Source organism: Chenopodium album, chromosome 16, assembly GCF_948465745.1.
Source record: "Chenopodium album chromosome 16, dcCheAlbu1.1, whole genome shotgun sequence".
Lineage (NCBI taxonomy): Eukaryota > Viridiplantae > Streptophyta > Magnoliopsida > Caryophyllales > Amaranthaceae > Chenopodium > Chenopodium album.
In genome coordinates, this window is record NC_137849.1 from 42600863 (window position 1) to 43145186 (window position 544324).

Below are 544324 nucleotides of genomic sequence, written 5' to 3' on the forward strand. Positions count from 1 at the left end.
GTACCTGAAGACTGATTGGGAGATGGATACGGACTGTTAGCAAAACCCGAATGAGTAACATAATCACGAAGCAAAACCGACGGGAAATTTTCCTGAAATCCGCGCCCTAACTCGGTCTGCTGGCTACGGATAGAGTGGTGCTATATGGCGTAGTGGTGCTGTGCGGACTGCTGGCGTTGTGCTGTCGCTAAGGTGTAAGGGCGAGCCAGCACTGTCGCTGTGAGGGGCTGTCGAACCAACACCATCACCCGTAGCATTTCCAGCAGGCTGATCTGTGCTGGAATGCTGCGGGGGGCTCAGGGTGCCTACGGCAGTGGGCTGCTGGTCACTCATAGCTCCCCATGTAGTGGGTACCTCCCAATTTTTATTAGCAATATCATCATTTTGATCAACACCAAAATCATAATCCGCAAAGTCAACATGAATAACATCATGTCATACCATGTACTCCCAACTCAATATTAAAATCATCAGGACAATTAAAAGGAAAAATTTCTTCCACAAATTTGACATCAGTCATCAATCAAGCAGGAACGTCATTATGTTTGAACTTGCAAATATAACAATTTTGGTTTTTCCAGAGCATAACCGAGCTCCAATCAAATATTGGTTTTTTTAGAGTAAACCACACTCAAATCTCTTTTGGTTTTATTTTAGAGCAAAATCAAACTCAAATTCAAAAGATAAAAATCATGCTCAACCCTATCTCACGGCAGAAGGAGAACCATCTTATATACCTTATCTCACGGTACAAGGAGAACCAATATATTCCCTGTCTCAAGACACAAGGAGAACCGAAAATCATTTTTTTTAAATATTGTACAAATGTGGCTTTTCTTCATCTCTATAGAGATGTATTACAGAGAAAACTAACTCACATACTCCACTAACAAAAAAAAAAAAAAAATTCAAATCAAAGAATAGAAATTTTAAAGAGTATTAATATAGCGGAAGCAAATTATATGAATCCCACCGGTGGCTTTAAGTTTCTAACCCACTGGCAGGGGGAAATTTTTTATGAACGGTTCCAAGATTTAACCTGCTCTTGATACCATGAAGAATTAGAAAGATAATTGCTTGCCTTCTCATTAATCACGATTGGGAATATATAATCGTTACAAACAGCTAGTCCTCGTATCAAAGGATTTCGTAGGATCTTAGGAAGTTAACTAAAATAGAAGAGATAATATATGGAAATATTTTATCATATTAAACTCATATACGATAATATCTCAATAATATTTTATGAGAGAAGGAAATTAAGAATTGAACTGAACTTATTGGATCTGAGCTGAATTGGACTGAAATGAAAATAACCTGGAAAGAACAAGCCCTGAATCTATAACCCTTTCCAAGTTATGAATATTCGATTTGGGCACAATTAACGAATTTGGTTCCAATTTTAAGCAATTGCAAGTTGCATAAAAAAAGACTACTTATGAACACAATAAGGTTACATTCTAAAACTAATTGCTAATTGGTGGAGTATGTAGTCATTCTCTCTCTGAATTTTAATAATGTGGGACAAATAGTCTCAACTCACATGTAGGTTATTTTCTTAATATAAATTGAGTAAGAAATGAGAAATCCTATCTCTAACGACAAGTTTAGCTTTAAGGTTGTATGGACCGTGGTTTAAATACAATGTGAGAATATACACACACTTACACATTACAAACTCTTAAAGCTAAGCTAGTAGTGATCAAAGTACCTCCATATATGTACTAGAGTACCTTACTACTCATAGTAATTTGTGTGCAAAATTATACAAATAAATACCAATTAATGAATCTTGATTGAATACAACACCTACTATGCAAAGTCACACTAAAGGCCTGTTCTCATTTATTGAACTGAGCTGAGCTGAATATTTATTAAAAAAAGGAAATTAGGAACTAAACTGAACTGAAAATAAGCTGAAGAGAACAGACCTAAGACTTTGGAACAAGTATTCTGGAATACCAAACTTTGATCCATTATTACTCGTCAAGACTTGCAATTAATAACAGGGAAGCTAAGGTGAGAGCAAGGACAACTGTATACTTCCTAACGAAATAGAGCATGATCGTGAATTCGTGATCTTGCCATCCAATACTTCAGAGTGCATTAATTTAACTGAAAGGCCTGTTGAGCAACATGAAGAAAATGGTGCCAAAAGAAAGCCTTTGGCTGATATTGGGAATACTGTTTTGGCCAAAATCTGCTCGCTAGATTCGACCAGGTTCTATAGGTTAACAGCTAGATTAATGAGGATGTGAATGATAGCGTTGGTTCAAAGAATGAGGGTGAATAACCTATGAAAGATGAACAAAGGGGAAAGGGAAGAAAAGACACAAGATGATGACGCAGAAAACCCCAGGAATAAGGGCAAAAACTGCGGGTGGCGTTGAGTCCACCAATCTACTAGTTTGAGAATGATTTACAGGTACATTACAGGTTGTTTTGTGACTAAAAATGAATCTGTAATTTAATACTAATTGCTAATGACTATGAAATATGTTGCCTAGGGCTCGTGTCTTCTGTTTTTACAATGGTCTTCCATCCTATTTATAATAGGAGAGTCTTTTGAAGTCTTGTAACAACTTCTTTGATGATTCCTTGAAAGTAGGAGCTAGGTGCCAGGTTCAGCTCCGAGATTCATGCCATGTTCTCTTTGTGTTTATCCTTTGCCTTTTGACTTGTTCCTTGCTGGTGGTTAGTTGGAGAATAGTGGGAGTGTCCTCCATGAAAATAGGAGAAGTAGTTTGACTCCTTGATTTGGTATTCAACGAATGTGGACTTATTTGTGGTGCAGATACATTTAACATTTCTAATTGATTTATACCTGGTGGGAAATATTTCCTCCTTGATTGCAGGAAAGCTTATAACAACTTTGACTTCGTCCAAACTTGGATTCTCTTAGAATATTCCTTGGAAATATCTTTGTTTGATTTTATTTAAGACCCAGAACCAGGTAGCTGATCACGCAGCAATCTGTAACCTGCGACCTAGTAACCTGTGACCTAGCAACCTGTGACCTACGACCTAGCAACCTGCAGTAATCTGAACCTGTAGTAAAATTTTAGGCACAACAAATACCACTGTATGTTTTGTCACTACAACATCTATGTGCTATATCATCCTATCGAACCAAAAGAAAATTTCGGCCTCTAATGTAGTACGTGTTGATTTCCCAATTTAATGCAGGAAACCTATAGATCATTTGGAATTTGATTCCATCACAAGCTTACTTTATGGGGAAAAGTTTGGAAGAGGGTTGATCGATCCTCAAATGATTGGTATTCTTTTATTGCTTATTCAATCTATGAGGCACCTATTACGAATGGGTTTAAAAGATGAAAATGTACTAGTGTTTCTAGTGTTACATTGTTTGTTGTTTCTGAAAGGAGCACATACACTTTATGTTTTTGTGAGCTCATTGTTGCATATGTAAGAGACTATTTCAAGGCACAGAATGAAGGAGGTTTCTATTTGTTCGAATTTGACACAGAAATTTGAGCTTCCACTACTTTTCGCAGATAGACCTGATGAGCTTAGGGTGGATCATTATTATCAGCACTTTAGCACAGAAATGAAGCAGGCAGAAAAAGAGTATGAAGAGCTTACATCAACTTGGAAAATTTTACTCCTAAGATTCTATTTAAAGTTGTACTTCGTATTAAATTGACAATTTGACATTAGTTCGAACTAGTGATTAAAAACAAAAGAAAATCCTAGTGTTTTTTCTTTTATGCAAATTCAGATTGCTTGACCACTGCATCAAAGGAAAAAAATAAACATTACGCTGTTTATTTATTGAAAATATTGTCACTAATGTAACAATTAATAAAGTTTGTGCAATAACATTAAGCTGTTTTATTTATTTATTTTAAATATTGTAACAACATTAAGCTGTTTTATTTATTTATTTTAAATATTGTAACAAATATAATGATCACTTTATAACATCATATTATGATATTTACATAATGAAAATAGGATTATAGGATGATATAGTCACTTTATACCTTACAATATCAACTTTTATAAATTTACCGTTATTTAATTAAAGATATTAAAATTATTGCAATGACAATAAACTAAGCAATTATATATTGTGTAGAACCACAAATCATGATTATTTCATAGGTACAAGTACAACGATAGATCCCTCAAAAAAAAAACAAGTACAACGATAGAATTAGTATTTGTACGTAAAATACGAAATCGCCACATTATTAAAGCAAAGAAAGTCTAGCATTCCAGCAACATGTAATTTGTTTTGGACATTGGAGTGCTATTGACAGAAATAGATAAGAGCAGCAGCTGCACATTATTGATTTATATCACCCATGTTCTTGAATCTGTAAAGGAGCTGTAAAACAAAGAGATATAGTTAGAGAATGAATAAAATGGTAACGAAGTAAAGTAAATGAAAGTTTATACAGAAAATAGAAAGCAAAGAAGTTATGAATAATACTATAACAGTATGACCTGAAATTAAGGCCATCAGATGAAAAGAGCATGTTCAATGTGTGAGACTTTACGCCATTCAGGTCCAACAAATTTGGCACATCTTTGTTTCAAAATTGGGCAGCCTTGAATAGAGAGTTCTGATAATCTAGAGAGACAAGATAGGGACTGTTGTGAAGGTAGATATTTCAACTTCTTGCAATCCCATATATTCAATGTCTTAAGAGATGACAGGTTGCCTATCCACTCTGGAACTTGTTCCAACTCATCAAATCTACAAAGTAACAGATATAAAAGGGTTGAAGGGAGGAATTGCTGAGGTAGAGACTCGACTTTTGGGAAGTCTTTCAATGTAAGGTATCTTAGGGATTGGGGAAATGTAAGGTTGAAGTCCCATTCATCTCTACTACCCCCACCAATTTCTAATTCCTCGAGGCGATAAAGATTTGGGATCCATTGCAGACAACAAGTCCCCAACTCCCCTGAGTTTAGCTAAGTCAATGCTTTAAGACCATGCAATCTGCCTATATCTGGCATAGGACCCTTTATCAATGGGCAGTTCTCTATCTTTATGGACTCCAAATATGTAGACTCCTCCAGACTTTTTGGCATCGTTTTCAACCCTTGACAATCCATAACTTTCAATTCACGCAGAGAAGAGAGGCAATCTGGAATACAAGCCAGGGACGGGCATCTCCTTATGTTCAATTTCTTAAGAGATATCAGGCCACTGGGTATACACTTCACTTTAGCGCACTCCTCTATACTCAAAATCTCCAAGTTATTGTAGTTTGACAGCTCTTGAGGTACCATCATCATATTTTCCATTTTACCCACATAAAGCGATTGGAGAGCAGGGCTACATTTGATGATATCCAATGGTTGACTGCCACCAACATTCTCAAGCTTCAGATGCTTTAGAGATTGAAACTGCTGTAAACAAGGTACTCTTTCCAGTTTTGGGCACTCTCGTATCTCTAGAGTTTCAATTTTAGGAAATACCAACATCGGCGGGGATGGTGGCATCCATGTGGTCATCCTTTTAAAAGAGATAATGTGAAGCTCGGTTAGAGATTGAAATAATACCTTTTCATCTGCAGTCCCATTCACATCATAAAACGCTTCCCCTATACATGTTACACCACTGAAACCTTTCAGCCACAATATCCTTAGAGAAAGTAGTTGACCAAGTGTGGGAAGATGTTGGATATTGCTGCATGATATTAGCCTCACCTCCTTAAGATTTGTAAGTGGCGTCGGATGACCTCCTTGTTTTACAACCATTGCCATCATCCACGAAGGAAAGTTCACACCCAAGAATCCATCTATATGTAATGATTGTAAGTTAGGGTGAGGTTCAAGGCTATCCAAAACATCCTCATCATTGTTGCCTCTATATGTACCCCACTCTAAATGTAGTCTCACAATCTTTTCCTTACTCCAAAGTCCAACTTGTCTTGCTGCTTCTTTATTTTTGACACATTGTAGACCTCTGATTTTCAACTCACCCGTAAGTTGATCAAAAGGTCCTAGTTCATCAATGCACCATCCTTCACCGCCACCCAACTCAAGGGGAGGTAAAGTTTGAAGGTTAGTTAACTGTCGTAGTCCTCCTGATGCCCACAAGAAATGACTTGCTTCAATGTGTCTTAAGTTTTCCAACCTATACAATCCTCTTGGCAATTTGTTCAGACGATGGCAACCAATGATTCTCAGTGTTTGTAGTTGATAAAGTTTGTAGATTGACTCTGGTAGTTGATAAATTTGTTCAGAAATGCCTGGATGTCAGAGAATTTGTCTTGGAGTTTTTGAAGTTGATCCTCAAAACCCCAAGCAAGTGTTATCCCCTTGAACACCCGAGATGCCACCAACTTTGTCGCGGCTTTTGCTGCCTCTACTGCTAATCCTGTTGCTAAGCCTTCCGCCATCGATCAGGGGGTGTTTCAGTATGAATTAGAGAGAGATTGAGAAAGGGGGTGTTTGTATGTTGGGTAAGAGTGTAATAGTGGGCAATGGTTAAGCTTTAAAGTTTTGATAAGTGTTGACTAGTGTTATATCTTTTGAAAGTCTTAATTTTCTTTTTAGTTTGGCAATTACTTGGTATTTTACAAGTGAGCTTCGTCTTCAGTTACTACGTCCCCAGTCTGCACAATTATTTCTATTACTAGTCCTTTTTCAACTTAATCAAACCAATTTATTTATTTATTTATTTATAATTCTATTATTATTTTTTTAAACAAATCTAAATAGTCCTCGTATATTAATTCCATCAGACATAATAGGCCCATGAGCCCATCCTTCAGTCCCCCATTATTAAAGGTTTTTAACTTTTTTCCTATTTTGAGGTGTGACTTTTCGCAATGAAGTACAATATGTCCTAGAAAGAAAAAGGTAACCGTGTAATGGTGTGTCCGTATTTGGTGTAACCGTGTAATGGGGTGTCCTTTACTCATTTCACATTGACAATGTATTGATGTAGGCATGTAGCACATGACAATATGACAAACATTATATCAATTCCGCGTTAATTGTTACTCTATTTGTTAATAGATGACAGTCTGAGACCTGCTCAATGGGCTGCATTCTGTGATGAGGCGCGTTAGACATTTAACGGGTGATATGAGATTGTAGACTTTCAAGAACATATGGAGAGCAGCGCAGTACAGAATGTATATGCAACAGGTTATGCAGAGAGCAGTATAGCCAATGCAAACGTTCCTTTGTTATCAAGGACTATGGGATCTGCTTCCTCATTATACAGCTACCTATTACTGGTAAGTTTTTTTTGACTGAAGTTATTATGCCTTATGTCTGATATTTGTTCTCAGAATGTTGCTCATAATTGCAAAGTCTATAGATACTGATATACATATATATATCCTCTCAGTGTATAAACTTAAGAATTCTGAAATACATCAATTTATGCATAATGGTGGTTTTGCTTCATTTTAGATGTAATAGGTAAACGACACTTGGTAAGTTTGTAACTAATAAAATTTATCATTGAAGTATCTAACATTATCACAGTTTCTCAATAAAGCGAGGAAATACAAGCAAAAGAACATTGCATACATGATAAATTCATTGTACAGTTGGTAACAAAAGTTTTGGCAATTTTATTGTGAGGGTAAAATAAATAAGATACAACAATTGAAAAATGATGTAAAAAAATCATATCATTCATATGACCTGGAAAAGAAGCATTTTTGGAACTGAAGCTTGGCCATTTTGCTAATAGATAGTAACATATGGAATATGTGAGATTTTGGGCCATTCAGGTCCATCGTCTTTGGCACATCTTTCTTGTAAAAGTGGGCAATCATCAATATAAAGATACAATAGCTTGGTTAGACGCATCATTGCCTCTTTTGAAGGTAGATGTTTCAGGTAGTAGCACTTTGTTATACACAATTTATGAAGAGACGACAAGTTGCCTATCCACTCTGGAAGTTCTTCCAAATAATAAATCTTCTGAAGTTTTAGATATTGAAGGGTACAAGGGAGGAATTGTCGAGGTAGAGACTCAATCTTTGGAAACTTAGACATTGTTAGGTACCTAAGGGATTGGGGAAATGTAAGGTTGTAGTCCCATTCTTCTCCATAATCACCAATTGTTAGTTCCCGAAGATGATGAAGATTTGGGATCCATTGTAGGCAAGAAATCTGCAACTCCCCTGACTTCACCAAATACAAATCTGTAAGACCTTGCATTTTTCCGAAATCTGGGATGGGACCCTTTATCCATGGGCAGTTCTCTATCCATACGGACTCCAAAGATGTAGTTCTCTCTAGACTTTTTGGCATCCTTTCTAACTGTCTACATCTCTTAATTGTTAATTTACGTAGAGAGGTAAGGTCATCTGGAATACAAGCCAGGTTTGGGCAATACACAATCTCCATTGTCTCGAGAGATAAAAGCCCCTTGGGTATACTCCACACATTCTCACAATCACTTATTTTCAAGTGTTGAAGAGAAGAAAGATTATCTGGAATACGAAGGCTTGGGCATCTACTTATCTTCAATTCCTTGAGAGATACCAATCCAGTGGGTATACAATCCACATTCGTACAATCATATAAGCTCAATTTCTCCAAGTTTGTACAATTTGACAGTTGTTGAGGTATGATCCACAGGTGTTCCAATTTCTCCAGTTTAAGAGATGTGAGAGCATGGCTATTTTCAATGATATTCAAGGGTTGAGTGTCACCAACATTTGTAAGCTCCAAATGCTTTATTGATGGTAACCGTACACAAGGTACAGTTTCCAGTTGTGGGCAATCTTGTATTTCAAGAGTTTCAAGGTTTGGAAACATAATTACTGATTGTGTCGACCATGTTAGTGGTGGCATCCATGTTTTCAGGCTTTCAAAAGAGATAATGTGAAGTTCGCTTAAAGATGGAAATAATACATTCTTTTCCACACTCCCAATCACAGTAAGATAAAAACCAGCACTAGAGTTGTCACTTTTACTCTGATAAAATGTCTCCCCTATACATTCCAAATCATAGAAACCTTGTAGCCACAGAACCCTCAGAAAAGGTAGTTGCCCAAGCGAAGGAAGCTCTAAGCATCTGCTGCAACCTTTCAATATCACCTCTGTGAGATTCATTAGTGGTGTTGAATGACATCCTTGTTGTACAACCATTGTTGCCATCATCCACGAAGGAAAGTTCACTCCCAAGAATCCATCTATATATAATGATTGTAAGTTAGGGTGAGGTTCAAGGCTTTCCAAAACATCCTCATCATTGTTGATGACTTCTCTTCTATAAGCACCCCACTCCAAATGTAACGTCACAATCTTGTCCTTCCTCCCAAGCTCAGCTTTGCTTGCTGCTTCTTTGTTTTTGACATATTCAAGACCACTGATGTTCACCAGACCCTTAAGTTGATCTAAAGGTCCTAGTTCATCAATAGTCCATCCTTCTTGATCACGCAACTTAAGGGGAGGAAAAGTCTGAAGGTTAGTTAATTCTCCTAGTCTTCTTGAAGCCAACAGGGGATATGGATATGGTGTGTCTGTGTATCTTCTTGATCCCAGCGAGATAACATCCATCTCTATGTGTCTTAAGTTTTTTAACTTATGCAGGTTTATGGGTAGTTCCTTCAGATCCATGCAGTTTACAATTCTCAATGTTTGTAGCTGATAAAGTTTGCAGATTGACTCCGGGAGTACATCAATTTCATTATGAGATAAGTCAAGATACCTTAGATGAACAAGCTGCTCAATAATAGATGGAACCTCTGTTAGCTCATCATCAGCCATGATTAATGTTCGAATGTAACTCGCACTTCCTAACAAGTTGTTCCAGCTTGGCACTCTGCCCCAGAAACACATTGTTCTTAGCTTTCTTGTCGTCAACCTATCAGTAAAGTTTTCAGGTGGTGATTCATTATTTGCTAACACAAACGCCAAATGCTGAACATGGGAGACATCTACCCGTTTGTTTCCAACTTTCCAAACCAACAATTCCTTCTCTAAAACAAAAGAGGCAAGATCATGCACTAAATCATGCATCTTGTATATAATTCGATCATAATAACCATCTTTCTCCTCTTCTAAGAAGGAATGATTTAGTAGTATGTCAAAATATTTCTCACCAACTAATTCCATTGTTGAAGTGGAATTGTTGGTTGCAGAATTATCATACAGAAATCCTTGTGCCAACCATAGAGTAACCAATTGATGCTTCTGCATTTTGAAATCCTTAGGGAAGATTGCACAGTATGCAAAGCATTGCTTTACGAACACATGATTCAAATGGTTGTAGCTCAACAATAACGATGGCATGATATCATTTACATCTTCTGGTTGGAAACCCCATAGTTCACTATTCTCCATCGATTCCCATTCATTCAGGTGCTTCTTTGACTGTAATATGCCACCAATTGCTTTTATCGCCATAGGAACACCATTGCACTTGTTAATAATTTTTCTCCCAATATTATCAAAACAAGGATTATATGGAAATGTCTCATTAAAAACTTTTTGTTTTAATAAAACCCATCCTTCATCTTCAGACAATCCTTTCAGATTGTGTTGATAAAAGGCACGTTCTTTGTTTGCGACATCAATGCTACGGGTGGTAATTAAAATTACACATCCTCGAAGATCACCAATACTCAGCAATGCATTTATGAAGGAATTCCACAAGTCTTGATTGTTTTCCCAAACATCGTCAAGCACGAGAAAAAATTTCTTCCCCTTTAACTTTTGTTGAAGTTTATTTGTAATTGCATATGTGTTTGTCAAGTCACATTTGGTTGATGTAAGACATTGAAACATCTCATTCAAAAGTCTATCAACTTTGAATTCCTCAGACACACAAATCCAAACTTTGTTCTTGTCAAAATGGCCTTCAATTTTCTCATGTTCGTATAACTTCCGCGCTAAAGTTGTCTTGCCAAGGCCTGTTAAATATTATGGAAGAATATTATTAGTCATTTTATTTTTTAAAACACTTATATAAATTTCTTCATTAAAAAAATTGGTAACAACCATTTGACAAGTCAATTGATTTTATTTTTTATTTTTTGCCGGGAAGAATATAGGTCAACACGGTAATTTGATTTCTCAATTTTCTTAGGACATGCTTGGATTGGGGGTAATATATTAAGGGGATAATAAAAGTCAAATTTGAAAAAACAAAAGTAATTAGAGGTGTTGTGGAAGACATAGAGTTACAAATGAAATAAGGAAGTTGTGCCACGAGGAAAAGAGAGAGATGGGGAATTATTACTCTCGTAATGAGGGTAATCATTACTCCCCCTCCCCCTAGTGTAACTATTACCCCAAAATGAGGGTATTGATTCCTTTTTTTCACCTCACATCATAGTGATCATACCATCACTGCATAATTTTCTTACAATCACACCATCACTATCTCCTTCTTCCCTATTTTCCCCTTCATTTTGCTTAATTTGACTTTTATTACTTTAACTAGTAATCCATCTCCCCCAATCCAAACATGCCCTTAGGAAGAACCACTACTAAAATTCGGCGAAATTGCGACCGTCTCAAACGGTCGCTGAAAATAGCAAAAACGGTCGCAAAACATAATTGCGACCGTCAACGGTCGTAACATGGTGGTCGTTATTCTCATGGTCGCAAAAAAACAATATTGCGACCGTTTGACGGTCGCAGATTTTTTGCGACCGTTTTTACTATTTTCAACGACCAGCCTATAAACGGTCGCAAATACTCAGAATTGCGACTGCCATATGTACCGGTCGCAAATCTTGAATTTAGCGACGGCTTATGGCGGTCGCTAAAAGTTTTAAAAAAAATAAAAAAAAAAAGTCAATCACTGCCTATACTTCTCAGGCAGCAGCGTCACCACCACTCCCTCCCAAACCAACTCCACCACCGTTAGGTCCCACCCAAACGAACTCCACCCACCACCACCAACTATCTGCATATTCCACCCAGCCCCCACCGAAAAATCCTACCCAAACGAACCAACTCCACCCACCACCACCACCACCGCACACCTTAAACATTCTCCACCCACCACCACCAGCCACCCAAATTTTTACCCACAAAAATAAATATATAACAAAAAAGACCCACAAAACTAAACCAACAAAATTGTAAAATTAAACATAAAACCAAAAATTCATATGAATATCAAATTCAAAAGTCAAAATAAACAAAAATTATAAAAAAAAAAAATCAAAATAACGAAAAAAAAAATAACGAATTTAACAAAAAAAACGAATGAATCAAAATCACAAAAATTAAACAAATTTATCATGAACATCAAAACCAAAATGAACAAAACTTAATCATTAAAAATCAAACAAAAACTAACGAAAAACATTCTAAACTATCGATTCAAACAAAAACAAAATAAAAATCATAAAAATGAATGATAACTAAATTTAACGAAAATCAAACAAAACCAAACATGGAAATTCGAAAAAAACCCAAAATTTCCAGAGAAATCAACATACCTTAAGTCAAATATTTCATCCTCTTTGGGTTTTTATGGTCAAATTCGACCATGAAAACTCCAGATCTGGAATTTTCATGGTCGAATTCGACTATGAACACCAAAATTATTCAGCTGTAAACGAAAATCCGAACACCCAAATTGTTTGTTGCAAAAATTCGAAATCGAAAATAAAGAAAAAATAATGTAGAAAAAGAGAACAAATATGGAGGAAATGGTGATGAGATCGGGGAGCAATTATGTAGAAAAAAAGAACAATTATGCAGGTTAATGGAGCATAAAGACATAAGAATAAGAAGAAGGAAAAGAGGAAAGAGATCGGGGATAAGACGAAGAGAAGAAGGAGAAGAGGAAACAGATTAGATAAAGGATAAAGGAAAGAGAAGAAGAAGAGAGGAGGAAAGAGAGAGGAGAGAGGCGTGAGGAGAGAGAGAGGCGTGAGGAGAGAGAGAGGAAAGAGAGAGTGAGCGGCTATCAACTGATTAGGGTTAGGAGTGGACCTTTTTTATACCTTTTTTTAAAATAAAATAAAAAAGCATCTTTGCGACCGGTAATAGCGGTCGTAATTTTGCGACCGTTTGAGAAACGGTCGTAATTGGTGCATTTTGCGACCGCTACTAACGGTCGCAACCAAATTAATTTCTTTTTGAATTATTTTTCATATGTATTTTATTTTAAAAATATATTAAAATACCTTTGCGACCGTTTTATAACCCAAAAACGGTCGCAAATTTGCGACCGCTTTAAAAACGGTCGCAAATATCATTTTTTGCGACCGTTTCCATGACGGTCGTAAAAAAACGGTCGCAAAATGGCCGAATTTTAGTAGTGAACCTTGATGTACTTGTAAAGTTGTAAATGTGAAAAAAAAAAAAATTAAGAATTGAAGCTATTAGGAGATTAGGAAGAACCTAGAAGTATATAGTAAATTGCTATAGATGGAGAGAGTCATGAGTAATTTATGGGAAAAATAACAATAATCTCAACTATTAGGGTTATTCTCATTTTAATCTCAATAATGTCAAGACCCTTCTCAAAACATCTAAAATGTCTAGTGACCTAGCTGAATACAAGTTATTTTTAGCCAATTTATCTTCTATCCCCTTGTCTTTCACGCAAATATGAGGGTTGAGATGTATGCATATTGACTAATATGCATCCATTGAACTAACATCAAGTCTAAATCCAAATAACATGAAGATTGACTCAAATAACAAAAGAGCTATAACTAATTAGATCATACGGAGTATGTTAATTGGAGTTTAAGCCCTTTTGTTTTAGTATTCATGTTATTTGGTTTTATGCCTGTGTTTAATTTATTGGACGCACAAGCATAGCGCACATTTACTAATATCTTCTTGGTATATCTTGGGAGCATTTTTTTGCCTCAACTAGGCCTTGAGGACTCGACTAACTACAAAAATGAAAATTGGAACAGAGAAAAGAAAGTGGGGACCTGTTTTCAGGAGTAGTTTTTACCATGCCACGTATTTGTAGAAATTTCAATTTCTCAACGAATTTTCAATTCAATTCCCATATTATTTTTACTTATATTATTAACCAAACAACTATCCATAAACTTTTTTTAATATTTTTTTATATATATATTTTTTTTTTATGAATTTGTATTTCTCCTGTTATTGAAGTGCAATCAAACAAGGTCTTGTGTTTCAAAAAAAAAAAAGTCTTACAATACGGCCTCATTTAATTTAGGAAATTTTGCAAAAAATCACCTTTTAAATCTTGTTTTTTGCAAATAACCACCTTTTAAAAAAAATGTTGCAAAACACCACCAATTTTTAAAATTTTGTTACAAATTACCACTTTTTTAGCCAAATTTATCAATTGTTTTACCTTGAATTGGTGGTAAGTTGCAATAAAATTTTTAAAATTGGTGGTTTTTAGCAACATTTTTTTTAAATGTGGTTAAATGCAAAATACAAGATTTAAAAGGTGATTTTTTCCAAAATTTCCTTTAATTTAAAAAGTTTCTTAAAAAGTATAACACTTTTTTGTTTTGTTTTAAAAAAAAAAAAAATCTAGACGAATTCAAAGAGAATAATTCACCTCCAATTCCAACAACAGCGACAGTGGACAGATGATGAACATCCTGGCCGGAAGATCTGAGAATCATTCGCAGCAACGTCTCCTCATCAGACTTCCTACCAATAAATTCAGAACCTCTCGCGGCAGCATGTTTTCTATTTTCATGCAACCATACTTTATCACCATAGTAGCCAACAGCAGTGCTGGATGCTACTGCTTCTCTGGCTAGCTGCACCTTTTGTAGACCGTTTTTGATAGCCTCATTGTCCAACTCATCTAGATTGGAAAGGATCTCTTTAACCCGATGACTCATCCGAATACGGAAGGCAACAGGGCTAGTAGCAGGACGTATAAAGTTGCTACACTTTTTCTTGAATGAAGGAGGGTTGTTTTTCAGCTCAATTTTCCTACGAAGTAACTCATATTCATAATCGTCCATGAGTTCATCAGCAGAACAGGCCACATCAGTAAGTTTTTTAAGCCATAGATTCACAAATTTGCTCTTCTCAGCATATTTGGCACTCCCCAGATCTTCCAGAAATGCCTGGATGTCAATGAATCTGTTTTGGAGCAGTTTAAGTTGATCCTTAAAGCCCCAGACAAGTGCTACCTCCTCCAAAACCCGATCTGCCACCGTCTTCATCACGGCTTTTGCTGCTTCTACCGCCAACCCTGCTGCTAAGGCTTCCGCCATGGATCGATCAAGTAGCTGTTGCGTTGCCTGTGTTTCAGGTTGACAGAGATCACAGAGAGAAAATAGAAGAGCAAATGCAGGGATGCCTGATTGATGGAGATTGGAGGCCAGTGGTTAATAAACTTTTAAAGTTTTGCTCAACGTTGACTTTTCACATCTTTGTGTTGCTGATTTTTATTTAGACAATTACCCGTTCAAATCAGTTGAAATTAGAGGCGAAGTGATCAACTTTTTAATACATCTTGTGTATTGTTTTTTTTTTTAATTAATTTTAGTTTGTAACAGATAGAGGAGTCAAACTCAACTCGATAGATTTGAAAATATTCAATACATTCAAATTGACACCTCTTTATAGTACGGATTATGATAGTCTTTTGTCGTGTTGCCTCTTGCCTCGCTAGAGGATGTGTGGTGGCCTGGTGGGACTGTGTGGGAGTTTCAAACTTTTAATTTTCTACGAAGGATAGTACCACGTACATACGATTATACGAGCACTAATTACTAAGTCAAATATAACAATCATATTAATATATTATTGATATTTTCTTTATTTGGCAACATGCTAATAACTTATTCTAGCATCTTCTGAAGAGGTGGTGGGAATGTCAAAGTTACAATTTTTCTTAACAAAAAATTGTTAGTACTAACAATACTTTATCTTTCCTTGCCAAAATACTTGGTCTCTTACTCTCTTAGGTCCTTTTTGATTGAAGGGATTTGGATGGAAAAGAAAAGAAAGGAAATTGTTTTAATCATATTCCCATGTTTGGTTGAATAAATGACATAAAAATCTAAAGGAAAGGAAAGGAAGTGGGAGGAAAGTCTCTTAACAAAATTTTGGTTTTCTTTTCTTCCCAAAATTGGAGGAATTTGACTGAAAAGAGAAAAATAAAAGTAATTTTCTTTCTCTTCCCTTTATTTCCTTTCATCAACCAAATATTGGAAAATAAAATCACCTTCCTTTCCCTTCTTTTCCTTTCTTTCCCTTCCCATCCTTTCTCTTCTTTTCCTTTAATAATATTGAAAAAAAAAAAAAAAAAAGACTTTTTCTCTTCCCCTAAAATATGGTATGTGATAAGTAATACTAGGTGTGAAGCCCGTGCGTTGCACGAATTTATTTTTATTATTATTTAAGATTTGTATCTTATTATTTCTTATCATTTTTTTTGCTTTAGTTTTACAACCCCTGATGTGTAAAATCAGAGAGATTTTTGATGTATGTCTTCAGGCTTGGTATTTGGATGACGACACTATTATTGGTGACACGTTGGTGGTGGGGAAGGTTTTACAGTTGATTATGGAGGAAGGGCCTCGTTCTGGGCTACGTCTTAACGTGGAAAAGACTGAAGTTTTCTGGCCTACAAAAGATCCTCGAAGCAGGCGTGAGGGTGTCTTTCCACCTAATGTTGCTCAACCTTTGCGTGGTGTTAAGTTGCTTGGTGGTCCTGCTAGTTCCAATTCTGGTTTTAGTGGTGAGCTTGTGATGCAAAGAGTGACCAAGACCATTGCCCTTATGGATAAGGTCGCTATGCTGGATGATCCCCAGTGTGAGCTGTTGTTACTTAGGGCCTGTACCGGAGTTTCTAAACTCTACTTTGCATTACGTACTTGTCCTCCTAGTACTTTTGAGGCAGCTCAACGCACTTTCGATGGGGCTCTTCGATCTTCCTTGGAGCGTATTGTTACTGCTTCGGGGCCTGGGTTTGGCGACTGGCAGTGGCGGCTTGCCACCTTACCATTTGCATTCGGAGGGCTTGGTGTTTATTCCGCAGGTGATGTTCGTCACTATGATTTTCTTGCTTCTCGGTTGCAGTCTGCTGGGTTGCAGACACAACTTCTACGGCATGCTGGTGTTGTTGGTCTTAGACGAGCTTTTGAGGATGCGCTGGGTCTGTTTAATGGAACAGTGGAGTCTGACATTTTGAGTAATCCTAGTGAGGTTGCTGCCCCTAAACTCATGAAAAAATTGGCAGATATATATTTCACAAAGGTTACCGCTTCAGCAGACTCTGCTTTTTCTTTAACTCCTCGGCAATCAGTATTATGGAAATCACAGCAAGGAGATCACACCTCTGCTTGGCTAAGGGCGGTCCCTATTTCGAGGTTGGGTCAGACGATGAACGCCAAGACTTATCACTGTGTGTTGTGCTACCGGTTGGGTGTTCCATTGTTCTCTATCACGACGTCGTGCTCTGCTTGTTTAATAGTTTTAACTGGGGATATTTACACTGATTACGCGGTGTCTTGTGTTGGTATTGTGGGCATCAAATATCGGCATAATGTTGTTCAGGATACCCTTGTTGATGTTTGCTATCGGTCAGGGATTTCAGCTAGAAAGGAGGTGGACATTGGGTTATTTGGAGGGAACGACGGGTGTAGGGAATAATTTCAAGCCTTTAAAATCCCACTAGCTTGAACCCCACTGTGATCATACATTAAAGTACGGTGGCGTCCAAAAGGGAAGAAGATAGAGCAAAAGAGTCGCCAACAAGTTTTTAAGGAACTTGTAAACCGTTCATAGGATGAAGGTTACACCCCTTAACGATCCAAGAGATCGTCAACTCCATAAGGTCATGAACCAAATAAGGGTTCGGGGATGATGGTACAAATCCAACCTAAAAGAGATTGAACCTGCCCTAATAATAGGCCTCTACTTTATTCTGCTCGTATTCATGTGCGCTTTCTGACTAACATACAATCAATAGGATTAACCCTAAACCTGTTTAATCTATGTTGGTTGAATTTAATGCACAACTAAATCTATTATTGGCGATCACTTGAATCATAATCGCATTAACCTAACAAGATTATTAATTATCTTATTAAGCGTGGTTGCAAATACTAATTCCCTTTAACATGCATAAAAGGTGATCAAGCAATAAATAATAAAATAATGTATATCAAGCAACATAATAATAATTATAATCATAATAATAAATCATAATTCACCAATTATAATAATCATGTTAAAGCATAGCAAGATCCTAGGCATGATACTAATAAGATTAATAACAAACCCTAGCATGTCACTAAGCAATAAAAATCAAATCTTTAACCCTAACATGATACTAACATGAATTAATATTAGGAAGAATATAGGAAGCATCGTAGCAATTATATTTGATATTAAGAATACCCTAGACATGATACTAGGAAGATCAAAACGCCCTAACATAACATTAAGAATCATAATAACAACCTAAGCATGATTTCTACATCATAATATCAATAAAAACCAAATTAAAGTACTTACGTGGATGCCTCGTACCTCTTTCTAATTACAAAATACACACGTTAGTAACTTCAAGGAAAATAATAAACAAACAATTAAATTAAATAATTGAAATAGAGATTTGGGACCAAACCCTCAGAAATTAAAACCTTTCACGTCTAGGGCGAAAGCAACTTCGAATATGGCTAGGTGTATCAAGATCTTGTGAATGCGGAATTTTGTATTCGAAAGAAAGAATTAAGAAAAGAGAGAATGGATGAGATGAATGATGAAAGAGTAGATGAATGAATATCGGTAATCAGTGAATGGTGATTGTTGATGAATCTTGGTGAATCAAAACGGAGTTTTAGATACGATATTTATAGAGAAAATCATCAAAAAAAAGATAATTTATCAAAACAGAGTCTGAAGACCACAAATCCACCTTGGCGCCAGCCCTGGCTCATTGGCGCCAGGATCTGTGGCTAGCGCTAGGCGCCAATTCTGGCGTCTGGCGCTAATCCTGATTCCAGGCGCCAAGGCCTGGGGTTGGACGCCAAATCGGATTTTAACGCGTTTTCAAAAATCTGATAATTTTACCGTACTGGAAGATAAAATAATATAATTTCAATCGAAAATGCTATTTGATCTGATTAAAACTCTGAAGAGTCCTAATTGAATTAAGAATGACAAGACTTTCTAGAATGTTCTAGAAGACTAAAACCATTCCTAATTACATTAGGAATGACAAACTATATTAGGCCCTCCCCTAGATCATAGGGCCGTACTTAAAACTCAAACCGGGCCCAGTTTAATAAATTGGCCATAAATTCCTCAATATTCATCGGAATTGGGCTTATAATATATCGTTGGAAAGGTCTTTGCAAGCCCCATCCAACTATACCATTATTGGACCCATATTTTGGACCAACCAAACTGTATTGGCTGTTTTTTTAAAAATAAAGTTTTCAAAAACAGGGAGAAGAGAAAATAAAACTTTCGCAACACCAGACCTTTCCACACTTTCGTTTCATTCGATTACGATCCGACGTGAAAGGCACTCATCACTGGGTTTGTTTTGGGGAGACACAAATGGGTGTCTACAGAAGCCCCCACTTTGACTGAGTTTGGAGAAACGCAAGTTTCGAAAACGAAAGTCAAAGTATCGATAGGGACGAAGAATGATTCAGAACGTTCTGCGATCCTAAATCAATCTTGTAACGCCGATACCTGCAAAACAATGTTAGTTAAACAAATAAAAGAGTTAAGAAACGCGTATCTTGCACCGTCGAGCACACGTCTCTGAAAGTAACCAATTTGCTGCTGTCGCTGTTTTGATGACCTCCTGCAAGCTAGAGAATGTCATCCCGCTTGAAAACCGCTACGCCTGTAACTGCTTCCAAATTAGAAGATTGCTTCGCCTGAAACGATCCTCACCGCTTTGATAATATTCCACATCCAAGGGAATACCGTCGAAGATTGCTTCTCTTGAAACAATCCTCATCCGCATTGATAATATTCCACATCCTAGGGAATACCATCGAAGATTATTTCTCTTGAAACAATCTCCATCCGTTTGTGACAACTCTCCACAATCTAGGGAACGCCACCTTGCTGTTTCGATGTTCACTCGTCTCTGAACAAAGAGCTTCTTTTTCCCGCTGTGATAGTCTTCGAAAAGATCACTGCTTCTTAATGTTTGCTATGCTAGTACGTCGGCGCTTTGCTGCTCGTGAACCAGTATGTCGGTGCTTTTGCTGTGATGACAATCCTTTTTTCTTTGGGAATAGTTGCCAACACAACTCTTGTATGATGTATGACAATCCGATTTAGGGAAAGTTGTCAATGCTACGTAACAATCCATCCTTGGAAATGTTTCCACGATGAAGCGACAATCCGTATCTCAGAAAATTTCTCAAAATCCAATTTTTGGAAAAGTTGCCAATGCTTCGTAACCATCTTTCATAAGAACTTTGCTACGATCGACAATCCACATCTTGGAATATAACTCTTGAAAGCAATCCACCTTGGAAATTTGCCAACGCTATGCGACAATCCTTTTGGGAAAATATTGCCACTATTGACAATCCGCGTCTTGGAACATTTGCAAAAAAGAGTCGACCGACAATCCACTTCGGGAAAATTTGCCACTTGCTAAAATGAATGACAATCCACGTTGAGGAACTTTCGCCGATATTTATGATGAATAGAAACCTACAACAATCCTTTGGGAAATTTTGCTGTAGGGAACTGGGTGTATGACAATCCAATCTCGGAAAACTTGCCAGCGATGACAATCCGAACTTGGAAAAAATTGCCAAACAAAGAAGGAGCACGACAATCCACGCTTGAAAACTTTGCCAGAGATGACAATCCAATCTTGGAAAAATTGTCTTTGAAGAAGATGCACGACAATCCATTTTTGGAAATATTGTCAGTTGGAGATGACAATCCAATTTTTGGAAAACTTTGTCGTTTAATAAGAATGCGCGACAATCCATATTTGGAAATATTGTCGTTTAAGTGCTTGCTTTTGAACCGATTGTAATGAGCCAGTGTTTTAGGCGCTTAAGCTAAGTTAGACGATTTTTCGTCAGGTCGATCACTTATTGCAATTGTAATCAAACCGACTACTTAATCATGTCAAATTGCTTATAGGGGCTAGCTGGCGTACTAAGGAACCCGAAATTGCTGTATGAAGTCGAAATCACCCTTCTGAGAGGCTTCGAGCTCTGTCGTTGCTGAGATATCTCTGGCGCCAAGAATTGGAGTAGGGTCTTCCCTATTCTGCTGCACCTGTATTTATTTTTTGACTATAGAACTTTGCCAATTTCTTTAATTATCTTAGGGTTGACCTAAGGTTTAGCGTTGCTTGACTCATCGACTTGACACGACTCAAGGTATAAACTTGACTCGCTGATTGACTGACTCGAGGTTGACTCGACTCAAAGTGTAATGACACATGTGTTAGACTCAAATCAAAGTGATATGACACGACATGACTCAATGTGTATATGACTTGTGTGTGCATTGTAATGTGATCGTGCGACTCGAAAAATGCAAAAAAGCAAAAATTTTCCGTCAATTTTGTGGAGGGTACCGACTTTCTCCCGAAAAAGAAAGACGTGAAAAAGAAAATCAAAAGTTTGAAGATGCATGTTGAATGAGCTTAGTAAAATGTTATTTGATACTATCTCTCAAGGTTCAAGGATTAATTCATCCTAGGCTATCTCAACTGTTGACTCCATGATGAAAGTATTTGGGTAACTTAGGCACGGAGGCTAAGCACTTCATACTTCGTGATGCAATGACAATTATGAGTGATTTTGACGAAGCATGCTTCAGCGTTAAGATTTCATGACAAAGGGTTCCTAAGGGAAATATATTTGGTCATGTATGCGTGCAGTGTGTGAAAGTGACACTAAATCTAGGCCGCAAGAGCTAAGTGTGTGGAAAAATATATTGTTAGAAGAGCCAAATTATGGTGACTCTTAGGCTAGGTAAGCTAATGATGTAGGGATCAAGCCCCCAAGTCTAGCTCTAAGTGAATAGAGATGAGCACAGGGGATCCCTTGATATGATCATAGTGTAAGTGTGTGAATGTGAATATGAATGCATGTTTATTACGGCCGCACCTCGATGTGAGGTTGCCTACGTATCCGTTAGGAATCAGGCCAAACGTAGCTCTAGCCAAACGTAGCTCTAGCCAAACCTCGCACAAGTGTGTATACCTCAAAAAGGTCTTTTTAAGGGTTGTAACGTGGTTAGGCTAAAGGATTGAAGAAGAAGGGGATAAAGGCTCAAGACCCTAGATAAGCCCCCAAGGTGTGCAACCTCGCTTTTGAATCATTGTAATTTTATGTTTGAGTTTCTACTCTCTTTTTTTTTAGCTCTTTCTTTTGTTTTAGCATTTATTTTATTTTAATAAGTGTGGGCAATCCCGATCATGCGGTCTATCACTCACTTGGCATTCATGTTTCTCAGGCACGGTACAGAGCACTCGATAAGAGACGCAATCTGAGACGTGTTCTTATCGAAGATATTTTCATATCAAAGACATTGGAACACTTTCACTTTTGTACACTTTTATTTACTTTTTTGCTTTGTTTTGCTATTTTAATCTTTGAATTTGCTCAAGCTTTCTTTAGAATTGCAAAAGTTGCAAACCATCCCATCCCAAGGTTAGATAGATGTGGGTTGAAAAAAAAAGAAAGGTCTATCGTTAGACGAGGCTCAAAGTGGTTTATGAAGAAAGGATGTATAATTGAAGGGTGAAATGAGATATGATGTGGCTACAAGGGTTGCCTTAAATCATTGGTATACCTTGTGCTTAATTCAACATATATTTTTTTTTTAAAATGCAATATAATGAAATGATCATATGCAAGAAAATAAGTGCTCATTTTATTAAAGGAAAAGAAAGAAAATAATCTAGAAAATTAATCTAAAGGAAAAGAAAAGGTGCCTATGCTAGACTTATTGGGAAAAGGAAAAAATGAAAAAGAAATAGAAAAAGAGGTCATGAAATATTGTCATTGAAGCTCGCCTCTTGTCTTGTGTTGTTTCATCATTACCCTCATTTTTTGTTTGTCAATCATATGACTCAAACTCGAATCAACACACATGGATGGAAGGAGTGAAGAAAGATGGAATAGAATGTGAAGAAAAGTGGTGTAGATGGAGGGATATGAAGGATTAGGAGTAGAATGTACCCCAACTCAAATGACGGAAAGGACCGACTCATGCATGAACCTAAGACATGGCCATGGTGATGTATACTCAAAGTGTGTGCTAAGACTAGTGAGTGTAGGTGACATGTTAAGGCTCGTGTCATGACCATGTGGCTAGACTATGTGACTAGACTCAAGTAAAGACTAAGTTAAGACTTCACGTATATGCATTAAACTGGACAGACTGTGGTATTTTAGTCATAACTTTTAATATGCAACTCTGATTGGGATGAAACCAACTCCAAATTAAAGATAAAACTCGGGGCTACAGATCCATAGGTTGTACGACTCGTAGTTCTTTCTAGAACTCCGGCTATGACCAAAACAATTTGACGCTTGTGCAGTATACAGGAATAAAAATCCGGGTTGACTTAAAGGAACTATGACTCGATTTTATATTTATTTATTAGCTCAAATTAATTAATTAATTAATTAAACAAATTCCTTTAGTCATTAATCAGTTTATTTAGTATTAACACAAGTCAAACAAACGGTTAGGAAAAATCACATAGAGTATGCACAACAAATAATGCACAATTAGTCAAGTAGGCACAACATGATGTAATGAGTTTGCAGCCTAACCATGGCTCTAGTTCTCTAAAGTTCTGGATATGGTTCAGTCAAACAGGGTCCATGGTTAATTGTTCAGATGCACCGCGTAGAAGCCTAACCGTGAAGGGTTAACGCGTGTGGATAGAACACCGCGAATTTTTTAGAAAAACTCGCTTCCATGGTTTGGTGAATTCAACATCTCAGATGTACCCTTTGTTGCCAGAAGCGTTCAATCAGGTAGATAGAGCATGAATTCCCAGAGGGTTATGTCCATATGTAGAACACATATGGGTTTCAGAAAAGTGAGAAAAAATTCAATCAGGAAGCAGGATCGAGCAAACAACACGAAAAACCGGTCGAAATTAGAACGCATATTTCTAGCTCGGTATTGGGGGAAATTGGCGCCAGCAAACAGAGACTGGCGCCAGCTTTTAGCTGTAGCGCCTGGCGCCAATACTGGCGTCTGGCGCTACGACTAAAATGTTGGCGCCAAGCTCCAGCCCCTGACGCTACTTCCCACATGCCTCAGCAGCTTTCTATGCTCAATAAAATCATCCAGTTTTGCGCGGTGTTATTTCAGTCCTAGTTGTGAAAGACATTTCTCAAATTTCCTACGTGTAAAATCCTTATGTTTTTGACTCATTACGGATGGTCTTTCCAATGAGAACCTTTTTATGCATATGACACAATGTTAATCAAAATTACGCACATGAAATACTTAGAACTTTTCGAGTCTCATCCACTCATTCTAAATCATTGCCGAAACAAATTCAGGAACTAAAATAGAAATCCTCCCCAGTGGAGTCGCCAAAAACTGTAGGGAATAGTTTCAAGCCTTTAAAATCCCACTAGCTTGAACCCCACTGTGATCATACATTAAAGTACGGTGGCGTCCAAAAGGGAAGAAGATAGAGCAAAAGAGTCGCCAACAAGTTTTTAAGGAACTTGTAAACCGTTCATAGGATGAAGGTTACACCCCTTAACGATCCAAGAGATCGTCAACTCCATAAGGTCATGAACCAAATAAGGGTTCGGGGATGATGGTACAAATCCAACCTAAAAGAGATTGAACCTGCCCTAATAATAGGCCTCTACTTTATTCTGCTCGTATTCATGTGCGCTTTCTGACTAACATACAATCAATAGGATTAACCCTAAACCTGTTTAATCTATGTTGGTTGAATTTAATGCACAACTAAATCTATTATTGGCGATCACTTGAATCATAATCGCATTAACCTAACAAGATTATTAATTATCTTATTAAGCGTGGTTGCAAATACTAATTCCCTTTAACATGCATAAAAGGTGATCAAGCAATAAATAATAAAATAATGTATATCAAGCAACATAATAATAATTATAATCATAATAATAAATCATAATTCACCAATTATAATAATCATGTTAAAGCATAGCAAGATCCTAGGCATGATACTAATAAGATTAATAACAAACCCTAGCATGTCACTAAGCAATAAAAATCAAATCTTTAACCCTAACATGATACTAACATGAATTAATATTAGGAAGAATATAGGAAGCATCGTAGCAATTATATTTGATATTAAGAATACCCTAGACATGATACTAGGAAGATCAAAACGCCCTAACATAACATTAAGAATCATAATAACAACCTAAGCATGATTTCTACATCATAATATCAATAAAAACCAAATTAAAGTACTTACGTGGATGCCTCGTACCTCTTTCTAATTACAAAATACACACGTTAGTAACTTCAAGGAAAATAATAAACAAACAATTAAATTAAATAATTGAAATAGAGATTTGGGACCAAACCCTCAGAAATTAAAACCTTTCACGTCTAGGGCGAAAGCAACTTCGAATATGGCTAGGTGTATCAAGATCTTGTGAATGCGGAATTTTGTATTCGAAAGAAAGAATTAAGAAAAGAGAGAATGGATGAGATGAATGATGAAAGAGTAGATGAATGAATATCGGTAATCGGTGAATGGTGATTGTTGATGAATCTTGGTGAATCAAAACGGAGTTTTAGATACGATATTTATAGAGAAAATCATCAAAAAAAGATAATTTATCAAAACAGAGTCTGAAGACCACAAATCCACCTTGGCGCCAGCCCTGGCTCATTGGCGCCAGGATCTGTGGCTAGCGCCAGGCGCCAATTCTGGCGTCTGGCGCTAATCCTGATTCCAGGCGCCAAGGCCTGGGGTTGGACGCCAAATCGGATTTTAACGCGTTTTCAAAAATCTGATAATTTTACCGTACTGGAAGATAAAATAATATAATTTCAATCGAAAATGCTATTTGATCTGATTAAAACTCTAAAGAGTCCTAATTGAATTAAGAATGACAAGACTTTCTAGAATGTTCTAGAAGACTAAAACCATTCCTAATTACATTAGGAATGATAAACTATATTAGGCCCTCCCCTAGATCATAGAGTCGTACTTAAAACTCAAACCGGGCCCAGTTTAGTAAATTGGCCATAAATTCCTCAATATTCATCGGAATTGGGCTTATAATATATCGTTGGAAAGGTCTTTGCAAGCCCCATCCAACTATACCATTATTGGACCCATATTATGGACCAACCAAACTGGATTGGCTGTTTTCTTAAAAATAAAGTTTTCAAAAACAGGGAGAAGAGAAAATAAAACTTTCCGCAACACCAGACCTTTCCACACTTTCGTTTCATTCGATTACGATTCGACGTGAAAGGCACTCATCACTGGGTTTGGTTTTGGAGAGACACAAATGGGTGTCTACAACGGGGCTCTCAGACCTGCAGATGTGTTACTTTATTCATGGGATCGTGGTCGCGCGCGATGTCTGTGTTGACTTGACAGGGTCTTCTCCTTTGACACAGTCTGGGCTTTCTAACTTTGTTCCTGGACGGGTAGTGACTGATGCGGCCAATCGGAAGCGGGTCAAGTACGAATCCAGTTGTCGAGCAATCGGATATGACTTCCTTCCTTTCTCTTTATCTTCTCTTGGGGAGTTAGAAAAGGAGGTTGTTACATTGCTTAAGCGAATCCAGAATTTCTCGAAGACTTAGGATATTGGGGCGCATGCTGCAACTCATATCTTTACTAGGATCGGCTTTTCTATAGCTAGAGGAGTGGGGGCCCAGATTGTATCTCGGCCTCCCACTAATTTTCTATAGGTTGTATAACTTTGTATGGTTTTGAGATATAATAATAATAATAATAATAATAATAATAATAATAATATCTCCCTTCTACACTTTTATGTAGAGTACTCTATTCCTTTTTTGTAGTTTTGTTTTATGTATCTTTGGTCTCCCGTGAATGACATTGATTCCCTTTTTTAGCCCCAATTATGAAGTATGTATAGTATATCGTTTTTTTTGTAATTTTGGTACATATTTTTTGTGTCTCCTATCAATTAATGACGATGACAAGATTAATTTTTTTCCATCTCCAACCTTAATTTTATTTTTGTTTACCATTGTATCCCCGACACTGGCGGATCCACGTAGACGCCTGGGGGGCACGTGCTCCCCCCCCCCCCCCAAAAAAAAAAAACTGTTTTTATGAAAAAAGCGCTCATTAAAATTATATAAAGATTACAATCTGTACTTACATTAACTATCTTCAGCATTGCTTCAGTGGTAGAGGGTTGTAAGGAGAGTCATATTTGTTTTCAAGGTCAAGGGTTCGAGACCTCTTAGCAGTTTTTTTTTTTAATTTCATTATACTGTGTATAATATTTATTGCATTATATTTGGCCATTATTATATCTTGTTTATATTAGTATGAAAATTTGATGACATTCTTCTCAATTTCATTATATAATATTTATTGCATTTATTTGGCCATTATTATATCTTATTTATATTAGTATGAAAATTTACCCTAAAATTAATATAAAAACATACTCCATCTATGTTTAAGTAAATAAAATGTTTTGACTTTTAACACAAACAATCTAATTCACTCTGACTAATGTTTGTGATTTATACATTAGAATATATATAGTCATGTGGATATTTGTTGGAATCGTCTCAATGAAAAATTTATTAATATTCAATTGTTATAATTTTTATTATTAAAGATATTTTCAGTTAAAATTTACATTAGCATACGTGCACAAGTGAAATTTATAACAAAGTTTTCTGTAAATATTCATATGCAACTTTGACTTACAAAATAAAATAATAAATAGGTGAACAATTTATCATAGTATAATCGATATCTAGAATTTTAATTGTTTGTAAAAAAAATATAAAAAATTGTTAAGATAAATGGTTGAATTTGATTGTTAATTATAATACGACTACACAACGCATTATATCCAAAATTAAACATAGTTTGTTTGGCTGATTATATTACGTTACGTTACACCAATGTTATATTTTTTTAATTGTCCAGTGCTACCCCTAGTTAGGATTCCTGGATCCGCCACTGATCCCCGATGGTATTGTAAATTTCACTTTGTGTAGCCATGAAACTTGGGATCTCCGACTTTGAAAAGAAAAAATAAATATTTTTTTTATGTATTTTGTGGTTAATTGGTTGTGCATGTATAGTGAATTAAATTAAGGCTTATTTATAAGGAAATACAATGCATCATATCTTCTCTACATAACTTTTATCATTCTTTGTAATCTAATCCTTTTTTAATTAATCGTAATCCATATAATTTTTTTAGCTTCGTTTTTTTTTTTTTTTATTTATTTATTTTTTTTTATTTGTATATCATACTACGTTTAAAAATTTTAGATATTCATAATAATTATTAGGAAAATGTTATACATAGCCCTTAGGGCTACATATAAGCATTAAATTTACACTTGAAAATCGTAAAAAGTTAAGAAATCATAAAAATATAAGCACTAATTACACTGATTTATGCATGTTTTTGTTATGAATTCCTAATTTTATACAATTTTCAAGACTATATTTAATGCTTATATATAGCCATTAGGGCTACATATAACATTACCCTTAAAAAAAGCCTATTTGTTATGGCCAAATGCTTTTTTTTTTCCTTTCTTTTTTCTTTTTTTTTTTTCTATTTATTTCATTTATGAATATTTAATAATTAAGCATACACAGAAGATGTGTTTGCAACGTTCCTTGTTTCTAAACCTGCTGACTTCTAGTTTCAAAGGCGATGAAAATGTAGCATTGATTGTAACACTTAAGTCATCAGTAACTTCCCCTGAACGTACAAACAATCCAGTTTTACAAGGCCATCTAACTTGTTAAAATATGAAATTAGACCCTCAAATAGCAGCCTATCTTCTTTTCTCAGCTTTTACACTTGTAATATTGGGAAGCAGATTAACCACATGTTTTTACATGTTCAGAACTTGCATCTAGGTGGTCAGTGGCGGATTCAGGAATCCTAACTGTAACGTAATACAATCAACCAAACAAACTATGTTAAATTTTGGATATAATGCGTTGTGTCACCGTATTATAATTAACAATCAGATTCAAACATTTATATTGACAAGTTTTTTTTTTTTTTTTTTTTTTCAAATAATTTAAATTCTTGATATCGATATACAATGATAAAATTTTCACCTATTTATTATTTTATTTTGTAAGTCAAAGTTGCATATGAATATATACTGAAAACTTTGTTATAAATTTTTCCTTGTGCACGTATGCTAATGTAAATTTTGACTGAAATATCTTTAATAATAAAAAAATTATAACAATTGAATATTAAATTTTTTTTTTGTTGAGACGATTCCAACAAATATCCACGTGACTATGTTTATTCTGATGTATAAATCACAAACATTAGTCAGCGTGAATTAGATGACTTGTGTTAAAAGTCAAAACATTTCATTTACTTAAACATAGATGGAGTACGTTTTTTTTATATTCATTTTAGTGTATTTTTTCATACTAATATAACACAAGATATAATAATGGCCAAATAAATGCAATAAATATTATATAATGAAATTGTGAAGAATGTCATCGAATATAACGGAGAGAATATTTCATATTAATGTAAGGATTGTTTATAAAAGGTGTGAAAACTAAAAAAAAAAAATAAAAAAAAAATAATTATCTTGGAAACATAGTACTAGCTTATCCTTGTGTTGATGAAAGTAGAGGAAAGTGGAAATTCATTTGAGTTAAAAGCAAAAAAAAAAAATGCTAATGTGTCTTGAACCCTTGACCTCAACAACTAAAAACTCTCCTTACAACTCCCTTACCAGTGAAGCAATGCTGAAGATAGTGAACATATATACAGATTGTAATATTTATATAAATATAAAGAGCGCTTTTTTCATAAAATCATTTTTTTCCTTTTTTGGGGGTAGCACGTGCCCCCCCCCCCCCCCCCCCCCCCCCGGCGTCAATGTGGATCCGCCTCTGTAGGTGGTGGATTTTGAGTGGAGTGTTGATTACCCTTCACAGTTTACTATATTTCTTACTTTTGAATTTATTTAGACTCGGTTTCATTTACCTATCACTTTTATTATTTTGGGTTTTGAATAAGGACCTTAATATATGGTTTCAAGTTGTAAGATTAAATTTGGTTTTGTTTATAGGTTTTGAAACTTATTTATAACTGAATTAATTTTTCCGCTGTAAATTTTTGATGTACCCTTAATGTTTGAATACATGGCGGTAGCATGCCAGTAATTCTCTTGAATATTATTCAGGGTACTCACAGGCTTAAAGAGAGAATTATTGGGGTGTTACAGTTTGCGTTCCTGTAGACTATTTAATCGATATCCTTGTAATTCTTGACAATCCCAAATGTAAATGCATCAAATATCTGCAAGAAACGACAGAGCATCACAACTCTATATTTTCAAAGATACAAAAAATTGCAGCCCACTTGGATATAAGTTAGCTTTACAAAGTTTATTTGACAGCTTTAAATGTTGCAAGTTTGTATAGGATGACAACTCCTTAGGTAGGCTAATCATTTCCAACATAGAAGACACCGCGAGCAAATGAGAATCTGGCCAGTGCTAAATATGATTGAAGCAGAGGCCAATTTACGATTTTAGAGTTTTGATGCAAGGAAATGCAAATAGTAATATTGAATTGCTGTTATTTTGATACATGGTTTTGTCATGCTCATTCATACATAATTCATTGCCTATATATTCCAAATCTGATCTTCTAAATGTGTAAGGGGTAGAAGCTTCAGAAAAGGCAACTCCTCTATTGTTGGAAGTTGTTTATGTCTTTTAAATCTATTTTGATATATTCCAGGAGAATCAAGGTGGCACAACACATGCTAAAGCCTTTGGCTGATATGTCCTCAATTCGATTGTTTTCCAAGAATGTTGGTTGAGCCGAGTATGTAATCAATGTATATTATTACTAGCCATATGTTGTTTGCTCACTAAACATTTTTTCGCAATATCCTTTCAAAGATATCTGTTTTATGATTTCGCTAGTTTTGTGATGCAGGGTAAATCAATTGTGCCAAGGCAACTCCAAAGAAAAAAAATGGCAGAAATCCAATAGACCCAGATTTTATAGGATGAGCTACTGGGAAAGTTGGAGAGCACTACAGTTGACAATGCAGCTCCTGGAATAAAAAAGACAGCAGAGAGAAGCATAGCTGAAGCAACATCCCTATAAAGTTAGCTTAGGGCATGCAATCTGCTTCCTCGAGCAGCAACCTTTTGAAACTTCAAGAACTCCAAACATGGAGAGGAACCTGTTGTGCACAAGGACGACTCTGGCGAATCTGCTCGAAGAAGCCCTCTAAGGATACCAAAAATATCTGAGGAAAATTAAAATTTTGGACTCTTAAGTAGTGCTAATTTCTTAAATTAATATGGAAAATTTTGATGTTATTACAAGTTTGTTTACAGGGAGAATTATTTTAGAGGATTGGATCAATCCTCAAATGATTGGTATTCTTATATTGTTTATTCAATTTATGGGGCACCTGTTTCATAGACAAAAATGTACTTGTGTAGTGTTTCTAGTTTTATTTCCATCTTGTAAATTTGTGTGACCTGTAGGCATAAGCAGGAAATGAAGAGCATATATAGATGATGTCCAGAGGATGCAAATGACAGTCTAAGACCAGTTCAATGGGCTTCTTTTGTATTAGGCGTGTCAGAATTTTAATGAGAGACCTGATCAGAATATAGAGTTATAAGATAACAAGGAGAGTAGCGCAACAAAAAATGTTGAAGCAACGAGTTAAAATAAAGAGAACACTACAGCCAAAGAAAACATCCCTTGGTCATGATTTTCTCTCTAAGAAAGTAGAAGAAAAGTCCAAGAGCATAACTTATTAGCAAAGAAAAGTACTAATAGTCAAGCACATACAAGTAATTATTTTTGAAAGCTGAAGTGCTTTTGACATTACTTCAGTGTGCTTTTGACAATTGTATACCTTTTAATGAAGAAGAGCTTGATTGTGATCTTTCCTCCCAAGGCGCAACGTTACTTCAGTGTGCATTAACTGAAAGGCCTGCTGAGCAACATGAAGAAAATGGAGCCAGAAGAAAATTGGGAATACAATTGTATGTTCAGTCACTACAATATCTTTGTGCTATATATCCTATCTAGATACTTCCGTATCGTTATTTTACTACGTTTGTGAACTTATTGCAGGGAAAATCATATGCACCAGGGCCCATCCAAAGGAAGAAATGGCGGAAATCCACTATTCAGCTTGTTCCAGCAACCCCAACATCAGTACAAGGTGAGCATGTAGATCTACCAGAAAAGGCAGAGAGCTATGCAGCTGACAATGTAGCAGCAAGTAAAAAGGCAGAGAGCAGTACAACTGAAGCAAATATCCCTTTAAAGTTGCCAAGGGCCATGCGATCTGCTTCCTCTAACAGCAACCTTTTGAGAGTCGGGAACACTGAACATGGAGAAGAACCTGTTGTACACAAGGACTCCGGTGAACCTGCTAGGAGAAGCCCTCTGACCAAAGAAATCTGAGGAAAAAGAAAATTTCGGCCTCTAATGTAGTTGTTGAAGCTTATAAGTTTTGATGATGATGAACTTAAACTAAAGTAAACTCAACTAAAGGTTTACAAGTGTTTAAGTACAGGAGAAATGAATCTTGGTGAAGGAAGAACATCTTGTATTATGAAGACTTGAAGAATCTTTAAAGAGTTAATCAATAGAAGAAAAGTTCTCTAACAAGAACTAAATTCCTTAACAGGAATGTTCCCTAACAGGAACTTGAAGGTTGTAAGCTGAAGACAGCAAGGAACTTAGGTTGCGAAGTTCCAGTTGAGAACTAGAGACCAAGTGACAGCAGGAACTTGTTCCTGCCTGCGTGAAGCCCAAGATATTCAGAATTACAGAAGTGCGGCATTGAGATATTAATTTAGTTAAGATTTTATCTTCTAGATTTATTGTTAAATATGTTAATAAGATATGCATGAAATCTATTAGAGACGTGACAAGATAATTTGGCAAAAAAGATAAAATTGGAAAAATATAAAAAGATAGATTTTGGAAAAAAGATTTTGTTTTAATTTATTTTCCTAAAATTAGTTGCAAAACGATATTATTCTCTTATATATATCTTCTTGTATTTTTCGGAAAGGATTTTTCTTCAATAAAATAATTTACCAAAAATCGTATTTTGAGATAAGGAAAGTTAACATCTTTATCTTTTGAAAACCTACTTTCTATACAAGTTATACTTGTATAAATAGTAGAGGTAAAACTGCTTTTGATTTTTGTAAGTTTATGCGTGAAGAAAATCTTGTGAGCTTTATCAAAGTGTAAGTTTGCCAAGCTTTATCTTGTCATATTAGTTTCGGGTTTTATGCATAGCTTGCCTAACATATTCTAGACATTTTATTTACTGTAATTGATTGGGTAATTGGGTGAGATTGTATGAGATTTTTAATCACATATAGTAGAAATTATTTTGTAATAAAGAGTACATTGGTACTGTGAGAGTACATGTGAATTCGAGTCAGGGGACTTGGATTGGGTAGGATTGAGTCTTACCGTGCTACAAGTTCTAGTTGGAACTTGTGTTTAAAGGTCTGGATTATAATAGGTTTGTAATTTCTTCATTGCTCTATTATAGTGGATTGTTTGTGTGTTGAAATCCCTTAGAAGGGTCGAGGTTTTACTTCCAGTTGGGCCCTGGAAGGTTTCCTCGTAAAACTGTGTGTGCACTATCAAGTTCCTTTTATATTCTGTTTTAAATTTGCAAAAGTAGTCATTAGGAACTTAACTACAATTCACCCTCCCTCTTGTAGTGTTCGTTTCAACTAACAGTAGTACGTGCTGATTTCCTAATTTAATGTAGGCAAACTGTAGATCATTTGGAATTTGATTCCATCACAAGCTTACTTTATTATGGGGAAAAGTTTGAAAGAGGAGCGATCGATCCTCAAATGATTGGTAATCTTTTATTGCTTATTCAATCTATGAGGCACCTATTACGAATGGGTTTAAAAGAAGAAAATGTACTAGTGTTTCTAGTATTACATTGTTGTTTCTGTTTTTTGTGAGCTCATTGTTGTATATGTAAGAGTATTTTAAGGCACAAAATGAAGGTCTCTATTTGTTCGAATTTGACATAGAAAATTGAGTTTTCACTTTTTGTAGATTGAGCCCTAATTTATCTGTAGAGGTGAAATAACAAATGTAATAAAGCTTAGTTAGCATGATTATCAACAACAAAAATGAAACAGGCAGAAATTGGGCATGAAGAGCATAGGTATTACGAGTAGTGTTAATTATTAGAATGTATACCAGAACAGGATAAGAGTTCTTATTATGCTGGTTAATAATGTTAGCCTACCCTCAACTTTCACAATTTTACTCCTAAAATTATACTCCGTATGTAAATTGACAATTGTTCGAAGAAGTCATTATATAAAAAATAAAAATTTAAATATTACTCCGTATTTGTTTATGCAAATTCATATTACTTACACCGCTGCATTAAAGGAAAAAAATTACTTTATTGTATCACAACAACGTATTTACATAATACAGTACAATACCTTTTTGCTTCTTCTATGATGATAATTAATTAAATCTGTTACAATATTGTATTTGAACATTGAAAGTACTAAATTGTCTGAGCAAAGAAAAGCTAGCATTCGAGCAACATACTAGCAGCATTTAATTTGTGTCTAACAGTTGAATTGATATTGACAAAAATAAATAAGAGCAGCAGCTTCACAATTCACATGATTGATTAATATCATCCATGTTCTTGAATCTGGAAGTAAAACAAAGATATATCAATAAATGAAGTTTATACAGAAAAAAAATTAAAAAAAGCAAAGAGGTTATGAATAATAGTATGACCAACCTGAATCAACAATTTTCAAAATTAAGGCCATCAGATGATACGACTATGTGGAATGTTTGGGATTTGATGCCATCCAGGTTTAACATCTTTGACATACCTTTCTCTTAAAATTGGACAACCTTCAATAGTTAGATCCATTAATCTAGAGAGACGAGATAGGGCCTGTGTTGAAGGTAGATTTGCCAACTTGGTGCAATTTGTTATCCGCAGTGTCTGAAGAGATGACAAGTTGCCTATCCATTCAGGAAGTTGTTCCAACTCATCAAATCCATAAAGTTCCAGAAATTGAAGGGTTGAATGGAGGAATTGTTGAGGTAGAGACTTGACATTTGGGAAACTTCCCAATGCCAACCGCCTTAGGGACTGGGGAAATGTAAGGTTGAAGTCCCTTTCATCGCTAAAGCAGTCACGAATTTCTAAATACCGAAGGTGATGAAGATTTGGGATCCACTGCAGGCAACAAGTCATCAACTCCCCTGAATTCTTCAATTCCAAATGTTCAAGTTCTTGCAATCTGCCCAAATCTGGGGTGGGACCCTTTATCATTGGGCAGGTTATTATGGATATGAATTCCAAAGATGTAGACTCCTCTAGACTTTTTGGCATGCTTTCTAACCCTTTACAATAAAAAACACTCAATTTACGCAAAGAAGAGAGGTCACCTGGAATACTAGCCAGGGATTGGCAATTCTGTATCACTAATTCCTTAAGATAGATTAGGCCACTGGGTATACACTTCACTTTCTCACAGTCACATATAATAAATTTACGCAAAGAAGAGAGGTCACCTGGAATACTAGCTAGGGATTGGCAATTCTGTATCACTAATTCCTTAAGATAGATTAGGCCACTGGGTATACACTTCACTTTCTCACAGTCACATATAATAAATTTACGCAAAGAAGAGAGGTCACCTGGAATACTAGCTAGGGATTGGCAATTCTGTATCACTAATTCCTTAAGATAGATTAGGCCACTGGGTATACACTTCACTTTCTCACAGTCACATATAATAAATTTCTCCAACTTTTTGCACTTCGACAGCTCTTGAGGTACCATCATCATATTTATTATATCCCTTACAACAAGGGATTGGAGAGCAGTGCTATATTTGATGATATCCACTGGTTGACTGCCACCAATATTCTTAAGCGTCAGATCCTTCAGAGTTTGAAATTGCTGTAAACAAGATACCCTTTCCAGTTTTGGGCAATCTTGTATCTCTAGAGTTTCAATTTTACGAAATAATATTTCCGCTTGTATCGGTGGTGGTGGTGGCATCCATGTGGTCAGTTTTGCAAAAGAGATGATGTGAAGCTTGCTTAGAGATCCAAATAATACCTGTTCTACTGCAGTCCCATCCCCAGTATAAAACGCCTCCCCTATACATTCTACATCATCGAAACCTTCTAGCCGCAATTTCCTCAGAAAAGGTAGTTGCCCAAGTGTGGGAAGTTGTTGGCATTTACTGCAACTTATTAGTTTCACCTCTGTTAGATTTATAAGTGCCATCATCCACGAAGGAAACCTCACACCCAAGAATCCATCTACAGATAATGATTGTAAGTTAGGGTGAGGTTCAAGACTATCCAAAACATCCTCATCATTATTCACTTGATGAGAGCCTACTTCTCTATATGCATCCCACTCCAAATGTAGTGTCACAATCTTGTCCTTTCTCCCAAGGCTAGCTTGTCTTGCTGTTTCTTTGTTTTTCACATGTTGTAGACCTTTGATTTTCATCTGACCCTTGACTTGATCTAAAGGTCCTAATTCATCAATGCTCCATCCTTCACTGTCTCGCAACTCAAGGGGAGGTAAAGTCTGAAGGTAAATTAACTGTCGTAGTCCTCCAGATGCCAACAAGAAAGAACTTGCCTCAATGTGTCTCAAGTTTTCCAGCCTATACAATCCTTTGGGCAATATCTCCAGACAGCAATCTATGATTCTCAACGTCTGTAGCTGATAAAGTTTGCAGATTGACTCTGGTAGTTCATAAATATCATTACCAGATATGTGAAGATACCTCAAGTGAACAAGCTGCTCAAAAGGAACTTCTGTTAGCTTAATATTGATAAGCGTTCGCATATATCGTGCAGAGTCTAAAGTGTATTGGTTCCAGCAGCTTGGCACACTCTTCCAGAAGCATATCGTTCTAAGCTTTCTTGTCATCATACAAGTATCAGGTGGTGTTTTGTTCTCCGCTAAATCAAACACCAAATGTCGAACATGGGAGACATTTGCCAGCTTGTTTCCACCATTCCAGACCAACAAATCCTTGTCTAAAACATGGGCTGCAAGATCATGCACTAAATCGTGCATCTTGTACACTATTTCATCTATATAATCTCTCCCCTCTTCTAATAATGAATGATTCAGCAGAGTATTAATATATTTCTCACCAACAATTTCCATTGTTGAGGAGGAGCTGCTGGTTGCAGATTCTTCATGAAGAAATCCTTGTGCCAACCACAGAGCAATCAATTGATGCTTCTTCATTTTAGAATCTTTAGGGAAGATTGCACAATATGCAAAGCATTGCTTTACATACACGTGATCCAGATGGTTGTAGCTTAACTGTAACGATGGCAGGATATCATTTATATCTTCTGGTGGGAAACCCCATAGTTCATTATCCTCTATCGTTTCCCATTCATCATATGCAAACTTCTTTGACTGCAATATACCACCGATTGCTTTTATCGCCAAAGGAACACCCTTACACTTGTTAACAATTTTTCTCCCAACATCTTCAAAAGGAGAATTGTGTCGAGGTGTCTCACTGAAAACTCTTTGGTGCAATAGAGCCCATCCTTCATCTTCTGATAAACCTGGCAGTTTGTGTTGATATAAGGCACCTGCTTTCTTCGCAACATCATTGCTACGGGTGGTAATCAAAATTACACTTCCTCGTTGATCACTAATACTATGCAATGCATTTTTGAAGGAATCCCATGAGTCTTGATTGCTTTCCCAGACGTCATCAAGCACGAGAAATAATTTCTTACCGTCTAAATGTTGCTGAAGTTTCTTTATGATTGCACCTGTATTTGTCAAGTCACATTTGGCTGATGTAAAAACTTCAAGCATCTCATTTAAGAGTCTGTCAACATCGAAATCTTCAGACACACAAATCCAAATTTTCTCATCAAATTGCCCATCAACTATCTCATGTTTATATAGCCTCCGAGCTAAAGTTGTCTTGCCAAGTCCTGTTTACATAAAATAAAAGATATCAACCATTTTAATTTTAAATAAACTCGTATAAATCAATTTATTAAAATAAATTGAAATAACCACTTGACAGGCCAGGTGCTAGTTAAATGAAACATCAAACGTTTGTATGCTAAACATAACACTGTTCTTATTTTTGAAAAAGAAAAAAAAATAGCGGTTTAGAATCATATTTTTTCAGTGTTGAAGCATATGTGATTGCATAAGTGTCTTTGTAATGAAGCATATGTGATTGCATATATAAGAAGTGCAGCAATGAGTATGTGGCTATGTGCGTACTAGTATCATGTTTTTTCTATGACACAAATCTTGACGTTCCAATTCCTTTTATATATGGAGGTTTGGGAGTGTCATACAATGTTCATGCTTCTTATGACAATATATACTAGTAACTACTTTTATAAAGCTATAATCCGTATATGATTAATTTAGACTTGTGATCAAATATACTTAAAATTCATTTAAATCAAACTAGAAAAATTTACATCAGAATACCTTACAGGCTTACATCAACGATTAACTAGAATAAAAAAGTTAGCTACCATTATTAACTCAAGGACAAAGGACAAAATACTTACCTCCAATTCCAACAATAGCCACAGTAGGAAGATGATCATCAACTGCCTCGCCAGAGGAAGTGAGAATCATTTGCAGCAACTTTTCCTCATCTGACTTCCTCCCAATGAAGTTACTACCAATGGCATCAGCTTGTTTCCGATTTTTATGCAACGCTGCATAATCAACACAGTAGCTATCATTAGTGGACGCCACTGCTTCTTTGGCTAGCATCCCGAGCTGTAGACCATTGTTCTTAGCCTCCTTGTGCAACTCATCGAACTTGGAAATGATCTCACGAACCCGATGACTCATCCGAATACGGAAGACAACGGGGTTAGTCGCAGTACTAAAAAAGTTGCTACACTTTTTCTTGAATGATGGGTGGTTGTTCTTCAGCTCAATTTTCCTACGAAGTAACTCATATTCATAGTCATCCATGAGTTCATCAGTAGAGTAGACCACATCAGTGAGTTTTGTAAGCCAAAGATTCACTAATTTGCTCTTCTCTACAGATTTGGCTCTTCCCAAATCCTCCAACAGTGCCTGAAAGTATGAGAGTTTGGTTTGGAGCTTTTTAAGTTGATCCTTAAAACCCCAAGCAAGTGTTATCCCCTCGAACACTCGAGTTGTCACCAACTTTGTCGCGGCTTTCGCTGCTTCTACTGCTAATCCTGTTGCTAAGCCTTCCGCCATCGATCTTGCACCTGCTAGCTGCGCTGATCTGAGAGTGTTTCACTATGAATTAGAGAGAGATTGAGAAAGGGGGTGTTTGTATGTTGGGATAAGAGAGTAATAGTGGCCAATGGTTAAGCTTTAAAGTTTTGATAAGTGTTGACTAGTATTATATCTTTTGAAAGTCTTAATTTTCTTTTTAGTTTGGCAATTACTTGGTATTTTACAAGTGAGCTTCGTCTTCAATTATTACGTCCCCACTCTGCACAATTATTTCTATCACTAGTCCTTTTTCAACTTTTCTCTTAACCAAACCCAATTTTTTTATTGGTGTAATGGGTTGTCCTTTATTCATTTCACATTGACAATGTACTGATGTTGCACATGAAAATATGACAAACATCATATCAATTACGCGTTATATAAAGACTAGAATAGACCCGGTCTACAATAACTTATTGTAGACTCAACCTTCTAGTATATCATACGAATGTGATCATATCATACGAAATGTGATTATATTATTACAAAAGTGATTATATCATCTTGAAACTGTTATGTAAATGTATCACTCAAAAAGTGAATTTATCATTATAAAAAGTATCAAACTAATAAATTACATCATTCAAAAAATGATTTTTAAATTTTATCATCCTAAAGATAATTATATAATCTCATTAAATGGTTTGATATGAGATCAAAATATGACTCACAAAAAGACAATTATATCATCTAAAAAAGTGATTATATCATCTAGAATGTGATTATATTATTTTAAAGTATCAAATTTTGGGTCTACAATAATTTATTGTAGACCGGGTCCATACAAGACCAATTGTACACGTTAAATTGTTACTCTATTTGTTTCTACAAAATGGCCTGATTTGCTTAATTATGGATTACTAAGTAAATTTTAATTAATTTGTTTACTTGCATTATGAAATGCATTGCTTAAAGAATTTCTCATGAGATAATGTTACAATTAAAGAAAACAAAAAAATTACACTGGTAGTGTACGACGAATAAAATATGCTTTAAATTTATAGACCGTAGATTAAAAAAGACGTGTTAAGTTTAATAGTTATGTACTTATGTAGTTATGTTAGAACTTGTCAATAGTTTAAAAAAAAGTCTTTAATCCTTTAGAATTATCCCCATTCAGGCATTCCTTATACTACCTCCCACTAGTTACTGTATTATTTTAAAGGGATTACTAGCTTTTATTTCCCTCCTTTATTATCCCATCCTTCTAAAAAAACAAAAGAATACTTAATCCCTCCCCTCTTATACCTATCCTCTTCTTTAAAAGGTTAATCCTTTATTATCTTGACGGAGTAATAACTTTGATTGGAGCATGGAATTTAGTTAAACTATAATTTTTTCCAAATAGAGTACAATTGCTAATGGTACACTGTATTCGATAGACTTACGATAATTTTGGTAAAATTAGATGTCACTTTGCATTACTATTATTATTGCATTACTATCACTTCTCATGTGCATCAAAAAACTTCTCAATTTCTCATACTCCGTAATAATCTAAATTTTCAACAAATCCCAGTAGTACTATACTATTTTAAACACCTTCAAAATTCTACTAAAATTCAACGTGAAAATTAGAGTGTCACTTGAAAAACAAATAATAAATAAAAATTAACATTGTACAAATACAATTAGATTAACGCTCAAATTGCAAAAAAAAAAAAAAAAAAAAAAAAAAAAATTAGTCTTTCTGTCGGTGGGAGTAAATCCTACCATATCAAAATGTAAAGAGAACATATTTCAAGAACAATAAATTTACCTCCACTTCCAATAATGGCGAATTGGCTACAGTAGGAAGACGATCTAAGTTCCTAGACGAAAGAATTAAGAATCATTTTGGCTGCAATTAATCTCCCAATAAATTCAACAACTCTTGCCGCACCATGTTTCCCATTTTGATGCCAAATGCAAGACGATTATTAAAGGAGCTAAGGTTTCAATGTTTGTATTCCCTTTTTCTGCACCTTTTTTTTTTCCTTTTACTAGTATAATCAAATACTCAATAATTAACAAGCTTAAGTTAGTGTGTAACCCAAATTTGCAAAATAGAAGTAAAAAAAGGAGGAGATTTGATGATTTTTCTCTTTAACGCGTGGCTTTGCATAATTATACTCAAGTAACAAGTTATGTACGATTGGAAAAGTTCATGTGCTATGCAATTAATTTTGTAAGTCATGTCACACCCGAATCAATTGTGCAATTTTTATTTTTTGGGACAATAATTGTGATAGTAATCATAAATATACGGACTGTGGATTATGGAGTGTCTCCGTATCTTATTAGTAATTACTCCGTATTTGCAACAAAAAAAAGTAAGGAAACGGAGGTACGGAGTAGTATATTCTATTTCAGTTTCTACAGACTTTGCAATAACTATTTAAAATTGTGGATGTGAATAATATTGGCTTTAGCAATTGTCTTGTACTTTGTGAGTGGAATTTACATGAATTTGGGAAAATTCAATTTTTTTTCCGACTAATTTGTTGTCCCACATCTTAAGAAAGAGGTCTATTTTTTGATTCCACATCAAGGGCATCCAACAAAATAAATGGAGTTTCCACTAAGATAAGAACGTTTGATGTATCTGGGAAACTTCTGGGAAACTGTTGAGTTTATTCTAAAAGTTGGGTTTCTTGAATCTTTTGTAATTTACTATCTGTAATATGTAATGGTTTATGCACCTATCAGCACACTCATTGACTCATATCTGATATATCATCATGAAATTAACTTAATATCCAACTCTGCAGACAGAAGCAGGGCATAAATGATGATTAGTGAATGTAAACCAATAGATGACAGTCTGAGACCTGCTCAATGGGCTGCATTCTGTGATGAGGCGCGTTAGACATTTAACGGGTGATATGAGATTGTAGGCTTTCAAGTAACACATGGAGAGCAGCGCAGTACAGAATGTATATGCAACAGGTTATGCAGAGAGCAGTATAGCCAATGCAAACGCCCCTTAGTTATCAAGGACTATGGGATCTGCTTCCTCATTATACAGCTACCTATTACTCGTAAGTTTTTTTTTTACTGAAGTTATTATGCCTTACGTCTGATATTTGTTCTCAGAATGTTGCTCATAATTGCAAAGTCTATAGATGCTGATATACATATTTATATCCTCACATTGTATAAACTTAAGAATTCTGAAATACATGACATCAATTTATGCATAATGGTGTTTTTGCTTCATCTGAGATGTAATTGGTATATAATAATGAATAAGTTCTAGGAAGGGTTTGATTTTCACTTATTAGATACAGTATTTCTGTATTGTGAATTCACTGTGCTTTTATTGCAGGAAAAATCAAATGCACCTAGGCACATCCCAAGGGGAAAAAAAAAAAACAGAAATCTGCATTCAGGCTGTTCCAGCAGCCCCAGCATCATATCAGTACAAGGTGAGGATGTACCAGGAAAGGTCGAGTAGTGCAACTGACAATGTGACAGCAAGTGAAAAGGATGAGAGCTATATTAACTGATAAAGTTACCAAGGGTCGTGTGATCATCTGCTTCCCCGAACAACACCTTTTGAGGGACAGGAATTGAAACACTGAACATGGAGAAGAATCTGGGACTACGAGTCTACGAACAGGTAATAATAATCAATGACATACATATCATTGACATACATATATAGCATATCTTAATCATCAGTAAGGAAAGACGAGTGATAGTTGACTAGGAACAAACCACAAGTCATAATTTTCTACCTAAAACGTTCAAGAACATAACATTTGAGCAAAAAAATATATCTTAAATTATTAGTCTCTTAATAAAGTGAGGAAATACAAGATAAAGACAGCCCCGGCCCTGAGCATAGGCAAGAGGTGCGACAGCCTAGGGCCCAGGGCTGGTAGGGGCCCATAAATCTCATATTATAAGCTCTATAAGTAATAAAACATTCATAATTTTGAAAAATTTAATGTAGCGCAGCGGAATAAAGCAGGCAAGATAGTGCTACCCCTCAAAGAAGGTGCAGGGATCGAGCCCTCCTGCTAATCTCTTTTTCTTTTTGCATTGACAACTTTTCCCCACTCCCATGTCATTCTTTATTTAATTCTTTGGTGACCTATATGTACCTTGTTTTGTTCATTTTATTTAATTTTATTTAATTGATATTTTCTTATACTCATCCCGTCATCCGTAAATAATATTGACATTTTTATTAGTTTTATATTTCATATTAAGAACTCTCCTTTTAGATTGTATTTTTCCACCAAAAAAAATTAAATTAGTTGTGAGATTATAGCTTATGAAGTATTACATAGTAATCATACTAATATTTCTCTTTTTTTTTTCAACAACAAACTAACTACCTATTTGGCTATTTGTGAAATTGAATTAAATTTATAAATATTACTCCCTTGTTTTTTAATAAGTGCTACATTAGTACTTTTGCACTATTCACTTGCTCTCTACTCTCTTTGACTAATGATTGTGAATTTGTGATACATATATATGATATACAAAATTCAAAAGTTGCATATAATACGAATTGAATCGTAGGTAATAGAACACTTATAAAAAGAATGGAGAAACTATTACGCTAAATTGCCAATTTTTTTTTTTTTATCATAAGGGCCCCTAATATCTTACTTTGCCTAGGGCCCATAAAATGTCAAGAACGGGCCTGGATAAAGAACATTGCATATATACAAGATAGTAAAATAAATAAGACACAACAGTTAAAAAATGAAGCAAAAAAATAATATGACCTGAACAGGCAGCATTTTTGGAACTGAAGCTTGGCCATTTTGCTAATAGATAGTAACATATGGAATATGTGAGATTTTGGGCCATTCAGGTCCATCGTCTTTGGCACATCTTTCTTGTAAAAGTGGGCAATCATCAATATAAAGATACAATAGCTTGGTTAGACGCATCATTGCCTCTTTTGAAGGTAGATGTTTCAGGTAGTAGCACTTTGTTATACACAATTTATGAAGAGACGACAAGTTGCCTATCCACTCTGGAAGTTCTTCCAAATAATAAATCTTCTGAAGTTTTAGATATTGAAGGGTACAAGGGAGGAATTGTCGAGGTAGAGACTCAATCTTTTGTCAAATACATGTATGTTCTTTTTAAAACACTAGCATGTTCTTTTTTTTTGCCCATGTTCTTTAAAATATGTTGAATGTTCCTTCCGGGTGCACCATGTGCATGGTGTGTGCACTATACTATTTTCAGTATGTGATAAGTTCAATATTCATTAATACTGCCGAGTATTTTATTCTCATTTTGATGATTATTTTCTTTTTAAGCTAAATGTGAAAAGAAAAAAAAATGCATCAAATTTCATGTGCATAATTTTGTATATAATATGCACAACTTCCATTTTTTTCATAACATTGAAGATTTGTATCAACTTAAAAACCACATCAAATCATAAAATGATAAATAAATAATGATAGTAATATTATACTACTATATGATGAATGTTGTAAGAATCATATGGTAAAAAGGGTCACTAACGGAAATTTTATGATGAAAGCATAAAACCGCTCTTGAATTATAAAGCAAGTTAGATCATTAGATCGAGATATTAACCAAGGGCCCTGTCTTTATAACCCAAGGGATTAAGTTTTTTTAGAGTAATTTAACTTATTTTGGTAGGAAAATTGGGTCGTTTGGTTCACACAAGGTAAACGAAATGAAATTAACAAAGGGAAACGAAGAGAAAGGAAAGCTAATCCCTCATTTTGGTATAGTTGTTTGGTGTACATAAAGGGAATCACAACCACCACTGCTCTCCTCTTTCTACAACCACCACTACCCCTTAAATCTACCTTTCACCTACCACCACCACCACTTTAGCCAGTGCCCTCCTCATGACCTGCCACTGTCTCCCCTGTCGCCTCCCCTCTACCGCCGTTGACGTCCTCTTCTCCCTTTTTTTTTTTTTTTTTAAATTTATTAGATCTAGTTGTTTGGTTGTTTATAAGGTGTTAAGGATTATTTTTTTAGATGTTTGTGGGTAACTTGGGGTGATTATGGAGAAAAATATAGGGTTTTGGGTGGTTTTTGTGGTGGATCTGAAGGTTTTGGAGATATGGGTGGTGGTTGTGTCGAATTGGATGAGGTGGTTTACATGTGATGCAAAATTCGACATTGGTTAGAACAATCCATCAAGAACCAACAAAATTCGAAATGTGTTTCTATTATATGCAAATTCTGATTACATGTGATGCAACCATAACTATAACTATATTTTTGCTTCTTCTGAGATAAAAATTAATTGACTATCACAAAACAATTAGCAGTTTCTTCACATTTGACACTTTTTAACTTGATATGATCCAAACTTAATTTGATTTTTTGACAATGACTGTACTCAAATAAATAGGACCTGAACCCAATAGTAACCCAACCTAATATAACTCTACAAACCCGTATCAAACTGGAACTAATTCTACCCGAACCTGGGTTGAACCGACCTGACCTTGATTTGATACAAACCTAATAAGATACTTGATCTAACCTGAACCTGACTTGCATAGATGAAATCAACATGTATGACTTGACCAGTATTCGAAAGTATAAAATCTCAATATTTGAGCTAAAAGCTGGCAATTTAGCAACACTAGCTAGTTCAGTTGAGGTGGTTTGGACATTTAAAAAAAGAAAAAGAAAGAGGAGCAGCAGCTATGCTTCGATTTATATCATCCACACACTGGAGACAAGAATAATATATTAGTTAGAGAATAAAATAAAAGGGTAACAAACTATAGTAACTGAAAGTTAATGTAGACTAGAAAAAAAAAATAAAGCAAAGAAAGTCAATAGTAGTGAGACCTGAAAAGGAAACATCTATCACATATCAATATGGATTTACGATGTTTGGAATATATAAGGTTTTTGGCCATTCAGGTCCATCGTCTTCGGCTAATCTTTCTTTCAAAAGCGGACATTTAATAATATAAAGACTCTGTAAACTGGAGAGGCCCATCATGGCCTGTTGTGAAGGTAGATATTTCAACTTGTTACAATACTCCAAGAACAACGTCCGAAGAGATGGCAAGTTGCCTATCCACTCTGGAAGTTGTTCCAGCTCATCAAATCTCTCAATTCTCAGAGATTCAAGGGTACAAGGAAGGAATTGGTGAGGCAGAGACTTGACGTTTGGGAAGTTTTCCAACGTTAGGTGTCTTAAGGATTGGGGAAATGTAAGGTTGAAGTCCCATTCTTCTCTACCATACCCACCAATTGTTAATTCCACAAGGTGATGAAGGTTTGTGATCCATTGCAGGCAACAAGGCACCAACTCCCCTGAATTGGTCACATATAAATCTGTAAGACCCTGTATTCTGCTCAGATCCGGGATAGGACCCTTTATCAATGGGCAGTCACTTATCCACATGGACTCCAAAGATGTAGACTCCTCTAGACCTTTTAAAAGAGATAATATACAGCTCCCTTAGAGATCGAAACAATATTATGCTTTCTACAGTCACTGTCACAAGCTCATTAGAATCAGAGTAGTTGTTGCTGCTGCTTTGATAAAACTCATCCCCAATACATTCCAATTCATCAAAACCTTCCAATTGCAAAATCTTCATCATCTTCGGGAACTAACAATTGGATCCATTGTAGGCAAGAAATCTCATCCACTGCAATCTTTTAGCCTCACCTCTATGAGATGTGTAAGTGGTGTTGTACGACCTCCGTGTTTTACGGCCATTGTCATCATCCACCAAGGAAAACTCGCGCCCGTGAATCCACCAACATATAATGATTGTATGTTCGGGTGAGGTTCAAGGGCATCCAAAACATCATCCCCACTACTGACTTTAGAGGTCGCTTCTCTATCAGGTTCAAGGCCATCCAAAATATTGTCATCACTATTGACTTGCGAGATTTCTTCTCTATCAAGTTCTAGGCCATCCAAAACATCCTCATCACTACTGAATTCAGAAGTCGCTTCTCTATCAGCACCCCAAAATTCCAAATGTAGCGTCACAATCTTGTCCTTCTTCCAAAGGCAAACTTGTCTTGTTTCTTCTTTGCTTTTGACATGTTCAAGACCTCTGATTCTCATCTTACCCTCAACTTTATTTAATGGCCCTAATTCATCAATGGTCCATCCTTCACCGTCACGCAACTCAAGGGGAGGTAAAGTCTGAAGGCTGGTTAAATGGCTTATCCGTCCTGACGCCAACAAGAAATCACTTGCCACTATGTGTCTTAAGCTTTCCAACCTGTACAATCCTCCAGGTAGTTCCTTCAGATCATAGCAAGCTAAGATTCTCAGTGTTTGTAGCTGATACAGTTTACAGATTGACTCTGGCAGTGCTTTAATTCCATTATCAGAAAGGTCAATGTACCTTAGATGCACAAGCTGCCCAATACTAAATGGAACCTCTGTTAACTCGATACCAGCCATGATTAATGTTCGCATGTATTTTGCATAGCCTAAGATGGAGTTATTCCAGATATTATTCAAGAAACTGATCGTTCTTAGCTTTCTTGTCGACAAACTATGAGCAAAAGTTTCAGGTGGTGTTTCATCTGTTGCTATATCAAACACCAAATGTCGAACATGGGAGACATCTGTTGGCTCGATTCCCCTTTTCCATAATAGCAAATCTTTCTTTAAAACATAGGCGGCAAGATCATGCACTAAATGATGCATCTTGTACCATATTCGATCGCCTTCGTCATTTTTCTCCTCCTCTAAGAAGGAATAATTCAGCAAAATTTTTAAACAATTGTCACCAACTGATTCATCATGAAGAAATCCTTGAGCCAACCACAAAGTAATTAATTGACTCTTCTCCATTTCAGAATCCTTAGGGAAGATTGCGCAGTATGCAAAACATTGCTTTACATAAGCATGATTCAAATGGTTGTAGCTCAACATTAACGATGGCAGGATATCATTTATATCTCCTGGTTGGGAATCCCATAGCTCATTATCTGCTATCAATTTCCATTCACTCATATGCATCTTTGATCGCAATATGCTACCGATTGCTTTTATTGCCAATGGAACACACTTACACTTGTTAACAATTCTTCTCCCAACATTATCAAAAGAAGAATCATATGGACGTGTCTCACTAAAAACTCTTTGTTGTAGTAGAGCCCATCCTTCATCTTCGGAAAATTCTTCCAATTTGTGTTGATAGGCAAGTGCTTTGTCCGCGACATCACTGTTACGGGTAGTAATCAAAACTACACATCTTCGTAGATCACCAATACTCAGCAATTCATTTTTGAAGGAATTCCACAAATCTTGATTGCTTTCCCAAACATCATCAAGCACGAGCAAGAATCTCTTCCCCTTTAAATGTTGCTGAAGTTTATTTGTAATTGCATCTGTGTTTGTCATGTCACACTTGGTAAACGTAAGACGTTCGGCCATTTCATTCAAAAGCCTATTAACTTTGAAATCCATAGAAACACAAATCCAAAATTTTTTAAAAGTATCGTTGATTTCCTCAAGTTCATATAGCTTCCGTGCTAAAGTTGTCTTACCAAGACCTGTTTAAATAAGATGAAAGATAATTAGCCATTTTAATTTAAGACTCGACCGTTGTATAAACCATTTCGTTAAAATATTAAAGTAAAGTGGCAATAACAATCGACACAGATGCATCAAAATTATAAGTGTTTCAAAATTTTAATTTCTAAATGTGATCAAACTATCGAAGAGACTGAATTATTATTATTATTATTATTGTAATTGTAATTTTTTTTTTTTTTTTTTTGAAAAGCAAAAATATTTCATTAATTAAAAGTCATACGACATCTACAATAAAGATTCGACGTTAATAAATACATAAGATATTGAATCAAATAGAATATTCCTTCATAAAAACTACGATCGTCGAGTAGATCTTGCACTGCGGAGCATCTCCCGCTTATATCGCTGAAAATTACAGCCTTGTTGGAGAGACAATCTAATGATCCTTTGTAGCCGTGAGGATGTTTTCCTTCTGATTCATCTGTTCGTATTCGAAAACTTGATAACTTTTTCACCAACGAAATAATTTCATGACAATCCATTAGATCTGCTACCATGGATTCAAAACTAAGAAATTTCTCCCTCGAAAAGAGGAGATAAACCTTGTCTTTCGAAGGAGGTCGAAAAACCCTTGTCTTAAGGAGGAAGTATTATTATAAACCTAAAAAAACAATAAAGAAACAAGGATTGGGGCTTTCCACCGATTAAAATCGATGGAAGCCCCTTCAAATTTCAACTGGAGGCTAGGGTTTTTGAGAGAGAAAGGAGGAGAGAGAGGAGAGAGGCTTTTTTTCAGTTAGTTTAATTTTATTGTAATTGTAATTATTGTTATTGTTATTATTATTAATAATATATTATTGTTATTATTAATAATAATATATTTTTATTTATTAAATATTACTAAAACAAAATAAACATGCTGACATTAAGGAACACATGTCAACTTCTTATTAGATTTTTTCCCACCCAAATTATTTTTGACATCATCCTTTTTTTTTCACATAAGTTCCAAATTTAAATAAATAATGTACTTCTTTCATAGTTAATTCATGAGATTATGAATAATAGGATACTGGCCTGGCAACTAAAATAAACAAATAATGATAATTTAATCTGTGCAACGTACGAGACTAAATTAGTTATTATTAATATTAGTATTATTATAATATATTATTATTTAAATTTAATGGTAAGGCATACAATTATCATCTATAATATTCTTTAAACTCTAGAGACAGCATTCTATTACAAATTTCATCTCATCCATTACAGTGTTGTAAGTTGTTACCATTTGTTAATTTAACAATGAAAGAGAAGGGGGGATTAGGGGTTATAAGGGGGCTATGGAGAAATTGGGTGGAAAATGGAGAAAAGAATGATTGAAAATGGATTATTAAACATCTATTATTCAATGTAATAATTCGGCAAAAGGTAGCTTTTTACAACATTAATTGTTTTATAAGGTAGTTTTTTGCAACCTTTATTGTTTAAAAGGTATTCTTACAACATATTTTTAATGAGGAAGTTTTTCACAAAAATTGACTTGTATAAGGTAGTTTTTCACAAAAAATCCTTTAAAAATTAATTAAATCATGCAATACACGAGTCTAATCTAGTCCTCTAATATAAGAAATAATTTTTTTATCTGATCTGTAATTATTTTTAAGATCCACCGAAGTAAGTAGCCTTAACTAGGTGTGTATGTTAACAGGAAAGCCCGAAGGCTATTCCCGCCCCTATTAGGGGAGATGCCAACCATCTCTCCTTTCTACATAACAAATAATTTAGGTACTTAAATAAAGTAATTAAACCAAAATTGTTGATTTAAATAATATAAATCCTAATATCTAAAGATAATTTTTAGTTTTGTAATAAAAAGTGAAAAAATGATAAAATTTAGTATTTTTAAATAATTAAAATCCTAATAAATTACTATTCGTCGTTTTAATGCTCTCCAAAAATGCATACTTTATTTATATATATATTAGATTAAAAAAAAAAAAAAATCCCAACAAATTAAAACTCAAAGAAAATAAGTTACCTCCAATTCCAACAATAGCAATAGTGGATAGACCATCACCGTCGGAAGAACTGCGAATCATTTGCAGCAATATCTTTTCATCAGCCTTTCTTCCAATGAATTCAGAATCTCTTGCGGCCGCATGTCTCCGATTTTCTTGCAACGCTACGTTGTCAAAATAGTAGTCAACAGTATTACTGCTCGCTACTGCTTGCTGCCCGATCTGCCCAAGATGAATACCACTGTTCTTTGCGTATTCGAGCAACTCATCGAATTCGGAAAGGATCTCACGTACCCGACGGCTCATCCGAATACGGAAGACAGCAGGGTTAGTAGCAGGACGTAAAAAGTTGCTACACTTCTTCTTAAATGATGGATGGTTTTTCTTCAACTCAATTTTCCTACGAAGTAACTCATATTCGTAGTCATCCATGAGTTCAGCAGCAGAGTAGGCCAAATCAGTGAATTTTTTGAGCCAATTACTCACATATTTGCCCTTCTCTGCATACTTTGCACTTCCCATATCTTCCAGTAATGCCTGAATGTCGGAGAATTTCTTTTGGAGCTTTTTAAGTTGATCTTTGAAATAATAACAAAGTGTTATCTCCTCCAACACCCAAGCTGACACCAACTTTGTCGCGGCCTTTGCAGCCTCTACTGCTAATCCTGTTGCTATTGCTTCCGCCATCGGCCGATCGATCAAGTAACTTTATTTTGAGAGAGAGAGAGAGAGAGAGTGTGAGTGAGTATAAGGGTTCGTTGTTTGTATGTTGGAATGAGCTAGGGATAGAGGCAAGTAGTGAAGTTGTTAACGAGTGTGAAGCTTTATATACTACTTTAAAGGATCTTTAACTCCCTCATTAGGGTTGTAATCTTGTCATGTGTTAGCTAATCCCGTCACGTGTCGCTATGTCACGAACTATTATTAATTATTTTCCTCACAAAAATTTATAATTTGTTAGCATAATATATATGTGAGCCCATATGCCAATAAGAGTGGAAAACAATGAATAATGGGCTATATATCTGGCGATCCAAATAATGAATTATAAGTTGAGATAATGGGCTATACCAATAAGAGTGGAAAACATGGCAACATATATTGTTTGTAAAATTTCTCGTTATTAAATATTATTTCCTCTGTTCTTTTTTAATTGACATGTTCCTTTTATCACGTTTGTCAATACAAAACTTTAGTGATCAATAACCTTAATTCTTCTTAATTAAAAATTTTAAAAGTTGTATATTATGATAGTAATTATTGAGATGAATTCAAAAAGATCCCATATTAATATATTTTTCCTTACATGTCATTCATAAAAGACGGTCAAAAGAGAGGTAGTGTATAGTGTAAAAGTCAAATCAGGTCAAGTAAAAAAGAATGGAGGAAGTAGTATAGATTGAACTTTGACTACCACTCCAATCTCCAATAACATATCTTATATGATAATAAAGTTGTCTTAAAAAGAGTTATTCATTATCATAAATTCTAAAATTATAATTATGAACTTATATGTGGATATTTTAACAATAATATGATTACAAATTTATTTTGGTTTCTTTCAGTTATTCAACCATAATTCATATAGGTGTTGATAAAAATATGTAACCAAAAAATGCATTACAATTTTACAGGTTTTTTTCTTTTTTACCACAAAATACATTTACTCGAAGGAATTTATAATGATAGCTGATTTAAAAAAAAAATCCATTTAAAAAATAAAATAAACTGATACAACATAACATTTAGATTATTTCATATTAAATAATAAATTTTAATGTTCAATTTTATTTACAAAATTTAACAAATGATATTATTTTTATAAAATCACCAATATGTTTCACTTTATTTTGTTATATGGAGTAATTTTTTATATACAAACAATGTCCAGGGCATGGGTCGGGCCACACACTAGTTGCATATTTAATCATCAACTTACAAATTACAAAAATACTCTTTACTTGTGGTTTAGCTCAGATAAGAAAGAATAAATTAATGACGTCTTATTATTTTATGTAGTTTTTACGCTAAATATTATATGACATTATGCAAAATATAATGAAAATTATGTACTTCCTTTATTTTGATCAATGTTACACTTTTCATATACGTTTGTTTTTATTTATTTTTTATTTTATTTTAATTTTTTTTTTTTTTTTTGGTAAGTGTCACACTCTTTAATTTTTTTTAGCAGCAAAGTCCATTTAAAGTTTTTTCACTTGTCAAGAAGTACTCATTATTGTGAATCTAACAAGACAATATTTTTTGGGTATAGCTTAATGTACATTGCATATAATGATATAAATAATGTCAAAACTTATACATGTAAGGCAATCATATCAGATTAAACCCGGTTTGGGGTGAACTTTTGAACTAGGTCGATTTGAATATGGGTTTACCCAATTTGAAGCGAATTTTGGTTCCAATCGAGTTATAATTTCATTTTAAAATCGGGTTAGATCATTATTTAGTTTGGTTAATCAATTAACTAGTATAAACAAGTTAGGTTATAATCTTATTAAATCTTAGATGATTGGGTTTATTGAGTAGTGCAGCCGTGTAGGTGGGTTGAAAAGGGTCAAGTCAATTAAAATCAAGACGAATTTAAATAATTGGGATTAATCGATGAGTAGCGAGTAAGAATAAGTTGGATCTAAATTAAGAGTTTGGTCATAATGAGTTATGGGTAGTAAACGGTTCGGTCACAACGTGTAAACGGTTCGGTCAAACGATTTGTAACGATTCGTTCTCAATGGGATACGACTGTAAACAGTTCGGTCTCAACGGGTTACTGTTTGAAAATGGATAGAAATCACCAGATTATGGGCTTTAAATGTTTAGGTCACAAAAGGTTATAGGTTGAAATGGTTTTCGGATTTTTACCAGGTTTAATTTAAACGGTTTTGGTTTAAAATGGGTGGGTTACTCTCGGCTATATATCGAACATAATTAGTTTGGGAAGTTCTCATTTTTAGGATATAATGGTTCGGCTTGATAACGAGTCAGGTCGTTAACAATTGATACAATTTTAGTTTGATTCAGTTTCAAGTTATTGAGTGGGGTCGGTTTTTGATTTTCAAAAACAGGTTTTTAATAGTCTGGTTTCTTTTCAAATCGATTACAAACAGTCGGGGTTAACGATTTGACTTAGAAATTGATAGTTGTAGTTTGTGAAAGTTATGGAAAGATTCACCAATTGCGACTGTTGAAGAAAAGTATTAGGTGAATTTTTCTGTGTGGCTGGGGTTACTCGAGTTACTCGGTCAAGGCTTACTCGAGTTATCATATATAGTTACTCAAGTTACTCCTGATCGAGTAACCCCTAAAGTATCCCTTAACCGATCGGGTACGTAATCCCTGACTAATAAGTAACCCTTAAAGTAACTCATAACCGAGTAATCTCTCAAGTGACCCCTTACCGAGTAACCCTATAAGTAACCCCTGACCGAGTAACCCTAAACCGAACCCCTTAAATAACCCCTGATGAATATGATGATTGAGTAACCTTTAATCGAATTAATCCCTCAAGTAGGAATGACAATATTTAGTGGATATCCACTAACCCTCTCCACCTGTTATAAAATGGACGAAAACCCGAATTTTATGGATGAGAAGCCGGTGACGGTCTGACGGATGAAGCGGGTGATGAATCGGATTGGATGTGGGTGATACTTTTTTCACCCGCTAACCATCCACCAACTCGTTTACCATATATTAGATTTTTTAATTTAAGAATTTTAATAATAAAATATAAAATGTGCAAGAAAATTATATATTTTTTTTTTTGCAAATAAATTTTTCCAAGAATATTTTGTTATTGTTTCATTATTATTAATAAAATAAAAAAAATTTATTGTACAAGTAACCGAAAATTAGAGTTTATGTGAGTTTTTTTCCACTTTAATAATTATCCATTAGTCATCCGCTCTACCCGTTTCATCCGCAGATGATGGACGGACGGATATGGATGATGAGTGAAGCGGATGATGGATGGATGTGGATGGAGCGATTAGTATAATGGATGGATGCGGGTGAAGCTCCACCCGGTCCGAAACCGATTCATTGCCATCTCTACCCTCAAGTAAACCCCTAATCGAGTATCCTCTAATTGAGTAACTCAAGTAATCCCTAACCGAGTAACGCCAGCTAAATGATGTGGCTAGCCATATATATATATATATATATATATATATATATATATATATATATATATATATATATATATATAATCCCTAACCAAGTAACGCCAGCCAAATGGTGTGGCTAGCCATATATATATATATATACTCCCTCCGTTACATATTACTCGCAACAAAGGAATATTTTATGTCTCACAAATAATACCCATTTGTTGCGAGTAAAATGTGACGGAGGGAGTATATTTATTACTAACTCCGGTCCAATTTACTCGCAACAAAGGGGTATTATTTGTGAGACATAAAATATTTCTCTGTTGCGAGTAAATTGGACCGGAGATAGTATTATTTTTTTTTCCCATGAAACAAGCCATATATAAAATTGTGAAAGTATTATGTGCAAATTTTAATGAGAATGTGATATAATGAGGATCTAATAAAGTCCGAGGCAAGTAATATCGACGGTCATGATCAAAAGATTACAATGAATATCAAACTGTTGTAGTCATTGTAAAAACTACTTTTTAATTTATTTAATTACCGACAAAGCTGACTACCTAAAGTATAATCCTCTTATTACGCGTGGTATGCTCCCAAGGCAGTAAGGCCCCACCTCCCAAGGCCTTAACCACTCTTCCACTATTGGAAAAAAAATACACTAAAAAACAAAATAAACCTACTTGTTTTATCTTTAACAAAATAAGTTGTTTATCTTTCTTTTTCTTTTATAAATGAATATTTTAATGTATTTTAAAATTCCACAGCAAAGTCTACAGAGGCCCCTATTAAAAATGAAAAAACAAATAAAGCTTTTGGCCTATAGTCCACCTTGCATACACTATAGAGCTCAGATTCAAGTTAAACTAAATTAGATCCCGTGTCATGCATAATTATTTCACTAAATTTAATTTGTGTCAAAAAAATAGCATAGATAAAATACATCTAAAACATATTTAGAGCAATATTAGCCCTGTTTAGTCTTAAAATTTTAATTAATTGCCACATCATATTTTATATTAAATTGAGTCCTTTCCCTAAATAATGTTGGGAAATTATCTAATTCCCAAATTACAGCTACTCTTTTGTGATTTATACATAAGAAAAAATAGTCTTGTGGGTACTTGTTGGAATAATCTCAATGAATAGATTATTAATTTTCAATTGTTAGAATTTATACTTATTGATAATTAAAGATATTAGTGATCAAAGATTAGTATCGGCATGCGTGTCCAAGAGAAATGGAGCAAATATTTAAAAATGGAGGGAGTATTTATTATTTATTGTGTGTAAGATATGTCGTTTAATTTGCTCCTCCGGTTTAGTTAAAGTTTCCAACCCGTCTAGTGTGTGGCCAACCACATCGTATGACCACTTATAAAAGAACAAAGTAACCCATATAAAACCGACCAAGTAACCCATGTAATACTAACTGAGTAACCCCTATAACACTAACCGAGTAACCCTATAGAACTGGCGAAGTAATCCCTTCAACACTGACTAAGTAACCCCTATTACACTAACGAAGTAACTCTTGCCACACGGTGTGACCAGCCACATATAAAACTTTGTGAAAGTTGTAAGAAATTAACCTGATCATTTGCAATGAAATAAACAAATAGCCAAATAAAGATGGAATTAAAAGAGTAGTTATTTAGTAATTCTTAATAATGTTTATTTCATACTTGCAAAAGCAAAACCCTACTTTAACTATGAAGGAATTTGAACTTGGACCCATTTGTTAACTCATCTATAAATACTCCCTCCGTCACATAATACTTGATATAGTTTTCATTTTCGTCCGTTATAAAACACATGACACGTTAGTGACGTTACTTAATATGCAATATGACCACTAATGAAAAATATTTTCCTATACTCTCTCTACGCCCACAAATTTTTGTAAAACAATAAAATATCACTACCAAAATGACAACTGTTTTAGGATCGTTGTTTTGGGATGCAGGCAACAGTTTGGTCTAGATTATGGTGAGACTTTTGCACCTGTTGCCAAAATGACAACTGTCAGGGCTTTGCTAGTTAGTTGTGGCCGCTATGAAAGGATGGTCCACTTCTCATATGGATGTTACCAATGCTTTTTTGCATGGTGACTGGAATGAAGACCTATACATGTCACTTCTTAAGGTTACACTGGTTTTGGCTCTAGAATCAGTGTTGATCCTCAAGGTAAAACACCAATCAAGCACTCTCAGTTAGTCTACAAACTCACTAAATCCCTGTATGGACTCAAACAGGCTCCTAGACAGTGGTTTGTGAAATTATCTTCTTCCCTCGAATCCTTTGGATATAAACAATCTAAGTCTGATTACAGTCTTTTCACCAAGTCCAAGGGAAACTCTCTTACTGCTATTTTATTATATGTTGATGATCTTCTCATCACTGGCAATGACAACACTGAAATAAGTGATCTGAAAGCATTTCTTTCCTCTCATTTTCATATGAAAGATTTAGGATCTCTGAGATACTTCCTAGATTTTGAAATTGATCACACTGATCATGGCATTTTTCTGTCTGAGAAGAAATATGTCACTGACTTGCTGAAAGAACAGGGCTTACTTAGCTTGATGCTAAACCTCTCAAGCTCCCTATTGATTATCACCTTCAACTTTCTTCTGATAAAGGCACCTTACTTCAATTCCTAACCCTATTATCTATCAGCAACTACCTCTGGAAAACTCATTTATCTGACTATTATTAGGCCAGATATCTCTTTCATTGTCCAACTGCTAAGTCAATTTATGCATTCCCCCACTTCTACTCATATACAAGCTATTAAAAGGGTACTAAGGTATCTAGCTGGAACAACATCTCAAGGCATTCTGCTTGCTTCTGCTTCTGTTGTTGAGCTCACTGCATTTTGTGACAGTGATTGGGCTAGTTGCCCTACTACCAGGAGATCTACAACTGGTTATTGCATTCTCTTAGGGCAATCTCCAATTTCTTGGAAATCCAAGAAACAACCTGTTGTTGCTAAATCATCTACTGAAGCAGAATACAGGGCCATGGCCTTAACTGCCTGTGAAGTCACCTGGTTAAAGGCTCTTCTCAAGGACTTAGGTCTATCTCACCTAGGTGCTACTGTTCTTCACTATGATAATCATAGCTGCAATAGCTATTGCTGCAAATCCTGTTCCTCATGAAAGGACTAAACATTTGGAAATTGATTCTCGTGTTTCTTCTCAAGACCAAGTTGCTGATATTCTCACCAAGGTTCTCTCAGTCAACCAACATCAGCAACTTCTGCTCAAGCTTGGTGCTCGTTCTTCCAAGCACTCAGCTTGAAGGGGGGTAATGAGGCAGGGTTATCTTGGTATTATTCTGTCAAGAGAATCAAATTAGTTTTGCCAGCTTCTTTGTGCCAGCTGCTTAGTTTGTTAAGGGGTCTGTATCATTCCTAAAATGGAATCTTAGCTGTTATTCTCTGTTTTCTTTTTGCCTTTTCCCTAAAGCTGATCTTTGTCTTATTGTATATACTTAAGTGTACTGTGCTCAGTCTATGGTAATGAAAATGATCAGTTATTTTCCTTTGCAAAATTATTTCTGTTCATCCCCTTGCATCATACTGTTGTTTTAGTCATCAAAGTTAGATCATTAGATCGAGATATTAACCAAGGGCCTTGCCTTTTTAACCCAAGGGATTAAGTTTTTTTTAGAGTAATTTAACTTATTTTGGTTGGAAAATTGGGTTGAGTATCCAAACGGTGAAAAAAAAAACTAAGTACCTAAACGGTGAAAAAACTAAAAAAAAAAATGGTTACATACGTTTTTATTTTTGAGTTCAAACAATTGGAAAAGGGACTAAAATCTAACCATCCAGAACTGATCCTTAAATTCAAATTTTTCCAAATGATGAATCGGAAAGAACACCAAAACAAATAAAAAAACACAAATGCACAATGCACTTTAACATCATATAGGAAACTGAAAGACAACAATCATTATGTGAGGTACTCGTATTGTAATATTTGTCTCCATGATATATACCTTGTAATATAATCAAAGATAAAATTGCATATTTGGAAATGTAATCATTTCTCATGTAGGTAATTGCTATTATAAAATTATTGCGATGCCAATAAACTAAGCAATTATTGAGAAATCCATAAGGACCATAACTCATGATAATATTCTAGGTATAAATCGCAACATTATTTGAACTAAGAAAAGTAAATCTAGTAGTACTCTGTATTTCTTCGAATTACGGTCATTGGAATAAATAAGATTTTATCCCTTTTAGGCCATTCAGGTCCATCGTCCTTGGAAAATCTTTGGAATACATGTGGATCCTTTATCAATGGGCAGCCACTTATCCAAGCGGACTCCAAAGATGTAGACTCCTCTAGACCTTTTGGCATCCTTTCCAACCCTTCACAATTCGCAACTATCAATTCACGGAGAGAAGGGAGGTCACCTGGAATACAAGCTAGAGATGAGCAACCCTTTACATCCAACCACTTAAGAGATATCAGACCACTGGGAATCGGAATACACTTCACTTTCTTACAATCATATACTTCTAAAACCTCCAAGTTTGTACAGTACAATTTGACAACTCTTGAGGTATGATCATTAGTTGTTCCATTTTTTCCACATGGAGCGATGTGAGAGCAGGGCTATATTTGACGATATCCAAGGGTTGACTGTCACCAACATTCTCAAGCGTCAGATCCTCTAGAAATTCAAACTGTAATAGTGGTATTGTTTCTAGTAGCGGGCAGTTTGTTATTTCAAGAAATTAAGGACAGAAAATGCAGTTACCGCGTGTGTCGGGGATGGTAGAATCCAAGTGGCTAGCCTTTTGAAAGAGATTATATAAAGCTCCCTTAGAGATCGGAAAAATATTCTGTTTTCTCCAGTTACTGTCAAAAGCTCACTGGAATTAGAGTAGTTGTTGCTGATTTGATAAAACTCATCCCCAATACATTCAAAATCATCGAAACCTTCCAATCGCAAAATCTTCAAAAAAGGTAGTTGCCCAAGCGTTGGAAGTTGTAGGCATCTGCTGTAACTTGTTAGCCTCACCTTTATGAGATGTGTAAGTAGTGTTGTATGACCTCCCTGTTTTACAGCCATTGTCATCATCCACCAAGGAAAAATCACGCCTGTGAATCCACCTACATATAATGATTTTATGTACAGGTGAGGTTCGAGGCCAACCAAAACATCCTCATCACTACTGAATTCAGAGGTTGCTTTTCTATCAGCACCACAAAATTCCAAATGTAGTGTCACAATCTTGTCCTTCCTCCAAAGGCCAATTTGTCTTGTTTCTTCTTTGCTTTTTACATGTTCAAGACCTCTGATTCTCATCTTACCCTCGGCTTTATCTAACGGCCCTAATTCATCAATGGTCCATCCTTCACCGTCACGCAACTCAAGGGGAGGTAAAGTCTGAAGGCTCGTTAAATGGCTTATTCCTCTTGACGCCAACAAGAAATCACTTGCCACTATATGTCTTAAGTTTTCCTACCTATACAATCCTCCAGGTAGTTCCTTAAGACAATTGCAATCTAAGATTCTCAGTGTTTGTAGCTGATACAATTTACAGATTGACTCTGGCAGTGCTTTAATTCTATTATCAGAAAGGTCAAGGTACCTTAGATGCACAAGCTGCCCAATACTAAATGGAACCTCTGTTAACTCCATATCAACCATGATTAATGTTCGCATGTATCTTGCATAGTCTAAGATGGAAATGTTCCAGACATTATTCCAGAAACTGATTGTTCTTAACTTTCCTTTCACGAAACTATGAGCAAAAGTTTCAGAAGTTGTTTTATTTTTTGGTATATCTAACACCAAATGTCGAACATGGGAGAAATCTGTTGGCTCGATTTCACTTTTCCATAGTAGAAAATCTTTCTTCAAAACATAGGCAGCAAGATCATGGACTAAATCATGCATCTTGTACCATATTTGATCACCTTCATCATTTTTCTCCTCCTCTAAGAAGGAATAATTCAGTAAAATATTCAAATAATTCGCACCCATCAATTCCAATGTCGAAGTGGAGTTGCTGGTTGCAGATTCATCGTGAAGAAATCCTTGAGCCAGCCATAGAGTAATCAATTGACTCTTCTCCATTTCAAAATCTTTCGGGAAGATTGCGCAGTATGCGAAGCATTGCCTTACATAAACATGATTCAAATTGTTGTAGCTCAGCAATAACGACGGCAGGATATCGCTTGTATCTCCTAGTTTGGAATCCCAAAGTTTACTGCTCTCTACAGATTCCCATTCATATGCATACTTCTTTGACTTTAATAAGCCACCGATTGCTTTTATCGCCAAAGGAACACCTTTACACTTGTTAACAATTCTTCTCCCAACATCATCAAAACAAGAATTGGATGGACGTGTCTCATTAAAAACAATTTGTTGTAATAAAGTTCATCCTTCATCTTCAGATAATTCTTCTAGTTTGTGTTGATAGAAGGCACGTGCATTGTTCGCAACATCAATATTACGGGTGGTAATCAAAATTACACATCTGCGTAGATCACCAATACCCAGCAATGCATTTTTGAAGGAATCCCATGAGTCTTGATTGTCTTCCCAAACATCTTCAAGCACCAGAAAGAAGATGTTCACCTTTAGCAGCTCTTTAAGATTTTTTGTAAGCGCACCATTGTTTGTGAAGTCACATTTGGATCCTGAAAGATTTTCAACCATCGCATTCAAAAGTCTGTCAACTTTGAAATTCTCAGACACACAAATCCACATTTTTTTTCTTGTTAAAATGCCTGTCAAATTCTTCATGATCATATACGTGTTGGAAGTTCTTGATATAAAACAAGAGTGTTGGGAAAAATAAGAGAGAGAGAGAAAAACAAATGAAAGGGGAAAAGTCCCACATTGATTGGGGAGGAAGGTTTTTCCTTGTTTTTATAATGTAGTGCTTTAGCATAACTTAGTTGAGTGAGTTGGAGGTGTGTGTTACTCCACACACACGCGCGCGCGCGCGCCGAGCTGGGTCGGGCTCGGGCCTCGGGTCTTGGGGAATGCGATGCGCGGGCGTGGGTCCTTGTTATCTTTTTGGAGAAATTTTATTTCCCTTTTCTTTGTTAAACAGAATATTCATTTTTGTCTGTTGGGATTATTCTTTTCTGACTGTTGTGAGAATTAATCAGCCATTAATTCCTTGATTGTAGCTGACTGATTAATTCCTTGTTTCTTGCCTCGGTTGTTGACTGACCAAATTAATCTGATCATTTTCTTGGCCAGATTCTTCCCACCTTTCATGCTTCCCGTTTTTCCTCTTCACCCTATAAATATTCGGTGGTTTTCTCAGCCTAAACACACAACACAATCAGTCTTCTCTCTTCTCTAAAATTATCTAAACACATGTTCTTTCCGTTCTGTTTTCTGGGCAAGTATTCTGAGTTCCAGTCGGGTTTGTGAGTGCACATAAACTCCGGCGCCGTGCTTATCCTGGAGGGCGACCGCAATTGTCTACTGCACCGGGAGGTAGCGCGGAATCGTCTTTTAGGTCAGTGGTTCTCCACGACGCGGCTATTGTCAGTTTGGTTCACGCATCAAGAGATAAGTTAATTCTGTTTTATTGCTTATTAGTATAACATTCTAAAAGACGATTATGGCTTCCAAATTCCTTGTTCCTGATATGTCTAAACTAGAACCTCTTGATGGAAAGAATTATAAACGTTGGGCTGTTAGGATGCATTTTTATTTGGAGCAGATTGATGTTGCATATGCTCTTGATGCTATTGTTGAACCTGTTGATAAAGATGATTTGTCTGAATCTGAGATTAAGTTTTCTAAGGATGATAGAACTTGTAAGGGCATGTTGTTACATTATATGTCGAATAGTCTATTGGATATTTATATGGGTTTTTATCATGCTAAGGATATTTGGGATGCTTTAGAGAAAAAATATGGAACTGATGATGCTGGTACTAAACGTTATTGTGTTAGTAAGTGGTTAAGTTTTCAAGTTGTTGATGATAAGCCTATTATTGATCAGATTCATGCTTATGAGAGTGTTTGTATTAATATGGCTGCTGAAGGTCTGTCTATTTGTGATACTACCCTTGCCATTGTTCTGATTGAGAAACTCCCTCCCTCTTGGAAGGATTTTCGTAACCAACTCATGCACAAAAAGAAAGACCTAACCTTAGAGGAATTTGCTGCCCACCTCAAAATTGAGGAGAAAAACCGTATCAAAGACAAAGCCCCTTCTGTTTTTCCTTCCTCTTCTTCTGCCAAAGCCAACCTTGTTGAACCCAAATCAAACAACCAGTCCAAAGCCAAAAACAGTAACCTTAAGCCTAATGGGAAAATTCAGAAGTACAAGTTTAAGGGGATCTGTTATGAGTGTGGTTTGACTGTGACGAGATTGCAGGGTCAAGAAGAAGAATGGGCAAAGTCAAGCAAACCTTATTGAGGATTCTGACGTTATTGTTGCTGTTGTTTTAGAAGCTAACTTTACAGGTAATGCTGCTGAGTGGATTGTTGACACTGGAGCTACCAGGCACATCTGCGCCAACAAGGACATGTTCACTACCTATGACAAGGTTGAAGGTGAAAATGTCTTCATGGGCAACTCAGCTTCTGCTTCTATCCAAGGCAAAGGGAAGATCGTTCTCACTCTCACTTCTGGAAAATTGCTTACTCTCACTAATGTTTTGCATGTTCCAGAAATGCGCAGGAATTTAATTTCTGGCAGTTTGCTCATGAAAGCTGGACTGAAGCTCTCCTTTGATTTTGATAGATTAGTTCTTACTCGCAATGGGGAATTTGTGGGGAAGGGCTTTTGTAATGGGGGGCTTTTTACTCTTGATGTTAAAGTTGACACTATGAATAAGAATGCTAGTACTTCTTCTGCTTATATTGCTGAGTCTATTGATTTATGGCATGCTAGATTAGGTCACGTTAATTTTGATTCTGTTAAAAGGCTTAAACACTTAAATTTGATTCCAAGTTTTTCTAAAACTGATTTTTCGAAATGTCAAGTTTGTGTTGAAGCCAAATTTACTAAGAAGCCATTTAAATCAGTAGATAGACAGACTAAAGTACTATAACTTGTTCATAGTGACTTAGGTGATTTTAATAATCACGAAAGTAAAGGGGGTAAAAAGTATTATATTACTTTTGTTGATGACTGTTCACGTTTTTGCATGGTTTATCTTCTCAGGTCTAAGGACGAAGCTGAGGAAATGTTCCTCAAATATAAAGCTGAGGTAGAAAACCAGTTGGACAAAAAGATCAAGAGGGTTAGGAGTGACAGGGGTGGTGAGTACAGCCCTGACACTCTTAAGGCATTTTGTGAGCAACTTGGCATTGTTCATGAGACGACGGCTCCCTATTCACCCGAACAAAACGGTATAGCTGAAAGGAAAAATAGAACTTTAAAGAATATGATGAATTCTATGCTTATTAGTTCTGGGCTTCCTAATAACATGTGGGGGGAGGCTATTCTTTCTGCTTGTCATGTTTTGAACAGGGTTCCTCACAAGAAGCTTGACAAGACTCCATACGAAATATGGAAAGGTCGAGCGCCAAACCTGAAATACTTGAAAGTGTGGGGGTGCCTAGAAAAAGTAGGCATACCTAGCTTCAAGAGGGATAAGATTGGTCCCAAAACTGTTGATGCTATTTTTATTGGCTATGCTTATCAAAGTGCAGCTTATCGTTTCTTTGTTAAAGGTGCTAACAACTCTTATGCAGGTGGTCATATCATTGAAGCAAGAGATGCTGAGTTCTTTGAGAACATTTTTCCTTTGAAAATGTCTCCTTCTAATGATAGTGAATTGCATGCTAGTAGTTCTGTTAGTTTACCTATTTCTAATGCTCCTATTACTAACGATGATTCTGTTTTGGAGCCAAGGAGAAGCAAAAGGGCAAGAAAGGAAAACAGTTTTGGTCCTGATTTTATTACTTCCCATTTATCTGAATCTTCCTTAATTGATGATGATTTTGTCCATATTTTTGTTTTGGAAGATGATCCAAGAACCTATGATGAGGCAATGAGGTCAGTTGATGCTGTTTTTTGGAAAGAAGCAATTGATAGTGAATTACAGTCAATTCTCAATAATAACACTTGGGAATTGGTTGAACTTCCTAGAGGTTGTAAGCCCATTACTTGTAAATGGATCTTTCGGAAAAAATTAAAGGCCGATGGATCCATAGACAAGTATAAGGCAAGGATAGTGGTAAGGGGTTTTACTCAAAAGTTTGGCATTGATTATTTTGATACTTACTCCCCTGTTACTAAAATTGCAACCATTAGGACTTTAATTGCTCTTGCTTGCATTTTTGGTCTTGTTGTTCATCAAATAGATGTCAAAACTGCATTTTTGAATGGTGACTTGGATGAGGAGATTTACATGGTCCAACCTGAAGGGTTCGTTGTTCCAGGACAAGAGGAGAAGGTTTGTAAGTTAGTCAAGTCATTGTATGGGCTTAAACAAGCTCCAAAGCAATGGCATGACAAATTCGATAAGACTATGACTGGTAATGGTTTTCATGTTAATGAAGGTGACTCTTGTGTTTATTTTAAGCATGATAGTCATGGTTGTGTAATTATTTGTCTTTATGTGGATGATATGTTGATTTTGGGACTAACTTGGATCGTGTAAATGAGACAAAACAGTTTTTGAGTTCGAATTTTGAAATGAAAGACATGGGTGAGGCAGATGTGATTTTGGGAGTAAAAATCAAAAGGACTCCAAATGGCATCTGTCTTAATCAGTCACACTATGTTGAAAAACTTCTTAAAAAGTTTGACTCATTTAATGTCGATCCAGTTAAGACTCCCTATGACCCAAGTTTCCACTTAAAGAAAAATAATGGTAATCCAGTTAATCAGTCTGAATATGCTAGAATTATTGGTAGTGTTATGTTTCTTATGAACTACACTAGACCTGACATTGCTTATTCTGTTAGTAGGTTGAGCAGGTACACTCATAATCCAAGCAGTGATCATTGGATTGCTCTAAGGAGGTTGCTTAGGTACCTTAAGGGTACTATGGATTGGGGTTTGCACTACTCCAAATTTCCTGGAGTTTTGGAGGGTTTTTGTGATGCCAACTGGGTATCCGACAATGATGAAGTTAACTCCACTAGTGGCTATGTCTTCACCCTTGGGGGTGGAGCCGTATCCTGGAAATCTTGTAAGCAATCTTGTACTGCTATGTCTACTATGGAATCTGAGTTTATTGCTCTTGAATTGGCAGGTCATGAGGCAGAATGGTTGAGGAATATGCTTGCAGATATTCCACTGTCACTACTAGAAAACAGCTTGATTCCGACGGACAAGAAAATCCGCCGTAAAGTACGAAATTTCCGACGGAATTAAATTCCGTCGTAAATTTACGACGGATTTTTAATCCGTCGGAAATTATACCATTTACGACGGAAAATTACGTCGTAAATGGTATAATTTCCGACGGAATTAAAATCCGTCGTAATATATGGGCTTTCCGACGGATATTTCCGTAGGAAATTACTTTTTCCGACGGATTTTTAGTCCGTCGGAAATTTCCGACGGAATTTTTTTTTTTTTTTTTTTAAAAAAATCAACCCTAGAATAACACTCCTCTCTTTTCCGCCTCTTCTCCTCCTTATCTTTCCTCTTCTCTCTCCTCCCCTTCTCTTTCTCTGAATCTCACTCCCCTTCTCTTTCAATTCGTTCTCACTCCTCTCTCTGTTTCTCTTTCAATTCGTTCTCTTTTAATTCGTTCTCACTCGTTCTCCTTCTTTCGTTCTCTGAATCTCACTCGTTCTCCTTCTCTATCTCTCCTCTACTCTACTTTCCCCTCAAATCTCCCACCATAGCCGCCATCAACAACGAACAACGAACAACACCAACATCAACAACACCATCGCCGGCATCAACATCAACAATAATATTCATCTATTTCGCCCTTACTCTCTCTCTTCATGCTTAAAACAAAGGTTTTTGGGTCAAATTCGACCATAAAAACTCTAGATCTAGAGTTTTTATGGTCGAATTTGGCCTCTTAAACCCAATTTCGAGGTTATGTGTGGTCTAATTAAGGTATGTATTTCGTTTTTTTCAATTTTGATTTTATTTTGTTGTTTTATTGGAATTTTTTTTTACAATTTATGGTGGTGGTGGGTGGTGGCTGTTGGATGGAGACCGTATTTGTGGGTTTTATTTCGTTTTTTTCAATTTTGATTTTAATTTTTTTTTATTTTTTTGTTAAATTCTGGATTGTGATGATTTTTGGTGGTGGCTATGGTGATTTTAGGTGGGTGGTGGGGTGGTAAATATGGTTAGGTGGCGGTGGTGGTTGTAGGTGGGTAGTGGGGTGGTGGATCTGGTGTAGGTGGCTGGTGGGTAGGGTTCTGGTGTGGGTGGTGATACGGTTGGTGGGGTTGGGTGTGGGTTAGGTGACTTGGTGAGTTGCTGGTTGTGTGAGGTGGGGGTAGGTGGTGAGGGGTGACGGCTTGCGGTGGCGTTGGCTGGTACAGCGTGGCGGTGGCTTTTTTTTTGTTTTTTTTAAAGCATTTTCCGACGGAAATTCCGTCGGGCATTTACGACGGAATTCAATTCCGACGGAATTTTACGAGGGACTTTGCCGTGCTTGAAAATGTTCTCGGCGGACTGAAATCCGTCGGAAATTCCGTCGGAAAACCCATTTACGACGGAAATTCCGTCGGAAAAGGGTGTTTTTCCGACAACTTTTTCGACAATCGGTTACGACGGAATTCCGTCGCAAATGGGTTTTGCGACGGAAAACAAGGTGTTTCCGACGAAAAATTTCCGTCGCAATCAACCTGTTTTCTAGTAGTGTGTGGGGGAAGCCAGCTCCTTCAGTTGCACTTCATTGTGATTCGCAAGCTGCTATTGCTGTTGCACACAACCATGCCTATAATGGGAAGAAGAGACACATCCGTCTGAGGCATAAAGCCGTCAGAAATTTGTTGTCTGAAGGGGTGATATCACTGGACTATGTTAAGTCCGAAAAGAGCATTGCGGATCCGTTAACTAAAGGCCTATGTAAAAAACTAGTTTTGGAAACATCGGAAGATATGGGGCTAAAGCCCGTTGTATGAATTGTGAAATAATGAACTCCTACTCACTATGAGTTCAAAGGGGAACATTATGTAATAATTCGGAAGCACATTTTTATTTTATTTGTCCATCTCTAGATGTTTGTTTTGTGCTTAGCTACATATGAGAAGGAGGTTGAGCATACGGCTCTTAATGAACCCATATCCATATTTTTTTGGAGGTGTGTTGTAGCTCACACTTGATGGAGTTCACCTACTTAGGTGTGGAAGTGTGGCCGCTTCCTATGAGTATTTCGTGGGCTTATACTCTAGAGCACCTATGAGCATCCAGGCTGGACGTATGGCCAGTATAATGCGTCACCTTTATTCGCGGAATTTCAGAATATTATACATGTTCAATTGTGTGGCTCAAAGTGACAGGTCCCTAACTCCCTATTGAGTTCAAGACGAAGGTCACTTGGTAGGTGAGGGATCATAGCTTGATGTCCACTATGTGTTAATTCAAGTCGCGAGACATTGACACTTATGCAATTGTTTTGTTTTGCCCAGAATTCATTTTTCCTTTCTTTCTTTTTCATATCTTCGAACCTGTGGGGGATTGTTGGAAGTTCTTGATATAAAACAAGAGTGTTGGGAAAAATAAGAGAGAGAGAGAGAAAAACAAATGAAAGGGGAAAAGTCCCACATTGATTGGGGAGGAAGGTTTTTCCTTGTTTTTATAATGTAGTGCTTTAGCATTACTTAGTTGAGTGAGTTGGAGGTGTGTGTTACTCCACACACACACGCGCGCGCGCGCGCCGAGCCGAGCCGGGTCGGGTCGGGTCGGGCCTCGGGTCTTGGGGAATGCGATGCGCGGGCGTGGGTCCTTGTTATCTTTTTGGAGAAATTTTATTTCCCTTTTCTTTGTTAAACAGAATATTCATTTTTGTCTGTTGGGATTATTCCAATGCTGGCGGGGACCCTAGCTCAAAGGGATTGGCTTTGGGCCTTTCCTGCGCAGCTTAGGTGGAAGGCGAAGAAGGCCCCCTTCCTGGGGGGCCCGAGCCATCAGTGAGATACCACTCTGGAAGAGCTAGAATTCTATCTCACTCTCAGAGGTGGCCTTTGAGTTCAGTTGTTTCTGACTGTTGTGAGAATTAATCAGCCATTAATTCCTTGATTGTAGCTGACTGATTAATTCCTTGTTTCTTGCCTCGGTTGTTGACTGACCAAATTAATCTGGTCATTTTCTTGGCCAGATTCTTCCCACCTTTCATGCTTCCCGTTTTTCCTCTTCACCCTATAAATATTCGGTGGTTTTCTCAGCCTAAACACACAACACAATCAGTCTTCTCTCTTCTCTAAAATTATCTAAACACATGTTCTTTCCGTTCTGTTTTCTGGGCAAGTATTCTGAGTTCCAGTCGGGTTTGTGAGTGCACATAAACTCCGGCGCCGTGCTTATCCTGGAGGGCGACCGCAATTGTCTACTGCACCGGGAGGTAGCGCGGAATCATCTTTTAGGTCAGTGGTTCTCCACGACGCGGCTATTGTCAGTTTGGTTCACGCATCAAGAGATAAGTTAATTCTGTTTTATTGCTTATTAGTATAACAATACGTTCCGTGCTAAAGTTGTCTTACCAAGACCTGTTTAAATAAAATGATAGATGGTTAGGCATTTTAACTTTAAGAACCTCGTACAAACCTGTTCATTAAAGTTACAAATTAAATTAGTAAACCTCCATTTCTTTAACTAGTCTATTGGATTAAAATATATATACGTATGTATGTATGTATATGTATATATGTATATATGTATGTATGTATATATATGTGTATATATTTATTTATTTATAATATCACAATGAATTTTTATTTAACATAATAACCTTTATTTTAATAATATAGTGACCTTTTTTTTTTTTTTTTTACTAATATAACAACCATAACATTTCTATTATTAGTGTTCTACAATAAATTAGTATGAACCAGTGCAAGTTCATTAAAGAGTTGGAGTTGGTACTCAAAAAGGCACATGAATTCAAAAAGAGAAATCAGTGTCAAAGTTCGGTTGTAAAAAAGAGTAATAATAAAGAATCGTTTACCAAATGACTAATTTTACAAAAGTATTTACCTAAACGGCTAATTACAAATTTTAATTCCTAAACTAGCTAATTTATTAACTTAGAAGAAATTTATCTATTTCTTATATTCCTTTGAAGCGGTTTCACGTTATGGGTTTTGTTTAATTTTATTTAAAACTCAATTAGTTTTATTATTATTATTATTATTATTATTATTATTATATATATAAAAAAAAATTGGAATTTTGTTTTTTTTTTTGGGAAATTCTAATGCCATAGTTTAAAATATCCCATTAATTTGAACAATAACATTCAACATAATATTTTTGCAACAATTCTCAATTTTTAAAAAAGTTACACAAAATAAACTATGTTCAACAATTCTAAAGGCCTGAAGTTTCTAATGCACTTACAGGTAGAAAGGGTGTATTAGAATAAGAAAAAAAAACGCCTAAAATTTAGAAAGTAAGTAGGAACATTCAAGTCTTGATTATAAATAACTAGTGTTATACACTGTTTACATACTCCGTAATTTTTTATATTGCTTTAATTTTCAAACTTAAAATTTTTTAAGAAAATTTTTAACAAAAAAAATCAATAGAGTGAACCAAACTGGTATAAAGAAAATTAAAAAATAGATAAATTCCTTCCAAGTTAATATATATATATATATATATATATATATATATATATATATATATATATATATATATATATATATATATATATATATATATATATATATATATATATATATTTAGTAACGTTTCGATTAATAGACATGAAAATGGGTTGATTACACAATAAAATGGGTCAATCACTATGTAGTAAAAAAATATTTCTTACTTCCTCCGTCTCTAAATTACATTCCTACTTCTGATCACATTGTTAGAAATAAGAATGTAATTTAGGGATGGAGGGAGTACAATTTTTAATTTCATATTTGTATGAGTGCCACCCCGATTATCGTTACCATTTAATTAGCTGTCTTAGGTTTGAAAATCCGAACCCATATGCAAAAAAATAAAAAATGGTAAGTCTATTTTACGCTCCTATACCTCGAGATGTGTTTTAAGTCTATTTTACACTCCTAAAAAATAAAAAATTGGTAAGTCTATTATACAGTCCAATAGTACACTAATTATGGTAAGTCTATTAGTCTCGATATGGGTGCTCTAACTAACCTGCTGACTTCTAATTTACGAAGGTGATGAAAATGTGGCATTGAATGTAACACTTAAGTCATCAGTAACTTTCCTGAGCATACAACAGTCAAGTTTACAAGACCATCCAACTTGCTAAAAACTGGAATTAGACCCTCATTTAGCAGGCATTCTTCTTTTCTCAGCTCTTCTAACTGTGTGCATTCCTGCAGACTAATCGGCATCCTTGTTAATTCTTGACTATCCCAAATGTACACGGAGCAGATCCTCTGCAAGAGACAACAGAGCATGACAACTCTATACTTCAAGAGATACAAGAAATTTCAGCCCACTTGGATAGAATCATAGAAGTTAGCTATATAAAGTTTATTTGACAGCTTTAAATGTTGCAAGTTTGTATAAATTGACAACTACTTAGGTAGGCTAATCATTTCCAACATAGCAGACACCGCGAGCAAGAGAGAACATGGCCATTGCTGCATATGATTGAAGTATGGTATTGATTGAAGTAGAGGCCAATTTACAACTTTTAGAGTTTCAAGACAAGGAAATGCATATAGTAGTATAGTACTCTGAATTGTTGTTATTTTGATACATGGTTTTTGAGATCATTTTTGTATATGTCAATGTAAGAAACTATTATACTTTGTAATTTATAACTTTTATAAGGAAAAAAATGAAGGAGGTCTATTTGTTCGAAACTTAATTGACACAGAAAATTGAGTTTCCACATTTCGCAGATAGAGCCCTGATTTATCTGTAGAGGTGAAAATACAAATGTAATAACGCTTAACTAGTTATCATTATTATCAGCACTTGTGAATGTATTCCAGAAAATAATACAAGTATTATTTGAAAATACAAAATCGCCACATTATCAAAGCAAAGAAAAGTTAGCATTCTAGCAACATGTAATTTGTTTTGGACATAAATAGATAAGAGCAGCAGCTGCACATTATTGATTGATATCATCCATGTTCTTGAATCTGTAAAGGAGCTGTAAAACAAAGAGATATCAACAATATATAATTAGAGAATGAATAAAAAGGGTAACGAAGTAAAGCAAATGAAAGAATAAAAATAAATTAAAGAAAGCAAAGAGGTTATGCATAAATAGTATGACCAACCTGAAAGTAAGGCCATCAGACGATATGAGTAGATTGAATGTGTGAGATTTTATGCCATTCAGGTCCAACATCTTTCGCACATCTTTCTTTCAAAATTGGGCAGCCTCTAATAGTTAGATATAATAATCTAGAGAGACGAGATAGGACCTGTTTTGATGGTAGATTTTCCAACTTCTTGCAATTTGTTATCTGCAATGTTTGAAGAGAGGACAAGTTACCTATCCACTCTGGAAGTTGTTCCAACTCATCAAAACTAATAATTTTCAGAGATTGAAGGGCACAATGGAGGAATTGGTGATGAGGTAGAGATTTGACTTTTGGGAACTCTCTCAATGTTAACTCTCGTAGGGATTGGGGAAATGTAAGGTTGAAGACCCATTCATCTCTTCTATACCCACCAATTTCTAATATCTCAAGGCGATGAAGATTTGGGATCCACTGCATACATGAAGCCATCAACTCCCCTGCATTATGCAAATTCAATTGCTTAAGGCCATGCAATCTGCCAAAATCTGGGATGCGACCCTTTATCAATGGGCAGTCTATTATCCTCATGTACTCCAAAGATAAACATTCCTCTAGACTTTTTGGCATCCTTTCTAACCCTTCACAATCCCATATATCTAATCGACGCAGAGAAGAGAGGCCATCAGGAATACAAGCCAGGGATCGGCAATGCCAAATAGTCAATTTCTTAAGAGAGATCAGGCCACTGGGTATACCCTTCAATTTCTCACACACACGTATACACATCATCTCCAAGTTATTGCAGTTTGACAGCTCTTGAGGTAGGATCATCATTTTTTCCATTTTCCCCACATAAAGCGACTGGAGAGCAGGGCTATATTTGATGATATCCAAGGGTTGTGTGCCACCAACATTCACAAGAATCAGATGCTTTAAAGACTGAAACTGTAAACAAGGTAGCCTTTCCAGTTTTGGGCAATCTCGTATCTCTAGATTTCAACATTACGAAATATTATTTTTGCCTGTATCGGTGGCGATGGTGGCATCCATGTGGTTAGCCTTTCTAAACAGACAATGCGAAGCTCATATAGAGACTGAAATAATACCTTTTCATCTAAAGTCCCATTCACATTATAAAACGCCTCTCCTATACATACTAAATCATTGAAACCTTCCAGCCGCAACATCCTCAGATAAGGTAGTAGCCCAAGTGTGGGAATCTGTTGGCTTTTGCTGCAATCTGTTAGCTTCACCTCTATAAGATTCATAAGTGGTGTCAGATGACCTCCATGTTTTACAACCATTGTCATCATCCACGAAGGAAATCTCACACCCATGAACCCTTTTACATATAATGATTGTAAATTAGGGTGAGGTTCAAGGCTATCTAGAATATCCTCATCATTGTTACCTTGATGAGAGGACGCTTCTCTATCTACACCCCATTCCAAATGTAGTGTCACAATCTTGTCCTTCCTCCCAAGCCCAGCTTGTCTTGCTGCTTCTTTGTTTTTCACATGTTGTAGACCTTTGATTTTCATCTGACCCTTAAGTTGATCTAAAGGTCCTAGTTCATCAATGCTCCATCCTTCACCATCACGCAACTCAAGGCCAGGCAATGTCTGAAGGTTTTTTAATTGTCGTAGTCCTGTTGATGCCGACAAGTAATGATTTGCCTCTATGTGTCTTAAGCTTCTCAACCTATGCAACTCTCTGGGTAGTTCCGTCAGGTCAGAGCAACCTATAATTCTCAGTGTTTGTAGTTTATAAAGTTTGCAGATTGACTCTGGTAGTTCATTAATAAGGTTATCAGATAGGTCAAGATACCTTAGATGAACAAGCTGCCCAATGATACAAGGAATCCCAGTTAAACCAGTATCAGCTATGATTAATGTTCGCAAGTATCGTGCACAACCTAAGGTGGAGTTGATCCAGACATTATCCCTAAAACTTAACGTTCTTAGTTTTCTCGTTGACAACCTACGAGTAAAAGTTTCAGAAGGTATTTCGTTCTTTGGTAACTTGAAAACCAAATGTCGAACATCATCTTCTAGATCGATTCCAGCTTTCCAAACCAAAAAATTCTTCTTTGAAACATAGGCTGCAAGATCATGCACTAAATCGTGCATCTTGTACACAATGGGATTTGTGGAGTATTTCTCCTCTTCTAAGAAGGAATAATTCAGCAATATATTAAAATATTTCTCACCAACCATTTCCGTTGTCAAAGTGGAGCTGCTGGTTGCAAATTCACCATTAAGAAATCCTTGTGCCAACCACATAGTAATTAATTGATGCTTCTCCATTTCATAATCCTTAGGGAAGATTGCGCAGTATGCAAAGCATTGCTTTACATAAACATGATTCAAATGGTTGTAGCTCAACATTAACGATGGCAGAATATCATTTATATCTCCTAGTTGGCATTTCCATAGTTCACTATTCTCAATCGTTTCCCATTCATACGCGTGCTTCTTTGACTGCAATGTGCCAGTGATTGCTTTTATGGCCAAAGGAACACCCTTACAATTGTTAACAATTCTTCTCCCAACATTATTGAAAGAAGAATCATATGGACGTGTCTCACTAAAAACTCTTTGTTGTAATAAAGCCCATCCTTCATCTTCAGATAAACCTGGCAGTTTGTGTTGATAAAAGGCACGTGCTTTCTTTGCAACATCAGTGCTACGGGTGGTAATCAAAATTACACATCCGCGTAGATCACCAATACTCTGCAATTCATTTTTGAAGGAATTCCATGAGTCTTGATTGTTTTCCCAAACATCATCAAGCACGAGAAAGAATTTCTTCCCCTTTAACTCTTCTTCAAGCTTATTTGTAAGTGCACCTGTGTTTGTCAAGTCACATTCAGATGATGTAAGATGTTCAACCATCTCGTTCAAAAGTCTGTCAACTTTGAAATCCTCAGACACACAAATCCAAATTTTCTTGTGAAAATGGTCATCAACATTCTCATGTTCATATAACCTCCGAGCTATAGTTGTCTTGCCAAGTCCTGTTTACATGGGATAAAAGATTATCATCCATTACAATTTGTAAGACCCTCCTATGAAGCAATTTGGTAGTAACTAATTGAGAGATACATCAAAAGTATAAATGTTGAAAATGCTAAAGGTGAAGGGACTCATCAATCCTTACTCTTTAAAAAGTTATGATATAATTGTTAGGATTTTTTTGAAAATAACACTACATATTTTGAAAAAAATGGATTATAACACTACCTTTTCTCAAATTTGTATTAAAACACCACATAAAAATCAAAAAATTTGATTTCACCACCAACTAACAAATCGTTGGATGGAATCTGTTAGTGGGGTTCACTTTTGACACGTGTCACTCATAAAAAAATTATAAAAAAAAATTAAAAAGAAAAATCCTAAAATGCTAAACCAACCACCACCGTCGATGGGTTCCCACCACCGTCACCCAAACACAACCCTCGTAGATTCGAACTACCGAAAACCCACCTTGAAACACCCCAGCCACCGAAAACCCACCTAACCCATCCTTGAAATACCGAACATTGGCAATTAAACCACAACAATCGGCGTTATACCACAACAATCGGCGTTATAGCAGCCAAAAGCCGCACCTTTCCTATACCCTTTCACCCTCAAAATGGGCGGAATCGACCATGGAAACCTAGAATGAGCAATTTCGATGGTCGATTTGGCCGTTTCAAGGGTGATTGAGGCAAAAGGGGGTGGTTTTCCATGGTGGTTTAATCAAATTATTTTCTAACTTGTAAAGCCCGTTTTCCAAGTTAGAAATTTGATTAAAAAGGGCTTTACAAGTTGAAAAGGTATGTGTAACTTGTAAAGCTCCATGACAAATAAGAATGACAAATTGCTAGAGAATAAGTTCTAAGTGATTTTACAAGTTATTTTAGCACAATAAGAATAACAATATCTCATTAATATAAAATGTAAGGCTGAAGAACAAATGACAAGGAAAACTACCTCCAATTCCAACAATGGCAACAGTGGAAAGACGATCAACATCCTTGCCAGTAGGATTTAGAACCACTTGCAGCAACTTCTCCTCATCAGACTCCCTCCCTATGAATTCAGAACCTCTCGCGACAGCATGTTTCCGATTTTGATGCAATGCTTCATTATCAACATAGTAGCCAACACTAGTCGATGCTACTGCTTCTCTGGCTAGCTGCCCGAGCTGTATTCCATTGTTCTTAGCCTCCTTGTGCAGCTCATCAAAGTTGGAAAGGATCTCATGAACCCGATGACTCATCCGAATACGGAAGACAGCAGGGTTAGTCGCAGTACTAAAAAAGTTGGAACACTTTTTCTTGAATGATGGATGGTTGTTCTTGAGCTCAATTTTCCTGCGGAGTAGCTCATATTCATAGTCATCCATGAGTTCATCAGCAGAGTAGGCCAAATCAGTGAACTTATTAAGCCAACGATTCACAAATCTGCTCTTCTCAACATACTTAGCACTTCCCAAATCCTCCAGTAATGCCTGAATGTTGGAGAATTTGTCATGGAGCTTTACAAGTTGATCTTGGAAACCACAAGCAAGTGTTATCTCATCCAACACCCGAGCTGTCACCAACTTTGTCGCGGCTTTGGCAGCCTCTACTGCTAATCCTGTTGCTATTGCTTCCGCCATCAGTCAATCAATCAAGTAGCTGTATAGAGAGAGAGAGAGAGAGAGAGAGAGAGAGAGAGAGAGAGAGAGAGAGAGAGTATAAGGGTTGTATGTATGCTAAAATAAGCTAGGGATAGATGCTAGATGTGAAGCTTTAGTTATGATGAGTGTGAAGCATTGTATTACTCATCAACTTTTATTTTTTTAAGTTCGGGAAAGAGTTCGGTAGTTTTTGAGAAAATTTATATACATCGGGTTGTACAGTGTATTCAAAGGTAATTTTAACTCACTCATTTTGATGATCATGGCTTATTCAATCATCAACTGAATAAAAAAAAACCTTTAAAGCATTTTTTACTCCCTCATTTTCACTGCATCAAGCATCTTATTTTGTTGTATTGTGAAGTTGGTAAAAGAGAAAGATGAGCTTGGAGTTGCTGAATAAAAATATTAAATTATTGAGGAGTGTTTAGTACTAGTATAAAAATAATTAGTGTACTTAATTTCATTTAATAACTGACACGATTGGCTAAATACTCCTTAATTTACGGCTTTTTTCTTTTAGTGTGTGTGGCTTTTGACAAAATGCCTCCAAGTCCAACCAGATTAAACAAAACACCCTAAAGCTTAATTGTTGTTTTATCACTTCCAATGTTTTTAATTATTATTAATGGCCACTTTTGGATTTAAATATGAAGCTCCACAACAAAGGTCTCCACTTGTGGATTTATGTTATATGTAGCATTTGGTTAGCAATGCTCAAACTACTATGACAGCACCTGGTATTTATGTTATACGCTACTCTTAATTTTAACTACTGCTCAACAACTAAAAGCTATCCGTTACCGCTAAATTAAATGCCTAGTGCCTAATTTGTTCGTTCCTAAAACCTTGTGGAATCAGGATGGATGCGAGTTAACCCTCACACTCTATTAATTTGTTCTTGTACAAGTACTCCGTACTACATACAAGGTTTTCATAGAAATTGGTTGAAGCAAAGCCCTTTTTCAACTATGAAGAAATTTGAACAACCCCAAATCAACAAATTAATTAAAAATGGTTATAAAACTTAATAATAGATGCGAGACTACGATTGAAAAAACAGCACAAAATTGTTAAAGAAGTAAAACATAATACCTGCCCAAGAATAAGCACATCATAGAAAAATGAAAATGGTAGAAAATATCTTGATGGTGGAGAATTGTTGTTGGAGTATTTGAATTGCTGACCCATTTTCCTATAACAAAAATCAAAAATAAATATACAATCTATAACTCTTATAAAAGCCCCAAGCACCCCTACTGTAGCAATTTTACTGTTCCTTATGAACAGGAGATTGACATTTCTGCCCTCCCCTGCCCTTAGCACCCTTCCTTGATTGACAAGGCTATTTTGGCCTTTTCGGGTTTCTCATTTCTCTCTCCTGCTTTTGCTCCTCTCATCCTCACTCTTCTCCAAAGCATCCTCAAATTTCTCTCTCTCTCCACCATTATTGAAGCGCACTTTGAGTTCTCCATTGAAACGCACTCCGAGTTCTCCATTGAAGCCTACTTTGAGTTTTCACTTCTCTGAGGTATAATGTTTTTTCTAAGCCGATTTTACTTGCAAGTCCCACCGAGGATGAACCCAGGCGGAATGCTGATTTAGGGAAGGTAATTGCTTTTTTATTTGTTTAAATCCTTAATTTTAAAAAATTCATGTTGATTTTAGTTGTTTCTTGTTCATTCTTCATCCAGTATTTCTAATTTTTGTTGTTTTCTTCAGATTAATTAATGGTGCTCATCTAATATTAGAGACAATTATTGATCGGGATCGGGTTGTCCTTCAGTTTTGGGTGGGTCGTTGTAGACACCCATTTGTGTCTCCCCAAAACCAAACCCGGTGATAAGTGTCTTTCACGTCGAATCATAATCGAATGAAATGAAGTGTGGAAAGGTCTAGTGTTGCGGAAAGTTTTTATTTCTTTTCTCTTCTCTCTGTTTTTGAAAACTTTATTTTAAGAAAACAGTCAATCCAGTTTGGTTGGTCCATGATATGGGTCTAATAGTGGTGTAGTTGGATGGGGCTTGCAAAGACCTTTCCAACGATATATTATAAGCCCAATTCCGATGAATATTGAGGAAGTTATGGCCAATTTACTAAACTGGGCCCGGTTTGAGCTTTAAGTACGGCCCTATGATCTAGGGGAGGGCCTAATATAATTTATCATTCCTAATGTAATTAGGAATGGTTTTAGTCTTCTAGAACATTCTAGAAGGTCTTATCATTTCTAATTCAATTAGGACTCGTCAGAGTTTTAATCAGATCAAATAGCATTTTCGTTTGGAATTATATTATTTTATCTTCCAGTACGGGAAAATTATCAGATTTTCGAAAACGCGTTAAAAGTCAGTTTGGCGTCCAACCCCAGGCCTTGGCGCCTGGAACCAGGATTGGCGCCGGGCGCTAGCCATTGGCGCCTGGCGCTAGCCACTGGTCCTGGCGCCAACTAGCCAGGGCTGGCGCCAAGGTGGTTCTTCGATCTTCAGACTCTGTTTTGTTAAATTATCTTTTTTGGATGATTTTCTCTATAAATATCGTATCAAAAACTCCGTTTTCATTCATCAACAAGCATCATCGATCATCAACTCTCTTTATTCATCAATCATTCATCAATTCTTTTCATTCATTCACCAATTATCAATATTCATTCATCTCTTTCAATCATCAATAACATTCATTCATTAGAATTCTTTTCTTATATTCTTTCTTGCTCATACAAAATTCCGCATTCACAAGATCTTGATATACCTAGCCATATTCGAAGTTGCCTTCGCCCTAGACGTGAAAGGTTTTAATTTCTGAAGGTTTCCTTGAAGTTACTAACGTGTGTATTTTGTTATTAGAAAGAGGTACGAGGCATCCAAGTAAGTACTCTAATGGTTTAATTGATATTATGATGTAGACATCATGCTTAGACTGTTATTTTGATTCCTAGTATCATGTCTAGGGTAACTTTAATATCAAGTATGATTAAAAGTATGATGCTTCCTATTTTCTTCCTAATATTAATTCATGTTAGTATCATATTAAGGCTAAAGATTTGATTTTTATTGTTTAGTGACATGCTAGGGTTCGGTATTAATCTTGTTAGTATCATGCCTAGGATCTTGCTATGCTTTAACATGAATATGATCATGATAATAATTGTTATAATTTTAGGATTATTATTGATTATGATTGATAATATTATTATTAATAATGTTGATTATTTATTATGTTGCTTGATATATATATTTTATATTGTTATTGCTTGATCACCTTTATTGCATGTTTAAAGGGAATTGGTATTTGCAATCACGCTTAATAAGATAATTAATAATCTTGTTAGGTTAATTGTGATTATAAATTCAAGTGATCGCCAATAATAGTTTATTGGTGCATTAAATTCAACCAACATAGATTAAACAGGTTTAAGGTTAATCCTATTGATTGTATGTTAATTGGAAAGCGCACATGAATACGAGCAGAATAAAGTAGAGGCCTATTATTAGGGCAGGTTCAATCTCTTTTAGGTTGGATTTGTACCATCATCCCCGAACCCTTATTTGGTTCATGACCTTATGGAGTTGACGATATCTTGGATCGTTAAGGGGTGTAACCTTCACCTCATGAACGGTTTACAAGTTCCTTAAAAACTTGTTGGCGACTCTTTTGCTCTATCTTCTTCCCTTTTGGACGCAACCGTACTTTAGTGTATGATCACAGTGGGGTTCAAGCTAGTGGGATTTTAAAGGCTTGAAATTATTCCCCACAGTCGCTAATTCGCAAGACCCACATTTCTTGCTGTTCCTACAGCTGGTCTTCAGGTAGCCTTCCCTCATTTGTTTGATTTCAGATCAGAATAATTTGATTTCTGTGGGTTTGTGTGGTGTGTCATTTTGCTGCTTTTTCTTTTTTTTTTTTTCTGCAGATCGAGACTTGTGATAGCTCAAGCAAGGCTCACAGTGTATTCTTAGCCCGAAAACCCAAGTTTCTACGGATTTTGAATCGAACTAGAATGTTTCTGAGGTTGTGTTCACTTTACTCTGCAATCCTTCCTCTTGTGTTTCTGAGTTTTGTTGATTATTACTGATGAAAACTGATTGTTCATAATTAAATTTGATTTTTTACCAAATATGAAGATAACTATTTTTATTTTTGATTATAACTTTAAATTTGAAACGAATGCCTTGAACTAGCCAACAAGCAGAACTAGATTGTTGGCTCTTCTTTCCAATGTGATGCTGATAGCATCGTGTGGTCTACAAGTTTGTACAGCAATGGATGATAAAACCATGAATTTTGATATTGCAGACCTCTCATATATTTCAATTTATTGTCTGCTACTACATTTCTCCTGTTTAATTTCAAGTGTACAACTTATGGGTTGAAATTTCAGGCCATGTGTATTTGTATAAATAGCTACTGGTCGTGTGAAATCAAATACTTGGTATTATACATGTGGGCGTATGTATTGATGGGTTGCATAGTAAAATTAAGCGTGTGTGTATATTTCTCTCATTATAACCCGAAACTCGATTGTCTAGGTTCTTTCTCTTTAGATTTTTGTTGTGTTTTTTTTAGATGATTCTCTAATCTATTGTTGTTTTTTTAACCAGTGACCCTTACTTTTCGAATTCGAAAGTTGTCGCCGGAGATGAGTTGGAATCCGCGAAGTCCGCTAATGTTTCCAGCGAAGAAAAGGATGCTTGGGTTTTCGATGGTGTTGAAACCCTTCTCTTTAATTTACCTTATTATGAGCATGGATATGGGTGAGATTTTTTGTATTTTTTGCAATTAAATTGATCGTTTGTTTTATTTTAGTTTAATTAATTAGAATTATTCATAGGATTTGATTTTCATTTGATAAATAGACAGCACTGCTCATACTTCATAGTTCACACGTATACCCTAAACTATATAATCTACAGAAAACAAATTCTTGTACACTGTTGAGGAAACTTATATAGTTGTGCTGCTTCAGAATTTAAAATTTGAAAGTATTATCAAACTAACCTAGCATAGAATTATGGTTTTCACACTCTTTGTTTTGAAGTCTGAACCAACTTATCTTTTACTTGGGCTTTTGTTGGAATCTGGATGTCTGATGAAACGTTTTTACTCTTAAATCATCTCCTTACCCAAAATCCATTGAGCTTGAAGGGTGTACATGGTATTCCTAACTTGTATCTAGACATTTTAAATTTAGTTATCTTTGTAAGAAGCAACTTGGAGTGACGAAGCTGATTTTTATGGCGGGACCTTCTGCTGTTGATTTTCAGAAGACTCGGGAATTTGAGAAGGTTTGTTGATTTGATTCTTGAATTTTTTGTTTTAATTAGGGTTTATTATTTATTTGGTGGTAGAATGGCAGACGTAGTTGAGCTAGAGCATCTTCTTATAAACGGAGATGGAAGAAATAAGTTTGATTTGTGCCAGGAATGTTAATGATTGTTAAAGAAGAGGGGCTTAAAAATGTAAAATTTGTTTATGCGGGTACCATAGGTGGGTTTGGTTAACATGATTGTGGTGAATGGGACACAAAAATGACAGAGAAACATGAATGAAGCATTTGTATTGTTGACTTTGAATCTTAAAGTTAAATATGTATCTTGGTTTCTATTTAATGACATCTCATTTGGGAAGTATTAATTTCATGAGTATTATATGGGAAGATGTAATATGTATGTAGATTAAAACTGTCAGCTATTCAGTTTTTTTATTTTTTTTAAAAAAAAAAAAATTTAATTTTATTTTTTTAAACGGGAAGCTATTCAATTCTTTAACTTTCACATTTAAACAAGAAGTTGTAATTATGTAGACTTAAAGTAAATAGATATGCAAGGTTATCTTTCTTAACTCTGTTTTATTATGGGGTTGGAAACTTGGGATTGAATCTGTTATCTAAACATTCAATGACCAAGTTTATTCCTTTCAAATGTGCTTGAGTTTCTATTGTAGTGGCATTTATACAGCTTTGCTTTGCCAAAATAGTTGTCCAATTACTTTGTGTGACTGTTGGCGAATCTAATTCTTTAGCTTTTATACTACATATTTGATATTGTTCCTCATTTTATTCAGTGCATAAGCTCAAAATCATTTATCCAGTACTGGCGAATTCAACGCTTCAGTTCTAATCAGTTGTCTTGATTCTTTAGCTTCTTAGTTTGTTCTCTTGTTCAAATTACGTCTAACTATGGTCTTGTATTTTCTGCATCTGGTGTTTGTTAGGCTAGAGCATTGCTTGAATGGCATGGAACATCACGATTTTGCGGGCAGTGTGGAAGTAAAACAATTCCCAGGGAAGCTGGGAAAAGAGTGCAGTGCTCAAATGAATTGTGCAAAAGGAGGATATATCCTCGTGTTGATCCAGTATGTTGATGCCAGACTCTCATTCATTATGCAATGCAGAAGCACTGTTTGAACAAATGGAATTAAATTCTTCCTGTTGTGTGTCCTGTTACCAGGTAGCCATTATGCTCTTGATCGACAAGGAAAATGACCGTGCACTTTTAAGCAGACAGCCGAGATTCGTACCTAGAATGTGGAGTTGTTTAGCTATTTTTTTAGAGGTTAGTACTCTGTAGAAATATGATGACTCCATACCTCATTTGTGATGCATTTGTCTTAGCCCGGAGAGAGTTTGGAAGAAGCAGTGAGAAGAGAAACATCGGAGGAAACTAGGATTGAAGTAGGAGAAGTTGTCTATCATAGTTCTCAGCCATGGCCTGGTAAGTTCATTTGGAGCTCTGATGTCTGAGTAAAAGTCATCTCCTATTTAACCTTTTTTTTTTTTTTTTTTTTTTTTTGTTGTCATACTGTAAGTCTGTAATGAATTAATTATCATAGCAGATAAATTTCTGCAATCAGTTTCTTGTCTCAGCTTAACAAACTTTAACTTTCGACCTTTTCCAGTTGGGCCAAGCAGCATGCCCTGCCAGTTGATGGTAGGCTTCTTTGCTTATGCGAGATCTCTTGAAATAACTGTGGATAAGGATGAATTGGAAGGTATGGTTTGCCACATTTTCTCCTATTATTGTATTATCTTTCTTTTGCCTTCCTCATTTGGACATGAAACTTAAAGTAGATCTCAATACTTCCTTTATTACTTGATGATTTTTTAGACTACTTATAGGATCTCATTTTATTACTAATAAGTAAAAATAAATAAAACTATTATAACTGTTTGGTTAATCTCAGTATAATTTTAATATATTAACTTTATATATATCTTTTTTTTTTAAATTAGGTATTAAGAGTCAAAGTTATTCGTTGGTAATCATGAAAGTCATAACGATTTATGTATTGAGAAATAGAGGAAGTATTACTTAGGTAAGAACTTACAATTAACTGTTCTATACCTGATTAATGGATTGTGACTAGCCAAATATCAGCTTATATCTAATCTATTTTACGTCTCTAATGTATGTATGCGGTTGTTTAGATGCCCAGTGGCATAGCAGAGAAGATATCAAGAAAGCTCTTACATTAGCTGAATATGAGAAGGCATAAAAAACAGCCGCTGCCAAGGTAGAGCAGATTTGCAAGGGGGTCACGCAAAGTCAGAACCTCTCCTCGGACTTCAACACTGAAAGCGGAGAGCTTGCGTCCATGTTTATTCCGGGGCCTTTTGCAATCGCCCACCACCTCATATCTACTTGGGTCAGTATGTATTGATGGGTTGCATAGTAAAATTCAGCGTGTGTGTATATTTCTCTCATTATAACCCGAAACTCGATTGTCTAGGTTCTTTCTCTTTAGATTTTTGTTGTGTTTTTTTAGATGATTCTCTAATATATTGTTGTTTTTTTAACCAGTGACCGTTACTTTTTGAATTCGGAAGTTGTCGCCGAAGATGAGTTGGAATCCGCGAAGTCCGCTAATGTTTCCGGCGAAGAAAAGGATGCTTGGGTTTTCGATGGTGTTGAAACCCTTCTCTTTAATTTACCTTATTATGAGCATGGATATGGGTGAGATTTTCTGTATTTTTTGCAATTAAATTGATTGTTTGTTTTATTTAGTTTAATTAATTGGAATTACTCATAGGATTTTATTTTCATTTGATAAATAGACAGCACTGCTCATAATTCATAGTTCAGACGTACACCCTAAACCATACAATCTACAGAAAACAAATTCTTGTACACTATTGAGGAAACTTATATAGTTGTGTTGCTTCATAATTTGAAATTTGAAAGTATTATCAAACTAACCTAGCACAGAATTATAAATGTGTGTGCTAACCTTAAAATGCTGCCGTCACTGACCTCAAATTCAGCAAGACTGAACCACCTAGCAAATATATGTTGTGAGGATCACCCAGCATGAACACTATAATAATATCAAAGTTGATATTATTGAATTTGGTCTGAGAGTGAGGATCACCTAGCATCAGTCTTTGGATGCACACAGGAAGAACTGACCTTTGTCAAGAGCAATGTTAGCCATTCTCCCCTTGGCGAGCTCTGTCAAGGCATGACTTCTCTATCTTGGTAATTAGTTTATAATATACTCAAGCTGGACGAATCCTCTTTTGCCTTTGCTGCAACATTTACTTGATTGATCTCTTGATTTGAATGAGATGTTAGTTTTTTATATTTAGCTACATTGGAACCTTAGGTGCATTGTTCTAAATATAGGTTTTGATTGTCTGTTTTATCTCTGGTGGTCAATTGATATTAGAGAGTTCTCATCTAAGTGACTATTAAAGCTTAATAATATGAGCATGTGATAGTGTGATACTGCAGATTCCTATATCTTGTACCATTATACGTGGTCTTTAGATTATCCAAATAAGTGGAAATGATTTATTTTGTATATTTTCTGGTTTGGCTTCTATTTGATCAGTTGAAATCGAATATTCTTCTGATAATCACTCATCTATGCACTTTGTATATTTCCTCTTTAACTGTGATGCAAGTAGTATATATAAAGATTAGTTAATCAGTAATATCTTGATGAGCAGCATAAATTGTGATAGGCATGGGGATTATTGGGGGAAGCGTTGAGCAATTCAATATTGAATAGAATGAATGTAAAGTTATCGAATCGTTATTGTATATCGATTGAGGTACTATAAGTAGTGAGAATAACAACGGGAAGGGTTCTTTATTCAGGATGAAGTGGGGTAATTTAAATAAGTGCAGGAAAGTGGAAAGACTACTACTCTCTGATTTATGAGCTAAGGGATGTTTACTTTGTTCATTTGATACTTCTCTAGCTTCCATTATGTTAAAAATCTGATCAAATTTAATAAAATTACCATAAATGTTATGATTCTAAATACGTATTAATTCATACTAAATGAGCTATGGGAATCAAATAGGGAGTAATAATTTTAACCTAATGAGCCGTGAGACTGGAAAACCTTGTTGGCTTATAAAGTTGACTTTCAAAAGTGAATACAATGAGCATGTTAGTGTTGACTCATTATCACAACAATTAAGATTTGAATCACTGGGAATCCTTTACTTAATTCTTAGGAGGAGAAGGAGAGAGAGAGAGAGAGAGAGAGAGAGAGAGAGAGAGAGAGAGAGAGAGAGAGAGAGAGAGAGAGAGAGAGGGGGGAATCATGCTGCATATTGGACCACGTTATCTTAATTTCATGCTGAAATTGTTTCTTTGAGTGTAATGATTCTGGTTAGCAATGGCCAAAGTTCATGGATGATTCTGAACTTTACCATAAACAATAAATCTAATCATTTTAGGTTAGGGGAAGAAGATGGGTGGATTGGAAGGTTTTATTGGTTGAGCTTTACCTAAAACAAGGTTTTAATCTTCATTGTATGCTTATTGTTTTTATGTGTTTGGTCCTCCTATTGCAGTCTTTCAGTCGGGTTAGCATGGTTGCCACTGTCAATGTTTGTCGTTTTGATGGTATACCAATGGCTTCTGCAGACCCTATTTTAGGTGTTTCAAAAACTTTTAAAGCTAATATGAATGAAAAGAAGCTCAATCTTGGTGTTGGAGCCTATCGAACCGAAGAACTCCGGCCTTGCGTACTGAATGTTGTCAAGAAGGTCAGACTTGGTCATTGTGTGTAGTATGTAGAAAGGCTTTTTTGCTGATTGAAATAATCTTCATTTGTCTTTCCATGAATAATCTGCTTGATTTTCAAATGATTTTAATCATTAAAGAGCTTAAAGGATACTTGTAATGTACTACTGAGTGCTTTTATCTTCTATTGCTTTGACATTGTGATCTTCATGGTGATGTGACTGTCTGGAATAGGACAAAGAGCAAATGTGATTAGTCTTGAGTTTCTTTAAGGGAAATGGTAGTAATAAGAAATATTTTAAGATGATTTATTACTCTCAAGTCTCAACACTAATTTTTAGGTTAATTCCAGTGTGGGTACATGTGGCTTCAAACAATATCGGAGGATTTTGAGCTGCCACTTTATTTGCTTATGCTTTTTTAATTTTGTAGGATTTTTGCTACTTTATATTTTGATTAAAGATAATTAATGTGGGCATTAAAATAAATAATCTGTTCTGATTATGGCTTTCTCCATTATAAAATTAGGTGATGTATTGAAAGGATGAGTTTGACTTCATGTTAGCTGACATTTTGAAACAAAATAAAGTAAATGATTCAGGCATGAGATTTGATCCCAGGGTAAGGATAGTTGATTTTGATAGGTTTATAGCCGAGTATGAGAATGATCATACTTCTTGTTCTTTGTCTACTTTGATTAATTTTATGGCAACTGAGGAGGAGATCGAGGAGGCTCTTTACCGAATTTAAGCTCAAAAAATTTCTGAATATATGAAAGAGTTCAGGCTCTTCACTCTTTTTTAGGGTGTGCTGCTATCAAATCTTATAATTTACAGCTTAAGTAGCAATTACATTTGGACATGTGCAATTTTTCATGAATTTTCCCCTTTTTTTCCTTCTGTATGGTTATAAGAAATTCGTTAACATATTGAAATCGAAGTAGCATTCTTCATTATGAAAGGATTGCAGAATTAATACTTTTATTATGCAGGACTAATTGTTTAAAAAATACAGACAATGAAGTCTATGTCTACATAACTGTATTGTATAATCGTAAAAGTTACTAAATCAATTTGTTTAGAGAAATTGTATATATATATATACACATTGAATACCGCTCACATTATCCAGAATTATAGGTTCGATGATTAACATAAAACAAAGCTAATCAAAATTATCACACTTATAAATACACATAACTTTATTATTAGTAAACAGATAAAATAATGTAACATAAAACATAAGCTAATTAAATGATAATAACTCCCTAAAAAAAAGTGATAATGATCAATTAGAGATCATCAAATTGGGGGATTGCGTGCCATTATTTATGATGATGCAAATTTGTTAACAAATACATCTTGTATTTGTATAGCTCTTCCATTTGAGTTAAAAGTATCCTTTTAACATTTGATGCCCCAAGTGATTTATTTAATTCATTTAAATCAAAGCTCTTAAATTCGATTCTAATTCATAGGGGAGCTTATGAGACGAGACAACTCGCGAGCTACTCGAGTTTGACTCGGTTAAAACTCGACTCGAACCCGAAATTGGCTCGAGATGTTAACAAGGTCAAAACTCGACTCGGGTGATGAGCTCGACTCAAACTCAAGATTGGCTCGAAATGTTAACGAGTCGAGTGTCTCATTACTCGACTCGAAAGCTCGTAAGAAGCTCGAAATCCTTCCTATAATATGATATTTACAAATGGAGTACATAAATAATATCTCATTACTTTGACATTACGTTATAAACAGCTCCAATTTTAGTTGAAGCATTAGTTTTGTACACTTATTTATTAACTATAGCTAAAGTGATCATTATACACTAACCAATCAAAGCAAACGAAAATCAACAATCAAAATACAACCAATTACATTATCACATAAACAACGACTAATTACACACTAATCACCGAGGCAAAATCACCAAATTGGGGGACCGCGCGCGTAGCGCGCGGGCCAACAACTAGTTGAAGTAAAAGACAGAAGTGAATATGCTTGCATTAGTATAATTGATTATAGACTACTAATCAATTAAAATACAACATGCAATACAAAATTTAACCATTAAAATCGAATTGGAATTCACTGCTTACTAATATAAATAGAAATTGATAACCAAGAAAAAAAAAAAAAAAAAAAAAAAAAAAAAAAAAAAAAAAAAAAAACAATCCAAATGAAATTGAACCAAGAAAAAAAAAATTGTAATCAAGGTGCAGTTGATTGGAAAGGCTCTTGTCAAAAAAAAAGTTGGAAAGGAAGAAGATTAAAAAAAAAGGGGTAAATTTGACAAACTGAACTCACAAAACCACGTGTGACGATTGAAGAAAAAGTTATTTTGACAGTGAAGGGCAAGTTTGCCACTTTACAAATTAAAGAAAGCACATCAAGATACTCGTATTATATGCTTATACTACCTTGGTTAACTTTTATTTGCAACTTTGGGGTATTATTTGTGAGACATAAAATATTCTAAAGTTGTAAATAAAAGTTAACGGAGGTAGTATTTACTTAATTTTAGTTCACATCAGTTCAATTCAATTCAGTTTAGCTCTAATCAGTTCAACTCATTTCAGTAAATGTGAACAGACTCTAAATTAAGCTGTTGATGACTTGAGTTAATTTGTTAAAAAAAGAAATATTTTATTTAATGTCTTGGTGAAGGTGATGGTCTAATGAAGAGAAAATGGTGGTGGGTATAATTTATGCTTTTAAAATGTCATAAATGTGATTTTTTTTTTTTTTTTTTTTAATGTTTAAAGGTCACAAGGGGTAGATAATGAAAATCGATCCTATTTTTTTTCAAAATAGGAAGAGAAGATCTAACCACTTGAATTATACCTTACCTCACTCTCAAAATATCATATGTTGGAGATTTGCTCCAAACTTTTAATTAGAATTATAGTGCTCATAATGTCATAATTGATAATTATTCCCTTGGCCAACGTTACCACATTTACTAGTAAGATATTATCAGTTATAATCTTACAAATAATATGTTAGCTGTTACAAAATTAAGAGTTTATTGTCAAATAATTTTTCAGTTCCAAAACTCTTAATTTTCTTATTAGTTTTAACGCTCCTTTTACTGGTTATAAAAACCAAGTTTTTCCTTTCAAGTGGTGGGGAAAAAAGAGTCTTATGCTTACTTCTAAATTATGATAGTAGTACTTATTTTCTCTCTCTAAGTAGTATTTTGTATAAAATTGTCTCAAGATCTTAACCAACAAAGACGGTTCTCACTCCGTCCATTGGAGTGTGTCTTTGCCGACGGAGGAGGTGTTAACCCTGGGGTCAGAACCCGTAGTCCAGCCGCACCGTAGTGGGGGTTTTCTGACTTAGGCAGTGACTCGTCACGGCACCTCAATTGATCCGACAACCAGACAAGTTGTTCCAATTTATTATTTATTTCCTTCATCATAATGTTACAAATGCTTTAAAAATGTTTTGGTCAACCTTGTTGCAATCAGTTCGTTTTGGACTAGTACAAAATCACAAATGAGACATCTTATTTGTAGATAAACAAGATACTAAAATCAATTAAAACATAGATAAGAGTTATCCTTTTATAGAAGATAATCTGTCAAATTTACAGCATATTTTATAACAAGTCAAAGTGTCAAATTTATCCAAATAGTTACAAAGATTAATAATAAAAAACAATTAAATACCCAAGGGAAGCTCACTGTTATCTTATGGCACTCCCTAAAAATAAGGCGATATGTCCTCCCTTCCAAGTTTATGGTAAATTCCACAAGCACCAAAATTGTGTGCATTTTCTTTGATACGTTGAAAATTTTTTTTTTTTTTTTTTGTTATTTTGACATAGAAATTCAAAAAATTATTCTTTGAACATAATTGTCATTGATTCATTAAAATATCAAGATATCTAAGAGGGGAAACAAAAGGAAGGAAAAGATGCTGCATAGGGCAGCAACAAGTGCATATTCATGGTGGTGGGCTAGCCATATTCGAACCAAACAGTCAAAATGGCTAGAGCAAAACCTTCAAGGCTAGTTTCTTTCGCTTTATTTTTTCCTCTTTCAAATGGCTACATTTGATTTCGGTGTAACTTTGATCATAAATTTGTCAAAATTTTATTGAATTATAATGCAAAAATGACATCAATAGATTTTTCGTAATTAATGCTCCGTATAGTAGTGGGATTTTAAGTTATCGTTAATAAGTTTTACCACAAAAGTTGATGTAGCCTATTATCTAATACATAGTTGAAATTGTTTATGGTTAATCATCAATAATTTTTACCTTTCTAACAAATAGTTGATTAATTTTTTTTATTATCATCAAGAATTGCCTAATTTATAACTTAACATTTTTTCTTTTGTTTATCATGAAGTTATTTTGAATTGATTGAAAATTAAATCGGGTTAATAAGATAATACATTATTGTTTATAGGGTAGTAATGGTAAAATAAATAGATTTTTTTGGAATTTTAATTCTTATTGCACGGAATATATGTTGTCGAGTCTTTCAATGTGCATCCGTTTCATCCTATTCCATAATTCGACACAACCTAGGTATCAAGTCAACCTATTCCATAATTCAACACAACCAAGCGACCTAGGTTATTCATTTATGCATTCCTCCAGTCCACTTACATAGCATAAAATTTTCAAGGTATTGTGGGACTTAAAAAAATCAAGCAAATATTGTTTGTTCTTTATTTTTCTTTTTGGTTATGAACATTAATTTAGTTTTTACTTTTACACATCGAAATGCACATTAAAAAGTTACAAATATAGAATAGGGAGGAAAATTTACTGATAAGTGACAACTTTGTTGTTGTTTCAGATATGGAGGAGAAGGTACAGTTCATGTTGAAGATCATAGATCAAGAGGGAGACTCATTCGCGAAAAGGGCCGAAATGTACTACAAAAAGAGGCCAGAGCTTGTAGGTTCTGTAGAAGAGTCATATAGAGCATATAGAGCTTTAGCAGAGAGGTTTGATCACTTATCAAAGGATCTACAATCTGCTAACAGAACCATTGCCACTGCTTTCCCGGAACAAGTCCAACTATCTATGGAAAGCGACGATGAAGACAGTTTAGCAGGCTCTACTTCTACTTCTCCTTCCCCTGATAGCTTATCGATGAGAAACTCATCCCCTAAAAATTTGCCAAAACCTCCAAAACTTCCCACTCCTAGGATGGCTAATGCCAAAGCACAAGCTATGTTGGCCACAAGGAGAGAGCAGCTCAGAAAAAATCTCACTACTTCAGGCACTGTATTGACTGCCAATTCAGGGCTAAGCAAGGAAGAAGCATTCAAAGAAATCGACACCTATGAAAAGGAGATTTTGATCATGCAAACAGAGAAGGAATTTATGAAGAGCTCATACGAGAATGCACTGGCAAAGTTCTTAGAGCTTGAGAGTAAGATCACTGATTCACAAACCAAGATTGGCAATTTGCAAGATGAGTTTGGGTTTGGCGCAGTCATTGAAGATTTTGAGGCACGTAATCTGATGGAGGGATCTGCCCTAAGGTCATGCGCCAAGGCCTTAGCCAAGTTGCAAGAGGAACAAGAAAAGTCAATATATGAGGTGAAGGATGAGTACAACAGAATCAAAGAAGCTCATGACAGGATTGAGGCTCTAAAAAAATACTGTGGACAGAATGAAGAGAGCTCCAAAGAAAGTTCGATGATGGGATCAAGCTTGAAAGAAACAATTGTTAGTATTGAGATAGAGGATGGAACAGATAATGTGGATGCAATACGGGAGAATATAAGGGCGCAATTGAAACTGAATTCTAGCACAGCTTTCACTGAGCCAGAGATGGCTGAGAAGATTGATAATCTAGTAGATAAAGTAGTTAGTTTGGAGGCTACAGTTTGTTCCCAAAATGCCCTGGTGAAGAGATTAAGACAAGAGATAGATAGGCTTTTGGGGCATATTGAGAGCTTAGAAGAGCAAAAACAGCGACTGCAGGAAGATTCTGTCATGAGAAATAGGTTGAGAGAATTGGAAGAAGAGCTTATCAAAGTTAAAAGCTATAACAAAGTAGTCACAGATAAAAATAGCAGCATTGATGCAGAAATTACAGGGGCTAGTTGCAAACTTGATCATCTTCAGGAGAAATTGCACGATGTGAAGCCATATGAAGGGGCTGAGTACTCCAATGAAGGAAAATCTGAACAAGAAGCAGAAGAAGAACAAAAAGAGATCAGAGAAAACAATTCTGAAAAGGAGAGTTATAGTAGTGATACCGAGCCACAAAATGAGATGAAAGAGGTGGAAGAAGAGGAAGAGAAGCAAGACATATCAAGGACCGCAGAAAGTACCATTGAAACTGAAATTCAAATAGGCGAAGAAGATGGACTTAATTGGAGGCAACTCTACATGAACAATATGGAGGAAAGAGAGAGGATTTTGGTAGAAGAATACAGTATAATCCTCAGGGACTACAAAGACATAAAGATTAAGCTTAGTGAAATGGAGAAAAAGCACAGAGACAATATTTTTGAATTGGCAAGTCATGTTAGGGAATTAAGAAATACAGTTGCAGCTAAGGATGAGGAAATTCAAATGCTACGAAATAAGCTTAGTGCTCTTAAAGGAAATGGAGATGGAAATACAGATTTATGGCTGGAAGAACATGGTGGCATGAAACCGGAAGATCAGAGTGAAAACAAGGAGTTTCATCATTTGGGACCTTCCTCCCATAGCACTGAACCAGAGAGAAAGCCACTTTTCTATCATTTGTACGGAGAAGATGTTATCAATGAAACAGTTGAAGATAACGAAAATGAATATGAGAATATAGCTTCACCTAGTAATGAATTAGTAAAGAAAGTAAACATAAACCTTGTTACTAAGACAAGGTCAGTTTCAAGAACTGAAGGCAGGCTTCGTTCAGAGCTTGATAATTTACTAGAGGCAAACCTTGATTTTTGGTTAAGGTTCAGCACCGCATTTCACCAGATTCAAAAGTTCCAGACCACGATCACAGACCTGCAAGCAGAGATAGCAAAGTTAAAGCAACCTCAGGAAAACGGAGTATGCGATAAGGCCCAACATCAAGCAAAATCAGATGCTAGACCTCTATACAAACATTTGAGAGAAATACAGACTGAACTTACTTTATGGTTAGAACATAGTGGAGTATTTCAGGAGGAACTACGAAGTAGATTCTCCTCATTGAACAACATTCAGAATGAGATTACAAAACTGTGGAAAACCAATTCCAAAGAAGAGAATGGGTTAAGTGATTATCAATCAGCCAAGTTCCAAGGAGAGATTCTTAATATGAAGCATGAAAACAGCAAGGTTGCTGAGGAACTACAAGCCGGTGTTAACCGTGTCAAAGCACTCAAGTTTGAGATTGGGAAAGCACTGGTGAAGTTAGACAAAGAGCTTCGTCTCTCTGATTCAAAGGGTTGTGTAACAAATCCACCGATCAAGCCAAGAATCCCACTGCACACATTTCTGTTCGGAATGAAGCTTAAAAAGTATAAGAAACCACCAACACAATCAATGTTTGCTTGTGTCACAAACCGATCATTATGTTAACGTTCAACATAGTCCATTGCTAGATAATTCACAATAGAATACTGTGTAATTTCTTCAACATTTACAAATATCGACAAAGGAATTTTATTAATCTTTAAAAATCGTCTCTTATACTGTAATTCGAGCTTAAAATACTCCCCCCCAAACCTTCTTATAGCAAGAAATTATGATTAGTGACTTTATGATCATACACCAATGTACTTACAATGTAATGTTTCACATAGAAGTATAGAACAGTTGCCAAACAGAACTTGAACCACTATTTATAAACACTAACACAACAATAAGCAGAGAAAAAATGGCAGACATTTACATATATAGACCTAACCACAGTACTATAAGTTTGTTTGGTTAGATATTTTGACACTAACCAATACTTCTTTTGAAACCTCCATCTTTTCAGCACCCTCATCAACGATCCTACTTGGTGGAACTTCAGGTGTTCCTTCCACACCTGAGGTACCACTTTGAAGATTCTGAACAGCAGAGAGCTTCTCATTATCACTTTTTAGGGCTGAACCTTCAAAGATCTGCTTGCAAGCATCATCTTTAACTTCATTCCTGGCTACATTTGCAGATTGAGAACTACCAATATTGACCACACATTTACTAAGACCCACATCTGCAACAGTAGATGTTGCCCGGCACTTATCAAGTGATGAGTCTGGCAAACATTGGGGATGGGAAGCATTATCTTCTTGGACTCTGGTCAATTTAGTATCTGAGCCTTGAACATCTACTGCAGTTGAAGTTCTATTTTCCATCTGTTGGGTAGCAGTAGTTCGCTCCAGTCCTACAGCAGATGGGGTTCTTGCCTTCGGAAGCTGAGATACTGCAGCTGGAGGAACAGGGGGCTTTATTGCACCAATACCCTTGGCTTGTTGCCCTGCAACACAGGATGCAGTTCCAGCAGAAGCCGTGAAAGTTGGTGTTGAAGATAACCCAGTGCGTATAAAATGTACATTGGGAGGCAGAGGGCTTGAACACCCCACAGCAGAAGTCTTGATTAAAGAATCACCTCCTCTTATATGCATTGCTTTTTTTGACTGTACAGCCTTGAACATAGATGCAGCAGCTGAGGGACTGACAATTCGGGCCCCTGCAGCTACTGCAGTAGCTTGAATGGAATCAGTACTGACACTTGGTTGAGCTACCTTTTTCTGAGGCTGAGCCTTTGGCACAGATGATGTTACGCAGGTGACCGGAGAGGACTGTGGCTGAGATGATGGAACAGAAGCTCCGGTAATAGTTAAGTCTGTTTTTGAGCCACTTATTTTAGGTGAAGTAGTTACAGCAGGTTCATTGCCAACTACAAAATGATAAAAAGTGAGCAAGTTATCACCAGTCGGATAATATAATAAAATAAACAAAAGGAAGGCTATGACAGGAAGAGAAGGAGAGGGCGAGGAAAAAAAAGGGGGGGGGGGGGGGAGGAACACACAAGAAAGAACATCTTTAAGGCTTTAAAATCATAGAGGGAGAGCCTGTCAAAAAAAATTAAAATAAAATAATAGAGGGAGAGCCTGTCAAAAAAAATTAAAATAAAATAATAGAGGGAGAGGACAGGAAGAGGGGGGGTGGGGTGGATACACAAAGAAAGAGTATCTTTAAGGCTTTGAAAATCATCTTGTTTAAAGCTTAAAGGATGTCCTGCAACTCTGCAGGCATTAATAGTTTCATTTTTCAGCACAAATTATATACTGATCGATGAGACCTCCATGAAACATAAGACCTTACCCCTACAAAAATAGATAAATAAAATAAAATAAATAAAATAAAATAATTATTAACTAATAAAATAAAATCTAGAGAGGATTATATTAACACACACGAAGATATTCAATATACATCCCACTGTGTTTCGCTAGTTGGACCTTGGGGAAAGAGTAAATTATTCATTAGAAAAACACAGCCAAAACCAAGATGAATAAGACAAGTTCACCTAACCTATTATCAATAAGGCCCTTGGACAGAGAATGACGAAACAATAGATCAAGCATGATTTTCCAAAGGTAGAATAAATGGGGAGCCTGCGCTATCAATCATATCCCACTAAATTTGATGAAATGCTTAATCGTACCCCATGATGAAAAACATATGAAACACTTTGAAAAGGCTTCAAAAGTTGTTGATAAAGGAAATGAGACTCAAACAACAACAAAAATGCGAAGGAAAACCCGCTTCCTAAATTAACATGATAACTGAATGCTCCATAAGTCTACAAGGGACTTCAAAAACATTGTCAGATTGTTCAAAGTCTTACATGATTATGGTATTAATACGTATGAACACAAAGTAGGAAATTAGTGATACTGAAATAGCTACATAAGAAGTTCTCATAAAAAACAGTAGTAGATAATATAACAACACAAAACTGGAAGTTCCATATACTTGAGCAAAATAAAATGCACAAAAACAATAAAGATCATACCAGTGCTACAACCAGTTGATAGCTTGTCCTTGAAAGCCATATCAAGAGCACGACGGGTAGCCAGCTGAGCCTCCGTAGGTTGTGGGCTAGCTATTTTGGCCCCTCCAATATTTAAGCTGCCCTGTTTCTTCCTTATAATATTCCACCTCTGCACACACAAGGCAACTCTGATATACAGCATTTCAAAAAGACATTTGCATAGACAACAATTTAAAAGCTTGTTTGAACTATCCAACATAATGTAAACAAATCTAGCAAACTTAGCAATGAAAAAAAAAAAAAACAGCCAAGGTATAAGTTCACCATCCCACCATGAATGTCAAGTTTCAAATATTCTGCGCTTTGCCTCATCCTAATATTTTTGCTCTACACCTTTAAGTCTGCCTATGTGCAAAACCACACTTGATGACTGATATTCCTTTGAGACAGAAATCTTCCCAAGATAAGGGCTAAACATTTAAGAACAAACATAAAATTTTCTTGACACAAAACTAAAATTAAATTCATCATTACTACTGGCAAAGCATGAAACAAAGCAGTGTAAAATACATAAATAAAAACAGGGTAACATTTATAAGACCTGAGCTAGCTGAGTAGCGTTTCTATTCCCCTTGAATTCTCCTTTTAAGATAGCCGCCCAACTTCCCTCACCAAATTTTTGAACGGCAGTAATCAGTTCTAGATCTTCCTCCTCCGACCATGGTTTTCTTCGCTTCCGATTGACTGGTAATCCATTTGCATCCAGCCCTTCGCCAAAGTTTCCTGAAGCTTCATGTGATGAATTAATATTAAGTGCCCTACCCTCCACACTTGAGCCGTTGGGGATACTAGACTCAATAGCCGATCCAGAAGCAAGCACCTAAGCAGGCAAACTAATCAGCATATAAGACAAGCAATATGGTAATAATTTATGCATCAGACTTAGATATAGAAGCAGCATCACATATATTGCAGCAGAGATTGATGTTGCAATTAGTGACCCAGAACAAATCCATGAACTAGTCAATGAAACCAGAAACATCATACTACAATAGTCCATCAATCCACCAATAATATTCTCCTGGTCAGAGCTGATTAAAAAGAAATTGGTTAAGCACCAACCACCAAGTCTTTCACTTCTCGTGCTCCTGCCACAGAACAATCAACTATCCTCTGGCTCTTGGAGACAAGTCACTACAGCCACAGTGTCAGGTGAGTCAGCTTTCTGATTAGCCCCATATTTGAGTAATCTCTTTCAGGTGCAATACACTATTTTAAAAGATCAGGTTGCTTGACAAGCTCCAGTTCAATTAAGCAGTTATGGCTTGAGGAATGAGGATCACTGTGTGGTCCATATTCCTGAATCCAGAATGTGTTGTTTTGATTTTAAGTATGGAATGCAAGTCCTATACTCCGCCTTTGTTGGATCCCATAATGACAAGGAGACAACAAGTTTGATGATGAGTGAATTCTAAATATTCTAGAAAGTTGAGATTGCCCAACGAATTGGAGCATGAAGAGCAAACTTTGTATAGGAAGGGTGAGGTTGAGCGTCCCAACTCCATATATAATACAGTTAGTAAGTTGTTATCATAAAGCATGCCATGAACATGGAGATTGAATCCCTGCAACCAAGTTACATAGTTTGGCCTTTTCTTTGAATCTTACTCATGCTGTTTCCACTCTGTAACTTCATGAAGCAGATTCAAGTGATCAAATTACATTCATTTGTATTAGATTTAGATCCAGGAAACATTGAATGCTGATGCAGGAGGGCCTTTGCTTTCTAAAAATTAGATAATTCAGTTTCAGCCAGGAATAACAAGGTTAAGATTGCTAATGTCCAACTTTTTGGAATATGTTTAACAAAATTGAATATTAACAAGAATCAGTTGGGTGCAGTAGCAAAACATATCAACACAAACGCCATTATTGCGGCTCCAATGACCATGGCTCTATTCTTTAAAGCAATAAGAGGGAAGCAAAATAGGATATTATCGTTCAGGATGTTTGGTTTTAAAATCATGTAAGGCTGAAGGTGGTATTGTAGCTTGGAGAGAGAAGATTAAGATTTCAAAAGCTAGAACTCCTAAATGGCAAAAGCCAATTCAAGTGGCACTGTAGTGGTGCGTGCGGAGTAAAGAATGAGTGGATCTTTACCAGGCAAGCGCAAAGCTTGCTTACCTGACCTTCTCGCAGTTTTTATTTTAGTCCAGTATTTGTGGTTTGGGCACTTGAGAGTAGAAGGGACTAAAGGAGGGTAAGGGAATCCCTACCCACAAGGCCACAACCACTCTTGCTTGGCAAGATATGAACCCCAAACCCCAAGGGTATGAGGTAAGAACCTTACCAAGTGAGCCAAGCCCTGGTTGATAAGCAAAGCTTGCTTGGCTTCAAGAATTTTTATATTCTATCTTCAAACAACGATGTATCCTAAGAGCATGAGCCAATCTCCATATTATATTCGTATCATTCATTAACACATGGCCAATCTCCAAACTTAACTACATAGAATAAAGTTAGCATCATCTGTTTTAATAAACTAGAGAGGAGAATAGGAGATTTAAATTCAGACAGCTAAGCAGACATCTAGAAAGTAGAAACAGACGACTAATATGGCAAGCGAACTTCCACTCAGGCAAAGACTTAAAAAAAGAATCCATTACCAGCATATAAATAGCTAAAAAAGACTAAAATAAAATCAAATCTGACATTACTCTGTTAAAATATAAATTATGTTGAATCTAACCTTTACACAGTTCAAAGCCTCCGTGGCAGCTTCATTGCTAACTGGGGGACGTGCTTCCAATTCATATTCCAGGTCACTATCATCATCCTGTATGCATTGGCATCTACATTAAGCTATAAAATGTTCATCTGAAACCAGGAAAACATGAAAAAATAGAATGCTTATGATGCTACATAGGGCATGTCATGCAATGTTACGTCATTTATTATTAACACTTGCTGCCCATACAAATTAGGCACCCAGACATTACACTTTCTTATTCCTTAATTTATTATTAATTCTTATTATGTTTCAATGTTTGACATATATTGGAGGAGTGGCTAATACAAAGGACTCACCAATCTATTTTTCCATTCAGTAAATTATTAAGGGTAATTTACTTTGAGGGTGTTGTAAATAGTACTCCCAGCTACCCTCTTAGAGAGCTAACAACCCTTGGGAGGTAGAGAATGTATGCTTTTGTCCCTAACCCTCCTTTCGCAAATGGTTGATACTTAATTCCTGTCTTTCCACTACATATCTTTAACTTAGCCAATAATATATCCAAGTTAAACAACACTACATCATCTATAATTAATCATGTCAACAAGAAAAACAATAATTTTCAAATAGTCTAAACACACGATTCTACAAATACAAACAAAACCTTGTATAGATTGGCGAAAAAATAAACCAAATCAATCCAAGTAATTTCCTTTTCACTTCAACACAGGCTCAAATTTTGCATTTTTGCACGACGAAGTTTACAAAAAACCAAGCAATAACCCAATTTCCTTTCAAGTAAGAAACACGGAAAAGCAAAATAAATGAATTACTGAAACAATTAATGAGTCATTTTTCCTTTAAAGTATCATTTCATAATTTCAAAAAGAGAGAACTGAGTTTCTAATTTTAAGAAACCCAAAAAAAACCTCTCACAAGAGTTTCTATCCATCAAAACTCAAATCAATTACAGGCAAGTTTCATGTCCTAATTAGTTATTACTATTGCTCAAAACTCGGCAAAAACGCAATCATGATTTCATTCAATTCATCTCAAGATCTCAGTGCCATTCAAAGTGCACATTCACCAAAAATAAAATCATAATCCAAAATCAATATACAAATCAAAAACTAACCGAAGGTTGATCCTCAGAATCAATATTCTCAATCAAGGGTTTGCGATAAGCCAAATGACGCCATAACATCTGATACTCCCTTGCAGTTTTGATTCCAGTTTTCGTCTTCTCCACTAACGCCTGCCAATCAATTTTCACCTCTGGAAATTGCGCAACTTCTCTAAGTAGCGACAAAACTGTCGTCGCTGAATACCTAATTTTTCACCAAAATCATCATCAGAATTTCATCAAATTCAACAAAAATCATACAATTATGAAGAATTAGAGGAGAGAGAAAGAGAAAATATACCTCTGTAAGAGAGTGCAGACATCTTCTTCAGTGACGGCAACTTTCTTGAGCTTAATCTCTGTAGCATCAACCATGGCTTCCGATTAATCAAAATTCGAAGCTTACTGCAACATGATTTCGTGAAGATGATGAGATTATTTAGAAATTTTCCCCAAATTGAAGCTAAAACCCTAAGCTAGGGTTTAAGGTACAGTAATGGCGTTGGAATTTTGAATGAATTGTTGTGAAATTTCAACAATGGAAGGAGAAAGGGGGAGGTGAGGAGGTGGGAGGAGAGAGAAAGTATCTGAGTGACAATGACAGAGCATTGAAGAGCGTAAACAAAGATTAGTGAATAAACAAATTGCGTTAAGAACTTAAGCTTGTTTATTAAATGTGGAGTTAAGTTAATGAAAGTGATTGAACAATCTTTGAAACTTGTTTAATAAATGAGCTTAAATATGAATTTCATGAACTTGTTTAAGTGATTGAACCAATTAAATATGGAGTACTCATTTATATAATTTCATGAACTTCGCTAGACAAAAAAAAAAAAAAAAAAAAAAAAAAAAAAAAAAAAAAAAAAAAAAAATCATATTTTTATGAACTTTTTATTTTTGTTCATCAATAATTTATAGGAAATGTTATACATAGCAATAATGTATAAGTAACTTACAATCAATCAATTCAAACGCCAACAAAAATCTAAAAAATCGCAAGAAAATAAAAGTTTAGAAACACTGCGAAGACCGATGCTAGCTTAGTAGCAAGCTGTTGTTGTGGGGATGCGGTTTTTAGTGGGTGGAAATTCAAGGGTTGCTCTGCTTGTGGTTGGTGGAAATTAGTGGAGAATAGTGAAAAAAAAAAAGTTCTACGTCTCATTATGGAATGGAGATAGTATTAGTAAACATTAGGGACATATCGGACATTAATAAAAACGTACAAGTCAACACAAGAAATATATCAGTCAATAAATGTGACATATCAGGTAACAAAAGATACATATATATCGGGCAACAGAAGGAATATATCAGCAAACAAATAAAGCATATCAACCAACAAAATGATGAAATCAGCAAACAAAAACAACATGTTAGCCAACAAAATAAACACATCTGCCAACAAAATGAAATATATAAGCCATACAATCAAAATATATATACCGCCAACTAAAGAAATATATTAGCCAATTGATGTCTTATAACAGCCAACATAGGAACAAATCAAAAAAAAAATTTAAAAAAATCATATCAGCTAACAAAAGAAATATACTTCGTATTAGCCAACACAAAAACTATATCAACCAATACATGAAACATATTAGCCAACAAGTAAAATATATCAACCAGTCTGCCGCACGTATAATTTTGGGTACGACTCATTTGAATGCAGTAGTCCGCACCCAATAGCTTCTCTATTTATTAATATTCCTGAATAAGTTTGTTCATAATTGTTAGTTTAAGTTACTTGGTTCGAGCTGACCTACTACTACTACTACTACTAAGTTACTTGGTTCGAGCTGAACTACTACTACTACTACTAGGCTCTTTCTCTAAGGTTTTTTTTTTTTAATTTCACAAATGTTTCTTTTTCCTTAACCTTTTCTAAAAAAAGAATACAGAGTATAATTTAGTGAACTATTATCCAACTCCCTCATAGACCATTTTTAAATAATCATGGTTTGTTTATAGACTTACGTATGCAAATACAACGCTTTTACCAATCATCTAATAAACCAGAACAAGATGAAAAGCAATTGGTGAAGAAAGATACATAAAACTAAATTCCAATATAAACATAAAATTATAAGCTTTATTCTTGATCTTACATGAAACAAATAGTGCAATAAATTTCAAGTGTTTCCTAATGACCTACAATCTCTTGCGAGTATACTTGATAACTTCTGCAACTGCCACAGCCTTGAATTGTAGAAACAATAAATGTATCTAGATTCAACAATGTTCTATCCTCTAGTCAGCCAAAAACGGTGACAATAGATACAGAAAAGTGGAGTAAACAACGGCTTACTTCCCCCGTCCACTATCATCTGCTATAGGAATTTTGAGTTTGGATAGAAAATGAGTCGACTGTGCTCAAAGAGCCCTGTAATTACTGCTCAGACGAGATCAAGGTAACTCCTAGATACAGCTTACCACACATCCCGAAGGTATCGTCCATCTGTCTGCAATTTCTTTACAACAGATTCTGCATTCGAGGAGTCTACCTGCTCCTGAAAACATATCACAAAACAGTATAAACTTTGTCAAATCTGTACAGGTTTTGTTATACTTCGTATATGACTGCCATACAAAATTGAGTCAGCCAACTGGAACAGAAGCTCCTAATCATCTTCATCCGTTTACTATACACACTACCGAGTACAAAAAAGAGTTTTCAGTTTTGACAGCACTTGGTCAAGGCATAGAACAATAGCACATATTACTCTTCTATTCAACCTCCCCTTCGATGCCACTAAATGATAAAGTAAAATATCAGGTCTAGGAAGAGGGGCAGAGAAGGCATAGAGCCCAACAAAAATCCAAACCAGAGATCGAGGTCACTTCAAAGTTCAAAGGCATACGGATATGAACAAAGGCCAACTACCTATTGACTTCACAAGTCCTGATGTGGGCAAACTAACTGCGAATATGAAATTTATCTTGTAGTTTACGACTTGTTCGTATTAGAAAAATGTATATATTGGCCAATGAGAAGTAAGCATTTTAAGTAATTCAATTTATTTCCCCACATATACCTGATATCAATGTTCAACTAAATAGTTCACGGCTTTCATACTCTTTAGAAATGATATGAAAAATGTCATGGTTCACAAACCAATCATCATGATTTTCGACCTAAGTGAAGCCAAATCAAATTTTGGGAGGTGCTGCATTACCAAGGCATCTAGCAACATGATCAACATAACTCTTGATTTTGAATTACAAAGCTAAAATTTTAAAGACAACTAGCTGAAGTAAAAAGATCAGAGAAACAATGATAAGGAATTAAGAATTCCTGCAGGGTTTCATAGCAGTTAAATTCAAACAGTGCTCCATACGATTGACATAGGTCTAGACGAGATGATAATATGAAACATAAACTGCAGTACTCAAAATGCTTTTTGTTGGGAGAGGGGGGAAGGGGGCATGAGTACCTGCTCCTGAACAATATTGTGCAAAGTTCGATGAACATCTCGAGCCATGCCCTTGGCATCACCACAGACATATAAGTAACCACCAGAAGAAATCAGACTCCACAAGTACGAGACCTGCAAATCACAATTTTAAGGTAAATCATTGCTTGGCACGATTATAAAGGAGACTCACTATTGAATGTGAAAGCACACACCTTGTCCATCATCTTATGCTGAACATACTCCTTTTGAGACCCCTCCCTTGAAAATGCAAGAATCAGCTCAGAAAGAGCTCCTTCTTCGACAAACTTGTTCAGCTCTTCCTCATAGATGAAATCCTACAGATTAAGCATTATATAAGCACTAATTTGGCCAATAAGATTCCACAAAACTTACAGGTTTCAGAATACCATTCTACGATTTCTACATCCAAAGAAGAGTATAGCAGGACCAAGCTGGACGCCGTCCTGTTTTAAAGCCAGTCTTTCCTGCAAAATAGATGCACAGTTAAAATTTGAAAATTCAGCCATCTAAATAACCCATTTATGTGCAGAATATTAGAGGACCATAAACCTGTAAAAATCCTCGGAAAGGAGCCAAACCAGTTCCAGGTCCCACCATGATTATTGGAACTGAAGGGTCTGCCGGCAACTTGAAGTTAGATGCTCTGATAAAGATTGGAGCCCAGCTAAAATTCTGGCTTTTCTCTAAAGGAACTGAATTCTGGCCATATAAGAAAAAATTTCAGAAAACTGTCATGATTTGACATGCAACAGCATGCGGTCACAAAATCCTCAATACAACACATAAATAATGGGCTACAAAATATATACAACAACATTCTAACAAGTAATATGTGTTTAACTCAATGCTAGCATAAGCAAAGTTTGTTCCTATTACCTTCATCCAAGTTGAACAGATCCCTTTGTGGATTCTCCCTGTAGGGGTAGGACCATAAACCAAGGCACATGTGACATGAACTCGGTTTGGATATAGTCTGCAGACACATGTTAAGCAGTTTAGAATCTCCCTATTCTTCATGAGAATCAATACACCCATAAACTAATACAAGCCTAAAGTTGAGCCACCTTGGTGAGGATGAGATAGAATAGTAACGTGGTTGTAACCGAGGAGCCACAGAAGCGAAAAATACGCCAAGAGGAGGCTTTGCTGATGGAAATTCAGACATGACCTCCAAAAGACTCCTTTGACTAGCAACAATCCAAGCTGAATACTCATCCTAACAGATATAATTTCCAAAGAGAATGATTTACAAGATCAGGGAGAACCAAAGTACCAAAAAAAAAAAAAAAAAAGTTAAATCAATTGTTTGCAGAAAGACCATTTGAAAAATGTAGATATATGAACCTTGCCCTCAGGTGATGCCAAATGCTTCAATCTCTCTGCCTCACCGGGCTCTGATGCATGAGCAGCCAAAGCAAGTAGTGCAGCCTGAGTATAATAGCTAAATAAGAGCCAATAATGCCTATTCCCCAGTATGAAACCAAAATCAACAATAAGCTCAAGTGTAAGGGAAAAGAAAGATAATAACCTTTCTAGGAGAGGTTAAAACATCAGCATATCGCGCCAGAGCAGAGCGAAGTGTACAAGGACCAGGAAATGGTGGTGGTAGGGAGCCACCCAAAGGTGTACCATCTTCTGCATCTGTGTGAATCGAGAAAATCAAATCCAGTGGCTGACCCAATAGCTTTCCTGCTTCTTCCACAATTTCATCACAATTCTCAGCATAGACTCCAACATGATCTCCAGTTTCATAACTGAAACAATAAATGATAAATTTTAAGGCTTTTCTCCTTCAGAGAACAGAGCGAATGCAGAACAATTTGATAATAGCTTACAAGCAAAGTTTTTCTTTCGGAAATAAAAAAAGATGGAGAAAAAACTCATGGAATCTCTTTGAGCACCAACTTTATTCCAACTAGACAATACATGAAGTAATAATGGGCAATAAAGAATAGTCAAACTCTTATATAGTGCTCTTGCACACTTGAACACAAGTAAAATTGTACATAACAGTGTGATGCAATGAAATACGGTAGACATGACAAGAAGGGACTCTGCCATATATCTTATATACAGCAAGGTGCCAAGGTTTGTCAGTTAAATGAATACTTACGTTAATCCAGTGCCTGCTATATCAAACTCCAAGTGTATACAGGAGCGGTCAGATTCTGGTTTATGAAGCTCCTTTTGCAACGCCACATTAGCTCTTTTGGAATTTCAAAATAAAAGAAACTGGTTAGCCAGACAGATTCAGCAAAAACAGGAAACAACGTGTGTGATCTACTAGGCAACCTATAATGTCCACTAAGATAACAAGTAATCGTACTTTATAGTTTCAATATTAGGTACACATGACAGTAAGTAATAAAAGTGTGGTATCATAGCTCAGGAAAAAAAAAAAAAAAAAACATCAAGTCTAATATAAGCTCGTTAATCAAAGGAAAAGCTTTGACAATGTCTGCCGCAATGTATAAAAAGGGTCACGGCGCACCAAGGAGCTTCAGAGCACCCTGCGCCTAACGGCTTAAGGAGTGCCTTAGTACGCCTCGTTGAAGTGAGGTGCATATAATAAACAATTTACAAAATTTTTGGAAAACTGTAGTGCCCCTTAAGTTGCGCCTCACCAAAATCATCTCGCCTAGACCACAAAAAGCACATGACCCAAAATGCCTTGCGACTAGGCAGGCCTTTTCAAACACTGGTCTGCCAAACAGAGACACTAAAGACTTGGCTTAATGTGCCACTAGACAATTATGAGTCAATAAATAAATTAAATTATAAAATTTCAACTGCGAGTCCAGGCAGTATTTGAATATACCTGCATGGATGATGAATATCAAAAGCTGCATTGCCATTTGCCATAGTGTTGTACTGATTTTCTAAGGTTGTGACAGCAGATTCGTGAATAACTACACGATATTCAAGAATAGCAGCTGTGTATGGTGTTGATACAGTATTTGTATCATCTGCATCTTTCAAAATATTGTCTAACTCTGGCCACAAAGATTCCCGCCTATATGGAATATAAACATTTAATCAATACAACAGCAAAGAATCGCCAATAAGGATAATCCCAGAATATCAGCATTGGATTAAAATCCAACTGACACACACCAAGCAGTAAAATCGTCCTCAATACATTGATCATCATCGCCAAGACCAACAGGGACCAGACGCTTTGCACCTGAGACACATGGAGCACATTAAAAGAATTCAATAGATATTTGTTAGTAAGCCGCCCATATAATGATATAAATGAAAAATATGAGATCAAGAATAGATAATATTCTACATAAAGAGAGTACAGAATTTCACATTAAGAAGAGTAAATGGGTTAAGTACATTAATTAGTATTTGGCCTAATTTAGCCACACTTAAGAGTTGAAGTGAGGTTCTAGAACTAAGTAAAGCATAACTACTTGCGAAACTTAGCTAAGTACATACCTATGTACCCAACCTAATCAATCTTTACAATGGGTATTAAAAGAAGATTATTTTTTTAAATGGTACTTCTCAATCAAGCAAACAAGATAAGGTCCCTTATCAAGCTAAGAGTATTTCCCAACATTGCAATATATATATATTCCATACATAAACAAAATCTGCTCTTCATAATTTTAGCTACTCATTTTCTTATTCCATTCTGTAATAATAAGATGTTTTGTAATTTAGATTACCCTATTTAATTAAACAGATAAAACTTGATGTAATTGTAACAAGAAAAACTCAACACATTAGCTAAACTGGTAGATTTTAAATAGAAATTAGCCTTGAACGCTTAAATGGGTTAGGCAACTTAGGTTTGTGGACCCAGTTTATTATACAGGTCGAGTTTGTGTTGAAGTTTTATGGCCTGATTTTTAAAAGGGTCGTGTTGGTGTTGAAGGTTCTCCAACTAGTTAATCTTCAATCTAAACACAACCCAACCCAGCCTGTTTGCTCTAAAAAGTACCCAAATTCTACTTGAAGACATCATCGCAAGTGCTAGCATATATCAAAATACGCCTACTCAACATGGCAGTTTGTCAGTATATTATTGACCATATAGAAGTATGGAATAAAAACAACAAGATTTTTAGGTACCTTGTTCAACAAGCTTTTCATCTAGATCCTTTCCAATCTGTTCCAGAAAAGGTCACACCATTAGTTTGTAAGCAAATGAGTAAGAAGTGGTTGGCCTTAAAAGATAATTTACCTTGTTGAAGTGTTCATACTGACGATTTCCCAAGCCGAAAACACCATACGTCAATTGCTGAAGCCATGGTTCCCTCTCATTACCCTATACAATTTTCAAAAAAAAAAAAAAAAAAAAAAAAGACCCACCATGTTACAGAATGCTGTAAATGAACTTACCACTAACCTCCACAAAGAGCTCCTTCCACCCCCACCCCCCCCCCCCCCACCACCCCCAAAAATATTGGACGGGAAAAAAAATGGTAGAAGTTGAATTGGTGGCAAGAAGCCAATACCTCTGTGAACCATTTGTAAAACCGGGCAGCATTATCAGTAGGCTCCCCATCTCCATAACTACAATGTCAATGATGTCTGTTTATAAATTACTTGACAATTGATTAACAACAAATTTAAGATATATACTCACAAAATAAGTAATCTTACGTGGCAACCATGAAGAATGCTAAAGTTTCTTTTTTTAGTTTTTCTTCGTATTGGTCATCGTCCGCAGCATAATCATCCTATTTTAATAGATGGAAAACAACAGTTTTAGACAAATTAAAGAAAAATAGATCTAAATAGAAACTTGCAAAGAACACTCTCAACCAACAAATAGAAGGAGTAGCTGCCTCACTTACCAGGTCAACAACCTTCACTAAAGCCTTTTCATATCTTGCCTTGATCTCTTCTGCTAAAGCCTGCAGACAATCACAAAAAATAACAAAAATGACACTGATACTTCATATGCTACAAGTCTACAAGAGAAAGGTCACTGAAGGTACAGCAACAAACAGAAACAAGTTGAATGCTATTAAAACTCTGTAAAACTATTCCATACCCACTCTTTATACTACTACTACGACCATCACTTCATATTATCCATCAGCCTAACTAACTCTTGAGGATTGGTATGACCTCTTGTCTCAGTCTAATTTCTATCTTTTTAAGGCTAAAAAATTGTATGTAGGGATTTTCCAGAGCCTTGGCGCCCCTCATTGGGATAAGGCACACTTAATAAGCAGCAAAAAAAATCCTGGAAAAAAGCTGTGCACCTCAAGACTCGCATCAGTGCGCCCCTTTGCGCCTCACTGAAATCGCCTTTCCTAGACCAAAAAAAAAGAGCCTTAGCACCTAGAGGCGTCTATACAGTGGATTATAAGGAATCATAAAAAATAGGACAGCAAGAGGACGTCAAACCAACACAAACAGAAAGGCTACAAGTAATCAACCAACAATTTCCGTTGCTCCAAGACATGTACATATCTCCCAAAATCAAAAGAGACGTACAAACAAAATTGAATTATCCTCAATCCATAAACATAAATGATCTTGTCTGCACAATCATAGAAAGATAGATGATTTTCATATCAAAGCGCTTGACTCCAACCATACAAGATCGTTTAAAATTGAAGATTTGAGTAATAAGGTTTGGTCATCCCTTCAGAAATCCGCCAATTCCCCGTCCAAGTACACCAAATAGCCAATAGAACTAGTTTCCACAATTTGAAATTTATTTATCCTTCAAACTCGCCTTTCCAAGCTACTTAAATATCTTTGATTAGTCTCTCATTCCAAAATCATGGTTCTTTTAATTTTATTGAGAGATAGTTGAACAATGCCATACCATATGCACGTCCCACATTAAGTTCAATCATTAGGAGGAACAAACCATGAGGCAAGGTTGTAATTTCTAATTTGTGTAGAGCTGTCATCAGCCATGTCATAAAAACTCTTTGTCCATGTAGGAACTGAACAAAGCTGCGCAGAAACAAAGCCTCAAATAAAAATGTAAGTGAGCAGTGAGCATAGTTGCCTCCTGAGTCATACTCCTCGTGCATTAATTGCAGAGCTAGTGAAAGGAAAAGCACAATCAGTTGTACTCTGCAAATAATTTCCAGGGACAATTGAAAACTTATCTATTGAAATTAGTCATGAACTTCTGTCAAATAGGGGGACTGCAAACTTGAAGGTCACAAATCTCACAATCTCATTTTTCCTTTCATCTTTCTCTCCATCTTCTTTCTCGGAATTCTACATGTCATTGTCTGAATTCCATTATAAATTTTCAGACTTAAGTATGTTCTGCAGTAGTAATCAATCCATGATTCCATGGTAGATTTCATTATAGCTTATCACATACTTCTCAAAATACAAGCATTTAGTGAATTTAAAAGCTTTCAACAGCAAAAATATAAGGTTTGTTAAACAAATCGGGTGCTATCAACTAGCGTGTATGACTTGATTTGATTCAATTTGATATGGACTTATGGAGTACAGGAGCAGGGATGAAGAGTGCAAACATCTAACAAGTATAGTCATACACACGTGTGAGCACACATATAAAATACTTTTCAACACTTTTCACTAGTTGCAATATCGAAATTATAGAGAGAATAAAGAGAATAGTGGAGTTGCTAGCTAGCCCAAGTTGGTAATTGTTTTCAAAGGATTAATTATTAACCTTTTTCACTACATTTAGGGCATTAGGATATCAAATAGACTTCAACCATGGAAGTGAAAGGGTCAGCTGATCGCTAGCCACCCCTCCTTTTTTGAGACACTTGCAAAAACAATGGCCAGGTCAGCAAAAATTTAGATTGACCCTGTCTACTCTGACCATGCACAAACTAGTGACCCCTAAGCTTTTTCACTTCTAATCTGTAAGCCATTGCTGTAGCCTGTAATCCTTACATCAAACGATTTTCAATCTATCTAATCTGAAATCACTTCAATTGCAATAATTGTGGGACAAAGTAAGACAATTTCAGTGGCGGTTGCTAGCAATCAGAATTGCATAAGACCCGATACATCCCATCTAATTTGCAAGTTTGGGGTCCAACCACATTCTAAGCAACAATGTTATCTAGCCCCAGAAAACAAAAGTACCAATTTATATCTTTGCCTATAGAACCCCGCCTCTGTGAAAACCCCCTCTAAGGATCAATGAAGTATCACGTCTTTAGCATCTTTTAAAATACTACATCTTACTTTGGATTATCCTCTGTTTCTTACTCCCTGCCTGCACTGTTCAATATTTCCCTCTACAAACATCCATTTCTATGGTTTACCATGAAGAGCCTCAACAATATCATCTCCATAGTATTTTTCTAAACTTCCAACCAAACCTTCTCAATTTAGTGCAAAACCTCAATTATATTAGCTTTATACTAATACTACTGCCAAATTCCATTCCATTTTATGATAGTTCCTAGTTGATGTATAGATAGTTTACATTGATGATGTCATGCAAATTAGGTCTATTTTGTTGCTAATATCTATCTTTTTGGTAATGATGGGCGTTTGGTTCAAACAATGGTATGGGTTTGGAATGAGGAATGAAACCCGGGTGGTATGGGGTTGGCACTTGATACTTGATTTCATGTGTTTGGTTTTTATCTAGGAAAGACAGTTTTCCTTTTAATTTTAAACCTAAAGGTATGGGTATGTGCCATACCCACCTCCCCCCTTGGGTTTCAAAAACTCATACCTTAGGGGTTTGAGGTATGGGTTTGAAAAATAAAATTTCTAAAAACAAACACAAGGTAGGGGTTTTGGTCATTACAAACCCATACCTTATACCTAATATGCTTGAACCAAACGCCCCACATAGAAATAACTAGTTGTTATTTGTCTTTTAATTGACAATAGATTTAGTTTAGAAAATAATTAAAAGTATGTTGATTTAATTGAATTGAAAGTATTAGCCGAGAAGGCTAGTTGAATTTTGAAGTTCAACCTAATTAACCGAGCTTTATCCAAGCATCTCGGCTTCTTAAAGTTCAGCTCTCAAACATCCATCTAATTAACAAGCGCAAAGTTCAGTTCTCAAACATCTATCCAACAAACACTTCTGCCTCTCAATTACACAATATTCCATCCAATTAACAATTCAACATAATCTCAACGAAATCAGCTCATCTAATTCTTCCACCACCAAATCTTCCACCAATCAACCAAATCACCATGAATTCGCTTAATTTCATCCTACTCGCGGCAGTTTTACGAGCAAAGCACAATCTAATATCCAATTAACACTTCCAATCCTTAATAACCTATCCTAACACTCAATTTTTTTACCATAAAATCCACAATTTCTCAACAATTCGAAATGCATGCAATCAATCAACAACAAAACAATCAAATTAACATCAAACTCGTAAAAATTCACAATTTAAAACCACAAAATCGTCAAAATTACCTTAGCAAAACCCTCGGCAGTACCAGTTTGAGTACCAAAAAACACCGTAACCTTAGTTTTACCAGCAGCAATCTCAAGCTCATCTTCCTCAGGTTCAACCTTCAATGGTTTAGGAGCAACAAAAGCCGAAGAATCTCTACCTCGATCGTTCGATCTTCGCCATAGAATAACCACCAATCCGATAATCACTGCAATTGAAGTCGTCAAAATGACAATCGCCGAAGAATTTGACGGCGAATCCAATGAAACTCCGAGCATCGATTCGATGGATCGGATCAAATCCGAGCTCGTAGACGCCATTGATGAGAGGTGATTTTCTCTCTCCTCTAAGGGTTTCTCGAAGGTTCAGGAAACCCTAGGGATTGATTTGAGAGGGTTGGTGAAACTCACTGATTCAACACAACCTCTTCTCTCTTCTTCCTCCTATCGCTGAATGGAAATGGGTGGACTTTTTTTTTGTTTTTTGTTTTTTGTTTTTTTTTTAATTACTTTTATTTATTTTGTTATTATTTTTATAACAAAAAAATAAAAATAAAAAATAAAAAATCATGGATTTTGAGAAATTAAGGCAATTCTTATGTTTTGTGAAAGTGTGCAATAAAAGGTGATGGGGGGATTTGATCATTTTTATCACTATGATATGAAAAAGGTTGCTTTTCTTCTTGACTTTTCTTGATTTTTGGTTGGTAAGATTTGTATATTCTAGTATCTTATCCAATCCTTTTCTCAAAAAATTCATACTTTACGATCAAAATACATGTACTCTTCCTCATTTCAAAATATGTTTATTAATTTCACTTTTATATTTGTCAATGGTTAACTTTGATAATTAACAATTTTAATTTTACGTTTGTAAAGATAGTTAAACCCAAAAAAAAAGTAAAATATTTTGAGGATATATAGTTATGTATGAAGTATTAAGAGATTGAAACTAATTTAACAATATTTAACATATTTTTATATACTAGTATAATAATTGAAGTCAAACTTAATTATATGCTCTTCATGTGACATACTTGACAATATTACTATAGATGTTAGCTATCAAGCAGTAAATGAAAGATGTTCAACACAAACTAGTAACTTACAATTTTAAGAGTGATGATATAATGTCATATTGATATTATATTGGTTCTTAACAAATTAAACACAACTTAAAAACTAGTTTTGTTAGTTTTGGTACAACATTAATTTAAAAGTTTAAAGCTATCATTCATCGCATGCTAAAACTGTAGTCGTATGGAGTATTTTGACTTAGTTATTCTGGAAGTTATTATCGATAGGGTATGGTCGTGCAAGTTACCGAAAAGCTTGAGCCAAATCCAAAGCCAAGAAATTTCGACCCACATATGTGGGTAACCAAACCAAATACCACTTGTACTACATGGTTAAGCTTATAGGAAACTCAAGAAAATTAAAAATACCAGAAATGTTTATTGAACTATTTGTTTAACAATCTTACATTACTATAGTTAAAATATAAGTGATTTATTCTAACATCTTAGCTTGATAAATAATTAGGACTTTTTTGAGATTGTGTAGGTAAGTAGAGTTTATGTACACAGTACACACACAATAACAATAATAAAAACAGCAACAAACCCATAGTCATCTTCTCATCTACTGAAAAAAATTTCAAAAATAGAGTTAAAGTACGTGTAACAATACTAATAAACATTCAAGGAAGAACATATGAAATTGATTATAAAAAAAAAAAAAAAAATTTAAAAAAAATTCAAAAATAGAGTTAAAGTACGTGTAACAATACTAATAAACATTCAAGGAAGAACATATGAAATTGAAAAATAAAACTATATATATATATATATATATATATATATATATATATATAAATTGTGGTAATACATTTCCAAAGCTTGAAATATGAAGTTCGCAAAGCTCTTCATTTTCTCATTAATAAATTTATTTTATCATTAACACTAATAAATTTATTTCATCATAACACTAATATATAATACATACAACAATATTACAAATAAATAAATAGAAGGAAAAAAAAAAAACTTTAAATTATAATTATAATTATGCAATGCACCATTCTTTGTTTAACTCATGTTTCAAGGATTCAATTTCATTTTCATCTAGATGTAGCACAACAAGTTTGCCATCTTTTGTGCCCGGAAGTACCAAAATTGATCCTTTATCCCCAACTCCATCAATAGTGTAACAAGCAAATGTTGGACGCTTTCCTTTTATTTCAAAACTATAAATATCAACTTGTTCCATGTCAACAAATGTTAGGTTTGTCCCATAAACAATGTAGTCAAATTTACTCATATCATGGTTCACCAATTCTTCAACCATGTTGCCCTCATCAACATAATTTTCAGCAATCAAATGTACTAGTGTCAAAGGATCAGCACTCGATACTGAAAATTTCGCCTCGACTGTGCCTAATACTTGTCCATTATAGGGCATCCCATGTTCCTTCTTGATTGTTTTTGGTCTACAAATAGTCACATTTTTGGTCTCCAAATCATTCCTAATTTTTGCTATGGACTTCCATATAATTGCTGTAATTACCTCAAAACATTGGATTGAATCTTTATCATTTATTTTGGAACCATGCACCTTCAAATGCAATTGATCAAGTTGTTGTGGAGTAAGATGAAAAGTATGGGTACCTATCTTACAATTGGTTGGGTTAACCCAATGATCACCCACCGGGTTGACCCGTTTCACTGAAGTGGGCTCTTGAGTTGGGCTCAAAGGCTTGTATTTGGGCTGTGAAGGATGTTGAATGGCAAGAGTTTTGGGGTTTTGATGGTGACCTTGCATATATTGGGTCCACATGTTCATAAATTCTGTAGCTGAGAATGCATCACCAAGAATGTGAGCCCAACTTAGGCCCATTGAAATTCCTCCACATTTGAACCATGTCACCTACAATCAACTTGAGTTAGTATTAAGAGAACCTTAAAGGTGAAATTAAAAATTACAAAGTTTATTTAGGTAAATTGTAAATAATTTTTTAAAATGGATGTAATGCAAAGTAAAGGTAACTAGAAAGCATTTTTTCTTTATTGATTTGAAGCCCTTTCTATAAACAATTTTAATTCAATAGTCATATTCTCTTCACCTAATTTATACCAATAAGAAAGCAACGGACTTTATTGATTTAACCCCATTTTTACTCATAAAACACTATACAAGGGAGTAAGGGAGAGATGTGTAGGCAGAAATCAATCTCGATCAAATCTAGAATATCATTCCTAAAGACATAATCAAACCTGTTACAGAGTAATTATATGCAATGAGGGACCTTCCAACGAGGCCAGTCAGGCCTAACTCCTGTTAGATTATTTTTGTTAGTTGTTAAGGTTACAATACCCCATTCTACTTATAATAATTTGCGTATAGTGATTAATATTGAGTTAGGGATTCAAAAATGTTTTAGGCCAATATTCGCCGCAGATTATATGTGATAGTACGTATAGCTACTCATGTCTGTGGACTGTAGGTGGTACGTAGATTGGTAACAATATATGTAGTACTTAAATAATGATTAGAGCAAGTTGGCAAGTAGGGTAGTAATGAAAGTGTGTAGCTGTAATGCCTGTAAGTTAGATACAGAGTAATGGATGAACTAAGGAGTTACAATACGTATATATTGGAGTAGTTGGCCGTTGGAATTTAATCGTCACATGAACTGTTGTGTTCATGCAGTTACAAAACAGATACGATGTTCGTACGAAATTAGTTGCACTAAAACAATTCAACTAACTTTAGCTGTCAAAAATAGTAAATTAAAAACCAATCAACTAACCTCAACATCCCTATTTATAATTATTTGATGGGATGAAAGTGATACACTCATTCTTTCCTTTGCATGATTTACTTTTACGTTTTAAAATTTATACTCTCATGCATATATTTAATTAATTTTATAGATGTAAGTAAAAATTACATTAACTTGATGTTTTAAAAGTAGATATTGAAATAATTGTTATAAGGTTTCAAAATTTTGACTCAAAACAGGAGGCCGAGATTAGGGTAATACTCATATTTAGCTCTAAAGCTAGTTTGTATGAATTTAAATTGAAAAATTGTTAGGCCGTATATGTATGATGTAGCTAATGGGCCGTGATATAGTTTCCAGCCCTAATCTCTTAGGATTGTATATATATACTCATGTACATGCTAATACGAGATACAAGTCTCTATTCTCTCTATTCTCTCTAAATTGACATGGTATCGGAGCTATTATACGCTACTCTCTAAACTCTAACCCTAAACTCTGCAATTTCTCTAATTCTTATATTTTTTTTCTACTGCTTGATTGATCGACATGGGAGACGAAGGCAAAATTGATCCATCTTCTCCGTTCTATCTGTATGATGTAGCTAATGGGCCGTGATATAGTTTCCAGCCCTAATCTCTTAGGATTGTATATATATACTCATGTACATGCTAATACGAGATACAAGTCTCTATTCTCTCTATTCTCTCTAAATTGACAAAAATTGAAGTATGCTTTTAGTTGGAAATTGGTAGTTAATCGAAGGACTACGTGTAAGAATTAAGTAAAGGATTAAGAATGTAACCATCAATTATACCGATTGAAGCACATTATTGGCATAAATTTTTTAGGAGAAAATAAGTTATGATAGGTGTAAAATAAGTTTAATTTTTAAGTAAGATAAGTTAAGTGAAAATGAATATGCACCTCAACTTTGGATAATTAATGTGCTTCTAATTCCATTTGCATTAATTTTAAAAAATCTCACTCAATTCATGAATATTTAGTCCATTTTAATGGCGTCAATTATACAAATCATATCAATACTATGGTGTGTTCAATTGTGTTCTTCAACTATTCAAACCTAACGGATAAGATTAATTGAATTATTTAAAACTTATCAAAACTTAATTTAGTTTTTGGAATTACTTGAGTGAACTTAGATATCATTATATATATATATATTTTTTTAATACTTACCTTAATGTACTTAATTATACAAAGACGTCTTTTTTTTTTTTTTTTGGTGTTTAGAGAGCCATAAGGGCAAGTGATGAGAATCGATCCCAGGATCACTTGGGACCGGGAGGGGAGCTCTAACCACTTGAGTTATCCCTTACTCTCACAAAGACGTCTTTTATACGAAACTATCAATCATTATGTGGGAAAATAAAATGAACATAATAGGGCCTAAACTTCATGATTTAAATGATTGTTATTTATTCTGAACTTTCCAAAAGTTGCCAATTAGTTTTGCACATCAACGTAGTACAGAAATTGACCTAATATCCTAATTTGCTCCTTGCTCAAAATACACTAACTAGAGTAATTACATATCCATTAACATGTTATGTGGTCTCCATTACACATCTTACATCGTTAATGTCTAAAATTCTTTTTGTTATACTGGTATATAATTTTAAAATAAAATACAAGTATGAGAATTCACATTAAAATGAATCAATTCAAACAAGATTTCCTTGGCAATATTTCTCCTGGTACTCTGTATATAATTAGGGCATGCCTGGAATTCCATAAATTAATAGGGGGTAATATCTAATGGGGTAGATTCTGCTTGAGTTTTGATTTAGAGAGTAATATTTCATTTTCTAAGGTTTGGCAAGTATCCCGGGGTAAAGACAACCACTTCATGGAAATCGACGGACTACGGAAACCATCATGTCGCTGATAAATTTGAGACCACCACAAGCATCGCCTCAGTTGAAAGATCAAAAGCCCTAACCTTTTGTTCGACTATCTCTTCAACCAATGGCTCAATTCATGACACTTGTTCGTAATTCGCCAGAATTGATGAGCTATGGTGGCGGTTAGCAGCTTCCATCGGGCGGCAACAATGGCCGTCAAAAGCTTCAATTGGGCGGAGTGATATGGAGGTGAAGGAGATAGCATGAGCAGGGGAGAAGGAAGGTACAATATAACAGTGGAGAGTTTTTTTTTTTACAGTGGAGATTGTTACCCTAGGGGGGAGGTGGGTACTTATTAACCCCCTTTTTAAGGAAATAGATTACCCCCCCTAATTAATTACCCTTGATCCATACTAAAAACAATTCCAGAAATTTTACTCGTGTATTTTTTCCCCACTCATTACACCCATTCCAGGCAGCCCCCTAAAGTAACAAAAACGGTCAAAGTTTTATAATTTCGATCTGAATAGTAATGGGTTGAACACATGAACTTCACAGAGCTGAGATTGCATCACTACAACTACTACAAAAAAGAAATAACTACCTACAATATAATCATTGCCTTATTGGAAATTTGGTATTGCTATTTTGGTCAATTGCACATTAATATAAATATAAATAAACCAAAAGAAGCTAATTTTGTATGTGTGGGTTAGATTAAAGATAAATCAAGAGAATATGCATATACATATTTTGGTAAGGAGAAGGATACTACCGGCAGGAACTTCTCGCAGGTTCTCCCTATCTGGAATAGCGGGCTAGACACTTTGAAAGTGGACGAGAAGGGTAAGGGTAAGAGATCAGAGTACTTATATGGGTAAATTCTCTTTAAAGTGAGGCAGAGCAATCAATGCATGATTACTGTAGTTAAGACACACTGCATATGCTAAGGTAGGTAGATTTAATTTATGGTAAATAAATAAATAAATAAAATAAAAAAACTGAAAGTATTAGGCTATGATCCTATGGAAGCCAGTGAATGAGACATCTAAAACGTAATCAAGCATCGTTTTAGGTAACTCTGCTAGAGGTTGCATCAACAGTAATTATTAAGGATAATATGTACACGACATTTAACTAATAAAGAACGACATGACTCAATAGTCAATTCGAAATCACATCACTACTCGTTAATTGGACACTAATTAAATCATGATCCAATCAAGATTAAACAAGCATATTAATTAAACAAGCAAGCAAGGAAGCTTAATCATACATAAAAATTACGTACCTGTAGACAAACAAGAGGAGAAAAGGGCAAGTCAGGACCAAGAGAATGGTTATAGATAAGTTGATCTTGCATCGACAAGAAATCCTCCATAGCAAGCAACTCGTCGACAGTCTTGCTCGACTGAGCCTCGACAACCCTTATACCGGCATCATTGAGCTTAATCGAGGGCCGGTCACCGGTCTCATCAGAAGAGGCCCGGATCCTCCCACAAGCCACAAAGTAAGAGATAAGCCAATCATACATATGCACACTCTTCATTTCTTTAACACTCCAAAAGTTACTAGTACCATTACTATTATTAGTACTATTATTAGTAGTAGTTGTTATGTTGGTGTTATTGAAGAAATAAAGGCCCTTAAGATAATGCAATTTCATGGCCAAATCTATGCCTTTTAACTCATATGTTTTGTTTTCACCAGTAATTTTTCCAGGCACTACTGTTGCTACTCTTATGTCAAAGACTAAATTTTTCTTGGATTCTTCCTTTGGAATTGGCATGTTTTTTTTCTTCCTTTTTTTTGAATTTGGTGTTTATTAGTTTGGTGGGAGAAAGAGGAAGGTTTAGTTTAGTTTATGGGCATTCATGTAGCATGAGTTTATATAGCTGCTACTCATGCCTTTTTAACAGCTTGTTAGGAATGATTGCTGGAACAAGTTGAGTCTATTTACAGTAATTTTGACAATTTTACACTATCGCAATTAATCTCTTCATCTTGGGATTTTGTTAGATTTGTCTTGATATATTGTCAATATATTTACTTTCGTTTTTTTAGTTGACACGTTTTGACTTTGTGCACTATCCACATAATGTACTTTTGACTTTGTTATATGATTTAGTGTTGAATAAAAACATAGTTATGTGGGATTTTGTTAGATTCATTTCAATGTCTATTTTCCAAATATCAAAATTTCATAATTTTTTCTAATATGTAACTAAAGATATTTACATTTAAAAGTATGAGTTGACAAACGTGCCTAAATGTAATGCGTCAACTAATAACTAATAAAAAACTAAGGAAGTAATTTTTACTATAAGATAAGTAAAATATTGATTTATTATAATGTATGTATGTATATCGACAAACGTGATACTTCAAATGTTGAACTATAAATAAATTTAACAAAGTATAATATTGTACATTATAACTTTCCCGACTAATTGGTGGTCCCTATAGGCGCCTGTACAGTGCAACGTACAGTTTTTGTAAAAAAAAAAAACAAAAAAAATTATACAAAACAGCTGTGAACATATAGCTATAGTGAAATAACATACTATTAAAATATAATAAACATATATTTAGAGTGAAAACAACATACTACTAAAATGTACTCCTTAATAAACATATACCTAGAGTGAAATCAACATAATTGCACCAAAAAAAGAGTAAAAAAAAGTAAGAACATATGTCCACGTTCTTTTATTGTCAATTTAAGGTAATTTTATTTGTGACCTACTGTTCATTGCCAAATTATAAAAATAAAAAAAAAATTTAAAAAAAAAAAAACAAAAAACTTGATGTTCATTACAAAAGAATCATTTAACAAAACAACTATATGTTATTTACGAAATAGCTACATGTTTTTTCCACCTTTTTTTGTTTGCATGGTACAGATGCATGTATCTTAAAATTTTCATTCCCCGGACTACATTATTAAAAGTTCTTTTAACTTTTTTTTTTATATGTCCCATAATTAAAGTCTTACATCAAATCAAATTTTTTAATAAAAATAATAATTTTGTAGTCAAATAAACAAAATCTAATCTTGACCTCCTTAAACTAAATGTCATCATGATAGTGTTAAAAGTTAGAGATGAAGGGATTGATTGGTATATTAGAATAATAATGAATATATGATGGGATTGATTACTATAATATTCGGGTATACTAGAGTGTATCCGTGCTAACGCACGGTATATACATAACATGTGTGTTTAGAAAGAAAAACAATAGGAGATGCATGTGGAAATTATTAGAAAAAATGGAGAAGTGGATGTTATTATTAAAAAAATGGAGAAGTAAAAGTTATTATATTGGAGGTTATAACAAAAAAAAAAAAAAAAAAAAAAAAAAAAAAAAAGCATGAGATTAGAGAATTTGGCTTTTGGAGGATTGTAGTTAAATGACTCTACAATTATATAAAAGATTATTATTTTCTAATGTACCAACTTATTTACAAGAAACTTGTTGCTATAAACGAGTATTTTTTAGCCTCTAATAATCAATCAATCAATCAATAATAATATATACTAAAAGACACACCAGCAATGACACGTGTCATCCCTTGGTGTGTCCTAAAAAACATACTTTTTTATTTCTTTGGATCTTCTTTTAAATAAAGTTTAAATGAGGTAAAAAAAAAAAGTTATCAAAAATGTAAGTAACTTTAATTGTAAAAAATTAATTGTCATCTAGATTTTTAATAATAGAAAGAAAAAATAAACAATAATTTATTTAGGAAAAAAAAATATCATATAGATTATCAACATAAGATTTTCATTACTTATTTTTGTCAAGCAACTTATCTTGATAATCAATATCTATGTAAAAATATCAATAAATAACTGTATAACTTATTGATCGATAACTTTTAATTATTATATAATGTTTATATAATACCAAAATATAATTTCAAATACATTGATATTTGAATTAGAGTTGATAGTAGGAGAAAAGTTGAATAAGAAATAAGATGTTATCGGAATAAAGATTAGAATAATATTATTTTAGGTTGGATGGTTTTGAATGAAATAATAGAGTGATCTTACTTATGTGCAAAAAGAAAATTTATTCACAGGGTTAGTACATAGCTTTAAAATTTTTCATTTAGTTAATAAGAAAAATAACACTATTACATTACCATATATATAGAAATACAAAAAATAATCATATGCTCAACTGTTTAACTTTAAAATACATATTTAGCTAATCGGTTTTTTCATGAATATGTTTCTTTTTAATAAATATTTCAATAATTGACAATAATACTGAAATTAACCGTGCATGGCACGGGACCTAATCTAGTTTAAGTAATTATTGACTGTATTGCTCATTGAAAATAAGATATTGGTGAATTGCTATCCATCTTATTATCGAAATACTTCTTCGATCAATATTAACAACAATCGCAAAAATTAGAATGTAACCCTTGGTATCAATAGACCTATTTGTTAAACCTAAGATAATATCATTGAAACATAGCTTAATAACAATAATCATCATTAGTCACTTATGTCCTAATCAATATTATATTATTAGAGCAACTCCAATGGTTGTAGCTAGAGATTTTCTTGCAATTTGAATTATTCCCTATCTATTAGCTTGGCCATTGGAGCTAGAAAACTCAATTAGCTTGGTTAAGCAAATTAGCTTTGCTGGGAATTAAACTTGCCAAAATAAATGTTCGTTGCATCAATAATAATAATAATAATAATAATAATAATAATAAAATAATTTCTAGGTTTGGCAATTGGCAGTGGTGGCTTGCCACCTTACCATTTACGTTCGGCGGACTTGGTGTTTATTCCGCAAGTGATGTTCGTCATGACCTTCTTTTTATTAATAAAACAATCATATTGTCTCTAATGTTGGTGATCCACAATAAATTAGTGTGAACCAGGTCAATTTAAGAATTTGTATGGGTTGTGAAGCGAGTATTGATTGACATTTATAGTTGCATAACTTGCATTTTATCATTTCATCGATTTCAATTATCATCCATTAATTTTCCCTCAATCTCATAATATAATGCCTTCTTTCTTTTTTAGATAAATATTAAAATACAATGCCTTTTTCTATTAAAAGGTTGTACTTTTGACATTATTAGTTTATTACCCTTCTTTTGATGGGTTGTCCTTTTATTATTATTATTATTATTATTATTATTATAGTTTTAACATTAATTTTCAACACTTTCTCACTCTATCTCATCATTTATTCCAAATACTTCTTCTTTCTCTCTACCTCTCTCTAACCCCACCCACATGCACATATATACATCTAATCATTAGTTTTAAAAAATTACAACTTTCTTAATTCTCGGCTTACTGCATAAAAACCCAAAGAGACATTGTATTATGAAATGGAGGGAGTACTTTACTTTTATCTTTTATTGGTTTTGGAAACAATCTCAAAACTCTAAGTTAAAATTTATTTTCTCAAAAATTTAATCATTTGTACTACTCATATGAACTATGAAGAGAATAAAGCTTACTAGTATATAGAATCACACATGATAGCTAGAGCCATAAGTTAATATAAAATGTATTTCAAATAAAGAGCTAAGTACTTTATTTTTCAATATGAAAAAAGACTCTTAAGCAACCACACTTTCAACGTGAGATGTTGATTAAGAATACTTAAAATATACTATAAGAAGAGTGGACGCGCGCCGAGAAGTTAGTTAATGCCGGACTTCTCCTAACCACCTTTACAGGCCCATGTTTAATTAACAACATTCACATGTTTAATGGCATATTCTTTCTCTTCCACCACCTTTTTTCTTTTTCTTGATCCGTATCTTGTTTTTTGAGACTTAAGGTGTTGCCACAAGTTCGCATACATATTTGATAGCCGTTTTCCTTAAAAAAAAATAAAAAAATAATTTTTTTTTTACATATATATAACATATTTCCTCCGTTTTATATTAATCGTCAGCCAAGTTGATTTTCGCATATATATGTTTGATCATGTATAACAATTTAATTGAAAAGTAGATTAATGAGAGCTTAGAAAGTACATGAGTTTTTTGAATGCATGAATGAATGAAATTAAAGAGGCCGGGTGCCGTGCAAGGAGAGAATTGATTTATTAGTGAAACCATGAATAAAATTTTTGAATGAATAATAAGCTAAGTTAGGATGAGCGTAAATGAAAAGTGTAATATAAAAATTGGAAATTTGGGACAATGGAAAATTAAAGTTCGCATACGTGTCAACTAAAAAAACCCAAGAAATATATGAGATTTCATCTAAATAAATGTATCAAAAGAAAATCATGGGTTATTCCGATCCATTATTTTTTAAGCATCTCATTCATGCATAATAATTGTTTAGATAATTTTCAAAGCAAATGAATATATATCCTAGTTTCACTTACATATAAAAAAAAAAAAAAAAAAAAAAAAAGGATGAAAATCGGGTGAATAGAAAACATACCTTACATCATTTTGATCCAAAAATTGGCAGAATAAATACATTAGAGGTGTTAAAAAAAGTCGAGCTTACGTATAAAATTCCGTGCCTAAATCCGCAAAAGAAAGTTAGGCTTTTGGGTTTTTTTGTGCTGAGATCAAGTTTTGATCGATGTAAAGATCGATACATTATTTTTAGGGTTGGATTGGACCAACATATAGGGCATTGTTGACTACCTCTAATTTTTTTTTTTTTTTTTTTTTTTTTTTTTTTTTTACACTCGAGTTCAAGGTGCACACCCAACAAATTTTTTTTAAACTATTTGTTACTTTTAAATCTCACATAGAAATAATAAGAAAATATTTCTTTATAAGTAAGAGCACATTTCTTTAGTATCACATTTTTAGCGAGAAGGTGACCAAAAAACAAATTCTTGTGAGCTAGTCCCAAAGTGAACATATCATATTAATGTGTAGTGGAAGTGTGGTTGCTGCAATCAGATTAATATATAAGACAATGAATCGACGATCATATTCATGACTACACTAAATCGATATAGCCCAATGACAAAGGTAATGAATTTTCAAGTAGACTATATCTCAATAGATTTGCCAATCCAAGATGACAAGAGAAAAAACTAATGAAAATTTTATTTTATTTTATTTTTTTTATTTATTTATTCAATTTGTGTGTGTGTGTGTTTTGTGTGTGAATAGAATTAATGAAGATTGAAGTAGGTCAAATACAACAAATTGACAACTGATTAACACATCCACCAATCAACTAATATATCCAAGAATTAATCACTTGATACACAAAATAAGACAAGTGGCAATCATCTATAATGAAATTGAACCCAATAAAATTAAGATTTCAGCAAGAATTTAGCTGGCTGAAACTAAGAGGAAGTAATGAAATTGAAGCAATAAACGTGCTCTAGTTATCATCAGGAAACAACGACCCCAAAAGGTAAGGCTAACCGTTTAACAACGACTCTAGGACATGTTTGTAGCCTGGTGGCCTGGTGGTTGATCAGCATAAAGTTAACTATTTAAGGAAGGTTGCGTATAACATAGGACAATCGTGCATAACTGCATATAAGAGCATTTTCAATGATAAGTTACAATACCTTATAGCTTGTGACCACATCAATTTTTTTAAATACAACACTTTATTTTTTTTAAAGTATATCAATGATGAATTTTGACATTTGCTAGGTAATAAAATCCGCCGACCATTGTCCTACTATACAATCCAGATGCACCGTGCACCGTTTGGAAGATGAGGTAAGGGAATTCGAATCCCAAAGTGCCCTCTATCGAGCCTTAGGGCCTGTTCTCATTGACTGAACTCAGCTGAACTGAACTGAAATGAATATTTTATAAGAGAAAGAAATTAGGAGCTGAACTGAACTAAACTGAACTAAGTTTCAACGTATGAGAACAGGCCCTTAAGCCCTTTAACTACTTGACGACCTGATCTTGGATTTTTGGGTCATATGTGATCAAATGATTATTGATAACTAATTTATCCTCCTCATTTTTATTTTTCAATTAATTTAGCCTTAAGCCCGTATACTTGAAGTATTATTTTGTATTTATGATTTAAATTAAGTTTACATTATTAAATACTTCATATAATATTGAAGGTATCATATCAAATAGAGTACTAGTTGATGATTAAAAAACAGAAAGAAGTATATTTCAATCGTATTAATTTTTTAGTCCATTTATAATAAATTTGCATGGTCCTATTATATTAAAATCGAAATTATATTGTTGACTGCATAAATATTAGATTATATCACAATCTTATTAATACTTTAAAATGACATGTAACCGGACATTGATGATTTAATATTGAGAAGTGACATTTTTCTTCCTCTTATATTTCAGCAATATATAACAAAGTGACATTATTATGAATAACTACTCGGTTTTTTTTTTATTTTTTATTTTTTTTTAATGTATATATATATTGTTATAATTCTTATAAATATATACTCCCTTCGCCCCTTAATTATGTGTCTATTTCTTTTATTTATTACTCACATAATAATAGACATATAATCAAAGGACAGAGGGAGTAGCAAAGTGACATTATTATGATATTGATCTTACTAACATTAATCACGAGTTATTCGGTGTAATTAATGTTAGTTTTACTCTACTCCCTTCGTTCCTAAATTAAATTCCTATTGCTAGTATTTATTCCTCACATAATAGAGGAAAATAGTAATGTAATTTAGGGATGGAGGAAGTAATATTTTCACTTTTAATTCTCTTATCTAACGCCCCGGGGGCGCTCATTAGCTTTTGCCTTTATATATTGTTATAAATTATGAATAACTGTAAACTGTTTATAAGAGTGACACTATTATAAATTGTTACTAATTTATTATGATGACCTATAAGGCTATAATCATTTATTCTGAACGCATAATTTTGTACTTAGATTGAGAATTTAAGAGATAGATCTATATAGTAAAAATAATTCATCCGAGAAAAAATATCGAAAATCAATTATGGAGTATATAGCCTCAGTGTTTCGCTGATCATAGTGTTGTAGAAATTTTGGGTTGGTCTATTAGATTAGACTAGATTGGATTGAATTGAAATAAATCAATTCGATTTTCGAGTTGATTGTATTTTTTCTAGATTCTACACTATCTCTCTCTCTTTTTTTTTTTTTTTTTTTTTTTTTTTTTTTTTTTTTTTTTTTTTTTTTTTGCTCTATTCAGTCTAAACCTAAAAAAAAATGAACAATACTTGGAGTGTATAGAGATTCGATTAGAAACACTTATAATGAAAATTTGAGATCAAAAGAACATTATTATTTCTATTCTAAAAGGGTCAAAGTTGGTACGATTTTGCCAAGTCAAAGGCCCACAGTATGGATGTGGTACGTGTTTCACGTTAGGTCCTGTTTGACAAAGGTAGCGGTAGTGAGTAGTTTTTAGCAGTCGAGTAGAGAGTAGTTGTTCATGTTGCGATTAACCGTCAATTAATAGTGGATAGAAGTTAGCTATCAAAGTACTTATTAATAGTATGGGTGTTTGACAAAGTAGCAATTGCATTACTAAAACATATTAATAATAATATAAACTGTTACTAAATAATAAAAAGTAACCAAAAATTAACAAACGTTAAAAATACCGCTAATCACTACTCACATCGCTACATTGCCAAACACTCTTAATTTTTTTTTCTAGTAGTGTGGTCAAAACACTAACTACTACCTCAAACACAACCATCAAACATGGCCTTAAATTATAAACCGAATGGTATTGCTTTATTTTTAATGTTGGACAAACAATTTTCAAACTTGCACTAACACATGAGAATATTATATGCTCTCTCTATCCCAAATTATTTGCCCTATGCCATGACCATTTTTATACAAAATTTAATGCAGGTGTAATTGTGTAAATGTAGAGGAAATAAAATTTGAGCGAGTAAACGAAAACTTATTTAAAGAGAAAATATAGAGAGAAATTTTGATTTTAATTTTCAAATCTTGGCAAATAAATTTGGGATATCCCAACTAGAAAAATGGTGCAAATAAAATACTCGTACTTTATAAGAGTAATTAAGGAACAAAAAAAATACTTCGTATGTTGCTCACATACTTTATAATTTTTTCCATTCTTTTTGTTAATGGTATTTTAGTTAAATTATCTTATTGATAAACTTGTATATATTTTCTCAAAAAAAATAAATAAATAAATTATAAAAAAAAAAAAAAAGCAACCATAACTTTTGTGTTGTGTCTCAGTCAACATAGCATTAGTTGCATTGCATACACCCAATGCTACGCAGATACATAGTATGACTAGTATATATATCCGAGTATAACTGTATAAGTAAAGCACTAGGACTACATTATTGTTACGTAGTACACTAGTACGAACTACATGAGTACTGCGTCCACTGTCTCCGTTTATATTTTGAGTTAATTATTTTTTGTTTTGAAAATTGATTTCCATTTTAATTATGTGCACTGTTTTTTTTTTTTGGTGTTTATATTTTTTTTTTAATTATGTGCACTGTGTTTGTGTTGGGAGCTTTTGCTCATCAACAATTTTCAGGTACATAGAGGGATATTACATTGGGCGAAACAGTACACTACAACTACGAGCAGTCGAGGTATGTTAACTTAAATGTACATGTATCAGCTATTAAGTGAGAGGGTCATGCCGAAGGCCAAGGCAGGTCAGGGTGTTGTCCAAGATGTATCTAATGTGGTGGCCGGTGGGGATAAATGGTATGTAAGGGGATGGTAATGGATCGAAAATGGTCCGGGAGGGCGGATTATATACGATTTTTCGACTTCATGGTGGCTAAGAGTGAAGGCGTTACAGACTTACCAACCTTGCCATGCGTGAAGTTATATACGCCTTAGCTTACCAAAAAAATTGTACGTGTGCTAATGAATTTGATTTTCTCCTTTTACAAAAATTAAAGGGTTCTTCTAAGTTATGCTCCCCAAATTCTTCAGTTTCTAAGCTGTACCCATACTTTTTCAAATTATAAACTGTGCCCTCCGATCCACCTCACGATATTTTTATCAACAATACTCTTTGACAGTCATATCCATTAATGAAAATTAAGATATTTTATCAACAATGGTGTCTTGGCGTTATTTATTTGACACGTGTCCCGTTCTAATTGAATTAACACTTTTAAAAATTTAAAAAATCAGAAAATAAAATAATAATAAAAAAAATTATTGTTAACGTCAAATGTTATTGTTAATAAAAATTAGTGAGATTGAGGGCACTGTTTATACGTTTGAAAAAACATAAGCATAGCTTAGAAATCGAAAAAGTTTGTGGCATAACTTAGAAAAACCCAAAATTAAAATATTGTAGACTATTGCAATTGTTTGACTTGAACAAATTAAACCAATAGCAAATACAGTTTATTTCGTCGTCTCACTAGTACATAACATATGATATAATATAACAATAACTCAATAAGTCAATAATACAAGAAAGATCAAGTCACATCCCCTTAATTGCTATTGTGAAGCCAGCAAGCAATAAGATAAGGGTATTATTCAGTGGCTTGGTGCACCACTTTTTTACAACCACATTTCAATTCTTAGGCATAATCCGTGAATAATAACTTTACATTCTACTTCACGCTTATATATTAAGACAACAAACATAAATTACTTTGAAATTAAATGATGAAACATTAATTATTAGATGCACCATTCTTCCTTCAACTCACTTTTTAAAGGTTCAATTTCATCTTCCGGAAGTTGTACCACAATAAGTTTGCCATCTTTAGGTCCTGGAAGTACCAAAACAACTCCTTTATCCCCTATTTCACCAATATTATAGCTAGCAAACCTTGGATATTTTCCTTTCATTTCAAAACCATAAACATCAGCTTTTTCTACGTCAACAAATGTAAGATTTGCCCCGTAAACATAAAAATCAGACTCACCCGTCTCTTTGTTCACTAATTCTTCAACCACGTCACTCTCATCAGTCACACCTTCAACAATCGAATGTACCAATTTTAACGGATCTACATTTGATACTGCAAAATTCGTCTCAACAAAACCTAATACTTGCCCATTATGAGGTACTATTCCTTTCCTTTTGAATGATTTTGGCCTACATATAGTCACAACATTTATCTCCAAATCCTTCCTAATCTTTGCAATAGATTTCCACATAATTGATGTAATAACCTCAAAAAATTGGCTAGTACAATTTTCATTCATTTTGGTACCATGTACCATTGAATGCAATTGACCAAGTTGGTTTGAATTTAGATGAATAGTGTGGACACCTATTTTACTATTGTAAGGAAGGACCCAATGGCTACCAACCGGGTCGACCCGTTTCACGGAAACAGGCTCTTGGGTGGATTTCAAAAGCGGGCATTCGGATTGAGGAGGATCTTGAAGAGAAATTAAATTTGGTTTTTGTTTGTTACTATCTTGAATTTGAATATAATGGCCCAATGTGTTCACGAATTCTACAGCTGAAAATGCATCACCAAGTACGTGAGCCCAACTTAGGCCAACTGAAATTCCTCCGCATTTGAACCAAGTCACCTGCACAGTATTCACGTATAAGTTACTTTGACTTCCTTTTATTATTCATACTTACAGTAAAAAAAAAAAAAAAAAAAAAAAGGTCTGGTCTTATTAAATTTGTGTTAGTGTATATATATATAGATCTAATTCAATTCATCTCAATTTACAACATTAACCTTTTATAATCTTATATAACACGGATATATTAATCTATATTTATTTAAATCAAATTACCGTACAATAAAATTACCAAAACATAAAATAATATAAGCTTAATTATTATTACCTGAAAGCAAACAAGAGGGGAGAAGGGCAAGTCAGGACCAAGACCATCATCATTGTACACAAGCTGATCCTGCAAAGAGAGGAAGCCCTCCAAAGCAAGCCACTCCTCGACAGTCTTACTCGATTGAGCCTCGACGATCCTTATACCGGCATCGTTAAGCTTGATTGATGCTCGTTCTCCGGTCTTGGAGGACGACACCCGGATCCTTCCACAAGTCTTGAAATAAACTACAAGCCAATCAAACATAACTTTTTTTATATCAAGTATACTTACAAAACTAGTCTTTTTTCCTTCATTATCACTAGTAATACTATTGGAATTATTGAAGAAATAAAGACCCTTAAGATAATGTAATTTCATTGCCAAATCTATGCCTTTTAACTCATATGTTTTGTTTTCTCCTGTGATTTTTCCAGGCACTACTGATGATATTTTTATGTCATAGACTAAATTATTTTCTCCTTCTTTTGTAACTGCCATTATTTTTCTTCTGCTTCTTCTTTTTTTAATTTTTTTTGGTGCGTGGATGAAATGGGATTTGGGTACGTGACATGTATTTATATTATGTTATCCGTACAATCTAGAAATTAGGAAACAACCAAGTTTAACTTCTGGCCTTTTTAAAGCTAGGCATGCAAGGACAAGAGGCCAGGTGTCAATATCGGATTGGAACCTTATATCAACTCAAAATCTCAAATCGTGTTAATTAGTAAAGCCGTTGAGAACAAGGGGAGGGATGATAAGGAAATCAGTACTCTCAAAATGTATCTAGGCGAGATTGATCCCATAATATGAAGGTTAATTGTCAAGAGATACAACCTTTATTTGTTACAAAACAATTATTGTTTAGTCTTTATCAAACATTTAATGCGGAACTATATGACAAGGATTTGTCAACAATATAATATGATAACATGAAACATGCATCAATATATGTTTTTGAGACTTATAACTATAAGATGGTGGACCAAAACAATGAATAAACCTAGCCATAATTTGAGCTAATTCAAAGTAGTGTTTAGACTCTCTGCCTCTCTGGAAATCATGTAGTTGGCGAAGTAATTGCTGAAGGTATATATTACAAGTATATGATACACGTAATCCCTTTTGATTTGTTCGGAGTTTGTCACATTGTTTGGAGTAAGATTAGTTGGCGAAGTAATTGCTGAATTTATATACTTTCTCCGTTTTTTTAGTTACAACATTTTTAAATTCACGGTCTTTTAGGCAATTTTTAAAGAAGAGAGCAAATAAAGAAATAAATAAGAGGGACCCAAATGGGTAGCAAAGAGATAGAGAGAAAAAAAAATGTCAAAAATGAAAAGTGTTATAATTAATTAAAAATTTCCAAAATAGAAAAGTGTTGCAACTAAAAAGAAATAGAAGAAGTATGTTTCACGTAATCCCTACTAATTCGGAGCTAATCGTCACATTGCTTGGAGTTAGATGTTTATGGATAAGATTTTCACCATGATCTTGCAAATAGACTACTACATCCGTTTCATATTAGTTACAACTTTGGAATATTTTATATGTCATAAATAATTCTCCAAAGTTGCAACTAATATGAAACGGAGGTAGTATTTTTTTGCTTGGTTAAGGCTTAAGGGCGTGTTCCACAATAGCTTTTGAGTAGCTTTTTTGGTAGCTTTTAATGGTTTGACCAAGTTAAACCACTACTTAACAAAAAATAGGATTGTTTGGTAATGTAGTGGTTGGAGTAGCTTTTAATGGTGAAAGTAGTTTTTATCAAAAGTTAGAAATATTAGCTTTTGAAGTTAGAGGTAGCGGTATCTATAGTTTTAGGAAAAAATATTGATTTTTATATGTAACATCTAGTTAACCGCTATTTTTGTGAGAATATAAAATATTCAATTATTATACATAATGTGGAACAGAGGGTAGTATTTTTCTTAAAATATAAAAAAATGTATAAAGTATAATGTGAAATGTGCATAAGCCAAGTTGTAAAAAAACAACACATAATCTGTGTGGCTGGCCACACCATGTTACCGGGGTCAAGGGTTATTGTGGGGTTACTTAGTTGGTTATTGCATTTTATGTGTGAGAGTGACCCCGTAATTGAGTAACCCTTGAATAAGTAACTCATGTCTCCTGCTACACGGACACACGGTGTGACCAGCCACATATGAAAATTTGTATAAAAAAATAAAAGTAATCCATAGTAACCAGATTATTTAAATATTACAAATTAAAAATATAAAATTGTACAATGTGAGTATTTAATTCGGGATAGTAAGAGTACATAAACGATAGGAAACCTAACCTGTAGGCGATAGTTATTATGCCTGACTCATTTAAGGTTGCTTCAGCTACTTTAAAAGGTTGCTTCAGCTACATAAATTACATTTAAGTTTGAACAAACTAATCCTAACGTATGGTATAGTAAAACCAAAATATACATTTTTGAAATTGTAGAAGCATGTACTTTAGGATTTAAGAACACCTGAGTTTGGAAGACCAGAAATTAATAAAAAAACCTTATTGACGATAAAATTAAAAAGAGAGATTATACTGTATTGTAGATATATTAGGGTTTCAATAAAAGCATTTACTATGTATATAAGGACTGTCAGATTTCAGGAAAACTCCTCAAATTGGAGTATGTACCATTGATCACTTTATATAATGTTACAAGTCTAACCCTAATCACGTAAGGGAATCTCATAAGATAATATACAAAAATATATACAAATATATCCGACAAATATTATCTATATATAACATCTATCACACCCCCGCAGTCGAAGCGGGAGGAGGTCGTACGCAAAGACTGGATCTGAAGTCTAAAAATAGTTCTCTCTGTAGGCCCTTAATAAAGATGTCTGCAAACTGATATCTGGACAGAACATGAAGAACCCAAACCTCACCCAACGAACCTTTTCCCGAACGAAATGGATGTCCATCTCCACATATTTGGTGCGTTGGTGCTGGACCGGGTAGCTGGAAAGGTAGATAGCGCTGACATTATCACAATAAACAATAGTAGCCTGCTGGAGAGGATAATGTAGCTCCAATAAAAGATTACGAGAAACAACGTTTGCAACGCCTCGATACTCTGCTTCTGCACTTGATTTAGACAATGTAGGCTGACGCTTAGCTGACCAAGAAAGGAGGTTGTCCCCGAGAAAGCAACAATAACCAATGTGGAACGGCGGGTTTCGGGACAACCTCCCCAGTCAGCGTCAGTATAAGTAATCAAGCAAGTAGGAGTAGACGGATATAAATGTAAACCATGATCAATAGTACTCTGAATATAACGCAGGATGCGTTTCAATACATCAAAATGCGGCTTCCTGGGATCGTGCATAAATAAACACACTTGTTGTACCGCATAAGCAATACCTAGACGAGTAAAAGTGAGATACTGAAAAGCACATGCAAGACTGCGATACAAAGTAGGATCCCGGAATGGAGAACCCGAATTGGCACTAAGTTTGGACTTAGTGTCGACTGGAGTGGCGGCAGGTTTACAAGAGCTCATACCTGCACGCTCTAAGATGTCCTGAGCATATTTCTGCTGAGACAATAACATGTAAGAAGGAGTGCGGGTGACCGCAATACCCAAAAAATAACTGATTGGCTCCAGATCCGACATAGAAAACTCTGTTTGTAAGCTAGAGATGATTCCCATGCGCAACCTGTCAGAAGATGTAGCTAAGATAATATCATCAACATAAGGTAGTAAATATGCTATATCGTTTCCTTGCCGAAAAGTGAAGAGAGAATTATCACTCTTAGCAATGACGAAACCCAACTTGAGTAAAAAATTTGCAAAACGTTGATACCAAGCCCGCGAGGCTTTTTTCAAACCATAGAGTGCTTTGCAAAGACGGCAGACATAGTCAAGTTTTCCACGATCAACAAAACCCGGAGGTTGATGCATGTATACTGTTCCTGCAAGTCACCGTGCAGAAAGGCATTTTTAACATCTAACTGATGAATGGACCACTTTTTAGCCATGGCTAAACTGTGCGAATAGTTACTGATTTGACCACCGGAGTAAAAGTCTCATCACAATCAACTCCAATCTCCTGCGACCTGCCATATTATTTAGATAATATTTATCAAGAACTATATTTGATTGTTTCAAAAAAAAAAAAAGAACTATATTTGGTGAATAAAATTAATTATATTCTCTCTCAATTCTTTATGCTCTAGGTTATGTAGTTAATTAGTAGAACAATTTACAAATTTCAATCTTTATATTTTCTTTACTCGGTACGTAGTTTCAAAATACTTCGATTGTACCTTTTTTCTACAATATGCTATTAAACTTATATATGCACCAAAAAGTAAAACAAATACTCCAAAGAACAAATTTATGAAATAGAAAGACATCCCCTCAAAAAAAAAAAAAAGACATGCAATACGTTTGTGGCTTATTATATCTTTCTCCATTTTTAGAAGGTTGTACGTTCTAATACTATATACTTCAATTCGTGTTACAAAGTTTGTGTTATGCTTGTTATTATGTGTTTATTAAGTGACTAAGTGAGGAATTCTTCTTATTGATTCCGATAATATATCTCACACACAAAAAAATGGAGTATAATACAAATACTTAACCAATATAATTATTATTTTTTTTAATGTATTTACTACCTCCATTTCATACGGAGTATTATTTGCATTGATTAGACATTTTTTTTCTCTCTACTTTATATCAAATCGTTGCAAATAATATAAAATGAATGTACGAAGTAGTATTTTCCTACTCCCTATACCTGCACCCTTTTTAATATAGAAAAATACAAGTACTTTGTGGCTGGAAACTATATTATTTTGAGCATTTTACCTGCTTTTTAACCGGAAATATATTAATACAGAGTTCACGAGTAGTACAACACTACAACACCAACGATCATACTTTAAAACTATTAATTGTTTTGCTAGAAAATTTATTGTGCTCACCTCTGTTTCACATGTTTATTGTCTCACTATTATTTTATATTTTTTATGGAAAAAGTTGTGTTTTAAAAAGTTGTCACAAGTTGTTTCCAAAAAAAAAAAAAAAAAAAAAAAATGTCACAAGTTGTTTGAGGATTTGCTGTAATCCAACATTCCTAACCTGATTTTTGAGCTATAATATAATATAAGTGAAATTTGATAACCCAAATAAAAATTAAATATTTGAATTATCATAAACGCATCGTTTACTAACTCAAATAAAAATTTATAATATTTGAAGAGTTGATATTTACTCATTATAATGACTACAACTATTTTGTAGCTATTGCAAACTGAATTACAACACACTTTTTAACCTTTTTTTTTTATTAAGAAAAATATATTAAATTACAACACTTTTCTAGCATATTGGTTTGTTATATTTCTATCTCCCATTATTATAAAATCCCCACTATAATTAATTTCTAAGCTTTCCTCAAACGACAATTAATAAAAAAAACTAGTGTGTGACCCAGGCTTCGCTCCGGGTGATACCTTAAATAATTCAATTTTTATATTAGATGCTTTAAAAAGTGGGTAAATTAGAATACAATGACAAAAATAACTTATTTTTGGATTTATTTTGTTTTTATTCTACATTCTAATACTTGTAATTATATATAAATGTGAATTATTAGAGCATGATTTATTTTTAGCTTAGATGGTAATACATGTTTTTTTCATTCAAAGAGGTTTTGGATTCGAATCTCTTTGTGTACATTTTAAATTTAGATTATTGAATGATGATGTGGATGATGTTAAAGGTCGTTGAGTGATGATGAGGCATAGTACTTGTGTGAGAAAGGATACACGTGCCACATACACAAATTTAGAAACGCCTTTTAATATATACTTCCTCCATTTTTTTTTATTTGCATCACTTAGGATTGCACAAAGTTTTAGGAGAGTAATATAATATTGTAAGTAGGTGAATAAATTATTATAGTAAAAGTAAGATGGAGACCATGAAAGAGGAAAGTACATGAGAGAGGATATATATTTTTATTATTTTAGTGGGGAGTATAGAAGAGGGAGAAATGATAAAATAAGTTGAGTGGGGTTTAAAATAAGAGAGAGAAATGATGAAATATAGTATAAAATTACCAAAAAAAAAAAGTAATGTATTTTTTTTTTAAAAAAAAAAAGAACCCCTAAAAGAAAAGTGATACAAATAAAAAAAAACGGAGGGAGTAATTGTTAGTGCAGTAGATGAAGTAAAAATCTTTATGAGCAATTTTGTATCACGTGGAGATGTCATGAGAACTCATGATATCATTCAATTCTCTGACTTTTTTTTTTTTTTTTTTTTTAACTTCATTAACTTTCTTTGCACTTCCTATAATAGTTCTTAGATATAGCACTGTGCCACTTTTTTTTTTTTTTTGTTCCATCCGGTTCACCCTTTGGGCTTATTCGGATTTGAGGATCAGTTGTAGGTGGTTAGGTTCCAGTCCCCTCCCAATTGTTGTTGCGGTGGATCGAACACGGGTCCTCCCTATCAAGTATAGTCCCAATCACTACTACACCAACAACTAATTGGTAGCATTATGCCACTATCATTTCACACAAAAAGTACATATTGTAGAACTACAAATTTTAAAGTAGAAAATAGCCTAATAATAATTGATTACAATTGCTTGATTCTTGCATTTAAGTTCTAAAGATGATAATTGACATCCAAACACGTGATTTTCTTAAAAGTTTTATAACAAATTCATGTACAAATCTTGAAATTCTCCAGTGCTTCTCAATTGTAGGAATGACAATGACTAAAAGTGCTATAGATGCCATGCCACCGGAAATGTAGAACAACCCTGAGAAAGGCTTAAGGCCGACACTCGTGCTCGTACTCGTGTTGTTTGTTGATGAGGCTGAGCACTTGTAGTGAGCCAACAACTCTCTTTCCAACATCTCAATCTCTCCTCTTTCTATCGCTTTTAACATTGCTTGTGACATGTTTACTGATAGCGAAGAGCCCTTTGGAAATGCCTGTGAGGAACTAAATATCGTTAGTGACAATTACTTTAAACAAGTAGTAGATTGACACTTCTTTTTCACGTGAATTTACAAAATTAAACTACTACTTCCGTTTCATATTATTTGCAACGATTAGACATTTTCTTTCTATACTTTATGTTAAATCGTTGCAAATAATATGAAACAGAAGTCATAAATTACTGACCAAAAATTACTACACGGGGGATAAGGTCATAGAGAAATTAAATTGCTTCGGTACCAAACATTTTTTTTGATATAGACTTTAATTATTTGAGGAGCATTAAAGTTGAAAGGTAGTACTCACAAAACTTAAACCACCAAAGTAGTAGGTTGGACCAGCAACAGTGTAATCCTTGCAGTATTTTGCTAGAAATACTTGAGCATGTGATGTAACAAAGAAAGCAGCCTTGATTTCACCTCTTTGGAATGCTGTATGATACTCATCAATCGATCGCGTTGGCCTAATGTTGTTAGATTTAAAATGCAAAACATCAACTAAGTAAGGGCATAGGAATGAATTCCAATTGCACCCAACAGGTGCATTTTCGCTTCTTAGTGTATCGACGTCTTTCACAGATGGTGGTAATTGAGAAACTGTCATTAGAGATGTAAGTGCAGCTGTGAAATATATAGTCAGCATCAATATTAGGAATTGCCATGGTGCTAGAACAATCTTGGACAAATTGCTCCTCGGCGATTCATCTACAAAAGTAATGGTGGGTGGCAATATGGTTTAGTTGAAGAGCTGTCAAAAACTGACCCGACTTTAGAAAACCTAACCTAAACAAAACAAATCGGATCACTAGACTTGCTATTAGCATACAATTAAATTGCACATAACCTTAAATTTTCAATTCAAACCATTAAATATTTAAAACCCAACCTTATTATAGCTATCCAAAACTCTATTGCCGAACAGGACCTACACAAAGTTAGATTGATCGATCAAACTAAAACATGACCTGACCTGACCTACCAATTGATACATCATTACTAAGTCAAGGATGCTTACTTCTTTGTGCAAATAATAGCAAACTGAAGGAGAACCAGAAAATTGTACCAACTTGTTGGAAGAATGACGAGTCTCCGAATTCTGGATCATCGACGTGTTCTATCAAACACACAACAAACCCCATAAAGAGGCCCATTAATGGAATGAGGATCCACATCTTCCTGTCAAAAACCTTCAAAAACATCCACATCTCATTTGTGCTGTCATGTTTTACAGTGACAACCATAACCATACCAGACTTAGCATATGGCTGTGAGAAGTCTGCCCACTTGTATCTTTCTTCGAGTATGTTAATGTCCCCAACTGCTGCATCAAAGCCCTTAACATACGCAACAGTCGGTTAATTAGTACTGAAGCCCAGGATCGACTTATATACTCTATCAGAAACTGATCCATTCAAAAATTATGCACACGGTTACATGAACAACTTGTAAGTAATTTAACTGAAAACAGGACAACATTGCTGACAAGAATAAAAATGATGCAGAAAATTGTGTTAATTGTAAGTAATTATATTTTGGTTAATTGTGTTCATATATATTTTTATTTAGAGTTACCTTCAGATGGATCTCGTGTATCAGTTCATCATATGTGCCGTAAAATGGAATCAAAGTAAAAGGCAGATCATAAGGGAAGTACTTTAGAGAGGCTCTGAACACATCAACAGCAAATCCTGTGATAAAAGTCTTGTTATGTACTTCGTCGAAGCTTACATTGACAAACGGATGAAAAGCACCAGAAGCCGGAACACCAATCCTCAGGGGCTTCTGACTGATAACACCAGAACTGAACCCTCCTGAAACTGTCTGTTGGCTGCCTGGCCAATATATATGACCAAATTTAATAAAATGGTTTTTCTTGCCACTTTGTGTAGGGGCTTTCGTCGAAAATCCATCTTCAGCAGACCAGAAGGCTATATCGCGGTACCCATTTCCCACCACATTGATAATTTTGAAGGTTGGGAGTTGAGCTATCATGCCATTTCTGAAGCTTATATTCCCACTCAAACCCACAAAGTTACTCATGTTAGAGTACAACTTCCCTACTGAATCCTTTTTCGTGTTGCCAATTGCCTGTACTGCATCATATGCCCTTAAAGCATATATACTAGGATATGGATTTCCTTGATCATTGGGATGTTTTGTGAGATAACTTCTCTCAAATCTAATCTTGAACTTTTTGTATAATTTACTGGTATCAACAAAGCTGGTTTTATATCCTATGACACCTTGCATAGAAGCAATGACTGTCGAATCAACAGAATCGAGTAAACTAGCAATCTCATCTGATATTATCCAAACAAATCCTTTCGCAACCAACCCCATCTGGTGTGCTTTTTGGAAAACACAAGTGGCTAGTTGAAGAGAAGATTGCAGAACTACAAAGACGCGGTTTCTTCTTATACTGAGCTTTCGGAACTCTTGCTCAATGGCAGCTTCAGGGTCAGACAAGGAGATTATAGGAGGGAAAGCCAAGTGTTGCTCTACAGTTGAATCAACTGACTTCAGTGAATCTGACAGAACAGAAATAATATCAGAATCCAGGGAGAAAGTACTGCTTCTTTCATATATAACTATCACTTTTCGCCACTGGAAGTAGCTGACTATGGAGGTCAGGCATTGCATGTCAACCGATATATTGCTGGTCATTCGGATCAAATTGGATGATGGCATTGGTAGTGATGCAGTAAGAATAGCAGTCGGAGGCAAGAATATGACAGGAATGTCCAAGAAGTTCTTGTGAACTTCAGATAAGACAGCAGCTTCGGGCAGTGAAAATGTTCCAATGATTGCTTGAACTTTGTTTTTGTGCAGGAGTTTTAGTGCTGCAGGCATAGATAAATTAGACTAAGATAATCGACATCTTTATATAAAATCGAATGATAGACTAATGATACTACATAATCCAATTCTATCATCGCTCAAACTAAATAAAAACGGGCAGAAAGAAGCAGCTGAGGTATCCTGCCCTGGCTTCATCTCATCAAAGCAACTGAGAGTAAAATGTTCCAATTTCCAAAGGACTGCTGAACTGCTGTACCCCGGCAATATGACACAACAGAAGTTACAAATATGAAGTTTCAAGAATTAAGACCATATATAATTCGGGATGTACTATTGGAGGATAAACCTCCCTAACTCTTATGTAGCTTTGCTAAATTCTTAATCTAATTTCTTGCCCCCGGCTTTGCATCAAAAAAAGAATGAAGACCATATATATATTTGTCTAGATATTGACAGATTAAGACTGCATTTTATTTGCATCTTCTTTGACAATAGTAGCCAAAAGGGTCATTTGGATCAGGTTTAGTTCAGATTGATTCAGTTGAGGTCATGTTCAGGGGACAACTGGTCATATTCAGGTTTCATTGTCTAATAGCTTGTTATTGTGACAATCTGACCAATGAATTAATATTAGTCTATTCAGGTGGTCATTTTGGCTACTTGTCAATGAGCTAATATTTACAAGTCTCAATTTATGAAAATATTGTTGCATGACATACTTTGTAGGTTTGTAGAGTAGTGTGAAGATGCAGAGTTTGAAAATTTTGAGTAGTTAATGAGATTTGTTTCTTTTTGGCTAATGGGAAAACAATACAAAAGACACCCACTACTCCCGGCTAACAGCCTTTTCTTATGTTACACAGACATTTGACTCGACACTACCATCTACAGAGAGCTTCCGAAACATGACTAACAGATTGTACCAAATGCCCAAGGAAAAAGATATGTGCTACTGATAAGTATTTAGTTAGTAGTGTTGAGTAGGTAATGTGTTATTCATATACAAACACAAATACCGAAACTTTTCCTTGGAACGGAGCAGCAATATCATGCCAGTGGAAGTGGCAGAATTAGAACTTTCAGAATATCTGAAATGCAGTGTCAGCTGAATGCAGCTGTCTCTATAAACATCTTGAACTGCAATCTTCATTGCTATTTCCTGTTCCTTTCCTACACGAGTGCTGCGATCAATTATCACACCAATGCTAACCGCGACATTCTTGTTTACTAAGCAGTTGTATCTTCCTTCATTGGTGCTACTTGTGTAGCTTGGCATCAGAAGCAGAACAACCACAAGTATGTATACAGCAGGAAGCATGATTTACTTAACTTACGAAAGTTTGAAGTTAAGCCGGTAAAGGAGCACCTGTTAGTTGATCAAGAGGAAGTTGCCTTGGCTAATTCGTGCTAAAATTTTCGGACATTGCATAAATCATACAGTATTACATTGATTACAATTATAAGGCATGTATAAGATAAGATTCGAAAGTATAAGATTGACTTATTCAAGCTATCCTACTGTAAGCCTTATTAAAGATCTCTCCTTGTTTGACTGACATTTTTTATATACAGTACAGGACAGTTGTTCATCAACAAATTTATGGAATCTATAAATAAAAAATTCACCAGATTGTTTGTGGAAAAAGCTACTCAATCTTACTTACGTAAGGACACTGATGAAATCATTTACAAATCGTTACTATTTTAGAATATGTCACTTTCTTCGGTCCAACTAAAATAGTATATGTGACTATTATTTTCAAATGTTTACCCGTGGATGAATTAGGTGGTATTATAAACCAAGTAAATCCCTTCAATGGTAATTGTTTATAATTATGTCTACAATTTCTTATTGATGCTAATATTAAGCTCAGCCCTACACAATTCCGGTCAATATAACTGAAAATTAAACTAGACGTGTAACGTGTTGATGTAACTGAAAACCAAACCACACATATTATAAGCTTTTCTCTAACTAATTAACCTGTCAACTTCTGTCACTGATTGAAATATCTTGATCTACAAGCTGCAAATAATAGCAAGTTAAATTTCGAAGTAATTATCCCTGCGATAACTTAAAACTACTTGCTTAATTATATATTGCTGAAAAAAACCTAACAGAGTTCTGACTCTTATTCCTTATATAGAAGATTGGAATCTTATTTATATATCATTTTCATGGTTAAATGGTCTTTATCTACAAGGATATACAATCGCGATGACAACACTTATGATGGAGAACTGAGATTTTTCAGCATTCTCTACAAAATAAAATTTATGCCGTCATTTGGAGGATTGATCAAGCAACATCTTAAGCTTAAAAAAGATCACTTGCTAGTCCATCTTGATCTTCCTAGTTGATATATCGTCCTCCCTTTAATGCACGGCAGTCAGGGCATGTTTGTTTCATCTTATTTTAACTTATTTCATAGAAATATATTCCAGATAGAAATAAGTTCAAACAAAAAAATAAAGTTTAGAAAAAAAATAAGTCCAGACTAAATAAGTTGTTTTATACATTGTAACAGCTTAAAATGTTTTGCATTTGCTTATGTAGTGGTATATGGCCTCAACCATGGCAATCTAAACCTGGTTCGGTGTCTCAACATCATTGACAACCATGAACATATTCTACTTCTTAAAATTGATTCCTTAACAACACTCAAAATTCGCAATTGCAGCTCTACTGAAGGAATTACAATGACTAGAAGTGCTACAGCTGCAACACCGCCAGAGATGCAGAACAGCCCGGAGAAAGGTTTAGGGCCTATAAATGTAGTGCTGTTGCTTATTGTTGATGTGGAGCACTTGCAACGAGTGAACATATCATGCTCCAAACCTTCTATTTCTCCCTTTTCTGTTGCCTTCAGAATAGCCTGTGAAATGTCTGCAGACAGTACAGAGCCCTTTCGAAATGCCTGAGATAATAAACAATGGACCAACATGGAAATAAGTTATGGCATTCGAGCTGCAAACTATGAAGAATTAAAACGACAAAATTAAATAAAATCATTTAAGCCACTCACAAAGCCAAAGCCACCAAAGTTGTAAGTTGGTCCTGCAAGAGTGTATCCCCTGCAGTACTTTGTCAGAAAAACTTTCGCGTGAAAGGTAACAAAGAAAGCAGCCTTGATCTCACCCCTTTCAAAAGCAGGAGGATAATCCTCAACAGCTCGAATTTGCTTAATGTTTTCTGGCTTAAACCGCAACACATGAACTAAGTATGTACATACAAAGGAGTTCCAATTACACCCAACAACTGCATTCTCCGCCCTCAGAGTGTCCACATCTTTCACAGATGGTAATAGTTGAGAGACTGTCATTAGGGAGGTAAGTGAAGCTTGGAAATATATCGTAAGCATCAATATTAGGAGATACCATGGTACAAGGACCATCTTAGATAAATTGCTCCTAGGTGATTCCTCTGCAAATTAAGGTAATGATATTCATTAATAAACAATGCAAATAATAAAAATGGTTACATATTGACGTATACTTCATTCTTTTCACCTGAAAAACCTTCATCAGAATTTATTAAACCTTATTAAACTTATTAAATAGTCTCTGATGAGGTGTGCTTACTTTGTGCAAAGAATAGTAAGGTGAAGGAAAACCAGAAAACTGCCCCAAGTTGCTGGGATACTGAACCATCAGCAAAGTCTGGATTTCTTCGACGTTCTACTAACCATACAACAAATCCTATGAAGAGGCCCATTGACAAGAAAAGAATCCACAATTTCTTTTCGAAGACCATTGCAAATATCCATATTTCCTTTGTATTATCTTCTTTGACTGTCACAACCATGTTCATTCCAGATTTCACAAAAGGTTGGGAGAAGTCAGCCCACCTGTATCTTTCGTCTAGTATTAGAAAATCACCAACTGCAGCATCAAAGACCTATACATACACAGTCCAACAAAAATTCAATTTTCACTGTTAAATTCTTATCAATCTCCTAATCCTCCAAGCTTCACATCAAAAATGCATATGACAGACAAGCTAGTAGCGCGGTAGTTGAAACAAAAAAAGTCAAGGACTACAGTTATATATGCACATCTTATAGGTTAGGTAACCTTAACAAGGACTCGAAATCAAGAAAGAAACAATAGACACTTGTGCATGCAAATAGATGAAGTATAAAAAAATTGATGCTTACCCTCTGATGGATTTGATGCACCAGATCATCATATCTGCCATAATATGGAACCAGCTTAAAAGGAAGATCATAAGGAAGGTACTTCAGAGAGGTATTGAATACGTCGATAACAAATCCTGTGATGGATGTCTTATTAGGTGCCTCAATGCTTACATTGACCAAATGAAAAGCACCAGAAGCAGGTACACCTATTATCAGCGGCTTTTCACTGGTAGCACCAATATTCCAACCACTCGGAACTTCCTGCAGACCGCCTGGCCAGTAAATAGGGCCTAATTCAACAAGCATGTCATGATTCTGGCTATACTTTTTGGCTTTCTTTAAACCAATTTGTGAAGATTGTTTCTTAAAAAATCCAAACTCATAGGACCAACAGGCTAACTCCCTGTAGCTTTTCCTAACTACATTGATAATTTGGAAGGTCGGCATATCTTTTAGCTCGCCGTTTCTAAAGCTGACATTCCCACTCAAACCTTCAAAGTTACTCAACAAGAGGTTGGGAAAGAACTCTGTAGAGTTAGACTTTATTGCTGCATTTTTACTTTTAGTAATCGCGTGTATCATGTCATATGCCCTCAAAGCAAACAAAGTTGGATTTGGATTTCCTTGATCAAAAGGAAATTTAGCAATATAACTCTGCTTGAATTTGACCACAAACTCTTTGTAGGATTTACTGCTGTCAAAAATATTCGTTTTATATCCAAGTACTCCTTGCATAGAAGCAATGACTGATGGTTCAACAGAATCAAGTAAACTCGCAATCTCATCTGATATTATCCAAACAAACCCTTTTTCTACCATCCCCATCTCATTCGCCTTTTGGAAAAGACGCGTGGCTAGTTCAAGGGAGGAATGCAGAAGTACAAAGACACGGTTACCCCCTCTTTTGAGGGTGTAAAGCTCTTTTTCAATGACTACATCAGGTTCTGACAAGGTACTTACAGAAGGGAAGGCTATATGCTGCTCTACGATTGCATCAACCGACCTTAGTGAATCAGATAGAACAGCAAAATGTGAAGAATCCAAGGGGAAAAGACTGCTTCTTTCATATAAAACTGTCACTCTTCTCCATCGAAAATAACCAACTATAGCAGAAAGGCACTGCATATGAACAGAGAAATTATGCGACATTTGGAGCAAATTAGATGGCAGTGGCACTAAGGGTGGAGGCATTGCAGTAGGATTTAAGAGAAAAATAGGAACTCCCAATAAATTCTTATACATTTCTGACAAGAATACAGCTTCTGTTAACGAAAACGCTCCGATTAAGACTTCAACTTTCTTACTTTGCATAAGCTTGGATGCTGCAGGCACAGACAGACATATTAACATACTTATTTTCATTGCATAAAAACATATAAATAAAAACTGTTTACTTTTTAAAAGAGGGGATGTATTGTTACCAATGTTAGTGGCATGCACCGAGCCATCAGAAAAATCTCGAACATGCAGAGTAACAGGACTGCAGCTGTTTCTGTAAATATCGCGAACTGCAATCTTCATAGCTATTTTCTGCTCCTTTCCCACACGAGTATTGCCATCGATAACTACACCAATGCTGGTGACAGCATTTCTGTGCATTGAACAATTGTGTCGTCTTAGACTAGCACCGCCTTTCATACTTGGCATCAGCAGCAACACTACTAATATGTAGAATACAGAAGACATAGTTATGTAAGAATGTAACCTTTAAAAAGTTTTTTTTATTAAATCAGTGATCAAATTAAATTCCTAGACTAATCATATATATGTACTGCATCTTAACATCTAAAAAATCTGTTAAGGGAATTTTAAGTGAAATTATAATAACAAAAACTTTGACTTTGACTTATTCAGACATCCTTAATTAATCCCAATGTTGAAGTTCCAATATTTCTGATTTGATTTTATCATTCCCCTGCAAGAAGTAAAACACTTGTTATGGTACTGCATGTGCCATGCAACCATGTACAGCAGTTTCTACTTCTTAGTAAAAACTTACTTGGATGTAGACTAAGCTAAACAGCAGTGTCTATATTACGCTGCTTATAAATTAGAAATCTTGACTATTCTTTCATTTACCAAACCTTCCAAGTATATGTAGTAATCTATGTTACTCATGTTCAACTGTCATACCAATATCAAGTCTTTGACTTTGAGACACAACACATGAGGTGGCGGGGTGGTGGTCCTTTTGGGGAAATGAAAAGTCGGAGTAAGCCCTATTCATTTGACCTTACAAAAATAATGTACAGTAAAATTAAATTCACTTCAGTAAAAATCAATAACACATTAAAGAAGAAATATCATAAAGAATCTATAAAAAAAATAAATAAATAAATCAGTTCAGCAAATATAATTTCAGTTCAAAAAAAAAAAAAAAAAAAAAAAAAAATCAGTCTAGCAAAAATAAGGTGAAGTGAATAGAGCCTAACATAGGTAGCGACTTATTAGAGCAGTTAATAATAAATTATGTCATCCTAAACGAAATTCATTAATTCAAACCAGTATGCTGAACTTGTGACTGGGAAATGACTCAACTTATGCAAATTCTACAATTGATCAACATATTCATATAAAAAAATCAAAATAAGGAAACACTCAATAGATAATGAGAGGTTTATCTTACTGGCTAGTTACTAATTGCATAATGTCATAGAATAATCATCTCACTCATGTAATTATAATAACAAGTCAATATGTGTAAATAATTGTATTATTATGCATAGTAATCAACTTATAATAATCTGAACTTGTTGACTGAGTTATTTTTTTACATAAATTAAGTACTTGTAATTTTATAAAATTTAGTCTAAGTAGTCTGATCTTAAACTTTTGGGGCCCTTAGAAGAATGTCAAGAACCACACAAGATTTTGCTCTTGTCACCAATTATCAACATCCAAAGCGATGAAATTCATTGGTATTTTTTAGTCCAATCTGCCTATTGTATGCATTTCTTCTAAAGGAACTCATAGTTGATCTCGAGGTTCAACATAATATTTCAGTTGCAAATTTTAAGAGGAGTGGTACCATTCCTTGCGAAAATTCCCTAGCTACGGAGTATAGATAAGCAGTGGGAGAAAAATCAAACCACATATAAGTTCCACAAGGTTCCATACTTAAACCAATTAGGCAATTACCGTATATATAATGTAGCTCATCAAACTTATATGTTAGTCATTCTCTCTCTTATAACAGTCTTAATTCACGTCTGTATTATTATACCTTTAGCAGTGAACACGATAGTAGGGGTACATATTAACTTTCGTGTAATTAAGGGGCTTATGGTAGTCGAGATCAACAAAAATATCAGTACATCCCCATCATCAACCTATAAGTCCTCTTTTTCCTACAGAAAAGTCAAGTCCTTTTTCTTTCCCTACAAGTATAATTTCGAAGAATTTTGAATATTGCCAATGACACAAGGACCACCAGCAAATAAACAAAAAAAAAGGGACCATTTCTTTAGTTAAAAACACTAGCATTGTCAAATGTCAATCTCCCAAAAAATACTTCATTTCGTATTAATTAATTTTGAAATTTGATGAAACTTCAAGAAAAATTCATACGATTAATTACATTTACACAAGTACGTACATTGTACACATTAGCAACATGACTATTATAAGTTTGAACTTGAATTAGGAGAAGCTACCTTGTAATTGTGCTAGGAAATTAAGACACTATATACAATAATAATTAATATATGTAAGTAAATATTACCATGTTAAGACTATGATAGGAAAATAGAGGAAATTTGACTTTGTCTTATTCAAACTTCAATTATTTTTTTATTTTTTGTTTTGACAAGAACTTCATTTATAGTATATAGTAATGTACTCGATGTGCCATAATTAAGTTATTTTATTTTTCTTATACTTTCCCTCTTTGTTTTGCATTACAAGGATTTTCGTGGTATGGTCATTGTAACATATGTAAAGACATTGAGAGCATCATTTCTACATAGTGAAGAGTTGGTTTATAAAAGAGGATCATGCATGAATTGTCACTAACCGTGCAATTAACCAAGCAATAAAGTGATAGAGTTATGAGAGAAAGTTTAAAGAGTATAAGAGAAAGCTTAATTACATTAATGTGATTCTATGAATATATATAATACACGAATAAACAATAATAGAATACGAGTGGATACATCTGAGTATTTGATAGACTAGGTACATAAGCTAAGAGTTAGGGATATTTTTTACTATGAACCTAAATGAGCAAATCAAGGGTTTACATAAACTATAAATAGTAAATAATAATGATGATATAATTATCCTTTACATTAAGCAAGTAGATTTCCTTTAGCATTGTAGCTCCCTAAGAAGGTATTCAAAAAAAATCATACATTGGAACAATTCTAATACTATACGATCCCACATAACTATAGGTTTTTCTTATGTTTAATTCACCCATATTGGTTAAAGCTAGTGAAGCGTGTCGAAATCATTAATTCATTATCACCCCCTACATGCACAAAATGGTAACACAATCATACAAAGTGTTTGATAAGCACTAGTGCAGTGTGCTTTTCTAAGCACAAGCAGCATAACAACCAAGTGACAGTAACTAGAGAACAGTCATCATCAAGTATGCCAAGAATCTTGTCCGATATCAATTGTCACATAAATCAAGATCAATTAGTTTGCAAACACACATCAATCAATTAATTTAAGCATTAAATTGCTAAAATTGTGTAGCCGTTGGGAATTTTTGAAGTTTCTTGTAAATCAATCAATAACTTAAAGCCCTCTCCATTAACATTTAACATTACCTCTCCACCAATTTTGATCTTTGTTGTGACTTGTGATTATATAGAGTTTCAACTCAATGTTTTGGTGGGCCCCAAACCTAGAGTTGATCACCACTGGCCTGACCTATTGGCTCCATCTTGTCCTAAAACTCGGCCTCAACTAGCCCGACAACCCGACTTGAACCTAACCAACCTAGTTTTAGCAATTGTCTGTATTGATATTTTTGGGCCTTTTGTGGTTGTTTGCTTGCCTCTTAGGCCCATGACAACAAAGGTTATAGCCTTTATGTAAGCTTAATTTTTGCCTAACAAGGCCCGATCCTAGTGTGTCTAACTTAACCCGTAAAATTATGTTACAACACTATTCTATCTCAAATTTAAAATGAAAAAAATACAAGTTTATCTCTTTATTAAACAAGATATATTTATTAAGTGGCAAAATTATAAATAAATTAATAACTTTTTATTAAAAATGGGCCCGTAATTGTTGATTTATTTACAAATATGCTATATTAACTATATAATACTGTTGATTTATTTACAAATTTGTCACTTGAGATAAAACTAGGGCTTTCTCATTTAAAATACTATAAAAATTAAACATTTATTAGATTTAATAACATGTTGCCCATCCCTTCATTTATTTATTTTAACCAAATCCACCAGATATGACATTAATTTGATCCATAGTTTAAATGAACTCGGCTTCAATTGCCACAATCCTTAACCAAAGAAACTCAATGATTATATTTTTAAGATGTATTTTATCATTTACAATGCTAGTTATGGATCATGTTGTCTACGCAACATAATAAGATTTTAGACCATTACCCAACAAGCAAAATAATCATATTATGTGGACTACACACATAGAATAGAAAGTCAGACACAACACAACACACGATAAGCGGTCCACATACCAGTCCGCTTATTTTTATAAATCCCAAAAAAGCCAAATAAGAACAGAGGCGCGTGGGGCAATGCCTCCCATGTAGTATATAGTTTATCCATCACAACATAAAATATAATCTTATAATTAATCAACATAATTAAACCTCTAAATTATACTCAAATAAAAATTAAGCCAAATAAAAATTAAAAAAAAAAAGCTCCAATAAGAAGGAAAAAACAACACTTGATTACACAAGCTTTGGGTTTGGCCCCCCTTCTCTTGATTCGGTTCTCGATGTTAACCCCATTTTTCGTGAATTTTACAAACACCCACCAGAACTCACACAACACACTCTCTCTTTACATTCTCTCTCCTCTCTTTCTCTCTCTTCTTTCTCTCTCTTCATCACCTTCTTCCTTTCCACTAACAATGTCTAACACCCCTAAACTCTAAAGGGTCTTCTTTATATTTTTTAATCCTTTTTTTTCTGTATATTTTTTTTATTAATTTTACGGCATGGAAGCGAATCTTAAAGGTGAAATTTTTTTGGTGTTTTTACGCTTTTTTTTTCATCTTATGTTTTTTTGGGTTAATTTTGATGATCTGGCTGTGGTTTTCGTCGCTTTATTATGTTTTTTGACAATGTATGTTAATTGATGATGAAATAATTCTGGGTTTGTTGATTTTTGCGCCTTTTTTTGTGGGCGTTTTTTTTTTTTTTTTTTTGGGGGGGGAATGAATGTGTTGTTTGTGTTTTGTGGGGTTTATTTGCTGTTTATGTTTGTTAAATGCATGTAAATGGTGTTTAATGGGTGTTGGTTCTTTGGGATTATTGTAATTGTATGTTTTCTAAACTTTCATTAGATAGAAATAGAAATAGAATGCACAATGTTGACTGTTACAAAAAAAAAAATATTTGATAGCGTAAAATGTTGATGTGAGAGAAGGAAAAGGGTGTTTAAGGTGATATATGTGAGTTTTTTTTTTTCTTTTTTTTTTTTTTTTTTTTTTTTTTTAGTAGATAAAGGATGATGGAAGAAAGGGTGTGTTACTATTGATTTGTCATGCTTTGTTGTTTGATTGTTGCTGTATTATGTAGCTTTGTATGGTAATAGAATTTCTTGTCGATTTTTGGGAACTGTTGATCTTTAATCATGAATTGGAGCGCGCTTATTCGAGATGAATGATTCTATGGTGTAAAAGTGCCTCAATTATGCATGTACTTTTTAGAGAAAAGATAGAATATGGTGTAATTGGGTGAGAAAGGCAAAGATGGCTCCCATGATATAGACAGTTTTGTCCTGTGAAGTTTGAAATTATTTGTAAGTTGTTGGCTGATTTCATTTGGACGAGCTCTTATTAAGCTAGCTAATGGCCTGGATTTGATGCAGAATGAAAGGAAAAAAAATTCAAGCTTAACAAAAAATGTAGTGAATAGTTTATGAAGTAATAGGTTATTATCAGGATGAAGGGAGATTTTTAGTTCTGGCATTTGTTTAGGCATGTAGTTGAAGTTTTTAAAACAAGTTCCTTGGGAAAATTGCTCTGTCTAAGTTGTGCTCGAAATTTTGAGAGTACTACAAGCTTTACTATATATATGTGCATATCCGTTCTTCATTGGCAGTATTTATGAAGCCGCCATGTCAGTGAATTTGACTTGTACTCCACAATGTGCTCTAAAATTTGCTCACTTTCTAATCATGGTGTCACTCTTTCACCACCCTCAAGGTCTCAAAGCCTTTTTCTTAGATTATGTTCCATTTAGGAAACAAATGATATAGGTAAACTGGAAGGGCGGTCAGTCAACGATTATGCTTTCATCAGTCATGTAGTGAATGATTACATACTTCAAATGTCTTATCTGGTCAAATATCAGTGTATAATATCATTATATAGTATAATTAATATGCTTGCAGTCTAGGACTACATTTTTAGTGTTTTTCTGGATTTGATTGGTCAAGACTCAACGTAAATTTTGCAGCTCAAGTGGTACTGTGCTACTAGGTATCCAAAAGTTGTCAATATTCTTAAAAACACATATGAATCACTTCCATTAGGAGAATACTGATATTGTGAAACTAGCTTTGCTGGAAGCATCCATGGCAGATTGGAAGCAATTTGTACTTGAACTATGTATGCCCAAATTAGTTGAGTAAATTTGCATGAGAACCTGATTGCTAATCCTCGGTTAAGCATACCATATTTGGAACTTTAGGAGGGGTTCCTGTTTACTGCCCGTTTTAGAGAGGGTTTTGTACTTTTGTGGTGGGGTGAGGGGGGATGCTGAATATGTTGGTCTTGTGGGATTGTTTGATATGTTGAGCATTCACCACTTTACTCTCTCTGAACAGGTTTAGTCCTTGACCCTGCAAAATGTGGTGGTCTTCCTTTGGAAGAAAAGAGGGAGCTAGTTCGTGAAATTGCTCAGTGTTCAGAAGACGCACCAGAGATTCTTAGTTCTTTTAGCCGCAAAGAGCTTTTGGAAATTATCTGTGCTGAAATGGGTAAAGAAAGAAAATATAGTGGGTTTACCAAACTTAGAATGATACAGCACCTTCTAAATTTAATGTCTAAAAACATGAAGAGGAAAAATACTGATAATGATCTTGATTTATCTCTGGCCAAAAGTCCTAATGGAGCTAAGAAGCAGAGAAAAAATGAAAGCCCTGCACAACTACCCACCAACCAGGAATGTGTGCAAGGTGTAGGTTTAAACAAGAGTGAAGTAAAAACCTTATTATGTGAAAATCTAGCCTGCAGAGCTACTCTTAGTCAAAATGACGGTTTCTGTAAGAGGTGTTCTTGTTGTGTCTGTCATCACTATGATGATAATAAGGATCCAAGTCTTTGGTTGACCTGTGACTCTGATCCACCTAATGAGGGTGGTTCGTGCGGGATGTCTTGTCATATAAAATGTGCACTGAAGCATGAAAGAAGTGGCATACTGAAGAATTGTAAGCGTGGAAAAGTTGACGGGAGATTCTATTGTGTTTCTTGCGGAAAAATCAATGACCTTATGAGGTAAGAGCCCACTGAAAATTCCACTATAATGTACAGGTTTCAGGTGCTTTTGGATCTTGAAGTTGGAATTACACCAAGATGCAAGATTATGCAAGCATAACATAGGAAAGTAAAGATTAACAAATTTTGTCCTATATAAATTCCATTCATCTAGCTTGGTGATCTTATTTAGCATTTGCAAACACTTCTTATTATATGGCTTGTATGTGGTGGCAAAATTTTTTTTGTTTCTTCTCTATTCTATTGATCTGTACAACAGCTAATGTTAAGATATTTATTACTGTAAAGATCTTTATGCCTTCATGTGTGCAATAGTATGTAGCATGAAACCTCCCTTCATGTTCTTGATTATGGACCTGTTGTTTCTGCCGGTATCCATGCATATTTATCTTTTTTATTTCATTGAGGCATCCAAAATGACATGTTTCTATACTATAGTATGGAGTATTTTCTACTTCTTCTGATTTATGCTGCTTGCTGTAAGATGTAGTGGCATGCCACATTATGTGAACAGATGCTACTAGGTGGTAAAATAAATGTTCATTAAGCATTACACATTTAGGAATAAGGTAACTAGTACATTCTCAGTATTTACCTGGAGAACATGAAACACTTTACAGCTTTTTAATTCTGCATCACTTACAGAATTTATATTCTGCACACAGCAATGTTACTAGTTATTGATAAAGTTATGTTGATGGTTTTTGTTTGTGTTAAATGTCAATGACATCCAGTACATGGAGAAAGCAGCTGTTGGTTGTCAAGGAGGCTAGACGTGTTGATGTGCTATGTTTGCGAATCTCCTTGTGTCACAAGATCCTTGATGGAACTGAGCGATATAAGGATCTACATAAGCATGTAGATACTGCTGCAAAGAAACTTAAGAAGGAACTTGGGCCTCTTGATCGTGTATGTGAAAAAATGGGCCGAGGAATAGTTAACAGGCTTGCTTGTGGGGCTGAGGTTCAGAAGCTATGTGCCTCTGCTTTGGATGCTTTTGATGCCTTGTCTAACCAACCATATAAAACCGCTGTGAATCAAAAGAACACTCTGAGTAAGTCCTAAAAGGAAATTTTTTGTTAAATGTTTTTCATATTTTGTCCTAGATAGAAATATGTTTAAGAACTTTGTGTTATTTTTACAAGCAAATGTTTGTGTAAAACCACTATAACCATAGTCTCACCCCCAAAACAAAAAACAAAAAAAAAAAAAAAAAAAAAAGAAAAAAGAAAAAAGAAAAAGGTGAGCTAAACTTTTCACTTCATAAAACTAGTCACAGCAGTATTTCAAAAAAATAAAAAACTTCATGCACAAAATAGTATGTCACAAAGCTCTTTCAGTATATAAAATATATAATAAAAATCACCTAGACTTGACTTCTTTTTTACTGAAATGATTTTAAGTGCTTAAGATTGAGTGATTCAATGGAACCCTGTAGAGTTTACTGTTACCAAGTGAAAGCACATTGTCAGTTTTCATATATACATTCTCTTCATCCTTGACCTTTTTATGTATCTAATATGGTTTTATAGCTAATCCATCTTGTTTCATACAGCATGTCAAATAAGCTTTGAAGAATCTTTCCCAACATCAGTAGTCATTGTATTGGACTATGATAATAGACTTCTTGAAGGGTTTTTGGGATGTCGGATATGGCATCGAAAGTCTAACTTGAAGGATTACCCAGAAAAGCCCTCCTGTATTGTTCTTAGGCCGGAGAAGAAATTCAAGATTTGTGACCTTCAACCATGCACAGAATATGTATGTAGGGTTTCTCTGTTCAGTTGCACAGGTGTTTTTGGGACTTGGGAAGCAAAATGGGTAACTCCTCAATCAATTGGAACATGTGCTCTAGTTTCCGATGAACATGATGGAATAATTGATGAGACCCCAAGAAATTTTTTCCAACCCTTTTCTGAATGCAACAATGCCAACAAATCAGCTACAGTTGATCATACTGCAAAGCTTCGATCCCTAACTGACATCAATGCCACTCATATAGTGAACTTAGGATCAATCCCCACCACACCATCGAAAGTAGACACAAGGCAAGATTTAGTTGGCGCGAGCACCAAGATGCTTGAAGCATTGAATAGAAACTATGAATTCTGTGTTAGGGTGATCAAGAGTTTGGAGCAAGATGGTCACTTGAGCATAGATTTCAGGGTGAAATTTCTCACTTGGTATAGCTTGAAAGCCACAGTGCAGGAGAGAAGAGTTGTCAGCGCATTTGTGGATACTATGTTAGATGACCCGCCGTGCTTGGCTGAGCAACTAGTTGATGCCTTTGCTGATATAATTTGCAGCGAAAAATCCATTTCCACAGCATACATTCAGCCTTAAATTACAATCCTTTTTACTCTATTCTATTCAATCAGAAAGAAAGGGAAAAAAAAAAAGATTTAACTTATTTTAGGGTCTTTTAGGCAGGAAGATTGCTTTGTTAGTGTTTTGCTTTTGTCTAGAATCTAGATTGGCATTGATATTGGTATATGAGCAGAGATTTTACATTCTGTTTTTCAGCAAAAGGCTTGTTAGCATCAAGTGGATATGATGAATACTCTAAATAGTGTATAGTTTGGAGGAATGCATTATTCTTTTTTTCAGGCTTTTCCACTGTCAATGTATTTGGTGCCCTGTTTTGAACTTTTCTTATGCACTTTATTTGAAATAAGTACATCACCTTTGTCCTATTGTCCATAACAAGTACATCAATATAATTCCCCCCCCCACACCCCAAAAAAAAAAAAAAAAAAAAAAAAATCATTACAAATATACTACTCCCTTCGTCCCATAATATAGTTCTTGTTTGTGTTTTTTCACGGTATTTAAGAAATAGAACGAAAAAATGGATAAAATACATTAATAAAAGTGAAAAGTACAATCAAAAGTTAGAGAGAGAAAGTGGAAAAAAGTTAAAGACACGTGTAAAATTCAAGGGTATATTAAGAAGTACAATGAATAAAGTTAAAAAAGTGAGGGTATAATAATCTTTACATACTATTCAAAAATAGAAACATGAACAATATTTTGGTCTCCAAAATAAGAAATCAGGAACTATATTATGGGACGGAGGGAGTACTTTTTCTGTTTCTGAAAATTCGACTTATTTACTAATAACACGGTCAAAATAAAATCATATTGACATTATTTTACAATTTATACGTAGTATTAAATATCTATCAAAATAAAATAGCATGTAGGCTTGTTGAATTTATCTAAATATATAATTTTAGCTTTTAAATTTTACTCCTTACGTTTTATAATGTTAGTCCAATATGGAATCAATCACATAAAATAAAAAAAGAAGAACAATTGAATCTAACATTAATGTGCAAAATAATTCATAATTAGTTCACCTTATTTAATTTTTTTGATTTTGTTTTAGGAAAGCATAATTCATAATTGTATAATTCAAGGATAGAGATTTCCTTACTTAGAGTCATGTCATCAATCTACAACTAATTAATTCCAAAAAAAAATTTAGTTATAAATAAAACACATTCAATATGGGTAGATCTTTTTGAAACGCCCAAAATAGTATATGGGATTAATATTATGAAATGGAGGGAGTAATATTTTCAAGCACATTGGAGACATCAGACATAGCACAAGTCAAGTGAGTCAAACTTTCATATATAGAGAGATGCCAAAAGTTGCGACGGTTGGTGGCTATTGTATTGGTGACAATTTGAGATTGGTGTAGTGGTCTAGTACTCTAGTGTACTTATTATCGCCATTGTAGACAGCCCCAGCTTACAATGGCTGAAGCAAGCACAACAGATTAAAGAATTTGGAGAGCAACTAGAAGTCTAGAACAAAAAGAAGCTACAGGGGTCACTTGGGACTATTATAATCAATTTTTTCTATAAAAAATAGTCACGCTAAAAATAAATTAATTAATTAACGGCAAATTTGGAGCACAAGCTTAAAGATGCATCTTAGATCAGTGGAAACTAGAGAACTAAAAAAAGTACACATCTTTATCATTCAACTCATTTACTCATCAATGAGATCAGAACCATCATTGATAATTAACCGTTGCCAGCATTCTTCCAAAAACTTTGAATGGTTAATGCATTAGATTTTCGTACATTGCTTATGCTAATTGTTACTGTATATTAAAAAAAATAATAATAAATAAATAAATAAATAAATAAATAATAATAATAATAATAATAATAATTGTTACTGTATGTTGTTCGGGATACCTTTGTTGATGTTTGCTATCGTTCTGGGATTTCAGCTAGAAAAGAGGTTGACATTGGGTTGGCTGGAGGGAACGACGAGGCCCTCAGACCTGCGGATGTGTTACTTTATTCATGGGATCGTGGTCGCGATGTCTGTGTTGATTTGACAGGGTCTTCTCCTTTGACACAGTCAGGGCTATCTGACTTTATTCTTGGGCGGGTTGTGGCTGATACTGCTCATCGGAAGCGGGTTAAGTATGAAGCTCGATGTCAGGCGATTGGATATGGTTTCATTCCCTTCTCCTTTTCTTCGCTTGGGGAATTAGAGAAGGAGGCTATTGCGTTACTGAAGCGGATTCAGAGGTTCTCGACGACGCAAGACATTGAGGCTCGTACTACAACTCATATCTTCACTAGGGTAGGATTTGCTATAGCTAGAGGAGTGGGGGCCCAGATTGTATCTCGGCTTCCCACTAATTTATTGTAGGTTGTATGACTTTTGTTTTTGAGATATAATAATAATAATAATAATAATAATAATAATAATAATAATAATAATAATAATTAAAAATAAAATAAAATAAAATAAAAAGAAAATTGCCTAATTTACTGAAAATTACAGTACGAGTACAATTTATCAAATCATAACCAGTAGGAGGAGCCAAACTCAACCCCCAAGACACCCCTGTAATTGAAAAAATAAAAAGCATTATAATATAGTGGCTGCTGCTTCTTCACCAGCTTCATCAAAAGATTCAGCTAAGTACTCTGCAAGGCTCTCACTCTTTTTTGAGTAGGATGCATCAAAAGAATTCAAAACCCGAGGTTTTTTTGCACTAGGAGTTTTTTGAAATGTAGGAGTTTTCTGAAAATACCCTCGGTTGTTAGCGAAACTTTTAACATCATTCTCCTTCTCCCCTCGCCAAATAACAGGCGTTAATGATGCCCAAGGGTCCTCCACCATGGACTTATTGTAGAAAGACCGTGCTTGACCATAATCGTAGCTTCTTCCCCTTCCTCTTCCACCAGAATATCCTGAACTAGGGCTCATCCTACTGCCATCCCATCGACCCCTCCCTCTTCCTACGTTAGGGCTAGGACCACCTCCACGTCCAGGACCAGGGCTGGGAGGCCAGGGATTATTGCTGGACCAGTGACCTCTTCCTTGTGGAGGAGATCTGAAGTTAGGGCTACCTGCACATTCAATATTCATAGCCAACAATGAATAAAAATCATTCCTGGGAACAAATACAAGCAACCTTACACTTCATCAATGACCACCAAGTACCTTGATACGGAGGATAAGGGCTACCTCCACATGTACTGGGAGGACCAGGACTAGGATTATTATTAAACCAGTGACCCCTTACAGGTGCAGCACTGAAGTTTGGACTACCTGCACATTCAATCTAGCTATAAGGGAGCTTGAAAATTCTTCCACTGCATAAATCAAATCTTTCAAAGAAATAGAAAGTGTATCCTAGACTTTAAGGGGTACCTTGGTGCATAGGGTATGGGCTCCTAATCCCCATCGGACTTGAAGTCGGACCAGGTCTGCCAGGGTTATAATAAGGATCTCCACCTTGATACATACCCGGATGAGGTGCAACATTATGTTGGAATTGAGGGGCACCAGGATACATTTGAGGATTCATTGGTCCTGTTAATTCCGCGTTAAAAAAACAAGAAATCATTTTCATGCGAAAGATAACAATTTAACAGAACGGTTAGCTTAATAGCTTAATTGGAAGCAAAACAACAATTTGACGGGGTTAAATGTCTCAGCAGATCCAAGCTCACCTATTTATCAGTGAAGACAATACTTTGACGGGATTAACTAGTGCATTATCAATGCAAAAGAAACTATGTACTCCCTAAGGATTTCGATGTCCAAATTACGACCTTTCCGCAAAGAACAACCTTTCTTATCCAGCTAACTAACCCATGATATTTTCCCTTGATAAGCTACCCCCAACGGACCAATAATTTTTTACTGCCTTCACTTAAATCAGAAAAGCAGAAGACAATCACTTAGCTTGCAACTTAGGAGGTCGAAGAAAGCATACACAGACCACCACAGTATCTAAATAAACAAGACCATCTAAAAATAATTCGGGCCAAAGAGTATACGACAGAGGCCTTTAGACGCATATTCGCAATGCATCACTATTAAAGAAGCACCCTAATTCAAGACGAATGCGAAAGATAATTGAACAATAACAAGCTGCACCTAATCATACAGCTAATCAGTAATCACTTCTTAAACCATCACTGTGATTTAGCAATAGATTATTATCCCTTCTTTTTGCAAGAAGAGATAGTATTGAATTATTAGTTTATTACATCAATACAAAATATAGCAACCCAATAATAGTAACTAGTAAGATCAAATTATAACCATCATTCATAGTTTCATACCCACCCAAATTCCCAATTTCATCAACAACATCAAAAATCAGTAACATTAAACAAACAACAAACTTACCAACAAATATACACCAATTTGATATAAAACCCATAATTATACATAATCAAGTACAATTTCTAACCTTTCCCAGTTTCCCACATCCCTAATCCCCAATTTCATCAAATCCCAAGTAACCCATTTTTAAAAATCAAAAATTTAATCAAAAAAAGATAAAAATTTTACCTTGAAGAGAGGGTGAAACATGAGGTCTAGGAGTGAAAGGCCGCCGTTTGTCGGTGGAGTAAGCGGCCATTGGATCGGTGTAATAATCAAATCGCGGCGGAGGAGTAGCAGCTGCTGCGGCGGCGTCGGAATCTTCGTTATTGAGCAATGGTGCTGGTAAAATTGAATTTAGGGTTTGTTGAGGGAAAGATGATGGAACAGCATCAGTTGTTGCTTCCAATCGCATTGCTCTTAGTCTTTCTCTTCTCTTCTCTGATTCCTCCATCTTCAAGGAAGATGATGAAGATTTTTGGGGAAATTTTTAGGGATTTTTAGGGAAATTTTGGGGGGTTTTGAGTTTGGTTGATAAGAAGCTTAATTGATTGAGAAATTGGGGGTTTACGTCTTTACGAGTTCAATTAGGAATGGGAGAGCCGGAGAGGGAAAGTAGATTTTACAACCTTTTTTTTTTTTTTAACAATAGATTTTACAATTGCTGTACAAAAATCCGTATATTTTTTTTAAAAAAACAAATTAATTTATTAATAAAAAGTCTTATAGCATCTATAAATAAAATTTTAATTAGCAAATATAAATTATTTGAGTAAAAATCAGCAAATACAAATGAAAAATTTGACGATAAATTACTTGTACGTGTTGAAAAGAATATAAATGGTTTGAAGTTCACGTGCATGCTAAATATAATATTGTAAAACTTTACCTATACAAATGCGAGATCATAGTATAACATTATAATATTGTAAAACTTTGCCTATACAAAGGCAAATTCACAATTGTGAACGTATATAGTGAAAACTAGAATTTTACTAGCTAATTCAATGAGTTTCAAGCCTTCTAAGTCCCAACTACCAATCCTAATCCTCATTATCCAACAATGGCCGGACCTATGTCCAAATATCATTTTATGAGTATGTTTCAAGTATTTTATTCATTCATTAGACATAAAATCCATCATACTAATCTAAATCCCAAGCTTGGATTAGATTGCCCTTAGCAAAAGTCTAATCTAACACATCATTAATTAGACATGGTAAAACTTAGACATAGTATAACTAGACATGGTAAAACTAATTATTACTCTATAGTCAAATTAAACTCTACTTAAGTTAAAAAATTGACCCGAATCAATGTTAGATTGACTTAAATTAAATCAACCCTACCCCAAAACCATCTCAAACGGTTTTTCATCCCAAACACAACCACATCAAAAATAACCGATTTTAAACCCAATCTAAACAACCCGATTGCTACCTTATATAAAGATTTGACCAAATCCCACATAGGTGTTGACCTTCTAGTACATCAATCTAACCAACCATGAACCATCCAATCCCCCACCATTCCTCCGGTCAACATTTTCCAACCCATAAAGCAAGCCAACTTTGACTCGCCATTTAACAAAATTCCCAATTCCTCTTTCCTTCCCCAAAAAACTCCAATCAAATACCCAATTTCATCATCAATTCCAAATCTCAAACCAAACAAACCCAAAAAAAAAAAACACAAATCTCAAATCTTCAATCTTGATCCTTGAACAATGTCAATGTGGTGGGATATCTCTCTTCAGGCCCTAATCTTCTTGGTAAGCATCCTTACATACCTTTACACCAACAAAATCCCACAAAAATTAATCACCCAATACCACTCCTACCGCAACCGTCACAAACACCAAGCTCGCCGCCACTTCGTCAAAGCCGCCGATCACCTCTCCAAATCCAAATATTCCGCCGCCGTCACCGAATCCGACGCCGCCGTCCTCCTCGACCCCACCGACGCCGCCAACCACATCATCAAAGCACTCGCGCTCGAACTCCAAGGGTTCAAGACCTCCTCGCTTGACGCGCTCAACGTCGCGCTGTCTCCCCTCGCGGTTGCGTCGCTTGATAAGGAGGAGAAGGCGGATGCGATGGTGAAGCGAGCTGGGTTGAGGATGGAGGTGAGTCGACTCAGTCGGGTTGACGATGAGGGTGGTGTTGATGAGGAGGTTTGGAGGATGGTGGAGAGAGAGTTGAGGGAAGCGCTGGAGTTGAGGAGAGAGAGCGGGAGAGCTTGGTGTTTGTTGGCGGAGTGTTGTGAGGGGTTGGGGAAACGAGAGGAGGCGGTTGTGGCGTTTGAGGAAGCGGTTCGAGTTTCGCCTGACTCGGTTGTGGCTCGGAATGGGTTAGATCGGTTAAAATTAGTTACCGAGTAAATGATACGTGTCAACTAATATGAAAAATTAGTTACCCAGTAAATAATACGTATCAACTAATATGAAAATTATTATTTATTTATTAATTTTTGTAGGTGGGAAATCGTGTATTAATTGAGTATTATTTTTGTATGGGTGTAATAGTGTAATTTAATGGGTTTTGAGCACATGAAAATGCTTAATATGTTTATGTAAGATGTAATTTTCTATTTAAAGCTAACCATATAATAAATGGCCACTTGCTAATTAATTTGGAGTATGTGTTAGTGTATTACTTACTTTTATCAGGTCCATAATTATCCCCGCGAGCTAAATGCCTAAATTTCAATGGAGGAATATAAAATTCGAAGCAAAATGCCATGTGTTGCAGTTTAGAGACCAATCAGACAATGAATTTTCAGATATAAGAGAGTTATTGTGATGTTTATGAGGTCAATCTTGTTTTTTTGGGTAATATTTATGAGGTCAATATATATATAGTTATAAGTGCATAACGCTCTAACCCATGATTTTTAAAGAAAAATACTAAAGGTAGCACACTAGCACGTTGTGGTTCATGTTGTTGGTATAGTGGCTATAGCCCATGGCATGAAACTACTAACGTTCCAACACAGCCCACCGTGACACATTGATGCAAGCCAAGTCAAGTCGCAACACATTGGTGCAAACCAAGAGCGAGAAGGTGCTTGTGCACAGCTCACAGCACACACAGTGGCCAAGATGAGCACAAGTCGGATATATGGACTCCATACGAATTTGAACAAGACTTAGCAAAAGCGGAAACTTTGAGGTCATGAAACTAAACACAAGACACAACATTCAAAACATTCAAGTACAGTTACTTTTCTTTTTAAAAAAAAACTCATTCATCATTTTCCAGTAAGAGTGGTTTTTAGATAGACTAATATCAACAACGCTAAACAACAATCGTAATATCATAACAATAAAATAGCACTAGATAGCTCGTTAAACCATGGATATTGGAAAAAGACCTTCATCTAATTATAGTTATCAAAAAGGGAATATGTAATACAGAGTACCAAACAACTTACAAATTACTCTTACTACAGAAAAATTCAAATCGTTCTTGCATAGCAATCTTATATAGTCTCAAAATACAGCATTGCAATCAAATGAAAACAGAGTTGCTAGTTTGTCACCCATATAATTCGGGTATCCATGAATAAAACTATCACCTTCTCAAAGTAATCATCTATGTAGACACTACAAAGTACAAAGTAATGCATCAATCACAATTCTCCGGCATTTACACTTTCAAGGATTGGTTTGCCTATGGACAAGAGTTGGACAAGCAACACCTTTCAAACAAAAAAACAAGAAAAGAAAATAAAACCCCCAAGCTTTAGTGGAGATTATTTTGGTCGCCAAATCACAGAAAATAGTTAGCTTAAGTGACTTTCGAGCCATTTTCATTTATTCCCGATGTTCCTTAATTATGGTCCAGGTCCAGCCATTTGTATGAGCTGTGTAGGAGATTTCAGAAGCTTCTTTAACGTTTCAACTATTTTCTTGAAAGATGGTCGCTGACTTGGATCACTGCATGGTTAAACAGATTATGATGATTATTGGTCAAGATATTATTGAGACAAACAAGCAATTGGATGAATCATAAGGAGAATTCAAAACAAAAATGATTTCAGTTAAGGGACCTAGCATTCCAAAAAGATTTCAAAACAAAAATGCACATATTGCAGCAGGTTAGAAATCTTACTCTGCCCAGCATGCTTCCATGAGTGAAGCCAACAAAGGAGAGGTATTTGCTGGGATAGTGAGCCTCCTATTCTGAAAAGCAACAGCTCCGACCACCTGAAACAGTATCATTGTGGGGGGTATGTTCTCAGAATATAGATGGAAAATCGAAAAGCTCGAAGATAATGTATGGTACAAATCAATAAACCAACCTGAGCTGGGCTAAGTCCATTCCATGGTTGTTGCATTGTCACCAGCTCCCATAAGATGACTCCAAAACTGTAAACATCTGATTTCTCGTTGGAGGGTTCTCCACGAAGAAACTCAGGGGCCATCCACTCAGGCTGAAACAAAATCAGTTATAATTCATTAATCAGGATTAGCAACTTAATACAGATAAACTTGAAAGGAAACCTTCCAAGTTCCACCAGGCAATGTCAAGCATTCAAGCTATCATGTACAAGTATACCTTTTGCAAAAGGGCAAGATGAGAATTTTTTAAGCATCTATAGGTCAACAACAAAGTTATAAAGTACACGACAAGATTTTAGCCATCGTGAGGGTCAATATGTGTTTTAGCTTGATAACACCCATAAACCACCAAAAAAAAAAATTATGCCCCGTGGAATATGCCTTAGTAAGATCATAATTTTCATGCACAATGACTTATACAAGTATTCTATGATACAACACCAATGCATGAGACTTCTGAGTTGTCTGACAGAAATAAAACGTACCGTCCAAGACAACATCATCGAAAAATAGTTTTCACTTAATTGCATCCTTTAATTGTTCCACAATACATATAAATCTCGTTTTCTTACTCATAATTCCAATTTGTAATTTGCTATAACTATCTACAATATACTCAATCTCTTTTGGAATTACAAATTACAAGAGTTAATAATAGGTAGAGGCTAGGAAAAGCTTACAGTTCCAGCAACAGACTTTGAAGAAATGAATGTGTGCGCTTTGAATCTGGACAAACCAAAATCACATACCTAGGAAAGGGCACAAAGCAAAATCAGACATGTGACTTCAACACCAAAATCTTAGAACCAGCCAGTAAATGGAAAATGTTCGAATGAGTAATCATACTTTCACTGTCCAATTCTTGTCAACCAGCAAGTTGGGAGATTTTAAATCCCAATGCACTACAGGAGGGCTAAGACAGTGCAGATAATTAATCCCCTTGGCCTACATTACACATTTAATAGATAAAAAAATTCAATCAATCTTTTGAAGAAGAAGAAAAGCCCAGAAAAGAAGGAAGACCGGAAAAAAATAATATCCAACAGTAAGTAGCACAAACCACATCCAATGCCATCCGTAATCTCCTCCTTTGATCCAAGACTTCGCCAGAAGCTGGTCTGTGCAAAAGCCGGTAGAGGCTACCTCTGGTTTCCAAAGAGACAAAATGATGAATATTTTATATATGCTCAGGTCTTCAAAACTTTATAATGTTTCAAAGTCTTACCTCGGCAGATATTCTGTCACTATGGATAGGTGAGGACGCTTGGTTACAGCACCCATAAAGAGAACCACATTGGGGTGACGGACACGTTTCATTATTGCAACCTTCACAGGAAAATTAACAGGGAGTTAAAGCTTGAAATTGCACAAATAGCTACTCTTCTTGATTAGTTAAGTGTATATCAAACAAACATATGCATCAAGCACTACACTAAGCAAAAACTGCTGGCTTTGGCTTGGAATAATATCTTATCGACATTACCGTTACCCTCACTAAAACTAGCATGTCCCTTTAGTTAATACTTAATACATAAACAAGAATATCTGTACCTTTCTAAATATACAGAAAATGACCTAGAGCAGGTTGCAATATATTTGCATAAACAAATTTGGGAATTATGTATGTCTGTACGGCTGTACCTCACGGAGGAACTCCTTCAATTGATCATCTTGAAAATCTTGGACAGTTAAAACCTTCACTGCGACATCCTATAACAAAGGAAGGATGGCAATTGTGAGAAAAATGGGATAAAAGCGAAAGGCATCATATATTTACATAACATCCAAAATAGGTAATGTACTAAAGTATATGTTGATATGAGCTTGCTTCTTTATAATAAAAAGATCTCTGGAAGAATCACCTCATGTGATAGGCAATTTCAAACATGTTTGCAACTACGGGGCGCACAAATTACATCAAGAAATCATATAATCAGAATAATAATAAAATAAAAAGAGAAAAAAAAACATAAGTAAACCTGAAACAAAAAAATCACTTACTGCATTCTTGCTTAGATATATGAATGAATTTTATGTATTTATGCAATAATATTAACAAAACAAGTATTGTTTTGAGTTTTGACTTATTCAAAGAGATTATTTGACAGAAAATGTCATTTGAGTACTCAAAAGATCCATGAGGCACAGGAAACTTGTTCAAAGAAATAGGTTTCATTTGAAAAGATTTACAAAGAAATGATGTGATGACTGAACCATTCAAAAAAATAGGTAACGTAAATACCATATAAATTACAATTATAAGACAGTAATCATGGAGAGGAGGTACTAACCGATCCATGCCATTCAGCACGATGCACAGTCCCAAAAGAACCTGAAGAAAATCAGTCAAAAAAACACAGCTCAGAGAGAATGCCATTTAATAATCCCACTAACAGCAAGACGGGAAAATAAGATATCCCCCCTCATCCTTCAAACAATGATAATAAATACTTCAAAGCCAGGGGACAAGGACAATGAACACATACCAGCACCAACACGCTCTTTGAGATGTAAGTCATCCCAAGATATCTCCATCCAATCCATTGCAAGAGAAGGTTCAAGGTCCAAAAATCTGATAGCTGAAGCAGATAACATGCATTGTTGACCATCAACCTCCTGAACTACAGGCTGAACATTGTCAACTCTAGGTTGCTGCACAATCATGTCTGTCTTGTAATTTTGTTGTATATATTCTTCAACACTAAGGCTTGATACTGCTACAGGGCTGGCCAAAACTTTTGAAACTGTTTCAATGGCAAGCAAATCAGATCTCTGAATGACTGGATTCTCAGCGTTTTCTAGCACCAAAGGCACCACAGATGACTTCATCCCTCTACAGCTTTCATCGAGAGGATTATATACATTGCTTTTCCCTTCTTTGAGCAATTCACTTTCCTCATTGTGCCAACCTCCTCCATTGCCTGAAATCATCAAACTATAAATTATAAAGCAATTGACATGTAGCTGATGATTGCTTAGAAACATTTTACTCAACACTATAACAGAGATTAAAATGAAGTTTGGGCTATAAGTATTTCAATCACTAGAGTATATTCAGATTGCATCTCAATTCCTTTCATTCACAAACTTCAAACAAAATTATATACAATAAACACCACTATACCAGGATTTAGAAGACCAGATGAAGCACATGTGTGTTTTGGCATGGGTTTTTGGCTACAAGAGGGATTGTATACAAAATTCTGCTGGAATTCTTTGAGACGAGAAATCTGAAATGGTGAAGACAGTGATGTAAGCAGACCTCCATTGACTGATGAATCTGGACTGCGGACATTTCCCGGCTCACAAATCAAATCAACTACATATTCCCTGTTGGAAATTGCATCCATATAGAATCGAAAAAGACAAAAGGATTAGAATGCAAGAAAAGTTACAATCATCCCATTTTAAGATATTGACATTTGATCAGCACCTAACAGAAATTAGAATAACAATAAATACTATATGCAGATAAAGTTCCAAAAATGCATTAAAAAGGTTCTTATCTGAACTAGATTTGAAGTGTATATACTGAAAGCTGAGAAATTAATGCTGCACAGCTGCACAGCAGAAGAAACCAAACACATATATTCTAATTGCATATGCAAAGAAGCCCATACCTTGGTAACTGCCTGTCATCTTCAATTATAACAAGGCAAGATGACCGGTGATCTGCAGCACAATACCTACAACCTTGAGCAATCCTGCATGGCAATCCTACATAGTCCGCTAATTTCTGCACAGAAGATATCACCCATAAATATAAGGTGGCAACCAAAAAAAAAATAGAGGTTTCATGTATAAAGTCTAATTAGACATGAAAGTGTCTTGGGGGAAGAGAAACTTCTCACAAAGTTTCATTCAGTACCCCATTATTGATCATTCCGTACAATGCAAAATAAGCCCTGATCACCTAACAAACATACTTAATCAGCTTTTATATAAACTTAATCGAGCAACTGTTCATATGGACTTATTCCAAAAGGTTTACTAAGAAAGTTAGCATTGGACAGTTTGGACTTGATTCAGCTGAAAAAGACATACAACTTTGGCAAGAAGGCCAAGAACGCTGTTCAGCAGAATACACATGACTCATGCTCCTTAAGATTTTCTCTGGTGGGGTGGCCAGTACCAAGGTCAATGCAGTCAATTATGTTTCTCGTTTTTTATTAGAATTTCACCTACTCTTAAGTCATTTGTGGCATGTGTGAAGGGATAAGGTTATAAGCTATCTATTTTTCAGCTGGGAAAGGTGTACATCTACAATATAGTAAATGTGGTGCAAAAGCAAGGAACATAATATTTGGGGGGCTAAGGTTGATATCTATAGACCTAGACCCAAAAGGTTAACAATTATCCTGGTACTCTGGTAGCATAATACAAAGTATTCATTAATCTTTCGAAAATGAGGAACCAGCCAGTAGGCACCCACATCCTTAATTATTCCCAATATCAATAATTAAGTTCAATTTTACCATTACTCACAAGTCACAACTACACAAGAAATAGTCTACTCTTTATGTTTCTCCTACTATAATGATCACTCTAAGCCTGATAACAATATGTGGTACTTAATAAGGCTTTTAGTTAGTATTCCAAAATTGTATTATATATGTATAATTGTAAATTCCCAACATCTTAAAACCACATAAGACATAACCAATCAAACTCGGCTGAAAGATAGATATTGGGTGCATATGAGGCTCACTAGCTCTAGATAATGCACAACCTACTTTAGAAATAGGTTTGATGCTTTCTTGTTAATCCTCCTCCAAGAATAATTACTATGACAACAGTGATTTTAACCATAAAGGTACAGGAATTCACACTTGTCCTTTTAATAGAACAAGTAATTTTTGTATTCTATGCCAAGTACCAATGCTGACAAGGAAAAACCGATTCTTGATACGCAGTTGATTATGTACATGAAACCTCCTTATCCAACAAACAAATTAATAAATTTCCCATCCCATAACTTAATACCGAAAAATTGTTATACTAAGTTAAATGAATTGCAGTTCAATACATAATCCATCCAAATCCTCTACAAACTGGGAGTTCCAAGATAATATGCTGTAAATTTAGATTGATAATAATGGAAAACTTAATTACCTTAAAAAGAATTGCACGGTGCCTACAAAGCCCTGAAGAGAGACTACCAATGGGCAGTACTATGCACTTGTGAAGCTCCTTCAGTCTCTTATTAACCACTTTCCAGCGCATATGGAGATCACCTTGTTCCACCGGAAAATTACCCCTTAATGCCAAAAAAATTGGGTTTTCAATATAAAGGTGCATGAACAGAGCAAAAAAACTAGTTTAAGGTGCTAAGTGAGAAATCTACCCCATGTGAATGGAGACAAGTTTTCCGAGCTGCTCCACTAATACCAATGCATTTTGTGAAGTGCTGGATAGTTCTTGTGCTTTATCCTGCAGCTCCCTAAGTCTAGAATCACCATGTTTATCAACCATAACTACCTCCATTGATGTATCATGGGGTGAAATAGCTTTCAACGACGCCAACGATGGAACCCCTTTAGCATCCTCAATATCATTGCACATCACCCAGACATGAGGATTCATCCCCAATATGTTGTAAAAGCCATCCGTTATCTTATCGTTATATGACAAGCACCCACTAACCTGCAGAATATCAACTGCACATAAGTCAAGAAGAATCAAAATATATTTCTTAATAGCTAAAGCGCAGGTCTAAAGCTACGAAACACATATCCTACCAGATAAATTTATTTTAGCAGGTAAGTAAATTGGGGTTAAAAAAAAAATCTATGAGTTCAGCAAAATCATGTGCATTAGAGTGTAATCATTAAAAAAAATTAGAAAGAAAATTGGAGGCACTTGTACCTTTTAGACAAATTTACATACCATTTGATGCAGGAGAATGCATCTTTGTATAACACCAAAAAATGGACCTACCTTAGAACAACATGAATACATGATCATGTAGGGTAAACTCAAGCAACATCAGTAATTTCTCACTGCAGCAGATCCATTCCGTTTTTCAGTTCAATTTACATTAATGTGTATTTGGTGATCATCACAATGGTTGTCTGTATATATAGATATCCTGTTTAAAAAAAAAAAAAAAAAAAAGGGTTTTGATTTCATGAATTTTGTCTTACTTGTCTCATTACTCCCATGTAACACTTTCTATTGCTCCTTGAAAAGACCCACTTACTAAAAATGGACAGGAGATGGACCCCATAACAACAATTGATGGTAGTCCATTTCACTTTCTATACAACATATCTTTAACCCCTGATCCTAATTTCATTGTCCCTCACCAAAATATCTGGATACACGCAACGGGGGTCCATCCTCCATTGATAGATACTCCGGTAAATGTTACAGTTACCCGTTAGGTAAATTACCCATTAGACATAGACAAAATAAATCTATTTAAACACTTTATCCATATTCTATTGTACGATATAGTACAAATCAATTGCATTTAGTAACGAAACAAAATTCAAACACAATACGACTAAACGAGTAATATTCATACCCTATAAATCACGATCCGTTTTTTGGATCATGAGTATCTCTCTTACCAGTTACCACCACACATTTATGAAAAGAAATCCTCGTGCCACAACTAGAGAGATGAGAGAGACTCATGATCCAATAACGAATCGTCAGCATTGGTGGACCATAACTTCCAGTCGAATGAAACCCTGATTATGAAATGACATAAACATGAAAAATTAAGGATAAAGAAAAAGTACCCATAACCGATAAGACAGGACTGCAACATCCGAACCCGACCCATGGCCCTCCACCCCACCCTCAAACAAAAACATAGTGGGTTCATTCCCAAGATTTGCATGAGAAGCAAGCCTCTTCGTCAAGGTAAGCTGTAAATAATAACTCTCCCTTGCTTTATCCGCTAAACTCTGCTCCTTCTTGTCTCTCTCCTCCACCTCCTCCGCCGCCTCCACGCCCACCACCTCCGTTATCGAGCTCCGAATCGTAGACCGAGTAGTCTCATGAATCTCACTCGAAAAGAAACTCCCAGCTCCATAGCTACTCCCACAGCTCGAAAGCCGTGCCAACGACGAATCCCGGTACAACCCACAACTCTTCTCCCCTGGAACCACCGTCTCCGACACCTGCACTGTAGTAGGAACAGCTTCTGGCTCCGGAGGCAATAGCAGCTCCTGCTCATCATACGCCAACTTCGAACTCACAACATCACCACCACCTTTATTCTTGTTCTTCTTATTCTTCTTGTGATTGTCAGCTGCAATCCAGCTATAAAAGGCGGCCAACTTGTTGCTGGTATTTGTACCACTAGTAGAACGAGTGATATTATCAAATGTGTTAAAGCTGTTGGCGTAACTGTTACCCGTGAACTTCTTCACTAGCAGCTCTTTCACATCACTTTCAGTGAAGGAAGAGCTGCTGCTTTTGTTTACAGCCTCGAATTCGTTGTTCTTTACTTGCGATTGTTGCTGGTTCTCGTGACGAAAATCTGTTGCAGTAGTTGCAGCTGTTGTAGTTGGTGCGACGGGTGTTTGTGGTGGGAAAGTACCCCGAGTATCAGGGAATTGCCGTGGGAAAAAGTAAGTTGCTCTGTGCGGCATCTTTTTCTTATTCTTCCTTTTTCAAACTCACGGGAGAGGAGAGAGAAAATCACTATTTCTCAATTTGGTAAATTGATCAAACCAGCTTTTTGCACCGAAAAAAATCTGAACCAAAAAAATAAAGTTTAATTCAGTAAATAAACGGAGAACACAATATCACCGAACTAATGTATTTTACAATAGTTTATAACATGTAAAATGCAGAAAAAATATGAAAAAATCCACAAAAAATAGATAAAATTTTGTAGAAATATAATCAAGCTCAAATAACATGAAATATCAACATATATTGGAAAAAAAAAATCCATAAAAATTGGAACTAATGTATTTCACAATAGCAACATGTAAAAATGCAGAAAAAATCCACAAAATTTAATTATAAATTCGTAATAATATGATCAAGCTCAAATAATATGGAAAAAATCCACATAAATTGGAAAAAAAAAATACACAAAAATAGTAAATTAAGTGAAAATCGTAAGTTGAAAGTATTTTTTTCATTCCAAAAAAAATATGGTGGAAAAACTGATGAGAATCATCAACTGGAAGTAAAATGGAGAAGAAGTAAATACCGGAGGAAAATGCGGTCACGTCTTAGATAAGATAGCACGAATCATGATGAATTATCCAGTATCAAAAACTTTCGAAGCATTCACAACAATTAAGAGAGACGTTGAGACGTCTTAGAAACCTATAAATTAATACAGATCTTACTTAGATCGATATAAATCAAGTGATACAGATCACGTCTTAGATAGAATAGCTCGAATCATCTTGATTAATGAGAGACGAATTTTGAGGCGTAAATAATCACTACAAATCGCATCAAAAAATCAATCACTGAAATTGATTTGAAAACCCTAAAATAAACGCAGAAATCATCGGTATGTAATAATTCAATCAGTTGTAGAATTTGCAGAAGATGAAGAATGAAGGTTGAAGAAGATGGAAGAAGGAGTGTGTGTTTGTGTGAAAGGGAGAGGTGAGAGAGGAGAGAGAAAATAGGGAGGAATTGTAATGGCGGTTTGTTTGAGTGTTGAGAATGGAGGAGAGAGAAAGAAGAGAGAGAAGGAAGACTGAGTGTGGGAGTTTTTATATTTTAAGGGAGGGAAGGTGGTGGCGTTGGTGTATTGTAATATTGCTTGTTATGTGACTTGTATGGGGACGTTATGTGTGTATCAACAACAAATGAGGAGGTTTTTTATAATTTTTTTTATGGAAAATCATAAACATAGCCCTAAGAAGCTTAAAAAGGAAATTTTAAGGATAGATTAATATTAATTACATCAATCTGTGCGTAATCTTATCATGAATTTCCAACTTAATTCTATTTTGGGAAATATATTTAATACTTATACATAACTCTAAGGGCTATATATATCATTATCCTTTTTTTATTAGGGTCTTTTTGAAATAAAATTGCAAATGGGGTGGTGTATAGATTAATGTTAATGTTAATGTTAATTTTTTCAGTTTTTAGTGATTAGGGATTGAAATTTGGAAATTAAAGGGAATAATTAGAGTAATTAGTAATTGACTATTGTTTTCTTAAAAAAAATAAAAATTAAAAAAAAAAAGTAATCGATTGTTGTACTTTTTTAGGAATTGATTATTGTACTTAAGTACTTGTATTTTGTAGTATATTAATATATTTTTGTTGTAAATGATTTTTTTTTTTTTTGTTGTTGCATGAAAATTTGTTTAGTTTTCGGTCTATGAAAAGCATACTTTCTCTGTTTTTTAATATTTGCAACATACACTTTGCACGGTATTTAAGAAAAATGAGGTTTGTATGATTTAATACACTTTTATAATAGGGTGAGAGGTTGTTAAGAATATAATTTAGTGGATCATGTGCTTTAAATAAGGGAAATAATACAACTTTTTCCTGAAATAACTTTTCAATTATATGTGTCGCAAGTATTGTGAATTGATGACATTTCAATTTTAAAAATGTGTTGCAATTATTAAAAATGGAGGAAGTATTTGATAGAATAAATGATAGATATTCGGTTATATATGATGATATTCTATTATAGAATGAAGGACATAATTTGTGAAAAAAACAAAAGGTTAAGTGGATGGTTGAAATTCAGGGATATGTTTTATATTTCTATCAATATATAGGTTATTGATCATTTTACTGATAGCAAGGATGGACAAAAAGGTGATAAAATTTGATGTTTTGAAGAATTGTTTGTGGTAAAATTAAAAAAATAAAAAATAATTGTTGGTGGTTATTATTAAAGCGACAATAATAGTAGGCGGTAATTATCAATTTTTCCTAATTACTATAACTAAATTAAAAAGACATGACCCTGCATGGCAACGAGTACCTGCTATTTGCATTGGTTGTTTTGACTAACTGTTTTAGCTATCAAGTGAACAACAAAACAAAGCTAAAAATTATTTCAATTAGCTTATATAATGAGCCCTTTTTCAAAGAGCTATTTAGACCCAAAATATTATTTCAATCAACTATTTATCAAATATTTCAACTAGGTTTTTAAAATGGTCAAATAATCCTTTTTGTTACAAAATGCTCTTAACCAAACATCCTATAAAAAAATAATAATAATAAAAAATAAAGACGATTCTCGTAAATAGGTGGAAATTTAGACCCTCGTTGTTTAGTCCATGTATGACGAGGAAGCAGCATAGTTACTTAAGAGACATAAGTTAATGAATGTGCCTGAATTACACAATAGTTACTACAATATTTTAGTCGTAATTTTGTACGGAGTAAGATAATTATATTTATAGCTGTATGTTCTCTTTGGCATAATTTCAGTTCAGTTCAATTTACCTACAATCAGTTTAATTTATTCAGCTCTTAATTTCCTTCTCTTATAAATAATTCAGTTCGGTTCGATTCAGCTTCAATCAGCTCAGTTCATTAAATCAGAACGGGTCCTACTTGTATGTTTCAATGCGGTGGACAATAACCAATGATAATTTGTTGTTTTGTTTCCATCTTTTTTATTGGGATAATTATTTACTTTCAAATTTCGAAGAGGTAAAGTTGAAAATCATAAAATAAAATAAAATACTTAAATAAACTAATTAGGGGGGGAGTACTACAACAACTACTACTTTTGTACTGCAAATCTGCAATCGGATTCCTCATTGTTTAATGTTTTTTATTAACGTACGAAGAAATTATTTTTGTCAAGAATGCATCCTTATTGGGAAATCGCAAGAATGTGGTCCTACACTCCTACTCTTACCATCTGACGTTTTTTGTCCTATTTTTGTGATGTTTGCCTTTTCGGGTTTTATTTACTTGTTTCAGAAATTTAATAATTTGCGAGTAATTAGTCTTTGTTTTCTGTGTTTTTTTTTTTTTAAACAGAAAATTAAAGAAAAAAAAAAAATGCCAAACATTTGTATTTATTTTACATTTCTTCAAGCTTTTGAGGAAAAATCAGCCGGAAATATTATTGCAAATCAAGCTCCGCCAAAATTAGGATACTTTGGGGGAAGGAGTTCATACACAAACGTTCGGACACAATCATTAGTGTTCCACCTAGCTACTAAGTGAGCCACAACATTTCCAGTCCTTTTAACATGCGTAATAATAAAAAAAAAAAATAAACAATTTTGACAGCTTTTTGATATCTTCATACAGTAAGTAAGTTGGAGCTCTTCCCGCATCATCTTGCTTGACGTTCTTCACAACTGACAAAGCATCACACTCAATCCATACATCCATGTACCCGAATCTATATAAGGTCTATAGGCCATACCGTACTGCTGCTACCTCAGCCAACTCTGCAGGCCAATCAAAACTTAGGCGTTTCACTGCAGCGAGAACAATCTCACCCTTGTAATCCCTTGCTACAATGCCAAGCCCCACATACCCATTTCCAGTCACATGTGCATCAACATTGAGCTTAATAACGCCATCAGGGGGTGCAGCCCAGCCTGATGAGGAATTGCAACGATGTGTACTGGGAGAGCAGCTTCGCACCTTTTGATTATACCCTCTGTAATCCTCAACAAGTTGGACAAAGCCCCTTGTAATCATCCCCATGTCCAAACTCACCTGATCATGCACCCATTTGTTTCTCCCGAACCAAATAGCCCACATCACAGCTAGGATTTTCCTCACCTCCTTCTTCTCATATTTGTCAGCCCACCAGAGTAGCATCGCAGCAAACGAGTCCCTCGGCGCATCTATAATTGCATTGGACAGCTCATACCCTTCCCTAATCAACCTTACCTTTTCACATTCAAAGAAGGCATGGTCAATAGTTTCTGCTTCAATACCACATCGAGAACAGAGTTCGTCATTAGCAATGTGTCTCCTGAACATTTCAGCTTTGACAGCCATAGTACCTCTGCAAATTTGCCACACAAAATGTGAGAGCTTTAGGGGACCATCAAGCCCCCACACCTCACGCCACAGAGCATTATCATCAGCATCAATATTTGCATTTCCAAGCATACCCAGCCAGTAACCCGACCTTACGGAATATTTACCAGTTTTCATATGTTTCCAGAAGAGCTCATCACACTGATCAAACATTGATAAGGGGATTTGAGAAATCAGTTTAGCGTGTTCATCTTCAAAAAGCTCATATAACAAGTTCACATCCCATTCCTTACACTGATGATTAATTAGGCTTGCCACTGTCAATTCAGCATCAATCGCACTACTCCCATTTGGTGATGGGGGAGACACGAGACCAGGAACCCAATTTGTAGACCAAACCTTCACCGATGCCCCATTTCCTATGCGCCAGCCCAATCCTTCCAAAAGTAAAGACTTAGATCCCCACATACTTCGCCAGGTGAAACTTGGATCAAAACCACAATGAGCCTTAAGAACAGACGAGTTTTTGAAATACCGTGCTTTCAAAACCTCATGGAGCAGGATGAGCTATTATTGTGAAGGCCTCCATATTTGTGTTGGCCAACAACGCTTGATTAAACACTTTTAGGTCCCTAAAACCCATACCACCCTTTGATTTCGGCTTGCATAATTTATCCTTCGATAACCAATGCATCTTCCTATTAGTACCATCCGATCCCCACAAAAACCAAGCAATAAGAGAGTATATTTCATCAATCAAGCCATCGGGGATTTTAAACACACTCATCATGTAAGTCGGGATAGCTTGTGCCACTGCCTTGATCATAATCTCTCTACCGAGCTTTGACATTAACTTCTCCTTCCATCCTTGTAGTTTCTTCCAAATTCTCTCCTTCAAAAAAGCAAAGGTGGCTTTCTTAGATTTTCCAATGATAGTTGGAAGCCCCAAATATTTTTCATGTTTTTCCACCTCTATGACACCCAAAGTATTCACAATTGCCACTCTTCGATCCTCCGGTACATGTTTGCTAAATACGACATCTGTTTTATCAAGGTTGACATTTTGACCCAATGCCCTCTCATACACACTGATAATATCAGTAATAACCGAGCATTCTCTAACAGTTGCCTTAGCAAACAAGATACTATCATCAGCGAAAAACAAGTATGACAACCTAGGAGCCCCATTGCAAATTTTAGCTCCATGAATTTGCTTTTCATGAGTGACTTTTGCAATAAGAGTAGAAAATGCATCTGCCGCCAATAAAAACAAGTACGGGGATATAGGATCCCCCTGCCGGAGACCCCTAGATGGGCATACAGAGCCAAATAGATGCCCATTAATCTTGAAAGAGAAGGAACCGAAGATAAACAGTCCATTATTCATCCGACCCATTCAATACTGAAGCCCATTTTAAGCATTACCCTTTCCAGAATAACCCATTCTACCCTGTCATAGGCTTTTTTCATATCAAGTTTAAGGGCAATGGTCCCATCTTTACCTTCACCCCTTCTCTTCATAGCGTGGAAGATCTAACGCCACCAGAGCATTATCAGTAATTAATCTTTTAGGAACGAAAGCACTCTGATTTATAGAAATAATATTTCCAAGCAATGATTTGAGTTTGTTAGCCATTGTTTTTGATATTATTTTATAAATCACATCACAACAACTAATAGGCCGAAACTCAGTAATGTATTTCGGCTTATCACATTTTGGGATCAAAACCACACAAGTACTATTCATATCCTCAAGATTAATCAGTCCACGCCACCAGTGCTTCACAAACATAAAAATATCATTTCCTACTACATGCCAGAATTTTTGAAAGAAAAGGGCATGCATACCATTGGGGCCGAGGGCTTTATTTGGGTGCATTTGGAACAGTGCATCCTTTATCTCCTCATCCGTGCATTTAACTTCTCATTCATCTCTGTTGACACCAAGGTGCTCAACCCAGCCATAGCTTGTTCGAAATTTGTTGGTTTTCAGTTGCAAAGAGGTTGCTGAAATAATTTGACACCAGATTTTTTAGCTCCTGCTTCCCCGTACACCACACATCTGAAGGAGTTATGTCTTCGATAAGTGCAATTAATAGATATATCAAGGATCACTATTATGGAGATAATAAGTTCGTTCTTTTGGGTCGTCATTATCTGTTGCTAGACTATGATCAATGATCTTTCGGCTAGTCAAATAGTCCAAAGCCCTCTAGAATGGATCCTATGAGGTCACACACAACGGTATTGGGTTAAGCAAGTTAGAGGCCCATTTTTGGGCCTCATGAGCAAGTAACTAATCATGAATTAGATTGGGCTAGCATAGTTAGATTAGAGTTAGGTTTTGGGCTTTGTCATGGACTCTTATTTAGAGATGAGATCTATAAATAAGATCCATGCCTAGGGTTGTATGATTTTGACAACACACAATTAACAGTTGATTGTGAATCAAGGTAACCAAATCCCAAAACCCTCTCACTCTCTCTCTAACCCACGACTCTCTCTCTCCTCCCCCTTGAACTCACGGCCGGCCACACCTTGTGGCGCGTGTGGTGGTTTGTGTTTGGTTTGTTGCTCGTTCTTCTCCTTAGAAGGTCAATTGAAGGGTTCAATTGCAACTAACTAGCATTAGTGGAGGTCTTAATCCGTGCCCGTGGACCAAGTAGAGGAATCACGTTTGAGGTTCTTTGTCTCCCTTGTTCTTGTTCAATCACACGTGGAATCACGCTACAAAGGTATTAATTCTAATTCTTTATGTGTTATGCATGATCTTGGGATTAGGTGCTATATGAATATGATTCATGTTTTTCCGCAATCGTACCTATAAACTCCTACAGTGGTATCAGTTAGCCTATGCATGTACATATATTGAATATTAATTCTTTGATAGTCCACAATTTTAATTCAATTAGGAGGGAGAATAATTTAATTATGGGTCAATTATTATTTTAAATGTGATTTAACAATATAGAATCATTAAAAGTTGTTTAATTTGCTCCAAATTAGCCATCAAAGATTCGAATTTTGCCCCTAAATCACTCGAAAATTTCGACCCACCCAACCCTAATTTCGAAAATTTCGAAACCCTAAACCCTACTTTATGAAATTTGTGTTTTGGTTTTTGAATTAATTCGATTGCTATGTGTTTAATGGATTTAATATATTTGATTTCATGCTAAATTATGAATTTTCATGATCAAATTATTTAATTTAAGAGTTAAATTAAATTGGAGATTAATTTCATGAAGAACCCTAATTTCAAGATTGAATATGATTTAATTTTGAATTTAATTGGACCACATTAAGATCAATTTAATTTTAACAAAAATTGTTTTGTTTTTATTTAAATTAAAATAAAAAAGGGTTTTCAGCAGCTGCAACCGCGGCTGGGTGGCGCAGCCACGGCGGCTGCCGCTGCAAGTGGTCCGGAGGGAGGGTCGGGCCGGGGCAGCAGGCGGGTCAGGGAAGGGCAGAAACAGCAGCTCCATGCAAGGGTTGTGCGGCACTACTGATGCTGTTGTGCACCGCAGCAAGCAACGTACACCTCACGGTGTACGGCCACCGTGGCCGGCTTTGGCTGGCCACACCACGGTGGCTGGTGCACGGTTTTAAAAAAAAAAATTATTTTATTTTAATAAAATCAGATTTCAAAATTAAAATTTAAAAGATAAGTTTTGATTTTGAAAAGATAATTAACAAAGTTAAAGTGGTTAAGTTTGGATAATTATGGAGCAAAAGATTCTATTTGGATAATAATTGATTTAATGAGATTATCCCATAATTAATTTGGATAATAATTGATTTAAAATTTTGTGATTGGCTAGTAATTAGGATAGAATCTCCTAAGTTTGTTAGGATAATCTTGTAAGATTAAAATAAGATTTGATTCTATCTCATGATTAATTTAAAATATACGATATTTTATTGATGGTCATGAATAATATATGATATTATCTAATTGTAGTAATTAAAATATGAGATATTTAGATGTCATGTTTCCTTAATTATGAACATTCGATGGTGTAGTTTAGGAAAACATGATAAGTGATTTATTGTGGCACTTTATAATATATGATATTATTTATTGCTATATATAGACTAGTATGGCCCATAGATTCTAAATACGATCTGCGCATCGTTTCGTATTTTTGTAGTCTTAGTACGGTCTACGAACCGATAAAGTATTTTTGTAATTTATTTTATTTTATTTAAGTAGTAGATAGAATAGAATAATATTACAGGTTGCAGTTGATCCAAGAAGCCAATGGAGTGGAGGCCCAAAGGAATAAGATGGATGAGATCCATGAAGATTCAAGTGGGAGTATTTTCTGCTTTATTAGTTTTCTTAGGATTAAGGGGTCATACCATGTCATGTTTTATCTATGCATTAGTAGATTATGCATGCTAGATTTTATTGATGCTTGTGATGATGCGCTAGAGTTCACTATATTAAAATCACAAACATAATGAATCTAGGTCCCGGTAATATTGAGGTTGTTTTTCCAATTAAAAACCCGATAAACCTTTGATATTTATGATGGGTCATGCCAAAGCTGGGTGTGATATTATATCTTGGGAGAGTTGGGGTAAATCAAGTTTTACAATTTTAATTGGTTATACTCAACAAGGTTACCTAAAGAGTTTAGAACCTTGAAGCTAAGGGTAATAATTAAACATGTGATGGTTAATTATTCAACCAAGAATTACAAGAGTTGTAATCAGTATAGAGTTTACTCACCTTGAAAATGTAATGGTTGATGGTAGGGCCAAAGTTCGGTCAACTATTGCACAAATAAAGGATCTTGAAATCATTTAATTCAATTGGGATCAATTAATATTGAATAAAATGTTTTAAAGTTACCTATTTAATTCACTTAAGGTGCTTTAATTTTATTAAACATAATTGAATTTTGCGTTTACTTACAAGTAACATGTCGTTCTAATTTTATTATTATTTGTATCTCCCCGATTGAAAATAAAGTAGAGAAACGTTCTCAAAAGGTTAAAAGATAATCCATAAACCTATATTCCAATTTTGCTAAGATGGTTCTAAAAGACAAGTTTTAAACCCATGTCAAATGTCTAAGGTTGGTTTTATTCAAAATGTTTGAGTAAAATGCCAACGCATCTTCATTTTGAAAAGTGTTTCAAGGGATATAATGAGATGGGAGGTACAAACCCTCTAAAAGGAAATTATAGAAGTCCAATAAAATCTCTTATCTTCAATATGATTGAATATAAGAAAGTGATTAGAAATCTTTATGATCAAAAGTTGATCAAATGACATTATTCTTCATCCATTTCATATAGAGTTAAATGGTTCATTAAACTCTAATATAAATAATGATTGAATAAGACTTAGCAAAATCATGAAAAGTGCTTAAAGTAGTTAAGCAAAGCATCATTTTGAACTTAAGAGAAGTGTTCTAAGTGGCTCAAATGGGAAAGGTTTAGGAATATATGAGGATTGCATTAAGAAGTTATAGGCCAAGAAATGCAAACAAGTTGCTACTTCTCAAACCTAGAACTACTTACATGCTAAAAGTTGTTATGAACAACAAATATTTCAAATTAAATGGACCAATTCCGATTGATTAGAAACAACCTCATATAGTTGGAAGGTAAAAGAATAGAAATGTTCCAATTTAAGAAGTATATTATAGAAATTGGTTTAGCATATTGCTACTTCTTGGACATACGATGTCTTGTTTAGTTCAATCATTAAACAATGTGGTTGAACTAAAGGAAGAAGTATGGCTAAAGGAGAAATAAATCTATAAGTTTATAAGCAAATGTTGCTACTTCACAAGTAGAATCTACAAGTTTGGAGGCAAAAGTTGCAACTTTACTAGTAGAACTTATATTTCACCTTACCTAGTTATTGACTAGAATTAAATAAATGTTATTCATTCTTGTCATTATCAAAACATACCCATTCAATGTTAGTAATGATTAAGCATTGAAGATTCAAAAACATGGACTAAATGTTATTCTATGCTTCATTGAGTCATAATATGTTTTGAATTGCTAAATAGGTTTAAAGTTCTATATGATAGAAATTATTAAACCATTTCTATATGTAAATTGTCTCTAATATGTCAATTAATTCGAATGAAAAATGAACATTGCATGCGGAAGATCCAAAGGGATGGACTTTCAATATCATTAGATTATGAATCCATTGATATGTGTAATTATCATTCTAATTTGACATTTTGACAAAGTCACCATTTAGAGAAATGATGATGCGAACTCGAGGTCGAATACATATCGATGTAATAAAACCAAAGGTTCAAAGGCTAGAGACGGACAATGAAACTTCATTTGTGATATGATCACTTGTGCTCAGTTGAAGCATAAATGTGAAAGTTTTGAAAAGTTCAAAACGTCCAGTATGAAGTTCAGAATCAACTTGACAATAAATACACTACAACATGATTGTAATGATGAAAGTTTGAGTCAAGACATTTACTTGGCAACACATTCAAATTATTGCGATATGATCGTAATAATGAGAATTAAGCCAAGACCTTGATGAACATCCAAGAGTTGTGAAATCGTTTTACGACAAACTCCGAAAGAAAACCTTGTGAAGTGTTTATGAAGGGAGCTATCAATCTATATGAGATATATTTTGATAATGGATGAAAATTACCTATCTTCCAACCATTGTTCAAGGGATATACTTTTAAGATAAGCTACAAAACTAAACAAACTATATATGTCAAATCAAAATGTAGTAAAGACTCCATATATGATATGGATAAGAAGAGTTCTTATAAAGTCTTTCTACAAAGCAAGGAATAAAAGTTGTATTAAATCGTTTAATGCATGATCAATTCCTACACAGAGCACAAGGCACTACTACACAAATCATACTTAGCACAAAATATTTGTTGCTCAAGCAGGTGCCCTTATGGAAATTGTTCCAAAAGGTCAAGAGGGAGTAGTACAAATCTCGAAAGAGTTCGAGAAAAGCAACAAACAAACATGGTTCAAACCATGGTTAGTTCACCCTATGCTAAATGTGCCTCCTCAAAAGGCAAGTGGGAGTATAAGAATCTCGAAAAGTTTGAGAGCCTTGTAAGAGTTCAAGAAAAGTGATTTCGAAAATCTTGAAGAAATTTGAGAAGTAATCGAACCAAAGAAACAATATGAGCATGATTCACCTCATGTTACAAATGACAACGCATGGTCTCATTAATTGTAATGGGAATAATAACCATGTATCAAAGGTAGTACATTCCAAGTGCACATCCTCTGTTGTCGTTTCTCATTGAAACTAAACAAAGTTGTTGTATAAGTTTCAATTGTTGCATATGTAAAACTTAGCCCACAATGATGACTAGCATATGTAAAACTTAGCCAAAGAAATATGATTTCATATTGACAAAGAGTTCTAAAATATTTATTTTGGAACATGATGATTATGTAAATAATAAAGATGATTTCACAAGTGATAACTCCAAGTGGTTTAAAAACCATGAAATCTGAAATAGATTCTTAGTCTGTAAGCAAGTGTATGACACTTGATTAATTTGCCTAATTGGGTGAGACCCATTATAAGCAAAACAGACAAGAAAGAAAAGAGGTTTCTAAACAAAGCAAAGACTTGTTAAAGGATTCAACTAATTCATAGTATGACTATGACTACGATGAAACCTTTACATTAAGTCATGTTGCAAAGATCTATTAAAGAATTTTAGTGAATTCTACCTTATGGGATTTGGTAGATGGATTTCAAACACTTTCTTGAAATTGTTCATGAAAGAAGATTTGTATATGATACAATCAGAATGTTTTTGAAATAATGCATAAAAGATCCTTTAATGGATTGAAGTTAGCATCATGGAGTTGATTGATTTCTTGATTTTGTGAGTTAATCAAATCGTTTGATGTTCTCGTAAAATGAAGAAAAGGTCTTGTGTATACAAGATGTTTAGTGGGAGCTATACAGTCTTATTGGTCTAGTATAAAGAGCCATTATTCATTGCTTGAAGAGTCAAGTGGTGGGTAATACATTTTGTATAAAAACCTGGAAGAGGAAGATGAGTACAGTTGGGATTCAAGATCTATAGAGATAGGTTTTGAAGTATGATTAAGCATGGTTAAGAAACTTATATTGATAAGATTCTTATAAGGTTCAACATTATATTGAAAGGGGTTTCAATCCCATGGCACATTGCTTAAAGATTCAATGCTTTGAGAAAGGTTGATGAAATTAATGTTTTAAGTGATGCTCCTAATGTAGTTCGCAAAGGATGCATCATGCATATCATGGACTATACTCGTCTATTTGATTCACGTGTTTTAAGAACAAGTGATGATAGGTTTCAATCGAAATCCAATGTAACGTTGGAATACAAATTAGAAATTTCTAAGTTCCTTGCGAAAGGGGCGAAGGAAAATTCTTAGTGTATAGAGATTAAGATTATTATAAAATTTAGAAGTTGCAAAATTCGTGTTTATGAGAATGTCTCATGAACTCTACTTAATAAACCTCTTTCATGATCAAGGTATGAGAGTCATACTAAGGATTCTTGGATTAAAGCAAGTTATGTAATTTAAGTTGTATATGTTTTGAGAAAGCATATTACATAAGTAATACATCAACTTGCAGAATTATGTTTAATCAGAAATTCATCATTTCTCTTATTTAATTATGGTTTTACGATATTAAATAAAATGTCAAAAATAATTATGGATTGATGGGCTCATCAGGTTGATGACCTGGTGAATGAAACCCCACAGGTGAACAAAATCCATACATTATTCAAGTTCTTAGTTCGAAATCATTAAAGTGGCCATAAATGATTTCAATAAATGGACTAGCATGTAAGATTGATTGGATAGCGCAGTTTCATGGGCTATAGGAGCGTAGTGAAGCTCGGTCAATCACATGGATATGCATGAATGATGCATGATCGAACTATAGACCTACCTTGAAGCTCAAGTATAGAGCTTCTGGATATATTAGTGGATTCCTTTGACATGAGTGGAACACTGATTTCATTCAATGATTGATGTAATTGTGTACATTCAAACGTCTTCCCGTAACTGGAGATTATAAAGGGTGTTTCCTAGTTACCTCATGATTTGAGTGGGAGCCTTGGTTGCCACAAAATTGGATTGAGTCTACCTATTTAATTAGGAATGTGTCTTGGCCCCTTGAAGAGGGAGAATTCAGAAAATGCATGGTCGTGCTCAAATGGATTACATAGTAATCATTTGTTTTGTAATTCTAACTTAGTTTTTCAAGAAAAGATTTGTAGATTAATATGATCACGACATGAGATGCAATCATACTATCAAAGAGACACACATTGACTTAAGGAATTTGAATATTGCGCACTTGTCTCAGACAAGTGAGAGATTGAAGGAGTTATGTCTTCGATAAGTGCAATTACTAGATATATCAAGGATCACTATTATAGAGATAATAAGTTCGTTCTTTTGGGTCGTCATTATCTGTTGCTAGACTATGATCAATGATCTTTCGGCTAGTCAAATAGTCCAAAGCCCTCTAGAATGGATCCTATGAGGTCACACACAACGGTATTGGGTTAAGCAAGTTAGAGGCCCATTTTTGGGCCTCATGAGCAAGTAACTAATCATGAATTGGATTGGGCTAGCATAGTTAGATTAGAGTTAGGTTTTGGGCTTTGTCATGGACTCTTATTTAAAGATGAGATCTATAAATAAGATCCATGCCTAGGGTTGTATGATTTTGACAACACACAATTAATAGTTAATTGTGAATCAAGGTAACTAAATCCCAAAACCCTCTCACTCTTTCTCTAACCCACGGCTCTCTCTCTCCTCCCCCTTGGACTCATGGCCGGCCACACCTAGTGGCGCGTGTGGTGGTTCGTGGTTGGTTCGTTGCTCGTTCTTCTCCTTAGAAGGTCAATTGAAGGGTTCAATTGCAACTAACTAGCATTAGTGGAGGTCTTAATCCGTGCCCGTGGACCAAGTAGAGGAATCACGTTTGAGGTTCTTTGTCTCCCTTGTTCTTGTTCGATCACACGTGGAATCACGCTACAAAGGTATTAAATCTAATTCTTTATGTGTTATGCATGATCTTGGGATTAGGTGTTATATGAATATGATTCATGTTTTTCCGCAATCGTACCTATAAACTACTACAACATCTTCATCATTGAAAAGCCCGTGAATCATATTTTTCTTCTTTCTTTGGCTTGCTTTATGATGAAAGTAGGAGGTATTTTTGTCACCATCCCGGAGTGCATTGGCACGAGTTCGCGCATGCTAGTAGGTCTCCTCTTGCTGATGAAGCATATCAAGTTCTGAAGAGAGGGACGCACATAGTTGCAGTATTGCAGCATCCAGGGACATAGCTTGAGCGGCTGATAACATTGCTTCAATGTCTCAGATCTTCTTCTTCGTGCTACCAAAAGCCTTATCAGCCCAACGAGACAAAGAATTTGCACATAAGCCAAAGCGTTGCCCAATTGAAGTGCCAACATTACCCATCCACGCTTCCTTCACAACTTCACCACATTCGGGCTTTGAGAGCCAAAGCGATTCAAATTTAAACTTCTTCTTCTTGCTCCCTCTCTCATAATAATTTGTCGTGGACAAAACTATAGGGGTATGGTCCGAAATATACATAGGGTAATGACGAACATGATGATCAGGGAAGATGTTACACCATTCCAAATCTGCAAGGAACCTGTCGAGCCTTTCTCTAATTATCGACCTCGGATTATTACCCCATTTCCATGTAAAGACAGACCCCTTATATCCCAAGTCACGAAAGCCACAATTATCAATTGCTCCACTAAATGCATTCATTAATCTTTCCGCTCTCGACACACCGCCTTCCTTTTCAGACATGCTCACTATATCATTAAAGTCACCGAACATCACACACGGAAGGGAATTACTACTCTTTATGTTTTCCATCATCTCCCATGTCAAATTTTTTCTCTTCGTTTCAGGCCACCCATAAACACCCACAACACGCCACACCAGATTATCACCTTGATTAAGCACATCTGCAATAATATGATGGGAGGAATAGGAACCAATCGAAATATTAATATCCCTCCACCACAACCCAATTCCACCCGATAAACCTACACTACTAATACACAAACCATGAACAAAACCACATTTATTCCGAATTAATTCTAGTCTACCAGCATCAATTTTTTTTGTCTCCATAAGGAAGACAATATTCGGCATCTCTCTCCAGCATCAATCCCGGAGACCTGTGACTGTGCGTAAGTTGCCAAGCCCACGACAGTTCCAGCTAAATATTTTCATGGTTCTTCGAGGGGTTGGTCAATGCCAACACCCTCTACTTGATATAAACCGTCACCGGATTGAGAAACATCAATATTTTTCTATTTTTTAATAACCATAGCATCATCACATGGATCACCATCAGCATCCAACATAGCCAAGAGGCGCTTCTTACCCCTTATTTCTCCAGCCATACTAGTAGCATCTCCCATAAGAGTATCATCATTAGAAAATCTAATAACTCTTTTCCACTTCCCAGTCCCCACATTGCTCCCCTCTAACACATTCTACACCCTATTCTCCTCACATACTCTATTACTAGCAGGGTTGATCACATTAGGATTTTGTGCTTGATGATCATCAACCTCTATCACATCTTTACCAAGCAACGCAGAGTTACTTTCATTCACAACTCTTGGTCTTAGCACCAATTTGTTGCTACACACATCAGTAACTACCATCAGATTTGCTTCTCTAGTTTGTGGTTTCACACCCTCCTTTGGCCCCTCTTTACCAGAGAAAAAGAGTCTTCTTGCCACTCCTACAGGCCCTAATTTTATCTCAATAGGTTTCTATTGTTCCCGAAATCTTGAAGCCTTCAGCATGTTGAACTTTTCACCTTATTTTTTGTCATTCTCCCTTGCAGCAAAGGATTTTTGAAGGTTTTTCATTGGGGAAGCTCTCAGCCAGGCCCCATATTGGTACACTACTTCACTCTTATTGCTACCATCTGCCTCCTTTTTCCCACACTCCTTATCAGTGTGATCTAGCATTTCACAATAAAAGCAAAAATTAGCAAGTCTCTCATACTTCACATCAACCCATTTCGATCCCACCCCTTTGGTAGCTATAAAAATCCCTCTTCGAAGCGGCTTGTTCACATCCACCATAATCTTTAATCTCATAAACTCACCCCATCCCATTGGGTCCGAATCATCAAATTCAACAAAGCCACCCATCGCTTCACCAATATCATACATCACAGAGGCATTCCTCTTATCGAACGGGACATCCATAAGTCGAATCCACATGGGCATTTTGCTGAACACCACCTCTGAAGGTTGCTCAACCCCAACAATTTCCTTCAGAAGGAGTAATTTTCCATCGAAAAACCATGGGCAGCCCCCTAAAACCTTGTTTCTGTTGTTCTCACCGAAAAACTAAAACATGAAGAGATTTGTCTCCACCCCCTTAATAGCCACATTACCATTAAGTTTCCACACATTCGTCAAAGTACGCTTCATTGCTTCCACATTAAACGTTTTAACTATGCATAATTTTCCAATCAGAGCCAATTTTATTTGGTCATTATTCGACTCCGATATCTCACTGTCATTCTCACCATCGCCAATAACAATGTTCTCCTCTTCCGTTAACTGAAGTTTCTCCCATTCTTTGATCAAATCCTTAGCCATAATCGTGATCGAGGAAAAAAAATTATAGTAATTGATTAAGTAACAGGGGAAAATTTAACACAAACAACAAACCCTAGTCAGGGACCACAAACCCTACTCTAGGGACTTTTTTTGGCTGGCTTCCAAGTCTTTAATTTTTCTTTACATTTCTTCAAGTTAATCATTATGAGTTAATCATTTAATTGTTATTAATATATTTAATTATCATTATTATATTTAATTGTTATTATAAAAAATTAATATTATAAAACTACTCATATAGATGAATTTAGGATGGAGCAATAGATCACATGAATAATTGTGAGTATATATTAATAAAAAAAATATAGTAGAGGGAGTTATAAAAGTTTGACTATAAAAATAAAAATAAAGACTATGTTATGAAACGAATGGAGCATTTATTAAATTTATAGATAATCTTGTGCATTTGTAGTTCACATTTCATAAATAATAAACCTAGTTTCTAAATCCATACTCTGTAAATGTTACTCTGTAATATGTATATTCTTGTTTTTTAAAAATAAAAAATAAATTTACAACTATATCCCTCCATTTTTATTTGTTAGTCCTATTTTCTATTTTAGGCATTTCCAAAAAAAAAAAAAAAAAAAAAAAAAAAATCTACTTATACTGAATATTTTCAATTTCAATATTAAATACATTCAAAGCTTATAAATTGAAGGTAGATTGATGACATGACTATAAGTAATTAAGGAAATCCCTCACTTGAATTATGACTGATGCTTTCCTAGAAAAAAAAAATCATAAACTTAAGTAAGGCAAAATTAGGGCCTGTTCTGATTAACTGAACTCAGCTGAACTGAACTGAACTGAACTTATTGGAGCTGAATTGAAATGAATTGAATATTTTATGAGAAAAGGAAATTAAGAAGTGAACTGAACTGAATTTATTGAAGCCGAACTAGACTGAACTGAACTGAACTGAAAATAATTTGAAGAAAACAGACCCTTAATCATGAAATGTTATTGTATTTTAATGTTATATTCTAAATACTATGCATTATTATTTTATTCTTTTATATTATGTGATTGATTTCAGATGAGACTATTATATCATTAATATGAAAAAAGGAGGGAGTATAAGTTAATGCAGTAATTCTACTACAAGTTTTGTTTTGGTGTGAATGAAGAAGTAATTGTTTAACTTGAAAACATAAATGAAGGGAGTGAATTCTAAAGCTTGAAACATGAAACCATAGGATTTATTTATTTTTTTTTTTTTTTTATGGTTTTGCAAGTTGCTGCTAGCATACCTCAAAATGAGATCAATTTGTGATTAAAACAATTGATAAAATTACGTTGGTCAAACCGGTATTTTTTTCCTCAAAACTTAGGCCCTTCACGTCACCTTAAAAATAATTTCAGTTCAGTAAAAATAAGTTCAGTTCAGTAAAAATAATTTTAGTTCAGTCAAATTAATTTAAGTTTAGTAAAAATAATTTAAGTTCAGCAAATATAATTTTGTTTCAGTAAAAATAATTTTTGTTCAGCAAAAATAAGGTGAAGTGAACGGAGCCTTACTACTCCAAAACTTCAAAATAAGATCAAATTGTGATAAAGAAAAACATTGATAAATTTTAGTTGGTCAAACCGGTATTTTTTTCCCAAAACTTACTATACTATACTTCAAAATAAGATCAAATTGTGATTAAAATAATTGATAAAATTACGTTGGTCAAATCGATATTTTTTTCCCCAAAACTTAGGACTTGTTCTCTTCAGTTTAATTTTTGTTAAGTTCAGTTTTCAATTTCCTTTTCTCATAAACAATTCAGTTCAGTTCAATTCAGCTCACTTTAATAAATCAAAATAGACTCTAACTACTCATATTATTTCCTATACCTCAAAACAAGATCAAATTGTGATTAAAAAAAAAATGGGATAATACGGAGTATAAAATAGCGGCGATGTCATGTCATGCATGATGCACAACTCCAATATCCAAATTAAACCGTTTCCTTAGTACAATACTCCGTATAAGGAAAAACTTACCACAAATTCTTTTGGCTATCGTCATACACCAAATATCGTTGGTGCAGTATACTTTATTCCGCATTAAAGATACTATGTACGAACAAGCTAATCTAGGAGGAACAATAATAATAAGTTAAACATATTTAAGGTCTGTTTTCATTGACTGAAATGAGGTGAATTAAACTGAACTGAACTTATTAGAACTGAACTGAACTGAACTTATTAATTAGTGATTTTTAATTACAAATTAATGATCTTTGATTATAATGTGTATATACGAATATACATATTAAAATATTTAAGAAAAATATATTATATAATTAAAATATTTAAGAAAAATATATTATATAATTAAAATATTTATGAATAATATATTAAAAACATGGAACCCCAAAATATTTTAAAAACATATACTATAATTAAAAAATAAAATATTAAAATGACAAAAGAACACAAAACACTTTTTAAAAAATTCTCAAAATGAAAATAATAATAATAATAATAATAAATAAAAAAAGATACACAAAGAGTTAGGCCTGTCTTATTTAAAAACTAACTTGATCCTATTTTTACTCCTAGCTCATCAAATAATGAAATATGGTATAATAATCATTAAGTGAAATATGGTATAATCGTATTTATTATTATTATTATTATTATTATTATTATTATTATTATTATTATTATTATTATTATTATTGTCGTTGTTGTAATATAAGCTTAAAAGTATGAAATTTGGCTTTCTATCATTAGCAAATTCATTAGACACTGAACTGAACTGAACTTATTAAAGTTGAACTGAACTGAAATTAATCTGATGAGAACAGACCCTTAATTATGTAATGTTATACTACGTATATATTATGCTATAACTACGTTACTTATTAAGAGGTTGTCAATTACGTTACATGAATACATACTTATTTTGTGGAGACTATCATCTAGTGCAACAGTATGTGCATGAAATTGCATGCGTGCACTCGGGTAAGAAGAATTAAATCAAAGACTAGCATTTGAAAAAGTTAAAGGAGTTTCATCTATTAATCTTAAGATCAGATCAAAAGATGCTATTTCTATACAATAATAAATTAATAACCCTAGCTAGCTAGAATAATTAATTTAGGTAAGTTAATTATCATTTGTTTAAATTGGCCAATTAAGAGAATTCTGATGACTATGTTGTCTCATATATATAAAAACAAAAAATAACGAAAAATTAAAGAATTTTATAAAAACTGAATAATTAAGTTGAATTGAAATAGTTGCAATGAGTTGTGGTCCTAATCATTTCTAAATGTGGTTTTCGTATAAATAAATTAGTACTAAATCACCATAATCTAGGAACTTCATCACATCGAGAAGTGATAGATCATAGCTGGAGTTTCTTTTTTGACCAATTAGTCTTCGACTCGTGGTCCAATTTTTCAAATAATACTGTAAAGTACCCAATTAGATTAATTAACTTTTATTAATTAAAGTTTTATAATACGAAGTATGAGTCATTCTGCATTGTCACTTATCTCATTGTAATATTAGATTCCATCCACTAATAATGATTATATTACCAAATATCGTACTGCTTCTTATAAACTCCCTCAATTCAAAGATTTCAAACTATTATAAGTAGTATAAGGCTTTATTTGTAGTCGTTTTATGTTTTCATATTTCGATTTTCAAGCATTTTTGAAACTAAAAGTCAAATATGAAATATGTTTACTTGCTTATTTTTCAAGACGATAAGATACATATGCAAAGAAGTTTGGCACGTCTCCTATATTTCAATATTGTGACTTAATTTACAAAAATATGAAGAAAAAAAAATATCTATAAGACAGTACTCCTATTGTTTTTCTTATTGATGAGAGAAGGAAGGTAAGGGTGATGATAAGTCATTAATAATTAAAATAAAAGTAAAATTGAAAATGAGGGGCTTGTTTGGTATTATTTTTGTTTTTTAGTTTCCTGTTTTTTTTTTTTTTAAAAAAAAAAAAAACTAAAAACCAAAAAAAGAAACAAGAAAAAGGTGTTTTCACTTTTCTGTTGTCAATTTTCAAAATTATCATGATTTTAATAAGTCTAAATAATTTTTGATTTATTATGTGACATATATCATATACTTTTGAAAAACAAAAAACCAAAAAACAGAAAACCACAGCAATGCCAAATAAACCTAAGGTTATTGGTTCATAATGTAAATCATATATTAATTAAAATCAATTATTAATAAAATCATAAAACTATAGTGAAAATCGTGATGGATCTAACAGCCCATGACTAAACATATATTAAGTATAAGATTCTATTTGTATTGAATCTTCTAATAAGCTTCCAAATGAGAGAAACAAAATAAAATAGAGGGAATAGTATTAATAACAGTTAGAAATTTTATTATTCCACCAAAATTAATAATATAATATACCTTAATTAAAATCTTGATTATCTTACAAAAAGTAATCTAAATCAAATTAGATAATAATAAAAGAAAGTTTTCCCAAAAAAAAAAAAAGGTTTAAATCTACGAAGTATAATTTATTGTCATGTGCAATTTTTTATCGTTGTATATTAATTAATTCAGTGATAGAAAATTATGAAACTTACGTATTTAAACAATACTTATTAGTACTATTGTAATATAGTAAAATCCCATTCAATAGATTTTATTTCCATATATTTAATATAACTATAAGGTCAAAGTCAGGGAAAATCAGACAATCAGATTAAATTTCGAATCATGATGAGCATAATTAAGGTGAACTAAACATAACCTTAATAATTTTTTAGGTGGTATCATATACTACCTCTGATTTTTATTATTTGCAATTTTGGGGTATTATTTGTGAGAAATAAAATATTCCAAAGTTGTAAATAATAAAAATTGTAGGTAGTAATCTTTTATGATCTAAATTTACATGAATTTGGGGTACAATTTATTTACTAGATTTGCACTTATTTGAATGTATATCTAAATTTACTAGCAGAAATTTTTTGGTGTAGCACGCCACACCATGCGGCAAGGGTTACCTGAGTTTTTTTGTTAGGGGTTACCTGAGTTTTCAGTCAGGGGTTAGTTACTTGAGTTTTTCAGTCATGGGTTACTTGAGTTACTCGGTCATGGGTTACTTGAGGGGTTCAGAGTCTTCAGACAGGGGTTACTTGAGGGGTTCACTCGGTCAAGGGTTACTCAGTTAGGGGTTACTCAAGTTTCTCGGTCAGGCCGCATACAAAAAATTGTGACTTGAGTAACCACTGACTGAAAAACTCGAGTAACCCGGCAACTCGAGTAACCCCTGACCAAAAAACTCGAGTTACCCCTGACCAAAACTTAAGTAACCCCGGAAACTCGAGTAACCCATGACCGAGAAACTCAAGTAACCCGTGATTGAGAAGCTCAAGTAACCCTGAAAACTCAAGTAACTTCTGACCACGAAACTCAAGTAACCCCTATTACGCGGTACAACATGCCGCATATATTAATTTGTGATTTAATAGAATTCATTTGGACCTTATTAGTTATTAGTGCGTGTGTTTATTCATTTGATTTTTACTTATATTAATTTAACTTATTTTATTTGAATCAAAACTTATTTTCGTTGTAATTTAAACTTGGTAACCCATATATAAACCTTTATTAAAACTTATTTGTTGAACTTATTTTTATCTATTTGAACTTATAATATACCTTAAAATCGGGTGAATGGAATAATAGGGCCTTAGACCTAAATTGTACCCTAATTATATTATTTTTTACTTCAACTTATTATATCTATTATAATAAGACCTGAAATAAATGAAAATAATATTAGAATAAAGCCATAAAATCATACTTGTATTAACCAGATTAAGATTAACCAACCAAAATCTTGGTCTATTTTCATTGTTAATTAGGGATTAAAAGGAACAGTAATGATCACGCTATATCTTTTTCACAATACAGGACAATGGTTTTCAGTGGAAATTAATTTAAAAGTTGAAAGGGATAAGATAATTAATAATTGACCTGACAAATTAATTCGAGGGCATAATCTTCGTTATCCATTGGTGGATTTTCTAGTTTTAAATAAAATAATGACCGTTTGCACATGAAGTTACTCTTCTTTTGGCGACATAACTGCCTGTTGGAGATTTGGAGACTATTTTCTAATTACAGAAATATTAATAGTACTAATTAAAGTATGGATCTTTAGATTGTTCTTTTGTCTAAAGAAGAATGCTCCAATATTATTTGTTTCATAGGGGAATTAAATATGTGTAAAATAATCTCAAATTGGGTGAGTCATTTTAGAATAATCTTAGATTAAAGTTGGGTTTTAAAAACCATCATTTTAGAGAATACTACTTTTTAAGTGAGGTTTTATATTCTCATTGATTGGGATTAATTTTCAATCATAAAAACAATCAATAATAAAGGTAACTCCGATCTGTAGTACGTAACTAATTGTAAAGTCGTCATCCTCGTTCTTCTTCTAAACCCTTTTTATGTTATAGAGAAGGAATTCAATCAAACTTTAATTCTCAGTGTCTCTTGGATCGAGTATTTACGGGTTAGACACTTAAAAATACATCTGTAACATGAAAGGGTAATAGAATCACTACACCCAATCACCCTTACTTGACAAGATTTGAAGTTCAATCAAGCCTAAAGAACATGAAGTAAGAACTTTACAAGCGAGTCAAGTTTTACATCATATATGTATATTCTTAATATTTTTATACTCCAATCCGTAAGTATTTCATATCATGTAATCTTGCTTGGATAATCTCAATCAGCAAAATCTGATTCGATATACTTTGTTATTGTTTCAATCACTCTTAGCAAAATCCAATGTTTCATCAATGTACCCAATTTTAATTAGTTGTGTTTAGACTTAAGAGCTACAACGTCTACAAGTTCTCCTTAAAATAACCCATTATTATTATTATTATTAAACAACCTTGTTTAGAGGGGAAACTGGTGAATGATAGCTAGTTATTAGCTACCCATTATACGGTTATATACTTAGCTTCGTAATTTCGTATATTTTAGAGTCTGTTCTCATTGACTGAAATGAATTGAACTGTACTAAACTAAACTTATTGATTAGTGATTTTTAATTACGGATTAATGATCTTTGATTAATTATTATTATATATATGTGTATATATAAATATACATATTAAAATGTTTATGAAAAATATACTATATAATTAAAATATTTATGAAAAATATATTAAAAACACGGAACCCCAAAACATTTTAAAAACATGTACTCCGTACTATATTATTATTATTATTATTATTGTCGTTGTTTTAATATAAGCTTAAAACTATGAAATTTGGCTTTAAATCATTAGCAGTATCATTAGACATAAACTTATTAGAGCTGAAATGAATTGAAATAATCTAATGAGAACAGAACCTTAGTGTCAAAAGAATATTCCATTTGATGACATATTGACACATGACTAACAGAATATGAGTATTAACATAATAGCATAAGACAAACTGCTTGGAAAGCAATGTTGTTTACTTCAATATTCCCTTGGTTTATTTTAGTTATTTAAATTTTGTTTCGTATGTTGTCAATGTTGTAATTTTGACCTTTAATATCTAATTATCAATTAATAAATACAAATTATATAAACTATTATATATGTTATAATGGATCAACCAAGTTCAAACATGAATATTTTTCTTAATATATAACTAATAACTAAGGTCATTTTAAAGTCACGTAGGTGAATAGTGTAAAAGTCAATAAAGAATGAACAACTAAAATACATGAAATATATTGGCAATTGAATCTCTAAATGTCAAAAACATACAAAAAAAAACCCTTTAAATAAGATGAAGATTTTTCAAACATTATCCCTCAGAGAAAAAAAGTCGTTAAATATTAAGCGGGAGTAGTTTTGTATATTCACAAATTCTTATATGTGGCTGGCCACACGTGTGGCTAGCCATCATAGGGGCTATTTCATTAGTGTTATAGGAGTTACTTGGTTAATGTTAAAAGAGTTACTTCGTCAGTGTTATAGGGGTTACTTGTTCAGTATTACCGGGGTTACTCGTTCAGTATTATATGAGTTACATTATTTTTATATAAATAGGCACACGGTGTGGCTAGCCACACACAAAACGTGCTCGTGCGTATTTGAGAATTGGAGTTGTGCTCGAGTATCATTGATCTTAGTTACCTTGAATCCCTAATTTGTCTGGCTCCCAAAAATCCGAGTAATTCTTTTATTTTATTGGAGTCAATTTTTTTCTCCATACTTGTTGTATTTGTATGTAATTTCAGACAACTTTATCCTACTAGAACGGTAGAACCAAGCATAGCATTAATAAAAGATTATTAAAATTTCTTGACTAAAATTGTAGCTTAAGATGGATCTAGAAGTCGGTCTGCCTACTAATTGACATTTAAGCATCTCCCTACCATAATCTTGTAAAACAAATCTTAATATTATAATTGTTCTATACCCTACGCCTTACTATAATATATTAAGTCTCTTCAATTCCTTACTATTTCCATATTATTTAACATGATTATATTCTCAACTCTCAAATTATAAGATGTCTTCAAATCCTTAAATCAAATTGTGACGTGCATAAGTGCATTATTTAACAAATAGATACACCAAACTTTCCGCCATGCTTCTCTTTAATTATAAAGCTGTTGTTTAATGATTAAGTTGCTAGATTGACGGTTGATAGGATAAGAGTTGGGTGATGAAGTTAAAGCATGCAAAGACTAATATGATTTATTTGACGAATAGTGAGTTAATAATTTGTAATCCAATGTGTACCGGGTGCGTGGATGGTAGATAGCTTAGTTGATTGAGTTTCATCTACTTTAATTTGATCACCGTGTAACTATGTTTATACTTTATTATAACGAGTACTATACAAAGCTTAGATGATTAAATTTCGTCTACCGAAATTCACTACCTTCTTACATAATTTATTTGAATATACATTTTAATATTTATAAACCTAAATAGTTCAGATTTCAACAACAAAAAGAAATAATTCTAGTGGTCCGGGTTAGATTAAAAATAAGGGAACATTTTCAATAAACAATCAAGTCATACCTCTTGATTAAGGGTTTATTAACTACTCAGCTCTTAACTTCGAAATTTAAAGTAAACAACTTAACCCATACAAACACAACTAATTAATAGTTTCTCACTACCATCCTTTTAATCATTAAACTAGTTAATTACACATCAATACATTATTTTTCTACAAATTTGTGTCCATTAGTTAGACCCATAGTTAATCCAAATCTATTTTCCATGACGTGTGAAACCAGTTTTCTACAATCATCATTAGTTAATTAATTACATGGGTTTTGTTGTTAGCCATAGGCCCATAGTAACAAGAGGGTTGGATCGTGTTGGATTACCACTTTGAAGCCCAATAAGCTATGTGGTCATACTTCAAAAAAGTCTGGATCAATTGTATTTCCTCTCCTTTGTAGGGTAAGTATGCTACTATTTATTTATTTATTTTTTGTTGGTAAAGAGAAGTGTCCTATCGAGCTAGAACCTCTCACAATCTCACAAATCCTCCCGTTTAGATTTGCGGGCTAGTTACTTTGGGAGTGGGTGGAAGGATAAGAGAATTCTCACCCCGCAGTGCCTTTAATGGGGTTTGATCCCACAACCTCAAGGTTGGGAGATGTAAACCTTAACCAGTAGACCAAGCTTTGTTTGTTAAGTATGCTACTAATACGTAGTAACATTAGCATATACAGATTACAGATTTACTTCTTTCTTTACAAAATAGTTACACCTTTAGTCTATTTACAATCTCCAATTTTATTGTAAAAAACTAATATATTTAGAATACATTTTAAGACGACTCTAACATAAATTATATGACCAGTTTGGTGGTTCAATTGTGTAATAAGAAAAAAAACAAAAAAAATGATGTTCAAGAGTAAAGATGGCAATAGACCATGCCTTGTGCAACTATGCGAGGCCCATGTGACATACAAAAGTTTTCAACACGTCCAAAAAAATATATGTTATAGCGTGGCATGCTATACTTTAACATTTAAAAAAAAAATAGCATAGCACCAACTCATGTCTTAGCATGCACAACTGCACAAGCAACACAAAACCATACGGAGTACTATTTTGTGTCACGGACTCACGGCCCAATCCGATCTAATGTCATCTTTACGAATCAGGAGTTAAGACCATTGTGGCTTATTACGAGGCAATTATGTAGTCAACTGACGTACAATTAGGATTGCCGCCTTACCAATCTCGAACACGATCCAACACAAAAACCCAGATCACAATTTTCAGCTTTCCCTTTCATTTCCTGACCAAAAAAATAAAAAAGTAAAGAAAAAAATAAAAATCATTTCTGTTCATCATCTTTCTCTCTCCTCGATTCTTCACTGACGCCATTGAAGCTTCAAAGAACAAAAAAGCAAGCATCATAATCACTTCAGATCTTCCTAAAAATCTCAGATCATCCAAATTTTCAATTAATTTTCAGGTTTGCAACATTTTTAATCTTAGTTATTACGTATAATTCATTTCATATTCCTTACTTTATCCTCTAATTTGAGCAATTGATTTTTGTTTATAGTTGTTATTATTGTTTAATCTGTGATAATTCTACTAATATTTGTTAGCGTATAATTTGATTTGATCAATTTTTATACTAATTGCGAAAATCTGATTTAGGGAGTGTTTTTGATGTTGTTGTAACTGGAATTTTTGTTTGCTGTAGAAAAATTGAACTCAGTGGTAAGAAAATGGTGAACAATGAGCAGTTGTGTAGGTGTAATTGGTTTTGTGAGTTATAAAGAGTGATAGTTGTTTGTGGAGGTCAGGATGCACCTTGTGAAGGGTGTGGCGAACCTCATTCGGGGTTCGTCAGGTGGCAATAACTCGGAGTCTGCCTCGGGTTTGCAAACCGAGCGTTTTACTCTTCCCGCTCATAATGTTTGCTTCAGGTACTTTGCTTTGTTCTTTGTTTTGCTTGGAGCTTATGTTTTTACTGTTTTTGTATTAGATGATGTGAAATTTAAGGTTAATATGTGTTTGATGAAACGAATGATTGAGCAATTGAAGAATTGTGTAATGTGTTTCACTTGTATTCTAGAACTTTAGAAGTAACAGACATTGATTTGGATTTCTGTAAAGTTTTCCATTTAGTTGAGTTTAAGTAGGATATTTTGGTTTTATTGGCAATGTATTATGATCTGCTTCCGTTTTTTTCTGTGATTGAGCAATTGAAGAATTGTGTAATGTGTTTCACTAGTATTCTAGAACTTTAGAAGTAACATACGGTGATGAAAATTTCTTCAAAGTTTTCCATTTAGCACAAGTTTAAATAGGATTTTTTGGCTTTATTGGCAACCTATCATGAATTGCTTCTGGTTTTTCTGTTTCAGTCTTTTAGTCTAACTTTGGTGTGGGAGCCTGGGAGGAGCCTTTGACTAGCAAATGAGAGAAATTAAATCAAAATCAGTGAAAAGTGAATTTGTACTTGAGGAATATATATGCGGCAAACTATACATGCCTATTGTCTACCACTTTCCTTAGGCAAAAAAAAAAAAAAGTCATGGGCCATTGTATTTATGAGTATGGCTAAAGCTTAGTGAATTTTATAACGACGGGGATCTGCCTAAGCCTAAAAGCCTAAGCTGGGTATGAATTGTGCAGTTTTACTCCACTCAACTGCTTGGAGGCCTTTGTGCCCTATCCCTGCATTTGCAAGGACTGACATATCAATTCATAGCAACCAAGAAGTAAAGAGCGCTGAAGTGGGACATTAATTTAGTCGCTGTAATCCATAGGTGAAATAATGTTTACTAGAGACTCTTAGAACTGTATAAAAGTGAATAAATTGAACCATAATGCAATATCCTATAATAACTAAGAATAGTAGGATTAAAGCAGTTTGATCACGTGCTTATAAGCATGTCTCCTATGCTGTAGGGGCTAGGGCATGCATTAGTAAGAATTCCTAGAGCTACAGAGTCAATCATTTTCTGCGCCTTGCATCTAAGCTCCTCTGTAACAACTTTTGTCAGACTAAACTAGAGTTTGTACTTGGTGGAATTAGTCTTGTCATTTGTGATTCTTTAACCACTTTAGCTTTTGTATGTTTTCTTCAATCGTTTTCTTGCTTTTGATTCGTAGAAAGTTGCAGCTATTTTAGCACTGATTACTTGATCTATCATTCTATTGTTGTTACTTGAAAAATTAGGAATATGTTATCCTATTAGTAGGCTTCTTAATGTTCACTGGCCAAAGGCAGCTATTTATAAATGATCCTTAGGTTGTGTCCTTTTATGTTTTCTTTAAGCTTGATTAAATTAAGAGACATGATATGTTATCTTACTTTTCTCTGCTGTATCCTATTTTAGTGAGGTTGGCAATGAGTCAATTCTAAAAGGTCTATGGGAGAAATACGAAAAGGCTGCTGATAAGGTAAGTGTGCTTGAATTTCTCCTTACTCCTATTATTGGCAGCAACTTCCAGGGGTGCTACTCTTATCATGTATTTGCTGAGCTGATGTGCGGCATGATTGATAATCAAGCTTAGTTGATGCATTTGGATAATCAAACCACTTTCCCAGTTAGTGGTAGCAGAGAGTGTGTGTGTTGACGTGATGAAATGCACGTTTGTTGTGATTGTCAAGATCTCTGTTTTATTCTTTGATGTCTTTTAGACTTGTTCATCCATTAATCACTAACAAAGTTTGGCCTTATTTTGGCTCAAAGAAAATGCAAGTATGTAAGAACTAAAACGAGCAAATCAGACAGTTTATGTATCAAGTAAAATTTGATTAATGAAAAAAGAATGTGGCTGGTAGTATCTTTTTATCTTATAAAGAGGGGGAAAATAAGCCTGTGGAAAACTTATTCATTGTCTTGACTGACAGTGGCTTATTTATCTATTTATTTTTGAGCTAAACATAGGCCTAGTTTAGGAGCAATTATTATGAGTAGAAAGAAAAGTGCACCAAGAAAAATTTGAAACCACGATGCTTGATCCATAATGCACTTGTTACAGCACATCACATGGTTATCAATTGAATTAATTTTCTCTTGAGCATTCCTACTGCTTTATACAGTCTTATATTGATATAAATGTTTTTCTCTCTCTTTTTTATCTTATTTTATTTTATTTTGGGGGTTGGGGGGGGGGGGGGGGGGGGCTGTGGTGGATTATGAGTTTATGAGTAAGCCTGCTGCATTCAAGTGCTATCCTGTGCTCTGATTAAGGAAGCTCTAAGACATGCTCAGTTCTTTATACATTTATCTTTCCTTTTCCCTTGGATTGAGCTTTACATTAACCTAGAATTTTACTCTGGAGCTGATCTTTAAAAATAATTTGACAATATCCAGTATTGTTCCATGTTTACTATGCAAGTCATTGTTCCTTGTTTTTCTTCTAAAATGCTAATATTTATAGTATTCCTCAAACTAGGTGGAAAAGAGAAAGCTGTTTCGTGTTTTCCTTAAGCAGTTTGTAGACGTGCACAACAATTGGGAGCCTATCATCACTGGAGAATGTACAGATAGTACATCGTCAACTGTCTCAGACGTGGAGCAATCCTTTCAGTCTGGTGACACATCTGTTGGTTGCTTTTCTGGACACCCAACTGAATTTATAATAACTCTAATTGATGAAATAATGCAAATGACTTCTATAGTCACCGAATGTAAGTTGATATTCCTTTTCTTTTCCTCTCTTTCATTTGGTTTCAATAAAAAGTTGCTGCTTCTGATAATACTTTGTATTTGATAACCTACTTACTACACCCTCAATATTCATGGTTGTAGTTTTAACTTCACAGAATAGGTAGTTGAAAAGTATATAATCAGTCAATTGATTATGTTGTTTATGGCTGCTAACTTAATGACGATATGAAATTGATGCAACTTCCACTGTTGCTGATTACGCAGTCATGTATCTTTATTTCTGGCAATGAAGAGGGAAGATAGACTAATATACACTATGCTGAAGCATAATGCTTTCTTGTTCAGTGATGTTCACCAATGTTGGTTTACACTTCTCAATCTTTAATTTACTATGTCCCTACCGGTTAACTTTGTTCAATGGGAGAGTAGTGTTTGTTTCGAGAGTCATGTGTTGGTTTTCACCTGTAAGTGTCTCAAGGTACTTGTTTATGTTTAATAAATATGGACTAATCATATTGGAATACATGTCTTACTAGATGGTGAATTAGACTTTTATGATTTGGATTTCTTGATTAAAGGTATACTTGAATTGTTAAGCTCTGTGTATATTATATGTGGAGATTATTGTATTAAAAGGTACACATAGATAGACTATATTATCAGTCTTCTTTCTTTTATTTCTGGTTTGGGTAAGGCTTCATACATCTAGAATTACCAAGATCTTGTCATTGGTGAAATCTATAGTGATTTCATTATTCTTCATTGTCTTTATTAATATTATATCTCTTTTGTCTCTAGTTATCCGGCAACTTGGTCAATAAATGATCTTAAAAAATATCAATTTTGCCTTTTGTCTACGAATGCAGTGGATACCGGGTTTTCAAAGTCTACGTATGATCCACTTACTGTCTCCACAAGCCTGAAGATTTCTACAGAAGGGATACCTGCCCTAGAAGCATTGGTGATTGTAGTCCGTTCAGTTCATAACTGCAGAATTTTAGGCTATTATGGTGGGATACAAAAACTTGTTGCTTTAATAAAAGGTACTGGAAATTGTAACAGGAGTTTTTAATGTTTGTTATCGTGGCGCTTTTCATAATTTATTGCGCTGATGCATTTATTTTGAAATGCTCTACAATAACACATTGAGTTTAATTTCTCAGAAATAAAATGAATTCCAGCTAAGCAAGCTTCTAGAACTATAACCTTAAAATACTCTATAAACTTGGGTTTATAAATGAGCTCATAGACTATTTTTGAATTGTGGGTAATCTGTTTTGGGTACTAGCCCATATTTGGTTGTATTTGTGGTATTGACATAATTTATTAAGGTGGTTGTGAACATGTGCTTTGTGCAGTGCTGGTAATTCAAATGAGTTTTGTATTTGGTTTTGGGTTGTATATTAATATTATGGTAGCTACAACAAAGTTACAAAATACTATGTATAATTAATGGTCAAAATGGGTCATATTTAGGTCTGTGCTGGGTTGAGTTTGAGTTTTGGGTGATATCATGCATCTCACTTTCAGCTTGGGAATAAGCCCATCTTAATTCTAAACAGCTCATTACTGATCGTCAGATGAAGGATTCTCATTTGCTGATCCATTGAGCCTGGGTAGTACTATTGTGTCACATATTTTACTTGAAATGTTCCTTGATCTGACCGGCATTATTACTACCTGTTGTTTTCATAAGTTAAAAGAAACATTTAAAAACTAATAATACTGTAAAAGGGTAACATATCCTTAAAATTTGAATGTGATCTGGATTGTTGTGGTCCAGATGTTGTATGTTTAAAATGGTATTAAAGTTTAAGTAATGAGCCAATATTCATAACAAGTATTTTCGACTTGACCGCTATAAATTTGAAATCCCAAGCTCTTGGTTTTTCAGTAGATGCTTGTGACATGTAGCATTGAGTGTTTTTTCAGTAGCTGTAGTTTTATTCTATTCTGTCGTATTCTTAACTTTAAAAGGAGACTTTCTTTTTTTTGCTGTGTATCTTCTCTGACATATTTAGTCATTGAACTCTTTTTTTAGCGGCTGTTGTCCAACTAAAGGCGATTGCTGGAGCTCTTGCTGGAGATGAAGCTTTGTCTGATCATGCTCTGAATATATTTGAGTTGTTGCAAAAGTTACTTGTACATGTGGTGTCAATCCTTTGCAGCTTCATTGACTTGAATTCAGATGCTTATGAGATGGCTAATATTTACAGCAGTATTACGTTTTCATTACCAAGTGGTGGTGCATCATTGACAGATCCTTCTGCCACATTTAAAGTTCAGCGTGGAAAGTTGTATCCATGGAAGAAGACAGCTATAGTGTCAGTGATGGAGGCTGGTGGTCTTAATTGGTTAGTAGGTAAGGTAGGCATATTCTTTCCTTTTTTTTAACATACATCATAATTTGAGCTTGTACCATGCATTTTTTTGTTTTTATATGTCAAGTGTAGCAAACTAGGCCATGGTGGCTCAAATATTGTAAGGGTTCTGCTATATAGAAAATGGACCGTAGTTGTATCTGCTGATGTACATGAGATTAGGGATGAGTCAATTACAGGTAGTGTCTATTCTATGTGCATTTATATTCTTTATGAGTAGAAATAGGAAAAACAATGTATTTGGCAATGAGTCCTTTGGCTCTCAAATCTTGGACAACATTGGCTGGGTATGTAATAGTCTTGTTTATCTAGGAGAAAAGTTTGTTATTGAATGAAGAAGTTTGTTAGAGTCCTTTACAGTGAAGGAATCAAATAGAATTTACCACAATGTCACATGCTTGGAGTTGATAAAAACATGAAAAAGGAAGTTACATTTAATATTTTGTAGCTCAGAGAGCTATGTCCAAGGTGAAGCTAAAAGAAGCCACTCTCTCCAACAAAGAAATCTGACTTTCAAGTAGAGTCTATCATTTATGTCTAACCAAGTAAATGGGCAAAATAGTGAAGAAATTTATCACCTCTGTCCACTTTTGGTCGACACACCTCATTCTAGCTATCTCAATGAAATCTCTTATGGCTCGGAGTGGATTATCTCAGCTTTGTCTATAATCCATTTGTGAATTCAATTTCTATGTAGAAAAAAGGACTAATTTATTTAGATTAATGGTCAAATAATGCTTGTTTGCAATGCACTTGTGTTTTTTTTTTTTTTTTGAGACCTTGACTATTCAATCAGTGATCTTTGTGTTACTTTTAAATTGCGGATGATCTCTTATCGAGCTCTATTATTTTCTGTAGTGGTTTGCTAATTTTTATTATTTTGTCTTTTTTTTTTCCATGTTTTTTATTGTTTACTGTTGCTGTCATTAGTGTGTTGTTTTAGGGGTTTGGTAACGGTAAGGAGAAGTGTTATGGTGACGTGCTTTCATGGCAATCATGTAGTGTGTATATAGGGCGAAGCTCCAGGGGTCTTCTCATAAATTTCTACGTCTTCTAATATTGTGGGATAAGGTTACCTAATTAGTATCATTATGGGCTAAGGGGGCTGGATCTTTCAAGAGTAAATCTGTTGAGGAGAGAAATTGGCTTTATCTGCAATCTTTATCTTCATGTTCAGAAGACAGCTTGACCTCATTGTTTGTAATCCCTTTTTTCAGCTGTTAATATAATTTTTTTTTTCTGCGATTATTAAAATAAGCTTGTGTTTCTTGTATGAAAGTTCATTGTATAACATGCAGTTAATCTTGTTTCAGAGTTGCTTCGTGTCATGAGAAGATTGAGCATAAAAGAACAGTGGACAAATCTGTCACTTCAATATTTGACATTGAGGGCTCTACATTCAGCCTTATCTGAAAACTCTCGTGCTCAGAATCATTTTAGAAGCATCGGAGGACTTGAAGTTTTGTTGGATGGGCTTGGACTTCCATCTAGCAATGCATTGGCATCGCAGGCAGCCAATAGGTATAATAAAAGGGTGTCTTCTTTTTGGCCTTTATTCTCTTCTCTTTCATTTTGGTTAATATATACTTAGCAACTTATACATAGGAGTCATTAAATTTTGGCTTTTGGTTTGTGTATTTAATATGCTCGTGTTTGGAGTAAAAGGTGTTTACTGTTTAGATAAAGCCTCTGACGGGAATTATGAGGAATTAGTTATATGCTTTTTGTGAAATAGCAGATATAGAAGCTATTGCTGCATCCGGGCTTTGAAAATGATGCATGTAAGGAAACCCAATTCTTTCCAAATTTCAGGGAGAGGTAGATACTTTTAATCAGTTGCATACCTCGATACTCAATGTGAAAAAACTTGTAATCTTTCTGATATAAATGAGTCCTGTGACCTCTTAGTTTGTCTGAATAAGAATGTTTTAACAATTTTACTAGTTTTTTTCCTTTCCATAATAGGTCTTCTTCAGCTGGTGCAAATCTATATCAATAAGCTTTTGATTGAGAGGCCTACCTTAAATTTGGTTATGATCTTATTAATTGTACTAGATGTTGTGCTGCTTTGTAATTTAAGTGTTTCGGTTTATCAGCCTTTTAGCTGCTTTTTAATTACTGTGAATTGTTTTGCAGGTATGAAAACATTCTGCTTGCCTTATTTCAACTTCATGTGCTATCTTTAGAGGTTCTGAGAGAGGCAGTGTATCCTTCATACATTTCAACTTTTCCCTCTAAGGCTCTACCTACATACAATGCAATAAGTTAATGTTTATAAATACATATTGAACAGGTTATATTAAACTATTGTGCTACAATATCATGTACTAGTTTAAATAGTGATATCTATGAATTATATATATCCTTAAAGTACGCCTTTTGGCTTTATAATATTAACTGTAACAAGTTTATTGATTGTTGTTTACGGCTGTATACTTAATTACTGTTTTCTAATATTAGTTTCTCTAGTCATCTGGAATATTTTCAATATTTAGTAAGCGTCAGTACTCGGTTGTTTCCTTAACGGATGCCTAGATATGGGAATGTTAATAACATGCAATTCTTGTGTGAGAATGGAAGAGTGCATAACTTTGCAAACAGCTTCTGCATTCCTGCTTTTGCACTTCAAAATTTTGAGCTACGGAGGAAGGAGATTTCTGTACAAAGTAATCTGGAATGTTTATCCACGACATCAGAGCATGACAGTGAAGAGAAAGTTTGGAATAAAGAGTCTTCAACAGTATCTCTTGCTGGGGAATTCATAAAATATTGGCAACATTATGCTTTTACATTGAGCCAGAGTTTCTGCTCTTTTATGGTTGCTTTTGAAGATACTATGTCTGAAAGTATTAATGGATCAACTGGCCGACATAATGTGCCAGTTTCTTCATTGTTTTCTGAACTTTCAGTAAGATGGTTATTAAGAGTTCTTCTGATTGTCTTTCCTTGCATCAAGGCTTTCTCAAATCAAGATGAATTGCCTGCTTTTTTAAGGTTAATATTGGATCATTTTGGTCAGCATTCATACTTTTTTTTTCCTCCTGGATTCTGGAATGGAGGTGTTGTCAATTATTATTATCAGAACTCAGTGATATTTTTTTTGCTGGTTTCTGTAGAATGTTCGTGTGTATCTTACAGCATCAAGCTCTGCATGCGTTAAGGCAGTTTTTGAGTTCCTTACCGACATTGCTAGAAGTGTTTCGGGCAGAACGAATATGGGAACTTGTCTTATCTGAGAACTTTTTTGGAGCAGCTTTGGAAGATTTTGAAGTTGATTGCTCAGCAACCAAAGGTTCCTGCTTATCGTCTGTCACTATTGGCAATGATAATGAAGTGCTGGTTCTTAAAGCAGAAAGTCTCCAAATGGAAGTCATCTCATTTGCTGAGTTTGCTGCAACTCTTAAGGAGACTACACACAATTTGGTTAGTTAGTTTTTGCCTGTTTACACTTAGTTAATTAACTATCATTCAACCTGGCCTGTAGTAAAAACATCATTTTTCAAAGCAGACGTAATCTGAAAGTTGTTACAAAGAAATTATACATAAGTTTTTTGCCAATTTCTAAAAAGGATTTAAGTTTGAAAAGTTTGATGAGGTATGGTTCCATTTCTTGTGATGCTTTGATTTTAGCCATGGTGTATGTGAGATGATTTTAATTAGATTTTATAATTGATAGTAGAAAGATACAAAGGGGGTGTCACCCGTGTACAAAAGGTGCTACTGGATATTGAATTCATCTTTGTGCCATACTCAGTTACATTTGCGATCTTATTCAAATAATGGCAATTTCTGCTCTCTTCTTAATCCAGTTTAAGTTTTTTTTGAAGTTGGATCATGGAGTCTTGCAAAACTTTGTTCATTATAAAGGTCCATTTCCCACTGCATGCTGACTTTCTTTTTCTCTTGTATGGCAGCCAGAGTGTTCAGCTTTATTAGATGCACTTGAGCGTTCTGCTCGCAATCCAGAGATTGCAACGGTGCTTTGTAAAAGTCTACTTCAAATATTGCAACATGCACGGGAAAAAACGCTTGCTTCTTTCAAGGAGCTTAAGGGGATGTCCCGAGTGCTTAGAGTTGCTTGCATTCAAGCTCAAGAATTTAGGTCTAATGATTCAACCCCTAGTGAAAAATTGACCAAACTTGAGGATATCCCACTTGAGAGTTGTCACAGACCAGATATTCCTGCAGCATTGCTCAATTTGGATAAGAGCATGGGAGCAACTGTGGAGCTCTTCAACACCTACTTTTGTGTAGCTGATGATGCAAAAACTTTGGTGCTACATGATGCAGAGTGCATTGGTTGTTTGTTTGATTTGTTCTGGGATAAAGATCTAAGAAATCTCATGCTTGGTTATATTCTTGAGCTGATGAAGGTGGTTCTTTTACTTTGTTTCTTTTCTATGTTTCCCCTTGAGGCAATTTTTTCCTGATGGCTTATTTGTTACTATGTCGGGGCTTGGATTTTGGATGGGCAGGCTGCTCCTAGTTCTAAGGATGATCAATCAGCAAAGTTGCAGTTGTGTTCTAGGTACCTGGAAACTTTTACCCAGGTAACAGAAAAGGAAAAAGATTTTGCAGAAGTGTCAATTGAGCTTTTGGCTGGCATGAGAGCGATGATGTTGATGGATCAAGAGGTATTCGTCTATAGCACTCCTTTTTTCTTTCTCCTTTTGCACCATGTTCTGTAACTCTATTTTTGGTCTCAATTCTGTTCTACCTTAGATGTCTCCTGTCTTTATTAACCTTGATTTTATGATTTGTTTGATGTCTTATTTTTGCAAAACTGTATGCTTTCAGTATTATCAGGAATTGTTTCGTAATGGTGAATGCTTTATTCACGTTGTCTCCTTACTCAATGGAGTTGTTGATTCTATGAATGCGGAGAAATTGGTCCTTGATGTTCTCCAAACACTGACTAGTCTTCTTTCCAATAATGACATATCAAAGGTATGAACCTCTTCCAGCTAGCCAAAGATTTAAGTTGGTCATAGAAAATAAACCACTTGGCTTCCACCCCCCCCCCCCCCCCCCCCAATGCTTTTCTTTTCCTATGCTTTCATTGTGTTATGTTCTTGTTGGACTTTATGCAATTAAAGTATTTAGGTCATAGATTCTTCTCATTCCCTATTAAATTATAAATGTAGGGATCAAATAGGTTCAAAACTATTCCTCCTATCACTTGGCAGGGTTTCCATCATAATTGTACTCTGCCAAATAATTTTATTAGATTTGTTCTGGTAGTTCTGATCTTCTAATCGAGCAACATTGCAGCAGTGTATGATTTGATATACTCTGGACTTACTACCTTTATGTCTTCTGAATGTCTAATTAAATCCACTTACCAAAAGTCTTGGTGTTTCTGTTTGTGCTGTTATATTTTCTGTACATATTTTGTCTTTCAGGCCTCGTTCAGAAATCTTGTAGGGAAGGGTTATCAGACTTTGCAAAGTTTGTTGCTGGAGTATTGCCACAGCCAGGCTAGTGAGTGCCTTTTAAATTCACTGCTTGACATGCTTGTGGATGGCAAATTTGATGTGAAAGGGAATCCTTCAATAAAAGTACTCATTCTTATCCTTTTACTGTCCTATTGATGAACACTTTTGAACTTTCATTTGAATAGCAATTGTATTATGATTGTCCCTTATGTACAGGGATGTACATAAATCAGGTTTTTGATGTTTAACTTCTGATTTCTTCTGCATTATGCTTATGTAATTCTTTTTCTATATCTATTGTGCAGAATGAAGATGCAATAATTCTTTACCTAAGTATCTTACAAGAGGTTGGTATTTCATCTGCAACTGAAGCAGTTGCTATTTATTTTTTTTTTTTATTTGTTTGTGTGTGTGTGTGTGTGGGGGGGGGGGGGGGTAATTAAAGAGTATGGTTTTTGGTTTTTAAATCTGGAGTTACAAAATACTGTTCTCTCCCTATAAACTAATTGGTTTTGAGTTCATCAATCTCCATCAGTTTGTCTTCTCCTGACCATATTTTTGTTTTTAATGAGGAGAGGGGGGGGGGGGGGGGGTTGCTTCCATGGCTTTGTGTTTCTGACGGTTGGCTTATCATTGGCAGAGCAGTGATTCTGTGCAGCAAGCGGGGCTTAATATCTTTCTGCAGCTACTTAGGGATTCTATATCCAATCGAGCTTCCTGTGTGAGTGCAGGGATGCTCAACTTTCTTCTTGATTGGTTCTCAAAAGAAGACAACGATAATGTCATATTGAGAATCGCTCAGCTGATTCAAGTAATTGGTGGTCATAGTATATCAGGGAGAGACATTCGCAAAATTTTTATGCTTCTAAGAAGTGAAAAAGTTGGGAAGCGGCAACAATACTGCTCGTTGCTTATGAATTGCATTTTGGCAATGTTGAATGAGAAAGGGCCGACTGCCTTTTTTGACCTCGTTGGAGATGATTCGGTAAGTTTGCTATAGTCTCATCAATTAGTCAGTTTCTGTTGATTTATAGGTCACTATATGCTGATCTTTTGCATTCTAGTCCCAAACGAGGGAAATTGAAGGCAAAAAAGTATTAAACATAAAAAATTTCCTAAAATCTAAAGACCACCTACATGAGGATTAGCATGGTTAAAGAAGCAATAGCGCCAAATCGAGCCCACATGTAAATCTCCAAATTCTCCTCATACTCCTAATTGAAGTAACCACACCTGTTATGGGCAGGCATGCCCCCCGATCTGGCCTGCATCCAGCTTTTCAAAAGACTTGCAATTATCTGCTTATATTGTTCTCTTTTGTGTTCTACAAGCTAATATTTTTTTTTTCAACAAGAAGTGTGGGGTTGGGGTGTTAAATGTATCTACTTTTTTAAAGCTATGAATGCTATTTTTTTCACTTTGACCTTGAAGTTGGAACCTGACACTTTTAAATATTATAATTGGGCAGGGAATCATACTCAGAACTCCTCTGCAGTGGCCTCTAAACAGGGGTTTTACTTTCTCATGTTGGCTTAGGGTAGAAAATTTTCCTAGATGTGGAACAATGGGACTCTTTTCTTTCCTAACCGAAAACGGAAGAGGGTGCTTTTCTCTAATTTCCAAGGATAAGCTAGTTTACGAGGTAATTTGCTGATCAATTTATCACTCTGTTTTTATTTTCTATATGCATCTTTTGTAGAACTTCTTCCATTTGCATATGAATTTATAAGCATGTGGGTGTTTGGTGGTTGCGATTGCACGTCTAATTGCTTGGTTTTCCCTTGTCCTTTGCAGTCTATTAACCAGAAGAGACACGGAGTTTCGTTTCATGTCAATCTTGCTAGGAAGAAATGGCATTATCTTTGCATAACCCATAGCATTGGTAGAGCATTTTCTGGGGGTAGCCTTTTAAAGTGTTATCTGGATGGCAATATTGTATCATCCGAAAGATGCAGGTGCACTTTTCTCTTTTTTTCTTTTTTACTAGATTTTTTGGCTTTGAGAGTGCTTACCAAAGAATTAGAATATTGTCAAAGAATTAAGACATACTCTATATTCTTTTTGTAACTCTCCAGATATCCTAAAGTTAATGATCCGTTGACAAAATGTGCAATTGGCACCAAGATATTTCTTCCTTTCGGTGATGAGGAAAATGCTTCGTACTCCATCAAAGATATTTCACCATTTCTTGGTCAGATAGGCCCAGTTTATTTGTTCAATGATGCCATCACCTCAGAGCAAGTTATGGGTATCTTTTCCTTGGGTCCAAGCTACATGTACTCATTTCTTGACAATGAGTTTGCACCGTCATCTGATAGTCCCTTGCCAGGTGGGATCTTTGATACTAAAGATGGTCTTGCTCCCAAAATAATTTTTGGACTTAATGCTCAGGTTCTCTTCTATCTTTATGTTCTGCTCCAAAAGTTGCTATTATCTGATAACACAGCTCTGATCACATCTAGGCTGAATATTACAGGCAAGTAACAAAAGAGTGTTGTACAATGTTGCACCCCTCATGGAGTATGCAGTCGTAAATCCATTTGAAGCAACAGTACTGGCAGGGACACAGCTTTGTTCTCGGCGATTGCTACAAGAGATTATTTACTGTGTTGGAGGCATATCTGTGTTCTTTCCTCTTTTTACTCAATCTCACTATTATGAGAATGAAGAGCAAACTGACAACAGAAATCCATTGCTTATACCTATCACAAAAGAGCGTCTCACAGCAGAAGTTATTGAGCTTATAGCTTCTGTCCTAGATGAAAATGTAGCAAATCAACAACAAATGCATCTTGTTTCCGGATGTTCAATTCTGGGGTTTCTGTTGCAATCAGTTCCACCTGAGCAACTGAATTTGGAAACGCTTTCAGCTTTGAAACATCTGTTCAATGTTATTGCAAATTGTGGTATGGACATCATTTCCTTTCTCCCCTTAAGTTAGTGCTGATTTTTATTCAGACAAGTTGACACTCTTTGGTTTTTGATCCAGGCTTGTCGGAGCTTCTTATAAAAGATGCTATATCTGCGATATTTCTTAATCCTCTCGTGTGGGTGTTTACCGTTTACAAAGTTCAGCGAGAACTATATATGTTTTTGATCCAGCAGTTTGATAATGATCCAAGACTGCTAAAGAGTCTGTGCAGGCTACCACGAGTCCTGGATATAATACGCCAGTTTTATTGGGATAATGCAAAATGCCGATCTTCTGGTGGATGGAGACCTCTTTTGCGTCCTCTAACAAAGAAAACTGCTGGAGAGAGACCCAGTAAAGAAGAAATACAGAAAATCCGTCTTCTTTTGCTCAGCCTCGGTGAAATGAGTCTTAGGTCGGAGAACGTCTTTCTTGTTCCATTATGTTGGTTAGATATGATTGGCAATTTTATTACAGGAGAGTGCTCTTTGGGTGACACATGCTTGTGTTATTGTATTTTTTAACTAATCGTTTTTCTCTTTTGGTTGGGGTGGGCTGTGGCTTGGCTGTAGAAGAAGAGGTTGTTTAATTCTTTGTTTGCGCCAAGTTCTGTAATTGATTCCTTTTTTTTTTTTTTTTTTTTTTCCCCCTCAAGCTGGTTCCACATATCATCTGTCTTGATGTGTCTAAGATTGTTGTTTTACTTTCACCATTTTTTGCAGGCAATGTATTGATGAATCGGATATCAGAGCACTTGTTGCCTTTTTTGAGATAAGTCAGGACATGGCATGTGTTGAGGATGTTCTCCACATGGTTATTCGGGCTATCTCTCAGAAATCTCTTATGGCACCATTTGTTGAACAGGTGAACTCCATTGGTGGATGTCATGTATTCATAAATCTTCTGCAGAGGTATGATTATTGCAGATCTTCTGAGATTTCATTTGTTTTTAGAAAATAATTTCGTTTAGTGAATGTTTTTTCCCTTTTATCAGAGCATATGAGCCGATCAGATTGCTTAGCTTGCAATTCATAGGCAGGCTTTTGGTTGGCATTCCATCTGAAAAGAAAGGACTAAAAATTTTCAACATTGCGGTTGGAAGGTCTAAATCTCTCTCAGAAATCAATAGGAGAACCAATTCGAGAATACAGCCCACTGTTTTGGCCATTTCTGAAAGATTATTCAGTTTTCCTTTAACAGAACATTTATGTGCCACTTTGTTTGATGTACTCCTTGGTGGTGCCAGCCCAAAGCAGGTGAATATATGGTGATATACTTTTCTGGTTTTTGGTAATTAATAATATCGATTTCTTGCTTCATGCTGACTGTTTTCTATGGTATGGATTTGTAGGTTGTACAGAAGCAAACTCTTGCTGAACGTCAAAAAAGCAAGGGCAATAGTTCTCAGTTCTTTGTTCCTCAGGTTTTGGCTCTCATTTTCAAATTTCTGTCAGAGTGCAAAGATGTATTGGCCAGAGTCAAAATAATTACAGATCTTCTTGATCTTCTTGATTCAAGTCCGTCGAACATAGAATCACTTATGGTACTTATTTATGTGCTTTTATCTTTTGCCATTTTTGTATCTTATATCATCTAATGTTGTGGCTGCCTATGTAGGAGTATGGATGGACTGCCTGGCTGACAGCTGCGATGGAGCTTGATGTAGTGAAGCATTATAAACTGGATTCAGTTGGTCAAAGTGAAAGCGAGATTATTGAACTTAATTCTGTGAGAACACTGTTTTGTGTTGTTCTTTGCTACTATTTGTTTTCTGAGAAAGGTGGCTGGCAACATTTGGAGGAGACAGTGAATTTCATACTCATGCATTTTGAAAAGGTGGTTCTTAACTCTTTGTACTTTGTTAACATTTCAATGGTAATATATACTGTACTTCTGGTCTTGTAATATAAGAGGGCAAACAACCAAATGAGTTACTTAACCTTTCCCATTGCCTAATCTCTGCTATTAAAGAAATTCAGCAACTGCGTGGATCAATATAATTTAGGTACTAGTCGTAAAATGTCTAAATCACTCGTATGTGCATGTGATTTAATTTTTCTGGTGATGAAAATTTTCAGAATGCATAACTTTATTTTTGTACTACAAATGCTTTCCACAGAGCCTTCATGTAAACTTTAAACTAGAGGGGATATAATTACTATCATTTCATAGTTTGCTATCAGTTCATTCAATATTTCCTTCTACAGGCCACTTCTTCTTGCCCCCCCCCCCCCCCCCCCCCCCCCTCCTCTGTTTCTCTTTTCCATCAATAATCTAACTCTTATTTGTCAGTCTTTTCTTGCTCTTCAATATTATCGTTTCAATTAGAAATGTATGAAAAGCATCAAATTTCTTGAATTAGATTAAGCTTAATTTTTTTCCCCACTTTCCCCCTTTTTCTTCCTCCTCAGTTTCTTCTTATCTTCATTGAATTATGAATGTGTGTGTGTGTTCTTTTTTTTATTTTTTTATTTTTTGGTAATCAATGCAGATCCAATCCATACTATTCGGCTATGTAACGAGCTATAGAAAAAAAAAATAAATTTAAGTTTTGAAATTAGAAGTTAAACTCTCTCAATGAAGTAATGAACCCTAAAAATCATTAATCTAGTCAATCAAAAATATTTCTCATTGCAGCTTCTTGGATAACAACAATCCAAACCCATTAAAAGCTTAACGCTCCTTACTTTTCCCCTTGAATACCCACTCGGGGATGGGGGGAGTCTTGGACCCTTATTTCCTTGGGAGTGAGGCACTTCAGGTGCAAGAAGTGCATCATAACTTACAGTTTTAATTATTTAAAAGGGGCTCATGATAATCCTATTAGCCTTTTTTTTTTTTTGGTTATTTAAAAAAAAAAAAAAAAAATGATATCATGCATTATCATGGAATACTAAGTGGGTTTAAAGTGTCCTTAATAATAAGTGAATCACTGTAAATAAGACTCCCTTTGAGTTGGAGTGATTGCCCTCCTTTCCATTCTTGTATGTTTCAATTGATGTCCGAACTTTACGTTCACTTTATATGAGTTCAATTCTTTTCTCCACTTATAAATAATTCTTATAGGTTATTTTTTACTTTCCTCACATCTTTGTGAATACTGAAATTAATATTCTAAGTGATATTGGGAATGTGATCTAGTGTTTTTTCTTATAAAGGACTATTTTCATTAGGGAACTGTACACCCTCATGGCTTTGCCTCTCTCTTTAGCAATTGCAATTGTGGTAATTGTTGCAGTGTTCTGACGCAGTATCCTGCAAATGTAATACGCTGTATCTAATATTTAGCCATCACCACCAGTGTTGATGAATTGGAACCTCTTTGCATTTCATTGTTGTTGAGAATTGAAATATATGTTTGAATATGCAAATTACAGGACCTTGCTAATATTGTAGAGTAAAGTTCACTCTATATATTTATAGTGACAAGAGTTCAGGATTTTGTAGATATAGATTTGATAACAGTACATGCCGCTAATGCCATGAATAATAGTCTAAGAAATTTCATGTCGTGTTTTTAGAGCGCATTATTATGGAACAGCTTTTTGAGGAACAAGTTGAGAATTTCTAACAAAATGGTCTTTACACAACAAAGTGACCTTGATTTAAATAAGTAATGTTGCCTTGATGCCTCATGTTTTTATATGTATTAGGAGAGATGAAGAGATTACGTTAGCAGAATATTAGGCTTGTTTGTCTCCCTGCTTTTTAATATTTCCTATAGCAATTTTTTATTTTTTTTATTTATTTTTTTAATTTTTTTTTTTTTATTTTTATAAAAATAATACTTATGGGGTAAATATAATCCACCAGTCTTATCAATTGGGTTACTTTTAAGTTGTCATTCATGATCTTGATAAGTTCAATGTCTAGCAGGCTGGCGTCTCATACCACTACTTGCTTCGGGATATATTCGAGGATTTATTGCAGAAGTTGATTGAATTCTCTCATGAGGAAAATGTTTTGGCATCTCAGCCTTGTCGTGATAATACCTTGTATTTCATGAAACTGATTGATGAGTTGCTTCTATCTGAGATTGATCATAAGCTTCCGGTATGCAGTCTATCTGAAGCTACTACTTGTATTTATTATTTAATAAATTATGTCTGCATCTATGTCATATGATGTATTCTCTGAGTTGAAAGCTATTAGTTAGTGAGGCTGTCAAGATGTATTGTTTGAAAGAAGTGATAGCAGATATAAACTTTGTTGAGAGTCTTGGGACTTGCACATCTGAAATTAGTTAAACATATATTCCAGAGGTGTTGTTTCTATTGCACAACTAAATGATGCAAAGCATCTCATCTATCTTCTTGAGTTTGGTCTGCTATATGTATGAAGTATAATTCTTTTGTTCTATACCTACCTTTTGTCATCCTTCAAATGAAATATTAAGTATGAAGGTTGGACACTTCTATTTTAAAGGCTCATCAAGTGCTTTCCTATTGGTTAGCGCTTAGCCACTTAGCAACTGACCTTTTTTGTTATCATAATATATTCAGCAATCTATTTTCTGGTTAGTGTGATTTTGTTGCCGAAATCCGAAAAAGTTAGTGATTTATGAATTGTTTCTTACAGTTTCCGGCAACAAGCACAGAGTTTTCTCCAGATCAACTTGATGTAGAGGGTTTCACAGACCTGGGTGCTGCTCTTCATCATGTGTTGCAAGGAGAATCTATTGAAAGGATGTCTAGGTAAATTGAATTGGTGTCTTATATTTTATAATTTTTTTACATTTTTTTTTTTTTTTTTTTTTTGAAAATAACTTGATCTTTTAGACTGATATTGGTGTGGTGCTATTTTTAGTCATATAAAATTATGTTAGTTTTACTTAATTTTATAGTCTTGCTCCCCATCTATCTTATTTTTATGTTTAAACCTATCTGTTCCTCTTTGTTATTAAAATGCTATATGACTATGTAACTGGAGATCACATGAAGCATCTCTCTTTTACTATTATTTTAATTTGTTTTGTTGACCTTCTTCTCCCCTAAGATACAGAGGTGTTTCAAGCTAAAGAAGGCTTTGCATGTCATTTTTACTCTTTTTCCTTTAGATTTATGCAAGTTGGAGCTCTTTTCTTTCCTGTTGGTTGCACAACTTGCACTCTAGATATATATAGTTGTCCCAAAGTGGTTGCACAGTTTGCACTGTAGAAATTGGTTAGCTTCATATGTAGTCAGTGTGTATAATTTCTTCTTTCACCTAGCATAATCAATCAATCAATCAATCAACTAAAGCCTTAATCCCATAAGTGGGGTCGGCTACGTGAACCAAAAATGATTATTCCGTATAGTCATCCGCAAAAATCTTCCTTCTCCATTCCTTATGATCAATGCCTCATGCTCATGTAAATCCATATACTTCACCTAGCATATTGTGTTTCATGTTTTTAGATGGCAGTTATTTTCATCTACTACCGAGACTTTAGTGCTCCAAATTCAATTGCTTCATTCTTAAGACTAGTTGTTGACTGTAAATGAGGAAGATATATAAACTGATCTATCAGCAGATATAACATTTGTGGTTTCACATCCTCATCTAAGCAATATGTCATTTTATTTCTAGTAAGCTGACAGTGTATGCATAATTTCCTCCTTAGAAATCCATCAGCAAACAAGCTGCCTACTGCCAATGAAGATGTAATAGCTGATGACAACTGGTGGAGCTTATATGACTGTCTTTGGGTTGTTATTAGTGAGATGAATGGAAAGGGACTTGGCAAGACTATGCCTAAATCAACTTCTTTTTCTGGGCCCTCCCTGGGGCAAAGAGCACGTGGCTTGGTTGAATCATTGAATATCCCTGCAGCTGAAATGGCTGCAGTTGTTGTGTCTGGAGGACTTGGGAATGCACTTGGAGGAAAATCAAGTAAAAATGTTGACAAAGCTATGCTATTAAGAGGGGAGAAGTGTCCAAGGGTAGTTTTCCGCTTGGTTATCTTATATCTTTGCAGAGCATCACTGCAAAGAGCATCTCGAGGAGTCCAGCAAGTGATTCCACTTTTGCCATCTCTTTTCCTGCCTGATGATGAGCAAAGCAGAAACCGGTTACAGCTATTCATATGGTAAATTTATGTTGCATCTTGAGTACTTCGTCCTCCATGTGATGCATTGTTGGACATTTATGACATCTTGCTTTTATTTGAGCAGGTCTTTGCTGGCTGTCAGGTATCAATATGGGATGCTTGATGATGGCAATCGTTTTCATGTTATATCTCATTTGATCAGGGAAACTGTCAATGGTGGGAAATCATTGCTTGCTACTAGCATAAATAGTGGTAATGAGTCTTCAGATCGTGGCACTACAACTGCAGAAATGGGTGCTGTGCACAATTTGATTCAGAAAGATAGAGTACTTATTGCGGTAGGTCTCATGTTAATTATGCATTGCCTTAATCAATCTTAAAGTTGCTTTTATGCATGTTATTTATGCAGGGGTAGAACTAGTGATGTTAAATTCTAGACAGAAGGTTCATTGAAAGCATCTAACTTTTGGAGAGATGCTTAAATTTAGCTGGTTGAAATTTTTGAATTAAGAACAACTGCTGTATGTTTTTCTTTAGTACATTTGGCCAAGAAAGATTAATTGTTCTTTGGATCTGGGAACCAGACTTTTAGTGCTGCGTTTTAGAGTTACTAGTGGTTTCATGCTGAAATGGGTTATTTCTATCTTGTACAAAACAAAAGGATAGGCAAACTTTTGATAGGCTTCAGTTGCCTACCTGGTTTTATGAACTTGGCGTATGTGATATGCCTTTTCCTTTGTAAATTTGTTAATAAAATATTTATTATTTCTCTCAACTGCAAAGGCATGCTTATATAAATTTTAAGGGAGAAGTTCCATACTTTTTTCAATGTGATAGGGGAAAAAAGTGAAAAGGAGATTATTATTTGTATAAAAGCCATTCTTAGTTGTTTACCTCCTTTTTCTCTGTCGTTATGTGTTGTGATATGCCTTTTCCCTTATAGATTTTTTAATAAATATTCTCTTTTCTCCTAATTGCAAAGGCATGCTTATATAAAATTCTAAAGGTCAAGTCTCATAATTATTCAGTGATAATGTGATAGCAAAAGAAAACAGAAAATAGGAGATTATTATTATTATTATTGTTGTTGTTGTTGTTGTTGTTGTTGTTCCTGTGACTTTGCCGTTATGTACTTATGTATTTTGTAACACGTGAAGTAATTTTTACTTTTTTATTTTCTCAGGCTTCTGATGAGGCAAAATTCATAAAAGATTTAAAGGCAGATCGCATGAGGCAGCTGGTTGACTTGCAGACTAGGATTGATGAGAACACACTTACAGATTCTGGCCAGAAAAAGGCATTTGAAGATGAGTTGCAAAGCACTTTAAGAGGAATACTTGCTTTGGACGAAAGTAGGAGAGCTGCATTCCAACTTGCTTGTGATGAGGAGCAACAAGTTGTTGCTGTATGCACACTTCTTTTCATGTTGTTTAAGTATTGATGCATATTGTGTCGCTTCGATAGTGTATTGTAGATTTGTAGTTGCATTGCTATTCTGCTACCTTTTTTTTTTTTTTTAAATTTTTTTTTTTAATTCTTCTAATTTGATCAGGATAAATGGATGCATGTTTTTCGATATTTGATCGATGAACGAGGGCCATGGTCCGCTAATCCGTTTCCAAATTGTGTTGCAAGACATTGGAAACTTGATAAGACAGAAGATGCATGGCGCCGTAGACTGAAGTTGAGACAGAATTATCATTTTGATGAGAAATTATGTTACCCTTCGTCCAATGCTTCAGAAAATGAAGCAGCAGTTGTACCTTGTGAAAACAATTCTGGTGCTGGTGTTCCTATTCCAGAGCAAATGAAACGCTTATTGCTGAAAGGAATTCGCAGAATCACTGATGAGGTGAACCCTGAAGCCAGTGAAAGTGATAATGAATCTAATGACTCTCAGGGAATGAATTCTGAGGAAATTTCAGATGGCCAATTTTCTGAGCTGTTGAAGGATGGTGAACAGAAGGATGCAGTTCATGAAAGAAAAGAGTCATCTTCACCTACTTTTGAGACAGATAGTGGGCAGGTAATTGGGACATGAAAGTTCTGATAATTTAAATATATACACTGTATTCTCATCTGCCTCTTGTTTTATTGCAGGCTCTTATGACTGTACCCTGCATCATGGTTACTCCAAAGAGAAAGTTAGCTGGACACTTGGCGGTCTTAAAAAATGTCTTACATTTCTTTAGTGAATATCTGGTGGAAGGCACTGCAGGGTCCACAGTTTTTAGAACTTTTGATTCTTTCAAAAATTCTGAATCGGAGACAACTGATCAGTCCAACGAAGCTGAGAAACTGAAATTTCTGAAAATTCCAACAGATGCCAATATGGTTTCTGAGAAGCATAAAGCTATTGATACTTTGGAGAAGCAGATGAAAGGCATCAAAAGGCATTGGAGGTGGGAAGTCTCCAAGGTATATTAACTTGTATCTTTGCCTTGTTAAATTTGTCTGTGTGCTGCTATACTGTTTTTACAATTGTTTTAATTTCTGACTGTAGATAAAATCAGTGCACTGGACTCGTTATCTGCTTCAATACACTGCAGTTGAGATTTTCTTCAGCAATTCTGTTGCTCCAGTTTTTTTCAATTTTTCTTCACAGAAGATGGCGAAAGATGTTGGAAGCCTAATAGTTGCCACCAGAAATGAGTTACTGTTTCCCAAGGGAAGTGCTAAGGACCGCACTGGGGTTATCTCCTTTGTTGATAGACGTTTGGCTCAAGAGATGGCTGAAACTGCTAGGGAAAGCTGGAGGAAGAGGGAAATAACCAACTTTGAATACCTTATGATTCTTAACACGCTTGCTGGAAGGTCTTATAATGACTTGACGCAATATCCTGTCTTTCCATGGGTATTGGCTGATTATACTTCAGAGACACTTGACTACAACAAGTCCTCAACTTTTAGGGACCTATCAAAACCTGTGGGAGCACTGGATCCCAAAAGATTTGAGGTTTGTGGATCTCATATCTAGTTAGATAGTAAATAATATTGACTTGCATGTGTTGATCCTTATTTCCTACTTGATATCTCTGCAGGTTTTTGAGGATAGATACCAAAATTTCTCTGATCCTGATATTCCCAGGTATAATCTGTGGTTGTTCAAACAATAAATTTTGATGATATATTGCTCCCCCAAAGGGCAAAGGGAAATATAGCAATGTGGATTAGATTAATAGCTAACATGGGAAAAAAAATTCTTTTGTTGCAGTTTCTATTATGGTTCTCATTATTCCAGCATGGGGAGTGTGCTCTATTACCTTATTAGGCTTGAGCCATTCACTGCCTTGCATCGAAATCTACAGGTATGTGGACTGTGGAAGAGTGGAGTTTTGGTTATCTGTGTCAATTTTTGGTCCAATCAATTTGCTATGCATATATTAACATCTAGATTTTTGGTTCAACTTCTTAAGTCTTGTGTTTTAATCATCCTGCTTGGGCTTTTTTTTTTTTTTTTTTTTTTTTTTTCCCGACCACATTCAGATTTGTGCTTACACAAATTCTTGTTCAGGGAGGTAAATTTGACCACGCAGATCGTCTATTCCAGAGCATTGAAGGCACATTCCGCAACTGCTTGTCTAATACAAGTGATGTAAAAGAACTAGTTCCTGAGTTCTTTTACATGCCAGAGTTTCTTGTTAATTCAAATTCCTACCATCTGGGTGTTAAACAGGATGGTGAACCCATTGGTGATGTTTGCCTTCCCCCGTGGGCCAAGGTTCTAATTTTTGTAACTTGTAGAGTTCAAATAAGCTTAATTGCGTGTTCTGGCATCTAAAAACAATTGTATGCTTCATTTGTTTCAGGGATCGGCAGAAGAATTTATTTACAGAAATCGGGAGGCTTTAGAAAGTGAATTTGTTAGCTCAAATCTACATCTGTGGATTGACCTAATATTTGGTTACAAGCAGAGAGGGAAGCCTGCTGTAGAGGTATAATAATGTTAATCATTGCCTCCCCTCACAGGACCCTCTTATGGAGAGAGTTGAAACGGTTCATTAAACTGGTTGACATTTATTAATTGTTTATTTTTGGTTGTTTTAAGTTCAGCTTTATCTTCTTGGATGTTGCAGGCGGCAAATATCTTTTACTATTTAACTTATGAAGGTGCTGTTGATCTTGAAATAATGGAAGATGAATTGCAAAGATCAGCTATTGAAGATCAAATTGCTAACTTTGGACAAACTCCAATCCAGATTTTTCGGAAGAAGCATCCAAGAAGAGGACCACCAATTCCAATTGCTCAACCTTTACGTTTTGCTCCTGGTTCTATAAATTTGACATCAATTGTTTCTAGCTTCAGTCATTCTCCATCAGCGCTATTGTATGTAAATGTATTTGACTCTAATGTCATCCTAGTTAATCAGGGCCTTACAATGTCTGTTAAGACGTGGTTGACAACCCAACTGCAGTCTGGTGGCAATTTCACATTTTCTGGATCACAGGTTTGATGACTATCAACAATTTAAATTCTAAAGCATTCTGATAATTATTTTCTGCAGTAATTTGACAAAGTTATAAAACTTTGTGTAGGATCCATTCTTTGAGATTGGTTCTGATGTCCTCCCTCCTCGTAATATTGGAAGTTCTTTGGCTGAAACTGCTAAACTTGGAGCCCAATGCTTTGCTACTTTGCAAACACCTTCAGAGAATTTTTTAGTATCCTGTGGCAACTGGGACAATAGTTTTCAGCTTGTATCTCTATCTGATGGAAGAGTGGTTCAGAGCATTAGATGTCATAAAGATGTGGTTAGCAGTGTTGCAGGTATATATCATACTCATTTTGTAGCTAGATTTTATATCTTGTTTCCTCTCCTTTCACGACATTTGGTTGCAACTCCATGATCCAGTTGTTAAAACTTCATTGTTTATTTAGAAATTGTTTGTTGAGCTGTGGAAACTGCATATTCAATTACATCAATTTTTATCTTCTGAACAGCTAAATAGTAAATACTGTGTGAATTGAAATATTATCGATTCATTTATAGGACAATTATATAAGAAAAGCAATTTCTGAAGTATTGTCATACATGCTACTTGTTTTGATGCAGTGTCCTCTGAAGGAAGTATACTTGCTACTGGGAGCTATGACACTACAATAATGGTGTGGGAGGTCTGTCGTTCTAGAACAGTGGACAAGAGAGTTCGCAGCAGTCAAAGTGACATCGTCCGTAAAGATTATGTCATTTCCGAGACCCCTTTTCATATTCTTTGTGGACATGATGATATAATTACATGCTTATATGTTAGCATGGAGCTTGACATAGTTATCAGTGGGTCGAAGGATGGAACATGTGTTTTTCATACCCTACGAGAGGGACGATATGTACGGTCTCTTCATCATCCATCTGGCAGTGCATTGACAAAGCTTGTTGTATCACGGCATGGACGGATTGTGCTATATTCTGATGATGATCTAAGCCTGCACCTTTACTCAATTAATGGAAAACACATTGCAAGTTTGGAGTCATATGGGCGCCTCAGCTGTATAAAACTCAGTGCTTGTGGCAATTTCTTGGTTTGCGCAGGTGATCAAGGACAAATAGTTTTACGCTCTATGAACTCCCTGGAAGTTGTGAAAAAATATCCTGGGATAGGTAAGGTTATAACGTCACTCACAGTTACTCCTGAAGAATGCTTTTTGGCTGGCACAAAAGAGGGAAATCTTCTTGTGTATTCTATAGAAAACCCTCAACAAAGAAGGGGTGGCCTGCCCCGGAATATAAAATCAAAATCTTCAGTAGCTGGATAGACCGTCTTGAAGCAGCATCTATTGTGATAGTTTGTTTAAGGTATGCTCATCTTACTTGAGATACTATAGCTTCTCTTAAATCGTTTAGTCTGCACTGCACTATTATGTTTTAAACAGTTCACAGCATAACATTAAATTTAATTGTTTTTTTGACAATTAATTTTTGGGTTTATAACCAAGCTTTGTTACTTGTGTACTTGTCAGTAAATTACAGCTGCATATTAAGTAATAATGCAACAATAGGTTTAACGAGAAAAAAGGCTTGTTTCTTCTGCAGGACCGTATCAATAACATTTAGGAGTGCCTGTCCCTGGAAAAATTGCTGCTCTGGTACTCATAATTTTCTTTTTAAGTGGAACTTGTGTACTTGCAAAAGGATCATACGAACAGCTCTAGCAATAACTTCCAGTATACAATGACTGCAAGGATGTGGCAGAAGCCAACTATCTCGCCTTGTTCTTTCATGCTGAGCACTGGCGAAAGGCAGCCTCAGATTCATGCATTGCATTTCCTTGTAAACCTCCAAACTACGTATATTATGCTGAGTTTCAGCTGAAATCAGTTAAATGAAACTGTATATCGACATATTGTTACAGAGAAAAAGAAAAATGTGTCACATATTTAGTCAGCAAGATGACGTAAATCATTGATATAGGATCGTAGCATTAGCTTGGTCAATTCCCTTCTATAGCAGCAGCGTTAAGCTAACCCAAAACTTTGTACAGACAGACAATTCATTCTCTCATAATAGAAAAGCCATTTTTGTGTTTATCATTTTTTTTTTCTCTTTTTATTTATTGCTGATTGTGCTTTATTTTGGTTCTTTAGTCCTTTTGAATTTTTTATTGTCTCAGCTCGTAATAATTTAAGGTTGCGAGACTTGTGACCATCTAGGCTGATGTAAGACCTCCTCTGGCTCTAGTACTTTTTCTTAAGTTCAAGTACTTTGCTGCTTCTGCTATACGATGGTCATAATTTGCCTCAAGCCAAGAGTAAACCACACCAGAGTCCATACCTTATATTTCATCAATTTTTCTTTCTTCTTTTCTTATTTTTCAATAAAAACACTGCGTAGTTATTGATACAGGGCTACATGAAATTATACTCTGTTCAGTGGTACGATGGAGGAGTATATTATTTTGCAATGTATAGATAATTAAAAAAAAAAACCCCCTTTTTCCTACTAAAAACCATGGAGACTTATAAAGGTATTACAGTACAACCTTCCAACAACGGTTCTAACTTAATTCAAAGTATGTCAACAGAATTTAAATTCAGGGTGGATTAACCGATTGAGTAAAGTTAAAAATTGCGACTTATTATCGCGGCTATTAGAATTTGCTGATTAGATATTCTGATTCTGTTATGTTTACCAGAAATGAAAGTAGTGTGGTTAAATGCAGTTTTTCTGCCTGTATGGTCTCCATACCCTTTGATGCTATCAAGTTGAGTGTAGCCATGACTCATGAGGGGTTGATATGGATCAAGGACACTACTCAGTCTAAAGTTTGTAAATATACTCGAATATCAGATCTAAATCTTAACATGTTTTCATTCCTTATCTATTGCTAATCAAATAACTGCTCTTCATTGCTGACCAACGAATAAAACATCCTTTTCCAAACTGTATATGAAACTAAAGAGCCACTTCTAGTCATGGTGTTAAGGTATTTATATGCTTCTGCAAGCCATCCTTGGTTGCAGACTGAAGTAAGAAGAGTTTCACATATGAACCTATCTATAGGGATATTTTTTGACAGCATTTCTTCAAACATATCAAGTGCTTTTCTTTCATTACCCCCATTGCAAAATCCGCAAACCATAAGTCTGTATGTAGCTAGATTTGGAGGTGTCAGGTCCCTGTGGTTCATCCGTTCAAAATACCTCTCTGCTTCCAAGATCCTCCCTGCACCCCAGAGACTACTCAACAAACAATTGCAATGGATGACAGTGTTGATAAACGCGCCTTTCCTAGAGAGTTCATTGAAAACCTTTATAGCACTGTCAACTTCACCTTTATTGCACTGCTGCACAAAGACATATCTTGCAAGCTCATCAGAGCAAACGAGCCTCTTCTTGCGCTCAACATGGAAGAACTTTAGAGCGTCTTCCTCTCTACCAACCCTATACAGCGCCTTGATGAAAGATCCATATACACAAGCCTGTGCCATGGACCTCTTTTTCATCATCTTCTTCAACAACAATTCCGCATCATCAAGCTTTCCCACAGCACACAAAGACCGAAAATACATCTCATATACCATCATTTCAGGAATTTCTCCCTTATAATTCAGCTGAAAAATTGCCCTCCTTTTCTCCTTCAAGAACTCGGCTTTAGACCCACTAACACCATCTCTCTTTATCAGCTTGTCAAACAACTTCCTCGCCTCCCGGAACTTCCCTTCTTTACATAAACCATGCATGAAGCTTCCATATACACACACATCAACATCAAAACCCCCTTTAACCATTTTCCTAAGTACCCAATCAGCTGAATCCAAATCCCCATTTCTACATAAACATTGAAATAAAACAATGTATGTAACATCATCAACCCTAAACCCCCTACAATACATTTCATGAAGCACCGATTTCGCCATCGAACCCTCATTACATCTACACAAAACCCCAATTAAAGCCACATAACTCTGCCTCCCTAAAACCCTACTACCCATCAAAATTCTCTCACATACATTCTTAATCTCATCCAAATCACCACATTTACACACATAAATCACATAATCTGTCAAATTAATTTCATACCCATTACTAATCTCACCCCATTGAACCTCAACATCATCTAATTTCTCATCTTTAAACAAACAATCAAAAACTAAACTAAATGCAAAATAAGGGGATACCTTCAAATTGTCCTTCAAATGCAAGAACACAGATTTTGCCCGGTTGAGCTTCTTCAATCGGCAAAGACCCTCAATAATTGCAACGGAAGTAACAGGATCGAACAATCTGGAATGGGATAAAAGGAAATCCAATTGGGAAAGGGCTTTGAAATTTCTAGGGTTTTGAGTTAGGGTTTTAGCGAGGGAGAAAAATTGGAGGATAAAATGATTTGGGTATGATTGGGTGGTTTTGATGGGTGGTTGGTTGTTAGGTTTAGCGGTTGTTGAGTAGAAGAGAGAGAAAGCGAGTTGTCGGATTTGCTGTTGCTTGTGGTGGTGATGGCGGAGGAAGAGAGAGAAAGTGGAGGCGGGAAATCTCATGAGTGGTAGTTCAAGTTTCGGTTATGGTGGTTGAAGTTTGTTATTACTTCCTCTGTTTCTCTCTCTATGTATCCAACACCGCAACGTCATACTTGATACGGAGAACTCCGTACTACGTTTAGAGAGGTTGTTATATACACCCGGGTGTACTATACATCCATGAATATTTGTTTTCATTTTGATGATTGTTTTTTATTTTATCATTAAATGAAGAACAAAAATTAACGTTAGGTTTGTTGGGTGTACGGTATACCCGGGTGTATATAACAAATACTACAATTATTAATCACAAAAGGAGAACTAGTATATATTAAAATTTAATTTTCTTCATTTCTACTCTGTATTACAGAGTACTAATCGTGAAGTTGGTACTCTCTCTATTCTCCATAGAAATGATGAGAAAGAAAAGTGTGTAGGGTTAATGGAGTGGTTGTGAGAGTAAATGTGTGGTCTAATATGTCCCAAAATAAAATGGGGCAAACAATAACGGACAAAGAGAGTAAGACTCATATTGTAACACATACTTGCGTAGTAATCCGTATTAATTAGTCCAAGGCATACTTAATTTGGAGGGTTGGATGAATCAGAATTACGTTAATCACCAATGATCAAACTCATTCTATTTAAGACTGTTTAGGTAGCTAAACTTTTCTTCAAGGTACATCTCAATTGAAATGATGCATTTTAGACATCTTTTGACTTTACATGCTTGGCCCAATTTTACGTGGTGTAACTTTACTTATTTTGTCTCATCTACTACACTGAATGACAATACAACAAGGTTACTATTTATTTACAACATATTATTTCACCAATTCTAGATTTTCCCAATAGAAACCCAATAGCAGTGGCGGTTCTGGGCTGGAGCGGGATGGTCGACGGAACAGGGCCCCCAAATTTGAAGGGCCCCAAAATGTACATATATGTAATTTAGTTTGGTTAAATATCATCAAATTGCACTTGGAGAAGTGGTTAGAGCAAGTATACTTTATACATGAGATCGGAGTTCGAGCCTTTGTCGTTTTCAACATTTTTTATTTACTTTATATTATTATCTTCAATTATTGAATTAATTTTCAAATTTTTTCATCTCCCAAAATTATTTTTTTTCATATTAATTCATAATTTCAACAGTTAAATATTTAATTTTAAGATGAAATTAATTATTAAACCGTTGTTAATCTCCCAAATTTTCCTATATATGCATTTTACTCACTCTTTCAATTTTACAAATAAAAAAGAAATCTTTGAGATAGTCTTAATTCCAAAATAATTTATCGAACAACAATTGGATAATGAATTTATCGAGTAGAAGGCCCCACTTCGAAAAGTTGAACAGGGTTCATAAATAATTTGCAATTTTATCCCCGGCACTGCCCAATAGAAAGACATGTATTAGGACAACCAAGTACTTTCATATTTCCTTGTTTATTACTTTCTTGAGCTAATAACCTTAGCTAACTAATGAATTGTATTCGAACCGAGCAATATTCTATACCTTGAGTAGAACACAGTGAGCTACAAAGTACTAAGCATCATCAAATTCACTTCTTGTTTTCTCCAGATAATGGATAAACTCCTCAATATACTGACCATTCAAGTTCTTATCACCAAAAACATCTTTCATTTTCCTACACTTGGTCCTTAATGCTTCACCCTCTTTCTCAACCATTGCCAACCGCACTGCCTTGGCTACAAACTCCCTTCTTAACAACCCGTCTTGCTCATCGCGTGCAACCTCCACCCCAAGTCCTTTCCCCACCAACAATCTAGCAATCAGCCCTTGGTCATTCATCACAGGGAAAAGTACCATTACGCGCCCAAGTCCAAGACCCTCAACCACTGAGTTCCACCCACAATGTGTGAAAAAACCGCGAATTGAGGGGTGACTTAATATCTTCAACTGCGGAGCCCAGCCTAGGTGAACCAGCCCTCGATTAGCTACTCGATCTTTGAACCCTTCTGGAAGCATATCCAACACATTTTTAGCCAATCCAGGTGAATCACGGAGGACCAAGATAAATGGTATACCGGATAGCTCCAAACCAAGAGCCAACTCCTCGAGTTCTTCTTGACTTATAGTAGACTCACTCCCAAGTGCGACATACAGCACAGAATCTGATTTCTGATGGTCTAACCACTTCTTAAGCAATATCCATTCCTCATTGTCTGATTGTTCATTATCAATCAAAAATTCTGGATAAAGGCAACCAATAGGGAGTATCGTTTTTTCATAGAGCTTACTAAGGAGCTCAAGCCATGTAGGTTCAAACACAGGCAAGGTTCTGATACATACAACATCACATCCTGCAATAGAGGCCCCAAACCGTACTGTATCTGGTGTCGCGATATCTGCATCAACTGAATGCATGAACTTCATCACCTCATGAAGCCTATAAGCAATGTCTGATTCAAAAGGAATCCAATCAGGAACCACAGTAAAGTCTTCAGGGGCTAATCGAGTGTTGGCTAAGAGTTCAGCTGGGGGTCCCATGAATGACAAAGTTGCAGCATTGAATAAGGCTAAGTATGCACAGGAAGAGCCAATCTTAGCTGCAATTGGGGGGATCCAATAAGAAGTGAAATCATAGAGAATCCAATCTGGTCTTACCTACAACATTAACTCAAACTACTCAGTAAGGACTAAAGATCCTCCTATATATTCTTCCAACTCCCAAATTTTGAAATCAATTGTCACAAATTCTAACAAATTCTGATCTAGTTTTGCAACAACTAAATATAAAAAACAATAAATAATATGAAGATACTTAACATTGAACTAACAAGAATAACTTTACATGTAAACTCTTATATTTTGCAATAACTAATGATCGAAACTGAGCTCTAAAGTCAAACAGATGAAGTACTCTTATCTTACCTCTTCTAATAAAGCAGTGATTGGAATTTCCAGCAAATCGAACCTGCTCTTCAAAAGGGGCTGCAAAGTGCCGGGCACATCCATAGAGGACTCTGCATCATCAGGCACGCGATCAAGATGAGGCAGAGGGATGCTAATCAAATTTATGGAAGAAGACAAATTTGCTGGAATTTTTGGTAGTCTTTCGATATTCTTAGGAGTTGTTATGAAAAACACAGTAACACCCTTCTTAGCTAAGCACTTGGAAAGTTCTAGGAACGGTATCAAGTGTCCCATGGCTAGCCACGGAATCATAACAACCTTAAGAGATGAGCATTTCTCCATGGCTATGCAAAATCAGGATTGTAGAAAGGAAGAAGATCGATATATGTAAGTCAAGGAATCGAGGATATACATACAACGCCAGATACCAAACTGATGTCAATTTAATACAACGCCGTCTTTGACTGATATTCTAAAGTTGGGTGCCATAGTTAGATGGACTCTAAGACCACTAGGAGGTAATACAAGATTATAGTTCTCTTTGTTTGGTCAAAAGAAAACATATCTTACCAAATTGATATGGGTTGATATGATAATGCTATTATAATCAAGAAAGACGAATTTTGCTGAATATTATGGGCATTACATTGATCTTCCAAATCATTGACAGAAATCTGATTGTGTAATAGCTGTCTTTAGTAATCCCATAATTTCCGTATGATCATATTATATCTAAACAAGATTAAAACATACTTTGTGTTACACAAGTATTCTAGCATTTATCTCACTTTTATATAAACTTCACTGTCAAAACCGTATTCTGATCTCTTAGCTCCAATGATAGCATGAACGAAGGCACGAAGTACATACACTGCTCTCAGGTTTTCTCCCTGAATTACCTCCTTATTTGGTTCTGAAATGTCGAAAAATCCACTATATATTGTCTTCATGAACTCTGAAACTTCAAATTAATGCCTTTCACTTTCGATTTTTTCGAACATATGTCTATCACCCCTCTCTTGGCATAAGCCTTGAGTCTTTGACCACATCTCTCACAAGTTTAAAGATCATATAGGCTCCTAATTACTAAACATTTTTATTTTATTTCTTGGTTTAATGTATCATATTTTTCCTATCATGAATTGTATTGTAAACAGCAAAAAATGAGACGAACCCATTTCTTGCACTAGCAAGGCAGTCAATCCATAATATGTGCAAGAATTTGTAAAAAGACTTGATATGTTTTTATGTATCATCTAGGTTCAGATAATACAAATTCAAGATTTTTTTTTATTTATTTTTTTTTTTTTAAAGAAACACAAATTCAAGATGTAATTCCTACCAAAGTTGCATGATAAGCTAAAATATTTATATTCATGCACCCTTTGCAATTATTTCACTCAATGATAACAATTGGTCATGAATTGAAAAGGATGTCCAGCTAGTGCTCTAAATTGCAGTATAGTTTAATAGCAAGGAAAAAAAAAAAAAGCAAACATGAGAGGGTCGTTTTCAAATTTGAAGTCTTTTATTTGTACTACTCGTTTATTGTATACACTAGATTTTAGGTACCTGGAATTACATAAAAGTCACCCTTTGTAAAATACATTTCTGTAAGATTTGGGGTGATTTTTCGTCATTTTAATTGCACATATAATATAATTTGTTATACTGTATTAGTTTTTGCCAATTAAGAAATTAAGCATTCTCATTAGCAAAATGTCACCAATTATTATGAATCTAAATCGACCTGCTAAATGATTTTATTGATTAAAATGTTAAATCTAAAATATAATCAACTTCAAACCAAATTTCGAGCATGAAGTAAGTGTTCATTGCAGCTGTGTCTAAATTTTAGGGATAAATTTGTTTTAAACATTACGGAAAAATGAAGTAAAAAAATAACTTGAAGAACATGAATAATTTTGGTTAATGTAATCCAAAATCGAAATCCAATAAAGTGCATGCTCCAAAATCAAGGAATTGAGATATCAAAGTCTTTTGATGATAAAAGATACTCCATATCAAAGTTTAAAGTTGGCTAATAATGAGCTGACATCTAGCCTTCCTCAATATGCAATCATTCGGGTAGAACCAATGAATCATAGAGTTGCATTATTCATTATTCCAAGCTGCAACCAATGAATCAATTAATTATTAATGCGTGATTTTGTGATACAATTCCTAATCAAGTTAGGAGGTATGGGTTAAATGTCAGATGCAATTCTAATCATCTAATGATTGCATATATCATTACAAAGAAAAAAAAAAATAAGTTCGACTATAAATGGAGTTAGGAACCATGATAAGTTTAACCCGAGTCCTACCCACCGCTAAACCTAATGTTGATAGAAGGATGAACAAATATAACTCCATTTAAAGATGGTTTTGAGCTATGATGTATTTTATCTAGTGTCAAGCTTGTAAGAATTGTAGCTTAGGGTTTGCTTGCCTTGACCTAGTCCCTAGTCCCTAATTATCCCACATGTTGAATGGTCCGAGCCAATGTTGCTTTCTAAGTCAAATCATAGCGTGCTTACATAATTAGGCCAAATTTTACTTATTTTGATTTATTATCTTGTTATACACACTATTACATTTTTGACTTTTCAAAAATAATAATTTGAGTACAACTTACAACTCGACACACACAATAACATGTTGTATCTTGCATCGAGCATGAGCTGGCCGACCTATTGCGAATTTGCCACCTTTTAATTCCACTTTAGTGATTAGTACCTCAAAGCACACACTACTTGCGTGATTTTTGGGTTGGTCTCGTTTAAGTACAAAGACCAAAAAAAAAATTAAAGTACACATTTTTTTCTTCAGAAAATAAAAGTACAATTAATATTGAACCTTTAATTAATTTAATTATTTTTTACAGTAATTTCACCCGCCTTTAGTTTCATAATTATTTAAAAAATTCTGTTTCTCTCTATTCTTGTTCTCTCCTCAAAAAACACAAATTCCCATTTTCTCTCTTCTTCACTCTAAGAACCCACTCTCAAAATTCCCCCAATTTATCGAAATTAGGGTTAGGGTTTGTTCCATAGCTGTATAATTTCATCAATAAGGAGCTCCCTTTCCTCCAATTATCTCTATAATTTGATGCGACATCAAAACCCTAATTTATTCAAATCAATTTAATTCAAAAATTCCCCAAAATGTACGGTCACGAGCAGCATATGAGCGTGTCATCGTCTTCTCCCAATCATTTACAGGAACCTCAGACTTTGATTGATGAAAACGACATCGTTCAGGGGGTTGAAGACTCCATTGATGATCATTATCACCGCCATAATCAGCAACGATGTTCTGACGATGGTTCTGTTCCTTTCGAAGGAGATTCAATTTATGCTGTTGATAATTATGGGAAGATTGAAGGTTCTGATCAGCTCACGCTTTCGTTTCGTGGCCAAGTTTATGTTTTTGATTCGGTCACTCCTGATAAGGTAAAATATAATTTGTTATTTTATCTCCCTTTTATTTAATTTTAATTTTTTATAGAATGTGAATTTATTCATGGTTGATTGTTGGTTGATTTAGAAGTTATAAAGTTCGATTATTTTGCTAATTTCATGGTTGGAGCTTGGAAATTTAAGATGATTGCTTGTGTTTTATGGGTTCAATTTTTATTTTCAATGTTTTTAAGCAGTTTATTTTGAAGGGATTCGTTAGAAAATCAAGGGGCAATATGATTTTATTTTATTTTTTTCCCGGGAATTGTATTATTATTATTATTATCATATTTTTGATGATCATGATCTCACTTTCTTAACAAGTTAGTTTGTTAATGTAAGATTGTAATGTGGGTGTATGGTATTCAATTTTGGATGAATGGGAAAGTGATCGGTGAAATTAGCTAATTTGCAAAGATTTAGGGAGTTGGAATATCTGTTTGATTTTTGGTGTAATGAGTAAAGCTGAGGTGTTAAGGGTAATCTGATGATGCCATCTGTATAGTTTACTCTTTGAAATCTATTCAACTTTTTTGGACTTTGGTCTATTCGTGTGGTGTGACACTTGAATTTTTGGAGAAAGCAATAAGATTAGCGAAAAGAGGTAAAAAAATGGTTTTATGCGATCTTTTTGGCTTTCAGTGTAAGCCAACTTGGCTGTCGTACATGTAAGCCAATTTGCTTTAGCTCAGCTAAGCCTCAATCTTAAAAAAGAAATTTTCAGTAGGATTTGATTAGTTCATGTATTCTATATCAATTTAGCTGAAAGGGTAACCCTTAGGTAAGATAGACTGAATCTTTTTGCTCGATATACTGTCCTCTGTTGTTTGATGTGAAGCTATATCATTCATACTTAGTTGGTGTTAACTAGAAGAACTTTCCATGATTAGAAGAGTACCTTTACTTTGTATACATGCCTATTCAAAAGTACCTTTACTTTGTTATATTGCAATGAGAAGTATTTCAATGTAGACTACACAAGTCTAATTATGGTATCTCATTTAGTATCAATTATACATCAATGCTAAAAAAATGTTGATTTTCTCAATAGTTCATTTTTGCTTTTTGAATGGTTTTGTTGACCAAGAATAGTGCTTTGTCAATGTTTTGTTTTTCATATGTTGAAACTTCATCTTAGTATAATCTATAAGTTATACTCCCATTCCACTGATAAAGACCTTAAAGCTGATTTTGGATGTTTTGTAACAATCATACTGCTTCTGTAGGTTCCAAGACTTTTTCTTAAACCTCTGTGAGGAGGATGAGCTATATGTCGAGTGTCTCCGGAACTTATGAATTTTGGAGGCTTTGTCTATTATGTGTATCTCAAATTTATTTGATTGCTTCAGGTTGAAGCTGTTTTATTGGTGTTAGGAGGGAATGTGGGGGGAAGTGCACCATCTTCAGTTTCACAAGGTGCAGAACTACCGCAAGTATCACATATGAACCAGCCGGTATTCTTTTTTTTTTCCCCCAATAAATCATATCTTGGTAGATTATATATTGCACTAAGATTTTTATGTGTGTATCTTGCATGTAAATAATTGTCCCTTGTTGCAGGATATGATGGTATTTCCAGGACGCAGTAGTCTACCACAGCGAGAGGCATCTTTAAATAGATTTCGTCAAAAGAGGAAAGAACGCCGCTTTGATAAGTTAATTAGGTATAGTGTTCGGAAAGAAGTGGCACAAAGGTATGTTATTGGACATGGACTTCTTGTCCCTTGTTGCATGTATTAAGAATGTTATCAGACTTCTTGTTAGATAATAAACCGGTGCTTGAGGAAAACAATGTTAAAGTGTCTAAAAGTTTCAGTCATCTTTGAAGTTTATGTTATATATGTTACTAGGCATTTTCTTGTGTCTTGATGCATTCTGATCTTACAATTATGTTAAATATATCGTCGTGTGCATAACTCATTTGGGACATTTTTTTCATGCTAAGATGAAAGCTTGTATGGTTTTTTTCCAATTGACTGTTACTTTGGGCTGCTTCCAATTTCCCGCTACTATTTATGATAGGATTCTCGTAAGTCTTTGACTTAATATTCTAATTTTCTAATGTTTAAAAGTGTCATAGACTATTTTAAACATTAGAAAATTAGAATAAGAACTTAAAAAAAAAGTGTCATAGGCTCTTCGAAGATGTTTTATAAGGTTGTGATTCATAATGAGAAACCTTGATCTTCTAAGAACTTAAAAAATTATAGCGAGTTGTCTTTCAGTATTGTCTATATTGCCTGTAAATAAGTGCCTTTCAAGTGTATGATCAGGTACTTGATGCTGTACATGTACTATATCAACTTAGCAAAAGTGGTGCTCATAGCTGTATATCAGGCACTTGATCACCAAGGAATCAAAAATTTAATTGGAAAAGCTTAGGATGGCATTCATTATTGTTCAAGTTGAATATGATGTGTTTGTGTGTAGATATGATCTTGCACTTTTACTAATGTAAAACATGGAGAAAAAATTGTTTGAATATGTTGTGTTGCTGTGCCACACCTTGTCTGTTAAATTATACTTCGTATCTATTGTATATTGACTATATTATATAATCTCGTAAGCTGTATATGTTTTTATTATTATTATTGTTATTGTTATTGTTTTCATTTGTGTCTGCTATTTGTTTCAATGACAGGCAGCCCCGTAGCAAGGGACAATTTACATCTTCAAAGAAGGGGGATGAATCTTCTGGCTGTAATGCCCAAGATTCAGGTCCTGATGAGACACAGATAGAAACATTGTATGTTCCCTTGTTTTTTATTTTTTTATTATAATGATGTATATATAGAAATACTAGCCTTTCATTGGCAACATTTTCTTTTTTCAGAGAAATTGTCCTAAGGTCTCATTTCAAATTGTTGTAGAAGCTGTTAGCTTCATGTCCAGTTGTTTACCTCTTTATTTGCTGTTTATGTATTAATCTGTTCCTTTGTCCTTCGCTCTTTGTAGTTGTACACATTGTGGAATCAGTTCAAATTCAACTCCAATGATGCGACGTGGACCAAATGGGCCTAGGACTCTTTGTAATGCATGTGGACTTGTATGGTCAAATAAGGTTAACATTCTTTCTAATCTAATTTGTCCATTTTGCTGCTAATTTGATTGCTTGTTTCCTCTATCTGGTAATGCTCTTTGCATGTACCTACTTTAAATATGCTGCATGATTAATGACTTATTTTATTTTCAGTGTTCAGTAGATTGTGATGGTCTGTGTAATTTGTGGTTTTCATTGCCAATCTAATGTGGCGAATTAGTCAGAGTTCAAATTCCTATGTTCCTTTTGTAAGAAGTAATCTTCTTCATTTCCTTCTAGTCAAGCCTTTCAGGATTGTTGAGTGCTGAGCCCTTTGGCATTTTTGCAAGTTCTTTTGGGGGAATACTTCTCTGTTTGTCACTTGCTGTGGGAGTGTTTGGCTTCATCTGTGTTCTTAGCTTATTGTACATGTCTTTTAAGCAACACTAATAAAATTATAATAAGTACATTAAAAGGACATTGATGTTTGTTTTGTCTTTGTACAAGTCAAGAATTCTGGAGAGAAAAAGAATTTTCCATGTACAAATCAACTGGAAAGAAAAAGAATGTATTACAGAGAGACTAAGATTGAATACCATTGCTACCCTAGAAACGTATAATGATTTTGTTAGTGAAGTGCTGTGGTCCATGTGATATTTTGTCCTTCATTCTCAGGAACCAAGATCCTAACCAAATGTATTTGCGGCCATTGGTGTAATCAACACCATGCTTGTGCAGTAGAAAACAAATTTCAGATTTGTGGTTCTGCTGCTGTAGTTTGTCTAGTGGGTATCATTTTCATTCTGAATTTCTGGAATGCTCAACACTGTTCTCTTGGTTCTGTTGTATGACTAAATTTGAAATTTTTGCAGGGTACTTTGAGGGATCTATCAAAGAAACAAGATCCATATATTATGCCTAGTGAACTGGTATATTTTCTAGCTTTGTTGGTTTCAGCTTCTCTTAACCGTTTTTAAAGAATGTTGAAACATCATAGCGTTGTTTCTTTTTTGTGTTGCAGACTGATGAATCCCCATATAGAGCTACTGATATACTTGGAGAGGCCAAATATGTTAATTTCGGAGAAAATGACAGTACAGCACTAATCGCACAACATTAACACTCTCACTTCTACTGTTATTTTCACGGGAATGCTGCTACTACTGTTGGCATCCAGGGTTTAGTGCATAGTGCTGATATTCCTTGGCGACTGTACAGATATGACGCAGCTTTATTAATACAGAATCAACTTGTTACAAACTGCATTATGAAACATACTCAGAACATCGGATAGCATGTTGACACTATTGACATGATATTTAGTACTTATTTCACATCATCATCTGAAAATGATCAGCATAATTAGTTATAAATCTGAAATCAGACTGTCCAGCTGACTTTCTAGCTGTGTCTATTTATCTAAAAACATGAGCATGATTAATAGTTTAATACCATTAAGGGCCTGTTCTCTTCAGATTATTTTCAGTTCATTTCAGTTCTAATAAGTTCAGTTCAGTTTAGTTCTTAATTTCCTTTTCTCATAAAATATTCAATTCAGTTCAGTTCAGTTCAGTTCATCAGAATAGGCCCTAAAGGTGGTTGTTCTTTAAATTTACATCAACTCTTTCGTTTTTGTTTTTCCTTGTATTAAAGTGTTCAGTAATTTTGAGTATGTTGCCTCACCTTAATTCTATATTCTTACGATCTAGGTTATGGTTTGAGCATTGAGTCTAAATTATTCCTTAACCATTAGTACCCTAAAAGAATTATTAGCCTTAATGCGAGTCTAAGCACTATACTCATCAGCCATTTTATGACATACTGGTTGTTCCTACCAATTATTTTTGCCTGTTCGGTGTAGAAGTTGCATGCTAATAATGTACTGAAGGCAATCTCTGATTAGGATATGTAATGTTGTGCTATGTTACATGGACTTGGATACCCATGTCCAACTTGGTTGTGTTCAAGCGTCCGACTTGGCTATTTTATTTTATGAAAAAAAAATCCATGGTCTTGAACCAAAAGTGAAGTGTCCAAGTGTCATACCCATGTTCGAGTGTTGAGGGTCCAACATGGGTATTTGAGGTGAATGTATAGTTCATGTAAGTATGTAGCATAGGTGTTGTGTTTGCATTTTTATTATTATAGAGAAGCAAAAGGTGAGCTACTCGTTATATTTTGCTTCATGTACCATCTTGAGATTTATGTAACTATAGATTTCGGCACTTTGGACTCACCCTGCAAAAATAATTTCTCATGAATTCATCCCAGGGTAATAATTTGCTTCATGAAGGAAATGCTGGTTTACCTTAAAAACTAAAATTTATATATGGCGGTAACTTTATATTTGTACTTGGTATGTGATATGGAATATTCGGACCCATATATTCATGTACTTGACTTTTGTTCGAAAAGATCACTTTTAAAACCCATCAATATTATCTACTCACAAAGTGCAAAAGGCCTTTACCGGTAATCTAGCCAATTTCCTATGAATTTGTGAGAATTATTGATCACCTCTTATCCCTATAATTGGTAGAGTTGTCACGGTCAGGTCTAATTAGTCAGGATTTTATCGGATTATGGTTTATAAGAGGTTAGTGTATAGAGAGCTTAAATATATATGGAGTACTTTTTTTTCCGAATCACTTTGGTTTTTTTTAGATTGTAACCAAATCGAGTAAATTTTTGACAATCGTAACTAGAGCGGTATTAAAAAAAAATGCCTACTATTATTAAAAAAGGATAAAGTAAGTTAATTGCTACTATGAATATGTACATATGTTAGGAACTCTTGAAAGCAATTAAAAGAAAATTATAACGAAAATGGTTCCAAAGAAACTAAACCCTTAAATAGTTGTACTTGAAAATTTTTAGTTGCCTATTTTGTGACATGATATAATCAATTTCGTTTTATATTAGTGCGTTATCCGTTATTTAACATGTACCCCAATCTTCGATCTCTATGCTTATCTCTTTCACTCTCATATTGAAGCCCAACTAAATAATCCCATACCTTTTAATTGTTCACTTATATATGATCTCTTTTACGGAGTACTTAATAGATCCATAATTGAAAAATATCAAGTCCATCAAACCTAAACTATACCGATCGATACATATTTTTGTCATACATTTTTAATCCATTACCCTATTTATAAACGCATTACACCCATATTACTCAGACTATTCATTTCACCTCACGTACCCGTATCGAACCCTCGACACTTGGACACTTCATTTTTAGTTCAAAATCAAAGAATTTTTTCACAAAATAGGCCAGTCGGACGCTTAAACACATACCCATATTGGACATGGGTACACTAGTCCAAGTAACATAATTACACAATAACAATTGCATATAAATTACTTATAATAATCAAAATCCTTTTCTTATACAAATCACAAAATCATTACAAATTAATTAAATTATACCCACCCATTTTATAAACATGCACACACCCACGCACAATCACACAACAAATTCTGATTTTTTTTTCAGCCACTCCACCAATCCCAATACTCTAACATTCTGTTATGTCTCCTTAATTCTGTTACACCTTCACGCGCCATTTCTCAACCACTTTACCCACCTTTCCCTAAACCCCCCTTAAACCCCACGCGCGTAATTCTCACGCGCCTCTTCTTCCTATTTTCTGTCCAAAAACCTCCCCCCAAAAAACAAACTTTGATTCTCTTTCTCTTTCTCTTTCTCTCTCTAAAACTCTAATCATTCCATTTTTCAGTGAATTGTATTTCACATTCTTCGGTTTTACACACCCCCAACACACGGGCTCACTCAAATCTTACTTTTTCAGTGAATTTCATCTATAATTTGGAGAGAGAAAGCAAATTTTGATTTGGGTTTTTGTTTTTTGTGTAAAGTTCTTCATAATTTTTGATTTGGGGTTTATTTTTTGATCTGGGTTTTGTTTTTGGTTCATAAATGAGCTGAAAATAAATATAAATCCTCATTTTTTGCCCAGAAATTTTATTCATTTCAGCAAGTTTCTCTGATTTTTTCCCCCCTGTTTTACTCTTTTTTTTTCTGGTAAAATTTCTACTCCCTTTTACTAATTTTACCATTAATTATTATTTTTGTGCTTCATTTTTAGATTCTGAGTATGAGTTTCGGAATGTATTTTTCAGATTTTCATATGGAGATTGAAATGGGTTCTGTTTATAAGCTTAATCGTCACTCTAACACTAAAATCCCAGCTGCATTCAACTCAATAAAAGCTGTTTTTGTAAGACTTTTTGCTCAAATTTCATCCATTACTCAACTGATTTTGCTATTTTCTGGATTTTAATTTTTTGGTGATAAATTAAATTTCAGGTGAATCATAAGAGTGATGATGATATAACAGTGGTGTTTCCGAGTATTCAATCTCTGGAAAATTTTTTTGGAGGTGTGAAAAAAAATGAATTGGTTCAACCAAATTTAGATGAACATTATGTAATGAGTTTGAATTTGGGTAAAAAATTACTCACCCAGAAAATTTCATTTGATGAGTTTACTGCTCAAAGAGGAAATCGAAGTTTCTGGGTTCATGATGATGATGATGAAGAAGATGATCATCATGTTTCGAATAATGGGTTGGAAATCAAATGGGAAAAGCGTCGAAGAACAACAATCTATAGTAAACAGAGATCAGAGAGTCAGAAAAAATTGGCGCAAAAATTGCCTACTGAGCTCACAGTAGAAGCTTCAATGGAGGATGAAAAAAAGGAGGAAGAAGAAGAAGATGATGATGGTGATGATGAAGGTGAAGATGAGGAAGAAGAAGATGAGAAGGTTCCAGAAAAAACCCGAGTTCTTCGAAAGCGAAAATGTCAGTTTGAAGGGGTGAAATATCATGAGAAGAAGAAGATGAAGAAGAATCAGATTAAGGTAGTTTCTGAGAAGAAGTTCAAAGATTCTCAGCACAGATGGACTATTGAGAGGTATAAATTAATCAAGAAATTCTTATTTTAATTTAGTTTTTCTTGATTATAGTGATTTTTCTGTACTTTTAGGTTGTTATTGTACTTGAATTTTTGAAGTTTTAGTTATGGAAGTTGGATGATGTTAAAAAAAGGGTGAAAAAAGTAATGGGGTTTTGGTATTGTACTTGAACATTGTTTATTTTGATCAAAGGTATAAGTTGGCAGAAAAGAATATGTTGAAGATCTTGAAGGAAAAAGGAGCAGGACCCGGTAACCCGATTTTACGACCCCACTTGAGGTCGGAAGCTCGGAAGCTGATCGGTGATACGGGTCTTTTGGATCATTTGCTGAAGCATATGGCAGGGAAGTTAGCTCCTGGTGGGGCGGAGAGGTTTCGACGCCGGCATAACCCGGAAGGTGCAATGGAGTATTGGTTGGAGAGTGCTGATTTGATTGAAGCAAGGAAGCAAGCGGGTGTTACTGACCCGTATTGGGTACCGCCTCCTGGGTGGAAACCGGGTGATTGCCCGAACCAAGACCCGGTTTGTGCTATGCAGCTTAAAGAGCTAAGGGATGAAATTGATGACATGAAGAGGTAGACTATAATTTGATGATTAGTGATTAAGTAAAGTTGTACTAAATGAGTAATTGCTTTTATTTAATGCAATGTGTTCATGTCAATTGTGTCTGAATTCTGATTTTGATAATGAGCAGAGAGATGCAAAAGTTGGCAGGAAAAGGGAAAGAAAGAAACCAGTCTTCAGATGTTCCTCCAATAAGTTTTGGTGAATCAATAAAGTCACTGAAGGTATAATAGTCCTCCCTCAATTTAGATTAGTCGCAACACTTTCCTTTTTTCACCCGTTTAATTGAAGGACTTGTAGTTGATTAGTGCTTAATCATATATTAACAGAATTGTTAATGTTTGTAGCAGGCAACACATGCTGAGCTAATGAAGAGGAAAGCCAATATTGAGAAACAACTGCTTGAAATCTCCAAGACCTTTACTGGAATGGAGGTACCAAATTACCATAATTGACTATATTTACAATTTCATTAATTTTGAATCAATTAATCAAGCAGTTAAGCATGTAAATCTCATCATGTATGTATATACTGGTATAATCTTGTCTTAATGTGGGATTTCAGAAGCTAATCATATGCAAATTGGTCAAATCATGTTGCTAGCTAATTAATGCTTGATTTGGTACAACTTTTTTCATTCTATTGTAGAATGTGTTGAATCTGAAATGTCTTGTTCTATTACAGTAAATTTCTGGAGTGTATATGACTAACTTGTACAAATAGGAAAAGAGCATTGATGTGGGACCTTGTTTCATAAAATGTCACACAATTCTGGCATATATTATAAAGTTTATGAACTTTATAATATACTCCGTAACATGATTGCATGCAGATATACCCCACATTCATGCAGATATACTTGTTTGTTAACCAAATGTTAACTAAGACTAAAACTTCAATTAATAAAGCTAGAAAATTGACTAACTAAACTAAGAGGTACTGCACTATTTCCTGTTTCAGGAGGATATAGGGTGGCTGAAGGAATCTGTAGCTGAAGAAAAAGGGGGTGAAGATCAACAATTGTCAGAGGATAAAACTGAATCAGATAAGGGTAAAAAAAGGACAGTAATTAATGAAGATGAAAATTTGAAGAACAAAGAGAAGGAACTGATAAAAGTGCCCCAAAAATTAAGGACACCATCCCCAAAATCTTCACCATCTGCTACAGAAAAGAAGGAAAAAAACAGGAAACAAACTCTGAAGAGTGGCTTCAGAATCTGTAAACCTTTGGGCACTTTTCTCTGGCCTTCCCAAATGGGTTCTTTCTCTTCTTCTGCCTCCTCTCAAGTGTTGGTCCACCTTGATGATCTCCTAGGGTACCCTACACCGCCTTCTTCCGTCTCTTCCTCCTCTAGTAGGCCACCCTCCTACCTCTTCCCCCCACCACCACCACCACCACAGGAGCCGCAGCAGTCGGCCTCGGTGAAGAGACCAGTTGCAATGAGGGCTGCTGTCACTCTGAATTTCTCTATTGCTACAATCAAAGGGTCAACTACTATTGACAGTATTTCTAGTCCTACTGCTACTGGGTGTAGTAGTAGTGTTCAGACTTTTGTTCCTGATCTCAATGAAGTCCCTCTTTCTTCCTTGACTTGATTAAAGGTAGCCCTTTTCCTGGTTTACATATAGATTAAAAAAAATCCAAACTTTAAGAAGTCATTAATTCATTAATAATGTGTAGACTTTTGGTTAAATTTTTGGTGCATCTGATTTTTTGGTTTGTCAGAAGGAAGATGGGTTTTATACACCGATTATATTGTTGTTAATTTTTAATTTTTGGATCATGTAAACACTACATTATGAGAAAAATCATTTGATGGCTCACATGAATGGAAATATAGATTCTGAAATATATATACTCAACATTACATTGAAGTCGTTGTAATTCCCTTCATTTTTTTTTTTTTTTTGTTCTTAATAAGCCTATTTCTACTTTCTAGAGAGAATTATATAATATGTATGCTCTAATTTAATACAGGTTTTAACTTGTAAAAGATTGGGCATCTCAAAATGGAGTATATAGAGAAACAAATGTAAAATTAATTCCATATGACTGTAAGGTTACTAAGGTACAATATAGCACTACTAGTGTGGCTCGTATACCTTATTTTTGAGCTCAGACTAAGGAGTACTACATCATAATTTTTTTCAATATTTCGATGTTGCTCACGATCTTCTCAAGTTTTAAAGCTCGATTTCACTAATTTATTAAAAACGTTGAATCAGTCCCTAATATCTAATAATGACCTACTCGTATCTAGTATATAAACTCACCATAATATCTTACTTGGCTATAAAAGAGATAAAATTCTGAATCAAATATAACGTTAAAGCATCAACTAATCGTAATTTTATCGATATAAAAATCTCCCCAACTTTATTTCGCTTACTCAACAACTTATTTTATGCTAAATCGTATGCTAACTACATTTTTAAATTTTTTTCCTTTTTATCGCATTGTAAATCATTAACTAATTTACAAATATATTGGACATACGACTATATATTAGTAATCGAGTACTCCGTAATATGTAATCCGTTAAGTAATTTTAAGCATATAGATGCATACTAATATGTTTTTGCATTAGGTGTTTTCCTCGTGAAGTGGATGTTATGGTTTCATTTACCATTAAACAATGGATGCTTAGCAATTAGCATGATGTTGATGGAAGAAAAATCCAAAACAAAGGTTGCGAGAACAAGGGAGGCAACAATCACAGGTATACACGTAGCAGTAGTGATCTCACACTTTTCTCATTCTCTCTCATCCAATCCTAAAACTATAACGATCGAATTTTTGCAAAAAATTTCAATTTCCCGCTTTTATGACACACAATGACACAAAACACGTACTCTCACGCCCACAATTCCTGTAATTATCAGCTGTTAAATTATTTTATTTTTTTTTTAATTTTTTTTAAGGGAATTTATTTTCTTATTGTTACACCTTAGATACAAACAAATCAGTGTTGCATGATTTATTAATTCCATGCTGTTTTTAATTTATTTCAAAATTTAATCTTAAATGGGTCAAAGGTCTTGTTTGGTAAAGAGTTTTTAGCTTATTGAGCCAGATATTTGACCAATTTTAAAAGCTAATTTATGTGTTAGATAAATAACTTATTAAAAGAGCTTTTTAGGCTCAAAACACCCTTTAAAAAATCTCATTATAAGAGCTTTTTTGAAATTAGCTTATTAAACAATTAGATTTTTGCCAATTAAATACACTATAAATAAACATTTAACAATTAGCAACTTTTACACAATCAGCTATTTACAACTAATGTAACCAGCTAGTCAAATCATTTAATACAACCAACTATATTAATCAGGTTCTAGCTAATTATCAAACATGGCCAAAGTATGATAAGTTTAGGGCAAAAGAACAATGTAACTTATGTAAGCATAGCTTAATACAAGTAGATAATATTGATTATCATATTATAAGCATAATTATATACATGCATCCTCACAATCTCTTGCTTAGCTTTCTCTATGTACGACAATTAGGAAACTAGCTAAGCTTCCTAAAACTGTAAACAACTTAACATAATTCTATTTTAGAAGATTACTAATAAGATACAAAGTACTTCATATTACTTTCGTAAATAGTATCATAAGATATGTAATTTAATATATATATTTCGTATACTATTAAAAAAAAAAATTATAATCAAGATACGTAAATAATGATTTTTTCGTATTATTTTTTATCTTTTCAATAAATTTTTAATGAACATGCAGGGTATGCAAGGGTGTACCCTTGGTGTTACGCGGACGCCTACATCCGCCCCTGATGGAAAACACTTAGCTAGTTCTATACTATCTCTCTAAGTTGAATAATACAATGTATGAGTATTTATTTTAGAATACAAATAAAATTCATTTAGGGCGTGTTCGGTGCTAGCGTTTGAATAGCTTTTAGTGGTTTGACTTGGTCAAACCACTACTTAACAAAAAATGTGAGTGTTTGACAAAATAGTGGTTAGGGTGGCTTTTAGTAGTGGAAGTAGCTTTTATGAAAAGTTAGAAAGATTAGCTTTTGTAATTAGAGGTACCTGTTGAAAATTTAATCTATAGTTTTAAAAATAAAATATTGATTTTTATATGTAACAGCTAGTCAACCGCTACTTTGCCGAATACTTATACCTAAATTATTATTTTCACGGCTAACAGCTTGTTGACAGCTAACAGCTACTTATACAGCTAACAACTACCTTCACAGCTACAGCTACCTTTACGGCTATATTTTGCCAAACACGCCCTTAATATATCTATTTTTCATTGTACAAATTATGAAATTAGTTTTTTTTTTTTTTTTTTTTTTTTTTTTTTTTTTTTTTTTTTTTAAATAGCTTGTGAAATTAGTTGAGAACATTAATTAGTAGACAAGTAATGTAAAAACTTGCAGTTAAATTGTCTCAAAACAATCAATACTATGTAAAAACATAGTTAATATAAAATTTTAAATTGTTTAACTTGACTAGTAATTGTTGAACTCTTTTAATTTGGATAAATTGTCTTGTCCTATGAGATTTTATCCCAAATTGAAATATTATACCACTAATATGATTTTGTTAGCCATAGCGAATTTAGCCACGCGCCTTATTAAGTGGAACCCCAAAATACCCCTTAAAACTGTTATAATTCAAAAATATTCCATAACAACTGTGGAACTAATAAAACTACCAGGACTATAGTTTGCGCCAAATTGTAAAATCTAATTTGATCTATTACTATAACTAACTTTTTAATTATTTAAAAAGATTGTGGAACTAATAAAACTACCAAGACTATAATTCGCGTCAAATTGTAAAATCTAATTCGATCTATTACTATAATTAACTTTTCAATTATTTAAAAAGACGATGGAACTAATAAAACTACCAGGACTATAATTTGCGCCAAATTGTAAAATCTAATTCGATCTATTACTATGATTAACTTTCAATTATTTAAAAAGACAATGGAACTAATAAAAACTACCATAACTATAATTCGCGCCATATTGTAAAATCTAAATGGATCTACTACTACAATTTACTTTTCAATTTTTTAAAAAGGGATTACGTTTGTTATTTAAAAGGGATTACGTTTGTTCCCTTTTAATGATTACATACAATTCAATTATTTCAATGTTACACATCTCCTTCATAAGTACATATATTATGCATGTACAATCCTCACTTATCGAAGTATTTGCATAATGCAACTATACTAATTCACAAAAATACTTAACTACTACCGTACCAATGCAAATAATCCTATTTTCAAAATTAATTTAATGCCTTAATACTTGATAAATGTGGTATTTAATCATTGTCTTCTACTATCTTATTTCCTTATTAACAGTATAAAACCACCAAACATGACCTTTTCTTGGAAATGAACAAGTAATCAACATAACCAAATTACAATTATAAACAAATCGGTATTTACATAAAGACTCACCATGTTTTTTTTTTTTTGGAAGACAAGATTCACCATGTATAATATTAATAATGAAATAAAATGCTCCGTATGTTAATCCTGGTTTTGATTGGTTTCTCACAATAATAATAATTAAAATTAAAAAAAAGGTAAAAATATAAAAAGCCAGAAATTCCTAAAACCTCGAAATACTTTCTCTCTCCTATTAATGTATTTCTCTCTCCTATCTTTGTGAGCAAAGCGTTTCCATAGTTGTGCAGCACCTCCAATCTCTCTGCTTCAACACTCACAATTCCAGGTATCATCTCATATCATTGCACCCTTTCCTCTTCCTTTCTTTCTGCTTCTCTTTCTCTCTCCTCTTTTTATTTTCTTCCGATACTTCAGATTTCCTGTAAAACTTTTTTTTTTTTTTTTTTTTTTTTTAAAAAATCCTATTAGAAATCAAACTCCCATCAGATCAGATGATAAATTGGTGTTTATTTTTTATTTTTATTTTGGTTTTTTGTGATTAATACTCTGCTTTCTGACGTTCTGGGGATTTTTTTTTTTTTTTTTTGAGTTTCTCTGTTTTTCTGGAAGTTTCAGCACTCAGTAAAGGTGGGTTTTAATGGGGTTTTTAAGCTTAATCATACCCTTTTCATTATTTTCGATTTTTTTGCGTTTATTTTTATCATCAGAAAATCTTTTTATCTTTCTGCCTGAAAATTTTCTGGGTTCTAGAAAATTTCCCCTGTTTTCCCCCTTTTTTTCGTTATCTTTTTTTACAGTTTTGTTGTTAGTGGTGGGCTGGTGGCGGAGTGGTGGTGGTGGGGGCGGCGATGGTAGTGGAAAGGGAGCAAAATCTTCACATGGGTTAATGGGGTTGATTCTGTGTTGTGCAAAATCTGTCAGATTTAATTTTTTTTTTTCTGCTTAATTTTAGTCATAAAAAAATAAAAATAAAAATGAAAATAAAAACCCTGTAAAATTTATGAAAAATCTTACTTGGGTTGATTTCATAATTTTTATTATCTGATCATATAAAAAAAAAAGGATGATTTTGTCAAAAAAAAAAAAAAAAAATGATTTTGTCATTATTTACTTTTTTTTGTTCTTATTTATTTATTGGATTATGAAAATTGATTGTAGGAAAGATTGAAAAGGATGTGGAAAAGGCAGAGTATACTAGGAGAAGTGGGAGATGCAGCAATGAGATGTCCACTGCCCAATTCTCACTGTTCCTTACCCAAAAGTATGCTACTTTTTATTGATGTTGATGTTATTTTAGAGGGTTCAGAATTTGTATTATTCACTAATCATACATAATCATTTTTTCATAGAACCAATTGAGACTATTTTAGAGGGTTCATTCTATGAGATTGATCGCTCAAAGCTACCTCAGAGGACCCCGGCTATGCTCCATTATGTTCGCGCTGTTATGGTAATGAAAGCTCAACCCCGGTTCTAAAATTTGTTGCTTGTATGATTTTGTGGAATAGAGAAGACATTGGATTTTGATATGTAGTGATTTTTGGGCTATTGTTGTATAGGTTTAGGTTTAATCTGGTTTTCTGTAGTGAAATTCTAAGTTGTGGTATAAAAGTTGGGATGAATTAATACTGATTTCAGTGTGTTGTATAGCTATCTTTGCTTTGATGTGGTTATAATTTGCGAAAGGAAGTTTGGGTACTGGGAAAAAATGTGGTGATGATTAGTGTTGGTTTTTGTGTTTGTTCATTGATTTTAAGGTAACTTCGAAGTCTGAACTGAATGTGACTGTAAGGTATCCTAGTACTCAATCATTAGAGGAGTATTTTGGCAATTCAGACCATATAGCTTGTCGATCAGAACTTTACCCTGCATTGGATGAAAAGTTTATCATGGGACCAATGCTTGCTGTTGAAGTTCTGAGGCGCATAATCCCATCTCAAGGGTTTGATATGCTTAAGCATTCTAAGTCCTTTTGGTTAATCAAGCCCTTGCCACCGCTAGGAACAACAAATGGTTCTGAGGCTAAGCATGGGCCATGCTTTTCTAAGCTCCGAGCCTCCAAAATCCAAGGATGGGGTTTGAAGAAGTTTGTTGCCTATGTCCCAAATTCCGAAGGGCTAGATGACCATGGAGAGGAAAAGAGTTTAACTTTAGAGGAGGGTAAACAAAGTGAGAAAGAAGAGGCATGCCATGAAACTAAGGGCAAAGAAATCATTCAATATAACAGGAAGAGAAAGCGTGGTAGAGCTCCAAATTCTCAAAGCAAGAAGACTGACCACATTCCTAAACAAAAAACTACTGAAATTAAAGCTGTAATCAAGGGAAACAATGATAAAGAGTTTGTTGACAGATGGCCTTTAAAAAGGTAAAACTCACAAGATACAATTTTTAGTCTGATTGTCTGAAAGTGCTTACTACTTCACTAAGCTAACTTGATGGCGGCAAACATGCAGGTATGAGGCAGCTGGAATGGAATTGGTGGAGGTTTTGAAAAAATATGGAGCCGATCATGAAAATCCAATTTCTCGTTTGCAGCTAAGGACAGAAGCTCGGAAGAGAATTGGTGATACAGGCCTGTTAGACCATATGCTCAAGCACCTTGCTGGCCAAGTAGTTCCGCGTGATGGCAATGATCGCCTTCGTAGGAGGTGTGATGCTGAAGGCAAGATGGAGTACTGGCTTGAGAGTGCTGATCTGGCTAACATTAGGAAGGAGGCTGGGGTTAAAGATCCCTACTGGATTCCACCTCCTGGATGGAAGCTTGGAGAGAGCATTAACGTTCCCAGGTGTTCATGTCGTCAAGAAGTAAAGATGCTTAAAGATGAACTTAGCATCATGAGGAGGTAGTTACTGATTGGACTCTCTGAATCCTGTAATTGTATTTGTGGTGGTCTTTTATCTTAATCGAGATGCCCTCATTGCAGACAAATGGCAGAGCTAAAAACCAAAAACCAAGATCAGCAGCCAATCACTATAGTAATGCCAGCCAGTGCAGCATCTTCTGGGAGGGTCAGTAACTCAGCATGAACTTGTTAATTAGTGATCAAACCAAGACAGCACAGTTATCATATCTATTTAATTTTCCTGAGATAGCTAGTTTTTTTAACATAACTTTATTGCCTTGGTCAAATGAAGGAAACCTATGAGGTTCTGATGAAGAAGAAGAATCTTATGGAAATGCAGCTACGCCAAATTTCAGAAGCTTTAATGGAACTGGAGGTATGCTATGCTTACATTGTTTTTAAAGTGCTCTATCAACTGAAAGCTCATATATATGCATAATATTATCAGTGGATCCAAGTCTAAGCCTTTCATTTAAACAATGAATGTTGAACCTATGTGAAAGATAACTGATATATGCACAAAGTATTTAAGATTATGTATGGAATATATTGAAGGTACATATAAATAGTTCACCACTGCATATATGCTGATGTACATAAATCCATCATCTTTTCGTATAATATCATTGTATCGGAATACATAGGCTTCTTGTATGAGTTCCATGGCATGAGTTTATCAATTCAAGTAACATTATTGCATTCAGAAAGACAAAAGTGTGCAAGTTACCGAAGCTGAAGCAGCAGCAAGTCTACAACTGAATGAACTGATGCCATCTGCTTGCCAGAGCTTACCAGTACTAGAGGTGAATGAAGACTTGGAAGAAGCAGCAGAAGAGATGAGAGAAAGTTGTGAAGAAGCGGAGATAAGAAGCCGATCCAAACGTCTGATAGTAAAACTGAAACCATGCAGTCAACTAGACAACATCAGCAACACATCATTGTCTCAAAAAATGGATCACTTGTTGCAGGATCGCATAGCTCTGGCTACTACTTCAGGCTCTCCTGTTTCTACCACCACCTCATAAACTTAGTACTGACATCTTGGTTAACCCTATGTACATGTCATGAAGGCAATGTATCCATTTGAATTTAGACCTCAGCTAATGTAGCTTTGTGAGTGTCCTTTACAAGTTAAAGCTCGATATGAATATTGAATAGGTTAGTAAGCTTGACTAATAGAGTAAAGGAGTTTTGTAGAGCATGCTAAACCAACAGATATGTTGTATATATTGGTTGTAGTTTAGTAACAGATGACTTGGCTGAGATCCGCTTATTGACCTTCAGTCCTCCTTATCCTAGTAGCCATCACTGGTTTAATTTGACAGCAATTTCATCTTAGATGTTTGCTTTGTTAAGTGAAATGAATTACTATACTATGTTAACCAAACATCTAATATACTCCGTGTCAAATCTTTGACACTCCTATAACTATGTTAACCAAACATTTCAGAAAAAATTGGTTTTAATATCTCAACTTTAGCCGATTTACTTAAAACAATACCAACTTTTGCTTATTGTATAATAATCCAAACTTTCATACCTATTTACTTTTAATGAGCCTTAACTTGTTGATAATCGGTTTAGAAGGTTAACTTGCCATGTCGTGTTTAATTTTTTTTGCTTTTAATCCCCCACCCCCCCCCCCCCTCCCCCAAGCTCCCTTAACCTTTCCTTCTCCTACCCTTTCATGGCCTTGGATGTCTCCCTCACAGCTTATAGAATCAATTTTTCTATTAGAAAACTCAGTTATGTATGGTCTTCCCTGAACTTTCTGATGTACAATTATCAGGTGAATATCTTGGTGGAACTGTGTTAGTGCTGATATAATGCTTTAAGCTACAGCATCAGAAACATTTTCAATATTCACTGAAGTAGTATTGTGAGGATTTTATCGTTTAATGATAACACATACAAAAAGCAGATCATGCCCAAGCTGTTACAGGCTTACAATCAAAGCAAGTTTTAAAAAGAGAGAAGTGAAAAGTAACATGCACCAAAGAAGAAATCGGATTTATAATTCAAATACATCAGACAAATAAGACCATTGCAACTTCTTACAACAATAAATATATTCCGTAATACTTTGTAATAGACTTAAGGTCTGTTCACATTTATTGAGCTGAACTGATTGGAGCTGAACTCAATTGAGGTGAAATGAATATTTTACGAGAGAAGGAAATTAGGACCTGAATTGAACTGAACTGAAATTAAGCTGAAGTGAACAGACCCTTATGGTCGTATAATAAATAAAAAATTGCTTAATATTAACTTATTAAGTGAATTTTTTTATTGTAATTAATATTATGTGTATTGTTGTATTTTTAAGGCGATGAATAGGCAAGTCTTGGGTGGGGATTAGATGGTTATGAATATCCAAGTGAGGGGTGGAGTGGGAGGTTTTGGACTTGTACCTGCCTGATGGGTTAGGCGTGTGCACATCAACGAAGTGTCTAATACTAATTATGACTCTTTCAATTGACCAATCAACTTTTGTTATTTTTATCTTCTTATCTTATTTTAATTAGTTTTAGTATAATATAAATACTCCAACTGATTATTATTTTTCCTTATGCATTTTATTATAATTTTTATAGTACCTTCGTTTTAGTTTTCTTTCTAGCCCTAGTTTCTCTTAGGCAACTCCATGGATTGTTCTTAATGAAGCCTTATTTTAATTCTTTGAGGTATTTTTATTTCTATTTATTGCTTTCAATTATGGTTTCTTATGGGTAGATCAGATAAGGGCTTTCGACATAAATGATTGGGATTACCCGTATTCATGAATAATGAATGTTAATGTAGCCACACACAAGACGTAATGAGAAATTGAACATTTGACTACTCAAATGAAAAGTGAGAGAATTTATCAAGATGTAAGCAATCAAATGTTACAAAAGATCTGAGGGAAACAAAATTAGATTACCCTGTCCGTTTTACATTCTCTAATCCCTATTTCAAACAGTGTGTCAAAAAATTATTTCATATGTTGCTCCTATAAAGAAACAGAGAAAGTACATAAGTTCCAAAAGACAGGACGACTCTTGTATCATTTTGCGTGTATCTCAGGTTGAACCAACCGTATTCAGCTGAACCTCGAGGCGGGTCATTAGCTGGCTCCTGCAGGTGAGCCATTGGAGAGAGCAAAGTAACTATGGAAAAAACCAGTGAGAAGTAATCAAACTTAATAAATTTCTTCTTCAGTATAAATACCACCAAGTTGATAGAAAGTTGGATAGTCGAGCAGATGACATTAAAATACAGGGGCAACTCTCCTAGTAGTTTCCCTTGACTACGTTGATAACTCGTAATCTCGATAAGTGATATAATCAAGCAAACTGAAGAAGTGATCACACTTAACTTGCGGTATATAGTGTCACTAATCTTCCCATTCTCATTCTCATTCTCCTGAGTTAGCAAAGCTATGATTATCTCAAGGATCACATTTAACAACCTAATTAGCCACATATAGAATGTCTTGCACCAAATCATTTCCTTCATCTTCTTTGCTATGCTATCAACCATTTTCTTTGTGCTATTAGCACTACTTGGATCGATTGATGATTACTCTTGCTCTGGATTTGAATCAACAGGGAGGGTATTGTGGTCAGGAACCATGTCAATGACTCCATCCTCGGTTGTCTCAACATTTTCCAAGAGTTCCTCCTAGTAAATTAAAATAAATTAAAAAAGTGAAGACAAAAAATTCAATATTTTTTTATATTTAAATTATATAGAGAAATAAAAAAATAAAAATTAATTCGTATTTTTTTTTTTAATCTAAATAGTATTTTGTACACAAATAATCTTCTTAATAGACTTGAACAAGCAATCATATAGCAAAGTTGAAGAGAATCAAGGTTGGCCTAGTGGGGAGGCCCTCCTTCCACCCCTATGAGAGGGTTTGTTCTCACCTCAAGCAAGTAGGCAATTGAATAAATAGTAATAAGGTAATAAAATTTAGGAAAAATTACTGGGATTTATCCTAACTTTGTTCCGTTCATCCAAATTAATCCCAAACCCTAACCCCTACTAGCATGTGGCATCTCCTTCCCCCTCCGTTTCCACCATTCCCCACCGGTTTCCACCCCTCTCATCCCTTTCCTGTCGAATTCCGACCACCTCCATCCCTATCCAATTTCAACCTCCTCCATCCCTCCCTTTCCCCCATCGTTTCCGCCTCTTTGATTCCCTTTCACGCCGGATTCCGCCCTTCCTTCTCTTCCCTGTTGAATTTTAACTACCCTGCTGCCTTCTCCGTCGAATTTCGAACACCCCTTCCTTCCCCTCCTCGATTCTGGCTGCCTTTTAGGGTGGTTACCTTTTTTTTAAATTTTTTTTTTTATTTTGTTTTTTTAAAATATTTGACCAATCACGTGGTGACACATGTGCAAAAAAATAAAAAATTCAACTCGCAAATAATGTTAACTTGCTTAACCAGTTGCAAGTCCAATTGGGAATGTTTTGGGCGGACGTGGTATAAAGCTGTAATTAATAAAAAAATAAACGAAAGTTGAAATTAGTTTGAGTAAACAGAGTAAAGTTGGAATTAATTATGACAATTTTTTTTCCTTATATTTATAATCAACACACATCGCACACATATAGGGTCAATGTGTGTATTAATATTACAACTATAGTTTAATACTCCGTATTTACTAAAGTAAAAATAAGATAAAAGTGAATCGACATGTTTATAAAGTTTGACAGTTGTATGGAAAAAAAAAACCTGATTGGCAGAGGACAAAGGCACAGCTTGATTCGCACCCGGCTCGTGACGCTTGGTAAGGAATCTAAAGATGCGAAAAGGTTCTAACTCGGCATACAAATTCCTCCATTTTGCCAACGCTTTATAGGATGATGAAGATGAATGTGGTTTCTCCTCAAAGTCTTTTCCCAAAAAACTCTCTTCCATATATCTTTCTCAATCGTTATACAACAATTTGTGTAGTTCAAATTGCTAAAACTTGTAACCCAGAAAAAAGATAATTTAGGAATAAAATAGTTATACAACTCAACTTCTTTCAATCTCTTCATTACTATAAAAACTTAAAAACAACAGTTGACCATCCCATTTATCACGCCACCATGAATTTCTACGAAGTAGCAGATAATAAAATCCATAACTTCACTGTAGGCCAATTCTACTCCGTACTGTACTACTTGCGGGGGGCAATTAGGGGGGAAGGACATTTCTTTGATAAGTCTAGTTTGGCATATCAAGAAGCGTCAAAGACTCCAACTAAGAAATTTCAAACTCTGGACGGACAAATAGACATTGTACTCCTTCGTTTTTTTTAAGTGTCCCATTTCTCAAAAGCGTATTTTCAAATTTAGAATACTACTCAGTATTAATTTATCTCTTTTCCTTTCTTTTTTTTTTTTTTTTTTTCTGTCTCAAAAAAAGAAAGATATAATATTAAAATATACACTAGCTTTTTGCAAAAAAAAAAAAAGTATAACACTTATTAAAACACAGTTATTAATTTATTATTGTTGATATTTACAGTGAAGAACAAAGAAAATAGAGAGGAAATTTAGAGAGAGAAAAATGAGGAAGAATTGTATTAGAGTGTGTTATGAACTATTACAGATGATAGCTATATATAGGATAGTTTGTTAGAGCTAACAAACTTGCCAGCTATTACAAAAGGGAATAAATTCTGTTATAACAGAATTTAGTTATTGCTCTGCTGACTCATCATCCGAGTAGTCATCAACATCCCCCCTCAAGCTAGGGACTGTAGCTGGATACATTCCTAGCTTGGATTTGAGCTTATTGTGCTGAAAAGAACTCAAAGCTTTTGTCATAATATCTGCCAGTTGCTCTGTAGTCGGAGTATAAGTCAAAACAATCAATCCTTCAAGAACCTTATCACCAGTGAAGTGACAATCTATCTCAATATGTTTGGTGCGTTCATGAAACACAGGGTTCTTCCCTATGTGAATTGCACTCTGATTGTCACAGTGTAAAGCAACAGGCTTTAAATCCAAAACACCCAACTCAGTTAACAACCTGACCAACCATTCTATCTCTGAAGATGAAGCTGCCATAGCCCTGTATTCTGCTTCACTGGAGCTTTTAGAAACTGTTGGCTGCTTCTTAGACTTCCAGGAAATTGGAGATTTTCCTAGCAACATGATATATCCAGTCACTGATCTCCTTGTATTTGGACAAGCTGCCCAATCTGAGTCTGAGTAAGCTGTCAGAGTCAACTGTTCTGAAGCATACAACATAATCCCTTGTCCAACTGTATGAGCTACATACCTAAGCACATGATGAAGTGCCTTAACATGAGCTTGTCTAGGCTGCTGCATAAATTGACTTAGAGTTTGCACTGAATATGAGAGATCAGGCCTTGTGTGTGACAAAAAATTCAGCTTTCCCACTATCTTCCTGTAATGTGCAGGATCAGAATATAGATCACCTTCATCTGCTAACAGCTTCATGTTTACGGGCAAAGGAGTTCTTGCTGTCTTAGAAACATCCATATTGCACTCTTGAAGTAACTCTTTAGTAAATTTCTTCTGACTCATTACAATTCCATCCACCAAATGAGTAACCTCAATTCCCAGAAAATAATTCAAGACACCCAGATCTTTTATGCTGAAGGTTTCATGAAGATGAGCCTTGAAATTCTTGATTTCTGTCTCATTAGAACCGGTTACAATGATGTCATCAACATATATCACTGCAACAGTAATGTGCCCTTCCTGTCTCTTAATGAACAATGAATAATCATTCTTAGATTGTTCATAATTCATGAGAAGCAATTCAGCAGTCAACTTAGCAAACCACTGCCTTGAAGCTTGCTTTAATCCATACAAAGACTTCTTCAATTTGCACACAAAATTGTCTGGATTAGCTACACCTTGAGGAACCTTCATATAGACTTCTTCAGTTAAATCCCCATGCAGAAAAGCATTGTTGATATCCAGCTGATATAATGTCCATTTTTTACTGGCTGCAATGGACAAAAGACACCTTACTGTAGCCATTTTCACTACAGGTGAAAAAGTTTCAAGATAGTCAATCCCAAATTTCTGTGTAAAACCTTGAGCAACCAACCTAGCTTTCAACCTCTCCACACTTCCATCTGCTTTAAGCTTGACTTTGAACACCCATTTACAACCAATAGGTTTTTTATCTTTAGGCAAGGGCACCATTTCCCAACTATCATTGCTAATCAAAGCATCTATCTCCTTTTTCATTGCTTCTCTCCACCCTGAATCTTGAGAAGCTTCCAAATAGCCCACTGGTTCTGTAACCTGACAGGTTTTGTTGATCAAAACCTTTATTGGGGTAGGAAGAACCTCAAATGTGACAATATTACACCAGTGCTCTCTAGGGAAATCAGCAGCACATATATAACCATCCAAGTAACTAGGTCTTTTCCTTGGCCTGTCTGATTGTCTTATATCTGGTACAGGTGTTTGATGTTGGCTGGTATTTGTGTTTGGATTTGTTTTTGTGTTTATGATAGGGTCAGGTATATGTGTTTGTGGCTGAATAGGGTTTGAAATGGTGTCAAGGTTATGTGTTTGTGGCTGGTCTGTATTAATATCATGCTGAAAAGCTAAAGGTTCTGGTAAAATGTAATCTGTATCAGGATCAAAGGATGTGTTTATTGGTAAGAAAATTGGATTAGAAGTAGTTTTAGTCTGAGTATCATAGTGAAAAGGCAAATGTTTCTCATAGAAAACAACATCTCTTGAAATAATCACCCTTTTTGACTCTAGATCAAACAATCTATAAGCCTTTTGATCAGGTGGGTAACCTAGTAACACACAAGGAGAAGCTCTGGCATCAAACTTTGATCTTCCAGTCTTCATGGTTGATACATAACATAAACACCCAAATACCTTCAAATGTGATAGATCTGGCTTCTTTTCATGTATCAACTCATAAGGTGAAGCAAAATTTATTGAACTCAAAGGCATTCTGTTAATTACATGTGTTGCAGTGAGCAAACACTCTCCCCAAAATCTAACAGGAACTTTAGACTGAAAGTATAAAGCTCTTGCTGTCTCAAGCAAGTGTCTATGCTTTCTCTCCACCACTCCATTCTGTTGTGGAGTATCGGGACAAGACTTTTGATGCCTAATACCATAACTTCTGTAAATCTGCTGAATCTCACCCTCACATAGCTCTTTAGCATTGTCAGTTCTAACAGTCAAAACAGTCTTATTGAACTGATTCTTAATGAAAACAAGCAAATCACCAAGTATCTTCACAGCATCACTTTTATTTTTCATAAGAAAAGTCCATGTATTCCTTGAAAAATCATCTACAATGGTGAGAAAATAGCTAAAACCATCATGGGTTACAGTCTTATAAGGTCCCCAAGTGTCAATATGAAGCAACTCAAAACATCTTTCTGCCCTAGACAAGCTTACAGGAAAAGGATTCCTAGTTTGTCTAGCTTTATGACAAATTTGACACACTAACTCACATCCAACTTTATTATCAAAAACAGAATTAACCAAATGAAGCTTATTAAATGGCAAATGCCCCATTCTAAGATGCCATAGCTTAGCATCATCATCTGTCCTGCTAAGCACTCCAGAATTAACCACAGTCTGTTCTTCAGAAGACTGAAACTCTTGCTTCCCTAAAGTTCTGTCATCAACAGCATACAGTCCTGACTGTATGTTACCAAGAACCACTGGCTGACTCAAACTGGAACCCTGAATCAAACATTTATCATGAGTAAACACAATCTGACAATCCAAGTCTCTACATAATTTATGTGTAGAAATCAGATTGAACTTTAATCCTGGAACATGTAACACATTTTTCAAGACAATTCCATTATCAAAGTGTACTGTCCCTATATATTCAACTGTAACATGTTTACCATCAGCAATTGTGATAGTGTTTGGTGACTTGTCAAAGCAATTATATGATTCAAACAAACTCAAGTTTGAACAAATATGATCAGTTGCACCACTATCAACAATCCATTTAGCATTTGAGCAAGTCAGTAAACATGTACCTGCCACATTAGCTTGTGACTCTACTGGCTGAGTCTGAAGTGCCTTCAGAATATTGTTGAACTGATCATGTGAAAGATGTGTAACATGATCATCAAACTCCATTTCATCATCAACATGAGCAACAGCAGCAATTTTCTTTCCCTTTCCTTTAGCAAAACTAGGTGGATAGCCATGAAGCTCAAAACATTTCTCAATAGTATGACCAGGAATTCTGCAATGTTCACAGAAAGGTCTCTTTCCTGCTATCACCAGCTTGTTACCACCAGCTTGAAAAGTCATCTTTGAACCTTGATACTGATTCTTGAAAGGCTTCCTGTAATCAGTTGCAAATACCATTGCTCTGCTGTGTTCTTCTTCAACAAAACTGGCTTGCCTTTGTTTCTCTTCCTGAACCAACAGCTTATATGCCATAGATATTGTAGGCAATGGTTGCATCATCAAGATATTAGTCCTTACAGCAGTGAATTTGTTGTCCAACTTCATGAGAAGCTGCACCAGCCTCTCTTCTTGCTGTTATTTCAAGAAAACCTGTGTACAAGTACATCCTGAGCTGCTACATGTAGGTAAGGGATTTATCTGATTGATTTGATCCCAAATTGCCTTCAGTTGCGTAAAAAACTCAGTAATAGAAGTGTCAGATCCTTGTTTCAGATCTGCTAAGGACTGTTGCAAGGAGTACAACTGTGGTCCTGAGGTTTGTGAAAACCTTTCATCCAAATCCTTCCAGATTTCTTGAGAAGTACCAAGAAACAGAACACTTCTAGCTATTGAACTCTCAAGAGATCTCAGAATATATGAAATTGCATCACATCGTTTCCAAGCTGCACAATTAGGATCTGATTCTGCTGGTTTTGGTAGACTACCATCTACAAAACCTAGCTTATTTTTCGTTGCTAAGGCAATTATCATACTCCGTTTCCATTCTCCAAAAGCATCTCCAGAAAATTTTTCAGACACAATTGGTAATGCAGTATTTTCAGAAGGATTTATGTAATAAGGTGATGTAGGATCAGAAGTAATAGGAGAAGAATTTGCAGCCATTTTGATCAGAAAATAGGCAAAAAAATGCAGAAACAACAATTGATTGACTGATTCAATCAAGGAAAAAAAAAATCAATGAACTCGATCAAACTCTCAAGATTATGAACTAATCTGCAGAAATCTGAATCGAAATACTGGAAAAATTTTGAAGTAAAAACCTCAAGAAAAACTCAAGAAAATGATCGATTGATTGATCAAATTGAATCAAAAACTTACTAAAATCACTGTAAACAGTTCGCAGAATCGATCGCAGCATTCTCCTGCTCTGGTACCATGTTGATATTTACAGTGAAGAACAAAGAAAATAGAGAGGAAATTTAGAGAGAGAAAAATGAGGAAGAATTGTATTAGAGTGTGTTATGAACTATTACAGATGATAGCTATATATAGGATAGTTTGTTAGAGCTAACAAACTTGCCAGCTATTACAAAAGGGAATAAATTCTGTTATAACAGAATTTAGTTATTGCTCTGCTGACTCATCATCCGAGTAGTCATCAACAATTATATATAACCGGTCTCTTAGATTCGGCCATAGGAAATTAATGCCAATTGCCAAACTGCCGATGCATTCTGATTTTAAGCCAAAAGAGACATGTTATTTATAGAAATACTGAAATAGGTCTCTTAAACTCTGGGGTGTTTGCCAATAACATTCCATCATGTTATTTATGATGGAATGGAATGGATGTGATACTATTAATGATGTGATTGTTGTTTGGTTGGGGTCATTTGGGTATGGAATGCCATATCCAATGGTTTCTCATTCCCTTCAATCCCATACCCATCACCCCCCTAAAGATTGAGATTCCATACCTTCTCAAGTCATTAATATTATCAAAATCCATACTTTTAAATGAACCAAGCAACTTTTAAAAACAGTAGATTATCATTCCATACCCTAGGGGAGTAGGGGTTAATATCCCCATACCATTCCATTCCAACATTTTGAACCAAACGACCCCTAAAAGAAACATGTGTTTATATAATAACCGGTCTCTTAAGTTCTATTTTACTTCTACTCATATACTACACGTCTTCATAATAGATTTGTTTTCAGCTTTTTTTTTTTTTTCTTCCCCGATGCTCACATATAAGTTAGTATTAAAAATTATAAAGTAATACAATCTATGATTTTAAATTATACTCTCTCCGTATTTTATTACTTGCTTCATTTTTCTTTTGCTGCCGTATTTTTTTACTTGCTATATTTCCTTTTTTAAAAAAACACTAATTGTTCATAAGGTGATATCAATAGGCTATTAAAGAGCTTTTTCTAATTGTTCAATAATCTAATACTAGTATCAAAAGTACGGAGTACATTACTTGTCTACTTGTATTCGTGAGCTAAGCTAAGGTTAGAAAGGGCCTTCCTAGAAGGGCTGTCATCTTTTGTTTTTGGTGTAATGTTGTTGCTTGTACTTTTGGTTGATAAATTTAAAGATTTATTTTTAAAAAATAGTAATTCGCATAATAAATGGATCTATACCAACAAAAAAAGTGTATCAAACCATGTATCTATTAGTTTGAAACTAACACACGGAGTAGATCATAAAATATGTTGCTTGGTAAACTTGGACCAACAATATGATCTTTCACTAGTAAGGACATCCTATTTCCTTTTACTAGCATCCTAAGTTTTTAATGTATGCGTGTATCATTCCCTTTGGATTAGGAGCCGCAAGGCCTGCAACAACATAAATACTTGTTCTTTATTCCAATCCTGTCATGAAAACAAAAATATCATAAGATTTTGGGAACGAAATAAAAAGGATTAGTTTTTAAAAAAACAAAAGTTTTCAGAAAAACATAACATTGTTTAACAACAGTATAAATGGTTAATATTATGATTAATATAAAAAAAATAATACAAGGTTTTAGAAAAATAACACAAAGTTTTTAGCAGAATACACAGGTTTATCCAATATTTTAGCAACATAGCACATATTTTTATAAAAACAAAAGGATTAATTTAGTTAATAATGGAACTATGGAAGTGCAATACAGAAGGGTAAAGAAAGAGGAAATACCGATCTAGAACCTTCTTCATGCTTCTTTCCGAGTAATCCTGTAATTCAGACATACGGAAAAGTAAGAACATTTACAAGTTTAAGCAAATCTAAAACAAAAATTGAACAAAGTTGGTATGTGAACAAATTGAACAAATCTAAAGCATCATCAAATGTTGAAGAATGGTGATAGTGTATGATCAAGCTGGTTGCTCATTTCCCAATTTCTGCTGATGAAGAATGTTTTCTGTTTATCCTATTTTTACGAACGGATTGCTTTACAGTTACATAATTTCATTTAGTAGGAAAATAAAAATAAAGTACATGTACTCATTTGTACAAAAGAAGTGGATACAAATAAAATGTGAGACACAATTTACAAAAGCATTCAGATAGAAAGTCACCTGAAGCAATAGATTCCCAATGCAGTAGTGATTTCATTGATGACTGATGTTGCAAAGTGCAAGTACAGACAAGCTAGGCCAGGCCAAAAAAGTCCGTCAGGATAATGCAAAGCAACACCGAAACAGTAAGAGAATAATAAAATGCATGTTCACCTTACTCCAAACAATATTTTTAGAAAATGGAGGAAAGCCAAAAATAACTTTGTATATGAGTATTTCATAACTAACTTTAATTACATTTACTAAATTTATTCTACAAGCTGAGAAAATTTCTCCTCCATAACATTATGAGTTAGGAAGGCAAAGTTAATGTTAACACTCATGAACAATAAATTATAAGCTGATAGAAGTAACCAAAAGCAGAAAGCAATTAGCTACATAAGAGTAAATTTTTCATACCAGTAAATGCACAATAACCGAGCAGCACTAAAGACTCGTCAACTAATGGAACTCTGTGAACATGTTTAAAGGAAAAAATTAGTAAGTGAAGTCCTGAAAATTGAAAAAGCCAATAGGTAAATCTCCTACCCGTCATTCAGCCTAGCAGTCAAAGTGTTTGCAATGGCCAGAGGGAGATACAACAGAGACTGAAGCAAAGTAGTCAAAGAGTTAGTCAACTAAAATGCAGAATGGGGATTTATTTAGGGGAAAAAAAAAAAAAAAAAAAAAAAAAACTTAGTATACATTACTGTATTACTTCTTAGATATAGCTTTCAACAAGCAGAGACCCAATTTTTTCTACATCTGGTCTGTCCAAAGGCTCCAATATAGGTTGACCAAAAGATACAAAGAGACTAAGAGAGTGGGAGTCTCTTATTACACGAGCCAATTTATTTTATTTTATTCAAAGCTTGATGTCCACATCTCAAGTCATGTTGAATAGCTGTGGGGTAGTCAATCTATGCCTTAGCGGTTAAGTGGCCTCAGCCTCCTCCACCCATAATCACATATAAAAAAAAAAGTTGCTGACTTGCTAATACAACAGGTAGGAAAGGCCCCACTCTTATCTTCTCACAAGGAAGGTAGAAATTTTCAGTGAAGAAAAGGCATGTCTACATGGACATTACGTTCTCTACTTAAACTTGGGCTTTCTAGATTACAGTCTGCAACTAGAATACAAATTAATAAATGAGTTAGCTAAATCATTTTCCTTGAATAAAATTATACATGAAAGTCAAGTTCATTTCTACCTATTAAATCCTGGATTCAAATTAAAATGGGATGATATATGGAGTTTTAAATTGAATCACACAGTTTCAAAATTGAAATTGTGAGTTGAGTCAACTAAACAACTACTCACTCCATCCCTTAATATTTTAAGATCAAATAAACCAGACTCAAAAAAGGCTCCTCTCAAACAGAAGCATGTTCTTTAGAATAAAAAACAGGTTACAAGCCCTCTCAGTCTCTCACAGATCACTAAAAGATATAAATATCTTTGGTAAGGTATCTGTCCCCGAGAGAATATATGTAAAAAGCAATTTCCAAACGATAAAGTAGCCAAGGCTTGACTGCAACAGTTGACATATAAAATTATTAAAAGACAACCCAGACATAGATAAATGCACATTTAATGGAGCATTGCAAAATAATACACTAATCATCAACCAGAATCCATACCATACACATGCTAGTTTTGAGACCCTTTGGCTCATCACACAAATGCGACAAAATCATCCTTCCCTGCAAATAAATACTTTTGCATCAGCAAATTTACAATAGAAAAAGTACTATGGTAAAACAGATACTACAGACATACAGCATAAGCAATATGCACAATAATCTAACTAATAGAATATTTCGGAAAGTGACCTCAAGGGAAAAAAAAAAAAAGTTACCACATATATGTTTACTTACCACAAGAAAACCAAATGCAAGTCCAGTTCCTAGTACAACGAGATGGGGATAAGTGCCAATAAGATCAGATGGAGAGAGATAATCCCTGCAGAACCATCAATGTTGCTACATTAAAACAAGGGAAGAACCACCCCAGTTGCTACAATTAAACAAGGGATCAAAGGACCAAAAGCAAGTGAAGGTTAGTGAGCTATACCACACAAGGACCCCAACCAAGAGCACCACAAATGGATAAAGCTGACATTAATATCATCAAGAATGAGTTCCAGATTGGAAAAAAATTAATAATTAAAGGATATAAACAATATAAATAATACTAAGCATAAAACAATTATTACCATAGCTAATGCAAGCAGCATACTTCCTTTTCTCAACTTAACTACATTATAGACATTCTGTATGCTGCACAAGAAGCAAAATTAAGATGAGAACATTCCACACAACAAGGGGTTAAATGTCATTCTGATACAGAACTTGTTTGAGCACATCCATTGTAATGATTCAGAACAACAACAAATTAAAGAATAAAATAACTGCAGATAGTATATCCCTGTTTCTGTCGACCACATTATTGAAATAAACTAACGCAAGTAGATATACAGAACAAATTCAAATTAAATGCGTCCATGCATAAATAAATTCATTATTTTAAGCTAAACCTGAACAAGAACCTCACATCATATCCCGATTCAGCATGTAAATTAAGTCAGTTTAATGTTCTACTAATCCATTGAAAAAGAAGATGATGTGCACATATATGATTGATATACATAGAAAAGAATACCAACTTGAATGCAACAGTAGGTATCACACCCGAAGCTACCATGAGATACAACGCAACTTGGTATGTTGGGATCCCTAAAACAGAAAGCAAAGGAGGGTGTCAACATTCAAGGATGCATCTACCGAAAGTAAAATGATACAGAGTAATTAGCCTATTCAATAACCTAACACGGATACGCATCCATCTTAGACCAAAAAATGAAAGGCCAAAAATGAGGGAGAAAAATAAATAAATTAATATGTCAGGTAATTTGGAGAAGAAATATAGAGAAGGCAAACCCGACTTTTACAATATAAGGCAAGTCTCATGTAGATTATAACATGCATGGATCCATCTTAAAAGATGACAACATTGACCAGGACAAAGAACTACAAGTTTTACTCCATAGCATAAGCATCACGGGTTATCCCAAAGCCCAAATATTCATTTTCTATGTAAATGGAAAGAAATAAAAACATCAAAAAAAAAAAAAAAAAAAAAAAAAATCAAATTCAACATTTACAACAAAACTACTGCTAGCAATTAGGACATACAATAAACATTTTGTTCTAACCATTCTAAAACTCTAAGTTGGCTTACCATAAATGAAGACATTACAATTTGTGCCTAAAAAATGACTAACATGATAGACTTAATAATAAGCAGCTGTCCAATCAAAGGCTCCCTGTATATCTCTGCACTATAGTAAAAGACACATGACATTCCACAGCCTACAGAATTCAGACATATTCAAAATTCTTTATGATACAACCAAACTAAAAATGGCGATGCGCATTATAATCTTATACTTTCACGGTTCAAGTAATTTTCTTTAGTATGTAAAACATGCTACATGGAAAGCAATAAGCTTGTAGCACATAGGAAAAGTACAAAAACATCTAGTCCAAAAGTGTACCAAGGTAACCTGTACCACACAACAGGTTGTATGTTTCAAATCGTTTGCAGGAAGTTGAGCAATTCAGGAAACACTAACGTAGGTCTATGGATTCTTATAAAACAGAATACAGGTCGATAGATGTTTAGGTTGGATGATTTATCAACCCTTAGCATGCCAACAATTCATGAACACTTGAAGGAGTACTAGCTAAAGAAGCATATATGAGTAATTTACAAATATAAAACATAAAAATGATAACCATAGAAAATAAAAAATAAATAATCAAAATAAATAATTTATGTACAGATTGTACACGCATTGCACACTACATGTGTTCACAGGGGCCACAAATTCATAAAATACCCATTCCATTGTTAGTGTCATTTTTATTCTGTTGAGTTACCCTGAAACTAGTGGTCCTTTTAATTTATAAAATTAAAGAGTAACTTATGCATGATGCCGCAACAGATACTGTGCACCCGATATCAATGCGACATTGCACAGACAACAAGTTAAGGATACATAAACCTAATCTTATAATATGCAGCAGAACGAAATTTAGTTATTTATCAAACACGACTTTGGAATGCACTCAAGTTCTTTGCTACATTACCACTGAAAAATGGCACCCAGCTCAAGAAGGGTATTGATGCTCCAAACTGTTGAGCCCACCACTCAGCCCCTAATAAGCAGCAAAATTTTAAAAAAAATTAATTACACGGTGAAACATAAGTTTTCACATGCATGAATCAACAAAACCATGTTGTAAACAATACAACCAATGCCACTATCTCAGACAAAAAAACACCTTACCACCCAGGTTCCAACAGCCCCACCAATAATACATATTATATCTATGCATGGATAACCATTGATTTTCCTCTGGGTTCAACATTCTCTTAGAAAAGTACAAATGCAAAAACATTAAAAGATCAAAACTTAAAATTCTGCCAGCAGTATTCACCTTTAGCAACCCCAACATCAGAGAAATAAAATATAGAGATATGTTCTCACGCTGAGCATTGTAATTGTTCAATGCAGCCAATTAGAGATATACATCACAAAGTACCATAAATTAAATACAAGAATACTCGGTAAGTTGATTGAATCAGATTGTATCTAACTAATGACCAGTCAATCACAAAATATAATTCCTAAACAGCCAGTGCCAACATAGGTTTCTTTTTCAATAAAATGCACTAAGAACATGAGGTGCCAATCAACTAAACACTATAGTGATATCTAATGCATGTGAATTGCATAGGAATGCAATGAGTGCTGCTGTAACTCTCAAGTTTTGCAGCGGCTTACCTACAAAAGTTGTGAAGAAGTGACACAAGTAGATCAGCATAAGACCTTCAGTAGGTCCATTGATTACAGGAAGGATTAGCGTATTGGTGAAGTAGCTGAGCACCACAACCAAAAAAAAGAGGGGGCCAGTCAAGTTGCAAATCAGAAGGAAGGAAAAAGAAGATTTGAAGATTTAGTAAACAGAAATATATAAATGTCATCAAGATGGGTTGAGGTCCAATACACAATTATACTCGTAAAAATGTACAAAAATTGTAGAAATATTATTTCAAATAATTAATGAAAGATATCAAATTCATTTTTCTATAATGAAATTTAATTTATTTGTCTACATAATTGCCAAAAAAAGGTGGTGCAGGTCATGGTGATGAATAATAATAATAAGAAAAATATAGGAACTCTTCAAAAGGTAGTAATGTAATTCTAACAAGGTAATACACAAAACTTTTCTTTTGAATCACTTTTTTGTGTATTAGCTATAGTAATGTGATTCAGATTTCAGCATAGAGCACTATCTGATGAAACTAAAGAAAGTGCACTATTACAAAACACACATAACTCTTCCAATGATTTGCCATTAAAAAAATGAAAAAATTGCAAAATGTACCTACATAGGCTATCAAGACTATCACAACTATCTCAGTTGATTCAGGTAATAGAGTAGCAAAATTTAGACCACATACTGTTCCCATGTTGCACCATAAAATGGAATAGCTGCAATTACCCAAAACCAGAAAGTCGCTCTTCCGCACATAGCAGTACTCCCAAAAGCAAGAGCTTCAAACTGAGAGGGAAAATTTGGTTTAGGCCATCTGTTTTAAGAACAAAACATTATTGAAAGGGAACACACTTACAGCACAAGCGAGAGCATCACATCCTGCAATGAAAAAATAAACATGTCAAAGGATACATCATATAAGTTTCAAACATTTGTAACAAATGAGAGAAAACCTGACAACAACTATAAAAGTAAGCCAAAAGGAGAAGAAAAAAAAAAAAAAAACAGCTTAGAAACCTACCATGGTCAAAAAGCTCGCCCAACGGACTTGAGGAATTGGTACGTCTTGCTTGCTTTCCATCTACAGCATCAAAGGTCTAGAGTGTAATAAAAAAAAGAGGAGAGAAAGTAAGAAATTTGATGGCAAGTGCAATAAACATCAAATCACGAGTGAATTTTGTGCGTATCTAAAAACAAAGCATCTAAATATAGTACATTTACCATCATACTACTCTCTCCATCCCTTATTTGTTTTTCAAAACAGTGCTACTTCACAAAGGAAAAAGTTATGCTTACAAGCAAAAATCCTAAGTTTGTGCAGAGGCTTATATATAAGAGTTGTGAAAATCACCAAATAAAAATAATTATAGCTGATTAGAAGTTAAAATCATAGATGTGATAACACAATGTGTTGCCAACAAGCATCACTATGCCCTATTTGATGTTAGACTAAACAGTACTGTATGAAAGAGCATTGTGTTTTAGGGTTGGAGGAACAAAAATGAGGGTTTAGATTTTCCAGATTGGGGGAATAAAGATAGAAGAGAGAGCACCTGATAAAATCAAGTTAACAAAACTGAAGTAATAAAATAACTGAATATTTTTTATTTAACAAATAAGAAACAGGTTATGATGTCACCCACAGGGAAAACTAACCTGGTACAAAAAAAGCAGTAATCCATGCATGAAATGAACCCATCTAGGTGGTGGTGAATCCAGACGAGGTGAGTATAGCTGAAAATGAAGAAATTTTTGTGATTCATTTGCAAGAAACATAACAGATTCATAATCACTAAACAATTTCAACCATCTCTAAGAATAACATGAGCATTTCATATTACACTAATCATAATGTAACCAATTCTAGAGGAAAATATTTCATAAATGAGCTAAACTTGATACTATCATTTATTAGAGAAGTTTTCATGCTCTCACACACTTTCATAACTAGCAAAATCAATTGTAAAACTATTATGAGTAATCAGCCATTTAATCAGTCCACTAGTATGAAATACACTTCAACTGTTTAAACTTAAAAATACTCTCAATCAAAATGCTACATAAATTACACACAAGGAAGAAAAATCTTACATAGGGCTACAAAACCATCAAGATTAAAACTGAACCAAAGAGAAATTTCATTCACTTACATATCCAAGCAATGCAGAAGTCATTAAGAACATGAATCCAGTAAGTGTTATCTGCACCAAAAATTTAGGTTACCATTTACAAAATCATAAACAATCAAGTTGATAAAGCAGAATTAGTAAGAAAATGCAGAAAGATTAAAAGAAAGTGTTTAAAAAAAGCAATTGAGTGATAATTACCATATTTGGGCTGAGAAGCATCCACATATGGAAAAGATGCACAAATAAAGGTAGAAAATTAGTAAATAAGTATACAAGCTTATAAAAAAGAATTAGAATACTATATGTGCAAGAAACCAACAAATGCACCTTAACTTATGCAAAACAAACATAAGCTTGCGCTAAAACCAATGCCATATGAACTTTATACTTTTCAGATAACAATGGAATACAGTTCTAAGACACAAAGAAATGCAATATCAAATTTACCCACACTATTAAAGGGGCTTCAACCAAACAACCCAACAAAAACAAGCATGTGCCTATTTCCTACCCACAGTACAGTTCATAACTTCCTGAATCCGCAACAGCTCAATACATTCAATAAGCTCGTTCTAAAGAAAGGTGCAACTTTTTGAGATGGCTCCAAATGATACACGGTGATATTATAACTATAAGAGGGTGACAAAATTCGTTCTATATTTTCCTCCATTAATTGAGATTTTCCTAATTTCAATCACACTAATCACTTTTAAGAAGCACAATTTATTTTCCTGTTTTGTATCAACATAGAAATCAATCTCAACTTTCAAATTGATAGAATCAAGAAAATATACACTTCGAGGGCAAATTTACTCAACTATATTATAACCAAAGCAAAAGAAACTAAAAAGGTAAAAATAAGGACGAGAGGATACTTACGGCATCCAAAGAGGGAAAATATGCACAAATCGAGTCCAGAATGGTTGTAAAATGTATTTGGCTGTGTATGAGTGATCCTCACCACTATATTTGTATCTATGTAGCGCAGCAATACCATGAGCCCCTATATACCCCATCTTCTCTCTTTCAAATTATTAGTACTTCCAAAAATACAGCACAAGCAATCTACACAACACATCAAACCAACAAATCAGTGACCAGCTCTGCAAATCATCCGATTCACATAACAGTAATGACAAGAGAGAGAACTTATTAAATATTAAATTGCCGGACAATTTAAGATATCGGATAAAACTGCCCCCTTAAACCTCTTTATACAGCACCCATTTTCTCTTTGCATTGTTTTGAGTAAAGAGACTCCATCCAAATAGGCAGAAATCAATTAATCTCTTTAAGTTTAGCTTTTAGTTTTGTTTGTCAACTAAAGCTTAAATTTTTTTTATAAAAATATATAAACCCTCTTTTCATTGATTCGCTTAGTGCAGTTGGAACAATGTAGTTAAGCTCAAGTTCGATGAAGTTCCCGATCAATGGTCACAACTCTCAGTTAAAAACTTGCTTTTCTAAATGCAAACATGAAGTATAGGTTTAGCACTTGACATCAGGATATCATGGCAGAAGATATGGTACCAAACTACTACCAACAGAAGAATAATGCAATGCATGAAATGCACTCAAGTTTCTTCCCTCTACCCAACGAAGCTCCTAAAACACCAATAAACTGAAATGATTTAACCGCCATTTGCCAAGGTAAAAGCATGATATATTGGCATAATAACCTTAATATCTCCTAGCTACAAATTAAGTTTAAAAGTTCAACAATTATCAGAATTCAGATAAACAAGTCTCTTCTTATACTCAATTCGATCATCGATCAAACGAAACTACAACCCGGCTGTCTTAAGACTTAAGGTATAAAGATTAACACCTTAGCCAAAATTTCCATATTTTCTCAAAGTAACTTCATATTAATATATACACAAATTCATATATAACCCAAAATTCCAAGAAATTAACGATAATTTCACTAATTTGATGCCAAATGAAATCAAACTACATATTCATCACAACACTAAGCATCAAATAAAATAAAAATTAGATTAAATTTCACAAATTCAGGCTCAAATTAAACTCACTTTTCCACAAACAACAATAATTCGAAGGATACGAATAAAACTGTAACAAAACATTAACATAATGAGTTAAATTTTGGAATGAATTACCTTAAATTGGAGATTATAGTACGTTGAATGTAATTAATTAATGTGAAATAAGTGAAGAAGTTACTGGAAAGTTAAGGAGTAAGATACGATCGATTGAAATCAAGAGAGAGAAAATGATTAATAGGCTAGAGAGAAGTTAAATCACCGGAATTAATAAACGACGCCGTAAAATCCGCCGGAAACCACCGTTGGCGGTGGTAGTTTGAAGAGAGAGAGTGAGTGAGAGTGAGTGTTCGTTGGTTGGTCCGTGCATGCGCGTATTAGTTCGGGGTATGACCGTATGACGACAGACTGAGGGAGACAATGAGTGAATGTGTTTTTTTTGTTGTTTGTTTTAGGGGAAGCCTCGTTGTTCATTACCAATGGGTACATACGGAAATATCAGATACGATACTTTTAATTAAATGTTTCAGTTATTATTAAATTGAATCCTTAAAACAGTTTGAGATATCAAATTAATTCATCATAACATTTGATCACTGTGATAGGGAAAGGAGCTTCCTACATGCAATTGTAGATTAATGGATTGAACTAAGGTGCTATAACGAAAACGATTCTTGGACAAAAGTAATAGCATTTGGCCAACTTTGTTGCTATAAGTAATAGCATTTGATCACTATTTAACGAGTTTTAAATCTTTAAACATTGTTTTTTAAGTATCTTTTTAAAAAATAAATATTGATGGACAATTCCAAGGAAAAGAAGTACCTCAAATATAGAAATTAAAGTCTTTATTTGCAACTTTTGCTAGTTTAACTGTGTAATGCGAAATAGAGTTAAAGTGTCTCATCATTCATTAACTTTTTCGTTTTTTATTTTTTTTATTTTTTTTAAACACTATGTTATAGGACAAATTATTAAAGTGTTATCATGACCACATAACAATCACTCGTACATACATTATATTTGAGGATGATTATACCTTTTACACTCCAATACAATCTTACCATGATTCTTGAATACAAAAAAGATACAAATGCAATCAAACAATTGACTCTTATTTAGAAGGGGAAAAAAACACATAATCGACTCATGGTTACTTTGTCATCACAATTTCCACATATTTTTGTCAAAACAATTTAGTCCTTTTAGTGTAATAATATGAAATGTTATTATAATACAAGTTGTCATGAACTACGTAATAAGATACAGATGCAATCGAAGAATGAAGTACTATCTAGTAAAAACTCACACATACATAATCGACTCTTGGTTACCTTGCCTTCTCAGCTCTCACATTTTTTTTTTGTCAAAACAATCACCTTAGCTTAATGTATCATTATTGAAATACAAATAACAAAATAACATGGAACATTACAATTATACAAGTTGCTACAAGATGTGAACTAAAGATACAAATACAATCAATGAAAAAACACTTATTTTACTGAAAAATCAACACATAATTGAGAATCTAGGTTATTTCGCCTTCTCAAACTCACCATTTTGGTCAAAATAACTAACAATACTACGGAGTAAAAATAAGAAACTTATCCCAAGTCAAATTAATTTAGTAAGTCAAGTAGAACAAACAAAGCCTAAATTGCATTAAGCACTAGTAGAAAAATAGAAATTGGCACTGCCAAATGGCCATCAGTTCGGGTTGAACCGGTGGGAAAAAATAGAGGAAAATGGGCGGTATTTTGTGGGGTGGGTATTGCCACCGATTCGGTTTGTTTGAACTAGTGGGAAAAAAATAAAACCCACCGGTTCAAAACCGGTGGCTTTCTTTTAAAAAAAAAAACCACCCCCCCTTTATAAACCCCTAACCCTAACATTCCTCTCTCCTCAGCCTCTCTCCTCACTCCCCTTTCCTCTCTCTCTCCTGCTCGTCCTCTCTCTCCTCCCTTATTTTCTCCGTCCCCTCTTCTCTCTCCTCATTCTCTCTGATCTCCTCCTTCGTTCCTCTCTTCTCTTGTCTCCTCCTTCCTCCTCTTCCCCTCTCCTCTTCCTCTTCCTCTTTCGTCTACTCCTCCCTCATCTTCCCCTCTTTCGACCACCACCGCCGCCACTAACCATCGTTGCCAAGGGTTTTCTGGTCAAATTCGACCATGAAAACTCTAGATCTAGAGTTTTTCATGGTCGAATTTGACCTTTATAACCCAAATTCAAGCAAATTTCGAGAGTGTTGGTGAAATTCGAGGTAAGTTATGTTTTTCTTACTTTTTTTTTTTTTTGAGATTTTTGGTGGAATTTCGGGGGTGTTGGTGAATTTCGAGGGTGGTGGTGAATTTCGGGGGTGGTGGTTGTTGGTGGTGTTGGACGGTTTGTGGTGGTTTTTGGTGGTGTTGGACGATTTATGGTGGTTTTTGGTGGTGTTGGACGGTTTGTGGTGGGTATTTTTCATGGGTAGGGTGACAAATCTAGGTTAGTTGGGTGGTTTAAGATGGGTGGTAGTTGGGTTCGGTGCAGGTAGGGTACGGTGGGATGTGGGTGGGTCGTGGGTTGTGGGTGCATGTGGGTTCTGGTAGGCGGGTTTGTGTAGGTGGGTGGGATTGGTGGATTAAGGTGGTGCGGATGGTGGGCTGGTGGTGGGTGGGATTGGTGGGTTAAGGTGGTGCGGATGGTGGGCTGGTGGTGGATGGGATTGGTGGGTTAAGGTGGTGCGGATGGTGGGCTGGTGGTGGGTGGGATTGGTGGGTTTAGGTGGTGCGGATGGTGGTTGGTGGTGGTGTAGGTGTTTGATACTTAAAAAAAAAAAATTTGGACATAAATTAAACAAAAAAAAATTGGACATTAATTTTAAAAAAAAAAATTGGACATTAATTTTAAATAAAAATTTGGACATTAATTTTAAAAAAGAAATTTGGACATTAATTTAAAAAAAAGAAATTCGGACATTAATTTGACAAATAATATGGGACATTATTTTGAATTTTTGACTAAAAATCGACTTTTTAAAAAATAAAAAAAAAATTTGGACAGTAATGGCACCGGTTAACCGGTGCTAATAACAACAATATGCCACCGGTGCCAAAAGCTCTTTTTCCCACCGGTTTTGAACCGATGGCATATGTGGAGGATTTGGCACCCCCCACAAACTCAGCGGTTCAAACCAGTGGGTTTTGGGGGGTTTGAACCGGTGCCAATTTCTCTTTTTCTACTAGTGAAGCCAACAATGTATGCAAATGTGATAGTGGAGGTGTATGCATAGTGCACATCAAGCCTAATTTCGAAGAATATGAAGACTAACTCCAATGAACATAAATGTTACCCACTACGAGTAAGCTGATGTTATGTTCATTAGACTTTACATTAATTGGCGTTAATGATTGAAATGGGTGTTTATGTTTTTTAAAATTAGGTTTGATGTTCAATATATGGTTGTATGCACCAATGAGCAGTATGTATAAGCGAGAAAATACATGTTCATCAACCTGATTTACCAAATGGGGCCATATAAGACATGTCACTTATATATTAGGGGGCAAGTTTGTATTTTCTTTCCTTTTTTCCCCCTCCATTATAGCTCACTTCACTTTCTTCCTCCTCCATCATAACAACTGTAACACCCCAATAATTCTCTCTTTAAACCTCTGAGGACCCTGAACAATATTCCAGAGAATTACTGGCGTGCTACCGCCACGTGTTCAAACGTTAAGGCTTTATCAGAAAATAGCAGCGGAAAAACTAAATCAGTTATAAATAAGTTTTAAAACCAACGAATGAAACCAAATTAAGTCATACAACTTGGAACCATTAAGGCCCTTATTCAAAACCCAATAAAAGTAGTAAGTGATTAAATTCAGTGTTCAAATAAATTCAAACCCAAAAGAAATAGTGTCGAATAAAATCGAATTAAAATAAATTCAAACTTGCAAAAGAAATAAAATGAAACAACCAACTCTCTACTCAAGATCCTACAACCCTGATGAATGCTGCATGTGTAAGAACCTGTGGTAATTCTGCTCCCCGATATTACAAGTGTAAAAATTGGATCGTCACAGGGTCATTGAAAGGCGAAGGCCATGACCAAAGAAAGACACATAAAGCACGCAATCAGCAAAGCTGAGTACATACAAGCTGCAAAATAAATTAAGAATTCCATAACATGCTACTAATAATCAATCATCATGCATCATTAAATTATAGACTCAACACACGACTCAACTATTTATATTACTAAGACTCCATTAATTAATAATAGGTAAATCATTATTTTTATTCATTGGATTACGCAATAGACAAGGTTGTCCAACCCATGCTCTATTTGGAACATCAATAAAAGAAAAACCCCATGCCTCCTTTCGGAAACATCAATAAACATCCAACGACCACGGGCGCGACTCCGTGACCGTAGTTAGTATGAGATCTCACCTAACTCCTAGTTTTGAAAAATATTTGAAATAAGAGACTCGTAGATCAGACGGCCTCGAGAAAAGTACACGGCTAATACCCCATGTACCCCAACCCCTGATTGTCATTACTCCAGAAGTGCACCAATCCAGAGTTTTATTGCTCATCCATCTTGCACTTTACGTGATTTACAGGTTTAGACTTGGTGATGACTCATATGCATAACAATACAATCAATCCAATATCAATTCAATCAAGTAAAGCAACTTTTCAATTTCAATTCTTGATTTATTAGTGGCAAGCAACATTTATTATTTATTCCTTTACTACCTCGGTGTATAAACACCTTGAGTGCATAAGGCACCCCAAACTCTTAACCTTGTCTTATAAGACATGAACCATTCCTTTACTCATCCTATTTCATTAAATCATGAATGAGTAATAATTAAGTCATTTCACCAATCACATACCTTTGCCTCTAAGCGCACCTTGCATAATTAGAACATAACCAATAATTACGATAAGGAATAGTGCACGTCAAAGGAAATTCACAATGTATAACCAAACAATTTAACCCAGTCATCCCTAGACATGATACTAAGTTCTCGATTCGTCCTTAAACATGCACCTAAAAGCAAGGTTTTGTAACTTGTACGTACCTTGAGCAAACGAATTAGTATGCCACTTTACTAACTAGAAATCACCTTCAATAAACTCCTCTCCTAAGCCAAATAATAACATCTCAATCAATACCCAATCAATTAAATTTACAGCAATACTAACTTACTTTAAAACCTTCAAAATCCAAATCAAACAACACTTTAAAACCTTCCCTTTTGTTAAAATTAAAGGCTTATATATAGTTCTTTAAATTTTTCTTCATAAAAACCTTAAAATACACTCTTATACATGAAATTACAGCAAGTTCAAAGTCTAATAAAAATCTGAAAATTATATAAAAACCCCTAAAATCTCTCTTTTTAATGGGTGATTAAACCCTCTTTATAAAACATCAAAAGTAGTACTTAGAAACTATTTCCAACACTTGAAACTTCAATAAAAACATATATTTATGCTTAATTAACTTTAAACATAATTAATTTTATTAATCAAACTCAAGGATAATATTTTAAGTATGTAAAAACTTCGTTAAAATAAAAAACTGCCCGAAAATCATATTTAGAGGCTGAATTTGGCCTCGAGAGGGTGTTGCTCACTACCAAAGGTAGTGAGTCTTTCTTAAAACGTGGTTTCCACATGGAAAACACTACTTTTTTGTCATAATCGGATGAGTTTAGAACCTGGTCGGGATTAAAACGGGATTAATATTAACGAACGGAAATCTAAAAATTAAAACACGAATCTATGTGTTCAAAATAATCTGGAATTAAGTTAAACTAATCAGTAGTTATAATCACCAAAATTTCAAAACATCATTACTATAAAAGCCCTAAATCAATTGTTCATAAAAACCCTAAAATCATGATTTTCAATAAATTGAAACCCTAGGTTTATAATTCATAAAATATGAAATTTATAACATAAATATAATCTGAAATTTATAATCTTTATACCATTAAAATATAATTTGATACTAAAAATATAATCTTTATACTAAAATCAAAACCCAAAACAATTAAATTAACATTAAGCAAAATAAAGAAACAAAGGAGGATGAAAATAAGACTAACCTTTTTGTGTGGGAAATTTTTGAAGATTCATGGGATATTTATAGGAGAGAATTATTGTAGGGTAAAAAGAAAGATTGGGCCTCATAAAAATAATGGGTCGATTAAGTAAACAAATGGGTTAGGCTTGTATGATTGGACATAAATTGTAGAATAAAGGTGCATAAAATAATTTGTTCAAATAATTTTCGACCCAGATTAATAATTTGAAACTTTTGAAATTAAATTATGAAAAATAACAAATAAATATTATAAATAAAATAAATTTTCATTTATAAAATATTTAAAAATACGGGGGATTACAACAACGCCATTACCACCTAAGGTAATTAAAATTGTTTCTACGAATAAGATGCTACCCCTAAGGGGTTGATATGACCCTAATTTACACCCTTTTGCTCTTAGGGTGTCTTTTTGTTATCGCCGTGAAGCGGCGTTAGAGTGGTTAGTTGTTGAGGAAGGAGGAAGAATGGAAGAAGAAGAGGGACACAAAGAGGATGATTGTGGTGGTTCTTGGTTGATTGGTGAGATGGCAGGGGATAAACGGAGATGGTGGTGGTTCGTCATTCCTAAATCGTGATGCTAGATCTAAGTTTTTTTTTTTAAAACAATAAAAAAATGTACAGAGTACTATATTGCAAAGCTGCTCTACAAAAGTGACTGATTTACAATGGTTCATCAATCAGCCTGATTGAGTGGGGTGACCTCTCTATATAAGCTTTTCCCATTCAATTATATTTATTATTATTATTTTTTTTACAGGACTACTTAATTATTGAACAATGTTAAAATCACTTAACTCAATCAGAAATTTTACCCCACCTTTCACAATAGATTGACTGAAATACGTCACTATCAATAGCTCCTTACTTAGACCCTTCCTTCCCCATAGCCACTGGCTCACGACCTTTTGACTCTCGCTAAAGAAGAGAAATTCATCCTTAACTTCTCATCGAAGTTGGACTAATTTGAAAACATTGGGCAATTTACTTTATACTTACTATTTGGAAAAATTGACATTTGCTACCACCGAAAGCACCCTGTGTCACATTTGCTACCCGTTTAAAAAAAAAAAAAAATATTTTGCTACCACCTAAAATCACATAATTAAAATTTCACTACCACTTAATGGAACCCGTTAAGTTTATTCAAAAAAATTAAAAAAAAAATAATAAAACAAAGTAATCCAGCCACCCCTCCCCCTCCCCCCTGTCGGCGGCCAGCGCCCAGAGCTTCGGCCGACGTCGGCGCGAACCCACCCCCCTCCTTTTCCCCCTACGCAGCCAACCTCCATTAACGGAAACCACCATTTTCCCCCTCCCATCCATTAACGCCGAATTCGAAATCAAAAGCAATCCCAACAAAAACCCATTATACTGAAAATGCATATGATCAACAATCAACAATGCAGGTGACCAAATAACCAAAATCCAGATCAATCTTCGCTTTGTTGAATCCAATTTTCGAGTAATTCGATAAATTGCATAGTGAAGAACAAAATCGGCAACAATCACTGTGATTCTCTGGAAATAAACGACGGAATCGGCCTTGTAATTGAGACCTTCATGAAGATTAACAATGGTGGGGTCAATTTTTGCGGCGAAAAGATAGAGAAAGAGCTGGTGGTTTAGGGTGGTTTTGGGGCTGGTGGTTTAGGATTAGGGATGGTCGAAAGGGTAAGGGAAGGGGTAGTGGGTGGGGTCGCGCCGGCGCCGCAGGGGGAGGGGGTTGCAGTTGAGGGGACGGGTGGCAGTGAAGTGGAGGGGTGGCTGCAAGGTGGTTGAATGGTGGCTAAACCCAACTAACGGAAACAGTAACGGCTTTAGACATTTGGTAGTGAAATATATATTTTAGGGATTTGTGTGGTAGCAAAATAATTTATTTATTTTTTAAACGGGTAGCAAATATGACACAGGGTGCTTTCGGTGGTAGCAAATATCAATTTTTCCTTACTATTTTGTCCAGTTTTTGGTTTCTAGTCTTATTTTATTAGTAGCCATGAATAGTAAAAACTTGAAATTCCAACATTTTCCAATTTTAGGGTTTATAGAAAAGTTAAAAGTTAACAGTAAAACCCCCATCAGCCATCACTCTTTCTTCACACTTCTTCGAAAACCGCCCTCCTGCAAATGGACGAACACAACACCTCCATTACTTAAACCACCAATTCACCACCTTCACCATGGAACCCGAACCCGAATCCGAACCCCAAAACCCACCTCAATCTCTCTCCTCTCCACTCCCTCCACCGCCAGACCTCCCGGAAAACCAACAACCACCCTTCAAAAAACCCAAAATGTCCTCTACCACCGCAACTTCCGACGAAGAAACAACCGTCGGAAACAGACCTCTCCATCTAAAGCGCCGGAAAGTTGCCATCTTCTTCGCTTATTGTGGGGTAGGATACCAAGGTATGCAGAAAAACCCAGGTGCAAAAACCATTGAAGGTGACCTTGAAGAAGCCCTGTTCTTCGCCGGCGCAGTTCCCGAAGCTGACCGCGGGTGTCCCAAACGGTTTGATTGGGCTCGTTCCGCGAGGACTGATAAAGGGGTTAGTGCCGTCGGTCAGGTTGTTTCGGGCAGGTTCTATGTTAACCCACCTGGGTTTGTTGAAAGATTGAGCTCTCATCTTCCTCCTCAGTTTAAGATTTTTGGGTATAAGAGGGTAACACCTTCGTTTAATGCTAAGAAGTTTTGTGATAGGAGGAGGTATGTGTATTTGTTGTCGGTTTTCGCGCTTGATCCTAGCTGCCACCGCGATCGGGAGAGTGTTTTGGCTAGTTTAGGGTCTGAGAATGAGCTTGCTAAGTGTTCTGGGTGTTCTGAGAGGGGTAGGAAGGTTATTGGGTTGATGGGTAATAAGAGAGATTGGGAGAATGGTGGGTTTGTTCAGTCAGGCATTTCGTCGAACAGTTGTGATGCATTGTTGATTGCTGGTGAGAATGAGGGGACTGATGCTGGTGCTGGTATTTCGTCGAATTGTAATGAAAATGAGAAGAATGAGAATGTAGAGTGTGATGTTGTGATAGAGGGTAAGGATGGTTCTGAAGTTACAAAATCGGAGTCTTTGGTTGTGGAAGAGCAGGTTAGGGAGGAAAAGAAAAGTGATTTCAATTATGGCGAAGAGGAGAGAAAGAGGTTTAATAGAATACTTAAGTATTATGAAGGAACACATAATTTTCACAATTTTACCACCAGAATTAAGCCTGAGGATCCATCAGCTAAACGATACATCGTGTCGTTTGAAGCAAACACAACTGTTACGATAGATGGGATCGAGTTTGTGAAGTGTGAAGTTATTGGGCAGAGCTTCATGCTTCACCAGATACGGAAATTGATTGGGATGGCTGTGTCTGTAATGAGGGGTTTCGTTCCTGAATCTATTTTTGAGAGAGCATTTGACCAGTAAGAAAAAAGTTTGATGAATTTTTTGGCTGTATGTTTAACTGAGAAATGTTTTGTTCTTTGTTTAATGCGTTTGTGTGATGAATTTTCAGGGATTTTCGCATAAATGTGCCTACTGCCCCAGAGGTTGGGTTATACTTGGATGAATGTTTCTTCACCTAATATAACAATAAGTGGAATCACACACACGAGGAGGTGTCGATGAAAGACTATGCTGAAGAAGCCGAAGAATTCAAAATGAAGTACATTTATTCCCATGTAGCCCAAACTGAACTTAGGGAAGGATTTGTTGCTGTTTGGCTACATTCCCTAAATCATTGTAACTACCCTGATTTCCGCCCTTTTAGTGATGAAGTGGAGAGAGCAGTTGACGATGAAGTGGGGAGGTCAGCTGATGATCAAGTGAAGGGATCAACTGATGATCAAGTGAGGGGAGATGCTAATGACAAAGTGGAGAAAGCGGTCAATGATGAAGTGGAGAAAGCGGTTAATGATGAAGTGGAGAAAGCGGTTAATGATGAAGTGGAGATGGCAATGAATGATGGGGTGAAGGGAACGACTGAGGAAGAGACCATGGATGTTCTTTCCTCTTAAAAAGATATATTGCTATACTTTCTGATGTGGTAAATGAGTAACATTTTTGGTTTCCTGTATTGATTTCGTATTCTTATAGTGCAAGGCTTTGTAGGCCTACTAGATTATGTGGTGCGATGGTAGGCGAGTAGCATAGTAGGAAGAGTTGAAATAGGGGGAGTGTTTTGATCCCCCTGATCCCCTCTATTAATCAACCACACAGATGGAATTGTACTTTGCAACAAATTCTGATACTTATGTGTTTTATGTTCTGTTCTTGCAAATGAAATGTAGTAGAATCATTTTCAAGAGGCTCTTTATCACTATCTTAATTTTTTTTTTTATCTTATCACTGATTTAATGCTGTTATTTGTTGAAGGGTTCATCACATGTATCCAGAAATCATCCTGAGATATATACTGGCTGAATTGGTGTCATTTTGGTATCTAATAGGCCCTCTCTCCGGAGTAATAATAGTTGTCATGTGAGTGGAATTGGAAGTATTAATGATACAGATGTATTAGTAACAATTTCTGTCATACACTGATACACATGTATGGTAATCTTATATATATTCTGAATCTGTAGCTAAGTTATTTAACTGGAAACTTGAGAAGACAGTAGATACTTGGTGGCCATGGTGCCGTAATATAAAGGTCAGACACAATAACCATTTTCATGAGAATTTTGTCATGCTTAGTCTAGTGCTTCAGAAAATGGAGTTGCAGTAGTAACTTGCGAAAACAAGGCTAATGCAGGCATTCCACAGCAAAAAAGGAATTTGCAGAATCACTCATGAGGTGAACCCTGCACCAATGAGAGTAATAATGTATTAGATAATTCTGAGGAGGTGAGTTATGAGGAAGTTCCTGGTGGTCAATCCTCAGAGACTTTGAAAGATTGTGAGTAGAAGGATATGGTACTCAAGAAAGAAAAACTCGTCTTTACCTGTCTTTGGAATAGATAGTGGGCAGGTAGTTGTGACTCTGCTGTATACTCATCTGTTTTAGTTGATTTTCAAGTTCTTACTCATCTGTTTCATATGATTAGTCGGTTTACTCCAAAGAGTTATATGGATGCCCGATAGTCTTTAATCACGCCCTACATTTCTCTGGTGATAATTTAGAGGAAGGCTCTGCAGGCTCTGCAATTGAACTTCAATATAATTCTGTGAGTTGTGAAGAATTCTGAATGGGAAAAAACTGATCAACTAAATGAAGTTCAGAAGCTGAATTTTCTAAACCTGCTAGCAGATACCTCTTTGGTTTCTTAAAAGCATTAAGTTCTTGGTACTTTGGAGATGCAAGATTTGCTGTTGAATTCTGTGTCTGTACTGCTATGCTATTTTCACAACTACGTATTATTTTTACTTTTCCCTTCTGGCTGTAGATCAAAGCGGTGCACTGGACTTGCTGTCTGCTTCAATACACTACAGGATATATTTCTTCACAAAATAAGGCGAATGATGTTACCACCAGAAATGAGGTACTATTTTCAAAGGGAAGTGCAGTTGCTGAGGACAGAACTAGGACCATCTCCTCGTAAAATAGACGTATATCTCAAGAGACTGCTGAAACTGCTTAGTAAAACTGGAGGGAGTAAATCACCATCCATTGAAGATCAGGTCAGTATTTTGGCAAGTATCATATCCAAAGTTTCAGGTAAGAAGCATCCTAGAAGAGGACCACTGATTCCAATTGCTCAACCTCGACACCAGCCGCCTCTACTTAAGTCATTCTCCTTCAAATGTATAGTTACGCGATTCATTTACCTTCCATGTTTTAAATTGGTACATTGCCACTTAATTTGCTATCATTGAAATCTGTATACTGGTGACCAACACAGGGCTAAAGCTATCTTGAGTTTACACCTCATAATTTGAGCATGCTCATCTTTATCAATGACCCATTTGCTACAATGCTCACTTGTATATATACCACATCATTTGTGATCTTGCTGATTAGATAAGATTGGATATATTAAATTTCTTTTTCAGTTTTTCTATACAGATGGAGTCTAGCCTTAAAACATTTATTTGGGCTAGGCAATGTCCTCTAAACCAAATCGACCAAACTTTGTCCAAGCTCAAATTAGTGCAACCCGAGAACGGATTCATTGGTCTAACTTATAGTCAAAACAATCCATTCAACCTCGATACCTAAATCCGCCCTAACCCGAGCACGACCATTCACGACCACCACCACCATTAAAAAAAAAACCTCATCATCACAATTAACAAAAGGATATGATCAAATGTGCACATCATGATCCATAATTAGCATAAGTAGGTCCCAAAATTGATGATACATTTAACCAATCACCACTATAAAATATATCAAACGGTCCAAAACTTCCCACATGAATAACCATAATAATAACTACTACAAAGACTACGTATTCATAAATAAATTAAATAAAATTAATTTAAACCTAACATTTCCGCAACATCACCATCTTTCCCTACCATTGTCGACGTGTACCCTTTTTTTTTTATAAATTAATTCTTTTTTTTTTTTTTTTCCTGCTTTGTTTTCAGTGTTTACTGCATTACTCACCTAAAAAAAAATAAATAAATAAAATTGTATTGTTATATTTATTTTTGGGGGTCACCTTTTTATTTTTGTTCTTCAATTTTTGTAATTTTGTTTTTGGATAATCCAATAATTCAATATATAATTGACTCAAAATTAAATTAAATTTCCCAAAATTGAATTTTAATTTTGAATATTATTGGCAATGGCGGCGAATCCGAAGCCGTTACAATCGCGGCCATATGAAGGGGAGGTTCCCGTTGACGGAGAATATTCCAGCGAATCGGACGGTGATGATTCAATGGAAGACAACGGAGTTGATGAAGATCAGACGGTGAGGATTAGGAGAGAGAATGGAAGGATGGGTCCCAGTAGTGGTAGTAGTAGTTGTAGCAGGACTAGTGAACTGACCTTGTCTTTTGAAGGAGAGGTCTTTGTTTTCCCTGCTATTTCCCCTGAAAAGGTACTTGCACTTCTGATATTCTATTTTGGTTGTTTAATCTTTATGAAATTTGTGTATAAATTATGTAAATTTTTACAATTTGATTATCTCGAGGAATTTTATGTTAAGTATGAACATGTTACTATGTTAATTTGATAACGAGGTGGTACAAAAGACGGGTCGTAAATTTGTTTTGTTTTAATACGTCGAGTAAGTGTGTTCGGGGTTATCTTTGAGAGTAGCTTTTGTTGGCAAATTGATTTTGATATCGAGGTTGTACACAAGACGGGGTGTAAATTTGTTTTTGTTTTTAATATTTTGTAGTAAGTGTGTTCGGGGCTATCTTTTGGTGTAGCTTTTGTTGCCAAATTGTGTTTTTAAGTAGTGTTTAGCAAAAGCTACCACGATTAGCTTAGAATAATTTGAAGGTTAATATTTTTCTAAATTTTAGGGTTTAAGACTAGTGGTGTGGAAGGCTTACCTCAAACAAGTATTTCGACGATTTTCCTTTAATAGCTAAGTGTGATACTCAACTAGTAGAAGAGTTCACAACTACTACGACTACTAATTTTGCTAAACATGGTCATAGTTGAACATTGTAAATTTTGTAGGAGAAAGATAAAGGGTATATTATGTTTTGAGAGGGAGACGAGGGAATAGTTTTACAATACTTTTTCTCTCTTTCGTACGGCTGAAAAATATTGAGAATGCATTTGGAAATTGCAAAGAAAAGGTTAAGACATTGATTATGCCAATATTCTTTGTGATCAATTTTAATTGGTTGATGTGATTTACTGTTGTTTGTTGTGATTTAGAAGGTTTATTTAGCACTTCATGTGTACTTCTCTCACATAATTTTAAAAGGTATCAATACTAATTCCAATATTTGAAGTGCAAACATCTCTGTCTGTTTTCTTGTTCTAATGCATAGAATAGAAAACTTTCCCCTATAAAAAATTCTAAGTGTTATTAAATATTGCTAGGAATTCCCAATTGTAAACTTCTATTTGTACTTTATGGTACAGTGGTTTGGTTTGGTTTTATTAATTTTGTTCATGTGTGATTTTTGCAACTTATTTACTATCCGAAGATGTCAAGTTAGTGTTTTTTTTTTTTATAGGAAATGTGTTAAATTTCGAAACGTGTATAAATGTACAGATTGTGTGTGTATAAAATATGTTTTGCTCATGTCTTTTGTTTTTTGATAACATTGTATAGTTGTAAGAAGACGAATCATGTAGCTCTCCATAATTGCTTTTGCTGATATATTTTTTTATTTTTTACATATTTTTTTTCACTTCTAATATTATGTAGTCTTTTTGTAAATTTGTTCGACGATTCTATATCTAAGGTTATTATATCAGTCAGAATATTTTGTAAGTCTCTCTTGCCTAGCATTACGAAGATCAGGGAGTATAGGTGGTAAAACCGATTTGTTTTACATTTGAGGTTACTCTCTGTGGATTGATATTGGTTTTTGTTGAGGGATTCCTTTGCCATAACCTTTCTTCCTCGTTTTTCATGTGTAGTGTAATAAGTGATATGCAGAGCTGAGTAGTGTTTCTTAGATTTCAATGTTCTGTTTGCTATTGATCTCATGTATCAACGTTATTGTTTGTTATGCCAAGTGTTTTTGATTCCTAATTCTTACTGATGTTCCTTGTATATGGTATGCTGATTATAAAATAATTTTGATAGTAAGCTTGTGTGAGACAGAAGCATTTCTTATTGGAGTTTCAAACTACAGGTCCAAGCAGTGCTCTTGCTCCTTGGAGAACGTGAGACTCATGCTGGAGTCCCAACAACTGAGGTTGCTTTTGGACAAGAAAATAGGGTAATACTTTTCAAAAATCAAAAGAAAAAAAAATTTATAGACAATAGGTGATGCTGGAGAAGCTTGTGACAAGGATATATAATAATCGGTTTCCTATATTGATGTTTTGAGCTGATTTTGTAATGAATTTGTAGGTCACTGGAAGTCCTGTGAGGAAATCCATTATTTCTCACCGGATAGCTTCCTTGGTTAGGTTTCGGGAGAAAAGAAAAGAGAGGTGTTTTGATAACAAAATCAGGTATACTATACGAAAGGAGGTTGCTCAAAGGTGATATTTCTCTCTAAGTTCCTTTTCCAGTTTCATATTTCTATCAGTCAGTTACGAAATTGTTATGTCTGTGTGCTGCTGTATTCACTGTTGGTCTGTTGGAAATGCTATTTTATCTATGCTAAGTAGGTCGTAGACATGATGTAGAACTTGTACTCATTAGTTCTCACACCAAATGTTCACACACTTATAAAGATGTATCTGCTTGTTCTGTTGGCTCTGTGCACCACGGTTTTGAATTGCAGCAAATGTTTAGATATGTATGCCTGAGTCCAACCCATGAGGTCTGTAGCTATCTTCACTCATATATAACACCAACTCCACAAAGTACATGCAAGCACACTCTTTACTTGAACCAACAAGGCAGACAGAGACTGTAAAAGCTTTGAGGTGATTACTTTTGTCAATTCAAGGGATTGCTTCTTGACACCAGTGGTGCTTTATTTCTCTTTTCTATTTCTAGGATGCATCGGAAGAATGGCCAATTTGCATCTTTGAGAGAAGGTTCAGCATCTTCCAATTTGGAAGCTAAGAAGAACTTGGTGGTTGGTAGAACCCAGGGACAAGATACTGTGTGAGTTCTTGTTAATTTAATCCCCCTCCTATATGCACACCATGCTGAAGGGTAACTAGCTTATCTCCAAATTTATGTATTTTCCCTTTCTAATTTTCTCCATAATTTTCAGTTCAAACAAGTGTCAGCATTGTGGTATTAGTGAAAATGATACACCAGCAATGCGACGCGGACCATCTGGTCCAAGAACCTTGTGCAATGCTTGCGGACTGATGTGGGCCAACAAGGTGTGAAATCATAATATTGTTTTTAAAATGTTTTAGAGTTAAGATTCTTGAGAGAGATAAAATGTTATAAAATCAGCATATATGCATTAGGCTTTGAGTGATTAAAAATAATGTGCTGTAGGATAGAGGAATCCATTTGTGTAGGTTCTGTCTGTGTAAAATGGTCTATGTGTTAAATTTTGCTGAATGATATAAAATGTAAGTTCATAAGACAGTGAAGGTTATGGAAGTTAGAAAGGACGCCAGGACCACAGGATGCAGCTAGATACATAGATGAATATGGGGCAAAATTGCAGTAGTTTGCTAAAATCTGCTTCACCTATGCACTTGCGTTGAGGTTTTGAGCTATAGAGATTGACCTTGCAAGTTTACTGCACAACTTTTTCTCTACTAGGGTTATGATCTAGTTTTTGCTGTTCCTGGTCAGACAATCGGTATATTTTGTATGACATAATCTCTTCACGTTAAAGATTGACTGGTACATGAGACTTTATCTGAGAACTTTGATATATTAGCAAGTAGATGTCATATGAGGACAATTTCTCTACACCCTTCATTGTGTTACTTGTTTCGCTATGTGGACCTTTCACAAAATAACTACCTTTTATTGATGCTTGTGAACAATAAGGGGGCACACCTTAAAATATGATCATATGAGGCTCTGCATGAACATTGTCTGGAGTTATGTTGTATAAATCTATGTTAACTTTTTCTCAGGACTTATGTCTTACCTGTGCTTTTGCTAAATACTGAAAGATGCACTTGTGATTTTACCCGTAGTCTTGTACATTGTTATTGTAGTGTGGGTTCCTCGCTCATTTAGTTGAAATTATGTGTAGGGAACACTCAGAAATTTAAGTAAAGGAAGAAGAAGTTTCATACTTGATCAAGCTGAACCTGTAAGTATCCTTAAGCTATTTTGCATTTCAAACTAACTAGTAGAAAGTAACTGGTAGAAAGTTAGTAACTACTAACCACCCAGCACATGTTTTTTTTTTTCCTCGGGGATAGCTGAGCTTGAGTGTTGTATGGGATATTTTTCAGCTCTTGCTGTGCTGGTACACTAAAGTTTTGATATTATACCAGAATAATTGTGGTGGACATAATTAGAGATCTCACTTTTTATCTCTTAGAGTAGTAGTAACTCATTGCTTAGTAGCCTTTATGAATTTAGCTAAACTCATGTGTAACTCCACTTTAATCGCAGGGAACCCCAGTTGATAGTAAACCTTCCATTGTTGAAGAAAATTCACTTGCCAAACCGTGTAAGCTTGTATGTTCTCCGTGTGTCACTTGTACAAGATTGGTAGTGGTTCTGTTCCTTATGTCACTGATTTTTACATGCAGAGAACCCCAAAGGGTAATTCCAGTGCTGTAACTATAGCCTATGTCAATTCGTTTGCCAAACCCCATAAGGAGGTAATTGATATTTGTGCATGCTTATTGCTTTTGTATCTGTCCAATTTGCCTCAATTGGCTCAATACTTTTACATACAGTATTATTGCTTGGTTGCTTGAATTCCCTCAACTTGCATGCGATTAATTACTTTGTTCATAACATTGATTTATAACTTGGCATCATCCAGAATTCTCATAGGATAGCAGATGCAACTAGCATGCTAACAGAGATAGCTGCAGATTCGTCTGGCAACTTTGACAAAGAAGTATAGTATCATTTAACATCCTTCTAGCTCAAGTGGTTGTGGATTTAACTTGGCTTTCTTGACTAATTTGCACTTAGTGATTATTGCTCAATTTCAAAGTGAACGTTTGCAGGATAATATGGCTGAGCTTGATGATAGTTCTGAGACAGACGTGGATATTCCTACCAACAGTGATTATTAGGTATTCATCAAGTATTTGTATTACTGTTGGTTGTCGTAACTGATGCTGATAATTGAGCATAATTATTATGTCTTTTTTAAATTGACTGATTTGTGAATTGTGATTATACATATGTCCTTGACAGATACAGAGTGTAATTGCCTCACAAAAGAGACTGAACTTGAAACTTGAAGTGAAATCTCAAGAGCATGCACTGATGCTGATTACAGTGTCAATCGATAAGACTAGACGTTAATGCTGGTCAGCATCAGATTATTGGAGTGATTGCTGCTATACATTTAGACTTATGTCCTCACGAGCGAGGAGTCGCTTCTTGTCTTGCTATTGCTCAAGTTGTTGCTTGTGTGTGATGTACTGAGTCTCAACTGATGGGAATTCACCATGAGGTGAATGTAATCTTGTAATGTTGAAGACAATGTTTGTGTGATGATAAAATCAGTCACTGAGGTTATGTTGTTCTCGTGATTGTGGAAATACTGATCTTTGATGATTCACGGTTAAATTTGTGTGTGTGTGTGTGCAGGAGAGAGCATGAAAAGTTTCATCGTCATTTCTCCACATTCTAGCAAAACCATCAAAATAAAGCATCATTAATCTTTAGGTCGTTGTTGAGCCTCTAAGAACACGGTGTAAAGAGTCTAAAGACCTTTTGTTTATTCTATATAAGTCTTAAATATTTTTTCGTAAAATTTTACCAACAAAGCTAGTTGACAATCATTAAAAATAAAAAAAAAATAAAAAAAAAGAAAAAATACTCCCTTTATATCTAAATAAGTGCATCACTAAATATTGACTTTTTTTTTTTTTCCTTCAAACAAATATTGATGCATTTTATTTACTAATATATAAAAACCAAAATTTATTGAATTTGTTACCATGTACATTTTCATAATATCAATTTTTTATAAGTTAAACTTATACAAAGTACACAAAATTAAAATATTAAAGGTCAAATATCGTCCTTTATTATGTGCTCGGGAGTAAGAAGTAAGTTTTGCATCCCAACGTAATATTCAAAAACAATATGGTACAGAGTAAATTGATAGTGAGAATCATCTGTACAATTTACAGTTTAATTGATCATAAACTCCGGACTACCAATTGACACAGGGTTTTTGAATTTGAATTTCTACTAGAGTGCTGGTTGCTTTCAAAGGGGAAGAAGGATGAAGCCAACATTGAACTCGTTGAGAAACGAGTATGTTATTTGCAGAATCTAAGTTCTTCATGACAATGAACAATCTAATAAAATCATCTGAAACTAAATGCCACAGCCAAATCACATGGGAAGAGGGGTTTCACTTTTAACATTGTACTCATTGAGAACTAAATCATATTCCCTTTAATGATTCACTTTACATAGCACTATAGCAGTAATTCCAGTAAAATTAACTGGAGATACTAAGTATAAATCTAAGGAAAAGGTGGTGCAAAATTTTGTTTCTATACAATCTCATCTCTCTTTTCCTCAATTTGACGAGTATTTAGTCTTTTTTTGTAAAATTTACAGGAGAACAGGTGACTTCAAAATTGTACCTACAAAATCACAGTGCCATTCATGGCTTGGAAGCTGCTGAACCCAGAGTGTTGAACAGTATATTCAAGTGCTCTGTGAGACACTCTCAGTGTAGGGCGAGAAAGTTTCAAGTTACTCCAGATATGTGTCTCGAGCTGGCATTCTGGCAATGAATTCATCTAAATCGTATATGAGACCCAGCCAGATGAGTTAATCTGAATGCACTGAAGTTGTGCCACATAATCAATAGAGTGGCATCAGAAGAAGCTGTTCAATCAGGCTCTCAAAGAATTTCACTCCTATAAAAGTATCTTCGATCTGACTCTTTTTACAGGTTTCTGTCAAACCTTAATGTGGTTGTTTTTCGTAGTCACGAAAATCTTCATAAGGCGAGGATTCACTTGAAGAATCACTTTCATATATTGTGGTTTCCTTTGGAGATGAAGGAAGTGAATCTTTTTGTTGAATAGGACCTGGTAGAAAACAGTTATCAGTACAACAATATATATACAGCAAAATGATATTCCTCAGCTAATTTCAGAAAGACCATGAACATGGTCTAAAGGCCTAATAGGGTAATACTATCAATTATCATATCTGTAAGTTCTCACTTAAGTTAAAGTCACTGTCAGTCCGTCACTATTGTAACAGTGAAAGGAAGAAGACTAGGATGTCCTAAAAAGCTGCTCTCGATATAGTACTCTTGATTCTCCTTCCATTCATCGAAGCTCGATAACTTTGACTGTACAAAATTAGAATTTAATACACATTTGTTGAATTTATACTACATATCAAAGAGATACTTTCAAAAAAAAAAAAAAAAAAAAAAAAAAAAATTAGTTTTAGTGATACACAGAAAAATTCACAAATGCTCAAATCAAGTAGACTATTAGTTTGAAATGAAGTGCTTGTATTCTCAAGGTCCCAAAAAAAGAATAAGCCTCAAGCATATTAGTATAACAATTGCTCCTTCTGTATTTAAAATAAATGAAACGTTTTCCTTTTCCGGCCGTGTTTAAATAAATGAAACGTTACAACTTTTCTCTATTTTTTAATAATATTTTACCAACCAATGGTCCCCACAAAACCACTTACCTCTCTTCTCTCTCCTCAAACTAATACCCCACTCCCTATTATTTTGATAAATTCAACTACCCTTCCTAAAACTCTATGAAAGTCAAAAATGTTGTATTTATTTAAACACGGAGGGAGTATTCAAGTATGAGGGTGCACAGGCTATTAGAGAGATTAGGAGTGGACCAACCTTTTCTAGAGCGGAATTTCTTAGTATGTCGCTTAATCAGCTTCTTAGCTTTTGTTATTGTTAGTTGCCTTGCAAAAGGTGAGAACTCCACATCACTTTCACTCCATTCCCCATTATATTCATTATCTGCATCACCCCTCATGGTGCGTAGCACAAACTTTTTGGCTTTCCGGCGCTGAGTATTAAACAGGCCCTTTATAGAAGTAACAAAACCATCACCTGCTCCATCTACAGGAAGCTTAGGAAAGGCCACTGGGAACTGCTCAGATTTACCTGCCTGACCACCATCACTGTCACTGAGGTTAAGATCATCAGGGATGCCAGGTCCTGTAATCTCCCTGTGGCTTTGTGCTTTGTCTTTGAACTTTTTTCCCTGCAAATTGAAGATAGATAATAATTAACTGTGCCTAAGACAAATTCCAATTATTTACGGTCAGTAGGCCAAACATTAAAAAAAAATCACCTAAAACATATTTCCTCTGTTTAGCAATAGTTTCACCATTTTTGACTCTCACATTTGCCAACACAACTTTGACCATAAATATTTTAGTTGTCTATTAGACAACATTTTTTTTTTTTTTTTAAAGTTGGTATTTTGAAAATATATACTTCGCATTTAAATATACATTTAGATCAATCCAATAACTTTTTAAATTATAATATATTTTTTTATAGATTAGTAAAAAGACGGGGTCAAAGTTAAACAAGTAAATGGTGAACGAAGGTAGTATTCAAGGGCTGCTCAAGTAGAAAGATTGGGTTGTGCATTTAAGCCCACTAAACATAGAGTAGGCAAAGATTAGTTCAGATTCATCCTCATCAATCACATCTGGACCCTTATGATTAAGGGTAAAACTTGTAGAGTCCAGTATCATTACGAAGAGAATTACAAATAAGATGTGGAGAATAACAAAGCGATTTTATAAGAACCAAGAAATGGACAAAAGGTATATAGCTCTAACATTACCTGCATTCCAGTCACTGACTTCAAAACTCCCCAAATTATATGTTTCTTTACTCTTGAAAAGAGTCTCCTCCAAGTTCCGGTAAATTCAACACGGTGAAATTGGTCCATGAGTAATCTCAAATCACTCACAGCAAATCTTGATCCCTCATAAGTGACCAGTAGCTCGACCTACAAATTTAAAATTATGATGCATCATTTTTCAGGAGATGCATATATTCTTTAAGAAGTATCACAATCAAACAAAACTTACTGACCTGACTTATCTTGATATTGTGAAATTCCATCATTTTTCGGGGCCTTGATCTTTTATCATCATTAGACTTCCCTACCTTCTTTTCTTCATGAGATGCACGACCCAATTTGATCTGTTTGGGGTCTTTTGCTTTACCTTTAGAAGAGTCATCTTGTTGTTCGCTTGATGGTAGAGGCCCACTTTTGGAGTTAGATGTGCTTGAAGAATGAAGTTGTAATACAAGCTCATCAGCAATTGATTCTGCAATATTTTCTTCCCATGTTTTGTCAAACGAAGATGTTCTCCGCAGCTCTGACGCTGTACCAGTATTTGGTTTGTTTTGTTTTGATGCCTGTTGAAAAAACCAAGATATCTTTGATTAACTTGTCATATGTTAAAATACTCGTGAATTTTTTACAAAATTAACTTCACAAATGCCAGAAAAATAAAATATAATAATTTTTTTTTTTTTTTAAAAAAAAAAACTCTTCATGGGCAGTGGGCATCAGAATCCTAACTAGAGCTCACCAGGGAGGTGTCAGTAGGAGTGCTTCCAGATGTTGAAGGCACTCCAGAGGCACTTGTCCTAGAGGAACCTTCAGAGTCCTTGGATCCAGAACCTTCCTGTGGGAAAGAACCCTTTTTCACTCGTTTTAAACCAGCAGTAGTTGAAACCTTCCAAACCTCCTGGATGGCATAATATGACAAGTCACAATCAGAACAATCTCATCAATATCCTGAGAACGTGATGATTTAAATCCTTATCCTCCTGTATGCACAGAGTGACACTGACACCCATTCTAGTCTTATACAATTCTTTTTTTTGGTCAGGTATTTGGCAGGGGATGTTTAGGTCTTCATTAGCATTGGAGCATTGCGATGTTTATAGGAGTAAAGGACCACAAGAGTTGTAGACTAACCTGCCGCCTCTGAGAATCTTGCTCTTCTTCGGGAAAAAGATACTCCCACATCATTCTGTACATTGTCTCTGTCAAATGGATTTTTAGGGGATAAATCTCTACCTACAGTACATCGAACAAGTAAGATCTGTTAGCGCCTTTAGCGACATACATTGTGTAGCCAAATTGAAGAATTCCAATTGGTAGGAGGAAAGTAGCTCTCTAAAGATTAGCAAAACTATATCAGGGGAAGAAAAGGAAAACAAAAAAAGGAAACTAAAGCCAATCAGGTCAACAAAGCTTCTCGGGATTCAAAGATTGATATTACCACACTTTCTGTGGTGCACTACTTGGACTCTTCACTTCACCTCACGTACCCATGTCGGACACTTGACACTCGGATATGGGTGGGATACTTGGACACTTCATTTTAGTTCAAAATCGTGGAAAATTTTCACAAAATAGCTACAAAATAACTAGGTCGGACACTTGGACACGTATCCGTGTCGGACATGGGCACCCGAGTCCAAGTAACATTGTGCACTAAGCCCATTCACAGACTTGAGCATAAAGGTGCTGTAAAATTAGTCTTTATCTAGTGTCCAGAAAAGTAAAAATTTATCACCTATATTCACGAATATTATTTAAAATTGTTTCCTCAGATCAGCCAAGATGATGAAATAAACTGGGATTTTTTTTGGACAAATTATGTAAGCAAACTTGAAAGAAGAAAAGAAAATGCAGAGCAATTAACAGTATAGTTGTATTATTGATGCTATTACCATCTCCAATTTGAGAAATACAGCCCAGATGTGAGATTGGCTGGTTACTCTTACAAAAAGGAAAAGAAAGATGATAGTTTCTGGATGCTCCTCTCTGGCAAGCCTCCCTTATTTATACTATAATCCTTAAGACCTTAAGTCATACTGTAATCCTTTTCATGTTGTAAACCTATTCTTGTTCAATTGCCAGCTATATAAGTGGGTGTTTGGTTCGCAAAGTGAAATGGGTTTTAAAATCAGGAATAAAGGTGCTTTGTGGTTAAAACTTGATACTTAATACCATGTGTTTGGTTTTGTTTAGGAATAAACATATTTCTTTTAATTGATACCAAAAGGTATGGTATGAACCATACCCACACCTCCCTCCTTGGGTTTCTAAATCCCATGCCTTATGGGTTTGAGGTATGTGTTTGAAATTTGAAATTTCCTTAAACAAACACAAGGTATGGGTTTTACCCATTCTAAACTCATACCTCAATTACTTGAACCCCCCCCCCCCCCCCCCCCCCACACACACACACACAAATGTCTGCTTCATTCCTAGTAGGGTAGTAGTTATATACTTATATGTTCAATTATTAAAACACAGTTAATAGTTTTCTTCTAACACATATCCATTCCAAGGCAATTAAAGAAGTGCAATTAAGACCTAGGTTCAAAAATGACAAGCAATCAAGCGAGGCTGTGTAATATAAGAGTTGTTTCCAAAGAACTTTTGTTTCCTTGATGTAATATAAGAAGGTTCCTTTCTGCGTCATAAAACTGTGGCAATAATGTGTATTAGCCAAGGTAAATTTTATAATAATACATAAGACTGATAGACATGCCACTGGTGCAGTTTTCATGCAGTGTTTACATGTAAGCAACACCATATATTTAAAAAAAATCATCTCTGTCAAAACCTAAAACCTATCAACAGAAGAGGATATACATTTTACGTACCTGGAAAAGTTCAAGTGAAGAGTTTCCATCCTTGGGAGGCCCTTGCTTAGCATCCACTCGAAGCATAACTTTTCTGCAGAACAAATTCAACGGTTCACAAGTATGCACATGTAAATATAAAAGGAACTAGTGAAGAGGAAATAAAATTAGCAGAGATATCTTTTGAAAGACAAAGGTAAAATATGGAGGCAAACCCAGATGAATATGGATTATCACAACCATTAAATAACAAAAATGTCAAGAGGCAGAGCAGAAATTATGTAAAAATAAATATACAAGTTCCTAAGAAGGTGCTTACCTTCCCCACTCAGGAGGAGGATTCCAAGCTGATAAAAGCATGTCAGATTTTGCATTTGGCAAGCAATTTCTCACAACCAGATACTTTGTCGTAAATCTAGCCACGCCGACATCTTTGTAGTCTCTGTCAAAGTCATAAATCTGCAAGCAAAAGTAAGAAAGTCAACGAAAAGCTTTCAATGACGTGAACGCCTCAACATGTGCAATGTACTACTTCCACCCAGATGCATGGAAAAGCATGCCTGGCGACTAGGGCGGTCAAATTTCAACAGTGATTTGGAATTCCCAAATGCTGCTTTTTTAAGATTTCAACAAAGTAACAGGAGAGGAATAAAATAGATTATATAAAACTAGATTAAAGACAGATATAATAAGGGGCAACATTTGAAGGTAAACTATTAAATTTAAATCAGGTTGTTTGGACTAACACCACTTGCCAATCTCTCCTCATCATATAAATAAAACTCTATTGCACTCCCACCCTCCCCTCTATTCTCTTTTACACTTTCCTCTTCCTTTTTCCTCTTCAATATCCATCACTGTACTCTATTATTTCCTTTTGCTTTACATGACATTGATATGAGAAAATTAGGAGATATACCGGGCCAACATAAAAAGGTAGTTTCTTTCTTACTATAAAAAAAGTAAATACTCACCATTTCGTTAATCTCAGCTTCAGCAAACTCTTTACCGTCGACAAGCATGCTCCAAACTACTTTGTTAATTTGCACAGAGATGCGCATGGCATAAGAGGGACTTTTATTCTTCTCTTTTTCCATCAATCTTAATTCAGCAGCTTTATGCAAGGTAATCCTTAATGATGCTGATGCCTCTTTTCTTAGCTTTCGCACATTCCCAAGCTCATTCTTCAGCCTTTGAACCTAGCCAGAGAAAAGATATAATGAAAAAGAAAATAAGTTCATTTAAGGAACATTCAGCATATCTTCCAGGATTACATTCTACCATAAATTAGAATGGCTCAGAAGGACAAATGAAGAGGTAGACTCAATTCTCCAGATACTATATAATCCAAGAAAATGTGCCAACATGACTATTTTGAATTTGTATTTCTTTAAAAAAGAAAAAAGAAAAGGATTATTCAAAATCGCTATTCCACCTTTTTACATTTTCCATTTTTTTGGTTGGGGGAGGGGAAGGGCAATGAAGGCATTAACTAAATTACACATCTTATTTATACCAAAAGCCTCAGTTCAGAAGAAACTGTTAAGTTTATATTTGTCTATTTTGCAGATAAAGTCATATATGCCGAAGCAAGAATCTTTATGTCAACCAAGCAATTCCTAAAGCAAGAAAATGAACCATGAACCATACTTTTTTTTTTTTCCTTTTTTTTTTTAATAGAGCAAATCCTGGTAATATGCTATAAGCCTATAACACAAAGTGTCACATATCATTTAAGCACCCTAAGAGTGTTGTCCAAGAAGAAGGTTTAATGAAAATTCTAAACCAACCACCCAGGCAAGCACCAATCTAACAACAAAATCCAGGCGGTCAACTTAATGAAAAATTTTTCACACTCCATTTCAAAGGCCACTTCTTTCCATTTTCTCCCATCCATACAACACTACCAGGAGAATAATGACAACATCAATGTTTTTTTTCAGGTGCGGAAGACTTATACTGGAAATGGCATGACAGGCATAAAAAATATAGGTGAATAGAAAAGAAGTCCAGTCGACATCTTGTCCATCAGATTCACACATCCAGATTTGAGCTCATGACATGGAAACAAGATAGCGTACAAAATGAGAGAGGAAAAGCTTAATTTTTCCATAAGACACAAATAAATTCAACAGAAAGATAAATTCAGGCCGTTAATAGATTGATTTACTGCACACTTCAACCTAGAATTTTATCAAAGAAAAAGATTTTTGCATCCTAGAACCATATTGGTCTCGATTTTGATATAATGGTAACAGGTAGCATCAATAATCTATAAATACCAAAATAAATTATTTATACTACATACAATTTATTTATTTTTAAAAAGGCAAAGGCATCTTAAACACCTTTACACCTATTAGGAATTCATTAAATTCAGTTGATGATGCAAATTGACATTAATAGTATATTTATAGTATATAATAACCAATTATCTAACAGTTATATTATTAAGTACTCCCTACATCCCACAGTAGATCACATACTTCTCATTATGGCTGTCCCAGTTACTTGGCAAACTTACTGTTTCAAGTAAATTTTCTCTTACTTTTGCCATCTCAACCCCACATTTTCTCTTACCTTTTCTTTCTCCAACTCCACACTTTCTTACTTTTTGTCTGTCTATTTTCCATTCTTTATCTCTATTCCAAATTCAACTGCACAATTTGATAAAGGATGGAGGAGTAACATTAAAAGTTACATCACTACAGTCATATTACTTATGCTTTGAAACAAAACTCTTTAGCTAAAATGCCTGCATTTCAAAAATTGAATAGTAGGTGGGGAAGGAATCAAATATTGCACGACGATAAGTAGCAGAACATATAGGCAGCACCAGCAAATAACGCAAAATTGTAATATAGTATTTGTAACGCACCAAAGTGGATCTTCCACCAGATATCATCCACAACTCGCCTTCTTTCTCAGGAATTTGGTCTACAGAAGCATCATTACCGAGTGATAATTTCATGATGTCATCGAGAAGCATCTTTTGCTCGCGTTCTTTATGTTCCAGCTTGATTCTAGCAAGTTCTACTTCTTCAACTCCATCAGGGACCACTTCATCTGCCTCTTCTTCAACATCATCGTCATCTTCTGAAGGATAAGTTAGACTACTTTTCCTGGGTCTGTATCAGAGAAAATCTTAGCTAGTAATAGTTACAAAAGACATATAAGATTAAAAATACACTGGTAATTTTTTACTTCCACATCATCGTCATTCTCAGAAGTACTATTTATAAACAAGAGTTTCTATCTGAGGAAAAAAAAAAGCAATAATCCTCAACACATCTATCTAAACAAAGAAACAACAAACAAGATTAAAAGTAGTTTCTTGCAGCCAGTAGATCTGTGATCTGAACCCAGATAAAACTAATGTCCAATGCTAGTATTGATGATTATACTTACCTAAATTAAGTCTACACAGCAATTTTAAGCCCACATATTCTCCAAGTTGTTCTTTATACATAATCCATTAAAGATTACAGTGAACATGACTTCAACAAGGACACTCATGATTTAGGTTTAACCAAGTCAAATATGGAACACCAAAGTTCAACAGCTGGTTTGGATGGAGAGAAATGGAGGGAAAGGAAGGGGAGGGAAGGGAAGGGATGAGTTTTCCTCCATTTGGATAGCAAAAATGGGAGGTGAGGGAATTGGGAGGAAGAGAAATGGAAGGGAAGGGGAGGGAAGGGAAGGGAAGGGAAAGAAACAAATCTTTCCAAATTAGAGAAGATTTGGAAGGAAAACTTTGATTCTACAAAAACAAATCTCTCCATCCCCAACTGTTTGTCACCTCCACCACAGGCCACGCACGTCAACTTCCGCTGCCATATCAACTGCATCATTCGCTGCGATATTCAAGCTTTTCTTCTTCTTCTTCTATTTATAAATTCGATATTAAGAAATTTTGATTTTAAAGAATAAAAATTTCAAATGTTGAGATACAAATTTCTGGTTTTGATTTTCAAAACTCGATTTTTCATAAAATCTGGTTTTTATTTTCATGAATCAAGTTTCATAAAAACTGAGATACAATCTTCAGAAATTGATTTTCTGGAAAAAAAAAAAAAAAAAAAAATTGATTTCAATGCGTTCTTCTTTTTCTAAAACCAACATTCAGAAATTTTTGTATTGATCTTCGAAAATTAATTTTCAGAAATTTTGGTTTTAATTTTGAAAAATTAATTTTCAACAATTTTTGATTTGGAAAATCGACAAGTAAGAAAATTTGAGGGATTTCCCTTAACAAGAACAAGCAAATCCCTTCACTCTCTCTTCCTTCAGTTTCTCTGTTATCCAAATGAGGGATTTTGTTTTCTTTACTCCTCCCCTTCCTTCACCTCCCCTTCCTTCATCTTCCTTCCCCTCCCTTTCCTTCCAAATATTCTATCCAAACACAGTGCAAATGAAAGGTGGTTTTGGCAATTGGTGAGTGGTCACTGGAATTTGATGTATCTAGTGGCAACTGGCAACCTGTGAATGACCACTAAGGCCTTGTTCACTTCACCTTAAAATAATAATATTAAGTAAAAATAATTTCATTTAAGTAAAAATAATTTCAATTTAGTAAAAAATAATTTCAGTTGAGTAAAAATAAGTGCAGCCTAGTAAAATTCAGTAACTATAAAGAAGAAATATAATAGAAAATCAGTAAAAATAATTTCAGTTCAGCAAATAATTTCAGTTCGTTCAATAAAAATCATTTATCAGTTTAGTAAAAATAATTTCAATTTAGCAAAAATAAGGTGAATTGAACGAAGCCTAAGAAATAATCTTTCTTGCAGGTTTTTCCTATGATAGTGTTACTACATTTCACTTTTCACTTTATCATATAATTTGGAAGGGAGTGAAAAATTATGTTCATTTCCATTTCCTTCAAATATTCTAACATACTTTAATTTCCAGATGAGAAAGGAGAAGACAAACATTAGACATGTATAATATTCTTGGTCTTTAGGAATATAGCAACATTTAGAGTTTTACACTTTCAATGCACAACTATAATCCTTAATATCCTTAATTATCTATAATCAAAATTATGAAATTTCGATAATTTATCCTTAAATTTCTATAAATCAAAATTATGAAATTTTGATAATTTAAAAACATATATCAAGACGAATCTAACAAGACCAACATGATCATGTTTTTCCTTATGTACATATCATAATAAATGGTCAAAGTGGAGTCTATGATTGGTATATAGTTTAAATGTTGCAATATTAATGGAGCAAAAGGAGTATTAAGGGGAAACTTGATTTTCAAGAGGAAAGGCAAAAGGGGAAAGGAAAAGAAAAAGTCCCAACTGTCTGATGTTATTTGCATAAATACAAAAAAGGAAAGAAAAGAAAATTACCGCCACCAATCCACCATCCCTTCCTTCTAAAGAAATAACCACCATCAACTACAACATGGAAAAATGCTAAAATTTTAACCATCCCATACTCTTGGGACTTACCAACACCATCAAAAAGGTTATATCATCCCATCATCTTCAGCAGCAGCGGCAACCCATTTCTCTTCTCTTTTTCATAGATTGGTTGGGTTGGGAATGCTTTTCATTTGAATGGGGAAGGTTTTAAAAGAGGGTGGGAAGCTTTTCGCAAGTGGTGTGGTTTTTGTGGGCGATGGGTAGGTTTTTGGTTAATAATCTGATGGATGTATAGGGTTTTCATAGATATATGTTGGTTATAGATGGCGGTTCGGTGGGTTTTGTGGTGGCCAACAGGCATGAGGTTGGGGGTGGAGGGATCAAACATTGGGTGATTGGTTCGGGACGTGAGTGAGTGTGGTGGTCAACAGTGGGTCATGGTGATGGTCAACAGAAGATAAGAGAAAAGGTAAGCGATTACTTAGGAGGTGGGGAATGGGTGTAGAGGACTGTGGGAAGAAGAAGAGGGAATGACAAAATATGCCTAACAAACAACAACTAAGGGAATAAGTCTCACTAATTCTTGTATTCATTCCTTTGTACCGCAAAGCAAAATATAATCTTATCTGCCCAAGTAGTTGTCCATGTTCCAAAATACATATAAGTGGACTATGCCCACATCTAAGCACTATATTCCCTAGTTAACCATTGGGGACAATTAAATCTTATATACTTCCATATAAAAGCAAGATCAGTACAATTTTGACAAACCTAGGACTTCCAACAAGCTCTTCTGCTCTTCCTTTACACAACATTTCCGCAACAAAAAGAAACCAATTACAATTCCTTTCATTTCTCCTCAACCACCTATGTTCACCGGAATCGGCTGAAATCCCAAAGTGTCCGTGTCGACACAACATGACGCGGACACGGACCCGAAATTCGTGTCAGATTCAGCTCGGCTATTTGCACTCGGACACTTCAGAGAGAGAGGGGAAGGGGAGAAACAGAGCCAAATTTTTTTAAAAGAATTTTTAAAAAAAAACCTAAGTTTTCACGTAACTGCCGGTGGTTGTCGGCACCATCTGTGGTGGCGGACTGGGAGGCAGTTAGTGGCTGAAAGAGAATGGTGAAAAAATAATTAAGAAAGGGAAAAAGATGAAGAAGTTGAAGAAGGAAGTCATTCGAGCAGGTAAAAATGGTGAAAGAAATTAGTGGGTGAAAGAGAGAGAAGAAGACAGAGACAAGAAATAAAGTAGAAGAAGACAGAGACAAGTACAGCTGTATTACTGTATCTTTTGTTTATGAGATAAGTAAAGGGACTTTATTTTTTTGTCTTTTTATTTCATTTTTTGGATATTAATGAAATATTTAAATATTTTGTAATGCATAATTTTTTTTTTAAAAAATGAAAGTGTTGTGTCTCCGCACCCGTGTCCAAATATAGGACAAAGTCCCCGTATCCTAAAATTTTGGAAATTGGCGAATTGGACACTCGGACACGTGTCCGTGTCCGACACACGTTCCCGAGTCCATGTAACATAGTCAACCACAGAATTTTTGCCTTTAACTCACACATCTCACTTAACTATCATTGGCTTCCTCCTTGTTGCAAAGTTATGGGCCAAATGCCTTTTGAAACAAGGACCTACTTGAAACAACCTCTTAGGCGTTGTAGGGTAAGGTTTATAAAAATTGGTAGCTATAAACCTCCCTTTCTACTCTTCCTTAGCCTCTAGGGGACGCCTTATAATGGAGTAACTCTATCATACGCTCTTAATAGCATCATAAATTAAGAATATTGGCCGCAAGGTCCCAATGTTGACCAACAAAGTGGCAAGAGCATGGATAAGCACCAAGCCACCAACCAACCATATAATGCACAAGATAATTTTTTCACATTATACAAAAGAGAAACTTTGTAGTACGTAGTATTTAGTGAAGTAAGAGAATAATGCCCATTAGACCATAATTGATCTGAATATTAACTTCCAAGCAACAAGTAGGAAGAAGTTTCATACTTGGGAGGTCTTGCAAAGAGAAGATTGGTTAGCACGTCTAACATGACTTGAAACTGCCGAGAAGTCATTGTTGCCTTAATGTTATGTGAATTGAAAATCAGCTCTTTCAGGGGCTTCACCTGCAGTAAAATATCGGAAAGAATGTAAAGCAATCACTTCCAGGAAATGGCAGCTGAAATCACATTGTAAGACTTCAATGTTTTGGAATACATAATTATACTTTTCATCCACATAAATTTTGTACCTTCAATTCAGGAGTCCCACCTTTATGCCTAGTATAACGGAAAAACATGTCACATGGCATAAATACTCTTTCCAATAAAGCACCAGTACGTTTCACTTTAGGAGAGCTTCTGCGGATTTTTGGAAGCCACTGCAGCCCTGCCCCTGGATCAACATCTGTTGGGGCAACATGAGCTTGTACATGCTCCAACATTGCAGATAACTCCATACGTTTCCAAGTCATTTCAGGTGCAGATTCAGGGATTTTTAAGCTTTCTGAACCAAGTGCTTGTTCAATTAACTCATATCCAACTTGAAGGACTGAATGGAATGAACGTGCTAAGACACGACCACTAACAGCAGCAAGCAGAAATCTACCCTGTCAAAACATAAGGAAAAATATCAAAAGACAATAACAATCCTACTTCCAAATTTCTTACTTACTCCAAAAAAAGAATATGTAAACAATAGAACTAGCACAGCATAATCTGTAGGTTATGCTGTTATGATTCTATAGATGCAATTCTATTGCAACCTGTTTTTTTCCTTCACAACCACAAATCACCCACAGGGCAGGATAACCAAACAAAATAAAGATGCGGCTATGGGCAACATCTATATCAAAGAAGTATAAAGGATTGTGTCGTCAACAAAGATCTTATTCCTCCATTTACTTCTATCAAGTATAGAATGCTCTTGTAAACCCAGTTTCTTCAGATCATTCTTAACTTCCTCAATCCATGTCACCTTTGACCTCCTTAAGATTCTACCTAAACCAGAACTCTCCACTTTCTTTAACAGTGCATTTTATAGTCGATATCTCAAATGCCCAAACCAATGTAAACAGTTCTTCCATATCTTATCCTCTATACACAGGCTACGGTGTGTTCAAAAATCTAAGAGTTGAATTCATGCGATCACTAAAAAAAAAAAAATAAAAATTTATTCACGTTCTTATATACACGAAATTGTAACAGTCAGGCAATATGAAGTTTCATATGATGTACACATCTTACACTTCATTAATTCAAAACATGATGGGCACAAAGAAAAAATTTGTATATACCTCCCAAAGCTTGAGAAGTATAATTCACCTAACACTCCTATAAAATTAATATGACACATAAGACATACATTTAGTAATAAATTCAATTCTACAAGCTTTAGAAATTTCAAAGAACAGTTTTAAAAAGAGGAATCTTCCTATAAGTTCGCAATAGGAAAAATAAAGGAAAAGAAAAAAGAAAACCCCTGCCAAGGATCTTAGGTTAGCTCCAATTTACTAACCCCAATTTCTCTTGGGCATCATGTAAGGTGCTCCTGTTTCAGTAGTTAATTTTTGGGCACGACCGTCATCAACATCAATTCGCATCCTTCGAGTCAAACAAGGGAATGGGCAATGTGCAAGGATTTTCTATTGAAGTCAATTGATCAAATGCTACTTGCGTTTAAGCCTCACTATGGAGTTGAAGACGTGATTATATACAATAAAGTCATGGTTCAAGAACAGAATCTACTCCTAATGACAGAACTATCTGTATGCTAATTTGATTGATCTTAACAACATATTTTCTAATATGCAAATACAATTCTACCACTCCTATCACTTTGCCAAATAGTCAAGGGAAAGGGGGGGGGGGGGGGGGGGAGGGAGGGGGGAGTGGGAGGTCAGTATCCATGTTTTAATCTGCTCAGGGAAATAAAATTTATGAGCAGATCAACCTATCTCCTACCTCATGTTTTACTCCAATGAGCTTTGCAACAACAGAAAGTTACTTTAAAACTTTAAAGAAGCCTCCATATATTTCAAAAATATAGTATGTGGCAGTGTGGCACAATGTAACAAGTCATAGAAACAACGGCAATCTAGTGCTGAAACAACATCCACTCAGATTGTTAAGATGCCGAAGGGCAGATTCAGCGGTCCTTGTGAACAATAAAACCAAATATAGGTATTCAGCCTGTTTTGATATAGCAGGTGATTTGGCTTGTACTGTCTTTAGTTCTAGAAGGTTCTAGTGGGTCACTTAGTTTTTACTAGAAGGTGGCTTGTGGCTAGTTGGTCAGGCTGCTAGCTTGAGATAAAGATTTGTTTACCAGAAGGTGGCTTGTGGCTATCTGAAAAACCCTCAAAACCTGAGGCCTATGCACATTCCAACTTGAAATAAGTAAACCATCTGAAAGGGAGTATGTGCTGTATATAGTTACATATGGGTAATGAGATTACTTCAACTCCCCTGCCCCCACCACCAACTAGAATATAAAATAAAACTACCACTTCGAAATTCAATTATCTGAAGGGGGGGGGGGGGGGGGGGGGGGGGGGGGAAGGTAGCACACCCACACGTACATTCTTTAAAATAAGCAGCAAAATGTAACACAACCAAAGGAAGAGATAAACAGGAAAATTTGGCTCACAAAGGCCTTACATGCAAAGGGTCATTGTTTGAAAATATTTAAGAACTTACATTGGCTTCTTCTGAATGAAGATTGAATTGTGGCTCAATAACATTGACCATAAAGTGGCGAGTCCCCTCCTCTTCTGAGTCGGTTATATTTACACTGTTTGCTGGTGAGAAAAGAAAAAGAGCCCTTGTTATGAACAAAAAAAAAACATAGTCCCTGAAAACTTGTATACAGCTTGTTACATTCTCTACCCATGAGGATAGGGGTAAGAATAAGTAAATTGAGATGGAGACAGTTGCATCCAATAACATTAAAGATCAATGGATACCAAACTAAGAATTGTAAGTATAGCTACCAACCGATTGAAATAGCAGAAATACTTTCTGTTTTGGCGGAATGAGATGGTGAGGAAACTGATGCTGAATTTTCTTGCTTTAACAAGGAAGGGTTTCCACCACCGCCAGCAGAGGGCTTCTGGGTGTCATCGTTTTTCTTTTCCATCTCAGCAATCCTTTGCTTCTCTTCAAGAAGTTTTCTTTGAGCATATTGCCGAGATGGAGAAGATTTGGGTGGAGCAAATGCTTTAGATAATCCACCAACCCAAGACCAAACAGCATCTCGATTCTCAATATTCCAAAGAAGCTTAAGGCCATAGACAAAGACCCGCTGACAATTGTCAGCTATTACCACATTATAACCATCATCATCGCTGGGGTCAGATCGTGCATGCTCATCACTGTCACTGCCATTTTCAAACTCTGACCTCACATATGTCATCTCAAGATTTTTCCTTCCAGCTTCTTGCCAAGCCAGCAACCTCACAGGATCTGCCTTTGGAGATTGTTTTCTAATTGTAAAGTAATCAGATGATAACAGAAAACCATCATCACGAGGCCTTTCCATACCAGCACCTGTGTTGTTGCTTTTTTCGTTGACTCCTTTATCCATTGAAGAAGACTGTGAGTTTTTCCTGGTCATCTGAACTACTTTGGAAACACTAGTACAATCTTCTCGATCCAAATATACCTTGGGCACATGCAAGTCTAGACCTTGATAAACAAGGTCAAGAGGCTCACGCTTACTCTCAAAAGTATACTTTTGTTTCCCTCGGCTATTACACATTTCAAATTTTAACTTTGACATCTTAAAAGTGAGTCCCTTGGCAGGATCATCACTATCCAATGGCATGTGCTTTATACAAGTGGGCGTAGCATCTACTCGGAGCATAAACTCAGTCATCACCCTATCTAGTGATAGATTTCCAGACCTTGGAACTCTTGGCACACCAAAACGAGGCCACCTAGAAAAGGTACGCAGTTTGTATGGAGGAAGGTAATTCAAATTCCAGAACTTCACAATCCATGCCAGATCATGAGCACCAAGTTTTAAGATTGGATAACCACCTTCCGTGTCATGTACTGAGGCACTGGCAGAACCACCTGGGGTCAGACCATTGTCAATGCCAGCTGATTGTGATGATTTCTCAGAAGGATGCGGTCTTAAAGAGAAATTCCACCGCAGAGACAGAGAGGTGGATCTAAATGGATCAAAAACTCTCTCACGGAGTTTTCCTTCATTGGGGAGTGCAAAAAGATAATGATTAAGTGGAGTTCCAGAATCACACTCCCAATCCATGTTAACTTCCAAAGTAAAAGTTGGGGTTTCAATAACAGGCACGGCTACACCAGCAGGAAGTTTCAAGCCACGACTTTTTGCCAAATTCTCCAGGCTGCTAGTCAAAATCTTAAAGTCCTTAGCAGAAGTATAAATACGTCCATCTGACTGATGGATCTCCATGTAACCTGTCTGAATTTGGAGCTTGTCAAACTTTTCGTAAGGGTCAGTAGTCGCAAGGGCAATCCAACGGGATTCAGAAAAAAATAGAGACACGTGTCCATGCATATAGTTTCTCACTTCATCCCACCAAGGCAAGCTTTTTTCTTTTTTAATTAGTGCAGGGGAAGGATTAGGATTCCTGATGCTCAAATTAGCCCTGCGCAGGGCCACTGTGAAGGCATAGCTTATATCAGTAAAGACAGGCTCATGACCTACTCCAAATGAAACTTCCCCATTCTGAAAGTGAAGGGGAAGATCTAAATATGTTTTCATTGGCGGAGTCGTTCCACTTGCAGAACGAAGTAAGTCAACTTTTCTCCATTTACCAACATACACATCTTGGCGCATCTGGGGCTGGAAAGGAGTTGCCTGCAATAAAATACAGAAGGGCAGATTTAACAGGCAATGGAGAAACAACTTGCAAAGCCCCACTAGAACTTTCTTCTGTATAGTACATTGTACACCAAAACATAAACAAAATAAATGAAGCCTAAAGCACAATTGCCAAATATGGAATTTATGATGATTAGTTCCAACAAGAGGAGGCTTTTAGAACAAACCCGATACTTTGCACATTGCTAAATATGGAATGTATAATGTCTTGCAGCAAGTAAGACTGTGAGAGGTGTAGCACTATTAAGCTAGACTCCATAAAGACCTATGATAAAGCAAGCTACAGCTATTTCAGAGATTTACACATGACAACAAGCTTTTGGGCTTAAATGTAGTCAGTTGAGCTGTAGCTGTCTTTCTACATCTTGTTAGTCTGCAGACGGACAACATTTAAAATGGCTCAAGACCTGAGGAAGAAAGGGGACCTTTTCTCCCCTTTGCATTTCACTTTAGAGGTTCATGTGTAAAGTTATTAATCCTCTAGACAGAGAAAGAAAGTCTATTAATGATTCTTGTCAAAAAATGAGGTCATTGACTCACATGCAACTTGATGACCAATTTTCTCAATTACAATGCTAGAGAACATCCATACACTATTCTTTTCATTGCCTATTTTGATTTTAAACATTACAGCATGCAAATATTCTCCCTTCTTCCCACACCTTACACCTGAACAGCTGGCTGACAAAATACTCTTGAATGATAAGCAAAAAGTAATAGGCTACGAGAATAGATATTGTCAGAAGGCAATTTTTATATTGTTAGAATTGTTACCTGCTGCGCTAGTACCAAGCAACCTTCACAGTTACCAGAAGTTGCTGCAAAGATAGGAAATGTATAATTTCTAATCTGAACAACAAGAGTGCCAGTCCGTAAGAATAAATTGCTTCCATATAGTCTGGAAAATGGTATATCCTTCTCTTTCGCAACAGGATCAAGTTTCTTGACAACTTCTATCATTCCGGCTTCACCACCTTCAATTTTTACCAAGGTAAGATCCAAGTCTGTGGCAATAATGGAAAGAAGAGAAGTTCTAGACCTGCTGGGCTTAAAACCAGCTTGAAAGCCTTCCCTACAGGCTCCAGAGCCCTCAGAGGCCACAAGTTTTTGACATGCCTTGTAATATGATTGGAATGACTGCTTGTAAATTTCTTCCTCTAACTTGTGTATAGCACAAGGATCTTGCAAATCTAAATCAGCTCCATTGTAGTTTAACTTTTTAACTGAAGCGGAATCACCAGTATCAGCAGCAGAAGTGCAATGCTCACCACTGGAGACAAGGTCGTCTAAAAAATTAAATCGAACGGCTAATTCGCGGGCCTCATTCTTCAGGAGCTGGTAATGCTCATCAAGCCAGCCCTGCATTGGCTCCTCTTCAATATCAGCTGTCAACTTGCGAATGCAAAATTTGACACTTCCAAATTTTGAAGAACCGGATTTTTTGGGTTTAGAACTCTCTTTCTTAAACGGAAAAATGAGTTTCTTTTTTGCAGCCATTATAAGCTTCAACGCCCGCAACTGATCCTCAACGGAATCATCAATGGCACGTAACTCCAACCTATATGGCAAACAAATGTGTACATCAAGGCCTTGAATCACCCAGTCCCAAGTTGTGATTAGGGTTGCATCAGGGCCATTTGAAGCCTTCGGAATGCGAGAAATCTGCATCCGACTACTTCTGAAGATTCTACAATCATTAAAACTAAGCATTAGCCCCTCAAGGAGCACTCCAATACGAGCATTCTCAGAAAATATTGACTGAACTTTAACCATTGCTTCAACACCATCTCCGGCCTCAGCTGATATACTGAGCATTTCAACATCAACAGCAAAGACAGATTCCTTTTTCTTATGTTGTTTTTCTTCATTCCCAGATTCTGCAAGAACTTCCTTCCCTTGTTCAGGTTGGGTCATATTAGAGGGGCCTTCTGAGTTATCGTCAACGGCTTCTTTAAGTTTTTGGTTATGTACTAGTAATTTCAAGTGTAACATAAGCTCAAAAAGTGATATATGCACATCTGGCTCCCATCGAACTGCAATGTCAGTAGCACTGAAAAGAGAGCAAACAGCTATCTCTTTAAGACCCCCAGTACGACGTACAAATTTTGCATTTTGCATATCAAGCAATAATACTTTTGACCCGAGAATACGATCATCAGGATGCTCCTGGTAGATTGACCTAGCTCTTTCAAGTTCCATCTGAGCAGACTGTTTGTCCTTGTTCAAACACACACTCAGATGTAAGATCTCAAGTGATACAGAGTACTTTAACTTCTTGCATTTGTCTGAAACCGTGGAAAAAATATTTGCAGTTCTTTTGGTACCATCATCTGAAACAGTGACCACAAACCGACCTCCTTGTGATCCATAATTTGCACGTTTTGGATCTTCAATAATTGTATTTTCCAAGCCAACATTAGCACAAAAATTTACAGAACACCGTTCCAGAGTAAGCATCAAAAGTCGGGTCCCTTTTCCCGATGATTTTGATGAATGTTTTCCCCGAACTTGATTTTTCTTTCCAGCACCTGACAATTTTTTGAAAAGAGCTGACAAGGACAGAGCAGTTACTATAAGTGATTCCACCCGTCTCATGGTAAAGTAAATACCCATACCAGTCACATCAACAGTAAGAGCTGATATAGTCTTAGGACCGCCTTCTGGAAGCTTATCGACATCCTTTTTACCCCAGTCTAGACTAACTTTTGCAACATGCAGTAAACATCCTGAATTAGTTTCAACACCAAATAGACACTCCTTCAAGCATTCTTGATACTCATCAGCCAAATGCAAATTTAATTCGCCAAATTCCGCATGTATTGCTGTTCCCTTGCTAGAAATATTATTCGCAAACACATGTGAAGATTGCGAGCAACCCTATTACAATCAAAATATAGATATAAGTTAGTTTAATTAATTCAATATTTAAATGACTTCTTGACAAGTTAACAAATTTAATAAATAAAGAAAAATACTCAATGCAAGAGGAAATGGTGGTTTCTGTAAAATCAACACTACTATGACCTAGAAGTACAGATGAAGCATCACACTTGCTGGAAAATAGCTTCTTACCCAAAAAAAAGGGGGAAAAACAAGTAAATTGTTAACCTCTGACCAGTCCAAACAATACACTGGGAGGAAGAAAAACAGAGTAGAGGTTTTGGATGAAGGACCTGGGTTAAATTACTTGAATAAGGTTATATTCATACAGGCTAATTTTTTGTCCTCAGAAATCTAAGAACATCCAAAGAAAGGATAAACAATATTTGGACATTGCAACAGAGGACATGCATAACTTAACAAAAGATCCAACATCTAGTCTCCCCTTCCATCAGATAACTAAAAGCAATTAATTGAATAAGAAGAGACAGAACAATTACTTTTTTACATAGAACAGACAACATCCTTATGTAAACAGAGAAGACACTTATCAGCTACTACTTACATGGTACAGAGGTAAACCACTCATATGATAAAGGACAACGGTCATCTCGGGAGCTGAAACTGTACAAGTCCACATAATGGCCTTGGATTCTTTGGACTTCGGTTTATCAACTGACACACCTTCTTCTTTAAGCACCATCTTTTTCTTCTTGGCAAAGTGCAGGCGGATCCATGGTTCCAACCGACTCAAGATCATGTTGCACTGAGTACCCCCTAACTTTACGTCAATCTCAGCCCTGACAGCTGAAGCTGACTGAAAATCCAAAGATATTGTTTAAGACAAGAGCACAACAATACGAGGTATAAGGCATTATATCAAGCTTCTCATAACATAAAGGCAGCACAATAAATTTAAAAAAAAAAAAAAAAAAAATGACATGAAATCATCACAACAAAGCTATCTAAAAAGGACACTCAGAGGACGGTTATAATTTTCACTCTTTGATCTTTTATGTTTGATTAGTAAGTGAGAATATATTTTAGAAGTAAATTCAAAGAAATAAATATTTAGCCTGGCAATGAGTAATAGACTCGGAAATTTTTGGGCTAAACAAGATATGCTAGATTGCTAGGCATGATTATCTGGGACCTAAAGGGTTCAAAGTTGAAAAGAATATTTTTTTTGCTTTGTTCCCTAGTGAGCTCAAGTAGTGTTCAACTGTTATAAAGTTCTCTAGCTTCAGATATTGTGTACAGTTCTTTGTTACAACAACTTTTTGTCAAGACAATGATTTTCAGAAAGAGACCAGCATGTTTTTAACCAGTCTTAGTACCATCTTTTCCCAATGTGCAAAGAATCATATTTTACTCAGATACATTCCCCCAGTAAAAGCTCCTTTTTAAACTCCATTTATACATAATTAAATACCGACCAAAATCAGGTATTGCCTTCCTGAACAAAATATCTTTTCCACATCAGCTTAAAAGCTTAGAAGAAAATATCGCACATAGAAATCATCCACATGTGATTTTCTGTTTGGGAATCAAAAATAGGAGCTTTAAAAACAAATATTTGGAGATATTACACCCACTATTCTCACTAAGGACTGGCCAATGCACATTCAAATCTCCATCTAGGATAATTTACACTTTAGATATGCAAACGGCCAGGTATATTATGTGATATTTTAACAACAATTTTGCACCTAGATAAGTTTGAGGTGCTCTATTTCACTTCAATATTGAGATCATGTGAGAACCTAAGGCTAAATTGAGAACAAGGAACCAATTTGGGGCCCTGGATCATCCTAATCAGACGGACAAGGTGTACCTGTGTTGTTAATGGCATTTTGTAATTTTGCAGCTTTAAAAACTGACGATTACTTTTGAAGCAATTTCATTTACTTTTTAACTGTTTTCATTTATTTTTAATAAATTTTCCATTTACTTGTAAAAAATTATACTGGAAACCAGTTTATAACGTTGCAAAATTACAAAAATGTCATTAATGACACGGGAAACATGTTGGTTGTTCGATTAAGATTATCTAAGGGCCTAGAATAGTTTTTTGTTCTCATACTAACCTTATCCTATTTGAAGCATCTACACAGCCACACATACTCTGCAAATCATCTTTACAATCCAAAATTCCTTTTCCTTGATAAACTAACCTATTGCCTTTCCTTGAATGGAGATTATGGCCAACTACCATTCTTAACTCCTAAAAGAAGAAAAAAAAAAAATAAGGTGTGCACATATTTGACCCTCCTCTCTTAAAAAGTTTAATTTTCTCTCCTTGATCAATCAATCTTTAACCTACAACCATACTTGCCTCCTAAATGAGAAACAAAATTATTCCATCCACTTCAAAAAAACATTCACATATTCTGAGCCTCCCCTCAAACATGAAACCCATAATCTCTTCCATCTCTCCAATCATACCATATGCTTATAACTGATGAAGCGAAACAGGAGGATAAACATAGCAATGATAAAACTATCATATAATTTTCCATATTCAAAAGCACTGAAATCCAAAAGGACACTAGCATCTAACATAAGGTTTCAGCTGCAAATTAATTGTTCATTTAGAACTAATGCCCTATTCATTTCACCTTACCTTATTTTTGCTGAACATGAAATTACTTAACTGAACCAAAAATAAATTTAACTCAACTGAAATTATTTTTCCTAATTTTCTATTATATTTCTTCTTTAAAGTTATTTATTTTAACTGAATTGAAATTAGTTTTAATGAACTAAAATTAATTTAACTGAACTAAAATTAATTTAACCGAACTAAAATTAATTTAACTGAACTGAAATTATTTTAACTGAATATTATATTTTTAAGGTAAGAGAATAGGGTCTAATAAGGTGGCTTTATATTTGAAAGACACCTTGGGGATAAACAAAGGACAAAAAGTGACCGATATTCACAACACAATACACTCTTTTATAGACAATAAAATCAACTGAGAATAAAAATTAACTATCCATCAAAATTTATATTATAAAAAAATACATATAACTGAAATATATATTTTTTATACACACAAATGAAATATATATATTTTAAATATGTTCTTAGTATCTCACCAATTAGCTAAGTTAGGATAATCCGCATCCATCATATGATTTCTTCTTTTGCATGTAGAATACTAGACAAGCATATGGGATTGAGTGATATAAAACCAGGGGAAAGGCTATAGGCATCTTGGTTTGACAAAGAAAACAACCATTAAACTATGTAAGAGCTATACCATTCTATCAAAATTACCTGTAGGGGAATATACACAGAAGAACCAATATTAACCCGCAGTATTTCCAATATAGATGTACCACTATCTCTCAAAAGCTGAAGTGACCAAGAAAAAATGGGGACCAAGAAACAAATGATTAGTACATACCAACTAATATTAATACCAACTAATCATGAACCTTAACACAATATATCATACATGAATTTCACTGAAATCTAGTTGAATGTCGAGGCGTGTACACTCCCCACCATCTTCAACAGACATTGATTTGACGCTTTTCATTTGGATACCTTTGATATGATTCTCCACTGAAAGACCTTGTCCTTGATGCTCAAATCTCACGCCCAATTTAGGCAGATTGAAGGATACCTGAAAAGTAGCACATTCTCAACAAAATGAAATTTAAGTTCAAATAGTCAGTAAAACATAATAATGGAAAAGGAAATAGTAAATTAGTCAGTAGATATATGATGAATACTACTCAAAAGATAAGAAAAGAATTAAAAATTTAAAAAAAAAAAATAATAAAGAAGGGAAAGGAGTTGTTACATCTTATTCAAAGAATAACATGGGTTGACTTTTGAAGTAACATAAAAGAGAGGATCTACAGGGCATATGTACTTCTGAAAGTATAAATGTAGGCCACACAGATCGATATAAGTAAAGATAAAATATCATCAGAACTTGAGCTCTAAAAGCATAAAGGACCACTAATAATACAATAATTTGATATACAAGAAAGCCATGTGCTAAAAGGTTACTATAATCTGGCACTGCAAGCCTATAGCCTAGAATCCTGACCTGATAATTACTGTACACTCAGGAAATCAAATAATACATACTCCATCTGTTTTTAAATACTTGCTCCATTTTTACTTTTTGCACTATTCATTTGTCCTACTTTGACTAATGTTTATGATTTATACATAAGAAAAAATATAGTCTTGTGGGTACTTGTTGGAATCGTCTCAATGATTAGATTATTAATTTTCAATTGTTAGAATTCATACTCATTGATAATTAAAGATATTATTGATCAAAGATTAGCAATGGCATAAGTGCCCAAGAGAAATGGAGCAAGTATTTTAAAACAGAGAGTATATTAGCAGCTTGGGGGGGGGGGGGGGAGCTAAATTAAAAAATACCATGAAGGCAATGGAAAAAAAAAACATGGACAGCTATAAATCAAAAATCAGCAACCATTTCAAGTGTTGGTGGATGCATAGTAACAGCAGCTACCGCTGAGTCAAATTAATCAAATATCAATCACCCATTCACCTATGCATAATGCAAAGTATATAGAGATATGGAGCAAATACGGTAGCCTAAAAAAGGAAACGGGAAAACATGGAAAAATGTAAGCTTTCAATAAAACTTTCTATTTTTATTTTTATAATTTTTTGGAAAAATTTAAAAAGAAGAAAAAAATCTGCTATCAATTTAAAAATTAAAATTTTGATTTCGATTGTCTTAGGACACACTTGCTATTAAAAATATGCTTAACAATAGATACAAAGTCAAAAGGCTCCATGAAAATAGGGAGTTTCTCCAACTCTCTATAGTTTGACATATTTTTTCTTGCCACAGAATTTAGGCGGGTTTCAACATGTTTCAGCTTCTGAGAACATTTCAAAACGGAAACATCAGCCTAGATGCAAAGTCAAAATGTTAAGGGGAACTAAATTATCCACTACGGTGTGATCCTCCACCAATCCACTTGTCTTCTTTGGCCTCTATAACATTATTTACCTGCTATCTGAAACTAAGAGAAAAATATAAATGACGCCATTAGAAGACAGTCATTCACTAGTTAAGGGGAACAAGCTTGTGTCTTAACTACCCCAAGCCTCACTCAGCTAGATCATAGTATTACCTTTGCCATCATTGTTGTTGCTAATGACAAATATTTTTCAGCCAGTGGTGCATTAGCTATTTCATCTTTTCTTTATTTGAAATTAGATATGTAGCCTTGCCAAAATTTACAAATGTCAACCATGTAGGCTATCTGAAATATCATAATAGCAGGCAGCATATTTACAAGAATAATCAAATTAATCTAGCAGATATCATCTTTCAATAAAAATCCTTCCCACTTGTAAGAGCTCTACAAGTCTGACAAAGAATTTTATAACAAAATATTTATTTTAAAAAAATACCATGAAGGCAATGGAAAAAAAAAACATGGACAGCTATAAATCAAAAATCAGCAACCATTTCAAGTGTTGGTGGATGCATAGTAACAGCAGCTACCGCTGAGTCAAATTAATCAAATATCAATCACCCATTCACCTATGCATAATGCAAAGTATATAGAGATATGGAGCAAATACGGTAGCCTAAAAAAGGAAACGGGAAAACATGGAAAAATGTAAGCTTTCAATAAAACTTTCTATTTTTATTTTTATAATTTTTTGGAAAAATTTAAAAAGAAGAAAAAAATCTGCTATCAATTTAAAAATTAAAATTTTGATTTCGATTGTCTTAGGACACACTTGCTATTAAAAATATGCTTAACAATAGATACAAAGTCAAAAGGCTCCATGAAAATAGGGAGTTTCTCCAACTCTCTATAGTTTGACATATTTTTTCTTGCCACAGAATTTAGGCGGGTTTCAACATGTTTCAGCTTCTGAGAACATTTCAAAACGGAAACATCAGCCTAGATGCAAAGTCAAAAGGTTAAGGGGAACTAAATTATCCACTACGGTGTGATCCTCCACCAATCCACTTGTCTTCTTTGGCCTCTATAACATTATTTACCTGCTATCTGAAACTAAGAGAAAAATATAAATGACGCCATTAGAAGACAGTCATTCACTAGTTAAGGGGAACAAGCTTGTGTCTTAACTACCCCAAGCCTCACTCAGCTAGATCATAGTATTACCTTTGCCATCATTGTTGTTGCTAATGACAAATATTTTTCAGCCAGTGGTGCATTAGCTATTTCATCTTTTCTTTATTTGAAATTAGATATGTAGCCTTGCCAAAATTTACAAATGTCAACCATGTAGGCTATCTGAAATATCATAATAGCAGGCAGCATATTTACAAGAATAATCAAATTAATCTAGCAGATATCATCTTTCAATAAAAATCCTTCCCACTTGTAAGAGCTCTACAAGTCTGACAAAGAATTTTATAACAAAATATTTATTTTAAAAAAATACCATGAAGGCAATGGAAAAAAAAAACATGGACAGCTATAAATCAAAAATCAGCAACCATTTCAAGTGTTGGTGGATGCATAGTAACAGCAGCTACCGCTGAGTCAAATTAATCAAATATCAATCACCCATTCACCTATGCATAATGCAAAGTATATAGAGATATGGAGCAAATACGGTAGCCTAAAAAAGGAAACGGGAAAACATGGAAAAATGTAAGCTTTCAATAAAACTTTCTATTTTTATTTTTATAATTTTTTGGAAAAATTTAAAAAGAAGAAAAAAATCTGCTATCAATTTAAAAATTAAAATTTTGATTTCGATTGTCTTAGGACACACTTGCTATTAAAAATATGCTTAACAATAGATACAAAGTCAAAAGGCTCCATGAAAATAGGGAGTTTCTCCAACTCTCTATAGTTTGACATATTTTTTCTTGCCACAGAATTTAGGCGGGTTTCAACATGTTTCAGCTTCTGAGAACATTTCAAAACGGAAACATCAGCCTAGATGCAAAGTCAAAAGGTTAAGGGGAACTAAATTATCCACTACGGTGTGATCCTCCACCAATCCACTTGTCTTCTTTGGCCTCTATAACATTATTTACCTGCTATCTGAAACTAAGAGAAAAATATAAATGACGCCATTAGAAGACAGTCATTCACTAGTTAAGGGGAACAAGCTTGTGTCTTAACTACCCCAAGCCTCACTCAGCTAGATCATAGTATTACCTTTGCCATCATTGTTGTTGCTAATGACAAATATTTTTCAGCCAGTGGTGCATTAGCTATTTCATCTTTTCTTTATTTGAAATTAGATATGTAGCCTTGCCAAAATTTACAAATGTCAACCATGTAGGCTATCTGAAATATCATAATAGCAGGCAGCATATTTACAAGAATAATCAAATTAATCTAGCAGATATCATCTTTCAATAAAAATCCTTCCCACTTGTAAGAGCTCTACAAGTCTGACAAAGAATTTTATAACAAAATATTTATTTTAAAAAAATACCATGAAGGCAATGGAAAAAAAAAACATGGACAGCTATAAATCAAAAATCAGCAACCATTTCAAGTGTTGGTGGATGCATAGTAACAGCAGCTACCGCTGAGTCAAATTAATCAAATATCAATCACCCATTCACCTATGCATAATGCAAAGTATATAGAGATATGGAGCAAATACGGTAGCCTAAAAAAGGAAACGGGAAAACATGGAAAAATGTAAGCTTTCAATAAAACTTTCTATTTTTATTTTTATAATTTTTTGGAAAAATTTAAAAAGAAGAAAAAAATCTGCTATCAATTTAAAAATTAAAATTTTGATTTCGATTGTCTTAGGACACACTTGCTATTAAAAATATGCTTAACAATAGATACAAAGTCAAAAGGCTCCATGAAAATAGGGAGTTTCTCCAACTCTCTATAGTTTGACATATTTTTTCTTGCCACAGAATTTAGGCGGGTTTCAACATGTTTCAGCTTCTGAGAACATTTCAAAACGGAAACATCAGCCTAGATGCAAAGTCAAAAGGTTAAGGGGAACTAAATTATCCACTACGGTGTGATCCTCCACCAATCCACTTGTCTTCTTTGGCCTCTATAACATTATTTACCTGCTATCTGAAACTAAGAGAAAAATATAAATGACGCCATTAGAAGACAGTCATTCACTAGTTAAGGGGAACAAGCTTGTGTCTTAACTACCCCAAGCCTCACTCAGCTAGATCATAGTATTACCTTTGCCATCATTGTTGTTGCTAATGACAAATATTTTTCAGCCAGTGGTGCATTAGCTATTTCATCTTTTCTTTATTTGAAATTAGATATGTAGCCTTGCCAAAATTTACAAATGTCAACCATGTAGGCTATCTGAAATATCATAATAGCAGGCAGCATATTTACAAGAATAATCAAATTAATCTAGCAGATATCATCTTTCAATAAAAATCCTTCCCACTTGTAAGAGCTCTACAAGTCTGACAAAGAATTTTATAACAAAATATTTATTTTAAAAAAATACCATGAAGGCAATGGAAAAAAAAAACATGGACAGCTATAAATCAAAAATCAGCAACCATTTCAAGTGTTGGTGGATGCATAGTAACAGCAGCTACCGCTGAGTCAAATTAATCAAATATCAATCACCCATTCACCTATGCATAATGCAAAGTATATAGAGATATGGAGCAAATACGGTAGCCTAAAAAAGGAAACGGGAAAACATGGAAAAATGTAAGCTTTCAATAAAACTTTCTATTTTTATTTTTATAATTTTTTGGAAAAATTTAAAAAGAAGAAAAAAATCTGCTATCAATTTAAAAATTAAAATTTTGATTTCGATTGTCTTAGGACACACTTGCTATTAAAAATATGCTTAACAATAGATACAAAGTCAAAAGGCTCCATGAAAATAGGGAGTTTCTCCAACTCTCTATAGTTTGACATATTTTTTCTTGCCACAGAATTTAGGCGGGTTTCAACATGTTTCAGCTTCTGAGAACAATTCAAAACGGAAACATCAGCCTAGATGCAAAGTCAAAAGGTTAAGGGGAACTAAATTATCCACTACGGTGTGATCCTCCACCAATCCACTTGTCTTCTTTGGCCTCTATAACATTATTTACCTGCTATCTGAAACTAAGAGAAAAATATAAATGACGCCATTAGAAGACAGTCATTCACTAGTTAAGGGGAACAAGCTTGTGTCTTAACTACCCCAAGCCTCACTCAGCTAGATCATAGTATTACCTTTGCCATCATTGTTGTTGCTAATGACAAATATTTTTCAGCCAGTGGTGCATTAGCTATTTCATCTTTTCTTTATTTGAAATTAGATATGTAGCCTTGCCAAAATTTACAAATGTCAACCATGTAGGCTATCTGAAATATCATAATAGCAGGCAGCATATTTACAAGAATAATCAAATTAATCTAGCAGATATCATCTTTCAATAAAAATCCTTCCCACTTGTAAGAGCTCTACAAGTCTGACAAAGAATTTTATAACAAAATATTTATTTTAAAAAAATACCATGAAGGCAATGGAAAAAAAAAACATGGACAGCTATAAATCAAAAATCAGCAACCATTTCAAGTGTTGGTGGATGCATAGTAACAGCAGCTACCGCTGAGTCAAATTAATCAAATATCAATCACCCATTCACCTATGCATAATGCAAAGTATATAGAGATATGGAGCAAATACGGTAGCCTAAAAAAGGAAACGGGAAAACATGGAAAAATGTAAGCTTTCAATAAAACTTTCTATTTTTATTTTTATAATTTTTTGGAAAAATTTAAAAAGAAGAAAAAAATCTGCTATCAATTTAAAAATTAAAATTTTGATTTCGATTGTCTTAGGACACACTTGCTATTAAAAATATGCTTAACAATAGATACAAAGTCAAAAGGCTCCATGAAAATAGGGAGTTTCTCCAACTCTCTATAGTTTGACATATTTTTTCTTGCCACAGAATTTAGGCGGGTTTCAACATGTTTCAGCTTCTGAGAACATTTCAAAACGGAAACATCAGCCTAGATGCAAAGTCAAAAGGTTCCATGTAAATAGGGAGTTTCTCCAACTCTATAGTTAGAAAAAACTCTTGCCAAAGAATTTGGGCAGGTTTCAACATATTTCAGCTTCCGAAGCAGTTTAAAATAGAAACATCAGCCTATAGAGTGTTCCGTGCAATGTAGCATACATGTGATGAGTCCTAGACTCCTATTTACTAAATTTTCAATGGAACTTGACCTTTAAAACCAGCTTGCAATATCCAATGACTGATCAGTTTAAACAGTCAGCACTCAGCAGTAAAAACAAGAAACTCCAAAAACAATGAAAAAAAGTATACAGTCCATAAATAAATTTTTAAAAAGTAGTTGCACATCATCTATGGCAAAACCTCACCTTTTCAGGAAACAAAGTTGAGAGTTTGCTCATTGACGACAGTGCTTCTTTCTGGGGTGGGCTCTTGACAGCCCTGTTATCACTGATTGATTCAGTGGTTGGGTCGGAAGTGACAGCAGAAGAAGTTTTACGTTTCTGAAGCAGTTCCTCGTTAAGATTCATTACTATTTCACCACATGAAACATCCACATCCTTGACAACTATCCCAAATTCTCTGTTGCACAAGCATCAACAACCTCAAATAAATATTCTAGGAACAAATTGCAAAAAAAAAAAAAAAAGAAAAAAAAAACTACAGATATATCTTACATGATAGCTATAGAAAAACTCAAGATCCAAGAAGGGTCACCTACGAATATAAGGACACAAAACATTCTTCATAAGTGAGAATGCTAAGCTACCTACATGATCAACACTTAAATCTCAAGAAAAGACGAGTACGGATTGCCAATTGCAAAGTCTGGCTCACCCACAACCCACCTCTGGCAGAGTGGCAGAAACCAATTCAAGCCCACCAGGAATAACACAGTAAAACCTAGCTAGTTCATCAAGTTGTGAAGCCAAACTCAACCAAAAGGGTTGTAAACTGGACCACATCAAAACAGCCTGGGTCAAATAGGTCATACAGGCAAGGAAAATAGGATTGATTTACCAATCAAGTATGCTCTGTGTGCATTGTTACAGCAAGCCAGATGTGATGGATTCCTCATAACCCTCAGCAATGCCCCGAAACAACTAGACATGCTTAGAGATATATAAGCATAAGATCTTACTACGTAAACAAATGGCTTAGTATTAAAAGGTTCAAGGAGCAATGAGGCACAAAAGGTCCCTGCAGCTCAGGGGCCTGGGTAGAAGGCGACCAGCGTGCACAAATCGAATACGAGATGCACTTTTTATTTTAATTCTATTTGCTGTATTTAATTATTCCAGTAAAAGAGCATATATCTGTTAAACTAGAAACTAAAGTAGTTCAAAATATGTGGATAAAAACCTCAAAGAATTAAGAAGAGAGGGGAGTGGAGAGGACATTTGACTGCCTCAAACCCTACACTCAATACTGTGGGGCACCCCAGCAGAAGTTAATAGGAGAAAAAATTATTAAAAAAAAAAAGATGCTAAAAAAAAAAAAAACAGAAAGAAAACCGAGAACAATTGGCACAACTCTAACCAAGAGCAATCACTCATCATTTTCTATCGAAACATAAATGACCTTCAACGATACTTCACATCAGGCTTACATAGTCACAACTCACAACAATGGGATCTCACTATCGATCACACTCATCACAGAAAATCTTGTTTATTGCCAAGAATTTGATTTGATATTCCTTGTTCACAACTTGATTTGTTTTCATTTACATCCTCATCAATGCTTTTTCTGTTTAAGACAAGGATATATTTGAGAGAATCACTCTAACTTATGTTAACCTTCCATAATTAGTAATGGCATTTTGGATAATAAATCAAACCTCTTCAAGAATATTCAGAAACACAGGGGCAATTTGAAAGTTTAGTTATACCAAAGAATACCATAGGAAAATTCCATGTATTTAAACTTCATCTCCGTTATTCTTTCATTACTTTTCCTCTCTTTGATTCTTTTGACGTCTCCATCAAATAGATATCAGAAACATAACCAGATAGGGAACTTTAGTGCCAGTTTTCACCTTTTACAGTAGATGCTTGTAGAAGGATATATAGTATAGTAAAAGTAAACAGACAATTGATAAATACTTTGTAAACAATTAAGGAAATTACAAATACATTGAAACAGTAGAGAAAATTTTGCTGGCAGAAGATAGTTCATTAAATAAATACGAGTCTGAGGAGCAACCAAGCAAGGTTATCCCAATTACTACATTGTCAGTGGTTGACAATCAAAGAAAGCATTAATAAAAACAAGAGCAAACAGAAAACATCCACTTCAACCCATCTCTTCATCAGAATAATTTATACACATTGGGGAAAAAAACATTAAACAACATCCAGTGCAACTTTCAAATCAGCACAAGGCCGCAAGCAAATACAGGATGCAGCCATAGGGTACAACCACAAAAAGATGAAATTAACCCAGAATACAAATAGAAAAATGATTAAGCCAGAAAAGCGACAAAGCTACCAACCTGTTGTGACCAAATTCACATGAAAGAGAGAGCTCCTCACAGTTAAAGGAAGAAAAAGGTTGCTCCACCAATGGAATCGATGATTGACTCACAACCATATATCCCTCATCAACCTGGCTTGATGTATCATCATTACTGATCCGTGGTTCTCCCACTTGAGCAATTATAGGTGAAAGGAGCAATTTAATGAAGAGACTTGGTTTGGTATTGCCATTTTTAGATATATCCACTCTCAGATCCTTAACTTCTAAGGTTGCCTTGGGTGTCTGCATGCAATGGCCACCAATCATTCAAGAGGAATAAAATCAGTCACATGCATGACTATGGAAATAAGGGACAGTAGAACACGGAACCATTTGGAAAAAAAAAAAAAAAAAGTGAGTAGTAACAATGATTTTTCCATCAGATAAAGGATGGCCAATCGTTAGCTAAAGTACTGCATGTGAACAAAATTAAAACACAACATTCTTCTTAATGATGTTCACAGACATTTTCCTTCAGTTTTTGGTTTCAATTATAACACCTCCACCTCATAAAGTTGACATAACTCAATGAAACCCCTTTTAAGTAGCACTTTGTCATAGAATAACAACGTTAGCACAGATTTAGACCGTAAGAACACATTTCCATAAACAAGTACTCCCTCAATCCCAAATTTAAGCGCCCGTTTCATTCACGGAAATTGAGGCAAATGGATAAAAGTGAAATTTTCTCAAAAGGTATTCATTATTGTGGTACAACTCATCTTTTTTTGGTTGGTTCATGTGTGCAAGTACAAGCATTAATGATACATAAGATAAGTTGGTGGGAATCTTAGGGGTATAATGGGAAATAAGGGTGTAATGGTCCAAAAGAGTTTTTTTATTTATCATAGGCACTTAATTTTGGGACACCCAATTAGGAAAACAAGCACTTAATTTTGGGACAGAGGAAGTATCTTAATGCACCCCTCAGTCACATTAATTCAATACACTCCATCAAGGAGACCCATTGGAAGCTATTCAATAAACATTGTTTGCTTCTGAAACCATTGAAACTACATGTATCAAAACTTATAACACATTACTTCAATGAGATTTGATATATATATAAACAAGATGCCATGTAAGTCAAACAACCATATGCCAAAAGAAGGCTATCAAAAAAAGATCCTGTAACATCTCATTAATGCTCAGAAAAAACAAAAATAAAATGGATACCTTTAACGACAAATCAGTCACGGAGACTGAGAGGAATCTGGCAATGTTAGCTATAACCATCCATTTTCCCCTGCCTGCAGAGCGGGGTTTACAGGTCTTAGCCTTCTGTGTACCCTTAGTTGTCCCTTTGTTTGACTTAGTTGTCCTCGTCACAACTTCTAAGTCACATATCAAAACTTGCAGCTTTGGATCCCTTGATAAAAAACCAACCCCAAGTTTGACCAAGGACTGACGTAAACTAAGTCTGATTTCACCAATGGAGACTGATTCAACAGGACCCTGTGAGTTACAGAATACATAAGAACTTGAAGAAAACATGATTATAGATTTATAGGAACACCGACTGGTAAAGCTAACAATGCTTCCATATATTTCTATACACTATTCTCTGACAACCCAATCCAGCCTTACCTAATAATTTTTATTTTAAAAAAAAAAACAAGTACTGGAATACAATATCAATTCAAAAACTCACTCAGTTAGGTGTCCAGAAATACTTCCTATCATAATTATTAACCAAGGTATTGATCAATATACATGCACCATAAATGCATTCAGCTTCTGACAACAGTCAATAATTGAAAATTTAATCCCTTGATTACCTAATATATTTATACATAAGGAAAAATTAACACAATAATATGGACAATACCTTTTTAAATTTTACCACCACATCTCTTAAACATTTCCATCCACCCACTCGAAATCCAACAGATGCTCCCACAACACGACTCAAGGCCCAAGCTACCAACCTCGCCACAAATCTAAACAGCACCAAAAAAAAAAAAAAAAAAAAAAAAAACAAGGTTAACATATATTATTTTCACAGGGAGGAAATTCATGAAAGTTTTGTGTCATTCAAAATCAGCTTCAACAAAGTACATACATAAATAAAATGAATTTAAAATTTATATTAAAAAAAATTAAAATAAAAAAAAATTCCCATTTCCCTAATCAATATTACAACAAAGGCAATTTTTTTGTGGGCAAAGAGTGTTTGCATAAGATAGGACCATGGACAGTTCAGCTTGCAAACCCACTCCTAGATGTGCAACTTCTTATGTGTCGTGGAACCTTTGTTCCTTGGTCAACATGGAGTTCCATGGATTTTAAAAAACAATAACATATCGAATCAGAAGAACTTAGGGGCCGTTTGGTTCACATAGGGTAATCGGAATGCAATGAACAAAGAGAATGAAATGAAAATACCTTATTTTTGCTTTGTTGTTTGTTTTAAAAACAAAGGGAAACAATCCCACCACCACACCACCACCACCACAACCACCACATATTTCATTAATTCCACCTTTTCCAGCCAAGAAACCAGTCGCCGCCCTTCACCAGCCCTCCCCCGCCCCTCGCCGCCCTTCACCAGCCCTCCCCCCCCTCGCCGGCCCCACCACGGCTCATCCCTCCCTCGAAAAACCTCCCTTGGCCTCCCTCCCCGTTAAACAGCCAGACGACCCTCCCACCACCCTCGAAACCCTAGGCGCTAGGGTTTTGAGGGTGGTGGGAGGGTCATATGGCGGTTTTACGGGGAGGGAGGGGAGTTTTGGGGTTTTGCGGGGGGTTGGGTGAAGTTTTACGAGGGAGGGGAAGGCGGTGGAGGTGCGGCGAACGGTCGACGGCGGTGCGACGAACCGTTGGGGGTAGAGCGGCGGTGCGGTGGCTAATTTTCCGGTGGTGAGTGTAGTAAGAAGGTGGTGGCATAGTGGTGAAATAGTGGCCAAGGAATGGGAATGGAAAAGTCTAGGCGGGTGGGGAATGAACTTAGGCCCCGTTCTTTAAAGTTGCTGCTCTGCTGAGCCCTGCCTTGTTGTGCTCTATTTTCAAATAATAATTAATAATAACAATAATAATTAATATTATATTAATGATAATAATTAATTCTTTTAAATAATTATAATAATTATTAATATTAAAAATAATTATAATAATTATCTTTAATAATATTTAATAATTCAAACTATTAAGAATTAATATTTAATAATATTATTAATTAATACTTTCTAATAATTATAACAATTCTTTCAAAAAAATAAATAATAATAATAACAATTTCTTTTTATAAACATTTGATATTAGAATCACAATGTATAGAAACATTTTATGTGGGTATTGATTGTTAGTTCATTGAGTTGAATTATTTTTCAAATCTTTCTATACAATTTAAGAATTAAAAAAAGAGGTTGTTTTCAAGTAGTACTTTATATATCATTATTATTTTGAGGGTTAAAAATATATGATTAAGACATATTTATAAGTAAAATCATTATTACTCATTAAATCATTTTATTTTAAAATTTTTGTGAAATGAATATAAGTAAACTGTTGTCTTTTATCTTTATACTATTAACATATATTAAATACGGTACACATTTATTTATGTTTTCACTCACCTAAATCAATGGTATATGCACTTAATAACAATAATAATAATAATAATAATAATAATAATAATGACTTTGTTCCTGGACGGGTAGTGACTGATGCGGCTAATCGAAAGTGGGTGTAGTACGAATCCAGTTGTCAAGCAATATGATTGTTGCATTGCTGAAACACATCAAGAATTTCTCGAAGACTCGGGATATTGGGGCGCATGGTGCAACTCATATCTTTACTAGGATCGGCTTTTCTATATCTAGAGGAGTGGGGGCCCAGATTGTATCTCGGCTTCCCACTAATTTTCTATAGGTTATATAAATAATAATAATAGTAATAATATTAATAGTAGTAGTAATAATAATAACAATAATAATAATAATGTTAAAATCTGCTATGCTATCTTGAAATCTGCTGTGTTGAAATTTAATCTGCGCTACTCTGCTGACCCCTGCTCTGCTCTATCGTGGCCTGAAGCTCAAAAGAACAGGGCATTAGAGGGATTTGGGGGAATGAAGAGAGTAAAGGGAATGGGAAAAATGGTCTAACAAACAACAACAAAGGAAATGAGGGCAGTTGATTCCCATTCCCTTTGATGATTAACCCCAACCAAACGGCCCCTTAAAGTTATCATGTCTTCTTTGATCAACCAATATAAACGAAGCAAAAAAATCATGGGATTCCTGCTTTCCGTAATTGTCCATTTACTTCTTTTAATAGTGTCATCTTTAAATAAAAAATCTTAATTTATATTGTCCAAAGGGTGTTGCAGATGACCCTGATGGATGAATGAGCTAAGAACAAAAGATACCCTCGACGAAGCAACTTACTAAATTTGTTCACAACAAGAAGATCACAAGTTCTGAAGTACATTGTAAAGCGGTAAATGGAATTGGTGCCATTCCTTCTTCTCAACCATTAGTAAGCTTAATCATATAACTTAATGGTTTGGACAAAGGTCATGACATTGACACTATAAGTTCTCTTTAGTAAGCCCTATTGTTACCTCAAAACCATAGCCTATAATACTCATTTACTTTGCCATCCACATACTGCTTCACAGATGCAAACATTGATTTCTCTCCTCTTCAGCTTTTAGAAAGCTTCATCTTATAATTAGGAGGCTTGCTGACGTAATGACATAAAAAGTGTATGTGTATATATCCTTTGCTAACCCTAAATTTATGTATTATACTCATTTATTCACAATTCAAAACTGCTGAACTTGGTTTTGTGTTGGCAACAAATAAAACAGCCAACTGATTTTCAATCTGCACAACAAATTATCAGTCAAGCATTTCGAATGTCATACCTCTACAAACTCTTCCTTCTCCTTCTCATTACACCCACTCATTTTCACTTTTTGTTACAGAATCAACAACAATGCAGTATATTTGTCTTTTTCCCAGTAAAACTGGAAGGTTTTTGCAAACATATTTGCTGTCTTATCCCCTTAATTCGCAAACTTATAATTTCTACTCACTCTCTCTTACTTTATCCACATATTTCTTAAGCCTAGCCACCTTTTTTACATTGTCTTTCACACTTTATACACCTTTTCTTTATACCGCTAACCATTCCTAGAAAAAAGAGTCTTTAAGTAAAATGGGTACATCAAATGAAATCAAAGGGAGTATTTAACCTCTCCCTCACTCTCCCAAAGTCTTTCTTTTCCTTAAAAAATCACTTAACTTCTAAACCCCAATTGTCACTTCTCTTTATAAGATAATAAACAAAACAAATGGTCCCAAAAGTTAAACTCACTTTCTTGTGGCAAAAATCTATATATATCTACAATAAATGGATAACATATCAAAGAACAGAGGTAGTAATCAAGTTATCATAGAAAATTCACTATAATTTGAAATTCGTTAATTCGACTGCATGCCAAGGTTGAATATAAGGACGTGTTTCATATCCCTCCCTAGTTGTGCTGGAGGTTCCAGAACTATACTAAGTAGAGGTAATATAATGCAATGTTGAGAATATAATTTAGCCCCAAAATATGAGACCTTTTAGGGTACATAGAGGGTTTTGGCCCAAGATAAAATGTCTCCCTTAACATATAGGTTTCGTAAAATACTCCAAAAACCTTATTATGTACAAGTATGCCGGCGATCTATGTCACAAGGGAGTATATCTTCTTAGTATTTTTCCAGACAGATGATAATAAGTACATTGGAGGTGGCATAATAACCCTCTCAGAGCAACCATATGTACTATCTTCACACATTCTCGATTGTACCTTATTGTACATTGAGGTTATGTATCTTATTTCTCAGGGGTGTTAAAACCTAACAATTGAAGTTCAATTCTCTTGACCTTCTAACTTAGAGCAAAAACACAACCACAAAAAAGGGAGCAAATGGTTAGGACGCATATAAAGTATAAACCTATCAATTAGTTGATCATATGCCTTTCGGAGACAATCTCTCTCCCAATTCGTACTGTAAAGGCCATTAAGGGTACAGCTGCCCACACCTAACACTTAAAGACAGGATTTTTCATATGCAATTGTTATAATTGTTCAGCAATTTCTTCAAATTACATACAAATACTAACCAAAAACACAAGAAACAGTCGAATTTCAGCTCAAATGCAGCAGCTAAACCATAACAAAAGCACCCAGAAAACAAAAACCAGCCAAAATTCAAAATCAAATGATCACTAGAATTTAAAGAGATGGGAAGTTAACTTACATAAAAATAACCCATAAAATAATGGAAACGAACAAAAATCTGAACAAAAACTTCGCCGGAGAAGTAGCCATTGCCGACGGTAAGGGTGAAAAACCCAAGAAACCCAAATCAAATCAAATCAAACAAAACCCATTTGAAATTTAAAGTGATCAAGAAAAAAGGAAGAAGAATCAAAAGAGAAAAATTGCAAAAGGGGTTGGATCAATTGCATAATTAATGATAAAATTGGGGAAGAATGTCCAAAATTAAGATGAAAAAATTGTACGAAGCACGAAGATCGAAGGGGTTAGTTATTGCTAAAGAAGGGAGAAGACGAAGAAAAGGAAGAGGGGTCTTAATTATGTCATTCTGATCCGTGATGTGCTCTCTGATGAGAGAGAAAATGATGAGAGAGAAAGAGAGAAGAAGGTGATGAAATAATGCAAAATTTAAAATATTTTTCTTGAATTAATTATTTATTTATTTTATGTTTATGGGGTTTTATTACATTTTTAATTTCATTATTAGTGTCTTCTAACTTTCTCTTTTAGGTTCTTTTTGGGAGGACTTGGAATTTTTTATGGGTTGATGTAGGAGGACGTGCTTGATGTGTCCCTATTGTGAAGTAAAATCTCGAAAGTGACCTTTTGGGTGTTGTTTTCTTTTTTTGGTGCAAGGTTTATTATATGGTCGGGTTAGTAATGGAGTCGGGGGTTTTTGAAGTACATTAATGGATTGTTTGCTCTCTATTGTAATGTTTTATGTGAGTGTGTTAAGGATAAAGTGTTGATAGTTTTTGGAAACCAGGCCTAACAAATAAAAATTTATGAAATATTTTGGTGTTTAATGAGCCACAAAGATGGGGTGAGAATCGATCCCACGATCTCTTGGAATCGGGAGGAAAGCTCTAACAACTCGATTTATCCCTCGCTCTCAAAATTAATGAAATGTAATTTGTCGTCACGTTAAATTCAAAGATGATTTAAAAATATAGATAGAGGTTGATAATCATGGCAGGGATATCAATGAGGGCAATGAATTAGGAGACAACCCCATTTTGATGGAGATAGGTCCAAGTTTAGCGGAGACGGCGGCGAGGATGGGGATAAATTTTATAGTCAGCGTGGTGATGGGTCCAAGTTTGACGAGATGGGACAAGGATGGCAATAAATTTTATACTCACTGTGGGATTGGAGGGATGTATTTCAAGTTGTACCCACCCCTACCCTACACGCACCATCCCATACTTACCTCATACCCATCTCGCCCCACAATGGCGCAATAATGATGTTGTTTTATCTATGTTTTACTTTTAGGTGTTCGCGAACCGCAAAATTATGGTTTGTAAATTTTTTTAACCACACTTCTAAAAAAACCGCACCTCAAAATGCGATTTGATGCGGTGCGGTTTAATCATATTTAAAAAAGATTATACTACGTAATTTTTTTGTTAAAACAAGACTTTTATTTTATTTTGTAATTATTAATTTATAATTCAATTATTAAACTTTTTTTTAATCTTTAATTAACTAATGGTAGTAATTTTTTTGTTAAAACAAAACTTTTATTTTATTTTGTAATTATTAATTTATAATTCAATATTAAATTATTTTTTTAATCTTTAATTAACTAATAGTCAAAGATTAGCTCATATAATTTAGTTCTTTTATATTTTTTTAATAAAAATCTAGTATAAAAAACATAAATCGCATTAAATTGCTATTTGCGGTGCGATTTGGTCTAAATATTTTTGAAAATCGCACCAAACCGCAAACTGCGGTTTCGTAATTTTTTAAAAACCACACCGCACTTTGTACAGACATAATAATTTAATTTTTATTGTAATGATGTGTTACTGCCTCTTTTATAATTGAATAACTAAAACTTTTACTTATGCATTTTTTTGTTTTTATTTATAATTTTTTTACCCTGTTCATAAATTGTTGTTTCACATACAAGCGAACATATAATACAACTATTTATAAATTAGGTTAGCTAATTGATTATTTATACACATATAATACTTTTCATTCCAATCTAAAGGCCTGTTCACTTCAGCTTAATTTCAGTTCAATTCAATTCAGCTCCAAGCAAATCAGTTCAGTTCAGCTCCTAATTTTCTTCTTTCATAAAATATTTTCAGTTCAGTAAATGTGAACATGCGGTAAAAGTCTATTACAGTTTACAAAATACAATTAACATTTAAATTTTGGAGATAATCATAATTTGTGTGACCCGTATCATTTAACTTCTAAAAACCAAAATTTTGAAAATCCTTTTTCTTCTCTTAATGGTTGTGTAAAAAAAAATTGAACACCAAAAGAGATTGTAATAGACTATAAAAATTATAAAGTAAGGCCTTGTTCTCATCAGATTACTTTCAATTTAGATCTAATAAGTTCAGTTCAGTTCCTAATTTCTTTTTCTCATAAAATATTCATTTCAGTTCAGTTCAGCTCTAATAAGTTCAGTTCAGCTCATTTCAGTCAATGAGAACAGACCCTAACTATAAAGATTTTGCAGTAATTACCAAAAATTAAAATCATGACCATGTCTTATCTAGCCAATCAAGATATTGTTTTAATCTTCTTAACACTAATCAAGTCTGAATACCATTATATAGAATATCACTATTGTCCTACTGTATTATTGGTTGATCTTTTTTTTTTTTTTTTTTTTTAAATGGTAAGGAGAAGGATCCTAGCCGAATCTCAACCCTCACAATTTTTTTGGTCTGATATTTGCGGGTTAGACACTTTACTTTGAGAGTAAGGGGGAAGGGTAAGGTATTCTCACCCTCAAAGTGCCTCCAGTGAATATTGAACCCTTAACCTCAAGGTTTGAAGGTGCAATCTTTCTCACTAAACCAAGTTTAGCTTGCCCGCACCCAAAAATACTCAATGTTATCTACTTTATTTGGATGTGCTCCAATGCATGTCGAAAAACAAGCTATACAATGGCTTTGTAGTTGCATACACAAGCGAATATACATGAACTATTCGTAAATTTGGCTAAGTCAATATTTTTTTAAAAAAAATTTATTTAAACATTTTGGTCTCTTACAAAGTAGACTAAAACTGATACGGAGTAAGAAAGTGTATTTATCTAGAGTTAATTATGTTCGACCCGACCCAACCCAAAATTACACAGAATGGGCAAAAAAATTGGGGTTTAAGTCCAGACTCAAGGTATGTTCTCTTCAGCTTAATTTCAATTCAGTTCAGTTCAGTTTCGATCAGTTCAGTTCAGTTCCTAATTTCCTTTTCTCCTAAACAATTCATTTCAGCTCTATTCAGTTCAGTTCAGCTCCAATTAGTTCAGTTCAGCTCAGTTCAGTAAATCAGAACAGGCCCTGAGACTGACTCAATCTTTGTAGTTACTCTATATAATTTTTATCCATCCGAAAATGGCCCAAAAAACCTGTTGTATTTGCCCCAAATTAATGGGTTCAGGTTTTCAGGCGCAAGATTATCGACCCCCAAACTTAGGGTCTGTTCTATTCAGATTATTTTCAGTTCACTTTAATTCCAATAAGTTCAGTTCTTAATTTCCCTCTCTCATAAAATATTCAGTTCACTTCCAATAAGTTCAGTTCAGTCAATTAGAACTGCCTTTTAGTTCCGGCCCGACGCAGCCCGAGTCACGTAAAACCCTTTCCCAAACCCGACCCGGCCCGTAACCAGGTGTACAGTCTTAGGGCTCTTACGTTTATTTTTCTTTTTTCGCCGGTGCTCCCCTTTCATCTCTCTTGAAAATCCGTTGAAGCGGCTTGTGTAAGCTTTCTCTCCTCCATTGAAGCAGCTTCTGAGGTAAGACAATGCTTATATTTTCATCCAATATCAATTTCACAATCTAGGGTTTACTTCCACACTTTCGTTAGTTTAACTCAGTACTCTCAATTTAGGGTTCTTCTAAAGTCGAATTAATTAGCTATTAATTATAATTACTGGAAGATTATGACGAACAATTTCATTGCTAGAATTCTTCTATTTAACTTGATTTTTGGTAATTAAGTGGGTGTTAATGTGTTGCAGGGTTTTGTTTATATAATTTTTCAATGGTAGGACATAACCATGAAAATGGAGTTTTTCTCCTTGAGCCCAGCAAAATACGCAAGTAAGTCAATATACTTCAAACCACTTGAATTTTCATGAATTATTCTTTATTTTTAATCTGTATGAATATCTAAAATAAGAACTAAATAATGAAATTTGCATATTGTTGTTAAATAACCTGTGATTTCGGATTGTGATAATGCGATTTTATGCCTTTTGATTGAATTTGCTAGAGAAGTGCCTCAATTGGTTGGTGTATTGAAAGAGATGAAGGAAGGTTTAGATGTAGTTACTAGCAAAGTTCAAGCTTTGACAGCCAAGGTGAGTTCTTTTTGCATAATTTATTTTTTATATCGTGCACGATTCTATGCAAACTGGGTTGAAGGCGGTAGATAGCCTAATTTAATTTATTTCTTAGTTGGTTTAAGTACCAAGTATTTGTTTTGAGTTGTTTGAATTGCTCAACACATTGCAATTTTCTTGTAGAAAAGTGTAATTTTCTTCTATAGTAGCCAAATTTTGCCAATCGTGTATTGTGTGTTTGCCTGTTTGGAAGTAAAAGTGTAAAAAGCATTTGCCATTAGTTTTTAATTCTTATGGATTAGATGTGGTTTTTAGGAGGTGACATTATTTGCTCTCTTTGGTTGTACAAAATTTACCTGAAATGCTTTTTCCCAATCTTCGTACAAGATGTCAAGGTTTTTGTCTTTAATGTCTGGTTTCAATGTATTAGGTAAAGGCAAAACAATTTCCTACTGCAGATGGGGTAAGCTATCTTGAGGCAAAGCATCTGCTGCTTGTAAATTATTGTCAGTCACTTGTCTATTATCTTCTGCGCAAGGCAAAGGGATTGTCAATAGAGGGGCATCCTGTTGTCCGAAGTCTCGTAGAGATACGATTATTTCTGGAGAAGGTATGTCTGCCTATATATTTTCTTCCAGTCTTGAGAATTAAGAGATGCCCTTGGAGCAATTTGTGATTTGATTTTTTGGAATTTTTTCACAGATACGCCCTATAGACAAAAAATGTGGATATCGAATTGACAGGCTAATAACATCTGCCTCAACCGATGCTGTGAAAGCAGATGTGACTGAAGATGTTGGAGGTGCTACTCAGAAGTCTGAGGATTTGTTAAAATGTCGTCCTAATCCAGACATGCTTGTCAGTAAAATTCCAGAGATGGATACTGATGTAAGTAAATATTGCCAGCTTACCACAATGCCACCAGCAAATAGCACACACATATTAACTCTGTGAAAATAGAAGGAAATGATAATTTGCACCTGAACTTTCAGGATCATGGTGGTATCTACCGGCCTCCCAAAATTGCTCCTGTTACCATGGAAGACAAGAAGTCTAAGCAGGAGAGAGATGCTGAGAGAAAAACGAAGAACACTCTACGAAGAGTTAGACAAAGTGAATATGTTAGAAGTTTGGTGGATGATCTAGAGGGGAGACCTGAAGAGGTCAGTTTTTCCACTGATTACTTGATTTGATTTGTTGGTGTATATTGGGTACTTTTTATGCTTATTGTTTTCTGTTAATCAATCACAGGTGAAAGATTCAATTGGAGCTGGATCTGAAAGTAGAGAACTTTCTAAATTCGCAGAGAAGTGGCAGAAACGTGAAGAGCAAGAAGAGGAGATTTTTAATCGTGCTCCCATTACAAAGGCAGAGAAAAAGAAAACAAAACAATTGATGAGATCCAATGGGTATCTATTATTCTATTAAAATTTTAAACTTATGTTGATTTATCGTTTCAATGATATCATAGCATATAGTTTGTGATGTTAATCCTGTTGTTGAATTTGTTTTCTTTGATTTGCAGGTTACAAGGTTTGACTGATGATTTCTTTGATGAAATTAAAGGCTTAGAATTTGGAGATGATGGTGATGAGCAAAATACAACAGTTTTTGGTAGTGTTAGAAGCATGGGAAGAAAACATAAAAAGCAGAAGGTATGCATTAGTTAATGAGTACAATATATATCTAGCTTAGTTCCTTTTATTGATGCATAAAAATTTCTTAGCACTTCTAATTGCAGCTGAAATGTGGCTAGGCCTTTATGTGCTTGATACCTTCACGGCTTCACCTTACATAATATCTATATTGGTTGATAAGGGAAGATATAGCTACTAAAAACATAAAATTGCAAAGTTGTTTGTTTAACAGAACAGTAGGGGTTACAACCTCATGGATAAATCAATCAATATCCATACTTTACATTACTCACTAGGTGTGGAACTGCTTCTAGTGAACCAACAATTTTGGGCACTTCCCACGAAATGCAACTTCTTGAGAAAGCAATTTTCAGGAAGACATCCTTTTATATTACCTCTTAAAGAATGGCAATTTCTTTCAAAAAAAAAAAAAAAAAAAAAAGAATAAAAAAAGAAAAGAAAAAAGAGAAAAAAAAAAGAAAAAGAAAAAGAAAAGATAGTGCACTTCTTTACATTTGAACAAAAACTGTTTCCCTGTGTAGGAATTGATATGAAACTAGATTAAGTCCCGTGCCACGGGTCTAACAAAATTTTATAATGAACTTAATTCAAAATCTACCAAAAAATAAGCCTCATATTTATAAATGAAATTAAAAAGGTTTGAATTTTGATTTATACTCGGAATTGAGCCTCAAATCCGGGTTAAACTAGGGTCTGTTCTGTTCACCTTATTTTCATTTATTTCAGGTGTAATAAGTTTAGATAAAGTTTAATAAATTCTGATAAAGGTTACCTAAGTACAAATTACAACTAAAATAAGTTTTTATAAGGTCTAATAAGTTCAGGTAAGTTTAGATCAGTAAAAATCAAGTGAATAGAATACACCCTAAACGTAGAACACCAAAAAACAAAGTATAAGATGTAGAATAATATTTTATACAATAAAAATATGAAAAATATGTGAATAGTCTTTTTAGGAAGTGAATCACAATTATATAAAGAAATGAATAAAATTTTTAGAAAGTGAATAAAAAAATAGGAAAAAAAAAATTTTAGAGGGAAAAAACAGCACCAAAAAGTGACATGTATTATTTTTGGTGTCTGTTTTAGTATTATGTTATTGATTAGCCATTAAAAATGCTTTTAGAATATCTGCTTGTTTTTTTCAAACTCTCGTAAAGTCATAGATATTATCTTCTTTTTGGAGGCCCATTCTTCGTAATTGTTGATATATGTGATATATTCATATTTAAGATACTTATGGTGCTCTCTTCATACCTGAGGCTGTAATGATATTATTGTAAGTTGCAAGTAGCCATCAATATCTGATAGTGGAAATTACTAGTTTGCAAAACACAGCAAACACCAGGATTGCAGCTATCAATACTAGATTTTCTTCCTCTCTGGCTCTCTGCTAATGCATTCTACAAACATTAGCGGAAAGCAGAAACAACTACCTGTAGATATGGAATTAAGTGATTCTAGAGAATACTGCAAAAGTATGGGATCTTGTGAGACTATGTCCAAGCAACTGACTTTCCACTTTGCTAGGATTCATTGATGACTTTGCCAGGATTCATTGATCAATTGAAGCATTTAAATTCGGCCTTATACCTAAATGGCTGTTTATAATAGACTTGCTTTGTAGTATGACAAAGTTAAAACTGATGATGTTTATTCTTCTTGTTCAGAAATAAGGCAAGTATCATCTATTTGAACACTCCTTCTCATCAGACTAAGGCCCTGCTCTCTTCCCCTTAGTCTTGCTAAACTGAAATTATTTTAACTAAATTGAAGTTATTTATGTTGAACTTAAATTATTTTTATTGAACTAAAATTAATTTTACTGATTTTTTGTTATATTTATCTTTAAAGTTACTTAAATTATTCTTATTGAATTGAAATTATTTTTATTGAACTAAACCTATTTTTACTAAACTGGAAGTGAAACTATTTTACTAGATTGAAATTAATTTTTTTTTAAGGTGCATAGGCGCAGGGCCTTACTTTGATTGTCAGAATGTCATGCAAACTTTTCCATAAGAATATCTCCCATGTTGCAATATATGTTAGACTCCATTTGCATATTATCATTTCCACACTTGCTAAAAGATCTTTCTGTATGGAAAGTGTACCCTTTTTTTTTTACTCTGAATTGTCTATCTAGATTCTGATAGAGAAAGTTATCTTTGGGTTCTTCTGGAAGTCCACACAAAAAATTGCGATTGCATCCTCCTTTTCAAACAACTTTCTCGGTATTGTAGAATTAGACTCTCCACCTGTGTGTCTGCAACTTCATATTATATTTTGTCCTTTGAAACTAAAATATGCTCATTGACCCTGTCAACTATAGAGGTTAGATGTTTTTTTCCTCCCAAACCTGGTCTTCATTCATATCTTTGTAATTACAATGGAACAACAACAACAAAGCCTCACTGATTGTATTAGCTATAAAGTAAATTAGCTAATACAGTCAGTGTAGGTTGTGCTTTTTTTTTTTTTTTTTGGGGGGGGGGGGGGGGGGGGAGGGGGGAAGGGCAGGTGTTAGAGTATGAAAAAGTAAGGGGAAGGAGAGCTGAGATTTAGTTGTTTCTTGAACTGATGCATGTTGGTAACTTTTGCACAATGGTCGTGCTGGTGAATGTAAATTAAAGCTTACAGACATGGAGTGAACAATCTTGGCATTTTAGAGATTATCAATAGTTAAAGTGTTGATGTATTTAAAATAATTATCTGTTACATACTACTAAAGGCGAAACTTAGGACACTTGGCAACATATTATTAAAAGTTGGAGTGGTTCTAGTATGCTTCTATATTACTTGCTCTGGTTATATTGGTTGCTTTTCTTTGGTGGTATCTTGATAAACTCATATACTTTTCTTTACAGTAACAATTTACCATTCTTTGCAGAGGAAGTATTGACAAGTTGACTTCTAATCATGGACGGTGTAGACTGGTACGACAGGGAAATCTTTCTGAACGTCGTTTACTGTTGTCAAAGTAATGTTAGTGCTGAGTTGTTGTGCTTGAAAAGTTTGCAAGCTACACTAATGAAGGAAAGCTTTGAAATTGTTCTTTAACATTCATCGGTGGTGAAGCTGCTAGGAACTGCGTATGTTCAGTGGAGAAACATATAATATAGTCTAGGACTCTAGGCAAAATTTTGGACACTTCTATGTTTATTTTGTGCCAATATGGCCTTGCGTTGTTAAGTTATTTTAGGCTTCTGTTAGTGTTCTATACAATATGTAATGTGGTAAAAAATTTGTACTTTACAAATCTTCTTTTCAGTAAATGGAAGTTCTACTCAAGTACTGTAAAATTTACAACTACGTAGTACAGGTACAAAACTAACAAGAGTAATTAATACGGAGTATTAATTCATGTGCTGTGTAGTGTTGAAACTGAAGACTGAACTTTACTCGTTTACTTCGCACTAGAAGTCGTGATTGTAGTTTTTTTAAGTATGATTTTGAATTTGTTATTTAAGATACTCTCTTGGTTATGTTTTGGTACCCTATTACAAACTTTCGTAACATTTCAACTCGAGTTCAACTTTTTACGTGAAATAGTATTAAATTAATCATTCATGTATCAAAAAATTTGATAATTGATGCTTGATCCAACAAGAATTTTAGAAAGAATCTGAAATTCTGTAGAATTCTGTTGATAACTTTCCCTAAAACTGTAAAAATTGGAATTTACATGATGAGCTACCATTTGCACTGGCTAATGGCAAATGACCAACACAATTATTTGTCATCTTTTTACCAAATCTACCTTAAAAAAAACTGTTCTCAATTCTTGATACACAGTAGTAAAGTATTTGATTGGTAGGAATGGATTTTCATGTAAATTTGTACAAGTAAAAGAAATCTTTAAGTCAATATTCATCATAATGTTATTTCTCCCAAATATCTATGTAATATTTTTCTTTACAATCATTAACCATTTGAGAGGACCTCCTATTGGTTGGTAATGGAGATTTACCTTGAAAACTCAAATTTGGAAATAAGATTGATTATCATGGACAATGAGATGATACTTTGTCTGCAAATTACCCTAAATTCATTTTCATTACTACTAACACAATTATAAAAAGCGTGTTCTCCGCTACAAATTATAAAGACTACAAATTCATGGGTCAATAGACCTTAAAATTTGTTCAATTATTTAGTTACTCCCTCCGTCCCTAAATTACATTCCTCCTTTCTATTTTTGGTATTCCAAAATTACATTCCTCCTTTCTATCTTTGGTAAGTTTATTTTAATAAATCAACTCTCTTTTTCTGTTTTATATTTAATGCTTTCTCACTCATCCTTACCTAATCTCACTCATAATCCTTGTGCCAAACTACAATGAATATGATTGGTTAAAAATTTTCAATTAGGAGCATGTGATTGGTCCTTTTTTTTTGCAAAGGATTGATGACATGTCATGAGTAATAATTATTCTATATTTGTACTTCCCATAGCATTATGTAATCATTGTTATTTGTCTTACTCCTTCCTTCTTAATTCCCGTGTAAATTACCAAAGAGGAATGTAATTTAGGGACGGAGGGAGTACTGTGTAAGTGATTAACAAATAAATTAATAATCTATGATCAATTATTTAGTTACCGTGTAAGTGATTAACTATTAAATTAATAATCCATGATCTGTGACCACGTGACCTTAGGAGAGTGCATATAACTCGTATGCTTTAGCTTTGTTTGTCTTATTAGCTCTATAAATAGCGTATTTTACTACGACTACTATTTTTTGTTAAGTGAAATCAACGCAAGTCATTAATCTTTATAAAATGGCAGTGACTCGATTTCTTTCTCCAACAAATTGCTACAAGTAAACATGCTAATACTGTAGCTCGACTCGGCTCATTAATATCATATCATACGAATTAATTTTTATTTCTGAGATTAAATTTAGATATTTCGGGTTCTAGTCAAGTCAATTTTACAAGGTCTTATCACCTTGTCGGTTATAACTACTTTATTTCCGAGTTTAAATTTAGATACTTCGGGTTCAGGTCAAGTCAATTTTACAGGTTCTTTGTCGCCTTATTATTCATAATTACGATTCGAAAGCAATGCACGAATCTGTTACACAAATTGGACCAAACCTACAATTCTAAAACAGCCGCATGTTTTCCCACCAATAACACGTATAGGCAAGCAAGTTGACCCCTAAAATTTCATATTTTGGCTTGATAGTTGATGCACTTGTTGATTAAGACAAGTATCTTGAAAAATCTCCAATCAAATAGTACAAAATTATTGTTCGAATAATACGATTGATTTGACAACAGATTAATATCTACTACTATGAACTTCAACAAATAATTACAAAAATCAACAATATAAAGTTGAGATTAAAGTAGTATTAAACACAATTGTTTCAAATTTAACGGCAAAAACTCGTGATTAAATCACTAAAAACTTGAGATGAAATTAGAAATTTACGATAACACTTTGAAGTACTAACAGTTAGCAGAAATTGAGAGAGAAAACCTAATTTCACGACGAAACCGTCTTCGCTTCCGATTTGCTCTTCGTCATCATCTTCCGAAACTCCTCGAAGCTAACATTACCATCACCATCAGAATCAACAGACTTAATCATCTTCTCACAATCTTCAACAGAACACCTTTCTCCGAGTCGACTCAGAACGAGGTGCAACTCAGCAGCAGAGATCAAATCATCACCATCTTGATCATACATCTTAAACGCATCATGAAGTTCCTGCGAACCAGACTCATCTCCTTCAACTTTCTTCGAGCAGAAATCGGCGAATTCCTCGAGATTGATGAATCCATCACGATCGGAATCCATTTCCTCCACCATTTGTTTAACTTCTTCCGGCGAGGTTTCCGATCCAAGCGCCTTCATGACGCCGATGAGTTCGTCGGCGGAGATTTTTCCGTCGCCATTGACGTCGAATTTGTCGAAGACTTTCTTGACCTCGGCGGTGTCGGAGAGGTAGACGGAGGAGAGAGAGTGGGAGGAAGAGGAGTTGCTCTTGTCTTCGTCAATGGCCGCCATTGTTGAGGCTTTTGAGAGAGGAGAGAGAAAGTGGAAATGAGAAAGAAGTAGAAGAAGTGAAGGGAGTATAAATAGGAAGTGAAGTGAGGAGAGAGAGTGAAATGAGGGGAAAGAGGTGCGTGAGAGAGAAGCACGAGTTTGCGATTTTGAGAAGACGCGTGGTATTAATATACGGAATTTACGCGGTTTCGCTTTCGTAATTTTAAAGCTGACTTTTTTTTAATTTAAAAATTATTATGATACTCAATAATTCATTATTGGCAAAAGCTAATGAGGCATTGGATAAGCTAGTTAAAAGAAAAGAGATTAAATTAAAAATTGACATTATTTACATCGATCAACGCGTGATTTTGTCGTACTTTTCCAAATTAATACCACTTTAGATGATTTTTAAATGCTTATCCAACGCCCCGACGTTTGTTAACAAGATCCTTTATTATTTTATGTACTCCCTCCGTTTTTTTTTAAGTGACACACTTTTCTTAAACGCCCCGACGTTCGTTAACAGGATCCTTTATTATTTTATGTACTCCCTCCGTTTTTTTTTAAGTGACACACTTTCCTTAAACGACCGTTTTTTTTTAAGTGACACACTTCCTCTTTTAGAAATTCCTTACATTTTAATAATATATATTCACCCTACTATCTATTACTTTATCATTTCTCACTCCTTTCATGGTCCCCACTTCCTCTCACATTCTTTTACTTTATCATTTCTCACTCTTCCAACCCACCCCACTAACATCTTATTTTATTAAAGTCAATAAAATCTCCTAAAACTACGTGCTGGTCAAACTGTGTCACTTTAAAAAAAAAATGGAGGGAATACTTTATTGTAATAAAAAAAAGGGGATTTTTAACTTTTGTTTTGGACAAGATTTGGTGCTATTACAGTGATTCTGTACAATTGTACGAGTATTACGGACTTTGATTTGGGTAATTTTAAGTGATTAGCTAGAATGGATCTTGATTAGGAAAAAAATATTCAGGAATCTTACCTAAAAAGACGATTGTAATGGAGCATTTAGATTATATTATCAATTGCTTTTAGATCATTTCCAAAATTAATATGACGAATTTAAAGTATTTGTTCTTTTAATGTGAAAAAGAAACTAATCTGATTGAATTATGAGATTCTTTGGATTTAGATCGGTTTGCATATGATATTTTCGAAGGGGGAAAAACTTGGTTTACCCATCAAGGTCTTTTGTTTACATCGTTGTTACATAATTTTATACGGAGTATCAAAGTGGCAAAAGTAGGTTAAATTTTGCGCCCATACATGGTTAATTGATTATCAATCGTGGGTCTATATAACAATGTTTGGACTTGGAGCTTCTCTCATACAGTCATAGGTATAGTTAATAATTGGTACTCCGTAATCCTTATGTAGTACAGTACATTACTACAAAGTAGAGAGAATTCTTAATCAATAATTGCTTAATACACCATGTTTGATCCCCGTAATAACAATTGGGAGGGGACTGGAACCTAACCACCTACAACTAATCTCCGAATCCGGATTAACCCAAAGGGCAAACCGGGTAGAACACCAAAAAAAAAATTGCTTAATGCAAGTATTTAGAAGTACCAAATTCCCAAATGATGTTTACTTATATCAGCCACGAAAACGCCATCGACCTGAACTAGTGGCCTAGTGGGGCTGTGGTTTAGATTTTTAATTCCTTCCAAAAAAATCTGTTACAACTTACAAATATTCATCAAACTGAACAGCAGTAAAGTACTACTAGTATTTCATACCGACTATATACAAAAATGTATCAGGATATTATATATTCAATGTTTCACAGTAGAAGAAAAAAGAGTGTCCGGCGAATAGACAATGCTCAAAATCTATGGCAGAGTCATAATTCGTTACGATTTCCCATTTTTGTCAAGAGCTTTGCTAAAATACTGAGGTAAGTTGTAACAAACTAGTCCTAACATCAAAATTGCACTTCCAAGGACGAAGTATGAGCCCAAGCTTGAACTTTTAGGGAGATATGGCAATGGTAGGGAAAGAATATAAATGGAAATTGGCACTGCAAATTAAGAAGAAAATCTCTTTAGTGTAAGTATGAAGTATAAAATCAAAGAATCGAATTTGTAGAGAAAATAAAGCACTTGAGAGCGAAAAGACAACCTGATACCATAGTAACAAGTGAAGACACAACGGCACTTGAAATTTTTAGTAGATTGAGGACTGATATGTTGAATGCTATGTTGCTAACCACATACAGAAGGGGTAGCAGTGGAGCTCCATCACATCCTGAAAGAAATATCCATAGCATTCTAAATTATTTCAAATAAATAAAACACTGCATTGGCAATATTAGGTTCTGAATTCGACCCCCCTTACACCCCCCCCCCCCCTCCTATTACAAAAATTGTGCTGGCATTTGTGCCTTGACAGAAATCCTCTCAATCTCTCATTAATCAAAAAAGAAATAAGAATGTAAGCATTTGTTGATTGTGAGCTCAAAATGAAATTACAAGATCAGTCAGTCATAAAATAGAGATTATTCTACAACGGATAAGTACACCAACTTGAAAAATGGAATATAAATATAAGATTAGTGGTTGAATCCTTGAATACTTTTATCAGGCCATTTATTCGTCTCTTTCATGAATCGGGGTTAGAGCAGTTTGCTCACAGCCCAGTTGCTTTACCCCCAAAGTGGGTGTTCCTCTAAGTCCAATTGCCTTAACTTCCCCTTTCCCCATCATCCAATGGTTGGAGTTTGCAAAATTTTTATTTTAAAAAAGTAAATAAAGTAAATTCCTTGCTTCCTTTATGTGGATGCACACAAGGAATATCACATTACAGCCTCTATAAAGTGTCTACGGACTAAGTCAAGAATCTAGATGAACAAGGAAGAATTACTTCTAGATATCTGTTGGCCACAACATCACATCTTTTTTTTTAAAATTTTTTTTTATCAACCAATTCCATTGTTTCTTTCCTTCTTAACTAATGTTGACTACCAGAACCCATTTTTACACAGTAATTAGTTTGATAACCTCCAAATCAGATCGATGCTCGAAGGACAGGATTGATATTCTACTCAGTCAAGAGAACTTGCCTGTGTTATTGGCTCCAATGTTCAAAAAGCAACCGGCTCCACTTTTTAGATACTGAGGCAGTTGATCAAATGGTATACCTTTCAAATTTGATAACAATGGGAGCAAAACAAGAACAAAAAGAGCCTAGAATACCCAAAAATAAAATGAAATTGTCAATTTCTAATTTTTTAAAACAGAATGTTTAAGGCATTAAGGAATGTAAAATTGTCCTATAATTTAACCATGTGTGAGACTGACAGAATTACCTGACAGCCAGATCCAAAGGAGTTGACAACAAATATGTCAAGAGACTTCTCCTGCATGATCAGAAAATCTTAAGGTTTATAAACCATGAGTAAAAGAATATTAAATTATAAAGGAAAATTCAGAAGTCTTCATTATCTGAAGAATAATGCAGGGCACGAAGAGTGTATGAAATCATAATGACCAATAATACCTTGAGACGCGTTGCAGCATCAACAAATATAAATTCCTGTTCATAAAAATTATGTTTTTAGTTTCAAGAACTATTATTGTCACACGTATGGACGTATCACAAGCTGTAGAAAATAACAAAATGAAAAAAGAAAATATGACCTTCAAGATAGATGCAGCAGCATGGAAAGCACCTGAAGCAATCATGAGAGCTGGCCACGCAAATGCAATTCCAGAAAGGACTTGGTGGCCATCAGACCCACTGCAGCCCAAGAAAAAACAAGAAAACTACAGTAAATACAGGGATAAGTGACTGCAAATGGTCATTTAGGATACCTGAACACAAAAAATTGACATCAGTATAATCAAGCATAAGAGAACTGATTCACAACTTCCATGATTCCAATGCCCCCCACTTCCATCTTCAATAAAAAAAGAAAGGAGTCGAAGAAAAGAAAAAAAAAAATTGGCTGTCCTTCCAGACCAAACATATTTCTCAAATGCTAGCATTATAGAATAAAAAATATCTCTTTTACTGGCAAGTTGCCTCTCTATAGTCAAGAGTTACTGGCACACAAAAGGCAGGACTTACAAATTTACTACAGTCAATTACCTATGGAATAATGGAAGTTGTGTGTGTGCATAAACCTTCAGGAGTGCTGTATGAGAAGTGAAAAAAGTCAAGGACCTAAAAGATAGCTTATAAAAACAATAGTGGTGCGTCAAAATTAATTAGTTCATGATCTGGAAATATAGTTGAGAGCTTGAACATGCCTAGAAACTGCAACGACGACACCAGCAGCCACAAGTAAGCAGCCAACTATTTGCATAAATGAATAACGCCTGTCCAAGATGATATAAGAGAGACACAGTTGCCAAACCAGAAAAGTCTGTAATAGGGCACAACATGAGGTAATATCAGAGATCAGATTCAGCTGATTTTAAGATCTTCTGTTGCTTAGCACACTTTCAACAGTTATAAGTGTATAACAGGTAAAATTTGCATTAGATATTAAAAAACTCTGTTTCAGATCAGTATCACACCAGATATACATATAACCTAGCTCTTAGCAAAAAAGATAATTGTTCAGATATCAGTCCATAGACATTGCAATACAAAAGAAGATCAGAACAGAACCAAAGGGAGAAGTAGCCAGTAGTTTAAAGCTCACAGATTTTAAGGCACAACCTCTGCTAAGCCCAAAATACAGATCCATACTGTCAGCTGGGAGAAAGCTGTATGGTTCCATACAGTATGAGTAGAGATAAGTAGGCAGTTACCATAAATACAATACTTTTATTGCCTCTTTAGGGTTAGTAAACATGACTTCCATTAATAACAGCTCACAGAAGCATGCTAACTACTTTTATCTGATGTCACGATAATTAATAAAGTCAATGCATTTGGTATAAATTTATTGATGGCAGCAGTTTGCAAAGCTTGTTGGGTCATAAAGGAATAATAATCACTACGAGAAAAAAGCCATAACCAGAAAATTATAGTAGTACAATCATGAAACCGAACATCTATTTCACTTGCAACTTACTCAATTTACCTGATGCAAAATTGGTATCACTGGGCCAGGAATCATGGCTGCAAAAAAAATGGTACTGGTATAAGAAAAATGGTGACTAAGGAAGCTAATCTAGCCTTGTGTACACATATTTACAGACTGAACCAGAGGGCAAAGAGTGGGAGGGAGTGGAACATGTTTGCTTTCTAATAAGTTAATCTAACTATTTGAACACAATACACAAGGAGTGACCCGCATTCTAGATTGCAGTTTTCAATAAACATACTGAGAAACAAGAACAAGATGAATAAGGTGAAATATTATATATACTGAATATTTACTATCCCATTGCCACAAAATGCTTCTAAAGAGGTTTCCACCTAGTGCAGATTAGAGAGCAATAGAATTAAAACCGTAAAAGGATGTAGCTTTATCCTGATTGCAACTAGGTTGTTTCAAATGGAACATAATATTAGAATTTAAGGAAAATCTGTAACCAATTCTCATACAAACCCATGAAAACTACCATTCATTACAAGTATCTAGTGAAAAAGTCAATCAGTCAGCTGTACCTGCAGATGCCATGCCACCAGCAAGACCAAGTGCTTCAAGAAGACCAATGAGCACAAAACGAGATTTCGGAATAGCTAGCATTTCATCAGTCACTATGCCTGCACGGTGTCGTATGAACAATATAGCAAAGTAAATAGCCACATACCTGTGTTGCATGAATCAGAAATTCAGAACCTCTTGTAATACCTTACTACTTACAACAGCACGGATCACAATGATAATCACAAGAAATTCAGAACCTCTTGTAATACCTTACTACTTACAACAGCACTGATCACAATGATTATCACAAGAAATTCAGAACCTCTTATTCTACTGTAGACAAGAAACAACATTCATAATCACTCAATAAATCATTTATAACAACAAAGTTGCATGGATGTCAACTAACTTAATTGATTAACGTTGTGGGGCAATCCCCTTAATCTCGTCTACATCGTAACCTTTGTGACTCTCTATAGAGGGCACCCCTCTCTATACACCATACACATAATATAACCAAAATCACCAAAACCAGAAATTAAGCCTTAATTCTATCATTAAATTGAAGTTCATCAACCCATCAAAAGTTTTGAAAACATAAAAATCAGTAAAAATGACAATTAATCAAGTCTAAAAAAATTAGCGATCACCCATAATCCAAAAGACTGCAAATAATAAAGGGGTGCAAAAGAAATTACCCAAAAGTGATGAATTGAGCCAAGAAAAAGGGGTAATTCTGAAGAGGAACAAGAGCAAGCTTGTAAAAAACCCTGTTGGAAACCGCTAAAATGGCGGTAACAATTGCCCAGAAAACAATTGATTTTGTACTGCTAGTTTTTGAAGAAACAGGTACAGGTTTACTAGAAGAAGCATTGACTCTAAATTTGAACTGGGTATTTGAGAAAGAAGGTGAAAAGTGGGGTTTGATTGGGGGACGATTTCTGAGAAGATGGTGATTTCGGAGGAGAGAGAAAGTGGGCATTTTAATGGAAGATGGGGTTATGGAGGAGAGAGAAAGTGAGTTTTTGGGAGGTGTTGTAATGGAGGAGAGTTTAGGGTGATGGAAGAAGTGAAATGATAGCGCCATTGAAATTGGTAAGAGTATGGTTTCAGACTTTGAGGAAGGAAGAGTGGGGAAAGTTGTTTTGCTTACAATGTGCCTGTGCTGTGGCCTGTGGACACTGTGCTCCTGTTGTTTCATTGGAAGGTAACGATCCATTAACAAAAAGTCATGCCACATCTCTAAAAAGAACGGAAAAAAATTGAATTTGAAACTATACTCACCTACGTATATTTCATGTTTTTCTTCCCCAACTTAACTTGATCTACCAGAAACGTTTTTCTTCCAACAAACGACCACTGACCAAGGGTAAGGTAATCATCAGAGTTTAAGTCTTGTTTTTTCATTTTTTTTTTGTAATTTTTGGGTGCAAACCAAACACCTGGTTTTTTCTAAAATCCGAGGAGAAAATGTTTGGAAATTTTCAAATTCCAAGAAAAACAAAAATTCTAGGCGTTTCTCTTCCTGAAATTTGGAAAATCTAGGCATTTCTTTTCTAGTTTTTTTTATGATTTTGTTTTTATCATAACTTTTAAATCAAAAGAATTACTATAATTGTCATAAAAAATGCAAAAAAAATTCTAATTTAATCTATGCTTACCATAATGTGAAAACCATGATTTATCTCGGGAAGACTTATGAATTAAATAGATGAAGAACATTGTGTTAGAATGTAACTCGTATTAATGAGTCAATGCTTAATATTTTTACTTTAACTCGTTAATGATTAAATGTTAATGGATACTTAAATGTTCTAGCTTAATACTTCGTATTAGAAATTTTCCTTCGTGAAAAAAAATTAAAAAATTGGGGTCATTTATAGGCAATGGAAGTCATGGAACATACTTTTTAAACTCCTTGGGTACATTCATTATGTATAGTTTTTTGAAAAAAAAAAAAGAAAAAAAAATGGTTTTAAATACATTAGTTATAGAACCAATTAGCTGATTAATTGATTAACCCTTTCCCTTTATTAATCAAAACTTTTTCTTAAAATAAGTCTTATATTTCGCGCTCTCAAAGCTATGGGAAAATAAGATTTAACTTTATATAATACCTTCAGCTAAATGCAAATTGGCAAGACCAAAAACTGCCATGTATCAATTATATAGGTGGACAAATTAATAGAACTGTACATTATATTAACAATTTTACCAACTCAAAAGTCCACATTCCAACTTGCCCTCCCAATTACAGCTCAATGATAACTAAGGAAACAATTTTTATCTACAGTAACTCTCTCGTTCCCACTACCCATAATAAATCAAGATTCTTAGCCAAATCCGAATCCCTCGCTAGCTTCATGGATCGCGAGCAGTAACCTCTCCTGCAGATGTTCTTTAGAAGGATACTCGGGTAGATCCAACTGGTTGAAGCTGTTTGAGATTTAAAATCAAAGTTATAGTCATGTACAAAAAATATACACACATCTTACAATGGGACAAATGAATAAGTTTGACCAAGAGATTTTTTTTACCATGTATGCGCAGATGGTAAATGATCTGCACTTCCGTAAGCTTTGTGTATTTGAAACTTTTGTGCGCCTGAAATGCCTTGAAGGGCACTGAAACCTTCAAGAGGAACCTGAAAGAGTAATAGATGGTATCATAATAAGATCAAAAACCATTGTAAGAAGACAAGGTCTAAAATGAAATAACAAAAGGAATCACCCCACAACTTTGGGGCAATCCACCAAAGAGCCAAATCTAAATCATGTAAATATATTTTTTAGAAAAATAATTACCTTGGAAGTGCCAGTAACAAATTGCAGCAAGCGTGCCTTATCTTCCTTGCTAAATCCCTGGACCACTTCCCAGAACCACTGAATAACCGGAGATGCAGGACTGTACCCAGAATATTCAGTATTCGCTCTCATATCCTCCACTGCAAAACAACAAATATGGATGGTAAGAGACCAGAAAGAAAGACTAAAGAGAATTTCATTGGGCCGAGGATGCGTGGTTAAAGAACGCAATACTTACAATCAATATCTGGAAGCCCACTGATCAATAATTCAAGTTCTTTGTCATTGAAAATAGATATGAGGTCTCGAGCAATCAGCTCAGTGAATCCATCCAAGAAAGCATTAATTTGAGGACGAATTGCAGTTGTTAATCTGTGCTCCGCAACTAAATCTACATATTGATGCTTATTCTCCTCTGTGACTTTAATGTTTCGTCCACCAGGAATTAGCTCATAATCCGTCACCTGTATTTTTTTAGCCAAGTCTAAATGTTAAAACCTTATCTTTGAGAGGGTAAAAATAAAAAAACATACCCACACACACACAAGGTAAATAGAGAGGATTCATACCTGTGTCCTTTCATACAATATCAGCTTCTCCTCATCAGCATCAATGCTGAAAGTAAGGTCTAGCACATCGCTTATATCATGCTGCAGAAACATAGAGATGATAAGAAAGACATTCTAAAAAGGCAAAAAGAAATACAAAGGGGGTAAAAGAAGCAAAGGAAACTTTTTCACTTATGACTTATAAAAAGGCCACAGCAATACAAGACGCATACCTCAAGCATCCATTTAAGATTTTTGTAGTAGTCTGGATCAATGGCTTCTATGTCATGATAAGTCACTTTTACACCAAGGATATGCTTGTAAAATGAGCGAGTAAAATGAACATCCAAAAGCTGGCCATCGAACAGGGCTTTGCCAACCTGTAATGTTTCATGTAGCTCAGCACCAGTAAACTAAGTAAATGACACAAATTTGCATGGATGAAGAAAGTAAACTTACAACTCGCCCAACAAATTTGAAGTACGATAGATGCTCAGTCTGATACACAGAATTTGGGTTCGGCTGAAACGTAGAATCATTGCCCACGGTAGTGAACAATAATGCACCTTTGTCAAAGATAACCCGGGACAATGACTGATACCATTCCCTAGTAAGCCCTCCGGCATCAATACCTTCCTCTCCCTGGAAATGCACAGTCAACCTTCCCTTCAATTCTTGGGTAGACCTCATTCGCAGTTGATTGTATGAATCTTCAAGAATGTATGCTCTTCTCACTGAAATCCTCAAAGGACTGTGATGATGGTCATATTGATGCTTTATCTTTGATCTAAAGTGAGCACGTTTGTTATCAAAATCAATGAAACGAGGAACCTTTATCATCAAGGAAAAGGACTTTTCAAGCAGCCCAGGGTTCTGCCGTATAAAAGCATTCAACAACTTTCGATGCTTCTCAGTGAACTTCACAAAAGCAGCACGCTTCTCATCAACACAGGAGACAGGGCCTGATACCTGCTGCTTGCTGGCAGAAGTACTGGCATCATCTACTTCTGGAACAGCAGCAACAGTAAAGTCCTGACTTGCACCAGACTGTCCAGGGTATATTTTCTCACATGTCACAAAGAAAGACTCAATGTAAGGTAGGACATTTTGGCTGCCAGCGGGGAGAGGTGGGCTTGCAGTGGAAGGTTTAGATTTGACAGCTAGAGATGGAGGTAGTTCAAGACCAGACTCCGAATAAACCTCTATGCTGCTTATGCAACTGCTCAGCTCCAGCCATAAGGGTTCCAAAACAGAGTTGATTTTGCTAACAAGAGAAAGGGCAACATTGTGATCCTTTCCAACATCATTTAGCTGATCTTCTTGCTTCTCATTCACAGAGGAAACAAGAGAGCTAAGAGCCTGCAACACCCTCAGTATTGCTGCTCCGTCAGAAGAAGTAGAATGTAGGAGTGCTCCTTCAGCCTCTCCAAAGGAATGCAACTCTTCCATGGCAGATTGACTTAAATTTTGCACCGAGTTTGCAAGCTCAGTTATGAATAAATGACAATGAGATGGAGTATAAGCCACCAATTTCTTCAGCACATCAGCAACAAGTGCATAAGCATTATCTGACAAACTGAATAAAACCATATGTTATTTTTAAAAAGCAAAAGGAAATTCAAATGAGCTCAGTAGAAATGCAGAAAAACAAAAGATACACACGTCAAAGATATTGAGCAAAGCGACCATTCTCTGAAAGCCAACAAGGAATAGTGAAGAATGAGAAGCATATAATTATGGTGAGCAATGGAACCACAAGTGACACAACCCTATGAATTTTTAATTTCACAAAACAGAAGGTACCATAGTTGATCTGATTGAGGAACTTACCCCTCAGTTGCAAGTAAAGAGCATAACAGCCTAAGATCTGATTGAGGAAGGCTAAGCAGCGCAGACTGAGCATCATATGCCTCACTAAAACCAGATACTGAAGGTACCATAGACTCATCAACTTTAGATTCCACATTGACTTCAGAAGAAATAGCTGTTGAATCAGTAGGTTGCATCTCAGCATCGGTTGTAGGTACCTCAGAAGAGCCAGACGGCTGTTCTGGAGCAGGTAATGCAGGTTTATTTTGACTAGATTTGCTTCCAGCATTGTCAATTATAACATCCAGTAGGCTTAAGAGCTAGCATGAAATAGAAAACATCACTATCAGACCAGCAAAACTAAAGCAAAAGATATAAATGAGACTAACACAGAAATGCCATCAATGTAATATCTTCACCTGTTCTAAGTGCGCATTGCTCCTCAAATAAAGAGGTTGATTCAAAAGACCCAATAACAGAGCAACAGAATGCAACTCCTCATGCGCCTCAGCATTTTGAGCATCAACAATCATCAATGCTTTACCGCGCACTTTATCTGCATTCTCAGATGCACAATGAGACTGAAGTGGCAGTCTAAGTTCGAGCAGAATCTTGGCAACAAAGGGATGATTTCGAGCCAGGTAGGTTAGAGTTTCAAGAACTCGCCGAGAAACCAAAGGAGGGACTCCTAATCACCACACGAAAGACCATACAATTAGAGGAAGGAAAGAAAAAAAAAAGAAAAAAGCAATTCAAAATGTGAAACTTCAGATCAAAACAAAATTAGAATAAAGTGAACATTCGCATGTACAGGAATTTGAACAGTCTACAAATTCAAGTACCAAAGAAGCCTTGATTACAATTATACAGTGGATCTTCTGGCGAACACATCCACATAGAATCAAATCAAACAGAAGCAAGCAAAGCTCCATTAGTAAATAAATAAATTCCATCAGTAAAATTACAACAAGTCTTACCATCAACAAACTGAGGGCGTGAATACATCACATGGCTTTGGCAAGCATACAGCCGATATGAAGGCTCAGCATCATTTTGCTGATTGCCCAGCTTATGCTCATCAAGCATCAGCATCTCCATCAAAATTTTAACTACTGCAGTCCTGGTCTCGGAATGAGCACACAGATTCAATAGAAGTCTCTGAAATGAGCCTTTATAGACTTGCTGCAAAAAAATAAACATTAGAATCTTTCAAAAACTAAACAATAAAAAATTTCAGAAATTTCAATGAAGCAGTACACACCTGAACAACACGCAGCAGCCGTATCATTCCCTTAAGAGCATTCGTATCAACTAAGGGAGCACCATCAGCTTCAAGTAGTCTACCTCCAACTGAACGACGTGAAGCAACTGTACCAACAGCTCTGTCCAGGCCAGTTCCTTCACCTCTTCTGGAAGACTCGCCTCTTCGGCTTCTTGGGTACATACCAAAGAGTGTGCGACTGTGATAACGATGAGCAAATCTTTCACGTAACATGTTTGCCTCAGCAACAAGAGCAGGAGTTAAATTTGCCAGCACAGCATCAGAAGATGTTAAAAGGACCTGGCAAAAATGTGAATTAATAAAGATGAAAACATGACAATCACCACTTAAATTACTCTTTTAAAGATGTCTGCTACTTTACCTCTTCTCTGAGTTCTGAAGGAAAGGTGGCAATTATTGACACAGTATCCATCTCAACGGGTTGCCCTTCCAGCTCCTGGGATTGATGTAGCCTCTGTGCCTGCTGCTGCGCAAGAACTTCAGCTCGAATATCTGCCGGCAGTGCAGCAAGAAATTCAGGATCGATATCTCCAGTATTCTGCTGCTCAGCATTAGCAGGCTGCGTAACCTGACCTTGCTGGGCAGATAAAACTTCAGCTCGCAACTCTTCCGGAAGTGCATCAAGAAATGCAGGATCAATTGAACCAGACTCACCATCACCCGTTGTTTGCCCCCCATCACCAGGAACACCTTCCTCAGACTCCTGATTAGGGTTTTCTGCAACTTCACTTAAACTATGAAGTGGTGTATCCCTGCCACTAGCAGGGGTAGTCGCACCAAAAGAAACAGTGTTTCTCCTGGTCCGAGTTCCCAGTGACTCACCCAATGGCATTCTGTCAGCAGAACCTTGCCTGTCTGCTCCATCATCATGACCATCAGCACTCCCGATTTCAACATCAAGGCTTCGGAGACTTTCTCCCAAAGTTGCCCCACTGCCACCACTTTCTTGGCTCACTGCCTCAACATCTCGAACTGCCACATCATTATGATCAAATTGCAAATCAACAGACTGAGACACTGCACATGGCACATCAGTTCCTTGATGAGGTGTAATTGAACCCAATCTATTATCAGAATTAGAGCTGTCCATTGCTTCAGATGATGGTACGGGAGGATAAGAACTTTGGTCATTTGCATTATTCTCAACTGGAGTATCTTCCCTCATACTTGTTTCAGATGGTTGCAGCTCGCCAGCATCAATCTTTCTCTCAGAGTCAACACTGGTCCTGTTTTCATCAGAAGGCTTCTCCGTCTCTGGCCTCCTCAGCTGCGACACAATAAACTCCTCTAAGCCTTGTGGTATAGCAGTTGAACTAGAACCACCACCTTGCTCATTATCATCAAGCCACAAATTAAACCTGTGACTTTGACGTCCATTTCGCGCAGAACGAAATATAGTGTCTAGCCGAGAAGAAGCACTTTCCAAGTTTCTATCAGAAAACAACAGATCACTTGTATTTTCTGAAAGTCAGAGCATGTGTTAAAGTCTACACTAAGAATAATAAGATAAGCAACCAACTGTGGAAACCATAAAAAAAAATTCAAATGCAACACCAATCTACCTGAAGCCCTAGAAGTCGTCGAAGTTGAAGAAGGGTGGGACTCAACGAGCAATGGATGTTGAGACGGCGCAGTGTTTTCACTTCGTCCAAGAAGATTGTATATGGAAGTAGAACGCCCTTGGCGCCTAGAGCCAAATAATTCTACAGGCATCACTTGCAGAGTTTCATTTGCAAAACTGTGATCTCTACCAAAAACCTCTATGTGATCAAGTACATTGATCCCATTGATGCCTTCCTCCAACCGAAGTATGAGTCCATCTTCATCATCCTCATCCTCCTCGTCTTCTTCCTCCAAAACTTCTTCATCAAACTCATCTTCATCCATCTCATGGTCATCCTGATCAGTATCTGGATGGGGAAGGTGGTGATCCTCATCTTCTTCCAAATCATTATGCTCATCTTCATCTTCATCATCTTCATCATCATCTCCATCATCCGCATCATCTACAGACATCTCATCATCGTCGTCGTCATCTAGAGTTTCTTGTCCATCTGGTTGAATTTCAATTCTAATTCCTACATTAGCAACCCCATTCTCAAGGCCCCTTCCATCACCTGGTGTGTCATGCATGTAATCATCTTCGTTTGGAGCAAAGCCTTCATCAAGATCCTGGTCATGCTCCATATCATCTGTTACAGCCTCAGAGCCCCCATACATATGCCCAACACTAAAAGAATCGCCTCGAACATCAGTAACAGAATTATCATTCTCTTGAGAAGCAGCTGCTATAGCTTGCACACCATCGCTACTATTTTCAGTTCTCTCATGCAAATTAATATTAGAGGGTTTGGCAGAGCCCTCATTCTTACCTGCATGAGCATCAGCAGAATGTATATATTCCTTTGTTACCAATTCTAATGCTTTGGTGAGTCCAGTAACAACAGTTAATGAGTCACCCAAGTCAAGGTCCAACACTTGTAGGGTACGAGTCAATGATCTGACTAAACCAACATCAATGAAAGTAGCAGAAGCTTCTGATGAGATATATGAACCAGTTGGGGATCGAGCACCAAGCACATCATTTAGAAGTTCAATAAAGGCCAAAATTTCATTGCCTGGTGAATTGAAACCCTCGGCAGATTCCACAAAGTCACTGAAAACTGAATTAATCTCTGTAAATATTCTCTTCCTTGCCTCAGCAGACCGCACACATGCAGCTACCAAAAATTGACTGGCCCTGGTTGCAAGCTTGTGCTTCCAGTCACCATCTAACTTCTTTTCTTTCTTGGGTCTTTTAGAATAGGGGACAAATTTGTGCAGAACATGGAAAAATAATCCCCCAGAGGTGCATCCAGAAGAACCATGCTGTGGCAGGTTCTTGCAGCTACTAATTTCAACATCCTTCCGCAACAAAACATGCACAGAAGCAGAATATGTGACAAGAATCTCTGTGAGAAGCTTTAACATAAACACAATTTTGGCCAGTGAAGCAGAAACATCCTCGTTTTGTGCTTCATTTTCTTTAGATTCAATCACAGGAGCCTTTCCTTTTCCTTTATATGTAGCAACATCAATGTCCATTTTAGTTGTGGACTGTGTACCTGAAGCTCCGGGTAAGGAATCATCTTTCTTAGGGGGTTCAAACGTTACAACTCTATCCAGGAGAAGTTCGATTACATTGATGAAGCTTTGGGGAGGTTTCCGGTGAGCCTTAAAACTCTTGGATTCCTGAAGCTTCCCTTGCCCACCTCCTAACACCACAGGAGAAAGACCACCAGGAGTAGGCTTCGCATCAATACCCAATGGTTTATCCTTCTCAGATGTTTTTTCCTTTTCTTTCTCCTTGTCCTTAAATTTATCCTTCTCACGATCTTTCAGTAATACAATATATGGCCGGTCACCAACCATCTCAACTTGACAAACAGACTGTGCAGCCCTCATGAACACCACCGGGTCTCTAGATATCACGGATGTCAAATTTGACAGAAAGTTGCGGACAGTAAGCCTTCCACTAGATTGTCTGTTTGTTGTAGTAACAATATTGTGTCTTATCTCAGACTCCATTGCCTGCTGAAGGGTCTGAGGATCTTCAAGAATATGACGGATGATAGTAGATGCAATATTGTCAAAACCAGAGAACAGGCTGCTCGTCGGTAGATTGAGAAGCAAAGGAAGACCCCCAGCATCAAGAAAATTAACAGCAACAGAGTGGGTTCGTGTCAGTGTCGCACATAGCTGGAGAACAGCATGCATTGTCTCTGAGGGCATTTGTTTCCGAATACAGCTACAAGCAACCTCAACAAGCCTCTTCTGCTGATCAGAATCAACACGCGGTTGTAATGATTCCAGCGGCTTGTTTTGCTTATCCTCATCAATAATGACTGGTTTCTGCTGGCCACTTTCAGTGTTCCTCTTCAACAATTCAATAACCTCTGGATTCAGCTTCTGATCAACTTGTAACAAACGATCAACAGCAAGAAATGCAGCTGTTACCCATTTAGGAACATGTGCATCTATCCCACCAGTTGATCCCCCATCCCATTGCCACAATACATCAGAGACAAGCTCTACCAAGCCATTTTTCAGACAAGTTTCTCGGGACACAGCATCTTCATGGAGAATCAAAGCAAGAACATGAAACAACGCAGACAGCATAGAGCTATTCCCACCATCTGTTACAGAGTTACATTTCTTTATCTGGTTAACAATAAAGGAGATAACATTAGGTCTGTATTGACCATTGTTCTGGGAGCACATTGTCATAAGCAAGTCTCGAACTGGAAATGCTAGGGATTCCTTTGACAGCAAAAGCTTAACACAAGTCAACAACAATTCATCAATTGGTGGAAGCTGTGCCATCTCCTCTTCAAAATTCTGATTGCTTTCAATCACAGCATCTTCTTTTGATTCTGACTCGGGGTTTCCCAGAGACATAGCAAGTGCACGAGCAAGCTCATCATCTTCTTGGACTTCCTCTGGATGATTGAACAGCCAATCCATTGCCAACTCAACACTGTTGGATCCAACTTGTCTCAGAGATTCTTCAGCTCTGGCCCTTGAAAACCCCATATCTACAATTGTTGCAATAACTGCTTCATTTAAAGGTGGACCAGTTACACGGTTGCTGCTGCTACTACTACTGACATTTTTCACTTCAACTCCAGAATATATATGCCTAATAATAGAGATAATTGAAGTGATGAATTCATAGCTGCAATCAACAAATTGTGGATCGTTCCATACTGGAAGCACAGACTTCAGGACCATAGACTGTAGAACCTTGACAAATGTCTCAGCATCCGGTGGAAATGGAATAGTACCATTAGATAAAGGTTGAACAAGCAAGTGTTTAGTAAAGGGAGACAGTATATATGATGAGGTGACCAGGTGATCCATCAGCTTCCCATAGCTAGCAAGAGGTCCATAGAGCCATGAATGCTCAGACTCTTCCTTTTTCTCGTGTTTCAGATTTCCATCATCTGTCTCCATAGGTGATGCAGGGACCGTAAACAGCAATTTGCTTGTAGCTTCAAATGTAGTCAACACAGACTGAATGACACCTTGCCCATACAAGCAATTTAACAGCACAGGATTACAGGAATCATGCCTGTCCATTAAGATGCCATCAATGAAATCCACAACCTTGCCAAAGTATCGGCACTTGCTAAATACTGATGCTTCAGATCCAGAAGGGCTCATATGACCCCCAAAATTCATATGTTCCAGGCAGATAGAGGAAAAGGTAGATACTACAGCTTTAGAAGAAGGTGATATATTAACAGCATCCTCACGTCGACGAGAAGGCAACATCATTGACTTTCCCAATTCTTGAAGTAGATGCATAATGTGTAATACAAGTGATCTAACCATATCGCAACAAGATGAAAAATAATTTCTCTGCTTATCCTCCTCCCTTCTAGAAGCACTATCAGTATCTGAACCACCTGACTCACGTGATTGCTGGCTGCTTCCCAGACGTAGGTTTGTGCCATCAGAAGTACTTCTTTGAATCCCACTTGCTCTACCAAGATCTCTGTAGAGATTAATAAGATCAAAAAACTGGGACTCAACGCTCCAACCAGACATTCTTCTTCTGAATAGTGGATCAAGCAACTGCCTAAAAGAAGTGACTCTCTGTTCATCAGTCCCGCCAGAACTAGATACCTGCTGTGATTCCGGTGCAGAAACAGAATCAGCACCTTCTTGTACATCTACTTTAGCATCCTCAAGAAGTGCAAGCTGCCATAAACATTCACGATGCACTCTCCCAATATCCTCCAATACAACCTTGTTATCACCACCAAATTCTGTAAGCAATGCGGATATCCACCGATTTTCTTTTGCAGCAGCGAGAAATAGAAGGAATTCAACAAGAAACAATGAAGAGAAAACTCCATCGTCAAGTTTAGCCTTAGAATCCAACAAGAATGACCCTCCAACCAGACTAAATCCAGTCAAAGCCTTCTTTAAATGATCCCTCAAAAATGAACAGAAAGTACGAGCTAGCGGAGTAGAGTGATGCTGGGTGAAGCCCTTGAAAACCATGGTGCTGTGCAAAGCAATAGCCATCCCCTCAGAGGATTGGGCGATACTAGGCCGGAGTAAAAGCTTCAACAAAGCGTCAATACCAGACTTCTCTACAAACAACCGACAAGTTTCTGAATTCTCCATTGTCCTGTGAATCAGCACCATTACATGGAAGACACTCAAGTTAATAAATTGCTCATCAGTAATCCCCTCCCCAGCAGAATCAGGAGTGACAATACTGGAAGAGCTTTCACTTCCACTTGCTTTCTCTCCGGAATCCATTTCCATAGAATTGCCCTCGTTGACCTTTTCAGATGAGCCTGAAGAGCTGCCCTCCCCAAAAGAAGAGATTTTGTTGATAATCTCAATAATAATATCAACCCCGGTGCTTCTGAGTGAAGATACATGACGCAACAGCTCTTCCACACCATTTGCCAAAGGAACAATAGCTTCATTCATAGCAACAACATATTTCTTGCATGTGAAAATATCCAGAAGAAAACGCAATGCAGAACTTTCTTTAACTGCCTCCAAACCTTTGGTATTAAGGCAAATAGCACCCAAGCCACTAGGCACACATGTGAGAGCCTTCGAAGAAGGTAGTACACCAGCAACAACTGAAGATAAAAATGCATCTGGCAGACCAAATTCATGTAAAATAGGGAAACAAGTGGGGTCTTTATGGAGGATTTCGCTCATAACGGTAACAGCTGAGCAATAAATATCACCACCAAATTTCCCAACATTACCAAATATCAAAGCCAAAGTGGATGGCAAGGTACTATCATGAGAACTCTGGGAGCTGGATGCGTTTGTAGGAGCATAGGTCGCAGACCCAAGAGCCTTCAACAAAGCCCTAATGAGCCTCTTCTGACCATATAAATGATCCTCGCAAGAGCTTGGACCCTCACCCAAAACCATCACATTATGATCTGAACCTGCTGTACCAATTACTCTTTGAACCTCTATATGCAGTCTCTGGGCTAAAAGTTCAACACCTCCCGAATCTTTCAAAAGGGTAACAGCTGCATTACTGTAATCCATCAGCTTCTGAAGAGTTTTCACAGCATAACAGACAAGGTGCATATGTGCAGGATCCGAATCCTCCAAAAGAGGCAAAAATGTTGGAACCATTCCCGAGCCACGGATGATGCTCCCTGAACTTGAAGTAGATATAACATGAAGCAGATAGAATTGCAGAAGTGCCTCAACAAAAGCAAGAGATGAAGGATCATTAGAATTCTTCAAAGACAAAATTGCCTTCTGAAGTACATTCAGAAGAATCATTCGGTTTCCCCCAGCAAAATTAATGCTTGAACCACTCAGCATCCTGGCTCGATCATGAGATGATGAATATGCAGCCAATTGAGCTCCCAATGCAAGCATAGCAAGTGTTCTAACAGTTCCAGAAATAGTTTCCTCGGATCGAACTATCTTTATTAGCTCGTTAGTATATTCCGGCTCGTTAGCAAAAAAAGACACAAGCTCATCATTTGCATCGTTAGACTGCACAAGCACAATAAAAGCAAGAAGGCAAATTCTACTGTACAATCTGCCTAATCTGGGAGAACGAAAAGCATGTGCATATCTGATTCTTGTGAGAAGCGAGAATCTCTGCTCAATTGGTACATTATACTGCTCAATGCATTGCTTAAGGAGCAAAAGATCATCCTCTTTCCTTAAATGCAGATCTGGCATATGAATCATGGTTGAACTAGAAGATTTTACATCACTACTGCTTTCCCCACTTCTTTGAGGACTAACCCCGTGCAATTCAAAGTACAAGGTCGAGCCTAGACGAGTTTGAGACTTTTCATCTTTGTCCTGTGCGTCAGAGGGAAATAGAGATAATCCCTCTTCTCGACTCTTCTCATTTGCCACAACACATGAATACAAACCCAGGCCTTCTTCCTTGCTCCCCCATCCCTGGGCTAGTGACAATAGGCAACTATTGATTGAGCCAAGTCCAATCATCTTTCCACTTACATGCAACTTAGAGGGAGGTATTTTTACTAGTGCAGAAAGAGTCTCTAATGTGGCCAAAAGAACCTCAGGATCTGTTGATGCAAGAAGAAACTTGAAATGCTGTCCAGAAAACAATAACAGTAAACAAGATTAGTTGGATTAACTGTAATAAAGACTGCTGATACAAACAGATAAACTAATAAACTTCATAGTACCTCTAGACCATCAAATGAACCCTTATTGTGACAGTTCTCAAGGATGATTTGCATCACCCTCAAGATCTGCAAAACAGCATGCTTTGGAAATGGGGCCTCATCCTCTGTAATAGTATCTGAGAGGAGGAGGTCATTCCTTTGAATTAGATATGCCTTGAAGTATGTATCAAAGTGATGAAACAGTGGTCTCCAATGATGAAAATTCCCCTAAAAAGACAGGAAAAGGTAAGTTGAGGCAAGCATCATACACAAATGTAAAAACATCATTTCAAATAGTACAAAGAACCACCTTGTTGTACTCCCAGCGAAAACCAGACAACGGAATTGCCAGGTCTTGCAGTGGACTCTGAATAACCTTGTCAATAAATGCTTTGATTTTAGGAGGCTGCAAGGACAAAAAAATAAGATCGAATCAACAAAACCCACCATTGAAATCATTTAACTAATTTGAGAATACAACAGTATCAAATCATAGTTGGTAAAAAGTCTCCTCCTAAAGCCTTGGACAGTGAGCATTAATGACCTCCACAATATTACCCAATCCCTCTAATATCAACAGTTTTGACTTATGAGAAAGCCTTGGCTAGTTCAAAGTGAATGAAAATGTGACACAATGAGAAAACAGAAAATCCAGATTATCATTTAAATTACAGCAAGAAATTAAACAAAAAGATAGATATCATCATACAACTATTGTACGCAAAAGGAATGAGCTGAAACTGGGTATTGTACATACAGCTTTCGCACAAGACCAAAATAAAGCTTTATATATGAATTTTATAAGCGGAATAATAGAGCTGCAAATAGGCATTGATCATACATCTTCCATGTAAAAACACCAAGATAAAATCACTACTACACGGAAGACCTCATGGAAACAAATTCGTCCAATTTATTTAGTATAAGATCTCATCTATTCAAATGTATCCTTATAACGACTTCGTATTACGAAAACAAGAGAAGCACAAGGTCCTATCAATCTAATCAATTATTAAACAAGATTCAGAATCTTCACCTTCCCCCATTGATCACAATGCGAAAAAACAATGGAAAAAACTATCTTCATCCTTTTATAAAATCTTGACATACATGGAAAACTTTATCACATAGCTGCAATTGATCTGATCCATAAGTTTAGTCAATTGCCTCAGCCATCTTCACCTACTACTGTGGGGGTGCACTAAAATCTAACTTACAGGTTTAATAATCTAAACCAGACAATTTTCACACCATTTCATTTTACAATTATAATAACAAATCACTCAAATACCAAACATATATAGCTATCCTGCCGCGCTATTTCAAATCCAGGCACCATTTTACATTTGCACAGATAGATTTCAATTCACCAATAAGAAGATTCTTCCACAGTGTTTTGAATGTTAATTCAACAAGCAAAGCATTTGTATTTATACAAGACTGACATTAAGCAAAAATATATATTTAATTAAAAAGTCACATACAAAAACCCACTAAAAGTTTCAAATTTGTTAAAATTTTGATAAAAGCACAATCAACCCAATACATTAAACTGCTAATTAATCAACTCATATCCAAAACCCTTACAATTAACTAATTAGTAAACCCTAACAAACAACCCAATCAAAAATCCATCCCCACAATTAAAGAAAAAAAAAACCCTAAATCAGCAATCAATGCCCAAAAACCCTAGTACAAAAACAAATCAAAAATTCATAAAAACAACAGCAAAATCAAATAAACTAACCGTCTCAGAATCAAGTTGAACAGAAGGACCAAAAGATCCTTCGTTAGAAAAGAGCTGCCGAAGCCGCGACGGCAAACTCGATCTTAAGGTAGCCATTTCTGCAAAAATCCAAACTTCCCTTGATTAATTTCTCTATAATCAACCAAAAAAACACCCCAGAAATCAAAAAATAAAAAATCACAATCAAACTTCATAAATTAATCATCAATTCCAACAAATAAAAAACCCTAAAAATGAGGAGAGATAAAATTAAAGAGTCAAAAGAAGAGTACCAGAGATTATGAAGAAGATGAAGATGCATACACATCCGAAATTTGTTCTTGGATTTTCGACTATACAAGAATAGAGAGAGAAAAAGAGGAGAGAGAAAGAGAAGAGGCGGAACACCAAAGCATAAAATGGAGGAAAGAGAATGAGAAAACTGGTGTTTTTGTTTCTTGCTTTTTTCTTTTCCTTTTCTTTTTCTTTTTTTTTTTTTTTTTGGAGTTTTTTAAAAAGAAAAGAAAAATGTTTATTTGAAAATGAAAGACACTATAGGTTTTTTTATATAGTGTTATGAAAAAAATGAAGAGTTAAGAAAAATAGTAAGATTAGAGTCGGTTTAAAACTTTAAATGGGTTATTAGGGTTATTATTATGAGTTGTAAATTTTTTTTCCTCAAAAAAAAAGAAAAAAAAAAAAAAAAAGAGTTGTAAATTTTTAGTATACTTTTTAATGTTTTTCTAAAAGTTTCTTGAAATTAGTTCATAAATTTGTGTTTGTATGTTTCCCAGATGGAGAGAGATTTAAATGATGTTTTTTACAAGCATGATTTGTATATGGATAGCCGGGTACAAAGTACAAGTGACTTAAGTACTCCGTATTAGATAAGCTGATAAAGAGTGAGTTTTGGATGAGGTAGATTTTAGAATATCGAAATAATCTATATACTGCATATTAAATTATAGATTTGAAATTTGCAAGGAGATCTATCTCGACATAATGTATCTTATTCCTTATATTATCTGATACATCATAAATGTGAAAAGTAAACTCCGTAAATGAATTTATTTTGATGGGATATGTTGTGCAGTGTTTTGGATATGCTTTGCATAACATTCTAATAAAACATTGAAGACCAAATTAGTAGAATAATGGTGTTGGATTGAAATGAAATTCTTTAAAGATGGTGTTGGAAATAGCATGCTTTGTATTGTGTTCGTATCTTCTCTGTTACTTGAAAGCGTTGAAACTTCCTATTTTGTTTATGTATTGACGATAATGTAAATTGCTTACATATAGTAACATAATAAATTTAAATTTATTGTCAATATAATGTCTTCAACTAAAAAAGAAAAAATAATATACAATACGTGATTAGAAATGGAATATTTTGTATTGTATTTTAATTCCTATTTGAAATTTCTTATTTGTTTAGGTGTTGGCGCGAGGTGTAATTTGTTTTTGTCATTTTAAATTTGTGATAATAACCAAATAAAATTAATTAATTGTTTACAAGTAAATTTATTTTTGTCGCTTTTAATTTAACTAAAATTTTTGTCACCAAAAATTTTTTTAAAAAATATTAAACAAATTATCACGAGCACTTCAAAAAATTCAATCCCAACAAAATATCCAACCTTTAACAAGCATTATCTTTTATGCATTTAAAAATAGATCAATGAAAATAGTTTTCAAATCGACTTCTTACATCAAATTTGGTCAACTAATCCAAAATGAACAAAATTTATACTCCGTAAAATTTAACAGATTTTTATCGTTACTGGTTGTACAAAGCATAAAACAACTAGTTATATGGTGGAGATGGTATTATGTCAATTATATTTCTGCTTTTTATTATCAAAATTTAGGGGTTATTCTATTCACCTTATTTGTACTTATTTAAGGGGTAATAAGTTTAGACATTTAGATAAATTTAGTTAAGTTCAAATAAGTTCAATTCAGGAAAAATACATACAAATTACAACTAAAATAAGTTCAGTTCCAACAAATAGTGAACAATAGAAAAATAAGTTCCATTAATTCCAAGCTTTTATTATATACAAAGGTCATAGTCGCACTCGGTTCATTCTATTTCAAAAAAAAACTAATTATTATATGTAGTATTTTTTTTATCACTTGTGTAATCATAAAAAATTAAACTAGACCGGTAACATTAAGGCTATAATCTTTTAACTTATTGTTTTCATTTGTTTTTTATTAATTGCAACAATTTTTTATGTGGTAACAACTCGCTAATATTTTATTACTTATTTGTCCCACTAACAATTAAATACACCCACTACCTATTAGAGTTGACAAACGTGTTGTGTAGTATTTGAATCAAAGTTAAATGTGTTGAAGGATCTCAAAACTAACTCGATCCATTTAATAAACTTGTCGTGTTGACCCTTTTAACTAATCGTGTCGAAAATGTCTTAACACTAATCCGTTTTTTTTCGTATCCAGTTCATGTAGTGTTGTTTTGTTATAAATAAAAATATTGGCCCAACAATATTTATCATGAATTCCATAACATATTGATTATTTTTCTTAAGTGGGTTGTTTCCTGTTGTTAGTTTTGTGTTGGAGTTCTCAACCTGGTTAATTGAAAATGTGTTGTGTCGTGTTGACCCAATTAATTAAATTTATCGTAAATCCTTGATACTAACCCAATTTTCTCGAGTCCGATTTGTGTTATTAAGTCAATTTTTGCCAAACTCTATGTACATGTACTCCTTATGACTACATTTCAAAATTCTTAATTTGATTCATAATTTTCTTAAAACAATATGTCACATCTAATGTTACCACAAAATAAAAAAAAAAAAAAAAACACAGAATAAAAAGAGAAAACATGAGACAATAATCAATCAATCAATCAATAACTATATACTTAGGGCTTGTTGTCTTCGGCTTAAATTCACTTCAGTTCCAATCAGTTCACTTCAGTTCTTATAAGTTCAGTTTAGCTCCAATCAGTTCAGTTCACCTCTAATAAGTTCAGTTCAGTTCAGCTCAATTTAGTAAATTATACACAGGCCCTAAAAGACACATCAACAATGATACGTGTCATCTTCTGGTGTGTGCTTAGTATATTTTTTTATTAAAAAAAACTTCTTAAAAAATTGATAGAGAATATATGCAAAATATATATATTTTTTTTTTCAAAATTTAGGAAAAAAATCGTAACCAACTTAGATATCTCACCATAATATCATATCATTATATAAATTCCTATATAAGTAATTACCTTTTAAATGTATAATGATAATTTATAGTTAAAAAATTCATGAATATATCTTCAACCTAACATAATTTGTGAATGAAAAAAATATCAAATGTGAATTAAAAAAAAAAAATGTCATCAGGGTTCAAAATAGAAAAAAACCGTAAATAAAATATGATATGTAGTCATTAAAGAATAAAAAAATAATATTTTAAGTTGCTTGATTTGGGATAAATAAGTATAGAATTTTAGACCAAATTATTTATTATATTTAAATATAGTTTTAATTTGATACTCCGTAATAAAGAGTGAAAAACCTTGCATGGCACGGGATTTAACCCAGTAAAATACTTCCTCTGTTTTTTTTTAATTGACACCTTTCTATTATCACGCTTGTCAACACGTGTTTTTAACGCTAAATAACTTCAATTATCAACATTGTAAAATCATAAAAAGTAGATATTAATAAAATATACATATAGATGATTTAAATAAGATCCCACATGACTATATTTTATTATATCTATAAATTACAAAAACGAGTCAAAATGTAGTTTGTAAATAGTGTAAAAGTCAAATAATGTCAACTAAAAAAACGGAAAAAGTATAGACACATTAAAAAAGCAAGCATATAAATGTGGAGTTGCCACGTATATTACACCTCAAATAACACGCGGCAAATTAGTTTCCCAAAAGCCCCACCAAAAAACTGAAAGCAAATTTGATACCTTTTTATTTGGGAAAAAAAAAAAACATTGATAAATATCATTTGAGAGAAATTTTGAGATTCATTTAATCATTTTGGTTGAAAATTATGGAAGAAACCAATTTAAGCATAAGAAATAGTAGGATGGAAGAACACCATAAATCGTGTTTCTCAAATATCAAAAATAGTTGCCTCACTTTTTGCATTTCCGTCCAAGAATGTCTTGGCTATTGCAAAGCCTTTGTTGTTGGCCAGGTACCTTCTTTTCAATCTTACCTTTCTTTATTGTTTACAATGAAGTACTTTGATGATATTTCTATTGTATTTTGTTCACCTTATTTTTACTTATTTATTGAAAAATTCTAGTAAGTTTTGTTTACAAAGGAAGTGAGTTCCGTTGATCTTATTTTTACTTATTTTAGGAAAATTAGTTCAAATAAATAAATTATGATAGGTTAGTTCATATTAGATATTTTCAGCAAGAAAAAATAAGTTTAGATTGATTCAAATTAGCAATTTAGCGCTAATACGGGTTAATTAGGATTACACAAGTTCAATTTTCAACTAAATAAGGTCTAATAAGTTCAGTTAATTTAAGTTTGGATACGTTCTAATAAGTGAAAATTTGGGAATAATTAGTACACTTAACCTCAGTTTTGGCTTCTAAGGTATCAATTAATCAATGTCCCTATACACATGATTACATGAGTAGTATTGACTTACGTCAGACATAAATTACTTGTGGTGTCTATAGTTCAATTTTGACGAATTACCTAGTATTTAAAAACGCAAACAATAATTGGGTATGTCTCGTTACTGTGAGAAATTACCATATTCTCCTTATTACGAGGTAATAGTGAAAGATACCCCAATGATGTATTAGTCAATGGTTAAGACTGAGAGTCTGTGTACAATTGTATATTAAGTCTTGAGTTCAAATCCCTCACCTCTATTTGTAATTTGTATTACTGTTGTGGGCCTTGTGGCTCATTGAGTAGAAATAAGATGAATAGGACATGAGCAGATGACTTGCATTGAAGGTTAGGCTAGGAATCACTTAAAATGCATCCATTGTTCGTATTCCACCCTCGTCATCATATTGACTAACAAAGGTGTGGTGTCTTCAACTCATTTTTGGTAAATTGGTTTAAGACGCTCTCTAATGGTGAGACTCAAGTGAGTATTTTTATGAGAGAGAGAGTATTTTTTGCATTGTACCAATAAGTTGGTATCTAAATTTAGCAACTCTAAAAGAAAGTTGCTAAGTTTAGATATTCAATTTTGAGTCTCATTTGACAAAAAGTGTGGACTCCTTGTCAATATTCTAATATATTTTGTAATTTATTTAAATTTTACCTTTTTTTTTAATCTTACAATATTTGATAATAAAAAAGAAATGGATTTGATGAGCCATAATTGAAAGTGACATTTGTATACTTTAGAGAGTCTCACTATTGGGAAATTAGGCTTCACATGAGTTGTTAAATTGAGAAGTGAGTATGGTATCACCATTGGAGGTAAAAAACAACTCATTTTGTATTTCAATACTCAAATTTGAGTCTCACCATCGGAGATGGTCTAAATTAAACTTTTTTGCATTTGTACATTCTTTTGTTCAACTTACATTGAACTTATTTGGGTTGGAAGCCTGGAAGTACTGACTTTGTTTTATCAGTTGAATTGAGTTGGAACTTTCGAACATCATTTATTATATCGGGTAGTATCCCTAGACCCTAGTTGATCCCTGAGATTCCAATATCAAGTCTGTTTTCCCAAATACCTCTGCATACACCCTGAATTTATATCCCAAAAGTCCCAAAATTAGACTAAACAGTCCAATCCTTGGTAATATTTTAGCCTGTACAATGTTCTCGTGTTGCTCACTTTCTATGCGGTGTGTGTGCGTGTGCAGGGGAAAACATTGATGGCAAGAAACGAGAAGGAAGCAACAATAGCTGATTTACAAACAGCTAAGATGCAAGTAAACGCGACAGATGCTGCAGAGAAGAAGAAAAGGGAGATTCATAATTCTAACTAAATTACTCGCAGTCCTACTGCAGGTTAAAGGTATTGTGTTGCTAATTAATAGTTATTCCATATCATTTTGTATTGTTATTTGTTAATTGTGATATATAGTTGAGCTTCAGATGTAATGTGTTTCGAAAGGATACTGGAATTCCTTGCTTGCATTATCAGATTTTTTACCACCATGTTCAACTTTTTTCACCTTATTGATTGTTTACATAAGACTAAGACGTACTGCGTGTCTGGATATGGTTTTGAGGGAAACATTTTCAACTGAATTATTTTCCAAAAGTTACTTATAAACAACTACAGAGTATAAAACTAAATAAGCCTAACTTTTATCCAAATCTGTGTGATTTTGAGATACAACCTAACACTTAGAGATAGGGCCATAGGGGTTATTTTATACGGAGTAGTTTTAATTTTATCATGGAACATGTGCATATAGGGCTAGCAAATGTAAGATATAAGTAGATAACCAAAGAAATATATGGCAAAAATCACCTCATCTTTCTACACTAAAAAGAAAAATACATATACACATCAATGGTTAGTTGACTCATTAACTGAAGCGATACTAATTAGACGAAAAAATAAAAAAAATGTCCTCTCCTAAAAGTAAATTGGTAGAAATAATTAAACAAGTAACAACAAAAAGGGTTAGAGAAATCAGCTCCCAAAATGCCACCAAAAAACAGCCCCCTAATAGTATTAGGATTGACCACAGTATATCAGGATTCAGGAGATAAATTTCTGCAAGATGCATCATTGTTATTTTCATTGATTTGCTCGAGGATTAAACCAATTTTTAGCATTGTTAATAAGTGGGTTAGGTTTTTTTTTTTTTTAACCCCCATGTCTTCACTTGGGACTGGTTGGAGGGCCTTCGAGCCGAAGATAATCATACATAATCCCTTGGAAAGGACTTACTCCCTTTGATTGAGTCAAAAATAGAGTATTGCTGCCTTTGTTGAGTTCACTTCCTTTGACATCTACGTTGTAAAGCCAATAAAGTCCATGAATACCATGCCTTGCAATTGAGTTATCATTCCCTATTTTCCCGGTTGTAAAGATTGGAAGACTTGGTTTTGGCTTGTTGAATCGTATCTAGTAGACACGAATGACAAAAATCTAAATTAGCATGCATCTAAGTAGTATAATATACACTGCACTCAAGCGAAAACAATTTATTCAAAGTTAGAAATCAAACTATAGTCGAAAGTCATTCAGGGTACATTCTGTTGACCTAAACTTATTTGAACTTAACTGAGTAGATCTAATTAGACCCGACTAGCCTGATTTTCACCCTATGTTTACACAATTACACCTAATGAGCCCTGAAACTTATCTTTTAAGTGAACAGATTGCACCCTTATTTTTCTTTATCCCCATAAAAGGCTAAAAGGGAATGCATTTGTACCTGCAAGTCGGAATTGGTGGCAGAGGCTATAGCCAACCTGAGTTTGTAGGTTGCATCTAATGCAACATCGTCCAGATTGAATTTGACTGACCATGTGGTTCCATTATACCTTCCACCTAACGGCCTGTAACTCCGTATGAAACACAGCCATTGAAGTTTGAGAAACATTGTACAAGAATTATTTTAAAAATGTGGCATGAAAAATGTCCAAAATGGGTTCAAAGGGAGTAACCTTGTGACTTGAGCATAAAACCAATCCTTTGAGTAATCACTTGCATTAACATCATAGACTAAGTCATCTTTTGGATATAATTCTGCATATCTTTCCCACAAACCATATTGCCTAAACCTGTTCATAATCATAAGAAATTGGATTAAGTTGTAAACAATTCACTAACCTTATTGCCTATATTTCAAGAAAATAATTGAAGTATATATGAATCTTAGCTGTCTCCAAAATTAGAGTTAAAGAGATGTGAATATACCTATCAGGGTGGTTAACATAGAGTTTATTGACGTATTTTGGATTAGGATCAGGGATGAAAAATTCCCTAGCAAGACGATCAGGAACACCAATTTCCCATAAGGTTGGTCCGTCCCTTGGTGGCTCAAACACAACCTCACCCACGTCTACATTCTGTCCTGAATTACCAATTAGTAATAATTTAGCATTAATAGGCTTCTTATATCAACTACTCAATCCAAAAATGCAAAGATAACGCATTTGGAGTTCTAATCATAAACCAAGACTATTTTAAAAAAGCATAACTTTTTTAGGGAATTCATATGTAGTATATGGTTTTGTTTTTTCCAAACAAAAAACGTTATATAACTTCATCGTAGTCACTAAGATGCAAACGAAACAGATTGATTAAGACTTTCATAGTTGAAGATGATCAAAGGAAATTTACCTACTGTTATGTTGATAGGCACATTGTGTTTAAAGTCTCCAATAAAGCCATCAACCCAACCATGAAGGTTGTAGCTGCCAACTCGTACAAACGAAATTGTGAAATTCCCATGCTGATCTGTTCGTGTCCAGAATTGGTAAGTCTGTTGAAGCAGCACAAAAAGGTTTTACCACAATATATTTTCTAAGCAAATTGTTATCAAGAGGATATATTATATAGGTATATACTCCGTACTTTGTAATTGATTTGAGATCAAAACAAAAGTTTTCTGATCAGAAAACTTCAAGAGTGATTTCTAAATTGGTTTCAATATGTCTAAGGACAACAATCTTAGTTACTTCGATTCTTATTTATTGGATTGTTTTCTACTTCTAGGGTGTTTAATGTGATTGTATACGTTCTTCCTTTATTTTATTATTACTATGAAGTGTCAAAGAGTTTTTATCAACCCACTCCTTATTTAGGACATGAACCTCGTTATTTAAGGTTGTTCTAGATCAACATAGGTGAGATCGAGACACTTTCAAAAGAATTGAGACAACAATGTTAGATGATATAGGTTGAATAGAGAGCATTAGACAACATCTTTCAAGTAGCGGATAAAGTTTTGACTTAACCAACGAACCATATAAAGTTAAAATGTAGTGTTTGAAAGGTAACGGGTTAATACAAAGATTAATATAGATGAGGTGCATAAAGCCCATATTAGTACCTTGCTATCCCTTTGCCAAGATCCTGCTTCTCCTGGTGGACCTAGTCCAATGAATGCATTTCTTGCTGGCCCCTTTTCTTTGCTCAGATATCTGACACATTCATTTTGGTTCAACTTATGTAGTGTATGTCACATTACTCACATTTTAGATTCACCATACTATATACTTTGTATAGGAGTGTAAAATAGTGATTTACCTGTCATGAACGAAAAATCGTCCAGTAACGTTAACTCGTTCGTTGGCTTTAGGGAAATCTTCTGATGCTGGGAAGCTGTATGGCCATTGTTTGACTTCAGACAACATCTTCAGAAATGAGATGAATAGAAATGTTAATTATGTAATTCAAGATCAAGCTAACTGCTGGAAGTAATTTAATTTAAGTATATTTTTGAGAATTATATGGAATGGAAAAAATTGTACCCTTTCTTTAGCATCATCCCAAAGCAAAGGAAGATCTTGTCCAGTGGTCACATTATTCATATACATAAACATAGGGCCATATATATGATTCCATGGTTCTCCTTCAGCAAATCTCGGTATTAGGTCTTCTCCTGAGTAGTGTGCACTTACAAACATCTGTTCATCATATTCAAATCATTATCAATATATTGTATACTATTTTAAAATGTTCGAAAAGTTGTGATAATTTCTAAATTGTACCCTAGAAATTATGGCCACATGCCTCATGTCTATCATACACTAATACTTATCTAAAAATAAATACATACACACCAATTCTAGATGTAATGCCCATTTGCGCACCATCTACAATCGTTGAATTCCCTAATCATCGATTTATTGGTATGGTGTACTTATTTTTAGGTTCACTTGTGTTTACTAAAGATGGGGAAATCAACGGGTGTTGTAGTTATATCGTGGTGAATCCTTAATTATGTGGAATTGGGACAATGTGACGATTCATAGAGAAAACTTACAGCAAGAGTGGATGGGCCAACGTGAGAGGTGAGGAATTGTTTGTTGGGGCCGCCCGAACGGAACTCATAGCTGGGAGTGATTTGCCAGAATCCAGTAGGCGGGTCTTTACTGATCCACCCATGTACTCGAATGTCTTGGCTTTCCATTGAATACTGGTACTTATCATCCACCTGTGCCATAAAACCCAAGCTTATTAAATCAATCTTAGGACTATTCAAAAAATTCAATCTCTCCGGTATCAGTTGTCACGTACTCCCAATGGCCATACAATGTGTTTTATTTTTAAACTTTAGAATATGTCAATATGTATAGGTACACAAATAATTTATGGGTATGTTTTATATACCAATCTCGTTAATTGACCAGATTCTAAATATCGTATACATTATATCTGGTAGCATTGTATGTTACCGAACATACCTCTCCTTTAAATTGTGGATCGGTAGGATTCTTTAATATCACTGCTTCAGGATAAATAAGCTCTTCAGCTCTATCCTTCATACGATCCTCGGGTACAGGCATTTCTCTTTGTCTATTATCTGCTATCACCATGTACTTAAACCTGGCCAAAATCACCATATAACATGAAAATCGGTTAATTATATATGAAGTATGTTGCATTCAATTTCCGAATTCATACACCATACAAAAAATGCAAAGATAGCAACAAGTATACTCACTGTTGTCTTTGAAGCTTGAAAGCAAGCCTAGCATTAGGCATACCGAAAGCAGGCCAAGCTGCCCTCTCAAAGATACCGTAGGCATAAATGCCCGATACTCCACGAAGCATCACATACCTATACCATTCGTTCATGTTACTGTCGTTAGTTTTTGTTGGAAATGGAGCAACAAATGAACACAATAACGGGAAGAACTCAATTGGTATTATTACATTTGAGAAATCTACTCGCATGCTATAGCTGGTGGCTTGTTTCATCAAAGGCTAAATCGTGTACAAAATGGATTTATGGTAACTTATTGTGTAACTTGTCGGGCTAGCTATAGTTATTTTTCTTCATTCTACGTGTGACTTTTTACTTTCTTGGAGAATACGTTCAAATTTCAAAATACGTGAGTGTGAGACAGGCTAATCTAAGTGATAGATATTATAGGATTACGATAATATTTGTCGCAGAGTTAGGATATATTTGTATATATTTGTGATATAGTTTGTATACTTGTCATCTAGGATTCCTAACAAGATTAGGACTAGCATTGTAACTCTATATATATTGATCAATGGTACACACTCCAATCTGAGGAGTTTTCCCGAAATCCAACATGGTATCACAGCTTTAGGTTTCGATCCTGCTTAATTAATTTTTTAATTAATTTTTTTTTGCTTCCGCTTTCCCCTAAACGCTTCACTGACCCTTAGCTATGGCGAAGGATGATGATTCCCCTCCTCCGCCACCTCCTCCACCTTCTAATGAGTTCCATCCGGCACTCACTGTCACCAATATCAAGAATGTGATTCCCCTTGCTCTAGATTATGAAAGAGTCCAATATTCAAATTGGGTGGAGTTGTTTGAAAATCACATGGTTGCTTATAATGTTTTAGATCATATCGATCCCAAAACACCCCGACCTTCCAATGTCTCCGATGCGTTGTGGAATCGCTTGGACACAATTGTGAAACAATGGATTTATGGCACCATATCTTCTGATCTTCTTGAAATAATCTTAAAGAGAAAGTCTACTGCCCAACAGACGTGGGATCGTCTCCAAGATATTTTCCAAGACAACAAGAGCACGAGAGCGGTGTTTCTTGAAACCCAATTGAATGCAATCCACCTGGATTCATTCCCGAATGCAACCGCATACTGCCAGCAGCTAAAGAGCATTGTCGATCAGCTTGCGAACGTCGATCAACCGATCTCCGACGAGAAACTGGTGCTACGTATGGTTGTTGACCTCAACAAAACCGATTATGATACGGTCGCAACGATGATTGCACAGACCTACCCCTTGCCCTCCTTTAATAATGCGCGTTCCCATCTTCTTTTGGAGGAGTCACGTCGGAACAACGACACCACCACTCCACCGTCTGCTTTTGTCGCACAACAACAGCAAAACGCTGCTACAGATTTAGCGCAACAACAACAGCCGCCTGCTGGCGGTGGGCGCGGCGGCGGTGCGGGACGCGATAGAGGCGGGGGTAAGGGTGGTCGAGGTAAAGGCCGTGGGCAAGGTCATGGCGCACAGCAACAGCAACAAGTCGCACCACCTCAAGCTTCTCAACAAGCTGCTGGACCGATTGGTCAACCTTGGGCCCAACAACAACAATTTGCTTGGCCTCAATGGGCTATCCCACCAGCACCCTTTCCTACAACGGGCCAGAATCAGCAGAGGCCCAACACTCAAAATCCACAGCAGCAGGCATATTACATTGGATCTCCTATGTACGGTCCACCTATGACGCCAACGAAGTTTGGTACTACTTACTCTTCACCGGGGCTATCCACACCGGATAACAGATGGTATATGGATTCGGGAGCTACCACCCACATGACTCACAATTCCGGTAATCTTCTTCCCTTATTTCAATTAAGCACAAATAATCATATTTTAGTTGGCAACGGTCATCGCATTCCAATTACTGGTTATGGTCATACTAATCTCCCAAACAAACTTGCTCTTAGAGATGTCCTCCTCGCCCCTCAAATTATTAAAAATCTTATTTCAGTCCGTAAATTTACCTCTGATAATTCGGTTTCTATTGAATTTGACCCTAATGGTTTTTCTATGAAGGACCTTCGAACGGGGAGGGTAGTCACCAGATGCAATAGTTCCGGAGATCTTTATCCCATCACCAGCAGTGATCCAAGCACTTGTCTTGCCACGTCTCTCACCACAATCGCTCCTTCCACTTGGCACGACCGTCTAGGACACCCGATAGCACCCTCTTTAAGCTTTCTTAGGAGCAATAATTTTATTAATTGTAATAAGGAGCTTGACTCCATTTTTGCAATTCATGTCAATTAGGGAAACATGTTAGACTTCCTTTTTATCTTTCGAATAGAAATATTTATTGTGCTTTTGACATTGTTCATGCCGATTTGTGGACATCTCCTATTCACAGTAGCAATGGTCACAAATATATTTGGTTCTCTTGGATGATTTTACTCATTATGTTTGGGAAATTCCTTTAGCCTCTAAATCTCAAGCCTACCATAGTTTTCTCACATTTAGACAATATGTTCAAACTCAATTGAACGACCTATAAAGTCCTTTCAAAGTGATCATAGTCGAGAATTCGACAATGACCCATTCAAAAAATTTTGTCAAAATGGTCTTTAGATTCTCATGCCCTCACACATCTTCCCAAAATGGCAAAGCCGAACGTATGATTCGGACTATCAACAACGTCAAGTGCACTTTACTATTCCATGCCTCATTACCTTCTACCTTTTGGGCTCATGCTTAAGGGACCGCCACATATCTCTTAAATATTTTGCCAACCAAGTCCTTAAAGAACTTGACCCCGGCTTAGGCTCTCTTTCGCACCAACCCCTCTTATGATAATCTCCGGGTTTTTAGGTGTCTTTGTTTCCCGAATTTGACTGCTACTATGCCTCACAAGCTAGCTCCTAAATCCACTTCTTGTGTCTTCTTAGGGTACCCTTCTAACCATCGTGGCTACAAGTGTCTTGATCTCTCTACCAATAAAATTATCGTGTCTCGACATGTGGTGTTTGATGAGCATACTTTCCCATATAGAAATTTAGCTCATTTTAAATTACAAGATTATGACTTCCTAGGATTTGTTGACCAATTTCCCTTGCTCACACATCCTTTTCTTCGTCATCAACTCACAACTCCAAGTCCAACCACTCAAAATCAGCAGGCTCACACTCCTAGCCCAACCCCACAAACTCAAACCCCCTTACCTCACGTTAGGCCAGCGACTGCTGGATCACCAGCGCCCCAACCAGCCCACATACCCACCTGGCAGACCCCTCCACGGCCCACCTGCGGGTCTTCTAGCCCAGCCGCAGGTAGCCCGCAATCCCCTCTGCCTCCCTCGCCTCCTAGCCCAGCCGAGCCCACCTACTCACCGCCACCCTTGCGTGGCATTACCCCTTTGCAGCCCACTCGGCCACCACCCTATCTCCACGAGTCACCCGTAGTCAACGGGGCATATTTAAGCCAAACCTAAAATATAGTAACCTCACCGTTCAACACTTAGGTCTACCTCACCTAAAATCACCTCTTCCAAAATCATATAAACAAGCTTTAAATGACCAAAATTGGAATGCGGCGATGAAAGATGAGTATAGTGCTTTAATTAAAATAGGGACATGGGAATTGGTGCCTCGCGGGAGTGAATATTGTTAATTGTATGTGGCTTTTAAAGCATAAATACAAGACTAACGGTGACCTTGAAAGGCACAAAGCTCGTCTTGTATGTGATGGCAGGTCGTAGGAAATCAGTGTGGACTGTGACGAGACTTTCAGTCCGATAGTTAAACCGGCCACTATTTGAACTGTTTCAGTTTAGCCATGGCTAAAAAGTGGTCGATTCATCAATTAGGTGTCAAAAATGCCTTTTTACATGGTGATTTGCAAGAAACTGTTTATATGCATCAACCCCCGGGTTTTATTCATCGGAGAGCTCCCTCTCATGTTTGCCGACTCCGAAAGGCTCTATGTGGTTTGAAACAAGCTCCCAGAGAGCTTGGTACCAGCATTTTGCAAATTTTCTCATTAAATTGGGTTTTGTCATTGCTAAGAGCGACAACTCTCTTTTTACTTTCCGACAGGGTGATAATATGGCATATTTGCTTCTATATGTTGATGATATTATTTTAGCTACCTCATCTGACAGGTTGGGTACAGGGATCATCTCTCAGTTGCAAACTGAGTTTTCTATGTCTGATTTGGGGCCTTTGAGTTATTTTTTGGGAATTGCAGTGACCAATATCCTTCTTATTTGCTACTTTCACAGGAAAAGTATGCACAAGAGATTTTACAGCGTGCAGATATGGCCTCTTGTAAACCAGCAGCCACTCCAGTTGACACTAAGTCCAAACTTAGTGCAAATGCAGGACCACCTTTTCGGGATCCTACTTTGTATCGCAGTTTAGTAGGTGCTCTTCAGTATCTCACTTTTACCACGCCAGATATTGCTTATGCGGTACAACAGGTGTGTCTTTTCATGCATGATCCACGGGAACCTCATTATGAGGCATTGCAACGCATACTGCGTTATGTTCAGGGTACCATTGATCACGGCTTACATTTATATCCGACTGTTTCGCATCGATTGATTACTTACACTGACGCTGAATGGGGAGGTTGTCCCAATACCTGACGTTCCACATCAGGCTATTGTTGTTTCCTTGGAGACAACCTCGTGTCTTGGTCATCTAAGCGTCAACATACTTTGTCTAAATCGAGTGCAGAAGCAGAATATCGAGGCGCCGCAAATGTTATCTCTGAGGCGTGTTGGCTTCGTAATTTATTACTTGAGTTACATTGTCCTCTACGGCAAGCTACTATTGTTTATTGTGATAATGTCAGTGCTATCTACCTTTCTGGCAACCCGGTACAACACCAACGCACCAAACATGTGGAGATGGATATTTATTTTGTTCGAGAAAAGGTTGCTTTGGGACAAGTTCGGGTTCTGCATGTTCCTTCTACATATCAATTTGCGGACATTTTCACTAAAGGTCTACCATGAGAATTATTTCTGGATTTTAGGTCCAGTCTTAGCGTACGACCTCCTCCCGCTAAGACTGCGGGAGTGTGATAGATATTATAGGATTACGATAATATTTGTCGCAGAGTTAAGATATATTTGTATATATTTGTGATATAGTTTGTATACATATCATCTAGGATTCCTAACAAGATTAGGACTAGTATTGTAACTCTATATATATTGATCAATGATACACACTTCAATCTGAGGAGTTTTCCCGAAATCCAACACTAAGACTCATTGTGACAATAACAAGCTGGAAAACTATAATGTTTTAGTTTAAGCAAAGGAATGTAAATAATGTTCTTAGAAATCGAGATTTTATTTGAATAAGATACACAATCTAATGAAGGTGTTTGAGTAATTTGACACAAGTTTTCAGTAAATTATAATCTCCCTTATAAAATACAGCACAAATGTCTTGAAGTTAGAATCCATACCTTTGATCTATTTCCATTGGAGCAACCTTTTTACCACCAGTAGCAGGATCATATGTTATCTTAAACGATAATTCTAATTGCTCTTCTTTTTCAAGAATTACTCGAAAGTCAGTACCAACTATCCTGTTCATTGAAAATTTAAAAACTTATTTGGGCACAATTCTAATACTTGTATATACTAGTACTAAAAATAAATATAACCAAATGGTCCAAATCCATGTAGAAATACCAAATATATATTTCAATATTCCCTTGGTTTTTTTTTTTTTTTTTCTTTTTTTTCTCCAATTTATTATACTCATCTACAGTAAACACGTAACGTAGATAGAATATACTACCTCTGGAAATTTCCTTTGGTTCCTTTTGTACCTGGTGGAGCCCAAACAACATCCCAATACCTGAATAGAACATAAACATTTACTCGCATATTAAGAGGTGGTGGAAATTAGTAAATACTTTGTAATACGTAATACAATATAATACTTTGAATTATTTATGTTACACATTAACTTTTGTGTAAGCAATGTTGAGAAGCATCTAACTAGTGCCCAATAGTTGGTGACAACCTAATTATACTCGTGTATCTTTGTATAATAAAAAATTTTGCGGTTACAAAAAAAAAACTTTCTTTGATACAAGTATTGAACATTAATAAGTATACCCTCTATCATCTTCTGGATTGACTGTATCAAGAATGTTATCAACTCCGTTGTATTTGATGCCAGTGACAAATCCACCGGGTTTGGCTATTGTAGCTTGCAGAAATCCGTTATCCATAATCACCTTAAACAAAACACAACTCTACTAAATAATTTTACCTAAAATATAAGGAAAAGTGCTCAATTTGGGCCCCATTGACGGATTTATGGATAAAACGTTTATTGGTAGTGTCACATCAAGAAAAACTTCATTTTTTTTTTTTTTAATAAAATGTACGTTGTTTTTCATAAGTTTCCCATTGAATTAAAATATGACCAACTTACAAATTTGTCTTGGACGGTGAGTTTGACCGGTGGGAATGATTTCGCCGGAGGAGTCGATGCAGGCTCATCTGCGGCTGGCTCTTCCGCAGTTGGTCCTTCTGCAGTTGGCCCTTCTGCTGTTGGACTTCCATCATTTGGCATTGATTTTGGTGTTTGTGGTGGCGTTGGTGACTTTGGCTTCAATGGTGCTTCTGGTTTTTTGCTGCCCAAATGAACAATTATAGTCATGAAAATAGATAAAACACATTTGATAAAACAATTCATCTTCTATGGTGACACATTTTTAATAAGCTCATTAAACTACATATCCGTAATCCACTAATCCCGTATCATTAACTAGTAGTTTAACACGTCTCATCATATAAAAATTTGTGAGGCAAATTTGTTTTCAATTTTGTACCTCATACATTATTAATATTGGATATTAGTCCTCGACTCCTCCCTTAACATGGTACCACTAACAAACCATTCATAAAATTTGTTAGAAACAACCTTTTAAAGTTACCACTTTATAAAAAAAAAACTTTTTAAATTTTTTTTTGCTATTTCAGACCATATTAAAATTTTTGTTTTGTCAAAGACAGCCTAATACTATTGGCATTGACTTCTTTTTTCCGGTGTTGACTACGAATGTGTGAGGCACGTGACCTATTCTTTGCTTAATCCATCCATTTTCCTTCCAAATTACTCTAATTAAAACCCCTCATCTCACTCATTCCTCAATTTCGTTCAGTAGAAAAATAATTCGAGGTTTAATTTCTCCAAAAGCTAACTAAATCTGCTATTTCAAGTTTTCAACCAAGCAATTCATCAATTTCGAATTTGGTATTATTCTTATCGTTCTTTAATTTTTTGTTTCTTTTTGTTTAATGGGTGTTTTTAGAAAATTGGGGCTTTTTTCCCCAAAATTTTTGAAACTGAATTAATTGACGAATCATTTGTCAATTATGCAGCAGCCATGGTTTTTCTGAAGAATATCAAATGCGCCTGTGGTATCCCTGTTGCTAAGATGACGCAACTTTCTTCTTTCCTTTATCTTTAACCATGGCAGAATATGTAAAAAAAAAAGTGAAAAAAACGATAACAAAACGATAACAGAAAAAAAAAAAAAATGAAAACAACTTTCTTACTGTATTTCAAACTCTTGATTAATGGAAGTTGCAGCAGAGAAGAATTGCAGAGGATATTAGTGTTATTTGTCTCCAAAATTGAATGAGAGAGATGAGGGGTTTTAAATTTTTTAATTAGAGTGATTTTTAGGTAAAATGGGTGTATTAAGCGAGATAAGAGGTCACGTGCCTCACACTCTTGTGGTCAACACCGGAAAAAATAGAGTCAACGTCGGAAAATAATATTAGTTTGTCTTTGACAAAAAAAATTTATAATGTGGTCTGAAGTAACAATTTTTTTTTTAAAAGGTTGTTTTAAATAAAATGATAACTTTAAAAGGTTGTTTTTAACAAATTTTTCTTAGAGATATATAATTTTTCGAAAAAAATTGATTAAAGATACAATTCTTTTCACATTAGGTACAATAAACGATATGTCACGTGTTGATGCATATATGACACACATTCTTATGCGTATCACAAACGCGTCACAAATTGCCTAGGCATATCCGCATATGTAGACCAAATGAATAAAAGGAATGAACATAAAGCCATATGAAATACATATGAAAACTTACCCATTGTTATACATTTTGGAGGTACATGCAGCATTAACCGAAACACTGGATATATCATTGCATGAAATCATGAAGGGATAAAGTTTGGTCTTGAAAGGACCAGAAAAAAACTTGAGATCTCCGCTAAGGGATAATTTAAGCTTCATATCCTCTAGTTTCACATTCTGTTTTAGTTCAACCTCATTTTTGGTACTTACTTTCAACTTTGATACACCCTTAGACTTTTGTACAAAATTTTGGACGTGGGTTTCCCCTAAATGTGCTTGTACACCATCCCAACTCGTGTCCATCACCATATTCCCAAAATCAACGCCAATCAGAGCATTTTTGTTATCGGATTCAAAGAAAAAATCAAGATCTGTTGATAATACTTTTTGTTGATCGGTTAACACGTTAGCAACACTAAATTTCGAAACTTGAACATTTTTTACTTGGAAATTTGGCACATGAGCCTTCTTGAAGGCAACGAACAAAACTATGGCATTAATACCTAAGGCGATTAGGATGATAATAACTAAGGCAATGCAAAACCATTTTATGTAGGCGCCCTTTCGTTGCCTAGGCCTATTTGTATGGAAATCATACTTGCCATGGGCGGGCGGTCTTGGGAGCTCCGCAGAGGCTGAGTCCATTGGCGGGAGAGTGTTCGTAATCTATATTAGCCACTCTCCCTCGTGGTGATTTCTATTTTTCCTTTTAATTTTTTATTTTACGTTGATTGTTGGAGGAAGAGATGAACTACTATGCCTAAAGAAAGGAAGACAAAGGTCCTAAACCGAAGTTTGATGTTTGTCAATTGTATCTATTGGTGTCAAAAGGTGTTTGCCTAAATTTAGTGTATTTTCTTCATGGTTTAAGCCAAGTTGTCATGGGTGGGAGAAATGATGCAAGTAAAGTTGAAGGTTGATATCATCTATCCTTTTATTGGGCTTCCAAAATTTCAGGAAAACTTAGTGATTCTACATTTCTACCATAAATTTTTGGCATAATTTTCTCCATGTTTTGGAGCCTAAGCAAATTATAGATTTTCCATTGCAAGGGTAAATATCTCTCTCCTTTCTTAGAATTATTACAAATGATACGTTCTAAATCAATCATTAATAAGATGATTATTCCATTTCATAAAAAGTTTAACAAAATTTAACCAAGAGTTGTTAAAAACATGAATGGATCGAAAATCGCTTTAATAATGAAATTTTGAGGAGATTTTATACGAATTAGCGTGGTTTCTGTATGTCTAAAAACCGTTGGCGACTTAGAACAAGATGGTTTAAATGAAAAACACTACTGCTGGGCAGCCTGGCCTGCTCAAACGGCATGTTTGAGACAATGAGACCCATAGACAATTACGCAGTGAACCGAACCATCCTAGAACAATCTAGCCCGAACCAACTTAAGTCTCTCATAGGTATCGCGATGTAACAGTGACAGCAAACTCTTCTTGCCAGACCAAATTTAGCTCACTACAAGCTAAGGAACAGCTAGCCATATTCATTAGAAACCCGACCAGACCAAGATTGGAAAAACAAACGAATAATGGGCGGCTCTTGCCCAACCAAGCCTGTGGCCAACAATAATAGATACGGAGTATTATAATTTCTGTTCACGGCGTTATCCCAAGGAAATGATGAAAAACATAAAATAATACTCCGTACTACGTATGTATGTATGTATTAATACAACCTAGCCTAGATAGAAGTTGAATGATAAGCAATAATAATAACAAAAATGGAGACAAAGTGGAACCAAATTACAGTTGAAAGAGCATGCAATACAACTAACACATACCCGCATGACGAAGCAAACTAAAGATGTCGACCTCAACACAAAGATATGAAAATGCTCCAAATCTGCTGTAAAGTTAAAGCACATTCAGTACACCAACAGAACACAGAAAAACCACACTAAATCACTAATAATTACAGCCACCCAAAAGATCCCTCTAACAACAACACATTCACAAGTATTAACTTAACTCTACCCCACTCTCCAAGCCATACAAAAAATATTAAAATAAAGCGAGCGAATACACGAGGGAAAAATTCGAAATAAGAAGGGACCAGTTGAGCAGTTGTTGACATGAATTTTGTTAATCTTTGTAAGGTAAGAGTCCGGAATCTTACGTACATTGACAGGCTGATCTTGGGTGCTTTGAGGTTCAACGAGGAGATCCGTTATCTGTGTCGATGAATGTGGTTGGATCGCCAACCTCCCTAATGCTAGGGCTACATAGTTCCTCAATTCGTTTGGTCACTTCTAGCATTGAAGGGCGAGTGTCAGGGTACTGAGCTGCACAGTCTACTGCGAGCTGCAAGAGTTGAACCATCTCCTCCTCGGCGTGTTGGTATCTAAGGAGCTCGAGATCAAACACCTCTGAAGCCCAATCATCCTTGACAACAGATTGTACCCATCTTGGGAGATCAACCCCTTCCTCGTTTAACAAAGCGTGTGTTGGCGCTTTGCCGGTGAGGAGTTCCAAGAGTAAAACTCCGAAGCTGTAAACATCAGCCTTTTGGGATACTTTACGTGGCTCTGTGACTTCAGGTGCACGGTAGCCATTGACACGGGTAGGAGTGGATGATGGCCCCACAAGCTGAGCTAGGCCGAAATCAGACACACGAGGTTCATAGGATTTGGTGAGGAGAACGTTGGATGATTTGATGTTTCCATGAGAGACATCTGAGCCTCTAGAGTGGAGGTAAGTAATCCCACGAGCGACTCCAAGGGCAATGCTTGACCTCAATTCCCAGTTTAGAGGTGTTCTACCGGCCCCTTTGTTTCCTTCAAAAAAAAAAAAAAAAAAAAAAAAAAAAAAAAAAAGGTAACGCAACCATTATATGAATGACCTTAAGGATTGGCAATTGCAACAAGGTATCCTAGACTACAAAAGGTAGAAAGCATTTCACCTCATACGTTCATAAAAAAAGGTTACATGAACCTCTGCTAAACAAAAAAAAAAAAGCAGTAGTCTAATAAGTACTCCCTCTGCCAGAATTTGTAATCAGATAATCCCAACCCTCTCTGGAAGGAAGGATATGACATGATTGTATGCATAAAATCATCCAATATGATAGTTGTATTATTCCTATCCCCTCCCGATCACTTACTTTCCAGCAATCTTAAAACAGTACATGCAATTATCGATTTCTGATGGAAGTTATAGTTTTAAGACAACAATGACAGGGATGGAAGAATAGTTATAACAGTCCATAGCAAAAATAGAATAAACATGTAATTAAGCTTGAAGAATCAAATACAGATTTGAAACCTGATTGACTTAGAATAGTACGGAGTACCAATTATCAAATAAAAAACTCTCAAACACTAGAAGTGAAGAAAGGCAATTCCGGAGACAAATAAACCTATTGTACAGATGTGGGGTTGATGTTGTGGAAGAATAACAATAGCATACAACTAACATTAGATCAAGTAATAATAATAATGACTACAGTTTTAATATAATTCCAACAAACAAATCTTTTCAACATAATTTAAGCAATATTTCAAGATAAAGTAATGCCAAAGTGTAGCAACGGCACTAATCAGCTTCTTTTATGTTGGGCCCTTTATTGACTTGGAAAGCTACAGAAATAGTCCGAATTTTATATCAGTTTTACACTCGTGAGGGTAAACTTCCTAGTTTTCTTCCCTGATAATCTACTCAATCCCCACTTATGAGGACAAAGTGCACAATATTTGCTAAAATCCAAGTTTAACAGCCTAATGATTTTAAGGTCATACAGTACAATCTTCTCTTTATTTTAGTTAGAAGCGTAACTGTGCTAATTGTATACAACCTTCTCATTTTATCAAAAGAAATACAACCTTTTCATCTTCTAACGTGGGTTAAAATACCAGAATGCATGACCCTATGACTTGTGTCTAGATTGGAGTCTTTACGCTAGATATTAAGGGTGTAGAGAACCCATAATAGGCGGTAATTGAACCCACACTATGCTCAATGATTAAACACCCTTAAACATAAATACAGACTGTAATTAAGATCACCTAAAACAACTTGAATTGCAAGAAAATATAAACGGTAGGAGAATGCAGTTTAAGAGAAGTCGCTCACCATGCAAGAATGCGGATAAACTTCCCGTAGGCATGTAGTCAAAGACAAGAAGCTTCTCATCCCTACTGTAATAGTAAGCTCTGAGAGGCACCAAATTCTCGTGCTCCATTGCCCCAACAGCTTCTATCTTCTCCTTGAATTCTACCTCTCCAAGAATCACGTCCTTCAACCTCTTTACAGCAACCACAGTACCCATCTCCATAACCGCCTTGTAAGCTGTCCCAAATGTACCTTTTCCCAATACTTCAGCAGAAGCTCTCAACAATTCCTCCAAATCAAACATTTTCCCACCAATCCCATTTCCAAAAAACACCAGCTTTTTAGTTACACCTCCACCATTCATCTCTTCTGCTTTCGTATGTCCAGGGGTCGCCAATGCAGCTGCTGCAACCGCGGGCACTGAATACCCATCTCCTCCATATCCACCATTCTCAATGTCCCCAGCCGGCTTCTCCTCCTCCGGAATATCGAATCCCAATTGCTTATTGATTGATGCAAGATCAACTGCATTGCCTTCCTTATTCCTCTTCTTACCACATACAAAGACAATAATCATCAAAATCAAAGCAAATGCCACCACAGCTCCAATCACAATCCCGGCAATCGCCCCACCCGACAATCCCTTCTTCTTCTTCTTTTGTTCTCCAGTCAATATACCAGTACCTGCTCCTCACACCAACAAACAACCACCTTGTTCTCAACAAAAAATATCTCCTCAAACACAAGTTAACATTACTAAATACAGCAAATAGTCAACCAACAAATACTAGGCCCAGTTTATAGTTTCTAGTTGGTACTTGGTAGTTGGTAATTACTATTATCACCAAAATTTATCTCTCTAAAATCCAAATACTATCAACCAGAAACTAAATCTAAAAACTATTTTCCAAAATTTAATTTTAGTTTCATTCAGAAAATCTCAAAATTAAAAACAATCAAACCCCAGATACTCAAATATACCTTGACAATGTTGACATAAGACATAACAGATAATAACCAGACTAAATATAGAAACAATTATCCAACTAACATACTACTTGTAATTTCTTTCCCTACTTGTAGCTTTCTATAACGATGTAGACGAGATTCGATCCTAAATACGAGTAAAACCCGAAAACAATAAAAACAAAAGGAAGAAAACCCATTACCTGCAGCAAGGCCAGGGCAAATTTGAAGGGGCTTTCCACACAATCTGTTACCCTGAAAAGCAGTGACGGGCATTGAACTAAGACTAACAGGAATTGACCCATTTAAATTATTACCAGACACATTAAATTGGTCCAAATCCAGCTTTAATTCTGGCATAAACCCTCTCAAATTATTTTCTTGAAGATACAAAGTCTTCAACCTACTCAAATTCCTCAAACTTCCAGGAACTTCACCACTAAAATTATTATTAGCCAAATTAAGACGAACCAAATTCTTTAACCCAGAAAAAAATTCAGGGATTTCACCCCCAAACTTATTATCCTGTAAATAAATGTTCCTCAACTCAGAACATAAACCCAAATCAGAGGGAAAATTTCCAGATAATTCATTAAACCTAAGACTGAGAGTTTTGAGGGATGTTAAATTTGTGAAAACCCCAGTTGGAATTTCACCGGAGAGAGAAAATCCCGGCAAATGAAGGCCTATTACGGCGTCGTTTTTGCATTGAACACCAGACCAAGAACAGGGGTTGGAATTTGAAGTAGTGTTCCATAAAATTGTCCGACCACCTACTGCAGAGGAGAGAGAAATAAGTGCGGATCTACTTGATGAAAGATCTGATAATGCAGTTGGAATTAGTGTTACTACCAACAAAAATAGCAAGAAATTTGCAGTTATTTTACAACCCATTATGAAAAAAATGGTTTTTTTTTTCCTTTTTTGGAAATTAGTGGCGGAAATAGAAAAAAGATCAAAACTTTTCAAATGGGTAGTTTCATGAACAATGCCATTGTTGAAGATGAAGAAAAAAGATGGGATTTTTCAAGGGTTTTAGTTTTTTTTTTTTTTTTGGTTTTTGAAAATTGTGAAGAGTGTTAATTAGAGAAGAAATTGGGAAGAGGGTAGCTTAAGATTGAAGATTTGGGGAAAAGAGATGAAATTTCAGAGAAAGTAAAAGGGAAATTAAAGAGCTTTAAATTAGTGAAGTGAAAAGAGTGAGCAAGTGAGTGAGTGAGAGGAGAGCAGGTGAGAAAGAGAGAGAGTAATAACAGGCTGTGTGTAATAAAAACCCTACCTGTTACCTGTTTTTAGTGAGTGATAAAAGTAGCCAAGTAGGTGCCAATTGCCACTCATATTGTCCTTTTTTTTTTTCTTTTCTCTCTCTCCTCTTTTTTCATTTTTTAGGGTGGTGTCTTTCTTGGAGTCATGGTTGGTTAATTAAGTGCTTTTTGGCCTTTTTCTATCTTAAAATTACTTTTTGTACATTGGGTCATTAGTTAATTCAAAAATATTTTTGGGTTTGAAGTAATTTAATTACATACGGAATGCTTGGATGGTTGTGGTTCGTATTTCGTATTAGAGATTGGTTAGTCTTGGATTAGTGGTTATGGGTCATATGTTGTGATGTGTAAAAATTTTTGAACGATCAGCCCTAATTTAAGTAATTGTCTTGTTAAATCATGTTGCATGTACTTTGAAAAAAAATTAGCTATCGTATTAGATCATGTTGTGATTTTACAATAAAAAAGATGACTTAGATACAACGTTCATATTGACACTCATAATAACATGCTTGTAAAATAATACAAGTATACAAAGTATTTAGTATTTCAATTCAAATCCTAAATATTGGCATTGCATCAAATATGACTTATCAGTTATTACTTGAAGATTAATACGAAGTAAGTAGTAATATCTTCTGTAATAATTCTAATTGGTACATTGCTAATTTGCTACCTTAAACCATAGTTTTGGGCTTTGTTATTTTGAGATTTCAATGTACGTGTTGTCTAATGGACTCCTAACTTATTGGCCCAACATTGGAGTTTTTCAATTTCAAGCAAAAGTCTTGCCTTGTGAGGTGATAAGTAATTAAGTATAAAAGTTTAACACGAGTATTATTCTTATAAATGAATACTTTGATTCTTGAAGGTGATAATTTGTATGATCATTTCATCCACTTTGAAATAATATCTTGTTAATCCACTTTGTCATGGTGATATGTAAAAGATGATCTCTTTTTTGTTTAATTCATTCTTTCATTTATGGCTAATTGAGGTATATACAAATAAAGCAACGTATTTTATGGCCATTGCATTACACTAAAAGAGCACCATAACAACGGTACTAAATTGTATGGTCGGTTTTCTTAGGTTGTGACTTGTGGCGAAACACTGGAACTTTGTGCTCGCTATATTTGCTCTACACCTTTTGGCCTTTGCCACGCTATATTAAAATTGTGTTGGGTCACTCAGAATTTCATGTTAGCTCAACCCATTACCATCTTTATAGTTCGACATGTATAACCTACGCATAAATTGAGTTAATTCAAACACATAATTTTAAAATCATGGAGCAATGCAAGTGCGCTACACAGGAGTATAAAATGACGGTTAAGGGCAACATGAAAAGCCTAGAAAGCATTACATCCCTCTCGCTGGACTTTCAGAGGATCTAATAGCTTGGCAGACCTTTAATAAAAGCTGAATTATTGTTACTATAAACACTACTCTGATTTTTGAATATATTCCTAAGTTTGTTATCCATTTGCATTACATACATAGTTGGCATTTGACAGACAGACTCACTACTCAGATTCCTATATAAAAGTTCTATGGGTCACACGGAATTTTCAATTTTTGATTTTGAGATCTTAAAAATCGTATGATTCAAGTTATACTATAGGCTACTTATCAAGGTGTATATATATATATATATATATATATATATATATATATATATATATATATATATATATATATATATATATATATATATATATATATATTTCTATAGTATAGTTGGTTAAGTTTTGCAAGTGACACTTTAAAATCAAATTTTGTTTATACACCCTACGTTTTTTTTTAAATGCATCACTTTGATTTTTACACTATTCACATACTATATAATATATCATTAGATTAGTCATAATGTCTAGTTTCATAATATAATTTTGTTATAATTTTTACTACGGAGTAATAATAGACAATTAAAGATATTAATGGTCAAAACTGAGTCTCGGCAAATGTGGTGGTCAAACTGATACAAATAATAATAAAAAAAAAACAGAGGGAGTATCAATGTGACTCTCATGTGGATATATAGGTGAAAATTAAGAGTACACGCAGATTTAAACACTGATGTTGGAAGTAATGTAAAGTTTTATATTTAATACTTTGTTAGGAAGAGGTGACAAGCATTGTTCCGACCCGACTACATCCGATCTAACCCGAAAGTGAATTGACTTAAATTTCAACTTATATGAGTACAATGACGTATATATGACTCATCTCCGACCTAGACACAACCTAACCTGATTAGACCAACTGAACTCGACTCATTGACCCGAATTAACACCTCTAAGAACTATTGAGAATATTAGGCTATTAATTAGGATCCTTTGGATTGGTTTGGGGCATAAGTGATCAGTAAAGATCCATGACAAAATAAGTTGATATCCTTAGGGCAATCATTGAGTATACTCTAAGTTGTTGAATATACATCGGAGCATCGGACTAAGTTTGATGCCCCCTTGTCTAGGGCTATTGTAAACTTCATGACAAGTAAAGTTAGTCCTTTTTTTTATTGACTTTGGGACTAACAAGATCGAGTAACGACATAATTCAAGGTACGAGTATCACAATCTACTGCAGAAATAAAGGCATCCAAGAACTTGCTCTATTATTTCGGCTTACTTCTTGGCCCTGAATTTCATTGTGCCTTTGGTCCAACATTTCCCCAATTACATGAGTTAAGTATTGATTAAATCTACTTAGTTGGAGGGCATCAAGTAATTCAAGCAAGCATAAGGTGGGTCCAAACTCCAAAAGTCCATAAATTATTTGAGATTTGTGACCAACTTATATAGTTATATCTAATAAAACACTAAAAAATTTGTACTATCATCCTAATTTCCCATTACACTAGGGGCGATTACCTGGGTCAACTAGATGGATTCGGATCCATGTTATTTGCTTATATACGTAGTATTAATTTTTTTAACAAGAAGAATTCCTTTACAAGTAAGTGGAAAATGTGGATCCCACTTACTTTGGGTGAATTGAACATCTCTAATAGAGCTGAAGGAGTGCCTCCAACTAACTAGACCAACCTCAATTCTTGAATTCGGATCAATATTGGATTATGCTAAAAAAATTATTAAAAATAAGAGTAATATAAACTAAATAGTAGTACAAAATATGATTTGAATCAAATTGGGTTGTTCGAGTTTCTCTCAATAGTTTCATTTTAGATGGTTTGTATCAGATAGATATAACCCAGCTCTACATAATACACCACAGCTGAGATTATGTGTGGCAAAAAAAACAAAAAAAGGTGATATGCTTCATTGGCTCATTTACAAGTAGTTACATTGCCACATTTGACCAATGCTTGATACATAATGTCAATTCTTTAGGTGTAATCTATCCATTGAATTTGATTAAGTTTTTACATTTTACTTAACAGCCAATTTAACTTTTTTACAAACAAATATCACTTATACTTTTATGAGTTTATCATAGTCAATGTATGGTCAATTGCGAGCTTAAATACTGATGTAATAATTAAACTTCTTTAAAACTTGTATATCACCTTAACTCCATTTAAAAATCAAATAGAAGATTAAAATAATTGCTTCCAAAATCTCCAATAGCATTGGCCTAAGAACTGTTTGCGTCAAACATGTCTTTCCAAGCAAGCGTAACATCGAAAGCAACTTTGATGGCCAAAGTTTTCTATTATATTGGAATCCCACCATTAACTTTAATTAAACAAACTTTATAATCTAACTTTACTTAAGAGGAAAGGGGAAGGATTAGATTTTGCTAAAGATACCTTTGCCTTCCAAAAACAGTGGATTTCGTAATCTTAAGCAACTCTGGATTTCTGAAAGAAAGAAAAGACTCTATTAAATTCATGGTTTAATTATCAATTTTTATTGATACGAATATATAATGATATTCATGAGAAAATAAATAATGTTTCCTTGACCTTAACTTTTTAAAAAGAAAAATACAAGTTTTTACATTGACCCTTCAAATTAAAAGATTATAATTTTCGGTTTTGAATTAATAACCATGTTTATTTGAGTTTTAAAGAGATTTATATATAGCTTAATGGCCGTTTGTAAAACAATCATATGTTTCAATGACTTTGTTCTAATTTGGTAAGGAAACATGTTCATTACTATGTCAATGTAACTTCTTCCTCAAACATGTATTGTGATGATAAAAAGGATATTGACATGAAATTTATTCGCAAACTTATTTGTAAATCCATTACCATTACCATCATTTGTATCACCAACCAAAGGGTAGTAATTATTTTGAAATCAGTGATAGCTGTATGTCTGTATTAGATGACATAGTTGTAGATTGTAGCTTATTGAAAAATTGTTTGCAAGAACATCAAAAACGATAATTAAGTCTACTTCAAAGTCGTGATGGTATGTTTCACTGCAATGAAAATTTATTCAAGGATTATACTATTACATCAGTTGCCTTCCAGTTTAATATTGATCGCTTGGAGTGTTTGTACTTTTCAAGTTTTCGACACCCACCATTATCAATGCTTTTGCATTTTACAACTGCATGTCTACATCATCACATAACTCCTGTAAGCTGAATGCTGGTTCACCTGACCCGGGATAACGAGCTAGGTACTTTGGAAATAGGGGGGGGGGGGGGGGGGAGGGTAAGAGAATTCCCACTGCGGGGTGTGCCTCTTGTGAAGTTTGATCCCTCAATCTATTGCTGAGAGAGATACAAACTTACCCACTAGACCAAACCTTGCTCGGTGATAATCGATGGAGTATAATGTACTTCGTATACTACAGTTTTTTGTAAGGGAAATACACTTCGGAGCATATATTTTTAGTTCAGAAAGATATTACCAAAACCTGATTTTAAAAAGCGCTCCTACATAATTCAAGTCCTTTCAGCTCTTTTCAATGAACAAAGGAAACTTTTGTAATTTAGGCACCGAACAAAAACAATGTTAATTGTCAATGTGTCGCCTATTGAGTCATACGGAACTACGGAGTAAATAGAAAAAAGACCAAAACAAACAAAAACAAATGCCTACAAAAATCACCTCATTTTCAATACATTCTGACCTTTAGCAAACAAACCACAAATTTAGTCATCTTCTACAATCTCATCCATGAAGGCTCATATGGTTCCGAACAATATAGTTATCATAATCTGAAAGATATCGAGAATTGAAATCCACAATTTATTTTTGTTTCACATAAGCATTGAAGATTATGGCAAAAAAACAGAGCCACATGAGAAGATCAAAAACCTGAGGCTGCAGCAAGGTGTGACCCAGAAAAATAGTAGAGTATAGAAATTAAACATTCTGCAATCCGCAAAGATTACATACCATAATTCTCGAAAAATAGTTACAACAAACAATAGAAATTCCAAGCTTAGGTCCCAAAAAAAACCACAAGCTCCTAAACCCTCTCCATCTCTCTCGACCAAATCAAATCAAATCATACACCACACTAATACGTTTTTTTTTTTTTCTTTTTTTTGACCAAACAGAAAGAAAAACAAAGAGACAACAGGAGACTATGTAGGACTACAATCTCAAAACTTATCTTCTTAGAAGCACTTTCGGTGGACAATTGATGGGCCGGATTCATCGTATTCTCCCTTGGAGATCCACATCTGTAAAAACACAACATTATCAGTTATATTCTTTGAAATCAAAACACTGCAACAAAACACTAACAATTCAATACATAAACGATGCAGTACCTGTTGGAAGGTGCTGAGAGACGCAAGGATAGACCCTCCTATCCAGACACTGTACTTCCTCTCAGGAGGTGCAACAACCTTGATCTTCATGCTGCTGGGAGCAAGAGCTGTGATTTCTTTGCTCATACGATCAGCAATGCCAGGGAACATAGTTGTACCACCACTGAGCACAATGTTACCGTATAGGTCCTTCCTGATATCGACATCACACTTCATGATGGAGTTGTAGGTAGTCTCGTGGATACCTGCAGCTTCCATACCGATCAATGATGGCTGGAAGAGGACCTCTGGGCAACGGAATCTCTCAGCTCCAATGGTAATGACCTGGCCATCAGGAAGCTCGTAGTTCTTTTCAATGGCAGAGCTGCTCTTGGCAGTCTCTGATTCCTGCTCAAAGTCAAGAGCAACGTATGCAAGCTTCTCCTTAATATCACGGACAATTTCCCGTTCAGCTGATGTTGTGAACATGTAACCTCTCTCGGTAAGAATCTTCATGAGATAATCGGTAAGATCACGTCCGGCAAGATCCAAACGGAGGATGGCATGGGGGAGGGCATAACCCTCGTAAATGGGAACTGTGTGACTCACACCATCACCGGAGTCAAGCACGATACCTGTTCAATGGACGCAAATGAGATGATAACAAACATGACAGCAGATAGTTATACAGGGAAATTAGGTGAACATAACAGCTTTATTAGCTACAAACCTGTGGTACGACCACTAGCGTACAGAGATAGAACGGCCTGGATGGCAACATACATAGCGGGCACATTGAAGGTCTCAAACATGATCTGGGTCATCTTCTCTCTGTTAGCCTTAGGGTTCAATGGTGCCTCAGTAAGCAACACTGGGTGTTCTTCTGGGGCAACACGAAGCTCATTGTAGAAGGTGTGATGCCAAATCTTCTCCATATCATCCCAGTTGCTCACAATACCGTGCTCAATTGGGTACTTCAAGGTCAAAATACCTCTCTTGGACTGAGCTTCATCTCCAACATATGCATCCTTCTGTCCCATACCAACCATGACACCAGTGTGTCTGGGACGACCAACAATACTTGGGAAGACGGCCCGTGGAGCATCATCTCCGGCAAATCCAGCCTTTACAATGAAAAAGGGAAGCAAATTTAGATCCAACACAAACCATTAAACAGTAAGAAAAATTGCAAGTAGTGCAAGAGTGTCATCTTACCTTGACCATACCAGTTCCATTGTCACAGACAAGGGGTTGGATCTCCTCTGCATCAGCCATCTCGATTTATATACTACATAAACACAATCAACACGTCAATACAAGGTAATTGTGATTTGTAGGCACAATAAATAATGGACTCTATCACACATATCTCATTATCAGACTAGTTCAACATGAAACAATCAAATAAACACAATCTATATATAATTATTAGTTCAACATGACTCAATCTTGATTATTACAGCAGGTTTGAAACTTCAATGATGACACATACATGGCGATTAGTCAATGCCAATTGAATTTTGTTTCGAATTCTTAACTCTATTTGCACCTCTGCACCAAACTCAATCACAACACATTTCATGCTGCCAATTGTTCTTACAAACTAATTCACTCAAAAAGAACTACAATGTCAAACAACCTTACACCAACAGAGAAAAACCAACCTCTTAGGAATCTCTAGATTTAAAAGACTGAAAAGGAGCAAATTACTTTTAAGATCTCTAATTCAAGCTTTAGTATTTGTTACATATTTCTCAACATTCTATTCATACCTACTTACCCAGTTACCCGATCATATATTGAATAAAGTGAGAATAAAGTGAGTCTAACATTAATAATTCATCCGATCCAATTAAAATTCAACAATATGAATTATAAGCATTCTACAGCTTTAATATGAACATATAATCATACTTAAACCAAATAGCTTGTCAACTAATTACAACCGCACATTCAAATACTACTTCAAGCATCTCCAAATGACAGAAATCTAGCATTCAAGCAAAACAATTCATCAAACTGTATACTCGTAACATTTTAGCATCTCCGAATGACAAATCTAGAATCAAACTTAGCAATTCATCAACAGTTCATATCTCCAAATCGCAATCAGCTCATCAAATTAAACTTGCAAATCGATCCAAATGACCGTAATCGAGCATTTAAGCATCTCCAAAATACTGAACCTAATGTCATTATGTATTACAGTAAACCCTAACATTTCAATAATCGTCAAATATCATAAATCGAACAAAAAAAATTACACAAAATCAACAGATTTCAGCAGATCGAGCTAGTCAAATCACAATCAATTCAAGTCAACTGAACCAAATACTTCAGATCGGAAACTAATCCACCATCAACAACACTAAATCGAGAAAAATATCATCAAATCAACTTCAAATATCAACAAATTCAAACTCAAATTCAAAGCCAAAAGAAAGATCCAGAATCACAAATTACAAAAAATTGAATCTAATCTAAAATATTAAAAACAAAAACAAAAAAGAAGATCCGAAATTCAAAGTGCGAGAACTTTTTAGCGCTTACCTTGAAGAACGAAGCGAGCTTGCGGCTGCGAGAGGAGAGAGAAAGTAGAGAGAGAAAGTGAAAGAGATTAGAGAGAGAATTTAGAGAGAGAAAGCGAGAATTTTGAGAGAGAGGCGATTGAATGAGTGACTTGCTATCCTTTATGTTAAGGAGAAGCTCCGAAATGAAATGCAAATGAAATGTAAATGCGGCTTACATTTATTTCATCTTCATTTCAAATATTTTTTTAAAAAATTAGAGGGGGTTTTTATTTTATTTTAATATTAATTAATAATTTAAAAAAGAAATGAAATAATTTAAAAATAGAGAAAATATTTGGGGAAAAATGAGGACAATGATTTAAGTTCCAGGGAGGAGAGAGAAAGAGAGGGCGGGCGGTGTGACATCATGTGAGCTGGAAGCACGTACTTGTCCACGTGGTCACTTTTTGCTTTTTAATTTTTATTTATTTAATTTTTAAATTTTTGGAGAAATTAGATTTTTATTATATTTAATTATTTTGGGGTTCTTTTGAAATAGACATAATTATTTTAGAAAATTGATATTATAAGAAATTTGACAGAATGTTGTTGTGAATTCATGTGCTAGAAAATATTGAGAGAATGTGGAAGCACGTTGTGTTGGGGTTATTGTAGTTATTATTTTCCAACCCCTTTTTAAGTTGGGTGTTCATGTTTCTTCCTTTTGAGGAATTTTTTTTGCCCTACATGTTATTTGTTCGAAAATCGTTGTCGAATATGTTATTTTATAATGTTAGGAAAACTTGGTGTATTTCGGTCTCTAAACAGAAGTTAGTTTTATGTTAGAAAATGAGAAAATCACTGGGTAATATGGAGTATGTAATTACAATAGAATGGTGAATGGTGGAGGATGAGGATGAGACAACTAATAATCTATTACTATACAAAGGTATTACGGTGAAATATGTATAAATTATCATATGGCGATGGGATAATTGTATAATAGCTCTGCCAAAAGATAATTTAAGATTAAAAAGTGTGACGCCTAACTAGTACATCTTATGAACAACATATGATTTCCTATGTGGATTAATACATTAATCTTAACCTCGAGGACAAGTTATCATGAACTATGTGTATTACAAAGTATACACGAACAATTAATGATAGTCATCATAAGGTTTCCATTCATATAAAACTTAGGGAAGGGGTAGAATAGTCATTAAATTGAAAAAGAGTTGGTCTTTAAACTTGCAAGAGGAATTAAAATTGGTGCCATAATATGAAGTGTTCTATGAATATGTTCTGCGCCTATCAGCCTATGTATGGAATGAAGGAATGCTCCAAAAGAAGGTCTCACGAACCGTAGAATTGAATCATTATTTAATTACTAGCTCCTCAATTTTATTTTATGCTCTTTTGCTATGTTAAACTATACTAGTATATATTTAGACGTCGGCCTGTTAGCATTGACTGAACTAAATTTATTAGAGCTGAACTGAACTGAACTGAAAATAATCTGTTGAGAACAGGGCCGAAGAATTCCTTTTGACAAAATTGGTTTTTAACACTTTTTATTTTTTTATTTTTAATATAGCAGCAAAAGCATGATAATGTTTTCATTGTTTAGGGATTTCTTATTATTTTAGAAGTTTTATACATGTAACCAAGTTTGGTGTAGACACCTAAACTTATCGGCACATATATAGTTAGTTTGCTTTATAAATCATAAATAGATTTGGTAAATTTCGTTATAAGACTTGTATAGTTGCAATATAATGTTAGGTTCATTTGATTAATAATCAAAAGCATCAAAGATTGCCAATGCTTGGAAAATCAAGCTTTTGTTTGCACAATGCTCTTCCTTTCCTCAAGTGGCTACTTTCATGCCAAAGGTGAGATGATAGATTATTACATTGGTAGTATAGTTTTAGTTTCATAAAACTTTGAAGATCATGATGAAAGTACCACTAAATTAAATGAATTTCCTCAAACCAGATTAGCTTTGACAATTATCATGGCATATAGTTTTAGATGATCAATAAATTGTTATTTCATGGGAAGTATAGATGTGAATGGAAATTGTGGAATATTAATTATTTGTTGAAAAAATATATGTAATACGAAGTATATACGATAATATATATTTTTTTAGAATACGAAAGAGAGGTAGTGGAAATAATTATTTTTTAAAAATTAAAGTCTAAAAAATTGTAATGTGAAGCGTATAATAAAGTATACTATAATGTATGCGAAACAAAATTGTAGAGCGAATGACGTATAATAAAATAGAAAGATAAAAAAAGCATGGATAGTAAATAATATTATTTTTGATCTTCAACTACACATATAACATATACGGCGTATATAAATAAATAATTACTCATACGTATAATAGATATTAACTCATTAAAAAAAAATGACAAATTCGGTCTCAAGTCCACCTAAGAAGACATTCATATATATGCTCTAGATTAAGTTCACGCCTCATCAATGCCATACTACCTGAAAACATCCAAACCGGCCGGTGGGTCAAGAATTTGAACAAATTGATACATAGAATATTAGACACAAACTAGAGGAAGATATATTATGAATCAATAAGGTTGAACAACCTTGATTACAAAATTAATCAATTAATCCATAACTAGTTGGCATTGAAGAATAATATATACTCCATATGTACATATATAATCGGTGGCAATATTTGTCATTGCATAATTCGAATTTAGTATTTAACTTTAATTTCCACTAGTCCATATTACACTTAGGCGCTCTTCACTTCAGCTTAATTTCAGTTCAGTTCAATTCAGTTCAGCTCCAATTAGTTCATTTCAGTTTAGTTCCTAATTTCCTTCTCTCATAAAATATTCATTTCAACTCTATTCAGTTCAGTTCAGCTCCAATCAGTTTATTTCAGTTCAACTTAGTTCAGTAAATGTGAAGATATATGTCTTTAATCTATCATAAATTATTTATAACAACCTATCACAAATTACTACTCTTAGCTTCTATAGAGTCCACATTAGGTATGTAACTTAGGTAACACATTTAAATAGGGAACCTTATTGAAATGCGGGTGTAATAAAGTTTCCTATTTAACATGTTATCTAATCTTTATTATTACTGCCTCTTGATGATGAAAATAGGGGACGAAATTTTGATTTTTCAACCTTTTCTTATATAATTATTTTTTCTCGCACATTATCATATCTCTATATATCACACTGTACAGTGTCTTGAGAGGCAAAGATATATTCTCTAGAACGTACAACGATTAGGTCATTCTTCTTTCTTTCTCAACTCTAAGATCAAATAGGCATTCCTTTTGTTTATTAGTCATTAGTCACACACGAGCACAATTAAGGGAGATTCATGTAATTACCAGTTCTTATATAGAAATAGTTAACTGAATAATATCACAAACAAAATGCAGGGATAATGAAGGAATACTCATGATATTGATTTTTGGTTATAAATTTCAAGAAAGATTTTTGGCCCATGTAATGTACCAAATGATAATTGTAACACCAGGGGAAACAAATTACAATACAATCGATGGTTTTTATAATTTATTAATTTTCACTTACCTCTTGATATTAAAAAATTTATGGTTAGTATAATACTATCCAAATTTACTTTACAACCGATGGTGCATTTTATTCACCTAGTTTTTACGTAGCTAATTTATACGAAGTACGGAGTACATAATACAAACTTATTCAAAAGGTCGGTGATACATAGTACTCCGTGTCCCTTCTAGACAAAGAAAATCTAGGTTTACACTTTACAAGGAGGGAGAAGAAAGTACTCCATATCATAGATGTCAAATGCTAAGGTTTACAATTAATCGGACCATCTTTGCCAAAATTTTCACACTAATTAAGTCATTATTGTAACAAAAATGGTTTCAATTTCCCCATAAAATTATTAAAGCACCGATTTTATTATTCATTTTTTTTTATCATTGTTTTTGGCTGTTAGGAAAGCTTGGAATGTCATCAAGATTCTACTAGGAAAAAAAATAAAATAAAAAAACTTTTAAAAAAGAATCTCCTAATTGTACAATGGACTAACGATGTAGGGCCTAATTAGGCTGTTTAGATTGATTGGCAATAAGGCGGCACCGGCCTTGAGTTTGGTTTATAGCCTTTTTCTCTTATTCCTTTCTTAGCTTGCTTACTTGGAGTTAATTTCAACGAATTCCTGAGTTTTCATTGAATACTTCCCTATATGCTTTGATGAAATAATCAAACATCTACAACAAATTGTCTAAGGATGAAATCATCTTACTTATCCCCACGGGAAGTTCTGTGTGATCCATGATGATTATATCGCCAGTAAGAGCGACCCATGCTTTATAGGCTAATATTAAATATGGGTGTGGGCTGCACCCGCAAACCAAGAGAGAGAGTCCACTTTATTATAAGTTCAAAGGAGGTTCCATCCCAAAACCATATGATAATAGGAGGAGTAGCCCCCTTAGCCTTATAAAGTGATTAACTCTCTTTTCTTCAACTAATGTGAGACACTTACATGTTGTAATTCTTGAGAGGTTTATTCTTTAACAGCTAACGTGCTGAAACAATAAAACAGATCAAAATTAATCTTGTTACATTGGGATCATTCTACCCAACAGACATCTTTATATTTTTGTCAAATTGATAAAAAATAATAAGTGGGTCAGCTTGTCATGCACATGACGGGCTCATGCCAAATTTCAAAGATACATGTTCATGAACAATCTATGACCCACTGATGTATATCTAGTGTCATGTTGTATTTGAGATAGGTTAAGCCATTTTTCGTGCCATGTTTGACAAACCCTCAGGCGAGTTCGACCTAAGCTCATCTCTAATATATTTATTACATCTTGATTTGTATGGTAAATATTTATGACTTGAATGAATCGATTGTACTTTAAAATAAAAAGGTCGACGACAAGGTCGGCTGATACGAGTAAAAACCACAAGTCTCATACCTTGATCGAATAAAAAATAAATACAAGGTTGTCAATTTAATAAATAGGAGTTGAGCAAGACTCATTGTCAAAGCATAGAATAGGAGAGGAGGACTAGTGGTAAGACTTAAAAAGAGGTAGGATGGTAGTGGCTGGGATTATTTGGAAGTTAAGCTAATTGGGAAATACCGGTAAGGTTTAAATAGTGGCTGATATTCTTTGAAAGGAAAGCAATCTCCATTCCATTATTTTCTAAACTTGGACAATTTTTTATGACTTGTCTCCTAAGGGAAGTACCACTCATGTTTTTAAAGTTAAACCCATTTTACTCATACTGCTAGGAATTGAAGTACTGTACTACTGTAGGAGTGACCAAAATATTGACCCAGTTACGTATTGTTAAAGTTACTACCTATAGATACGTGAATTTTACTTTCAATATATTGTCTTTTTTTTCTTTGCATTCTTTTTTAAAAATAAAGGTAGTTGAATATTAGTTTAGATTCATGTTCCATTTGATTTTCACTAGTCAAGTTTAGCTCTATAGGCTACGCTTAATGAGAGTGAATGTAAAGGATAAAGGATTCTCTACTCCTAAAAAGCTTATATTGAGATTAGTTATTGACTTATTTTCACCTTATCTTATGTCAAAATGACCTTCATTTTACAAGGCATGTTAAAATTGGCCTTTATTTTCTCAAACTATCAAAAGTTTCCATTAAGAGTGGATGAAATATCCACTATTTGAGATACGGAGGTCAACTTATTGTACAGTTGGTTTAAGTGAGGTGGCAAGTGTTTTTTGCCTTAAAAGTTTCCAACCATGTTATCACTAGCTTCATAGTTCTATGGACTAATGAGTATATGGAAAGATATAAAGGCCTCTAATTTAATGAAGAAACCTTAGACTCCTTTCCAAAATTCACATCCATATCATTCCCAAAAGCCACCGTTACTTCTTGTATGGGAGCTGCAAAACTCAACTTTAATGATTTGATCAAAGCAAATTAAGATTTGGCATGGGCCGAGACAACACAACTAATGTCGAAGCGCCCAACAACTCCCACTAGGGGAGCTACTTCGTCCATTTTCGCATTGGAATAAAGAGGATACAAATTGAGGGTGACAACCTTCTTGTTATGAACATCAAATTGAGGAAGACAAGCCCATTGTTAGTCTGGCGTCTGACTTAACACAAACGAGGTTTGCCCACTACTAGTGTATTGTATGACTTGTTCCACGAGTTTCGATTTCAAATTTACCATCGTAACTCAATACAACACGAATTGAGTTTATGCCCGCCCCACCCCATGCACACCTCTATCGAAAATCTTGATCTAAGTTAGCAACATGTATACTGTTCTCAAAGTGCTTCCCAGGATCTCACAGTTATGCACAAGTAAATACATAACAATGACAATTTTGTAAATAATGACATTTTGACAGAGGTCATGTAGTACTACTGAAACAGTAATACTATATATGATTTCAGTAGTATAAAAGGCACTCTTAATAGTAATTAAAAAAAAAAATATCTCAGTAAAACTATTAGGACTTTCAGTAGTACAATTTTGCTTGTGTCTAACGGTAATGTATTAGGACTTCCTCATTGTTCTCATACCCAATGAACTAAATTTTCCCATAACAAATATCCAAAATACACCCTCATATTAGCATAACATGATTCCAAGGACAATGAGACATGAAACAACAAAGATGCCATCTCTATTTGTCAGCTTCAATGTATCTCCAAATCATCTATTTCAAAATATTCTCCCTTAAATCGAAACACAATCAATTTTGTTGCTTTGTTCGGTGTATAATTGGTCATTTCAATGATTTCGTGCTCAAACACCACCTGAATAATGACCTTAAAACCATGTACAAAAAAGTCTCAATAAATTTTTTCTTCTTGGTTTCAAGTGTTACAACTCTTTCCTACGAGCTCTCTTGTGTTTGGAACTTTGGATGAGACAATTAATGACCAAGTGACTTTTATTGGCCCTGCACTTTCTTTCTTGTTCCTCTATTTCAAGACTCAGGTTCTCGGGGTCCAAGATTTCTAGCTCAAGTTGTAGTTCAAAGCATCATACTTGTAGCCTAGCGAGTATGGAGTACTCCGTAGTTAATTACCTCGCGTAGTTGATTACACCCTTTATCTCCTTCGGGTTGTTGCACAACAATAGTTATTTTTAAAATTTTGGTTGGGTAGTGTTGGTAAGAGAGAAAGTTTGGGGATCAAATGTAGTGAATTTAAGAATAGAAAGAACTCTGATAATTTTATTGTATGGCTCTAACTCAAAAGGGATAAATCATAAAAGGAAAATGGGCAAACTTTAGTGGTGGGGATGGTGATGGGGGGTAAGCATGGAGCACCATTAAACATGGATGAAGGGTAGATCCGTCTGTTTTAGTAAAAAAAAAAATTTAGTACTTCATCCCTAAGAAAGATTGCCCAATTTTCATTTTTTGTCCGTCTTTACAAGATTGTCTCATTTAAATTAACATAATTCCCACAATCTTTATTTACTACCCCACACACTAAAAACCGATTCTTACACAACAGTCAACATAACTCTTATAAGGTGAAAGATGTGGACGGAAGTCATGGGACAAACTCGAAGGGACATAAAGGCTATATTCAAGACAATTGTAGAAGATCATTCAAAATTTGTCAAAATTGACACAACCCAAAACCCTATCCCACAGCGCCATACCAAGAAAAGACCAACTTGAAATCTTCAAAGCCTATGGATAGTGTTATTAAAAAATACACTTCAAACCCAAACTTAAGGCTCGACCAACCCAAACCCAACCTATAAAAAATAAGAAGTAGCAAGTAATTGCAACTTGTTCAACTATATAAAATTAGAACACACACTATATAATGTATTAATGGGTACAAAAATACTCTTCAAAAAGTCCAAAATTTAAATGTTAAATCAACTAGGGTGAGTAGCTTAAATAAGAGAGGGAAAAAATAAACCCTAAAACAAATTATTTAAAAAGCAACACTAATGCATAATATAAAGAACTATACTTGATAGTTGAAAAATAACATTAAAATGTAAAACAAAATCTCAAATCAGAAAATGTGTTTTCTTTCGTCTGAAAATCGCCTTTGTAGATAATCAATACAATATACAATGCGGAAACTCTCATACAAGACAAATTCAACGAGGAAGCTACCAAAACCCTTAATTCAAGCTTGATGTATGAAGGACCAAACTCCTATCATAGCAAATTTTAACAAACCACCAAACAAAGTTACAAACGAAATATCATTAAATTGCAGTTACAAGCACCCAACAACAGTAACAATTCTGTTCCTTAATATCCTACAAAATCCGTAGTAACTAAAATTAAATTCATCTCAACCAAACTAAATTATACAAGACTTTAAAAGTTCCACCACACTGGTATGTTCCTAGAGGCAGAGAGGGAGAGAGGGGGGGGGGGGGGGGATTTAGGCCAACAATTTTGGAAACACAACTTAGAAGCACTTACGATGAACGATTGATGGGCCAGACTCATCATACTCACCCTTGGAGATCCACATCTGCAAGATATAGAGAATATAAATTAATGTACTACCCTGAATTACTCTAATACTTAATTTCCCTCGATAGAATCATAAAGTGCATTGGAATGTGGTACAAGGGGAAAAGGAGAAGGGGCAGTACCTGTTGGAATGTGCTAAGTGATGCAAGGATAGATCCTCCTATCCACACACTGTACTTCCTCTCAGGTGGAGCAACAACCTTGATCTTCATGCTATTAGGGGCAAGAGCAGTAATCTCTTTGCTCATACGATCAGCGATACCAGGGAACATAGTTGAACCACCACTGAGCACAATGTTACCGTAAAGGTCCTTTCTGATGTCGACATCACACTTCATAATGGAGTTGTAGGTTGTTTCATGGATACCAGAAGACTCCATTCCGACTAGTGAAGGCTGGAAGAGGACCTCTGGGCACCGGAATCTCTCAGCTCCAATTGTGATCACCTGACCATCAGGTAGCTCGTAGTTCTTCTCTATTACAGAGCTGCTCTTGGCTGTCTCTGACTCCTGTTCATAATCAAGAGCAACATAGGCTAGTTTCTCTTTAATATCACGGACAATTTCCCGTTCAGCAGATGTTGTGAACATGTAACCTCTCTCGGTAAGAATTTTCATGAGATAATCAGTAAGATCACGACCAGCAAGATCCAGACGGAGGATAGCATGAGGAAGAGCATAACCCTCGTAGATTGGCACAGTGTGGCTCACACCATCACCAGAATCAAGTACAATACCTGTTAAGAAGACAAAGAAATTCAGGAAAAAAGAAGAAAACGGAAATGAGAAGGAAAACACAGAGCAAAAGCAAAAAAAATGCATATAGTCAGAAAGTAGGAACATTTAAACATCTGAAAGAAAATGAAAAAATGACAGCAGAACACCAGATGGCTACAAGACCTACAACATCCGAAGTACAAATTTTAAAAGAGATCATTAGAGTAAATAGGTGGGTTTTTTTTAAGAAAATATGGTCTACGTGAGGCAAGAGCCTAGAGGCTAGAAAGAAAGGTTATAGATTTCAGCTAAATCGCTTTGTTCACCAAGTGATTCTAAATGAGATTGAGAAGGTTCTGAAATGCAGTGATGTGCCATTTTATATCAATTTTATGTCATTTCCATGAAATGAAGTTTATCAGCACAGAGGAACAAGCAGAAAAAATGGGGAACATGTAGTCAGGCTGGCAAGAGTTTTGACACAGAACGTATTAAAAGTGGGACATGAAACCTTTGCAACGAAAAATTTAGCATAGTGGAAATGTGGAATCACCAGATAAAGGTTACGATACAAAAATTAATGATTTGTGATTAAATCACTACCAACCTGTAGTACGACCACTAGCATAGAGTGAGAGAACGGCTTGAATGGCAACATACATAGCAGGAACATTGAATGTCTCAAACATAATCTGAGTCATCTTCTCCCTGTTAGCCTTGGGGTTCAGTGGGGCCTCAGTCAGCAAGACGGGATGCTCTTCAGGAGCAACACGAAGTTCATTGTAAAAGGTGTGGTGCCAGATCTTTTCCATGTCATCCCAGTTGCTAACAATACCATGCTCAATTGGGTATTTCAATGTCAAAATACCTCTTTTAGACTGAGCTTCATCTCCAACATATGCATCCTTTTGGCCCATACCAACCATGACACCAGTGTGCCTGGGACGACCAACAATACTTGGGAAGACTGCTCTTGGTGCATCATCTCCAGCAAACCCAGCCTGTCAAGGAAAGTAGATTGTATTAATTCAACACTTCAAATTTCTCAAAAGACGTTAAGTAAACTACATAAAGAAAGGGAAAAAATACAATATAAAATGTCACCTTAACCATTCCGGTTCCATTATCACAGACAAGGGGTTGAATATCCTCTCCGTCAGCCATCCTTCTTTATACTACACAAAAAAAGTGTAAATCAAAAGGTTAAGTAAACATCAATTCTTATTAAGAATTTGAAAATCTAGAAATGAACAAGTGACATCAATCGTATAAAACTTGTCAGGTTGCTATCCCTTACCCCACACTGTTTTTAAACTGATCCCTAAAACTTCAGCGATATGATAGACTGCTTCAAATGTAATCAGTAAAATGTCTTTTCGAAAAAAATAACCCACTTGTCTTTTGGAAGTAACTTTAGATATGCAAATCATCCAACTTTATTAAATCATAAATGACTCATAGACTGGATCTAATTTCTAGTAAATTGAAATTTCAAAATTTACACCTAAGTTAAAATAAAAAATGCATATCCATCACGAAAGAAAGTTAGACAAGTAACATGTGATGGAAACACAATGAAATTTTCAATAGTTTACTTAATCTGATAGAGACTTAGTAATAAAAAAAGTTAGGAGAAACAACTACTTTTTGATTTCACATGGTGAAAAAATCAACCTGCAACTAACTTATATTTGAACAAAAGAGAATTCCCAAATCCCAATAGAGCTCAAAGCAAAGAGCATATTGTAGATGATTAAATTCTCATGCAAGGGCAACAAAATTTAGACTTCAAATCAAATTCAAGTAGCACAATGCTTCCTCAACGTTTGCATCATCTATAATGATTAACATTTGCTATATTGCTCTTTCGTGTTAAAATTTCACATAAAACATTATAAACCTAAGCCACCTCCATCATGATGAAAATTACTTGCCTTTCCATAGTCTAGATTTAAAAGCAACAAAATAAAGATACAACTTTCAACAGTCAAAACTACATTAACTTTGATCAAATCAAAGAAAAACCAAACTACACACTGGAAAAATCAAGGGCCTCTAATATAACTGCTACACCAACATCCGTATCCCTGAGTGGCTAGAGTTTGCACCTTCCCCAACCCAGCCACCCATGAGCTTAGAAGTCCATTTCCCTCAACTTAAAATCCATGGTTAGTGAAGGTGGCCTCTTAGCGCCTTTTGTTTAGTTTCAAGCCTTGGGCCCATTTATCTTATTAACGAGATCCAAATGGGCTAGGATTCCAGGAACATTGTTCATTAAAGCAAAAAAGGGAGATAAGACAAGAAAAAAAAAAAAAAAAACTAGCATGGATAAGGACTTTCTGCAAATTTTTACAGGTTCACCTGTTGTTAGCTCTTGCCAGTTTGCCCATGGGGAACAATAACTAGTTAGGCAAGACCTATATGGATCAAGTGACTCAAGATACTTGAAATCTCATTTTGGATTAGAAGCAAACAAAATTTCCACAAAATGTTAAACTTGTAAACTATTTCACATCTAAGGGTCCGAGACAGCGTTTATTGGAGCACAACACATTCCAATACTACTCTGAAGATCTAATTCTCCCCCTCACTTTGTTATCAAAAGTCAAGTATTACACCACATACCACACATCACTTCACATGTCCTAATTGACCAAAAGGAGTTATTGAACCAACTCAATTAATACACATAGGACTAGAGCCAAAAGATTAAATATGACGCCGTAAAAGAAGAAACTTCATCCATTACACATAGGACTAAAGTCTAGAGCCAATAGATTAAGTAATCAATCCCTTCTATTCAAAACATATGACATCGTGAAAGAAGAAACTTCAACCATTACTTCTCTCAATTGGATTTCACAAAAATTAACCATGCAATATACTTTTACAATTTTGGCTACAATGTCTATATTGTAAAAAAAAAAATTACCAGTCAAAGTTATTACAATAAATCCGAGGGCGCCTCATAATACGAAAAGGACGGTGTTTAACACTAAAATCCAACCTACCAACTAACAATCAAGCCGAAAGCTACCGGTTACAACATACAATTATATAGAACTAAAAATCAAGCCGAAAGCTACCGGTTACGACTCACAATTGTATAGAACCAAAGGCGGCGGCATACCGCACACATTTAGACCTCCCCAAACCCCACCATATACAAGATTTTCTAGTTAATTCTTTGGGTGTTTTCAATAGCATGCAAACTATTATTCTGATTTACTCCATCATAAATCACTCAAAAAAGTACAACAAAATTCCAACATACTATCTAACACTCTTAACCTAAAACCCTTACCCTAAACAAAGCACAACTCTTTTTAAATTTATATAATTGATTTTAAACTATGGTTTCAATTTATATCACCAGGTTAAATATCATATTAATTCAAGCAAAACATAACAATAGATCGGACCAACAAAATTTCTACAAATTTAAACATTAATTCAAGCTCATGCACGAAAATCGATGGAACAAATTCATTTCTACAAAATTACAAACACAACAAATTCAAAATTTAAATCAACAGAAACATAAAATGTTAAACAAGATTAAATAAAACAAATTGAAATGATATCATAAAAAGAAAGAAAAATATTCCGAAATTAGTAAAAAGATTTAACCTTTAGAGTAAGGAAGATGCCCTGCAAAATGAAGAACAGAGAGAGAAGAGAGAGAGTGAGAGGAGAGAGAAAGGGAAGAGAATTGGAGAGAGTGACAGCGAGATTGGCGGAATATATTGATGGTGCGCTGTCGTTTTATTCAAATGTTTTTGAATGAGAGAATAAATCCAAAGTGTATGAATTTGTGTGTTACTAAAAAAAAAATTTAAGGTTTTCATATTGGCAATTTAGGCAATCCATGAGTGTAATAATTACTCCCTCCATTTTTTTTTTATTTGTATCACTTGTAAATGCGCAGAGTTTTAAGAGAATGAATTAATAATGTGAGCGGATGAATAATTTATCATGGTAAAAGTAATATAGGGACCATGAAAGTGAAAATATGTTAGAGAGTAGTTGGGACCATAAGAGAGAGAAATGATAAATTAATGTAAGTGGAGTTTAAAATAAGAGAGAGAAATAATAAAATATAGTGTAAAGTTACTATATATAAAAGTGATGCAAATAAAAAAAAACACCCACAAAAAGAAAGTAATGCAAATAAAAAAAATGGAGGGAGTATCATTTAATGGAGGTGTTATTGTCATAGACATAAGTAAGGAAATTGTAATTATGGAGTTTTTTTTTTTTTTTTTTGGATCCTATTAACGAGTGTCCCAAGGCGTTAGATAAGTAATAATTATATTAGTTAAAATAGTACTCGGTATAAAGTTAAGAATGCATGACAAAATCACCATCATTTGGTGTAATTAATGTTAGTTAACTCTAATATTTCTATTTTTAATTCTCTTATCTAACGTCCGAGGATGCTCATTAGCTTTTGCCAATTTTTTTTTATGATTCATAAATTAAATGGCTTTATCTTGTAAAAGCATGATTTCAAATTAAGATATTTTAATTGATATAACGATAATACATTTTAGAAACCCGGTTTAAGTCATGAATATGAGTTATAAAAAGGGGATTAGAAACTCGATTTAAGCTAAGAATATGATTTTCAAGGAGTGTATATTTTGTCCCTGTCTTTGTCCTTAGGGATCATAAGTCTCGTGGTAATAAAATCTTCTACTTTTAGTCATGTGCCAAGGAGAATTTTCAATGTAATTCTCATCAATAATGGTTGAATATAGTTGGATAAAAATTGGGTAATTTTACTGATCTCTCAAATGTGAATTGTAGAAATAGTAAATAAAGAAATTAGCCTAAATATAAACATAGGTTCTTTAGCTTGTTAAAGTACCACCATGATCTATTTCTCTAATTTTATAAGATGATTATTGTTTTTTCTTCTCTTCTCCAATGTGGGACAATATATTCGAGGCTCAACACTATATAATAACTATCTTATTACATTATTCATGTCTAATAATCTATTGAAATGACAATTGATTACAAAAATAAACCAAACTCAACAAGAAATTACTTCAATAAAATATGAAGCCACTTTATGATCTAAAAGTTATGTATTTATTTATCATAGTAATATAGATCCTACTCCTTTATTTTCCTACAAACATCTGAAAAATTAGCAAACAAGAGCCAAAAAATTAGAGACTAATGTAAATCTCTCTTCTGTTATATCCCTTTGAGCTCAATAGAGCTAATCCAATCACCTATTTCCCACAAAATTGTGTTTAAATTGTATATTTACATCATTACAAGCATAATCAATGAATTTGAAACTAATCAAAGAATTAGTAGGCATCAGCAACAGGAGCTTCAAGACGAATGTAGTCATACAAAATACCTCTCCAAGGACTAAGACCCCAAACTTGTGACAAGAAAATGGTATTATTACCCTGCACTAATTTGTTGCCTGGTATGGTCACATTGTAAAGCCAGTATAGTCCATGGATACCGTGCCTAGCAATCGTATTGTCATGCCCTATTAGTCCTGTTGTGAATAACGGAGGATTTTCATGTCGGTCATTAATCCTAACCTGTAATGTTGGATGCACATATGAATTAGTCAGTGCATTAGGATTGCAGAATTGTTTCAGAGGATGGGATATTACAAAGACTAGCATTTGGTAGATACCTGTAACTCTGAATCAGTTGCTGATGCGAGTGATAGTCTCAAGTAATAAATTCCAGAGGAGATGAGTTTATCGAGTTGGAATTTGATCTGCCATGTTGTTCCTTGATACGTGTTGCTTACGTTCCTGAAAGAGTTGGATCAAAGCTGTTTGGTTAGGCCTTCAAAAAAAGAACGCGCCTAGTCTTGTTCCAAAATGTTGTGCATTTGATCATTAAAAGTGTACTTCAGACAACTAACTAAAGAAGAGTACTTAGTAAATAATTTTGAGGCAATTAGAGTGGAAATAAAAGATCAGATGAGAGGAGAAAGCAAGTAGGAAACTTTACCTAGTAACTTGAGCGAAGAACCAATCTTTCTGATACTTGCTAACATTAACAGTATAAATTAAATCTTCGTCAGGATACAAATCTGTATACCTTTGCCATAGACCATACTGTCGATACCTGTTAATAACAAGATCATCTTATATTAAACTAATCTTTGTAACAATCGATGTGCATTTTGTTTTCAAATTTTGAACAGCAAACAAGAACAAGTAATTACAGGAAATAATCAAGATTATGAAGTGAAATGGTTTCTATAGTCCATGGAAAACTAACCTGTCACGCGTCAGATAGAGTTTATTGACAAGATTCGGATCAGGGTCAGGAATAAAGAATTCTGCAGCAGAACGATCTGGTATGCCAATCTCCCACAATATAGGTCCGTCTCTTGGATGATCATACACAAGATCGCCCAAATCAATAGCATGTCCTGTTTTCCAAGAAAATTTTACTTGCATAAGCTTTAAAACCATTAACTTTTGCTCATCTTTGTACATACTCCTGTGACATAAGAAAACCAACAAGAGTATAAGATCAGACCTGCTGTTATATCAACTGTGTCGTTGTATTTGTAATCTCCTATGAAGCCAGGAACCCAAGCATAGAGATTGTAGCTCCCAGGCCGTATATTTTCTATGGTGAAATGACCTTTGTCATCTGTTATTGTCCAGAATTGATATCCCTAGAAAGAGATCATCTTAAATAATTGGTAAGAAAATCAAGTTAATGCAGCTAAGAAATTAGCGAGTTTTGATAATATAAACATATCATGAAGTTGGAATCTTTATGTAAAAGAACTCAAGTTACCTTGCTCTCCCTTTGCCAGGATCCAACGTCTCCTGGAGCTGCAAGCCCTACATGTGCTTTGTTTGCTGAAGTATTCGTTTTCAGATAACTAGTAATATGGAGTATAAAAGTACATCAGTTTAAATTGACTGAATTGGAGAACAGATTATATATAGGAACAGAATGCATGACACAAAACACCAAAATAAAGAGTACATTTACACAATGAAGTGTTCACTAACCTATCATAGACTAGTAAACTACCACTAACGCTGCCACGCTGGTCAGAAGATGGGTAATCATCCGAAACTGCAAAGGTGTAAGGCCAACGTTTTGCCTCAACACTCAACTGCAATAAGTTTATAAAACATATTACTACTTCTATAGCAAAGAACTGACAATTTATTCTTCAGTTCCTGTAAATTGGAAATTTGCTTGATTTGCTAACTTAAAAACCTGCTGTTTAGCATCCTCCCATAACTGCTGTGACTCACTTTCATTTTTTACAGAATTAGCATATACAAAAAGAGGCCCTAACACTTTTTTCCATGGTTCTCCATCTTTAAATTCTGCCATTAGTTCTTGACCCGAGTAGTGAGTACTTAGGAGTACCTGATGTCGTACAGTACACAATCAGCAATGCACACCACTAGAAGATAATAGGCATAATTATAGAGTAAGTCAACTTACTGAGAGGGAAGTAGGGCCAACATGGGATGTCAGATATTGTTTGGTTGGTCCAGCAGACCGGAACTCATTGTTAGGAATGATCTGCCAGAGTCCGGTGGGTGGGTTGCTACATATCCACCCATGTACCTGGATGTCTTTGGCTTCACCCGAGTATAGGTATTTGTCATCGACCTATACATTACCAAACAAGATATCATCAGGACTTAATCTTCGAATTAGTTAGAAACCTTTGCATAATTCTGATTCAGAGACAAACTATCATAGTATAGTAGCTGTATCAAAATAAATAAGAATTTACCTCCCCTTTAAACTCTGGCTCGATTGGGTTAGTAAGTAAAACAGCTTCAGGATAAGCTAAGGCCTCGCTTCTGTTAGGTGAACGATCATCAGGAAGAGGCAGTTGTCTTCGCCTGTAATCTGACATAGCCATGTAGTTAAACCTGTACACCCCATAAATCAAAATATTAGTTCAAGTATCACTTGCTACTCACTAGTACCTTAAATTTATGACAGTAAATTACGTTACATGCACTTTGGGACATGATCACATGAATAATGTTACAATGCACATATCTTACCATAGTTTGTTGAGCTTAAAAGCAAGCCGAGTATTTGTCAGAGTGAAACCGGGAAAGTCTTTTGGATGCTCATAGATAGCATAAGTGTAGAAGCCAGATGAACCTCGAAGCAGAACAAACCTACATACAGATCAAATTTCCATCACTTAGCACAAAGCAGTGTATTTATACAATACTCAATTACTCATTTTCGTACCAAAATAAATACATACACGGCATTATCAGAAGCGTTCATTCATAACATAAAGGGGAGTATGAAATTATACATACACGGCAACAAGATAAATACACCTATAACATGAAATGTACAAACTAGATTTTGCACAAGGTTAAGTCAATAATCTAATAATAAGATGAACTAATATAGTATAGAAAGTAGGACCTTTTGTCAATGTTTAAAGGGGGAAGTTTTGTTTTAAGAGATGAGTTCCATGTTCTTGTAAATGAGACCTCTACTTGTTCACTTGTCTCCACAATGACCTTAAAATCTGTTGCATCAAGCCTGCACACCCAAAAACGCGACGTTTTGTTTATTCGCATATGAAACGTATAGCAATTTAACGCACAAAATTATGAATAACAATGTTTGTTACATACAACTATACAAGTACAATAAAATTCGGATTTAGCAACCACCCAATCGGGTGGTTCTAATTCAGTACCTATCTAAGTTACCCTTTTTTCTTGTAACTCCTTCGCCTTTCCAGACAATATCCCAATACCTGTACATTGTAGTAAGATTTAGTCACTTAAACTATATGCCCATATACATAATACATTGGTACAAACTCAAAAGAAAAAGGCATCCTAGAAGAAACGCAAAATTCAGGATTAATAAGACTACGCCACCATATTCCTTTTACCTTGAAAAAAAATAAGTTTAAAACAGGCGGATAAATTCAATTAGTGAATCGCTAAACCACGTCTTACAAGTTCAATTAACCGTTACCAAGTTCAATTCACAATTCAACGTCCTACAAGTTTAATACTCCCTCTTTTCTTTAATTAGATGCCTACTTCTATCATTTATTTATCACATAATAGAGAAAAGTAGACATCTAATTAAGGGATGGAGGGAGTACCATTAAGATAAAAGCAAATTGATATTTTAGAACAATAAAAATGTAAATTAAAATGGGGAAAAATAGAAATGTTACCCTCTATTTGATTCATCATTGAGCTCTTCGAGCAAATTTGCGATGCCATTGTATTGAATTTTGGTAACACTTCCCTCGGGATTTGATAGTGTCACTTGTATTATGCCGTTGTCCAACACAATCTGCCACAACCATTTTCAATTCATGCAAAATTCAAAGGCTTATTGCTTGTATTTATTTTATCTTTGCTCATGAATGAGCCACTAGGACATTACAAATAACAAGATAACAAATGGGGTAGAAGGATTTTGAACCTATATACGAGTATGACTGATCAACTCTCACTCTTAATCACTCGTTCAGAACCTCATTGGTTAAAAGGTTTATCTTTAAGGATCTCGTTAATGAATGTTCCGAGACGTTAGATAATCATTTAAAATATGAGTGCTATTAATTTGGGTATAGCGTTTGTTAACTTTTGCCTATTACGGAGTATAAAAAGATGTGAAATGATTTTATTATCTTCGACTTAAAATAAACTTAAATTCACATAATTACGGAGAATTAAGTATACTTGTCAAGCTACGAATTTTTTTACAACAATTTGACTGTTATTCATGTCAAGAAACAACTTTGATCATGAAAACTTCAAATTATATATAAGAAACATCATAGCTAATTGGCATAATTAAATGTTATATAATGTGACTAATTCAACAACATTTTACGTTACATGATCACATTTGTTTTATAAAACAAATTCATAAAACAAATTAATACAATTAATGTGATCAAAGAACTAGTACTTTCTCCGTTTGTTTAACTTTCAGCACTACCTCATGACACATAATTCAAGAAGGAGATTAGATGATGCTTATGAACTAATAAATCAAAATAATTTATACACATAGATACCAACCCTTTCCTTTTTCTAGTGTTAAATTATATTGATAAAGTGTCCATTTACCTTCTTTTATTACTAGCCTTGAGACAGTGTTGCAAGTTAAAGAAACGGAGTAAATTTATAATAGTCATATAAATCAAAGTGTCACAGGCTTTTAAAACTAAAGTTTTTCCCCCTTTAGTCCCTTTACTTGTATATAATAATTTTCGAATTACATATCATTAAACGAGTTAGATTTGAGTTGAACACGAATGTATGGGACCCAATGCACCTATAATAGTACACATGAAGAAATTAACATTTTTTTTTTATAAGAAAGAAGAGACAAAAAAGAGAGAAGGTAGGCGATTACATGGTTGTCTTGATAATGAAGTTGCACCTCTTGTGAAGGGCCTTGGACATCCTCTGAACTTCTATATACTTTTTCATCAAGTGCTGAATTTCTACAAGTAACATCATAATTCACAAGTCAATGTAGTATGAGTCTAGTGAAGACCCACAATTAATTGTGCCAATCAATTTAATTTTAGTAATTAAAACTGACTTATGACAAATGTGTTTATTTTCATGAACACTTACTTTAAATCAATTATCAAAAATATTTTTTTACTAATGAAAATTGCTTGTCACTATATATAATATGTTCTCCTTTCGCAGCATAATTGTACATACAATGCGTCTTGTATGCGGCTAGCCACACCATGTGGCCACTTGTAAAATAACAAAGTAACCTCTATAACACTGATTTGGTAACCCCTGTAATACTGACCAAGTAACCCCTACGTAACCCCTATAACACTGACGAAGTAACCCCTGTAAAACTGAACGAGTAACCCCTATAATACTAACAAAGTAACCCTTATGATGGATGGCCACACCGTGTGGCCAGCCACATATAAGAGTTTGTGTTGTACCCAACAATAATGTATGAATTGGACTTATGGAAATTATACCATATAATTAACATTTCTATACACATTGTTTAAGCAACTTATTGCTAAGAATAATTAAGATGATCATATCGTATGAGATTAAAAAAATAAGAGCAAATTAAATCATAAACCCTTAAAATAAGATCATAACACCTTTTTTTTTTTTTTTTTTTTTTTATTGGAACACGAGGGGCAAGCCCCAAAAAGTATTATTTTTATTTCACGTAAAAAGAACATATTGTTTCCGAGGAGGGAATGAAGAGGTTAATACCTTGTCCATTGTATAGATGATGATGAGGTGATATAATTAGCATGCAAAATTTGCATGAAATTAACCAAAACCACAATTGCAAGGCAAATATGAGCTCCTTGCATGATTATCAACAGAGATTAAAAGTATGTTGATATGAGTATTGATCTGTTAAAGAACAAGATGAAAGTGTTTAAGAATTGCTTAATTTTGAGCTAATTATAAGACATCATATAATATAATGTATGATATATAAAGATATATAGTATTATAAAAATTGTGAATGGAATTGAACTACATGGGATATGAAGGGTAGATGCACCAATGAAAGTAGAAATTAGTAATTTTGGTAACTTTAATAATATTTGATTTGATTATTCTTTGGTAACTTTAATAATATTCGATTTGAATGTTCTTTGGTAACTTTAATAATTTGATGGATAAGCTAGGCAAAACCAAATCAGCACGTAATCATTCTTTAACTAATTTTGATGATTTATTTGTCACTTGATTCATATTGCTTTGATGATGATCATGATTCTGAAAGCATTATATAGAGTGGTAAAAAACTATAAATCTGTTGTTTAAAAAAAATAATAATAAATAAAATAAACAAATGTTTAAACTTTTAGATGACTCCCTTTGTATGCATCATGAGTGTTCAAAATAGGAGAAATTTTTCGAGATAAAATGTTGACCAAGCTGAGCTCGAGCAACTCACAAGCGACATGGACAACTATTATCTATTGACACAATAATAAACAGTTGAATAATTGTTATTCTTTCTTTATGAATTCCTTGTTTAAATCACATTTAATTTAGGTTCTGTTCATTTCACCTAAAAAAATTCAAAAAAATAATTTCAGTGCAGTAAATATAATTTCAGTTCAGTAAAAAGTTCATTTCAGTAAAAAAATTCAGTTCGGTAAATTTCAGTATGTTTAGAGAAGAAATATAATAGAAAATCAGTAAAAAATGATTTTAGTTCAGCAAAAATAATTTCACTTCATCGTCAGTAAAATTAATTTCAATTTAGTATAAATAATTCAATTAAATTCAGCAACAATAATTTCAATTCAATAAAAATAATTTCAATTCGGCATAGATAAGGTGAAGTGAACAAGCTAATATATTTTTTTTTTGGTGAAGAGTGAACAAGCTAAGATATTAGCTCATATATAATTTATTATAATTCCTTTTCTACCAATCAAGTAATAAAATCAAATTGATATTACATTCAAAGCTCATATCTTTGACCTTAAATAGTGAGATTAATGTAAAAGATTCTAATCATCAACACACACATTAATGATCAAACCAAATTTCTTGACTTCTTGAGAATTTACGAATCTTATTTATTTTTTGAGGTAGGAAAACAATAACAAACTTGAAGAAGTATATATACTTCGGGATTGTTTATATAAGTTACAAATGTTACTACTCAATTGGGAACAAGGAATAAAGGGAAAGAAACATACAAAGGAAAGGTGACAAACATTAAAACAAAATGGATAAAAGGGTATGGGATGTACATTTGTTCTTATATGCTAAAAAAAACTGTTCAATTAGTATCTCGGCTCACGTTATGAAATGCCTTAAACTCCCCCAGAGCATTGCCAACAAGCTTGACTCGCTAATTACTAGATTCTGGTGGTCAAATAACGGAAATAAAGGTATGCACTGGGTAAGTAGGACCATCACCCAGCTCCCCAAAAGTATGGGAGGACTGGGCATCAGGGGTACTTCGTGTCTAAATGATGCCCTCCTGTTCAAACAAGCAACAAGGATGCACCTAAACCCGCAGTTACTTATTTCTAGAGTGCACAAAGGATTGCAATCTTGCAGCATTTGCTCAATGGCTAGCAAATATATCAGGGTGGGAACCCCCTCAATGGGAAGAGCTAGCATTCAAAAGGTCACTTGTGCTTTCAAAGAAGGTTTTGCTTGGAAAGTTGGTAACGGGGAGGATATTAAGGCTACAAGTATGCCCTGGGTTAATTGGGGAAACCCTAGTTGCTAATTCAAACCAAACTCTAAGGGCCTCGATGAACTGGAAGGTAAGTGATTTTATTGACAGGAATACGGCCACTTGGAAAGCGGGAAAGGTAAGAGAATGTTTTGATTGGGATAGTGCAAGGAATATTTTGGCCATGGAGTTGCCCTCGAAAAGGGAGGATGACTTTCTTTATTGGAAATTCCACCCTTCAGGAAGATATACAGTTAAAACTGGGTACTACTTTCTCACCAAGGGTAATGATTTAGGCCAAGGGGCTAGCAATGATAGAGATCAGAAGCTCATAAAACTTATTTGGGGAATGAGCATCCAGCCAAAATGGAAGATCTTTTTGTGGAAACTGTATCACGATGGTATTGCGGTTAAGGCTAACCTAGCCAATAGAGGGATAGAGATAGATGAGACCTGTGGCTATTGTGGGGTGGATTTGGAAGACAGCCAACACCTTTTTCGATTCTGTAATCTAGCAAAGGAGGTCTGGGCAAGAAGTGCCCTGGCAATTTGCTCTGATATTACTGGATTCACTTCCTTGAGAAGATGGATCCAATACTTTATCCTGCTGTTCAATAACGAGGATGGTAAGTATAGTACCCGTATTGTTTTGTTTATTGCAACATTATGGGGACTGTGGAAAACTAGGAATGCAAGAAGCTTCGACGGCGCAACGGGGGGAACAAGCATGGTGATGGAATTCACCAACCAGGCAATGCAAGATCATGAAACCTTCACCCAAGCGGTAGACTTGCAGCATAATAGAGCGGACGAGGTTATTGATGGGCCTACCCTTCCTCCTGGTTTTAATTATATTCAGCTAGGAAAGGAAAAGGAGGGTTTTGACAACTTCATTGTTGAAGTTGATGGCTCGTGGGATAAGAGGACTATGAGGGCAGGGATCGGGTGGTCATCAACGGATAATGGTGGCATAACACATGAAGGGGGAAGACATGGGGCTGCTAATTCCGCTCTTCAGTGCGAAGCTTGGGCTTGCTTGGAAGCTTTGAAATGGGCCCACATGAAAGGTAGGCAAGGAATTCTAGTGCTTTCAGACTCGATCTCTCTTCTCAACAACCTTCAAGACCAACTAGGTAAGGACATTGAATTTTCATGGATGATAAAAGAAATAAAGGAAGTTGGAGCCTCCTTCAAAACCTGCACTGTCCTGAAAACCCAAAGAGACCAAGTCCAGAGGGCAAATGATATTGCCAGAAACTGCCATTTTAATTTGCTTAATATTTTGTAGGTTTTTGTTCCTTTGCTCTTGTCAAAAAAAAAAAAAATGTTAAGTTTTGTTAGCAATGTTGTTTTTTTAGAAACATTAGGTATAGCCATTGGAAGGCAAAATATCTTATAATTACTAAATTTAAATAATTCTGAGGTATATTTATTAAAAAAAAAAAAAATCTTTGCTAAAACTAAATCATAAAAATATGGTCGTAATTTGAGAAAATGTAAAGAAAACATTGATAATACTTACAGAGTATATTTTTCTCTTTACAGATTTTCATTCAATGTATATAAAATATATACAAAGACAAATCGACAATAACATTAAACAAGAACTAACGTAGGGTAGTCCGATTGTGTTAGAAGGTACCGACATACAACAATTATCCTAAGAATTTACCATATTGCAGTTGTTAAGTAACATTACTGATGGAAACTTGACAACTAATACCCGTAATAGACCTAGTTGTACATAATCATACCATGGACTAGTTCTTATAATTAGAGAAACTAGTGCACACAAAATCTAAGTGTACTAAATTGATGTTCAACAGCTAGAAAGCCAAAATTTGGCATTCTAATTGTCCAAGTCCACCTAATACAACTTTATATTGTGGCCCTTTTAGTTTATTTATTTTAAATCAGTGTTAATAATAATTATCTAAGATGATAGATGAACTAATATAGTTAGCTATTTTTATAAAGTACAATTATCCTTATATGTATGTCTATTAGAGAATTTTAATTAAAAACAAAACGTTGGTACATTTTATCTATTTTTTTTTGTTTTGTTTTGGAAAAATGACTACGAGGATGACAAGACCAATAGCTTTCATTAACCGCTAAACAAAAGTCAGCAGCAAATACACTACATCCTTATTAGTGTAGACAATTGAGTACGATTATTTTTATACCGTGTTAAAAAATTACGGAGTAACATCCAAAATTGGTGTGATCAAGGTTATCCTCAGGTAAAAATGCACTTGTGGTTAAGACAAAGCCCGTGTCACCTACTTATGCAATTGATAGACCCAACAAACAAGATACATACATAACATCATAGATTAAATAAGCTAATTTAAGGGTTTTTTTTTTTTTTTTTTTTTTTTTTTAAAGAAAATTTAAGGAAACTTTTAGATACATAGAGAAATAAAACTTACATGAAGAAGATGAAGATGTACTACTTGTAATGGCGTAGGCAAATCATACAACATATTCCAATAACCTTCAACTTGAAATTGGACCCTCTTTTTCCTCTTTCTGCTTTCAAATTCATACACTATACATGTAAATTACACATATATATACACACCATATAATAATATAATACCGATATTTTACAAAATAATATATACTAAGTATATAATAATATTCCTCACTATCTCTCTCTAAAACTCGTAAATTAAATTACATACCTGAGGGTAGTAGTAGTATGCATGGAGGAGAAAAACGGAGTGGTAGGAAGAAAATGGGAATTTATATTATAAGGTGGGTATAGACAAAAGAATGTTTGGCAAACCAAATAATAATTAATAAAAAAAATTATCTAGTTTGAGAGAAGCCTTCACATTGAATTAAAGCATTCTTACTATACATACTAAAAATAGTGTTTTTTTTTTTTTACTTGTATTTTATTGCATCTTTTCTTGTAGTTTACTCTTTCAAATTGAGCCGACTTTTCTTGTTTAGATTCTGTTGGTAAAATAATAAAATTATTCCCGTCAAAAAAAAAATAATAAAATTATTGAAAATTGGAGAAATAGGAGTCACCATCTTAGCTTAGCTTCTTTCCCGAACTCAACATGCTGCTGTTGTGAAATGGAAAGCTAAGCAAGAGAGAGAGAAAGTACTCATGTACACGTTATAAGAACTAACTTTAGGTGTGTTTAGTTGGTCCATGACTTTCTTGGCCAATGAAAGTCACATTATTAGAGGGATCTAACGGCGCACCGTTGTTAGTTTTTATACATTTACTTTTTGGCCCGGTATAATAAACTAATAAAGAGTCATAGAACACGATGATATGGGCGAGATTTTATGTAGTTTTTATGACAAGAATTTATGTTTTTACAGACCGTTGTTACAATCTTACAAATGATCACTAAAATTCACAACTGTCATTCATTAGACTTTATTAAACAAGTGATTTTCCATACATTTCTCATACAAATCGAGAATTTACTAGATAAAGTGACTTACAAAAAAGGAATAGTGAACGGTCGAAATAGATCATATAGAATAATGTGTTAGAACCATTCTTCTACTAAGCGATATATAAAATTTAAAAACGGGTCAAAAAAAGTGTTTTGTATGCAAAAAAAAGAAAGCGGTTATATGAGACCACCATTCTCATGTCCGTAGTATTTAGATGCATTATAGAGTTCATGAAGCACCATGCCAATTGCAATAGCTAATCAACTATAATTATGCATATTAACATTCCCTAATTCTATTCTTCAAAAAAAAAAAAAAAAAAGCCTAATTAATCTTAAGTAACTTCATCACTACCTTAAAATCTCAAACTTATCATTTTATTTACAATTTAAAGTATGCTATGATTACTTAAAGCATTGAAGTAGTACCAAAATACGAAATAGTGTTCAAGTGTGAAACTAAGCATGTGACATTTTTGGTTGTCTATAGTTGGGGCCCTTAATATTTTGTGGTAGATATACTTTGCTCAAAGACAAAGCTGAAATGTTTTTCTGTTTCAAAGTTGGTTAGGATTAAGTTATATTAGGACAAAAATAAAATAAAAAAGTGTTATGGAATTTTCTTAGATTCTTACTCCGTGAATTGGTTTATCATTTTTCTTCAATGAAATTTGAGATACTGATTATAATGCAGAGAAAAAGACTTTGTCACGAGCACAATAAGTCAATTACCATAATCCTAAGCCCTTCAAAATTTGGCCACTTGCTTATGTTGTTTTATCCTTCTTGGCAGTTAACTCTCCAGGTAGGTGAAAGCGCGGTGGGGGGTGACAGAAGACGTGCTCGTACATATTTGGGTGCATGGTGCATTCAAGGTATTTTTTGCTTATTTTGATGATTAAATGAGGACGGTTGTTGCTCATTTAAACATCAAATGAGCAAAAAATAACCTTAGTGCATCTTGCACCCGAGTGTGTATAAAAACTTACATGCTTATGTAGACAAAATGCAATCACAAATCTTGAATTTTACTCTCAATTCATTATCGGCTTAACTAGTTAACTTATATTTACCTATCACAATTTAATCTCAAACAAATTGTCACTAGTAAAAGTAATTAGTTTCGAAGGCTTCTTCATGAACTAATTAGTAAAAAGTAAAGGGTGAAGCAAAAGGCAATAGCACTAATAAACAGGAAAATATGGTTTGGTAAAGTTTCATCTACTTATCTAGTTCAATTGGTAAAGTGTCACTGCTGTAAAATGTGATTAGTTGTATTAGTCTTTGATTAAATAATAATGGAGCATTAGTTTGGTGACCATTTACCACCATTAGTTTATTATGGCAAGCCCATAACAACTTTTGTGCTACATTATGTCATGCCATAAATCATGATAGTTTGTCAATGAAATAGTTACTAGTTTCAACTAACTTTGCAGATTTTTTTCAAAGGTTAATGGGATTGAATTGTCAACGCATTATTGAATTCAACTAAAGTGTATCGCATTTCATTGATTAATGAATATAATAAATTAATATATATACAAGCATTGAAGCATATAACATTGGTTAAAGTATTAATCGATGTAAAACTATGTTCTTTTTACCAGAATATATACTATCTTCATTAATTATTATTTACAACAAAGGAATATTATTTATTTTTGAAAAAAAAAAAACTAATATAATCAGGAATGGTAAATTTCAAAGTTTGGCCTACAAGTGAGTATTGCAACGTCTTCTCCGGTTTAGATTTTGGGCTTTAAGTAATTTCTTGGGCTTAAGACAGTATTAGAGAGTTGGATTTTTGAGGCCCAGTTTAATCAACTTCGTTTTTTTTTTTTTTTTTTTTTTAAACCAATCAACTTCTTTAATTTATTAGAATTGCCCAAATATTTAGCCAATCAAGAAACAAATTTATTTTAGCATGATGAGTTTTTTTTATTTAAATTTAAAAACCATAATGTAAGAATTTGTATTTTGGTGAACCTTTTTCAGATTATATACTACATATATTTTTTTGAAGGAACACTTTTAAGGATTATATAGCTGAGCTGAAATTAAATTTGTAAAATTCAATTCTAAAAACTAACCAGCTTTAAAAAAAAATAAAAGTAAAGGGCCTCTAGAATATACTACTAGTAATACTACTACGTATAAAACAGCATTAATGCTGAAATAACAACAAAAAGAAATGGACTTAGACATTTGGGTATCATAAATCAGCCACTTTATCCATTCATTTATTTAATTACAAGATTATGATACATCAATTTATACAGAAAAAATAAAATAATATCTAAAGTATAATAGCAGAAAATACAAGAGGTTATTACACTGCTTTAACTTTATTTTTATTATTAAATGTAAGGAGATGTAGGTTTATTCATTTCGTAGTTGCAGGTAAGGTAGCCTCACTCGATAAAATTCAAACCCTATATATCATTATTTCAGGTAAGAGTATTACCAAGTGAGTATTACCAAGTGAGTCAGTCCTTCCTTGGTACTCGTATTAGATTGCTTCATTGGTAGGAGGTCCTTCGAGACGTATATAATCATACAATATTCCTTGGAATGGGCTTTGGTTTCTTGGTTGAGTCAAAAACATAATATTATCGCCTTTTACAAGCTTTGAACCCTGTATGTCCACGTTATAAAGCCAATATAATCCATGACATCCATGTCTTGCAATTGAGTTATCCCTCCCTATAAGTCCTGTTGTAAATATGGGTCGATTTGCATTTCGATCGTTCATCCGTACCTATAAATATAATATGTACAAGTATATAATGATATAAGAAAATTAAGATTGAATTCATAGATTATATTATTATCAAGAACATATGGGAGTAATTCATTTTTTCAGTCTTGCTTAAAGTCTTAAAGATCAAATTAGTAATTTTCAGTTTTTAATGGGTAAATACAAGTTCATCTCCGAGATACACAATTACTCCGTATTGTTTATCACATGGCATTTTGGTAAATAAATCAATAACTTTTTCAATATAAGCGGGTCCCACAGTGATAATGACTGGATAAAGTTGATTTATTTACCAAAATGTCATGTGATAAACAATAATTGTATACCTTGGAGATTAACTGGGGCTTCCTCTTTGTTCTTCATACTTTAAAATTTTTTTAGAGACAATACTAGTCTGAGTAGAAAGAACAAAAAGTGAAAACGGAACATTTATTAAATGAATGGAACATAAAAGGAGCTTGAAAATGAGATGTTACCTGAACTTCAGCAAGGGTAGCAGAAGCAATTGCCAGCCTCAATTTGTAGATCCCTTTCTGATCTACCTCATCTAATTTGAATTTAACTTGCCAAGTTGTTCCTACAAACCCATTTTCTGTCTTCCTGTGTGACAAAATAAGCTAGGCTTTCTTAGAGGATCTTACACTTTGATACAATGTTGTTACTTGGCAGCGAAAAATGTATTACAACAGACATTCTTTTCACAGGTTTACGATCATATATGTATCAAGCAAGTGAAAGTGGTACAAGTTCTGTAGGAAAACTGAGACTCCGTACCTAGGAACTTGAGCAAAGAACCAATCCTTTCGGTAATCACTTTCACCAATGGTAAAAATTAGATCATCATTTGGGTACAATTCTGTGTATCTCTCCCACAATCCATATTGCCTAAACCTGCCAAAGATTTTATGCAAATAGTTGTCAAATATGAGCAACTACATCAAGTTGACTGTTTTTTCAACAGAGATTGTGTTTTAAATTGTTAAGAAACTCGCTAACCTGTCAGGATGATTAACATAGAGTTGATTGACATAATTAGGATTAGGATCAGGAGCATAGAATTCTGCTGCAGTGCGATCAGGAAATCCGATTTCCCACAAGGTTGGTCCATCTCGAGGAGGTTCATACACCAAGTCACCCATTTGTGCATCACAACCTGATATTAATTCAATACTTAAGTTAAATTTAGTACTGTAAAGTGTAAAGTGCTGTTTTTTATTAGCTGATATAGCATAAGCTACACTAATTTCATGATACTATGCAACGAATGACTGTTCATTCAAACCTGCAGTTATGGTAATGACAGCATCACATCTATAGTCTCCAATGACACCAGGAACATAAGAGTAAAGATTATAATCTCCTTCTCTTATGCCCTCGATAGAGAAAGAACCATTCTCATCTGCTGTTGTCCAGAACTGATAACCCTGGAAAATTGAACAAATGACAGCCGTTTTTAGCACAAAAGTGGAGCTGAAATTAAGGTACCAGTGGTAATATGGTGAGACATAGATGGTCAGGTCAAAGTGATTTCAGTTATATGCTTGTAAATGGTACTAAAAAAGAAAAATTACCTTGATTTCAGTTTGCCACAATCCAGGTGGTCCTGGTGGGGCTAGTCCCACATAAGCTCCACTTGCTGGAATATGATCATCACTAATATACCTAAACAAAATGATATAAACCATATATTGCCAAAGCACAAGTGTGAAAAATTATAATATAAATGAAATACCAATGTAAATGCTTAATGTCTTTATAAACAACCTGTCTCGGACTAGTAATCTGCCACTGACTTTACCCCTTTGATTAGGTTTTGGAAAATCTTCTGAAGCTGGGAAACTATAAGGCCAGTTCTGAGTTTCTACTACCAACTACACATGGATGAAAATGAAATACAAAACCAATTTTCAGTGCTAATCAATGAGGATTACAAAACATTATCAAACAAACATGTTAATAGTAGTACTCCAATAGTGTTTTAGAGGTTGACCTGCTTTTTAGCATCTTCCCAAAGCGAATGAAAATCGACATCCTTTGGACAAGAATTGCAGTAGATGAAAACAGGCCCAAATACCCTTTTCCACGGCTCATTATCATCAAATTTCGGCACCAGAGCATCCCCTGCATAATGACCACTATAAAACACCTGCAATCAAAGTAGTTTTTCATCAGCTAAGTTCATCCAGAAATAACACCAGCAAGAAAAATCCATACATATATTGTATATTCTATGTGTTTAAGTCTTTGGTACAACTAGCTGAATGTCCGTTCACGTACTGATAAGGATGTAGGCCCCACGTGGGATGTCAGGTTTTGTTTGACGGGCCCACCAGACCGATACTCGTAGCTAGGTGTGATTTGCCAAAATCCAGTAGGCTGGTCAGTGCAAATCCAACCATGGACTAGGATGTCTTTGTTGTCACATGAATACTGGTATTTGTCATCAACCTATGTAATATAACAATTCATTAACTCACTAAACATGATTGAACAAATCTCAAAATACTTAAATTAATGCATAATCAACATTTATCTACATGAGATAAGAGGAAATGACACCTCTCCTTTAAGGCTTGGTTCTACAGGGTTTGTCAACAGAACAGCTTCAGGATAGGCAAGCTTTTGGCACCTTCCGGGCATTCTATCATCAGGCAAAGGCATGAACCTTTGCCTGTCATCTGCAATAGCCATGTAGTGAAACCTAATACACAAAACATATCGTGCTTTGTTACTTAAAATTTCTTCTAATTAATTTGGTTTACCATGAAACCTGTCCAAAGAAATCAGTTTCTCGTACCACTGTTTATTGAGCTTGAATGTGATCCTAGTTTCCCCCATGCTGAAGCCCGGCCAATCATTCATATGCTCATAGATTGCATAGGTATAGAACCCGGATGAGCCACGCAACATTATAAACCTAAAAGTATAACGATTATTGGTTTAAATTACATTATTAACATGACAACTAATTCCAGACAGAGGGGTACTAATATATAAAGGAGGAAGTGTGCTCTATAAAAAGTAGTTTATATACTATGGCGAAGATTAAAGCAACTACCTTTTATCAATGTTCAATGGGACTAACTTGCCCTTGAGTGAAGGATCCCACTGTCTACTAAAGGAAACTTCCACCTGATCATCATTTGACATAATCACCTGAAAAGTTGTTGCTTTAATCCTGCATATAGTTAGCAAATAGCCTTAGTCAAATTTGTAAAACAAAGCCTAAAATTTACAAGTTATCCATTTTATTTTGGCAAACTAAGAACGATGAAGGCGAGAGGAACAAACGTGTCAAATGTCCCTGGTGTAGTAGCGTCATTCCAAACAAGATCCCAATACCTGCATACATAACACAGTTAAATATATCATAAAACAAGCGAAAATACTGAAAATTTTCACATGCTATGACCAACTTTTCTTTCATTATCTTGATTTTTTTTTTAGATTCTATATAGAGACTGATTGAAGTATTGAATTCATTAAGCAAAATGATTGTACAAATCTGATTATATGCAATGCTTACCCTCTATTGTCCTCAGGATTTCGAGATTCAAGCAAATTGTCAATGCCATTATAAGCTATTCCAGTAACAATTCCTCCTGGTTTCGATATTGTCACTCGAGCAATGCCATTGTCTAACACTACCTGCAAGTAGATACTCCAGCTTAAATCCATGCAGAAATATAAACTCCTAGAGAACTAAGGTTGAAGCTATATTACTCCATGTCAATATGTCATTCACTATCAATTAAGCTTACTTTAAAGCAAAATTAAGCCTCTAAAAATTCCTTTTCTTACATTATTGCTCTGATTTTGACTCATACAACTTGGTGAGCCATGATATTTGACCAAGTTAACCAATTGAATATTATCTCGATCAATTCAAACTTAGTTGTTACATTACTAGTTCAATTTACACTATTACAGATGTTAAGGATGCAATTTAAATAAGAACCATAGGTTACTACTTACTAGTCTTAGTACTATCCTAAGGTAACCATCCAAAACTAACAAAAGTAACAACGATTAGGTAAATTATCAGGTGCACTTGAGACTATGTGTTTTTAAACGCGACAATCCAATAAAAGAAAGTACATTAAATATATTCCCTAGGCTCAAACAAATAACCAAACACAACCAACATAACAAACATTCCAAACCACTTAATAAAAATAAAAACTTTATTTAGAAAATAAAAACACCGACACATACATAACGATCAAGAATCTGAAGTTGAACAGCTTGATCAGTTGGTGCATCTGGGCCTGGTTCCACACCTCCACCATTGCCACAACACCCACACATCCACGATTTCGCTTTCGATGATGACGACGACAACGACGACATTCTTCCTTCCCAGATCAACCAAAAAAATTTCTATGCTTAATCAAATTTGTACTGTATGAAATGTGGTAGATAATTGTAGCCTTTCTTGGTAAATATCGAATATTTATAGACTTTAGTATAACTGTATGTGTATATATGTACAACTATATGTATGGTCTGCCTCTAATTAGGCAGCAACTTGTATATTATAAAATTATAATTATGGATTTAAACTAGAATTAAAGCATCAATTTCCCTGAAAATAAAAAGGATTAAAGCATAAATAATCTTTATCTTTGGACCTCCTTTTTTTGGGGGTTCTTTTTAGGTTCCTTTTCCTACTCTTGACTTGGTCGTTACTCGCTTGGTGGATGGATGTTCTTATAAAAGGACGTGCAATCCAAGAATTTGGATAATTTAATGAATTTTAATTTTGATTTTGATTTTAATTTTAATGTTTGTTTTAATTTGTGGGAATGTTTGTGGATAATTTGAGTTTGTGTTTTTTGATTTGGGAGTTGTGGGGGATGTATAATTTATTTGAGATGTTGAGAAATTGGCGTTTTATGTGGATACGTAATGTTGGTTTCGTTTAAATAATTAGAACTATTTTTGAAGGTGGTTTCAGATTTATGGAGAGGGAAATGATTATTTGTTTTAACTATTAGGTATTGTGTGAAGCATGAAATGAACTATTGATTTACTCTTCCGCTTGTAGTTTGTTATTTTTTTTTGGTCATCATATTCGTGTATCAAGTTTGAAAACAATATATAAAGACTACACAACACATGTACTATGATATTTGAAGGGGCGGGCATGTGACGTTATGTGAGTGTGACACATTAAGATGATGTATAAACATTGCATCATTTTGTGTTTCTGCACGTAACTATAAAACTATTCCTGAATTTGAGAGTATGAAATAAATTGCACTCACATGGCCTTAATTGAATTGGGGATTTGTCTTTTTTACTTTCTTACCTTGGCAATGACTTCTTAATTATTCCAAACGAATTTCATATACAAAAAGAAATTTAGCCAAATTTCTATTATATAAGTCAAATCGGAGTGTAGTGTCTTTCTAAAATATTGCTTACTTTTCCTATATGTACTTTTTAAATATAATTGTTGCCATGTTTTTGGGATTTTGAAAGTGAGGAAAAAGGATAAGAGAATCCTCACTCTAAAGAGTCCCTAGGAAGTTTTGATTTTATTACCTTAAAGTCATAAGAACAAACCTTTCCGGATTTACCACCATGCAAGTGCCAACTTTATCAAACCATTTGTATCTGGTGTCATTATAATAACTGGCTCTAAAATGCTTTGTATGATCTCTAGGTAACATATAAATAAGAATGCTTAGTACTTTGAGGAGCTTCCTTATCATTTTGTCAAACTTTCTACTTATTAAAATAGGATCCTTATAATTTATTCAAACGTATATTTAAGAATGCTTAAATAAAAAGTATTTTTTTACAGATTTTCCTAGTATTGATTGAAATTGTTTTATACTTAAGAAAAATTCATACTACATAAGCAATAACTTGCTTCTATCTGACAGTCATAACATAATAACATTTCACTGCCGTGGCATTGACAGCATATACATAATCATCTTGTTTATATACATCAGAGAAAATAACCCTTGGAACGTTAACATTGATCAGAATCAGGAGGCTTTTCGAGGCGAATGTAGTCATACATGATTCCTATAAAAGGGCTACCACCATTTGCCTGAGTCAAATAAACTATATTGTCACCTTGTATAAGCTTAGTTCCCTGTATATTTGCTGTATAAAGCCTGTAAAGCCCATGAATCCCATGTCTTGCAATCGCATTTTCTTTCCCTATTAGTCCTGTTGTAAAAACCGGAGGATCTGCTTTTGGATCATTTACTCGAACCTAAACATGGTTTTCCACATACATATGTACAAAATAAATTTTCTTCAGTTGAAAATCATTGTATGTGGTAGATAGAAAAATAAATTTAATACTACCTCCGTTAATTATTATGTGCAACAAAGGAATATTTTATGTCTCACAAATAATACCCCTTTGTTGCACATAATAGTTAACGTAGGTAGTACATGTTTTTGTGAATAAATTACCTGTAGTTCTGCCAAGTTCGCAGTTGCAAGAGCCAATCTTAGTTTATAGACTCCATGTTGGTTAACTTCTTCAAGGTTGAACTTGATTTTCCATGTAGTGCCTTGGTATGCATTCCCATTTTTCCTGCAATTTTATATTTTTAAATTCATTTTTTGTTAGTGATTATTCATTAGATGTACAGCTTTACTGCTTTACGCGAGCACATTTGTTTTGCTTATGGCTTGTTTTTCCATTTGGGTTGTTAAATTATGAATACTCATTACAAACTAAACTGAATATAATTGACTAAAATTGATACTTTTTGCTGATTAACAATAAACTGATTTTAATCCATGTTCACTCATCAAAGCTAAGTTTTTGCTACTTCTTTAGTGCTTCTGTTTAAACCGATAATTACTACAGAGTAATTAAGAACAGATCTCGACTGATTGAAAGTGTCTACTGATAGAAACTAATTTAAGCTGATTATTACTGATAGAAACTGTTTTATATAGATTAAAGTCTTGATTGGTTACATATTTCCCTTTCAACCATTGTCAAAAATGACCGCTGACAAAAGACATTGCTTCAGGAAGATGCATACATACAACATTTTTATCAATGTTGTCTAATTGACTTTTAACCAAAGTATGATGCCTTAGTTACCTGGTAACTTGAGCAAAGAACCAATCCTTTTCGTAATCACTTTCTCCAATTGTGTAAACTAGATCTTCATTAGGATATAATTCGGTGTATCTTTCCCATAAACCATACTGTCTAAATCTGTTTAAAAAGTTGACACTAATAAAAGTTACTAATGGATGATTAGCCTAGATAACACTGCTAAACAATATGCAAAAGCTTGACAATTCAGAAACTTTGATAATGATATGAGAGCTAACCTGTCAGGGTGATTGAGATAGAGTTTGTTGACATACTTAGGATTTGGATCAGGTATGTAAAACTCTTTAGCTGTTCGATCAGGAACACCGATTTCCCACAATGTAGGTCCATCACTTGGAGGTTTATACACAAGTTCCCCCATATCAATATCACAACCTGAACATATTTATTTTCTGTAAATCATTTTTTCAAGTCTTATGTAGTAATGTAAGATAGATGGTTAGACACCGGAAATTTTGTATAAATTTTGTATAAATTTCGTATAAATGGGAGTAAGTTTAATTTGAAGACCTGGAGTTACAGAAACATTGTTGTCGTATACATAGTCTCCTATGAAGCCAGGGACCGAAGCATACAGATTGTAGTCACCAGCTCTTATATTATCTATGAAGAAATAGCCATCTTCATTTGTTGTTGTCCAAAACTGGTAACCCTGTTAATATGCAATTTATATCATTTAAACAATATACACCAGACACTCGAACATTTTGAGATCATATTCACTATGCTTTAATAGTTTGTAGTTGTAAATCAATCACTTTGCTTTCCAGTTGCCAAGATTTTGATTCATTAGGAGAAGCTAAACCTATATATGCTCCATTGGCTGGAATATGATCATCATCAAAGTACCTAACAATTCATGTAAATTTTGGTTAGTTAAAGTGATACTATGTCATAAGATTGATGGTATACATATAAATAAAAATTGTCGGGTATATCCTAGAGGACAGAGGTTGTGAGTTGAAATTCAACATTCTCTATTTTTCGTTAGAAATTAGAAGACAAGGTATCTTAATAAATGTATGACACGACACAAAGTCACGTACATATATTATGTGACACCAAATCGTTAGCAAAGTATATTAAATTATACAGAGTAAATAAAATAACTAACCTGTCATATACTAATAATCTACCAGAGAGGCTACCCCTTTGTTCAGACGTTGGATAGTCTTCAGAAGCTGGAAATGTGTACGGCCAACTATCTGCTTCAATCGCCGCCTGCATATTTTTATGTATAAGTACTTTATGATTGAGATTAATTCATTTTAAAAAATACATACACCAAAAATTCATAGGTAAAATTTTAGTTATTAACCTGTTCTTTAGCATCATCCCATAACCAATGCCAGTCATCTTTATTAGACGCGCAGTTAACATACGTAAATACCGGACCAAATACCCTTTTCCATGCCTCACCTTGTGCAAATTTTGCTACCATGTCCTCCCCAGCATAATGTGCACTTATGAACATCTGAATCTCAAAAATTGATATTCATTACTTCAATGTAGGAACCATGTTGGACTAATTGGAGTGCCATCAAATTTTCACATCAATTGCCTAGTTCCGAATTGGGGTTATATAACATGTACAAAAGTTAATGCTTTCACGTGCACCTAATAATTTACTTACAGCAAGGTTGTAAGGGCCAACATGAGAGGTTAGATTTATCTTGAAGGGCCCACCGGTTCTGAACTCATCACTGGGCGTTATTTGCCAAACTCCGGTAGGGGGATCGGTGCATATCCATCCATGGACTTGGAGATCTCTGTCCTCACAGGAATACTGGTATTTGTCATCCACCTAGTCCAATTTTATTTATTTATTTTTTTTAAATAAGAAAACTTAAACATTAGGAAGCTCAATATACAGGTAAACATTTTATCATACAAAAAAATATACTGTAAATCTGTATAATAGTGAGTTGGATTATCAATATATACCTCTCCTTTAAATTCCTCTTCAATAGGATTTGTAAGAAGCACTGCTTCAGGAGGTTCAAGGATTTTGCACCTTCCTGGTGACCTGTCATCTGGAAGTGGCATTTTTCTTTGCCTGTTGTCTGCTACAGCCATATAATGAAACCTGTTCATCAATTTAACCGTCAAAAACCGATTGTTTAGCTCATCACTATAATTTTTACACTATCCATCTAGAATTATTCGTCACACTGTACAAATCCTTTAGGATGTGTTTGGTTTACATAGTTGTATGGATTTGAAATCAGTGACATGGGGTTAAAACTCGTTCACCCACAATGGGCGACTTAATACCCTCCCCATAACACTCTCTCTCCTATTTTGAGCTAGCTTACCATTGTGAAAGGTGACTCATGGGGTGAGGCTCCTCCCTCTTCCAAGTCATTGACAACCTCGGCACACGAGCCCAGTGACAAACAAGGAGAAGACAAGTGGCAATTTTTTATATTTTCATTCAATTTTTTTGCTCAAAATTAACATAAAACAATTTTTTTAATTGTAGTGAGCTAGCTTACCATTGTGAAAAAAGTAAATAAGTGACTCAAGTCAGTGGCTAAAGTTAGTGGAATATGATTGGCGAGAGAAATTGTGAGCTACTTCACCAATGTGGAATAAAATATTTTCTTTTTATTTGATACCTGGAAGTATGGTATGAGTTATAATATAGTCAATATAGACCTCCCCTTTGGGTTTCTAAACCCAATTGGGGCAATATTATACCTTTTAGGGGATGCCTGGATTGCAGAGAATAATTAGGGGGGTAATTATTAAAGCACTAACTATTCAAGGGGGGAGGGATGGGGTGGACAAAGTGTACAGGGGTAATTATTTGTCAGGTTTGGGAATGTTACCAGATTTATAATTTCCAGCCCATTTCCAAGTTTGGGAATGTTACGCTGGGCTTTATGATGTTACCTTCGTACTGATATTACTCAAGATCACTTCTGTTAGTTAGTTTTTTTTTTTTTTTTTTTACTCTTTCTTTTTCCATTTTATTTTTCTAACATTTCTTTTATGATTATTTTGGAAATTAAACATTAAAAAAGCTAATTAAGAAAATAAATTCATAATTAGTACTTAAGTACCTTACAATAGTAAAATAGACAATAAGCTAAAAGGTAGCATCAACATTATTAGTACATATGTCAAAATATACTCCCAAAGACCACCCTTACTTCTTTAAAATCATATTTAAAAAATCATATTTCTCGTTATCATCCACCAAGTCTCGAAATATGACTATCTCATCTTCAGTCATCTTAACACACAAAGAAAAGCCGTAGAAATACCGGGAACTTTTCCTAATTCTTCACGGAATCCAACCTTGATATTTTTTGGCCCTTCGAGAATACTCACCAACTTATCAATCTGAGCATTGCTATTCTCCAACATCTTTCCCATCATCGACTCCAAATTTTTTTGAACATTTTGAATTTCTTTGTTGGTTGTTCGCAACTTTTTCTTAGTTGCTTTCTTGGATGAACCCTCATCTATAGTCCTCTTATTAGACCCTTCAGTCAACACATCATCATCATGGTTTGTAGATGATACTTCAACAGAATTTTTTGATGATGTAGCATCATCTTGGGTGATGTCTTGGACATTCATGACTTGATCATCTCTATCAAGAGGCATTGCAGCTTTCACTCCAGTAGCTCTATCTTTTGCAAATACTTCCTCAAGATCATCAAACAATGGGAATGGTTTTCGATACAAGCCCTTTGCTTCTTTGTGAGTCTGTAAATTTATGGTATTAGACATGGCAGCAGCAGGATGTACAAGGAATGAGCAACACTAACATAGCAACATGGCAGCATTATACACAAGTTCTATGTTATTATAATTAGGGAGGGGGGGAGTGCAACTGTGCAAGAAACAAAAGCAAGTAATGATAATAATTCAGTTGATACTATAGCAATCTGTTGATATTCTTGATACCAAAATATTGCCATTTGCCACTCATAATATTCATATCATTATAACTTTTTCTTATCAAATAAATTTAATGCCAAGGCTCTATAGTAACTCACAGCATAGGCTCTATGCAAGTAATGAAATATTTTGCAACAAAAACTCTCCAAGACTGCAGATATTCAGACAGGATAAACACAGAAAACTTTACACATACTACAGGAGAAAGAGACACTACAGGACATAGCAATGGTCTCACATACAGCAGGACCAGAACAACCAACACCAGGCACTGAGCAGCCAATAACTAGCATAGCAACAGTGACATAGCATACAAAGCTTAATAAAATCATGCATATATAACTAATCTCTCCAATTAACATACTATATAAAATCCCAGCAAACTTTAAATTTATCAAGCATACAATATAAAATCCCAGAAAATTATATTATCAAGCATTAGGGGTTCATAAATTTACCTTAGCCCATCCTTCAAACAAAGTACGATCACCCGTGACCATTTTCAAAGTGTCATCCCAGCCAAAACCACTACCTTTATGCTTGATATCCAACAATGCATTAAACCTTTTCTTCAAATAAGATAGCCTTGAATCAATGTTTGATGCTTTTAAACCTGCTTCAGGCATCTTCTCACCAAATAGCTTCTCTAAATGATTCAAGTAGCCACTTTTAAAGCCACCTTCACCTTTCCATTTTCCGTCGTTGTTCATCTCAACCAAAAACTGGACCAATAAATCATCTTCTTCACTAATCCATCTCCTCGGAGCATTCCTATCACTCATTTTTATAAAACTAAAAATGCAAAAAAAATAAAATACTTAAGCAAGTAGGCAAGATATATAGTCAATAGAACAAGCATTAGAGGTTCATAAATTGGATGCATTTAATTAATAGTACAAGCTATAGTCAAATATTAAAAATAAATACAAAAAAAAACAACATAAATTTGTCACAAAAACCATTTAATCTATCCTCTATGAAGTTGCCAATTATCAAACATTTGACGAGCAAGGTTATCTCTCCAAATAGTCCACGCATTAGAAGTCTCAAGGACATTGATATAGTCTTCATCATCGTCATCCATGAATTGTCTTCCGAATTCGGTATCTAATAACGGTTCAAGTGGATCAAAGCGCATTTCTCTATGAATGAGGTTATGGAGAAGACAACAAGCGCTTATAATATCAGCATGTGTTTCAATACCATAAAAACTACAATTTCTAAGTATTGCCCAACGCATCTTGAGTAATCCAAAACATCTCTCAATTACGTTCCTAGCACAAGAGTGTTTCATGTTGAAGTACTCCTCCGGAGTAGTAGGTTGATAACCCTCCTTCCACTCTTTAAGATGATACCTTTGACCTCTATATGGGGCAAGAAAACCTTCTCCATTTGTGTAACCGGCATTAACCAAATAATAATTTCCTAAAATATTGTCAAAAGTTTATCATAAATCAATTATATTAAATCAAACTTAAGTTAAACTCAAAAAGTATTATCCTCACCACGAGGGACTTTAATAGGATGTCTTCTACTAAGTGCATCTTTGAGAACCCTACAATCGGCAGCAGAGCCTTCCCACCCAGGAAAAAAGTATATAAATTGCATATCCATAGAACAAGCAGCTAAAACATTTGTTGCTATGTCCCCTTTCCTTGTCCGATATCTAGGCTTGTCAATGTCAGAGACCCTTAATTTGATGTATGTTCCATCTAAAGCCCCTATGCAATTCTACATACAATAAAAATAAATTTAGCTACCAATGTATGAAAATATGCCTAAACCAAAATCTGACAAAACTAATTAGCTATAATATATACCTTAAACCACTTCCACCTTTCATCCTTGCAATCCTCTTTAATAGGCTCCGGAGTCTTTAACAAGTTTTTGTGCAATCGCAAAACACATCTCAATACTTCACGAAAGTTTCTAGTGATGGTCTCTTTAGATCTTCTTAGACGTCTCACTATCAACCTTTGTTTTAAGTCATGACCTAGTATATTTAAAAATATAGCAACTCTCTCCTCAACAAACATGTTTCTTGATTCTTTTAAGCCCCCATAATTACGAAGCAAATCACATAATGTATAAAATGTATTTCTATCCATTCTTAGTTGGTCAATACAACTAATTTCATCACGAAGAAACTCTTTTATATTCTTCATACCTCGAATAAGGGTTCGTTTGGAAGAATGAACATTTTTTTTGCGTGGTATTTTTAATGAATCAAGTATAGACATAATGTGTAAAAAAAAATCATCATCATCATATCCCTCAATCTAATAAAGTAAATAAGTAAAATAATAGCATTTCGGCGTTTTGATGGTGGCATACGAGCCATGGCTGCATAGAAGAATAACATACAATCAATAACATGTAGGACTTTTATCTTAGTACTCACAGAAAGTCTTATATGGGATAACAACTTTGACTTTAGAATTTCTTATATCAAATATTGGCAAGATTCATCATAAACTTCAAGATGGCTAATTATATGAGTGTTTCATCCTTGATTAAAACATATATCAATGTGTTTCAACTAGTATAATAAAAAAAATTGGAGATTACCCAGCAAGTGAACATCAGTCAACATCAGTCGGGTAGCTAGAAACATTAGAAAATTCTACTACATTTTTAGTTATTATCATACTACAATGTTTAATACCCAAAATAATAATCCTATACAAATCAATCACAGAACCATCCTTAAAATGTGCAGTACATAATATTAATTGCCGTGAATTAAAATGTGCAGTACATAATAAATTTGAATGCATAAATTTAAATTTCAATTTGAATGAATGCATAAATTTAAATTTCAATTTGAATGAATGCATAATATTAATTCATCAGAAAATTTGAATGCATAATATATAATACCAATCATTGATCTAATTACAAACATCAATTAATGGAACTAATACTCGTTCAATTTCATAAAACCGCACAAATTGAACTAATTTTCGATAAATTTCATAAATTACGCCTACTAAGAACCCTAGATTAAATTCAGAAAAATAAAAACGAAAATTATCGTAAAAATCAAATAACAAATCATAGATTTAATCACAAATTAAACATCAAAAGGATTCATAATCTAAGAAAACCACAGATCAAATAACCAATATAGAACGGCTAACCTTCAGATTCAACTTCGATTTGGGGCAATTTACAAAGAAGGAAGCAACTTCAAATCCAATTCTTCAAGGAAAGTGTTCGAAGGAAAGGAGGAGAGGAGGAGAGAGAAAGCTTCAGTCGGCCGCCATAGCTAGGGTTACTTCGTGCTTGAAGGTCGAGAGGTGAAAGAGAAATGAAAATTTCTGGTCTTTTTTTTCACCCGTAAAAAGTTAAGCTGGGGGGGGGGGGGAGAGAGTAATCCTTTACCCCTGTTTTGAGAGGAATGAATTACGGGCTAACATTACTACCCTCAATCCAGGTATGCCAAAAGGCCCATAATAATTAACCCATAACATTTTACGGGCTTTTACCCTCAATCCAGGCGGGCCCTTAGGGTTGAGTAATTATAAAATTTTGAAATTAAAACTTTATACCGGCTATATGTGACTATTATTTTTAAAGGGAGAGAGTACATGCTAAGTCATTGCCAATAAGAAAGTAGAAGTAGAAGTCAGGTTTTTACCACTTTTTATTAAGCTTGAAAACAATCCTTGTTTGAGGAAGATTGAATCCAGGCCATTCCTTTAATTTCTCATAAATGCCATAACAGTAGAAGCCTGATGAACCCTGAAGCATTATGACCCTAATAAAAGTTCATTAAAATATTAGCCATAAAATAGTAATTAAGTATAAGTAAAAAAAAAATCTTGTCTTATATTATGAGGAGGAAGGAGTATGTACCTTCTATCAATGTTCAATGGCACAAATTTGCCTTTAGATGAAGGGTTCCATGTTCTAGTGAAAGACACTTCCACCATTTCATCGTTCTCTACAACAACATGAAATTCGGTTCCTTTGATTCTGCACAATTTTACAACAACATTAGTCTCGAAATAATTTGGGGCCATCTAACATGAATGCAATCGTGTACAAAAAAAAGTATTTCACGAATAAATTAAAGAAATTATACAAAAATAGTGAGAGTGAAAGTAGAGTAATATTATTAACCCAACGTAATTATTCTTGTACTCCGTAATCAACAAATTGGAAGTGGAAAATAAAAAAAGAACAAGGGAATCTTGTTTTTTTTTTTTTTTTTTTTTTGAACGGGCAAGGGAATGAATCTTGTCAGGTTCATCTAATAAATGAATATTTTCAAGTACGGAGGAAAAATCACAAGAAAAAAGAAAGCGCACAATATTATACCTTTCACCGTAGCCTCTCGTGCCTGAAGTTCCAGGATCACTCCAATTAAGGTCCCAATACCTAATACAGTATTTCCATTATATCACGAATCATGAATACATCTATACTAATATTTAATAATAGCAAAACTTAAAGGAAATTTAGAGTACGTGTCATTTTTTGTTTTCATTTTTATTTATTTTATTTTTTCTTAATATATGCTTTTTCAACCTAATGTTCAGTTTATTTTCAATTCCCAAATGACACTTCATTCATCTTAAATTCCTTCCCAAACAATTAGTTTCTTTTTTAAAAATATATACGAAAAATAACTTTTATATGATAATTTTTTAATCAACCGATTCAACTCGGCCTTTACTAAAAAACATCTCATCAAAAAATTTAAACCGTTCTTAAGGAGAGATTTTAAGAACTAACTCTTATGTAAGAATTGGGAGTGCTAATTTGGAGTTTGCAAATAGGGCTTTGTTTAAGTGAACACGTGTGTATTTTTTATTTTATTTTATTTTTTTTTATAAAGAAAATCTATTGTACAGAATATAAAAAAAATAAAATAAAATATGTGTTAGATTGTTAATACGAAGTAAATTATGTTTTGATTATTTTTAATTTAATCGTCAAAGTTATGTTTGGTGACGGCTAAAAAAAAGAGTTAATAGTTAAGAAAAGTCTTAAAAATAAGACAAGACTAAGCTAATCTTGCTCTATCAATATTATTTCTACATAGCTAGCATACCCTCTATGTTCTTCTACAACTGTGTCTTCAAGCAAATTCTCTATACCATTGCACTTTATCTTCGTGATGATCCCATCTGGTTTCGATATTGTGATTTCGAGTATCCCATTATCGATAACAACCTGAAAGTTAAGATCACGTAATATAGTGTAGGATAATAATAGTTCATTATCATATAGAAATTAAATACAAAAATATTACATATTGAGACTATTTTCTTAAATTTACTCCATCATATATAAATTCAATGCGTGTAAAATAAATACTTCATGGTTAATAAACTAAATATATATGTTTATTATTGTTTGTAATGCATACTTACATAATGATCTTGGACAGTAAGTTGGACTGCCTTGAATGACATAGCTGAAATAAATTTTGTACCTTAAAATAAAGCACAAAAGATAGAAAAAGAAAATTAAATACAATATTTAATTTTAATAATCGATCATATTGATTGTTAAATATATATAGAATAATGAAGCTCTTTTGTTTACTGTTTACCTTACTTTAAATTAGTTAGCATAACCTAATTAAAAAAAAAAAAAGGAGCAAATATTGTCTCAATATATATATATATATATATATATATATATATATATATATATATATATATATATATATATATATATATATATATATATATATATATATCTATCTTGGAATCAAATTAAAGCAAAAGGGTTTGGAATTTTAACCTTTTTTTGGTTTATCTCTTTACTTAGGCGCAACCATTTTTGGTCATAATGAATAAAATTGAAGGGAGAGAAGATTGCCATGTTTTGAAGGTAGAGCAACAGTAGTTAGTGAATTATTCACATATAATTTGTGTGACCACTTTAGTTACTACTTGTATGATAGTAATGTACATAATGAAAGTTTGAGTAATTTAAGATCATCTACACAAAAATTTTAGGTGATTGTGTGTGTTTCACATAAGAAATAACCAAAATCGTGCACGTACTCACTGTGTTGACTAACCCGGCCAGCACCTCATGTATACACGTTTCGTCTGTCTATAAATGGCGGTCTATTATCACACTGTCTCATTTCTCATAATGTCTCGTTTTCTCATAGTTAAGAGTATAATTCCTTATAATGTAATGGGTAAATGTGTCTAGGCCATCTTTAATTTCTTCTCATCACTTAATCTTAGTAACATGTTGAAAAATTCAATTGAATCATTATTATTTCAAAAATTATTGACGGTTCTTCACAAATTTCCTAAAATAATGACTAAATATTAGTGCAAGATAGTCACAAGTAATTATTGTAATCCTTATTATCCATCTATAACCAATAATCCCTCAACTTAGATGGGCCACTTTACATAACTCTCTTGCATTAGACCAAACTTTTAATTTTACAGAATATGTGACGATACCTTAAAAATGAATAAGAGAGTTTAGACCACTTACAAGTTTAAAAGTATTTTAACTTTAAAAGCAAATGGAAACAATAGTATTCTATTCAATTATGCTTATAATAGGATCTTAACAAGCTCGACCTTGATCTTAAGTTTATTTCCAATCCTTGATCACTTAGCTTGTACAAGTAACTTATTTAAACATGCTCATAACCAACATCAACTAATTGTTGGCAAAAGAGGAGACGAATTATCACTCAACAAGTCAACATATCCTAGCTTCTCTACATTTTCATCAGTAATCAAATTTCCAAATATTTAATTTAATTTTTTTTTTATTTATTTATTTTTTTATTGAAGAAAGAACTATTTAATTTAATTTATCCTAGCTTTCATTACTTTCATGTTTATTAAAAGCTTTAAATCGTAGTAAATCTCAAATATAAATAGGTGTGTAATACAAATTAATTTTCTCCAAACATGAAAAAACATGCAATTTTCCATAATGTGACCCTTATAAATCACATAATTTGTTTGAATAGCTTTATCAAAAAATTCAGCAAGGTATCTTTTATTGGTCCTAAATGATATAATGAATACAACAAATAAGTGGTATCTTAATTTCTTGTAGTCCCTATGTCATGATTCATGAAGATACTTCAACGTAAGATTTTCATAGTACCTATTCTATGACCTAACCTAATGGTCATTTGTTCTAATAAGTCATACTACCAATAATCACAAGTCACCTTTGTTCTAATCAAAGTCGTTACCCAAATTTGTTGGGTTTGTTTAAAGAAATATAGTAGGGGAGATTAGTTAGGGAGTGAATGTGTGACTAATTCTTTTTCGTCCAAATTTGTAAAAGTAACATTTAATCAAGAGTATTCCTAAAATATAAGAATACTGATCATAAAACATTAGGCCATTAGGGATACTGATCATAAAATATTAGGGGGTACCTAGTAATGAAAAATCCGTTATTTACTGCTCTGCAGTAGTTTGTCAGGAGCAATTACTGATCCAAACTGATTGTTTTTAATGATCAAATATGATTTATACAAAAATGTTGGCTTTTTTATTAGCACATCGGTTTTTTTTTTTTTTTTTTTTTTTTTTGAACTTTATCAAAACTGAGTTATACTCTCTCTATCTCATAATATATGAGACGTTGGACTTTTTTCACTATTCATGCATTAGGTTTGACCATAATTTTTTACTAACATAATTAAAATATATTTTATCATAAAATATGTTGTTAGATAATTTTTAATATAAAGTTTCATAATATAGTTTTTTTTAAATAAATTTATTAATATTTAATTATATAAAAATAAAGTCAAACTAGTGCATTGACATGTGTGCAATATTTGACCGTGTCATGTGTTATGGGACAGAGGGAATATTAGTTAAATGAAGTGCATAAAAATAGACCCTAATCCTCTTTTAGAAAAGTGTTTGTTACAAATGATTTTCCTTGTATTATTGTTTGAAATTATTTTACACTTCGGAAAAATTCATATTAGTACATAACCAAGAATTTGCTTTCTATCTAACATGACATGACTAACATACATAACACCGTAGTATTTCATAATTGAAGATCGTCATGTGGTATAAACAAAATATACATATTCATCTTGTCTATGTACATCAAAGAAAGTAACCCTTGGACGAGCTTTAACTTTGATCAGAATCTGGAGGTCCTTCGAGGCGAATATAGTCATACATGATTCCTACAAAAGGGCTGCCACCCTTTGCCTGAGTCAAATAGATTGTATTATCACCTTGTACAAGCTTATTTCCTTGTATATCTGCAGTATAAAGCCTATAGAGCCCATGAATCCCATGTCTTGCAATCGCGTTATCTTTCCCTATTAGTCCTGTTGTAAATATCGGAGGATCTGCTTTTGGATCATTTACTCGAACCTAAACATTGTTTTCCAAATACATGTTGAGAATTGTTGTATGTGGTAGATAGAACAACAAAATTGTATCGATTTCTGTGACTAAAATTACCTGTAATTCTGCCATGTTCGCAGTAGCAAGTGCCAGTCTTAGTTTATAGACTCCATGTTGATCAACTTCTTCAAGGTTGAACTTGATTTTCCATGTTGTTCCTTGGTATGTATTCCCTTTCCTCCTGCAAGATTATGTTTAACAGTTATTCATTTATTGTACTTCATTACTGCTTTACACGAGTACATACATGTTGATCTTATCATTTGGCTTGAATTATGAAAACTTAGCTTACATGTTCTGTTCAGCTGATTTTCACTAAACCGAACTGATTATTATTGATTTAAACTGATTTTTTGCTGACAGTAAAGTAATTTTTAGTAGTATTTTTATTAATCAAACTGATTTTTTGCTAACTATCTAGTGCTTATTTGAATGGTATCTACTACAGAGTAATTAAGAACAGATCGCGACTGATCATATCAAAAGTGTCTACTGATAGAAACTGCTTAAGTTGATTGTTACTGATAGAAACTAATTTCTATTAATCAAAGCTTAATTATTTATTTGACTTGTATCGCTTTCAGCCATTGTCAAAAATGACCACTGACAAAAGACATTACTTAAGGAAGATATAAACAATCAACACTTTGATCAATATTTAAGGAATGACTTTTAACCAAAGTCTGATGCGTTAGTTACTTTACCTGGTAACTTGAGCAAAGAACCAATCCTTTTCATAATCACTTTCACCAATTGTGTAGACCAGTTCTTCGTTAGGATATAATTCAGCATATCTTTCCCATAAACCATACTGCCTAAATCTGTTTCAGAAAGTGACACGAACAAATTAAAAAAAATTACTTCTATGCTATACATTATGCTGAAACTTGTCAGTTCAGAAATTCTGATAATGAGAGCTAACCTGTCAGGGTGATTGATAAAGAGTTTGTTGACATACTTAGGGTTCGGATCAGGTATGTAAAACTCCCTAGCTGTTCGATCAGGAACACCAATTTCCCACAATGTAGGTCCATCACTTGGAGGTTCATACACAAGCTCCCCCATATCAATATCACAACCTGTACATTTTTTCTTTCAGTAAATTATCTTTTCAAGTTTTATGTACTAATGTAAGATGCTTAAGCAACTTTTGTACTATTTCGTGTAAACCGGAGTAAGTTTGAAGACCTGGAGTTACGGAAACATTGTTGTCGCATACATAGTCTCCTATGAAGCCAGGGACCGAAGCATATAGATTATAGTCACCAGCCCTTATATCATCTATGAAAAAATAACCATCTTCATCTGTTGTTGTCCAAAACTGGTAACCCTGTTAATATGAAATTTACTTCATTAAAACATTAAGCAAATTATACTGACATTAGTTCATGGTTAAGACTAAATTAGAAGTTTTTACAAAGGATACTCAAATATGCTAAGCTAATTTTCGCTAAGTTTAAAGTAGTCGTAAATCAATCACCTTGCCTTCCAGCTGCCACGATTTTGATTCATTAGGAGATGCTAAACCTATATATGCTCCATTGGCTGGGATATAATCATCATCAAAATACCTGACAAATCATGAAAATTTTGGTTAGTTAAAGAGATATTATATATTTATATTAATTCATCATCATTGGATTGCTGGTATAGATAACAACATTCTATATCCTAGAGGACAGAGGTTACGAGTTGAAATCTTAACATGCTCAAAGACGAGGTATCATAAAAAAATATGACACGACATAAAGTCATGTACATATATTATGTGGCGCCAAATAACTGACCTGTCATGGACTAATAATCTACCAGAGAGGTTACTCCTTTGGTCAGATGTTGGATAGTCTTCTGAAGCCGGAAATGTGTACGGCCAACTATCTGTTTCGATCACGGCCTGCATATATTCATGTAGCAGTACTATATGCTTGAGATAAATCTAATTTGGAAAATATTTATGACATGATTTTATAGGTAACATGGTAGTTATTAACCTGTTCCTTAGCGTCATCCCACAACCAATGCCAGTCATCTTCTTTAGGCACACAGTTAACATACGTAAAAACCGGACCAAACACCCTTTTCCATGCCTCACCTTGTGCAAATTTTGCTACCATGTCCTCCCCAGCATAATGTGCACTTATGAACATCTGTATTTAAAATTTCAAATTAAAGGCCTAGCTCTGAGATGAGGTTATATCACTTGTACAGAGAGTAAATACTTTCACGTGCACCTAATAATTTCTTGATCCGTAATTTACTTACAGCAAGGTTGTAAGGGCCAACATGAGAGGTAAGGTTTTGCTTAAATGGTCCACCGGTTCTGAACTCATCACTAGGTGTTATTTGCCACACTCCAGTAGGGGGATCGGTGCATGTCCATCCATGGACTTGGAGATCTCTGTCCTCACACGAATACTGGTATTTGTCATCCACCTAGTCCAACATATATATATATAGGTAAGCATTTTATCATACAAAAAAATATACTACCTCCGATTTTTTTAGTTGCAACTTTGGGGTATTATTTGTGAAATATAAAATATTCCAAAGTTGCAACTAATAAAAATCGGAGGTAGTATTGTAAATCTGTATAATAGTGAGTTGGATTATCAATATATACCTCTCCTTTAAATTCTTCTTCAATAGGATTTGTTAGAAGCACTGCTTCAGGAGGTTCAAGGACTTGGCACCTTCCTGGTAACCTGTCATCTGGAAGTGGCATTTTTCTTTGCCTGTTATCAGCTACTGCCATATACTGAAACCTGTTTATCAACTTAATTGTCAAAAACAGCTTGTATAATACCCATTACAAAGCACAAACACTTATCCAAATTATTTGTCACGTTGTACATAATACCCTTAAGTTAAAAGGTTTATGACTAAATGTTCACGATAATTTCACTTAAATACTTTCTACGCCTTGTAATAGTTGTCTCATTTCCATCCACTTCGTAAGCTAAGTCATTGCCAAGAAAGTAGAAAAAGAAAAGGTTTTTACCACTTTTTATTAAGGTTGAAAACAATCCTTGTTTGAGGAAGATTAAATCCAGGCCATTCCTTTAGTTTCTCATAAATACCATAAGAGTAGAACCCTGATGAACCCTGAAGCATTATGACCCTAAAAGTTCATATAAATATTAGCCATAATATAATGTAGTAGAATTAAATTATCATGTCTAATATGTGAGGAAGAAGTATGTTGTACCTTCTATCAATGTTCAATGGCACAAATTTGCCTTTAGATGAAGGGTTCCATGTTCTTGTAAAAGACACTTCCACCATTTCATCGTCCTGTACTACAACTTGAAAATCGGTTCCTTTGATTCTGCGCAATATTATTACAACAACAAAGCGTTAGTCCCAACATGTTTTGGGTTCAGTTAACATGAACAGAACCAAAGCACAAGAATTAAAGACATGAGTTAAACAAACTAAACAAAAATAGTGAGAAAGTGATAATGGAGTATAATTAATCCAACAAAATCTTGTAACCAACAAAGTTAGCTAGGGAAAACATAAATACCTCAATTTTTAAATGTACGACTCAATTATTATTCATGTGGCTAAACATATTTCACGATTTTTAGAAAAGAAATAAAAAAATAGTAGGTGAGACCTTGAGACATTGCTTATTAGAATAATCATTGATGATAAAATATATGTATATTGGAGACCGTGTAAATGTCAAGTTCTCGAACTTTCAAGAACAGAGGGCGAATGATAAGTTAAAAAAAAAAAAAAAAAAAAAAAAAAAAAAAAAGAACACAACAATACCTATCATAGTAGCCTGTTGTGCCTGGAGTTCCAGGATCACTCCAATTAAGGTCCCAATACCTGCATACAATATCACCATCTTTAGCATCACAATAACATTTTTTTTTTTCAAGAACAAATTTTATCGAGTTTTACCATGTAAAATTTCTAATGTACAAGAAAAACATTATCGTGTGGGATCATTAATACGTAGTACTTTAACTTTTGGTGATGTTTTTAACCATCAAAGTTATGTTTGAGAAGATTACAAAAATTGCATGTGTTAACAATATTATTTCTATATATATTGCTGTCAGATCATACCCTCTATGTTCTTCTTCATTTGTGTCTTCAAGCAAATTCTCTATACCATTGTACTTTATCTTGGTGATGATTCCATCTGGTTTCGAAATCGTGATTGCAAGAATTCCATTATCAATAACAACCTGCAACATAAGATCATAATGTAGGATATTATTATTACATATTGAGACATTGTTTATTTTAATTTCAATACGCGTAAATTAAATAAGATCATAGTTTGTAATGCATACTTACATAATGATCTTGAACAGTAAGTTGAACTGCCTGGAATGACATAGCTGAGAATGTATTTTGTACCTAAAACAAGCAATAAAACACAAAAACTAGCAAAAGTTTATGACAAGATTTAATTTTACTAATAATTACATTGATTATTGTTGAGTATATATAGAATGAAAAATGAAGCACTTTTAATCACTGTTTGTCTTACTTGAAATTAGTTAGCATAACATAAAAAGTAGAGCAAATATTCTGTCTATATATATAAGATATGAAATTTTCTTGGAATCAAATTAAAGCAAAAGGGTTTGGATTTTTAACCTTTTTGGCTTATCTCTTTACTTAGGCGCAACAATTTATTTTGGTGTTAATGGATAATATGAAGAGAGAGAAGATTGCCATGTTTTAAAGGTAGAGCAACAGTGGTTAGTGATGCATTTACGTATAATTTGTGTGACCACTTTATGGAGTACTATATATGATACTAATGTATATAATTAAAGTTTAATGTTATGTATATAAATTAAGGTATCTGAAATTTATGTAATTTTAAATCATACATCTAAACAAAATTTGTAGAGTGATTATGTGCTTGACAAACTCAATGTATATAGCTCTAGCATTAGACAAACACAATTTATTAAATTAATTAATTAATTAAAAAATGCGTAAGTAGGAGAGTTTATTTGGATCACTTACAACTTACAATTTCACAAGACTTTTAATTTTATAATCAGATGAAAATAATAGTGTCTCCTCGAACTTACAAGGTTTTAACAGGTCCGAACTTGATCTAGGTGTAGTCTTTGTTTGTCACATGTTATGGGATATGGTGAATCCTTTGCTGGAAGACTAAGTTACTTCCTATTCTTGATCACATGTACAACTGTACAAGTAGCTTATTTAAACATGCTCAAATTGTTGGCAAAAGAAGATATGAATTGTCACTCCATTCATGATTTAGTGTTCTGGTCTCATATTCTTCTATATATTTTCATAATAATCAAAATTTTTAAAATAATTTGATTTACTATGTGTCTTTTAAATTAATTGATTGTTTTGAATAAATTTCATATAGAAATAAATAATTGGTACGTTTATACGTAATACGAAGTATAAATTTTTTGAAACTCATGTGTGAGGCTCCCATGTTAGAGAAAGGCGAAATGGTTTCACTTTTGACACTTTATTAGGTAGATAAGTTACTCCTACTATTGTCAATTGGTTTTAATACGGAAGTTTTTAAGCCTTGTTTGTGGACCAGACTCTCCTTCTTCTTATTCAGGTTGCCCAGGTCCATTTTATATTATTCAAAATTTAACAAAATTTAAGTTTCTCGTTTCCCACATTTTACGTCTTAATGAACACAACATGGAAAAAACATGCAACTTGCAACTTTTTTTTTTTTTTTTGACGGGAACTTGCAACTTTTCCATAATGTGACCCTTATAAATCATTTTAGTCAAAATAGAATTATCAATAAAAATCAGCAAGGCATCTTTTATTAGTCCTACATGATATAATGAATACAACAAATAAGTGATGTCTTGTAGTCCCTAGAACATGAAGTTAGTTCATAATATAAGGCTATGAGTATACGCAACATAAGATTTTCACAAGTCATACTGCCAATAAATTGTTACCTCAGCTCAATGGCCTAACCACATTGTCCTTTGTTCTAATAAGTCATACTACCTATAATTACAAGTCACCTTTGAATGTGTGATGAATCTCTATCTTTTAAGTAATACTATTAGTCGTCACCATAAATTATTAAGGACTATGAAATAGTAAATTATCCACGTTGGTTAGGTAGCTCACAATTACAAATCACTTTCTCTCTTCTCCTTTATCTGTTCCACGTACATTCCACCATCTTGAGTTACTATCATGAACAACTTCCCTTTTTCTCTACAATGGTGAACCACCTCACTAGAGGGAGGTGCATCATTGCTAAATCTAACCATGAGTCACCTTCTACAATTGTGAAGTAGCTCAATGGAGGAGAGAGAGTTATTGGGAGGGTGTGAGTTGTCCATTGTGGAATTTTCCTAAAATGGGCTTTGCTAGCAAATCCCAATAATGCTTCTTTAATTCTTTTATGTATCCTTCGTCCTCAAAAAAAAAAAAAAAAAAAAAAAAAAAAAAAAAAAAAAAAAAAAATCATTATCCTTGTACAAAGCTAAACACCTATATAAAGTAGTCTAGAGTCTAAACACCAATATAAACCATTTCAAATTTCTCTAATCTTTGACTTTTAACAAAACACTTTAAATATACTTCGTATACCTCCTTAAAGTAAATAGTATGAAGACTATAACATGAGCTAAAGATGATTCAAAAGGAATTACATACAACTACATCAATCACAGTCATGACCCATCTACTTGACCCACTAAAATATAGCCTAGGTTGAGTGCAAAAACTAAGAAGAAAACAAGGTACTCTATTTTAATTATTGATTACAAGATTTTTTTTTTAAAATAAATAAATAAGATACTCTTGAGTTATACCTTTTCCCCCCAAAAAAAAATTAGTTATTAGTTGTTGGTTATCTGCCTTGTTTATAAATAGCTTTGGTAAAATCAAATGTTAGCATATCATTATAATAGTATATCAAAGCACACAATTAGCTTTAGTGAGAATGGAAACTTAAGAAGAATCGTGAATTAATTAAAAAAGGATAACCTCAGCATGCATTACATATTATGCACCAAGAATGCATGTGACATAGATGACAAACAATGTAGACGAGATTTTGTCTCTTAAAACTGAGGTTTATCATGTGAACCCGTCCCATATATTTACTGCTACCAAACAATTAAACCTCATCGCTCAACTAGACTCAATGCCTTGAATTTTCAGTAAAAGCTGATCTCAGTTGTTACTTTGGGTTATACACAATACAGAGCCTCAAAATATAGTAAGAGCTACTTGTGTGTGTGTGACCGCCACTAGTGCCCAGTAGAGTTTTCTGATTTCTTCTGGTAGAAAAAGGACCCTAAAATAAATGCAATTCCTGTGATTGCGATTGTGATTAGCAGATGTCTTTTGGGGAATGCTGGTGCTGGTGTATCTCTTCTGCGAGGCCATGGTTCTCTCTCAGCAGCAGGCCTGGAATCCCTAGCAGGTTACAAGATAAAAGACATCAGTAAGACACTAAGAGTACGGGTCAAAATTATACTACTGAAAAAGCAGAAACCCCCAGATGGTCGTTTATAGGAGCCAAACAGTAAGAAACATTATTAAAAGTGGAATGGAATCCTGAAGAAATTCTATAGTTCCAGGTTTGAATATATCTACAAGGTAAGAGACATTGAGACAAATTCAAGTTGGTGACTCTACTTGGACCCCTAGACTGTAGAAAGAAATAACTGCTGACTACAAGCAACTTTCAAGAAATGCCCATGGGATCGTTGGGTTTGGAAACATTTTAAACGTTCTTAAGCATGGCAATATCAAAAGGTTGGTTATGTTGGGAAAGCTCAGAACTACTTCCTTTCTACTCCCTTATGGAGTCAGCTTGGAATCTTTGGATCCGTCTGTGTCAGATATGTGGAAGGAAACCTGGCCTGCAAATCTTCCTCAACTTTTCAATCATTGTAACTTTTCAAAAGGTAATTTTGTTTCTGACGCGAGTTTGTAGTTAAAAATTACTTGCAGAAGCACTAATTTACAGGAAATTTGGAAATGGATTTCGAGGAAAACAAAACTACATACTTCAAAAAGAAAGTTTTTCTTAGGGCTCTCAGCTTGTCTATATGAAGTGTAAAGGTGTTGCAACGGAGCCTATTTCCTCACCCCAAGTGATGGTGCAATTGTGCGAATGATGCAAAGAACTCTGAAGACTATTATCTATGCTATTTTTCTGAGGAAATTTTCTGATGCTAATAAACAATGGCCTGACTCTTTGTGACCCTTTGTTTATGTCGGATTGTTTCTTTGAGTTATAATGCGTTTTGTGTATACAGATCCCTCCTTGTTTTGGAGTTATGACTGTAATGATAACATTGGTTGGGCTGTTCAGAAGGTTTACTTTAAATGTGACAATCTTGGGGCCTTTTTAAGGATCCCATATCAAGTGCCTCCTTTGAAAAATAAAGGGGAGTGAGCTCATAACCCACAACCCCCAAAAAGAATGATACTGAGATGTAAAAACCTCAAGCATCAAGTAAAAAGCTACCTAAAAAAGCAATCACGCATTGCGAGTGCATGTCGGATTGGAAAAATGAACCGAACCAGACCAGAACGTAAAGAAGGTCATTAAAAGGCCCTCAACACACAAAATGGAGGCATAGACTTCAAAACAGGGGAATTTGAGTAAAAAGCCACTCCATTGAGGGCATAATCAGCATGACAGCAGATATGAGAATTACTGAAAAAGTTTAATAAAGCTCCAAAGTCCAAACAGTCAACAAAAAACATAAAGCTACAATCAATTCTAATATGTCCTCCCTTCTTTTCACTCAAACCTTGCATCTATTCACCCGCATATGTCAATATTAAATTCCAAGACTTACTTCCTCCTTCCAATTTGCTCAACTTCCATCCTTTTGAAGTTAGATGTTTAGCTACAGACAACAATTACCACAGCAAAAACATGACTCCAAATAGACAAGGTGTATTAAGGATGTCAAGCATACACAAACTTGTCTCTTTTTCGTACTTGTAACATTCTAACCTAGTCTTCCAATCAGTCATTTTCTGCCATCCTAACCAATTCAACACCTCCACAACTATGTATGCAGTTTTACATGCCATATGCATGCAAGTGTAATTATGTCAAGCATAGCCCAAACCAAAAAGCAGACATAATTTTCCAGATAAAGTTCTAGCTAAAATTTTATGGGACAGGGGGTGTGCCGGAGTGGAATGAAGAGCTGAAATGTACAGTTCGTAAACAAAAGATTGAGCTCTTAATCATTGGTCTATGGTCCCATAGAGGTACCCACATAAGATGCTTGCTAAGTGCTTATAAGAAAAGTTAGCTCTTTACCTAGAAGTACCCACAGGAGCTTCAGCAACAACATTGCAGGTTGTTTCATGGACATATCGATCACGTAATCTGATATACCTGGCACAGCGATAGCAATGTTCTGTCCGATTGCCACATACATCCTGAAAATTGAGAAGCGAACACATAATGTTTTGCACCAAATGAATTATTATAATCATAATATTGATTGTAAAAATTAGCATGCCTGATGTTCAGATAGATCAATGGCGGGCAAAGGAAATTCGCAATATTCACATGTTACTATCCTTTGTGGACAATCTTCACCCTTGTGCACATCCAAAATTTCTCGGTCCATTGTTTCACTGCATAGTGAACAAGCTACCTGTTCCATGGAAAGTAGTCCACTATAAATGAAAAGTAGACATAATAGATCGCACTAGGTGTCTAGGTAAATACAAAAAAAGTAATTGTAAATAAATGAAGAGAGAAAAAAACCAAACAGAATTCTTAATTCACAAACTCATAACATTTCATTATGCTACCAGACATAAACACAACATCTTCAAAGTAGGTGGCATTCACAGTCGAAAGAGAAAAACCTGGGAAAGAGGGAGGGTTTGAAGCAGCTGTGTGCCTGTGTCAGTTAATCTTAACAAAAAAAATCTGATGCAAAGGTGAGCAAGTTTGAGTTAAATGTTTTTTTTTTTGAAAACAAAAAGGATCTCTAAACTTAAAAAAAAAAAAAAAAAAGGATCCCTTAACACCCTGATTTCTCCACATGCTACTGAATACTAGCTTTCACTTATTACCAACAAAATCTAGCCAACCTCCTACAAGCAACCATCATATCTTATACTTCCTCCGTTCCCCTAATATTCCAACAATTACCATTTTAAGAAGTTTCACAAATATTCCAACAATCTCTCTCTCTCCCTCCCTCCCTCCCTCCCCCCCCCCCCTCTCTCTCTCTCTCTCTCTCTCTCTCTCTCTAATTCACACAGGTCTCTAATCTATGTCTCTCTATCTCTCTCCTCATCTTATTACCCCCATGTTTTGTAATTATGATAGACTACCAACAAACAACTTCCAAGGATTCAGGCCAGTACATAAGAAAAAACAACATGCACAAATTTTTTAACAACTCCTCTTAGCTTTGGGTCTACAATATGCAGAATCATGTGTCCCTTCGATGATTTTCTTCACTCTGCAGCAAGTGGTTCTGGACATTTTCAATCCTACTTGGTTAAATTTCCAAATGCCTACTTCATGAGAAAGGTTAATCATTTTTCTTTCACCAACCAACCTCTCAAAGACAAAATTTCACTTTGATTACATTCTTTTACGTAACCACCTTTTCATCAAAGAGCCTCAAAAGCCACGTTATGTTAACCACTTCATTATAAAGGGCTGAATTTTGTGCCTGTCCTCCTACTTTATTCTACTTAACCAATAGAAGGACCCAATCATTTTCTTGTTCCCATTAGAAACCTTATTTAATTTCACTACACTAGCAAAGATAATATTGATAAAAATCATAGAGATGATGTAAAAAGACATGTTGGACAATATTTGCAAGATTAATCAGGCTTTCTTGCCAAAAGATTCAACTCCCAATCTGATTAGTCTTTTAGAACCTCTTATTAATCAAACACCAGACATATCTGCACAATGAAGGGCCAAGAGGAAGGGGAAATAGGTGACTGAAGAATATACAGCACAAAAACATAGTAATCAGTTAAAAGATGCATATTTAGAAGCTTGCTGTCTGTTAAGTTACAGACTTACTGGTATCACCAAGACACCAAGGCCCATGGGAAAAATAAGGGCAACTTCATCCATAAAAATTGCATCAAGGAATCAAAGATAGAACACACTAGATAAGAATAACAACTCTTCAAGGGTCATCTAATAATCCAATCTTTTAGAGATATTTTTGTCATGAGATCCTACTATATTACAGATCACTGATTACCACTTTACATGAGCTGTAAGTATTTGAAACATAAGCTGACTAAAAAAATAATCTATCAAGCTGACCAAGGTTAGAGAAGGCATGAGTCAAGTACCTTCTATATTATATACTTCCTCTGTTCTTTCAATATTGCTAAGTCTCAATTTTATGGAAGTTCATATATTGTAAAGTTGACTTATTTACACATGATTCATTTCTACCTCTCTCCTCATCAAAGTTTCCTTAGTTCTCTCTAAATGTCCTATCATCACATGGTCTCCGAAAATACCCTACAATCTACATCCCTTACATGCTGCAATAATAGAAGAACGGAGGAAGTGTACTTTTAAGGGTGGGACTTGTGAAAATTTGATGGCAGAACCCAACTTTAAACAAATCAAATTATGCTTTATGAACAATCATCTCAAGGTGGGCCATGAATACGAATGCTTCCAAGTTAATAACTTATCACAGCTCTCACTAAATTTCTTATCACCACATTTGGATACAAGAAAAACTATAAATGAAGGAAATGCTTTTTACACAGTAACTGGACCTAAAGGCAATAATAGATGGCCAATATTTCAAAATGAGAAAGTAAGATGAAAATGATACTAAATTATTGACAAGTAATCCAATCCTAAGAGGCCGTGAATGATTCTTGTTAATTCACCAAGGGTGAACCTGGACGTGTGAATATTGCAATTTATCTACATTCGAGCATTCAGCTGTTATAAAATTCTTAAAGTTGGTCATCAAGACACTGAATGATCACAAATTAACTCTTATGATCGACGAGTATAAAAAGTTATTAATTCAACCAAGACATGGAACTCCTCAAGCACCCAAAAAGACCCTCCATTGTAGCATAGTTGCACTCGCACCCATAAGACATAATTGACCAGATACAACAAAGAAGAAGATACTTAAAACTGCATACCCACCTCCAACGACCTAGTAGCTTTCACGTTTAAGGGCCTATTCTCATTGACTGAAGTGAAGTGACTGAAGTGAACTTAGCTGAGCTGAGCTGAAGTGAACTTATTAATTAGTGATTTTTAATTACGGATTAGTGATCTTTGATTATTTATTATTATACATATGTGTATATACAAATATACATATTGAAATATTTAAGAAAAATATACTATATAATTAAAATATTTATGGAAAATATATCAAAAACATGAAACCCCAAAACATTTTAAAAACATATACTATTTAATTAAAAAATAAAATATTATTATGACAAAAGAACACAAAACACTTTGTAAAAAATTATCACAATTAAAAAAAAAAGAAAAAGCTGGAACGAAATGAAATTAAACAGAGCCAACCCCCCGAACTATATACCACTCTCTTTATTATTCTAATTAATACAATGTTATTATTAATTATTATTATTAATTTATTATTATTATTATTATTATTATTATTATTATTATTATTATTATTATTATTGTCGTTGTTGTAATAAGAGTTTAAAAGAATGAAATTTGGCTTTATATCATTAGCAATATCATTAGACATAAACTGAACTCAACTGAACTGATTAGAGCTGAACTGAACTGAAAATAAACGTATGAGAACAGGCCCTAATACCTCATCTACGAAACACCAATAGATTTGCCTATTAACCATGGTGTAACAACTTCAATCCACCTTTTTATTCAAAACCTTATGACTATTATATAGGCAACTAAATCAAGCTATTATGCTTCACCTTTGAGAGTTACCCACGGATATGAAAATCAAAAAAAAAAACAAAATGCTTTTTTAAAGATAATCACCCTCAAAATTTTCCTTAAAATTCCCTATGAAGTGCTCCATTAATAATTGCTATTAGCTCCAAGAGATTACTATAGAAAAATAATAAACCTCCTTCCATCTCAAACAGCATGTGTTTGTCTAGAATCTTCTGCTTAAGCTTTCTAATATATAAACCATAACTGCACTCCAATGAGCTAGTTGTTCTATTTGTTAACAATGTGCTGTCCTAACTCCTAAGACAGATTTGGAATTTAGATATTCTCCTCAATCCTCACTCAAAGTCTCAGACCAAGCAGACTAAAAGCACAATACAGATAGAAGCGCTTTCTTCAATTTGATAAACTCCAATCTGCAAACATATCAATAAGAACTATTCCTTCGACTTTTTCATCAGAAAGATAGGGCTAAGTAGTTAACACTAATGACTCAATTTCATGACCACGAGTGCATAAAATTTTAAACCTCAATGTCTTAAGCAAGTTTCCTAACATTTCATAAAAGGAAAAGTCATGAAGAAATGATATACAGGCCCCAACTGGCACCTTAAAAATTTGAAATGAAACATCAGTGAATTGGTTCGTCCGGGAGTTCAAATAAGCATCGTGTAATGTGGAACACTTGTTTAAAGAAGCTTTTTATCCAGTAGGATGCATGCAAAACAACTCAAAACTATGGAACTAATAATGTCCATAGCCATAACCAATACTAAAGTAGAGCATTCAATATTCAATAAGTAGACGATCACAACAGAATTAGAAATTTTCAAAAATCACAACTCTTCAACACAAAAACTTTGACAATAAGTCACTTACAGGAGCATGGGTATTAAAATAATGTTCCTCAGCATGCTTCTTTGGGACCATATCACCACAAACTTTACATTTCTCAAGATTCCGAGCGCAATGAACTGTATGCAAATCGATATTCCCAGAAGGGATAGGTCTATCACTGAAAAAACATAACATCGAATCTCAGAGTCAATTAAACACCCATCTCCGCATTACAAAGCAGAATTCAAAAATCAATCCATACAAACAAGCATATTTCTTCAACAACATATTTTAACTCAAAAACTCCTAACATATTACATTTCATCATTTTAACACAAGATCATGCCTTCCCCACTAGAAATCATGCATAACAACAAGATTTAAAAAATTCCCAACTTTCAAAACGCAATAATCTAACAACCCAGCTAAACATAAACGATATAACACCCAATTAAAAAATTAAAAATTCCCAAAAATAACAAGTAAATTTTTTCCCCAGTGATCAAACTCAACACCCAATTAAAAAATCAAAAAAATCCCAAAAATAACAAGTAAATTTAATTCACTCAAGATTACCCTAAAACCATCTAAAGAAAAAGGAAATAGAAAATTACCAGTGGGTGCAAATGGTAGTAATTTCTTCAGAAACCGTAGCCATATTTTCTCAATCAAAGATCAAAAGAAATGAAATCAAAATTCCTTGATCAATGCAATTATATACCTGCCGACAATAAAATCAAAGGAAAGAAAGATAAAAATCAAGAACATAAAATCAAATCCCAGAAATAAAAGTGATCGAATGTTAACATTTAGGCATGAAAATGGACAATCTAATTAGGTTTGTTGATCAAACATACCTACGAATGAAGTGAAAAAGTTAAGGAGAGACAAATTTGTGTTGAGTTGTTGTAAAGGGCAAGTCCACCTTAAATTTCCGCCTAACCTTGGTTGTTGTTGCAAATATTTCCTACTTCTTTCCTTCATTCATTTTGTTGCTATTATTTCACGCGCTTAGTGCAATTGTGAGATGGTCACTCTCGCTTATTATAGTTTTGGGCTATTAAGTTAAGCCATTACCATAAGGATGTAACCTCACATGATCACATCTTAGAATTAGGGCCACTATAGCCTATCTATAGAGGGGTATAGCCTATCTAGAATTGTTAATTTGAGTATTCAGATCGAGATCGGTGAGGTCGGATCGTATCGGGTTTTATGTTAAGTTAGAATGTTAGAGTCGTGTAAAATTAACACGTCCATGTGAGGTGAAATCTAAATCGAATATTTTTCAAGTCGGGGTAGGTTTTGACACCTCTAAGTCCTATCTTGATTAGTCTTGATGATGCAAATCTTTTGAGGGTCTTATATCAAAGACTATTTTACTTAAAAAAAAAATTTGCTAATTTAGAAAATTTCAATAAAGCAATTAAATATTGTGTACATGATATACCTAGGTGTATAATAAACAACGAACAGGCATTGCCAAGTTGCCTTAAATCTTCCTTGATATTATTCCTCTTGGCTTGAAATATTAATCATTTACCAAACGGATTTCATTACATCTTAACCCTTTTGGGTTATTTCACAATTGAGGGGTTTTTTTTTCAATAGGTATGTGTACATTCAACCCTACATAATTAGCATTATGTGAAGGAAATGGGGATTACAACCCTCAACATTATTGCATTACACTACAAAAATGAAAAGGGTGTACTGAAAGTTAACTATAAACTAATTAATCTAACAAACTTGCTAATTACAATTTTTACATCTTCTCTTAAATGCTTCTTCATTCTTGGGTTACAATTGACAACACTAATGCATATATTCAGATCACACAAATTAAACATTCGTATTCGATCTTTTCTACTACTTAGCTCATCTCATCGTTGTTTCTTTAGTCATCAACATAACAAAAGGATTCGAAAGTTTGGTTTGAGGATGGAAATCAAGCTCTTTTTGTGATAAGAGTGTTGGAGACCTTTTGTAAATAATGTAAAGATTTTATCAAATGTATTATTATAAAGGGCTTCATTACAAGCTATGTCATAACAAATGCAAGAAAGATAACAGAAACTAACAAACAAAATACGTATAATAAGTGATTCACTAACGATTAATTAGTTATGTTCATGGAAAGGCAAAAAAAAATTATTGATCTTGATGAAAGTACAAATTACAGAATGTCGGCTAGGTTGTACATAGTACAGAATGGCGGTTAGGTTAAATATTAAAAGAGTTTATATAGTTCTGCACAAAAGTAGAAGGTTTTAGTCCACAAAACATATATCCATTCCTAATAGATGTTCAAAGGGGATAACTATATATCCTAACAAGTTACTTGAAAACAATTTAGAAGCGCTATCCTCATATCCAAAGCAAGCCGCCACATGTTAATTCAAAGCAATTTAGAAGCGCTGCCCTCATATCTTTACTCCTCTCTCCTTCTTGTAGAGGTCGCTAAAAAACTAGACTCCCTACATAGAAACTTTTTTTTGGAGACAACAAAAAGATAAGAATGGGAGCCCTCTAATAACATAGAATATGTAGACCCAAAGCCCTTGGGGGATAGGCTTAAGACGAACTCTACCTCTTAATAAAGCCTTCCTAGCATGTAATACCTCGTATTTTTATACGTATTTTAATTGAAATAAGTATCTTGAGAAGTATTTAATTAAATTGAAATGTCTTATTTAAAGTATTTTAGTTATTTATTTTAATAAGTTTGGAAATATTTTATAAAAGGAAAGTTTATTTAATTAATTATTTTAATTAAGTTGGGGTTTAATTTAGGAAAGTTTTATTTTAGTAAAGTTTTATTAGGGATGGGATTAGGAAAATTAAAAAGGAAAGTTTAGGGAGAAGGGTCTTAGAGAAGGGGTATAAATATCCCACATATGAGGCAAATCAAACTTTGCCCAGTGTGGAGAAAACCCAAGGTAAACTTCTCTCTCCTTTCTCCTTATTTTCTTTCTTTTTTCTTTCTCCTTTTTCCCCTTCCCCTTTTCTTTTTTTTTCGGCTGCCCTTCACCACCACCGGCCGACCACCAGCAGCGCTGGCCGCCAGCCGCCGGCAGTAGCTAGGTGGCTGCCGGCTGCCATGTTTTCCGAAAAAAAAAATTAAAATTAAATCTTTGTTTTAAAAACCAATCCTAGATCTAAATATTAATTATGGGTTTTGTGATTTGATTTTTGATGTTTGACTATGAGTATCATGTTAATTAATTTTCAGATTATGTTTTTAATTAAAAAGCCCCAATTTTTGAAACCCTAGGTTCTTGATTTATAAATTATTGAAGGATTATGATATATAATGGTGTAAACCTTTGATTAAAGTATTTTAAGACTAAATTACAGCAAGTTTTAATTAAAATATAGTGCTGGAATTTTTGGTAAAACATTAAAAATCAAGTTTCTTTAAGGAATTTTAATTACCCATTAATTGGGATTAAAGTATGATGTTTTAAATATAATTTCAGCTTATTTCAAATAGATTATGAGGGGTTTTATAACAGTATATATTGCTGGAAATTTGTGTAGAGCGGGTTTTAATGCTCTTCTATGATTTTAAATTGTAGGAGACTTTGAAGTGAGTAATTTCTATTAATTGTGGCGATATTAAGATCGTATTCAAGGCACGTTCGCGTACTTAGCATAATTATATTGATGTAGTAGCATGTTAAATGTATTTGATTGATTATAAGTAGTATCATGCTAGGTTTGGAATGAAATTTTTGATTTGGATGTTATTGGTGAATGGATTATGAGGCATGATTTATTTGTGATGGATTATTGATTGGAAAATAATAGTTTGGAGTATTATTTATGAACCTCATATTTATTTGTGGCATGTTAGAGAGCATGTTTAATTAAACTAAATGTTTAATTTGGTTTGAGATATTAAAAAGGGATTTTATTATGGTTCATATAATTTTTATTGATGCTTTAAGCATGAGGAAGGAGCTATATAAGTGTCTATGTACACGAGGAATAAATTGTATGTTGGTGCCTTAGTGCACTTAAGGTGCTTTCAACACCGAGGGATAGGATTTGTGGCACATTATGCGTTTAAGGTGTCATTGGCACTGAGGTAGAATTAAAAAAGATTCAACATTTAATATTATGTGGTCACTACTTATTCAAGAATTAAATTGGTGTATTTGATTGATTGAATAATTATTGTTGATTGAATGATTATGGTTTGAGAGTCATCACCCACTTTAATAATCTGTAAATAACGTAAAGTGAAAGAGATTACACACCAAAACTCTTGGAACGTATATACCTTGAGTATGAACATATGGGAGGGGGGGAGTTTTGTGACTTTATATTTGATCATAACTTCTACTGGAGTACAGGACGATGTACATTCCTTTTATTATTATTATTATGCGCAGGATTCCGCCACCTATGTGTGGTTTTTAATGCTGGCACGGTTAGCTCCCGTGTCAATAACCTCAATTTATTTGGGGGAGGTTAGTGGGAAACCCGTTCGATGCGTAATCAACGCTAAATAAATTATTTAGTGTCTAGTGAGAACTTTTATTGAATGTTGTATGCTTGAAAAACAGGTGCAACAAGGTAAGTAGTGTGTTGATAGGGAATTGTATGCTAGTGTACTAATTACGCTTATGTACTCAGCTTTGCTGATTGTGTATTTTGTGTGTTATTGGCCTTGTCTTTATCATGGCCCTATGATGACCCATTTTCAATGGAGAGTAGTGGAAATAGGTACAGATAAGCTTTTCAAGTGATGAAGCATTTTCATGAATGGGCATGAGTGAAGGGCGAATCATGCTAGTTTCTATAAGTATATGATGTGTTTATTGCTTTAATTAATTGTGATATTATTACAATGCATGACTAACGCAAAGGTTTTGAGTTCGGTTTGGTTTTTAATAAGGGCCTATAAAGGTTCCAAGTTGTAAGTTGATTTTATTTTACTTTGTTTACCTTTGGTTTGACTTTACTTTCGTTGATGGACTTTTTAAGTTGACTTATTTTGAATGGTTTTGAAATTAGTCTTCTGCTGTGTTTCTTTGATAGTTGCCTTAGCCGTTTTCACGGTGGCGGTAATGTCTTAGATATTCCTATTTAAAGTTTTAAACAGGGCAAAACAGGTATTTTAAAAGAAAGGAATTTCTAGGGTGTTACATAGCAAACCTAGGGTGGAAAATTCTCTCCGACTTTTCTAATCTTTGGGTCAAGATAATTAAGGACAAGTATCTTCATGATTCTTCATTTTTCGAATACCACCACCAAAAAGATTCTCATATACAGAAAGCTATCCTTGCACAAAGAAAAATTTTACGAAAAGGTATTCAATGGAAAATAGGCAATGGAAAGGACATTTATTTTTGGATAGATAATTGGGCTACTATGGGAGCTTACTGGAAAGTTTACACTTACAAGGACATTAAGTGGATATTGACTTAAGAGTTGCAGATGTTATACTTCCAAATAGGCGATGGGACAAATCCAAACTTGTTACCGTGTTGCCAAATTATATATATTGTTGCTCTTATTATGGACATTCCCTTGCCTTATACAGAAATGACAGACACACCAGTATGGGGCCTCACCCCTTCGGGATATTTCTCAGTCAAGTCAGCCACATGGATAGTGCACAATCTTAATCAAGATATGCCTAAATGGCCTCATCGTTGGATATGGAACTAGATATCCCCCTTAAGATCCAAATTTTCTTATGGCAAATGCTACATGGCAGTCTTGGGCTAGGGACGTTCTTCAAAACATGAGAATCATTTCTTTTGGTGAATGCACCTTTGTAATTATATTCCTTCTCGGAGACAGTTGATCATTTATTTCTCGAATGTGAAAGATCAAAAGAAATTAAGCAACACCCTCTAACTATAAATTGGTTAGGAAGTACACTTCCACTAGGGAATTTATTGCCCATTTTAAACAACCTTAGAAATAATAACTTTATGCTCATTACATTTATTTATTTTTATTATGGAATAATAGGAAAGAACGTAATTCCATAATTTTAAGAAATGACACTTTAAATATCTCTCAAACTTTCCACTGAATGCATTTTGCACTCGAGGAGTGGAAGTGTCGCACTTTCATACATTCCTTTTTAGCTCGGGATCTCCTATACAAAGATCCCAAACCCATTCTCACTACCTACCCACCAACCCAATACAAAGATCCCGAAGGCCCCTCCTTCAAACTCTTTAAATCTTAATTTTGACGGGTCACTTTAAAACAATTTAGCAGCAGCATGTGTTACCATAAGAGATTGAAGGCGATAACCTCCTTGTAGTTAATGCTCTAAAAAGGACAGCCACATCATCATCGACATCTAGGCTCTCCTCCAGAAGTTTCACCATTGGGAAATCCATCACATTTACAGAGAAGCAAATAGAGCAGCAGATTGGATCGTAAACGTAGGACATCTTGTTAGTGATAATATGGATGTTACTCTTTGTACTAACGCGTCGTTGTATCCCATTATCTCCTCAAATGCGCTAGGCATTCCCCTTGTGAGGAGGGGTGCCTAACACTTTTCCTCTTTTTCTTACCTTAAAAAAATGTGTTAAAAGAGGGAAAACGATGGCTAATTTGGGTTATTAAGGGAGACACAGGAAGGGACAAGGGAGGGGATAAGAGGAGAAGTAGATTGTGTAGCCAAAATGTGATCGTTGAGTGCACCAAAACTTTAACAAACGTGGATATTCAATGATGTTTTAATTATTTTTATGGATGAAGAATGCTACATAAACTTGTGATATTTTGAAAATATATAATTTTAAATTAAATATGCATGGATTTTAAACATAACTTTTGTTACACAAAGTGAAATTTATTAAATCCTTATACCTAATATATACAAGATAAGTATGAGTCACATAACAAATACGAAGTACCGTTAAAAAAAATAAAAAAAATACGAAGTACAATTACAACAAAATTACAATTAATCAAGATTTCCCTACTATATCAATTACCATATATTAAGTCTAAAACACATATTCGTACAATTTTTTAATTTTTATTTTATTCTCCGACCTCAAGCCTAAAAGTTACAGAACTATAGTATAATCTCATCGTGAATTCCTACTCCATATACGGAGTAGTATTTTATCCGACGCACCGGCTTAACAACCGGTAACCAAAAAAAAAGTCACACTTTCACCCCCGATGTCCTCCCTTACCCCACCCCTCAAAAAAAACCTAAGCCTCTAAACTCTCCCTTCTCTCGCAATCACATCAACATTGGCTCCTCATTTTTCCAGCCTTCTTCAACCTTTACACTTCCATCTTTCACCTCTTTCTCTCACTCTCTCTCCTCCCCACTTTCTCTCTCCTCCGTCCGCAGTTGAACTGCGGTTGAGCCGTCGCAAATACCGAAACTTTGGTAAGCTTTACCCTTCTTCACTAAACAATACCCTTGAATTTGAGTTCTAAAGTTTGCTTCTTTTTTTCTGGGTTTTGTTCGAAATTTCTGATTTATTGATTTTACCCATTAAATTTTATTTTCAGTCGATGATCAACGTATACTTTTTGGAAGATCAGTTGAATCAGAGTTGCCTATTTCTGCCATTAAAAGCCCTTTTCTTTCCTCTCTCTTAAATTCCCTGCTTTTTTTCATGTCTTCTCTTATAACCCTTTATTATAGTATTCTAATTACCCATTCTCATACTCATAGTACATTCAGTCCAGTTTTTTCTGTGCATCATGAACAATTCTGAGGTATTTCTATATTTTTGTCTTTTTTAATGTCACTTTTAATTATAATTTTATTGTTTGCTGTGCATTTGATGTAGAATTTGTGGAATTCATCGCTCATTGCTTTATTAACTCATTGAAGTCGGAAAGTTTTTGTTTTTTTTTTTTTTTAATATTTGAATTGGAATTGGGTGAAAATTGTGATACTCAGGTGGGATTGTAAATGAATTTGTTAGGGTTTTGTTGGTTTAATTTTGTATATGTTAGAATGGTGTTTGGTTAATAATTTTGAGTCGGTTAGTCATCTTTAGTCCTTTTCTGGTGGGAGTTCTGTTTGGCACATATCGTTAGGTGTGTTTGGAATGATGTGGGTTTAGCCTTGTATAGTGAAAGTCTGAAAGGTGTTCTTCAAGCATTGAAAAGGATAATGTGAGTGTGGAAGATGGTTTCGTGGGGCGAATGTGTTGGAAAAAAACCAATGGATTCTTGAAAGTACAGCTTCTGGTCACATGTGAGTGACACTTGTCATTTTTTTTTCCCTTATAGTTTATGGGCTTGAGCTTTGTTTTATCCTCAACTCCCCGTTGGTGATACTTGAGACCAATGGATTCTTGAGACCAGTGTGCATGACTGATACCCCCCATTGGTACCTTTTTAACCTACTCCCTCTGTCCCAAAATGATGTTCCTGTTTTGAATTTTCATGGTCAAACTGTAAATACTTTGATAAATTTCTCATGAGATATTGTTAGATTCGAGTTAATGTGTAGTTTTATAATACCAAATTTAAATGATTTTTTAACAAATAAATTTAAGATATTAATGTCAAAGACACATCTTGATATTGTGCAAAATAAAAATGAGAACATCATAGGAGTATTTCTGTATTATTTACTCTCTTAAATTGAGGGGGCAATGGTGTATAGTGTTTTCGGTATCTTAAGTAAAAATAATTTATGCTTATCTGACTATAAATGTTGCCTTGCTCTCTTGTTGTGTTTTCAATTTCATAAGAATAGCTGTGTTCCCTTTTGAGTCCAAAGTTAGCTCTGGGCTAGCAGAGTTGGGTTATATTTATAATCATTCTGCTTATGTGGTTATTATTTGCTCTGCAGATGATACTGTTTGGATCTTTTACTGAAGAAGAGTTAAGGTCGATAAACAATAAACCATCTGAGAATTCTAAAGTACCTTTACGCAAAGAAGAACTCCAGTTTGGTTCATTGTCTTTGGTGACAGGAGCATTCTCGAGCAGTGAAAATGGTGAAACTGGAACTAAGCTACCTTCTGTGAAATCATCTGATTCTGTCAAGAAAGTTGATGGTCCTGTGCATTTAAATGACGTTGTTCCAGTATCTAGAACCGTCTTAAAAGAAAATGGAAGCATCCATAGTTCTGAACATTCTCACCAACTAGCTAATGGCCTAAAACAAATCAAAGGTGGAAGTCATGATCTAACTTCTGCAGGCCTCACAAATAATGATGCAACTGTTTCTTCACAACAATTCTTAAGTTCATCTCAAGGTTGTCAGGATATTAGGTTGAAGGAGAGATATTCTAATGGTGTTCATGATGCATCACTTAAGTCTATTCCTTTGAAAGATGACCTGAAAAAAGCTGCTAATGGTAGCATTGCTACCACTTGTGATTTGCTTCCCAGGGGCTTAATCAATGCTGGGAATTTATGTTTCCTTAATGCGACTTTGCAAGCACTTTTATCCTGCTCCCCTTTTCTGAAGCTCTTGCAGGAACTTCGAACTCGTGATATCCCGAAGGTATTATTTTAATTGCTTGTATGTAAACTGTAAAGTTAGATATTATTTTTGAAAATCTTACCCTGTGTGTGTTATTTTAGGTTGATTATCCAACATTGATTGCATTCGTGGATTTTGTATCGGAGTTTGACATACCTCATGGCTCAAGTTCTAAGACAAGAGATCCAAATATTGTTGATACTGGCAGGCCTTTTAGCCCTGCGATGTTTGAAGATGTGGTGAAAAAATTTACTCCAGACGTGCCAAGTGGTTTCTCTGGCAGGACGAGGTGTGTTTTCTTCTTTTTCAACCTCTCTTGAATACTTTATGTCTTGCTTCAAATTTGATAACTCAGATATATATGAAGTCATGGACACAATTATGGCTGTCCAGATTATGATATGGATGCAGTATACTTTCCTGTTTCCCTGTGCTATTTTGCGACATTCTTAATTTACCTTCCATTTATTTATGATAAGTAAACATGGCTGCACCCTTTGCAGTTGAAGTGTATTTCTAACTTTTTGTGACTTCCTTTTCTCAATCCATCTCATTAATCGTTATTGTCTCAAAATTCCTGAACTGAATATTATTACCCTTTCACTATCTGCTTTCAATTTGTTTACTCATATTTAACCACCCTTTGGCCCACCCTCTACTAGCTTTCTTAATATGCATGAGTGTGGCTCAAAACTAGTTTTTTTTTTTCTTGCTTTTGCCTCTAGAAAATGTAAATTCATTCTTTCCTTAAATTTTTTTTATTGCTAATTGCCGTAGCTGCATGTTGCTTTTCTTGAGCCTAGAAGGCAACTTCTGTGTTGAAAAAAGAGATACAACAGAAAGAGGTTTTATTTCTTTGGTTTTCCTGTTATCTTGTTGATTAGATTCAAGGATTGTAGGCTCTGATAGTGAAGCTATCAGAGATCATTTTTCCTCTTTTGGGCTTGGCAACGAGTCTTTGTTTACCTTTTGTTTCTTGTTGAGAATAGTTTGTAGCCATGATTGTGATTTCAATTAGTTGGAAGCACCGTATTAATGAGCTCTTTTCATACAGGCAAGAAGATGCTCAAGAGTTTTTGAGCTTTGTCATGGACCAAATGCATGATGAACTACTTAAGTTAGGTGGGCAAAATTCTGGCATAGCTGCACGGAAGTATTCGCTGGTATCATCATCAGAAGATGATGAATGGGAAACTGTTGGTCCTAAAAATAAGTCTGCAGTGACAAGAACTCAAAGCTTTGTTCCATCAGAACTAAGTGCAATTTTTGGCGGACAATTGAAGAGTGTTGTGAAGGCAAAGGGTATGATATGACTTGGTCACATTCATGCATTAAGATCTTAGCTTTTCTTCTTTAGTGTTTTGCATGGGGTTGTTGGCGTATATTTAATTATTTTTTGCTGCTCCCCCCTATTTATTTATTTTTTATGTTTCCTTTTTTTTTATTTTTTATTTTTTATTTTAATTTTAATAACCGAATATATTTCCCTTTTTTTTTATTTTATCTTTTATGTCTTTGCTTATAGATCATTCAAGGAGAGGGTAGCTGCCACTGTAGGATCCTATTTTATATGTTAATTTGAAAGCTAGTTTAAGAAGAACGGAAAGTCAAGGGAAGCCAAGAATAAGATGTTGAAGTGTAAAAGAAGGTAATGCCAATGTTTTAATTGTAGTAGCAAATCAGGTTTCAGGAGAGTCAATTGGGAAAGCGTTAGTGGAATGAGGATCTAAACCTAGTAATTAAGGAGAAATTGAAATCCTATATGGCATTAGGATATTGTAGAAATGATGAGAAACTTGTCAATTACAAAGAAACTAATGTTAAAGCAAAATAAGTTGTTTGAGAGACAAAGACAAGGGTCTACATCAAGAGTTTTATAATAAAATGGGCTAAAGGGAAGGAGAAAACATATCTATATGATATCTTTGAAAAGACAAATGTTTAATGAAGGATCTTTGTATGGTTAAGTTTATGACGGGTATAAATCTTAGTATTCTAATCCAAAGGAGATCAATTATAGATTTCAATCTGTTTAAAGGAAGTCAAGTGGAGGTTAAACATCTGTATTGCGGATCACGAAATTAGTCGATTGGGTTGATGTGTGGAGAATACAGAATTTGAGGTAGAGAAGGCTTTGAATAGAATGAATTTATAGGAAGCATATGGCCAAATGTTGAGAAAGACTGAACGAGCACCTTGATCCCAATTTACAAGAAGAACAAAGATGCATTGCTCAGCTAATGATGCAATATTATAGGGCGTGGAGTCAAGGTTAAAGGATTTGAACATGAATTTCATTTATTATTAGAACACTTATGCCTGGGTGGACAAGATGTTGTGCATGATTTTATTTCTTGCTTATGATCACGTTGTGGAATCACTTTATTGGGAAATGCGGATTGTTTTCTGTTGCTCTTAAAACAGTTGTGATATTACAATGCGGTCACGATGCGTTGTTGAGATTTAATACCATTGTGTCAAGAGATGTGCTTTGATGGCAATGACAAAAATGGTATCCTATGTAATATTGGCTTAATTGGGTATATTTATGAAGATATGAGGAAAAATGTGAGTATTTGTGGGAGAGTATCAAATGATTTTCCTATGACAATTGGGCTAAACTTTGACCTTTTATATTCACAATCAATGTATAAAAAGGTGCGCCGAAGGTGCTAGGCGATTAGGTTCTTGTTCTGTATTGACTATGTTAATTCATCTAGCATTCAAAGAGGTGAACATGAGGTGCATTAGGCACATGTAAGCAAATCTCTCTAGCTGTCTTATTTTGTGTGCCTGCTCCTTGAGCTTTTTCCATACATTGTTCACAGTAATGTTAGATGAACTAACATAGTCTATATAGGACAAGACACTATGTTTGGGATGATATTGGAGTGGTGGACAAGACATGATTTGAGGTTATGCTAGATTAGTGTGATGGAGATAGAAGCTAATATCTGGAGGGTTTAGACTAAGTAGGAGGCAAACCTATTACATGTAGTGTTGATTGTAGTACTAAAAGGGAGTCCAATGACGATGTAATAACATTAGATGGCAATGAGTTGCTGCGTGTAAAAGTATCTTGGGTCAAGCAATTGTAATAGATTAACCTTAGGAAGGGCAATTTGGAAAGTTTATATGGTTTTAGGTTAGTAGTCCTTACTCCTTAGTATAAAGAGGGGATAGTATATGCATTAGGATTTTTGTGAATTGTGAGGAAAAATGTTGAGAGTAGTAACCTGAAGTTACTAGGAGAGTGATAACCTAAAGTTATCAAGAGAGTGATAGCCTTAAGCTATTAGTCTATCCTTTTGTATCCAAATTCTGTCATTATTAATCTAAATTATCAAGCTTTTATCTCTTAATTAGTCTTTAAATCTGAAAATACTAAGTTAGTCCATAACAGCAATCTTTAAAAGGAGTGGAGATATTGAAGATGTGGCTAACGGAATTAAGTCAGAGTGGCTTAAATGGAGAGCATTTGTATTGCGTTGAGTTAAAGGGTAAATTCCACAAGACAGATTAGCACTGATGTATTATGTCAAATTGCTGGGCATTTAGGAAGAAAATATGTTTTGAAGCTGTATGTACAGAGATGAGATTTGTTTGTGGGGACACCTTAAAGAATAGAATTAGTGACGAACATATTTGAAATAAATTTGGAATCACATACTTCCTCCGTTCCTTTCTTATTGCACCATAGGAGTTTAGCACAAGATTTTTGGTAGTGGAAAAAAGGATGAGAAAGAAAGGTAAAAATACAAGATTGTCCATGTGATGGTATACATAAACTAAAAAATCAAGTGTGAAAAAGAAAGGGTATATTTGGTATTTGTAGTATGAACACAAATATTTCTTTTCCTAAAATAGAAATGGTGCAATATTTGTGCTATTTCCTTAAAAGGTAAGTGGTGCAATATTTAAAAAACGGAGGAAGTATATAAGTTGGAACTTGGGAAAAAAGAAAAGAAAAACAAAAGTCACTTCGAACTTAAGGATTGGAAATTTGTAATTTTATGTCATACCTATTCTTGGAAAGTCGAAGTGGTCTTCTACTTGGAAGTATTTGTTCATGATGCTGGGGTTGGACAATTGTGGACTTTTTTCCTCTGTGTTGATTGCTTAAAGGAGTAGAAGCTTGAGCCTTAATGGACAGGGTTATTTTGGTTAAACAGTTACTTCAAAGATTGATTGAAGACGAATTTTAGTAGCCATCCTTTTTTTCACTCCGTATTTTTTTTTTTTTTTTTTAATACTTTGGGTCCTTCATTAGTTCCTTGCGTTTGGGGTCTGCTGGGTTAATCTGAAATCAGGTTATTTGGAGAGGTAAAATGAACAAAGACTAGATTACCATTGATCACCATTTTGTAGTTGCTGGATCCCTTTGCAATTTTTAGTGCATTGGGAATTTCCTCAGCTTGACACTGATTTGATTTTTCCTTGTCCATACAAATTTGGCCACCAATGCTCTTTTGATGGAATAGTTTTCTTTTTAATTGTTTTTTTTTTTTTTTCCCAACAGTTTTTGTATTGCTGTAGCCAATTGATTCTGAGTGTGCTGCAATTGCTGCTGTAAAGATTTTGTAGCTGTATAATTTATGTAGACCCTGAATCTGCAAAGGTTTCTCTTGCAATTGTTTATGTTAAGGTTCTGAATTTTGTATCCTGTCTTTGCATTGATGGGTCAACTCTGAGATGCATGGAAGCGTTCAGCAGCTTTAGTCATGGACCTTTTTTATATTAAAAAAAAAAAAAAAAAAAAAAAAAAAAAAAAAAAAAAAAAAAACTGATTATGGGTTTCTATGTCTCTGCTAAGCAGGAAACAAAGCCTCTGCTACAATTCAGCCATATCTCTTGCTTCATCTTGATATTTTTCCTGAGGCTGTCCACACGATAGAGGATGCACTTCGCCAGTTTTGTGCACAAGAAGCACTCGAAGGTTACCGAGCTTCAAACACTGGGAAGGTACATAAACGGTTAATGATCTTAATTTGGGTTGTCCAGATGATGTTTTCGATGCTCATTCTGTTCCGTTAATTTTTGTATGGATCTTCATCCCTTGCGTTTTCATTTTACTGAAATGTGGTATTCTGTTTCTCTCTTATATCCTAACATGTTTGAAGGCCATTGATGCAATGCCACTCAAATCAAATATCTTGACAATTTGTGCGATTCACATGCTATAGCCTATAAGCCACCCTCCAGTGTTTCAGTAATGATAATTCTATTATTAATGTCGTGTGATTGTCTGTATCTTTAGCAAGTCTTGCATAAAGAAGTGTAGAGTATGATCGACTATATTGTAGGAACTTTTTTTTACTTAGCCCCCTTTTATTATTATAATAAATGATTATAGTTTATACTATATGCCCAATCCAATTTCATGTCTGCAGAAAATTCTTATTTTTGCCAGTCAATGGGAGATTTGGGCAATTTTGCAATTTAATATTGGGGTTCTTATGCCCTCGAATTGTTTGTTGATGTGTGACTACCATCGTAATTCCCTTGGGGCCTAGGAGACTCTTGGAGATCAAAGATTATGTTTTGTTGTGAAATTGGGAATGATCATATCTTTTTCCTTACATCATCATTTTGCTTTTCCTATCATTTTTTTGCTTTGTTATTCCTTTATAAAATATTGAGCCCTCTCTAATAAATTTACCCGTGCCATCAAATGTGTCTGGATGAAGTTTGAGTAACAATAGTGTAAAAGGTGTGATAGCTATATCCCTCTAATGCTCTGTATTGACACAACCTAATGGACCCGGCAGTATGAAAATGGACATGACAGTTTCTGGTGAGTCTAGCATGAACCCCTTAGATCTAAGGTTCCTGGAGTAAAACTTAGATTTGAAATTCGCAGATGTAATTCACTGAATTAAGATCTAAAACTTTGAGGCATTATTCATGACAGGATGAAGGCCATGAAGCAGCTGGTGCTTTATTTTGAGCACTAGTAGCTCCAGTCAGCTTTTCTGCTGATTGCTCTGAATGTTTTTGGCTGGCTGCCCCTTTCTTTTCTTCTCCCGTAAATTATTATGGGCTCAGGAATGCCCTGTTTTTTTTCTCCTTCTTTTGTTCTGATAGTCTCTCGTCACCAAATGAACTTTGAGTGGGATGAAGTCGTATGGTACTTGTGACTTTTTAAAATGCTATGGCTCCTTTTTGCATTTCTCTGTGCAGCCCTTTTATTTTATTTATGATGAGTTACTGATACTAATTCCCTAATTATACTGAGCTTGAGCATGCTGTTTGCAAAGATATGGCTTGTCGAGGAACTTAACTTGGTAGAAATATGATTGCATGTTTAAGATTGTTTTTCTACTTTCATCTATATTGCAAAATACTGGTTAAATGCTTACGTGTACAATGTATTGTTTAGGCTGGATTGGTGACAGCTAGCAAATCTGTCAAAATACAAACCTTGTCTAAGATTATGATACTGCACCTGATGCGCTTCAGCTATGGGAGTCAAGGGAGTACGAAATTGCACAAGCCCGTTCATTTTCCCCTTGAGTTTGTGTTAAGCTCACAACTCCTTGTGTCACCTACAACTGAGGTAAGCTCAATTTATCATTTAATTTGAACTCCCTAATCACTCACCTATCTAGCCTACATGATCCCCTCCCCTATTAACTCTCTTTATGTGGCTGAAAAATGATTACCTTTGGTGAGATCTACCATTGTGAACACTAGCTAACGCATTGTTTTGAATTTTCAATGGTTAATAGTCTAAAGTCTCTAAACACATGATTGATTGTAACAATGTTATCAGTACTTGGACTTAATTACCAATATATTGTTGCCAGTATTTTTAATGAAGCTCTGTAGTTCTTACCCCTTGACTAAACTAACATAGACTAATTCATAAACGTTGACTGTATATACAAGGGTTGCTGGCACAGTTGTGTGTGAAACTCTTTGCTTAAGAATTCAATATTTAACCTACAATTCAAGTTCTAATAAGTAGATTTTATGAGAATTCCATTGTTAAACATCCTTTTTTCAATCATAAGTACTGGATGAAAGCGTGCAATTTTTGTTGAATGTCTACAAGTATATACGTCATAACTTATAGATATCCAACAATATATGTATTCCTATAAGTCGATAGAATTATAGAAATGCTAAGATTTCCTCGTGTTAAAATAATGCTAGCCGTGGAATACAAATTTTCCTTGTGCATCTTTTCTCGAGATTTTAGAGCTTGCAGAAAAATAATTTGTGTTCTTTCTTTAGTTAGCACACTTTCTTATCTCTTCAAAATGGAGTTTTTGAATCATTATTTGGTGATAAAGAATTATCATTATTGGAGAAAGGCAGCTTGAATCTGATTTTATGTTTGTGGCATTTTATTGTACAGGGTAGGAAATATAAACTTGTGGCTACAATTACTCACCATGGGAGGGACCCTTCAAAGGGGCATTATACAGCTGATGCTTGTTATCCTGATGGGCAATGGATACGATTTGACGATGCATCTGTCACTCCAGTACCAACTAGCAAGGTTTTACATGACCAGGCCTATGTACTTTTCTACAAGCAAGTATAGATCACAAATCCGTAGAAATTCACCCTTGCTTAAGTCTGAGATTACTTGATCTCGGCCTGGACCATCTTGTGTGGAATGTGAAGCTGTTTGCTGTTGAGGTTAGATTAGTTACTTTCTTCCGTGCATCTGTTTTGTCCTCACCTCCATGCAACACAGAGGGGGTACTAATTTACATGAAATAATTTTTTATCTCAATATCGATAGTGATAGGTTTGTCGGAAAAGGGGGTTATGATGAAATTAAGAGAGAGAGGAGGGGAGCGGGGAAGGGGATGGTTGGTTTGCAACAACTGATCTAGCATGCTAATAGAGTAATAGGGTTTCATATTTCTGTATCTTATGACGAATGTTACTTGTAAGTTCTCTGGCAATTTATGATGAGAAGTTCTGAAAGGCTAAAAGATTGTTTATACAGTCCTTGCCACTCTTTTTGATTTTTCTGAAAAAAAAAGGCTTGAAATAGGTTTGCTTCCTCTTTTTTTTTTTTGGTTATGAAAAACGAATTTTTATCTTTGCAAGTGTTAGTCAACTTTAGGCCTTATAGTTTTTGTTGAGCAAATACACGTTTATCTCTGTGATAAACTTGTTCATATATCACAGTTATAAACTTGTCATTTCTCATGTTAGAACAAGGGTATTTTTGCCATTTTAAGAAAAAAAATCTTCAAAGCTGCTTCAATGGAGACTAAGTAGAAACGAAGCTCATGACCAAAATCCATGGTAAAATCAATAGAGGAAGGATATCACACAAGCAAATGACAAACACCTATTCTTTAGGGTTAACCATTCCCCTAATTTCATTCCCCCCTCCCCCCCTCCTCTCGGAATTTCATTGGATTTGGCGGCAAAGCTGCCGAAATGGTGGGTGGTTTAGTCCGTTAAGAGATTAAGGTGGGTGGGGATCGAGGAAGGAGGAAGAAGATGAAGCATGAGAGATGGGTCACGAGAGGGAGGAGGAATATGTTTTTTTCCTTAAATTTCTTTTCAGAAGTCAAAATATTTATATTTTTGGCACCGAAAAAGTCAAGAGCATGACGCTCTACAAATGGCCAGGGATAGGTACGTAGTAGCTCAGTATTTGCAATTAGGCCAATACCTCATTGGTACAGTATTATTTTGAACTGTTATTGCTGTAATCCCTAACAATAATGAAAAACTCGTACGAGAAATTTGTGTTCTTTGATTTCATTGCTACTTGATACCTACTTCTGTTTACGCATATAAGCCAGTACAAGCCGTAAAATATATATATATATATATATAAGCGAGTACAACTGTACAAGTAACAGAAAGCATTAGATAAGCATTGAACATCAGTGTAAACCTCCATCCTATTCAAGTATGCTAGTTATTAACGCTTCCCAAAAGTCATAGTTTCTCAATCCACAAACATGATCTGTTATTTGTCAAAAGCTTGCTTAGCCAATGCTCGATTAACCTACGAAAACTGTTGAAAACGCGATGTCACCGGAGGTGGAAGTGAATAAGACGGAATGGGCTATAACATAATCCATTCACCTGTAAGGCTGTAACATAAACTCCTCACAGTTGCAATCATGAATTGGTAACATCAACTTGGCTTAAACTTGAAATTTTTTATATACACCAGAATGTATCATATGTCCAACTAATCCAAAATTAGTTTTTGCTCTTTATTTAATGATTAAATGAAAAACAATTATCAAAATGTGAACAAACTACTCATAGGTGCACCGTATACTTGGGTGTATATAACAATTTCTTGTTCATGTTCCCTGAAGGTAGGATGAACTTTACCTATCCCTAGCTTGTTGGACTTGCTATGCTAACGTTTCTTAAAGATTACTCGTATATTGTATTATTTCATTTCATTGGTTAACTTTCCATAGATAGAACCAATCAGCATACTATGAGCTTTTATAGTCACACAAGTGCTATGCCAACTTGAACATAGTATGTTTGGATTATGTAACTTACATAGGAGGCATCCCTAGTCATAATTTGCTAGGAGTAATAACTTTTAAATTTTGGCCTAATTGTACTTGCTAATAACATTTTGGCTTGATTATTTTTTGGGTGTATAGAAAATCACATAGTTATATACTCGTATGGTATTTTTGTAATGATCACCCTTATATATTTGTGAGCATTTAATATCATAATACCTCCGGTACATATAATGTGCAACTTTGAAATATTTCATATCTTACAAATAATACCCAAAAATTACACATAATATACAACAGATATAGCATATTCATATCAATCATATGCAACCTTTTATGTGTGTTTGAATACCATCTTTGTATAGTGCATTGTAATTCCTAACATAATATGAAGTAAGAAGTAAGAGGTTTTGAGTTAAATTCTAAGATTAATTATTTACAAAGAAGTAGAATTTCTTAATATTTTTTTTTACAAGAGAATACTAAAACAATAAATTAGATCTTCAATCATCAATTCACATTTATATTCTATGTATGTGGTGTAAATGAAATATGATATTGTAATGGTGTAGACCAAATTTAATCCTTAATTGAATATAATATATATATATATATATATACATATATATATATATATATATATATATATATATATATATATTTTAGTGTCTCTTACCTAGTAACCTAGTAAACAAAATACTATCCCATCAAAAAATAATTAAAGAATTGGTAATTCCATATTGTTAAGATAATTAAATAATGTATTTTTTCTTGGAAACGACTCTTTATATCATTAGCTTGATCATTGACACTTGTCCTTGCTTTTTCATACAAAGTACATATTTTACCCAAATTATTAAGACTAATATGACCTTAATTAATTAATTTATTCTCCTTAAGCTACGGTCATGTTTGTCTAACAAGTAAACCTACCAAAAGTAATATTAAATAAAAACATTATTCGTACAATTTTAAATGGAATCTATTGGTTAATGAAAAAAGCTCACATGGCCTTAACCAATAGGGGACTTCCTTGCCAAACAGATCCTAAACACTAGAAATTGTGTTTAATTTTTTAATTTTAGATTAGTAAGTGCTTTTTTGAGGTTTGTGCCTCGATCCATCTTTTATGTATGAGCTAAACTTTGGAATTAGGAATCTCGGACTATTTGATAGGAGTATTTTTGCAAATGGAGTACTAAGTTTAGTTTATTGTAGTTAATAAACTAATAATTTCATAACATAGAAGGTTCTTAGATACATTCTAAGTTATCAAGAGTTCTTGGAAGTCATATTGTTAACAAAGAAATATGGTATGACTTTGACATATTGTTATGCATAAACCTATTAATTAATTCATGATCAATAGTGAGCTTGATCGATCAATAAGTAGTGAAGTACGTATACTAGGGGTGAATGGATTCCGGCGCAAAAATTTCTTAATATGTCCAGTCAACCTGTACCTCAAGTTTAGCTAAATCATGTTATATAATTATTGATATGATCTAATTCGCAACTAATATTTCTCTAGTATTATTAAATTTGATAATTGGAAATTACTTAATAGCTAATTGATTGGGAACAAAATTTTAGTGATTTGTTTGCTTTTGTATATAGGTAAGAATGAACACAACCTAGTTACATATGAATGTAGGCATCCGAGTCTTCAATGAGTTTTAAGATTTCAAATGTGTATTGAGATTCAGACACCTGTAATGTATTTAAACTTAAAAGTATCTACATGTCAGAATAATTGGTTACACGTTATAATATAGTTCGAATATCAACTATCAGTAACATAAAAAGATATAAAATTTTATTAATTTTATTTTATATCACTCTTCAGTCATCGTATATCCCTTATTAAGTATGCCAATATTCGCGCACAATATTGCGGTAGGAAAATCAGGCAAAAACCTAGTAAAAAAGGATTGAAAGGAGAAAGCATCTTGTTTTCCATTTATTTGATACCGAAGCAACTTGCTTTCATAAAAAATTAATTAACCTTATCATGGAGTATTATAATAGATTTACTTACTTTATTAATGATCTTGCTTTAGCATTCGCAATTGTCCTAAATGTTATCACAATGACAAAATAATAAAGTAAGTTATAATTCATTATTTGTTCCTAACAATGCATTATCCACGAATTAGTGTTTAGTAATATGGAGTATGGTACTAATATTATTGGACATTGAAAGATTTACTAAAATTTGGAAGGTAATACAAGTAAATTAATGTAATGGAAATGGAACAATGGAAGTTAGGCCGTAAGAACAAGGGATGGGTTGGCAATTGTGCTGACTGCTGAACACTTATTTGTCTCTCGCACGTGAATGAATGACCATCTATCGGATGAAGAGTCGTGTTTTCTTTTCCTCATAGGTACAAAGAAAATGTCATATCGTATCTCGGCTTGAGGTAGCCATTGCTATCTCGGACATTTTGGAGGCCTGAGGCGAAAAGCAAATATTAAAATATTAAAATGGCTTCCTAAACAACTGAGATGTTATTCATAAGTAATTCATGAATATTAGAATTTAGCTAGGTACTTCCTCCGTGTTTAAATAAATGAAACGTTTTGAATTTTACGGACCTTTAGGAAGGTTAGTTGAATAACTAGATAGTGGGGTATAAATTTGAGGAGTGAGACAAAAGTAAGGGGTTTTCTGAGGACCATTAGTTATTAATAGACTATTATTAAAAAGTAGAGATAATATTATTGAAAAAATAAAGAGAGGTTACTGAAAAAAGAATGTTTTATTTATTTAAACACGCCGCAAAACAAAAACGTTTCATTTATTTAAACATGGAGGGAGTATAAAATAAATTATGCCGGCCACCACAAGAATTTTGAGATGAGATAAGGGAAGAGGGCAAGATAAAAATTGTTGGCATCATTGAGGTTTAATTAAAAATAAGTACACGAGTAGTAAAGTATTACTTCATCTTTTCTTTTTTATTTGACGTGTTTCTTTTATCACGTTTGTCAATGCAAAATTTTAATGATCAATAATTTTACTTATCCATAAGTAAAAATGATAAAAGTTATACTTCCTTCGTTCTGTTAATATTGCAACAATGGACTTTTTGCACTATTTATCAATCTTGTTTGACCATATAATATGATTTATACGTTAAGCAAAATATAGTCATGTGGAATCTTGTTGGATTCGTCTCATAAAATACTTTCACAATATCAACTTTTTATAATTTTTACTCTTACACAATTATAGATATTTAGCGTATAAAATGTGCTTTGGGGTACGTAATTTCATCTTTATTGCAATGTTAATAGAACGGAGGAAGTATATTATGACAGTATTTATCGAGATGAATTCAAAAATATCTCACATGATCATGAATATGTTTTTTCTTACATAATATTCACAAAAAGGGTTAAAGGAGGGATGGTGAATAGTGTAAAAGTCAAAGCGGGTCAAGTAAAAAAGAACGGAGGAAGTATTAACATTGATTGAAGAATTTTAAGAATCTATAAGAATTTGGAGAGAAGTTAAAGAACTAATTAGCACAATAAACATATTTTATCATAAAATATGTTGTTAGATAGGTATTAATGTAATAATAGTTTCATAATATAATTTTAAAAATAATTTTCATTAATATTTAATTAAAAAAAATTAAGTTAACCTAACTACTACCTCTGTCCCCAAAACTTTGACCCTTTTGGGTTGATTTTGCGATTATTAAGAAACTTAAATGAAAAGAAATAAAAACATATTGGAAAGATGAATTTACATGGGGTTTGTAAAAAAGTAGAGTGATAAAGTATTATAAATACACGAAAAAACAAAATTTTATATGGGGGAAGCTAATTTTGCACAAATATTGTTGTAAATTGGTGGGTATTTTAATGCAAATGGGTCCATCATTTTGGAATTAAAATTAGGCCAAAAGGATCGAAGTTTTGGAGACGAAAGAAGTAGTACATTTGCATGTGTACAAAGTTGATTATGTAAGACATTGTGGGACAGAGGGACCAATTGTTATTTGGTGGTCATCATATTAAAAAGGATTGGCATTTTTTCAATCCTGATATGTAATTGTGTAATGTCTAGGCTATGAGGGTTCTCAGCCACATGAATAGTTTCAATGTGCCCTGTAGAGATAACCTTGATCAGATTGTACTCCTAATTATCATGGCACACATACAACAATAGATCAGATCAATGAAACTAATATGCAAATCTCTTTGTACCATTTAGTGTTATATATTTTAGTCATAACTTCTTTCAATCATTGTTGATAAAGATAACACTAACTTTCAATAGCTTGGTTTAGTAGTTGTAACAACTTGTTTTATGTAATCATACCAGATTACCAGGCCATCTTTTTGAATATAACTGTTCTATTGATGTAGTAACAATTAATAATTGAAACATAGACAGTAATTAATTAGTATAAAATCTATTTCAAAGTTTACTTATAGCAATTGCTAGTTCAGCACACAAAAAAGTGTTTATAGCCCTAAATCAATGGGAAACAAACTAAGTGAAGCATACATAGAAATTTCTCCATGATTGTAGACCAAAGTTATGAACAAAACATAATATGGTTGTCTAGAAAGTAGTCACAGAAATATTAGGAGCAAATTAAATATAGGGCCTTGATTAGCTGGTATAAATCACATAAATGTTAGCCTAAACTCAAGAAGTTTAATTCGTGTCTGATAGAAGGGAGAAAGGTGATTGTAACTTTTAAGAATTTGAGTAGCCACCTTTCACAATAATGTGTGTCAGGAGGTAACGTGAAAGACCGTAAATCTATACAACACCTAATATGTCGTTTCATCCATGTCAATTACCGAGTGAAGGATATTTTGGTAATTTTGACATCCGCATTAAGATAATTCTATTTGATACATGTCACATCATGAGGTTACGAAAAGAGATAATATTTTCCGAAATAATATATTCCTTTATATGGTGTGAATAATGTATATCTTGTCCGTCATCTTTGCTAATTATAGTCTGTAATATGCTAAAATAAAGACATTATCGCGACAACCTGCATCTTTAATTGAGTAGATCACAACTTAATCTTTGTTTAGTTATTCTTTGAAATAAATTAATTGCAACTTGCTAATATTTAAAAGCTTAACATATGTTTTGGATGACAACATGAGCACTAAGTAGAGTGCATGCTTCTTTAATCATTTGTAACCATACATGTGAGAAGTCATGTTGATAGGCATTGGACAGTACCCACTTTAAGTTAATGTTGGGAAAAGAGGAAAGTGATAATTAAATCCATACAAAATTTGCCAATTGGCCATCAATTTTTGGGTTATTTTTTTGAAGGTACATCCTAATTTGTTTATATTTTTTTCTAATTTTGGAAACCTTAATTACCTGAAAAAGGAAATCTTTCCTAGAAATTGCTCTTGAATTTGGTCTTTTAAGTACTGACACGTCACTATCTTCTACCTGAATAAAGTGTCGGCCAACGGTTATGTGATGGCCAGATAATTTCTTGTTTGGTCCACAATTTTAGAATAAATATGATTTTTAGAGTTTTCAAGAGTCAAGTATATTTGAAAAATATATACTCCGTATTATATAGTTTATTATTTTTGAATGATATAATATAGAACATAAGAGTGCTATTACGTAAAAAAAAAAAAAAAAAGGTACTATTATGTAACGTCGGAACTTGAGGCTTAGTGAATGGCAAAGAACAAGTAATGCTTTGATGTCATTCAATTTTTTGAGTTTCCAACTTTGAGTAGTTTTGTTTGGTATTTTGTACTAAACATTTCCTTTTTTGGATACTCTAGAGTTATTCTATATTTGATTTCGTTGGAGACTACATAAAGTATATATCTAATGAAATGCATGAAAAGGATGTATCTGATTCAAGAATTGGTTAGTACTTTCGGGAAAAAAATAAAGGAAGATGACTTCAAACGCAAATGAAATATCGGCTATCTAATTATGTTCTATGTATCAATTTAGATTCAACGACAAGGAGAAATGATAATGTAAAAAATTAAAAAGGGCAACCAATCAGGTGTCGTTTAATTGGTAGTAATGACAGCTGTTATCTCCCAATCTTGAGGTCTCGAGATGGGGACATAAGAAGAGACCGAGGAAGGAGAGTGGAGGAGGTATCCAGTCTGTTGAGGCAGGTGAAATGGACCCCACACATACTTATTAAATATATAGTGTAAAGAAAAACACTGATTAACAATACATCTAGTATACATTTGTCCATAGTTTTTTTTCATAATTACATTTTTCATTTATGTTTGCTCCCTTTTGTTTTACACACTTATAATTTCTTTTTATTTTGGCAATGTTTTCTCCTTCTAACCACATATACAATACTCTTAGCTCATTTGATGAAATAATATATTGGTAGAGCTTTATTTATATGTATTTATAGAATTTAGAAACTTTTTTCAATACATGTTTAAGGAGATTAAAATATATAAAATTAATCATAATCAACCTTTTCAACATAATTTGAGGCATAATCTTCCCATGGAATAGACTTTAAAGTAAGATTCATTTATCATCAACCTATAAACTTGAAAAGTTTTTCAATATCAGTCCTTTAAAATAAAGTGTCATATAATAAATTGTCATGTCACAATTAATTTTTCTAAAGTAGACTTTGGGGAATGGCTAGATATAGAGTTTAAGAAAAAATAGTTATTGTAGAGTATATGATAATGAAAGCATATGTGTAGAGTTGAGGAAGTTTTTCTAAATAACTTAATAAAACATACTTCCTCCGTTTCTTTATAGTTGCAACAGTTCCGTAAAATGAATATGTCACAATACTTGCAACACACTATAATTGAAAAGTATTTTATGTCAAAAGTTGTACAATTACCTTTATTATAATCTCACGGCCCACTAAATTATACTTTTTAACAATATCTCTCCTCCATTTTAAGTGTTTAAAATTACATGAGACCCACTTTTCTTAAATATCGTGAAAAAAGGTGTGTTGCAAGTTAAAAAAAAGGAAGAAAGTACATTTTTCGAACATGATTCATACCATTGAGAAAGCAGAATAAGATATCAAAGGAAGAAGCCATTTAAAAATCAATTTAACATATATGGGGCATGTTTGGTGAAAAACTAATCGAAAGTTTTGACGAAATGATTGTATTAATTGATTTTACAAACTAATTATATAAAAATGCTTGGTAAATATATAGTTGATTTCTTAATAAAATTGTTTGTATACACAAAATATATGATCAATAAGGACATTGATATATTTTTTTTATAGTAGTGTTTTGGGTTAAAAGAGGGTTATAATTGTCACTTCATCATCTTAAGTAACTTGAATGAGCTGATGAAAAAGTTCCTCGGAGCATTAGCTTATTAAAAATGAGCTAATTTGGTGGAATCAATTCTTTACCAACAACAATGAGGTATTATTTGCTGGTAAGTGTTTTTTGGGACAAAATTAGCTTATTTGACCAATAATATTTTTATTAGGAAAATTTGAATTTTAGTACTTCAAAAATGAGGCTAATTGAATTTTAGTACCCATCTAAATTTTTTTTTTAAATTAGTACCTCCAAAATGACAAAACTGTAGGTTTCAGTACCTCCGTTACTATTTTGTCAGATTTGCCGTTTGTGGGTCCCATGTCAACGGCTAGTTTGTTCTTCCCTCTTTTTAAACCACGATTTTCTTCATTTTTGCCCATTTTTGCTGCTGTTTAAATTGAAGAATCAAAACACCAAAATTTGTGGGATAGAAATTCAATTAGACTTAGGGTTCTTGTTAATTGGTTAATTGCGAAGCTGTTGGGAGGATTGTTCACGCATTTGCTGAAGGTGTGTTTGGCTGAAAAAAAAGGTCAGTTTGTTCATAATTTTGTCTACGAATTGTTATATTTGAAGTTGATTTGAGTAGAATTGTGTTGTATTTGTGGTTCATATAATATTGACATTGTAGTTTGTACTGCCAATTGTGTGTTTATTTGAATAATGTTGATGTAATTTGTATTTTGATGCTGTAGGAAAGTTAGGGTTCTTTAATTTGGTTAAATTGGGGATTTTTTGTGTTGTTGAAATTAATGCTGCATGGGTGTCATATTTCTGAAATTGGGGTTTTTTGTTGCATTTGTGTATTTATATTTGCAGAATGGCTGAGGATAGGGTGGTTTTCAGATATAAGTTCTTGAGTGTAGTGATTGACATTGAAGTAGAAATAGGTAAAGACAACTTGATGGATAAATGCTTAGAGTGGGAAGACCGTTTGCGTGAAATGGACGATCCAGTAGAAGGATCTTTAGATATTTTGTTTCCCAAATTCCAGTACATTTATAAAGGGAAATATAGGGATTTAGAGGATGATGGGGATGTGTTCAAAATGATTAGGAGGCTTGGTAATAAGGACATCTACACCATTCATGTGGGCACCACTAATGATCCTGGGTTCTTGGCAGATTGTATGTGGGAGTTTAGGCAGAAACAGAATGGGAATTGGCCACCCCCTGGCTATCCCTATAATGGTGCTCAGCCACCAGTTTAACAAGGTTTGTGTGAGCTTGGTGTGTGTAAGTGGTGTTGTTGTTGTAGTGTGTTCTGTCTAATGCCCTTGTTTTTATTTTGTTTGATGTTTGCAGGAGTCATAATGTCCTGGAATACTGAATCTCCCTCTAAACTGAAGAAGTGTAACTGTGGCTTGCCACTAGCAAGGCTGACATCTTGGACAAGGGAGAATCCAGGGCGAATCCAGGGCGCAAGTTCAAGGCTTGCAAATTTTGGGATCCAAACACTGAGACAAGGGGATGCAAATGTTTTGAATGGGTTGACTTAGAGCAAACTGAGTGGCAAAGGGAGGTAATCAACAACCTCGCTCTTGACAAGAAGTTAATGAAGTCTGAGATAAATTCTTTGCAAAGGGAGGTTGATGATCTTGTTGGGCAAAGGAGGTGTTTGCTAAATGAAGTTGACACATTGAAGACTAAATGCAAGGCCTTGTCTGGTGATAGGAAGAAGATGACAGGCAGCAATGGTAGTGGTAACAGGCTTCAGTTGACTGTAGTGGTTGCATTTTGTGTACTTGTTATGGTTTTAGGAGTTTGTGTAGTCATAAAACCTGTTTAGGGGAGGGTGATGAATTCCAGGGTATTATGTCTTAGTATGGTGATACTAATTTCTTACTAACTATGTATGGTTCTTAATTGTAGTTGTATTTGTGGTTTGTATTGAACTTAAGTTATGTATTGCACTTTATTTATGTATGAATTTCAAAAAATATTGGCCTTCAAATATATGTGCTTCATTTGTCTAATAAAATAGAGTCATATCATATATACATAAATATGTCTACTTACAAGGGACTAAGTCCAAAAAGTGACTACTAAATATATAAGTTCATCAAAATGAATACATATTGGATACTGTCAGAGACATAGGTTCAACAATGTTCAGAAATTCCACTTAATTTTTTCCATTTTTTTTCTTGCTTGGCCTTGTTGCTGTAGTATTTTTTGCTGTTGTTGTGGTTGATGCTTCGCTGCAGAGGTATGGCTCAGCTCCTGCACTCTGCCTTGACCTTGTATTAGGCCTTTGAGAAGGTGCTGCTTGTGAGGGTGCTGATGCTCCTTGAGATGCTTTTGCAGCAGCAGTTTTTGAGGATGCCTTTGGTCCTTGAGATGCAGAGGCTCCTGCTCCTTGAGATGTTGCTGCTGCAGCAGCTTTTGAGGAAGCTTTTGCTGCAGAAGCAGCAGCCTTCTTCTTTGCCTCTTCTTGTGGGAACTTCTTATTGGCTATGCTGTTAGGTCCTGCTGATGCTCCAGGAGTAGTCTGCAAAAATGAGGGGATGTGAACTAAATTAAGACAGATAAAAACAAACAAAATGACACATAAATGAGAATAATTTCAGAAATAACCTTGTTTAAAGCTCTTGCAGCTTTTATTCTCCTCTGTTCTACCACCCATGGTGTGTTTACAGCAGGTTTTCCCATAGGGTTAGGCTTGGAAGTAGGCTCTTTCACTTCTGCAGGCATATTGGAGCAAGTTTTTGCATAGTGCCCAAATTGAGCACATTTTTGGCATCTCTTCTGCCTTTTTTGTGAAGCACCCTCAGCTGAATCTGGTACACCCTCTCCCTTTTCCTTCTTTCTCTTTTTGGATTTAGGTCTGCCAGGCATGACTCTGACAGGAGGTGGCAGTGGCTCCCTTAGCTGAATCTTTTCCTAGTGTTTGGGACCTGGCATAGGCTGTACTGGCAAGTCATATGCCTCTAAATGTCTCTCCCTTGTATAATAGTGGTCCACATACTCTTCTGGATCACTTCTCTTGTCTGATATACAAGCAAATCCATGCACACAAGGGAGACCAGTTAATTGCCAGTGGTAGCATGTGCATGTCCTATTTTGAAGGTCAACTGTGACTTGGTCTGAATTGAGGTTGACCTCATAAGTGTCATCCCTAGAGACCTGCACTATGCAGTGCCTAGCCACCCTCTCCATTCTCTCAAACAGTCTAGTCACATAAGGCATGACTTTTCCTTGAATTTTTTTCACTCCCTCCCACTTGTCATTGTGTCTTTTCATTGCATACCTCCTTAACCATTCCATTTGGGTTAGGATAGGTTTGTCCCTAACTTCTCTAATGCAAGCATTGAAGGTTTCACACATATTATTCAACAGCATATTAGATTTGCAATTAGTTGAAAAGGCATGCCTAGACCAATGTTGGGCAGGGATGTTGTCAAGATATTCATAGGCATCCTCACTAAGGAACCTTATGGATTCCATTGCAATTTCAAATCAGCCTACAATAAGTGCAAAGCAATTACTTATAAATATACTGCCAGAACAGTTCATATAGTAACTAACATACTAACCTCACAAACTTAGCATACAAATAGAACAGGGCATATATTAGATTACATACTGACCTCACAAACTAAGCATTCAAACTGACCTCACAAAATGAACAGTTCATATATTAGCTAACAAAATGAGCATTCATACTGAGGAGCATACATATACAACAGTTCATATATTAGCTAACAAACTGAGCATTCATACTGAGCATACATTTACAACAGTTCATATATTAGCTAATAAACTGAGCATACATATAGAACTTAGCATATATTAGCTTACATACTGCAAGAACATAACATACAAATCAGCATACCTAAATTAAGCTTGCAGACACAGTCAGCATACCCATATTAAGCCAGCAAACAAAGTTACCCATATTAAGCCATCAAACAAAATAACCAAAACTGACTTTATATATGGTCACAAACTGTTCACAACTAAACTAACCACAAATTTATGCTTGTAACCTAATCACATCTGGATTTACCACAAAAAAATGAGCTAATACCATACTAATAAACAAACAAATAACAGAGCATACCCAAGTTGTAGCTCTAGCAGCATTCCAAAACAACTCTTTGAATGTGGACCCTGTGAACTGTAATTTGAAGTTTGCCCATATGTGCCTCACACAAAACCTCTTCTCAGCAAAGGGCACCACCTCCTCAAATGCCTCAACAAGGCCCTAAAAACACAAAAATGACAAGTATATGTGAGTAAACAAATAAAACACAGTCACTCAAAATAAATGCCACAAAATGTAACTGAATTGATAGTTCACTAACCTTCTGCCTATCTGACATGTAAGTGAAGCCACCTCCCATTGCCAAGTCATCCAAACTTTGCTTCAAACACTCCAAGAACCAGCACCAAGTTTCTTTGTTCTCCACCTCTACAGTAGCCCATGTAAAGGGGTAGATGCTGTTGTTCCCATCCTTTCCCACTGCCACCAAAATCTGACCAGGGTAGGAGCCCTTCAAATGGCATCCATCCACCCCTATTAAAGGCCTACAGCCTTTCAAGAAACCCCTTACCAGTGGGGAAAGGCACACATACATCCTCAAGAATAGTGGTGGCTCTGGCCTATCCAATCCATCAACCACCACATTCACTACAGTCCCTGGGCTATATTTCTGCACTGCCTTCCCATAATCCCATACTCTGGCATACTGTTCAGAAGCAGAGCCATATATGATGAATTTAGCCCTAGCTAACCATGCCTTGTAGTACCCAATCTTGATGCCCAAGTCACTCAAAACCCTATCCCTAAAGCTGTTTATCTTCCAACTAAGGTTGCTTCTCCACTCTTCCACATATCTCTCAGCCAAGTACTCTGCTGTAACATTGGCATTCATGTTGCTCCTCATACAATCGTGTTCCAAGTTCAGATCTTGGATTTGCCAAGCACTACTCTTGAACAAAGGCCTTGCAATGACCTTATACTTGCACCTCCTCACTTCCTCACTGCACTTACAAATAGGAAGCTTACTCCTCTTTGAATCCCATTCACAAGCACATCTCTTCCTGCAGAAAGTGGTTAGCTTCTCTTTGTTGTTGTGTAGAAAATAGAACTCATATCTATTTTCAATTGCATAAGTTCTTAGTGCTTTCCTAAGCACCAAAATGTTAGTGAACTTCTGATTTTTCACCAACACAACAGGTTTCTTGAAATCTATATCCTCCCTAAACCAAGGACTTTCATCTATGTCCTCATCAGAACCATGCTCACTTCTCAGCTCATCATCATCAGTTTCTTCTTCCTGAAGCTGTACTTCACCCTGCCCTAGATCTTTCACCAGTTGATCCAACTTCTGCTTACTCCCCTGCCCTGAACACCCAGGCTGAACCAATTCCAAAGTCTTTTCCACCTCACCTAGGATGTTAGCAGTGCCCTCACCCAATCCCTCATCTTCAGAATAACCCTCTTCCTCCTCACCTGGATTCCAATCTATGTCTATGTCACTTAAATCCTCACTGGAAGAACCTGAATCACTCTCCTCATCATCAATGAACAACTTCTTTTGTGCCTTACCCTTCCCTTTCCCTTTATCATTTCCCACCCTCAATTTACTTCTTGAGGAAAACCTAGGACTCCTTCTCACTAATGGCTCACTAACTGCACTACAAGTTTCTGTTACTGGGTTGGACTGTTGCCACCTAGGGCTCCTCCTCAAAACTAATGAAGTTGATGCTTTTTTGGGAGTGTGTTTACCAGGGCTTTTTTCTTGAACCTGGGGTTTTCTTCTTTTTCCAGTAACTGTAGACTGAGGTGGGCTGACATTAGGCAGATTTTCAGTTTGTTTGGGTGGGCTTATGGTTGGATTTTGACTTGGGCTTGCATTCTGAGCTGGATCTGTTTGGTCAGGTGGGTTTTGCTCACTAACAGTGACAAACAATTCCAAGTACCCATCTTTGTGTTTAGCCTCTAGAAAACCCCTCACACCCTCATCATCCTCTAATTTCCTTTTCCCATTCATCCATGTTTGTCCCTTCTCTTTGTACCACAAGACATAATTGTAAGGGACAGCCCACCCCTTTTCCCTAAACCCTTCAGCACATAACCATCTCAAGTAGCCCACTCTAATAAAGGAAAGAGTCACAGCTAACCTCCAATACACAAAACCAGCCTCATACACTTGATACTCACTACCCTTTCTCTTTCTTTTCTTAAACACAAAACCCCCAAAAAGTCTTATTTTAATGTCAACAGTGTTATCAAGCTCATCCATTTGAGATTCTACAAATTAAGCAATAAACAATCTAATTAACCAATTATCTATATCACAAACAACAATAACAGCAAGTGTAATATGCATAAAGACACACCCTACACCAATTACCATAAAGCAACAACACAGTAACTGCAACAACACAAATACCCTAACACATGCATCTGTAAAATTCAATTATAAATCAATTTCAATTAAATTGATACTCAAATCCAAACACAGTAATCTAGGGTTTACTTAATTTTTTTCCAAAAATACCCACAAATTTCATCAAAATTGCGCAACAAACCATTAATGGAAAGTACAAAAAGTTGGGGGAATCATACCTGTTCGTTGTCAGAAGAATCTCCCCCTTTTGTCAATGGAGATGACGACTCCAACCTTCACCTTTCCCAGAAGCTTGCTGATGTGTGCTTCGAGTCAGAAGAAGACGCCTTTAAGTCAAATGCAGAGGTACAATGAAAATCCAAAAAAAAAAAAAATTAAAGCCTAGCAATTGACAGTGGAGAGAGAAGGAAATTGTGGTTGAATTTGGGCAATGGAGTTATTGCATGTGGTTGAGCATTTGATTATGGAGGAACAGGGCAAGGAGAGAGAAAGAGAGTAAAATGGAGGGAATTGAATGAGAATCGAAGAGAGAGAAAGAATAAAGAGAGGGAAGTTTGGTAGCTGGGGCCCACAAACGGCAAATCTGACAGAATAGTAACGGAGGTACTGAAACCTATAGTTTTGTCATTTTGGAGGTACTAATTTAAAAAAAAAATTAGATGGGTACTAAAATTCAATTAGCCTCATTTTTGAGGTACTAAAATTCAAATTTTCCTTTTTATTATTCATTTTTCATCTCGCATTTCATACAAATTTTTATTATTCGCTAGTAAAGATTTTAAATTTGGACCCTTATATTATTATTTCACACATAAGTATGAGGGATAAATAAGATACAAACTTGTAACATTGTTGCAACACGCTGATTCTATTGATACATTATTAAAGGATCAACTTTTTCAAATTTTAAGTTGATGGTTAAAGCTCAAGGAATAGGTTTTATACTCTATTATAGTTCTATACCAATCTACTTATATTGTTTTTATAAATTTTTTACTTGTATAATATTTTATACAAATAGCTATATTGCAAGTAAATAAGAAATTAAGAACAAAAGGATGGAGTAAAAAAAAGAGTCAAGGGTTTTTCTTCTCCTTAAACTTGCGAGTAAGTGCTAATCGTCTAACAGAAGACCTAGTCTATTTTATAAAATTCAGTATCAAAAAATTCCCAATTCATACAAAACCATCTTAGCTTAACATAAATGGAATAAGGGCTAATATGTCAACAATGACAAGTGCAAAGTTTTAAAATTGGGGCCTTATATTATTATTTCACATATAGACATGAGGGGTAGATAAGATACGAACTCATAACCTTGTTTCTCATGCTGATTCTTAATACCATGTTAACGGATTAAGGGCCTGTTCTCATTGACTGAACTGAACTGAACTTATTAGACCTGAGCTGAGCTGAACTGAACTTATTAGAGCTGAACTGAACTGAACTTATTAGAGTTGAACTGAACTGAACTGAACTAAAATGAATATTTTATAAGAGAAGGAAATTAGGAGCTGAATTGAACTGAAATGAATATTTTATAAGAGAAGTAAATTAAGAGCTGAACTGAATTGAAATGAATATTTTATAACAGAAGGAAATTAGGAGCTGAACTGAACTGAAATTATTAGACCTGAACTGAACTGAACTAAACTGAAGTGAACTGAAAATAATCGTATGAGAATAGGCCCTAACTCAACCAAAATTTTAAGTTGATGATCAAGATAAGGCTAGTAAATAGGTTTTATACTCTATTTTTTCACTTGTATAAAATTTCATACAAATGGCCATATTATATTACAAGTAAATACTGCTCGTAAAAATTTAGAACAAAAGGTGTAAACAAAAAGCTACGGATTATTCTTTTCCTTAAACGAGTAGAACATAATTTAATTCATCTAACAAAGACCTAGTCTATCTTTTAAAATTCAGTACTCCATATTTAAAAATTCCCAATTCATACAATTAGGGATGACAATGGGTCGGATCCACTCAGACCCGAAATTTTGGAGGTGGACCCAGATCCGACCCAGACCCACTGGGTCCTAAAAAATCAGACCTAGACCCAGATCCATCGGGTCTAGCGGGTCTCGGGTCTAAAACATGTCCAAAATGGGTCTGACTATAATTTTTATTAATTTTTTATAATATTTTATACTTCCTTTGTTTTTTTTTATTTGCATCACTTTCCTTTTTGAGGTGTTTTTTTTTTAAATGCATCACTTTTATATTTGGTAACTTTATACTATATTTTATCATTTCTCTCTCTTCCATAGTCTCCACTAAAATAATAAAAATATCTATCTATCCTCTCTCACATACTTTCTCTTTGTCCCCATATTACTTTTACTATAATAATTTATTCATCCACTCACAATATTATATTACTCTCCTAAAACTTTGTGCAATCCAAAGTGATGCAAATAAAAAAAAAAACAAAAAAAAAACGGAGGGAGTATATATTATAAATTTATAACTATACTAATACTTGAAAATAGTTACATATGTATTAAAAAATCTGGTTCATAATTTTGACACACAAATAATTTGTTCATTAAAAAGTAAAGACAATGCATGAAAAAAAAATCTTAAAAACTAAATTTATTGGTTGTACTGACTTTCTCTAAAGTTTATCATCTCATCCTTTAATTACGTAGTATATTATTAAAGTATATCTGATTAAGTGATTTTTTAAATAATATTATATCTGATATGTATTATTATTTATAAAAAAAATGTGTCCATGGGTCGGATATGAGCCGGGTCTGGGTTTACATTTTTTTGACCCAGACCCAGACCCGACCCATTGAACTTAGACCCAGACCTAGGGGTGAAAGTTCGATATTCGGTTTGAATTTTGACCCATACCGAATCCAAATCGAATTAATTCGGTTTTGAATTTTTCAAACCGAATCCAAACCGAACTAGATTTGAAACCGAACCAATCCAAAGCGAAATTTAAAAACCTAATTCGTTTCCAAATCAAAAAACGAACTTCTGAGGGGATTTTTCCAGATTGTTGAAGAAAAATAATTTTTTTTAAAAAACAGTCAAATTTATAATGAATAGATCTACAAAAAAAAAAAAAATACTCCTTTCCGTTTTTAAATACTAGCTCCACTTTTCATTTCTGGCCATTTTTAAATACTTGCCCTATTTCCTTATTTGGAAAACTTTTACAATATTTAATTAATTTCTCTCACCTAGTGGACCCAACAATATTAATTCTATATTCTCTCTCCTTCAATTCTCTCCACTACTTTTGATTTTTACAATTTTTTATTTTTCCACCTACCCCACTATCTCCATATTTTATTACTTTCTCCAATTTCTCCTAAAACTCCGAGTATGGAGAAATGGAGCAAGTATTTAAATACGGAGGGAGTAGTAAAAAAAGAAGTAATACACTAACACAATTATAATAATTAATAAATTGTATTGATTATAAGACTAACATCTACAACTACAGATTATATAAAAGATAATTTAAAAAAAAAATCAAGGATAACCATAACCCAGAAAATTTGTGGTGGTGGTGATTGAATGTGAACACGAGCGGTGATGAACACGAGTAGTGGTGGGATAAGGTGACAAACCGTGACGAAGGTGGTGACCGAAGTGAGGGAGGTGGTGTCGTGGTGATGACGAACACCGGAACATGAGCGGCTTTGAGAAACCGTGACTTGAGGGAGCATAAACACAAACTGTTGAACTGAGGAAGGTGGTGGCCAGAGTGAGTAAGATGGTTGCCGGAGTGAGTGAGGTGTTTAGGGAGGAATGGAGGATTAGGGTTTTGGTGAGGAACAGAGGAAGGTCGCGGAAGATGAGAACTGAGAAGAGTGAAATAAAGAGGGGAAGTAAAAAATTAGGGTTTTGCTATATATATGTAGGGGATATATAGGCTGGGAATCTTTGGGCTTTAAAACTTTAGTTTAGATTTCGGTTTTTGGTTTTTAAAAGCCCCAAACCGAATCAAAACCGAAATATTTCGGTTTCAATTTTTTGGAACCAATCCAAACCGAAAATCGAAAAATATCAAACCGAATTTCTAATTCGGTTTGATTTGGTTCGGTTTTTGTCCATATCACTTTCACCCCTACCCAAACCCGACCTTGACCCTTCGGGTCTAAAATTTAAGGACCCAGGCCCTAAATTATGGATCGGGTCCAACCGGGTCTAGGTCGGATTCAGGACCCATTGCCATCCCTACATACAATACAACCTTACAAGAGTTAACTCCGTCTCATACAAAAATTTGCTGAACAATAAAAAAAAAAAATACAAATACTGAAGCAAGTTTGGTGGGGAACTCACCTTGTGACTTTGAGGTCACGAGTTCGAGTTCTACCAACTACAATTTGCTTGGAAGTAAGGGGATTCCCTTACCTCTCTCCTCTAATCTCAAGTGTTGACTTACGGAACTAGATTATTGAAAAAATAAAAAAAAAATACAAATACGGTACAATATACACGCATAGAGAAGTACGAATCTCCCCACGCGTCAGCAACCTATAAGGTGGACGGTGCAAATACAAAAATCTATCCATCAATCACATTTCCATATTCTCACACCTCCAAAATCAACAAACAATAGCTTCCTTCTTTTGCCTCAGGTTTTCCAAACAGGAAAAAGAAGTGATTGAGAAAAATAAAATACGATTCGTAACATTATCACCTCTTTTCTCTTTCTCTCTCTATTTCTATTTTTATTTAAAATAAAAAAATAAAAAACTTTCCACAAATGGGCATGTTCTACGACTCCAAATTAAACCCCAATTTGCTACCTTACCCATCTTCTCCTCTTCCCCTTTCTATTCTCAGTAAGCGCCTCCCTCTCTCTCCTCCTCTTTCTTAAATCTCTTCTTCTTCGTCTTCAGGTTTTATTATTTTTAATTGTCTCACTCTTGCTTGATCCACCTTTTTCTTCACCAGCTAGCTTGAACACGAGCTAGCTATTTTTATAATTTTGATTTTGAATTAATTATTTTTAATTAGGTCAATTGTTCTTGAGCTTCGGAAGCTAAGTATTGATCTTCGATCACCATCAAAATTGAGAGATTAATTAAAGATTGAAAAAGATGGGAAGAGGTAAGATCGTGATTCGAAGGATCGATAATGTAACGAGCAGACAAGTTACGTTTTCGAAGCGAAGGAATGGATTGTTGAAGAAAGCTAAGGAGTTGGCTATTCTTTGTGACGCCGAAGTAGGTGTTATGATCTTCTCTAGCACTGGAAAGCTATCTGATTTCTCTAACTCCAGGTTCATCTTCTTTCTCTATTTTTTTATTTAAATTTTCTGCATTCTATAGATATTATTTTTACTTTAGAGTGCTTTAAAATCCAATTTACATTTATTAGGAATAATTTTAGTAGATTTTTTTTTTAAGAAATTAGTGAATATATATGCTTACATGAATTTTTGGGTCCCTTATTTGGTCAACTAATTAATCATTTACATTATCCTAACATTAGAAAACAATTGCATTAGTAATCACTAGAAAAAAATTCACCAAATTAAAAAAGTCTTGAAATTAAAAATAAAAAAAATATTACATTATCCATTGCTTTTTGCCTAAATTTTGATTTACCATAAAATCACTACATTTTCACCTCATTTTGAGCTACTAGGGTTTGAGAAATGCCTCTTTAGCTACCATCCTTCTAAACTTAAATCGAATTCAATCAAATCGTAGTCTGATCCTATCCATTTCTAAGTATTTCGTGATTGTGAGATCTAAAGACTAAAACATACAAATGAGCAGTCTTGTAAATATTTTGGTAAAGTAGATGGTAAAATAGATTAAAAACAAAGAAAATGATCATTAGTTAATTTTAATAAACACCAATTAATACTTATAAATAGGGAGGTTTAAATATTGTTATACGTGAAACAAAGTAAAGAGAAAAAATGTATATCAAATGTTAAAAATATATCAAATCAAAGCAAAATTATATCAAAATTAAATCGTAACTAGTATAATTAGAACTTTAGAAGTACTAATCTCTTTTTGACTAATTTTTAACGCGATATAAGCTTGGGATTAAACATCTTGATTAGGCTCATATGTTGCATGCATTATAATAATATCCAAAGTACATACCAAGTACTTCCATGTATTACTATTCATTAATTAATTATGTGAGCTATAACGGACAACTTAATTGCTTGATAATAGGGAAAGGTATGAAAGATTAACAGAGAACTCAAGTAAATGTCGAGGACAAATTCTTTTTTCACAACATATATAGAGAGCAAGTCATGAAGAACAATTAAGTAGAAAAATCGTTTTTGTATTGTATTACCTCCTCAAACAATAGACGAAGTACTTGATAAGCTAAGCTAGTTGAGTTCTATTAAAATTATCATGAGAATATTTTCTTAATATCTCTAATAAGTTGAATCAACTTTTTAGCTAAGGATGATAGAAAGGGCGGAGTTCAATTAGGTTGCAACAAAAAGGATGACCATAAACTTTAGCTTAACGAGCATATGATAAAAAAGCAATGTTCATTTTTGTAAGTATCACAATAAAAATTTATGTTTGATCTTCAATCCGTATTTGAGAAAACTTTTCGGGTTTTGCCTCTTGTTGATCGGGTAATTGAGAGAACTTGTAAGAAAGAATTGAAGACATCATCTTCGGTTAATCTGCTTCAACACTTAACTTGTGAATGCATACTTTAGATTAATGCCATGCATATGGTCTGATATTCATTTTGATTGGTACTTTTCCTTCTTAAAAGTCAATAAATTATAAATGAAGATAATTGATAAAATAAATCATGCATCCAAAATACACATAAAAAATACAGCAAAAAAATATTTTGATCTATAGATTATACCTTGAACATTATTAGACAAGGCATGTGATATAATTCATGTAAACATAATCAATTGAAATTTTAAGGTTTTTTTTTTTTTTTTTTTAAAAAAAAAAAATTATGTAAATTTCATTAAAATGTTTACATGCAAATGGGTGTTGTTGAGGAATTCAATTCTTAAGAATAATATTAATTTATATGGTAAACTTTGAAGTAAATCAATTTGATTTTGTTCAAAATCTAATAATTAAAGGAGTTTTAACATCTATATTAGATGGAGGTTGAGTATATATGCATTGAGTTTGAGAACACTATCAAAATAATATTTATATTAAACATTGAATGTTGAAGATTAGTTTGCAAGGAGGACTCCATATAATCATATAGTTGCACTAGCTACTTGGCAGCTAGCTTAGTCTTTGTGTATCTATATGTATTTCTTCTATCCCATGAACATTTCGACTAAAATTAATTCTGACCAACGATAATAACTTCATTTTTTTTACAACCACTCGCCTTTAAAGTTTATTTTCTAAACACGGACATAGTAAAATTGTGTCAGCACAAATACATAGTAGGGTACTAAGATGAGATCAAATGAATTATAAGTGGAAAAGAATTTAATATAGCTACAATGAAAATAACTTGATCTTATGGTACTTTAAAATTTTCTTTTGCATGCTTAGATGGTACGAGTCGTTAGGATTTAGGAGTATCATTCTATTGAGAGTTTGAGATGTTAAAAGTCCGATATTTATAAGATTTTTATTTTTGTAACCTCGATAGTTTAGTTATGATTCTAAATCAAAATTTACTAAGGCTATTTAACAATCCTTAACTAAAACAATATTATTCAACATATTTAGATAATTAATTTGCTAATTCTTTAATCAATTATAAATCTGAATAATAATAAGATCTTGATAATGAGAGAACATACTATACACTTACAGACGAGCAGGTGTTTTTGTTGTACATGATATAATGTTGGTGATAAATGGAGTGACGTAAATGATAATATTTTAAAACAATAATCTAAATTATAGAATTAAGTACACATTAATTCGTACAATTATCGTACGTAAGCCACATGAAATTCATGGATATATAGTTGGCCAATGCAGAGATTCTAAATTTAGCATGGGGTGTAATGCTGATCCACTGAATTATGTCAGTCAATCTTGTAAAAATAAAATAATAAAAAAAATACTTAATCATAAAATATACTCAATTTAGCTATCAAAATCATACAGCACAACAGTCAGCAGATGTGTTCTGATATTACCTTAGACAAGCAAGTCAGTTTGACAGAGTCCACCACTTATTCCATTAGTCTGTTTAAATTAAATTATGGAAAAATAATTTATACTCCTTATATTAATTAGTACTTGTATTTTATAATGTATATTTCGTATAGTAGTACTATAATTTAAATTTCTACTATTAGGATTTTATGGATCGATGTTGTAATACATTTTGTTCAATTTGACCATTATGTTTTTAACAGTACATTCTAAATAATTTATTTCTTTTGTTATCATAATGATTAGTAATTACATACAAGTAAGTTATGCTTGTAATTAATGGTAAAATGTTGTCGATTTTGATCAATACTATTTATGTGATAAAAAAATATTACGGAAGCGGAGGTTGGATCAAAATCTAACCTTTGATACCATGACAGATTATACTCAACTCCTTAGATTGGAGTGTATTTCATCGATTCATATATATAGGGTTACAACGATGAATCCTAATCTCGTTAGGAAATCTCAAAAGATATTTACAAAATATTCACAAACTATATCCTTAAATAACTAGAATATTTATCATATTCTATCATATACATCTTAACTATATACATATGATTTTTGGTTAATTTATGATCAAAAGCAACAAACAATATTTTCTAGTGAAAGTAATTATAATAACCATGATCAACAATAGAAGGTGAAAATGGTGGAAGAATGTGTAATTTCACAACTTGCAAGGGAAATTCCCTTTCTTTCTTAACTTGGAGGCAAATTTTATGTGTGACAAGTGTCCAATATGCATTGAATGTGTTTCATACGTGAGATTTCTTGTTTAACGCAATTTATCATTTAAAGAAAAAAAGGACTTTTCTCTCCGAAAAAAAAATACACCTTACGTATAATATACATCTTTATTATAATTATGAATGTGAGAGAATATATAACAATTTATTTTCTCACATTTGAATGTAAAATATAATTTGAAAAAAAAAAATCGGAAAATTACATCTAATATTTTCTTATTGTCCTCCATGGCATACTATTTGTTGTACTTAGCTTTGACAACTACCAATTAATGTGAAACAAATCATAAAAATTCTAAAAAATATATATATAAATATATAATGCATAGACATAAAAATTGCACCTCATAGTATGTGTGAATGTGTCTCAAGCCTCTAGTTAGCACGCCCACATGTGATACATGGAGTACCTATGAATATGATGAGTTAATGGTCTTTCTTTTGAAAGTCAAACCTTTAAATTAAAATTGAAGAAATGTTTTAGGAGAATATAAATAGATTATTTATTTTCATTGATGAACTTACTCCTCGATTATGTAATGAATTTGACTCCACTTATGTATATGTATGATAATTGTGCTATTTTGTTTGATGAAAAACTTAAGATTTTGATTGATAACCTTCTATCTTAATTGTAACAAGTCTTCTCGTCAAAAAAAAAAAAAAAAAAAAAAAAAATTGTAATAAGTCTTAATTTTATATATGATTATATTCTAAACTTAAAGCCTAAATAAATAGCTTTTTATTTTTTAATTACTATTTTTATTTTAAATAGAGTAATAATGAACTTATTGCCAACTTCACTTGTACATATGACGAATTAACCTACACACATGGAGAAGAGCATGATTACTCCTAGCTACTCCACTTAGAGGAGGCGGATCAACTTGTGATGCGCTGGGTTCAATTGAGCACACATGACAAGCTTTAGCTCCCTATCTTTTGTATTTGAATAGATGTTAAATTAACTAAGCCCTATCTTTTGTATTTGAATAGATGTTAAATTAACTAAGGAAAAAATTCCTATATTTAACAAATTCTGAGTTCAAATTCTTATAACACGCCTTCTTACTAAAGGATGCATTGTGATTATTTGTGATATTTTCTTTCTACTAGTACTTTTCGTAATCAATATTGATTCAATGTATCTTTTTTGTTATGAATCTCCTATAATGGAATAAACAGAATCTCGAGGAGGAATACTAAATCCTAGTTGGATTAAGTTGTTGAGTATCTTTACATCCATAACTTGATGATTAAAGCACTCTTAAGGGTAAAGTTGAGGGGATCCAACCTAGTTCTCAATCTTTTTATGGCACTAGGCATGGTTGAGTGTCATCCATAATAGGGTTGTCGAAGTTGTGTTATTTTCTTTACTTGTCAATGAAAGTTATGTTTGTTTAGTTACTGATGTGAGCACCTGGTGCACAGCTAATAAAATATAGTAGCTAATAAAAGATAAACCCCTTTAATGAACGAAACCAATTAACATGACATATATAGATCTTGGTAAACAATAGGCTACAATAATTATTATACAGAACAATATCAAATCTCATTTTATCCTTTACGGAAACTACAATACTCTATTTGTCCTCGAACACCAAAATATAATACTCTATTTGTCCTCAAATAATCTTTACATCTTTCTTTTTGAATGACCTAGATTATATACTTCTTGCACTTTCATACATGTGTCTTATACAATATCTCTTTCTTCCTACAATTAACGTGTCTTATCCTTGCATTTTTTTCTCAATTAATTAAAAAAAATAAAACATTAATTTCTACAACATCTAATTTTTCAATAAAATGATAATTGATAATCAAATTATTTTTTATCACCTAAACTTTGTGCAAAATGAGAATAAGAACTTATTATCGATTGAAAAATAAGAGGGTATGTCCTAAGCATCAACACATGTACATTCAAGTACTTATGTTTTCTTTACCTTAAGAATTTTAATGCATATGCTTATTAGGATGAGACTAGATCAAATCAAAGTAGAAAAGTTCGAACCACATCATATATTTTGAAGCGTGTTTGCCTATCGCTAAATATTCAGAATTTTATATTAATAAAAATTATGAAAATTAGATATTTAAAATTACACATTAAACTTAGATATGTTCTCTTTTCCTTATTTAAGATATTTTGATTTGGTATCGTCTAAATTTTTTGATCTAATTGTACAATTTGACGAAATTTTGACCTTAATTGAACATTAAAATGTATAAGGAAAAAAATTATCAAGTAGGATCTCATTAGGTTCATCTCAACATGTATTTTGCAAATATATATTACACATTTATACATACACGAAATAAATTAAAGATATATGACAATAAGCAAACGAAATAAAGATCGGATTTTGTCTGAGAATTGCTGCCCTAAAAAGGGTACCCTAAGCAATTGTAATCATCGGGTTCATTGATATTCCTAGTTAGGCTCATTATTTTGCTTTAATTATAATTATAGGTAAGGATAAATCCGAGCGACCCCTTATTAAATCCAATCGATCTTCTGATTTGGTCTAATTTAGAAATATAATACTTCTTCTATTTCAAATTAGTTGACCCTTTTTCTTATGTTTGCCATTTATGTTTGCCTATGCATAAATTCAATCGAAAGTTATCTTTAATTGTATTGTTGTAGAACATGCTAAAAAATGAATTTTAGTTAACTACACATTAAAACGGGTTTAATAAGATTTAACGACATAACAATATTAAATGTATAATACACAAATGTTAGTCAAAAAAGATTATAATAACATCAAATGTCAAAATATTTCAATTAATCACAGAGAAAGTAAGTAAGAAGACTAAGGTAAAGAAAACAAAGCCTTAATCTAACAACACCCTAATTAAAAATGGTACCCTAATTGATAATGTCTTTTCTTATATATTAGCATACACATATGGACAAGTTAAGTCAGGCCATGAGATAAAATTAGAATACACATGAGTAAAAACATTCAAATAATGATAAATTAAACTTTACAAGATTCAAACAATAGAACACTTAATTTTAAGTGAAGATGAGAACATAACATAAATATATACATCCTCCGTTTTATAAAAAGTGCAACACTTTTCCAAAATAAACTCATGATTTTAGTCAAAGTATTGTAATTTATTTGAAACAGAGGAAATATGAGTTGTTGATCGTCACTAAGTGAGTGCAATTCGATCCCCCTTCAATCCTGTCCGATAATGCTAGTGGAAGTTTAGTTCACGGTTCAAGCGAAAAAAGTCTTAAAGTTGTCCTACCACTTATTTAAGAGCCACTTTTAATTCATAACCTACTACTTCTTTCATGAAAAAAGGTTACATTTGTCATTTTAAACTTTCTCGTTTAAAGTTACATTTTAATTATTTTATAAATAATTTTTGCACACATTTTCCTCATACATACAAATTACATCCGCTTCAAAATGATCTTCTCACTTTTTATTTTCTATGTTTCAAAATGATATCTCCACATTCTATTTTAATTCGTCACCTATCCTCATTATTTCTCATATTACTCTCGTTTTAATGGTCGTAAACTATATACTACCTTCGTTCTTAAAGTTCGACTCACTACTTAATTCCTTATTATTCATGCGGTCAAAATAAAATAACTTAGACCAAATTTTATGATTTATACAATCAAAATAAATTAACAAGTTTGATTTTATTAGATTCCCCTTATGATAAAATTTTCAAATATCAAATTTTTATAATTTTTACTAATATATAGTCAAAGTTGTTCATTGGAGACCGTGCAAGTGCAATTTGAGTCAAACTTTCAAGAACGGAGGGAGTATAATAAATGGTCCCAATGTACTTTATTCCAAAATAATAAGTGATCTCAATGTATTTTATTCCAAAAAGAATTGTCAGAGTATTGTATTTGAATGCTCTAAATGTACTTTATTTCAAGATTCTTCCCTTGCCTTAATTTACACAAAAGATTCTAAATAAGATCATTTTTAAACAAAGAGAGTACTTTTCATGGAACTATCCCTTTTATCAAAATATTTGCATACTCCTGATGCAACTATTCCTATTTACAAAAATATTTACCTATTCCATATACATATAACATATTTTCAAAGTTAATTTAGTGTTTTACTCTTAAAACTTGCTATATGTGACATCTAATCATTGCTTTCCACTTATTTTTCTAATTAATCGTTTAAAACCACCAACAATAACCTTGTTTCAGAAAAGAAAGGAGCACAAACTTTCATAAATTTGTATGAAATTTTTCTTGAGAAAACACTTATGAGGTGTTTAATTTGTAGAGTGGTACGGGGTTGAAATAAAAAATGAAAACATGATGGTACATAAAGATTTGGTTCTAGATTCTTGATGCCATTTGTTTAGTTTAATATCTAGAAATCTAGAATGATATTGTCATCTCTAATTTAATACTTGGAAATAATGGTATGGGTCAAACCCAACTCTCTTTAGGAGTTTAAGGTAGGGGTGTCCATTTGGTTTTCGGTTTGAATTTAGCCCAAATCCAATCCGATTCAAAATAAATTTCGGTTTTTACTTTTCAAATCCAATCCGAATTACTTACCAATCCAATCCGATCCAATCCGAATTATAATTCGGTTATTTAGATCTAATCCGAAAATCCGAATTAAAATACGTTGCTAATTTTTTTGGGTCTAATGCGATTATAAAAATAAAATTGCATTAATAAAATTCAATTCTTGAAAGTATAGTAATACATGATTTATACAAGTATTGAAAACATAGGTTTACATGATTAATATTATTATAATTTTAATATGATTAATATTAACAATTATATTTTTGTAAAATAACGCTTTCATAATTCGGTTATTTCGGTTTTTTGGATCCGAACAAAGTCAATCCGATCCGATCCGAAAAATCCGAATTTTCAAAATAATTCAATCCGATGCGATCCGATTTAAAGTTTGGATCCGATCCGAATTGATAACTCGGTTTGGATTAGATTGGATTTCGATTTTTATCCGAATAATGGACACCCCTAGTTTAAGGTATGAGTTTAGAATCAACCAAAGACATGAATTTGATATGGGTTAAGAATCAGTTTAGACCATTCTAAACCATACCTTATACATTGAATTCATGAAATAAACAACCTTCTATGCATTGATTAGGAATGGCTTCGTTACACTTATTTAAATTACACCTAAAGGCACTATTTTATCTATTGATATGAGGATTTATAGTAAGATGCAATTGAAAAAAAAAAAAAAAAGACAAGATCGACTTATAAGCTAGGGTAACTTGAGAGTACAATTATAGACACACATTTGCACCTACTAAAAAGATCAGATATTCCCAACACAATTTAGCTATGTTACACACTTAGATTACAATATACCTTTCGCCAAAAAAAATATGAACTTGGTTGTAATAGCACCAACTACAATTTAGGTGCACAAAATAGTACAACATATTGTGGGTACAAACATCATCACAAACTAGGACCAAGTGCACACAATAACATAAACTACATTTCGTGACATATACGGTCAGCTTTCTTAGATATTATTCATGTCAATCTAGGACTACAATGTAAATGTGTCATTGCGTGCACTAGTTAATGTGTGCATTTGAGTTAGGTTATGCTATTGCAACTAATTTTGTCTTAAAAAAAACACTTCAATAATAGTAGTAAAATGCAACCTATTTTAGAATGGAAAATAATAATATAGTTAGGGAAGATTTGCTTGATGACCATGTCCCCAATTTCAATATTATAATTTCATGTGGTTTGAGTGTATGTGACCTTATAATGCCTACTTATGCCTCTTGTTACTATAATTTTATTCAAAAATCTTTGTTTTGTTAGGGTCAATCAAACAACACCTTCCTTTCTCCAGAGAAAGGAGGGGGAAGGGGATAAAGAAGTTATGGACCCAGAACTCAGGTTATGTATGGAAATCAGTAATACTAAAATGTTTTTATGTATCAAGCAATTCAGTTATAGTCTATTTTATTCCCTTACATTGAAGCCCATTTTTTTAAATTTAATTTCTAATGTAAAGGAGCATGAGTCAAAAAACTTATGGGGAAAAAGAGATATAAACCATTGAAATAATGTACTCCCTTCGTTTCTTAATTTTGAAAGTTCATCTTTTTTTACTTTTAAAAAGGAAATATAAAATTATAACTGTCATAGTTTAAAACTAAGTAGGTCTAACAAGGACTCAAAGGAGGGTAAAAAAGAGGGGGGAGGGGAGAAAGATGCTAGGGGAACACTTGGTCTACAAAACAACCTTGTACACCAAGCTCCCTATTAGTTAATAGGGAATTTTATTTTGAAGTGGGTCATCCTTTCCCTCTTATCTTGGCTGAGTTGGCGACATTTCATTGGTGGTGTACAAGAAAATCTTGTACACTATATATATCCCTATCATCCTGGAGGGGAAGACATAATTTTGTTGACTTTAATGAATTCTTATCTTTTCTAGTTTACCCACATTGCCACACACAAAAGAGAACAGGAGAGAATCATTAATAATTTAATAAAGAAAAGAGGGGGGAAGGGGAGCAAAATTGAGGATAAATGTACTATTTCCTTTATCCAAAATAATTGACACAGTCAAACTTTACACACATAGCGATACACTAGTTTCACCTTATTTATATGAAGAAAAATAATATTAAAAACTTTTTGTTAATATTTATTTAATACTCCCTCCGTTCCATAATATAGTTGCTGCTTTTTTATTTTGGAGGTCCAAAATATTATTCCTGGTTATATTTTTGGATAGTAGTAAAGTCTATTATACCCTCACTTTTTTTAACTTTATTTATTGTACTTCCTAATTTACCCTTGAGTTTTGCACATACTTTGTACTTTTTTCCACTTTCTCTCTCTAACTTCTATCTATGAATGTACTTTTCACTTTTATAAATGTATTTCATCTGCTTTCTCCTCCTATTTCTTAAATACCGTAAAAAAACACAAACAAGAACTATATTATGGGACGGATGGAGTAATATATCTTGTGACAATATTTTTAGTCGAGTTAAAAAAATATGTTTTTATTAAATTTGTAAGAAACTATAGTAAATTTATGAATAGTGAAAAAAGCACAATGTCAAAAAAATTGCCTTGTTAAATTACCTTATAAACTAGAAATGAAAAGTAGGAATAATTTTAAGGAATAGAGGGTGGTATCAAAAATTTGTATGAAAAATAATAAAAACAATACTCAAACTAAATTGCCTTGTTAAATTACCTTATAAACTTGTCCATTCAAGTGAATCCTCTCAAATAAGACAATCTCCTTAGAATATTTCAAACCTAGGTTCTGTATCCTTTATACTCCATCTTTTGTTTGTCAGATTTGCTTTTCACACAATTTTCAATTCAATAATATAATTAAAATATCTCAAATAATGTATTATAAATAATACATAAAAATTATATATTTGAAAACTAAAAATCAAGATGAATTGTAAACCAATAAAAAAGAAATTGAAGGAGTATATGAATCTAATAAGCATCCTTTTGCCTTGCTAGACATCATAATCTTCATAGTGAAGAGATAAGAGAAAATCCAAATTGCAAATCAAGTGACAATTTTATACATAAGTCAACAAAATTACACTGTTATGACATGTTTGTAATACACATACCATATAACTCATTGAATACTTTTGTTTGACTTATGTACAAAATTGTCACTTCTTTGCAATATTTGTTAATCATGAAGATGATCTAGGGCTTGCTCAGAGAAACAAACAGTTATATGAGTACACATATTTATTTAAAGACCCTACAAAACCAGAAAACCTTCACACTAGGCTAGAATATACAGAGAAAGAAGTAAAACTTAGTCTAACTAAATATTGGTTCCATAGTGACTTAGGTCCTCTTAGATCCATTAAATATCCCTCCAATCTATAAAGATTGTTCCACACCCCTCAGCGACTAGAAGTTTATTTCTAGTTTTGTCTTTATGTGGTAGCACACGAGTTATTTTTGGAGTATGCAACAATCTTAGTGGGCCAAAAAGAGTAGTTACATTTGGCCCTCTTTGGTAATTGGTACTACAATGGTGGTAGCTAGGAAAATGTGAGCAATTTTTAGAAGTTTCAAGTTACTTGGATTTGAAATTGGGAAAAAGCTTGGCTAAACTAATTTGCTTGACAAAAAGTTAATAGACACTAGCTAATTGCTATCATTTGGGTACAAACTTAGCTTAAAATCTTACTTGACATGACAATCTAAGTAGACAATTAGTTTGTTAGTGAAGAATCTCTTAGTTGTTCTTCAGCTTTTATTGTGTATGGTTGATTGGAAGCACAAAGACTGCAATTCATTAGAGTTATGTTTATCACAATTATCCTTAAGAAGTTTTACATACAATATATACCTCTCTAAAGATAAATAATTCCTAACTACTCTAGCCAAGAAGTTAGAGCTTTTCCCTAAACTTGAACTTGACTGTTTAGAAACCCTCTGCTAGATAAACTAGGCATTACTGTTCAATCAATTTATAATCCCTAGCAAATTCAAATGCCACATTTGACGTTTCCTCCTAAATAGTTAGCAAAACATCACATGTAAGGCTTAAATGGTCTGTATTATAGGCGATTAATCTTGTTAAGAGAGTCTCATGCCATTATGGCATTATGCCAATGCCATGGTTATGCTTGTCCATCCCCAAATATCATCGTTTCATCATATAATTCCATCATCACTGAGGAAGTGACAATGAAATTACATGAAGAAAAACACATGCTCAGAGACAAAGTTCGATCACCATAATAAACATTGACATGTTAACTTTCTTAACAAAATTATAACTCCTTACCAAACAGGCCTTGAGCCATTTCACAACTTAGGCGTGTCCAAAAAGGCATCTAAGCACACCTGAAAAGTTAGCAGCCATACCTGATTAGTGCATTGAAATTTTAAGTTGGAAGTGGCTTTGCCATCATACACATATAATCACTGGTAAATGGTTTTGAGATATATACAACTAATAGCTTTAAATTACCTTTACAATACCCTGATTTAATTCCAACTATCCTCATTAATGCACGAGTAATCTTTGTAGTCAGCTTTACAATGAAAAAGGAACTTAATGACTCACCCTTCTCTAGGTTACCAATTAAAGTTTTAGATGTGGCTATGAACAAGAGATGTTACTATGTCCATGGTCCAAGGATCATGCCAAAAAATTGTTGAAACTCTGCAGTCTGTCTGTACTTTATAAAGATTGTTGAATGTCAGTGTGAAGAAAGATTTTTATTTGCTTCAATTTGATGCATAAGGTTCCTAGATGATTCGATCATGTAGGAAATATGCCTATAGTAGTTTAGCTTCTGTAGTTCTGTTGCATCAATAAAACAAGTCCCTACACCAAAAATAAGTGTTTAAAGTTAGTTGATACAATCATCTATGAACACAAGCTTCTAACCAGAATCGACATAAGTTGTTTTCTTATATCACCATTCTGCATAGTTTCAATGTCTACCGTTAGATTTTCAGTACTGATATTTAAAATCACATTACTTCCTATTTTTACAGTATGAAATCAGTGATTGAACGATACAAAAAGACAAAAGAGGAGCATCAACAGCTAGCAAACCCCAACTCGGAGGTCAAGGTATGATTCAGAACCTAAGCATAATAGATCTACAATAAATAAGCTCATTGATGTAATCTCCTTTTAGGGAAGGCAACTTTGTGATGCCAAAAAGAAGCAGAAAGTTACTGGTTTTGTTTGATTCATAATAGATTTTCTTCCGCAATATTTCATATTTACTGAGGTGCAGAATCTGTTACCCACACTAATATTATCAGAAACATTAGCTAGACCAAAAGTAGATTTCTAAGTAAATAACAGTATACACAAGTGTTATCAGAATGGTGAAATCACATAATTTATTGTCTGCTAAAACCTATACTCAAGATTCTAACATGGTTTTGTCAAACAGAATCCACAAAGCATACTAATGTTATCAAATATCAACGAAATCATGATGGGAATGGGCCTTTTAATATGCATTGGTGGCAGATTGATGTTGATCATGATGCTAAAAATGCAAAATACAAGCTAGGCCTATCTTCTTTCAACAGGAAAACACAAATTTTAAAGAGTAAGCATTAAAAAATCAAATTAAACATTCTGCTTAAAATACCACCAAATGGTCTTGCAATGTGTCAAATCTCTCTCCTGCTACCCTCTTCATACATCATTATGAGGAGGGTCTAGTCCCTGCCTTGTAGCCTAACTCATGTTGAAAACAAGCATGTCTTTAACATGTTACTCTCGCAGCCTAATCATAAGGTAAAAGGAAATAACACATAAATACCTGGATAATCAACCCTTTGGGTCTAATGGAGAAATAACATACCTAAATCACAAAGATCTATGATCCTTGAACAGAGCTATCAGCCAGTAAGATGAAGGGCAAATTGAGTCACTAATCATCACATACTGCGAACAAAGATGAAGCGCATGAGTTAGAAGCAAAATCTGTTAGGACCTTGTACCAAGAAGAGGTATAAGCATCCATCAAATACACATTGAAGAAGTAAGACAAGCAAAGGTACAAAAGATGCATATTCTGGTAATATTGGACCTGTAGAAGATTAAAGATCTCAAATTGCTCCAATTTCAACTGTCTGGGAAACAAGTCAGGTTGTAGCTAATTTGTCTCAGGGGTGGTAAATGGATATAACCAGTCACCAAAACCAGAGGATAGGAAACACCAAGTGCTTTAGAGTTTCCACATATTTCATGGAACTTTCTTCAATTGCAACTATCAACTGACAACGAATCAAACTCAATAAAGGAGAGTAGAGTTTGTTTTTGGTGCAAGGATGATAGGGCTGTGCCTCAGTTCATTCATCGGTTTCAACATTTTGGATAGTTTATAACTCAGGCATATCCAAGCTAGTGGTGATACTACCCTAGTATAGCAAACATTTATCACACTGAGCGGCCAAATCATATTAAGGGACTAAGTAATTACACCAAAATCACTCCTTTGTAATTATGAGCCTTCACAAGCCATCCATCCTGCCTTGGGAATCAGAATTCAGGCATAGCATAAATTGAAGCTAAAAGATCATATAGGATAGAATGTCCTTCCTCATCATCCATCCCTTAAAGTCATCAATGCAAAAACTAAGAACTCAAATGATATGCATTGATTGTGTCTACGCTATTTTGGGAAGGGAGGTTGGAATTGAATAGCAGAGATAGATTCAGTGATGACATATGGTCTTGAATTGGACAGAAAAGAAAAACACAATTTGTTATTTGTATCAATATTCCAAAGTCCTGAATATAAAAAAAAGAATCAATATAATGAACCACTTATCCCAGTTGAAATGAAAAATTAGACTTATTGAAGGTGCTGAATGTTATGACTAATGCCATATATCTAAAAGTCTAATGCATCTATTTACCTCTATATGATCTCCTGAATTCTCTTAAAAAGAGAGTGCAGTAAAGTTTCGACTCCCTATCAAGGCAATGGGAACAAGGAGAAACTAAAGAGTTTCTAGTTCTCGCAATGGCTCTCATGAAGTGAGGTCCTCTGATTAGATAAGGAAACAACTCCTAAGATGGACAGGTATCCGACATCAAAATATCACATGCATATCATTAGATTTGATATTCTTCAATAAGGATGGCCTTTAACATCATCTCGTCAAAATTGCAGATGATTAAAAGGTGATCAAGGCTTCTCGAAAGTACTGAGAGCAAATCCTCTGACCTGGATAATGCATGCATCAAAGAAATTCCATTAAAAGTTAGTTCGTTTCTCTTGATAGGTACAAAAAGAAGACTGTTGAAGTTCAGGCACAAGACCAGAGAAACTTGTACTTATGCAGGCAAAACATAGAACTTCATTGATTTTGTCTAATGTCAGGTGGGAGCACAAGGATGAAGTGTTTTGGTTTAGTCTTCATGGACATTCATGTTTGCAAAATATGGTGAGGATAGCTTATATCCAGTAATCATCTACACCATATTTAAGAAGCAAACAGCACAACCAACTTTTGCAATGCAAAAGGAGGAGTGGAAGTTCATGAGAACACAAACCTAGAGTACAGGTATGCAATGAGCTTCAATGAATATTAAACATCGATATTAAAAACTCATCAGAGGAGTAGAATTTAGAGTCTCCCGATCTACTGCTAGTCTGTGTTGATTGGCAAAAACAACAAATAGGATCGAATGATGGAGAACCATTTTTTATACATCCGCACCACCGCTCAGGCCAAATACAGCGAACTTTTACAAAAACCTCAGACAAGGAAAGTATAGGACAATTACAAAACCGATCCTATACGTAAATGCCAAAATCATATTCAATACACCAATTCCACCATCGGTTTGCAAATCTTCAGAAAATTATGTTTCTTTCATTGTTATGAATGGATGAACCCAGTTAGAGAATAACGGTTCCTCTCTACACTTAAAGAGCCACTACAATAACCGAGAGGAATAACTGATAAATCATATAAACTTACAAATCACGCCAACTATCTTGGTTATCGGTTTATCACTGGAGACACATAACAACCCATGCCTCTGCACTTGCAAGTTCCTCAGAGCTGCAATTTCAGATAGCAACTGGCGTCTGAATTGCTCCTGTTGAATTGTGCATTGCTTCCTTTCCCTTTAAAAATCATTCAAGGTATTGCTAAGAGGTGGGGAGAATTTTCAGGTTGGACATGTGTCCATGAAAACCAAATTGCAACCCACTTCCACAAGCAAGGAGAAAGAACCGAACACAACAGCCACAACAAAGCCTTAGTCACAAAATGATTTGGGGTTGGCTAACATGAATTGCCATAAAGAACCATACAATATAAAAAGGGACATAACATGATATTTAGTCGAAAGAGTTTGAAAAAGGTGAGTAAAATGAGAAAAAGAGCATCCAAGAATAATAAAGGGAGTTTTAAAAGAGAACAAATATCAAATTTAAGAAAGTTTTAAAGAGGTGGTTAAAACATTTTGAGTAAAAAACATAAAGGTTTGAGAAAACTTTGAGCAAGTTTAGCCTCAATTCTTAAGACTTGGGGTGACATCATCATCTTAAGTCTTAAGACTTATGTTTGAGACTTCCCTCATTTTTCTTCTTAAATCTCAAGCAAGTCTCAAGTTGAATTTTGATTCCAAGACTCAACTTAAGACTTGAGATTGGGACCCACCTCAATTTTATTTTTATTATCCTTTTGTTTTTACACTTTTCTACATATAAAGAGATTAAAATATATATATATATATATATATATATATATATATATATATATATATATATATATATATATATATATATATATGTCATATATTTGAGTCTTAGGGATAAAGTGATAAATTTGGACAAGTCTTAGTGAGTTTTAACAAGAATTTGATTACATCATTTTCAATGGGGATCACAAAAAATGATGTCACATCCAAATCTTAAGACTTGGGTCTAAATTTGCTCTTAAGCAAAGGAAATCAATACAGTTCATAAAACACTAATGGGATAAAATAAAAGCATTTCCCCTTTAAAAGAAACAAAATAGGCAATTACAGGGTTTTAATTTCTTAACACTAATTTCCTATTCTTGATTCCAAACCCTAATGGTGAACCAAATCACTCATTCTTATTCTCCCTCTTATGCCTTGTCAAGACAAGTATAACATAGATATGTATTAGTTTCAAGTTCTGTAGAAAGAATACAAAAGTGGCAAAGTAGTCATTTAAGTGAAAATCTTCTTGGTAAGTAGAATCTTCATCTCTCCCCTTGTATGCCATCATGCAATATTTTCTTTCCATGAATCCAGAAAATGTCGCCCCTACTTATGGGATTAAGGCTTTGATTAATTGATTCAATCAATCAATCAAAGCCTTAATCCCAAAAGTGGGGTCGGCTAACATGAACCAAATTTGATTATTCCGTGTAGTCATCAACATAAATCTTTCTCCTCCATCCCTTACGATCCAAAACTTCATCCTCACGTAAATCCATGCACTTCATATCCTTCCTCACTCCTTCCAACCAAGTCATCTTTGGTCTCCCTCTTCCTCGTTTAATCCCTCCATGGTCCCACTCTTCCACTCTTCGCACCGGTGCACCCTCGGGTCTCCGTCTTACATGTCCAAACCAACGCAGACGATTTTCCCTTAATTTATCTACAATGCCCGCCACACCTACTTTCTTGCGAATAACCTCATTTCTGATTCTATCTCTTAAAGTGTTTCCACACATCCACCTTAACATGCGCATTTCCGTAACCTCCATCTTTTTAATATGCTCTTTCTTAGAAGCCCAACATTCTGTACCATAGAGCAACACTGGTCTTATGGCAGTCCTGTAGAATTTTCCCTTCAACTTTAAGGGAATGCTGCGGTCGCATAGCACTCCCGTGGCCGCTCTCCATTTAAGCCACCCTGACTTAATCCTGTGGGTCACGTCTTGATCAATGTCACCATTCTTCTGGATGATCGACCCTAGGTACTTAAAACATTCACTCATGGTCAAATCCTTTCCATCCAAACTCACCACTTCATTGCTTGTCCCCCTCTGAGTGCCAAAACGACATACCAAATATTCAGTCTTACTCCGACTTAGCTTAAACCCTCTAGATTCCAACCTTTGCCTCCATTGCTCCAACTTGACATTAACCCCATCCTTAGTCTCATCCACCAAAACGATATCATCTGCGAACAACATACACCATGGAACCTCATCTTGAATTGGGCTAGTTAATTCGTCTAGAACCGTTGCAAAAAGAAAAGGGCTTAATGCAGACCCTTGATGCAATCCGATTGTAATAGGGAAATCTTTTGTCAACCCTCCGCATGTCCTCACATTTGTTGACACATCCCGATACATATCCTTAACTAGGTCTACATACCTTCGTGGGATACCTTTCTTCAACATTGCCCACCAAAGTATCTCTCTTGGCACCTTGTCATATGCCTTCTCTAAATCAATAAAGACCATATGAAGATCTTTCTTCTTTACCCTATAAAACTCCATCATTTGTCTTATCAAATGGATTGCCTCCATAGTAGATCTCCCAGGCATAAAACCAAATTGGTTATCTGAAATGCTTGTGCATGCCCTCAACCTTTGTTCAATCACCCTTTCCCACAACTTCATAGTATGGCTCATAAGCTTAATTCCTCGATAGTTAGAACAATCTTGAGCGTCTCCTTTGTTTTTATAAACCGGGACCAAGGTGCTCTTCCTCCAATCTTGTGGGATCCTTGTAGCCGTCCATATCTTGTTGAAAAGGTTTGTTAACCAATCAATACCAATCTTACCCAAACACCTCCACACCTCTATCGGTACCCCATCAGGGCCAACCGCCTTCTTAGGTTTCATCTTCCTCAGTGCAATCTCCACCTCTACTCTCCTAATCCTTCGCACATACTCCATGTTGATTTCTTCATCACTCATAGAGGTATCTCCTATCACAACTCCATTACTTCCATTAAATAATTCATCGAAGTACCCCTTCCACCTGTCCTTGATGCCCTCCTCTTGCACTAGGACCATTTGGTTCTTATCTTTGACACACTTCACCATGCCAATATCCTTCCTTGCCTCTTGTCTTCTCTTTGCCATCTTATAAATGATCCTTTCTCCCTCCTTGGAATCAAGCTTTTCATAAACCTCCTGGTATGCCTTTTCTTTTGCTTGGCGAACAGCTGCCTTTGCCTTACTCTTAGCCTCCTTATACGCTGCAAAGGTTTCATCACTCCTACATTTTCCTAAGGCTTGATAGCATTCCCTTTTTTGCTTAATTACTGCTTTCACCTCTTCATTCCACCACGAAGTATCTCTCTGTACCGAAGTTCTTCCCCTTACTTCCCCTAAGACCTCTTTGGCCACTCTTAGGAAACAGTTCTTCATTCGTAACCAGGTCATGTCCGGATCCACCTCTCCATCCCAATCCGCTTCTTCAATTACCTTTTCTGTAAAAACCTTAGCTTTTGCATCCCTTAGGGTCCACCATCTTATCCTTGGTTCTTCTTGTCTAACTTTTTTCTTCGCCTTCTCTTTCAGACGAATAGTCATTACCAATAGCCGGTGTTGGGTGACCACACTCTCCCCTGGGATAACCTTACAGTTTATGCAACTTTGTCTATCTATGCTCCTTGTGAGCAGGAAGTCTATTTGAGTTGCATTTGCTCCATTCCGAAAAGTTATCAAGTGTGAATCCCTCTTCTTAAACCAAGTATTAGCCAAAATTAAATCATATGATTGGGCAAAATCCATAATAGCTTCACCACCGGCGTCCCTCTGCCCATACCCAAAGCCTCCATGGACACTCTCATAGCCATCTCGGCTCGCCCCAACGTGCCCATTTAGATCCCCTCCAATATATAACTTCTCTGAGTGGTGGACACCCTGCACCACCTCGTCTAGGTCCTCCCAAAATTGTCGTTTCTCTTCTGCATCTAAACCCACTTGGGGAGCATAAGCACTGATAACATTCACAATCTCCTTGCCACATAGCAACTTCAGCCTTATCAACCTATCGTTCTTCCGATAGACCTCGATCACCTCTTTTGCCAACCTCTCATCGAGAACCACACCAACTCCGTTCCTAGCTCCACCATTCCTTGTTCTGTGGCTCGTTTCTTGCCCAACATACCATACCTTATACCCCAAAACCAAGCCTCGAGCTCCTTCTCCTGTCCATCTTGTCTCTTGGAGGCACATGATGTTCACGCGTCGTCTTTTCATTACTTCTACCAATTCTGCTGATTTTCCCGTAAGAGACCCCACATTCCAAGAACCAATCCGCAAACTAAATTCTTTTCTCCCACGCTCCCTCCTGATCCCAACTCCAAGTCCTTGATTATTTGACACCACAATTGGGCAATATGGCGCGTCGCTTCTGGGCGACGACCTAGCAACCCTTACATACTTATCACTGCACCCGGGTCTGGGAAGTGCAGCGCGTCGCTCAGTAGGGAACGCCCCAATGGCACGCCCTTGCTCATTTGACACCACACTCGGGCAATGTGGCGCGTCGCTTCTGGGCGACGACCTAGCAACCCTTGCATACTTATCACTACACCCGGGTCTAGGAAGTGCAGCGCGTCGCTGAGTAGGGAACGCCCCATGATTCCCTACTCAGCGACGCGTCGCTTTGATTAATTGATTGAATCCAGAAAATATACATCGGAGGTCTCATGATTCCAGTCAAGAACATGCTTTCTTTAGGGATCATATACCTACTCGCAATCACCACCCTTAACATCCCCACCTCCTCACTAATTTAGACCTTTATGACCTTTTCATCTAACTACCTCCAACAAAGCTTAGCAAAAAAGTCTTCTTTTTCCCAAACAGCCAACCAAGTCCTTCTCCTCTTCCCTACTCTTAAATCCTTAATCCCAACACTCTAAGCCTCATTCCCTACTACATTGGAAGGTTGATTTCATATACATTTGACGATGATTGCCTATTGGCAATCTACCAAGTCAACCTCTTCCCTAACCTCTCCTATACTCTCAACCTCATTCCTTAACCCTTTGAAGCTTAATTTCATATACATTTGACGATAACCATTTATGGTCCTATTCTCTCGTATTTTCCATCATCATACCTCCTTATAAAGTGATATATATATCTTTTAACCTAAGATATTAGGGAATACCATTTGTTATCATTGGCAATATCAAATAGGACGAGCTTGACTAAGGAGCTATCTATCAAGGATTAAATAATAAAGAGAGAGAAAGAGAGTGGCAAATGAAGGAAATTCTCCTTCTTAGTGTCCTCCTTCCCTTTCTTAAATAAAAACAAGCAGCAACTCAAGAGTAAAATGTCCGTCGAACCAAAATGTTAATTTGCTTCTAGAGTAAAACATCCATGACAACTATTGACTTTTTTTTTCTTTTTTTTTTGTGAGGCTAGAGGCTAGAGGGAAAAATCCATAACACCAATATGTTGAATCCAAAAGGTCAACTAAATTGGTAGACATGAAACGATTAAATCCAATCATAGATAAGTCATCGTATAAGAGGTAAATCTTTAATTGTAAGGGCACATTTACAAGCAACTAAACATAAATGTGCTACCATAGATACCTAAACTGTTAGCATTTCTCACAAGTACGTAGCTTGAACTAGAAGATCATAAGCTTCTAAAATAACAAGGTCAACAACAAAGCCTTAGTCCCAAGAAGATCATATGCTATTGGAAAACAAAAATATAAGGCCTAGTTCCTTAATACAATATACCTTCTTAATCCCAATAATATATTTTGTAAAAGACACATCGATGCAATAAATACATATGTCGATGCTAAAAACACCTTTAGAATAATTTTCCTTATATCATCACAATAAGTACCTCCCAAATCTGCATTAATTCAATGTATATGCTATTCACCATCACAAACAAACACCACTAACTTATATTACTCTAGGTTAAGGTCATCCATCAACTTTACTATTGATGATACAAGTTGTTAGTCGTGGCGCAAGGTTTGTTGTGTGGTACATTAGCTCTTTTACCCTCAACGTGCACGTGTATTATTCTAACATCTACCATTACATTGTAGTTTTGGCAAAGAGAAGCAGCTATGCTACGGCAACAATTAGAGAGTTTGCAAGAAAATCATCGGTACTATCTTCAACTTCTATATCAATCTACATATATGTCAACTCTTAGCAAATTTTATGTGTTTAGAGTGTTCTAAAACTGAAATGACATGTCAAAATTTGAATGCTAACAATGTTGTTTTTAGGCAATGAAACAATATTCAGAGTTAATCTTGCTTTATAATAAGTTTAAAATACCCAATACAATTTAAAGAGAATGAGAACATAAAATAGTTATTAAAAGAAACCATATGATTTCATGCATATATAAAGGTAAAATTGGCTACTAATAAGTATATAACTATATACAACCACCATTTTTTACCCATACGATTCTGTGATGGCTTTATAGTGGCATTTTTCAAACAATAATGAAAACTTCATGTCTAAAAGTAAATGTTGGGTGCACTCTTGGAATAATGGACTATTAAAGGCATGTCCTTACTGTTGGGGGAACTTAAAAAGGGCAATATCCAATATAACATTATATCAAGAGACTAGGTAGGCAAAATACAACGCAAAGGGTTTAACGGGTATCAGATTTGGTATAAATGAAAAACAGGAATAAAAGCGTCCATCTTGAATAATAAGGAGCTTTGATAACATGTTAAGAAGCTGGAAAAAGTACTGAGGAGATCCATTTTACTGATCCTTAAAAGATGAAGAATAAACAACTATAGGGTTGAAAGACTAGGTCAAGAATAGTTTTTGGAAGAGTTAGATGATTTTCTTTAACCAAAGAAATTCCTTATATCGAGAAAGCTTTCAAAAGAGACTTTTATGGGCATGAATAAACAAGAGTGAACAGATATGCTAGCATGAATACAAGCTACCTTATAAGAAGGTACCATCAAGGCGATCCAATTGTTGGACATATAGAGTCTGTGGAATTATCTTTCACATTCAAGGTACCAAATATTAAATCGTAGGGTATCAAATATGTTGTGATCTATTGACATAAGTAACATCATTCTCATACCAAAGATTATCATTATAGAAGGCTTCCAAGTTCTAAACAAAGTTATGTTTTTAATTACCGCTTTCAAAATTAAATTTCAATTATTAACCTGTTACACTAATAGGGAATCGAAAAACATCATGTTGGTTAAAAATCCCACCAATTACTTATCCTACATAAAACAGCAGAATTGGACAATTGCCTCCAAAAAAAAAAGGAGTTAATTGCCTTTATAAAAACTAACCAATAATTTTTTTTTTTTTTTCTTTTATAAAGGATTATATTGACATTTGAAAAAAAGATTTACCAACAAAGAGAACAAGTTGTCCACCGAACATGGACAATCTTGCTTTTCAAAACTAATCTAAGATTACGAGTAATAAGAACTCACAATCATACAAACATGGTTTGGAAGCATCATTTTTTTTGCAAAAACTTATTGTTGGCTATTTCAGTGTACACGTAGGTCTTAATACATTCTAGTAATTTCATTGCTAAGGTGTGGTATATTTTTATTTTGTGCTTAAGAACCTAAAAGGTTCTCTCTTCTAGTGCTAATCTCTTCTGCTACGTATATTGGCTTTGTTCATGTTCAAAATGCTTTTAGTAAAAGTTCAAGGTTTAAAAAACATCATGCAAGTAATAGATTATTATAGTGCCATGCTTTTCAAGGACCAAGTAATAATTAAATTTCTTTGGAGGAGGGATATCTCTATTGACTATGCTAAGACCTGCATTTGATATTGTTCACAGAGTCTATGTTAAAGATATCCAGCATGAATAGACAGCTGTAATTCAAATACCACGTACTTGAGCTTTTCCTTCATAGAAAAATTTATCCAAATTAAAAAGCTTTAGAATCTTGTACCATTCATACCATCAAAAACAGACAGAGGGGTCTCTTTATACCTTCAAATGCATGCTTGCCCTGACACATCAATGATAAAGGTCAGTAGGAAAGGGCAGGAATGCACAAAGTGCTATATAAGACATAACCGTTAGTCGGCAAGAAGCAAACACAGATATTTCAGCAACTTAACACCATTTTAATTTGAGGATAAAACACAAGGAAAAAATTGGTGACAACAATGCCATAGCTCAGCACCTAGCTCAATAAAGCGATTTTTTGCCAACTCTATGATTGTACAAAACAAGGTCTTGCAGTCACATAATGCAATAAAAGTATTTCTATCACGATATGTCTAAGCAATGTCAATTCAATTCTGAAATCCTAAAGATGCAACATATTGATCCAAGTAACAATTAGTTCAAACACATAAGTTCCTTCCTGTAAAAACACACACACATACACATAAGTACTACAAAGGGCTGGCATAAACTATTCCCCAATATTTTTTATATATCTAATAATCTACACAGCCTCATTACAGTTACAGAGCAATATGATCTAATAAGCAAACAATCGAAGGAAATATTTTTTATTATTATTATTTTTTTTTTTTCAAAACTTCCTTTCCACTTGTACACCTCAATAATTGTTTAATCAATATAGTAGGCAGCCTCATCCTTCACCTGGTTGCAATTTCCACTATATAATTTTACATATAAACTGAATTTATCATAGAAAATGTAGCATTACAACATATATTCTCAGATAGCAGGTAACTTTCTCCAAAAACAAGTCAGACAATCAGATGACTATGTTATGAAAGGTACTATCCTAAATGTTCAAAATTATTCTGCAGAATCAATACAAAACATTTATGTATGAAATTATTGTTGATTGTAATACTATGTGTCAAATTTTTCATCTAATACAATCACAGCGAAATAAAAAGAGAATGTAGCAGTTCCTGACGCAAGCAACTCAACTTATCATAGCACGACTAGCTTTAGCCATAACATGACATGACTGAAAAGTCAAATCAAAGAGAAAGTCAAAGTTGTTTTTTTTACTCTCCATCCCTATATAAAAGCCCATTCTCCCAAAATTCTTCACTCTAGTGTAGGATCCATCAGCAAACTCCACTGTAATATTCTTACTTCTTCTAACAATAAAAAGCTATGTACACTATTTTTATTATGCAACTTTCATCAACAAATTCAAAACAATACTACTAACAACTCGTGCCCAACGGGGCTATTATATAGGGATAGGAATATTTTATCAGCCACAAGACAGAAGATAATAAAAATAAAAACAAATCTTAAGGGATTATACCAAGTAAACCTAAGAAACAAACATTGTTTTACCTTGTCTAGTTTTGTTCGAATTTGCAGAAAAATGATGGGTGAAGAACTCTCTGGTTTAAGTGTTAAGGACTTGCAAAATTTGGAGAGCCAATTGGAGATGAGTCTTCGAGGGGTCCGTACCAAAAAGGTGAGAAACAATGTTCTAGTGCAAAAGCTAATTCTGATCCACATTGGTCCTTGATTTGCTGACACAAACATCAATTTTGTAGGATGAACTTCTACTTGGTGAAATACAAGAGCTAAATCGAACGGTAGGTTCATGCACTTCCTAGCTTTCTTCTCCTCATTTTCATGTCACTAGCTTTCTTGCCAATTAGCTAATCATTATACCATCACAGGGTAATCTCATTCAACAAGAAAATCTAGAACTACACAAGAAGGTAAATCTGATTCGTCAAGAAAACTTGGAGCTTCAAAAGAAGGTAACTGGGTAATCAATTGGTTTAACATATATTTCTAGGAGCAATGCTTTATTTTTTGGGGCTTTGAGCCAAAATTAAAAGTATCTTAGCAGCAAAACCATGTTTCTCATCTCAGCTCTACGGATCAAGGGAAGTAAATGGTACAAACAAAAGTTCTTTTCGCACAAATGGAAATAGTCTGAACATGGAAGAAGATTCAAATGAGCCTATTTGCCTACAGCTTTGCCAACCACAGCAACAAGATGGTGAAAGAGCAGCAAGAGCATCAAAATTTAGGCAAGAAACTTGCAGCTAAGCCTTTTTCACCCAAACTATCAGGAAAAATAACATAACATCCTCCCTAATTTTAATTTTTTTTTGTATTTCAAATTTTTTTTACTGCAGCAGACTAGAACTTGCCTAGCAAAGCAGACCAGTCTGCCAGGTTGACACACTGTCAACATAGTTTCCCAAGTCCATGCAGTTTGTTCAAAAGTTGAATGCAAATCAAAGATGATTCAAGAAACAAGTTCAAGATAATCAATTGAACAATCTTTAACATTGTTCACAGTGATTAAGAAATTAGCTAGCAATGCCAAACCTGGATGAAATGTAATAAAGATGCAAATGTCCTGTTTAAGTGCAAAGTGTATTACCACCTATCCATTATCTTTCACATTTTTATTTGAAAATTTGTCCTTGTTCAGCACCATTGTCGAAAATTTGGGAAAAGTTAGGGACTGCCACTTTGCAAAAACTGCTGTCTGACTAAACATGTCCCATGGTTTTAGGACTGTAATAGTATTGTAACAAGTATACGACAGAAAATTTAAACACTAACAAAAGATATGTAGACAGTGAGGAAATTGGTATAGGATAATTGGATTTCCATAAATTTTCAGTTAAAAGAGTCTATCCTTTACAGCAACCAGGTTCTAGGGGTAAAAGTCGGTGCTTATATAATTGAACAGAAATGTTCGAATACTAGGCCATTGAAAGATGTAGAATACATAATAATCAACACTGAGCTTACGCCATGCGTCTCCACATTTATAATCCAAAGGAACATTATGTTTATACTTGAGTAGGACTTGCATAATCAAGTTAAGGTTAAATAAATCAATGGGGTGCACTTCTAAAATCGAGTAAATAATGCAAATGAAATATGAAAGTTGTTAGCTGTGTTATACCAACATCAGGTTCTATAGTATCTTATTACACAATACTAACCCATGAGTGGGTACCAAAACAGCATGGGAATTCCAATGTTTTGATCACTAAGCAATAAAAAATTTAAATCTAGGCACAGTAGTACAGTACCATAAGGATGAAAAATTTTACATTACAAATGATTCAAATAGTGTATAGCTTCTGACAAACCAACTAACAGATGTCCCCTATAAAAATTATCGTCAAAGACCAAAAAAAATAAAATTCGCCTTGCTCAAGGATAGATGCTTCAACCATGCACAAAATAATGTATAAAAGTTGCATATGCATTAAACAACTGTTGTAATGCACAATACTAAACACAATAACCACAACATATACAAATTCTGAAAAGATTCTGACTTCAGTAATTGTGGCCAATAGAAAGTTTTCCAGAAAAGGCCCATAAAAAAAAGTGTTCAAAAGCCTAATAATGGTTTAAAGTTTTTTAAGTAATGGTACTGACGTGTGCAATATATGTATGGTTTTAACACTTGCCCCTTGGCATTATTTGAGACTTACTCATCTGAGCCCTTTGAAGAATTTGAAGATTTTTTATGTGGGGCCCAATCAAGTGCCCAGTTCAACTGGGCAGATTCTCACGAAGATGATTTGTAGTCTATATAGGAAATTTCTATCTTTCAGCTGTAAAGACTTGATGTAAAGCCCGAATTTGGCTTATGCTATTTGTTATAATTCCCCAACATACTTTACCTAGGTTTTCTCTTAAAAATTCTTAGTTTTCCATTACCCCTCTCGTGAGGGATTTCAACATAATTTCAAAGGTATGTTTCTTATTGTTATTCTCCATTCCTTATTGCTATCAGCAACTTTTACAATTATTATGTCTTCAATATCTGTTATTGTTGGTGAGAATTCATATATGAGCGAGTATTTTCATACTAGGGTTTAGGGATCTTCAAATGATCTGTGATGGAAATTATTGATTAAACTAATAAATTGTTTGCTTTGAATTTCTCTTATTGTTGTTGATTTTAATTGCTCTTTTGAAAGAATTATGGCCGATTTTAATAAAACTGTCTAGTAAACCAATGTCAAATCTAGTAAAAGCGGGAGCTCCCCTAAGCTTTTATACATTAATTTATTTAACCCTTATTATTATTTCACAATAGTATTATAGACATTCAAGACAAGAGACAGTTTTTCAAAATTCATAGTTTATTTTTTCATAGTTGCAAGATAACCATCTCTGGTGGATATGATCCTTGATTTCCTATCTAATTCAGTACAATGTATACTCTAAGTCGGGAGTGATGACAAGGATTATGGCTTTATTACGAGGTATTTAACAAGAGATGATAGTAATTAGTCTGCAAGTAGTTTTGCAAAGTATAAGCATTATAATGAGTGGTAATTAAAGTTTATGAATTACACATGATAGAGGATAAAGTTTCATTATCAGCCTACCAAGGACTCATGGAGGACATGTACACTGGCACAATGGAAAGAGACTTTTCTAGAACTGATAAGTATTACCACTACCATTTCCTCAAAAAAAAGCATTTACTAAGCTTTCAAATGTCCCATACGTTCATACATTAGTACTTGCTATCAAGTAATTAGGCCTCTTGCATCTTTACAGGTTCTAACTCCTACTTTGTAAGTAACGATTCATTGTAATATCTATCACTTTTGCAATTCGAACACACATACATTCCGTACCCATTTAATAATAGCTAAAATTAAACAGCTAAACCATTACTCAAAAGGCTAATGATTACTAGTAACAACAACACAACTAATTTTGCAACACAATCCTTAAATTTCATAAATATATACGGAGTACAATAATACAACACTGGGTGAACTTAGGTTTGTTTTACCATCTCTCTTATTTTGTTAACTTTCGTCCAATTTCTTTTTTCCATAAAACTTGGTTCATCCATAAGACAATCACCAATTTGCTTAAACCTTAGATTGACTTCAGAAAATCGAAGGTAACTCAATCCTTTAGCTCCATTTTCAATGTGATTAAAAGAAATCAAGCTAGAGGAATATAGAGAGCACACATTTGGTAAATTGAAAGCCTTTACCTTCTATTCATGATATACTGAGAACCATACTCCTTATAAGGAATAATACTTTAGGCTCTAACTCATTACAAACGTCATACTTAGAGAGCTACAATCCTTAACTATTTGGAAGAAGTTGTCATATATCAAGAAATTTCTTCTCAATATGCGCGCGCGCGCACACGCAAGTCTCCTTTTTTACGTTTTATAAGGCAAACTTAAAATTTATATATTCAGCATTCCTTTTAGAAACAAAATTACTAAACCGCTGAAAGAAACATCCTCACGAAGATCTTGTTTGATATTTGAACAATTCATCTCAAAAACATGTGGAGTCCAAGTTTGATGAACGAGTTCTTGTTTGACAATTTCGTATGATCTTGACTTGTATGAGTGTACCCTACCTTTGTTACCTAAATAAATCTCTTTACTTTACTTTAGATATGTAAACACCACCACCTTTTTATAGCAAATGAATTATCTTGATAGTACAATTACATGAAACATCTTTACTTTCCTATGATAACTTAAAATTGTTCAATATAATGGGCTAATGCTCTAATAAAACATTTAAGAATTCCTACTATCCAAATAGCTAACAAATTAGCAAGCTAGACACAAAAACAAAAAAGGTACATCCATACTAAAATCAATAAAGAATGAAAGCAAAAGGCCATTTCCTTAAAAAAAAAAAAAAAAAAAAAAAAATTACACCATAACTTGCAGAAACAAAATTCCGCAACTTTGGAAATTTAATATCATCACCTTCTAAACCAATCTATATTTGTTCTTTAAGTTTAACAAGAAATTAATAACTCGCAAAAAATCAAATCAAATCAAATGTTTTATAAGTATACAATCAAGAAGGTATTGTACACTAACTATAAAAATTTCATCCAAAGAAATTAATGACTTTAAGAAATGAAAATATTTTACATGTACTTCAATGCAATTTCTTTCAAAAAAAGCACCAATTCATCATCACAGACAATTGCTTAATGATAACATCACATAGAGATACTGAATCTTTACATACGACCGAGGTAGAATACCAGTACACCTATTCAAATTATGAAATGTAAGCAAAAAAAAATAAAAAATAAAACACACACACAAACAAGCACAATCTAGAAATAATTCCAGAAACACTATTGGATTTAAACTTCATAGAACAAAGCAAAAGCAGCAAGTTGCAATATTTATATGGTAAATAAACCATCAAGTACAAGTGAAAACTGTACACAAATAAATTACTCTAAGCAAATGCTGCATTTACCTCAGTGCCAACTTGCAAAAGGAATTTTGTCACAGAAAACTAGCGTGTTATTGATCAGAATTTCGCAGTAGTTCACTGTATTAACAACATAATTAAATTAGAAAATAAAATCAAGTAAATTTCTTGTTGAGATCAAATCATTGCAATTCTTATGACTAAAACCAAAATCATATTATGAAAATACAAAGATTCTTGTACCTCAAAAGTTCGTTTAACAGTCTTGATTTAAATTACAATAAAAATGTTTTGATTGTTTCCTGCATAAATTGAATCAAATTTCACATCAAATTAAATTGAAAAAATTAGGGCAAAATATATATACTCATAGTAGTTCTTTATTCAACAAAATTATTCATATTATACAAACATAATATGAATAATTTGATTAGGAAGAGGAATCATTTTCGTTCATAAAACCCGTTTCCTTAAACATTTGATTGAGATATTTAGCTAAAAACACCAAATTTAGCTGAGAAAAAAATATATAAAAAATGTCGTCTCAAAAAATTATAATCCGTAGTAAATTTTTTGAAAACAAAATCACCTAAATTACAATTTTTCACAGATTACATAGTTAATAACAGCATAATTGAGCAATTCGATCGCCGATAAAATCAAAATTTAAGAAATCATTCATAAAATAAGAGCTATAAACAAACAAAAAGTACGAAAAATATACAAAGATCATGATTATAGTTAGATAAATAACAATTTTACGCAAAAATAAGTAAGATTAATAGGCTAAAACAAATTATACTAGTAAATTGAAAGAGGAAGAAAATGAAAATGAAACTTATTATACAAGAGATAGATCATGAATTCACAATACCATGGATGTGAGAGATGAAGAAGCTTGGAAAAACGAGTGATAGTAGAGAATTTGAAGACGGCAAAAGAGGAGAGAGAAAAAGGAGAGTAGAAGAAATGAGAAGGTTGAAGAATTGAGAAAAATGGCGGATCTGCCTCCTGGAAGGAGACATTGAAAATCCTGCCGACTTCACTTGAGAGAGAGAGAGAGAGGAGAAATGAGACAATATCTGGTCAGGTCATGGGTCATGGCTTTATATAGTGTGTGTGGGGTGAGAAATATTTTTAAATTTACGTGATTCGGTGGCCTACTGGCCTCGGAGTAGGAGCAAATTTTCAATGTGTATACAATTTTATTTCCACGAATGTTAGTGATTTATACGTAAGAAAATACATAGTATAGTAGAGAATATATAGGATTAAAACAAGATGATTTGTATAAAGTTTCTGTAGTTAATATGCTTTGATTATGTTCTGATTTGGTTTAACAATTTTGGTCTTGGTTATAGTTCGATGATTAAAAAGGAAAAACTTTATTAAGTGAGATCTTGTAAGATGTGTCTCTAGTTCTCTTAATGTGTGTTTTTCAAATTTTTAACTTTTATAAATAAGATCTTATCTGGTATAATGCTAAGGAACAAAGTGTTGGTTTATAACTTTATTTAGTAGGTTCTTGCGGTTCTTACTTTAAATTCTAAAAGTTTAGTGTTCGAATTCTATCCAGCGAAAGATATGTTGGGGTAAGGATTCCCTCATACTCCCCTCTACTCCCATAATTATTAGAAATTTAGAAACAAAAAGGTTTGAGATTTTCGGAGTACTTGGTATCTTCCTTACCATTTTTAAAAATAAAAAAATTAGATTGCTTACTATTTTGAGATCTTTAATTAGTCGGTAGACAATTAGTTAGATTTTTATTTATTATAAACTTGACTCATACCATGCACTACAAAGCTAGCACGTGTCCTTTTAAAAGTATGACACGCGGAGGCCACAAGAAATAGTGAGTTTAAGGATTTTGCTGGCAATCTAATAAGCAAATAAAGTTCTAACACATTGTTAATGCACCTTGTTTATTAAACCTATTTACACATTAAAATAGTTAACAAAAGTGCATTTTTACTTTTGGTCAAGACCAGAAAGCTGAAGGCCTCAGCCAGGAAACAATGTAGAAATGGCTAAATGCCAATTGCTATTGCTTTACCGACCTATATATATACACTACTATATCACCATTTTCGACCCAAATTTTAGTCCAACGTGAGTTAGTTGGTCCAACATGGCAAACATGTAACTTTGATAAAAAGAACATACATGTGTTTCAATAAGAAATTTGTAGATGCATGTGGAATAAAAAATTTGAAGAAGTTTATAAAGCTACGATTTTCGAAGATAGTATGGTATATGAAATCTAATATACTGTATATGCATATAATAAAATGAATATGTATTTTTAAAAATTTGAATTTTGAATAAAAAAAAATGTAATATTGACAGTTAAGCATAATATTTCGTATGTTATATTTCATAGTGTGTGGATCGGGCATTACACCGAGCTGTTATTTTAAAATATCTTGTTAATAAAAAAGAGGATTAAAGAGAATAATCCTCCATTATCTTGGAATTGTTGAGGATATTCCACTTTATTCCTTTTTTTTTTTAGACTACATAATTATTCTTTATCTTTTTTTGTGTGTTAAGTAAAGATAAATTTATTTATGTGTTAATAGAGTATTTAAATTACAATTGGTAAGAAATGTTATCTTAAATCCATAAGGTTTAGTGTTCAAAACTTATGGGATGTTTTTTTCAAGTAAATAATGACATGCAATAATTGCTGCACTAGACTATTTTACTTTAACGCATTTTCTTAAAACCTTTTATCCACATTGGTAAAGCATAGGAGTTTTGCTAGATTTATGTGGGGATTTTATATATTGTGTTTGTGAGTTGCGAGTGTGATGCAACTTCCCTTATTTTTTGGCCTTTTTTGGCTTAAGATGTAACTTAGAGTCTAGTTTTGTGAAATCATCTCAATTATCAGTTTGACACAAGTCCAAATTTCAATCATATTCAATTGGAGTTGCAACTTTTTTCTATTTTGCTCCACAACTGCCTGATAATTCTCCTTCTCAACCTCAAACTAAGTTGTGTTTTATAGATTTAATTTTCGTACAAATTTGTTTCAATTCTCTTCTCAAAAGAAAACTTTTTCCTCACTAGCTAGTGTGAGTCCCAACATCTCCTTATTCGATCGCACAATGCAAAGCTTTGTTATGTAACCTTTGGAGGGCAATCGCCGTCTACTCGTTGCACCAAGGAGATTTTGCTTCAAAGGCAGTGGTTATTTCTATATCATGTTTTCTTTGTTACACCTTATAAGTTACAAGTTACAAGTTACAATTACGTGCCTACATGTTCACATTGGGCTTAGTTAATAGTTTTACACTTTTACCCAAAAGTATAAAGGTATGGACCAAACCAGTAAGTAAATGTTTTGACCTTTTTACTTTTTTTAGCTATAGTCTCGTTGCACTTCTTCGCTGTTGGATAAATATGCAATAATAACATTTGAGTAATCCTTTTTGACACAAAAGGAATAACTATAATTGAGTCACAACCAAATCCTTTGTACTTCTGTGTTCCCAAAAAAAAAAAAAAAAAAATCGTTTGTACTTCTATTATAAATTTTACTAATGAGCAATTGAGCAATGTTATATTCGTAAGTTGTATGTTAGGCTATTCGCAAGTAAATTTACTTTCTCATGTGATCATGTCATTGCCATTCAGCCTTTAAATACATTGATTGAGTGAATGTAGCATTAAGAATAATGATGGGCCTGATGACATTAAATATAACGTTAATATGCTCATAACAAGTTCAATCGGACAACCAAAAAATAAAACACTCAACTAAACTAAACTAAACTATAGTACTACGGTTTTTTATACATAAAGTTTGTAAAACTAAAGAGGTAACCTACAAAATTTCATACATTCTATTTGCTTACATTATTTTGCGTTCCACTAAATACATAATCTCCATTCAGAATAACATTTGTCTTTGTATCACTATTGAGAGTGTTGAAACACATAATGAGCAACATACTAGACGCTCCATATAGATCGTCTCAACGGGTTGAATGGCGAAGAATTGGACCAGGATCGGCCCATTATAATTTGTTAATTAATACTTCTTTGATTTATCAAATGATATTACTCCGTACTTGTATTCTCAAGTAGAATTGCTTATCCTAAACATCACATTATTGGTTAAAAAAAAAAAACTAAGAAAGTTAATTTTTTTTTTTTTTACCGAGAAAGTTAAGTAACCTACCATGATGTCAAGGAATCTAGATCTTTTTCAAAATCAGGAAACTTAATACTATATTGCAACTTGTCCATTTAATGCTAGTTTCAGTTGGAAAGATAGTATTAATAATCATTTTAATGTTGGATAACCCATAATTAGTCGAGTCCTAATCTACATTATAATAAGTGTTGAATAATTGGGCCTAAGCAGCTAATTTTACCCACTTGCAACATGCAAGTTGGATCTTTTTTCTTGAAAAAGATACTAACACAAAGGGAAAGTTCCCATATTTAGCATAAGAATTAGGGCCCTGGCTACAATTTCCATATTTGAAGACCATCTGTTCATAACATAGACTAAAAGTGGAAGGTTTCTCGACTACCAATAACAAGTCCAACTGCCAAATAGTACAAGTAGTATAGATCAGCTTATAAATATAATTACAGGTACAATTCCAAGTTGAGTGTGTTTTAACAATCCTCTTTATAAAAATGAGAGAGTACAGGCATGACATGACACCAAAATGTATGTGACGCCGGTGTAATAATCAGGGTACATTGTAATGAAAAATAAAATAGCGATAAGTCAAATACGTGGATTTGGAAAGCGCTACGTTGTCTGCGACACAAGTGAACTTTCAAAGACACGTAGGCTTGGCACAAGCACAACATGACACAACCAATAACTATCTTTAGCCATATCTAATTCTTAATCCAAATTGACCATATATTCACACTGATAAAGAAGTGGAAGAGCTAGAAAACCATTATACATACTTTAAAAAGCTAGTAAACAACTATAATAAGATTATCACAATTTGTTTGGTAAATAATGATGATTATAATAAAACTACATGTAATTTTGTAAAATAAATCACACTACTTATGGTGATGGGAGACCGCCCATTATCACCATAGCCATTGTCATGGTTCTTTCTTCACATAATTGCATATAAATATTTTACTATCAACACAACAAAATGCCATCAGTATAATTAGCCAAAGATGTAAACACAAGAAATAGATCTATCAGTCTAAAGCACTATAATGGGAGCTACAAAAAAGGTTTTCTCTTCCTTGGGAATGAATCTAAGTATCGGAAGCAAGAAGACTATAGGCATGCAATTAGTACATATCCTTAGATTGTCCTAGAGCTAAGGAAGACTAGATTTAGTTTAACCCCCTCTTAACTTCTAACTTTAATCTGTATTACCAGCATTGCAGGTCAGAATTCAACTCCCCCTCCCCTGCAACATCACCTTCGCCGTCTCTGTATGGTGGCACTTCTGAAAGAGAAGAAACAAATGGGTTTCCTAAAGCTTGGACCACTTGATCCCAAAAGCATTGAAACATATGCCCTATAGTCTTAACTGAAATTTTCTCTAAACCTCACCCTTTACACCAACCCAAAACAAAACAATTCTGAATTCCCTCACCATCTACAAGAACTATACTGTGGACTTGTGGAGGCGTCCTTTTTTGCCCTTTTAGTAAGTGCAGAGCTTACAGGATTGCTAGCTTCCAAATCAAATCGACTACTAATTAACAGCTGCAAAATTTCCAGCCATCTATTTTGGTTGGAAATTGAGCAAGGATCATATAAGGACCACATTTAAAACAGCAACAGATAGTAGTAATACTAATACACCATAACAGATAATCTTCCTACTACTGCTCGCATGGAAATATTAATGTAAAATGTACAGGGAGCCAGGGACAGACAGGGGACGACTCTGTTATTAAGATCAAGCAACAAAATAGCTAATATATTAGCAACAGCAACAGTGGCGCAGACAAATAGGCCTTTGCATCAAGAACCTTTTGTATAATGTTTCGGTTCTGTTAAACTTCTCTTCAGGTCACACCACTACATAGAACTATAATCTGTTTTCTTTTGCTGCCATTAAAAAAATAAAATAAAATAAAATCTCGGTTTTCCTTGCATATGTTGGGGGAAGAGGGGGAGTAGTAAACTAAAGTAACTTGTGCTGGATAAATTTTCAAATGAAATTCATTTACATTTGTTGTGAAAGCCAAGGAGGGGGGCATAAGATCAAGACTCATGAGAGATACGAACATAGGGTAAATGTCTAAATTAGTTGTCCATGACTCCAAGAGACTAAGCCTCCATTTGTTTTTTCGTAAGACAATTTATGGGGAAAATACAATAAACAGTTTTGATGGCGATTACTATCAAGCTGAGATTTTGATCTTGGGGGACATAGCTTAATGGTTTAAGATACTGCTAACAGGAATATTGCCAGAAACCTTAAGAAAGTCATTAATAAACATCTAAACAATTTAATATTCACAGAGCATAAATGGAACAGCATAATTAATAGCACTTAAATCGACAATATACAAATAATACAGAAATTATACAAAAACGCTATAATTGAATGTTTATGGCACTTACCAAATTTTAGCTGTGCAATTACATATATTCCATGATCATTCGCATTACTTTTTGAAATATGAAAACATATTAACCATTAATGACAGTGCAACATCTACAACTGAAATCACTTTTAAGTTTTAACCTTATGGACATATCTTTTCATAATAAGAACCTCTTATGTACACCCAGAATTGTTTCACTTTTCTTCATACTAGGGGAGCCAACGCGCGCGATGCGCGCGAAATGGCTAGCCCTTAAAGGGAAGTTATATTAGCTTGTTTTTAAACTCTTCACAATAAGGCATTTAAGTATGCTATTCTTGAGGGTATATCATGATATCTCTCTTTCTCTCCCTCCCTCTCCCCCATATGTATAACATTGTCCATATACACTATACTGGCCATCAAAAGACCAATGTAAATCTCGTGTACTAAAAGTCACTCAAATCCTAGCTCAGGTAATGTGTGCTATTAGAAATTTGTTCCAACTTTATATCTAATATACAACGACAATAAAGAACTACAAAAAAGAGCTAAATAAGATGGAATTGGAGATAGCCATTGCAAACTCAAGCATATCTGCTATGAGATGTTGGTCCCAAAAGTGATATGATAATTCATATGTTTCAAAGTATTTCATGTAGAAAATGCAATCTTGAGAAATGCAGAGGACAAGTATAGGGTAGATACAATCTATATTTTCCTAACCAAAATATGCTCTAATGGAAAAACTAAATCATCATATGTTCCAAGAGAAAATTAAATGCGCATTCACTATATAAAACCAATTGCATAGGTTTATTACATCAACCTTGTAACAAAACACTTAAAATAGAGAGCAGAACGCGCTAGAAGGCTGAGTGACCAGCCTTGTATTGGAAGGCTCAGTTTCTTCCTCCTTAAGATACTCCCCATCTTCCTTTTCTTCAGTAATTTGATGCATGGTGACCCTAAAATCATCATACAAAAACATATAATAAGGCAGATTGAACAAATAACAAAGACGATCTTGAGAAGCACAATAACCCATTTTGTTTAAACACAATTACCTTTTAGCTTACAGTAAGAATACTTCTACCATAATTGTTCGGAAACTCACATCAGGATAATACAGTGCACTACGAATGCAATGAACTGCTCATGACAAATCAAGTATAACAACATTTGCCTTTACCCTTCCAACTCAGGACTACAAGGAACACTCTTAATGGATCTATATTGGGTAATTCATCAATTCCCTTTCCCCAAATGACAACGCAAATCTTGAGGAGCACAAGTGCCATTTTTATCGAAGCAGACTTACCTTTTAACTTATAATGAGCTTACTTCTCCCATTTATGAACAGAAACTCACATTAAGGTGACCTAAACAAAGTATATAATGGACTGCAAAATTCTCATAAGAAACTAAATTAACCATAGTCTTTACCCTTCCAAGTTCAATACTTGATGCAATATGCAGTACTATGTAGGGGCAATTCACCCAAAATTGACCAAATAACTAAATAAATTATGAGGAACACAATTACCTTAGGTAACTTGATGAGCATAGTTCTTCCATTTACCGGCATAACTATATGACCAACATTTATTTTCTAAGTAAGCAACCCTCCACAAGAATATAAAATCACCTCTGTTCACATTGAAGAATAACATTGCAAATAATCTGTAGAACAAAGAGCGAATACAAGAGAGAAAGTTACAGGCAACACCAAGAATGTAAGATTTCCGGACAATCAACATGTGCAAAAGTGATCATGTAAGACTACCTTATAGAAGGCCAATAATCCATTGAAGCCATGCGTCTCCCTCTCAGAGTGTTTAATCACATTTGCAAACAAAAACACATACACACATTGACACATTCATTGATATATATATAAGCATCATGTGTTCATATCATTAATTCTCAATGCCGTATCTAGCAGCCATACCTTTTAAATAGAGATCATCAGGGGAGGCTATATAAACCTTTGGCATGACTCGTTTTCATCAAACTCTAGCCGACATCAGACTTCGCAATACATTAAATCTTTCTAATCCTATACTACACACATGTATGATATAGAGAAACTACCTCATTTTGAATCTCAATTGACATGAAAGATGTGCTAAACAGTAAAAGCTATGTGTGATTGAAAGAAATCTGGAAACATAATCTTAAAATTACGAAATATTAGTTACAATTTTAAAGTTCAATTTAGACGAAGATTTTATAGGTTACAAAAGAAAATAAAAAATTCTAATAAAGAAGTATGCGATTTATGACAAAGAAATTAATGAAGTAGAACAAAGTAGATTAAAAATGAACACAAATTTCAACCAAAATTATTATAATATGAGAGAAGAAAAGCTTCTAGTTAAGGTCAGAAAGAATTCTGATTAGATGCAAGTAAAGAAGGTGGAAAGGCAAAAGCAAAACAATCCTAAATTGATTATACTGACAAGTGACAAATAAATTAACTTTTTTTTTAGCAAACAATTGAATCAACTATATATCCAGATTTTGAAATTAAAAAAATTAAAAATTTACCACACCGCAGAAGCTACTTCAATGGAGGAGAAAAAGCTTGGTTGGCGCTTCAATGGAGAACTAATCGTTCTCTTCAATAGAGGAGCGAGAGTAGAGAAATAAAGGAGGGAGGAGAGAAAAGGGCGCATGAAGAAAGGAGGAGGAAAAGCGCAATAACGCCTAATGACAAACAAGCAGTATACATTAATAGGGGTATATAGGTAAATAAATATTTTGAGGGGTATATATGTCCTAACACTGTTCATAAGAGCATATTCCCACTTTTATAAGGTAGGGAAAACCACAACCTAAAAGGTTAAAATCATGAGGCTCCATTTATTTTGATGGAAAAATCTATCACGAAAAATTCCTTTCTAAATAATAAAATCTTCATTAAAAAAATATAATTTTGAAAAGTGTTTTCTCTTCTTTAATTGTTTATAGGAATAATTATGGACATAAAGAAAAATGTAAGCAACAAGAGGAAGGATAGAGGAGAGATAATAAAGAAGTAACGAGGAAAATGTGAAATATCTTCCTTGCAAAAGAAAAATGATTTTCCTTCTCTTAAAAGTAACTTATGCGAAAATTGCTTTCTACCCTTAAACGAAACAAAGGAAAATAGAGAAACAAAAGAAAATCTTTTTCCACCAATACAAACGGATTCCACCAAAACAAATAGCTTGGAGCATATTGTAACCTTATACTCCCACCTTTTCAAATAAGAGTCTCATTTCATTAACCTTTGACCCTCATTTCTCACTTAACTATTTTTTTTTATTCATTTTTAATCAACTAAAAACCATTATCTTCTTCTTTTTTAGGAAAATTCTACACAATAACCCTCAGGTGTTTACTTTTCCACGCTGTGTCCCCACCTTCTAAAAGTTCCACGTGGAACCTTACCGTTAACCCACCGTTACATGTTGCCGTTAGTGGGGCCAACTGTACACCTATTTAGTTTTTTTCTCTCAATTTTCGTGCTAAAATAATGTTTTGTTAAAGGTTTTAGGGGTCATTTTAAATTTAACTACAAAAATCCAAATTCACAAAACGGGGTTTTTACGTTATGTTTTTTGCAAAATTTGAGCTTAATTTGGATTCTTAAGGACTTAATGACCCCTAAATCCTTTAATGGAACATTTTTTAGCACAAAAATCGAAAAAAAGAAATAAAATAGGTGTAAAGTGGGCTCCACTAACGGCAACATGTAACGAAAGGTTAATGGCAAGGTTAAGTGTTGTCAATAAATGGGCCTTGAGATTACAGTGTAGAACTTTTAAAAGAAGAGGGCACAGCATGGAAAAGTGAACACCTAAGGGTTATTATGTAGAATTTCCCTATTTTTAAGAACATTTTAATTTACTAAATCCCATTATCTTTATTTCAGTATTTTCTCCATTCCTAGATATTTAACATGTTTACATTATTTTTTCACTATTCATACACTATCTTTTACCATCATTTTCTTAAAAAATAGGTATTAATAGGTATTATACCTATTTAATCATGAAACATATTGTTAAATAGGTAATAATATAATTTTTTGTATTATTAACATTTTTTTTGAATTATCAACATTTTTTTCGTATTATCAACTTTTTTATATTTTTACTAGTAATTCATCATATATATCTAAGTTCAGACTAATGCATTGACATATGTGTCTATAACTATGTCAACTATTCAAGAACAAAGGGAGTATTCAATAAACACATAGTCTTATATATGTGTTCAGCCATTACAGGGGTTACTTCGCTAGTGTAATGGGGTTTACTTGGCTAGTGTTAAAGGGTTACTTTATCATTGTTATAGATTTACTTAGCCAGTGTTATAGGGGTTACTCGATCGATATTATAGAGATTACTTAATCAATGTTATAGGGGTTACTTTAAGTGCACGGTGTGGCCGGCCAAACACAAGACCGGCTATTCAATAAATCAACTAATGAAAGAAAATGGAGGTACTCATGTATGAAAATTTTACTAGCAAAAGACTATCGAGTAGGATAGACTGATAGTGAAAGTAGATTTTCGAGTATTACACCCAGTAAGGGAGTTAATTCACCTTTCCTGAAATTTCTGTTTGGTGAGCGAGGCTTGATGTAAGACTAAAATGCATAGAGTGAAGGTTTAATAATAGGTCTTGAATTATCGAATGAGCATCCTCAAAAACGTCTTCTATGTTACCTTAACACGCTATTGTATGTCGGCTGTTGCATGTCAGACCTTTGACACTTCAAAATGACACAACACCGCCCCAAATCCTTTGACACTTCACTTTTGTTTTATTAGTTTCACTTGAAAAATTGACAATTATGACCTTTACTCGGTCCGCCATAAATAAAACCACCTTTTGATAATCCTCCAATAAAACGATCTTTGCACACGATCTTCCAAAAATAGAATAAAAAACCGGTAACTTATTTAGTAGGTTAAAGATGGACACTTGTTATCTTATGATTGGGTAGATTTTTTTATTTCAATTTAACATATTTCTTTTTAAGAAATAAATTAATATTAAAAAATTTAATTAAAAAAATAAAAAAAAATTCCTCCCCACCAAGCACTGGCAGGACCACCTTCCCCTCCAAAATCAGGCAGCAACTTCACAGCCTACTAGCCAAACACCCACCAATTCAACAACCATCAAAACCGCCCAGCCACTACGCACCTACCTCACATAGTCACAGCCCCACGTTATCTCAACACCACACAACTCTAACCTCCACCTTTCCACCACCATTGTAATCCCCCATAATTATGTGAATACAAAAAAAAATTTATACTTATGTGAATACTTAACTATGATTATTTATTAATATGATTTATTCTACCATTTCAAAAAAAAAAAAAAAAAATTATTATTATTAGATGATTATTTATTTTACTATTTTAAAAGTTGATAAAACTATTTCATAAAAATTATTTCATTACTTATATTTTAATTATTATACAAGTCCAACCCGTTGTTCATTAAGCCTATTTTTTTTTTAAAACCCACTCACTTTAAGCCCAAGTATCAATCCTAGTTTTATTAGAACTAGGAAACTAAACCACTCTAATAATAAAACCCCTCAAGCTTTCCCCTCCTCCAATTTCACGACAAAACAAAAAAAAGAGAAAGAGGCTGCCGCCAGCCAGCACCACCGCCGCCTGCACCACCGCCGGCCGCCCAGCTGCCGCCTGCTGCTGTTCGCCCCTTTTCTCCCTCTCTTCCTTTATTTTTTTTATTGCTTTATTATCTTAATTAAAATTGTTTAAAGTTTCAACCTTTAATTAAAATTTTGTTCTAAATTATATTATTATGATTTGATAATATGTTTGGATTCTAAAAGATTATAAATTTATAAGTTTTGACATGTTTAATTTATTAAATAAAATTTCAGATTATGTATTTTGTATATTTTAGGGTTTAAAGCATTGATTTTTCATGTTTTAGGGCTTGATAACGTGTTAATCAAACTACCTAATCATACTATGTTTAAATTACATTAAAGTATAATTATTTTAATCATATATAAATTTTCAGATTTATTAAAGTTTCAATTTTTATGAACAAGTAGTGTTAATTTCATGTTTTTATGCTTCTAAACCTATAAAATAATTATGGTGAGTATTTTGTGATTGAAAAAGCTTTGAACTTCATATTCTAACTTTAAAAATAATTTTCAGATTTCATACCTTTTATTTTGAAGCCTCTAATTGCATTGAATTGATATATTTTTGGGTTTTTAACACACTAACATGCTATATAATGACTAATTCAAGTAATTATGCTTATGGGGTTATTTTATACACTTAAAACAAATTTTCAGATTTATTTACCCACTTTAAAGTTGTTGTAATTTGATATAAAAAACACTATATTTTCATAAATCTAACATATAAACTTAAAGTTGGGATGTTATATTACTAACTTTGATTTTAAGGACAGCTTTATTTTGATGATTTAAGAGGTTTTAAAGTAGTTTAGTATTGCTGTAATTTTAATTGCTTTGGTATTGATTTATTTCTAATTGTTTGGTTTAGGAGAGGACTTTGTAGAAGGCGACTTCTAGTTTTAAAGTGGCCAATCGAATTGTTTACTCAAGGTACGTACAAGTTACGAAACCTTGCTTGTAGGTGCATGTTTAAGGACGGATCGAGAACTTAGTATCATGTATAGGATTGACTGGGTTAAATTGTCTGGTTATACAATGTGAATTTCAAATGATGTGCACTAGTTTATAATGCAAGTATTATGTGTGCTTTAATTATGCAAGGTGCGCTTAAAGGCAAAGGTATGTGATTGGTGTAAAGATCAAATTATTACTCATTCATGATTATGTAAACAGGATGAGTAAATGAGAGATTCAAGTCTTGTAAGATGAGGTTAAGGTTTTGGGGTGCCTTATGCACTCAAGGTGTTTATACACCGAGGTAGTAATGGAATAATTAATAAATGTTGTTTATCGCTAATAAATCAAGAATCTAAATTGAGAATTTGCCATGTTTGATTGAATTGTTTGGGATGTTTGTATTGAAATGTATATGAGTCATCACCAAGTCTAAACCTGTAAATCACGTAAAGTGTAAGATGGATGAGCAATAAAATTCTGGAATGGTGCACATCTGGAGTAATGACAATCAGGGGTTGGGATACATGGGGTATTAGCCGTGTACTTTTATCGAGGCCGTCTGATCTACGAGTCTCCTCTTTCAAATATTATTTTTCTAAAACTAGGAGTTAGGTGAGATCTCATACTAACTACGGTCACGGAGTCGCGCCGGTGGTCGTTGGATGTTTATTGATGTTTCCGAAAGGAGGCATGGGGTTTTTCTTTATTGATGTTCCAAATGGGACATGGATTGGACAACCTTGTCTATTGCTAAATCCAATGAACTAATTAAATGAGTCAGTTAGTATCCATTAGTGAGGTCTTAATAAATTTAATAGCCGAGTCATGAATTGAGTTTATATTTAATGATGCTTGTGCTTGATTATTAGTAGCATGTTAGGTATTTTCTTAATTTGATTTCGCAGCTTGTATGTACTCAGCTTTGCTGACTGCGTGCTTTTGTGTGTATCTTTCTTTGGTCATGGCCTTCGCCTTTCAATGACCCTGTGACGATCCAATTTTTACACTTGTAATATTGGGGAGCAGAATAACCACAGGTTCTTACACATGCAACATTCATCAGGGTTGTGGGATCTTGAGTAGAGAGTTGGTTGTTTGCATTTTATTTCTTTGGCAAGTTTGAATTTATTTTAATTCGATTTTATTTGACACTAATTCTTTTGGGTTTGAATTTATTTGAACACTGAATTTAATCACTTACTACTTTTATTGGGTTTTAAATAAGAGCCTTAATGGTTCCAACTTGTAATACTTATTTTGATTTAATTCCTTTGTTTTGAGGTTTATTTAAAACTGTTTTGGTTTTTCGCTACTAATTTATGAGATAGCCTTAACGTTTGAACACGTGGCGGTAGCACGCCAGTAATTCTCTTGAAATTGTTCAGGTTATATCCGGTTTCTCACGGGTTTTTAAGAGAGAATTATTGGGGTGTTACAATGCCGCAACTAAACAGCCAGCAGCACCGCAAGCAACCCACAACCCGCAAACCCTGCTCTCCTTCGCAAATAAGTGAAACAACCCATAACCAGAACCCTCTCCCTCTCCTTCGCAACCCGCAAAACCGCCTAGCAGCATCGCTACTTCTCCCTCTCTCTCCGGCCTAAACCCGCCACCTCTTTCTCCATCGTAGCCCAGACCCGCCCACCAAAGCCACCGCTCATAGCCTCATACTCAAGCAGCAGATTCACGGAAATGGGGTTCACAAGAATAGGGGGTTTTGTTTTTTTTTTCTTTAAATTATATTAAAATCAATTTTTCCAATTAAATCAGTTTTTTTTTTTAAAAAAAGAAAATTATAAAAAAAAAACCTAACAAATTACAAAATGACACGTGTTATACTAACCCATCAAACAGGTTACCAACCGGTTTTATTCTATTTTTGGAAGATCGTGTGCAAAGGTCGTTTTATTGGGGGATTATCAAAAGGTGGTTTTATTTATGGCGGACCGAGCAAAGGTCATAATATTGCTGTCAATTTTTCCTTCTTTTTATGACAACCTTTTATTTATTTTTTTATTAGCTACAAATCCACCACGGGACCCAATTATATTAGATAAATCCCATACATTATCTTTTATTCTTTAAATAAAAGGTAGCTGGGTACATGGTCTCCATTTTCACTTTTCATTGGTTTATGTTGCTACAACAATTGAGTAGAACTTAAGAAAATGAAGATAGTACGAAATTTTATTTGAAGTGTTGGACGTCCTACCATGGTGTTGAGACATGATACCCAATCCGACTTTGAGCATTTCCACATTTCCATTTGAGAGAGTATATTTGGAGGATGTAAAAATGGAGTATTGTTGTGTATTTGAAAATGCATAACATTAAAATATAGTTGAATCACATGGAAGAGAGATGAAAGAGAGAGAAAGGAAGAAAAAGATAGGTGTATGAACCCCACATAATTTTTTATCCCATTAAAATATAATTGAATCATGTGATGAGATTACACTTTAATTATACCACTAAAAGTTTGTATAATATTATTGGGTTTCTAGTGACACTATATATACATTTACTTGGTACAACTGAATGATGTATGGTAGCACTACATGAATTGATGAATATATAGTACTTATCATTGAATGTCCATTGATATTATTTAATCGTCCAATAATACTAGTCTAAATTTAGGATATGCATTTGCTCATGTATATATGAAATTACTTATATATCTCTTGTTATGTACCAACAAATGCAGTATTTTACTCCCTTTAAAATGTCTCAGTATAGTTGTATGGAGTGTAAACTCCGTGTACAA

At 34.5% G+C, this 544324-nt stretch overlaps 37 protein-coding genes, 1 long non-coding RNA gene, 1 other non-coding gene and 5 pseudogenes across 52 annotated transcripts; 12 read left to right on the forward strand and 32 right to left on the reverse strand.

Moving 5' to 3' along the window:
* Positions 1-7683: 7683 nt before the first annotated feature.
* LOC145584340 (putative disease resistance protein RGA4) lies at positions 7684-15146 on the reverse strand. Its single transcript, XM_081641204.1, has 2 exons — positions 14474-15146; positions 7684-10865 (listed from the first exon to the last, which is right to left on the reverse strand). Exons 1-2 carry the CDS (start codon positions 15144-15146, stop codon positions 7684-7686), a joined length of 3855 nt encoding a protein of 1284 aa, XP_081497330.1.
* Positions 15147-34522: 19376 nt separating this feature from the next.
* On the reverse strand, positions 34523-39634 carry LOC145586576 (disease resistance protein RGA2-like). The gene is made up of 3 exons (XM_081643446.1): positions 38711-39634; positions 34899-38110; positions 34523-34805 (listed from the first exon to the last, which is right to left on the reverse strand). The coding sequence occupies exons 1-2, from the start codon at positions 39381-39383 to the stop codon at positions 34929-34931; spliced, it is 3855 nt and encodes a 1284-aa protein (XP_081499572.1). The 5' UTR covers positions 39384-39634; the 3' UTR covers positions 34523-34805; positions 34899-34928.
* Positions 39635-46230: 6596 nt separating this feature from the next.
* On the reverse strand, positions 46231-46972 carry LOC145584341 (disease resistance protein RML1A-like). Its single transcript, XM_081641205.1, has 2 exons — positions 46821-46972; positions 46231-46717 (listed from the first exon to the last, which is right to left on the reverse strand). The coding sequence occupies exons 1-2, from the start codon at positions 46970-46972 to the stop codon at positions 46231-46233; spliced, it is 639 nt and encodes a 212-aa protein (XP_081497331.1).
* Positions 46973-47013: 41 nt separating this feature from the next.
* On the reverse strand, positions 47014-51584 carry LOC145584342 (putative disease resistance protein RGA4). Its single transcript, XM_081641206.1, has 2 exons — positions 50918-51584; positions 47014-48893 (listed from the first exon to the last, which is right to left on the reverse strand). The coding sequence occupies exons 1-2, from the start codon at positions 51582-51584 to the stop codon at positions 47014-47016; spliced, it is 2547 nt and encodes an 848-aa protein (XP_081497332.1).
* Positions 50529-50655, reverse strand: LOC145587159 (U6atac minor spliceosomal RNA). The gene has a single exon (XR_014101185.1). It is a non-coding gene; the product is annotated as a U6atac minor spliceosomal RNA (small nuclear RNA).
* A 9857-nt stretch (positions 51585-61441) lies between the features above and the next one.
* On the reverse strand, positions 61442-61774 carry LOC145584343 (putative disease resistance protein RGA3). Its single transcript, XM_081641207.1, has one exon. The coding sequence runs from the start codon at positions 61772-61774 to the stop codon at positions 61442-61444; it is 333 nt and encodes a 110-aa protein (XP_081497333.1).
* A 9573-nt stretch (positions 61775-71347) lies between these two features.
* LOC145584344 (putative disease resistance protein RGA1) lies at positions 71348-77017 on the reverse strand. Its single transcript, XM_081641208.1, has 4 exons — positions 76348-77017; positions 73474-75383; positions 72548-73312; positions 71348-71542 (listed from the first exon to the last, which is right to left on the reverse strand). The coding sequence occupies exons 1-4, from the start codon at positions 77015-77017 to the stop codon at positions 71348-71350; spliced, it is 3540 nt and encodes a 1179-aa protein (XP_081497334.1).
* Positions 77018-81640: 4623 nt separating this feature from the next.
* On the forward strand, positions 81641-85941 carry LOC145585406 (nudix hydrolase 19, chloroplastic-like; annotated as a pseudogene). Its single transcript, XR_014100647.1, has 7 exons — positions 81641-82320; positions 83249-83389; positions 83485-83589; positions 83649-83748; positions 83933-84025; positions 84462-84719; positions 84835-85941. The product of XR_014100647.1 is annotated as a nudix hydrolase 19, chloroplastic-like (transcript).
* Positions 85942-91830: 5889 nt separating this feature from the next.
* On the forward strand, positions 91831-94548 carry LOC145584346 (protein NETWORKED 2A pseudogene; annotated as a pseudogene).
* Positions 94549-94616: 68 nt separating this feature from the next.
* On the reverse strand, positions 94617-101460 carry LOC145585407 (uncharacterized). Its single transcript, XM_081642108.1, has 6 exons — positions 101114-101460; positions 100825-101017; positions 99708-99794; positions 97560-97838; positions 96980-97127; positions 94617-95857 (listed from the first exon to the last, which is right to left on the reverse strand). The coding sequence occupies exons 1-6, from the start codon at positions 101185-101187 to the stop codon at positions 94884-94886; spliced, it is 1755 nt and encodes a 584-aa protein (XP_081498234.1). The 5' UTR covers positions 101188-101460; the 3' UTR covers positions 94617-94883.
* A 1402-nt stretch (positions 101461-102862) lies between these two features.
* On the reverse strand, positions 102863-287625 carry LOC145586580 (NADPH--cytochrome P450 reductase-like). Of its 2 annotated transcripts, XM_081643454.1 has the most exons (19): positions 287615-287625; positions 112621-113033; positions 109061-109120; positions 108867-108943; positions 108719-108776; positions 108445-108528; positions 108333-108369; positions 107364-107433; positions 107068-107262; positions 106363-106455; positions 105778-106003; positions 105594-105677; positions 105314-105465; positions 105126-105222; positions 104799-104948; positions 104636-104713; positions 104441-104563; positions 104247-104360; positions 102863-103322 (listed from the first exon to the last, which is right to left on the reverse strand). In XM_081643454.1, the coding sequence occupies exons 2-19, from the start codon at positions 112918-112920 to the stop codon at positions 103242-103244; spliced, it is 2079 nt and encodes a 692-aa protein (XP_081499580.1). In that variant the 5' UTR covers positions 112921-113033; positions 287615-287625; the 3' UTR covers positions 102863-103241. The 2 variants fall into 2 exon arrangements, with proteins under 2 accessions (XP_081499580.1, XP_081499579.1); XM_081643453.1 differs by lacking the exon at positions 287615-287625 and having other exon boundaries at positions 112621-113092.
* On the reverse strand, positions 114482-120115 carry LOC145586577 (protein ECERIFERUM 26-like). The gene is made up of 2 exons (XM_081643447.1): positions 119537-120115; positions 114482-115524 (listed from the first exon to the last, which is right to left on the reverse strand). The coding sequence occupies exons 1-2, from the start codon at positions 120032-120034 to the stop codon at positions 114664-114666; spliced, it is 1359 nt and encodes a 452-aa protein (XP_081499573.1). The 5' UTR covers positions 120035-120115; the 3' UTR covers positions 114482-114663.
* LOC145585408 (protein ECERIFERUM 2-like) lies at positions 129435-131517 on the reverse strand. The gene is made up of 2 exons (XM_081642109.1): positions 131008-131517; positions 129435-130739 (listed from the first exon to the last, which is right to left on the reverse strand). The coding sequence occupies exons 1-2, from the start codon at positions 131485-131487 to the stop codon at positions 129873-129875; spliced, it is 1347 nt and encodes a 448-aa protein (XP_081498235.1). The 5' UTR covers positions 131488-131517; the 3' UTR covers positions 129435-129872.
* Positions 137511-141122, reverse strand: LOC145584347 (glutamate receptor 2.9-like). Its single transcript, XM_081641209.1, has 5 exons — positions 139546-141122; positions 138989-139307; positions 138281-138594; positions 137701-137967; positions 137511-137531 (listed from the first exon to the last, which is right to left on the reverse strand). Exons 1-5 carry the CDS (start codon positions 140821-140823, stop codon positions 137511-137513), a joined length of 2199 nt encoding a protein of 732 aa, XP_081497335.1. The 5' UTR covers positions 140824-141122.
* On the reverse strand, positions 143322-146597 carry LOC145585409 (glutamate receptor 2.9-like). The gene is made up of 5 exons (XM_081642110.1): positions 146333-146597; positions 144930-146233; positions 144355-144670; positions 143799-144196; positions 143322-143690 (listed from the first exon to the last, which is right to left on the reverse strand). Exons 1-5 carry the CDS (start codon positions 146595-146597, stop codon positions 143322-143324), a joined length of 2652 nt encoding a protein of 883 aa, XP_081498236.1.
* LOC145585410 (VIN3-like protein 2) lies at positions 150852-156257 on the forward strand. The gene is made up of 4 exons (XM_081642111.1): positions 150852-151092; positions 152909-153578; positions 154313-154632; positions 155134-156257. The coding sequence occupies exons 1-4, from the start codon at positions 151074-151076 to the stop codon at positions 155919-155921; spliced, it is 1797 nt and encodes a 598-aa protein (XP_081498237.1). The 5' UTR covers positions 150852-151073; the 3' UTR covers positions 155922-156257.
* LOC145585411 (protein SICKLE-like) lies at positions 158333-160787 on the reverse strand. The gene is made up of 4 exons (XM_081642112.1): positions 160419-160787; positions 159267-159428; positions 159057-159164; positions 158333-158962 (listed from the first exon to the last, which is right to left on the reverse strand). Exons 1-4 carry the CDS (start codon positions 160681-160683, stop codon positions 158478-158480), a joined length of 1020 nt encoding a protein of 339 aa, XP_081498238.1. The 5' UTR covers positions 160684-160787; the 3' UTR covers positions 158333-158477.
* On the reverse strand, positions 163610-173329 carry LOC145586578 (serine/threonine-protein kinase CTR1-like). Its single transcript, XM_081643448.1, has 16 exons — positions 172748-173329; positions 171318-172280; positions 169916-170214; positions 169684-169828; positions 168192-168307; positions 167696-167901; positions 167058-167492; positions 166863-166903; positions 166213-166281; positions 165797-165897; positions 165632-165716; positions 165418-165516; positions 165252-165320; positions 164532-164663; positions 164342-164436; positions 163610-164166 (listed from the first exon to the last, which is right to left on the reverse strand). Exons 2-16 carry the CDS (start codon positions 172173-172175, stop codon positions 164064-164066), a joined length of 2853 nt encoding a protein of 950 aa, XP_081499574.1. The 5' UTR covers positions 172176-172280; positions 172748-173329; the 3' UTR covers positions 163610-164063.
* On the forward strand, positions 199427-226101 carry LOC145586579 (BEACH domain-containing protein B-like). 4 transcript variants are annotated; one of them, XM_081643449.1, is made up of 41 exons: positions 199427-199659; positions 199897-200122; positions 201542-201605; positions 202608-202842; positions 203689-203865; positions 204864-205184; positions 206517-206724; positions 207340-207408; positions 207739-208197; positions 208320-208626; positions 209118-209576; positions 209679-209837; positions 210001-210150; positions 210606-210761; positions 210944-210985; positions 211279-211623; positions 212107-212280; positions 212433-212593; positions 212714-213029; positions 213115-213544; positions 213628-213964; positions 214272-214460; positions 214544-214805; positions 214901-215092; positions 215167-215385; positions 217423-217602; positions 218128-218243; positions 219152-219616; positions 219702-219915; positions 220761-220982; positions 221130-221603; positions 221678-221995; positions 222081-222533; positions 222619-222665; positions 222792-222885; positions 223092-223298; positions 223387-223512; positions 223654-224025; positions 224114-224345; positions 224632-225372; positions 225610-226101. In XM_081643449.1, the coding sequence occupies exons 2-40, from the start codon at positions 200001-200003 to the stop codon at positions 225330-225332; spliced, it is 9774 nt and encodes a 3257-aa protein (XP_081499575.1). In that variant the 5' UTR covers positions 199427-199659; positions 199897-200000; the 3' UTR covers positions 225333-225372; positions 225610-226101. The 4 variants fall into 4 exon arrangements, with proteins under 4 accessions (XP_081499575.1, XP_081499576.1, XP_081499578.1 ...); XM_081643450.1 differs by having other exon boundaries at positions 217426-217602; XM_081643452.1 differs by lacking the exons at positions 223387-223512; positions 223654-224025; positions 224114-224345; positions 224632-225372; positions 225610-226101 and having other exon boundaries at positions 223064-223150.
* On the reverse strand, positions 229858-231787 carry LOC145585413 (UDP-glycosyltransferase 91C1-like). The gene is made up of 2 exons (XM_081642113.1): positions 231432-231787; positions 229858-231164 (listed from the first exon to the last, which is right to left on the reverse strand). Exons 1-2 carry the CDS (start codon positions 231753-231755, stop codon positions 230082-230084), a joined length of 1407 nt encoding a protein of 468 aa, XP_081498239.1. The 5' UTR covers positions 231756-231787; the 3' UTR covers positions 229858-230081.
* LOC145585414 (GATA transcription factor 24-like) lies at positions 234341-239342 on the forward strand. Of its 3 annotated transcripts, XR_014100650.1 has the most exons (8): positions 234341-234868; positions 236224-236328; positions 236435-236568; positions 237516-237620; positions 237830-237935; positions 238569-238682; positions 238766-238822; positions 238915-238994. XR_014100650.1 is itself a non-coding variant. In XM_081642114.1 (7 exons), exons 1-7 carry the CDS (start codon positions 234581-234583, stop codon positions 239011-239013), a joined length of 894 nt encoding a protein of 297 aa, XP_081498240.1. In that variant the 5' UTR covers positions 234341-234580; the 3' UTR covers positions 239014-239342. The 3 variants fall into 3 exon arrangements, 1 of the variants encoding a protein (XP_081498240.1); XR_014100651.1 differs by lacking the exon at positions 238915-238994 and having other exon boundaries at positions 238569-238678; XM_081642114.1 differs by lacking the exon at positions 238569-238682 and having other exon boundaries at positions 238915-239342.
* Positions 241786-245000, forward strand: LOC145585415 (protein DYAD-like). Its single transcript, XM_081642116.1, has 7 exons — positions 241786-242140; positions 242230-242837; positions 243031-243414; positions 243534-243627; positions 243754-243837; positions 244365-244520; positions 244578-245000. Exons 1-7 carry the CDS (start codon positions 242018-242020, stop codon positions 244998-245000), a joined length of 1872 nt encoding a protein of 623 aa, XP_081498242.1. The 5' UTR covers positions 241786-242017.
* LOC145585416 (protein DYAD-like) lies at positions 249954-252675 on the forward strand (annotated as a pseudogene).
* Positions 263155-273507, reverse strand: LOC145585417 (choline/ethanolaminephosphotransferase 1-like). The gene is made up of 20 exons (XM_081642117.1): positions 273322-273507; positions 271933-272118; positions 271252-271261; positions 271075-271125; positions 270581-270658; positions 269946-270021; positions 269781-269803; positions 269610-269710; positions 268927-269021; positions 268229-268297; positions 266743-266812; positions 266293-266356; positions 266151-266191; positions 265955-266039; positions 265718-265780; positions 264626-264684; positions 264497-264549; positions 264098-264170; positions 263715-263752; positions 263155-263407 (listed from the first exon to the last, which is right to left on the reverse strand). Exons 2-19 carry the CDS (start codon positions 272067-272069, stop codon positions 263731-263733), a joined length of 1170 nt encoding a protein of 389 aa, XP_081498243.1. The 5' UTR covers positions 272070-272118; positions 273322-273507; the 3' UTR covers positions 263155-263407; positions 263715-263730.
* On the forward strand, positions 281437-284989 carry LOC145584348 (uncharacterized; annotated as a pseudogene).
* On the forward strand, positions 285689-291317 carry LOC145586582 (GATA transcription factor 19-like). The gene is made up of 11 exons (XM_081643455.1): positions 285689-286132; positions 287859-287945; positions 288080-288213; positions 288677-288787; positions 288900-289014; positions 289854-289913; positions 290222-290287; positions 290362-290433; positions 290601-290678; positions 290791-290859; positions 290984-291317. The coding sequence occupies exons 1-10, from the start codon at positions 285875-285877 to the stop codon at positions 290857-290859; spliced, it is 1050 nt and encodes a 349-aa protein (XP_081499581.1). The 5' UTR covers positions 285689-285874; the 3' UTR covers positions 290984-291317.
* Positions 291318-292130: 813 nt separating this feature from the next.
* LOC145586583 (protein SABRE-like) lies at positions 292131-331725 on the reverse strand. The gene is made up of 23 exons (XM_081643456.1): positions 331324-331725; positions 326895-327006; positions 326243-326521; positions 325044-325309; positions 322918-323131; positions 316040-316210; positions 315859-315936; positions 313141-313392; positions 310470-312572; positions 307826-309671; positions 307529-307629; positions 305083-305439; positions 304839-304957; positions 300319-300568; positions 298415-298639; positions 297760-297899; positions 297462-297534; positions 295759-295860; positions 295367-295525; positions 294861-295190; positions 294607-294774; positions 293640-294012; positions 292131-292848 (listed from the first exon to the last, which is right to left on the reverse strand). Exons 1-23 carry the CDS (start codon positions 331392-331394, stop codon positions 292724-292726), a joined length of 7914 nt encoding a protein of 2637 aa, XP_081499582.1. The 5' UTR covers positions 331395-331725; the 3' UTR covers positions 292131-292723.
* Positions 331726-334984: 3259 nt separating this feature from the next.
* LOC145585418 (uncharacterized) lies at positions 334985-340542 on the forward strand. Its single transcript, XM_081642118.1, has 9 exons — positions 334985-335111; positions 335337-335418; positions 335591-335678; positions 336091-336270; positions 336363-336548; positions 336653-336823; positions 336912-337069; positions 337186-337315; positions 340209-340542. Exons 2-9 carry the CDS (start codon positions 335360-335362, stop codon positions 340218-340220), a joined length of 984 nt encoding a protein of 327 aa, XP_081498244.1. The 5' UTR covers positions 334985-335111; positions 335337-335359; the 3' UTR covers positions 340221-340542.
* A 2157-nt stretch (positions 340543-342699) lies between these two features.
* Positions 342700-343377, reverse strand: LOC145585419 (calcium-binding allergen Ole e 8 pseudogene; annotated as a pseudogene).
* A 1569-nt stretch (positions 343378-344946) lies between these two features.
* On the reverse strand, positions 344947-350290 carry LOC145585420 (protein CLT2, chloroplastic-like). Of its 2 annotated transcripts, XM_081642120.1 has the most exons (11): positions 350190-350290; positions 349604-350094; positions 348923-349068; positions 348393-348430; positions 347611-347726; positions 346999-347098; positions 346859-346894; positions 346668-346718; positions 346422-346545; positions 345482-345607; positions 344947-345380 (listed from the first exon to the last, which is right to left on the reverse strand). In XM_081642120.1, exons 2-11 carry the CDS (start codon positions 349990-349992, stop codon positions 345214-345216), a joined length of 1293 nt encoding a protein of 430 aa, XP_081498246.1. In that variant the 5' UTR covers positions 349993-350094; positions 350190-350290; the 3' UTR covers positions 344947-345213. The 2 variants fall into 2 exon arrangements, with proteins under 2 accessions (XP_081498246.1, XP_081498245.1); XM_081642119.1 differs by lacking the exon at positions 350190-350290 and having other exon boundaries at positions 349604-350167.
* Positions 350291-350993: 703 nt separating this feature from the next.
* LOC145586584 (E3 ubiquitin-protein ligase UPL1-like) lies at positions 350994-365730 on the reverse strand. Its single transcript, XM_081643458.1, has 17 exons — positions 365557-365730; positions 365285-365382; positions 363848-363943; positions 363559-363765; positions 356911-363463; positions 355710-356809; positions 355328-355627; positions 355044-355248; positions 354486-354754; positions 354088-354386; positions 352717-353833; positions 352491-352637; positions 352279-352359; positions 351948-352173; positions 351710-351849; positions 351443-351549; positions 350994-351341 (listed from the first exon to the last, which is right to left on the reverse strand). The coding sequence occupies exons 2-17, from the start codon at positions 365378-365380 to the stop codon at positions 351239-351241; spliced, it is 11046 nt and encodes a 3681-aa protein (XP_081499584.1). The 5' UTR covers positions 365381-365382; positions 365557-365730; the 3' UTR covers positions 350994-351238.
* Positions 365731-371917: 6187 nt separating this feature from the next.
* LOC145585422 (uncharacterized) lies at positions 371918-382127 on the reverse strand. The gene is made up of 14 exons (XM_081642121.1): positions 382012-382127; positions 381689-381748; positions 381351-381473; positions 375884-376000; positions 375624-375765; positions 375203-375373; positions 374688-374843; positions 374464-374570; positions 374267-374357; positions 373555-373696; positions 373129-373285; positions 372876-372992; positions 372644-372767; positions 371918-372330 (listed from the first exon to the last, which is right to left on the reverse strand). Exons 1-14 carry the CDS (start codon positions 382125-382127, stop codon positions 372085-372087), a joined length of 1869 nt encoding a protein of 622 aa, XP_081498247.1. The 3' UTR covers positions 371918-372084.
* A 3643-nt stretch (positions 382128-385770) lies between these two features.
* On the reverse strand, positions 385771-390308 carry LOC145586585 (putative inactive receptor kinase At1g48480). 3 transcript variants are annotated; one of them, XM_081643460.1, is made up of 4 exons: positions 389244-390308; positions 388096-388758; positions 386148-386801; positions 385771-385870 (listed from the first exon to the last, which is right to left on the reverse strand). In XM_081643460.1, the coding sequence occupies exons 1-3, from the start codon at positions 389932-389934 to the stop codon at positions 386179-386181; spliced, it is 1977 nt and encodes a 658-aa protein (XP_081499586.1). In that variant the 5' UTR covers positions 389935-390308; the 3' UTR covers positions 385771-385870; positions 386148-386178. The 3 variants fall into 3 exon arrangements, with proteins under 3 accessions (XP_081499586.1, XP_081499587.1, XP_081499585.1); XM_081643461.1 differs by having other exon boundaries at positions 385771-385873; XM_081643459.1 differs by having other exon boundaries at positions 385771-386801.
* A 5258-nt stretch (positions 390309-395566) lies between these two features.
* On the reverse strand, positions 395567-398691 carry LOC145586586 (actin-7-like). The gene is made up of 5 exons (XM_081643462.1): positions 398538-398691; positions 397203-397275; positions 396718-397111; positions 396009-396622; positions 395567-395918 (listed from the first exon to the last, which is right to left on the reverse strand). Exons 2-5 carry the CDS (start codon positions 397260-397262, stop codon positions 395853-395855), a joined length of 1134 nt encoding a protein of 377 aa, XP_081499588.1. The 5' UTR covers positions 397263-397275; positions 398538-398691; the 3' UTR covers positions 395567-395852.
* Positions 398692-406572: 7881 nt separating this feature from the next.
* LOC145585423 (actin-7-like) lies at positions 406573-411491 on the reverse strand. Its single transcript, XM_081642122.1, has 5 exons — positions 411365-411491; positions 408839-408909; positions 408342-408735; positions 407141-407754; positions 406573-407016 (listed from the first exon to the last, which is right to left on the reverse strand). The coding sequence occupies exons 2-5, from the start codon at positions 408896-408898 to the stop codon at positions 406951-406953; spliced, it is 1134 nt and encodes a 377-aa protein (XP_081498248.1). The 5' UTR covers positions 408899-408909; positions 411365-411491; the 3' UTR covers positions 406573-406950.
* Positions 411492-412864: 1373 nt separating this feature from the next.
* Positions 412865-419123, reverse strand: LOC145585424 (uncharacterized). Its single transcript, XM_081642123.1, has 16 exons — positions 418984-419123; positions 418133-418223; positions 416937-417058; positions 416442-416501; positions 416162-416281; positions 415780-415899; positions 415500-415641; positions 415202-415372; positions 414968-415123; positions 414754-414860; positions 414533-414620; positions 414266-414407; positions 414002-414155; positions 413729-413845; positions 413403-413526; positions 412865-413304 (listed from the first exon to the last, which is right to left on the reverse strand). Exons 1-16 carry the CDS (start codon positions 419085-419087, stop codon positions 413059-413061), a joined length of 2064 nt encoding a protein of 687 aa, XP_081498249.1. The 5' UTR covers positions 419088-419123; the 3' UTR covers positions 412865-413058.
* Positions 419124-426560: 7437 nt separating this feature from the next.
* Positions 426561-431545, reverse strand: LOC145585425 (uncharacterized). Its single transcript, XM_081642124.1, has 15 exons — positions 431330-431545; positions 430641-430762; positions 430406-430456; positions 430173-430292; positions 429912-430031; positions 429674-429815; positions 429392-429562; positions 429105-429260; positions 428879-428985; positions 428686-428776; positions 428397-428538; positions 428111-428267; positions 427889-428005; positions 427591-427714; positions 426561-427114 (listed from the first exon to the last, which is right to left on the reverse strand). The coding sequence occupies exons 1-15, from the start codon at positions 431462-431464 to the stop codon at positions 426866-426868; spliced, it is 2004 nt and encodes a 667-aa protein (XP_081498250.1). The 5' UTR covers positions 431465-431545; the 3' UTR covers positions 426561-426865.
* A 1448-nt stretch (positions 431546-432993) lies between these two features.
* Positions 432994-443601, reverse strand: LOC145585426 (uncharacterized). Its single transcript, XM_081642125.1, has 15 exons — positions 443510-443601; positions 443188-443309; positions 442452-442511; positions 441987-442106; positions 441769-441888; positions 436161-436302; positions 435850-436020; positions 435535-435690; positions 435331-435437; positions 434975-435065; positions 434727-434868; positions 434435-434591; positions 434199-434315; positions 433553-433676; positions 432994-433346 (listed from the first exon to the last, which is right to left on the reverse strand). The coding sequence occupies exons 1-15, from the start codon at positions 443549-443551 to the stop codon at positions 433098-433100; spliced, it is 1920 nt and encodes a 639-aa protein (XP_081498251.1). The 5' UTR covers positions 443552-443601; the 3' UTR covers positions 432994-433097.
* A 2431-nt stretch (positions 443602-446032) lies between these two features.
* LOC145585427 (uncharacterized) lies at positions 446033-450963 on the reverse strand. Its single transcript, XM_081642126.1, has 15 exons — positions 450827-450963; positions 450593-450714; positions 450290-450349; positions 449721-449840; positions 449514-449633; positions 449136-449277; positions 448778-448948; positions 448507-448662; positions 448303-448409; positions 447996-448086; positions 447704-447845; positions 447438-447594; positions 447220-447336; positions 446573-446696; positions 446033-446482 (listed from the first exon to the last, which is right to left on the reverse strand). Exons 1-15 carry the CDS (start codon positions 450866-450868, stop codon positions 446234-446236), a joined length of 1920 nt encoding a protein of 639 aa, XP_081498252.1. The 5' UTR covers positions 450869-450963; the 3' UTR covers positions 446033-446233.
* Positions 450964-453456: 2493 nt separating this feature from the next.
* On the reverse strand, positions 453457-461249 carry LOC145585428 (uncharacterized). Of its 2 annotated transcripts, none has more exons than XM_081642128.1 (6): positions 461117-461249; positions 460874-460980; positions 460302-460437; positions 456013-456150; positions 455808-455929; positions 453457-453925 (listed from the first exon to the last, which is right to left on the reverse strand). In XM_081642128.1, exons 2-6 carry the CDS (start codon positions 460915-460917, stop codon positions 453766-453768), a joined length of 600 nt encoding a protein of 199 aa, XP_081498254.1. In that variant the 5' UTR covers positions 460918-460980; positions 461117-461249; the 3' UTR covers positions 453457-453765. The 2 variants fall into 2 exon arrangements, with proteins under 2 accessions (XP_081498254.1, XP_081498253.1); XM_081642127.1 differs by having other exon boundaries at positions 453457-453934.
* A 6186-nt stretch (positions 461250-467435) lies between these two features.
* On the forward strand, positions 467436-478374 carry LOC145586587 (ubiquitin carboxyl-terminal hydrolase 24-like). Of its 2 annotated transcripts, XM_081643463.1 has the most exons (8): positions 467436-467643; positions 467769-467978; positions 469069-469728; positions 469809-469996; positions 470762-471009; positions 474524-474669; positions 476087-476263; positions 477068-478373. In XM_081643463.1, exons 2-8 carry the CDS (start codon positions 467964-467966, stop codon positions 477254-477256), a joined length of 1623 nt encoding a protein of 540 aa, XP_081499589.1. In that variant the 5' UTR covers positions 467436-467643; positions 467769-467963; the 3' UTR covers positions 477257-478373. The 2 variants fall into 2 exon arrangements, with proteins under 2 accessions (XP_081499589.1, XP_081499590.1); XM_081643464.1 differs by lacking the exon at positions 467769-467978 and having other exon boundaries at positions 477068-478374.
* Positions 478375-488615: 10241 nt separating this feature from the next.
* LOC145584350 (uncharacterized) lies at positions 488616-489440 on the reverse strand. Its single transcript, XM_081641210.1, has 2 exons — positions 489068-489440; positions 488616-488981 (listed from the first exon to the last, which is right to left on the reverse strand). The coding sequence occupies exons 1-2, from the start codon at positions 489326-489328 to the stop codon at positions 488616-488618; spliced, it is 627 nt and encodes a 208-aa protein (XP_081497336.1). The 5' UTR covers positions 489329-489440.
* A 21582-nt stretch (positions 489441-511022) lies between these two features.
* LOC145585430 (agamous-like MADS-box protein AGL16) lies at positions 511023-524246 on the forward strand. 2 transcript variants are annotated; one of them, XM_081642129.1, is made up of 6 exons: positions 511023-511344; positions 520279-520340; positions 523518-523617; positions 523700-523741; positions 523829-523912; positions 524028-524246. In XM_081642129.1, the coding sequence occupies exons 1-6, from the start codon at positions 511267-511269 to the stop codon at positions 524205-524207; spliced, it is 546 nt and encodes a 181-aa protein (XP_081498255.1). In that variant the 5' UTR covers positions 511023-511266; the 3' UTR covers positions 524208-524246. The 2 variants fall into 2 exon arrangements, with proteins under 2 accessions (XP_081498255.1, XP_081498256.1); XM_081642130.1 differs by having other exon boundaries at positions 523829-523870.
* An 11423-nt stretch (positions 524247-535669) lies between these two features.
* Positions 535670-537601, reverse strand: LOC145585431 (uncharacterized). The gene is made up of 3 exons (XR_014100653.1): positions 536694-537601; positions 536454-536590; positions 535670-535875 (listed from the first exon to the last, which is right to left on the reverse strand). It is a non-coding gene; the product is annotated as an uncharacterized LOC145585431 (long non-coding RNA).
* Between the last annotated feature and the right edge of the window lie 6723 nt (positions 537602-544324).

Excerpts from the sequence above, each read along its gene's own strand:
- LOC145584340 (XM_081641204.1), bottom strand. The coding sequence starts at position 15,146 with ATGGCGGAAGCCTTAGCAGCAGGGTTGGCGGTAGAAGCAGCAAAAGCC. Across the intron at positions 10,866-14,473 it reads CGCTGTTGTTGGAATTGGAG|GCCTTGGCAAGACAACTTTA; the intron begins GTGAATTATTCT and ends AATATTTAACAG.
- LOC145586576 (XM_081643446.1), bottom strand. The coding sequence starts at position 39,383 with ATGGCGGAAGGCTTAGCAACAGGATTAGCAGTAGAAGCAGCGAAAGCC. Across the intron at positions 38,111-38,710 it reads GGCTATTGTTGGAATTGGAG|GACTTGGCAAGACAACTTTA; the intron begins GTAAGTATTTTG and ends TTATGTAAACAG.
- LOC145584341 (XM_081641205.1), bottom strand. The coding sequence starts at position 46,972 with ATGATGAAGATTTTGCAATTGGAAGGTTTTGATGAATTGGAATGTATT. Across the intron at positions 46,718-46,820 it reads TTTCGATCTCTAAGGGAGCT|AATACAGGGTCTTACAGATT; the intron begins GTATATTATCTC and ends GGATCTGAGCAG.
- LOC145584342 (XM_081641206.1), bottom strand. The coding sequence starts at position 51,584 with ATGGCGGAAGCAATAGCAACAGGATTAGCAGTAGAGGCTGCAAAGGCC. Across the intron at positions 48,894-50,917 it reads TGCTATTGTTGGAATTGGAG|GTCTTGGTAAGACAACTTTA; the intron begins GTAACTTATTTT and ends TTATTTAAACAG.
- LOC145584343 (XM_081641207.1), bottom strand. The coding sequence starts at position 61,774 with ATGTGGATTTGTGTGTCTGAGAATTTCAAAGTTGACAGACTTTTGAAT.
- LOC145584344 (XM_081641208.1), bottom strand. The coding sequence starts at position 77,017 with ATGGCGGAAGCAATAGCAACAGGATTAGCAGTAGAGGCTGCCAAAGCC. Across the intron at positions 75,384-76,347 it reads TGCCATTGTTGGAATTGGAG|GACTTGGCAAGACAACTATA; the intron begins GTAGTTTTCCTT and ends CCATGTAAACAG. Across the intron at positions 71,543-72,547 it reads AAAATCTACCATCAAAACAG|AGGATCTGCTCCGTGTACAT; the intron begins GTCCTATCTCGT and ends TGTCTCTTGCAG.
- LOC145585407 (XM_081642108.1), bottom strand. The coding sequence starts at position 101,187 with ATGGTTGATGCTACAGAGATTAAGCTCAAGAAAGTTGCCGTCACTGAA. Across the intron at positions 99,795-100,824 it reads ATTCTGAGGATCAACCTTCG|GATGATGATAGTGACCTGGA; the intron begins GTTAGTTTTTGA and ends CAATGCATACAG. Across the intron at positions 97,839-99,707 it reads AGGCTTTGAACTGTGTAAAG|GTGCTTGCTTCTGGATCGGC; the intron begins GTTAGATTCAAC and ends TTGCCTGCTTAG.
- LOC145586580 (XM_081643454.1), bottom strand. The coding sequence starts at position 112,920 with ATGGCGTCTACGAGCTCGGATTTGATCCGATCCATCGAATCGATGCTC. Across the intron at positions 108,777-108,866 it reads GCATTCTTCATGGTTGCCAC|TTATGGAGATGGGGAGCCTA; the intron begins GTAAGATTACTT and ends TTGACATTGTAG. Across the intron at positions 105,223-105,313 it reads TCTATCTCATCCTCACCAAG|ACTATATCCAAACCGAGTTC; the intron begins GTGGCTCAACTT and ends ATGTGTCTGCAG.
- LOC145586577 (XM_081643447.1), bottom strand. The coding sequence starts at position 120,034 with ATGCCAATTCCAAAGGAAGAATCCAAGAAAAATTTAGTCTTTGACATA. Across the intron at positions 115,525-119,536 it reads CTCCTCTTGTTTGTCTACAG|GTGACATGGTTCAAATGTGG; the intron begins GTACGTAATTTT and ends AGTTGATTGTAG.
- LOC145585408 (XM_081642109.1), bottom strand. The coding sequence starts at position 131,487 with ATGGCAGTTACAAAAGAAGGAGAAAATAATTTAGTCTATGACATAAAA. Across the intron at positions 130,740-131,007 it reads CCCCTCTTGTTTGCTTTCAG|GTGACTTGGTTCAAATGCGG; the intron begins GTAATAATAATT and ends AATACTGTGCAG.
- LOC145584347 (XM_081641209.1), bottom strand. The coding sequence starts at position 140,823 with ATGCCTGCAGCACTAAAACTCCTGCACAAAAACAAAGTTCAAGCAATC. Across the intron at positions 139,308-139,545 it reads TACACGAGATCCATCTGAAG|GGCTTTGATGCAGCAGTTGG; the intron begins GTAACTCTAAAT and ends GCGTATGTTAAG. Across the intron at positions 137,532-137,700 it reads ACTGGAGAATTTCAAGATTT|TGGCATAATGCTACCAATTA; the intron begins GTACATGAATTT and ends GTGAAATGATAG.
- LOC145585409 (XM_081642110.1), bottom strand. The coding sequence starts at position 146,597 with ATGTCTTCTGTATTCTACATATTAGTAGTGTTGCTGCTGATGCCAAGT. Across the intron at positions 146,234-146,332 it reads GGTGCATGCCACTAACATTG|CATCCAAGCTTATGCAAAGT; the intron begins GTAACAATACAT and ends CTGTGCCTGCAG. Across the intron at positions 144,197-144,354 it reads CTTACTATTCTTTGCACAAA|AGGAATCACCTAGGAGCAAT; the intron begins GTAAGCACACCT and ends CTTAATTTGCAG.
- LOC145585410 (XM_081642111.1), top strand. Across the intron at positions 153,579-154,312 it reads AAAATCAATGACCTTATGAG|TACATGGAGAAAGCAGCTGT; the intron begins GTAAGAGCCCAC and ends AATGACATCCAG. Across the intron at positions 154,633-155,133 it reads GAATCAAAAGAACACTCTGA|CATGTCAAATAAGCTTTGAA; the intron begins GTAAGTCCTAAA and ends TGTTTCATACAG.
- LOC145585411 (XM_081642112.1), bottom strand. The coding sequence starts at position 160,683 with ATGGAGGAATCAGAGAAGAGAAGAGAAAGACTAAGAGCAATGCGATTG. Across the intron at positions 159,429-160,418 it reads TGTTTCACCCTCTCTTCAAG|GACCAATGAATCCTCAAATG; the intron begins GTAAAATTTTTA and ends CGGAATTAACAG. Across the intron at positions 158,963-159,056 it reads CCCTTATCCTCCGTATCAAG|GTAGCCCTAACTTCAGATCT; the intron begins GTACTTGGTGGT and ends TTGAATGTGCAG.
- LOC145586578 (XM_081643448.1), bottom strand. The coding sequence starts at position 172,175 with ATGCCGCACAGAGCAACTTACTTTTTCCCACGGCAATTCCCTGATACT. Across the intron at positions 167,493-167,695 it reads ATCTGGTCTTCTAAATCCTG|GCAATGGAGGAGGTTGGCAC; the intron begins GTATAGTGGTGT and ends TGATGATTTCAG. Across the intron at positions 164,664-165,251 it reads CAAAGTCTGTTGCTGGAACT|CCTGAGTGGATGGCCCCTGA; the intron begins GTAAGCTTTTCC and ends ATTTTGTTTCAG.
- LOC145586579 (XM_081643449.1), top strand. The coding sequence starts at position 200,001 with ATGCACCTTGTGAAGGGTGTGGCGAACCTCATTCGGGGTTCGTCAGGT. Across the intron at positions 205,185-206,516 it reads TGGTCTTAATTGGTTAGTAG|AGTTGCTTCGTGTCATGAGA; the intron begins GTAAGGTAGGCA and ends ATCTTGTTTCAG. Across the intron at positions 215,093-215,166 it reads CGAACATAGAATCACTTATG|GAGTATGGATGGACTGCCTG; the intron begins GTACTTATTTAT and ends CTGCCTATGTAG.
- LOC145585413 (XM_081642113.1), bottom strand. The coding sequence starts at position 231,755 with ATGGAGAAATGCTCATCTCTTAAGGTTGTTATGATTCCGTGGCTAGCC. Across the intron at positions 231,165-231,431 it reads TCACTGCTTTATTAGAAGAG|GTAAGACCAGATTGGATTCT; the intron begins GTAAGATAAGAG and ends TTAATGTTGTAG.
- LOC145585414 (XM_081642114.1), top strand. The coding sequence starts at position 234,581 with ATGTACGGTCACGAGCAGCATATGAGCGTGTCATCGTCTTCTCCCAAT. Across the intron at positions 236,329-236,434 it reads TATCACATATGAACCAGCCG|GATATGATGGTATTTCCAGG; the intron begins GTATTCTTTTTT and ends CCCTTGTTGCAG. Across the intron at positions 238,823-238,914 it reads ATATTATGCCTAGTGAACTG|ACTGATGAATCCCCATATAG; the intron begins GTATATTTTCTA and ends TTTGTGTTGCAG.
- LOC145585415 (XM_081642116.1), top strand. The coding sequence starts at position 242,018 with ATGAGTTTCGGAATGTATTTTTCAGATTTTCATATGGAGATTGAAATG. Across the intron at positions 243,415-243,533 it reads GAAATTGATGACATGAAGAG|AGAGATGCAAAAGTTGGCAG; the intron begins GTAGACTATAAT and ends GATAATGAGCAG. Across the intron at positions 243,838-244,364 it reads AGACCTTTACTGGAATGGAG|GAGGATATAGGGTGGCTGAA; the intron begins GTACCAAATTAC and ends TTCCTGTTTCAG.
- LOC145585417 (XM_081642117.1), bottom strand. The coding sequence starts at position 272,069 with ATGGGGTATATAGGGGCTCATGGTATTGCTGCGCTACATAGATACAAA. Across the intron at positions 266,192-266,292 it reads TGCTGCTTGCATTAGCTATG|CTTTATCCATTTGTGGTGCT; the intron begins GTAATAATTGTT and ends TATTAATGTCAG. Across the intron at positions 264,550-264,625 it reads ACTGCTAGGCTGAATGACGG|AGTTCCATTAGTTGACGAGT; the intron begins GTAGGAGATTTA and ends ACATGTTCACAG.
- LOC145586582 (XM_081643455.1), top strand. The coding sequence starts at position 285,875 with ATGGCGGCGAATCCGAAGCCGTTACAATCGCGGCCATATGAAGGGGAG. Across the intron at positions 287,946-288,079 it reads CTTTTGGACAAGAAAATAGG|GTCACTGGAAGTCCTGTGAG; the intron begins GTAATACTTTTC and ends ATGAATTTGTAG. Across the intron at positions 290,434-290,600 it reads TTGCCAAACCCCATAAGGAG|AATTCTCATAGGATAGCAGA; the intron begins GTAATTGATATT and ends GGCATCATCCAG.
- LOC145586583 (XM_081643456.1), bottom strand. The coding sequence starts at position 331,394 with ATGGCTACTTCTCCGGCGAAGTTTTTGTTCAGATTTTTGTTCGTTTCC. Across the intron at positions 326,522-326,894 it reads TGGTGGTAAAATTTAAAAAG|GGTCCTGTTGAATCAGTCTC; the intron begins GTATTGTCCATA and ends TGTAACTCACAG. Across the intron at positions 297,900-298,414 it reads AAGCTGAGATTAACGAAATG|ATTTATGACTTTGACAGAGA; the intron begins GTGAGTATTTAC and ends TTTTGCTTGCAG.
- LOC145585418 (XM_081642118.1), top strand. The coding sequence starts at position 335,360 with ATGGTAGGACATAACCATGAAAATGGAGTTTTTCTCCTTGAGCCCAGC. Across the intron at positions 335,679-336,090 it reads TTCAAGCTTTGACAGCCAAG|GTAAAGGCAAAACAATTTCC; the intron begins GTGAGTTCTTTT and ends TCAATGTATTAG. Across the intron at positions 337,070-337,185 it reads CAATTGATGAGATCCAATGG|GTTACAAGGTTTGACTGATG; the intron begins GTATCTATTATT and ends TTTGATTTGCAG.
- LOC145585420 (XM_081642119.1), bottom strand. The coding sequence starts at position 350,145 with ATGTGGCATGACTTTTTGTTAATGGATCGTTACCTTCCAATGAAACAA. Across the intron at positions 346,895-346,998 it reads CTGCTGCATCTATCTTGAAG|GAATTTATATTTGTTGATGC; the intron begins GTCATATTTTCT and ends TTTTATGAACAG. Across the intron at positions 346,546-346,667 it reads CCTTTGGATCTGGCTGTCAG|GCTCTTTTTGTTCTTGTTTT; the intron begins GTAATTCTGTCA and ends TGGGTATTCTAG.
- LOC145586584 (XM_081643458.1), bottom strand. The coding sequence starts at position 365,380 with ATGGCTACCTTAAGATCGAGTTTGCCGTCGCGGCTTCGGCAGCTCTTT. Across the intron at positions 356,810-356,910 it reads GACGACTTCTAGGGCTTCAG|AAAATACAAGTGATCTGTTG; the intron begins GTAGATTGGTGT and ends TCTGACTTTCAG. Across the intron at positions 355,249-355,327 it reads GGCTGCTGCGTGTTGTTCAG|CAAGTCTATAAAGGCTCATT; the intron begins GTGTGTACTGCT and ends ATTTTTTTGCAG.
- LOC145585422 (XM_081642121.1), bottom strand. The coding sequence starts at position 382,127 with ATGGATAACGGATTTCTGCAAGCTACAATAGCCAAACCCGGTGGATTT. Across the intron at positions 375,374-375,623 it reads ATCCACAATTTAAAGGAGAG|GTGGATGATAAGTACCAGTA; the intron begins GTATGTTCGGTA and ends TTTATGGCACAG. Across the intron at positions 372,768-372,875 it reads TTTTATGCTCAAGTCACAAG|GCCGTTAGGTGGAAGGTATA; the intron begins GTTACTCCCTTT and ends ACGGAGTTACAG.
- LOC145586585 (XM_081643460.1), bottom strand. The coding sequence starts at position 389,934 with ATGGGTTGTAAAATAACTGCAAATTTCTTGCTATTTTTGTTGGTAGTA. Across the intron at positions 388,759-389,243 it reads TTGCCCTGGCCTTGCTGCAG|GTACTGGTATATTGACTGGA; the intron begins GTAATGGGTTTT and ends TGTGAGGAGCAG. Across the intron at positions 386,802-388,095 it reads TTTATCCGCATTCTTGCATG|GAAACAAAGGGGCCGGTAGA; the intron begins GTGAGCGACTTC and ends TTTTTTTTGAAG.
- LOC145586586 (XM_081643462.1), bottom strand. The coding sequence starts at position 397,262 with ATGGCTGATGCAGAGGAGATCCAACCCCTTGTCTGTGACAATGGAACT. Across the intron at positions 397,112-397,202 it reads ATGGAACTGGTATGGTCAAG|GCTGGATTTGCCGGAGATGA; the intron begins GTAAGATGACAC and ends TTCATTGTAAAG. Across the intron at positions 395,919-396,008 it reads CTCTCAGCACCTTCCAACAG|ATGTGGATCTCCAAGGGAGA; the intron begins GTACTGCATCGT and ends GTGTTTTTACAG.
- LOC145585423 (XM_081642122.1), bottom strand. The coding sequence starts at position 408,898 with ATGGCTGACGGAGAGGATATTCAACCCCTTGTCTGTGATAATGGAACC. Across the intron at positions 407,755-408,341 it reads TGCTAGTGGTCGTACTACAG|GTATTGTACTTGATTCTGGT; the intron begins GTTGGTAGTGAT and ends TCTTCTTAACAG. Across the intron at positions 407,017-407,140 it reads CACTTAGCACATTCCAACAG|ATGTGGATCTCCAAGGGTGA; the intron begins GTACTGCCCCTT and ends TATATCTTGCAG.
- LOC145585424 (XM_081642123.1), bottom strand. The coding sequence starts at position 419,087 with ATGCAAGGAGCTCATATTTGCCTTGCAATTGTGGTTTTGGTTAATTTC. Across the intron at positions 417,059-418,132 it reads TTCATTATCAAGACAACCAT|ATTGTGTTGGACAACGGCAT; the intron begins GTAATCGCCTAC and ends TGGTTGTGGCAG. Across the intron at positions 415,900-416,161 it reads CCTTTAAACATTGACAAAAG|GTTTGTTCTGCTTCGAGGTT; the intron begins GTCCTACTTTCT and ends ATCTGTATGTAG.
- LOC145585425 (XM_081642124.1), bottom strand. The coding sequence starts at position 431,464 with ATGTCGTCGTTGTCGTCGTCATCATCGAAAGCGAAATCGTGGATGTGT. Across the intron at positions 430,763-431,329 it reads TTCAGATTCTTGATCGTTAT|GTAGTGTTAGACAATGGCAT; the intron begins GTATGTGTCGGT and ends ATCTACTTGCAG. Across the intron at positions 428,539-428,685 it reads TGTGGCAAACTGAAATCAAG|GGTTATCAGTTCTGGACAAC; the intron begins GTAATTTTTCTT and ends TCAATTTTCCAG.
- LOC145585426 (XM_081642125.1), bottom strand. The coding sequence starts at position 443,551 with ATGTCATTCAAGGCAGTCCAACTTACTGTCCAAGATCATTAT. Across the intron at positions 443,310-443,509 it reads TTACTGTCCAAGATCATTAT|GTTGTTATCGATAATGGGAT; the intron begins GTAAGTATGCAT and ends CTTAACTTTCAG. Across the intron at positions 434,592-434,726 it reads CAATGTTTCTGTAACTCCAG|GTTGTGATATTGATATGGGG; the intron begins GTCTTCAAATTA and ends AAATATGTTCAG.
- LOC145585427 (XM_081642126.1), bottom strand. The coding sequence starts at position 450,868 with ATGTCATTCCAGGCAGTTCAACTTACTGTTCAAGATCATTAT. Across the intron at positions 448,663-448,777 it reads TTGGCCCTTACAACCTTGCT|ATGTTCATAAGTGCACATTA; the intron begins GTAAGTAAATTA and ends TTTTAAATACAG. Across the intron at positions 448,410-448,506 it reads GGGATGACGCTAAGGAACAG|GCCGTGATCGAAACAGATAG; the intron begins GTTAATAACTAC and ends GAATATATGCAG.
- LOC145585428 (XM_081642127.1), bottom strand. The coding sequence starts at position 460,917 with ATGGCTACGGTTTCTGAAGAAATTACTACCATTTGCACCCACTG. Across the intron at positions 460,438-460,873 it reads ACTACCATTTGCACCCACTG|TGATAGACCTATCCCTTCTG; the intron begins GTAATTTTCTAT and ends ATGTTTTTTCAG. Across the intron at positions 456,151-460,301 it reads ATTTTAATACCCATGCTCCT|GTAGCTTGTTCACTATGCAG; the intron begins GTAAGTGACTTA and ends TCCATGGAACAG.
- LOC145586587 (XM_081643463.1), top strand. Across the intron at positions 469,729-469,808 it reads GAACTCGTGATATCCCGAAG|GTTGATTATCCAACATTGAT; the intron begins GTATTATTTTAA and ends GTGTTATTTTAG. Across the intron at positions 474,670-476,086 it reads GAGCTTCAAACACTGGGAAG|GCTGGATTGGTGACAGCTAG; the intron begins GTACATAAACGG and ends TGTATTGTTTAG.
- LOC145584350 (XM_081641210.1), bottom strand. The coding sequence starts at position 489,328 with ATGCCTGGCAGACCTAAATCCAAAAAGAGAAAGAAGGAAAAGGGAGAG. Across the intron at positions 488,982-489,067 it reads CTGCAAGAGCTTTAAACAAG|ACTACTCCTGGAGCATCAGC; the intron begins GTTATTTCTGAA and ends TCATTTTTGCAG.
- LOC145585430 (XM_081642129.1), top strand. The coding sequence starts at position 511,267 with ATGAAATCAGTGATTGAACGATACAAAAAGACAAAAGAGGAGCATCAA. Across the intron at positions 511,345-520,278 it reads ACCCCAACTCGGAGGTCAAG|TTTTGGCAAAGAGAAGCAGC; the intron begins GTATGATTCAGA and ends ATTACATTGTAG. Across the intron at positions 523,618-523,699 it reads GAGGGGTCCGTACCAAAAAG|GATGAACTTCTACTTGGTGA; the intron begins GTGAGAAACAAT and ends TCAATTTTGTAG.